At 40.3% G+C, this 576,716-nt stretch overlaps 2 protein-coding genes across 2 annotated transcripts; one reads left to right on the top strand and one right to left on the bottom strand.

Moving 5' to 3' along the window:
- Positions 1-24,640: 24,640 nt before the first annotated feature.
- On the bottom strand, positions 24,641-351,287 carry PPM1H (protein phosphatase, Mg2+/Mn2+ dependent 1H). The gene is given in 13 exon segments (XM_043966035.1): positions 24,641-29,751; positions 47,223-47,374; positions 76,775-76,882; positions 83,641-83,704; positions 109,450-109,568; positions 126,757-126,841; positions 183,525-183,637; positions 198,997-199,341; positions 235,454-235,622; positions 349,937-350,294; positions 350,297-350,452; positions 350,455-350,581; positions 350,584-351,287. Coding segments are annotated over 13 exon segments (2,091 nt in total). The 5' UTR covers positions 350,731-351,287; the 3' UTR covers positions 24,641-29,603.
- Positions 211,133-213,009, top strand: LOC122728015 (actin, cytoplasmic 1-like). Its single transcript, XM_043966036.1, has one exon. It carries the CDS (start codon positions 211,227-211,229, stop codon positions 212,352-212,354), a length of 1,128 nt encoding a protein of 375 aa, XP_043821971.1. The 5' UTR covers positions 211,133-211,226; the 3' UTR covers positions 212,355-213,009.
- Positions 351,288-576,716: the final 225,429 nt, after the last annotated feature.

The raw sequence follows: 576,716 nt of genomic DNA on the forward strand, positions 1-576,716 counted from the left end.
TATTCTCTATATTACCCTGCTGCCTAATAGTAAGTATGTCCTACGCAGGAGGGACAGCTAGGTGGTGCAGTGGATAGAATACTGGCCCTAAAGTTGGAAGGATCTGAGTTCAAATCCAACCTCAGATACCGACTAGCCATGTGACCCTGGGTGAGTCACTTCACTTCACTGCTGCCTATTTCCCCATCTGTAAAATGGGGGTAATAATAATACCTTCCTCCCTGGGTTGTTGCAAGGATTGAATGAGGTAATATTTGTTTTAAAAAAAGTACTTAACACAGTTCTTGGCACAAATGTTAACCATTTATTATTATGCAAGGGAACTCATTGGTTTTGCCAATGCTCATGCTTTGGGGCATTTCCTCAACCTTAGAATTCATCTTCTCCCTACAGGCTGCTTCTTGGAGCTTAGAGTCTGATGTCTGATAGATGATCGGGAAAGATGCTAATTAAGGTTGGTCGGTTGAATGGGATCCTTTTACATCACCAGAATTGCCTTTACAAGGCAGGATTTAGCAGGTCTGCAAAAAACTGCTTCTCCTGAGACTTTGTAATAAAGGGTACCAGGTATGTCAGAAAGAGATTTACCTTTTAGCATGATCTAATCTAACAATATGAGAGGCAGCATTTGGTGGTGAGAGAACCAGCCTTGAAGCCAGGAGGAAGTGGGTTTACTTAATTGCTTAGTGCTCCAGGAAACTTTCTAGGACTAATTTGTAGAGAAGGTGCTACCTGCTTTGAGTTTCCTTCTTTGGGAGTGCCCTAGACTAATAAAATCACAGGTCCAGCCCCTACTCTTACCCCTGGTCTATTCTTAGGATATGAACTACAGTTGGCTCAAGGATCTGGGATACTGTAACTGCTCCCTTTTCAAAGAGACCCAAACCCATGGTCTAGACTAGATTTCAATCCTGGGGGAGCCTGGTCTCTAATGAGAAGGCCTTTTCTCACATTCTTCAGCTCTTGTGACTGAAACTTAAGTGACCTGGGATGATTTAGTTAAAGTTTACTTTTTTTTTTTTTTGGCTCATGTTGTGTCTTCCCAAAGAGGGGGCATAGAAAGGCACTCAATGTACAATATAAATCAGGGATGGGGGCAGTATTTTTCTCCTACACATAAAAGAAATGCAAAAAGACATAAAAGGACAAAATGACAAGACAAACAAACAATAACATAATTATCGTTAAAACCTGCCAGGAGGTTGAGTTATAAACATTGGAGCATGTTTGTGAGGCTGTTGAATAAGCATTTGCATTTCACCTCAGCTCTGCACTGTCCCAAAAGTTCCCAGTCCCTGTCTTCTGCTGATCCAGCTCAGGAATTTGCTCCATCCTTCTGCTGGGGGTAATTTTCTTGGATAAATTTCCCTTACTGCTTGTCAGCTCAATCTAAAGGACCCTAGACCTTTCCAAATCAAAAGGTCTCGTTAAGCCCAGATATACCTATTTTGAGAATGATGCTCAGTTACCTTTTCAGGAAAGGAAACAGAGAACAGAAAAGGCAGCCCACTTGATTGAATTTCCCTGTTCAAACTCCTGTGTAGGAATGGTTGGTTTCCTTCCCCCCTCCCAAATTAAAAATTTTATTTTTTCCAATTACATGTCAAAACAATTTTTAACATTTTTTTAAATTGAGTTCCAAATTCTCTCCCTCCTTCCTCTCTCCCCTCATTGAGAAGGTAGGCAATTTGATATAAATTATACATATGCAGTCATGCAAAACATATTTCCATATTAGTCATATTGTGAAAGAAAACACAAAAACACATGCAAAAAATAAAGTAAAAAAAAAATGCTTTGATTAGCATTCAGACTCCATCAGTTCTTTCTCTAGAAGTGGATAGCATTTCTCACCATAAGTCCTTTAGAATGGTCTTAGATCTTTGTATGCTGAGAATAGCTGTCATTTACAGTTGATCATTGTACAAAATTGCTGTTACTATGTACAATGCTCTCCTGAGTCTGCTCACTTCACTTTGCATCAGTTCATTTGAGTCTTTCAAGTTTTTTTGAAAGCATTTTGCTCATCATTTCTTATGGCATAATAGAATTCTATCACAACCATATACCATTACTCGTTTAGCCATTCCCCAATTGATGGGCATCCCCTTAATTTCCAATTCTTTGCCACCACAAAAAGCTGCTATAAATATTTTTTGTACACTTAGGTCCTTTTCCATTTTTTCTTAATCTCTTTGGAATACAGACCTAGTAATGGCCTTGCTGGATCAAAGGGTACGCATAGTTTTATAGCCCTTTTGAGCATAGTTCCAAATTATTATCCAAAATGGTTGGATCAGTTCACAACTCTTCTACCAGTGCATTAGTTTCCCAGTTTTCCCCACATCCCCACCAACATTTGTCATTTTCCTTTTCCATTATTAGCCAATCTGATAGATGTGAGGTTGTTTTAGTTTGCACTTCTCCAATTCATAGTGATTTATAGCCTTTTTCATATGACTATAGATAATTTGATTTTCTTCATTTGACAACTGCTTGTTCATATCCTTTGACTATTTATCAATTGGGGAATGACTCTTATTCTTATAAATTTGACTGAGTTCTCTATATATTTGAGAAATGAGGCCTTTATCCGAGAAACTTGCTGTAAAGTTTCTTGTCAGTTATCTGCTTTCCTTTTAATCTTGGCTACATTGGTTTTGTTTGTGCAATAACTATTAAAATTAATGTAACCAAAAGTATCCATTTTGCATCCCATAATGCTTCTTATTTCTTGTTTGGTCATAAGTTCTTCCCTTTTCCATAGATCTGACAGGTAAACTATACTGTGCTCCCCTAATTTGCTTATGGAATCACCCTTTATATATAAATCACGTGTCCATTTTGATCTTATCTTGGTATATGGTGTGAAATGTTGATCTATACCTAGTTTCTTACAAAATACTTTTTAGTTTTCCCAGCATTTTTTGTCAAATAATTTCAAATTTTGTCCCAGGTTGGTTGCCTTTGGAAAGGAGTGGAAAAAAGAATATTGCCCACCTCCCCATTCCTCTCATGGAAAGTTCGGTGAAAAGGGGAACTTGTTTGCCTAGAGTCAAAGGAAGTGAGTACCAGGGGTGGAGCCACTCCCTTTTGAAGGGTCTATTGAGCCATTGGCTCTGCCTGCTCCGTGGCCAACGAGATGCTTCATCATCTTAGAGGGAAAAGAATGCTAAGTCATAGGGAGGCAACAGGAAGCCAGGGAGATCTTGGAACCAGCGCACATGAACAGGGTCTGGAAATACAGCTTTACATATACCCAGTCCAAGGGCTCGTTATACTTATATTCAGGTCAGTGCTCAAGAATGCAGCATCAGTTTTAAGAGTGCTTCCAGCTCAAGTGGAATTTGGATGCAATTTTGGTCAGTTCTTCCAGATCCGGAAGAGCTCTCTTCCTTCAATTATTAACTGCCCTGTCCAGAGAGTTAAAGGTTCTTTTTGCCAATGACCCCTCAGTAAATTCAGATTCTACGGTATACAAGCAAGTAGAACAATAATACTCTATCACCCCATCTCCCAGCTCCATGACTTTACATTCTCCATCTCCAAGTTCCTGTGCCCAAAATAAAGCCTCGTTAACTCCACCTCAGTTTCCTTCTTTTAAAATGCAGCTTACACCCCATTTTCTAGATGTAGACTTTCTTGATTGCCTGCCAGCTGCTAGTTCCCTCCCTCCCATAGGACCTTGTATGTAACTACATTATGCATGTATATATTTATTAACTTTATATTTATGTTGTATATATTCCGATATGTACTTGTTTTCCCCATTAGAATATATGTTCCTATAGAATAGTCACTGTTTCATTCTTTGTACTTATATCCCCAGGACCAGGGACAGCTAGGTGGCACAATGGATAAAGCACTGGCCCTGGATTCAGGAGAACCTGAGTTCAAATCCTACCTTAGACACTTGACACGTACTAGCTGTGTGACCCTGGGCAAGTCACTTAACCCTCATTGCCCCACAAAAAAACCAAACAAACCAAAAAAAAAAAAAACCCAACAAAAAACATATCCCCAGGACCTAACACAATACCAGGTACAAAGGAGCCTGTAATTAATACTTGTTAATTGATTGATAGTTGATGGTTCATTGTTTATACTTTTGGATAGTTGATGGCTGATTGATAATTGATCAATAAAGCTAATGTCCACAGTGAGGGGTAGTGGCTAAACAGTTAGACTTGTGAGAATCCCCAACCTGGACCTTATTGGCCATGGGATCACGAGCCAGGCAGTCTCTTAACATCTAAGACCCTCAGTTTCTTCACTTGTAAAATGGGAATAATTAATGCTGGCAATACCTAGTTTATAGGGTTAGGAGGGTGATCTTTGCCAACCTTAAAACACTTTGTAAATGTGAGATATTATTATTTCAGTTGATTGCTCAGTGTCACCTTGTAAAAAGGCTACTTCCTCTAGCTAAGGGAATGCTAGAAACAAATTTCTAGTTAAGTAAGACTGAATAAGAGAATTTTGCTAGAAACCTGAATTAAGTCTTATGGAAATTAGTGTGGGTGGGTTGGCAGACTACATTTCTGGAGTCTTTTGGAAGACTGGGAAAGAAAACTGGGAAGTGAGGTAGGAACTTCCCAGCCAAATAACTGGAAAAAAGTTAAATGCCATACAAATGAAGCCAAGGTGCTGGTAGGGTTGCTGCTCTGATACAGCTAGGTTGCCCAGGGGCTAGAGGAAGATATGAGTTCAAATTCTGTTACGGACACTACTAGCAGGGTGACCCTGGACAAGTCATTTAAACTCTATCTGCCTCAGTTTACCTAGCTGTAAAATGAAGAGAACAGTAACACTTCTATCACAAGGTAGTTGTGAGGAATAAATGAGGTGTATGTGTGTGATACACACACACACACACACACACACACATATATATATATATATATGTAGCTTTACAAACCTCAAAGCCTTTATTATGCACAAGCCAGTTATGATCTCAGGTTGCAATTCATATTGAGTATGAAAAAAAAAAAAGAGGTTCTTGGCAAAATTCTTACTTGTAAATAACAGTTCTGACCAAATGGGGACATTATTTTCCCATGGCAATCTACAGGCCATGTCAGGTCATGAGTGGCAGTGGTCCCCAACTCTCCTCCTACCACACCGGTTTCCATGATATTGATTCCTGCTAGACAACCAGTTCCCTCTTACACCATTGGAAGATCTCTCTAAGCATTTTCTTAGCTTCCACCTAGCAAGACACCTTCTCCCCCTTCACCTCACTCAGCCCTCATTCAATCATTCCACTGGTTTCCTGTTGTCTCCAGGATCAAACAGGACAATAGCCAAATACCCCCAAAGCCTGGCCCCTTCCTACTTTTCTAAGGTGTGTCCTTGCACCCTCCATTCCTCATACTCTGTGATTCAGTGACACCAGCCTCTTTGCTGTTCCTCACCCAGGCCACTCCATCTCCTCAATTCTAATGTTGTCACTGGTTGTCTCCTACACCCGGAACTCCTCCTCCTCATCTCCATCTCCTGGCTCCTCTGGCTTCCTTCAGGTCCCAGCTAGAACCCCACTTTCTACAAGAAACTTTTCCCAAACCCCTTGCATCTGGGAGGATTAGGAAGGCTTTTTTATATAAAGAGTTGTCAGGGTTGAGCCATGAATGAATAGCAAAATTTCAATGAGCAGAGACCAGGCAGGATTGTGTTATGGGCATGGGGCACTGAACAGCAGGGCAAGGAGGCAGAACACAATATCTTGAGTTCAGGGAGAACCTAGAATGTATGAAAGGGAGTGACATGGTCGGTCGGGGGCAGAGCCAAGATGGCAGAGGAAAGACATTAAACACACAGAGCTCCTGACACAATTACCTCCAAAACAGCAATAAAACAAGCCCTGGAGCAGCAAAATCCACAAAAAGACGCTGAGATTATTTTCCAGATTAAAAGGGGCCATAGAGGGCTGTGAACAGAATCCAACCCCTCCTCCCCCATCATGCCAACATAGACCCCAAACACGTTGCACAAGGGGAATTTATCCCCAGCCTCCAAATCAGCTGGAGTACCAGTGTCTTCTGGAACTAAGCTTACCATCAGCTGAACGGCTGGCCCAGGGGGTGGAAAACACAGGGGTATCTGCGGGACCTGAGGAGGAGTTTGGATATCCCTCCCCAGCAGGGAACCAGGAAGAAATCTTGAGCAGCGGGAGGCTCGTCAAAGCTAAGAACCACCACAGCACTCTGCTGGCTGGTTAACTAGCAAGTTGGCTTGAGGTTACCTTTGGACCAGAGAACAGGCCAGGTGAGAGAAAAAAACCTGCCCTCCCTCAAACCGAAAAACCTGGGACCCTCTAAAGCTTGACACAGTGTAGCTTGCAAGTAGGGCCCCGCTGTAACAGGGAGCTAAAAGTCAAGTATAAAATTGCAAGATGAGCAAGCAAAGAAAGTTGCGAACTATTGAAAGTTTCTTTAGTGACAAGGAAGATCAAGGTGCACCCTCAGAAGAGGATAGCAACCTCAGGGCCCCTACACCCAAAGCTTCCAAGAAAAATATGAATTGGTCTCATGCCATGGAAGTGCTCAAAAGGGACTTCGAAGAGAAAGTAGGAGACATAGAAGGAAGATTTAGAGAGGTAGAGGATGGAATGGAAAGAGAAATGAGAACAATGAAGGAGAGCTATGAGAAAAAAGTCAACAGCTTGAAAAGTCAAATGGAAAAGGAGATAAAAAAGCTGTCTGATGAAAATTATTGCCTAAGAACTAGGATTGAAGAAATGGAAGCTAGTGACTTTATGAGACACCAGGACACAGTAAAGCAAATCCAAATGAATAAAAAAATAGAGGGCAATATGAAATATCTCCTTGGAAAAACAACTGACCTAGAAAATAGATACAGGAGAGATAATTTGAAAATCATTGAACTACCTGAAAACCATGACCAAAATAAGAGTTTAGACAGCATCTTCCAAGAGATTGTCAGGGAAAATTGCCCTGATATTCCAGAAGCAGAAGGCAAAATAGAAATTGAAAGAATCCACCAATCACCTCCTGAAACAGATCCCAAAAGGAAAACCTCCAGGAATATTATAGCCAAATTCCAGAGCTCCCAGGTCAAGGAGAAAATTTTGCAAGCAGCTAGAAAAAAGGAATTCAAATACTGTGGAGCTCCAATAAGGCTAAAACAAGATCTAGCAGCATCTACATTAAAGGACCTGAGGGCATGGAATATGATATTCCAGAGGGCAAAGGAACTTGGACTACAGCCAATAATCACATACCCAGCAAAATTTGTATAATCTCTCAGAGGAAAAAATGGGACTCCAATGAAAAAGAGGACTTTCAGGCATTTGTGATGAAAAGACCTGAACTGAATAGAAAATTTGACTTTCAAATACAAGACCCTGGAGAAGCATAAAAAAGTAAACAGGAAAAAGACTTCATGAGGGATATTAAAAGATCGAACTGTTTACGTTCCTACATGGGAAGATAATACTTCAAACTCATAAGAACTTTCTCAGTAAGGAATTCACAGAAGACACAGGTCTGAACTGAATATGAGGGGATGATATCTCTAAAGCATTTATCTTTTGTTCTTTATGGGGCAAACAGGGTGGGGTGTCTTATGTCTGGGGCCGGATTTGGGCCTGGGGCCTCCTGGATCCAGGGCTAGTGCTTTGTCCACTGTGCCACCTAACTAACCCATGATGGCATCTTTAAAATAGGGTTGAGGGATAGGAGGAATAGACTGGGGGAGGGGGAAGAGGAGAGATGGCCTGGGGAGAGGTAGTCCACATGAAGGAAACAAGAAAAAAGCTTATGAAGGGGAGGGGAAGAGGGGGAAGGAGTGGGAGAGTGAGTGAACCTTAATATCATCAGAATTGGCCCAAAGAGGGAATAACATACATACTCAAGTGGGTATAGTAATATATTTTTGCCCTGAGGGAAAGTGGGAGGGGAGGGAGATGGCAGGGGGAGAAGAGGGAAAGGAGGGAAGGGCAGATTATGGAAGAGAGCAGTAAAAAGCAAAACACTTTTGAGGAAGGTGAAGATGTTCTGCATAATTGCACAAGTATGACATATTGAATTGCTTGATTTCATAGGGAGGGTTGAGGAGAGAGGGAGTGTAACAATTGGAATGACGCCACCTGCTGGAGACTTACTGTAGAAGAGTTCCACCCATGAAGCGAAGGTCTTTGAGGGCAAGACCAGGAGTCTTTTCTTTGGCGTCAGGAAGTGACACGGGCTAGTGGGAGGAGGAAGGAAGAGACTGGCGCTCAGTCTTGCTCGCTCTTTCCTGGGGACTCTGGTGGAGAGGGGAGCTAGAAATGCGCTCTCCCTTTAATAGATAGGAATCTAGGCCTTTCTTCTCTTTTTATCAAATTCTTATTCTCCTTAATAAATGCCTAAAAGTCTAACTCTTGCTAAAGCTTATAATTTATTGGCGACCACTCACTAGATATTTTAGACAGTTTAGCTAGAATTTTAGCCCTTAACAGGAGGAAGAAAAATTTAGAACACAGAATTATCTCAAAGACCACAATCTCATCAGAATGGGCTCAAGGAGGGAATAACATTCATACCCAATTGGGAAGAGTAATCTATTTAACCCTACAGAGGTATATAAAAATTTGGCCCTCACAAAAGTAGGAGGGGAAGAGGATAAGGAGGGAAGGGTGGAAAAAAGGGAGTGAAGAGAAGGGAAGGCGACAGTCAGAGGTAAAACACTTTTGAGGAGGAATAGGGTAAAAGGAGATAGAAAATAGAGTAAATATCATGGGAAGGGAATAGGATGGAGGGAATTAGTTGTATTGATTGATTATAAAAGCAAAATGTATGGTACCTACTTTTCTGGGCTATTATGAAGAAATTTCTTTGTCAAGTTTAAGGTACTATATACAGGTTATGGTGAACAGGATACTAATCAGAAAAACCTGGAAATACCTACATGAACTGAAGCAGAGCGAAATGTACTGTATACAAAATAACAGCAATAGTGGGGATGATCTGCTGGGAAGTATGTCATTATTTTCAGCAAGGCAATGATCCAATATAACCCTGAAGGACTTATGAAAATTGCAACCCATCTACAGAGAAAGAACTGATGGTATCTGAAAACAGATGGAAACACATTAAAATTTTTTTCTTTGACAATTCCTTAATCTGAAGTTTTGTTTTTTAAACTGTTTTCTCTCACAACCTATCTAATGTGGGGATATTTTCCATGACTACTCATGTATAACTTATTTTGAATTGCTTGAGTTCTTGTGGGTGGGGAGTGGGAAGGGAGGGAGGAACAGAAGTTGAAACACAAAGTTTTAAAAAATTGATGTCAAAATTTGTTTTTACATATATTTTGGAAAACAATAAAAGGAAAATGATGGAAAAAAAGAAAGGGAGTGACATGGAACAAGGCTAGAAAGGTGCAAAGTCTTTGCTTTGTATACAGTAAGCACTTCATAAATGTTTGTTGAATTGAACTGAGAGCTGGTTTGGATCTAGATGGTGGAATGCCTTAAATGCTTGGCTAAGGAGTTTGTATTTTATCCTACAGGCAATTGGGAACCATGGAAAGTTCTGAGTCAAGAAGTGACATACCCAGACTTGTACATCAGGAAGCTTATTTTGACAGCTGAGTGAAGGATGATTTGGAGAGGGGAGATATGGGAGGCAGGGAGGACAATCACAATACTCCAGATGAAAGAGGATAAAGGAGTCAACTAAGATGCTTGTTGTGTGAGTGAAGAGGAAGGGACCTTGTGAGAGAAAGTGTAGATGTAGAATCAAAAGGATGTCAAATGATTAGATATGGGTGAGTGGGTCAGGAGGAGGGAGGGCCCAAAGATAACTCCAGGGTTTTAAGTGTACGTAACAGGGAAAATATTACCAACAGAAATCAGGAAATTAAGTGTCCACAATAAGTTCAGTTTTGGACAGGTTGAGTTTGAGGTACTAAGAGGAAAACTCAGGAGATGTCCAGCAGGCAGTTGGAGACACTCAGGGAATAGATTTTGGGGGGGAAAAGTCTGCATTGACATGATAATTGAATACAAAGGAATGCAAAAAGTCAGTGAGAGAAAGTATAGAAAACAAACAGCCCAAAGAAGCAAAGAGAATCAAAAGATCATAATTCTAGAGCTGGAAGGGCCCTTATGGGCTGTCTAACCCCTTCATTTTATAGCTTTAGAACTGAAGTCAAGAGAACTGCCCAAGGTCGCAAAGTCAGTAAGTTCAAAGAGGGGAATTTGAACTCAGGTCCCGACGCCCAATCCAGCTCACTCTCCACCATCCTATGTTTTGGTGTTGGAAGTGAGTGTGCTCAACAGCGGCATGTGTGAAATGAGGACTGGGAAAAAGATTGTGGATTTGGCAATTATGAGGTCACTGGTGCCAGGATGGGAATCTGTTTTGCTCAACTGTGTTTGTTATTATGGTTCGCTTTTTTCTTTTAGTGGGAGGAGAGAAAAAAAATGTTTGATAAGCAGAGTACGGTGATGAAACCATTTGAAATTAGGGGTGAGGGAACAAGGGGCTGGGCAGGACAGGAAGGCAGGGCAAAGACCAGCGGCAGAAGAGAGCCTTCCATATGGAGACAGTTCACCGGCTTGGCCTTAGCTTCCTGGCTACCCGTCTAACCCTGGTCAGGACCATTTCTGAGCATTACTTGGCCTGGAGATTTGCTGGCAGTGGTAATTGGAAACACCTGGTTTGGCTGTGCAGTTAGATGTGGGGGTAGGAGCAGACACAGTTCTTTGCCAGAGGCATTTGCCCGACACCCACATGTTGCCTTACAATAGTAATAATAAAAAAAATTAACCCTCTTTCTTAGACTTGCTGGTGCTGGGGGTGGATGGCAGCTATCCCCAGGGACGAAAATGCGTGTGCAATTTCATCTTGTCTCAGGTCCCCCAGATAGGGGGCCTGGGCTTTTGTTGTCCTATGGGTGATGATTTTGAGTTTGGTGACGCCTGTGAGGTTTGCGGAAGGTATCTAAAAAGGAGTATTGCAATGTGTACACAGGGTCTTTTTTTCCCTTGTGAAATAGGAATGGCCTATTGAAACATACAAACAACACTTTAGCTACAAGATCTTCGTACTGGTACTCTTCTGGTACTCTTCTGGCCCAAACACAGGTTTTGAGGTACACACACACACACACACACACACACACACACACACACACACGGTTATTGCTTTGATCAGAGTTCCTAAAGGGTTTTTTTGGGGGGGTTGTTTTTTAAGTTCATTCCCTTTACAATGTTGCTGTTATGGGGGCAGCTAGGTGGCACAGTGGATAAAGGGCTGCCCCTGGATTCAGGAGGACCTGAGTTCAAATCCAGCCTCAGATACTTGACACTTACTAGCTGTGTGACCCTGGGCAAGTCACTTAACCCTCACTGCCCCACAAAAAACAAAAGCAAAAACAAACACCCCCCGATGTTGCTGTTACTGTACACATTGTTCTCCTGGTTCTGGCTCATTTCACTTTGCATCAGTTTATATGAGCCTTTTCAGGTTCTCCTGAAACCATCCCCTTCACCATTTCTTAGAATACAATATTCCATTACATTCATATGCCATGATTTTGTTCAGTCATCCCCCAATTGATGGGTAAACAGAGGTTAAGTGACTTGCTCAGGGTTACACAGCTAGTATGCATCTGAGGTTGGATTTGAACTCAGGTGTTCCTGACTCCATGCCTAGAGCTTGCTCTATCTACTCTGCCTCTAACAGTACAAACAAATTAAATTGTGAAAGACAGCGAAGTGTAGGTGATATGTCTCAGGAACAGAGGATAGAGCAAAGTTCTACCTGGGGTGGCTCATGAAGGGAGCCCTGTGATTTTGCCTAGGGTGAAGGAGGTTTTGGTCTTCTGACAATACTCTGCCCTGGTCTGACCACATCTTGAGTATTCTGGTCACTTATCAGGGTAAGATATGTGTCCATGTGGGTCGCCTAAAAGTATAGATGTGGCTTGTGGATGGCAAGGGCAGCTATGATCTGAGGTCCTGTTAGCTTCTGCAGAGAGGAGGAGAGCTTGCTTATAGCACCAGCAGACTCACTCTAGCTTTGGAAGGACATATTGGGCTAGAATTTTCTCTATCTGCCTCCCCCAAATATCTCTGGTCTAGTGCTTAGAAGTTTAGAGGTTGATAAGGAAAGCTGTTTTTCTGGTTGTTCTCATGGGGTAGGGCTGCCCTTAACTCACACTTACCACCAAAAGCTGGCTACAAAACAGAACATCACAAATAGTGAATGGCAAGCAAAGTCAAATCTGAGCAAAACCGCAAATGGAAATTGGAATTCTACAGACTAGAAAATCCACAAAATTACACGAGAGAGAATGAGCAATTTAGCTGGGAATGAGGTAACATCTCAGGTCAAACCAAGAGAGATGGCTCAATCTTACCCATCAAATTCTCTTCTAGGATTCTCTGGTGCAAATGAGATACATGATAAGGAGCCAGCTTCCCCTTCAAGTCTTTCTTCACATGCCTCTTCCAAGGAGGCTCTAGAACCCTATACCTTAGTCTCAAGAAGTCTTGAAGCAACTTAGTAAGTCCCACAGAGCCGGTAAATAGCACCATGCTCAGTCATCTTTCCAGCAATTGGGAGTCAAATCTCCTTCCTTGAATAGAGCCATGCTTGATGGGAACCTGGTCACATCAACAATATAATTTTAGGAAGGCCATTGACAAACACTCATGTCCAGAGAAGAGTTTTCTAGGGACTCTTTGGAAGAGACATGTGGCAAGAGGACAAGAAACCATGCCAAATGAGGATGGTACAGGGGATGCAGAGCCAGCATGGGAACTGTCTTCAAGACTTTGAAGGGCTCTCTTTAGACGTGCTATTTAGCCTCAGTGCGTAGATACTGGACCAATGGGTAGAAGTCACATAGAGGCAGATTTCAATTCAGTAAGAAAGGTCTTTTTTCTAAGAATGAGAGCTGTCTGGAAGTATACAGCACTCATTCAGGAGAAGGAAGGAAGGAAAGAAAGAAGGAAGGAAAAAAGGAAAGGAAAGAAGAAAACAAATATTTATTGTGTTGTCTAAAAAAATTTAATGTGTAGTTGCCTTGAATTAGAAGTGTAAAGAATTGTTATTTGAGGTTTTTGTGCCTCCGTGCACACTCACCTGGGGTGCCACAAACTGCATGGTGCTCTACCCGCTGGTTGTAGCTGTTGCCATGGCACTGGTACCTCATGTCATCACCACTCGATGACGCCTACATGGGCCTGGCAAAATTATAATGATTGGAAGCCTAGTGAGGGCAGTCATGTGACTGTCAGAGCGGCCAGACAATTGGTTAGCGGCTGTGTGGGATTTCTGGGAATGGGGAGAAGTCGACATTCTAGCTGGAAGGCAACAGGAGCTCTGCTGTGTATTCTCAGCTGATTCCTGGGCAGTGGTATTTTTCAGGTTGTATAATTTCCCTTTCCCCATTTTATTTCCTTTCCCTTGATCCTACTGATCCTATTTGTGTGTGTGTGTTTTTAAAGTTCATTCTTGTTAAAATAAATCCTGTTCTGTTTTGAGGGAAGCTGCCGATTTCCTTCCTTGCCCCAGCATTGCAGTGAGCCGCTTAGCTAACACTCCCCAATTAAAACGTGGTCCCCACAGAAGCTTCAGCACTAGTCTTTGGGCATTAAGCATTTATTAAAGCATACTAGGTATCAGTAAAAAGGAAAACACATAGAGTTCAGAAAGTTAAGAAAAGACCTATCTAGCCTAGAGTTCCAACCTGGTCTGGTTCTTCCTCAAGTCCTCCACCATGAGCCTGCTTCAACCACAACCTGCCCCTGCATAATGAGTGTGGAAGCTTTTTATAGGTCTGGAGCAGAGGCGGTCCTTACACACTGCTTCAAGCTGATTGGTTGGCGTCATCCAAATCCATTGGTTCACTGGGCTTGAAGGTGGTCTCCAGTTGAGTTCAAAGTCCTTAGCTTCTGAGAATAATACCTTCTTAAGGGTTAGCCAGGTGTGATTACAATCTAGTTAACCCGAAGTAGGCTAATCAGCAGTCAATCACTCTCACTTAATTCAATCAGTTTAGATTAATTTCCAGGTGGGCCTTTGATTATCTGCTAAATCCCATTATTTTATCACAGTATTACCAAAATGTCACAAAAAATTGAATTACCTGCCAATCAGCACAGATTGGTAACAACTCGAATCTGTAGTCCTAGTTGTCAAGCACATGAAGAAATTAGGTGGCTTTACTGTGGTCTCCAAGCTAGTCTTTTATTAGAAGCCAGGCTCTGGCAAGTGTGCAATGACAGACTTAAAGCAAGCTGCAACATTGTTTTGAGTAAGATAACTATTATAGTGTTGTGGGAGGTTGATAGTTAAAACATCAAGATAAAAAATAACAATAATCATAACAGCAACTGGCATTTAAATAGCTCTTTAAGGTTTACAAAGTGCTTTTTGACAAATATTATCCCATTTGAGCATCACAAAACCTTGGAAGGAGCTATCCCCAATTTTATAGATGAAGAAACTGAGGCAGAGAGAAATAAGTGACTTTTCATATAATTAGTAAATGTTTGGGGTTAGATTTGAACACAGATCTACCTTCCAGACTACAGGTACGGTGGTCTATCCAGCATATCACCTAGCTGCAGTTTGCAGGTCTACTGAGTAGGTTTTTTAATATTTCACCTCAGCTCTGCATTGTTCAAATAAATTTTCTCTAGGTCCCTGTTTTCTAGTAGGCTTGGCCTCTCTGGTGCATAAATTGCCATTCTCTATCAGTCAGTTCTGCCAAGGAAATAAATATCCAAATTTCTTGAACTCACAAGTTGCATGCACTGAACATACCCATTTTAGGATTACTGTTCAGTCACCCATACTCAGCAAATAAAGAAAACTTAGGCTCACCTAAATGCACACATGTGGTTTAGCTGTTATATGTGCTCACAGACATAGTTTTTGCCACAGGAATGGGGAACAACATAAATCCCATCCCTACCCTTCCAGGGAGAGGCTCAAAGCTTCCTCATGCATAGAAGATGGGAAGACATGAGTGGCAAGGGGCAAAAACTCTCCCTATGGAAGATCCTTTGAGTCAGCAAATGTTCCCATTCAGTGGTCAGTAAGGATATTATTGTTCTGTTGTTCTGAAGTGCCCAAATCCTTTAACACTGAGATGTTTGGGGGGCAGCTAGGTGGCGCAGTGGATAAAACACAGGCCCTGGATTCAGGAGTACCTAAGTTCAAATCTGACCTCAGACACTTACTAGCTGTGTGACCCTGGGCAAGTCACTTAACCCCCACTGCCCCCCTACAAAGGTTTCCATCAACACTGAGATGTTTGCCCAGAAGTGGCCAGGGTACAGGTCCAGCATTCCATGAGATGCAATCTGATTGAGTCTCTACTTCATATGATATTCTGTATTACAGAATTTTGACTATATGCTACTAAACTATGTTTGATTTTCTTAAAAAGCATGCATTTTACACTAGGAAGTCAACCCGTGTTAATACTTTCTTTTTTTTTTTCTTTTTGCAGGGCAATAGGGGTTAAGTGACTTGCTCAGGGTCACACAGCCACTAAGTGTCAAGTGTCTGAGGCCAGATTTGAACTCAGGTCTTCCTGAATCCAGGGCCAGTGCTTTATCCACTGCGCCACCTAGCTGCCCTAGGGGGCAGCTTTCATACTTTCATGTAGAAACAACTATAAGCAGGGATGACAACATCATCACCACCCCCATCACAGTCATCATCGTTAGCACTTTAAGATTTGCAAAGTCTTTATATGACATCGAATTTTATCCTCACAGCAACTCTGGTGGGGAGTAGGTGCTATTGTTATCAGCACCCCATTTTACAGGTGGGGAAACTGAGGCTTAGATAAGTTAAGTGACTTGCTTAGGGTCAGATAGTCATTAAGTGTTTGAGGCAGGGTTCCAACCATCTTCCTGACTCCACTGCTCCACCTAAAGGTCTTGTGAATAAAGAAGAGACACTTCAACGACCTTTAATTCCATACATCCTTTAATATCTCAGCTGGGTAGCCAACTTTTTGGTCAATGAGCCTTTCTGAAATTATCTAGGTCGGTTCCCAGTCAACAGGCACAGCACATTGTGAGATTGTATATGCGAATCCTTCAGAGTTTGGCAGCATTTACAAGAGCACGGACTAAATTTCTCTTGGAGCAAAAGCCTGTCAGAACCCAAGATCACCTTGATCAGATGAGGCAATGGAAAAGGATGTTAGTCAAGACAAGAGGGTAATCTATATTGTCGTGGATTTGAGAGTCAGACTCCCTACATTCGAATCTCAGCTCTTCTATTTACTGGAAAGTCACTGGCCAACTCTCTGGACAGAAATTTCTTCATCAATAAAATGAATGGCCTGTACTGGATGTCCTCTGAGGTGCCTTCCAACTTGCCATCTATCACTGTATGAATTAGTTATAATATATGTGTAATTAATATCACCTGAGGTTGCTAATCTTTGAAAAATGTGAGATGGCTAAATTTACCGCTAGTCCTATTATATACTAGGAATGTTTGCCAGATGTCCCCTGCCTTAGTTTTATAGCCTCTAGGGGATGGAAAAACCTATTACCAGCAATGATGGCAAGAATTAAAGTTACCTAGATCCGCAGTCCTCTTGCTTTTTCTTCACTGTGTAAACTCACCATGAAAATGATTTCTACTCTAAAGTCAACATGGGGTAGCAGAAAGGCCCTGGTCAAATGCAATGTTCCTTGTGTCAAAGTTAAAGGACACGTTTGTCCTTTCTGTTAACAATCAATAAACTGTTTTTTTGGGAAAAATGAAGTCTCTATGGGGAAATTATTTGACTATTTTTTAGGAAGCATCTGTTGTATTGAAATAAAATTTATTAGCTAAAAAATAGTGACATATGTAGAGGTGAGGAGGAGAATAAACTGTGATTTGCAATTGGGGAAATGGGACAAAGGTCATCTATCTTTTCAGTCACCTCTAACCAGTCCAGCACTTGTGATTTGGATAAAAGAGGTATGTGAGGGTGAGAGACAGAGAGACAGACAGATAAGCAGACAGACAGAAAGAGACAGAGAGATTTAATGTAGCTTCCTTCTGACCAGTTTCACTTCAATACTTTTCTTTTGGAGGAAATAGAGCTTTGAGAAGACTTCTCCCAGTCAGGGGGTATGTTAGTCAACATGCATTCATTAAGCGCCTGCTACATACGGGACACTGTACTAAGTACTAGGAATACAAAGAAAGGCAAAAGACAATCCCTGCTCCCAAGGAATTCACAGTTTAATTGAGGGGGGGCAGAGGGATAACATGAATACAGCTGTATAAATAGGGTAATTTGGAGAAAGTTAAGAGAGGGAATGCATTAGCTTTAAGGGGGCATCTTTTGAAAAGGCTTCTTGTAGAAGGTGAGGTTTTAGTTATGACTTGAAGGAAGCTAGAGGAAACTGAGGCAAACAGGTACGTGTTGACCAGGGTCCCACAGCTAGTTTATGAGGCTAGATTTGAACTCTGTTCTTCCTGATCCCAAGTCCAGCACTTTATCCAACCTAGGTAGAGATGAAGGAGAGAGAATTCCACGTATGTTGGACAGCCAGTAAAAATGCATGGACTTTTTCATGCGCAATCATCTTTTTTTAAATTATACTATGTTATGGAAATGCTTGTTTTATTCCATAAATTTAAAAAAGAGAACGATTTTTAAAATGCATGGACTTGGGAGATGGAGTGACTTGGTTCGGGAACATGAGGGAGGCCAGTGCCACTGGATCACAGAAGAGGTGGGAGTAAGGTGTAAGAAGACTGTACAAGTAGGAGGAGGTCCAGATTATAAAGGATTTGAATGCCAGAGGCTTTTACATTGGATGCTGGAGATGGCCAGGAGCCATTGGAGTTGGAGTAGTGGGGTGTGTGTGTATGTGTGACATGGTGAGACTTGTTCTTTAGGAAGATTAATTTGACAGCTGAATGGAAAGTGGACCAGAATGGGGAGAGATTTGAGACAGGGAGATCAACTAGCATGCTACATCTATAGTCCAGTTATGAGATGATGAAGACCTACAAAGGGTAGTGGCAGTGTCAGAGGAGAGAAGAGGGTGTGTGCAAGAGAGATTATGAAGGAAAAGGAAAAAATGACAGGATTCAATAAGAGATTGGACATGGAGGGTGAGAGAGAATGAAGTGTTATTAATGACACCCAGGGTGCAAGCCTGTGGGATAATGATCACCTTGACAACGACAGTGGAGTTTGAAAGAAAAGGAATTTTGGGGGGAAATAAGGCATTCAGTTTTGTACATGTCGAGTTTAAGATGTCAATGGAGAGGGGCAGCTAGGTGGCACAGTGGATAGAGCACTGGCCCTGGAGTCAGAAGGACCCAAGTTCAAATATGGCCTCAGACACTTAGCTTACTAGCTGTGTGACCCTGGGCAAGTCACTTAACCCTAACTGCCCTCACCAAAAAAAGAAAAAAAAAAGAAATCAAAAAGATGTCAATGGAGGGGGCAGCTAGGTGATGCAGCGGATAGAGCACTGGCCCTGGATTCAGGAGTACCTGAGTTCATATCCAGCCTCAGACACTTGACACTTACTAGCTGTGTGACCTTGGGCAAGTCACTTAACCCTCATTGCCCAACCTTCCCCCCCCAAAAAAAAGATGTCAATGGAGACATCCAATGGGCAGTTAGGAATGTAAGTCCATGAGTTAGGAGAGTGGTTGCAGCTAGATAAACAGATCTGAGAATCACCAGCGCAGACAGGACCAGAATGGTCCATGGGAGCAGATGAGATCACCAAGTGAAATAGTATATATTGTATGCCAATGTATTTTATTTTATGCATTTAAAATCATGATTCTGATCCACAGGCCAAATCAGACCCCCAAAGGGTTCTATGACACCCAAAAGGTTAAGAATACTTATGTGGAGGTAGCTAGGTAGCACAGTGGATAGAACACTGGCCCTGGAGTCAGGAGGACCTGAGTTTAAATCTAGCCTCAGACACCAACTAGATGTGTGACCCTGGGCAAGTCACTTAACCCCGATTGCCTCAAAAAGCCCAAAAACCAATGAAACAAAAAAACCCTGACCTAGAACGTCCTGACAAGCAGTCATCCAGCCTGACAATGTCTAGTATTTGTGAACATGTTACTTTCTAAGATAGTCCTACTACCTTTTGAGATAGCTCTCCTTGTTACGGCATTGAACCAAAATCTTATCTACCTCGTTCTTCCTCTAGCGCCAAATAAGTTTCTCTCTTCTTCCATGTAACAACCTTTCAAATGGCTGAAGATGACAGCCTCCAACTCATGTGCCTCCCTTTATAAGCTAATTTCCTCAATCAATCTGGATATGGTATGGATTGGAATCCCTTTGTCATCCTGTTCACTTTCCTTTGTGCCCACTTCTTCCTGAAACACTGGGCCCAGAATTAGATGCCATACTCTACATGTGATCTGATTGGCACAGAGTGGACTGGGACTACGAACTCCCTTATTCTATGAATGGTTGAATCCATCGCGGAAAGAGCAATGGATTTGGGAGTCAGGGGCCAAGTGGGTTCAAATACCACTTCTGACACTTATTAATGATGTCATATATGGACAAATTACTTCGACTTTGTAAGCTTCAGTCTCTTCATCTGTAGAATCCTACTTCAAGGATTATGAGAATCAAACGGGATAAGGTATCTAACTACATGTACTTTAAATGTCATTATTGGTGTGTGTGTGTGTGTGTGTGTGTGTGTGTGTGTGTGTGGCTGCATAACACTGTTGATTTGTTTGCAGTTCTATAAATCCTTGAGCCCTTTTTCACATAATAGCTAACATTTACATAGCACTTACTATGTGTCACAAACTGTGCTAAATACTTTATATTTAATTATCTCATTTCGATTCGACCTGGGAGGTAGGTTATCCTCATTTAACAGATGAGGAAACTGAGGCATATAGAGGTTAAGTGACTTGGCTAGAGTCACACAGGTAGTATCTGAGGTTGGATTGGAACTCAGGTGTCACTGACTCCACATCTATGTACCATTGCCTCAGTGAACTGATTCTAGACATGCCTTAACAATCCTGCATTTGGGGGGCAGCTAGGTGGCGCAGTGGATAAAGCACTGGCCCTGGATTCAGGAGTACCTGAGTTCAAATCCGGCCTCAGACACTTGACACTTACTAGCTGTGTGACCCTGGGCAAATCACTTAACCCCCATTGCCTCTCAAAAAAAAAAAAAAAAAAGAACCTATGATTTGGGCAGCTAGATGGCACAGTAGATAAAGCACCGGCCCTGGATTCAGGAGTACCTGAGTTCAAATCCGGCCCTAGACACTTACCACTTGCTAGCTGTGTGACCCTGGGCAAGTCACTTAACCCCAATTGCCTCACAAAAAACAAAAAACAAACAAAAAAACCCAATCCTGCATTTGTTCATTCAGTACAATTTTCCCCGCTGTATTTCATCTTTCAGTTGTCTAATCCAACAAGTATATATTAAGGCATAGACTGTGCAAGGCATTGGGAAAGAACTTGATTAAGTACCTACTAGGTGCTAAATGCTTTATGAGTACCTCATTTGAGCCTCACAATAGGTGGGCACTATTATCCCTAATTTACAGAATGAGGAAACTGAGGCAGGTAGTGTTTAAATGACTTGCCCAGGATCCCACAGCTATTAAGTGCCTGAGGCTGGATTTGAATTCAGGTCTTCTTGACTTCAGGCCCACTGTTCTATCCATTACACCATTTGGCCGCCTCTAATCTCTGGCAGATACAAAGAAAAAGTCCCTGCTCTTGTGAAACTTTTGTTCTTTTCAGATTAAACCTATCATGCCAGTCTCTGGAGATTTCTTTCAGATCCTGATTCTCTCATTTTAGAACATCTATGTTTAAGTCTTGGCTCCAATACTTATACTTCTGAATTTAAGTCATTTAACCTCTCCTCCTCAGTTTAATATAAAATGGACTACTTGTGCAATATGTGGGTGTCACTTTTACCTTTATAAGCTTCATTTTCCTCATCTACAAAATGGGATACTTATCTTACCTCAAGAATTATGAGAATCAAATGGGATGAAATATCTACATGAACTTTAAATGTTATTATTAGCTGGGTGGGGGGAAGGCTGCTGCCCACTGCTGACTAAGTCAACCTTATACTTCTATGTGGTCACAATAACCTCATGGGATCATTGAGAAGAAGAGTATTTTGTGAATGTTAAATGCAAGTTACAAATGAGTGACACAGTGGATTTGTAAAAATCAGATTTAGAAGGGGAAATGTGGCCCAGTGGGATATTACAAAGCCCTAGAACCAAATCGAGGCTTTCCTGATCAACAGCTGGCACAAAGCGACTTAGTTTGGGGTTTTTTGCAGCCATTCTGTAGGCTCCCTCCCTCTGAGGGAGCCCCTACTGATCCCTGAGAAGGCAACATTCACAGGTATAACATATCCACTTTGGGACAAGCCCAAGACTCACACTGAATGCCTCCAAGCCAAGCCCGCCCTTCCCCATCCATCCTTAAGCCTCACTGGAAGGAGGAGGCCTGAGCGGAACAGCTTAGCTGATGGAAGGCACAGCCTGAGCTGACAGCAGTGAGATGTATTGAGTGAGCAGCAGGGTTTTTTTTTTCCCCCTCTAGGATTCTAATTACGGAAAAGCAATTAAAAAAAGGCAGACTAATTGCTAGGATACCTAATTCACTCTTTGGGCTGTCATTTAGTTAATGGAAAAGACCGAGATGGCAATAACTACGAAGTGTTGGTAAGCATGAATTTTTAAAAGATGGGAGGAGAGGATGTCACAACCAACACATGGACGCCACATGTCTGGTATGGCCTAGACAATGGCATGACGCTCCCAACCTGGGTCCCCTACTATGTCATGACCCTTTTGCATCATTGGACTGAAAGGATTCCCAGCCCTCAGTGTTAACATTTGTTAACTAGAATTGGGTTGATGGGTTTATTTGGTTTACAACACATTTCCAGTGCCCCCAGGCTCTTACCACCTCTGCAATCAAATGTCCCAGGGGTCAAAACAAGGGGATAGTAAGTACATTGGTTCACAGGGTCATGGCCAGAAGGCCAGCTGCTCCAAACCCTTCATTCTGCAGGTAAGGAAATAGGGACCCAGAAAAGTCCACTCTCAAGTTTTAACCCGAGTTCCTTCGTTTTCATTGTCCAGAGAAGCAGTGTCTCACAGAGGAATCCGAGGGTGGTGCTTGTGTGTTGATATGTGTTCTCCCAGAATCATCTGAGAAGTGCTATTAGGACAGCCAGGTTGGTGCAGTGGCTAAGAATGCTGGGCCTGAAGTCTGGAGTTCAAATTTGGCCTCAGATACTTACTAGCATGTGCCAGTAGGTAAGTCACTTAGCCTTGTTTGCCTCAACTACCTCATCTACAAAATTATCTGGAAAAGGAAATGATGAACCACTCCAGTATCTAAGAAAACCCCATACAGGGTTTGAGAAGAGTCGGACATGATTGAAAATGCCTGAATGACAACAATTAAGGGAAAAAACGATGGCTGACATCTTATATGTTTAACACTATAAAACATTTCATAGTTTACAAATGGAAGGGACTAAAGTCTCAACTAAAGAGTTTATTTGAGCCAACTCTTTTTTTTTTTTTTTTACAGATAAGGTACCTGAGACCAAAGAGGTTGAGGTCATGCCTAGTCCTTTGCGAATGTTAACTTGTTTGATCATAAAAATACTGATTTATGTACATAAATAATAGGTTGCTCTCACTTCCACTTTATGGCCTCGAGATTAAGCTGACTTGCCCAAGTTCACCTAATTAATTATGCCAGAGAAGGATCTGAAACTAAATCTCTTTGGCTTCAAGTCTGGTAGTTTATCCACCAAGAAGTATGGCTTCTCTGTATGGATGATAATCCCTGCTGAAAACAGAAATTACAGCACAATGGAAAGAGCACTTGGTAAAGATACTGGAGTGGTTGACTATTTCCTTCTCTAGCTCAGTTTACTGATGAGGAGACTGAGGCAAACAGTTAAATGACTTGCCCAGGGTCACACAGTTAGTAAATACCTGAGGCTGGATTTGAACTCAGGTTCTCTGCACTACAGGTCTGTCGCTCTAGCCACTGCCCACTTTTACCCCCTTATTTTAGAGCGTAGGAAACTGAGGCCCAGATAATTGATTTTCCCAAGATCCCATAGCTAGGATTTGAACCCAAGTTTTCTGACTTCAAATCCATAGCCTTTTCCATTATACACCATACTCTCTATCCCCTCTTCTGAATGAGCTCCATTAACCTACATTTCTCTATCTTATGTAACGATTGGAATGACGCCACCTGCTGGAGACTTACTGTAGAAGAGTTCCGCCCATGAAGCGAAGGGTTTTGAGGGCAAGACCAGGAGTCTTTTCTTTGGCATCAGGAAGTGACGTTGGCTAGTGGGAGGAGGAAGGAAGAGACTGGCGCTCGGTCTCAGGCTTTTTTTCCTTTGGACTCTGGTGGAGAGCGGAGCTAAAAATGTGCTCTCCCTTTAATAGATAGGAATCTAGGCCTTTTTCTCTCTCTTTACCAAATTCTTATTCTCCTTAATAAATGCTTAAAAGTCTAACTCTTGCTAAAGCTTATAATTTATTGGCGACCATTCATTAGATATTTTAGACAGTTTAGCTAGAATTTTAGCCCTTAACACTTAGTTGCTATAGTCTACAGAAAAATTTCTAATTACTTCACAGGTACACTTTCCCCAAATAATTTTTCCTCCAACTACAAATTTTTAATGATTTTATCCAACCATGTAACTTAACTTTGCAAGACCAATAACACCTTTGTCACCAGAACACTCAAAGGGTTAGACATTTTTTTTTGGAAGGGGAAACAAAGCTGTTTGATTACTATATAAAAACCTGCAAACCTGTTTTCTCCAAGGATTATTTCCTTTCCTTCCCTCTTCCCTGCCTGTCCCACCCCCATCCCTTTTTGGGTAGCAATTTTAGGTTGCTCTGTAATCTCCTTCCACCCTTGCTTTTCCTAAGTAAATGCTCAAATAAAGATTCAGCATTTTTCTTGGCAATCCTTGTGAACCCAGTCTTCCAGACTATTCATCAAATTGTTAGTATTTTCCCAATTCTCTTAGCTTCCTAGAGCCAAATGGAGTAGTTTTCCATGAAGAGTCTTATTTCAGATCAAAGGTGTTTCCCCCATATCCTCCCCAACCTGGTAACAGTGTCTTCCTTCGACTCCCGTCAGGGAATCACAAACCCACTCAAATCTTGGCTCTTTTCTGTTCTATCATCAGTAAGAATGGGCAGCTCACTCCCTCTCTTACCTGAGATTACCTTACCTCTTAGCCAGGGATGTTCATCTGGGCATTATTCTGGTTGGTCTCCATAGCTGGATTCTAGGTGTATATTTTTAAAGGTACCGGCATCTCCGGGCGCTTATGTTATTTCTGTAAAGGCTTAGAATACTCGTTTCATTTTCCCTTGAGGGAGTGTTCAGATATGTGCTACTTCTTGGCATGGATAACTTCTCCAGTTGGGTGATCATAAATTGGTGATCACAGGCTATAGAATTGCAAAGGGCCTCAATGACCACCTAGCCAGCTCTTACCCCCTCATTTTAGAGACCAGGAAAACCCGGCCCAGTGAGGCGATTTGCACAAGGTCCTACTGCGAGCAGGACAGTCAGAGACGGAAAAAAAAAAAAAAACCAGCCTTGATGAAGGTGTCCTATGTACATATATATAATCTTTTTATTTTAAAATGTCAACGAGCATATACATTTCTCCTTAGCTTCTCCCTCGAGACATTGCACTTAAGTTTTCAGAACACATACAATAAATCCTTTGTACTAAAACAGTTTTTGTTTGGGTTGGGGGGTGCCTTACAAAAGTCAACACAGTCGAAAAAAGCAGAAATGTGTATTGTTCTGAAATCCATTTCCTGACAGATTTTCCACCCTCTTCGTTACAGAAGGGTCCTTATGGGAAAAAAAAAAAAAAAAAGCAAATGATCACACAGTCTTGAAAGTGTGGTTTCTGTTATAGGTCTGCCTTAACAACCAGCAGGAACAAAGAAAATGGAAGTGAAACAAGAGTAGGAAAGAGTAACCCTCAAAAAATCCCTAAGAAATAGAAACAACAACAACCACAACAACAGCAACAACAACCAAAAAAATCCCCCAACAGACATCAACAAACATAATGGACTCATGGAAGGATTAAAAGGATTGGAGGCCTCGTGGGCTCCTCCCTCCTCCAAGTATATCGTAGGTAGAAATTGGCAGCACACATACAGTCTCGTTTGGTCACTGTCTATGTGGTAGCTACACAAACACATCTTCATCTAAGACAAAGGGAAAAAAAAGTAAAGCTATTTACACAAGAGTACATGGTGGGGTGAGACGGTCAAGCCCGTTCAAGTTGGCATTCCAATCTGGACTGAGCCTTCATTTTGGTTCGGCTGCCTACACCGTGTGGTCCTCAGATATCTCACTGCTTTATCCATGTGCCACATCACCAGCCCGGCTCGGCCAAGACCTGCTCTGATTCCAAGACGTCAGGGAAGGCCAGGGGGAGCCGTTTGGCTTCGCACACCCTCTGGTCTTTGGTACTTGGAGTTTTCCAGTGTAGAACTCTGTCCAGTGGCCGGAGGCCTTTTCTATTTTTAAAAAGCTTGTAGAGGGGTGAGCCTGACATCTCTTTGTTTGTGAAAACCCTGCTGTTTTCTCTCTCTCTCTCTCTCTCTCTCCCTGACTGTCCTATGAGGGGCTGCTTATTAAAAAAAAAAAAAATCCCATTAAGGCTTTATTATTCACTGGGGGAAAGAGTGTAGAGCTGCTTGGGCCCTTGAAGGGAAGGCTATATACCTGGTCATATAAAATCTCCTCTCCCTGATTAATAAATAATAGCCTGACTTCATGAAGGGGGGAGGTTGGGGCACAGACCTGAGTGAAACTGAGAGAAATTGGAATAGCAGATTATCTTCTCAGAGGGTCCCAGGATTGGAAGCCATCCCTCTCCACCACCGCGGCTAAAGCTCTGCCCGAGATGAAGGGTGGCACAGAAGCAAAGGGACTGTTAAAACTTCTCCCCTGCCCCATCCGCCCCTCCCCCCCAGTATGCTGGGGACCAGAGCAGAACTTAGTGGAGAAAGCTTTGAGCCCACTTCCCTATTATCAAGAAGGCAGCTCTGAGGCCAACCACAGCTGGGTACCCACCTTCCCCCCTCCCAGGCCCAGTTCCACGTACTCCTTCCTCCTTTGTCACTCATGAGCCTTTGGTTAGGATTCACCCCGGCCGCGATCAGGGGACAAAGCCAGGCTGATCTAATATCCCAGGGCCAAGGGTGCTGGAAGGGGTTTGTGTGGGGAATGGTTCAGTCTAGAGCCTGAATCAGGATGGAAGTCTGGGTTTGTTAGCAGTTTTCCCTTCCTTTAATGAAAACAGTGTTGACAAAATCGAGGGCTTGTAGGGGTTGGAGAAGCCCAGCTGGGAAATGGAAAGAGCCATCTTAATAAGATAAGTGGGTAACTTGGGCGGGAGGGTGGTGGTGGAAGGGATTCACTTAAAAAACAACAACAACACAAAAATACCACAAGACAAAAAACACTCCAATACCCAGGATAACTAGAATAACATAACTGGGAAATGAAAAGCAAGACTTCCTTTGGGACAGCTACAAGTAGATTTGGCTCTAAGTCAGATACACTAGACTTGGTGGCATAGAAATAAATAGAATTTGGAGCGCATCGCCTTTTGGGCTTACTGGGAAGTCCTCTGACAGCCAACACATTATCTAGGCGGGGTCACTGCCCAAGGATGAAGGGTTCTGTTCCCTCCCATCTGGTGAGAAAGGCAAATATGCAGCGGGCTCAATTCACAAGCGATCTTGATGTGGGGCTCTAGCAAGTCATTTTTTAGTGAGGCAACTGGGGTTAAGTGACTTGCCCAGGGTCACACAGCTAGTAAGTGTTAAGTGTCTGAGGCCACATTTGAACTCAGGCACTCCTGAATCCAGGGCTGGTGCTCTATCTACTGCACCACCTAGCTGCCCCTAGGAAATCATTTTTGTCACTTCTGATTTATTCCCCCTTCACAGCACCAGGACCCGGCATTGAAGGCCTTTTCTCCTTCCTCCATGCAGCAGCCCTGCTTTTCAGATCTGAAGATGCCACATTAGGGACAGAGTTGGGCTTGTGCTGTTTGAGAAATAAATCTCTTCACTCAATGGGACTTGTTTTCCCTATGGCTTGTGAGTGGGATTTCTGGATGCTGTCCTGAAATGACAACTGGTGGAGTTCTCCAAGGGTGGGGCTTCAGGGCTAGCCAACGTGGCTGTCCAGGGGAGAGACAGTCTGAGGCCTAGTAGCCATGCTACGAGCCAGGCTGCTACTGCTGCTTCTCAGCTTGGAACAGGTGGCAAACTGGGGGCTAAGTCAAGAAGTCTGGCTGCCATTACATAGTAGGACCGAAGACACCCACAACAGAGGAAGGCATGGGCCCCCAAGGGGAAAAGGAGAACAAAGGGCATGTGCAAGAGTGTGCCTGCCTGCCTGGGTGCCTGTATATTGGTAGAGGGGGTTAGGGGACAAGCTACTTAGCATCACAGAGCCTGAGGCCTGCTTCCATGAGAAAAAGGTCCAAGGCCCCAACAGACAGTCCTCTGCGACACCATTCGTCCTGTTTGTATGTGCCTGAAAGGGAGGAGGCCAAGGTGTCTTTGGCTCCCCTCACTCAGGCCATATCTGCATTTCCTTGTCTGTGGCATCACACGCAGTCAACACGGGAACCACAGAAGTGCCACGTCCGCCTCCAGCCACTGAGCTCCGCAGCGTAGCATCAGACACAAGGGTGGATTTGATCAGCAGAGGAAGGAAGTGGGAGGGGGCCTACCTCGTGTGGGCAGACCTAGATGGACAAAGTGTTACAGAGGATCCTTGCAGCCAGTGGTTGGGGGTAAATACCTGGTGAGCTCCTTAGTACTGAACCGCTGCTTGGCGAGTGACTAGTCTACATATCATGGAATAATTCCCGAGTAGGAAGGCTCTAAGCCAATCCTAAGAAAATCTTAATGCCTCCAGGAACGCCAAAGACGTGGCAGCCCCGTGGAAATGCCAGCCCTCTTCTCCTCTGGGGAAGGAATTCAAATATGTGTGAAACGTGGAACTGGCTAGCTGGCATTTTTTAGAATCACACCGACTGCCTTCTTCTCTTTCACTGGCCTACAGAAATGGTTTTCATTATGGAAAGTGGTTAGCTTGGTGAAGACACCCCAAGTATCCAAGGTTCGTGGAGGAGACGTAGCTGGTGGACCCCACTCCCTGCCTCATCCCAGGTCCCACAAAGCAAAGCACTGTCATTTCTGCACAGTAATCAGAAAGAATATTTACTTCATTTTGAATCCCATCCCCCTTAAAAAAAAAAAGTTGGCAGGGTTGGATTAGGGTTACAGAAGTGGGGCGCTTTGGCGTATGAGCAAGAACTGTGAAATCATATCTCAAGACGAGAGATGGCTGGGAGGAAGGGTGAAGCAGTCGGGGCTCTAGGGGTGTAAGAGAGACCAGATTGGAAATGCTAATGGATACCAAGGGGAGTCAGAGATGGTTGCCTCCTGGTCACTGTCCAGGTATCCTGGTTTGCTTTTAGGTATGGAGTAGAGAAGGGACATGACACCTTGGATACTGTAGTACTCCTCAAAGGAGGTACAGCTAAAAGGCCGATGCAAGAAACTCCCCAGACACTCGGGTCTCCTAAACACTGCTTCAAATAGGTCTCCATATACACAGTGATCCTTTAAACAGGATGGGTGATAGGAGGAGAGAGGGAGGCAGCCATTCAGTGAATGGAAATCCCCACTCCCAGAGAGACACTTTGGGCCCCCAACAGGAAAGACCAATGAGGGGACCAGAAAGGTCCGAGGGACTATACAGGTTTGGGTGAAAACAAATCAATCTGGAAAGAGAACGCACCCCAGGAGGACGCTCACTGTTATACAACAACAGCGTTCTGTCATCCAGGGCCCTGTCCCACAGGGCTGTTGTGGGTGAGAAGCTGAAGGGACTGCCCTGGGCCCCAGCCCCACTCTGTGGACCAGGAAGATGGGAATTTAAGGAATGCAAAAAAAATAAACCACCTCCTCCCCACCCCCTTCGAATATCATACCCATAAAAAACCCCCCACCCAAGTCTTCTAAGCTTTCCCTGTAACAAGCACCAGGCTGACTGGAGGAAGGACGACTTGGGCTGTCCAATCCAGCATTCACTCTCAGTGATTTTCCAGTGTGCATCTTCCTCAGTTCTCAGGGAAGCTTGCTGGCAACACCTCTTAGCGGGGTTATCCCTGAATTGGCTTTCTCCAACTACTCTGGAACAAAAGAAATACTCCTGTGGCCCCAAATGGGTAGGCCTCAACTCAGGTGATCTAGAAAAGGAAGCGAGAGGAACCCGGCGCAGGGGAGAAGTCTTTGCATTTCCGCTCCTGCCGTGTGCCAAGGGATACCTGAAGCACTGGGAGGCAGAGGCACTTGTAGAGCCCCGCCTGGGGGAACAGCAGACTCCTCACCCACGGGGCATGGACTGGACTGGAGGACACCCCTCGGTACTGGCATCTGCATTTCCCTTCCTCCCAGAGACACCGCCTCTCTTCCAACAACCCTCCCAGTCCCCTGGGCCGCTCCGGAGGCTCATGACAGTCTGTTCCCGTGTATTAAAGGAATGACATAAACAGAGATGTCGTCTCCGGAGCCCAGCCGGTCGTTGGATATGCGCCAGCCTCTGTCCTTCAGCACGCCACGAGCTCGCATGACCAGGTCTTGAGCTGCCAGTGTATACCTGGGCAGGGGGAAGTAGGGACAACAGTCAGTCAATAGGCAGTTGTGAAGCAATGACTCTATGCCGGGCCTGGGGGGGGGGGGGAAGTAGGGACAACAGTCAGTCAATAGGCAGTTGTGAAGCAATGACTCTATGCTGGGCCTCCGGCTGAGCCAGGAAGATGGGAGTACAAAGAAAGGCAAAAAGATAGCAGCCCCCCCACCCCCCACCTTAAGGGAGCTCACATTCTCAAGAGGGAAACAGCGTCCAAAAAATTGTACATACAAGATAAACAGAGCATCAGGGGAAGGCAGGAGACTGACAACTGCCAGGACTTGGGGATCAAAAGGGGCGGGGCCAGGAAAGACAGCTGTCCAGTTGTACGAATACCATCAGGACCTCGGAAATTCTGGGTAATCTGCAGCCTTGAGACAGGTCCCAATCCACACTTATCGCCCCTCCCCCGCACTTGTACTCTTACGGGGGTCTTGCTTATAAAGTCACTCCATTCCCACATACTTGAATTCCCATGGAAACCAAACAAGGAAATACAAGGCTGAGGTACAGGAGGAGATCTGTTAGGCCTTGTGCCTGATTGGTTTGAGGCGGGACAATTTCTTTTCTGGGTTCAGGCCCATGGGCCGGTGCTTAGTTTCATGGCTCAATGAATACATCTGCTATTAGTTAGCCTTTCAACAATGACAACTGTCTTGGCATACCCTTAGATACAGGGGGCTTTAACCTCTTTTTGTATCATAGTTGCCCCTGTCAGTCTCGTGAAGCCGACGGCCCCCTCCTCAGAATGTCTTTAAATGTATCAGAGAAAATACACAGACTTAGAAAGGAAAACCAATCACATTGAAATCTAGTCATAAAAATATTTTTAACAGCCAAGTTCATGGACCTGAGGGTTAAGAACTGCTTCCTTAGTAATGAGTGGCAGAGTGGGGTAACTAAGCAGAATCCTTGTAATTGAGAATGTTCAGAATTCACCACCAACTGTGACCTTCTCTTTGGGGATGGCTAGATCTAATATTCCTTGAGGAGACTCAATCTTAAATGAGCAGAAGCTGAAGAAAAGGGCTCCAATTCTTTTATTCCCTCATGCCTTCCCCAGAGGAGGAAAAGAAACAATTAAAAAAAAATTCATAGACTATAATGATGAAACAAACAACCCAAACTAAATGATCTGATAAGCTTTGAAACAGGTTTAAAAACCACTTAATGTAATTAGTTTATAAAAATTTACTCAGGAATCATTTTGATCATTTACAGTTGTGCCTCCCCTCCCCCATTCAAATACACACGGGTGTCACTGACTGTTGGGGTTTGCCTGGGCCGTACAAGGCTCTAAATTTAGCAGTGATATTGCTTATCTCCTCTCGTAGAACTTTTTTTTTTTTTAAGTTAAAACCTGGCCTGACTGTGCTAAAAATAAGTACAAAATTTAAAAGCATAGTAATACCATCTAATACCTATCTGGGACATTTTTGTTAATTTACAATAACTATGCTGTAAAAACAACTTTGGGGCAGCTAGGTGGCGCAGTGGATAGAGCACCGGCCCTGGAGTCAGGAGGACCTGAGTTCAAATCTGACCTCAGACACTTAATATTTACTAGCTGTGTGACCTTGGGCAAGTCACTTAACCCCAATTGCCTCACTAAAAAAAAACCAAAAACCAAAACCCAACAACAACAACAAAAAACAACTTTGGATGCCTTTGAGGACTCCAATCAACACAATGACAAATTCCAAAATATGTTCTATGTCTATTGTCACGAGGGATGAGGGACTCAGGATACAGAATGAGCCACTTTTTTTTGTTTGGATATAGTTAATGTGGGAATTTGTTCTGCTCAACTATGCAGAATTACTGACATGCACATCAGGCACTGAGGTGGTACAATGGATAGTTCACTGAGCCTGGAGTCAGGAAGACCTGAGTTCAAATGCAGCCTCTGGGAGCAAAGTCAGTTGACCTGTTTGTCTTGGTTTCCTCAATTTAAAAATGGGGATAATATTAGCAGCCACCTGTTAGGTGTTAGGGTTTCCAGTGTGCATCCCTAACCCTGTTAGGGTTTCTGTGAAATAAATCAAATGAAATAACATCTCTAAAAAGCTTAGTGTAGTGCTTGGCAAATAGTAAGTGCTATATAAATGCTATTTATTTATTTATTATTATTACATTTGTTATAAAAGGTTTTCTTTTTTTATTCATTGGTGGGGCACAGGGAGTTGGGAAGGAGAGAAAATGGATGTTTGTGATTGAAAAAAGATAAAATTTAATTTGACATTAAGAAAGATATTTACATTTTAAAAAATCAATTTCAAACTTCTTTCCTGAATGGTTAGACCAATTTACAGCTCTAGCAACAGTATATTAGCTTTAACCAATGTAACGATTGGAATGACGCCACCTGCTGGAGAGCTACTGTAGGAAAGCTCCACCATGAGGAGAAGGCGTCTGAGGGCAAGCCATGTGGTCAAGGTCCTTGGCATCAGGAAGTGACGTTTGCTCATGGGTACTGTCTATCAAAGCTACCAGCCAATCAACTTGAGGAGCCTCCCATTTCTGGGAGGAGGACATGAAATAGGAAGCAGATGCTGGGAGAGGGCTTTTTTCTCTTTTGGTTCCTGACCTCGCCATGGCAGGTTGGATGATGGGGTCTCTTAGAAATAGTTAGATTTTTACCTTTCTCTCTGATCCTAATGCTCTTTAATAAATACTTAAACACTTAAATACTCTTGGCTAAAGCTTATAATTTATATATAATTATAATTTATTGGCAACCACTCATTAGATTTTAGATAGTATGGCTAGAATTTTAGCCCCTTACACCAAAAAGGAAATTATTGGATGTTGGAGGGAATGTGGGAAAACTGGGATGCTAATCCACTGTTGGTGAAGTTGTGAAAAGATCCAACCATCCTGGAGAGCAATTTGGAACTATGCCCAAAGGGCTATAGAACTGTGCATACCCTTTGATCCAGCAATACCACTGCTAGGTTTATATCCTAAAGACATCCCCAAAAAGAGAAAAAGACCTATTTGGACAAAAATATTTATAGCAGCTCTTTTTGTGGTGGCTAAGAACTGGAAATCAAAGGATCCCCATCAATTGGGGAATGGGTAAACAAGCTGTGGTATATGATGGTGATGGGATATTATTGTGCTATAAGAAATGACAAGCAGCATGACTTCAGAAAGGCCTAGAAAGACATGTATGAACTGATGCATAGTGAAGAGAGCAGAACCAAGCAAACATTGTACACAGAGACAGCAATATTGTTTGATGAATTGTGAATGACTTAACTATTCTCAGCAATACAATGATCCAAGACAACCCCAAAGGACTAATGATGAAACATACTCTCTTTCTCCAAAGAAAGAACTGATATTGATCAAACATAGACTGAAGCATGCTATTTTTCACTTTCTTTCATTTTTTTTCTTTTATTCAAGTTTTCTTATACAAAATTACTAATATGGTAATGTTTTATATAATTGCACATGTATAACCCATATCTGATTGCTTACTGCTTCAGGGAGGGGGGAGGGGAGGGAGGGAAGGAGAGAGAAAATTTGGAACTCAAAACTATAAATAAAAATGTTTATTATTTTTTTTTGTTTTGTTTTTTTGCAGGCAATGGGGGTTAAGTGACTTGCCCAGGGTCACACAGCTAGTAAGTGTCAAGTGTCTGAGGCCGGATTTGAACTCAGGTACTCCTGAATCCAGGGCCGGTGCTTTAACCACTGTGCCATCTAGCTGCCCCCAAAATGTTTATTATTTTAAAAAAACAGTATATTAGTTCAACTGCCTTTCTTAAAAGACTCTGACACCTGATTATTTTCATATGTTAATTTGCTGTGAAACTTTAGAATTGTCTTGATTTGTATTTTTTTTTATAGTGACTTGAAATAATCTTTCATATCATTGTTAATAGCTGGTGCTTCTTTTGAGAACTGTTTGTTTATACCTTTGACCACGGATCCATTGGTGTATGGTAACTGGTCTTACATATTGTTTTAATTCCCTATAACTCTTAGATATTCTTCAGACTCTTATCAAAGCTATCTCTGCACCTTCTACTAACTAATTTTAGATTGGCCCTCTGGGGCCAAGCAGAACTATTGTAACTTCTTTCCAGATATTTAAAGGCACTTCTTCCTGCCCCACACCTTTTGTCTCTTCTCCAAGCTAAACATCTCTTGTTTTTTTAATTACTCTTCATATGGTCTAATCTCAAGGTCTGTCCTCTGGGTCTGTGATATCCAGCCCTGAGAACTTCAGTAAATACTGTACCTAGAACTGAAGACTGTCTGAAAATCCTATAAGCAAATAAATAAATAAAAAATGAAAAATAAATAAATCCTATTAAGCATACCAAGTCTCTGATAAAAATGTTAAAAAACACAAGGTAAAGGACAGATTGGGCAGCTTGGTGGTGCCATAGCACCCAGAGCATGGGGCCTGGAACCAGGAACTCCTCTTCCTGAGTTCAAATCCAGCCTCAGATACTTACTAGTTGTGTGACCCTAGGCAAGTCACTTCACTCTGTGAGCTGGAGAAGGAAATGGCAAACCACTCTAGTATCTATGCCAAGAAAAACCCAGATGGGGTCATGGAGAGTCAGTCAAACTGGAGTGAATAACAAGGACAACCTCAAGATTGGCATGATCATCACCACCATGACCACCACCAGTGGGTGGTCTCCCTGGACCACCCACCAGAGACCGCCTTGTAAGAGGACATGGAAGTACTCATGACTACTCTTTGGATGTGGACATTCAACCAATGAAGAATCCGACTAACTTCAGTTGTCAGGCACACATCTTTCTTGTTTACGAGAAGAGCACATCCATTAAACGCTTTCCTATAATTGAGGTCAACTATATGTAAAGCATTTCCCAGATTTACTATCCAAAGAGTGAATGAGGGTAGGTTGGCACGACTTGTTATTGACAAGAACATGGGGGCTTTCATTACACATTCCTTTTCGCTATTTGTTTAAATTATCCTTGGATCCCAGAACTGGTTTTCAAGAACATTTTTCTGTTTTTCAATATAATTGGTTTCCTTCATAATCCTATGTATTTTGTTTTATGCCTTTTAAAACATTATTCTGAGTAGGGGGTCTATAGGCTTCACCAGACCCCTGATTAATAAGTACGTTCTAGAATTTTGCCGGGATTTGAAGTTAAGCTCATTGGCTTATACTTTTCCAACCCCATTAATTCCCCTTTTCGGTAAAATAGTTTTCTGTGACAAATGCTTAACAATGGACCCAAAGCATTTTGTTTAAAAAACAAAAACAAAAACAAACATTCTTGCCTCTTTGATAAGAGGCAAATGTTTTCCAAATCATTTAAATGCTACCCTATATCCATGTAGGGCAATGGTGTGGGGTTAGAGTGGGAGGCATCTCCTATTGAGAGGATGCTAGTGAAACTCGAAGGGAAAAAGTATAATGCCTCTTTTCCTGACACCCTGGAGGCTACACTACAGTTATCTCACAGTTGTCACTACAGTGTCTCTGGTCACACCGCCTCCACTGAAGATACTTGGTAGGATACAGCTCACGGGATGTTCCTGTGTTTTGTGGGGTCCATCTTCCTCATCCTACTTTGCAGGGGACTATGTTGAATACTGAGGTCTGTAGGGATGTTCTCTTCTCTCCACTACCATCATCCTTTGCTGCTCATTAACATAATGGCTAAAGTTTAGTTGCCCACAGTGAGTGTTGATGTTCAAGGGTGCTCTCAATTATACTGGAATTTGACTCAATTTTGACAAGCATTTATTACATACCTACTTATGTGCAAGACATTGTGCTAGGCGCACACACACACACACACACACACACACACACACGTAACCCAAAGACAGTTCCTGCCCACAAAGAGCTTATATTCTACTGTATGTTTCTGTATACAAACACTATGGATGCTGAAAACTAAGAAAAATCGAGCGCTGAATGTGGTGGTGGTGGTGGTGGTGGTGGAGTTCTGACTTTTTATACTTTAGTCATCTCCTTTTTACCCCGAACATCCATAGATTGAGAAGTTCTCCTTCTAATCTCAGAGCTATTACATGGAACTTTATGAATTACAAATGGATCAATAAAGGAGGCACTGAAAGTGCTTAAAATTGAATAGATTACTACTTCACCAGAACAAGAATTCTCTCTCTCTCTCTTTTTTTTTTTTTAACAAGGCCTACCTTAATGGATAAGAAGGAAACAGACAAATATTTCTAGAAGTTATAAAACAAAAGTTTTTTACTTGGAGGGCCGAGATCTAGAAAAAATCCCAACTCTACCCAATATACACCTTATCCAGACGGAAAGTCTGTTATGGGTTTTTTTTTGGGGGGGAGGGGAATCAAATAATAAAATATGGCCACACCCACAAAAAAGTAAGGCAGCAAGAGAAATCAGATCAAGAAAAGGAATGGGAAAACAATTCAGTCATCTCCTAGGAGAGGAGGATAGGCTCAGCTGCTGAGTCTGGCACCGAAGGCACTCGATGGGGGTGGTAGAAGGGGGCAGTGGTTTCTGGAAGTTGTAGATGAATAGCAGTTGTGGGTCCATTATTGACCGAGTTTATTCACTAATGCGGCGGATTTCAGATGCAGCTGTCAGGACAGCATCAGAGAACTGCTGAAGTAGTCGTAAAGCATCTAGTTTCTCCTAATGAGGAGTCTGACCGGAATGCAACTTTTGTATTTTGAGAACATTCTTCTTCCCCGGCTGAAGCTTTCAATATTGATCAGCAAAGCACTGCAGAAAGGAATAGCTGCTGAGGCGGGAATGGGCTTGGTGGAAAGCCTGCTCTGGGGGTGGGGGTGGGGGGACTAAGAGAGGTCACAGAGGAGGATAAAGGGAAAACAGTAAAGGAAGCCAGATGTATGACTGTGAGTCAGGTTAAGGAGCCATGATAGTGAGACTGGCTGATGGGGAAAGCTGTAGCACCTCTTCTCACCAGCCCATCCCCCCCCAAATTGGGGAAGGTGGAGAATTGGCCAGGGAATCCTTCTAAAGGGACAAGAAACAGTCCTTTTCCCCAGACTTACGGATAAAGTCAGTTACTACTAGTGTAGATGGGCTATTTCCCACTGTAAATACCAAGTGGTCTAGACAAGCATTTATCAAGCATTTCTACTGGGCCTGGCACTGGGCTAAGTGGCAGGGCTATGCTTACAAAGAATGAGATGATCCCAACTCACGGGGCAGAAGGCTCTGGACTTGGGGTTCAGGTCAAATCCTGCCTCATTTACCAGTTGAGTGGCCCTGGGCAGGTCACTTAACCATTCTCAGCCTTAGTTTCTTTATCTGTAAAAAGGGGATAATGATAATGTCTATTTCACAGTAGTGCTATGAGAATCAAATGAATAATGTATGTAAAGTACTCTGAAACCCTAAAAGTGCTATACAGAGATTAGCTCAAGGTTTGTGAATTTAACAGAATAATATTATGTTGTAAGAAATGAAAAAATGGAATGGTTTTTAGAAAAACCTGGGAAGACTTGTATGAACTGATGCAGTGAAGTGAGCAAAGCCAGGAAAACAATTTATCCTATAATAACAGCATGGTAAAAACAAACACATTTGAAAGATTTAAAATCTATTCAATGACCAAGCATTAATTCTGGAGAACTTCATGTTACCCACCTTCTTACGGAGAGGAACTGGAGTAAATATGCAGAATGAAATGTACATTTTTTGAATATGGCCAACCTAGGAACTTGTTTTGATGCTGCATATTTGTTATAAGGGTTTTGTTTTTCTTTTCTTTTTTAGGCAGGGAGAGAAGAGTATAAGGGCAGAGAACATAAATGCTTGCTAAAAAAAAATGTTAACTCTACTACTACTACTACTACTACTACTACTACTACTACTACTACTACTACTTCTTCTTCTACTTCTTTGATGACAACTACTACCACTGCTTCTACTACTATTACTACTAGTACACATGATTCTCAAATGAAAGTTAACTTCAGCTTTAGGGCACATTCCCATCTCATATAAACTGCATTGGGTTCAGTTGCTCAGGTGGATATAGATTTCAGGTTACCCTTTGGAGAGCACAGATTAGGCTTTTTCAAGAGATAGGATGAGGAGCAGGAAGCAGAGAATGAATGGGTCAAATCCATTCACATATAAAAGACTGAATACCCCTTGGGAATATAGTTGGAGGGGTGCAGAAGGATTTTTTTTTTTTTGGTGAGGCAATTGGGGTTAAGTGACTTGCCTAGGGTCACACAGCTAGTAATTGTTAAGTGTCCGAGGCCAGATTTGAACTCAGGTCCTCCTGAATCCAGGGCTGGTGCTCTATCCACTGCACCACCTAGCTGCCCCTGCAGAAGGATTTAAAAATTTTTTACAAATAAGCCTTTTGGGTTTCAAATGGCAGGGAGGGAATCTCCTTTTAGATTCTGAAAGGATATGGGGTGATTCCAAGGAGTGGTCCTGCTGGAGCTGAGTGCTTGCCCTGTGTGCGTATCAAAACCCATTTTTACAGATGTGCTGGAAACTGGGCGATGCCTTCTTCAGGGAGTTGCCCCATGAAGCAGCAGCTTCTCCCTGTAGCATTTCATACCCTAGCCCAAGAAATGGCTGTCCCTGGCCAGCATACAGATTGTCCTCAGCTCATGGGTTGTAGGGTTTGTATTTTTTTGTAAGGAGGGGGGGAGGAAGGGGGAGGGGTCCCATTAGATTTCTGGTTAGTCTTATAGTTTTCTGAGATGATATTTGGGTTAGTCTGATATTTCCCAAAGCATTATTTCAGTATGAGAAAGTCAAACAGGATGTTAGAAGGCTTTTTTCCCCCTTTTTCAAGGGGGAGAGGAAGTAGGAGGGAGAGAAAAATAAGTGCTTGTTAACTGAAAAAAAAAATTAATTAAGAAAGTCAAGTAAGCTATTCTCCTAATAGGTTTCTGTCATCCCAGCCCTGCCCAAGCCCTTCAAAATGGTTTATTGTTCTGGCAAAATAGCAGCCCCGCTGCTACCCTGTCCACTTAAATATCCTGAGGAAAGAGGGGGATGTTCACTGCTAAAAGGAGGTCCCACCTTAGGTCTCCCATGTCCAATCAGCTGATGCTAAGCTACTTGAAAGAAACAAGTCAATCTGCCTCCTATCTATTCATCAAACACGAGATCCAACACTAATGAGTTTGTTCTAAAACTTGTAATAGCCAGCAAGAAAAACACAAATAAACCCTTCTTTTGCTTTTAGAGCTCAGTCTCTGGAAAACCATATGGCCCTGCCAGTAAACAGTTCAGCCCAAGGGCTTAATAAAAGGAGATTTCATTTCCTTCGCCAAAATAAATGGAATGCTACAGAGAGTTTGAAAGCCAAGATTTAATGATAATACCCACTACCTGGCATGGGAGGTGTTTTCATTGTCAAATCTATACTAATTGAGTCCTTCCTCAGCAAGGTGCATGACTGCTTGTGTTCTGGGGGCTTGGATGGGAAGAAAGAGGTGGTACAAAACTAAGCCTCCAGGATGCTATTTTAGCTCTGACCTTCCAGGTATGGGACCTACAATGTAGCAGAGCTCAAAGGGGCAATGCCTATTCTATCCCAGCAGCCCTTGCAGTGCCAAGGGGACCCAAGCATCCTGGGACTTAAGGTAAGGGTATTTCTGATGACAGTGGATTAAGGAGGAAAGTGTGTGTGTGTGTGTGTGTGTGTGTGTGTGTGTGTGTGCGTGTGTACACACACACTGGGAGGAAGATTTGTACATAGAATTTACATTTGTACTAATCTATTCCTAATTATTTTTTGGCCAGGTTCAACACTAGCCCTTCCTTCTTTTACTATCACATAGGCATACATCTCTTTATCTTTAGGAACTGGACCCTTCCAAGTGAAGGGTTAACAGCCAGTACCAAATCGCATTTTTCACCCCGCCCCCATCCTTACTGCCAACGTGCCCTAAACTCCCTCTGGGGAAGCTTCCAATCCCACAGCATCTTTAGGCCCTGAAGACCCGGGCATGAATCATGTAGGAGCCCCAGGAGCTCTGCCCCCGCCCAATCCCTCACAACATTTTGTAGATGAGCTGCTCCTTTTATGATGCCCCCAAGGATATAAGGAGCTGGGCTCTGCCAGCCAAGTGAATTCCACTTTAGGGCTAACTCTAGAAAAGAAGGGGGAAAAAGCCTGGCCAGGCAGCCCACTGAGAGCCCGCCTTTACTGCTCACGAGGCCACCTTCTGATTTTCACTGAGGTGGTTCCAAAAAGCAGTGGGACTATTAAGATAGACTCGAGCTGGGAAGCTCATATCACATTTCCGCCTGAGAGGGCACTATGAAGGTCAAAATGTTACAAATGCATCTTTATGCTAATAATTCCTGCACCTGACAATCCACCTTGGTTAGGGGAGATGCTACTTTGCATTCCCTGTTGGTAAGAATGTCATCTAAAGAAAACAATGCTTGTAATTTGCTCTCCAACCTTTGTTATCATTCCTCACCCCCCTCCATCACCCCAGCTGTCATTGTACTTGATGGTGGGCTACCCTATTTCTACGAGGGAAAAACTGGGGTGCAACTGGTAGAAGGGATGCGGGGAGAGAGGTGAAAGGGAAGGGACGGAAAGAAAGAGGAGGGAGGGAGAGACAGAGAAGGGAAAGAAAGAGAGGGGAGAGAAGGGAGAGGCAAGGAGTGGAAGAGAAGGGAAAGAGAAGGGGGAAAGAGAAAGAAAGGAAAGAAAGATGGGCTGGGAGAAAGAAGGGAAGTGTCATGGGGCGCAGAGCACCCCAGAATTTCTCTGGGGCACACCGAGGAATCTTCTCCTTGAGAAACTAAACCAGAGGACAGATAACGCCTAGAGGAACCAAATCGGACTGAGCTAGCTTGGGATTCCTACCCTTCATTCTGGTCTCCCTTACCCTGGGGAGATAAGTTTGAGTGTGGTTGCGGCCTTTATGTCCTGAAGAGGGATCCGTAGCCACCCCTCACCCAATTCCTCTAGTCACTACTAGTGGGGGATGGTCCTCCACTCCTCACCCAATTCCCCAAGCTACCACCAGTGGGGGATGGTCCACCTTCATTAAAGGAACTTTCCACAGGCAGATGGTCCACCCCCATCAGGCCTCTATAAAAGTACCTTCCAGTCTCCTGTTCGAGGAGATTTGGTACCTCTGAGCCATGTGCTTTGTGCCAAATCTCCCCATGAAAAGTCTAAGGATTTCTTTCATGGTTTCCCTCCCCCCACCCTTCCCTTCCCTTGCTCCTAAATAAACTATCACCTTGTTCTAACTAAGTTTTGTGTGCAAGAGGGTGTAATTCTTTAAAGAGGAATTCCTAAGAACCCCAACCCCAACCCATACCCCATTTCCCCCATATCAGAAGAAAGAAAGACAAGGGAGGGATTGAAAGGGGGGGAGAGAGAGAGAGAGAGGGAGAGAGAGAGGGAGAGAGAGAGAGAGAGAGAGAGAGAGAGAGAGAGAGAGAGAGAGAGAGAGAGAGAGAGAGAGAGAGAGAGAGAGAAAACTAATTAAATCATTAAAAGCAAAAAGATTCTGATTCTTTCCCCCACAGTATGCCAGTTCTCGTGAGACTCTGGCCCTCTCCTGTTAAGGGAAGGCTTTGGGAAGCCCTGGGCAGCCCTTTGGCCTCTTGAGTGTCCACAGGAATTTTTAGCACCTCCCCAAAGAGGCCTCAGAAGCAAGCCCATTGTTCTCTGCTGCACTGGGGGCTGATGAAGGGTCGTTTGAGTCCCTGGAATGGCTAACCAATAGAAAGAAAAGCAGCCTGGAAAAGCATGATGGGGGTGGTGGGGGAGGGGGGGAGGAGAAGCTACTCTCATTACCAATGGAAACCTAAAGTGTGTCTTTCCTTAGCAGGACACAGGGCTGGTCTTGGTTGCTCTCACATTTTGTTCTGCAAGCCTGGATTGAGAGGCACAGTAAGAAAATAATGGTTCAGGCCTCCCCTGCTTTCCAAGTCATTCATTCATCGTGGCAGCTTCACAAAGGTCATTGTAAGAGACAAACAGGCAAAAGCCCATCGAAGGTGGCTGTCGCTGGGTTCTCTCCAGGAACAATGGTTTTCCCAATAGAAGGACACTGGGGCATTTAGGGTAGGCAGCCTGGGGTCATTTTTAATACCCATCCTTCAGAAATGTCTGTACAGGCACACCTCATACATGACACCTATAAAATGTGTGCATAGATGGAAGTGTGTATTAGATATGCTTATAATTTTATATAAATTCAGCTGTTAAGTGTTTCAAATGAATGAATGAATGGATGGATCTACAGGGCAGAGATTCCACATGCATTAAGCAAAATATCCGGATGCAGGCCCTCTGACTCTGGAAAGCTAAGTTCAAATCCCAGCCCTGGCACTTTCTTGCATATTTGGGCCGGCTCCCCAGGCCTCAGTTTCCTCCTCTGTAAATTTACTAGGTTAATGAACATTATCCCATAAATGCTATAAACACCAAAGTCTTCTGGTTTTTTTATGAGTACGTGATGGAGAAATCCTTGCAATTATCACGCCAAGGAGGAAGAACTGGTGGAGAAGAGGGAACGGGGGCTCAGGAAGGTTATGACCTGTCTTCAGAGCCATAATGAACGGGAGCCAGGGTCATGCTACAGGATATTCATTCCCCCCCCCCCCCAGCAACAACCATTTTGGAGTTCCCCCTTCCCTTCAACTCCCAGAGAGAGAGTTGTTCTGTCCTTTGGCACCTTTTTCCTCCCTGACTCCTCCTACTCAACTGGTTTGGGTTTTTTTTTTTTTTTGTCCAGGTGAAAATATTCCTAGTTTGGTTCTGTTTGTCTAAGATCTCAAAGTCAAACCCAAGCCTGCTTTTCAGTCTTAAGTTCCATCCCTTCTTTGATTTGTCCTCATGAAAAAATTTCTTACTTTTTCTCCTCTTCCACCTCTTCTTTTTACTCTTGTGGTAGCAGGGAAGCTGCTTTCAAGGACAGATTGGTTCAGCCCACCAAGAATCAGGGCCTCACAGACCCAAGAGATACCTTACTGCCATATGAGTCATCATACCACTCTGACCATGGAGATGAGAATCTATATGAACCAGTGCTATATCCTCATTGAGCATCCTTTCCATGTTATTGTTTTTTTTTAAAGATAATATAGTTTTATTTATTTTGTTATATATTTCTAGTGTTAACTACATTTCTTTTTTTTTTTTTGTGGGGCAGTGGGGGTTAAGTGACTTGCCCAGGGTCACACAGCTACTAAGTGTCAAGTGTCTGAGGCCGGATTTGAACTCAGGTACTCCTGACTCCAGGGCCGGTGCTCTATCCACTGCGCCACCTAGCCGCTCCCTACATTTCTTTTTAAGTGTTGGGATGGTCTAGCTGTGTCTTACTGCAATCCAATCCTGATCCTGAATTGAGTCTGGCTCCTTCATCCTCCTCATCCATCCATCCTTCTCTCTGGCTTTAGTCCCCCTTTTCATCTAAAACACAGACCTCAAGTCTTCGTTCATTTTTTTTAACCTGTCCTACTTATACACCTCCCTCTGTGGGCCTAGGCGTCCTCAACCCAATCTCTGTGCCTTTCTTTATGACAGCAGTCCCATCCACAGCCTAAGGAGATCCCCCCAATAACCACTTCACCCCCAGTGAAACACCCACAGGGGCTCCTGAGGCTGGCGGAGGCTTTTACTAGCTGATTGGTTGCTATGGAGAAGAGCGCTGATGAATAAGGGCAAGGTACACAGCCAAACTGCCAACAGAGATTACTCGTAAAAGAGGGCTGGTGTCATTTAGCTCTCATAATTCTCAGTTTCTTGGCTCTGACCTTTTGCATTCATAAATGCAGAAAGACTGCAGCTGATGAACTCATCTCAACAAGAGAATAGTGGCAACATAGTTAACAGGCGGAAAAATATTCAACAGGCAACAAGATCCATGTGCAAATGAAAGAATTTTGGACAAGGAAGAACCGTGAGGTCACACTGTCCACCCCACTGACTTCAAGCAAACAGCAACTGCTGGAAGATGGCGGTCCACCATCCCGTTTCCCACCCACACCCTCTTTGTGTAATAATAACATCTAACGTTTATATCGCACCTATTATGTTCCAGGCACTGTGCTAAGTATTTTACAATTATTATCTCATTTGGTCCTCATAACAACCCAGCTAGGGGAAGGTGCTATGATTAATTCTATTTTACAACTGAGGAAACCGAGGCAGAGAGCAGTTAAGTAAGTCTTGCACAGGGCCACACAGCTACTGTCATGTCTTCCTGACTCCCGGCCCAGTGGGTCTATCCACTTCACCAACCAGCTGCCCCTGCTTTCTGCTGCAGACTTAATGATCAACAAAAACAATCCAAATCCAGAATAATGGGTAAAATCTTAAAGAAAACTCTTAGTATTTGACAAGAGAGAATTGATAAACTAGTTGATAACAAAACAAGCAAAGACTTTTATTTTATATCTTCTTCCAGCTCCAATGGAAGGACTGCTACCTCTGGCTGTGTCTCACCCCCTTTTTAATGTGGAAGTATGTATCACTAAGGCTTCGGTTATGCTATTAAAAGAGTGTGTGTGAGTGTGTGTGTGAAGAATTAATGCTGTAATTGTGTTTTTGGTCTGCTAACTTCTGCTGACTGCCTAGAATCAGGGATCGTGTTTTGTGCCCGCAAAGAGATAAGAGGCCTTGAATAGAGGGAACGTCCCTTTGTTAACCAAAGGAAGTGTCCCTTAGTTTATCATGAACGAGAGTGAGAGAGGTTACCCTTTGACACTGAACCTGATGATGGAAAGAAGGGATGTCTTATTTTTAAGAAAGATTTTTTTTTTCTTCAAGGATGCACCTCTGATATTTATATTACTATTGCTCTTTTTGGTCAATCAGAAAATGTCTTCACCTTCCTGTGCGATTACTGAATTTTATCCTTTGCTTCATGATGATGATAAACATTTAAGTTGGAAGCTACTTGGGCAAAGAGGGAATTCTGATGAGCAGAATGAACCCTGCCAGTCTCTGAACCTAGCTCCCAGAGGAAATGCTAGTGCATTAATAAACTGTCCTTGGTAGTCTCTGGCTAACATGCAGTAGAGAGAGTTTTTCTTCCACAGAATACGAGTTGCAGTCCACGTGTACGGATCTCTGTTCAATGCTTTGTTTAGGTCTTTCATGTTTCCTTAAATGCTTCACCCTTATAATTTTGCATGGGACAATAATATTCTGTTACATTAATATACCATGCCTTTTGGGGGCATTTTCCACTTTTGGGACATGTTAGTTCATCGGAACATAGGTTCAGAGCTGGAAGGTCTCAGAGTTCCCTGACTCCAACCTTCTTATTTTACAGATGAGGAAACTGAGGCACAGAGAGGTTAAGTGACTTGCCTAGGGTTACACAGTTTTCTGAGGCAGGATTTGAATTTAGGTTTTCCTGACTTCAAGCCTAGTACTTTTGCTACTATAGAGAGAACAGAGAGGAGTATTTTTGTACAAATGGGCTATTTTTCCTTTTTTTAAAATTAAGTCTTAGTGATGAAATCACCAGATCAGAATTAATGCTCAGTTTTGGCAACCTGCCATACTGTTCCTCAAAAGGTGTGTACCAGTCTACACCCCCATCAACAATGCAGAGACAACCTTTTCCTCCATGACCTGACCAACATTAGGCTTTATACGTTGTTTTTATAAAAGTTTTGCTGATGACTTTTGTCTTTATCAATGATCACCTTCCCCCTTTCCCTTATAAACCTCCCCTGTAACAAAGAAAAATGATTAAAGCAAAGATGTCTACTATGGGGACCTTGTCCATCACTGTATGGGGGGGTAGGGAGTTGATAAAGGAACCCTCGGACTTATTAAGTTTCTTCTGCTCACCTGATAAAATTTTAAAATGTAAGTGGTAGGTAATGTGTTTTTAGCTCTTAAAGAAAGGGCAAAGATGTGTTTACACTTCCCTATTCCTTTAGTGAATTCAGGAGGGGGGGGCGGTCTTTAACCTTTTTTATGTCATAGATTTCTTATTGGCACTCTGATGAAGTCTATTCTCCTTCTTGGAATAATGTTTGCAAACACTCTCTAAGGAATCAATTGAGACAGCAAGCTCTGAGGAACACTTCAGACAGAGTCCCACAAAGTAGGGGAGGGCATTTCTTTCTCTTCCTCTTCCCCTCATGGTAACATCTGGTGGAGAGAAGTCCAGGGAATTGGCCAAGACGAACTCTAGGAGATGAGATAGAGTTAGCTCTGGCAGGAGAAACTTGAAAATGAGAAGAAGGTACGGGGAGGTCAGCTGAGTTACCTGTTCAGCAGAAATATGTGCTCAGAAGAGAGCAGTACAAGTCTACCATTGTACTGGGACCTTCACAGCACTGAAGGCCGGGATTTGCATTGGACACATGTGTTCCCTAAATGTGTGCTCCTCCACTAGTCTGCTAGACTAGGGCTCTAGGGGCTCTGTGTATTTGGAGGAAAATGAGCCCTAGATGTAGGGAAGAAATGTTTTGTTATTTTTCAACCTATGGCATTTTAGCAAATACCTTTTGCTTTGAGCTAACTCTGTCAACTAGCTTACTACTGAAAGTGAAACCATCTGAGAGGGCTTTTGAGCTTTTAGAAGGGCAGATCCACAGAATGTCTTGAATCTGGAATAGCTGCCCAATCAGGCACCCAAACCTGTAAATTCAAGTTGGGATATAGCTAGAGGGGATACCACATATATAATATTCTGATTACTTTCTCTGCCATGAGGAAGGAGGTATGTTTCATTTACCTCTTCTCTGGGACCTCCACTGGTTTTTCTATTACTCAAAGTTCAAGTCCTTTTTGTAATTTTTACAGTGCTTTTTTAAAAGGTTCCAAAGAAATATCACCAGGCTGGGTTAAGGCTAACATAGGGGCAGTACAAGCTATCACTACTGATAAAGCAAAAGGATGAGCTATTACTGCTCTGACTGGTGGGCAATGAGAACACAAAAACTCTCCCAGAATAAAAGATGCCCTGATAGACCCAAAAAGGTATAAATACTTTACTTAAAGATCTTTGGTTTATCTTAATACACATTCTCAGTTGCTTGAGGAATGGCCCCGACGAGATATCTCCTTCCTGAGTTATGATGTTTAACCATCCATGTCAGGCTTTATTACTTCAATATTTCAAGGATCTGAGATGTGGTTGGAGAGGGTGCTCCTACCATTAATGCTTATAACAACCCCCTCAGCACTTTAAAAGACTGTCTTGCTAAGGTTATGTGGCTGAAGAAGAAATCATTTACCTGGTGGCCAGCCCTCTGGTAATAAACCTCTTTATACATAGTTAAGCTGGTCTTCAGATGACAAGCTCACAGTCTATATAATTGGACCCATAACTATAGCTTTTCTTGCAATGCCAGGATGTTCTGGAGCAAACAGGAGTGTCTAATGCCCAAGAGGCTATTTTAATTTAAAAAAAACCAAACATAACTTTGAAGAGCTACACTCAAGGGCCACCAGATGACCAGCCCTAAAAGCCATCAAGTAAAAACACCAACCTGTGGGGGTCATCAGGATCACAGTTAGGAAGAAATTGTGTGATTGCTTCGGCCACTTCTTCATTCACCAGAACATCCCAGAGTCCGTCAGTGGCCAGAATCAGTACATCATCTGCCCCGTGCTCATACTGTGTGAGGTCATAGACTTTCACCTGTAATCATAAGCAGAGACAGGATTATGATGATGGACAGGGCAGGAATCCTTTCACCTAGAATCCACTGTCTTGCCACCTCTGAAGTCCCATCTGTTTATACAGTTTTGCTCTCCCAAAGACTTGCTCTTTACACTCACACCCTCTCCTGCTCAGCAGAAAAGCTTTAGGAGACTACTGGATTACGTGAAAACTTTAGGGGGCTAAAACTGTGCAAATAAATCTGTGCAAATGATTTAATCCAGTGTACTGTGCCCAACATTTGCTTTCATTTTACTTTTCACCAGGATGGAAATGAGGGTGTGTGCTTGATAAATATTACTTGACACTCAACTCAAAGGGATCTGTGATCTCCTCACTTCCTTCAGATCACAACCCATCCAAGCCCGCCCTTCTCCGGCAACTCTTGCAACCCATTATTGGTGAACAAAGAAAGCAATTTTACAAGGTGATGCCTGAGACTTTACAAGGAAAATGATGCATGGTGCCAAATTTAAGGAGTTCTTTCAAAAAGCCTGAAGCAAAGCGTTGGACACACAGAGTGTGTGTGTGTGTGTGTTCAATAGTGTTGTGAAAACAAATTTGTGACCTTGACATAACTGATGCCATTTTGTACTAGGCCACCATTTTGAAATGAAATATTTTGGCTTTTTTTCATAATTTGTTTTTCAATATGAAGATAAGCATCTGTGCAGTAGAGGTTGATAATATATGTGTGCTCATTAACAACTGGCAAACATAGGGGAACCCCAGATAGGATAGACCACCAATGGGAAAATTTGGTAAATAATTTTAGTTTATAGAATTCCTTTCTATCATCAGATATCAATCAAATTAACCAGTAAATAAATTAGGTTACTGGTCACCAACCAGAACTTGGGAGTAACTAGCTGACAACCATAGCCAGAAGTATAAGAATCCTACCAGAGGCCTTCAGCCTGACCTTGGATTGAGATCAAGGCTAGCTCCTTGCATTCCCTACATTTAAGACTCAAACATTCTCCATGCTGGCTTGAGGGCAGTGCTCATTAGCTGCCTGAGATTTGCTGACTTGTCAAGCAACCCCCTTGAAGGGAGACACATGGCCTGTGCCTGGGATGAAAGGGAGTTTGCCATTAAGTACCAAGATGAGACACATGCACTGGGAAGCCCGAGGAAATCAGGTTTGTGGCTTGATCCTGGTGAGATTAATGACTGTTATTGTCCAATGGAGATAATATAAACTGTTTGCATGTATTTGATTAATAAAGCTTGCTAGCATTGAGAAGCATAAATCTAATTTTCTACTGCACTAGTTAGCATAAGTAATGGTAAATCGATTTTGTGTATGCATCTTGTACAAGTAAGTACATCACTCCAACAAACATTTATTCAGTGCTTACTATTTGTAGTGTGCTAGGAGCCTGGGGCACATAGATTAAAAACAAAATAAAACTTGGCAAAGGTCTGTTTATTCAAGGAGCTTACCCTGTGCTGGAGATGAGGAAGGGCAAGGTTAACCAGGATATTTACTTACTCAGGACCCCTCTTCTGCAATCATACCAGATAAAATTTCAGAGGGTAGTGTAAGTGAATGGCTACAGGCAAATACTGACAGTGACAATATATTGTACTACCACAAGCAAGTTGCTAGACCTCCCTGGGCCTCAGTTTCTTCATCTAGAAAAATGAGGCTAATAATAGCTGCATGATCTACCCTACTAGGTTCTTTGTGAATTGCAAAGAGATGAGACATACAAAGCACTTGGCAAACGTTGATGGGCACACTCATACATTTTTGGTAGAGCTGTGAACTGGTCCAACCATTCTGGAAAGCAATTTAGAATGATCTGAACAAAGTGACTAAAATGTTTAATGCTTAGATCCAGAGATGACAATGCTAGGTAGGTCTATACCCTAAGGATATGGATATGGATATGGATATGGATATGGATATGGATATATATACATACACACACACGCACACGCACACACACACACACACACACACACACACACACACACACACACACACACACACACACCCCTGGTATATACCAAAATATTCACTTTATGGAGAAGCAAAGAATTGGAAACAAAGTAGATGCTAAACATACTGGGGTATATGAATTCAATGGACTGTTACTTTGCTCTAAGAAACGACTATGGAAAAAAGCATGGATGATGTATGTAAAGCAAAGTAAGCGAAGCCCAGAAAAGGACATACATAAGGACTAAAACAATGTAAATGGAAAGAACAATAAAAGAAAACAGATAGAATTCTGTGAAATTATGACCAAGCTTCAGTCCAAAGAAGGAACACAAGAAGACCATCATCCTATCTTGTCCACTGCCCCTCATCCCCCACTCCCCACGCCTCTGCCTCTGCTAAGCTGAGGGCCTGTGCATGTTTTTTTTTTTTTTTTTTGTTTGTTTTTAGTGAGGCAATTGGGGTTAAGTGACTTGCCCAGGGTCACACAGCTAGTAAGTGTTAAGCGTCTGAAGTCAGATTTGAACTCAGGTCCTCCTGACTCCAGGGCCGGTGCTCTATCCACTGCGCCACCTAGCTGCCCCGGGCCTGTGCATATGGAACGCTGCTCAGCATCCAAACTTTTTTGGTGTGTTGGTTGGATTTGCTGAACTGTTTTATTTTGGAAAAAATGATCTGTCATTTTAATACTTTGGCATAAGGGATGGCTCTGGGTACAGAGGAAGGGATACGGCAGAAAATGTCGGTGATGTAAAAACAAAAGTTATTTACAAATTTTTATTTAAAAAAAGTCCCCTCTACATTCCAGCCCATTGTGGCCTCATTACTGGAGAGAAAAGCATTACTTACAAATGGCTCAAGAAAAATCCTTAAGGAAAGATCCTACCTAGTTGCTTTTAAATTTTTTATTTTTAAATAGATACTCGAGAGCAAGACTGCGGTGAAAACGTAAAGGTTTAACTCTGGACATCCAGTTGTGTCTTATGAACAAAAGTACTGACCTAGGGAAAGAGAGAATCGGATTCCTCCAACCTGGCTTTGCTTCTGACCTTCCAGACTTTGCCACTATGCCTCACCTCCCCTCTCACCCTGTATCCCCTCAGCACTTGAAGGTACCACACCCTGAAACATTCTTCCATGAAGCAGGCTCCCATTTCCCACAGATTGGTGTGTTCCTTGAGCTGCCCTCCCCCTCCTCCTTTTGTGTATTCCCTTCCCCCGTTAGCATGTAACGTCCTTGAAGGCAGGGACTGTCTTTTTCCCTTATTTGTATTCCCCCACTCTTAGCACGGTGCCTGACCATGGTAAGTGCTTCATTTGTTGCCGGGCAATCATCACTTATTAGGTGTCTGTCCAGGCACTGGGATTCAACCAATCCACAAGAAGTGATTAAGTATTTACTGGGTGCCAGGCTTAGCACAGAAGGCACAGGTATAAGACCAAAATGGCCACTGTCCTCGATGAGCTTATAATCAAAGGAGGAGGGGGGAAGATCGGGAAAAGGGGACCCTTTGTACACAGATAATTAAATACAAAATATATAGTGAATAAAAGGTTATTCCTGGCATGCGATGAGCAGTAACAAGAAGGTGAAGGGAAGCAGAGTTAAGGAAAGGCCTCGTGTAGGAAGCCATAACTGGAAATAAAGTCACAGTCCTTACATTTACAAAAATGCATCCTTTATTCTCCCAGAAAGACTTCTCATTTCTACTCTACATGAGAAGAAAGCAGGTACCCCCCCTTCTTTTTTCTCCCTGGGGCAATGAGGGTTAAGTGACTTGCCCAGGGTCACACAGTTGGTAAATGTCAAGTGTCTGAGGTCAGACTTGAACTCAGGTCCTCCTGAATCCAGGGTTGGTGCTTTATCCACTGTGCCACCTATCCGCCCCCTTCTGTCTGGCTCTTAAAGGGCTCTGAAGGCTGCATGTTGAAGTTGTTGCTAGACCTTCGTTCTCCAAGAGGACCAATGACTTGCAAGTGAACTGGATTTAAATGAGGCAGAGCTGTGCAGAGTCATCAGCCTCACTCTCTCCTCCAGAGTCATTGGAGGCCAGTGGCAAGACATAGGTCAGGATGACTGGAGGTGGCCCAGCCCATGTTGAAGTATAGAAAGAATTAAGGTTCTAAGCTAAAGTCATTGGGAACTTAATGCCGGCTACTCAGTTCAGTATGTTACAGAGTAGGGATTCTTCACGGGAAAGACTGTCCTACATGGCCACTGAATTATCTTCTGACTGGGATTCTGTGATTCTGATATCTGTACAACTGATCCATCACCTAGAGAAGAGCAGCAACAGCATCAGCCAAATATCACAACCCTATTTTGTGAAGGCAAGTGCTTGGTGGTGCAAGCACAGCTATTACCGAATTCATGAACTTTCTCCAACAAACACTGTTTGCTTCCTATGACTGCATACCAACAGGAAGTTTCTTTGATGCTCTGAGCATGGTGGGATGGAAAACTTAATTGTTAAATAAGGTCTCTGATCTACAAGGGGTTGAAGTAGCCAATAACAGTGTTACAGTTCAACAAGGAGAGCCCCTCCCACACCTCCCAATCTCCATCTGGGTTACTAAGAGCACCTGAATTTAACATTATCAAAGCACCCCAGTAACAGGAGGCCAGAGTTTCATTCCAAGCTGTCTTTGGAGAGAAGAAATGTGAAGTCCTGAGCTGCCATTGGCTGCCTAAGCCTGGCCACTAATAAAACCGAGGTCTGGTTACTAACGAAATAGCAGGAGCCTGCATTCTTGGGCTCTGAAGAAGACCACTTCTCAGGCTAAGTCTTTTGACGAATTAAATCCTTTCCCTAATTGCATTGTCCTTTTTACCATGTGGGTCCTTATCAGACTGCCCCTTCATTGACAAAGAGTGGAAGGTGTTCTCTCTCTCTCTCTCTCTCTCTCTCTCTCTCTCTCTCTCTCTCTCTCTCCAATCCTCCAAGTAATTTATATGTAAATAATAAAAAGCTGGTCCCAACCCTATTCCCCTAGGCACGTCCCAATTAACCTCCTTTTAGCTTTTTACGGTTACCCTTTGTTTCCTATCCTTTAGCCAATTTCCAGAGGACTTTGCCAACTTTCCCTTAATTCCACAGCTTGCTCTTACACATTACCTATGAAGCAGAATATTTTTGTCCAGAAAACAGACTATTCTCTAAGACAGCCCTCTGCACCTCATCTTTCTCTTTCATTTTATTTTTCAATTAATAAGCATTTATTTTTTTCTCCCTCCCATCCCACTTCCTCATCAATTTAAGAGAATTAAAGAAAAAACAAAACCTTTGTAACAAATATGTAGTCAACTCTCTCTCAGATGAGCAAAGAATTTTGGGAGTGGCAGCATCTCCCTAGGCTACCTGTCTCACTTCCAACCCACCCCCACTAACTGCCAACTACTCACAGTATAAGTGCACCTAGCTGAAGCAGCAAGGACACTTGAGATAGGAGGCAGCATGTGACAGGCAAGCTAAACCACTATCACTACCACTCCTCCAACCCTGAAGGAGACAACCCAGGACCTTGAACCTCAGAGCCTTAGAATTAACAATACTCATAGCTGTTGTCCTGGGAAGTAATCTCCATTGAGATACAGCCTGGCAAATGTTCCTACAGGTGTTACTGGGGCAAAAGAACACTGGTCCTGGAGTCAGGAAGCCCTGAGTTCGAGTCCTACCTCAAATACTTATTAGCTGTGTGACCCTGGGCAAGTCACTTAACCTCTCTTAGCCTTAGTTTCTTCATCCATAAAGTGAGGAGGAGGAAGAGGAAGAGGAAGAGGAGGAGGAGGAGGATGAGGATAAAGGGTTGTCATGAATATCAAATGATATTTGTAAAACACTCTGCATATCTTTAAGTGCTACATAATCTTTTTAAAAAACTTTGCAACTTGCAGCCTTGGAGGGGCTACCTAGAGAACTGAGCATTAGGTGCTTACTCAGGGCCAGGCATTGTGCTAAATGCTGGGGAGGCAAAGAATGGTAAAAAAAACAGTCCTTGCCCTCTGGAAGCGTACAATTCTTTTTTTTTTAAACTATGTCAGAAATGGAAATTTTATTAATGCTGTAGAGTTGGCTTCATCAGGGGGAGACCATCCACAAAAAACTGTATACATAGGATACACACAGAGAGACACACAGGGTGTAAATGAAAGGTAATCTCTGAAGGAGGGCACCAGCAGCGGAGGAACCAGGAAGGGTCTCCTACAGAAGGTAGGGTTTGAGCTAAGTCTTGATGGAGACCAGGGAAACCAGCAGGCAGAATCGAGGAGGGTAATGAACAATTAGTGTGTGTCAGAAGTGGGATATGAACCAGGGTCTTCCTCCACTCACCATGCTGCCTATTTATTATCTTAGCAAAATAAAAGTCAGAATCACTCCTTTTCTTTGCATGTCTCAGACAGAGCCGCTCAAGAGCAGCAGAAAGAAAGATACAGGTAAGAAGGTGCAAATAATTTGCCGCTGAATAAGCCCATGTGATACTGGCTGGTCTTCTTAGCTTTCACCTGGTTAAGTAGATTTCCTGATACAAGCCTCTGCATACTCTGCACTTGGGGATGTGAAAAGCATTTACCCAACAGCTTCGGGCTGCTAGTTCAGCATTCCTCCCATCTATGCTCATCTGTTACTTAGGATATTTCAGTCATATGTTAAAGTCCTCTTCCAGCTGACATCTGCATCTTGATGGTAACTTTTAAGGACAAGCCATCAATTTTCCCATTTGCTCCATTTCTGACGCTTCTCTGAGAGGCCCTCACTGCGGCTGCCCATTCCTAAGCTCTTCACTCACTCCACCAACGCTCCTAACTGCACTTACTATTTATTAAAACGAGACTCCCTTAATTCAGGGCCACTCCGCTTTATGACTCTGGTCTCAGATACGCCGAAGTAGGACAGGAATGAGTGGAAAGGGTCTACCCTTTAGCCCTGTTTTTCCTCTTCCTGCAGCCCCAGCTGTCTAGTGGACATTTCTCACTGGATACTCCACAGGTGTCTCAAATGTTACATATGCCAAGGAGAACTCATTCTTTCTCCCCCTCCAAATCCACACCCATTCTGAATGTCCTTGATTCTGGGGAGGGGTACCAGCATCCTTCCACTTGTTTTTTTTGGTGAGGCAACTGGGGTTAAGTGACTTGCCCAGGGTCACACAGCTAGTAAGTGTCAAGTGTCTGAGGCAGGATTTGAACTCAGGTCCTCCTGACTCCAGGGCCCGTGCTCTATCCACTGCACCACCTAGCTGCCCCTATCCTTCCACTGGTAAGGAGCAGAAGTCACTCCATTACTCCTAGGGAGAAGTCAACTGAGTCAATTCATCACCCCGAATACAGTAATTAATAGAGCATTCTAAGCCCTGTTATGTCTTGGGTGGGAACAACTCAGAGGCATAAAACCAGTAACCCAGGGCCCACTTTATAGTTCTTCCATACAACAGAAGGCGATTTTGGAACCCCATACTTTGTGTATCTGGCTACTTAGAGGACAGTTCTAACCAGGCCCTGAAGGGAAAAGGCCGGGGAGGGAAGGGAATAGACAGACACAGGAACTCTATGACTAGAACTACAAAACAATATTTAGGGCAGCTAAGTGGTTCAGTGGATGGAGTGCCAGGTCTAGAGTCAGGAAGACTCATCTTCCTGAGTTCAAATCTGGCCTCAGATATTTACTAAATGATCTGGAAAAGAAATGGCAAACCACTCGAGTATCTTTGCCAAGAAAACTCCAAATGGGGTCACAAAAAGTCAGACATGACTGAAAAATAACTGAACTACAACCACTAAATAATATTTGCAGAAATAAAGGCCAACCTAAATAAATTCAGAGATGAACTGCTTATAGTTGAACCCTACTAATACAATAAAAAAGAAAAAAACTAAGGAAAAATTAAGTAACCTACTATGTGCCAGGCTATTTACTTTACAAATGTTACCTTATTTAATTCTCATAAAAACCCTGAGAGGCAGGTACTATTATTATCTTCATTTGAGGAAACTGAGGCAAATAGCAGTTAAGTGACTTGGCCAGGGTTACAAAGACAGTAAGTGTCAGAGGCTGGATTTGAACTCAGGTCTTCCTGATTTCAGGCCTAGTACTCAGATTAAGAAATCACAATTCAACAAAAACTACTGGGATAACTGGAAAGAAGTAAGGCAGAAATCACATTTAGATGAATATCTCACACCACACTCCACAATAAGCTACAGATGGATACATGACCTACATATAAAATGTCATATTTAAATAAGAGTGAGGAAGGAGATGCTTTTCCCAGCTGGGGATGGAGGAGCAGTTCTTGACCAAACAAGGAATAGAATCACAAAAGATAAATTGGACAATCTTGATTGCATAGAATTGAAAAAATAAAACACAATCCATGCAGTTAAAATTGGGAAGGGAAAAAGTTAATTGGAGGGGGAATATCTTTGCAGAGGGTCAGAAGACTAGAGGCCAGGTCTCCCCAGCTCTGTGGCATATTGAGAGACATCTCCATTTCAAATGTTCATACGGAGTCTCTGTGCCTGACCTGTGGTAGAGCCTTCTGAGCTCTTATTGGTCCAATCAACCAGATACACAGTACCTTGACATCAACACGGTGATGTCATTTTGGTCCTCTTTGAGAATGAAGGACACCAACCAACCAACCAGATCCCTAATGCCACGGTGGAATATTATGACTCCATAAAAAATGAAGAATGAGACTGATCCAAAGAAACACGAGAAGATTTGTACAAAAGGACCAAGAGTGACACGAACAGAGCTTGGGCAACCATTTGTATGAGGCCAACAAGGATGTAAAAGACCTCAGCTCTGAAGGACCTCAGAACTTGGGTGAAAGCACTGAACAATATTCAGTCAGCCAAGAGGCATTAATTAAGTCCTTACTATGTTCTAGGCACTGTGCTCAAGAACTAGGGATGTAAAGAAAAGCTAAAATATGGTCTTTGCCTGAAAATGGCTCACATTATAATGGGGGGAGATAGCAGATGAACAACTAGGCATATGTAAGATACTTGCAGTGTAAATGGAAGGGAATATATAAAAAAAAGGCACTAGCAACGAAGGGGGCAGCTAGGGGGCCGGGGATGAATTGGGAAAGGACTCTTATAAAAGCTGGAATTTGAGCTGAGTCTTGAAGGAAGTCAAGAGGTGGAGGTGGAGAGGGAGACAGTTCCAGGCTTGGGAACAGCTGGAGAAAATGCTTTGCAGCTGGGAGATGGGGTGTCACGTGCAAGGAACAGAGGGGAGGTCAGCATCTCTGGATCATGAGGTATGTAGAGGGGGAATGAACTATAATCAGGCTGGAAAAGGTGGGAAGGGGCCAGATTATGAAGGAAGGGCTTTTGGAAGCCAAATGGAATATTTCTATTGGATTCTGGAGGTAATTGGCAGCCAGTGGGGTTTGCTGTGTGTAGTGTACTGGTGCAGGGGTGAAGATCCCTCTAGCAGCTGAGATCCACAATGCTTCCTCAGACAGTCAAACCACTTGATCTGTTTTGCTGGACTATGTGTATGCAATGGGGTCCTGCTGCCAGCTGCCTATTTCCCTGCACTGCCCACAGCAGTTCTTGCCTCTCTTTCCTGGATGGGAAAGAAATAGGTCAATTTTGGTTGATTAGTACCTTTTATATGCACATCCAGGGGTTAGCCTGATCCAAAGGCCCCTCTTTGCCGCACAGGAAATAGTCACAGAATAAAGTTGACATAGGGGAACGCATCAGGCAAAGCACACCATCATGGATGCTAATAAAAACTGGGCTCTCATTGGAGAGTCTCTGTTACACATTGTTAAACGGAAAGGCTTCTATTCTGGGACTGTGTGCCTCCCTACCTTGCCTGGGCTGGAAGTACATTAGTCACTTGTGGCCCCAATTCAGATGCTGATCAGCACGTGGCCTTTGACCTACTTCATTTCAACCTGGGCCAATCTGCCTCTCCTTAAGTAGTCTGGTGGTTCTCTCTCACCCGGGGATTTACCATATAGCCCTAATGGAACTCAGAACTCTCTAACACAAGAGATCCATTGGCCTGAGCATCCTGGACAATAGGAACCACAGGCATCAATCTTGCGCTGTATGTAACAGTTCACCTTTTTCAATACAATCTTCTTCATTCTCTGTACATCTAAGTGTTTGAGTATGCTGACTACTTAGTTCACTCTACAAAAGCAAATTTTAAATTAAAAAAAAAAGAATGAATGATCGTTGTTAAAACTAATAAGGGGACTGCTTAATGAGTTGCTAACCCCAGTTAATTGCTCTCTTCAAGTTGTAGGAGGCAGCACTAGCTGGAAAATTAACTGCCTTTATTTTATATAATAGCCCAGGGCTCAACCTAGCGGCAGCACCCTGAAGAAATGTGCCTGTGCTACTTCTGAACTTGTCCCTCCCCAATTTTAGCTACAAGATTTTGTTTAAAAAAATTATATGTATGTATATGTGTGTGTATGTGTATGTGTATATGGAAAGAAACTCTCTAAAGTTTTTGGTGATGTCATTCTGCAAAACTGGAATAAAATGGCCAATATTTCAGCAGCATCCCAAACTCCTCTAAAAGTCCAAGTACATGCAATGTCTTAGGTAAGGACCTGGAAATATGCCTGTGTGTGTGTGCACAGACGTCAATGGGATCTTAAGTCCACGTCCTGCACGTAGGCTGGAGACACTGTGACTGCCGTTCTTCCTTCACTCCTACTTCTACCTCTGGCTGTCAGAATGAATGACTGAGAAAAAAAAAAAACAAAAACCAAAAACAAAACCCCGCAGCACAGCCCAACATAGCACAGTGTCTCTGGACCTTTTCATCCTGGCAAGCTCTTGGATCTCAAGAGCACGGATACTGCACGTAGTGAACTTTGGAACAGAAGACACCACCCCTTTCTGTTGTACCGGCAAGGTGAACTCTGGCTGCTCACACACCTGTGGGCTGTTCAGTCTGGATCTGTTCAATAGCGTCTGACACATCCCTTAACTGGGGCTCATGGGCTGAGCCCAGGTGATCCCTCACTCGGCCCTTGTTCATCCCCAAACAGACCATTCCATTAGGATGAGAGCAGAATGGTAAAGGGTGGCTGTGCAGGGGAACACAATCATGAGGCCTCTGGTTGAAATAAACAGCCCGTCTGTGTTGGGAGGTTGTTTGCTTCCTTCTTCTTCTTCTTTCGCCAAGGTTAAGAAATGCTAAATGTCTGATTGGGAGCAGTTGTAAACATCTAAGCAACGATTACTCTTTCTCATCCTAGAGAAAGTTTGAGCCTCCGACCTCAGAAACGTTCAACACACGCACAGACATTGGCTCCATTCACACAACTGTTACCTTTGTGAGTTGCTAAAGCCAGTTCTTTATTAAAAGCAGTGTGAAATTTTTCCAGATGATACAGATGATGGCTTACTTGGAGAATCAACTAAAAATCTAACTGAAACAACTAGTTAATGTAGATAAAGTCGCAGGATGTAAAATAAATGCACACAAGTCATCTGCACTTCTGTAAAGTACAAAATCAAGCAGGAAGATATTTCATTCAAAATAACTACAGAAAATATAAGATACTTGAGTATTTATCTGTCAAGACACATATAGGAACCATATGAATACAATGACAAAACACCTTTTTTTACATGAAGACAGATTGGAAACATAATTGGAGAAACATTAATGGCTCATGGGTAGGATGAGTCAATATAATAAAAATGACAATACAAGCTTAATTACTTGACTTAGCTAGTAACATATCAGACTACCACAAGATTACTTTACAGAGCCAGAAAAAATAACAACATTCTGGAGGAACAAGAGGCTAAGAATTTCAAGGGAAACAATGAAAAAAAAAACATGGGAAGAAAGTGGGGCTAGCAGTACCAGATCTCAAACTATACTACAAAGGAGTAATTATTAAAACAACTTGGTATTGTTTTGTTTTTTTTTTTTGCAGGGCAATGGGGGTTAAGTGACTTGCCCAGGGTTACACAGCTAGTACGTGTCAAGTGTCTGAGGCTGCATTTGAACTCAGGAACTCCTGAATCCAGGGCCGGTGTTTTATCCACTGCACCACCTAGCCGCCCCCCTTGGTATTGGTTTTTAAAAAAAAGAAGGGTTAATCAGTGGAACAGATTAGATACACAATATATAGAAGTAAAGAGCACAGTAGACTAGTGTTTGAGAACCCAATGATCCCAGCTATTGGAGCAAAGGCCTCATTATTCAACAAACACTATCAGGAAAAGTGAAAATCAGTCTGGCAAAAACTAGCTATAGACCAACATCTCATAATTTTATACTAAAATAAGCTCCAAATTGTCACATGACCTCATCAACAAATTAAAAGAGCGAGGAAGAAATTACCTATCATATATTCAGATGGAAAAGAATTAACTAGCAAACAACTGATAGGATAACAGAAAATTAATTGGACGATTTTAATTCCACAAAATTAAAAAGTTTTTGCACAAACAAAACCAAGGCAGCTAAAACTAGAAGAGGAGAAGGTAAATGGGAAATCATCTTTGCACCATGCTTTTCTGATAAAGCTCTCACTAAGAAGATATGCAGGGAATGGAGTCAAATTTCTAAGAATAAGAGGGTAATCCTCAATTGTTAAGTGGTCAAAGCAGTTATTCAGAGGAAGAAATCCAAGCTATCAATAGCAATGTGAAAAAATATTCTACATTACTAATAATTAGAGAAATGCAAATTAAAGCAACTCAGACTGACAAAGCTGACAAGCAATCTGGAACTCTGTTTCTAAAGCTATTAAACTGTATACAATACCACACAGGTCTATTCCCCAAAGAGATCAGAGAAAGAAGAAAAGGACTCAGATGTAAGGCAGTTGGATAGTGTAGTAGATAGAGTGCTAAGCCTGGCATCTGGAAGACCTGAGTTTAAACATTTACTAGCCGTGTGACCTTGGGTAAGTCACTTAACCCTGTCTGCCTCAATTTCTTCATGTGAAAAATGGGTTGGAGAAGGAAACAACAGACCACTCCAGTATCTTTGCAAAGAAAACCCCCAAAGGGGTCACAAAGAGTCAAAACAACTGAAAACGACTAAACGATAACAATGTACAAAAATATTTATATTAGTTGTTTTTGTAGTAGTTAAGAATTGGAAACTGCTCATCAATTGAGGAATGGCTAAACAAGTTATGGTGTATGAATGTAATATAAGAAATGATGAAGAGAAGGGCAGCTAGGTGGCACAGTGGACAAAGCACTGGCCCTGCAGTCAGGAGGACCTGAATTCAAATCCGGCCTCAGATAATTGACACTGACTAGCTGTGTGACCCTGGGTAAGTCACTTAACCCCAATTGCCTTACGCGCTCGCGCGCGCACACACACACACACACACACACACACACACACACACACACACACACACACACCCAAACCTGGGAAGACTTGTATGAATTGATGTAAAGGGAAGTGAGCAGAACCAAGAGAACCATTATTTACCCATGTATATATCACTTGTATAGGGTCTGACAGACAGTAGCAGCTTAATATATACTTGTTGACTTGGTACTGTCCTCAGTCAGTGTCTTTACCACCACACTCCAAGATAATGAAAACAGTCTCTTGGTTGGTGCCCTCAGCAGCTCCTCACCACAATCCAAGCCAAACACTTTCGAGAAATTAGTCATTTTATAAAATACTACTAATATCTTGGAATAATCTATGTGACTCTCTATTACCTACTATATAAAGGCCAAACTTGGTATTCTAAGTCCTCTGGATAAGCTGGTCTTACCCCATTGGGTCAGCCTTTATTTCCTGTTCATCTCTAGCAAACAACTTCCACTTCCATCAAAAAGGTCTGCTTTCGGGGGCAGCTAGGTGGCGCAGTAGATAAAGCACTGGCCCTGGATTCAGGAGGACCTGAGTTCAAATGTGACCTCAGACACTTAACACTTACTAGCTGTGTGATCCTGGGCAAGTCACTTAACCCCCGTTACCCAGGGGGGAAAAAAAAAAAGGTCTGCTTCCCATCTCTTTAATTCACAATCACCCTTCTTTCTTATGTTGTCTCCCTTGCCAGAAATTTCCTTTTCCCTCTGTGTACCTAAAGCCTACTCATGCTTCCCCAAGTAAATTGAGGTCACCCTGACCTCTTTCCTCTGAACTCCCATTGCCCACGGGACTGTGGTTTTACCAATGATTTTCTAATTGTTCTATGATCCTGACTCTAGCTCCTTGAAGGCAAGGGCCACGAGCCATATGATTTTTGTATTCTCCAGGCATACAGTAGGCAATAAGTACTTGCTGACAATGTAATAGTGGAAAGGCTAGAAGATTTTTTGGTCGTTGACAAAGTACAGCAAAGTACCTGCCTTTCTTCAAAGAGAACCAAGCAGGTAACATTAGACAGGGGGTGGGGATGAAAATGATGTGTTAAGATGCAGTTCCAACATAAAATCTCACAGCTGCAATGGATCTTTGAGGTTATCTAGACCAAAGAATTTTTGCTTATGGTAAATCCCTGATAAGGGGTTACCGGGTTTATGGAATCCCAAGTATTTAAAACATTTTAATGGAAGATGATGGTGGTATCTCAAGGCAAGAAAGTGATTGTCTTATGATGTTGAAACGTGTCATTATGTGTAAACGAATATCTATTGCTGTTACCACAAGAAATGACAAATACAAAGAATTTGACAAGCTTGGGAAAACTTGTATGGACAGGCAGAAGGGAGAACCATTTACACAACAAACACAACAATGGGTTCAAATTCCACTCAGACATGTACATGTGTCCCATGGAAAGCTACTGTAACTTCTCTGGGACTCAGAGCAGGGGGGTTGAAACAAAAACTATTTTAGACAACAATTATAGACCTGAATAGAAAGAACTGAGGGTGAACTGATATGGGATGGGGGTAGAGGGAGGCTGTTAGGAAAAAAACCGCAATCCTTAGGGCAGAGACCGAAAATACTGGCTGAGCTGGTGAGGGAGGTATAGTTTCAATAAGAAGTCAAAACAGGTGGAACTGGACCCATGGAAGAGAAGACCTTTCCCCCAAAACCAGAAAGGGAATGCAGGTGGGGAAATCTCATGTCTCTACCCAGAGAGCTGGGAAATAAGGGTAGACTAGTATTTAGAAGTATAATCCCCAAATCCAAGAATTTTCAGAGGTTTTTTTTTTTTTTTTTTGGGTGAGATAGACCACCGGCACTGGATTCAGGAGGACCTGAGTTCAAATCCGGCCTCAGACACGTGACACTTACTGGCTGTGTGACCCTGGGCAAGTCACTTAATCCTCATTGCCTCACCAAAACCCAAACCAAAACCAACAAAAAAACTAAACAAAAGGAAGGAATGCCCTAGAGTTCTATCTTCAGTCTTGGACTCTGTAAAAACACTGCCACCTTGGTATCTCACCAACAGGGTGGGCCAAAAGTTATGAAGGGGTCTGATGCTTTACTAACTTTTTCATGATGAATTTTTCTTTATTGTTTGCCATTTATGAGATTTGAATTTTCACATGTAATGCAAATTAATTTCCTATATATACTGTATAAGATGCAATGGTATTGCAAATTAAAAACAAAAAATAAAGGAGTTATTAAATATTCATGACTTTTGGCCCACCCTGTATTTTCTCAGTAAACTCCTATCCTCCCCATTAGCCCTATCTGTGGCCCCCTTATTTTGTCCAGCTTCTTGGTCTAAAACCTTAGTGTTACCCTTGACACACTGATCTTTTGTCCTCCATGTCCATCTTTCTCACAGGGGTGGTGTGATGTAGTGGTGAAAGAGCTGGACTTGGGATTCAGAAGACCCGTGTTCCAATCTTTCCTCTGACACATAATGGATGTACAAAGGGCAAGCCAATTAACTTTTCACAGCCACAGGCAAAACGAAGAGACTAGAAATTGCTGAGTAGTTGCCAAATGGCGATGATAAAGAAAGTTTCCTACACCTTTAGACCAACAATATCCTCCACTTCCATTCCCATCTTCCTTAGTTCCCACTTAAACTCCCTAAACATAGGCCTGGACTCTTAAAGGAACTTCCCAACAACTACTTATACCTCCATTTTCTAGTAACATTGTTCATCCTACAAACAATTCTCTGTGCAGTTGACAGACTATTTTCTTGTTGTTATGTTACCAAACCCTTTGTTAGATAATCGTGAGGGGGTTCGATATTGCTTGGGAAAAGGTCAGACTTTTGTCTGACCTTCAAGCTCCCCATAATCTGGTGTCATCCTAACTTCCAGGTCTATTCCTTGCCAAAGCTCTGTCTGTTGCTGTTTTTCTTTGTCCTGCATTCTCAAAGAGGACCATGACATCAGGGGGATGTCATGACTTGCACTGAATTGGATTTAAGGGAGGAAGGGCTATGCAAGGTCACCAACCTCGCTCTCTCCTCCAGAGCCATCTGGGTCCAGTGGCAAGATATAGATCAGGACTAGTGGAGATGGCCCCTGATGTTTAAAGGCAATTGGGATTAAGTGATTTGCCCAGGGTCACACAGCTAGTAAGTGTCTGAGATGAAATTTGAACTCAGGTCCTCTCGACTCCAGGGCCATTGTTCTATCCACTGCAGTGCCACCTAGCTGCCCCCAAAGCTCTTTCTATCCTCTTGGAGAAGATGAGATGGCCAGGAAGGCAGATGCTTTAAATAACAAAGGGGGGCAAGGGAAGGATTAAGTCAGAGAAAGGGGATCCCCAGACCCACAATTTGGAATTTAGGAAGTACTGAGTCATCCAGTTAGGTTGGAGCAATCTGCCTGAAGAGGAGTAATGTGAAATATCTGGAAAGGGCTTTAAATATCAAGTGGAGGACTGTGAATTACATCCTGGAGGACAAAGGGAGCTATTCTATTCTCTTGAGCAGGGGAAGTAATATGATGGGCCTTATGCTATATTATTGTTTCCTATGTCTAAAAGGACCTCCTCCTCCATAACATTCCCCCGACACATCACTTGCTAACTTCACGAGACTCTTTAAAACTCAGTTGAAGGGGGCAGCTAGATGACGCAGTGGTAAAGCACTGGCCCTGGATTCAGGAGTGCCTGAGTTCAAATGTGGCCTCAAACACTTGACACTTACTAGCTGTGTGACCCTGGGCAAGTCACTTAACCCTCATTGCCCTGAAAAACAAAAACAAAAACAAAACACTCAGCTGAAATTCTGTAGGTTAGTTAAGTGTGGAATCAAGAAGACCCGAGTTCAAATTTGGCCTCAGTCACTTATTAGCTGTGTGACCATGAGTAAGTTTCTTCTGTTTGCCTCAGTTTCCTCACCTATTAAACAGGGATAATAATAGCACCTACTTCCCAGGGCTGTTTTGAGGATCAACTTGAATAATCTGTAAAGCACTGAGCACACTTCTTGGCACAGGGCCAGTGCTATCTAAATGTTTCGATGATGATGGTGACGATGACCTGTCCTCTCCTGCATGTCAAATAGCATTTGGTTCCCCTTTAATTTGAATATATTGGATCTCCCCTGTCCCCATAAGGACTGTAAAATTCATGTTAAGGCATGGACCTTGCGTTATCTAAGCTTTGTATCTTTTTCAGTACCAAAGAACAAGAACTCAGGAGAGTGAGGCTGAGGACTTGCCTTAGCTCTGACTCACTGAAATCTAATTTGTGCCGAAGTCAAGACATCGCTCGTGATGTCATGAGTCCCTTTCGAGAACCAAGGATGAACAGCAGCATACAGGAGGTGCCAAATAAGTAACTTCTGAATCAAAACCTGTGCCAAGTTAACACAGTTTCAAACTCCAAATCATGTCCTACAGGGGTTAGGTTTCAGAATATGCCTGAATCACTCACAAGCTAGACTCTGATAAAGAGAAGACAATATTGTTAAAGAAAATGGGATTAGGAAAAAGTCTCATCCCAGGGACTCTGGCCTTTTTTTCTGAATTTCAAAAGTTCTAAATTTAATGAACACTAAAATAAAAAAGAATATTTTCACAGGTAAACTAGAAGAGAAAAACATAAGGTGTGAAACAATTATGCACAGATTATCTAAGGAAAAAAGTAATAAATTCAACATGTTACTTTCAAAGCAATCCTGTTTGTGTTTCCTTCACCTTTCTACATATGATAATGGAAAACATAATCCTTGTAACAAATAAGTAGGTGGCTTGGTGAACAGAGTGCTGGGCCTGGAGTCAGGAAGACATCTGCCCCAAATTCAAATCTGATCCCAGACACCAACTGTGTGACCTGGGCAAGTCACTTAACCCTGTTTGCCTCCTGGAGAAGGAAATGGCAAACCACTCCAGTATCTTTGCCAAGAAAACCTCAAATGGGACCATGAGGAGTCAGACATGACTGAAAACGACTCAACAACAACAAATAAGCAGAGTCAAGGAAAACGAATCCACACATCTAGCATGTCCAAAAGGGTGGTCCATAATCCTCTTTAGTTCTCCGGAGTCATTATCGGTCATTGCATTGATCAGATTTCCTGTTTTTGAAAGATGTTTTCTTTTATAATGTCATTGTTACAGTACAAATTGTTCTCCTGTTTCTGCTCACTTCACTTTGTATCAGATCACACAAGTTGAGACACTGTCTTTTGAGAGAAATGTCTCCCTCCCCCCGGCCCACTTCCCCACAAAACAGAAAGGAGAGACTGCTTTAAGCTAGACAGGGATGAAAAAGGGACAGAATGTTTCAGAATGTTTGCTACAATTCTTCCAGCAAACTAAAGAGACTAAGGCACTGCTGGATGCCTCTGAAGGAATTTCAAAACGAGTCAGGAAACCATGGCCTCAGAACTTTGTGGGTTGTACAGGGATAGACAAATCTGGCTGTACTTGGGGGTTGGCAAACGAGCTCTTTTTCCAGCGTTTCGTGTTCAGTGAAACCGAAAATGTGTTTGGCCAGAAACCTCTTTCTAATTCTTAAAACCCTCCGCATTTTTTTTTAAAAGGTAAATCTGATCCATATGCTTTTGGTTCATTTACTTTTAACTCATCAAAATGAATTAAGAGCTATGATGATGAATGGGAACAGCTCTGATTTTCCAAGAAGATTGTTTGAGCCTTTTTTCTTAGAACCCAGGCACATTTTTCCCCCAGCCGTTCAGACGACCCTGACTGTGCTGCATTTAAAACTTAAAATTCAAATGTGCAATAAAGATCTAGGCTTGGCAAAGGGAAGACAGCATGGTGGGGAGAATATTTCCAGGAAATGGGAGAAAAGAGCAAGTTAGAAAAGTCATGAGGGAGAGTGAAGGGACAGCTAATTTTCATTACGGCTTTTTAGAAGAATAAAATTGGAACTCTGAGATTCATGGGTGACAGAATCCAGCTCAGGGTGGGCCCTAACAGAATATTCTTGGTGAACTTTATGTTGCCATTATCCAGGGAAATGTGGCCTTTCCTTGGTACTCACCATTTCTACCTCCATCGCCAACACACACACAAACACAGACACACACATCGTGAACTTATGAAATAGTGTTGAGAACACTAGGATTCTGCTACTTAATAGTGGTGGAGCCAAAGACAAGTCACAAACTCTCTGGGTCTCAGTTTTCCCATTTCTAAAATTAAAGGCGTTGGACTTGATAATCTCTGTGGTCCCTTCTAGCTCTCAACCTAAGGTCTTTTTTTGGTGAGGCAATTGGGGTTAAGTGACTTGCCCAGGGTCACAGAGCTAGTAAGTGTCAAGTTTCTGAGATCGGATTTGAACTCAAGTCCTCCTGACTCCAGGGCCAGTGCTCTATCCTCTGCCCCATCTAGCTGCCCCCTAAGCTCGTCTTAATGAAAAGGAATGAGGAATTCTTGAGCATCTAGCTCTTTACAATTGCAGGTAATCTCTGAATGCAAACTACACATGGGGCAATTTACTCTTATACTGTCTCTTGTTATTCAATTCAACTTGGCAGTTTCCAACATAGATCAGGTTTCTGTAATCCTTTCCTTCGCTGATTTCCTTGCTCGCCCTTATTTCTTCCCCTTCTTCCTCCTTTGTTCAAAGCTGGGGCCTAGATTCCTGATTGCTGCAGAGGGTTAATTAACCCTTCTCCTCAGCAGTCTCTTTAATCACGTGCCCGTGTTTCTGTAGTCACTGAGCCTCATCTCTCTTCTAAAAACACTCTTATTTTCTTCTGATTCCATGGTTTTTCCAAGATCTCTTCAGTTTCTTTATAACATGACACACGCCCTTGGCTATTCATACCCGGTGAGGTGGTCTGGACCTTCTAACTTCCCATTTCTCATTCCCCTTCCTTATTCCCCCCACCATATGGAGTCATCTTTCAAGACCCATTTTGATTACTGTTTTCATAGAAGCATTAACATCTAAAATAGAATTGCTCTGGCCTAGGTCACACATGATTTTGAGGGAAGATTTTTTTTTTTGAGGGGGCATACTTTGAAAAGTAAATCACTGAATTTCTCATGAACCCACCCTAGGTATCTCCGTGAATATATTATATTGTCACAGTAAAATGTAAAGTCCTTGAGATCAGGAAGCGTCTCACTTTTGTTTTCATCTCCCTAAATAAAAGGTGCTAAATAAACCTTTTTTTTTTGACCGATGAGGACACATTCCATCTCCCATTGCTGGGCCTCTACACAGGCCCTCCCCTATGCCTGGAATGCTGTCTCCTCCTCTATGATGGGCTTTTCTGGGCTCACCAGCTGCTAGTGCTTCCCCTTAAAGAGGCAAAATCGATACTGCTCCTATTAGCTACCAGCCTAATGGACCAAGTAGATACCAATCCTGTAGAAGTATTCTCCAAGAAATTGGCTTGACCTGTAAAGGAAATATACTGGAAAAAAAATGTTCATCTTTCTCTAGTAGATCCCGGCAAATCCATCCAAGGAAGAATCCTAGAGAATCTCTCTGGGGGATTCCTGGAAATGAGGAGGGGATCCAAATATAACCTGGATAATGTCCCTGCATTGAAAACTCTCCCCATGGTTACTCCCCTGAGGTTAGGCCCCTAGAGGGTGGCTGCTAACTTGGATTTTAGGGTACTGTTTTCCTCACTACTGTAGATCACAGCAATGTGACCCCCTCCCCACTGTGGCTTCCATTAACAGTCAGCCAGAAGACACCATTAACTCTCAGCAAAGGATTTGCTAAAAATGGCAAACTAAAAACTGTAACTACAAAGCAATTTTCTCTTAATCAACCAAAGAGCGTTTATTAGGCACCTACTATATACACCAAGCATTGCACTAAGTGCTGGGGATACAAGGAATGACAAGACAGTTCCTGCCTTCAAGGAGCTCACAATCTAATGTGAAATCCTAAAGTGGAAAACACTCTCCCAGAAATACATAGTGGCCATGAGAAGAGTGGGCACAAACTTACAAGGGTAGTGGGCTACGCACAGGGAGAACAAATGTGGTGGCCAAGGCTACCTACCCATTGCTGTGGTACTGTAGGGAAGGGAAGGGAATGTATATTTATTAAATGCCTACTATGTGCCAGGCACTGTGCTAAGCACTTGACAGGTATATCTCATTTGATCCTTACAACCCTGTAAGGCAGATGATTCATTATGATTCCCATTTTACAGTTGAGGAAAGTAAAGCAGAGAGAGAGAGAGAGAAATTAAGTGATTTGCCCAGGATCATGGAACTAGTATTTTGAAGCTGGATTTGAACTCAGGTCTTCCTGATTCCCAAACTAGCATTCTGCCCAGTGTGTCACCATGGTGCTTTCTCTCTCTGGGATATCCTTTCTAAAGCTCCTTCGTTGCCAAGGTTATCCCTATCTAAGCCAGTTTACTTCTCAGCTGCCAAAGGCACTACCTCTCAAAGAGGCTTCCATTTATTTATTTATATTTAATATTTTAAAAACATTTTTACTTCATTAAATATTTCCCAATTACATGTAAAATTTTTAACATTCATTAAAAAAATTGAGTTCATAATTCCCTTCCTCTCTCTTGCCTCTGCCCCCCCCCTTTGAAAAGGTAAGCAATATATCAATTTTACATGTGAAATCACGTAAAACATTTCTATGCTAGCTGTGTTGAAGCTGCTTTCAGCCTCAAATTGCCTCTGTTTATTCACACATCTGTCTGCAGTACATGTCTCTGCTCCCTTGACTGAACCTCAAACTCCCCTGAACTGACTCTCCAGCTGTTGGATGAGTTGTCTCCTTTTGGGCAAATGGTTCAGCTGCTTGAGGCTATGGATGAAGGGTGGGGAGAAGAGAGGAAGAGCTGGGGTCTCTCCAGACCTCAGGCTCCTGTCTCCACTGACTCCGACTCCTAGTTGTCGCCAGAGCTTCATTATTTAAGGTTCCTGGGGGCTTGGTCGATTTTTCAGCACTGCCAATCTCGATTTTTCCCTTTTGACTCAATCAGAGAGAGGTGTCTATACTTTGTAAAGGGGTAACCTCACCTCCCACATCCACACGCCTTGAATACATCAACTGAGCTGTTGGGGAAGGGAGATCAAATTCCCTCCTCCTCTCGCTGATAAGTGTCCATGTTTTCCTATCGTTTCCCAAAACAAAAGAAGTTCTTTGAGAGAAGGAACTCTTCCATTTTTGTCTTGTATCATCTGTGCCTAGGACAGTGCTTGATATATATATATATATATATATATACACACACACACACACACATACACACACGCACATACATGGGTGCATGTATATATGTGCACACGTCTACACACATTGCATTCATGTATGTATGTGTATGTATGTATGCACCTCTCTCTTTATATATATATACATATATATCCATATCTATATCTCCATCCCTTTTTTTGATTGGTTGGAAACAGCATCTGTAATAGAACTGGCATATCTAATGGGAATAAATGACATCTCAATTCCTTTCATGAGAGGAAATAAAATCATAAGGAACAATTGTGACCTCAAGTTCTCAAGCGTTAAGGGCCCTATGATTTATTCCCTTGCTCCGCCTGCAGAGGGTGACGGGATTAAGCGCCATAGTAACTCATGGGTCTGGATGTCACTTCTTTGGCTCCGCCACCTAAATAGTCAAAGTGTCTTTCGTTAGCAAGTGTGCAAAGTGCTGAAACATGCTGGGCCTTTGGGAGAGTTTCCAAATTACTCGAATGAACAGTGACTATTTTCCCTAAGGTAGTTCAGGTTTGGATTACTTGGTGATTACAGGCAAACCGCATGCCTTGGGCAGCTAAGTCTTCTCTACATACACAGGTTCTCTTCAGTAGCAATTTCCATCCATGTAACTATGGGGATGACACAGCCATAGGGAAGTTCAAGTGCTTTAGGCCATTTTCGATGCAAACCATCTCTTGGCAATGGATAGATTTGCCTAGGATGGCCTCGGAGAAATGGGGGTCTTTTCCTATCGTTGGGGATACCCAACTAACTTGTAGCCTTTCCTCTAGACTCTTTGCCAATCTACCTTTCACCTTTGCTACCAGATTATTATTATTTTTTTAATGTTTATTACTTTATTTTTGTTTTGGATTTTTTTTTTTTGGTGAGGCAGTTGGGGTTAAGTGACTTGCCCAGGGTCACACAGCTAGTAAGTGTTAAGTGTCTGAGGCTGGATTTGAACTCAGGTCCTCCTGACTCCAGGGCCAGTGCTCTATCCACTGCGCCACCTAGCTGCCCCCAGATTATCTTTATGTGTGGATTATATCATGTCTCGCCTTTGCTCAAAACCCAAAGTTTAAATTCCTTAGCTTGACATGCAAAAAACATCTGCTATCAGACACTTCCAGTATTCTCCGACACTGTTATCTTTCCTCAAAATGGAATCATTACCTTACTTTATCAGTCCCTTGGTGCAGCCAGATGGCACAGTGGATAGAGCACTGGGCTTGGAGTCAGGAAGACCTGAATTCGAATATGGCCTCAGATACTCACTAGCTATGTGACCCTGAGCAAGTCATTAACCTCTGTTTGCCTTAATTCACCGAAGAAGGAAATGGCAAATCAGTATCCTTGCCAAGAAAATTCCATGGACAGTATGACCCATGGGGTCATTATGTGTCAGACATGATTGAACGACTCAACAACAATACAATAACCAGCCCATGCCTTTGTTCACTCCATTTACTATGATTTGAATGCCCATTCTTTTAAAATACTACTGGCTGTCATTTTGAGCTGAGCTCAAATGTCACCTCCTCTAAGAAGCGGGCCTTCATCCTTTAGCAATGACCTTTTCCAACTTACAGGCCACGTGACCAAATAGATGGACGACTAGACATTTTCTTCTGACCTCTGAAACCTGTGCAACAGGTAAAACCATCACAGCCATCTCCACAGGCTAAGACAGTGAGAACCCTAAGGAAATTAACAACTGGATGAATGAACTCGCATCAGAGAAGGCTAATCCCTAATTGGGGAGGACACACTCACTCGGTGTCCCCTCCTTCTCTGGCCTCCCACAATCTGTCAGGGTGGCAAAACTGGACCCTGTGCTCGGAGAGCCCTTCCCACCTTGTGAGGAGGACATGGGGGCACAGGAAAGGGAAGCCTGCCCTGACTGAGCCAGCAGCACCTGGGTCAGAGAACGAAGGAAGAAAGGAAACGGGCAGGGGCCTGAGGTGGGGGCCGAAGGACAGAGCTGCGCCCTGTTGCTTGTCTTCACAGAATAGTGGGGGTGAGGGCAGGGCCAAGACACTATGCTGGCAGACACCACACAGCAGTACCAAGAGAACTGATGAGTGGATCTCAGGGCACAGGGAGGAGAGGTGGGGGGAGACTTAAAATTGCTGAAGATCTCAGGAGGAAGAAAACTCAGTCAAAAACCTTGGGGGGGAAGGGAGATGGAGGGAGGGGGGGGAGAGAGAGAGAGAATGAGAATATGAATGAATTTCCCCCCTTTTTTTTTTAATAGTGAGGCAGTTGGGGTTAAGTGACTTGCCCAGGGTCACACAGCTAGTAAGTGTTAAGTGTCTGAGGCTGGATTTGAACTCAGGTCCTCCTGACTCCAGGGCTGGTGCTCTATCCACGGCGCTACCTAGCTGCCCCATGAATGAATTTCTAACGGGAGATGAGGACCTGACTTTCACCCCCAGACCTTACTATACACACTTTGTGCCTCTTTTACTGATCTATCATATATTAGCCTGCATTAGAATTGTCTCTTTGTGTCCTATCTCCCTCTCTGAGCTCCGTGAAGGTAAGGTTTGGATGTTTCTTCAATCTTTGCATCTACCCCAGTGCCTAGCACTGTGTTCTGTGCACAGTTTTATTTTGCTTGGGGGATTATCTAGACATGTGATTGGATGAGTATGGGGAGCTTCTTGTGGTGGAAATTTCCATCACTAAAACAACTTGTCAACTTGCCAGTAACTCAGAGGTTAAATAACTCACCCATGGTCACACAGCTAATATACGTACAAGGTATGACTTGGACCCAGGTCTTTTTGACTGCTATCCCACTGTTCTCTCAAAGTGGGTGACATGGGTCTCGGGTGCAGGTGTGTGACTAACAGATCAGAAGGTGGGAAGATGGATCGTATCTCACTTTCCCTGGGATACAGACAAGCCCTTCATTGATTAGCACAGCCCCATCAGACCCTACAGTAACTCTTGCCCAACACTGCTCCATTCTGCCCTAAGCATCCGCACTGAAGTAGTTATAACTACCACTAAGCTACCACTACCAGCAGCAGCAGCATTTATATAGGGTCTACTGTGTTCTAGGTACAGTGCTAAGTGCTTTACAGAAATCATCTCATTTAATCCTCACAGCAACCCTGAGGGGTGGGTGCTATTATTATGTCCATTTACAGATAAGGAAACTGAGGCAAGTAGAGATTACATGACTTTCCCAAGTTCCATAGCTAGTGAGTATTTGAGGCTGAATTTGAATTCAAGCTCAGTACTCTGTCTGTACTATCTAACAATGGCCTAGCCATGGGGAAACCTTTCACATTCTTGGGCTACCTGAACTTCGTCTCCTGTCACCTCAAGGTTGCAGCCAGTGTATCTCTTGGCTGTCAGGGAAAGCCTTATGTAACACCCTCCTTTTGTTTTTGGTGGGAAAGACAAGCATGAATGGCCTTTTCATCTTTGCTGCCTGTCTCATTATCCTTTCCTCCACACAAACTTTTCTTTCTTTGGTTTCTGAGGTCATCCCCATCCTTCTAGCAGCCCAGGTTCACAGACGTTGCTGTCACCCCCAACTCCACACACTCACTCACCCTCACACACCTGGTCCGTTGCCAAGCCCACTTATTTTTACCCGTACAGCATCTCTCCCACCTATCCCTTTTTTGTACCCCAGCTCTTGCATACAAGTCCTCATCCTCCTCTCAACTAGAGTATTGCTCCAATAGCCTTCTTTTTTTTTTTTTTTTTTTGGGTGAGGCAATTGGGGTTAAGTGACTTGTCCAGGGTCACACAGCTAGTAAGTGCAAAGTGTCTGAGGCCGGATTTGAACTCAGGTACTCCTGAATCCAGGGCTGGTGCTCTATCCACTGTGCCATCTAGCTGCCCCTCCAACAGCCTTCTAATTGGCCTCCCCTGCCTGAATCCTGCTCCTTCCACCCAGCTGCCAAAGTGATTCATCCTGAAGCCCAGGTCTGATTCTGTCAACCCCTGCTCCTCCCATAGGCCTTCTTGCTCAGTCACTCCATTCCACTTCTTACCTGGCTGTTTTCCATGCTGGAATGTTCTCCAACCCACATCACTTCTGCCTCTTAAACTCCCTTGTTTTCTCCTTCACAACTCAGCTCAAAGTCTTCCATGATCTCCCTAGCTCTTAATGACCTTCCTCCCAGATTAACTCATATTTATTTATTTTATCTGTTCTGTATATACTTATGAGAAGAGATATACAGTACATTTGCAGAATAGAGCCAAGGCCTTTTAGAATAAAATTTGGAGAAAATGATATTTTACCATGGGAAGAAGGAAATAATCATTTATTAAACACCTACTATATGCTAGGCACTGTACTAAACACTTTACAAATATCTCATTTAATCTGCAAAATAACCCTGAGGTAATATACCCATTTTTTCTTTTTTTGCGGGGCAATGAGGGTTAAGGGACTTGCCCAGGGTCACACAGCTAGTAAGTGTCAAGTGTCTGAGGCTGGATTTGAACTCTGGTCCTCCTGAATCCAAGGCCTGTGCTTTTTCCAATGTGCCACCTAGCTGCCCCGGTATTATACCAATTTTTGAAGAAACTGAGGCTAGAAGGATGGGGATGACCTCAGGTGACTTGTCCAGGGTCACACAGCTAACAAGTGTCCAAGTCCAGATTTGAACTCCTGAACATCCTGACTCTAGTTCTAGCACTCCATCCATTGTACTGTCTCAGCTAGGAGTACGACTGCAGAGTCTTTATCTGAAAAGAGCTACTAAAACAAACAAAAGACCTGCAAAAACCATTAGCCTCAAAAGATTACCAAGACAACATTCTACCCACACAGAATCACTCCTTAACTCCCAGCAAAGACCTTAAGAAAAAGATGGGGAATTTAAAGATATACATTTTTCTTTTAAAAAAGGAATACTTTCCAAATTTGCTGACACTTTCTGTGAATCATATGCTACCTAGCAGATATTTAAGAAAAGATAAATATAAGAAAATATAAAGAAAAGAAAAGATAAGATAAAAATAAGAAGAAAAAAGATAATATGCTTAATTTGTCCCTTAATTTAGGGAGTTGGAAATGCGAGGGATAGAGCACTGAGCCTGGAGTAAGAAAACCTGAGTTGAAATGTGATTTCAGAAACTTAACTAGCTATGTGACCCTTAACCTTTGCCTGCTTCAGTTTCCTCAACAGGGATCATAATAATGCCCAGGGTGGCTGTGAGGATCAAATGAGATAATATTTGTAAAAAGCACTTAGCACAGTGTCTGGAAGACAGCAGACACTGCACAAAAGCTTATTCTCTCCCTTCCTTCAAAGTAAGGGTGACATGTCTTACAATTTTTTATTGATACTTCTTGTTTTCCTATTGACTTTCTCCCCCCCAACATATTTTCCTGCCTGCTCCTTCCCAGAGAGCTAGCCCTAGTAACAAAGAATAAAAAGAAAGAAGAAAAAAGTTTAGCAGAATTAATCAAAATTTACTGATCAAATCTGAAAGGATATTGAGTGTTCCAGCTCATTGATCATCCCCATCTACCTCTGTGGAGATGGGGAGGAGACCCATCTTCAATAGCATCTACTATTTCCATTTTTTTTTTTTGTTTCCACTGACATTGTTGTAGACAGTCATTGTGTATATTGTTTCCGTGGTTCTGCTTACTTCACTTTGCATCAGTTTATGTGTCTTCCCTCGAATTCCATTAGCTTCACCTTCATTGTTTTTTATGGTACAGTAATTACATTCATGCACCACAATTTGTTTAGACACTCACTCCCTAATTACTGGGGGTTAATTTTGCATCTAGCTTTTTGCTACCAAGAAAAGTGTTGCTATAGATATTTTGATATATATTGGGGCCTCTTGGACCTCCGTGGGGTCCATGACAGACAGTGGGATCTCTAGACTGAAGGATATGGAGATTTCAGTCACTATCTTAGCAGATTTGCAATTCCTCCTCCTCCCCCACCCCTACCTCTCCACACAACAGTTGGATCAATCCACAGTTCCACCAACAGGGTATCAGTGTGTCTTCCTTTCCAGAATGCCTCAGACATTGATTATTCCCATCTTTTCCAATTAACTGGGCATGAAGCGAAACCTCATAGTTGTTTAGATGTGCATTTCTCATTATCTTAGGATCTGGAGTAATCATTTATATACCACTTTACAATTTATCTCCTGCAAACTCTTCACATACTTAGATCACCTCTCCCCTGGGGAATGACTTTTGGTGTAACATCTCTGCATTAATTCCCTCTATTTCTAGGAAGATGGGAATTTTCTAGCTGAATTTCAACAAAAACCTTTGCATAATTGGTGGATAGGATTGAAAGATGAATACCGAAAGTAAGGAAGAACAGCTCATGATAGACTTTTTCAAACTGGACAAATCTTTGTTATGTATCTTTTCCAGCTCTGCTAGTCATTAAAACCAACTACTGAAGCAGACTCGATGTGTATACAATTTATAAGGACATATATAAATATATGTCCACACATAAATCTACTGGGGGGACTTCAGACTTTTTGGCTGGGGGGTATGTGATGAAAGGGTCCATTGCTCTATCCCACTAGGTTCTTCTGGCTCTCACTTTGCACAGGGCAGGAGCTTGATGAATGTCTATTGAAATGGGCAAATTCTTGTTGCCTGTCCTTCATTCTCAAAGAGGACCATGACATTGGGAGGTGATGTCATGACTTGCAATGAAATGGATTTAAGGGAAGGAGGGCTATGCAAGGTCACCAGCCTTACTCTCTCCTCCAGGGCCATCTGGGTCCAGTGGCAAGAGATACATCAGGACGACTGGGGATGGCCCAGTAATAGAAGAAATGAGGAATGTGCACCTTTTTTTTTTTTTTACTGGACATCTAGTTGAATTTTTCTTTTTAAAGACGCACCCACAAGCACACAGGGAACCCTTCCTCCCCCAAGTCCTCTTGTACCTCAGGAGCTGAAGACAGGAACGGTTTGATGTAGATGTTGGAGTCATGCACCTTCAGGTCATGGTCTCCAAGTCCTCTGGTTACACCAATAGTTGCCATCACCCGTGCCTAGGAAGTGGAGAAGCACAGGTTATCCAGAGCACTCAGACACAGACAACCCTTCCTCTTAGCCTCCCCCAAAGAAAACCAAAACTAAAACCCCCAACTCCAATCACATCTATAATAGAGCTGCTAAGAGCAGAAACTGAATTGTTCCACTTCTTCCTGTCAATCTTTCCACCTCCTTTGCTATCGACCATAACCTTGCACCTTTTTTTTCCCTCTGCTATTTTCAGATGTTCATCTTTTGATTCCTCATCTCTGTGGCTGCTATTTACCCATTTTGCCCAAGGTCCTAATTCTCACATCAACAACTGCTGCTGCAATAGACCTCCTCCCACCGCGACCCCCACCCCCACTCCCATCTTCTCTCAGCTATCCGAAGACTCAGAAAAACAGCACTTGCTATCAGAGACATTGGCAGGGTCAAACAATTTAGCAGCATAAATACAAAGGATTTAATCAATGGAAATGACATTAAATAAGATGCATTGCCACTGGCATTGCTACACCTTCCTAAGGACCAGGGGTCTCTCCATTTGAGTTGTGGCTGAAACCTTCTATATGTGTGGTCTCACTCATGAGGATGGGAACAACTAGAGAGCAGGGACAGTCACTGTTTTTCTGTTTGTATTGCAAGTGCTTAGCATAGTGTTTTGCATAAAGTAAACACTTTTATCCATCCATCCATCCATGCCTTCCCACCAAAGAATTGTGAATTATGGGAGCTACACCCAGGTTGGTACAATTAGGTGGCACTTAAGTAGAAAGAATACCATGCCTGGAGTCAGGAAAGACCCGAGTTCAAATCCAGCCTTAGACACTTACTAGCTCTGTGACCCTGGGCAAGTGACTGAATCTCCTTTGCCTCAGTTTTCTCATCTGTAAAAAGAGCCAGAGAAGGAAATGGCAAACCACTCCAGTCTCTACCAAGAGAACCTAAAGAGTTGGACATGACTGAAACCCAGATTTTGGAGCAAGGAATGTCTAGGCTACAATAAAAGTGAGTTTTAGGTATTTTTCAAAAATTGTGCTAGGAGGTAATTGTGCCAGGAGGCAAACTGTGAAGGCCCGATCATACATAGGGAGGGAGGTTGGGCTAAATGATTTCTAAGGCTTCCTCTGACATTCTATGACTCTTGGTGTTAAGCTCTTTGGCTGAAGAAGTTCTGAATCCAAAGAAATCTATGTTGTGTCTGCTTACTAGTTAGTGAATAAGTCCAACAAATTGTACAAGATCCGACATAAACAATTTCCTAAAAATAAAATAAAAAATACACAATAATTGCCTTTGCATGAATCTTCTGAAAAGTAAGAGGGGGCAAAGAGAGAAGGGAGAAGGGAGGAATGAAAACCTGGTAGATTATCCAAGGAAGATTTAAGATTACCTAACTTCAATATTTTTAAGACTTAAAATTTTTGCATTCAAATCAGAAAACCCAACCATGGGGTGCAGACTGTTGGGATCACAACAAACAGAGCAATAGTTGCAAAATGAGAACCTGGCATCTTTGGTGTGATCCTAGAGCTATGTCTTACTGAGCTTGCTGGGATGGATGTCAATAATGACTATGTTTGTTTACTACGATGCATTTGATGATACAGTGCTAAAAATTACTAAGGCCTGGATTCAACAAAATGCTCAGGGAATGAATATAGTCTTTTGAATTTTCTGGTTAAGTGAGGAAACATTTTATTTCAACTTTTGTTGTTGGAAATTTTGCCAAAATGTCAAAATAACCACTTTATTGCCTCAGTGAGGAGAGTAAATCAAAGCATATTTGAGCCTCTGCTGACAGAGAAGCTTATGTTTCTTTTAAAAAATATTTTTTTATGAACTTAATAAACAAACAAGAACATTCCCAAATACAAAGAAAAGAAAAAGAAGACCTTCTATGAAACTGAAAATCCTTACTATGTATATCTTTAAAGAACTGAAAAGCAGAATCATGTATAGAATAATTGTACACACACACACATACATATATTTGTGTCTGATGGCAGCCATCTCTAGGCCAGGGGGTGGGGGAAGGGAAGAAAAAAAAAGAGAAATTTACATGATAATTTTGTTGTCTATTTGAAAGGAATAACAAGTTGTGCATAGCTGATTTGCAGTTTCATGTACTTTCATCTTTTTTACTATCCTATGTTATGAAAATGCTTCTTTGATTCCATAACTAAAAAAAAAAGTATATATGGAATTTAACATGATAGAATGAATACTACCATGCTTGACTGTGTTCTCAATTCTGCATCTTATTACTACTATCTCCCAAACTTGGCTCTAATCTCCTTTCCCCCCCAAAAGCCTTCCTTTTAAATAAATTAACCATAATCAAAGCAAACTGTTCCACACACTGGCTGTCTTACAAAATTATTTTCTTCCACAATTTCACACTCATTATATAGAAATTCTTCTCCTGGCTTTGGTCACTTCACTATATGTAGGGGCTTATACAAGTCTTCTCAGTTTTCTCTGAATCCATTCTTTTGTCCTTTTTACCCCCCACTCTCCCTCTTTGTCTTTACAAAGGAGGTAAAAGAAGGAAAAGGAAGGAATGAGATCTATACTAAGAATCTACAATAGAAGGAGTGAATTACTCTTACTCCTCTTAAAAGCCACTTTTTTTTTCCTCCAGTTTTTTTTTTTTCCTGGTAGGGCAATGGGGGTTAAGTGATTTGCCCAGGGTCACACTGCTAGTAAGTGTCAAGTGTCTGAGGTCAGATTTGAACTCAGGTCCTCCTGAATCCAGGGCTGGTGCTTTATCCACTGTGCCATCTAGCTGCCCCCTAAAAGCCACTTTTGATTCACCTCTGATTTGTTCAGTCATTTTTTTGTTTTGATTTATTCATCCATCCATCCATCCATCCATCCATCCATCCATCCATCCATCCATCCATCCATCCACCCACCCACCCACCCACCCACCCACCCATCCATCCATCCATCCATCCATCCATCCATCCATCCATCCATCCATCCATCCATCCATCCATCCATCCATCCATCCATCCATCCATCCATCCACTGGTTGTATGCAACTCTTTGTAACCCCATTTGGAGTTGTTTGTCATTTCCTTCTCCAGCTCATCTTTATAGATGAGGAAACTGAGGCAAATAGGGTTAAGTGACAGGTTAACACAGTCGGAAGTCAAATTTGAACTCAGGAACTTCCCAACTCCAACTCTGGCACTCTATCCACAGTGCCACCTAACTGCTCAATCCACCTCCAAAGCTGGCTCATTTTGCAGATGACTCCCTCCTAGACTCTGCCCTCCTTCTTAAACTTCCCTCTTCCCATTTCCATGTTGTGTGGAGTATTTAGACATCAAACTCTTATGTATACAACCTTCTCTTCTAATTGGACAAGAGTAACTTTCATGAGATGTCCAGTGCCTCTCATATTTTCCTCCATGTTTTTAATACTCCTCTCATGCATCCCAATTATGGGAAATAGCTACTCTCCCTTCTTCCTCATTTCTTCTCTTATGCATTCCTCTCTTCCTCCATTTCCTTTTGTCTTTTAAAAACAACAAAAAAGAACAAAATCACAGCCAGTCCTTGGGTTTTTATGTTACTTATGCTATTGTTTTCAAGGATCACAGAACTATTTTCCTTTAAAAAAAAAAAAAAAGAGTTTTGGTATCCCGAGATTTCTCTCCTTTATAGCAGCTGCAGCATATAGCCTTATGTAATCTGTACTGCTGCTCCTGAGTATTTGAACTCTCTCCCTCTGGATGTTTGCAGTATTTTTTTTTAACCTGGAAGCTTTGCAAATTGGTTATGACATCTCTGGGTATTTTCAACATGGGGTTTCTCAGAGGAGGTCTCCTGAGGATTTGTTCTATTCTCATTTTGCCCTCTGATCCTATTAGACCCAACAGGCAGGGGCAGCTAGGTGGCATAGTGGATAGAGCACCGGCCCTGGAGTCAGGAGAACCTGAGTTCAAATCTGGCCTCAGACACTTAACACTTACTAGCTGTGTGACCCTGGGCAAGTCACTTAACCCCAATTGCTTCACTTAAAAAAAAAAAAAAAAGCAAAGCAGACCCAACAGGCAGTTTCCTTTTGTGATTTCTTTCTTTCTTTCTTTCTTTTTTTGGCATGGCAACGAGGGTTAAGTGACTTGCCCAGGGTCACACAGCTAGTAAGTGTTAAGTGTCTGAGGCCGGATCTGAACTCAGGTTCTCCTGACTCCAGGGCCAGTGCTCTATCCACTGCGCCACCTAGCTGCCCCAAGGATCTCTTACTTTGATTATTTTAGCTACTCTTAAAGTACCTGTGGGTCAGCCATTCTTTTCTCTGAGGTTCTATCTGTACTTGTTTTGTGTGACTTTCTTCTTCCACGTTTGTCTCTTTGGTGTCTCTTAACCCATAGTATTTCTTGATGGTAGCTGTTGTTTTCTTCTATTTGCTCATTTCTCACACCTCAGTTTCTAAGTTGGGACTCTGGCTTGGGGTCAGGCTCTTTTCTCTCCTATACCCTTGGATGGGGTGGGTAGTCCTTGTTTGGTCTTGTCTCCTCTGTAGCCTGGACACTGCTGCTGTGGTCATAGCTGCCCTCCTCTCCCGGTGGCCCAATGGGGGTGACCCTCCTGCCCCCTTCTCTTTGCACAGTCCCCAGTCAGGAGATGGTTGCATTCCCTGCTGTGGTCCTGACAGAATTCCAGATGAATGCTGGAGACTGTGCACGTTCCCTTTTTTGACACAGCTGTCTGGTCACTGAACTAGACTTATTTCCAGGCATGTGGTGCCTGGCTCTGGGCTTCTATGCTGCTCCCATGACCTACAGGGGCTGACACATTGTCTCCGGCTGCTGCTCTCACAGGCCAGGCTGACCCACCACTGTCCAAAGGGCTCAGTTACTGCTTTCCCCTCTCAGAGTGTCCCTAGGCTTCAACATCTGAACCAGAGCTTGCTCTGGCTTTTGTCTACCCAGTTGCAACCCCTTAACTAAGTGCCTACCCACCTCTGGCCATCTTCTTGTGCTATTCTGGACTGGATGAAAGAACTCACTGCTGTTTCTCTTTGGTCTCTCTGATCAACGATGCTTTTGTTGCCCTTTGGGAGACAGCTGGTGGAGCAGTGGGTAGACAACTGGGCATGGAGTCAAGAAGTCCTAAGCTCCAATCTAGCCTCAGACATTTATTATCTGTATCACGCTGGGCAAGGCACCTAGCCTCTGCCTCAGTTTCCTCGTCTGTAAAATGAGGAAAATAGCACCTACCTTATGGAATGATTGGGAGGATCAAATGGGATAATCTTTAAAAGAAAAGCACTCAGGGGCGGCTAGGTGGCGCAGTGGATAAAGCACTGGCCCTGGATTCAGGAGTGCCTGAGTTCAAATCCGGCCTCAGACACTTGACACTTACTAGCTGTGTGACCCTGGGCAAGTCACTTAACCCCCATTGCCCAGCAAAAAAAAAGAAAAAAAGAAAAGCACTCGTGGTAGGCACTATATAAATGCCTATTTCCTTTCCCCCCTTCCCTGGAATGTATGTGGGACAGCAGGGTTCCTCTACGATCATTCCCATCACCATCGTAACCCGGAGTGTCTGGAGACAGAATCTGAACCCCAGTAACACCTGCATGATCAGATTAACCTGTCACCTGCTGTCCTGGAGCACATACACCTTGGCTGGGGGTGAAGGCCTGTACTCATTTACGGTCGTGCTCAGTTACAGAATACTACAGCTATAACAGGGGTGGGAGAATGGGGGCTAAATGTATTTTAACCTAAGACAACATTCTGTACATTCTTAGCAACAAAACCAAACCCACGTTTCCCCCTGTGATTCACTGCTTTCTTTTCAAAGCTAAGTGCTTAAAAATATAATTCTGCCTGGATGTGAGCTCTCAGCGCAGGTGACACTCCACTCCCCTCTTCCCTTGAGCTGCTAGCTAGTGTCCGCTCCCATCTTGAATAGGCTTCCTATTTAATTATTTGGGGGAAGTGTTGCATCCCTCCAGTAGAAAGCAGGCTCTCAAATGCCTGGGATGCTTCATTTTTGTCTCTGTCTCTCCAGTGCCTGCCCCTGAGCTTAGAACGTAATAGATAGATACAGAATCAATATCTGCTGAAATGGTGTGAATTAATTGAAGCTCTGCTTTCTGCAGTCATTTCCCATCTCTTCTGGCTTCATCCAACCTCTCACATAAACCACTAAACACACTGGTGCCTGCTAGGAGGATGCTGAGGCGATGGTGAGATGGCGGGTTTCTCACTGAAGCGTGAACTCAGATCTCCCCCCTTTCACTCCAGGATTTCAACCTCCAATCCTTTGTTTGCAGACCATTTTAAGATGCAGAGCCTGAGCAGGGGTCAATACCGGTCGGTGCACTAGGTCCTCCCCCACTTAACTGCCTCAGGAGGCCCCAGGCTTTACTAACAGAGGCTTTCATGTCTGCCTGCACATCAGCAGTAATTAATTTAAGTTAATCTGGTTGTGGCTTAATTACAGCAAAGTCTCAGATTTCGTTCTGTGTGCTGGTTATATGTAGAAAACAACAACAAAAAAACCTAGCTCAACAGTGACAAAATTTGTCATAAAACTGATTTTCGACCCGCTGTCCTTTCCACCCATTGCCAAACCATATCTCAATAGAGGAGGCTGATTTATGGCTGATATGCTATTCTTTCAAGCTGTCAAAATGATCAAACAGAGACATACTGAGTGGAAAACATAGGACTGCCAAGGGCTAAACAGAACGCTGCAGAGCACAAAGTTCTTTATCCTTTCAATTCAGGGAAAACGCAGTTCCTACCTTTTTGCCTTCTCCATATATAAGGGGAAACTTCAGGTCCTCATCCTCGATGGTTTTGTATGCCCTGTGGGGGGATAAACAACATTAAAAAAAAAAGAGGTTTGCACTCAATTAGTGACCTACTGCCCTGACACAGGTGGCTAGGTACTCAATTCTCCTCGATGCCATCCTTTTACCACATGGCCAATCTCCTTGGCTATATGGAATTATTTTATCCACAGATTTGTCCTGGTGTGTTTAAAAAGAAAAGCAAAGAAATGGACAAGCTAGAAAATGCCAAGTATTTAAGCTGTTTCACTGAAGAAAATAATCGGCTCCATCGCGATTAGCCAGAGGTTTCTGCCCAGAGTGTTAGGCGGTTCAGTAAAATAAAATTACAAAAACCAAAGATTGGGTGCCTGCTATTAATCTAAGACCGTAAGAGAGTGCATAGGTGGATGGGGTGTGAAACGGTTCCAATTTCCAGTCCAGGGGCTGTTTACACAAAAGTCAGCTTCCCCGAAGGTGGTTTGAGAATGGATATTTAGAGCATATCTGACCTTGAGCATGATGGAATGGAAGAGAAGAGTATTTATTAAGTGTTTACTATGTTCCAAGGATTGTGCTAAGTGCTGAGGATGGAAACAAAGGAAATTGACAGGCTATGCTCTCAAAGTGCTCATGCTCTGATTCGGGGAGACAACACGCATAGGAGGGCTCAGCAGCAGCACAGAAGGAAGGGCCCCAGGATCTGGAGGGCATGAAAGCAATAGGAAGGCAGAGAGAAGGCCCAGTGATTCACTCCTCTTACTGGAAGGACTGAAGCTGGTGTAAAGTGGTGTAATGGACAATATTCCTGAGGACTGGAATGACTTGGGGTTCTTATTGTTTATAATAGGGGAAGTAAACAGGGTGGATGGAATGCCACTATCCTGCCAGGAGGGGCTTTCCAGGGCCTGATAGGAACTGTATCATGGAGGCTACAGTGGTAGAGATAAAGGGCTCTCCAGAGTCTCTTCCCAGTGGGCACTCACTGGGATCTGGGCAGCTAATGGGAGCGGGGAATGAAGTGGGTCCCTGGTGGGCTCTGGCTTGGCTGTGTGGTAAAAATTATTGGAATCTAGCTGACTCATTTGGGAGGGGCCACACCTGGCCCACCCTGAAGTTAGGTATGCTACTGAGGTCAGAAGGAGAACTCTCCATAGGCAGTTTTTGAAGGACCTCACCTTTTAGGGGAGGGAGATTGAACACTAGTTGAGGGGAGGCAGTGGTTGCTTCGACAATGCTCACACTCCCGCTACCGCTCCCGCTCCCACCCCCCCCCCCCTCCTTGGTTTCCTGGTGATGGGAGAAAGCTAGCCGACTTTCCAAGTGTTGTGAGTGAACACAAAAAAACCCAGCATTCCTTTGAATTAGCTTAATTGGAAACGATCTGGGGATTGTATAGACTTAGGAGGATTTATCTGTATTTCTTTTTCCCTATTTCCTTATCTTTGATTTTTTATTGATTTCACCTTTGTTGTTTAATTAATTCCCAAGTAACAAAAGCTGATCCTTTTGTGGAACCGAAGCTGTAAGGCTCCTTTCTTATTGGCCTGGGAGAAATATCTAAAAGGGCAGTTTGGAGGGGAGAGAACTTTGAACCTGGAGGTCCCTCATTATTTCCAGGACCCCAATATTTTGGAGAGTCATCCAATTAATGCTCCATATATTAAATTTTGGCCCCTACAGCTGAGATATTCAAGGTTTGAATAATTTTTTTTGGCTTGCAATAATTCCAAAAGATATTGGACAGAAAGAGAAGCCAGTTTATACTTCAATGGCAACAGGGTTTCACTGGAAGGAATGTTGGACCTGGACTCACCAGTGCCAGTTCTGCCACTGGTGACCTTGGGAAAGCTACCTCTCTCTCTCTCTCTCTCAACCTCAGTACTCATCTGGGACTCAAAGCTAATGAGAAAATTACTGCTTGCATGCTCCATCTCATAGGGTTGCTGTGAGGATGAAGGGAGAAAATGTATATAAAATACTCTGCAAATGGAAAAGTATTATATTCACATGAGTTGTCATCATCATTCCCAGATGGTCAGATGCCACCTTCTCCACATCTGAGGCAAGGAAACAAAGAAAACCATTCTTTGCAATCTTGCTAGCCAGGAAGTAAGAAATACAAGTAGTTTTAAAGGTGTTTAGAGAGTGACCTGGAACTTAGAAATGCATGAAAAGACAATGCTCCCAGTTTAGGAAGGATTGTCTAGTGGACAACTGGAGTAAAAGTCAAGAGAAGAGAGTTCTGCTGGTTTTCAAACAGTAAATGAGCTTCTTGGTCAAAGTATTTCTTTCTATGAAATGGGGATATCACTGCTTCAGAATGATGCTGTGGAAAAAAACAAAACAAAACAAAAACAAGGGCAGCTAGGTGGCAGAGCACTGGCCCTGGAGTCAGGAGTACCTGAGTTCAAATCCGGCCTCAGACACTTAACACTTACTAGCTGTGTGACCCTGGGCAAGTCACTTAACCCCAAATGCCTCACTAAAAAAACAAAAAACAAAAACAAACAAAAAACCCCCAAAACCCAGAATGATGCTGTGAAAGCTAGTTAAGTAACAGGTCAAGTTCATAAGCTAGCCTCTTGGTCTAACACATGTGAAAGCGGTCTACCTAGTGTTTAAGTTGGGAAATCTACACATCAAAATTGGGAGACTCCTTTTCTTGATAGGAGCACTTAGCTAAGATGTGCCTTTGGGAACTCCATCAAGGAGTATAATGGCATTCCAAGAGTCCCACGAATCAAAATGGGAAAAGCTTTTATTTCTGTTCCCATTGTTAGCCAAACTCTGAACTCCTCAACTCTGCACTCTGGCTTATGTTCTCATCGCTTAAATGAAGATTTTCTCTACAAAGTTACCAAGGACTTCTTAATTGTCACATCTGATAGTCTTTCTCCCACTTTTTTCCCAGTCCTCCTCATCCTTCTTAAACTATCTGTTGCACTTGATGCTGTTGACTCCCTTATCTTGGCTTTTTCGATACTACTCTCTCCTAGTTCTCTTCCTGTCTGTTTAACTGCTCATCTGTTTCCTTTGCTGGTTCATAAACCAGGTCACTTCCCTTAAGTGTGGGTGTTTGTTAAGGTTCTAATCTAGGCCCTTTAATCTCTCTAAATACTTGTTCACTTCCATGGGTTTAATGATCATTTCTATGTTGACAACTCCCCGATCTATATATCCAGCCCTAGTCACTCTCCCGAGCATCAGTCCTGCATTACCAGTTATGCACTGGATATTTCAAACTGGATATCCTAGAAACATCTCAAAGTCACTACGTCTAAAATAGAATTTATTATCTTTCCTCCAAAACCCACCACTTTTGACCTTCCCTATTTGTGTCAAAGACACCATTATTCTTCCAGTCACTCAGGTTTGTAACCTTGGCTAAAGACCACAGATGTGCCTCAAGGCCCCAGGAATAGCTACAGTCCCAAGGCCACTGGCTCTGTTTCAAGTTCTTCCCTCTCCCTTGCCCTCCTCCCACACCTCCTGTTGCTCACCATTTGTGGATATAGGTCGGCCATACTTGTCACCACCAATACCAATCATGAATAACTGCCAACAATATGTAGGCAAACTACCTTAGCTCAAGCAGCAATGTGTCCTAGGAAGGACACACAAGGAGACATGTAGCAGGTGAGTCAAACCCCTGCCACTAAAACTTGGCCAACACCTTTCCTCAGACTTCAGTGTCCTATGCCCAAGAACCCCAGCAGTACCCAAACCACCCAGGCCATTTGCCCTGATTCTTACTTAGTCCCTACTGCCCCTGGTTATGGTTTTGTAGCCCATGACTCCTTATTGACTAAAGCTACTGAAGACCCAGAAATTGAAAGTTCTCACCACCAAAGTCTTTGGCACTGTCAAATGACAACTTCAGAAACTGATAAGGTTTTATCAATGGAAAATACCCTAAAGAAGATACACTATTAAGTAATTCCGCATCAGAAAAAATATAGCTTTATCAATTAAAATGATATTCAAGAAGAGGTATTGCCATCTTTCTTGTCACTGCATCCTGTGAACCACTGGACCTTTCTGTCGGATTTGCGGTCGAGTCCTCCTGTAGAGTATGGATTGTCTCCCCCACTAGAATATAAGCTCCTTGGGCACAGGAATTCTCTCACTTTTCTGTAGTCCCATGGTAAGCATTTAATAAATTCTTATTCATTCATGCTCAAAAGTAAAGTCACATTGGCTCCCTTTGAGACTGGACAATATAAAGGTCATAAAGGGCGAGTGAGTTTACTGGTCCATCAGAGGATTATTTGATCTTTCATCTGGAAGATATATTTGAGGCCATCTAGTTCAACACCTTCACCTAGCACCTAGCACACAGTAAGCACGTAGTGATGCTTGTTGACCAATTCTCTCTGATGGGTTGTCATCCAGGCTCTGCACCATTAGTAGCTGGGGACACACCCCCAACAATGGAACAGATAACATTTTTAGCCAGTTTTAGCTGCCCCCCCATTAAGCTTTCATAAACTGCAGGATCCCCACCATCACGGGGCCCCTCCTGTGAGGGTGGATGTGGTTCTAGGCAATGTACACAGTACTCCCTATGTGTTCTGAACCTGAGACTACAATAGGGACTGCTATTGCCCATCTTCCCCCAAGTTTGTATGGTACACATCTACTGATACACTGCTTAAAATATTTCAGTATCTCATTGCTCTAGGTGACAACCTCCAATGATTCAGGTCACAATCTACTTATGATCTAGTTCATGGTCTCCATGAGTTATTGTAGACAAAAACCCCAAACCATCAGCTGGCAGCAAAGTTTTGAGGATGAGCCTCTGCCCTGAACTTAGCTTGGCAGCCCTCATATGGCAGATGTGATATGTAATTGGGCCTATATTCAAAAACTTTCTAGCCTGATAGACCCATCCATCCATCCATGTGTATATGTATTTTTGTGTGTGTATATACACACACACATGTATATATCATACTCAGCTAGCATAACCTTAGAAAATGATTTCCCTAAATATCCCATTTTGGGCAGAAATTGGAGAAAAAATTTCCCACCAAAAAAGAGCTGCTACAAACAATTTTGTACACATGGAATCTTTTCCTCTTTCTTTGATCTCTTTGGGTTGGAGGCCTAGCCACTCTCAGAATGGAGACCTGGTCCTAGGGTTTATTTATTTATTCAAATTGTTATTAAATTTATGAGAGGCCAGATAGTATAGTGGTTAGAGACCCAAATTTGGGGCCAGGAAGATGAGAGTGTAAGTCTAGTCATAGAAGCACACTGCAAATTCCTTAACACCTCAAATCACTTAACAACTCTGAGTTGTAGAGAGGGTGCTGACCAGCATTAGAAAAGGGTGGTTTCACAATATGGGAGTTCCCCATACTAATGAAATCACAAGTCTAATTCCTGTCCTCTTTCTCTATTTCAGTGCAACCAACTAACACTGTCTAGTGATGATTTAAAGTTAATTAATTTCAATGCATTTTCTAACCATTTTTCAGTCATTTCCCAAGTCCTCATTAGGATTCTTTTACTCATTTATTTTATTTTATTTTTTAAGACAATTGGGGTTAAGTGACTTGCCCAGGGTCACACAGCTAGTAAGTGTTAAGTGTCTGAGGCTGGATTTGAACTCAGGTCCTCCTGACTCCAGGGCCGGTGCTCTATCCACTGCTCCACCTAGCTGCCCCTACTCATTTATTTTAATTCTCTTTTCCTCTCATGTGGCCCTAGTTACTGTGGTGTCTTTAACCCTCTGGTTCTGCTTTTTCCTCTTTGCATTATTTCACTAATTTCTTTCCATGTTTCCGTGTATTCCTTTTTTCTTGCTTATCTAATGGCATTATAGTATCCCATTAATGGATTTAGATTAACATGCCATCATTTATTTAACCATCTCCCTTTTGTTGGGCAGTTAGGTTGTTTCTGGTATTTCTGTGATCGCATATTATGCCGCTATAAAAGTCTTTGAACAGATGGCTCTCTTTATTTTTATTTTATTTTTTTATAATACTTTCAGGGCTTCCTGGATTCCTTAAATGAATGTGCAGGGTATACAATTGGTACTAGTCAAATCATTCAACTAATTTATTCAACCTTCAACCCTGTGTAGGACACACGCACACAACACTCTCCCCATGCTCTCTGCCCCACCAATTTAGCCCCTGTCCTTAAGGAACTGACCACTTGCTTAGGGAGACAGAATATAAACTTGGGCAATGGCTAAATAACAATAAATATGAGCCTGTTGGTTTGCATACCTAACTCAGTGATTTATCGATATGAATTCAGAGAAGGGAGACCACAATTATGGGCTGGGGTGGCCAATTAAGTCTTCCAGGAATACATGAAGCCTTGGCTGGGTCTTAAAGGGTTGGGATGATTTATTTCGGTAGATGGATCAGTTGGCAGCCCAGGTGAGGGGAACGTCACGAGCACTGTTACTGAAGAAGGAATGAGCCTGGCCCATTCTGGAACAGGAGAAGACCAGCTACACTGGAGCAGAACAACTTGGAATAGTGGAAGGAACATGAAATAGTCAGAAGAACTGGGTTCAATGCCCAGTTTGGCCAAACACTAGTTATTGTGATTTGGGGCAAGTTACTTCAAATAGTCTATGCAGTGAGTTGAAAACTAAATCTGGAGTCAGAAAAAGACAAGTTCAAATGTGGTCCTGGGATCTTATTAGCTGTGCGACCCTGGGCGAGTCATTTAATCTGTCTGCCTCAGTTTCCCCATCTGTTGTAATGATTGGAATGACGCCACCTGCTGGAGACTTACTGTAGCAAAGCTCCGCCATGAAGAGAAGGCCTTTGAGGGCAAGCCATGTGGTCAAGGTCCTTAGCGTCAGGAAGTGATGTTTGCTCGTGGGTACTGTCTATCAAGGCTACCAGCCAATCAACTTGAGGAGCCTCCCATTTCTGGGAGGGGGACACGAAGGAGGAAGCAGACGCTGGCAGAGGGGTTCTGTCTCTTTTTTTGGTTCCTGACCTCGTCATGGTGGGTTGGATGATAGGGTCTCTTAGAAATAGTTAGATTTGTACTTTTCTCTCTGATCCTAATGCTCTCTAATAAATACTTAAACACTTAAATACTCTTGCTAAAACTTATAATTTATTGGCGACCACTCAGATTTTAGATAGTATAGCTAGAATTTTAGCCCTTACATTGTAAAACTGGGATAATAACAGGATCTACTGCGCAGGGTTGTTTTAAGGATCAGATGAGATATTTGTCGAGTACTTCACAAACCTTAATTTGCTAGCTATATTATTATTACTTAGGCATCATGTATAATGAGGCTTAACTAGATGATGTCTAAGACTCTGACTAACTCAAGTAGCAAACAGCTCTGAAAAGCTGTGTTCTGAGCTGGGGAGTAGTGGGAAGTGAGGTTACATAAGCAGGCTGAGGAGGTCAGGGTGATGGAGATCCTGAAAAGTTAGGCAGAGGAATTCGGACTTAATATGGTAGGCAATAGAGAATGACTACCAGTTCAATGATTGGAAAATGCTTTGAGCTCCGCAGAGACAGGCCTTGGGTAGTTTTAATAGCCCTGAAAATTTCATGAAAACTGCTCTCTGAATAAACTCCTAACCCAGGTGAAGTAAATTAAGTCTCACAGGACAGCAGAACTTCTAGACCACTAATGCAATGTTACTCTATTTTGAAAAATGGGAATTTATACGGCAAGCTCACAAGTAGGAACAAGCCAATTACCAACATCAAATATTACACCTCAGCCTCTATTACCTTTTCAAGTAGGATGTTTAAAAAAAAGACTTTGGGAAAGAATAGCTCCTTTTACTTTGCCATTATCTTTTTTTTTCTCCTTTAAAAATAAGCCATACGGCCATCACCCATCTTAGTGAATCAGTATTCAGGATGGGACAAGTGTGAACGAGTGGGAGAAAGTCCAATACATTTGCTCCCAGAGACTTCTTGGGCTGGTGTCACCCAGGCAACATCATTTCTTATGAGTTCTCATATCCCAAGGCTCCCTTTTTTGTAGTTATTTTTTTCTTTTTAAATCTCATAAAATTTTAGACAGATGGCTTGGTCACTGAATGAGAGTAAGGAAAACCAATGGATGGTCTCTGTGCTCAGTTCTATGTACACATTGCTGAAGACCATGGGGAAGATGCCCAAGAATGTGGGGTGGTGTCCCTGCTGTGAATTTAGGGGGAGACACAGATGAGAGCTGCCCAGGATAGGCAGTCATGAATGGATTAAGACCTGTTGGGTCAAAGAGAATACCCCCATTGATGAGACCATAGGTCAACCAGAGTATAAATAAACCAAGGCATGGCTTTGTGCTCTGAGATCAATGCTGTTTAAACCATAAAACATTCAGTGGTTAATACTAGCATCTTGAGAGAAGTCTGGACAAACATCTTAGTGCATAAAGGTCTGTTGAATCGGTTTCTTGATGGCTTCTGGCCTTACTGATGTGCCTTTTGGGTTATCTACGGACCCAGAAATGTCTATGTTTGTGGTATTGTGACCCTTCCGACTTACTGGATTGCTGTGGCTATCACTGGACCCATGTCCATAAGAAGAGAACGAGAGCTGCCTCTAGACATGCCAAGCGCTGGCTAAGTAAGCCTCCTTTTAACTGCTGAATGATCTGCAAGTATCTCATTTTGTTCTGATATTGAACCCGGACAGGAGCCAGGCCTGAGTCAGGTCAGACACAGCCAATGTATTTGTTTCTCTTTCTTAACTGCATTTCTTTCTTTTATAAGGAGCTTCCACGCTTAGAACCCTTCAAATATTTGAAAAAAGGAATCCAAGTCCTCATTAAGCCTGCTCTCCTGAGGCACTGCTCACACCATGTGATTTAGAGCCTCCTCATCCTCCTGGTCACCCTCTTCTGGATACTGTCAGTGGCAGACGTCCATCAGGACATAACTTGTTCCTTTAGCCTTTCATCTTTACCCAAATGTTTTCTGTGGTACTAACAGCACGGCTGCTAAAATAACTAATCCACTCACAAGCAGCATCAAGATAAACACACTATCCAGATTAAGGAAGGTAGCCCTCCCCAGAACTTTGCACTGGTCAGAACCCATCTGGAGTGCTACATACAGTGATGAGTCCTACATTTTTTTTTTAGTGAGGCAATTGGGGTTAAGTGACTTGCCCAGGGTCACACAGCTAGTAAGTGTTAAGTGTCTGAGGCCGGATTTGAACTCAGGTACTCCTGACTCCAGGGCTGGTGCTCTATCCACTGCACCACCTAGCTGCTCCTATGAGTCCTACATTGTAGAAGGGCCACATAAAGAAAGTGATTAGGGAAGGGAATGGGAATTGTATAAAAAAGGGTCAAAAGAACCGGGGATGCTTGGATGGCAAGAGAGAGAGAGAAAGAGAGAGAGAGAGAGAGAGAGAGAGTGTGTGTGTGTGTGTGTGTGTGTGTGTGTGTGTGTGTTTGAGTGTGAGATGAGTACCATCTTCAAAGTGGTTTAAGGTAAAGGACATTCATTTAGCAATCAAGGACCTAAATTTGAACCCCCAGTTCAGCTACTTACTATCTGTGTGACCTTAAACAAAGAAAAGCATTTAACCTCTCTAAACCCTATACCCTATGGAAGAAGCAGGGCCAGGGAGCAGATGTTATAGGAAAAGAGATTTTTAGCTCAATCTAAGAAAAAATCTCCAATCTGGGAATATGGAATGAGTCGTCCCATGAGGTTATGAGTTCCCTGTCACAGGGAGTGTTCAAACAGAGACTAGATCACCAGTTGGGGAGGGTGTTATAAGCTGGAGGCCAGCATGGCAGAGTACAAAAAGTACATTAGGCTTGGCAACCAGAGATTGGTATTTGAATCCTTGTTCGTAGGTCATCAGTATGATGAGGGGTAAGTCACAACCTTCCAAAGCCTCTTCTATAATTACATTTCCGCTATGCTATCTCAAGGGGATATTGCGAGAAAGATCTGATATCAGCCTTAAAGTGCATCTTTCCTATCCATCCCCTTCTTGACATTTACAGTGCCACAACTCTAGTTCAATCCTTTATCACCTTATCTGGATCAACTTATATATCTTTCAACATCAGAAAAGTAAAAAAGAGTTTGGCCTCCCCAGAGCCAAAGGGTGGATGAACCTATAACTTGCACCCAGCTGGGTCAAAAGCAGACACACCCATAGCTCTCAAACATTAAGCAGGTGTTTTAGGTTCTTGGAATAATTAATTTTAAATTTTTTTCCAGGTCAATGAGGGTTAAGTGACTTGCCCAGGGCCATACAGCTAGTAAGTGTCAAGTGTCTGAGACCGGATTTGAACTCAGGTCCTCCTGAATCCAGGGCTGGTGCTTTATCCATTGCGCCATCCAGCTGCCCCCCAGAATAATTAATTTTTTAAAACTATTCTTTTCAATGAGCAAAAATCCATTTTCTCTCCTGCCTACTTTCTTTTCTTCTCCTTCCCCCCTCCCCCACTGAAAAAATAAAAACAAACCCCAAATCCTTGTGATAAATATGCATAGTTGAACAAAACAAATTCCCTCATTGGCCACATCATATATATATATATGTATATATATATTATATATTATATATATGTAATTATGCACACCTTTTTGTCAGGTTAGGATGCTTTATGGTGGGTTCTCTGGAAGCATGGCTGGTCATTGTGTTGGTTAGAGTTCTTATATCTTTCAAGCTGTTTGTCTTTACTATGTTTTTATAATATAAATTGTCTCTTGGTTCCTCTAATTATTATTTTTTTTTTGCATCAGGGAATGTAAGACTTTTCATCCCTTTTTAGCGTTTCTCACGGTTAAGTAGCATTCCATTCCATCCACACACCAAAATGGGTTTTTGCCATCCCCTTGGCATGACTAAGAGTAATCTACTGATTGAATTCAAGGTTTCCTACTACCACCTTCCAGGGAGAGGGTGAATGGAGGATCAGTAAAACATCGCTTCTCCCCCTTTCTACTCTGGCAAACTGCACGAGTCCAGAAGACTCAGATTCAGACTATAAACAGGCAGCTAAGTAAAGGTAAGACCACTGCTGTGCACTGGACTGTCTTAAAACTTGTCAAGAGTGCTCAGTTCAAAGGACTACTGTTTTACCCCTTTAAGACAACACAAGCAGACTGTGTATCTCGTTCCGCCTAGTCTGATTTAATTAGAAGGAAGAACAAGTGCTCACATTCATATGGTATTTTAAAGTTTTTATAAAGTACTTTCCTCACTAAAACCTGTAAGGGAAGTGGGACCATTGTTTTCAGTGAATAAAGGAGCTGGAATTGCAAGCCAGGTCTCTTGGATCCAAAGCCAACAAACCTTGCTGCTTCTTTAAATTTCTGTTTTAAAGGGGTTCTCATTTCCTAATTTTCAAAGATTCCTGCATAAAGGATCCTAAAAAAGTGTTCAAAATCTCCTTTGGGTTAAATCTCAATACTCTGTAATAATGGGTAGCCTGGATGCTGAATCATGAGTATGAACCTGGACCAAGTTTAAAGCAGACAGGAGGGTAAAGAGGAAATTAACTCACTTATAAACCAACTCCAGCCCCCAAAGGTTGAAAGGTACACAGCCCGTGGCTGTTCTGAGCAAGATACTTTAAGTATTGGGGTCATTAGCATACTTTATCATTCTCATTTTGGGGACAACGCACAACACCAGTGCAATACACCTTTGGTCTCCAATTCATCCTGTGTGTGTAAGCTTCTGTCACGAACATACCTGACTGCCATTTAAATTTGTTCTCTTTGCAGAGACTCATTAATGTGATTATAGGTTAGTTAACAAAAGGGCAAAGGGCTGCCTGATATAACTTGGAGGACTCTGAATGGCTTGGGGGTGGGGTAGAGCACAAGCTTGAGATCTCTGGTAAGTACATTTACATCAGGCTTTAACAGTGGATAGAATGCCAGGCCTGGAGTCAGGTAGACTCATCTTCCTGAGTTCAGATCTGGCATCAGACACTAGCTGGGTGACCCTGGGCAAGTCACTTAAGTCTGTTTGCCTCAGTTTCTTCATCTGTAAAATGAGCTGGAGAAGGAAATGGCAAACCACTCCAGTATCTTTGCCAAGAAAACCCCAAATGGGGTCACAAAGTGTGACTGAAATGACTCAACCAGCACCATGCTTGAGGATGACTTGTCCTGAATCTGTAATAGGAGCTATCTAGAGGGATTCTTCTATACTTAAGTAGCCACATACAAATGAAATACTCATGAACACAGTTAAGGAAATAAACTGAACTTTGAAATGCCACAATGTACCTTTAAAATGGGGGGGGCAAACTGGTAAAATCTCTAAATATAAAAACAAACAACTAAATTTCTGAATAACAATGAAGAAAAAAATATTATCAATTTTGAAGGAATTCATAAAGCTTTGGAAATTATTCCAATATTCCATTATCTGCTCCATGCACATTAGCACTTAGAGGACTCACATGTTATGATCAATACCATTTAAACTCCCCTGGTGGATACAAACCTGAGGTCCTCCATCTATGGGAAGCCTAATGGTGAAAAGTGTTTTATGTTCTTGAGTGATTTCCCTTCTTGGGGGTGGGAGATAGGTGGAATGTGAGTTACAACGACAATGTATCTTTTTAAAGGCCAAGTCACCATGTATAAATTGGGAGGCCTACCCCAACCCAAAAAGTCCTGCATCCTCAGCACACAGAAATGGAGAGTTGAAGACAAGGGAGGACAAAGAGGGATCTCTGGGCGCACTATCAAGCTAACTGCCTTCCGCAGCCAGTGCAGGGGTATCTGAATAGGCTCAGGGATCTGCTAGGTGTTTGTTTGCTGTATACAACAGTTGGGGCACTGCAGGATATCTAGGTGGAAGATGTGATCGGGTCACTGGTAGCTGAGAGGTGACATAGTTGTTACCAATTTTCAACTAAAAGACAAGCAAAGATATCTGAAGCTTCTGTGTCTACTTGGCTTTGCATGAATGAAGGAGTGGTCATTTGCTTGCTGCTCCAGGCCTCATGACAGTCTGGCTCCCACCTATATCCTTCCTATTTCTTTCCTTCTTTCCTTTCTTTCTATCTATCAGAATCTATTCCAGCCTACAGAAAATTCAGACAACACAGAAAGAACCCTTGGTCACTAATAAACAATTCATAAGATTCTCCTTTATCTCTCATGAATTCCATCTTCCATCAGGTATTAACGTCTTCCAGAATCATACCACCTTATGCTCTAGATTTCCCTCAGAATTGACTTGTCTTTAAAGCTGCTGGGGAGTCAACTGCTCAATGTTCTCCTGAGTCCTTTTTTCAGGCCATGGATCCATACGGGCATCCTAACGTATGGTACTACTTTGTTTGGACTCTCCCTGAAAGGGAGAGAGAGGCAACCTCCTTGACATTCCAGGGAGTCCCTGGAATTTACATCAAATACCCTTAGAGGAATCTTGCTTTGTAGTCCAACCCTGAAGGCAGGGACCCCACTCCTCTGGAAGGAAAATGAAACTGAAGATGCTAGAGTCAATTTTTTCCCCCTATTGGACTCACATTGTCTGAAAAAGTCACAGTAATAGTAGAGGTCAAAGTCTGGATCCTTGCTTCCAGGTTGTGCTTGGCCAACCCTACAGGAGTTCAGGAGTCACACCCACAATCTCTTCTTCTCAAGAGGCTAAAACTGACCCAGAGAATCCTTTTTATTTTTCTCTCCACAACTGTACCATTTGGACCAGATGATTCCTTTCTACATAGCTACCACTTGGTTAAGAGGACACATCACTGCCTCTCTCCACAGCTGGGGACAATAACTCTCCTAACTGGCCTAGCCACATGGATAAAAAAGTATTTCTCCTTAGCCTATCATGTGCACATGGGAGAAATTACTGGCACTTTTCTCTAAACTCCTCCTCCATCCTAGTTCCACTTTTCTGTTATAATATCGCTAGGGGGGAAAAGGGAAAAGAGGTAAAAATGTATTGGCTCCTTTGTTCAGGCCAGCACAGTTCTCCAGCAACAATGAATGGCAAGCAATCATCATGGGTTCAGCACTGGATATCGAGAATTAAATAGATGATGTCCCTTTACTGCCATGACTCCTGAAAGGATGAATTCTATGAAGTGGTACCAATGGGCATGGCCACTCCTAACACAGCAGGTTGCTCACTAGAGTGCTACAAAAAAACCCACTTCTCTGCAATCTCATCATGGTGATCAGGGAACTATCTTCAGAATGAATCTTTTGTTTTTGTTCTCTGGCCTTTCCTAAAGATGTCTCAAAATTCAGCATCTACAAGAGAACTTACTATCTTTCCCCTTAAACCCACACTCATTCTGTCTGATCAGCCACAGTTGGACACCTCATACCTTGACTCTAACACAGCAATGCCACTTTGGTCCTCTCTGAGAACAAAGGACAACCACCAACCAACCAATGCCAACACCCCTCCTCTAGGTTCTGAAATTAGGAGTCACCCGGTGACTCTCCCATTGTAGCTAATCAGTCCCCAAGTCCTGTCAATTCTACCTTCAACAACACCGATCATGCCACCGCCTTTTCTCCACTCATGACAGTCACTCTCCCTCAGGCTCTTTTCTGTGAATTATTACAACAGCCTCATTTGGGGTCCCTGCATTCAGACTCTACACACTTAGTGAAGATAGATTCCTAGGGGACATCTCTGACCGCTCAATCCCCCGATCAGGAAGCTTACATGGCAATTCTTTATTGCTGCAAGGATGGAATATAAACTCTTGTGCTTGGCGATGAAAGACCTCCACAATATGGCTCGAACCCACATTTCCACTGCTCCCCCTCATGAACTAGGTCCCAGCTAAACTGTCCTTATCCCCCATAGGTAACATTCTGCCTCTTGCCTCTTTGTCTTGTCCCGGGATGCTCTTCCTTCTCATCTCTCATCCCCTTCCTACAAGAGGCATTTCCTGATTTCCCCACTTGTAACCCCCTTCCCCAGTGACTTCTCTTATATCTTGGATTCACTTATCTGTGGCCATTTTTGTCCTGTTCTCCCTGCCCCCAAGGGCTCTTTTGTTGCTTTTTTGTCTTTGAAGCTGCAGGGCTTATATAGCAAATGCTTAATAAATGTTTGCTGAATGGAAACACTCTGAAATAGCCCGTTCCCACCCTGCTCTCTACTCTAATGAGCTAAACTTGATGTGCTTTTACACAGCACATAAAAAGTCATGTACCATACTTTTCAGCTATAAAACGAACAAGACAGACTTAGCTGCAATGTGAAGTCTGCTATTTCAATCACTCGGACTGCCACTGGATACACAGAACAACCCTCACCTTGACATCTCAAGCTCAGATGGAGGGCTGTCAGCCATTTAGTCAGTATGGTTTGCGATGCAGAGGTCATTTATCTCTAGGAAAACAACACCGGCCTGGCTCTAAGTGTTGGGGGCATGGCCTTCAAAGAGGACAGACATTAGGACTTTTTCAGGCAGTCAGTCAGTGATATTTATTAAGCTTGTACTTGGTGCCAAGTCCTGTGCTAAGCTTTCTTATGATTAGTCTGGCCCAGCTCACCCTATCACAATTGTATTCCCATAGGTCACTGCAGAAGGGCAGAGATGTATGCTTTCGTCAACAGGACGATGGTTTGGGTTTTTTCCTAACCAGAACTGTGGGGGTAAGGAGGGAAGAGGGAGGAGGAAAAGAGAGGAGGGGAGAGGAAGGGAGAAATGGACAAGGAGGGGAAAGAAACAGGAAGAGGAAAGGGGGGAGTGGGAGGAGGGGGAAGTGGAGAGGGAAGGAAGAGGATGAGGAAGAAAAGGAGGGAGGAGGAAGGAGAAGTAGAGAGAAGGAGGAGAGGTAGGATAAAGAAGGAGGAAAAAGCAGGAGGAGGATGGGGAGAAGGATGTAGAAGAGGGGGAAGGAGGATAGATGAGGGAGAGAGAGAGAAGAGGAAGAAAAAGGAGAAGGGAGGAGGAAGAGTAGGACGGGAGGAAGAGAAGGGGGAGGGGGAAGAAGAGGAGAAGGAGGGAGGAGGGAAAAAGGAAGGAGAAATTTAAGCTCCTTCACACTAGGTGGCTGTTCTGTTACTTAGCAGTTTAACTAGAACTCAAAAGCTGACCTGGAGAGGCCAGGGCTCTATCCATTAGGTTACCCAGCACCAGGCCTCTTGGTATTTTATTTTCCTTTGACTGGATCCTAATGGGATCTGAACTTAGCTGTCTGGGGGGAATACAGAGACCAACCTAGTCCCGAGACCACTGAGCCAGGACAATGAGGCCAACAATGAAGAGGGCTGAGGACTTATCCCTTGATGATTTTTCTGATGTTTTTCCTCTGATCTTATCACAGCAAAAGCAAAGGATGGCTATGAGATCAAATGCTAACCTCCACAAAAATCACCTCCAGCGTCCCATTAAAGATGCTTCCAGGTCCAACAGAGAGGTTCTGTGCTCAGTCCTGTAGACAAGCTCACAAAACCTCAGCTAGACCCAGAGCTGACCTTTCACTGACTTGTCTGAGGGCTGGGGCCGCATGGCTGGCTGGCAGAGAGCTTTCTCGTGAAAGGTACTGAGAGAGGTACTGCAAAGGGCTGGGTGATCTAGGGTCTCCCCTGGGTCACTGCCTTTGATCTGGGAGAATCAAGCCCATCCTTCCAAACTGAGTGAAAAGAGAGGGGGCCGGCAGGGAAAAGGAAGCCACAAAACCTCCCCCTCGACGGGCGGTGGCGCTAAATTAAAACAACATTAGAACTCCCTGGCAATAATGGCCAAAAGATACCGGAGAGGAAGTGGGTGGTTACTCTCTGTCTAAGGATTCCTTTTGAAAAATGATTAGGTAACTATCCATCTTTGAAAGCCGAGGCCCAGGCCGACACAGAAGCAGGAGACTCTGTAATTCCTTGTCAGGATGGGAGCTCCCTGAGGGGGGGGGGCTGCTTTTGCCATCTTTTGTATCCACAGTTTCTGGCACATACCAACTGCTTAATAAATGCTTTATATTAGTAAGTACTTCCCAGAGTCCTAGGAAGCCTTTTTTTTCTCATCCCTCTGCAATGCTAGAGTCCTCCATTCCAATTACCATGTGTTTAGTTGCTCTGTTTTTACTTGTATTTGTTCAACACACACACACACAGACACACACACAGACACACACACACACACACACACACACACACACACACACACGCGCGCGCTGTTTCCTTCATTTGAATGCAAGGGTCCTTGTGAGAAGGAACATTTCAGTCTTTGTACTTATATCCCTGGCACACACAGCAGGTGCTTCATAAAATGCTTGCTCCATCTTTAGGGAAGGACCAGAGTCTTTAGGAAGGGTTCAGCACTAAATTATCTACCACAACATGAAGTTGTCCACTTGATTCTTCTGCCTTATTGAGTCACTTTCTCATACCCACAGGGTCTCTCTCTGCTGGCTATGAGGAAGAATTACAGGTTATTGGGTAGGAGTTCTATATTCAGCACCCCAAGATTCCAAAGACATTTCTCCCTTTTCCCAAAAGAACACCAGCACCAGGGAGGGGGACATGGGGGCAAGTTGATATTTTCCTTTAGTATCTTGACACACCTCCATCAGAATCCCCTTCGACTGTTTAAGGGCGCACAGGAAATATGAACAATGGGCCCACCTTTACTTGGTGCTCCCTAGCATAGGGGGCCCGTGGCTCTGGTCTGTAACTTTTTTTTTTTTTTTTGGTGCAGGGCAATGAGGGTTAAGTGACTTGCCCAGGATCACACAGCTAGTAAGTGTCAAGTGTCTGAGGCTGGATTTGAACTCAGGTCCTCCTGAATCCAGGGCCAGTGCTTTATCCACTGCGCCATCTAGATGCCCCTGGTCTGTAACTTTTAAACCCTCTGGTGACTGCTGGCCTATGAGAGGCTTCACTTTTAGCGCTCACCTTCAACGTGTCATTAAAGTTGGAGCGGGGGAGGGGAAAGGATGCACCCCAGCATCACTTTTCTTCTTCTCTTCCCTCCTCTCTGGTTTGACAATGACCATCTGTTTGGGCTTCCTACCCACCTGCAAAGACCCCAGCTTTTGCTGTCGCCCCTGCGCTAGGGAGGGGAGCGGGGAAGCAGAGTGGGAGGTGAGTCATTCATCACTGTCAGGTGATGTGCTGCACACAGCAGGTCAGTCCCCCCTCTCCCACTGTTTCTGCAACCAGAGCCAGGGTTCCTGAAAACTTGCAGACTGTGCGTGTCGCCAGCAGTCATTCATCATCACTAGTGCCGGCAGGCTCAGTGGAAAAAAGTCCCATCCCTGTAGGAATCGGAGCCACCCACACTTCCATTCTGCCCTTCCACTGGGGTTTTACAAATGGTAGACTCTTCCTCCCCATAGGCCCACATCCCTCCCCTCCCCTATCTCCATTCCCACTCTTGCCCCTTCCTTCCCAACCTATGTGTTAGCAGCTCTTGATTAGTCCCCACTGGCTCAAATGACAACCTAGCTCCTTTTCTCTAGGAAGGCTCAATGCTGCCAAGTTTGACCATAATCATTAAATTATGAAAATGGAAGTCACCGGTAGGAAATGAATACCAGACCTGACTGGGGGAAAGGCCGCTTTCTTGTGAAGTAATTATGAAATTAAAATCTGATCTCTCCCTGGTGATTTTACAAAGTATGTGGCTGAAATCTAAGGCACAACAATATCATCAGGATTTTGAATGAAAACAGGACAGAGGAGTCACTCATTCCAGGACCTAAGGTGTTAAGTGAATTTTGGGGGGTCAAGGAGGGTGGCATGTTGGAGTAGAAATTATCCAAGTTCGGGTTAGAGACATAAGGAATTACAAAAAATATTTACAGCAGCTCTTTTGGTAGGCACAAAGAACTAAGGGGCTATCCATTCATCGATAGAGAACGGTTAAACAAAATGTAACACACGGATGTGATGAGATACCGTTATGCTATAAGAAACAATAGACTCAATGGAACACTACTCTGGTTTAAGAAATCAAGAAAGGGACAGTTTCAGAGAAATCTGGAAAAGTCTCATATGAACTGATGCAAAGTAAAGTGAGCAGAACCAGGGAAACAATTTATATGATAACAACATTTTTTAAAAACAAGACAATTTTGAAAGATTTAAAATTCTGGTTAATGCAGTGTTTAACCTTGATTCCAGAGGACAGACAAGGTAGAATGCTATACACCTTCCGAAAGAGAAGAGACATGGACTATATATATCGAATGATACGTGCATTATTGGATGTGGACAATGTAGAAATTTGTTTTGATGGACTATGCATGTTTATTAAAAGGATATTTGTTTTTTCAAGTGGGGAAGAAGTGGCAAGGAAAGGAGAAATGCTTATGAAGAGAAAAACTTTAATTTAAAAAATTTCGTTCAAGTAATTTAAAAAAATTTTTTTAAATGATATAGAGAAGAAGGAAAAAAGGAACAGGACTGCAGGTTTTTAAAATCACTCTTTGAAACTCAGGAGTCCAGCTGTTAGGAAATTCAGGGCTTTTCTGAATACAACTTAATTAGGCCCATAGGCATGGCCAACAGATAAATTCAGGCCTAAAAGAGGGATACTGTCCCTTTAAAACCTGCCTTGGGATCAGTGGAAAAGCTAATGAGGAGTGTCAGTTGGGCCTGTTTTATTAGGTGGCTCTCTGGAGGATAAAGCCTGAGGTTTCTGTAACAGGGCTTCTGTGCTTGATTCAATAAATCAATTTATATTAAATGCGGGTGCAGCGCTGGTGCCTGCTTATTAAAGCATCCTCAATCTGCTTATCCACTCCCCTGTCAGGCAGCTTGGCCAAGGCTGTCCAAAGGACACGGAGAAGAGCAAGAAGGAAGCAGGGAGCAGTCACGTCCGAGAGCCGAAGCCTGTGTCCACTTTGGCCTCTCGGGCAGTGAGGGTACCGCTACCCTTGTTTGGGGGTCAATCGTTCTGGGACCCCCTGGGTAAATGGTCATGGGGGAGAGGCCCAAAGGTCGTCCAAAACAAAATGGGAGGGGTTGAGAGGGAAGCTGTCTTTTAATCAGATACCCAGAGGCTGGAAGACCATCTCCTCTCCCCAACTCCCCCCCCCCAACCCAGCCCATTAGGAAGCAAAAGACAGAGAGACAAGGACAAGACTGCCAAACAGGCTGGCACCGGTCCAGGTGGCAGCGGGGAGAGAGGAGGCGGGGAGGGAAGCCATTTGACATACAAAATGGCTTAGTGCTCACCCCCAGGAGGCCATTCTCTCTGCTTTCCAATCAGTGACCCCCAGGGACGTGGCTCCCCCACATAAAGTGGCCGAGGCTCCAGAAGGTCTGAAGGGAACAAACAGCCGCTCTCTATCCTTGTTGGGGATGCACAAGGGGGCATGGGAGGGATGTGATGGACCCGGGGCTCCCTATCTCGGAGTCACTGAAGAAAAAACAATCATGAAACAATTAAAAAACAACAACCCTTGGCTGCTGAGGATATTTCTAGTATTTCTAGGTTTCTAGTAGCTCCTAGATTTGCAAACTCCTTCCCCCCCCCCCCCACGGTTATTTCATTCTCTAGAAGGATGGGAAAGGGGTTATTTGACATTACTGGACCTAGAGAATGGTGAAATGAAAAATGATGTCATTGAGTTTCCCGGCAAAAATTCCATAAATTCCATAGCCCAGGCACATGCGGAAGAGAGAAAGAGAAGAAAGGAGAAAAGAGAGGGGAGGAGAGAAAAGATGGAATTCAGAGAACAGAAAGGATCCTAAGAGACAGAAGCTGGAGCCACCATCTCTTGTAGCTGCCTCATTTTACTGATGAAAAACCCCCAAAACTCGAGGACCAGATAAGTGAAGTGATTTACCCTGTGTCACAGAACTGAGCCAGGGGCAGCTGTGGAAACACAGGAAGGCAGATTCAGAGGAGGAAGGGGCTTCAGAGATCAAGTACCCCTAGAGAGAGGAAGGAACTTGCTGTTGGCAGAGCTGCATTCACAATCACCCTAAAACTCAAATGGAGGGAAGTGCTGACTTCCAAGGCAAGGCACCTATTCTTCAGAGGCTGTGGCTCTAACTGGGACCTCTTTCAATTCACCAGGCTGCTTTTCAACGCCCCGTGGCATAGCTTTCCTAAGAGAATCCTCAGAAATGGCAGAGAGAGACTGGCTCAGAGTCCCCTACCACCCATTTCACAAACGGAACTACCTAGATTCTCGATGGCATCATCTGTATGATTAGCATTTCCTTCCCTCTGTGAGGCTTCTACCCAGCCAGCCCCCTCAGCCCTGCAACAACTGCTTCCCTCCTGGCACAGATGCCCTTCTTAGCCCCTCCTAGATTGGCTCAGAAAGCAGCATGTGGCTGGAGTGAGGAGAACATGCCCCTTCCATGGCAAAGATGAGCCACCCACCAGCAGCCACAGGCTTCAGGACCTTGTGCCACAGAGCCAGCTGTGGGAAACAGCTCTTTCAAATCAGCAGCCCCGGCCTCCTGCTGGCCAACTGCAGCCGGAGACAGCTCTGGGGCTGGGGCTGTGGGAGACAGAGTTTCTATAAACACAATGCCAGCTACGGCATGGATCCTGCGATGGCAGCTCTGCCCACATGCGGGAAAGAGGGAAGGAGGTTGGGTTTGGCACAGTGGCATAGATGACATCAGGTAGAGAAGAGTGGGTGCTGAATCCATGGGGAGAGTACAGAAAGGAGGGGGGAATCTCACAGTAATTATAGGTCAAACTTGGACTAGTGAAGCTGGGTCACAGCAGTTGTCCTAATGGGACAAGGAAGGGCGGTGAGTGGGTGGGTCCTTGGCCCAGATGCTGCCAGGGTAGGCTTTTGAGGTTAAACCACAGTGGAAACTTCATTTGAAGTGGGGGGAGGGGAAGGAAGTCAGGGAAGAGACCAATTTCATTCTGTGGGTCCCCTAGACAATAACCTGTTGTAAGCTATACAAGCTGGGCAGGCCAATCTACTCCCGAGTTTCTAGGAAAGCAAGAGAAAGGATCCCCGCCCCACCACCCCTCCTGAAAAGCCACATAATCATAGTTGGTTGTGTGGCAAGGCTAAGGCCCCCAATTCTCTCCCACGCTCTCCCTTTCCAGTGCCACATACTAGAGAAAGCTGACCTAATACTGTAGCTAATTAGAAGCACTACATTTTTCTAGGTATATTTAGAGTTGATACTTGTGAAACCCATCGGAGGATGCCAATATTAGGAAAAATTGCTACTAAAAAATTCTTTCTGGTAAATGTCATCTCTCTCTCTCTTCTCTGCCCCCCACCACAGCCACCTTACTGGTGTGTGGAGGCCCTGTTTTCTGGGGACCGGGGTCTACAGGAAGGCTGCTCTGCCCAGTTTTGCTTGAGGACCCAGAATCTTAAGGTCTACCACTGCCCAAATCCACTGGACCAACACTGCTAAAATCTGGAGACATGCTGAGAAGACTGTGTACATGTGGGTGTATTTGCTTCCCTCACAATAAACAGTAAGATATGTGTAGGTCAATGAAGAGAAGAAACAAGAATGTAGAGATCTCATCCTTTGTACCTTCCACACCCAAGTGGTGGTCTTCTCTCACCTTCCCAGCCTTTATCAACAGGTCATGCTAGCATCATCTCTTACTCATGTCTCTCCTTTATTCCTCAGGCTAGTTGTTCTGGTTTCCTTCCTGTCTTTTTAAAATCTGTGCTAGCCCCTTGAGCCAAGCTCTTCATTACTCCCTATTTACATAGGAGATGTAACTTCCCAGCAGATGTCCTCACTCCTGACTTTCTCATTCCTAGCCCCTCTTACAAACTGCTGGCAGACCAGTGTAGGTTAAACCCTTCCTCTTGTTCAATAATTCCCCACTGCTTTCTTGCTGCCCACAACCCCAACATAATCTGGCTTGAACTTCAAGGCGTTCCGGTGGAGGGCCCTATCCAAACCTTTCCAACTGTATTTCCTACCCATTCCTTGGCATGAATTCTGAAGAAAAAAAAATTCTCTTTACTGAGAACCTCCTTATTGAGCAAGAAGAATCACTGACTCAGTGGATCTTTAAAAAGGAATGATCCACCCCTGATTTCTCTCCTCTTTCCATCTGTATTACATCATGACTATTCAAGCCTTTCCCTGGAGGGATCGAGGGATGGGGCTTTGCCCTTGCCCACCCCTAACCACATGTGCTCCTGTGGTATTGTGTCAAGACTGACCTTGGATGGACCTTGGGCTCCTCACTGCTGATTCTGTTTTATTGGTTTTTTTTGGTCTGAACTTAGATGACTGAGCAATGATATTGAGATAGGCTGAATGTTGGTGCTGACTTGTGAGTTTCAGAGGTCCAGAGATCCCAAGGCCTTGGGCAGTGTGGGAGGTGCCTTTGCTACATTCAATACAACAGTCCTTGGAAAAGATGACTAAGGATAAGAGAATGAGCCCAAGCCTTGGCCCCACTTGGCAGGACATGGACTTTGAAGGAGATTGAGCAAAACAGAGGTGAAATATAACAAATGTGCATTCAATAGTCTTGCAAATTGCCTCATGTTTCAGTCTCAACCTCCTGGGAGAATAAAACAATAGCTAAAAGTTATTTAGTGATAGTAGCATACTACTAGTTACTAATTATAATAGTAGTTATAAATCATATATCCTGTTTTAAGTCTCTGTCAATGTGTACTTGTGAGAGTCTTTTAGGTTTAGTAATTTTTTTTTTTTAATCTGGAAGAAATAGCTGCCCCGTATCTGATCTAGAGTCTTCTGAGTAACTTTCTACTCCCTGCTTTGGGATAGATCTAGACACAAGCCAAAACCTAAACTTTAAGTAATCTTTCTTGGAGCTCCAGGGTGGGGGTGGCAAAGAGCTAAAGAATACAAGAAAAGGAACACAACTGCTTCTGTCTACCCAGGACTGAATGAGGTCTGAAGTAGAAAAGATGTGATGGTGGTAGTCATATGGCAGGATGATCTGGGTATCTGGCTGGTGAAGCAGCATGGTCTGGTGTCTAGGGCCAGGCAGTAGATATGAGTACTGATTGTAAATAGTGACTCTGAGATAGTTTACATTTGCTTGGTTACTAATTAATATGTAGTGGGGCAGGTAGGTGGCACAGTGGATAGAGCACCGGGCCTGGAGTCAGGAAGACCTAAGTTCAAATCCGGCCTCAGACACTTACTAGCTGTGTGACCTTGGGCAAGTCATTTAACACTGTTTATCTCAGTTTCCTCATCTGCAAAATAAGCTGGAGAAGAAATGGCAACTACTCCGGTATCAATGCCAAGAAAACTCAAATGGGGTCATGAAGAGTTGGACATGACTGAAAATGACTGAACCATAACAGGCCCTAAGGCAGTACCTCCAAAGATGAGTGGATTAATTCCCTTAGAGACATGGGCATAGACTGTGAAGGTCCAGGCCTAGGTGGAGGGTACTGGGCTGGGTGGGGAGAAAAGGCAGCAGTGACAGGCAGATGATAGGATGGCCTCGGTGAACATCTGACCGGTCAGACGGGATGCAAAGGAGAAGTAAGGTCTGGGGTCTAGGGAGTGCGTAACCTTTACTATAGGTGTTCCCTACACAGGTGTAACTCATTACCAATGTACTCTACCTTTGGACCATGCACTTTTCCCACAGAAGTATCTGTGGGAGAATATGCCCCAGATTGCTAATAGGGAATATCTTAGACAGCTACTTTTTTTTCCCCCTTTTTCCTTTTTTTGGTGAGGCAATTGGGGTTAAGTGACTTGCCCAGGGTCACACAGCTAGTAAGTGTTAAATGTCTGAGGCCACATTTGAACTCAGGTCTTCCTGACTCCAGGGTTGGTGCTCTATCCACTGCACCACCTAGCTGCCCCTCTTATGGCTACTTTTATGACAGGTTGGTGGTGCAGTGGATAGGGTACCAAGTCTGGATTCAGGAAGACTTGAATTCAAATCCAACCTCAGATACTTAACAGCTGCATGACCCTGGATAAGGCATTTCACCTCTGTCTGCCTCAATTTCCTCATCTGCAAAATGGGAATAATAATAATAATAGCACCTACCATGCAGGGTTGTTGTGAAGATCAAATGAAATACTTGTAGCGGGGCAGCTAGGTGGCGCAGTGGATAGAGCACTGGCCCTGGATTCAGGAGGACCTGAGTTCAAATCTGACCTCAGACACTTACTAGCTATGTGACCCTGGGCAAGTCACTTAACCCTCATTGCCTCAGAAAAAAAGAAAAGAAAAAAAAAAAAAGAAATACTGTAGCACAGTGCCTGGCACAAAGTAAGTTCTATGTAAATGTTAGTTATTAGCATTATTATCTTAGCACATATTTGCTTTGAGCTAATTGTGTTAAGGCCTGACTGCTAATGAAACACACAGCATCAGAGACTCTTGATCACATGAGTTTTTGTGGGTTTTTTTTTTAGAAGCATCCACTTGCAGGGTGGGAGCAGCTACCCACCCTTCTGGGGATACAAACTGTTTATAAGAGTAAGTGCAAATTGGATTTGGTCTTTTTGTTTTGTTTTTTTTTGGGTAGGGCAATGAAGGTTAAGTGACTTGCCCAGGGTCACACAGCTAATGAGTGTCAAGTGTCTGAGGCTGGATTTGAACTCAGGTCTTCCTGAATCCAGGGCCAGTGCTTTATCCACTGTGCCACCTAGTTGCCCCCAGTAAGTACAAATTAGGAGAAGCACTGCCCATAGGGGGTGCTAAGAATGACAACCCCCAAATCCAACAAGATGCTTCCCGTTCAAAATGCTTTCTCCGTGAGGCTTAGGCAGCAGGCGTCAAACCCCGAAATGGGGGCAATGGAGACAACAGCACCCACGGCCCTTCAATCCTGGTACCTCAGAGGTGGCAAAAGAGGGTCTCTTCTTCCTAGCCCAACTTGCTGCATTGATGGATTTTTAAAATACGAGGATGCTTCTTTTACTCACACCAAGGAGGAGACATGTTCTTACCAGCCTGTCATATTGAAGTCTCTGTAGAGCATCTTCTTTCCAAGTTCTTTTCTTTGTACTCTCCTTGGAAACTCCAAATGTGTGAACTCGTTTCCCAGCAAGTGAGGCTGCATGAAAGCCTAATAGAGGGAAAGAGAAAAGGAGAAGAAAAAAAACCCCTTACATTTAGGGCACGAAACAACAGCCCCTGAATGTTTTTACAAATCCAGGCAGATGCTTAAAGAAACAACAACAAACTCAATGCTTTTTTTCCCCTCAAGAAAATAAAAAGGTTTTTAGAACCTGAATGCTCTTAGAAAAGTTTTCTGTGAAATCATAAATTTAATACAATTTAAGAAAAGGCAATTGAACTTTTCAATGAGTGCTAAAGAAGACAAGAACACATTTGTTTTAGCAGGGCCTGGAGATGGATGTTCCAAAGAACTCCGCAGTCCCAGTGGCTATTCTTATTTTGATGTTTAAAAGAAAAGCTTCTTTTTAAAAAATTTAATCCATTTTTTCCAATGAACAAAAATTTATTTTCTCTCCCTCCCATCCCACTATCCATTGGGGGAGAAAAGAAAACTAAAACCCCCATTAAAACAAATACATATATTCAAGCAAAACAAACTCCCACATTGTCTGTGTCTTATTGCTTAGTTATTTCCTTTTTAAAAATTTAATCCAATTTTTTTCAATTAACAAAAAATTTATTTTCTCTCCTTTCCATCCCACCATCCATTAGGGGGAAAAAAAGAAAACCAAAACTCTCATTATAACAAATATGCATATTCAAGCAAAACAGATTCCCACATTGGCCATGTTTTATTGCTTAAATATTTTCTTTCTAAAAATTTAATCAGATTTTTTTTCAATTAGCAAAAGTTTATTTTCTCTCCCTTCCATCCCTCCATCCATTGGAGGGAAAAAAGAAAATCAAAACCCTCGTTATAAAAAATATGCATATTCAAGCAAAACAAGCTCCCACACTGGCCATATCTTATTGCTTAGATATTTCCTTTTTAAAAATTTAATCCGATTTTTTTCAATTAACAAAGATTTGTTTTTTCTTCCTCCCGTCCTCCCTCCATCCAGTGGGGGAAGGGGAAGAAAACCAAAACTCTCATCGTAAGAATTATGCACAGTCGAGCCAAACGAATTCCCACATTGTCCATATGCAAAAGTGGACACCTCATTGTGCAGTCTGAGTCCATCAGCTCTTGGTCAGGAAGTGGTCAGGAAGCTTCACTGTCTGTCTTCCACGCTCAGTTGTTTGCTTATCTCTAAAATAAGGGACTGGAAAACCTCAAGTCTCTTCCACCTGTCAATCTATAAAATCTGAGGCAGTTTCCAGCCTCTGCTTGGCACATCACTGAGCTGCGAGATACTCACATTTGGGGTGTAAACCTTGACCCTCATATAAGAATCTCCTTCTCCTCATCCTCCAAAAAAAAAAAAAAAGATGCAGGAAAGGCAACCCTGACCTTTTTCTCCTTGGCTTTGTGGGCTCTGGGCAAGCTGTCTACACAGAATTAACACCACCTCTTACCATGTGTCTGCATATTTATTACCCAATAAATACAATGGCCTAGTGATGCAGGCTGGGGCTGGAGACACCAGGCAGAAACTTTCTATTGGAGCTTCTCCATCCTGCTCAGCGGTAATTTGATCATGGAAGTGCAGGGCCATACTGAAGCAGATGGTCTCTTCCTCCCCCCACCAAATCTCTGTTCACACTACAAAGTCTTGAACAAACAGCCACTTAGGGAATTGCTTTGAGACAAACAGACTCATTGTCACATTCAAAATCCATTGCGGTGAAATGCTTCTGCCTTGGCTTTTGCACCCCAGAGGCCTTATACCCCATGAATACCTGCATCTTTGCCCCCCCTTCAGATGTAAGCGGCTAATGCTTACTAATTGGCCGGGTGGAGTTTATTTGGGGTTTTTCTGCTACTGCTTCACGAGGGTCTTGAGAGGAGCCAAAAGATGAATGTCCTAGAATGGGGATGACGTCTTTAACTGAGTGGAAAATGAGCACCTTCAAACAAGGCAGATTTCTGAGTGACCTCCACAGGGTCTATGATGTACATAGGAGTCATTAGCTTGGAAGCCATTACCCATCACTGGTGTGTTGTGAGTCAGCTGTGGCAAGGTAAGGAGGTAGGCTGGTTACATACTCCTGAGTCTGGAGGGGGGCCAGGTATCCTGGGGTGTGAGCTTGAGAAAGGTGACACTGTCCTTTACATTGGCAGCAGCCTCAAGAGTCATTTCTCATCTGGCAGTGATTTCATGATCTTCTTGGATTAGGGCTCTTGATGCTATGGTGAAGTTGATTAAGGCTTGGAGCCAATGCCCATGATCAATAGCCTAATTTTGGGGCTTAAAAGACATGAGTTCCCAATGAATTAAAAAATGGGTTGTCTCCCAGGGATATTTACAATCTTTGGATCCTAATGTTTTTGGAGATGCTGATGGGAGAAGATATCATCCTGGGGAAGTTCCAGATTGAACCTAAAGCCAAGGGTTAGGGGCAGCTAGGTGGCACAGTGGATAGAGCACTGGCCCTACAGTTAGGAGGATCTGAGTTCAAATTGCACCTCAGACACTTACTAGCTGTGTGACCCTGGGCAAGTCGCTTAACCCCAATTGCCTTAAACATCTGGGGCCATCTCCAGTCTTCCTATCTTGCCACTGGACCCACATAGCTCTAGAGGAGAGAGTGAGGTTGGTGACCTTGCATAGCCCTCTCTCCCTTAAATCCAATTCAGTGCAAATCATGACATCACCCCGAAGTCACAGTCCCCTTCCAGAAGGAAGGACAAGCAAGAGCAAACAGCCAAGTCACGGGTCTGATGAAGAGGAGTCTAGAAATGAAATGAGTCAATCAACAAACACTGATTAAGCCTAGGAAATGTGCTAATAATCCCTGGGGATGCAGAGAAAGGTAAAAGACAGTCCTTGTCCTTAAGGAGTTCATAGTCTAATGGGGGAAATCATATGAAAACAACTACGTGCAAGATAGAAACAAGATAAATTGCAGATAATCAACAGAGGGAAGACACTTTGTTAAGTTCTTTTCCAGTTGCGTCTGACTCTTCATGACCTCATCTGGAGTTTTCTTGGCAGAGATAATGGAGTGTTTTGCCATTTCTTTTCTCCAGCTCATTTTACAGATGAGGAAACTGAGGCAAACAGGGTTAAATGATTTGCCCAGGGTCACCCAGCTAGTAAGTGTCAAAGGCCAGATTTGAACTGAGGAAGAGGAGTCTTTCTGACTCCAGGTCTGGTACTCTATCCACTAAGCAAAGGCTACTTGTAAAAGATGAGATATCAGCTAGATTTCAAAGGAAGCCATGGAAGTCAGGAAACAGATAAGATAGGAGAGGATCTCTGGAATCTGAAACAGTCGGTAAAACTGCTTGGAATCTGGAGGTGTGCAAGGGACAGCAAGGACGCCAGCATCCCCACATGGGGACAGTCAAACAATTTGTATTCAGCTACTCCTAAACACTGATTCATTTGTCATTCAACAAGCCATCTATTAAGTGCTTTCTATGCTCAAGGAATCATACTAGAACATGGGTGAAGATGCAAAGGTAATTAAAAAAATCTTCCCCTTCTTACATAGCTTATAATGTAATAACAGGCCAATATTTCAACGGATCAGTGATCTCACTGAGGCAGGTTCTCTCTTCAATGATGTAGACTGCAACTCATCCATGACTCTCCGTCCTGTCCACTTGACTTTTTTTTTTTTTAAGTGAGGCAATTGGGGTTAAGTGACTTGCCCAGGGTCACACAGCTAGTAAGTGTTAAGTGTCTGAGGCTGAATTTGAACTCAGGTCCTCCTGACTCCAGGGCCGGTGCTCTATCCACTGCGCCACCTAGCTGCCCCTCCACTTGACTCTTGTATAGTCCTTCCATAAATCTCCCACAGAGTATCCATTCAACCTCCTAGGGTTCTTCCTCACGTTCTCTGGATAATTGCATGGATCCCAGTGGAGAATATTGCTGGTCAATCAGTTATTCCATTCTCTAATTATGTGGTGGGTCCATCTTTTCCTTCTGATTCGGCATTTCTCTCATAATGTTCCTGACGTTTCATACAATTCCTCACTTATAATGTGTTAGAGCCTGCTCGAGCCCATTGTATGCTCTTTCATTGGCCTCTGGGTGACAGAGGATCACAAATCTACAAGCATTAGATTCTAGAAACCAACAATCAGTTGCTGTATTATAAAGTTCCATCGTCTTTGTAGAATTGAAGCTTATGGGATAGCAAGTTTCTGAAATTTGATGCTTGTAAATATCTGATAAGACCTGTTTTTTTGTTTTTGTTTTTGTGTGTGTGAGGCAATTGGAGTTAAGTGACTTGCCCAGGGTCACACAGCTAGTAAGTGTTAAGTGTCTGAGGCCGGATTTGAACTCAGGTCCTCCTGACTCCAGGGCCGGTGCTCTATCCACTGTGCCACCTAGCTGCCCCACTTCTATACTTCTTAAGAGACTATCTGGCAACGCCACAGAAAATGCTGCGTCCTATGACAGAGCAAAATAGGTTGAAGTCTACAACCTTGGGAGAGCTATCACTCCACTTTAGCTCAGGAAGCTTACGAGGGATAAGCTATAATATAGTCCACATTCTTCCAAACTGTTTAGTTTGCTTAAAAATAGCTCAATTCTCACTCGAGAGAATTTTCTGTCATGATGGCAGCCTCATTGCCTCTTATTGTTCCAACTAAAGCTTTCAGAATAGGCTCAAGCCCCAGAAAAGGGTTCAAATAGGACTGGGTTTTGCTTCCAATGTGGCTTCCCCCGCAGGTAGAGTGGGCATCACAAGGACAACGGATTCTTGGAAGGTGTCCAGAGGCTTCTTCGGGTGGGTCCTTTCCTAGCATTCAGGTGTTGCTAGGGCTTCACCAGTTATCCCTTGCCTAAAGCAGAATTCTAATCAGTACATTGCAAGAAAGAGCCCATTTGGTGATTTTCTTCTTCTTCTTCTCTATTCCCTGCTAGCAAGAAAGTGATTGAATGATGCCTCTAAGATCTAGGTAATTTTGGAGGCATATTCTACAGCAGTACTGCAGACCTGGGGAGTTTCTATTTGTCATGTCCCACTATCCATATGAAAACATGAAATGGCTCCCAGAGGGGGTATATGTAAACTCCCCTAGGCATATTTAATGCTTAACACAGGCATAAGAGAAGTCTGGACAACGAAAGAACAAATAGTCTTCTATAGAAGGAGCCAAGTAGTAAAACTTCATTTAGTATCTAATGTTTTGTCTTTTATGATTGTTGTTACTATTAAATAACAACAACGACTATTTCTGGTTAAGATGTCAACAGGGAAGCTTGTAGAGGGAACCAGCTCTCCCGCATATACTCTAACAAATACATCTAAAAGGGCGAAAGAAAAATGATCAAAACCACCAAACAGAAACAGCAGTAGCTTCTCCATCCAGAGTGGGACTGCATAAGAAGACAGCCACAAGCACTGGAGAGACTACTCAAAGAAGGATTTAGATGGGGGAGGAGGAAGCCAGCATGAGCTCTGGGAATTAAGGGCAGAAGCCAGAGGCATCTCAGCCTGGCTTATCAAAGCAGCAGAGTGGGATGGAGTCACAGTACCAAACAATTAATGAGTTCACAGAGCGATAGAAAGAGAAAAGACCAGTTCAACAACTGGGTACATATTCAGGGCGACTAGGGCTTGAGACAAACATGACCTTCGACATCTTACTGGGGTCTCTTCGTGTTCATAACAGGGAACGGAGACAATTCCCTGTTGGGGATTGTTCGAGGGAAAAGAGGCAGTGATGGGAAGAGGTCAATACTTGTCCTGGGCTGACAGAAGAGGCAGAAGCCAGGGATTGTGTCAAAGGGTACTGGCCACTGCATCCAGAAATATACAAGGAGTGACACAAAAATCTAAATGACAGAAGGTACAGGATCTGCCTAGCCCATCCCAGAAGAAGACAGAACCTGACCCTGGTACAAGGCACCAATTCAGAAACCACTGCTGTAGACAATGAGCAAACAGAAGAAATCACCAAATACAAAAAGGGGAATACTGTGGGTTAAGAGAGGCCTTAAAGGTTAATCCAAAAGAGGAGAATAAACCTACAAGTTTAAGTAGAACCTTGGATAAAAGAATGGGTTGACCACAAGGACTCCAAGAGTGGCTGGAAGAACTAAAACAACAAAACACCACCACCACCACCAACAATTCAAATTAGTACTCTGGAAGAAAAAAATGGAAGAATAAATAGCTTAGGACAGAAGGTAGAAAATCTCACTCAAACAAGAGCTCTCCCTGAAAAACATAATGAAGCAATTAAAAAAAAAAATCAATGACCCCAAGTGAAAACCAGCTATGGTAGAATAAAATCAAAGGGCTAAAGGGAGAAAAAGGGGAAAAAATGTGATGTATCTAATATCAAAAGGAAAACAGGTTGAGAAGAGATGATTTCAGGTTCTCTGAAAATCATGTCCAAACAAAAATCCTGGATACCTATTTTTCATTCAATGGGCTACTTTTCACTATCACAGACAGCTAGTTTGTAGAGTAGGCAACAAACACACACACACACACACACACACACAGGTGATAAGAGGATAACAAGTGTTGGACAAATCTGTTAACTGTTCTGTGCCTCAGTTTCCCTCATCTGTAAAATAAGAGGATTAGACTAGATGATTTCTAAGATTCTTTCCAGCTCAAAGTCATAGAATCTAATAATAATAGCAAGAGAACCAAGAAAAAACAAAATAGGAAAAAATTTGAGAAGGGGCATGCTGCTTTTGTTACTACTTTGTTAAAGTTAATATATATTAAAATAATGAAAGTTTATGGGTTTTGCTATTATGTGATTAAATACTTATGTTTATTAGTGGTTAAATTTATACTAATAAAGAAAATGGGAAAATTTTCCATTAACTAATAGGCTTCCTTTTGTCAGATGGTAAGAACTACATAGTCTGATATATTTCCCTTTTTCATCTTCTGCTTGATAACTGAGAGCTAAATTCATAATTCAAGCCCAGTAACGACTTAATCTCAGGTGCCTAGCGACATCTACATTTCTGATCTTTTTTAATATTTGTTTTGGTTGGTATAAATTTTTATTGATTGATTTTATAAGGTATCTCAAATTATTTTTGGAAATAGGGGAGATATAGATCATAAATACCCTACAGAACTCAATAAACAAAATATAAATATTTTAAAGTAGTTGGGAGTTTCCACAATAGAGCACACTGAAAAGATTCTAAAAACGGAATTAAGCGTTTATTATTAGTTGCCACTAACACTGTGCTATCGTTGTTGTTTGCCCTTCATTCTCGAAGAGGACCACAACATCAGGGTGATGTCAGGACTTGTAGTAAACTGGATTTAAGTGAGGGAGGGCTGTGTGAGGTCACCAGCCTCACTCTCTTCTTCAGACCTATCTGGGTCCAGTTGCAAGATATACATCAGGACAACTGGAGATGTCCCCAGATGTTTAATTGGGGTTGGGGACAGCTAGATGGCGCAGTGGTTAAAACGCTGGCCCTGGATTCAGGAGTACCTGAGTTCAAATCCGGCCTCAGACACTTAGCACTTACTAGCTGTGTGACCCTGGGCAAGTCACTTAACCCCCATTGTCCCGCCCCCCCCAAAAGACAATGGGGGTTAAGTGACTTGCCCAGGGTCACACAGCTAGTAAGTGTCTAAGTGCACAGAGGTACCGAATATATAAAATAAGAATAAAAAAAGAGATAAAGGGTAATTGTGAAAGGGAAGGCACTAGCAGCTGGGGGTAAGAAGTATGGAAGTACACCACCTCCTCTTCCCCTCCTCTCAAGATCTTTAGGATTGATATTAGATAACATTTTACTTTAAAATCCCTCTTGTTAACCATTGGTTCTGAAACAACTGCTTTTCTCCCTTACCAAAGGCTTAACCACTTTCTTTGGGGAAAATGGGGAACTCTGTTTTCCCTAAATACGGAATAAAGATGACCAGACACAAAGGTTTGGGTTTGCTTTGGCCACATAATGGTAAGACAGGACTCATGGAAAAGGCTCTGATCTTGGCCAAGGCTGAAGGCAAAAGGATAAGGGGATGGCAGAGCATGAAATGGAGAGACAGGGTCACACAAGCAAGGACCATGAGCTCAAACAAACTTCAGGGGATGGAAAAAGATAGAAGGGCCTGGTGCGCTATGATGGGGACATGAAAAGTTGGACACAACTGAACAATCCCCACAAAGGTGAGAGGTCCTTGACTGACACACTTCATGTAGAAGGAAGAAGTCTGATTCCTATAATTAATGGAATTGCCTCTTGAGTTCTCCTTTAATCAGATAGAAAGAAAAAACCCCTTAGAATATGGATTATTTTTTTTTTCAGGGTAATGAGGGTTAAGTGACTTGCCCAGGGTCACATGGCTAGTAAATGTCAAGTGTCTGAGGCCGAATTTGAACTCAGGTCCCCCTGAATCCAGGGCCTGTGCTTTATCCACTGCACCACCTAGCTGCCCCCTAGAATATAGATTCTTGTTATTTCTTTTTTTTTTTTTTTTGGTGAGGCAATTGGGGTTGAGTGACTTGCCTAGGATCACACAGCTAGTAAGTGTTAAGTGTCTGAGGCCAGATCCGAACTCAGGTCCTCCTGACTCCAGGCCCCTAGAATATAGATTCTTAAAACTAGGGTCTCTGGATAGATTTCAGAAGGTCCCCACACTGAGATGGGGAAAAATGATCTTTATTTTCACTAACATCTGAGATTTAACATTCTGTCTTTGATTATTAATGAGGCAACAAACTATAGTACCATTAGCAGTACCTGTGACCCGTCATCAATAGAAATCAGATATTTTTGGGCAGCTAGGTGGCACAGTGGATAGAGCACCGGCCCTGGAGTCAGGAGTACCTGAGTTCAAATCCAGCCTCAGACACTTAACACTTACTAGCTGTGTGACCCTGGGCAAGTCACTTAACCGCAACTGCCTCACCAAAAAAAAAAAAAAAAAAGAAATCAGATATTTTCAAATCACATTTTTGTTGTTGCTATTATTTCAAGAGATATCTTGAAATCTAGTTTGGGTTCAGCAAGACTTCAAAATTACCATGATGACTGTTTTCTTATCTATAGATTGTATTTCACTGTGATTAGTTTCCCTTATAATTTTATGTACATATTTAATTTTATGCATTTAAAAACATTATTCTGAAGAGGGATCAATAGGCTTTGCCAGTGACTCCCAGAAGGGGTCCACAACACAAAAAGGGTTAAGAAGCCCTCCTGCCTGACAGGGAATCTTTGAAGGACTGACTAGTTTTAGGAAAATGACTCTCTAGGATATGCTGAACTTTTTAGTTATGATTATGCCAAGGCTGTTAGCTAAACTGAACTTTTGTTCAGTCTTGATTGTGGAATGTTGTTTATTTTATTTCGGTTTTTGTTTTTGTTTTTTATGGGGCAATGAGGGCCAAGTGACTTGCCCAGGGTCACACAGCTAGTAAGTGTCAAATGTCTGAGGCCAGATTTGAACTTAGGTCCTCCTGAATCCAGGCCTGCTGCTTTATCCACTGTGCCACCTAGCTGCCCCGAATGTTGTCTATTGTTGGAAAATACTATAAGAAGTAATTTCAAAATGTCTTAGAGTTTTCTACCAAGTTTTGGACCTTTCTCTAAGGAGAATATGCCTAGAAACCTTCATCTAAATGAATAAAACTGCTTCTGGAAGGCCTGTGTCTAAAACAGGGAGTAGAACATTTTCTTTCAGATAGGAAAGGCCTTGTTGGGCTATGCCCTGAAAGAACCCAAGGGTTCTGAGAGACTGAAGTGAAAAGAGAAACTTTCTCGTGTTTCAAATCCATCCCCTCAGATGGGTATTTAACAAAATGAATGTTTCCACCAGTCTTTTAACCAGGGACTTCAAAAATAAATTAGGTAGCAGACATTGAGGTCCCCATCCTGTATGATCTCTTATGAAAAGAAGGATCCATCATATTAAGACCGGGGAGGGATTAGAAAGTTTTTAGTTCAAGACGATTCCCTAACATAGAAAGTCTAAGGTCACAAATGAAATATAACCAGTAATTCTGGCAATACGACCAGTGGACTAATAATGTCTGGATGAGGTTGCTCCCTGAGAGCATATAAGACCATATCTTAAAAAAAAATTCTCATATTTCTGCCTTTAAGAAAAATGAAAGGAGAAATGTAAAAGTGAGGAAGTCTAAGATGCAGCATGGACAGGAGTTTTCTATTATGGAATCACTCCCAAGCCATTCTAACTTGCATCTAAAAACTGTAGGATTTCAAGCACACACTCTTAGGAACTTTCTGAATTTCTGCCTGTCACAGTCTAGGTCAACATGGGAATTTACACATCATTAAAAAAAAATAAAAGAACCACGTGGAACCTGGGATAAGGATAGCTATGACAACAATGGCCAGAGCTGTCAATTGTGCTGGCATTTCTATATTCCAACACCTCTTGCTTTCTTCTGTTAAATTGGAGAAAGAACATGTGTTCACAAAGGTAATAAGAAACACCTGTCTTCATGTCCATATTTTCCCCCTCCATACATATGCACATCCTCAATTTTGTATTTCGTGTATGAAAAGTGAAAATAGAAAACTCTGTGTCAAGTCACACAACTATTCCCTACCACAGAAATGGCAGAAAAGAAGTCAGACTATCAGAGGAGGGACAGATCAAAACAAGGACTGCCCCAGGGAAAGGGGGATCTTCTCAAAAATTCCTCAATTCCCTTTTTATTACCTACTCAGAGAAATAGGACTCGTGGTAGATATGAAAACTGTATCTGTTGGTTGTTTTTTCTGCCATTGCCTTTTTAAAAAATTTGAATATTTTTAGACTTATACCATTTTATGGAAGGGAAGAAAAGGGGGAAAAGAGAGATTGCGGTGGGGGACACAAAAAGCAGAGTCTAATCTTCCATCACACTGTGAACTGCTCTTTTAAGAGCAAAGAGAAGATAAAGCTCTGTCATCACGCCTCCTGATTGAAGCCAGCCTCACTCAGTTTCACAACTATCTCTCAAGGTTAAGTGGAACGTAGGAAGGAGGCCCGGTCATCTCACTACTACACTGCAGCTTTAAAGCAGGGTTCGGCTTAAGGGATACGCTCTTCCTAAGTCACTACTGAGCACAGAGAATCCCAGAGAGCTAAGAGGCTGCTCGCAGGAAGCCCTTTCTGAGACCTGGTACTGGGGAAAGCAGAAAGACAACAAAGTTGGTTTTTTTACAGAGACAGAATCTAAAATTGTAGTTCTAAGGACACTGCAAGAAATCACTTCAGATGACATTACACTTATGTGTATTAAATGTGCATGTGAAACCAACTTTCATCTGTTCTGTACTCTAGTCTTGATGAAAAACAGCTGCAGGCTTGGATGACTGCTGGGGTAGAAGCACTCTCTGCAGCTTGATGGTACTGGCACATCTTAATGTCATCAAATCAGAGTTTATAAATATGTCTCAACGCAACAGACAAAAGCCATTATTACTCTCCCACCTCAGAGCTATCCAAGCGCCCCAGACTAGGGATCGGGTCCCAGCTGTCACCCTGAAGCAGAGATGGGTGAGGTTTCAGTCATGTACTTCAATAAGGACGCTAAACACTACAATATCCAACGGGGGTGAGCCCAGGATAAGTGAAGGCTGTGGGCCAGGACCACTTATTTCCCCAGAGTTGTTTCTTGCCTCTGCAAAGCCCTGGTTCTGTGAAAAGGAAAAAAAAAAAAAATCTCCTTTGGTCTAACTTGGTGGGTGCCCTCAAAATATGTTGCTAATTGATCAGGGTGGAAAGAAGAGAAATAATAGGCATTCTTTCCTCCCTTCTCTTTTCTTTCCTTTCTTTTCTTTCTCTTTCTTTCTTTCCTTCCCCTCTCTCTCCCCTTCCTCTGTTCCTCCCTCCCTCCCTCCCTTCCACCAGGTATGGTAGCACACACTTATAATACCAGCTATTAGAGACCAGACAATCTCCTGAGCTGAAGAGTTCTGAGCAACCATGGGCTAAGCTGGGTGACAGCCCTAAATTTGGCATCTATATGGTGAGCTCCAGGTAGGAAGGGGAAATGAAGGAGAGAGGTACCAGGTTGCCTAAGGAGTAGCAAACCAGACCATAATGGAAATGGAGAAGGTCAAAACACCCACTAAGTAATTGGATTGGTTGGGCCCCTTTATTCAAGCCTGGGTGATATGGAAAGACCCAGTCTTTAAAAAAAGAGGTGGGGGGAGGAAGAAGGAAAGATTTAAAAAAAAAAAAAAGAAAGGGGGCAGCTAGGTGGCGCAGTGGATAGAGCACCAGCCCCGGAGTCAGGAGGACCTGAGTTCAAATCCAGCCTCAGACACTTAACACTTACTAGCTGTGTGACCCTGGGCAAGTCACTTAACCCCAATTGCCTCACTAAAAAAAAAGACAGAAACCCAAAAGAAAGTGATCTGCCAAGGTATGACAATGGAAGGCTCCATGAGTACACACACCACATTCACCAAGAAGTCATAATCTATAGTCTTCCTGAAAATCAGCTAATGTTAGACTTCCACACAGTTCTTTGTGTGTGTGTGTGGGGGGGGGCAATTGGGGTTAAGTGACTTGCCCAGGGTCACACAGCTAGTAAGTGGTTAAGTGTCTGAGGTTGGATTTGAACTCAGGTCCTCCTGAATCCAGGGCTGGTGTTATATCCGTTGCACCACCTAGCTGCCCCTCCACACAGTTCTTTTTTTTTTTTTTAATTTTTTTTTTTTTAGTGAGGCAATTGGGGTTAAGTGATTTGCCCAGGGTCACACAGCTAGTAAGTGGTTAAGTGTCTGAGGTTGGATTTGAACTCAGGTCCTTCTGACTCCAGGGCCAGTGCTCTATCCACTGCGCCACCTAGCTGCCCCCTCCACACAGTTCTAAAGGGAAGATCCAAGGAGGTCAGGAAACAAGTTACCTTATCATATCAAATAGTTTGGAAAAAAATCCGGATTTTGCATGTCAAGAACAACCATCACTGACACTTCAAACTATTCAGTTGCTTACTGTGTGCCAAGCCACTTTATCTCTGTAAAGCCTTGGTTTCTTCATTTATTTCACTGAATCTATGCTATGTGATATAATATCATTCATATTTTATAGAGCCTATAAAATGTTGAGGTTGGATCCAATGGCCTCTAATGGGACTCTTCTTGCTCTAAATCCTTATGTTTCATATGCAGATTCTCTGAATCCTAAATTCCATTCATTATACTTTTGCCAAAATCACTAATAATTTATCCAGAGTAAGCAGTCCTTGAACTTCTGGCAGTTCCCAGTAAAGGACATTAAAAAAAAAAGTTATGCCCGGGTATTTTGAAATCTTAATGCTATTTCCGTCGTGTCATAACAATAAAATGTGATCTAACTAGGGAATAAATGTTTGACTTTTTAGTGGCATTTTAGTCAGGTCAGTGGAGTCAAATAGGAAATTACAAATCACAGAGTATACATTTGTTTAATGTTGCTCTAGCAGCTACCCAAATGACCTAACACAGTCACTCAATCATTTGTTCATTCATTCACTGCATGCATACCCTGCACAGTGAAGACAGAATTAGGCTTGTCAAACTTAGAGTATACAAGTGGAATACAGTAATATATCTATGGTCCATACCATGATACATGACTGGGTGGACAATCAACAGTTGTTCTATTGTTAGATCTGTCAGATGTACATGTTTAGGTGTGCGATGTTTACGAACATGAAGTTGTGGCCAACATTATTACTTCATGAAGAAAGGGAAATAAGACTCAAAGGGGTTAAGTGAATTATCTGGAGTCTTATAGCCAGTTGGTGGTTGAGCTAGAAAAGAATCCCAGAAGATTCATAAAAACTGAGGCAGAAGGAAGTGAGCAGAATTAGGAGAACAGGAAATCCAATGATTATAAAAGGAAACAACACCAAAAGGTAGCCATTTTCTGATGAACTGTGATGACCAATCTCAGTCTTAAACTGATGCTGAAACATTCCTTTTCTCCTCTCAGTAGAGAGGTGGGGGGCTACAGACACAGACTGGGGTATACACTAACAGATAAAGTCATTAAAGGGGGTGGTTTTGTTTAAATGACTTTCTTCATTAGAAAGGAGGGTTCAATGTAGTTAAAGTTAAAGAGGTAAATGACTAACTTAAAAAATTTTATTATTTCCAATGGAAAAAAAAATTATTTTCTCTCCTACCCTCCATTAGGAAAAAAAAGGAAAATGAAACCCTTGTAACAAACACATAGAGTTAAGCAAAACAAATTCCTGCATTGACTGTGTCCAAACAATTTATGTATTATTGTGTGCCCTGAGTCCATTCTGGTGCGTACCATGCCATGTTTCATCACAGGGCCTCTGGTTCACGGATGGTCACTGTACTGATTGGAATTCTTAAGTCTTTACAAGTTGTCTGTCTTCATAATGTCGCCCCATCCTATAAGCTGTTTTTCTGGTTTGCAGCCATAACATTTTATAAAACAAAATAAAAACACAAAGAACCTAGACCCAAATTCCTTCTCTCTCTCATTGTTCTTGATTCTTTTAAAGTTTCTTCTTTGCTATGAACCTGTTAACATTCCCAACTGCCTTACTTTCTTGGCAAAGATTTAAGTGTAAGAGGAAAGGACTTCTGTAACATAAAGGCCCTAGTTGGACTTGACAATTTCAAGGCACAGCCTCTTAACAAATGACCAATCTCTGTTGGAACAAAAAAAGCGGAAAACCAGGATGTTTATGCATTCCATTTCTAACTGGACCAACTTACTGGACCAACTGCTCAGAGAAGAATGACATGGGGATTTCTGAACTACATGCAAAGTGCTCTAACCACAGAGGAATTCAGATTATGCCAAGTGCTTATAGTGCTACAGATACGGTTTCTAAGCTGATTATATATGTGTGCATACATACATATGTATGTTTATATGTATACATGTGAACACACACATAGGTATACATACATATGCTAAGTTGTGTGCTCCTGGGGGCAGCTAGGTGTCTCAGTGCATAAAGCACTGGGCCTGGAGTAAGGAAGACCTGGGTTCAAATCTGGCCTCAGACACTTAGTAGAGGTGTAACCCTGGGCAAGTCACTTAACCTCTGTTTGCCTTAATCCACTGGATAAGGACATGGTAAACCACTCCAGTATCTTTGCTAAGAAAACGTCATGGACAAGCAGGTATACAGGGTCACAAAGAATCATACATGACTGAACAACAACAACAACAACATATATCACCCAAAGTCAAAATACAAAGAAACAATAATAATAATGACAACTAGGATTGATATAGTGCCTTTTATAAAGTGCTTTACAAATATTATCTCATTTGATCCTCACAACAACCCTGGGTGTTAGGAGCCGTGATCATCCCCATTTTACTGATGAGCAGAGGCAGAGGTTAAGTGACATGACCAAGATCACACTGCTAATCAATGTCTGAGTCCATATTTGAATTCAGGGCTTCTCAACTCCAGAGTGTACCGTTCTATGCACTGTGGCGCCACCTAGCTGTAAAGATAGAAAATGATTCTATAACCTGAGAACTGCTACTCAGAGTAGCATTCCTTCAAAGGAACCAAACTGCCTCCCCACCCCCCCCCAAAGGAAACCTTTGTCCTGGGAGTTTGGGGGCAGTAAGGAGCCTCTTAGGAAAGTCAAATCTGAGGACAGAATAGAAAAGCTCTGAAAAATCTAATATCCCTTACACTGCAAACTCCTCTCTCCATCCCCACCCCCCCAAAGAAAGGTTCAAGGGCCAATTAGGTAATCCCTAAGAGACGTTTCAAAAGACAAACAGTTCTCTGTTCCTCCATCCCATGCTCCCCCCAATATATGTGTAAAAGGGGTAGATGAAGAAAGAGTGCGTGTCTCACATTAATGAAAGGTGAGCTTGGAGTCAGGGTGAGGAAATTTATAGTATTTATGAGAGGGTAGAAATCTTTTCTTCTCTAGTATTACTGAAAGTTCCAAGGCTTTTGTTCAGGTAAGAGAGAGTGGTGGGCCAACCTCCCCCCTTATTTTTGGGGGGTGGGGCAATGGGGGTTAAATGACTTGCCCAGGGTCACACAGCTAGTAAGTGTCAAGTGTCTGAGACTGGATTTGAACTCAGGTACTCCTGAATCCAGGGCTGGTATTTTATCCACTACACACCACCTAGCTGCCCCCCCTCCCACTTATAACATACTGGTCACAGATATGAGAAAATCCCATTTCCCATAATAAGTCATCAATACCATGGAGGTGTAAACCATTCCAAGGCTCAAAACAATTTGCAATTTTTAAAGAAAAGAGTCGCTCATGTGTCCATACCCTCAGACCAAACTAAATTTGTAAGAATCCCAGGCATGAAAGTGGGCATGTGCTATAAAGAGGTTAATGGGGGAAAGGTCCCACACAAGCCATGATATTCAGAGCATCAACCTTTGCGGCAGCAAAGCACTAGAACTAAAATTGGTGTCCTTTGAATGGCTACACAAACTGTGGTATGTGAATGCAATGCGATGTTATTGAGGTATACTGAAAAAAACCGAAAATGAGGAATTCAGAAAAACATGGTAAGACCTGAATCAAGTTGTATCAGAACAAAGGAAGCAGGACCAAGGGAACCAGAAGCCTGTAAATAAAAACAACGCCAACAGGCAGCTGAAATCAAATTCACTTGTGCTGCTCAAATTTAGTTCTGGAAGACAGAGGATAAAACACAAATTTGTCCTTGTGACAGAGGTGGGGGATTACAGCTACAGAACGTTGCATGCACTAGGAGATGTGGTGGCTTTTGTTGGGTCCATTCGGTTGAACTGTTTTCCTTTGTTACTAGGGAGGGTTCAATGTGGAGTATATCAGGAAATGACAGATGTAACCTCCCCTTCCCCCCTGAACACCAATTTTTTTTTAATATTAAAAAAAAAGATAAAACACCAATAACCATGGAGGTGGACTAGGTCACATTATTTTATGCAATACCAAAAAGCTTTCTCCGGGCAGAAAGTGCAAGAGAAAGCATTAACACCATAAAACATCTGCAGGTTCGGGGCTCCTGGCTCCATATTGACACTACATCGTATTCCCTTGCCACAGGGGAGGACACGTGGAGCTTCTGACCACTCTGCTCTTGTACCCAATCAAGTTTTTTTTTTTTTTTTTAAGTGAGGCAATTGGGGTTAAGTGACTTGCCCAGGGTCACACAGCTAGTAAGTATTAAGTGTCTGAGGCCGGATTTGAACTCAAGTACTCCTGACTCCAGGGCCGGTGCTCTATCCACTGCGCCACCTAGCTGCCCCCCCAATCAAGTTTTACTCTTACCAGGTATTGGAGCCGCTGGCGTTCTGTCTCTGGTGTGAATTCTGAAGACATGGGGATGATTTCTCCATTCCTCACAATGATGGCTCTGAAATGGTAAGAGCACATCATTAGCTTCCAATCTGGGCAAAAAAAAACCCCAAAACAAAAATACAACAAAACTTGTCCTGTTATGACACACAGCTTGTCTCAGACCAAAGATTAAGTGAATTAAAAAAAACAACACACAGACAATAACCGCCCCATAAAACCCATGAGTCAGTGAATCAGAACCCCCCCCCCCTCCCAAATCAGGATTATTTTCCTCACAGCATAGCAAAAAAGTTTTGCACCCAGTTCACCCTTACAGCTCACAAAACTCGGATACCCAAATGAGACGAGCTCTTTTTGACTCAAGGACTTGAAGAAAACTCATTGCCCCAAACCCAAATGTCCATAGGAGATTCTGTAGGACTGACTTGTCTAACAACCCCCCATATCCAGTCTCCCCCCATGTTGCAAACTCCCATGGAGGTTGCAATGGCTCAGAGTGAGTGTAAATAGCCATTGTTTCCATTCTGGCCAGAAACTCCGAGCCTCTTCCCTTCCCACGGATTCTTTGATGAAAACAAACTAGGCCACCTTTTGCCTCAATTCTTACTAGCCTTTAATTACCGAAAGGGTGTTGCCTCAGACAAACTGAGACCCGGGAAAGACCTTTGGTTAAAAAGGTCAAGATCTCCCATTGCATCTGGGACCATGGTGGGTCATCCTGACCCATGTCTTGCCACTGGACTCCAATGATGGAAGAGAGAGTGAGGCTGATGACATTGCATAGCCCTGCCTCACTTAAATCCAATTCACTCGCAAGTCAAGACATCATCCTCCTGATGTCACTGGCCCACTTTGAGAAAGAGGGACAAACAACAATCTAGGGCCAATAACCGTCCTTCACCTGAAGCTGAAGGGTGGTACCCTTCTCAAAGCACAGGGAAATGATGCCTTGATGAATCCCAGTCTCCATAAACCTAGTCAGTTCTTTCTTTCTTTATTTTTAAAAATTATTTTATTTTAGTTCTTTATTAAAAGGGATGAGGATGAAGGGGCAGCTAGGTGGTGCAGTGGATAAAGCACCAGCCCTGGATTCAGGAGGACCTGAGTTCAAATCCAACCTCAGACGCTTGACACTTACTAGCTGTGTGACCCTGGGCAAGTCACTTAACCCTCATTGCCCTGAAAAAAAAAAGGAAAAAAAAAAGGGATGAAACTTAAAGATCTCTTCAAAATAGACCTCAAAGACCACACCAGCTGAAACGGACGTGGCCAGAAGCAATCACCCTTTCCCCCAACTCACTCCGCTGGCAGTACCTGGTTTTCTTCTGAAATTATTTTCCATTTTCGCCGACTATATCTCATACGTAATTTTCCTGTAAATTGCCAAACCCCTGAACAGCAACAACAGCCTGTATCTACAATGTCACTCCTCTCCCACCCTATCAACCCCAGGCCCCTTTTGCTGTTGCCACAATAGTCACTGTGGGGCAGGAAAAACCAGGAGTTTTTAGAGAATCTGTTAAGAGACAGAAAAGGGTATGACAGATAGAAATAACCCCAGAGAGTGGACCCCGTATATTGGCATCGCTGCCCAAACAGATCTCCCCCCAACTGCCTAAATCCTCTTCAGTTCACTTGGTAAGGCTGCCTGAAATTCTACCAATTAGAGCTTCATTTGGGCTAATCAGGATCCTCTTTTAAAAATGCAAATGGCTCTGGGAGGACTGGGGTCTGTCAGTCCTTCATATTACTGTGAAAGGGTAAATTAGTTTAATCAGATTGCTTTCTTCCTAACACCTACCTAAGCCAGCTGCTTGTTAAGAAGAATTTTTTTGCTGGGGGAAGTGGGGGGGGGGTGAAAAGAAGGAAGGCAGAGAATTCTGGAACGTGGAGCCTTTCTGCACAAGCACAGAGGGAGTAGGCCAAGGGGTGATGGAGGTGGGGTGGGGCCCAAGTGTCTCATGGGAGTGTGGGGATATGGGCTTCAGTGCATCTGATAGGACTAAGGGCTAATATGTCAAGCTATAAATTCTATCCAGGTACTAGGTAAAGGAACCTTTCCTTCTTTTTTCTCATGCCTGGAACTAGAACTCGGCCACTCTCCACTAAACCCTCTCTCTCACTCACTGTGTCACCAAAGAGGTGACTCTGATACATTGTGAGCTCTGCTGCATCTTAGCAAAGTTGGGAAGGCTTCAATTGGCCTTGGGACCAAAATGTCTTTCTGTTGTCTGAGGACCAATCTGACTGAGTCCAGGGAGGTTCGTCATTAAGGTGGCCATGAAGTGATGAATTTTTCAACCTTGGCAACCTTCAAAGATCAGCCTCTGGAGGTGGGGGAAGTGTTTACAGTCTGCAGCAGTGAAAGGAGTACCTCCACTAATTAAATCACATACAGGTTCCTAGTTCAGCTAATATCAGGAGTCAAACAGGTGGAACCTTGGGAGGAGAGTACTCACCAATGAGAAACCATCAGCTCTACAAGACACAGTTTCAGATCCTGGGATAGATTTAAGAGAAATAGCATTGTTCTCATTTCCCCCCCTAGACCTGTGATCTCCTTCATAGGGAACAATGCCCTCTTTCTCAAATGCAGATCTGCCACTAATCTATAACTTATAATAGTAATTCTATGATATATGAGATAGCATGTAGGCCAGGTCAAAACAAAAGATACCAATAACATTGTTATTTTTACATCACCTTTGTGATGTCATTGGTCCTCTGAGAATGAAGGACTAACAACATTATTATGATGATGACGTCACCATTGTGACATCACTGGTCTTCTTTGAGAATGAAGGATGAACATTATTATTTTTTAAGTGTTGCATAGTGCACTAAGTTATATGACTTATCTGCCCAGTAAATGCCCACACAGCCAGTATATGTTAGAGGAGAGACTTGAATCCAGGTCTTTCTGATTCTGAGCCTCTGTCTACCCATTAGATCAAGCTGCCTTCCCATTCTATAGACAAGGGAAATGGAACTCAAGGAGATCAAGGGGCTTATACCAAACTATCTACTGAATAAGAGGAAGTCTTCCCAAGTGCAGTGCTCTATGGGATATGACAAACCGCCTAGCACTGGTTAAACAATAAATAACAATGAATGGAGACATGTAGATGGGAAGTGTGTATGTAGGATGAGTAAAAATAGAAGGGGTTAGTGAAGGAGGAATTCAGAAGGAACTGGGCACTACTAGAGAGCCGTGACTCAGAGAACCAGGCAGTATGGTGGGAAAGAATGGGGCCAGGTCCTCAGGGCCTGATTTCCAGTGCTGGGGTAGAAGAGGTATCATGATTCTCCTTTTTATTTTATTTATTTAATTTTATTTTTGTGTGGGGCAATGAGGGTTAAGTGACTTGCCCAGGGTCACACAGCTAGTGTCAAGTGTCTGAGGCCGCATTTGAACTCAGGTCCTCCTGAATCTAGGGCCGGTGTTTTATCCACTGCGCCATCTAGCTGCCCCTCTCTTTTTTATTTTTGCACAGCAAATAGCCAGATGAGGCAGATTAGGTTGAGAAAACCACTTGCATCAGGTCTTTTTGCCACCCTGATTCCCTTCCTAGTATTTTCCCCACTATACTAGTATGAGAGAAAGTGGCAGAAAAGTCAGAATTCTTCAGAATGCCTCCTGGAATATAATAGCCAAGCATCACTTCTGTTTAAATCAGGAGTCTGCTCATTCATTTTTCCAAACTGTGGGATAGATGCTCCCATACTCCAGAATATTGGAGGAAGAAGAGTACACAGCAACGGGTAAAAATAACAGATATTTTCAAGTACAACTGCCGCACAAACATAGTTTTTTTTTTTAAAGGAAACTTCAAATTAAAGTCAATAAAAAGTGAACCTAAACCCACAAATTCACTCCAACTGGCAGGGCTAAGGTTAAAGGCCGTAGAAGGGGAGCATGTTCTTACTGGGGGGTGGGCAGTGGGCCTCTATATAGGGAACACGTTGCTGAATCTTTTCTCTCTTTCTGCACCCTGGGTAGTATTGCATCATAGGATTCCACACGTGTCTTCTTTTGTTTTTGGCAGAGGTCCCAGACACAGGGAAATGGGCTATAATCCTCAGGACTTGAAGCTTTGGTGTATTCGAATGCTCCCACCCTACAGTAGAGCTGATGCCCATGTTAGATACAGGCCTGGAGAAATCATCCCCTCTCACCATGGTGTTAGCCTCATCTTGAACAGCCCTCAGACCTCTTAGTCCTCAGTCAGTACAGGAGTTTCTTGGGCAAAGGAGACACATGGAAATAGGAGATGGCCGTCTATCTTTCCCACCTCCCAACTCCAGGTCGCTATCTGCCAGTACTGTGTTTTACCTTTGTCTTTGGGGTTTTTTTTTTGTTTGTTTGTTTTTTGTTTTTTTAGTGAGGCAATTGGGGTTAAGTGACTTGCCCAGGGTCACACAGCTAGTAAGTGTCAAGTGTCTGAGGCCGCATTTGAACTCAGGTCCTCCTGACTCCAGGGCCGGTGCTCTATCCACTGCACCACCTAGCCGCCCCTTACCTTTGTCTTTGAAAGGCAGTGTGGTTCAAATCCTGGCTTGGCCAATTACTTATTACATGAGTTATGACCATGGGCATCTCACTTAATCTCTCCCAGCCCTATTTCTCCTCAACTTCAAAAATGTTGGGCTAGATCTGCGGTGTCAAACTGAAATAGAAATGGGTCCCTACAGGGCTCATACTGACTTAAAAAACCTCAAATAAATATTATCTTTTTTTTTTTTTAAAGAACAACCTGTATTTGTACTACATTTGAATTTATTTTGTTAAACATTTCCCAATTACGTTTTAATCTGGTTTAGGCAGCACTCCCAGGAGTTTTGCTGCTCCCATGTGGTCTGCAAGTTTGACATCTCCAGGCTAAATGACCTCTTCCAGAGGTCTGCTGGAGCCAGCTCCAACCAGCTCTCAAGGCAGATTGCTATATTTTCAGTGTGAACCTTTACACATCAGAAATGGGCAAGTGCTACAAATCAAGGTTTGATGTATAGTTCTGTTGACTGCCTAAATTTAAGAAAGTGATGGGAAAAAAATGTTAATCTATTTTATAAATTAAAATGAAAAGTGTGTGAGCATACACCTCTCTCTCCTACCCTCCCCAGCCCACTGTTAAGAGTTAACCCAATTAACTGCTTTTTCTATGGCAGTGAAAGCATCACAGTGACAGTTTATATTATTTTGTGTTATTTTTATTTGTATGTTTAAGGTCTTTGTATTATAAAAATATAAAAAAACCTTAATTGTATTTAAGTAAAATACAAACCCAACATTACTTATATAGGCTGTTTTATGAAAAATGTGAGAGTTTGACATATTTCTTGCAAATTTTGTTAAGTTGTATATATTTTTTTGGCATAAAAAGGGATGGCTGGGTGGGCTGTGATGCTAGCTAAAGTTTGGAAGCAATTATGCTAATTGCATATCAAAGGCCTCTGGGCAATCTGGGCGGATATATCTTGGCAGATAATTTTGAAAATGTTTAAGATTCACTATTGTTGCTCTAACTCACTACTGATTAGAGAAATGCAAATTAAAACAACTCTGAGGTACCAACTGACACCTATCAGATTGGCTAATATGACAAAAAAGGAAAATAACATGTTGGAGAAGCTGTGGAAAAATTGGAACACTAATGCATTGCTGGTGGAGCTGTGAAGTGATCCAACCATTCTGGAGAACAATTTGGAACTATGCCCAAAAGGCTATGTTATGGGACTGTTCATACCCTTTGACCCAGTAGTACCACTGCTAGGTCTGTATCCCAAAGAGACCATAGAAAAGGGAAAAGGACCCACATATACAAAAATATTTATAGCAGCTCTCTTTGTGGTGGCAAAGAATCAGAAATTGAGGGAATGTCCATCAATAGGGGAATGGCTAAACAAATTGTGGTACATGAATGTAATGGAATACTACTGTGCTGTAAGAAACAATGAGCAGGAGGAGTTCAGAAAAACCTGGAAGGATTTATATGAACTGATGCTGACTGAGAGGAGCAGAACCAGGAGAACGTTGTATACTGTAACAGCAACATTGTGTGATGAACAATGGGGATAGACTTGGCTCTTCTCAGCAGTGCAACGATCCAAAACAGTTTCAAAGAACTCATGATAGAAAATATTCTCAACATCCAGAAAAAAGAACTGTGAATTGTGAATGCAGATTGAATCATACTGTTTCTACTTTTGGACTGGATTTTTTTGTTTGAGGTTTTTCCTTTGTGCTCTGATTGTTCTTTCACAAGATGACTAATGTAGAAATATGTTTGATATGACTGTACATATACAACCTGTATCAGACTACTTTCTGTCTTGGGAAGGAAGAAGGGAAGGGGGAGGGGAGAAAAGAAAAATTTGGAACTAAAAATCCAGTGTAAACAAATGTTGAAAACTATCCTTATATGTAATATGTAACTGGAAAATAATAAAATTAAATTAGAAAAGCAAAAAAAAAAAAAGATTCACTATTGTCTCCCACTACAGAAAGGTTTCCCTTGGAATTCCCTGGGCCTAGTGAATCTAAGCATTCAACACTGTAGTTAAACTACAGCAAAGGACACAAAGTAAAATGGTCATTGTTTCAGTAGGGCATGTGCCTGTAGACTGAAGAGACCCTAGTCTCTATGTTGGGGATTCTTCCAGAACCAAGTAAAGATTCTTAGCAGCTAGCAAGAGACACAGAAAATTAGGGATCTCAGTTTCAGGAGGAAGAAAGGGTGAGAGGGTTGTTCCAGAGACCTGTAAAAAATGTACACTTTACTGTTTCTCCCAGAACCAAGCTATAGAATGCAAGATTCAATATTTTCCTTCATCAAAATGTAGTTTAAAAGATAAGAAAGGGGTAGTAGCTAGGTGGCACAGTGGATAAAGCACCGGCCCTGGATTCAGGAGTACCTGAGTTCGAATCTGGCCTCAGACACTTGACACTTACTAGCTGTGTGACCCTGGGCAAGTCACTTAACCCTCACTGCCCCCCCCCCTCCCCTCCCAAAAAACTCCAAAAAGGATAAGAAAAAGCAACTGTTTTGGAACTGATTCTGACCAGGATGGAAGAACTGGAGGTGAAAATAAAATGATGGTAACCTTGGGAAGATATGACACCATCTTGGAGCCTATGACAGAGAAGGAGAATATTAGGCATAGTTTGATGTATATCCTAGAATTTAGGTTAAAATGCTATAGTCTAGCTTTCTATATAAAGGGATGTTATCTCAAGAGAGCTGTTAGGTGGCACAGTGGATAGAGTGTAGAACCAGCAAGGCTCATCTTTCTGAGTTCAAATCTGGCCTCAGACACTTACTGTGTGATCCTGGGCAAGTCACTTAATTTAGTTTGCCTCAGTTTCCTCACTTGTAAAATGAGTTGGAAAAGGAAATGTCAAACCACTCCAGTGTCTTTGCCAAGAAAACTCCAAATGGGATCACAGAGAGTTGGACATGACTGAAAAACAGATATTCTTAAAAATGAAACTGATGATATGTGAACAAATTCTCCAAAAAGAAATGTTTTGTCTTCCTATATTCTGAGATGAATAAGGGTCTAGACACCAAGTTTATTTCTATGGGCAGTCCTAGATGGAGTCTAGTATTGCTCACTGGGTTACTTTGGTTTAAGGGAAGATTAAGCTCTGAAGAAGGAAGAGGGTGGGTGTGAATTAGTCATGGCACTTTCCAACATCAACCTAACACTAAAAGCAGGGAAGAGCATAAGACTTTATATAGTGCTTTTATATAGTACCACATACTGTGCTAAGTGCTTCACAAATATTATCTCAATTTATCCTCAAAAGAACTGTGTAGGTTGTTTTTTTTTTTTAGTGAGGCAATTGGGGTTAAGTGACTTGCCCAGGGTCACACAGCTAGTAAGTGTTAAGTGTCTGAGGTCGGATTTGAACTCAGGTACTCCTGAATTCAGGGCCAGTGCTCTATCCACTGTGCCACCTAGCTGCCCTGTGTAGGTTGTTTTGAGGTAGGTGCTGTCATTATCCCCATTTTATAGTTGAAGAAACAGCCAAACAGAGATCATATGACTTGCCCTGGGTCACACAGCTAGTAAGTTTCTGAGGCTGCATTTGAACTCAGGTCTTCCTGACTCCAGGTCCAGTGCTCTATCCACTGTGCCACTAGTTGCCTCCCGAATAAATACACAGCCATTACCAAAGAAGGATAAGGACAAGAAGATACAAGTATATGGATGTAGTGGGGTATGGAGATCTATCTGCTACAGCAGAACTATGATGAAGTCACAGAGACTGTTAATATACAGTATATTATATCTATGCCTTTTGGCTCAATATAATAATATTTGTAGTTTGTAGAAACAGTTATGAGGTACTGTGGCATTGTAATGGTTAGAATGAATGAAAAGCATCGAGCCGGGGATGGTAACACCGATAAGGGAGAGGTGGCTGGGCAGGATGTTGTGAGCTAGGAATTCACAGAGAGGGTAAATGCAGTCATGGGGTAATAGTCTGAGATGCCGTTAACAAGAAGGGTAGATTATTGATTCGATCACTATTCTCAGACAAAGAAGCAGAAAGTGGGGACGGGACACAATATACTGGGGCTGGTGATACAGGGTAGGATTTAAGGTAGCCAGATATGGTAACATTTCCCCAAGAAGGGGAGCATGGCCCCAGGGCAGAACTGGAGGACCATGTCAGAGGTGGTTGGATCTGGGGACCATCTTGGTTTGTGATGTAGGATGGTAAGGTCTGAGGCCAACTAGATGTGGAAAATTCTTACCCATTAGGAGATCAGTTGTACAGCAAAAGCTAGAGGACCAGACTGATGGATTATGAGCTAGTATGGATAATAACTTCAATATCTTCATTTTTCTTTCTTTCTTTTTTTTTTCCCCCAGTGAGGCAATTTGGGGTTAAGTGACTTGCCCAGGGTCACACAGCTAGTAAGTGTTAAGTGTCTGAGGCTGGATTTGAACTCAGGTACTCCTGACTCCAGAGCCGGTGCTCTATCCACTGTACCACCTAGCTGCCCCAATATCTTCATTTTTAATACATTCATGTACTACTTTCCTAGCTATGATCTCATGAAGTTAGCTCTGAAATCTGGAGTGATGTGGTTTATCTTGGATAGTCAATGCAAATGGACTGGGATTGAACAGGAAGAAATGGCTAGATAGCATTTTCAGCCATCTCAGCCTTTTCCCTAACACAAAACCCCATCTTTTCATCACCGTCCTGGTGATGTTTTAGGAATACATATCACAGAATGCTATGAATGCTAAAGACTCCACATTTCTGGTACTCAAAGGGCACAGGAAAGATGCATGGTAGATGTAAACAAGCTACATACAGCACTTTGCCAATGAGTATTTGCAAGCAAATAGTCAAAGACATCAAGGACAGAAATCACCTGAAAAGCAGGTGACCTGGGTACGTAGTAGTGACATGACAGATGGATGGTCTATTGTACTGGTAGCCAAAGCAATGGATATAGAGGAAAACTTCTACAGGAGATCCACGGGAGGGCATGGATAAGAATTGCCCAGGCCAACAAAGCAGGGAATGGATTGCAATAGCTCTTGATGAGGGGAGTACAGACATGAAAGAGATCATGTATCTACTGAACTACTCTGCATAAATCACAAACATTATAAATAAACCATTTCTAGGTGGGTAGAGGGGTGTGGAAAGGAAAAATGAATGCCTGATAACTGAAAAATAATAAAATAAAATTTAAAAATTCAAAAAAATCATCAACAAATTACAGGTGTTCACTAGAGAAAATAAGGACGAATCTTTATGGCACTTGGAGGACCACACAGCAGCCTCCTTATGAGCTAATGGTGCTGCATCAGATTTCTGTTATTTCAAAATGTTTCTAAATGGGGGCAGCTAGGTGGCGCAGTGGATAAAGCACTAGCCCTGGATTCAGGAGCACCTGAGTTCAAATCTGGCCTCAGACACTTGACACTTACTAGCTGTGTGACCCTGGGCAAGTCACTTAACCCTCATTGCCCCACACTCCTCCCCCCAAACCCTACCAAGCAGGAGAAGGAAATGGCAAACCACACCAGTATCTTTTCCAAGAAAACCCCAAATGCGATCACAACTGAACAACAACAACAATTCTATTTCAAGGACATGAATTTAATTTCAGGAATGTCAAAACTTAAGTGTCATTTCACTTATCCATTTATTCAAAAAACACTTACTGAGCACTGTGTGCAAGGTTCTTCCATACAAAGGTCTGGGAGGGATATAAAAATTCCTAAGGCAGGGTTCCCCTTAAGGAGCTCATAGAGATAAAATAAAGTAGAGAAGATAAAATACATATGCAGAATTAGAGCCTATGGCAGTAGGTGAGAGATAAGCTGAAATTTTATAGGAAAATGGAATTTGAATAGTTTTAGATTCAACAGATACATAATGGAAAAGTGTCATAGGATCACTGACAGAAAGTTGGAACCCAAAGGACTGACAGGAGGAAGATATTTAGTCAGACCAAAAATACATATTATGAATGTAGCTAAAATTAGAGGAGCAACAGGTAAGTGGGGAAGATTCTTTGTGGCAAGTCTTTCTGATAAAGGTCTCATTTCAGTCAGTGAGTCAGTCAATAAACCCTCACTGGCACATAAAGCACCTAACACTAGGCGCCAGGTATTGTGCTAAGTACAAAGAAAGGAATGGATTCTAATTTATAAGAACAAGGGCTATTCCCTAACTGGTAAACAATCCAAAGATAGGCACAAAGGTACCTTCTAATGTGATGATCCTTTCAGTCTAATGAATATAGCAAACAATAGCTAATATTTATAAAGCACTGTACTATGCACTTTAAAAATCTTATCTCATTTTATCCTCACAACCATCCTGGGAGGTAGGTGCTATTATTGTCCCGTTTTACAGATAAGGAAACGGGGGCAAACAGATTATGTGACTTGTCTAGGGTTACAAAGCTAGTAACTATCTGATACCACATTTGAACTCAGGGTCTTCCTAATTCCAGTTTGGGTGTTTTAAATACACTGTACCACCTAGCTGCCATCAAAGTCATGTATTTAGTTCAAAGGAGGGATCGCTAATTTCTATCAGGTTGTTGCTATTTGATTGTTTCAGTAGTGCCCGACTCCTCATGACCTAATTTGAGGTGTTCTTGGCAGAGATAGTGGAATGGTTTGCCATTTCCTTCTCCAGCTCATTTGACAGATGAGGAAACTGAGGCAAACAGGGTCAAGTGACTTACCCAGGAGGTACCCAGCTAGTAAGTGTCTGAGGCTGAATTTGAACCCAGGAAGACATCTTCCAACTTCAGGCCCATCACCCTACTCAATGTGGCCACCTAGCCACCCTATCAGGTACCTCAACGTCAATACTGATTTCTCAAAGGAAGGTAGGCCAATGCTAAAAGGCACTTAATTTGTTTTCCTAGAGAAGCCATGTTTTCTCAAGGACAAGGACAGGAGGAGAAGCAGAGCAGTTTACTCTATACTGAACTCTGACTCATCCCTGATCACCACTTGGCAATGTTTTAAAGAGATCCCGAACCTTTCTAAACCAGGGGAAAGTTTTTGATCAGGCATATGGGAACTTTTAAAAAAACTTGATAACAATATTTTATTGTTATTGGTTTCCTCTGCATTCCCATGTATTTTATTTTGTTTTTTAAAAACATTATTATTATAACAAGGAGGACCATCTATAGGTTTCACTCTACTGCTCAGCACAGTGGCCAAGTAGATACTTAATAAATGTTAGATGACCAAAGAGATTCATGATACAAAATCCCTGATTTAAGTCTGGTAACTCCATCCCTGAGTCCTAATTCCCCGAGTTCAATTCAATGGCTAGATGTTCCGGGCAGAAATCGTCTAACTTTGTCTCAGAAAGAAAGGACACTAGAAAGCTACCGACACTGTTGAACAAACATTTTGGAGCTCGGGGGTTGCAAAGAAGCAACAAAACAAAACAAAACCAAAACTCTCCAAAAAATGAAAAGAAAAAAACCTCACAACAATTGCTCATTTTTCTCAAAAGAAAAGGCAAGAAACGGTTTTGACCCAGCGATGCTTATGCATGGCTTAAAAGGAGGCCATTAGGAAATCAGCCGAGGTCTCTACTATCTCCCCACACTAAGGAAGGGGGGGCAGAGATTTGGAGTGTGGGCACTAATTGGGTGACTGAATCAATTATCAGACTGTCCTTTCACAGGTTAGAACTCATTAACCTTAACATTAAGGTAACCAAGTTTATAGCAGTGCAAGGCTACCCACCAGGCAGGGCATTCTAACAGCTTAATATACCCATCTCCCAGGGGAGTGAGGAACTCTGACTTTGATGCCGGTGTTTCATTCTGCCCCTTAGGCATTGCCATTAAGCATTCATGTATGATTTGTGCAGTGGCACTAGGGAAATTTTCAACATGTTAAGTCAGTGACACTGAGAAAAAATGTCTGCTTCTCTTCCCATTGCCTTTGGGGCTTGGCCTACCCCCTCCTATGTGACTGTCTCCATGTAGGAGACAGCTGAGAACTAGGGAATATGAATGCGGTGGTGGGGGGTGGGGGGTGGCTTCCCCTTAACCCTCACAAAGAGCAAAGGGGTGTTTTGGAGAGGGGAGGCCAGGGAAGTTAAATCTAGATAACATGGACTTGTTCCATGGAAAAGAAGAAAAAAAACAAACTACAAAAAAGGTCATGTCTATTAGAATGGACCAGTTCCCTTTCTGCCCAACTGGAGAAGGTTCCACATCCTGGATTGGTGAGTCCTGCTACTTTATAAGGGGCCCCAGACACGCCTGCTCCCCCTCACTTCAACTGCCTCTACAGACTGAGCTACTCCCTCTCAAGGGCAACCTTGCCTCCCCTAGATATCCCTTCCCCTCTCCTTTTCAGCTTCCTTAATGTTTGGGCCTTCTCTATTAGAACATATGCTTGGAGGCAGCTAGGTGGCGCAGTGGATAAAGCACCAGCCCTGGATTCAGGAGGACCTGAGTTCAAATCCAGCCTTAGACACTTGACACTTACTAGCTGTGTGACCCTGGCAAGTCACTTAACCCTCATTTTCCAAAAGAAAGGAAGGAAGGAAGGAAGGAAGGAAGGAAAAAAAAGGAAGGAAGAGAGAGAAAGAAAGAGAGAAAGAAAATATGTTTCTTGAAAGTCTTGTTTTCTGAGTTTTATAGCCCCTGCGCCTAGTACTTAAATGCTTCCTTAATCTATCTAAACCACAGAAACTGTGGGAAGGAAGCCATGCATTGAGGGGTGTTGCAGTTGACAGATTCCAGCAATGAATCAGATCATATAGTCAACAAGCTTTTATTAAATACCTACTATGTGCCAGTCCGTAGGGATACAAAGTCAAAACTGAAACCATTCCTACCCCCAGGGAGGTTACATTCTATTGAGAGAGAAAACACACCTACATATTAACACATAAAATGAAATAAATATAAGGTAATATTGGGGGGGGGGGCCGAGAGGCATTAGCAGCTACTGGGGTGTAGCAAAGGCCTCACACAGGTAGGATTCAGTAGCTCCAGTACTGATTCTGATTAAGTACAACTATGGGGTAGAGTTTGGTAGACTCCAAGGTACATCACTTGCTCCCCTAAAACAACTACGGGTGACTTCTGCATTAACAGAATGAAGACCGATGTGAAACACTAATGATTCGTGCCGAGAGCAGAAGATGGTGCTTTTGCTCAAGTAACTCTTGTGGATGACAAGATAGGGTTGCAAAGGAAGCTTCACAGTCAGACAAACGGAGCAGATTTAAAACGTGGAAAATTTAGGAGGGACAAGAGACTAGGATCAGGCAGGGAAGAAAATGGAGAAAAACCCGGGCCTGCTCAACCTCTGCAAGCCCTCCACACGCTGATTCAAGCTGGGTCCAAGGTTTGGCCTAAACACCCACCCACCCACCCACATATACCCACCCCCCACATACCCCCTTCTTTGCAAACATTAAACACACCCACACACCCACCCACCCACACCCTTCCCACATACCCCCTTCTTTGCAGACATTAAACACACACACACACACACACACACACACACACACACACACACACACACACACACACACACACACACACACCCCTTCTTGTTTGGACGAATTGCCCGCATCCACCCACACCAACATACCCTCTTCTCTTTGCAGACATTAAACACACACACACACACACACACACACCCCTTCTTTGTAGACATTTTACTAATATATTTTATGGAAACAAACTATGTTACAACTATAATTTACAAGCATACAACTTTTAACAAAAATATCCCAGACTTGGAGCCTCGACTGCGTCTGAGAAAGGCAATGGAAACAATCAGCAGGGGCCCCAGACTGGCCTATCTGGTCTTTGTCACATACGCAGAACTTGGCTCATGCCTGAACCTCGACCCACCCTTGCTCCTTCTCTTAAATCTCAAGAGATTTAGTCATTTTTGGAGAGTCAGAAAGCCAGCCTCCATCTCACAGCTCACACTTATGTAGTCCTTTTGGACTAAAAATATAATCTCCTATGTTAGGAAGCCAAAAAATCCAAAAAAGCATGAGGAGATAACTTGGAATACTTTCCCCATGTATTTGCATACATTTTCACCTGTACATGTGGAGCAGCAGGGCACAGTAAAGAGTTGGGCTTGTGTCTGGCCTCTGACATATACTGGCTGGGCGAATGACTTGACTTCTCAGTGCCCTGGACAACTCTGTAAGACTATAGATGTACAACAATTGCTGGCATGCATTGGCACAGCAGAGCTTCTTCACAGTGAATTCTTTCTATGAATAATCTGCAGATGTTTTTGAGAGTGCCCCCCATAAGTAAAAGAAAAATTTTGAGCATGTACCCCCATATGCATTTATAAATTACATCTATGTATGTGCTTCTATGTTTAGTTTATTTTGATAGCTGTCAGAACTATAAAGATAATCTTCCCAAACTACCTGCCTTTTAAAAGGATTTTCCCCAACAGCACCTGCACAGCTGCTGCAGGTGCCCAGGCTGTGGTTGTTTAAACCACCCTGAGGGTCTAACACCTGGCAAAGAAGGAGGGAGGTCAGGAGCTTGCACAAGAGTGGGGGGAAGATGGAGTTGGGGGATAATGAAGTAAAGGGAAGGACAGGGATTTGTTTGACACCAGTTCTGTAATGGGTGATTTAGGCATCCTCACAGATTATGCCACAGCCCTTTGTGGGTGTGTGGCCCTTAACAAAATCACAGGTTTGGTCCAAAATGTCACCCTCAAATACTACATATATAGGTAAGTATAATTCACTTTATAAACTGACATTAAAGGGATCTTTTTCAGTCCCCATATTATAGGATAGGCATTTTATCCAAAAAACAAACGAGACGGGGGTTCTTGGGATGCTAGCTAATTAGCAAAGAAAATGTTTTGTACAATGACTGGTAGACTAGTCTGAAACTCCACAGCAGTAATTCTCAAACTTTTTGGTCTCAGGACCAACTATTTTACACTCCTAAAATTTACCAAGGACCTCAAAAAGCTTTAGTTTATAAGGGTTACCTATTTAATGATATTTACTGTATTAGATGCTAAAATGGGTACATTTAAAATAGTTATTAATTCATTAAAGTAATAATAAACCCATGATGTTAACAGAAATTAATATTTTAAAACAAACATGTTAATTTTAAGTTCTGAGTTCCAAATTCTATCACTCCCCCTAACCCACCCCTCCTTGAGGCAGCAAGCAATCAGATACATAAATTAACATTTTTAATTTTTAAAAAATCACTGTATTTTCCAAAACAAAACCAAAAAAATGAGTGATGAGAGTAGCATTGTTTTACATATTTCTGCACATGTCTTGAATGTCTGGCTTAACTTAAGATAGCTGCATTTTCATATTTGCTTCTGAAGGCAATCTGTTGTGATGTTGTTTTGACCGAAGCATATGAAGAAAATCCAGCCTCATAAAGATATGTTGTTGAAAAGGAAAGAGTATTTAAATGGGAAAATGTCATTTTAATATTACGGACCTTGATGACCCCCTCAAAAGAGACATCCCCCCACCACCGTCTGCAGACCATACTTTGAGAATCACTGTGCAATCTTAATCTCTGTTCGCCTGTTTCCTCATGTATAAAATAGGAATGATAATCATAACACCCACCTCCTAGAGTTGTTATGAAGATAAAACAGGATAAAATTTGTAAAGTACTTTGTAAATCTTAAAGCACTATGCAAAATACATTAGTAACATATAATTCCATCACATAATAAAATTGTATATTATATATCATAGTTAACATTTGTTATTATTATCTGAGAGCTTTAAAGCACATGATAGGACTTTTCTGAGGAATATGAGAGCACAAATTTACAGGAGGGATAAAATTTGGAACTCAAATTTACAGTGAGAAACTGAGACATGGAAAAGAGTTTGCTGAAGGTCAAGTCAACAGCATTTATTAAACATTTATTATATGCCAGGTATTATGGTAAGTGTTGAGAATAAAAATATAAGCGGGGCGGGGGGGGGTGCAGCTAGGTGGTACAGTGGATAAAGCACTGGCTCTGGATTCAGGAGGACCTGAGTTCAAATCCAGCCTTAGACCCTTGACACTTACTAGCTGTGTGACCCTGGGCAAGTCACTTAACCCTCATTGCCCCGCAAAAACCCCCAAAACAAACCACAACAAAAATACAAGCAGGGAAAAAAAACAGGCCTTCCCTCAAGGAGCTTACATACTACTTGTGTATGACAACACAAAAAAGAGGGCAGCTAGGTGGTGCAGTAGCAAGGAAGGAGTGCTGGACCTGGAGTTGGGAAGTCTCATCTTCCTGAACTTAAATCCAGCCTCAGACACTTACTAGCTGTGTGATCCTGGGTAGGTCACTTGACCCTGTTTGCTTCAGTTTCCTCATCTGTAAAATGAGGAAATGAAGTATCTCCAGTATCTCTGCCAAGAAAACCCCAAATAGGGTCACAGAGTCAAACTTGACTGAAAAACAACTGAACGGCAACTAAAAAAACACATAAAAGGAAGCTGAAAATGGGGTGGGATGGGGGAGAGAGAAGAGAGATGCTCTGACGCAGAGACACAGTAGAGCAAGTCCTGTGGATGATCAAGAGTGCAGCCTGGAGAGGAATGAAGATGTGGTTAGCCTGGGCGAGGTCTTTAAAAGGGAGAGTCTGGGAGGAACCAGCCAATCACAGAGTGGCCATGGGACCCGAGGGTACTTCCAAGAGGAAGGGAGTGAGCTTCCAGGGTGATGAAGTGAGTATGGCATGGCATAAAAAAGCCCTGTGGGAAGTCAGGGCAGCAGCCTGGAGGCTAAACATGAGAGAAACAGACCCAGTTTCCTTATTTAGAGATTGACAGGAAAGGGGTGAATCTACATACTCAATTCACAATTGCTTCTTCTACTAAAAATGACCTTGAAATTGGGAAGGCGTGAGGGCCAAAATTTGATATACTGAGTGTTATTTGGGTGACTCACTTTAATATTGGGGTCCTGGAAATATGAGGGACCTTTTAGGTTCTCCCTTAGCTCTGAACTGCCCTTTTTAGATATTTCTCCCAGGCCAATAAGAAAGGAGCCTCTAAGCTTTAGTTCACAAAAGGATCAGATTTTATTACTTGGGAATTAATCAAACAACCAAGGTGAAACTAATAAAAAATCAAAGATAAGGAAATAGGAAAATAGAAATACAGATAAATATTCTTAACTCTAAGCTTAACCTATTCACTGCCCAGACCGTTCCCAACTAAGCTAGTTCAAAGGAGTTTAGGGTTTTCTGTAATTAGCTCACCAAACCTGAAAGTCTACAGTTGCTCGTGCTGCCAGAACAGCCAACACACCATCACAAGGGGAGTCACCACACAGAGAGTAAACACACCACCAGAGCAAGTGCCAAGAAGGAAAGGATTGAGATCCAAAAGACGCCTAGCATTCCGGAAGCAGCCTGCCTCCCTTCAGGGAGCGTTCAATCTCCCCTCCCCCAAAAGGGGAGGTCCTTCAAAAGCTGCCTATGCAGAGTCCTCCTTCTGACCTCAGTAGCATATGTAACCTCGGGGCGGGCCAGGTGTAGCCCCTCCCAAATGATTCAGCTAAAACTGCTATATTAATCTTTACCACAAATAATTTTTACCACAAAGGATAGACCAAAAATGACCAATAGAGAATGGAAGCCCAAGGTTAAGTCAAGAGATGGGGCAGTCATCTGGGGAAAAAAGACTTGTTTTCTTAGGCCTATTCTTTCTTGTGACAGACTGTCTACTTCAGACACACAAGGCTCTCTTCTTCCTGCTATCTTCCCTCTTCTCAGATTTACAAGGGAGTCATCCTGCTAGAAATCTCCATCTCCCATGTCACCATGCTGACTGGCACTAACCTGCCTTTGACACCAGAAGTATAGAAGCCATCAAATGTGCCTAAGCATGAACTTCTCCCATAAAATACCCAGTGGTTTTCAGCATCCAAGGGCTGCCTTGATTCTTGGGGTAATGAAGGAAAGAGTGGTAAGAATTTGGTATAATCAGTTGGGGAACGGCTAAACAAGTTGTAGTATATGATGGTGATGGGATAATATTGTGTTATAAGAAATGACAAGCAGGATGACTTCAGAAAGGCCTGGAAAGACTTGTATGAAATGATATATAGTGAAGTGACCAGAACAAGGAGAACATTGTGCACAGAGACAGCAATATTATTTGATGAAGAACTGTGAAAGACTTAACTATTTTCAACAATACAACGACCCAAGACAACCCCAAAGGACTACTGATGAAACATACTATCCACCTCCAAAGAAAGAACTGATATTGATGACTGAATAATAGACTGAAGTGTGCTATTTTTCACTTTCTTTCATGTTTTCCTTTTATTCAAGTTTTCTCATACAAAATGACTAATATGGTAATGTTTTACATAATTGTACATTTATAACCTATAATTGATTGCTTGCTGCTTCAGGGAGAGAATGGGGAGGGAAGGAGGGATAAAATTTGGAAATCAAAACTATAAATAAAAATGTTTATTATTTTAAAAAAATTTTTAAATGAATTTGGTATTACAATGTTCCAAGTCCTGGGGAGAGCCTGTTGTGGGATCCTCATGGACATACGCCCACTTGCTCCAGCCAGCAATGTTCTCTGTGGATTCTGGGCCTATCCTTGTTCAGACTGTAACTGTGATCAGTTGCTGGTTGCACACCTGGCCTACTTTCCTAGTGTCCTGGAAGGTCCTCATTAATGACTAGCCTTTCCTTGTGAGTTAAAAGGTCCCAATAAAAGCCTTCTTGGTCTAAGTGTTGCTAGTTTCATTCTTCTTCAGGCTACTCAAAAGACTTTGTAAGACTGGCAGATATCTCTGAAAAATACAGATGGTTGACTAGGTGCATATGACAGGGGACAGGAAAGTGTGGCCCCAATTGTGAAAACGGGAAAGAAGTTACTATCAGAGCTGATGCGGATCTTAGATCACAGGACTGCAGATTTAACAGCTAGACAACACCCTCAAGTCATCCAGTCCACCTAGAGATGAGGCATCAGCAAAGTCTGGGCTTCTTAAACTTTTTGTGTGGCATGGGCATCTTTGGCAGTCTAGTGAGGTCCACAGACCCTTTCTCAGACTGCTTTACAATATATAAATGAAGGACATAGACCTATGAAGGAAACAAGGGTTACTGAAAATAAAAGATGCAACTGTCCTTCCCTATCTGATTTTAAGGACCCCAAATTAAGACACCCTGATCTAAGTAATGAGATTTTTTTTAAAGGATCAAAAGATTGAACAGTCACTTGGATTAGGTAAGAACTAAACCAGTGTTTTGTCAATGGCACTATGAGTATCTCCAAATTGTTTGTTGGTTTGTTTTTTTAAATGAACCTTATGTTTGTCAACAGTAATTAAAAATATTAATTTTTAGAGGTATTACTACAAGAACTACTAGTTTTGTTTAAACTGAAAGGCTCTGCCACTGTGGAGAAGACTGAGAACCACTGAACTAGATGAGTTGAACAAGTTAACACCTATAAAGGAACAAAAATGTTGGTTTCACTGCTAGGAAAAGTAAAAGGGTCACAAGATTCTGCCTACTCTCTGCCATGTCAGAGAGAGAAAGATGACTTTTCATTTCCTTTCCTTTTTTGGGGGGGGGGGGCAACATGGATTAAGTGACTTGCCCAGGGTCACACACTAATAGATGTCTGAGGCTGGATATGAACTCAGGTTCTCCTGACTCCAGGGTGGTGCTCTAACCACTGCACCACCTAATTGCCTTTGATGTCTTTTCAAAGAAGGAAGAAATGAAAAAGAAAAAAAACCATCCAGAGGTATAAGTATAAACCTGCTTTAAAGGAGGAAGATAGAATAGGATGAGCAGAGAAAAGAAGGATCACTGAAAGACTATCTTATATTATGGATTTAAGGCCTTTTCCATTAATGGTGTAACTGGACCCTCTGAGGAGACAGCAGCTTTCCATTCTCAAGGAATGAAGATTCACAGATGCCACCAACAATGGGAATTATTGGGCACAGGAAGAAGACACAAATTATGTAGGTTGCTGGGAGTGGTAACCTGAATGAGATGTAAGCCATCTGCCCAGAAAACGACAGGAAGACTTCGACAACTGTCAAACCTGATTCTCAACACCCATTCATGGTTTTAGGAGGAGGGGAAGAACATCTAATGCTAATGTCAGGAGGAACCTATGCGTTGCATTGCAAAGTCATAGGCTGTTGTTCCTTATTGAAATCCAACTTCCAATTCACTTCTTCCCTTTTTCTTCTCTCTATCCTTTTTTCATTGATAATGAGACCTCAGAAATTCCCTATTCAAGTCTTGCCTCTTCTCTCTACTACTGCTTTCTGGCCACATTAGCCAGCTGTGTGACCTTGGGCAGGCAAGCCAGTCCTTATATGTATAATAAGGAACTTTGGAGGACATGTTCCCTGACACCTTCTAGTTATAAAATGAAATAATTCCAAATGGTGAAATTCTGTGAAAATTATTGTCAAATAACAAATAAATGAATAAATAATTTTTAAATTATGAAAACTCTTAAGCAATGTGAAAATATGAGACCAAATAATAGACCCACTACTATTTGCTCTTCACTTCCCAGGAGATAATGAAGAGTTTGGATTCTGATAGATAGAAACTAACTAGAGAAACTCACCTATGGGGAAGTCACGCTCAGAACTTAAATCATAAAGGACAAGGAACACATCCAGAGCTGAGCCCCAGATGGTTATCACCAATCTGTGCAAAATGCAGCGCTGCAAACAAAAGGCATCTGTGACATTGTTAAAAGAGTATTCACAGGATGCCCCAATTCCATTACATACTTTTGCTGCTGAAAGCGATTCTAAACGCAACATTAAACCGCACATTCCAAGAATGGAGGAGAAAATCTTATAAAAAGTGACAAAAAGAAACCATTCAGAAAACCCTTTTTGACAGTGTCTATCAATCCTGGGCTTTGGGGAGGCTGTATCTGTTTTCTCAAGAAACGGTGAACTTTGTGAATTCATACAGAGGAGGCAGAATTCACTGGTTCTTCCTAAGGAGGTATGGAAATATGACAAGGGGGAAAAGAAAAAGATCAGACGGACAGAACGAGGCAGGGTTTGCCTCTATTCATAGGGAAGGCAAGCTAGATTCTAATTAGGGGGTGTCAAAGTTAGATGGGGAGGGAGGTATATCTTATAGCAGGCTGGAATTGATATAGGTGCGTGAATGTTCACTTTACTTCCAAAATGGATCCTCAAGGAAGAATGTTATGAAAAATGCAGCTGAAACGCTGATTTCTCCAAGTTCTGGAGAGACACATCACAGAAAACAGCCAGGAAAACGTACAGATGCTTCAGCTGATGGAGGGGGGAAAAGTGACCATTCAAAATACCTTGCTGTGTTCTTTTGCTTTTCTTATGACCAACCCCATCTGCATTAATGCAACACAGAATAATTTCTCAATGTCATAATTCAGCCCCTGTTGATGAATATCTTGCTGCAGCAGCAACATTCATACAACCTAAGCACCGGTACTAGATTTTCCAGATTAAATAAACCCTGATGAGCCTTAAAATACTCTTAGTGCCCATTCTTTCTAAAAGCCACACAGTTGCATTTGTAAAATAAAGACTGGAATTAAAATAAAGTTTCCATGGAAGTAACCTGACAAAATCAAAAGAACCTTGAATTCTGGAAAATGCCACCTAGCTCTATTTCTCCCCATCTCCTAGCTTTCCATACATCTGAGATCCTTCAGTCCTTCAAGGTAATTTCATGGTGTGAGTATTCCTTCCACAGATGCAGATCTTAGCCCCTCCACACATTTTCCTAGAAAGTCTCTTACACATTTCCTGAAGATATAAACAATTTCGAGAGATTTTGAATTCTGCTCTTGGTGCCTCATAAAGGTAATCAACCTGGTGATAAGACTGTTCATATCTAGCTGGGCTCCTCCCTCAAACACGTGACAAAGTGGTCTGCCACTAGCCTGGCACATCATGGCTTGAACTCCAACTGCCTTTGGGAATCAAGGGTGCCTTCTATGCTACAATATGGTATCAGAGGGGGACTCAACACTTCTTTCTTTCTTTTTTTTTTTTTTTTGGTGAGGCAATTGGGATTAAGTGACTTGCCCAGGGTCACACAGCTAGTAAGTGTCAAGTGTCTGAGGCCGGATTTGAACTCAGGTCCTCCTGAATCCAGGGCCAGTGCTCTATCCACTGTGCCACCTAGCTGCTCCTCTATATTTTTATATCTCTAAGTTGTGTGGTAAGAATTTGCTTATATATATATATATATATATATATATATATATATATATATAAAAGGGTAGTTTTCTTTTTGCATTGTGTTGTGTGGGTGTGTGGTCTTTTCAAATAAAATGCAATTAATTTTTGCAAAAACTCACAGTACCTGGTTCTGGAGTTTGCACCTCAAATTTAATGATTGTATATTAACCCTAGAAAAACAAGACCTGCAGTGGGGTAGTGGCTAAAAAAAACAGCCACGGAGCCAAGGAGTGTTGGATTTAAATCCCATTTCTAATACTGTGTGTGATCATGGGCAAATCACTTAATCTCTTAGCACAATGGGCAACTCTTTAAGGCAAAGGTCCACCAACTTGTTTTTAAAGTATTTTAAAACAACTGGTTTCCTCTGTAATCTATATATTTTATTTTACGCATTTAAAAACGTTAGTCTTAGAAGGGATTCATGTTGTTGTTTGTCCTTTGTTTTCAGAAGGCCGATGACATCACGGTGCGGTGTTTTGACTCACACATGAAGTGAATTTAAGAGTTGTGCAGAGTTGTGCGAGGTTGTCAGCCTCACTGTCTCTTCTAGAGACATCAAAGTCCAGTGGCAAGACAAAAGTCAAGATAATTGGCTATGGCCTGGAATGCAGCGGATGACCTTGGTGTCTTTGATGTCAGATCAAACCCTAAGCACTGAACAGTCCCTGCGTCAGCCGCCTTCAAGGCTGTTGGGAACAAATTATTCTCATCTGTCCACCCTGCCTGGGGAAGCCTTCATATGTTTGGGGTAGATAGTCCCTTAACTCACTGATAGGGTTGAAGCCTGTCAATTATCCTTAACCTGCTTTAGCTCTTCTGCCAAGATGGTTTGTGGGGGTGTGACCAGTGAGCATGCTACAGCTTCTTGGAGCCACAGGTGAGAGTTAAGTGACAAGTGAACACCAAAGGTGGGTGGGCAGCCCTGAAAAGGGCTCAGCAAGCCCTCACACCAGAGGTGTTGGTCCTGCCTGAACACCCCATACAGCCCAAGGAAGTCCACAGGTTTTGCCAGACAGCCAAAGGTTCCAGGACACAAAATAATGGCTCTCAGACTGTCCACGGCAGACAAAGTGCTGACCTGCTCACCTGGGATCAGTGAAAGCACCGGACATGCATAACAAACAAAGCTCTGGGGAAAGTGGGCAGTCTCACTGACTGGGGTAGCAGGGAAAGAGAGGTTTGGTCTGTCTTCTTTACTCCTTATCTATCCTGCCCTCAAGTGAGGTAGGGAAGTACAGCACAGAGAAAGAAAGAAAGGGAAGAAAGGGGAATAATGCAAAGAAGCAGAAGTAGTAGTTGAGAGGGAAGAGGATGTACTGGGATTGACCACCTTGCTGAAGCAAAAGTTCTTGGGTGATGTTTGGCTTCAGTTCAGTCTTTTTTCAGTTGTGTCTGGCTCTTCATGACCTTATTTTGGGTTTTTCTTGGCAAAGACACTGGAGTGATTTGTCATTTCTTTCTCCAGCTCATTTTAGAGATGAGGACACCAAGGCAAATTGGGTCAAGTAACTTGACTGGTGTCACAGAGTTAGTAAGTGTCTGATGTCAGATTTGAAGTCAGTAACAGGAGTATTCCTTATACCAGACTTTGTCACCCTATCCACTGTGCTATTTAGCCACCCCAATTTTTGGTAAGTAAAGATCACTTGGAAAGTGTGCTTTTAAGAAAAACAAACAAACAAAAAATGTTGGGACAGCTAGGTGATACAGTGGATAGAGCATGGGCTCAGGAGGACCCGAGTCCAAATCTGGCCTCAGAAACTTACTGGCTGTCTAACCCTGGGCAAGTCACTTAACCTCAATTACCTTCACATACCCTCTGCCCCCAACACACACACACACATACACACACAATCAGTTAAGATAAAAAATGGCCATACCACATGAACATAATGGAATATTATACCATAAAAATGCTGATTATGGGGAATTCAGATGAGCATCACAGGAAGACCTGTATGAATGGATGCAGGGTGAAGTAAGCAGAACTGGGAGAATAATATACATAGTAACTAAAATAACAAATGAAAATACTGAAAGGCAGCTTAACTCAGATTAATTGCAATGATCAATCTTGGCTCTAAGGGGAAGATGATGAAACACAATGTCTTCTGAAAGAGGAAAAGGGAAGGATGGAGAAAGAGAGGGAAGGAAGGAAAAGAGAGAATATGTGCAGTGGGGAGGTAGAGGTGGGTTTGGGGAAGTTATGGGAAAAAATGCTGCATGTGTTTTGTCAGAAACAGCTATGGAATTGGTTGATTTTGTTTATTTTTCTACATTATAAGAGAAGGTACGATACGGTGACAATATATTGGGAAATGACCAAAAAAGGCGGTGCAAGGTTAAAAAAATGCAGGAGAATCCTTGCACAATTTACTTCATATATAATCCTGTCCCATTCAGGACAGATGACAAGTTAATGTCCTCACGTATGCTGAAATCACTGCAATGGAGTTCAGTGTGACAGACCTCTTATGGAGACCAAAAACATCATCTGGTTTCCATGGGAATAATTTTTGGGAGCTACAAAGTCTTTGAAGGGCATCTCTATTTTTACTCTAAGGTATAATGGCCTCGGAGTTCACACCTACCTTGAAAATGGAGAGGCAAGCACGGACTTTCCATCTGTCCTCACTACAAGAAGAGGGTGTGTGTGTGTGTGTGTGTGTGTGTGTGTGTTGGGAAAGCAAAGGGGGAATCTCTGTATTTATGCTTCTTGCATAAGGTTATACGTAGTTTTAACTTTTTTATATCTCTGTTAAGGAATCATGATACAGAAGTGTTAGAAAATGCAGAAAAGTATTTCCACATCCTCCATCTACTAGTTATAATATACTTTTATTTAAAAAAATTTTTTTTTTTTTGGTGAGGCAACTGGGGTTAAGTGACTTGCCCAGGATCATACAGCTAATAAGTGTCAAGTGTCTGAGGCTGGATTTGAACTCAGGTCCTCCTGAATCCAGAGCCAGTGCTTTATTCTCTTACCACCTCTTCTTAATCACTGGTAAATGGGAGCTATCTCTGAAGGATGGCACCAATAAATAATGGTCAACAGTAATGTTAGTAACTTCTTAGTTCCCATTTACCCCTTGTATATCTTGTATGGATATTGTTGTTTACATGTTGTCTCTCCCATTAGATTGTGAGCTTCTTGAAGGTGGGGTCTACCTTTTTGCCTTTCTTTGTCAGATCAGGACTTAGCATAGTTACTGGCAATAGAGAGTGTAATAAACACACAAATTAATAAATACTTGTTGACTCCCCACCAATCCCCCTTTGCCCATGGATGGATAGGGTCAAAGAATTTATCACCTGATGTCTGGTCAATAGTTCACTGTATGCTATAAGAGAGGGAAGAGAGATTCTATATCCTATTCTGGCTACCCATTTTCATGTCCCATAACAGAATAACCTGATGGTCAAGTTATTCTTCCTTATTAGCATACGCTATTGAATTATAATGTCTGGTGGTACTTAAGCTGGTCCCTGGCAAGCAGACACAGTCGGCAGAGGTAGTCATGTCTGGAGCCCTTCCACAATGGTAGAACCTGTCTGAGCTCACATTCTGCTGACATTTTGGGAAAGATTTTGTGTAGGGTCACAGCACTAATGAAGAACTGGTGTAAAAGATTATTAAAGAAATGTATGGTTAGCTAGGTGGTGGTGGGGGATGGAATGCTGGTCTTAGAACTGGGAAGATCCGAGTTCAAATCCAGCCTCGGACACTTCCTAACTGTATAACCCTGGATAAGTCACTTAACCTCTTTGACTCAATTTCCTCAACTATAAAATGGTAATAATAATCGCCCCTACTTCCCAGGGTTTTTTGAGGATCAAATGAACATAAGTAAAGTGCCAAGTTTAAAGCACTAAGTGCTAGCTATTATTACTATTATTATCGTTAGGAAAGGAGGTGAGCTGTTCATGGAGTGAGAATAAAGGATAACAGATGGATAGCCCATGTACCTCCACTGGTATCCACAGAAGAGGGAAGGTCTGGCTTACCCTCCCCACTGTCCAGCCCTACACAGGGAAGACACAAGGAGTCTACTGGGATCAAGAGGCATAGTTAGGTTAAGCTGACAGTACTCTTCAAGGAATACTGGCATTGTACTGTTATACCACAATGACAAAGAAGTATTTACTAAAATCAATTCATAAGCACTGATTATGCATCTACTGTGTGCTAGGCACTGTGCTAAGTGCAGGGCACATACATACAAAAAATGATGGAATTGCTACTCTAAAATCATATACTCCCATGAGGCAAGGCCTGATACTTTTCACCTTTTTTTTTTTAAATATAAAATGAGGCAGGCAGGTGATGTAGTGGTCAGAGTGTTGGATGAGGAGTTGGAAAGATCCAAGTTCAAATCCTTTCTCAGTCACTTCTTAGCTATGTGACCCTGGGCAAATCACTTGAACTCTCTTTTTCTTCACTAGTAAAATGGGGATAATAATTGTGCTTCATAGGGGTCCTGGGAGGCTCAGTGCTTTGCAAACCTTAAAAGCACTGTATATGTGGTAGTTATGAATAGGAACGTCTGAACCGAATCAAATTAAAATGAAATATCTACTTTAAAAAATTGTGTGCAGCACTCGTCAACACAATGGTCATTCTCTCACCCACCAATCGGTCCACGTTATATTTAAAACTTTAATCTTGGTAGAAGAATGAATTAATTAGGAAAGTGGAGAGGGGAGGGCAGGAACCAGCTGGCAGCAGACTTGATTTCTCCTCATCTCTGGGACAGAACGGTGATGGTTTTCTGGGCTCTTCAGAATGATCTCGAAGGCTCACAAGGGTATGACTATATTATAACATGGTCTAGTAATGAATGTCTCGAATAAAGAATCGTTATAATTCAATAGCAGAAAGTAATAAGGAAGAATATCTTAACCATCAGGTTATTCTGTTATGGAACATGAAAATGGGTTCCCAGGATAGGATATAGAGTTTCTCTTCCATCTCTTACAGCATAAAATGGATTAGTTTCTCATAGATTTATACATTTAATCACTTACCTGCCTGAAAATGGTCATGGGGATTGTGAAGGAGTTTAACCAGATGTTTTCCAGTGTGAATGAAGGGTACTCATCATTTACCAAGCCCAGGATCCATCTAGAATCTACCCTGCCCTCCAGAGTTGTTTTTTTTATGTGCTTGACTGAATATGTCCTTCCTTAAAAAAGAAAATTCCCAGATGTATGGAAAGACAATGATGCAGAGAACACAGGGGGCCTTGAAGTCAAGAAGATCCACAAACTCTGCTTCTGACACTCATTAGCTTCAGGACCATGGGGGAAAAACCCACAAAAAAACCTTAACCTCTCAAGTTCCCATAAACAACCTTCCAAGATCATAAGTGAGAGAAAACTGTCAATCTGCATGGGAGGAAGGAGCTTCCACATTGGGGATTCTGCTCCACCAAGGAACTCATAGGTCTTGATACAAGCCAAAACCCAAACCCAAACTGTATTTATACAGGTGAATTTCACAGTCTGTGGAATGGAATGGATCCTAGTCAATGGCAGGGTAGGGTGGAGCAAAATGTCTTCTTCGGTCTAAGGCAGATTGGGAAAAAATGCAGTTCTACCCAAAATATACAGGGTGGGTCAAAGTCATGATATTTTAATAACTTTTTGAAAATTATTTTTTATTTTTCACCATTTATGAGATTTTTTCACATGTAAATTCATTTCCTATATATACTGTATATGATGCTATGGTATTGCAATTAAAAACAAAAAATGAAGGAGTTATTGAATATTGAAATCCTTTGTGACTTTTGGCCCACCCTGTAGAAATTGAAAAGTGAAAAAAAAATCCTATATTCATTTTCTTTTGTGTGTGTGTGTGTGTGTGTGTGTGTGGGGGGGGGGGGGCAATTGAGGTTAAGGGATTTGCCCAGGGTCACACAGCTAGTAAGTGTCAAGAGTCTGAGGCTGAATTTGAACTCAGGTCCTCCTGACTACAGGCCCAGTATTCTATCCACTGTGCCACCTAGCTGCCCCCTGTATTCATTTTCAAAGAGGCAAAGATGATGCAAACTACACTTCTCAGCCCATTTCCATTTTAGCTCCTCTCTCAGGGGATAATTAGAAATAAGAGTTGCCAAATAGAGAAAGATGAAATAATAATAGCAATAAGAGGGGCTGGCATTTATTCAACAATTACAGTTTGTATGAGACTTCCTGTAAAGTAAGAGGCTCATTTGATCTTCAAGATGGCCTGGTAGGGTTGGGAATTTGAGGATAAACATTGGTTCCTGTTTGTTCTGTTTAGATGTAGACCAATGATTTTACTTTACCCAGGGTCACACACTAACTCTAAGTGTGAAGGGGAATTTGAATTCATGCCTGGCACCGAGAATGAATCATTATTAGTATGTGTGTGGGTGGGGTGGGAACAAAAGTCACCATAACTCAAATATATTCATTCTCTCATGAACTATTTATGAAATTAGTTGCCACCTCAAACAACCTTCCTCATTTAACTTTAGTCAGTATCCTGATGGTCAGTTTCTCCCAGATTATTGGTAGGTGCTTCAAAAGAGAACATTTGAATATCAAAGGATAAAGAGAGGCCCTTAGGAAAACAGATGAAGTCCTTGAATATTTTTTGCAGCAATGACCCTTTTTGTGATGGTGCTTGAAAGCAAATGTCAAACGTAAGGGGGAGTCTCAGAGACGAGATATCATACAATTTTGTCAGAAAAAGGAACGCCAAAAAAAATCAACATGATTCATTCTTCTTTCATTTTAAGAATTAGAATAGAGCTGCAAATTATGATATATACTTTCTTAAATATAAAATAAAATCAACTTATTTTTATAATTATAAGTATTATTTTTCAAGATAAGGTTCCAATCAATTCTCCTTCCCCAACCCCCAACTATTTATTACAAAATGTTGTTCTCCATTTTAAGTGGATTACTTTTGAGTCAGGGGATTCTTAACTGGAGTCTGTGAACTTAAAAGAAATTTTTCTTGATGACTGCATTTCAATCAATTGGTTGGTTTTCTTTATAATCCCACGTATTTTATTTTATGCGTTTAAAAATATGATTCTGAGAGGGAATCTACCGGCTTTACCAGACACACAAACCAGTTAAGAACCCACACCTTAAGTGTCCTTTCCCCCTTCATACCAATTATCCTCAGCGAATCACAACCTTCTATATCAGAGGCAGCATAATATAGTAGAACGAGAATTAGATTTGGAATCATAAGATCTGGGTTTGAATATATGATGTGGCATTTTAATACCTGTGTAACTTTAGACAAGTCATTTAAATCTTGCTAGGTGTCAGTTTGCTCATCTGTAAGAAGAGGATGCTGAAGTACATACATGACCTCTGAATTCCCTTCCAGCTCTAAATATACAATGTAAAGAGATATATAAGATCTACCCAGAGGGTGCACACAGCTCATGTTTTATGCAAACCCTCTAATGACATGATAATTATCATCCCTGTTTTACAAGTAGACTGATAGGTTCAGAAAAGTTAAACGAATTGCCTGAGATCACCTGGCTCAAGGCAGAGCCCATTTGCCCATTTGGTAAGCTATAACATGATAGAACTGTCCATTTTAGATTATGTGCATGTGTGTGTGTGTATACACATATATAGGTATACATATGTGTGTGTATATGTGTATGTGTGTGTATATACACACACACACACACACACACATAAAATGACATTAAAAGACAGAAATTGGTACAGAATGATTAATAAGCTCCAAGGGAACACAGAGATCATATAATTCAATCCCACCATTTTACAGATTTGGGAACTCAGTCCTAGGACAATAACGTGCCTTGCCAAAGTTCATACAATTCATGGCAAAACTGGAAATAGAAATCAGACCTCTGGATCCTCCATTTAGCTGTGAGACAGTACTATGTAATGGAAAGAACACTGGACTATGCAAGAGTCAGGACACCTGGGTGTTTAACACTAAGAACAACTAACATTTATAGTGCTTGCTGTGTGCCCAGCTCTCTGCTAAGTACTTTATAACTATTGTTCCATTTGAGGTTCTAGAAAAGAGACAACCTTGGGAAGTAGATGCTATTATTATCCCTAATTTAAAGATGAGGAAACTGAGGCAAACAGGGGTTAAGTGATCTGCCCAGTTTGACTGATTAAGTCCCGACTTTTCTGGGCTTCGGTTTCCTGAGAATAAAACGGTTGGTGGTATTACAGGATCTCTCAAATATCTATTCCAGATCTAAACACTCCTACTCAATATGCTCTACCCACGTGATACTGCCTCTTGCTTATGTTAGGATTTAACTATCAAAGAGAGGTGATGCAGCATAGTGGAGAGAGAGCTGACGTTGAGGTCAAAGAAGACCTGGGTTTTAAGTCCCATCTCTGGTACTTACTACCTAATTAAACAGCTGTGGGATAATGGACAAGTCGCAAACAACATAAGATCTCACAACACACTCCCTGGTGCTCACAAGACAATATGCTAGAACTACTAGGTTGCAGAAGCTTCTGTTTATACAAGTTTATACAAGGAAGAGTTGATTTCTCTAGATGGATGAAAACACGGGTTCAGACAAAACAACAAACTTCCCCAACAAGCAATTCTCATTGTTGCTCTTCTTTTAATGGATGTGTAATTTATTAGCGGGGCTGACACAGAAACAGAGAAACATTCAAACGAGAGACAGAGAAGACTACAATGAGGCTCCCAGTTAAAGTTATCTCTTTCTTCTCTGCTCAGAGTGTCTGATGGTGTATTCTGATGAAAGTTACTGAGACTGACTGAGGGTGGAAGATTTTCCCATCATGGTGATCTGAAAAAACAGGATGGACAAAGGGACATATTTCTCTCAGTAACTACCACAGTTGGTTTGAACTGATCAGTTTCAGCCTATTCCTGGCATGCACCAAGATTCTTCTCTCTTATTGTCTTTTTATGCACCTTAATACACCCAAGACATCAAGAAAGTCTTTGCATAGTTAGGGGCACACAATTTCTCTTCTCTCCTCTCTTTTTTTTCCCTCTCCTTTCCTCTGTCTCTCTTTTTTCTCTTCTCTTCTCTCCCTGCCTCGCTTCCTTCTCTTCTATTTTTCTCTCTCTCTTCCTTTCTTTCTCTGTCACTCTCCTCTCCCAATAAGATTAGGTTCCCCTACCTCCACCCCCGCCAGACACGGGAATCTTTTTTTTTTTTTCAATTTCACTTTGAAAAATATTCTATGGGCACCATTCTGTGTCAGGGTCTGAGAAGATGACTCTTCTCTCTCATTTGTAAAATCCAATAACCCTAAAAATGTCAAGCTCTGTTGAATTACCCTCCTGACAATTACCAGGGACAAAAATAATGAAATGAGAACAAACGGGAGTGACCCAGAAGAAAACGGAGAGTGAACACCCAGCGAGATCACTTAATCTGAATCCAATATGTTGAGTTACTGTCTGGGGACAAAAAAATCCCTTGGCTTATGTCCTACATTGGCATGAGAGAGAAACGTGCACTGGGTATATCTAGGCAAGTCAAGAGCATAGCTGGGAAACTGAGCTTGAACAAAATCCACAACCCGATTGTTTTTTTAAACTTTACATAAGAAGACACGTCACAAAAGAACACTACCCTGTACTTGCATAGGGCCTGGCCTCCAAGGGCACCAAGCTAGTTCCGAATGTATAATCGTATGCAAGTAACTAAAACAAACCCTTGGTGATCTTTGAGAGGAATGGGAATGCCAGGGATTCTGCAGGGATTATTGATTGAGTCTCAAGTTTCAAAGCCTGGCTTAATATGGACAGCGTGGAAAACTTTCCCATATTTATTCTTCCCTTTCTTCCTTTCATCTCTGCTTCTACCTTCATCTACACTGCCTCAGAGACCCTTAAGAAGCCACACGAGATATAGAGAGACTCTTGGAGGACATCTGAAAACACCCCATGATGTCATCATTGCAGAGAGCTTATAAAGAGGTAGCTTGTGAGGGCAGCTAGGTGGCACAGTGGAAAGAGCACAGGCCCTGGAGTCAGGAGGACCCGAGTTCAAATCCAGCCTCAGATGGTTAACACTCACTAGCTGTGTGACCCTGGGTAAGTCATTTAACCCCAATTGCCTCATCCAAAAAAAAAAAAAAAAGGTAGCTTGTTAATTGGTTGGATCGTTCTGGCAAAACTATTTGGAACTATGGGAGAAAATTAACCAAACTGTTCAAACCTTTGGATTGAGTGAATGAAAAAAAAGCATTTTAAAGATGCTTACTACCTGCAAAGCATTGTGTTATGCTCTAGAGATATAGACCCTGCATTCACAGAGCTCACACTCTAATGGGGAAGACACACAAATGTAAGGTTTCAGCTACAAGTCAGAGAGAAAGGTTCTATGATCCTTAAGGTAGACAGGCAAAACAGATGGCAATGCCACAATCCCAATACTGAGATGACCAGTAATCCCAGTAATCACTACTGGACATTTACTCCCAAAGAAGTCAAACACAAAGGGAAAGGTCCCAAGGATAGCAAACATTTATAGCAGTATTTCTGGAGGTAACAAGAAACTGGTTACCCCCATTCATTAGGGAATGGCTATATAAACTGTGGTAAATGATCATAATGGGATATTGATTTAAAAATGCCAAATATGGGGGCAGCTAGGTGGAACAGTAGATAAAGCATTAGCCCTGGATTCAAGAGGGCCTGAGTTCAAATTTGGACTCAGACCCTTGACACTTACTAGCTATGTGACCCTGGGCAAGTCACTTAACCCTCATTGCCCCCCCCCCAAGATAAATATGAAGAATTCAGAAAAATCTGAGCTTTGTATGAACTGATGCAGAGTAAAGTTAAGAAGAATGAATAGAACTATATATATTACCATCAAAATGATGTAAAAGGGGGCAGCTAGGTGGTACAACAGATAAAGCACCAGCCCTGGATCAAGGAGGACCTGAGTTCAAATCTGGCCTCAGACACTTGACACTTACCAGGTGTGTGACCCTGGGCAAATCACTTAACCCTCATTGCTCTGCAAAAAAAAAAGACATAAAAGAAGACAGACACTGTAAGAGATGAACAAGCTAGGGGTTGCAGAGGAGGCAGCTCAGTGGATAGAGGGCTGGGCCTGGAGTCAGAAAGACCCGAGTTCAAATGCAGCCTCAGATATTTCCTAGCTGTGAGACCTTGGGCAAGCCACTTAACCTTTGTTTGTCCCTGGAGAAGGAAATGGCAAACCACTTCAGTATCTTTGCCAAGAAAACCTCAAGGACAGTATGATCTACAAAGGTCATGGAGTCAGACATTACTGAAACAATTGAAGAAGGGGGTGTAGACTTGTAAGATGAGTTAAAATCCTGTCTTAGTCACTATTTAACTATTTTGATGAAAACAGCTGCCATTTCTATGGTGTTTTAAAGGTTGCAAAGTATCGTATGTATATGTATATGTATGTCTGTGTATATACATGCATATATACATGTAGACATGTAGTCTTACTTGATCCTCACAACAGCCCTGGCAGGTAGATGCTATTATCATCCCCATTTTTTCAGTTGAGGAAACTGAGGCTGAGTGATTTGTCCAGGGTCTCAAAGGTAGTAAGTGTTTGAGGTAGGATTTGAACTTAAGTCTTCCTACTCTACTTTTACCCACTGTACCACCTGACTAAAACACACACACACACACACACACACACACACACACACACACACACGCACGTGTATTTGTGCAAACATATACAAGCATACGCACAGATATATATCACTATTTGACCCTTCTTCAATTGTTTCAAATCTGGCCTGACATTAGCTGTGTGACCCTGGGCAAGTCACTGCTTGCCTCAGTTTCCTTACTTGCAAAGTGAGATGGAGAAGGAAATGGCAAACCACTCCATTATCTATATAAATATACTTAATACAGACACAAAAATATATGTACACATGTATGTGTGAGTATATATGTACATATATGTTAATGACTACACACTATCAAACACCTCATTCCACAATCAAAAAAGTATTCACCCAAAAGAACAAGTTTCTTTGCGGGGAGGGGAAACAACCAAATGCTAAAAAGAAACGAGCTAGAGATATATTTTTAAGCTCAACTGTGATTTCTTTTAGGACTCTGGGATACAGCTCATTGTACACCCATGCAAACCCACCCACACATATTATATAGCTAACCCATGTTAGAAAAACCTATTAGTGAAATTTCTCTCTTTTCCAAGCTCCACTGGACACTTTCAGCTTGGGTAAGCCTAATGGTTTTTGTTCAAATGCTGGTTTAACCAGAAGAATGCTTGCTGGTAATTTCATAATACAGTAATTAAAGCCTTCGTGTAATATAATTATATGCCGACCACAGAAGGGACAGCTGCTGCACAGTAGTCTGCTGCCAAACTCCGCAAGGCGTAATGCTGTCAAAACCGAGTCTCTCTTACAATGAGATCCTGAACGATTCGCAGGGCCAAGTATGACTGAGCGAGCATTATCAGAAGGCCTAGGTCACACACTCATTGTTAGGTCACCATCTTTGTGGCTATAGGATCCTGCAATCTAGCAAATGTATTTGACTAATGCAGGGTTCAGTCCATTAGCAAAAGTGAGACTAACTCAGAGCCCTTGTAGGGATTATCAAGTCTACTGTAGAAAGAGCAGTGGTAGCCTATTAACACAAGAAGGTCTGTGGCTGCCATTATGAAAATTTACTTGGTTTATTTTGTAGAGGGAGTCTGATGTTGCCCAACCCAATCCAATGAGCATTTATTAAGCACTTACCAAATGTCAGACACTGTGCTGTTATCATCGGAGATATAAGGAGAAAATTTTAAATGTGTTTTTCCATGTCACTTATGTAAGAAAAACTCATCAAGGGAGTAAAAGTATGGATTAGTCTGGTTGTTCAGTCTTTCAGTCATGTCCAACTCTTCATGACCATACTTGGGGTTTTCTTGGCAAAAATAATGGAGTGGTTTGCCATTTCCTTCTCCATCTCACTTTGCAGGTAAGGAAACTGAGGCAAACAGTGACTTTCCCAGGGTCACACAGCTAATGTCTGAGGCCAGATTTGAACTCACAAAGATGAATCTTCCTTACTCTAGCTGCCTGGATTACTGTGGGTCTGTCCAGAATAACAAAGAAAAATAAGTAGCTTACTTATTAGCTATAGGATCTTAGGTAAATCTCCTAACCTCAGTTTCCTCATCTGTAAAATGTAAGTACCATTTAGCCCTTTCTACTTAATGTGGTTCTTTTAAATCAAAAGAGAGAATGTACAAGAAATTCTGTAAATAACTCAAAGGTGGAATTATTACCACCAGAAAAAGCTTTGCACTAGAGAATGATGATATTGGATTTTTACACATAGAACTCTTTCTTTGCTTCTAAGCTGCTGGAAGATATTGGGCATGCCACTTCAATGCTATACTTCAGTTTTTAGATAAAGACACCATTGCTTGCCCCCTTCTGACATTAAAGGATTATTTATAAGACATAGGATATACCTGGAAACGTTTTGGCTTTGGTCCTTTGGGTGTCTGTGTGGTACTTTGATATTTACTTGCTTAAAACAGTATTGAAACAAAGATTTGGGGTATAAAGTGGTATTTTACACGATTCAAGCTATGGAGTCAGTTAATTCAAGTCAAAGCAAGCTGAAGTCGCAATCTTGTGGGGCTGCTGGCTATAACTCCTTAAAATGCTGCCCCCAATTATGAGCAGGAAACTCAGGCACACGTTAAGAATATGGCTCACAGGAAGAAAAAAATCTGGGCAGGGATTAGAGGTAGAATGGGGAACACGAATGTAACCGAGAAAGGAATCAGTGGGAACATTAATTATAGTGAAACTATATTCGGCAGGCTGGTTAAATTAAGGCCACTTGCTATAGCAATAGAGTGAAGACTTCCTAAATTCAAGAAATTTCAAAATGAAGAGACTCGATCAGTTTCAATCTTTTCATCTGGCAGCAAATGCCTCTCCAAATGAGTGATTAAGCAGCAATCCTGGGTACCTACCAGGAAGGAGAAAAGAAAACCCACGCACAAGAATTATGCGTCCAAAGTAGATTCATTAAAGGATATCCTGTGCAACTGGCTATGGGCCTCCAGAGCTGTGTTTGGATTAGGACAATGGAATGGTGGAGACTGGAGCAGTGGAGAAGTTCCAAAAATTGCTTTCCACCTTTCCTTTTCTGTTTAGGAAACAGAAGGAAAAAAAAGTCACATCTTTGATATGTATTAAGTAGTTCCTGGGGGATGGGGAAGGAAGTTCCCAAGATGGTTATTGGTGAGAAACAAGGTATATCTCCCCTCTGTTTCCAGATCTGTGGTTTGGGATCTTTGAGCACAATAACTGGTTGAAGGGGATGAGTGTATGAGACTAGAAGCGTTCTTGGTTAGCTAACAAGGGGGATGGATGTGGAAGGTGTTATCTATGATGCCAGTAGCCACTTTATCATTGGACAAAGAGTAAGACACCTTAAAGTTGAAAGCTAAACACAAGAGACAATTAATACTTACGGGAAACATGCCAATTACCTGGCACGTTCCAGGAAAATTACCTTGAGTTATGTTCTTGGGGAAATTTATTTTGTTTTGGGGACCCTACCTGAGATTAGAAAGCCTTAGGCCCTCAGGATCTCTTCTGTGTGGGAGGTGCTGGTGCCCCCCCCCCTCCCCCGCTTCAGCTGAGCCAAAAAACCCCATGGGCTGTAGCAGACGCCAGGTCAGACAGCTGGGGGGAAAAAGCCCCCAGTTCCCTCCGACCTGAGCGGAGCTATCCAAAAGATCCCAGATAGCCTGTGCTGAGGCACGTGAGGCTAGAGCGCCTCCCGCCCCACCCCCCCAGCCACAGCCCTGGCTGGCGGACGCACTTGGTCTGTGGGGGCACAGGAAGCCCCGAGATTTGAGTGGAGAAAAGAAAAGGTATATATAGACCTGGGGGTTAGATTAGGGGGTGGCTGATGAGATTAGAGAAGTTTGGACTAGAGGAGGCAGAGAAGAGGTCAAGTGGCGGCTGACGAGATTAGAAAGGTTGGAGCATGGCAGACTAGAGATGGGGCTACAAGGACGCAGGAGAAGATGAGAAGGACTAGGAGCAGAGAAAAGACAGGCTGAAGGGCAGACTGACAGAGCAGACAGATAGAAGGTCGGTGAGAGAGAAACACAGGGGTTCAGTGGTGGCAGTAAGGAGAGGAAAGTTAGAAGCAGGGGGATTTATAAAGTGAAAGGGTACAGGCAGAGTTAGTGAAAGTAGCTGAGCAAGTGAAAATACCCTGAGATGAGAGGTGGCTAAGGCCCTTATTGTATTAAAAAAGTTTGAAGTGCAGCAGTGGAAAGAGACACACCGCAATGCAGTCAGGTTGTACATTTTATTTCCCTGTATTCCTAATTTTAAATAGTATCTCATAAATAAACTCTGCTTTGATTATTTAGTTAAGAGGCTTCTTAATATTTTGCTTATCAATTTGGGAGTGGAGCAGTGTGGTGGAACTTTATAAACGGCCCACATTAAATTAACAGCAGTCAGATAGCCAGCCAGTCAAAAGTCCCCAGATTAGTCCTCCACTCAGAAAGATCAGTCCACCAGTCAGCTTTAGCCCCCAAATTAGTCTAGTCATTTAAAAATATTCTTTCATTCTTAAGGGAAGAATCTAAGGCCTCATGGAGGTGATGATGAATTTTAAAATCTATTTTATATGAAAAAAAAGAAAGAGGGAAGGGAAGAGAAGGGAAGGAAGAAAACTTGACTTCTCTGCAGAGTCTGAGAGAGCCTCAGGATTTTCATTAAGTTTAGATGAAGGAAAACACCGAATTTTAAAGGTGGCTGAGCAGTTAGCACACAATGTATGGTACGTGTGGCCTCATAACCAGCATGGCAGACTTTCTAGAGGCTCAAGCTTACAATGTCCTGCACAGGGAGAGGGTTGCTTGAGCAGCCCTGACCACAATAAAGGACATTACCCACGTGAGGATGTGAGTGTATCACACATTAACTCCTGGCAGCCCCACTCAGACCTGGCTCTAGTGTTTGTATTTCAAAGACTCTAAGTTTGGATCTTTTCTTCAGTGATGTTTGAAAGTCTTCTGTCTATTAAACATCCATTCTTCACTTCTTACCTCTTATAAAATGATACAGTTTTATAGGATAAGTTGTCCTTGGCTGTAAATATTTATGTTTTGCCTTTGGAACACCACATATCCTTCATAGTAGTTGTGGCCAACACATATGTGATCCTTACTATGGTTCCTTATAATCTGAACTCTTTACTTTTGAATATTTGCAGTATTTTTAATATGCTCTGGACTCTGGGTTTTAGCCATGTCATTCCTAGGTGTTTTCAGTTTAGGGTTTCTTTCAGAAGGTTGATCAGGGGATTCTTTTGATTTTCACTTTGCACTTCTGATTCAATCCTATCTGGGCAGTTTTCTAAAAATATAATTTTGGGAATATGTTATTCAGGTTTTTTGTTTGGCTATGGTGTTTAAAGTACCCAGTAGTTCTTAAATTATCTTTCCTGACCTGTTTCCTCAGGTTAGTTCTTAATAGTAGGTACTTTTCATTTTCTTCTATTTTTTTAACCTTTTGACTTTGTCCTAATATTTCTCGGTAAGTCACTGAATCATTGAGCTCTGACTGCTCCACTCTGTTTCTTAGTTGTTGTGGAGTTCTCTCTTCTTCTAGCTGTAACTCTTGGGCATCTCTTAGCCCATGATAATTCTTCCTTGTGTTTCAACATTTTCTTCCGTTTACTTTTATTTCCCTAACATCAGTCCTTTGCGTTAGGCCCATGTTTGGTCCTGCCTGTTCCTTTTATAGTCCACATACAACTGACTGCCATTCTGGTACTAGGCCCCACATTCTGCCTCAATCCCCAGTTTCCATCTTAGGCTTCTGGTGGTCCACTGCTGCTAACTGCTCTTGGCCTGTTTTTATCTCCTCTTTGCACAATCTCCAATCAGGAGTTGGTTCCATCTCCCTGCTGTAGCCCTGATGGGCTACAGTTGGATGTTACAGATCATACTAGCTCTGTCCCCAGGTAGTGAGTTGGCTCTGTTTCCTGCTGTGGCTCCAAGTGTACATGGTTGGACCCTGTCTCCCTGCTTAGTGAACTATGGGGGTTAATTCCATTCCGTGCTTCTGTTCTGACAGGCCAGGACAACAGTCTGGTCACAGACTCTGATTACCACACCAAGTGCTGGCTTCCCTAGCATGACCCCTTCTCCAAGGTTTCACTGGTTTTTTGATCACTTTGTGTGAAATTGTAGTTGGAATTCAAAGGAAGCCAGAAAAGGCAACAGGCAGAGATGAAGAGGGAGGGGATTCCAGGTATGGGGGACAGTCAGAGAGAATGCCCAGATCTAAGAGATGCAGTGTCTTGTTCATAGAGGCCAGTATCACTAGAATGAAGAGTATATGTTAGGGAGTAAGGTATAGGAATCCAGGAAAGCTAAAGGGGGAGGGGTCTAGGTCTTTGAATGCCAAACGGAGCATTTTGTGTTTGCTCCTGGTGGGAATAGGGAGCCACTGGAATTTCCTGAGTAGGAAGATGACATGGTCAGACTTGAGCTTTAGGAAGACCACTTTAGTGGCTGAAAGGCAGATGGCTGGGAGGTGGGAGAAATTCGAAGCAGGCAGACCCACTCCTGGGCTACCTCAATAATCTATGGTGACCGGGGTCTGTCTAGACTAGACCAATTGAAGTATCAGAGGAAAGAAGGGGGTGTATTGGAGAGATGTCACAAAGGTGAAATCAGCAGGCCTTGGCAACAGCTTGGATGTAGGGGATGAGAGATGGTGAGGAACCCCAGGCGACTCCTGGGTTGTGAGCCTGAAGGATGAGAGGATGGTGCCCTCTATGGTAAGAGGTGGGGGAGAGTTTAGGGGGGGAAATGATGAGTTCAGTTCTTGATGTGTTGAGTTTAAAATGTCTACTGGATGTCCAGTTTAAGATGCCTGAAAGGCAGCTGGAGATTGGAGAGAGGGGGTCAGCAGAGAGGTTAGGGCTGGATAGGCAGATATGAGAATTGTCAGCATAGAGACAGTAATTAAATCCATGGGAGTTGATGAGATTGCCAAGTGAAGTAGGGAAGGACAATCCAATTATGCCAGCCTGTCCAAATCTCTGTTGTAGGTCATTCAGTACCAGACCTGAAGGTCAGGTACTGGGCTACTTTCCCTTTGATGAGTTCGGCACCTGGTTCACCAGCTTCCTCTCAACCTCTAACCCTACTCTAATCCTCACTGATTTAATATTCACCTCAATGACCCAACATGGCAGTAGTGTGCAGGATAAAATGGATGATAAGAGACACGGGATGCAGAGCAGCTACTTGGAAGCTTTTCTAACAGTCCAGGTGATGATTGGGATGTAGCAATAGGAACACAAAGGAAGAAATGGACGGGAGAGACTTAGCAATCTGCCATATTTCTGGGGTGTGAACCACCCTCAATTTGACAGGTCTATCATACCTACTACTATGAAACTGAAGCCAGTCTTGCCCAGGCTAATCAAAGACCAAGTGTGTAGTGCTAATGAGGACAACTAATGAGGTTCAATTCCCACCTGGGCCAATTAGGTCCAGAGAACCACAAACGTACCACTTAATCCAAACTGTCACCTAGTCATCACATACTGGTAGTGTGGGTAGTTGAATGCAAGCCATAGCCACTCCCATATCATGGTTCATGTCCATGTAAACATTCAACAAAAGTTAAATTCTACTAGAGTGGTTGCCCTTGTAACCTATCTCTGTAGAACAAAATGAATCATCAAGTTCTAAAGCCATGCTTCAGGATTATTCAAAATAACTACTTTCCATACAACAAAATAACTGAGACAATTCCTTGAAATTCCTCATAATATCTGTGTGAGTTATGTAGTACGTCATCAACGTTGTTATTATTATGTCTATCCAGGCAAACAAATTGAACCTGTTTTAGCATTTTTTACCCGGATTCCAAACAGAAGCTATTTTAAATTCTGGCAATAATCAGAGCCAAGTCTATTTGGGTGTAGGGATGTAGTGCTTGGCATTTTTACTTCTTTTATCAACAAAATCCATTGCTGTATTTCATACAGAGCTATGAAGATGATAACTATGATATCCTGGGGTCCAGACTGAACAATATCCAAAGCTGACAACACAAATAAATTGAGGAGGATTAAGAGACAGCTAAGTGATGCAGTGAATAGAGTGCTGGCCTGGAGTCAGGAAGACTCATCTTTCTGAGTTCAAATCCAGACTCAGACATTTACTAGCTATGTGATCCTGGATCCTGGGCAAGTCACTTAACTTGTTTGCCTCAATTTATTCATCTGTAAAAAGAGCTGGAGAAGGAAATGGCTAACCATGGAGAGTCGGGCATCACTGAAAAAATCACTGAACAACAACAAAGGTGGCACAGTGGGTAGAAAGCTGGACTTGGAGCCAGAAAGACCTAAATTCTAATCCTGCCAAATCAGACTCTTAAAAGCAGCATATATTTGACCTTTAACCTCTCTCAGCCTCAGTTGCCTCTCTTAAGGGGCTCCATAATCACTTAAAGCTCTAAATCCATGATCCTCTGATCCCATGGAATAAATTTATGCATCACTGAGTCTTAGTCTTAGTGTTACAAAGGATTTCATTGGTCAAATTCCTACTTGAAAAATGAATTTTCTCTATAGCATCATCAACCTGTAATCAAATATTCTCTGCTTCAAGCACCTCTAGTGATGGGGAACTCGGTAGCTCCCCACCTACTTTACTTTAGGATGGCCCTATTAAGAAATTTTTCTATGGAATGAACATAAATCATCTCTATAACTTGCATACACTGCTTCTAGCTCTGCCCTTTGGGGCCAATAACAAGAAATCTAATCTGTTGTTTACTTGTCAACCCTATGAATATTTAAAGACATCTATCATACAGATAGCTCCCCACTTCCCTAAGTCTTCTCTTTGCCAGGCTTCCTAGTTCTGACAACCAATCCTCACAACTATCCTGCTACTATCTTGCTCATTTTCCTATGCATGTGCTCCAACCGGCTTGTTAACACTTTTCCTAAAAGATAATTCCCCCCCATTGGAACCAACACCCTGGATAAGATGAGACCAGGGGCACAGGACTATAATCCTTCCTGCTACAGATATGATGCATCCTAATGTTAGACTGTCTATTTCAGCTGCCATATCACCCCCCTGTCACAGCATGAGGGAAGGAGTAGTGGACTTCAAGAAAAGAGGACATGGTTTCAAATCCTGCCTTTGCGATCTACTTGCTGTGTGAGGATGGGCAAATTGTTTAACCTCTCTGAGCCAGTTTACCTGTCTTTAAAAAATGGGAAGGATACCTACAGAGTGTTGTTAATGAATCTCAAAGCAAAGTGTTTTTCATAATAAGGGCCAAATAAAAGCAAGTTATGATTATTAGAACATATCTGCATGGGCTTAGACCTGGGAATTCACTGGTGAAGAGAATTCCTGGTACTCCCTCCACTGACATAGATCATCAACTTGACTATGGCATGGAGAATTATCTTCAACTCAGAGGTCAACTGATTTTCTCATGGTCACGCAATCTAAAATATTTATGAGGTAGGATTTGAACTCACAGCTTCCTGACTTCCAGTGCTCTACTGTGGCAACATCTCTACTTCTCTTCAAAAAACTGTCAGTAAGGCTCTATCATTGCTAGTGATAGATCTATGATATTTATGTTAGTTTGAGGTGTTTAGTTGATGATAGTTCTACCTCTTTGAAACTGATGCCACCAGCAGTAATACCAGGGTCATCTTTCTTTTTCATAAACTTCAGTTTTCAAAATGTTTTCATATACACTTCATTTGATGCTCACATCTCTACCTTCTGTAAGAAGTCTTTCCAGTCCCCTGAGCAATCCCCCTCCTTTTTCTTGGGGGTGGGGTGAGGTAATTGGGGTAAAGTGACCCACCCAGGGTCACGCAGCTAGTAAGTGTTTAAGTGTCCGAGGCCAGACCTAAACTCAGGTCCTCCTGACTCCAGGGCCGGTGCTCTATCCACTTAGCCACCCAGCTGCCCCCATTCTCCTCTTCTTAATTTCAGGGCCTTCCCTCTGAGATTATCTCCATACGCCAACCAACATACCTTGTTTATACACATTTGTTTGCATGGTGCCTTCCCCCCGCCATTAGAATGTAAGCTCCTTGAGGACAAGGGCTGTTTTGGCCTTTATTTGTATCCTCATTACATAGGTACTTAATAAATGCTTGCTGACTTGCCAACCCTGGAAAGTTGATTGGGCAGATATTACAAATTCCATTTGAGAGATGAGGAAAATAACACTTAAAGAGTTAAAATGACTCGGCTATGACCAATGATGGGCCGAGCCAAGCCTAGAATCCAGATCTTCAGAGTATACTAGATGAGAAAGGAATGCAGGCCTAAGCAAGAAAGGGTCTTTAGTTTTCAGACTATAAATATGACCCACATATTTGAATTTCAACAGCATGGACAGCACTGATGGCTTATTTTGGTTGTGAGCTACTTATCTAATATCTATTTTCTTCATTAGTATCAAGTGGGTATGGTATTTCCTGAAGAGCATTCTCAAAATAAAGATTCAGGTGTATTGCTGATATGCCCTATACCTTATTATTCTAATTGTGCATATCAGTGATGAAAATAGGGTCACAATATTGCTGTTGTCCTTAATTATTAACTGTCTTGGCCAATCTAGGGTGCACTTGATTAAAAAAAATCTTCTACAACTCATGGTGACAATAAAAATTAAAACAGCAGAGGAGAGAATTTTTTAAAAAAGAAATTCTGACATTAAACTTATCACTTCATCACCATCAAAAAGGAGAAAAATGACAGACTAAAAATAAACCACTCACAAGCCTAGAAATGAAATATCCTTCTGGCTAATTAAACAAGATGGGCAGCTAGGTGGCGCAGAGGATAGAGAGCTGGGAGTCAGGAAGGCTCCTCTTCCTGAATTCAAATCTGACTTCAGACACTTAATAGCTGCGTGACCCTGGGCAAGTTACTTAACCCTGCTTGCCTTAGTTACCAAGATGTAAAATGAGCTGGAGAAGGAAATGACAAACCACTCTGATATCTATGCCAAGAAAAACTCTGATGGGATCACAAAATGCTGGACACAACTGAAAAATGACGGGGAAAAAAATTAACCAGTATACATTTGCTATCTTCTATATGCTAGCCATATGAATTTTTTTTATTCAAGTCTTAAAAGGTACATGACTTCTGTAGTACTATTTAACTCCCTTTTTTTTTTCTCACTGTATATATTTGCTCTTCTTCATATGGGAACCAGGAGCTATATTTTGAAATGCATTTTTCAAATAGTGATAATGGGCTGGTATTGGTCCAGCAACTCTTCTTCCCTTCCTGGAATCATAGCAACTGAATTAATTATAGGATAGCTAGAATTTATGTAGCACTTGGAGATTTGAAAAGCTTTGCTTTTCAATGATCTCACTGGATCCCCACAATATCCCTGGGAGGGAGGTGCTACCACGATGCCCATTCTATGGACGAGATTACCGAGGCTGGTAGAAGTTAAATGATTTGCCCAGAGTCATACAGCTATTAAGTTTCTGAGGCTGGATTTGAACTCATGTCTTCCTGACTCCAGGCCCAGTGATCTATCTACTGCAACACCTATCTTCCTATGAATAGGATGAATAATCTCTCATCAGAGCCTGATGGAAGAGACAATAAGTACACATGTAAATAAATTTGGAATAAAAATAAAGAGATAAATACAATGTTATAAGATAGTCTGAGCAGGGGGCCATGAGAGAGGACCTAGGAATACCTTCCCATAGAAGCTGGTGCTTGAGCTAAGGATTCAACGCAGATATCTTCTATGAGGGTAAATCTGTTTATATGAGGTGTATATTAAAGCTAATATTTTTCTCAGATTTTAGAGATGCATATGTCAGAGTTGACTAAATTCAGAAAGACACTTTGCTACTTAAGGTATAATTTCCTAAGATGAATTTCCATTAAAGTTTTCTTAAAAATATATTTATGTTACATGGAGAGTTAGATTAATTTCTTTTTCTTTTTTTCTTTCTTTCTTTCTTTCTTTTTTTTAAGTGAGGCAATTGGGGTTAAGTGACTTGCCCAGGGTCACACAGCTAGTAAGTGTTAAGTGTCCAAGGCTGGATTTAAACTCAGGTACTCCTGATTCCAGAGCTGGTGCTCTACCCACTGCGCCACCTAGCTGCCCCTAGATTAATTTCTGAAACATATAGAAGTTAAACTTTCTCCCCACCAATATTGTAGTTGGTTTTTTCCCCTCTACATTGGGAAATGGACTGGAGCTTTATACTGAATTCATAAGACATTAAGCACATGACAAAAGCATTTGTTTTTCATGTTGAAAAAGCCAATCTAATTCTTGCCTTTTGTTAAGTTTCATTCCAGATTTAGAATTCTAGGGTCACTTGGGACCTAAGTCATTATCCAAAGTACTTAATGCAGAGAATTGTTACTCTTTCTTCGTTTTCAAAAAGGACCAGTGACATCGAAGGGTCAATTGGGTTTAAGTGAGGCAGAGCTGTGCAAAGTCCTCAAGCCTCATTCTCTCTTCCTGAGTCATCCAAGTTCAGTGGCAGGACAAAAGTCAAGATGACTGGCAATGACCTAGGATACAGTGGATGACCCCTGACCAAGTTCTAAGTGCTCCATAGCACCTGCTTTAGGGGCCTTCATGGCCTTTGGAACAAATTATTCTCATCTGCCCATTCTACCGGGGATAATCTTCACATGCTTGGGGCGAACATTCCTTTCAGTTACCCTCAAACTAGTTTAGCCTGTCTGCCGAGATGCTCTGTCAGGGTTTGACCACTAAGCATGCTTCAGCTTCTTGGAGCCACAGGAGAGAGCTAGACACCAAAGGTGGATGCGCAGCCCTGAAAAGGCCCTTAATATAAGAGGTGCTAGACCTCTCTCAACAACCCATACAGCCAGTGCAGAGAATTAAGAATGAAGAGAGGGCATCTAGGTGGCGCAGAAGATAAAGCACCGGCCCTGGATTCAGGAGGACCTGAGTTCAAATCCAGCCTCAGACACTTGACACTTACTAGCTGTGTGACCTTGGGCAAGTCACTTAACCCTCATTGCCCAGCAAAAAACAAAACAAAACACCAAAAAACAAAAAACAAAAAAAACAAAACCAAGAGAGGGACTCTATAAGGCTGAAGTTAAGGAATGAATACATTCCAGGCAGGAGTCCTCTCTCTTCCTTGATATTTCTCTTGCCTACAATATAACTTTAAAAATCCACAAAACTCACTTTTGTCATCTTTAGCATTCAATACAAGCAATAAGTTTGTCTGGCTCTTTAGCCTGCCTGACATTCGTCTTCTTTTTTTTTTAATTAAAAAAAAATTTTTTTTGGTGACATTTTTTTTGCTTGACATTCTTCTTACAAGATTATGCCAAGCTTTTGTGGTCATGAAATTATAACCTCTTGCTTCTATCTTTTCTACTTGCCTTTAAAAAATCTGATGTGGCCAATGAGTTCCCTATAAAGCTGTATCAGTTGCAAGCCCCTCCCCTGCCTTTACTTCCAAATTAAGAGCATTTAGGTTTGTATGATCAGGATATTGTTCTCACCTCTCTTGGGCTGATTTCCCTGATAGAATCTTGAGCTGTAGGATCCTACCCATTCTTTCTCTAAATCTTTTGAAATCTGTTCTCCCAAGACCTTGAAATCTAAGCTGATCTACTGACTCAAGCTCTCCTCCTCCTCATTTATTCTTAAGATGTTACAGTAATTACTTCTTCCCCAAATTTCTCTAATTTCTACTAAAAAGTGAAGCATTGGATAGAGCACTGAAACTGGAATCAGGAAGAATGAGTTCAAACTGGGCTTCAGTTGCTGGGCAAGACAATCTCTACCAGTTTCTTCATCTGTGAAATGGGGATAAGAACAACTGTATCTCACAATAATAATTGTGAGATAATAATTTTTTTTTGTGGGGCAATGGGGGTTAAGTGACTTGCCCAGGGTCACACAGCTAGTAAGTGTCAAGTGTCTGAGGCTGGATTTTAAACTCAGGTACTCCTGAATCCAGGGCCAGCGCTTTAACCACTGCGCCATCTAGCTGCCCCCTGAGATATTTGTAAAAGCCTTTACAAAACCTTAATGTACTGTATAAATGCTAGCAATTGTTGTTGTTATTGCCACTTGAATAACAAATTCTTTTTGGTTAGAAAGTGGTCCGGAATAGCAGTTCCCTTCATAGCTTAGATTTGCACATAGTAGGTGTTTAATAAATGCTTACAGGGATGAATCTTTTTTTGTTGTTGATAAAAGATTAAATTACTTATTACTTAAAAGTATGCATTTGTGAGTTGAGGAAATACATGATTACAAAATGCTACTATGAATTCAGTGATATTTTAATTCAATTTTTATTTTATTAATTATAACAGCATCTTTTTTTTTTAACCTGGCCTGTAATTTCATTAGTACGTGGAAACTCCCTGTGTGCAAACTCCTTTTATCAAAGCAGATTGGCACACCTACTCTACAATGCGTGATCTTTTTTTTGGGGGGGTGGCAGGGCAATAAGGGTTAAGTGACTTGCCCAGAGTCACACAGCGAGTGTCGTGTCTGAGGCTAGATTTGAACGCAGGTCCTCCTGAATCTAGGGCCGGTGCTTTATCCACTGTGTCACCTAGCTGCTCCTTAATGCACAGTCTTAAGAGAGTTACCTGGGGATGTTTTTGTAGCTGTTGTTCAGTTTCCAAATCGTTGTGACCCCATTTGGGGTTTTCTAGGCAAAGATACTGGAGTGGTTTGCCATTCCCTTTTCTAGCTCATTTTACAGATGAAGAAACTGAGGTAAACAAGGTGAAATGATCTGTCCAGGGTCACTCAGCTTGTAAGTATCTCAGGCTGAATTTGAACTCAGGTTTTCCTGACTTCAGGCTTGGATCCCTATCCACTGCGCTGTCTAGCTACTCCTTACCTGGGGGCACTGAACATGGGCTCACCCCAGGTTAAACAGACAATATGTGTCTGAGGGAGGATTTGAACTGAGGTTTTCCTGATTCTAGGCTGGCTCTCTTATCTACTCCAACATGTTGATTCTAACTATGGGATGTGTGAGACACTGTGGAGTATGCAGACATATTTGCCTATTTATTATACTGAGTCATGCTACATGTTAGATTGGTGCTAAATAAAGATCAAAATGATTTCTGGTACGCATATGGATTTGAAGACCCCCTGTAAGAACAGCTTCATGGCCCAAAAGATGTGAGCCAATGACATAGGTTTGGGCCAGGTGCTATCTTAAAGCATATTATTATTCCCTTTCAATTTAATCAAGCACAAGTCTCACCCCTTTTAGGAAGAACTTTTTAAAGAGCTAGATTAGAATCAAAGAACACTAGAAAAATCCTTTAGCTATTATATTCTCACCTATTTGGCATTTACATCCTTCCATCCATCACCAGATAGCCACAGATGACATTTGTTATGATGTTACTGTCCCCACCTTCTCATGGACTTGGTTTGTCTTGCCACCTCACATTATACCAATTTCCTACTTTGTTGGGATCAAGAACTATGTCTTTGTCCCTCCCACACTATCTCTGTTGTACATCATACACCACTTAGTAGACATTCAAAAAATATGTGGGGGCAGCTAGGTGGCGTGGTGGATAGAGCACCGGCCCTGAATTCAGGAGTACCTGAGTTCAAATCCAGCCTCAGACACTTACTAGCTGTGTGACCCTGGGCAAGTCACTTAACCCCAATTGCCCCGCAAAAAAAAAAAAAAAAGTGCTAAGAGCACCTACCTACCTCCCCTATGAGCCACTGGAGATGGGTAAAAAGTATGGGATCCAAAATATAAAGAAAAGGGATGGGGAGAAGACACACACAGAGAAAAGAGTTTGGAGCCCCAAGCTTTTTAGAATGGTATTTTATTTCAGCCCCCTCCCTATTCCACAATTTATATCCATCTCACAAAGAGAGTGTGTGTTAACCTTAAATTTAATTTGGTCAGTGAAAGCACATCAAGCATTTTGAACTCAGAGGAAGGCCACTGTCAAATTATAAGATCATTGGAAAGGTTGGTCTTTTCCTGCTGGGTCATTCGGTGAAGGGTTTGATAGATGAACAATTTCCTATAAGCTAACAGTCTCTGGAAGATCTAACATTAGGAGATTGTACAGGGAAATCCAAAATCCATCACAAACAATTTCTTGGGTTGGAAATTTTTTTTACAGAATGCCTCAGTTTTTTACTGGGTCAGAAAATGGAAATATCCTCAAAGAGGTATAATTCATCCTTGATTTTGAGTTAAAGGAAAGCAATAAATCAATCTGAGCGTTTATCAAGTGCTTACTATATGCCAGGCACTGTGATAAATGCTGGATGAGCACACACACAGCGGAAACAGCTTCTGAACTCAAGGAGGTCATATTCTATTGTAGGAACTATAGAATGTATACTCTAACAGGGGAGGAAGATATCTATACATCTGTCTTTCTACCTATCTACAATGTGCATACAATACAGATATAAGGTAACCTTAAAGGAGAAGACACCAGCATCTGGGGAATAGATCAGGAAGGGGTAGGAGTGGTTAGGGGGGGAAAGACTAGGAGAGGCCTCCTATATATAAAGTGGTATTTGAACAGTTTCGCTGGAATCCAAGGATTCTTAGAGGTGAAAGTGAGGAGGGAGGGCATCTCAAGCCCAGGAGACAGCCAATGCAAAGGCCCAGAGATGGACTATCTTGGGTGTGGAAGAACAAAAAAGCCAGTAAGGTCGAACTAGAGAGTGAATGAAAGGGATGAAGGAAGAGCTATTTGAATTGGGCCTTATTTACCCTGAGTATTGTTTCCAATCAATGTTATCTTCCTTCACTACTGTCAATGTGTTTATTGTTCTTTTGAATCTACTTTCTTTGAATTGCTTTCCTTCCATGTTTATTTGCATTCTCCTGTTTTATGCATAAGATCTCAGCAGGCAGATAGGAGGGAAGGAATTCCAGGCTATGGGACAGATAGCCAGGTGCCATGCCAAAATGATCCCCCCCCTCTCTTTTGAGGATAACACCATTATATTACTATTATTGCCTCTCTCCCTGGGGATCAATACTCTCTTCTTTTTCTATTATCTGAGAAGACCTCCAAGTGCTAGGAATTTGTGTTTAGATTAGTGACAGGGAAGAGGGAGTAAAAGTAGGTGGAAAGGCCACTAGGGGAGGGCAAGGGATCAATAACACACTCACTGATATGGAGAAAGAAAATCACAAGAGTTGGGTTGGATACAAAGACTAAAGAAAAAGAGAGGAATTCTCCTGTTTTAGAGTTTGAGAATCTGGCCTTTAGAAGCCCCACCCCCCCATTCTAAAGAAAGCAGATTTCCTGAGCAATATGCCTCTTGGAGAAAGTTGAAGATTGCCTGTGAGGCCTATGCATCTCAAGACAGAGGGGTGCAAGAGATTAAACCTTACCACCCACCTATCCCCTCACCATTGTTGCAATGAGTTATTCAGTCATTGCAGGCAAGATGGAAGTCCCAACCATGGGGGTCACTAAGAGTCTGGGAGAGACTGGATGGATCACACAAGACAGCAAGAAAGTCACTGGACTTTTGCCCTATTGGCAACCCCAAATTCCGTTTCTCCCAAGAGGGCTTGCTCGGAGTAATTTCTACATTCTTTCTATCTGTTTATGGGCCCTTGTCAGTCCTTTGTATCTTTATAGTTTTTGGTAGAGTAAAGTAAAGATGGTACTGCACCAAATTTTTCTGAAAAAAATTAAACAAATTAAAAGTGATGTCATCCAGAACACAGAAATTATCCTGCCACTCCTAAAGTACTAGAGATGTTACCTACATGTTATTTTCCTCCTACTGCTTGCTTTTTTTTTTTTTTACTCCTGACTCCTTAGGAACCCTCTAGCATGGGGGTTCATAATCTTTTTTTGTGTCTTCTGGCAATCTGAGGAAGCCTATGGACCCATTCTCAAAATAATATTTCTAAATGCATAAAATAAAATACATAGCATTACAAAATTCCAGTTAATTACCACATATATCGAAATAGTTATGGAAACAACAACATCGAAGAGGTCTCCACCCCAGGTTAAGAACTCTTGTTCTAGAGGGTGGTTAAGATAAACTAGTCTAGAGATTAAGAAGGGACTGGTTATGTTTTAAGCCGTTAATGGCAAGGCTGGGTTTTTCCTGCTGGGTCACTGTGGAAGGTCTGATAGTTGGACAATTTCTTGTAAGTGAAGAGACAGTCTCTGGAAGGTCCAAAATTAGGAAACTGTCTTTAAATGGCTGGTTTAGTCAGTTAAACAAGGTGCCAAGTTTAGAGGCTAGAATGCCACATGGGACAGTGGGCTTAGTCAGTCATGTGCCATTCTGCCCCTGGCCCCTCCATAAGAATCTTATAAATACCTGTCATTGACTGCAAGGAGGACCGGAGTAGCAATAAAAGATCAGTACACATCCATTCCACTCCTGGAGAAAACCTCCAAAGTATTCAACTTTACAGCAATAGGTCAGTGGTTTGACAATGTAACAAATCATATAAGAAAAAAAAAAAAGGGTACCTGCCCACCAACAGCTTACAATCTAAGCACATGTGATTGGAGTAATCATACTGACTCCAAGTCTACAATAACAACTTCTCTGATTTGGTAAAACTGCCAACATGTAACACAGAGCAGCTAGTTATCTGGCAACAGAGAAGGACAAATGGTACATTAATTTAATTAGGGCTCTGTTCACACATCTACTGCCAACTCAAATCATTTGTTTGAATTAAACTCTTGCCTTCATTAGTGCCTGTCAGTAAGTGATAATGTGTATGAATGTCTATAAGTAAGATTAAATCAGTGCACTTACCTTTCCTGGGTATTTTTGTATTCCAACACCTCTAATTTCAGCAAAAGTTCTTCCAACTTTAAGCCATCAACTGCCATTAACAACAGAGTTAATAGCTAAGTTAATTGCATTTTCCTTGGGATCCAAGCATAGATGATATGCCTAGACGATGGCTCTGGCTGCTTTTTAATCTGACCCAAAACCACAAAGAACTTGTACCTGAGCTCGTGAACATTTAAGAAAATTCTTCATATTTCCTGGATGAGCCCACCTCCCCCAGGACCTAGAGAAACACTATGATCTGAGGTTCGAGTTTTGACAATAATATCGATAGTGATTCTAATCTATACGTGCGTGGCACTAGGCATTGTTGCATTTGGGATTTTAACCAAAAGGTAAACTGAGGCAGATCTCCAAGCAATGTGCATGCTACCTGTCAATAAATGGGTCAATAAGAGCTTGGCTCCATGAATGTCAAAGATGCTGAGCAATGGGACAGTTCCTCTTTTGTAGGTTTTGGGCAGTGCAGAACAAAGAACAGCAGGGCAGATGACAGAGCTGGGATACAGGGAACAAAAGGTAATAGGGACTAGCAATGAACTCCCTGTGCCCCTCTCCCACCCAGACTAAGAAGTGCTCATTGTCTAAATCTAGGTGCAACACAGCAGCCCAGACTTCTGGATAGCAAACCAGAAATCCTTGTTGGAGTAGAGACATCAGTACTAAACTCCCCTTCTGTCCACACACATTCAGTTCAATTCCTTTATCAGGAGAGCTGGATTTTTAAACTTAACCCATTACAGGTCAGCTGAACTATGAACTATGTTCAGAGACAAAGAACCATGACTTAAGCAGTTACAGGGCAAAATTAATTATTTATAAGTAGAATAAGAAAATAATACAGGATCAATCTTAATCTCAGAATCCCCGCCCCAAAATCATAAATGGACTAAGAGTAGCCCTCAACAGGTATGGTGGTGAATGAACGAATGAGTAAATGAATTTATTTATTTATTATTATGTACCAAGGATTGGGCTAAGCACAGGTAAGTTAAGTCTCTATTGATAAGAAGGTGAGAAGTATAGAAAGTGTACACTCATGCAATGTATGAAGAATGATATCAACTTGGGAGGCTCAAGGTGGAATCCCACTAATGACCCTTACTAGTTGTATGATCATAGGTGAATCACTTAAATCTGTTTGAGCTGTGGTTCCCTCATTAGCAAAATAGGGAAAAATCCTACCTACCTTACAGGATCCTTGTCTGACAACAAAATAAGGATGAATTTAAATTCTAAATCAGGGTTCTTACCCTTTTCGTATGTTATAGACTCCTTGGGCAGTCTGCTAAAGCCAGACTGGGTCTTTTCTCAGTTTAATGATTTTAAATACATAAAATATATGAGATTACAAAGGAAATAAATTATACTGAAATGCCATAACGGAAATATTTTTACATGATACGTCACATAGCCAGTATGTGGTCAGAGGCAGAATTTGAACCTGGTTCTTACTGGCTCTGAGGCCAAGCTCACCATCTGTGCTGCTTCTCACTAACTATATATGGATTAAGTGGCGCCCATCACATGAGAAACAGCTGAACAAACTGTGTTATATGAATGCAGTGGAATAGTATGCAGCAGGAAATGTTGGATTCAGAGAAACCCTGGAAGACTTAAATGAACTGATACAGAATGAAAAGAACAGAATCAGAAGAACAATTTATACAACAGCAACATTTTAAAGAAAGACAATTTTGAAAGACTTATGAACATCAATCAGTGCAATAACCAAGCGCTATACCAGAGAAGCAATGATGAAACAAGCTACTCAACTTCCAACAGCATAGTAAACGAGACATACATTTTCCAACATACCCAATATGAGGATTCATTTTGCTTGATTATGCATATTTGTTATAAGGGTTTTATTTTTCTTTCTTTATTTTTTAAGGGAAAGACATAGGAGAGAAGGCTAGTGGGTCATAAGAAGGAAGGAAGGAGGGAGGGGAAAGGAAGAAAAAGAAAGAATGGGAGAGAGGAAGGAAGGAAGAGTACTTGAAACATTTTTTAAAATGCATAGAATAGGGACAGCTAGGTGGCGAGTTGATAGAATACTGGCCCTGGATTCAGGAGGACCTGAATTCAAATCCAGCCTAACACTTACTAGCTGTGTGACCCTGGGCAAGTCACTTAAGCCCAATTGCCTCACCAAAAAAAAAGATGCATAGAATAAAATAAAATCCCAGAAAGAAACACAAACATGATAGCATTGACTATTATATAAATTGCATGCTTAAAAGAAAATGCAAGTAGGATGTAATGAAGAATAAAGTTTTCAGGACCAAGCCTACCAACATAGGGTATGGCAGCAGCAGAAACAATGCCAGGTAGATAGGGACTTAAGGGATGCAGCACCCAAATAAACCTGGTAATGTGAAAATGAAGAATACGACCAACTAATCACTTCCAAGAAAATCCACAATGTCAAAAAGCCTCACCAAACTTAATAGCCCCTGATCATAAGGATGTACCTGTCACCAACAAAAGTTTGGAATTATATTTCATTCATTTATTTATTTATTTTAGTGAGGCAATTGGGGTGAAGTGACTTGCCCAGGGTCACACAGCTAGTAAGTGTTAAGTGTCTGAGGCCGGATTTGAACTCAGGTCCTCCTGACTCCAGGGCCGGTGCTCTATCCACTGCGCCACCTAGCTGCCCCAAGGAATTATATTTTATATGTTTATGAAAGAGGCTCGTGAACATATAATACATTTTAGAAGAATGTAAATCCAAAGTGGCTAAAATGAACAAGTTTCATCACTTAAAGCGGGAAGCATTATTCACCTATAAAATTCACATGTCACACAGAATGCCCATTTCCTTGTGACACTTAAAGGGAAGAAACAGAGAAAATGAGCATTTATTAAGTGTCTGTCATGGGATAGGCCCTGGGCTGAGTGCTTTACAAATATTTCATTTAATAAATGAAGTTTTACTCTCATTTGTGTTCCAAGATCTGTTTGCTTTGTAGAATACATGATTCACACTCTCCAAAGGGTTTTGTAAGTAATAATAATAGTTAATAATTGCTAATATTTCTATAGTGATAATTACATGACAGACACCATGCTAGGCACTTTATAATTGTTATCTCATTTGATCCTCACAATAACCCTGGGAGGTAGGTACTATTATTATCCTAACTTTACAGATGAGAGAAAGCAACCAGGGGTTAAGTGACTTGCCCAGGGTCAAACAGCTAAAGCCAGATTCATTCATTCATTCATTCATTTTTTTTTTTTGTGAGAAAGCCAGATTTAAACACAGATCTTCCTGACTCTAGCCAGGCCCTGAGCTCTAGCCCCTGTACAACCCAGCTGCCCCAGCAGCAGAGTATGGGGTGAGAAAAACTAGGCAGGGACATAGAAGGAAAAGTGGGGGGGATGGTCTGGGGAGCTCAAGGATATGGTCTTTTGTCCTCAATAAGGACAGCAAGATTTCCCCACATAAAGCATCGAAGAAATCATCTAGAGAAGCTTCTGCTGTGACCAATAGTCCGGCACATGTGAAGATTGTTGTTTTAGTCATATCTCAGGTATAACTTAAAATGAGAGTGTGGATGAGAGGAAAAGCCGTCTGCAGAGCTTGTGCTAATCAATCAACAATCAATAAGCATTTAATCAACACCTTTTATGGCCCTGGGGATGCATAAACATGGAAAAGTCCCTGCCCTCACGGAGCTTCCGTCCTAGCATCAGAAGAGAGAACACGTGTGTGTGTATGAACACACACACAAGTATATGAAGAACCAGAATAAAATCAACATAATCAATTAATATTTAGTAAGTCCCTACTATGTGCCAGCCCTGTGCTAAGTGCTAGGGATACAAAGAAAGGCAAAAAGATAACCTCTGCCCTTGAGGGGATTTATCCATAGGTTGATAGACCCAGAAGAGACCTTAAGGGTCATTTAATCCAATATCCTCATTTTAGAGAAAAAAAATGACTAGGCAGTGAGGGTTTTAAAAAGTGATTTTTAAAGTTATCATTACGGGTATGAATTAAATTAAAACTATGAATAGTTACTAGGATTAGGTAAGAACGAAACTGACAACAGGCTTACCTGCTATCACCAGCATTGGCCACATACAGCTTTCCCAACAGGCAGACAACGACAAGGGCTGTGCAGCCTCCAGATATATTATACGTACTCCTCTCTCGTTCTATCTGCAGGTCCTGAAAAAGAAAAGCATCATGTTAGTTCATCCTGTCGAATCGCTCCACTAGCCAAGACACACCATCACTGTTCTGGGATCTCCTTGTATTTAGCTCATATGTGAGTTCACTGAATGTCTTTAAAAAATTATACTAAACCTGACTAATAATAATAATAATAATCTCTAATATTCATAGAGTGGTGTACAGGTTGCAAAGTTTAACAATGAGGGACATCACAATATGTGAAGAAAAGAACAAGAGTGTTGTCTATCTGAATGCCTTTCAAAGAAATAAAAGAAAACTCTTTTTTAGTGCTGTTCTAACAAAAAAAGGAATGTTAAGTGTAAGGGTCCCAGGTGAGAGATAAGAAAATTTACCTTCAGCCAGTAAGTAGAGAAATAGGGATTATTAAAGGTAACAACAACAACTATAATTAAAATGTATAGAGAGCTTTGAGGCATTCAAAGCACTTTACAAATATCTTATTTGATCCTCACAACAACTCTGGGAAGTAGATGCTATTATTAGCCCCATTTTACAGAGGGGGAAACTGAGGCAGGCAGAGTTAGTTAAGTGACTTGGCCAGGATCACAAGCTATTAAGCATCTGAGTCCTATTTGAATTCAGGTCTTCCAGACACCAGGCCCAGGCTGCTATCTCAGGCACCCCCCGCCCCATTTTATCATCTGTATTAGGCAGTAATAGAACTCCCCCCCCCCAGTTGTTAGGGGTATCAAATAAGATGATAATCATATAGCAGTTAGCACAGTGCTTGGCACAAAGTGAGTGCTTATATAAAGGTTAGTTATTATCATGGTTACAAAATGTTGTATATGTTCTTAGGCACAGTCACTGAGTTATTACTTAGTTTTGCTTAACTTTATTTTTTACAAACAAGGACTTATGTTTACACGGGAATGGGAGGGTCATATCTAGAAATGAGTGTGATGTCAAAAATGTGATAGATAAAACTAATCTGGAAAAAAAAATGTTACATTTGCTTACGCTTTACATGGTTGTGGCACAAAGCTGGGAAACCTAAATCAAATGACAAAGTGGAAGACAAAGGAAAGAAGGGGGAAAAGTATGGATGCACACAACTAGAAGGGAATGGGCCAACAGTAATGGGCCTGTGGTTCATCACCAACAGGTCAGTCATTCTAAGGGCTAGACAATCTCTTGAATTGATGTATTACTTGTTTTTCTCCCACTACTGCCAAAGCAAATGGTGAGAAAGTGACAAATCCCCAGGAGAAATCACAACTGAATTCAATATTATCTCTATTTTTTTTTATTTAAAAAAAATTTTTTTAGTGAGGCAATTGGGGATAAGTGACTTGCCCAAGGTCACACAGCTAGTAAGTGTCGAGTGTCTGAGGCCGGATTTGAACTCAGGTACTCCTGATTCCAGGGCCGGTGCTCTATCCACTGCGCCACCTAGCTGCCCCAATATTATCTCTATTAATGAAAGGAGGTGAGTTCTATTGATAATTTACCACCAGAAACTTCATCATCAAAGGCAGAGATAAAAGGAGAGGGTTATATTCCATGATGCTACATAATAAAGGAAGGGTTTGGGAAAATACAGCAACAGCAAAAATTTCACTGAGAATTACCTAAAATACCAAACTCAGGATACAAGGTGTCCCCAAAGTCTCATGGCAGTGTTAAGCATTAATAGCGAAATAGCTTAAAGAGATTTAATAGCTTAAAACTGTATTAAGTCTTTTGGGACACTCAATATGATTTGGGAAGAGAGAGACAGGACTCATAATAGGAGGTCAAAGGGGAGACAGGAGAGAGGAAGGAGGTGTGTGTGTGTGTGTGTGGGGGGGGGGAGATAGCAATCTCTGACTCAGCTCCTCTAAACAGACTATAAAGATGCAGGTTCTACCACTCTTAGCACCTAGGACTAAATCTCCTGCCCATTGACTGGATTTCTCCGAGGAACTAGGGGCCATAGTTAGGGGAAGACGTTATGGTTCATTACTTTTTTTTTTTTTTGGCGGGACAATGAGCGTTAAGTGACTTGCCCAGAGTCACACAGCTAGTCTCAAGTGTCTGAGGCCAAATTTGAATTCAGGTCCTCCTGTATCCAGGGCCGGTGCTTTATCCACTGAGCCACCTAGCTGCCCCCTGGTTCATTGCTTCAGGTAGGAACAAATCACAATCTCCCTGAGCTTGTTTCCTCAACTGTAAAATAGGATATTAATAGTACCTACCTCACAGGGATATAGTGAGGGTCAAACGAGATAATCTATGCAAAGCATCACAATCTCTGAAAAATCAAAACCACAAGTGACCCAAAGGCCATTGGGAAGATACCTAAGGGGTGTAAGCAGGATGCTGACTATTATTACCTTTGGAAGGATTACCCACTTCAACAAGGTCCACAGAGGTTGGCTGACCTGACCCGCCCGAAGTCACGCAGCTATTTCATAGGCCTGGCCAGGACTCTTGGACCAGTAACCTCCCATTATACAAGGCTGCCCAGCTACAGGAATACGAGAAGTACTTGACATAGAGGGAGGAGAATGGGAAAGGAGAAGGGGAGGGAAAGGGAAGCTACAGCACAAAGAAAGAGGATGGGGACAAGGCAAACCACCATTTCCCAAGGGTCATTCCAGTTTATCTTCCGCTGGATGCGGGAGGGGCTTAAAGCTGGTGTAGGTCATTTCTGTCAAGCAACTACAAACCAGGAAACTCAGCTTCATAGGATTAAGTGAAAGCAAGGAAAGTAATGGATGACACAGCATTTATTAAGTGCTTACTATATAAACAGAAAAGCCAGATACAAAGAGGGATATAATAGAATATAGATATAAGAAAAGACAGAAGAAACAATACTGGGTTCTACTAAAACTAGCCATTAAGAATTTAGATTATTTGGGACGGCTAGGTGGTGCAGTGGATAAAGCACGGGCCCTGGATTCAGGAGTACCTAAGTTCAAATCCGGTCTCAGACACTTAACACTTACTAGCTGTGTGACCCTGGGCAAGTCACTTAACCTTCATTGCCCCATTCCCTCCCCCCCCCCCCCATTGAAGAATTTAGATTATTCACAACCTATATGATGGGTCCTTGTAAAATAAGGAGCTTGAACTAGGTGATGTAATTGTAGGTGACTGAAGGAAACTTTGTATAAACTTGGAAACGCTATGCAAACATTATCTATACAACTTAACAAATGGTCTATAACATACCACCTTCTTCTAACATGTTATTATTTTAAAACAAAATAATGAAAACATGCAAAATATTGCCTCAGGGGAGTTTCTTTCACAAGAGATTAATCGATACATTGGGGACAGCTAGGTGGTGCAGTAAATAGAATACTGGCCCTGGAGTCAGGAGTAACTGAGTTCAAATCTCACCTCAGACACTTACTAGCTATGTGACCCTGGGCATGTCACTTAACCCCAACTGCCTTAAACATCTGGGGCCATCTTCAGTCATCCTGATCTATATCTTGTCACTGGACCCAGATGGCTCTGGATGAGAGAGTGAGGCTGTTGACCTTGCACAGAAATTCAGTGTAAGTCATGACATCACTCCAAAGTCATGGTCATTTTCAAGAAGGAAGGATAAACAACAATCAATATATCACTTTACTGAAATGACCCAATTCAAAGTCAAAACCATACCACTTGAAATAAGTGTATTTCATTAAAATAGTATATAAATTTCACAAATAGTACCTATGGTAACTATTAGTAAATGTAATCTTGCTTTATAATAACTGATATTGGCTGAGGTATAGACCCTCTCTTTTCACCAATAGGATCAATATTTATTAAATACTTAAAAGCATGAATGAATGATAGCATTCATTAGATGTTTTGAATACTCATGCCTTTGCATACAATTTGAGGATTTGAATCCGAATGCAGAGAGTTTAAGAAACAATATTCTCTGCCTCCCCCCCTCTTTCCCCCAAACTTCCCCACCCCCTCCAAACCCACAAGGTCAATTACAAAGCATTGCCTTCCATTAAAAAACCCAAATCTCTCTGGAAACCTTCCAGACAATCGAATGTAGACTTTATGGCAAGGAGGTCTTATTCACCTATGTATAACAAAAATTCTTGGTCATATTATTATTCAGTCGTTTTAGAAATCTAGTCACAATGCTCAACTCTACAACCTCCAGATTTAACTGGGGAATAGCAGTTCTCACTTTTAATTGGTTGGAAATTTACCATTTATTAGCTTTGTCAGTTGACAATGTGCTGTTATGTATGGGGTAGGATAGAAAGTCCTCAAAAAACTTTTCCTTATCCCTTCGTCCTTTGTTTTTAGGACACCCGGTTTTTGCAATGGCTTTTCAGAAATACCAACTTCACATGATAACTGGCACTTTTCTGTATTTTTGTTCAAATAACTTTTCTAATGTGTACCTGCACTCATTACTGCCACCCTTATACACACACACACACACACACACACACACACACACACACACACACACACACTCCACACACATTTTAATTGCAAATAAGCTCCTAGAGATTATATTGAGTAGGCACTGAAGGATATTTATTTTTACAAGCTGTATCCCACACCAGCCTCCCTTAAGGGAGAAGAGGAACCGGATAAAGGACTTACTGACATTAACATATACTGTTCCACAGAATCTAAAATTGGACCCAAGCAGAGTATATTCTAAAAATAATTACTTTTCTTTTGGCCTATTCTCTCTAAAAGTCAAAACAGCACATTTGTTTTCTCCTTACTTCCCACTCTTTAAATACATTTTGGATTGTTATATTCTTAAAGGGCCGCAAGTGTCCTCAAAAAGTCAATGGGCTATTCCTCTTTAGTACAACACAAATTATCGAATTAACATATATTTGGAGATCAGTTGTAAATTTCCCAAGTGAGACATATCCTTTTTTAAGCCAATCACTATGCTAAAGGCTATTGCCCTAATTAAAAAATAGCAACAAAAAATGCTGGACTCCAGGTTAAGAATCCCTGCCCTGAATGTACCCTCCCAATTAGAAGGTGGAGTGATTAAGTAATTTAGGGTCAAGCCTCCTTCTTTAGCTAGAAAGACAAGTCAATCATGTCTAAATTTGGGCTTACACTCCTTATAGAAAAAAAAAATCACATAATGGGGAAACCTTCATGGCTTTGAGCCATCACCCCAAACATAATTATTGAATATTTATGCCAACAAGATAAAAACTTATACATCACCCCATTTATTATCAGGAACAAAAGTTTAATCGAGCCTCAGTTAATGAAAATGACTGATTTCAGCTAGTCACCAGGGAAAAAAGGAAGACCTTTTAAAGTAACTTTTCCCACATGGTCAAAAGGGAGTCTTCCTGCTCAAATATTATGCTTCATCTGAGTTTATCCACACATCAATGAATAGAGGCAATTTACTATGTCCTAAGTGATTCATTTTCCCCTTTTTTTCTTAGGAGGAGGGGAGAAGAGCTGTGTGTGTGTGTGTGTATGTGTGTGTGTGTGTGTGTGTTGGGGAAAGGAGAGAGATTCGAAATAAATATACTGAACCAAAAAAAAAAAATTCTGCCTGTGACAGATATAATTTAGTTTGAAATTCCCAGAGATAATATAATCTTAAGGCCATCCTTTGTGTCTTAATAATTTCAGGTCATAAGAAGAAGCAATTTTGGACAAGAGCTAGGGTAAGAACCATTATCCCATAGCTCCAATTGGACCGAGGTGGGTTTAAGGACAAGGTGGTTTGCATCGCTAACAGTGTCTGTCACGAATAATAAGATTCTGCGCAGTTCCAAAGCAGAGGGTCCAATCCCATTTGTTCCAGGAGTAAATTTATCTGCAGGATAAATGGAAAAGCAGAATGGAAAACAGTCAGCATTGCCCAATGAGGCCATCAGCTGGCCAACAGCTGAATGACACTCATGTTTTCGTATCAGAGTCAGTGACTTCCCTAGCTAGAGTATGAAAAATCTGCTTTCAAGAATTAAAAGCTTTATGTTCTCCATCACAGCCAAATACTCCAATCCTTTGTGTAAAAAGAAAGAGTAATTATAAAATAACGATTATTGATTAGCTTTGCATTCATCCTCCTATCATTTAACAATGCCTATTCAAGAAAGACACCTCCCCTTAATGACCTGATGTTTTACAATCTGGACATGAAAAATAATGGAGAAACAAATGGCTCTGATGTGCTTAAGGTTTAAAATATTATCTAAGAACTGATTCTCCTTTTTACTCTCAACCTACCTCCTATACATTTTAGGTTCAATTTTATGATTTTTTTTTTGTTTGTTTATGTCAAGGATTCTGGCTTGAAGAAGACAAACACAAACAGTGTTATTCTGTGGATGAAGCCAGGAAAAACTAGGTGACAAACGAAAAGACCAATCTTAACTCTGACAGCCTGGTGTTATCCTAATAAAAAGCAAAGCAAAGCAAAGGAATTTGCTTATTACTCAAGGTCCTGTACAATCTGCTTTCATCCCACATTGAGGAGTTAAGTAAAAAGGGATGGGGGGTGGCAAGAGTACTGGGGAAAAGGATCGAGGAAAGGTTTTCCTATTCCCACAAGTTTGACCCAATCCTCTATTATTCTCACTGGAGGGGAGGGGAGCACAGCAGAACTGTTATTTCACTTCCTAGGTGAACAGGTCAACAACGCTTCCAAAACTTGCACTCAGAAACGAAATGACTTGCTGAAAGCAATATACCTAGGACATAACCTTTGAACCTAGTTCTTCCTAGCTCCAGGCTGGCCCTCCATCCATCATTATACCAGGAATTCTTACCTTGAGATCTATGAACTTGCCTTTTATTTTTAAATACACATAGATTTGAATATCTGTGGTATTTCAATGTAATTAATTTCCTTTGTAATCCTATGTGTTTTATGCATTTAAAAACATTAATATGAGGAGTCCATAGGCTCCATCAGATTGCCAAGGAGGATTGTGACATCAAAAGGTTAAGGGTTTTTTACATTATTTCATGCTTGGGTGGTGGTGTTTTTTTAACCCTCTATCTAATTGACTTCACATTCAATATCACACATAATGACTTCTAATACTACTGGGGTCTGAGATTTCACTGATGCTGGTACTTTGTCAACTACAGAAAACAGATTTTTTAAACTTCATTGACCCAGGAGATGGTTTTCATCCGTCACCATAGCTGAAAAACGTCATCACGTGGTTGCCAACCTTCCACTGATAAGCATTTCCTAGTTTGGCTAGACTGGTCCTGACACAAGTTAAGTAACTAAGGCCAATTTTTACTTGAAGCCTTTCTACTAAATAGACGGGGCCTACCCAGAGCAGGTGCTGCTTCCATAGCCTATAAGAACCTAAAGTCATATCATGACAAAGAACTGAAACAGGACCTTAGTAGAGATGACACACCATTACTCCAATATCTAGGATTTCATTGATGTAGATATTCTTCTTTCAATGGTGTAGGTTGCAACCCATTTATCCCCTTCTCATCCTGTGCACACAGCCTTCCGTAAATCTGCCACAGAGAGATGCCCAAAGTAGTGGGCTCTTTCTGGCTCGGTCTCATCTTTCCAGTGTTCTTAACATCAATCCCCTGGTCTGCTTGCTGTTCCACACACACACTTCCTAGGCCTTTACAGTGGCTATCTCTATGCCTGAAATGGATTCCTTCCTCGCCTCTGCCTATCAGAATCCTGAGTTCCCTTTAAGACTTGGGTTAAATGCTGGCTATTACATGTAGCACGTATTGATCCAACCAGCACTCCTCCCCAAACTACCTAGCATTCATTTAAAAATATATATTAAAATATAATTATATAGCTTCAAATCACCCCATTCTCCCATTAGAATGTAAGCTTTTTGGGGGCAAGGGCTCTTTTCAATTTTGTCTTTCTATCACTGGTGCTTAGCATAGTCCTGTTACGTAGTAAATGCTTCATAAATAAATGCCTGTTGATTGAATATTCATTGGGAGCCAGTGTGTCTATACATTTGTTATGTATCACTGATCTCTCCACTATGGTATTCTGGTAGGTTTTTACCAAGGTTGAAAAGCTTCAAGTATCAGTACACAGACACTTCCTGTTCTTTTAGGTGAAAATATAATCTCCTCTATTTAGCTTAAAACACTAACCAACTTAACTTTCTGGCCCAAACTTACCATTCTATATTGATTCTCTCTCTCTCTTGCTCTCTCCCTCCCTCTCTCTCCCCCATCCTCTGTCATATATATATATATATATATATATATATATATATATATATATATATATATATATATATATATAATGTATGTATATTTCTTTATTTTTTCTCCTTTCTATATTTCTCTTTATTTTTTCTAGATATCTATGGGGCAGCTAGATAACACAGTGGATGGAGTATCAGGCCTGGAGTCAGGGAGACTCATCTTCCTGAATTCAAATCCAGCCTCAGACACTTTTACTAGCCCTGTGACCATAGACAAGTCTCTTAACCCTGTTTGCCTCAGGTTTCTCATCTGTAAAACGAGCTGGAAAAGGAAATGGCATACCATGCCAAAATCTTTGCCATGAAAACCCTAAATAGGGTCACAAAGAGCTGGCTAAGAGTGAAACGACTCAATAGTAACAAAATATTTCTATCACTGGAAATTATTCTGAATGATTGAATTATTCTGCATATACTTATGTATCTATGCATTAACTTTCTATATGCTATGTGCATTTTTAGATGTATTATTTGTCTTCCCTGTTGGAATGTAAGTTCATTGCAAGGAGGGACTATTTCATGCTTTATACTTGAATCCTAAAGCCTAGCAGTGTCTGGCACATAAATAAAAATAGTAAAATGGCCATGGGGGGTTTTGTAAGCAGAGCAAAGAACAGGAATGGAAGCTGGTCCGCTCGTTTACTAGCTTGTCAAACTATATTCAAGAGTTTGCCAAGTGGAATATTTCCTCAGGCAAGTGCCAGGCTCCAGAAGATTCTCTTTCTGAGAGGCACTTTCTGTTGAGCCTGATAATTTTGGTCCAGAGATCAGAAGGACCCAGCATTCCAGACGGAAACTCCAGGAACAGAATTTCATTTTTCATGCCTGCCGCTGGGAGGGTGGGTTAGTTAGCCCTGTTTGTTAGGAAGGAGGGTCTAGAATTCCATTCTCAAACTAGTGATATGGTAAAAACAAAAAACAAAACCCAACAACCCTCCCATGAAGTCTGCCTCTGGGACTTAGCGGGAATGGTACATTATCTTCCAGGTAAAATAAACCCGTGACAATTGGTCAAAATGCATTTAGCTCACACATAAGCTTTCATCTCTCATCATTTCTTTTTCTCCTTCCTTGAATGCTGGGCTATTTTTTCCGGAGGTGGGGGCCAGCAGCCAAAATACTCTGCATGCCACAGACAGATTATATAACCTAAAATACTATTTTCAGCAACTCTCTCTCTCTTGACTCAATCTACAATGTCACCCCTGTGTCTTTTTTATTTCCTGTTTAAACACTACTGTCGAGTACTGAAGGCTCTCCAGAACTGGTACTCTCTAGAATGACTCCCCAATACCAACTATCTGCTTCTTCAGCTCTGTATCTTCATAGTTCTTCATATAAGCCATGGTCATTCTCAATCAACAAAGTCTTACTGAGTAGGTCCTGGGGACTGCCCCCTGACCATCTCCCTTTCTCTCTGCCCATTTGAATCCTTTCTCACCTTCAAGGACAGGTTTGAATCCTGCCTCAGATATGAATCCTTTAACTATTCCAGTCCACGTTATCTATTGATTAAAGTTGGGCATTTAATAAGCAGTAATACATGCAAGATACTAAAGATAAGATACAAAGAAAAAAATAGAGAAAACCCCAAATCCAAACAACTAAAAAAAAAAATTCCTGTTTTTAAGTCAATAAACATTTATTAAGTGCCTATTATATGCCAAACACCGTGATAGAGCTCACTTTCTACATGTTTTCTAATTCTATTTCATCCCTCAAAGTGTGAGGAGCAGGACTGACCACAAAATAGAGGCAGTCAATAAATGCCAGTTGAGTTTTTTTTGCTTCCTCGCTAGAACATGAATTTCAGGAAACCAGCTAGTGATTCAAACACTATTGAATGACTATAAATAAAGACAAAAGTCCCCCATCAATCCTTTCCCCCTGGTTTTCATGAAAACATGAGTTTAATGGCCGAGTTATTCCTTAGGCCCAGACTCTAAAAGTAAGTTCTGCTTTTAAGCTAAGTCATATATATATATATATATATATATATATATATATATATATTTGGGAGAGGGAAATAAGAAAAGAGGTCAGCCTGCAAAGGGGATAAAAAAAACTGAGGAATGAGACTTGTAAAATCATGCAGCAGGAAGGAGGACCATGAGGTCTAAAGTCAGGTGGGCAGAGCATCAAAGAAGGTAGAGGTGGGACCTGTCCCCAAATCGGGATGTTTAGTTGATTTTTAAATTAATTTATTTATTTTTATTAAATTTTTTTATGGGCAATAAGGGTTAAGTGACTTGCCCAGGGTCACACAGCTAGTAAGTGTCTGAGGCCAAATTTGAACTCAGGTCCTCCTGAATCCAAGGCCGGTGCTTTATCCACTGCGCCACCTAGCTGCCCTCTGTTTAGATGATTTTAATACTGGGTTCTCTTACTGTAATAAAATTAGAATATGTCATACTGGATGCAGGTCAAAAAGAAGGTTCATTTCTGGGGGTTGGGGTGTGGGGGGGTGGATCCAGAGATAGGAAGCTAGACCTGGGAAAGCTACCATGAGGTAAAATATGAGAGGGGTCAAAAAATTCCAGACCTCCCTTTCTAAGAAGGAAGCAGGCAGAGGGGAGTCCTTGAGGATAGATTAAAAAGAGCTGATGAGCTTTATGTTGGGCAATTATAAAAACTGAAAGTGTGCTTGCAACAAGGCAATCAGTCTAATGAAAGGCAGACTAGTGAACATAGGAGCCAGCCTCGGAGACAGGCAGACCTGGTTCCAAGCCCCATCTCTGACATGTACTATCTATGTGACCACGAGCAAGGGACTTAACCTCTCCCTGCTCCTGGGCAACTCTCTGTGACTATAAATGACAGATGAGTCGGCTGATTAGTGACTTGTAGGCCAGGAAACGCCTTATACTAATGCAATCACAGATTTGATTCTCCTTCTAACCAAACTGTCACTCACACACACACACACACACACACACACACACACACGCACAAAGCATATATGTCTATATATTAATATATATGTGTGTGTATATAGCATATATCTATATACTAGCATATTACTATTTTATCTATATTGTAGATAGTATATATTATGTGCATGTGTATATATATATATATAGTGCTATACTCTCTAAATGCATTGTGTGTGTGTGTGTGTGTGTATACACACACAAACACATATATACACATTGAGGGAAAGGAATTTGGTTGGAGTGGAAATTGAAACTGACTGGAATATAAAGGCAACTCTGCTTAGAAACTCATCGCAAGTCTTACATGTCTCTAAATACACCATCTCTGCCTATCTACATATATGTAGATTTTATAACAATCTCAGCCTCAAGGCTAGAAGGTCTCATATGTCACTTCTGTGTCTAAGTTCTACTTTCTAAATTTTATTCTAGATTCTGTAGAATGTAGGCAAAGCAAGAGGCACGTCTATGTGAGAACACATACGTGCATACATGTGTACGCAGGTATACCATGCACGTATGAGCACATGCATTTACATACTGTAAGTGTCTGCGTATATCCTGCCTTGCCTAGAAAACTATAAAACATAGAGTAAAATTTAGAAAGTACACCTTAGGTGGTACTGAGGTGATATGAGACCCTCCTAATCTTGGTGCTTATGGCATGGGGAGGGGTCGAAGAACAAGGGAGAAATGGAGAAAGAGAGAAAGGGAGGGAGGAGAAACAGAAGGGGACGGGGGAGGGAGAGAGGGAGGGAGAGAGAAGAGAGGGAGAGGAAGGAAGAGGAGAAAAAGAAAAGAGAAGGAGAAGAAAAGAGAAAGAGAAGAAAAGGAGGAGGAGAAGAAAAGGAGGAGAAGAAAAGGAAAAGAAAAGGAGGAGAAGAAAAGGAAGAGAAGAAAAGGAGGAGGAAGAGGAGAGAAAATGGTTTAAGAGGGAGAAAGGAAGAGAGGAGGAAAGATATCATTAGTTATTATATTTAAATAATAAGCAGGGGTGGGGAGGAATAAGGACCTAGCACTCTGGTATTTGCAGTGTAAGATGCATCACCTAAGGATTCTACTTCCTTCTGCAATCCCTATCTTCATGGCTGGCACCAGGGGAGACCAGAGAGTAGGAGAGACTAGCCAGAGGAAATGAGGAACGATCATCAGAGTTTGGCAGGGGTGCAGCGAGCTACAATTCTTAATCATGATTATTAGAAGAGGGAAAAGGACCTTTATGAGAGGGGAAATGACCCAAGACTATCAAAGTAACTAAATCAGCCATTTCTTTTTTTTTTTCCCACCTTCTTTTTTTTTTTTTTTTTAAAGTCCTGGCCTTTAAACCATGAACTCAAAAACGGAAGTGGCTGATTAAAAATCGAGAAACAATATGAAAGGGGCCTGACAGCCTTCTTCCGAGTGTTCTCCCAAATGATTCTTCCGGCTAATTTCCTGTAGTTTGTCCATATGCAGCAGCGGCTGAAGGGAGCCCAGAGCCAGAAGCCAGCTTTGGAGATTTGACTCGATATAACATTGGCCTCTAGTGGGTAAAACTGAGAAGACAGCAACTTCACACAAAACAACAAGCTCCTGGTACTGTCAATTATGCCCAGAACTTCAGACCTTAAAATGTCTGTTTTCCACTCCTACCACTTAGAAACTAAGATTTTTTTCTCATCAGGGAAAGCGCTTGTTTTGGTTAGGTATTAATCTAAAAATTGGTTTCTTTAAAATGTTTATAATTGAAATTAAGGACAAAGAGAAAAGCATTTCTGTGGTCATTTTTGGATAGTTGGGTATTACAGTAAGCTTGGACTGATAGAGGTGGCTCTTATGAATGTTTGGACCATATACACCAACTTCCCTTTTCTCTTACCCCATACATCCCAACCAGTTGTTAAATCTTGACAGTTTATCCCACAACAGTCACCGCCGACCCTTTCTTTTGTTTTTATTTTTTTTATTTAAAAACTTATTTATTTATTTTTGCGGGGGCAAATGAGGGTTAAGTGACTTGCCCAGGGTCACACAGCTACTAAGTGTCATGTGTCTGAGGCCAGATTTGAACTCAGGTCCTCCTGAATCCAGGGCCGGTGCCCTATCTACTGCATCACCTAGCTGCTCCCTGACCCTTTCTTTTGACTCACAGGGATCACCACTATCCTAGTTCAAGCCCTCATCACTTCACAGAGAGGTGGAACAGTGGATAGAGCGCTGGAGTCAGGAAGAACTGAATTTAAATTCAGCCTCAAACATTCACTGTGTGACCTGAAGCAATTCCCTTAATTTCTCATGGCCTCAGTATCTTCATCTGTAAAATGGGAGAAATAACAGTACCTACCTGCCAGGGTCAATGAGATAACAGTGCCTGACACATCCTAAGGACGTAATAAATGCTTATTTACATATGTTTTATGTGACTGTCCATAATAACCTATTTAAAATTCCTACCTTTTAGGCAAGAAAATGTGAGGGTTTTTTTTTTTTTAGGGAGAGAATGTGGAGCTCAATTTTTTTTTTTTTTTTACAAATGAAAGTTAAAAATTGTCTTTACATGTAATTGGAAAAAATGAAATACTATTTTAAAAAATGCTTCCTCTTCAATGGCCTCCTAAAGGTTTCCTGTCTCCAACCCATTTTCCACATAGGTGCCGAAGTGATATTCCTACAAACCCCATCCAGCATCAAATATAATCTCCTCTATCTGACATTTAAAGCCCTTCACAACCTGATTTCAATCTATCTTTCTGGCGTTACTATACATCACTCTGTCACTCACACATTCTATGATCTAGTCAAGTTAGACAAAGAGGCCAAAGTGAATCTTCCAGATTTACATTCTCACTGGCTTCTCCTACTGAATAAACAAGAGATGATGATGGTGTGTGTGTGTCTGTGTGTGACAAAATAAATACAAATCAGTCCCAGCAAAACTAACTTGTATTTATTTTGCAACACCTATATACACACAAACACACATATGTGTACACACACACACACACACACAGAGGTATGTGTGCACGTGTACTGATGCCTGAAGTTAAATATTTTCCTGCCATAACCCAGAAGCTGGATTGTGCTGGAAATATTAGGGAACAGCTAGGTGGCACAATGGCTAGACCACTGAGTCTGGAATCAGAAAGACTCATCTTTCTGAGTTCAAATCTGGCTTCAGACACTAACTGTGTAACCCTGGGCAAGTCACTTTACCCTCTTTGCCTCAGTTTTCTCATTTACAAGTTGAACTGGAAAAGGAAAAGGAAAACCACTCCATTATCTCTACCACAGAAACCCCAAATGGGGTCATGAAGAGTCGGACACAACTGAAAAATTATTAAACAACAACAAAAATTCTGAAAAGCCAACGAGTAATTCATTAAAAGCGTCCCTGCTAAGGATGTACAAGGCTACTCTTGCTTTGTCCACAGTAGTCACTGCTTCTCAGTGTCTAGTTTTTACTGAAAACATCAAGCCACTCTTGCTTATTAAATCTTTTGCAACATTCTTAACTACCCCTTACATCTCTAGGTAGGTTATCACTTGGTAGGAAGAGTGTCTGTAATTAGAATACAGGTTGCAAACTCTATCTGGAAGTAGAGTGGTTTCCCAGATAAGCCACATTCACATTTGAAAGTGTGAAGAAGCCTGCCTTCCAAAATAAAACAGGAATCATTCTTGGCTAGCAGCACCTAAGTTGTCCTCCTTTGGCAACAATAACTAAGAACAGACGTTTTTCTGCAGGATCTGGAACTGCCCGACTTAGGATGTAGGGTTGTGCTCACGTGAGCTTCACGGAAAAGTGAACTAAAGTTTTGAACATACTGCTAAATGCTTCGAGCTCTCCCCCAACACCAGGGAATTCACACACATTAGTTTATTCCAGGCATGGGAACCGTTTTGGCCTGTTAGGAATTTTACCAGTTGGTGTGAATGCGAGCATGCCAAAGAGGAAGGTATTGAATACACCAACTCCTCTGCTTACTGTGCTGGGTATTGCCCTCACCACCTTAATCTCTCATGGTTAGTTTATTGCTTGGTTGGTTTTTGCCAATAGCGTCAACAAACCTCTGTTGACATCCAGAAGGCCAGAAGCTACACTTTGCTCTTTAGTTCCCTTGGAAATGGAAAAGCACACCCGATAAGAGACAACCCTGAATGAATGTACAGATTGAGGAAGCATTCTGTGAAGGCAGGGGGTGGGCCCGGGTGGCTTCTGGGCCCATGGTCCACAGCAAATTACACCTACCATTTCCTTGAATGCGCTTTCAATGGCTCCAATGACAAGGCACTCGTGGGGAATCTTTTTCTCGGTAAAGAAACGTGTGGGTGGGGTGCTCGGGGAGCCCGGGGCCCCCACTCCTCCTCGAAGGGAGGCAGCCCTCGTCAGAGTCCGGCTGTTGGCTGGGTTGTTCTCAGGCTCCTCCCCAAGGCAAGTCGGGGGGAGGACCGCAGAGTTCTTCAGGATCTCTATGATGTCCTGTAGCTGTTCCACGATGTGATGCTGTAACAACCGGGATGCCACAACAGCTGCCCCAGATCCGGCGTGCCCGTCAAAGAGGGACCAGTAGTGGAAGGAAATGCCGTCCGTGTCCTGCTTGGACAAAAACAAGAACAAGACAAAGGGATATGAGAGATCTGGGCATGATGCTCAAGGGGAAGCCAGGATGAAGGGAGGAGTGGGAGATTAATGGTGGGTCACAACTGAACAGACAGTGAGCTGTCCACCATCACTAGGGCTCACTTCTGCTACTCCCAGCCAAGGGAGGACCACAGGGCGTCGCCTCTTCCACCTCTAACCTCGGCACTGCAGCCCAGGAGAGGCAGAGTCTTACACCGGGTCTGGATTCAAAGGAGCGCAGACCAAAGTCTGGATGAGAGAAGGGTAAAATCTTTAGTGCAGCCCATTGGCACAGCTACATGTGTTTCTCTGGCTTCTTTCTGTAGCACGTGAGTGGGACAGGATAAAACTGGGGCTGGGATTTGGCAAGGAGTGAACGGCCACAGGACATGGAAATATCTCATTTGATGCTCATGAAAACCCTGAGGGTCAGGTGCTATTTCGATCTCCATTTTAAACTTGAGGAAATTGAGGCAGACAGCGGTTAAGTAGACTTGCCCAGCATCACACAACTATTTAGTTTCAGAGGCAGAATTTGAATTCAGGTCTGCCTGATCCCAGGCCCAGTGCTCTATCCATTGAGCCACCTAGCTGGACTAAGTAAACCAGTGGTATCAAACTCAAATACAAACGGATCCCTGGGCTGCATGCTGACTTGGAAAACCAGAAGTTGACATTATCCATGTTGTACTGCATTTTCATTTATTTCATTAAACATTTCCCAATTACATTTTCATCTTGGTATTTGTGCAGACTGGTAGGCCACTGAGTTTGGCACATCTGGATTAGAAAATAGAGTCCAGATTGAGATAAAACCTTATGAGATCACAAATTTAAAACTGGAAGGACCTCAGAGACCATCTATTCCAGGGGTTTTTAATTGTGGGCTCTGTGAATGTGGTGGTTTAAAAAGAATTCTGATATCTATATTTCAACACAATTAATTTCCTTTGTAATCCTATGGATTTTATCTTATACATTTAGAAACATTTCCCCGACCCAGGGCAATGAGGGTTAAGTGACTTGCCTAGGGTCACACAGCTTGTAAGTGTCAAGCGTCCAAGGATGGATTTGAACTCAGGTCCTCCTGAATCCAGGGCCAGTGCTTTATCCACTGCACCACCTAGCTGCCCCCATTTAGAAACATTTTGAAATAAATTTCATAGACTTCAAGCAAATTGCCAAAGGGATCCATGATGCCCCTCCAAAAAAGTTTAAGCACCTCTTTTCTCATTAAACCCCTTCATTTTCCAAAAAGCTGAGAAAAATAAAGGGCAGAGGCAGTAAATTATTTCTCTCCATAAGTTCCAGAGCTGAGATTCAAACCCACATCCTTTGTCTACAAATCAATTGTTCTTCCTAGTATACAAGACTGTCTACAAATCCTTACTTCAGGTCAGCTCTGCTTCTCCATCAAGCCAGAGTAACTCGGGTTCCTATTCTTGGAGAAAAGTGTCCTTTGTGACCGGTCCCCCCTCCTCCCCACGAGATTTAAAATTCCTTAAGGTTAGGGATCATTTTTCTTTTTTGTATTTGTCTTCTCAGAAGTGCCTGGCACAGGGCACATATCTAATAAATGTTTAATGACTAGCTGGTTTTCTCTGTATAATGCCTGACAGAAATATCACAGGCTAATCAGTCTACATTGCCTGATGTCCCAAATTTCTGGAATGCTTTCCCTACTAAACTCCAACCCTGGGTCCTAGCCCAAGCCATGTTCTGATTTAACTCCAATCTTCCCTAGTTCCTCTTTCCCATCTTCAATAGTCTCGTTTCTCTTATCTGTTTGCTGGTAATTCTTGACCTCAAAGCTGGCAAAAGTCTTATTTATATTACTGTTCTGATTCCTCTAAGTCAATTTCTGTCCTGATACAATAGGAGCATTTCTAAAACATACATGTGTATTATAATAGGTAAGATAACCGAAGGGGGAAACGTCAACCTCAACAATGAAGGCGATTCATTACCATTTTGGGGACAGGGTTCCTTCTACTCGGCTCTAAGCAGAAGCAGTCGGATGAGGGAGAGAAGGTTTGTGTGTTCTGTTCAGTTCACCATCAGAACCACTGATGAACTATAAACAATACTGTAGGGGGCAGCTAGGTGGCGCAGTGGATAAAGCACCAGCCCTGGATTCAGGAGTACATGAGTTCAAATCTGGCCTCAGACACTCGACACTTACTAGTTGTGTGACCCTGGGCAAGTCACTTAACCCCCAATGCCCCACAAAAAAACCAAAAAAACAATACTGTACGCTTGCTAATTCATGTGAAGTCGTGGGGATGATCCCTTCTGTCCAGCCAGAATTTAGATGCCTGGACCTATGAAGGCTTTAGCTCATAGTGGACATAAGCTATCTTTTCCTTAATCCCCAAATTTCTACTCTCTCAGGAAATCTCAGGCTCTGAGTCTATTTGAACCATCCAGTTGTTATGACAAGAAGCAGATGCAAGAAATAGTTAACATACAAAATATAAGGTAATATATGATAAAATGCTAAAATGAGTGGTAATAAGAACGAATTTTCTGACACATTGTCATCGTATATTTTGTCATTGCTCAGCCATGAACAGCTGATGCTTTGTGACCCCATTTGCGGTTTTCTTGGTAAAGATACTGGAGTGGTTTGCCGTTTCCTTCTAGAGCTCATTTTATAGATGAGGAAACTGAGGCAAACAATAAATGTTTCTTGATTGATTTCCTACTTCTGTGTGTTAACACAATATTTTCAGACATTTTTCAGTCATGTCTGACTCTTCGTGACCTCAATTGGGGTTTTCTTGGCAAAGATATATGAGTGGTTTGCCGTTTCCTTCTCCAGCTCACTTTACAGATGAGGAGATTGAGGCAAAGATGGTTAAGTGATTTGCTCAGGCTTGAGGCCAGATTTGAACTCAGGTCTTCCTGACTCCAGACAGGGCACTCTATCTACTGTGTATGTGTGAGAGAGAGCGTGTGTGTATGTGTGTTCCTCATTCTTTGTGTGTTATGGACCCCTTTGAGAGTCTGGTGAAAACCTCTGGACTCATTCTTGTAATCTTAAATGTGTAAGATAAAATAAACAGGATTACAAAGGAAACTATATTTTGAAATAAGTTATCAAAATATTAAGAAAACAAGTTCACAGATCTCAGATTAAGAACTCCTGACCTATATGGTGGCATGGGGTACAGTGGCATGGTAAAAGAAAGGGATAATAACCTATTTAGGAAAGGTTCATTTTTATTTCTCATTGGCTTCTCAGATCTCGTTTTGTGACAAAGTCCTATTCTTTTCTTCTTCCATAGTTTTTTTAGTAGAGTGAAAAGAAGTGTAGAACTGGGGGTCAGAGAACTTGAGATAAAAGCCACCTCTGTCACTTATTGCCTATTTAACCTGGGGCAAGATACAACACTCCTAGGCCTCAGTTTCCTCTTCTGTAAAAAATGAGAGAATTGGATGAAATGAATTTTAACTAACCTTACAGTTCTAAATTTATAACCCCATATACATTTCTATGGCACTTGAAGGTTTGCAAATAATACCCTCAAAACTAATCCATGGGGCATTTAGTTTAGGTGTTATTATTCTTATTTTTATAGATGATGAAACAGATGTTTAACTGAATTACTTGTCTGATGTCATATAGCAAGTAGCTGTCTGAGCCTAGATTTGAACTCAGGTTTTGTGGCTCCATGTGTAATTCTTCCACCAATATGCCACAATGCCTGCATAGTCCAAGTGATAAGTAGTATAGGGCTTTACAGGAAGGAATAGTCACATGGGCTAGACTATTCAGAGAAGTTCTCATGAAGAAGACTGGACCTGAACTAGGCCTTGAAGGATGGTCAGAAATTGGGCAGACACATAAAGGGAGGTAAGGTGGCATTTGATGAGATGGAGAACTCATTCCTCCATCATATCCAGTGGCATCTGGTACACAATGGAATGGTGAAGCTATCTGGGAAATGATGGCAAGAAAGACTAGAGGATGAGCAAGGTAGGGGTGCAGGAAGAAACCTGGGGGATGGGAAGAGAAGGAGATGAACTAATTAGTTTCAGCACAGACAGAGACAATAAAAGAAAGGGGTGATGATTCTTCTTTTTGAAGCTGAACTTGACTTTATAGTGACATACCTCTGCTAATTCTCACTACTAAAGAAAGGTGAAGACAACAGCTTCTGGTTAGTACTTATAATCCATGAGTAAATAGAAGACAATTTAGTGTCTATTCTGTTTACACTGAAACCCCCAAATAGCTATACAGGACTTCATATGAAAACCACCCATATATTTTCTCCCCCTAGATGCAAAAGAAGCCCCTTTAATGGAAGCTGTTATTGGGGGACATGAAAGCATATGTCAGGGCAGGGAATCTATGCTGCAAAAGATGGAAATCCATGTAATAAGGAACTGTGATGTGATGGGATTTCATTATCTGGGGAGAGAAGGTTACTAAACTCAGGATCCTGTGGGGGTAGCTAGGTGGCGCAGTAGATAAAGCACCGGCCCTGGAGTCAGGAGTACCCGAGTTCAAATCTGGCCTCAGACACTTAACACTTACTAGCTGTGTGACCCTGGGCAAGTCACTTAACCCCAATTGCCTCACTAAAAAAAAAATAATAATAAAATTAAAAAAAATAAAAAAATAAAAACAACTGGGCTGTCCTGGTTAGTAAACCAAGCATTCCCCCTTTTTTTTCCTTTCTTTTTTTTTGTGTGTGAGGCAATTAGGGTTAAGTGACTTGCCCAGGGTCACACAGCTAGTCAAACATTCCCTTTTAAAAATAAAACATTTTGGAGATACTGAAAGAAGTCAGGTTGATAAACAGTAATAGCTATGTTACTGACCCCTTTGTCAGTCTGGAGAAGTCTATGAAGTCCTTTTTGGAATGATGATTTTTAAAAACACAAAATAAAATGCAAAGGATTATGGAAACCACTTAAATTAAGTATGTTTCTTTTCCAATCCAAGTTCATGACCCCCAGACTAACAACTCCTGAGCTAAATAAATTTTGAAGAGGTCAAACAAAAATCTAACAGAGAAGTTATGGGGAAAAATGAAAACCCAGAGATGCTGGACCTGTACTCCTGATATCCAGTGGTTTGGGGCTGATCATTTCCCTTTTTTCCTTGGCATTTGTTGTTGTTGTTTGTCTTTCATTCTTAAAGAGGACCATAACAGATGTCATGACTTGCAATGAATTGGATTTAAGTGAGGGCAGGCTGGGCAAAGTCACCAGACCCATTTTCTCCTCAGGAGCCATTTGGGTCCAGTGGTAAGATAGACACCAGGATGACTGGAGTTGGCCCCAGATGTTTAAGGCAATTGGGATTAAGTGACTTGCCCAGGGTCACCCAGAGCCATTAAGTGTCTGAAGTGAGATTTGAACTCAGGTCCTCCCAACTTCAGGGCCAGTGCTCTATCCACTGTGCCACCAGCTGTCCCTCCTTGGCATCTACACAGCCTCTACTCTGGATCACCTTCTATATTAAACGCTGGGGCCAAAAAAGACAAAAATCAGAAACCTCTATGCCATCATAGAGCTTATATTCTCTTGGGGAAGACATGTACTCATGTAAATGCATAAAAATGATTATATACAAAATATATACAAGATAATCACGAAGGGGTGGCACTAAAAACTGATTAGTAGCATCCTGAGAGTACCCTAAATTCTGTTCTTAAGGTACTCAGTCAGATTTGTAAAAATATTTCTTAGCGACTGCTCCAGTAGGTGTTAGGGACATTTAGACCAAAGTGAAACAGCTCTTGCCCTGGGGTTGTCTTCAGATTATAAAATATATACAATGATAAATACAAAATCACTTGCGGGGGATGGGGAGTGCCTAACAAATGAGAGAAATCAGGAAGGGCCTTCTTGCGGAAGGTGGTAAGCAATCAATACTGAAAGGGAGCTTGAAATTCCAATGTAACCCAATTCAACAAACACTTATTAAACATCCTATGTTCAAGGTGCTATTCCAGGAGATGGGATCACAGGAAAAAATACAATTGTCCTACTTAACCTGATTCATGGGAGAAGCTGTTCAACTCAGTAGGAAAAATTAACCAAAATATCAATTAAAAAATGTCAGTCCCAGTGAGGTTTCCCAATTACATTTAGTTTGTTTTGATGGAAGGGGCAAGGTTATAGAATCTAAAATTAAGGATTCAGAGCTGGCGTGATCCCAAAGAATTTGAATATGTCTTGATGTATATGATGCACAGGTTGGGTTTTTTTTCCTTCTAGTTACCAAAGCAGACTGATCTGTGGAACTATTTAAAGAGATGACACCTTTCATAGTTTCAGGGAGGGAGAAACAACATTTAAAGCACAGCTTCTATGTGTCCGATTTCTCTCTCTTTCCCTCTCTCAAACAACAGCAGCAGCTAGACAAAGAAACATGTGCTTTTTTGGTGCTGACACCAAGTGGGAATATGCATTTGATCACTCATCTCCCATTGGGTAGAACCCAGAAAAACTTTCACTTTGCTCAAACTGTGAAACCTAGCAGAGGGGGAAGGGGATTCACAGATGATCATCACTGCCCAAATGTGACTTTCCCTTAGAAAGATGAGTGAGTCACCTCCCAGCTCCAACTGGTTCTGATCATATGTCAGTCTCTCTCCTGAGAAGAAATAAAGAATGTTGTATACACTGAAGAAAAGTATATATTCCAACTGGGACCTCAGACAGCTCCAAGCTACTGTTGGGAAGCTTAATGGATTTCATGGCAGATTCGTACATGGATTGTTTTTTGGTTTTGGGGGGGGGCGGGGCTATGGAGGTTAAGTGACTTACCCAGGGTCACATAGCTAATAAGTGTCAAGTGTCTGAGGCCAGATTTGAATTCATGTCATCCCGAATCCAGGGCCGGTGCTTTATCGACTGTGCCACCTAGCTGCCCCCATAAATTATTTTTAAGGGGCCTCACTTTAAATTCTAAATTAGTTTTTGAGTTGTGTTTTGTTTTATTTAGAATTTTTATTTTCCCAAATTACAAGTAAAAACAAATTTTGACATGAATTTTTAAAAAACTGTGTTCCAAATTCTCTTCCTCCCTCCCTCCTCACTCCCCGCCCCCAAGAACTCAAGCAATTCAATATAAGTTATACATGAGTAGTCATGCAAAACATTTCCACATTAGCCAGGTTGTGGAAGAAAACAGACAAAAACAAAACTTCAGATAAAGGAACTAACAAAGAAATTATGCTTCAATCTGTATTGATACCATCAGTTCTTTCTCTGTAGATGGACTGCATTTTTCATAAGTCCTTCAGAGTTGTCTTGGATAAAGTCCTTCAAAGCAGTTCATACTGCTGTTATTTTGTATACGGTACATTTCACTTTGTATCAGCTCATGTAGGTCTTTCCAGGTTTTTCTGATAGTGTCCTATTCATTTTTTTTTTAGTTTTGTTTTTTTAAGTTACTGTAATGAAAAAGGATATCTGACAAATCTTTATAGATCAGTTAGTGAAAACTAGATCTTTTAATACTCAGCTATCTAAACACTGTGTACATTTGGAACATCAGTTGGAAAAGTTCTCATCAGTGCTTTTGGGTAAGAGAATATGAGAGATGTTAGGGACTTTAAAGATCACCTCATTTTATAGGTAAGAAAGCTGTGGTTCAGAAAGGTAAAGGATTTTTTTCTGGGGTAAGTTGGTTACCCAGACTTCAAGTCCTTTGGTGAGGGGAGTCTGACACTCTTTCTGCTGTACTAGACCCTAGAGGTGGCAAGTCCTAGAAACATGCTGTGAGAATGAGGTCATGCTAATTCTCCCGTTCCCTTTCCATTCCAGCTCAGGGAAAGAGGAATTGCACTGTGACAGTAATTCACAGCTCTGTGTGCCCAGATGTGCAAGTGAAGGATGATACAAACAGCACTTTGCTTCTGGGACTGTGACAAACCAATATGATATGCCAAGAATGTATCACTTAAAAGTTCTACTGATGCCTTGTGGGGTTGGTGTTTTTAAACACAGTTGTTTTCTAATATATACCACCATTGGGGGCAGCTAGGTGGATAAAGCAGTAGCCTTGGATTCAGAAGGACCCGAGTTCAAATCTGGCCTCAGACACTTGACACTTACTAGCTGTGTGACCCTGGGCAAGTCACTTAACCCTCATTGCCTGGTCAAAAAAAAAAAACCCAAAACCAAAGAATCTAATATATACCACCATGATCTGGCCCCCAAACCTCTCTTGCACTTTGCAATAAACAAAACAAAACAAAACAAGCCTAATTAATGGAGCAAGACCACATTCGGTGTTCATAGTGCCCCAACCTCTCCTCTGCAAGGAAGGACAAGGGTTTCATTATTAGCACCGATTATCCAGCCCTGAGACTGGTTATCATGTTGGCTCCAAATCTGACTGCCTTTCTCTGTCATGTTCATTTCATTACTGCAGTCATTATGTAAAACTGTCCTCCTGGTTCTCCTTATTTGACTCTGAATCAGTTCATACAATTCTTCCCTGTCTTCCTGAGCATCTATTACTGGTAAACAAGGCTCTATGGTGCCTTTCTTGTTCTGTTACCAACTACTAAGGAGTGCTGAGAAATAGGCAAAATGGCTATGCTGTGTTATAAAAGTTTAACTCTACTTTGGGGATCTATAAAACACTTTGGACATAATCTACCCCTTGGTATTATAGAAAGAAAATTGGATTTAGAAGTTAGGCATAGTATAGTAGAAAGATAACTTGATTCAGAGTCAAGAAAGACTTGGGCTCAAATCCCAGCTTGGACACCACCTTTAACCCCCCAAGCCTCAGTTTCTTCATCTGTAAAATAGTGATAACACCACCTGTAATAGCTCTCTCATGGGGTGTTTGTGAGGATTAAATATGATAAGATTTGTAGCGCGCTTTGCTAAACTTAAAGGTTATTATAAAGGTCAGCTATCAGTATAACCGGGGAAAAAAAGCCATGTGCTTTGTTCAAGAAGCCCTTTTCTTCTTGTTTAGAGGAGCTTTTAGGAAAGTACTAAAAATAAGTATTCTGAAGCCGGCACCACATAAATGTGAATCGTAAGTGTTGCTACCCAAAGCAAAGGCCACGAGAAATCACAAGGTGAGAGGAAGATAATTAAAGCTGAGTACAGCAAGAAGTCAACATGAGTGAGAGGAAAGAAAACCTCTGACGGACAACTGTCTTCTGCACATTTGCCTAACAAAGAGTGATCCAATGAGCCAAGGGAATGGGATGGGTGCCCATCATTATTCAATAATTATCACCTTCTGGTTGGTGCAGTGTATAGAGTGCTGGACTTGGTATCAGAAAGATCTCCCTCCCACAGACACTTAAGTGTATCTGAGGCCCTTGGACTCAGTTTTCTCCTTTGTAAAATGGGGATAATAATACCTGAGATAATATATGTAAAGCAAGAAGGAACACACACTATCACCAGTTCTGGGCTTCTAGGGCCGAGATTAATTATTATGTTCAAATGGAATTTGGATGCCTTTTTTTGTTTTTTTGTTTTTACATATAAGGTATTTTATTTTTTCCGTTACATGTAAAGATAGTTCTCAACTTTTGTTTATACAAGCTTTACAATTTCAGATTTTTCTCCCTCCCTCCCCTCCCTCCCCCCTCCCCTAGACAGCAGGTAATCTGATATAGGTTATATCTATATATCATATCCATATTCATATAGATAGATAGATAGATATATACACTGGATGCCTTTTTTGTGATATAAATTTACATTCTGCAGTCCTTAGTTCTCTGCAAACCTTAAAAGGCTGTATAAATGATATATTTAATACTATTAATACATCATTATTATTATTTAGACTTGAGTGGGCTGAAAATTGCCTTCAGGGAATTGCAAAGTTCCTTTAACCAGTGATGTCAAACTCAAATAGAAATGGAGGCCACTAAACCATATAAGAATCCCTGCTATTGGCTTAGAATACTACATACTAACATTATTTATGTTCCACTGTATTTTTACTTCATTAAAATATTTCCAAATGACATTTAAAAAAATTTTTTGTGGGGCAATGAGGGTTAGGTGACTTGCCCATGGTCACACAGCTAGTAAGTTGTCAAGTGTCTGAGGCTAGATTTGAACTCAGGTACTTGTGAATCCAAGGCCAGTGCTTTATCCACTGCACCTCTTAGCTGCACCCCCCCCCAATAACATTTTAATCATGTTTGACATCTCTGCCTTTAATGATCCCCAATTTTTCCTTTTACGTATGGCTGAGAGTCATCTAACACAAGACAATCTCCAAAGAACTGAAAAATGAGTATCAACCAAAGGACAATATGGAGAAGCCCACAGCGGGCATGCGAGCCTTGCTATGATACATCCAAAAACAGCATTAAAGAAAATGAAGGGCTGGTCATTTGGAAAGCCCAAGGGGTAACCAATGGAAAGTCTACATGCTGTACTGGCATTTGCAACATCAAGAAAAAGTGAGGAAGGACCTTGTGTGTTAGGTAGACACAAACATGGGTTGGCATGGGAGAGCTGCCATTGCACTGTTGACGGGATCAAAGATTTGGAGCTGAAAGGGACATCAGAGATAATCTGGTCCAACCCTCTTTTTATACATGAGGAAACCGAGGCACAGATGACATGGGAGGCTGAGTCAAGATTTGAAGGAAGGTCCTATGGGTCCCCCTTGAACCATGCCAAATCACATGGTAATTTGAATACTAGAGTATATTTTTCTCTTCTTTCACTAGTGAAGTTACTGGTTTTAGTAGCACAGGACACCCCTGGACATGGGAAGCAGAGGAAGTATAACAGGAAGACTCCAAATAGCAGCTAAGAGACAAAACAAACATTAATAATACCTGAGCCTATGTACATTTGCTCTGATGAACTGTATGGTCTCATGACTGGTTTGAATCCAAAACAATACAATGGTTCATAACTTAGGTATTTTTTTAATCCATAAAGAGGGTAACAAGCTCCCTCCTCCCGGTGTGTTGAGCTGTTTGAAGCCTCACAGCCTCTTCCAAAGCCGCAGGACCTCATCTTCCTTCCTCATAGTCCAGTGCTGCCCATCTCAGTGCCCTGCTGAGACAGACAATCTGCCTTTTCTTTGTCCTTTGAACCAGCTGGCATTGGGGCCAGCGCACTTTGCTGTGCAAAGGGTGGCAGGGGGAGCCTGAAAGCTCAGCTGGGAGCTGTGATCTCCATCTGCTTAATTTAAGCATGACTATAAAGGGAAAGCAGAGCTTCAGATCTAGGTCACCAGGGCCACCCTCTATCTTTTCCTACCCAAACCCTTGAGCAGGGGTTTGCAACCTGGGGTCTAAAGAAAAATAGATATAGATACAGATGTGTGTGTATACATACACATACATACATAGCTACATAAATACATACATACCTATGTAACAATATAATGGGCTTTCTTTATAGCCCTATGAATTTTATTTCATACATTTAAAAACATGATTCTAAGAAGGAGCATCACCACCACACTGCCAAAGAGGTCCATAATACAAAAAAAGGTCCTTTCCAGCATTATCAACCTCAATTAGACCCAGTAGAATCATTGGTTTGATATTTTCTCTGAAGGAAATACCCTGAATTAAGACCAAACGAAGTGAAGCTTCTTTGATTTTGGGGGGGGGGCGGGGCAATGGGGGTTAAGTGACTTGCTCAGGGTCACACAGCTAGTAAGTGTTAGGTGTCTGAGGCCAGATTTGAACTCAGGTACTCCTGATTCCAGGGTCGGTGCTCTATCCACTGCGCCACCTAGCTGTCCCTGCTTCTTTGATTTTTAAGAACACAAGGAGTTGGTGAGCTCTTCCACCCGGCGTGCACTTGCCTCCCCCCTGCCTCCAGGTGCGGCACCACCTTCTTTCTCTTAAGGGTTTAAACTTGCCACTTCAAAGTTTGCCATGGATGATGATATTGCTGCTCTCATTGGTGACAATGGCTCTGGAATGTGCAAAGCTGGCTTTGCAGGAGACGATGCCCCTCGGGCTGTCTTCCCATCCATTGTTGGGCGCCCCAGACATCAGGGTGTGATGGTGGGTATGGGCCAGAAAGACAGCTACGTGGGGGATGAGGCCCAGAGCAAGAGAGGTATTCTGACCCTGAAGTACCCCATCGAACATGGTATCGTCACCAACTGGGATGACATGGAGAAGATCTGGCATCATACTTTCTACAATGAGCTCCGTGTGGCCCCTGAAGAGCACCCTGTGCTGCTCACGGAAGCCCCCCTGAACCCCAAAGCCAACAGAGAAAAGATGACTCAGATTATGTTTGAGACCTTCAACACCCCAGCCATGTACATTGCCATCCAGGCTGTGCTGTCCCTGTATGCCTCTGGTCATACCACTGGTATTGTGATGGACTCCGGTGATGGTGTGACCCACACTGTGCCCATCTATGAAGGTTATGCCCTTCCCCATGCCATCCTCCGTCTGGATCTGGCTGGCCGTGATCTGACGGACTACCTCATGAAGATCCTGACCGAGAGAGGGTACAGTTTCACTACCACAGCTGAGAGGGAAATCGTGCGTGACATCAAGGAGAAGCTGTGCTACGTCGCCCTAGACTTTGAGCAGGAGATGGCCACTGCTGCTTCTAGCTCTTCTCTGGAAAAGAGCTATGAGCTCCCTGATGGTCAGGTTATCACAATTGGCAATGAGAGGTTCCGATGCCCAGAAGCTCTCTTCCAACCATCTTTCTTAGGTATGGAATCCTGTGGAATCCACGAAACTACCTTCAACTCAATCATGAAGTGTGATGTTGACATCCGTAAGGATCTCTATGCCAATACTGTATTGTCTGGTGGTACCACCATGTACCCAGGCATTGCTGACAGGATGCAGAAGGAAATTACAGCCCTAGCCCCCAGCACAATGAAAATCAAGATCATTGCCCCACCTGAGCGCAAATACTCTGTCTGGATTGGAGGCTCCATCCTGGCGTCTCTTTCCACCTTCCAGCAGATGTGGATCAGCAAGCAGGAGTATGATGAATCTGGGCCCTCCATTGTCCACCGCAAATGCTTCTAAATGGACTGTTTGTGTTTTGTTTTTTTGGTTTTTTTTGTCAAAGGGTGTGACATGTTAATTGCCCGGGAAAAAAAAGAGATGAGATTGGCATGGCTTTATTTGTTTTTATTTTTTATTTTTTTTGGCGCTTGACTCAGGATTTAAAAACTGGAACGGTGAAGGTGATGAGCAGGTGATGATGTTGGAGGCAAACATCCCCAAAGTTCTACAGTGCATCTTCAGGACTCTGATTGTACATTGTTGTTTTTTTTTTTTAATAGTCATTCCAAATAATTATTACATGTTAGTGAGTTACTTGCCTCTATGAAGGCTGTCCTGCTCAAATTAGAGCAAAGGAGCTACTTAAAAATCCAGAGGGGGAGGGGGGGAGGTACACAGTACTGCTTTATGTGTAAATTATGTAATCCTTTAAAAAAAAAACCAAAAACAACTTTTTGTATCTTCCGCCTTAATACTTGTTCCTTTTTTTTTGTCAGCCATAATGAGTGGCCCCCTAAATTCCCTCCCTGCCCCCAACATAGATGTGAATGAAGACTTCAGTCTCCCCGCAAGTTTTGAGATTGGTGCCAGTACTTGGGGGGAGGGGAGGAGAGCTTTACCTGTACACTGACTTAAGACCAGTTCAAATAAAAGTGCACACGTTAAAGAAAAAAAAGAACACAAGGAGTTTCATAAACAGTTCTGTAATAGAAAGTTACTATAGCGAAGTCTTCCCAAAGCTTAGGGGTCACTGAATGTATTTAGATTTCAGTTAGCCAAAACTGCTTCCCTTATAAAGTATCATAGAGTAAATTTCCTTTTCTACTTCTCTTCAACCGTAAAGGTTGAGGCAGACATCCAAGTTGGCTAGAGCTAAGAACAGCAAATTTAAAACCTGGAAGATCTGAAATCTCTAACTATAAGGTCATGTGCTTCTAGTGTACTAAATTTCCAATGAGTTTCAAAATGGACATTAATATACTTCCATTTTGTTGAGATTTCAAGTCGATCAAACTGAGAAATCCTTTAGAAGGACCCAACAGATGGAATTTCCCAAAATCAATTACATAATTTTGGATGGTGTAGGATTTGGAACAAGGGAGAAGGTTGATCACTTGTGTTACATAAGGATTCACTTTGGGGTTCTTTTATTTTATTTATTTATTTATATTTAATTTTAATTTTTTTTTATTCATTCATTCATTCATTCATTCATTCATTCAGTGGGGCAATGAGGGCTAAGTGACTTGCCCAAGGTCACACAGCTAGTAAGTGTCAAGTGTCTGAAGTCGGATTTGAACTCAGGTCCTCCTGAATCCAGGGCCGGTGCTTTATCCACTGCGCCACCTAGCTGCCCCTCTATTGGGTTTTAAATAGGATTCCCTGGTACATTTAATTTGGCATGGTATAATAATGAGTCTTATACACAATTTACAAAAATACACTTACAAGCAACTTTCAGGAGCATATCTATAATCAAGGATGATGAATTAAATCTTTATAACAGAAAAGATAAATCTAAAAGTTCAGTTTGTCCCTTCAGAATATCCTTGGAGGGTATCCAAATGTGCCTCGGTCCACTTTTACCCAGAAATTTCAGCAGCTGTTTGTTACAACAACAAGAGGCACATGATGCTTTTTTTCCATACTCTCTCTTAGGGTTCAATATAACACTAGAACTGAAATCACAAGATCACAAATTTAGAGAGCTCATTTGGAGGTCTCATTTAGTACGATTCCCAGATCAGAGTCCCACAGAGGTCAAGTGATCTGTCCAAGGTCATACTAGTTGCAAGTTTGAAAGGAGGGATTTAATTCCAAGTCTACTGATATTAAATCCAATGCTTTTCGTATTACATCATATGGCCTCGCTAAGGGAAAAGCCTCAACTCATTTAGGAATTAAAAAAAAATGCAAATCCTTTTAATGTAGCTGCCTTGACCAACTCTTCCCCACCTCCCAAAGTTACTTACAAGCTAGTTCTTCTTTCACATGTTGGATTTTTCCAAGACATCTTTAAAATAAATGGAAAAGTTCTTGTAGTTATAATGGTTTTTGTCCTTGCTTAGTAAGACAAATGCATGACACTGCCCCTAAGATTTAGGTACCTGCTTCCACTTTAACCTCAGCATTTGGAGCATGTTATAGAAAAAAAAAATGATATAATCAAGGTAAAGCACAAAGAATGTCAATTTAGAGAATCAAAATTTGAGGGGAAATCTCACTTTGGAACAATTTGGTAAATAATATCTTAAAACCAAGATGTAGTATAATCTGTAACAGAAAAGGACAGAGATCTTTCCAGTAAGTTTTTTTTTTTTTTTTAGGGCAATGAAGGTTAAGTGACTTGCCCAGGGTTACACAGCTAGTAAGTGTTAAGTATCTGAGGCCAGATTTGAACTGAGGTACTCCTGAATCCAGGGCCGGTGCTTTATCCACTACGCCACCTAGCTGCCCCTAAATAAAATCATAAACAAATTAGAGGGACAAGGAAGGAGATTTTTTCTAACAATGGATAGGGGAAGAGTTATTGACAAATAAGGGACAGAGAGAAAGAAAATGGACAACTTTGATTACATATAATTAAAAATCTTACACACAAACAAAATCAATGCAGCTAAAATGAAAAGAGAAACAGTTATAGCAGGGGAGAAGCTGGGGGAAGGGGTGACTTTGTATCAAGTTTCTCTGAAAAAGGTCTGATATCCAAGAAATCTGAGAAACTGGATCAAATATATAAGAAAAGGAGCCACTCCCCCAACAGATAGTTGGTCAAAAGCTATGGATAGGTTTTTGTTTTTGTGGGGCAATGAGGGTTAAATGACTTATCCAGGGTCACACAGCTAGTAAATGTCAAGTGTCAGGCCTCCTGAATCCAGGGCTGGTGCTTTATCCACTGTGCCACCTAGCTGCCCCTAATAGTTCTTAAAAGAAAAGCAAGCTGGGCAGTGGATAAAGCACCGGCCCTGGAGTCAGGAGGACCTGAGTTCAAATCTAGCCTCAGACACTTGATACTTACTAGCTGTGTGACCCTGGGCAAGTCACTTAACCCTCATTGCCCACCCCCCCATATATATCTATATCTATATAAAGAAAAGCAAGCTAATAATAATCCTATGAAAATGTTCCAAATCACTAAAAGACAAAAAAATATAAAAACAACTTTGAGGTTCTATCTCATATATATCAAATGGGTGAAAATGACAATTGTTGGAGGAACTATGAGAAAACAGACATACTAACATACTCCTAATGAGCTTGTGAATTCTTCCAGATATTTTGGAAAGTAATTTGGAGCTATATTTCAAAAGTCACTAAATCGTATAGACTCTTTGATCCAGAAGTACATGTATATACCCCAAAGATATCAAAGACCATGGGGAAAGTCCAATATATATAAAAATACTCATAGCATTACTTTTTGTTGTAGCAAAGAAATAAAAACATCTGTGCCCATCAATTTGGGAACACGAACAAATTATGGTACATTAATGTAATGGAATATTATTGCACTGTAAGCAATGAGGAAAAAGGGACAGATTTGGAAAAACCTGGGAAGATTTATATGAACTGAGAGAATCACTTGTACAGAACTTGGACGACAATTTCTAAATAACAACAATATGTAAAGAAAAACAATTTTGAAAGGCTTAATATTCTGGTCAATGAAATCATCAACCTTGACTTCAGAATACTGATAAGGCATGCTTCCTATCCCATAATAAAAAGGTAATAATATATAGGAGCAGAATAAGATATATATTGTTTTTGACATTGCCAATTCGTGGTTTTGTTTTCCTTTGGTATAATAACATGTTAAAAGGAGGGGCAGCTAGGTGGCGCAGTAGATAGAGCACTGGCCCTGGAGTCAGGAGGACCTGAGTTCAAATCCGGCCTCAGACACTTAACACTTACTAGCTGTGTGACCCTGGGCAAGTCACTTAACCCCAATTGCCTCACTAAAAAAAAAACCCAACAAAACCCAAAACAGAAAAACATGTTAAAAGGAAGATTTGGGGGGATGGTTAGGAGGGATTATGGGGGAAAGGGGAGTGAGTTAAAATGGTGCCTAAAAAAAGGAAGAAAGAAAAGAGGGCAAATGAACCATTTAAAGAAAAGGTGAAGAGAATAGGAGGTTCAGAGGGCCACAAAGACAAGCAAGACAGTTTTGAAATCAATCTGCTAAACTGAGTACACATTTAGAAACAACAGCAAAGTGTAGATAAGAAGTTCACAGTCCCATACACAATTCATTATTCTGGTTTTTAACAAATGGAAATGTTCATGTTTGTTGGCGTTTATGAAAGACAGATTAACAAAAAAAAAGTTTTTTAGAGACAGCGTGAAAAATAGTCTGAGCCTGACAGAATATGCAGTGTTCCACATCCACAGTTCCCCACTTCTACAAAGGTGGGAGGGGGGAGGTGCATTTTCTCTTCTCTTCTTTAGGGGCAAGGGTTTTTCAATATGGTCTACATACTCTTCAGTCCCTAAAAGGTGATTGAAAAACAAAGTATGATTGCTATAAAACAGGTTTTATATATATGATATAATCAATGAAAAACCCAGTGAGACATCGATCTGTATTCAGATATCATCAGTTCTCTCTGTGTAGATGGATTGCATTTTTCATAAGACCTTCAGAGTTGTCTTGGATCATTGCATGGCTGAAAATAACCAAGTCATTCACAGCAGATCATCTAATAATATTGCTGTTATTTTGTATACAGTACATTTCACTTTGCAAGACCTTCAGAGTTGTCTTGGATCATTGCATGGCTGAAAATAACCAAGTCATTCACAGCAGATCATCTAATAATATTGCTGTTATTTTGTATACAGTACATTTCACTTTGCAAGACCTTCAGAGTTGTCTTGGATCATTGCATGGCTGAAAATAACCAAGTCATTCACAGCAGATCATCTAATAATACTGCTGATATTTTGTATACAGTACATTTCACTTTGCAAGACCTTCAGAGTTGTCTTGGATCATTGCATTGCTGAAAATAACCAAGTCATTCACAGCAGATCATCTAATAATACTGCTGTTATTTTGTATACAGTACATTTCACTTTGCATCAACTCACGCTGGTCCTTCCAGGTCTTTCTTATAGCATTCGAGATTTCGAAAGTATAACCTTAGCTCTTCCTTGCAAAGCCTAAGAGAAATACTGAGTCACAGGACCATAGGGTTAGAGCTAGAAAGGAAATAGCCATCCTGCTCTTCCAATAGATACTGTGGACATTTGTGCCTCTTCTGAAGGGACATGCATCTACTATCTAATGGTTAATAGGAAGTACATCAGTCGGGGCTCATGAGCCATGACACTAGGAATGCTATATGGCAATCACTCTCTAACCACCATCCCCATGGTCGCAGGATCATACCCCAGATTTATAGCTTGAAGAAACTTCAGGAATCAACTTGTCTAAGCATCTTTTGTAGATTAGAAAAGGGGTCCGTGCGGAAATGATGTGACTTGCTCAAGGTCACACAGAGAGTTAGTATCAGTGACAGGGATATGAACTCAGGTCCTCATACTGCATAGTCAGCACTATTTTTCTTGTACTAAACTGACAAACCACAGAACAGTAAACATGGAGGCCCAAGAAATCCCCAACTCAAATTCTAAAGGGATACAATGTCCTCTCTTTCTTTCTGAAGTCCACATAAAGCTGCCCACCAGGCATGATTTTTCTACTGGGATGGGCAGGTGGCTCAGCTGAGCCCCCAGGGTCTACTCATCCCTGTAGCTTCATTCTTTTTTTTGCAGGGCAATGGGGGTTAAGTGACTTGCCCAGGGTCACACAGCTAGTAAGTGTCAAGTGTCTGAGGCCAGATTTGAACTCAAGTACTACCGAATCCAGGGCTGGTGCTTTATCCACTGCGCCACCTAGCCCCCTGCAGCTTCATTCTTGATGGCCACAGCTAGACCACTCAAGTCCATCACCACCTCTCTATTCTAAGGCATAGGGTGCCATATCTATGCTTTCTCTCTGAAGTGACCACTTGTCTGTATCTGTGTCAGTCTGCAATGGTTGTCACTGTTCTCTCAACTATGTCTCCAACTCTCTCAAACTGACAAGCTCTCAAACTGCTAGATGAGGTGTCTTCCTACTGGGCAAGCAAGGTATTGTCAATACTGGGGGAAAAGGTGAAGAGAGTACCCTCCCTCACCATACTTCAGGCTCCTGGTTTGAAACTCCCAGTAGAACCAACAACTTGGCTTTTTTTAATGGTCCTCAAAGGTATGGCCCATTTTCTGCTCAGCTAATCGTGTTGCCCCTTATGACTCAATTAGAGAAGTGTTCATACCTCCTTAGTGCTCACATAAGACTTTCTTAGAACACTAAAAAAATCCTTATCATCTGTGAGTTTATTTTGAATACATCAACTGATTTGGAGATGGATGAAGAATCATATACCCTCTCCCTTATACTTGGTAATATACTTTAACCTCTTTACACCCACCATGTATTTCTTCTAGTTAAATTTCTATACAAGAAAACCCAAGAGTATGAAGTCCTATTGATTGTTAGCCAATAGAGCTGGCCCATCAGGACATATATCTGAGAACAGAAGTCTTAACCCTTTTTGTCATGAATGCCTTTCAGTTTGATAAAACCTATAGACCTTTTCTTGGAATAATGTTTTAAAATGCGCACATGCGCACGTGAGCACGCGCGCGCGCACACACACACACACACACACACAATTACATGGGATTAGAAAGGAAACCAATTATAATGAAAGTTATCAAAATATCTTTAAAAATCCTCAGAGCTCAGGTGAATAATTTCTGTCTTAGACACTAAAAGATGGTTATTGAATTTGAGCACCAAGGACTGAAGGAGAAATTGAGTGGTCTTAGATCACATTTGGGAATTACACAAAGCTTTTAATTATCCCAAGTTTCTTTTTTGACATAAAAACATCTTTTTCTCAAGAATCTTCTGGGTAATTTTCCAAAACCAAGGTGCCATATGACTGTAGATCCTAGAATGTCAGTTTCACATTCTGTAAACAGCTGTATAAATGCTAACTATTCCTCCTATTCAAAGACCCTGGTAGTCAAACCAACACCATATGAACACAACAGATTATAAACTCATTTCTTAATGTTAAATTTTTATCCCAAGTTTCAGGCATCAGGCAAGCTCCCCTGGAGTTAACAACTCATTATTTTCATTTTTCATATTCCTATTAGGGGCCTCTTTCTAAAGCAATTCTCAACAAGGTCTATGGACAAGGAACATGAGGCACAGGCAAAACATTCCAAGACACTTGCAGTCAGGAGATCCAAAGAGAATAATTAATATTTGAAATCCTTCCACAATGCCCTCCCCCAAGGGTGGAGGAGGACTGCAGTATTTACACAACAGTCCAATTCCTTAGTTTGCTGAGCTGGCAGGATGCTGGGTAGAAAGGAGAAAAGATTTCTCTGGCTCAGTGCTTTCCAAACCCATGCTACCAATAGCCTAATTTGAGAGTTTGAAAAATAGGGTGCTGGATTTTTTGTTTGTTTATTTAAAGTGAAAACTTTCTCTAGTTTTTGCAACATATACTTTTGGAGAAGTATTAAATCTTCTGCAGCCAATTCTTACTTGCATCCAACCTGATTCTTTTTAAGCTTGGATCGGTTTATCTTAGATACGCCCCCCCACCACAACCACGTCCATTCAAATCTGCAGATATAACTAGGAGATAGGAAAGACATTAAAAGGAAATGATTAAGAATCAAATGGATGAATTTAATCCAACTGGATCCTAGGAATGAATAAAAGAAGGGTGTCATAAAACATACTTTTTTCCATTCAATTCTTTTTTTCCTAGATTAATTGAATTTTCATATCATAACTACCAATAATGAGAAGTAGAGCAAATAATTTCCAAAAGGTTCTATCTCTTTTTCTGCCTGGGTTCTTCCTAGATAAACAAGTACAGGGTGAAAATAAGGCAGAGACATTTCTGTCACATTGCTACTTCTCTTTCTCATTCCTTTCCAGACTTTCTCTATCATGCCCCAGAAACCTCTTTGCCATGGAAACGTACTTTACCTCTGGACTTGGCTGCTACTTCCCAGAATCTCCATTTTAAGGAAGAGGCCCAGGCCAACCAAGGCTTCATTCCTCAGCAGACTGTAATCCAGACAAAGGGCACTTTCATCTTTCCTTCCTGATTGCTGCTGTGGTTTTTTTTTTTTTTTTGGTAAGGCAATTGGGGTTAAGTGACTTGCCTAGGGTCACACAGCTAGTAAGTGTTAAATGTGTGATGCTGGATTTGAACTCAGGTCCTCCTGACTCCAGGGCCAGTGCTCTATCCACTGCACCACCTAGCTGCCCCCCCAATTCCCTTTTAAGAGTAGTGCTCTCCCATTAGAATGTAAGCCCTTTGCTATTGTGAAGAAAATTCTTTGTCAGGTATAAGGTTATAAATGTTATCTATTACTGTTGTTGCAATAATCAACCTCATGGGTTTATTGTAAGGAAATCTCTCTTTAAAGTACTATATAAATGTAGTTTACTATTTAAAAAGAAAAAGATGAATAGGACACTATCAGAAAAACCTGGAAAGACCTCTATGAGCTGATACGAAGTGAACTGTACTGTATATAAAATAACAGCAACATGATCTGCTGTGAAGGACTTGGTTATTTTCAGCAATGCAATGATCCAAGACAACTCTGAAGGACTTATGAAAAATGCAGTCCATCTACAGAGAAAGAACTGATGGTATCTGAATATAGATTAAGCATAATTTATTTGTTAGTTCCTTTATCTGAAGTTTTGTTTTTGTCTGTTTTCCTTCACAACCTGGCTAATGTGGAAATGTTTTGCATGGCTACTCAAGTATAACTTATATTGAATTGCTTGAGTTCTTGCAGGGGCGGAAGAAGAGAATTTGAAACACAAAGTTTTAAAAAAAATTGATGTCAAAAATTTGTTTTTACATGTAATTTGGGAAAATAAAAATTCTAAATAAAACCAACATAAAAAAGGAAAAGACTGTAAGCTCTTTGAGGGAAGGGACTGACTTTCTGTTTTGTACTTGTATATCCAGCCCTTATTAGCACAGTGCCTGGAACCTAGTAAATAATAAATGATTTTGACTTGATTCAGTGACTATTCCACAGTCCTGCAGGGTTACCATGATGGAGAGTATCTTAGTCATGAAACTTTAGTTCTATTTTATTTTTAAAATTTTACTTAAGAAATTTTATTGATGTTTTGTTTTTTATTACCTTGATTTCACTGTGCTTCCCCTTCCTCCAATAGCAATGACTTATAATAAAGTTTGTTTGGTGTTTTTTAATTGAGAAAGCGTAGGAAAACCCAGCAAAACCAATCAACTCTGAGGAAAAAAAAACTGAATAAGCCACACAACCCCCATGAACATCTCCACCCCGACCCCACATACAAAAACCTTTGCAAAAGGGGGAGGGGGGTGTCTAGTAATTTAGTTGAGTACACAGGTATATGAGGTCAGAGTCAATATTTCTGTCACAGATTCTGCTCAGAGGGTAGCAGCATTTGTTTGGGTCAGAAGCAGAGGGTTCTTTGGCTGACCTCAACCATGAACTTGGACTTTGTCATTTCCTATTGTAAAAAGTGACCCTTCTAAAAATCACTAGCAACTCTTTTGAGTTCCCTGGAATTTATATAAGTTAATACAATTAAAAGAAGGCATTCCTTTCCTGCCTCAAAAAGTCCATGAAGTGGAACAGAAAATGTATTTGTATTGTATGCTCTTTCTCAAACGTATTTAATAGTAAACTTCAAAGATATTATTGACAGAAAGGGGGTAGAGTCTTACTGGTGGAGCATGCGGTTAAAAGCATTACTGTTCGGTGCATAGCTAGTGAATGGCCTCATAGGTCAGACTAGAGTCTGGATTATAGAACCTGGGCTAGAAAAGGGGGTAGCCAAAGTGTTCCCCAAACAAGCTTCCTTTGCTAATTGGATTGCTGTAGTGCTACTGTTTTTCTTTTTCTTTTTTTCTTTTTTAAAACAAAGTAGAGAGAAACAAAGGTATAATATGCAAACATTGAAGCAAGGCCAGTTAAGGGTGGAAAACAGCTTTGAAATAGTTTCAAATATTTATGCCCCTCCCCCATTTCCTCCAACTTCCCCTTCCCCCACCCCACTCCCATTTGATCCTTGCTGACTTCAATTCCCATAGTGCTTCTCAAGTCTCCACTGAGAAAGATAATCAGCTTTTGTGTCCCCTGCTGATGAACTTGGCCAGGATGCTGACACAGCCATCTCCTGTTATTGTAATTAGATACTGAACTAACAGATTTTTTTTCAGGCCCCAAATACTTTGATGTGTTTAGACTAAGCTAAACGACAGAAGGATGATCCTAAGGAAATAGACTTGGAATGTATTTATACACAACTCTAGTCATAACCACCACCCAAGGCACTCCCCCCAACCCCCATCTACTTTTCTAAAGTCAAGGAGCTTAAGAACAAAAACCAGTTAACAACCTATAGATTCTGGATATAATGGTTTTAGCCTGAGACAAGATACCTGTCCAAATACAAAACAGAAAATGTTTTTCTAATGTCCTTGCTTCAGATAAAAATAATGCTCCAGTTTTAAATTTTCTTCCTTCCTTATGTTATAATTGGTTCATGACCCTACCTTCTTTTATCACCTTTCTAGAGTTTTTGTATAAAGGGACATTTTAGCAACCAAAAGTTAAAACAGACCCTGGAAAATCTTGAACATTATCCTGAGCAACCAATCGGTGAGCATATCGAGGTCTATCTCTTCCTGATTCCATGGATGTGTTTGTGAATTCATGAGAGGAGGCCTGTGTGACTTTGTGTTGTAGACCTAGGTGATTCGAGATGGCGAAACAAGTCCATTATTGGCCACTGGGCAAAACCAGTTTTCTGTCAGAACAGTCTTGAATGGGGTAGGGGGAAGCTCTGCTTGGGGCTGCCTCTTTTGTTTGTTCTTTCTTGGTCTTCTGTGACCCAGTATCTATCCCAAAATGGACAAGGCTTGGACAAGCCCTTGTGAGTTCAAAAGGATCTTCAGTCTTACAATTTATTTTGGTTCCAGGTGATTAGAGGCAAGAGAAGATGGGGGGGGGGGAGCGGGGCACAGACCAGGAGTATTTTGTCAGAAGACAGAGACAGGATCCATCTACATAGAAAGAACTGATGGTATCTGAAAACAGATTGAAGCATAATTTTTTTTTGGGATAGTTCCTTAATCTGAAGTTTTATTTTTGTCTGTTTTTTCTCATAACCTGGCTAACGTGGAGATGTTTTCCATTACTACTTATGTATAACTTATACTGAATTGCTTGAGTTCTTGGGGGTGGGAGGTGGGAAGGGAGGGAGGAAGAGAAGTTGGAACACAAAGTTTTAAAAAATTGATGTCAAAATTTGTTTTTACTTGTAATTTGGAAAATAAAATTCTAAACAAACAAACAAACAAAAAAAAAGACAGAGACAGGAAGTTTATTGAACAGTGCAGCACCAAGGTGAACTGTAAAAGTGCCTATTGAGCAATTCTGAAAACCGTTGATATTATGATAAGGCTTAAGTTACTGAATCCTGTTTTAAGTTTTTCTGTCAATGCAGGCTGTGGGTCTTGCATGTCATTTAGCATTCTATTTCTGTGTGGGAAATAAATGCCTGTCCCATACATACCATACATCAAGTACCTTTCTATTTCCCCTTTTTCAGGAGACCCCAGATATGAGCCAAAACCTAAGCTATGTATAATTTTCACTCAGGTGGAGGGTTTTTTTAAAAAAAATGACTCAAAGGATATAAAAAAGACATCTAACCCACAAAATTGAACATAATCCAGACTGTGTACATGAGTTGAGAGTAGAGGAGCCCCTTCATGGGAAATGGTCCCAGCAACCTGGGACCCGCAATGGTTGTTAATGTTAGATGAGCAATGACCCAAGAACCTTTCAAAAACATGAAGACAGAAGCAGAATCAGAGAATGTTCAGAGATTTAGCCTGACCTCTTCATTTTATTCTGGCAAGTCCAAGAAACCAAGTGACTTGTCCAACTTTACACCCCCAAATAGTGGCAGGGCTGAGAACAGAAATAGGTGGTTTAAACCCCAGGGGTAGGGCTTTTTCTCCTAAACTATACAGCCTCCAGTATAAAATTGTGATTAGTTACCTTACTAGCCTCTGGTATAGTAACCATGGTTAATTCTTCCCAAGGCCTACATCTGTCACCTAATCAACTATCCAGGGAATAGTAAGTTATTTGTAGATAACAACAGACTCTTTAGCCTCAAGACATTTATTGAAAGGCATTCCAATGATCTTCACAAAGACAATACTTTTAAAACTCCTTCTTTCTTCACTCAACAACTATTCTCCACTTCTTCCAAATTATTAAAGACACAAAAGGGGGGCAGCTAGGGGGCGCAGTGGATAGAGCACCGGCCCTGGAGTCAGGAGGACCTGAATTCAAATCCAGCCTCAGACACTTAACACTTACTAGCTGTGTGACCCTGGGCAAGTCACTTAACCCCAATTGCCTCACCAAAAACAAAAACAAACAAACAAAAGACACAAAAGCATGAAATGGCTTGCCCACAGTGTACAGTAAATCCTAGTGCTAAAATACCTACCTCACCCATGAGATTATAATTGATCTCCCATACTGTTAAATCAGACTGGCCACAAGGGCCCTATATGACATGAGAAAAATATATCTGCCTCTCCACGCCACTTACTTTATCCTATCTCTGATATGTGGTCCTAATATTTAATGTCCATTGCATTAATGATCTCATAAAGTAGTTCTCTCCCTATCTGGAGGAGAGAACTGTTACCCCAATTGTATACACACACTCCCTTCACAGGGAACTTAATTAAAACACACACACAGAAACAATGCAGCTTCAAGAGTTTTCCCATAAAGGAACCATTTGCTTTTATGTTTTTTGAGAATGAAAAGGAAATGTGGAAATTTTATACATATATATATATATATATTTTTAAATCATAGAAGAAATTTTATTGTAGCAAAGAAATGGAAATGAATTCATCAGCTGGGGAATGTCTGAACAGATTATAGTATATGAACGTAAAGGGATACTTCTTATACCTTAAGAACTGGCAAGAGGAACATTTTCAGAGAGAAACTAGGGGAGACTAATCTGAACTGATGCAAAGTGAAGTAAGCAGAACCAGGGGAACAAACTGTACAATAACTACAATAAATTTAAGGAAAATAGATTTTAAAGACTTAGGAACTCTGATCAATGCAATGGCCACCTATTCAGAAAATAGATGGAAGGTATAGATTGAGACACAAATTTTCCAACACTCTGGATTTGTTTTGACTGCTTTTTTTATTACAAGGGAGAGTTTCAGGGTTTTGTCTATTTGGGGGAGGGTGGAGTGGAAGAGAACTGGGAAATAGCGATAGCAATGCCAAGAAAAGAGCTTGTCAATGAATCATTTTTAAAATGTACAGGAAAAAATGGAGGGAGGTTCAGAGGCAAACACAAACAAATAGTACAGAATTTTGGAACCAATGTGATGAATTAATTATATACTTAAAAAAAGATTTAAAGTTTCACATATAATTCTATTTTTCAGTTATTTGTGCATGAAAATGTTCATGCTTGCTCTTGTTCAAATCGACAAAAAAATAATGTAATAAAAATATTTGGAGAAAATGTTTCAAAATTCTTTTAGGGGGGCAGCTAGGTGGCACAGTGAATAAAGCACTGGCCCTGGATTCAGGAGGACCCGAGTTCAAATCCAGCCTCAGACATTTGACACCTACTAGCTGTGTGACCCTGGGCAAGTCACTTAATCTAATCCCCTATTGCCCCACTCCCCTCCCAAGAAATATTTTTTGAAGTCTTAAACTCTCTGATGTTTATTTCAAACTGTTTTTTTTTTTTATTCCTGAAAATTTCTCACCTGTGAGTAATAAATAGGCTCAAAGCTAAACCAAGTAGAGGAACTAACACTTTGTTGTTGTTTAGTCATTTCAGTCATGTCTGACTCTTCGTGACCATATTTGGGGCTTTCCTGGCAGAGATACTAGAGTAGTTTGCCATTTCCTTTTCCAGCTCATTTTACAGATGAGGAAAATAAGGAAAACAGGGTGAAGTGACTTGCCCAGGGTCACACAGTTAGTAAGCATCTGAGGCCAGATTTGAACTCCAGGAAGATTGGTCTTCCTGACTCTAGGCCCAGCATTTAATCCACTGTACTGCCTTGCTGCCCCAGACTAACACTACTAGATTTATTGAGATACCCCAAGTAGAGCCAAGAGCACCAGAACATACTACCTATTAAGGCATAAGAATCTCATTCATTTCCTGGGGTTTTAAGTCTGTATTAACAAAATGAGTTATACTTTCCTGACGATTTAGCAATTTTCACCCCAGGCCTTGGTTTCCTTTTGTCTTTCCAGCTTTTACTGATTAGTACAGTGGCATAAAAAATGGTAGACAGGCAACCATGGCCTATGGGTAGAAAGTCAAAAGGGGGAGTTCATATCCTTCCTCTAAAATATATTAGCCATGTAACCATGGAAAAGGTCACGTGTCTTCCCTAGTGCCCTATGCGGTTTTTTAAGATGATCCACTATAAGGGACCTGCATTGGTGAGGAGGGTCTTCACACTTTAAGATGCTTGTATCGATGAAATCACATATCTGGACTAATGAATAGGAGAATCCCTTTGATCTGGAAACACCATCTGATTGGTTATATTTTTATCATTGAGAGTTCCATTGTTATCAGCCATTTTCATCATTCAGCGGTGAGTCAGGGTGATTTCTTTGCACATTGCTATGCTGGCATTTCCAAGAGGCCTGACACACTATTTCCCATCCTAATTCCCTTTTTAATTAGGACTAGGATGGATAGCAGAGGGAGTTTGTTAACTTGGATACAAAAAAGAAAATCACTTTTTAAAAAATTCAATATCATTAGTTATTCTATTTTATGCATGAGAAGGGGTCTACAAACATCACCAGAAACTGCCGGAGGGGTCCATGACACCAAAAAAAAGGGCAAAGAACCCCTATAGATTCTCCAAGTTCTGTTTCAACCATTCTTCCCCCCCCCTCCCCGAAAAGTATGTTCCAGATATCAAGAAAATTCTTGCTCTCACAGTGTGATAAAGTAGAAAGAAAACTGGTTTTAGAGTCCGGGGACCTAGGTTAGAATCCTTTTCTGCTATTTAATGACCATAATGTAAGAATCTATTTTGTCTGACTGGCTGCTGTCTATTAAGCACACTGCCCTTCTTTCCTCAATGAGTTCCGTCCTCTCCTCCCTAACTCCTGCCTTGTACCACTCTCATTGACTTACTATCCCACTTGTGACAGTGTTTTATCCCCCAAACCTTTTTTTTCCCTGGGTTATTGGGGTTAAGTGACTTGCCCAGGGTCACACAGCTAGTAAGTGTTAAGTGTCTGAAGCCAGATTTGAACTCAGGTCCTCCTGAATCCAGGGCCAGTGCTCTATTCACTGTGCCACCGAGCTGCCCCCCACCCCCAGACCGTTTTATCCCTCCTGAAATTTCCCATGGTTTCCCTGCCCCATCCTTAAAAAGTTGATTCATATTTCTCTGAAAAAAAAAATGAGGCTATTTGCTGAGAACTTCCTCTTATCTCCTCCTCCTCATCCTCTTCCATCACCCAGATTCCTTCTGCCACTACACCCACCTTTCACTCCTATCTCACATGAAGCAGTAGCCCTGGTGCTCAAAGCAGACCTCCCCACATTCCTAAGTGATCGATCCCATTCCATTCAAGCTTTTCCCCCAGATTGCCTCCCCACACTCTTCCTCTCTCATTTATCTTCAATATCTCCCCAAACACCCCCACCTCTCCCCCACCCTCAAAGAATCTAGCTTCATCGTTATTTTGGCATCTTTGGTACAAGGCACACTCCTGGAACGTGGGAACAAGTTAGTCAGGTCACCTTTAGAGACAGTGTCCAGTGACTTCTATCCACCAACCACTTCCATCTTTACCTTCTCCAAAACCCTTGGTTTTTCTGACTGGCATGATGGGGTGACATGACATGGAATGGTGGCACTAGAGAAGCGTAGTTTAAACACACAAACTCTAACACACAAGCAAGCCATAATGTTTTCTACTAGAGGAAGTGGGGGGGAAACCACCCCAAGCTAGAACTCTAAGAGGAACTTAAACCAGTGGTAGGGAGAGAGGGTTAAGGAGAAAGGGACAGAGATATCATCATTAATTGGGAATGGCCCAAAGGGGGAGACTTTCCTTGTAGAAATTACCAGGAAGAGTTCAGCTTTTCAATTTTATGTCCTACTAGAAAAGAACAATTCTATTCAGCCAACTATTTCATTTGTTTCCCAAAGCTACTCTGTTAAGGAAGTAGAACAGATATCATCTCAATTCAATAAAAGAGAAAACACAAAATTTATGGGGCATTAGTCACACAAGTTAGCACCAGACTAGGGCTAATTAATCACCTAACAGTAGCAATGGCAAGAACCCAGAGAGTCTGTCTAATCCAGGGATTCATAAACTAGGGACTGTGAAGTTGGTTTCTTTGGGGTTTTTTTGGTGAGGCAATTGGGGTTAAGTGAAGTTGGTTTTTTAAAAATATTTTGATAACCCTATTTAAGAAAAAAACACATCATTGTTTTTCTTTATATTTCTATTTCATTTTATGCATTTAAAAACATTATCCAAGAAGGGGCCCATAATCTTCATCAGATCAATTACTGAGAACTCCTGATCGAACCCAACCCCCTAATTTTATAAAGGAGGAAGCTGACCGTGAGAAGAATGTGATCTTCCTAAGATCACACACACACTAAGGTTCTGGCTTGGAGCCCAAATATCCTGACTTTCACACTGGGCCTTTTCTCACTACTCCGGTCGGCCTCCTACAAACTCTAAGCCAGTCTGGAGGAAGCTGTTCAGTGAAACAATGGCCAAGCCCAGTTTAATATTTACTCTCATTTTATAGATACCTACAAAACTTTACCACTCTCCTGCAAAAGGACACACAAGCATCATGTCCAAAGGATGGACGGATGGATGAGTAGTTAAAAAAGAAAAAAAAAGTCTAATTCTGGTATTACTCAATCAAAAAATGAATCACTAGTTCCAGGTTGAACAACTATTTCTAAGGTAACTGATCTTTCCAAATCCTGAAACAGAATTTTAGATTAAGGAAAAAATAAACAAACAAAAAAGATGCCAACCATCCCCTCCATCATGAAAATCCACAATTAAAGAGAACCTCTTCGCACAATATTATTGAGAACAGACTGCCCTGGAAAGGAAGAGTGTTCCATGAAGCACCTTCTCCCATCACCAATATCCATGGTCTACTGCTAGGAGACTGAGTCTATGCTAGTGGCCAGAAGAGACACAGCCTAGTACAGTGAATGGGCTAGCCTTGGAATGAGAAGACCTGGGTTTCAAGGGCTGCCTCAGTGGTTTTAAGTTGTCATTTAACTCTCAATGTCTCAGTGCTACAAGCTTTGGAGCGATTGCTGATGGGTAGAGGGGATTTTGTGTCTGGAAGTTCTATACACTCATATGAAATCTCAGACCACACCCCTCAAATAAAGGAAAAAAACACAACCACAACCAAATGATCATAACCTCAATAGGAAGGAAGTTGAGCTCATCATTCCATGTCACTTTTCTAAGTGTTTCTTCAGCAATTCTAGAAGACTCTTCCCTTTCACATAACAAATTAGAGAATCTGAGAATAATAGGGGTGAAAGGAACCTCACTTCAACAGTCATCTGGTCCAGCCCTAGGAAGAACAACTTTTCTTTTCTTTTCTTTCTTTCTTTTTTTTTTGGTGAGGCAATTGGGGTTAAGTGACTTGCCCAGGGTCACACAGCTAGTAAGTGTTAAGTGTCTGAGGCCGGATTTGAACTCAGGTCCTCCTGAATCCAGGGCTGGTGCTCTATCCACTGCGCCACCTAGCTGCCCCTAGGAACAACTTTTCCATTGTGAAGTTAGCCTATAATGTGATTTCAGCTAGAAGTTGATGAAATCAAAGATGTCATTTTTCCCTATGTATTTTTTTTAATCTTCCTCTAAACTTTCAGCTTTTCTGACTGGCATGATGGGGTGACATGATACGGGATGGTCCCACTGTGCCAATTCAAGGACTTCCTGAAATCTGTCCATGGATGCCAGGTTAAGACCCCTGTTATATAGTATGACTGCATGGGATGCACCAACAAGCTTCAGGCCAACCGAAAAACAGATTAACATAGGATAGTGAGAAGCTTGAAACTTGGCAACTGAATTAAGAAGAACAAGGAAGCCAAGGGGGTAAAACCAGCAATTGTATGCCAAGAGTAAACAGCCAAGAGCTAACAGGTGGCAGACACATAGTTTCAGTTGACTCCTTCCCATGGGTTGATATCCCAGGACACGGGGCTCATTTTCTATTCACCTCAACAAACACTAGCGATGAGACTTTTCAACAGGCATCTGAGTTCCTAACAATTGGTATTTCTACTGCATCTCCACATTTATTTCTGTTTGGGGTCCAGCTTAAGTCCATAGCTCAATCAATCAATCAATCAAATACATATTAAGCACCTACTAAAGATGCCAAATGATGTTCCTGGTGCTGGAACAAAAACAAGGACCCTGTCCTCAAAGATCTTATATTCTATCTATTTGTAGAAACAACATGTATACACATAAAGAGTTATATGCACTAAGTAATTGGGCGGAGGAAGGGGTCAGCGGCTAGGGGTGTCAGGGAAGGCCTCGTCTAAGAGGTGGCATTTGAGCTGAGCTCTAAAGAAGGATTCAGGTCTGGAGAAAAAGACTATTGTAATGATTGGAATGATGCCACCTGCTGGAGACTTACTGTAGCAAAGCTCTGCCATGAGGAGAAGGCCTCTGAGAGCAAGACATCCAGCTCTTATGGGTCAGGAAGTGAAGTTTGCTTGTGGGAGGAAGAGGGGGCGAGGTGAGCACTCTGGCTCTTTTTCCTCGGAACTAGGGTGGAAAAGGGAGCTAGAAATGTGCTCTCCTTTTAATAAATAGATGAATCTAGGCCTTTCTCTCTCTCTTTACCAAATTCTTATTCTCCTTAATAAATGCTTAAAAGTCTAACTCTTGCTAAAGCTTATAATTTATTGGCGACCACTCATTGGATATTTTAGACAGACTAGCTAGAATTTTAGCCCCTTATACTATAAAAGGCACAGATAGGAGATGAAATACCACGTGTGAGATACAGCAAGGCTAAATTGTAGAATATCTGAGAGCAACATGTATGTAATAAATCAAAATGCGGGGAGGTGGAAATCAGGGTGTAAAGGCTTCACATACCAAACAGAGTCAAGCCACAGTCTTGACTGACCACAAAGATTTCCTGAGGCACCAACTCTCCTTCTTAGAAATAGTCTTGCCTTTAGCCCTAGGGCCTTGGCCTTGTCCTTGTCCTCTCCCTCCCCCTCCCTCTCCAGCACGCACACACATTCATTATCTGCACTTAAGTTTTTCTTGATATCTTCTGCATCTTACATCATCATAGCTATCCCAAGTATCCTTTCCTCTTTTCCTCCCAGAGAGCAGATAATAAAAATTTTACAAAGGGGAAAAAAAAAGTCAGCACGATACATCAATATATTGATAAAAGTCCCAAAATATACACAATGTAGACCCTAGGTGGGTTGGGGGTGCCCTCGCATATCTCTTCAATTCCTGTTTGATCTATATAATTCTGTTACATTTACTTTTGTGTTTTTTTTTTGGTATGTTATTGTTCTTTTCATTGACATTGTTGTAGTTGCTTTACATATTAGGTTTTTTTTGGTTCTGTTTCCTTTATTCTGTATCAGTTCACATAGCTCTTTCCATGCTTCTCAATGTTTATCACCCAATAATTTCTTGCAGCAGATAATTAGTCCATTATATTAATGTGCTGTGATTTGCTTAGCTATTTGACAAACACCTACTTTGTTTCCAATTTTTCGCTACCACAAAAAGTGCTACTATAAATATTTTGGTGTATGTTGGGGAATTTTTATTAATAGCTTCTTTGGTGTATAAGCCCAAGGTATAATTGAGTCTCAGTTATCAAGGGCATAGACACCTCAGTCAATTTAAAAAAATAATTCCAAATTGGTTTCCAAAATATTATACCATCTCACAGCTCCACCAACAATGTATTAATGTCTACTCTTCTATGACCCTTCCAACATTGACTATTGCCATTTTTTGTCATTTTCCCCAATTTTATCAGTATTGCCAAGGGATCAGATAAAACCTCCAAGTTGTTTTGCTTTATATTTCTCTTGTTATTAGTCATTTGGAACATTCTTTTGTATGGTTGTGAATACTTTGCAATTCTTTTGAGAACTGCTTGAGAGTGTTCATATCCTTTGATCACTTATCTTTTGTGGAATGAGTATTAAACATATATTCATTAATTGTTCATGCATCTTATACACTAAACTCTTATTGGAGGGATTTGAAACAGATTTTTCTCCATTCAACCCTTTCCCTTCTAATTGTAAGTGCATTAATTTTGTCTGTGCAAAAGCTTTCCAATTTCAACGAATCAGATTATCTATTTCATCTTTTGTAATTGCCTCTATCTCTAATTTATCTCCTATCCATTGCTGTGATAGGGATATGGTCTGTTTCTCTTCTAATTATTTAACAGCATAATCTTTACTATTAAGGACACATAACCCCCTAAGAATGTATTGTAGAATATGGGGAAAGGTGTTGGTGCCTAATTTCTGGCAGAGACTACTTTTCGGTTTCTCTGGCATTTTTTATCAAATAAAGATTTTTTTCCCCAATAATTTATATTTTCTGTTTTATGAAACACTGGGTCATTGAGTTAAATTATTTCTGAATCTAGCCTAGTCTGTTCCGTCGACCTATCTTTTAACCAATACCAGATGACTGAAGAATGCTGCTTTATAATATAGTCTCTATTTTTCATCATTTTCTTTGATATTTTAGATCTCTTTTTTTTTTCAAATGAATTTTGCTATTATTTTATCAAGTTTTATGAAGTATCCTTTTTGGTAATTTGATCTGTATAGTATTAAAAGTGTAAATTAGTTTTGGTAGTATTATACTTTGTATTATATTGGCACAGTCTAGCCACAAGCATTGAATATTCTACCGACTATTTACGTTGTTCTTTATTTCCTTAAGGAGCCCTTTGTAATGGAATCTATACAAGTCTTTTAGGTGCTTTGGTAGGTTGATCCCCAGATGTTTCACGTGTTTTGTAATTTTTCTGGAATGAGATTTTCCTTTCTATTATTGCTTCTTGTGTTTTGTTCATTATAATACAGGAAAAAAACTGATTTTTGAAGATTTCTTTTTGTAGCCTGCAACTTTGCTAAAGCTATTGTCTCAATTAATATCTTGGCTAAATTCCCAGGATTTCCCATCCATCCTATTATTCACAAATAGGGGCAGTTTATCTCCTCTTTATCTAACTTCATACCTTTCATTTCTTGCTCTTGTCTTATTGTTGTTGCTAGCATTTCCAGAACTATATCAAATAACAGTAAGGAGAAGTGGACATTCTTGCTTCATTCCCGGAATGAATTTTTTACTTGCTGGAAAAGGTTCTATTGTATCTGCATTACATAGGATGCTCACTTTGGGTTTTAGATCAGTGCTTTATATGATATTTTAAAAGGTCTCTCTGTGCCTATGCTTTGTAGTGTTTTTAGCATAAAAAAGAATGTTACATTTTGTTAATGCCCTTTTCTGCATCTACTGAGATGATTATGTGGTTTGGGATGTTTGGGGTTTTTTTGTTTTGTTTTTTTTAGTGAGGCAACTGGGGTTAAGTGACTTGCCCAGGGTCACACAGCTAGTAAGTGTTAAGTGTCTGAGGCCAGATTTGCACTCAGGTCCTCCTGACTCCAGGGCCAGTGCTCTATCCACTGCGCCACCTAGCTGCCCCCAATGTTTGGTCTTTTAAGTATAATTAAGTATGTTGACTGATTTTCCTAATGTTGAACCATCCTAGCATCCCTGGTATAAACCCCACTTGGTCATAATGAATGATTTGTTGGATTATTTACTGCTTTCTAATACTGACCATTCTTAGACTGAAGGACACTGCATAACCTTGGCTTTCCCTGCTCTTAAACCTTCCTGGCCCCTCTGAGTTAGAAATCAGTCATACTCTGTCCTGGATCACCTGCCTGACTTCTTCCTCTCTCAGTGTCCTTCTATTCTAGTACTGAATTATAGCAACCACTCCCTCTTTTTTCATTTTACTCTTGTCAACACATACTCCATCCAGGCCATAAGACTGAACTTTCTGGGGGTTATTTTCAAAGGAAAGAATACTTACAAAAATAAGAACAGTCCAGAGAATCCTGATCAGGAATACAGATTCTTTTATGTAATATATAAAGGGGGATCAAAACTAATTCTACCCAAATCCAATGAGATGATTTGCAAGCTTCCTCTGTCTGCCAGACCTTAAAGAGATTTGCAAAAATGTGTAAAACAATGTTATTCTTCTATTTCTTTTGTTTGGGAAAATATAATTATCCTTCATAAAATCTGTTTGTTAACATATAATAGTTTTATGATTATTATTTTAAATGAATAAATATTTTAAAAATTCATCAGTTTTCATTTCTAGTATACTAAATGCTGATAGGTATAATCCATAAACAAATGCTCTTTGGGGTTCTCAATAATTTTTTTAGCACAATCTTTTTTTTTTTTTTTTTTTTAGTGAGGCAATTGGAGTTAAGTGACTTGCCCAGGGTCACACAGCTAGTAAGTGTTAAGTGTCTGAGGCCGGATTTGAACTCAGGTCCTCCTGACTCCAGGGCCGGTGCTCTATTCACTGCGCCACCTAGCTGCCCCCTCAATAATTTTTAAGAATTAAAAAAGTCCTGAAATGAAAGGTTTAATACCCCTGTTCCAAGTCATTTCAGCATATTCCACCTACATTCTCATCCCTGTACCCCATACGCCTTATATGCCCAATTTGGCCCTTGCATCTTAAATCCTTCAGGAAAAAGCTAAGCTAATTTCTCAGAGTCCATTCAGTTCCGGCACTGTGCTAAATGTTGGGGCAAAGAGCATCTGTCTTACACGAATACCACAGTTAAAAGGGATTTTCTTACAGAGTTCTCCTTTAGTTGCAGCCCTTCCCCGTTAGGAAGAGAGGACCTTCGCTTTGCAGAGGCGTTTCTGTTTGGAGTTGAGGAAATGACTCCCGGTTTCTTCTTCACAGACAGCACCTCGCAACTGGCCTGATCTTCGTTGTGTGTGCTCTTGCCTGCATTGATCACTCTGGGGAAAAAAAAGGAAGAAAAGCCAGCTGCACAAATGGTTTTACTAGGAGTTCACAGCCCCCTCCAAACCAAGTGCTCCGTGTGACTCCATCTGCCCTGTTAAAGTAATGGAGTTCTGTGGTCACTCAGGGGTCTGACTTGATTGACTTAGCAGACACGCTTTCTGCCCAAAAGGGGGGGAAAAGCACGGACACACCCCTCCTCCTGCAGGGTATTTGTATACGCCGGAGTAAGAAAACCTCAGGGCTTTCCTAAGGCATCGTACACATCAGGAGCTTGACACAACCGACACCTGCTAAAGGTGATACTAGAAATACCTAAGAGACAGGGTCAACAGCCCCAATTCGTTCTAATCAAACTGAGACAGACAGACATTCTTTTTTTTTTTTTTAAAGTGAGGCAATTGGGGTTAAGTGACTTGCCCAGGGTCACACAACTAGTAAGTGTTAAGTGTCTGAAGCCGGATTTGAACTCAGGTACTCCTGACTCCAGGGCCGGTGCTCTATCCACTCTGCCACCTAGCTGCCCCAACAATCATTCTTTTAAGGTTAACTTGGTACCTGAAATTTTTTTCCCCAATTCCTTGAAGATGGATAGATTGGCTCAGGGAATTCTCTTTGTCCGGTTTCTCCAAGTGATTAAAGATGAGACCGCCATTAATTCTACCTCCTACACTACAAATCTATAAAATACAGCCTACTCTAAGACCCAGGGGAACACACAACCATATGTTATCACTGATATACTGTGCGTCACACGCGAGATGAAGCAGAATTGGCATTTACTCTTTCCAAAGCACTTTGAGACAACACTCCACTCGTTCACCATCATCTGGGGCAATGCTTTACACTTTGTCATGAGCCATTCTGTAGGGAACTCAGGCGTGCCCTTATAGAAATAAGTCGTCCAAATACTTCAGTGGGGTTCAGCCTGGCAACTCATCACAAAAAGGATTCCTCATCCTTCAACTCTCTTATTCAAGAATCAGCTCGGACTTAGATAATAAAGTGACACCAACAGTGAGCCCTTGCCTCAACAGGAATGGGTATAGGGATAAATACAGGGTTTATGCAAGGACAGAAAAAGATTTTGTGGGATTTGGGGGGGGGTGCATTTAAACAGGAAGAATCAGTAGCAAACCAATGTAAAGGTCCATGTCTAATACACAGTATGTAATGTATAATATCTCCTAACAGTTTGTGTGAAATAATGACTATTCTTCAACGTATTAATTCATGTCAAAAGCTGGTTGTTATCCTTCACACTCCAAGAAAACAAAATAACACCACCATGTTGGGGTCAAGGTACAGTGTGTCCAACTTCGAAACCTATAACCCATCTATCTTCACTGTAATAATAAACATAGCCCTCTCAAATAGGAAGTCATATTCAGAGACAGCATGGTTAGGTGGGAAGCCAGAAGTTTCTTGCTAACATAAACATGCTAATTAGGGTTTGAAAAATTATGTTACACTGGGCAAGACCAAGCATGTATTGAAAGGCCTGGCCTAACTGGCAAAGTTTCTAATGTTATTCTTGGAGAAAACATGGGCAGATGTGGGATGATAAATAGTCTAATCAGATAGATTTTGATCTGTATAAACAGCAGGATCAAAAGAGTCTTCACTAATGGTGCTAATAAATGAGGAAGTCTGGTCTGTAGTGGAGGGCCCAAAGGCGCTGAAGCCCACTGGTCCTAGGCGATTTAAAACATTTTATCAATCACTTGGATAAAGACATAGATGGCATGTTCATCAAAGTGGCTGATGATACAAAACTGCGAATGTTTGCTAACCCACTGGGTGACAAAGCACAAAAAGGTACTTACAAATCAGAACAATAGGCTGAACTGAATAAGGGAAAATATAATAAGGATAAATATAAAATCTTACATTCAGGTTAAAAACCACAACTTTACAAGTATACAGTTCACCTGAAGAAGATATGTATGTTTTCATAGAGTACAAGATAGATAGATAGATATGAATAAATAGTGTAAGCAACACAGGGGTTGCAGTGGATAGAGTCAAGAAGACCTGAGTTAAAATCTGGCCTAAAACACTTACTAGCTATGTGACCCTGGGCAAGTCACTTAACCTCTGCTTGTCTCAGTTTCCTCATCCCTAAAAAGGGGATGATAATAGTCCCATCTCATAGGATTGTTGTCAGAGTCAAATGAGAGAACATACGTACTTTGCAAATTTTAAAGGAGACATAAATGTGCTAGCTAATATTAGTGTAATATGGTGAATAAAACTTGGGTTGCATTAAAAGAAGCAAAGGATCCAGTAATGGGGAAGTAGCCATCCTGCCTAACCTGCCCTTGTCAGATCTCATCTGGAATATTTTGTTCTGGAAGCTCATGAAACCACATTGTGTGATGCTGATCAAATATCTTACACCATATACCATAATAAGCTCCAATTATGGCAACCATATGTCACCATAATAAGAAGTCATATCTTAAGTAAACATGAGGAGAAAGAAAGGTAAAATCTTTCACTAGTATGGGAGAAGAGTTCTTGATCAAACAGAGGATAAACATAAAAACATAAAATGGACAATTTTACCCATTATAGCAAACTGAAAAGATTTTGCATGAACAAAATTAACATTAACATAGAATTAGAAAGAAAACAGTTACCAGGGAAACAATCTTAGCAACAAATTTCTCTGATAAAGGTCTGATATCCAGGATATACAGAGAATTGATACAAATACTTAAGGACAGGAACTATTTAAAAGTATAAAAGGTTATGAATAGTTAAAAAAAAAGACATGGAAGCTATCACACTATATTAAAAATGTTCCAATTCACTTATAATAACAAGAGAAATGCAAATTGAAAGGACAGGCAAAGAGGAAGTTCCGGAGGGATTGTGGGAGGAAAGGGCACTAATTCACAGCTGGTGGAGCAGTGAATTGGTCCAATCATTCTGATAAACAATTTTAAATTATACCCCAAAGTCACTAAATTATTCACACCCTTTGACTCAGCTATGATACCATTACTAGGCATATACTACAAAGAGATGAAGGGTGCAAAGGAACAAAAATACTTACAGCAGACCATTTTTTTTTTTTGGTACCAGAGATTTGTAAACAAAGTAGGTGGGGCAGCTAGTTGGCACAGTGGATAGAGCACCGGCCCTGGATTCAGGAGTACCTGAGTTCAAATCCAGACTCAGACACTTAACACTTACTAGCTGTATGACCCTGGGCAAGTCACTTAACCCCAACTGCCTCACTAAAAAAACAAAAAACAAAATAAAACAAAAAAAAACAAAGTAGGTGCTGCCCCTTTACTGGGAAATGGCTGAACGAACCATGGTACACGAATGTAATATAGTGTTATATTAAAAGAGATGGCAAGAGCAGCTAGGTGGCACAGTGGATAGAGCACTGGCCCTGGATTCAGGAGTACCTGAGTTCAAATCCAGCCTCAGACACTTGACACTTACTAGCTGTGTGACCCTGGGGAAGTCACTTAATCTCAATTGCCGAAAGAAAGAAAGGAAAGAAAGGACAGAAAGGAAAGAAAGGAAGGAAGGAAGGAAAAGAAAAAAGAGAGAGAGAGAGAGAGATGGTAAAAGGCAAGGTTTCTGGGAAACTTGGCAAGGTTTGTATGAAGTCATATAGAGGAAAGTAAGCAAAATTAAAACAATCTATATACTGTCAACAATAGTAGAAAGGAAAGCAACTCTGAAAGACTTAAGAACCCTGATCAATGCAGTGACCAATTTTGATTTAAGATTGATGATAAAAAGCATGCTTCTTGGTAGAGAAGTGATACAGAATAAAACATGCATTTTCACACACAGTCAGTGTGTTGAAATATTTTGTACTTAGTATTACACTTATTTGCTGAGAGAGCTTTTATTTGTTTCAAAGTGGGAGGAATTGTACAGAGGGGAGTTGGGTTGTGATAGTAATAAAAGAAAAGGAGAAAAAGGTCAACGAAACCTTTTAAAAAAATCCACATAAGAGAGAAAAAAATAAGTTAATAAAGAGTCAGTTATATAGGACAATTTTGTTACTAATTTAAATTTGATTTTACTTAAAATTTAATACAATTAAATTGATATCTACTTTTTATAGCCATTCAGTTTCATATACAATCTTTTTCTGTTCTAATGTTGAACATTATATTGACTAAGTTACCCATTGTTGCCAGCCCTGCATCGATATGTTAGGGGATGCTCTGGTGGGGAAGGAAACATTAAGTCTGTAGCTTTTTGTATCACCTACTCTGTCATGTGTCTCTACCTGCAAACTGTCACATTCTTGCTGCCTTGGGGAGGAACTGAGATGCAAGGGTTCAACCTCTTCTGATGAGGTGAACCTATCTGAACTGGCAAAGTTACCTATAAAATCTGTCCCCACACCTTGTAGCCAATGCTGATCTTTAGTGATCAGCCCATCACTGTGTTGCTACCTCAAAATACTTACAAGACAATTCTTTTAATTCTTTGTCCTGAGTTTTGCCTTGTTAATCAGAGTGAAAACCTAAATGAAGAATTTTCCTTTCAACACTGAGATATTGAAATATTTGCTCATGCTTGCTGTTATTTATCAAATTTTAAAAAATTTTAAAGAATTCTCAAAAGACCCACGTTGGTAAGTTCAGAGGAGGGCAACCAGAGTTCCTGCCATAATGTGAATCAGAAGAAAAAAACTAGGAATAAAAAAATATATAAAAATAAAATAAAATTTAAAAAACTAGGAATATACAGAGTGCAGAAGGGAAGAAATGGGGTGCAGGGAAGGAATTAAAACAGAAGCCATTTAGGAGTTCAAATAGGTTTTTGCTTGGTCTAAGACAGTTGCTGTTGTTGTTTGTCCTTCATTCTTGAAGATGCCCTTGACATCAGAGTGATGTCATGACTTGCACTGAATTAGATTTAAGTGAGAGGGGGCTCTGCAAGGCCACCAACCTCAATCTCTCTTCCAGAGCCATCTGGGTCCAGTGGCAAGATATACATCAGGACGACTGGAGATGGTCCTGCATGTTTAAGGCAATTGGGATTAAGTGACTTGCCCAGGGTCACACAGCTATTAAGTGGCTGTAGTGAGATCTGAACTCAGGTCCTCGGAATTCCAGGGCTAGTGCTCTATTCACTATGCTGCCTAGCTTCCCCAGTCTAAGACAGAATTTGGAACAATGAGAGACCTGCAAAGACAGCCTTAGACTTGATGTAATGAAAACTTTTTTAATACTTAGAACCACTCCAAAGTAGAATGTGCTGCCTCAGGAGGTAGTGGCTTTCCCTCCCCCAAGCTTCTGAAGAAAAGGCTCAATGACCACTGGTCAGGTAGGTTGTTAAGAAGATTCCAGTTCAGGTACAGACTGTAGTAGATGACTACTGGTAGGTACCTTCCAACTATAATCCTAGCATCTCCTGTTTCCCACTTGCCCCACGAACTCAACAATTCCTCCACTGGACTGGAATCCAGGATACCTGGAAAACCTAGGGTACACCATGAACGAGCTGCAAGACCCTGGGTAAGTCACAGCCTCTCTGGGCTTTGGTGTGCTCATCTATGAAATGAACTCTCTTCTAGCTCTTCTGCCTAGAAAGTCCCACAATTTCAAGTCAATCAATAAACATTTATTAAGCACCTACTATGTGGCAGGCACTGAGGATACAAAAAGAGGCAAAAGACAGCCCCTGCCCTCAAGGAGCTTACAATCTAACAGTTCTTTAAAAGCATGCTCACCAGCTGGAGAGTGGCTAAAATTAGCTGTGATAAACATAATGATAATACCGTACTCTCAAATGATAAATATGAAGATTTTGGAGAAACATGATAGGAAGCATGAACTGATTCAGAGGGAAATTATTAGAACCAGGATAATAATTTGGACGACAACGGAAATAGAAGGAATGAAAACCCCACCAAACCAAACCCTGTTGTAATTACCATAACAAAATTTGGCCCTGAAGAGAAGAGAATCAATCAACGAGCATTTATCAAGTTTTCTGAATGCTGGTGCCACAGAGACACAATTAATGTAGCTGCTGATCTCCATGAACTCACGTTTGATTGGGGAAACAACATTTTAACATATAAAGAGATTTTTAAAAAATCCAACAATAAAGGAAATACAAGGTCATTTTAGGTAAATTTAATATATCTAGGACAATCAGGAAGGGCCTAGTATAGGAAGTGGTACTTTCACAGAGGTTTGAAAAAAGCTAGAGTCTGTGAGGCAGAGATGAAGAAAGAGGGCGTGAAGTTTAAAATCTAACTGTGATGTCTAAAAATCTAATGTGTGTTTGCCTTAAATTAGAAGTGTATAGCACCAGTACTTGGGCATTAAGTATTTATTAAAGTATATTAGGGGTTAGTAAAGAGAAGACGTGAAGTTCAGAAGGAAAGAGCCTACCTAGCTCCCTGTACCTGCTGCTCCTACGGGGATCTCCAACCAAAAAGAAGGATCCCGCATTCTCTTTCTCGAGGGGAAGCTCCCTGTGGAGCCCAAGCGGGTGCTCCAATCTAATTGGCTGATAGCATTGATTGACATGACTTACAGGTGGTTCCATGAATAGATGTAACTTCTGGATGCTAGTCACATGCTTTCTTCTCAGAGTGGAGCTGCCCTGTTCTCACAATGTCTTTCTCAGCAGGTGGGTGGCACTCCGATTCTCACACTGAAGCAAAGGCCAATAGATTCAGTGGACAGAGTGCTAGGCCTGGAGTCAGGAAGATCCGAGTTCAAATAAAGCGGAGATAATCTAGAACATACCTCCCAGGGTGGTTGTAATGGGATATTTGTAAAGCATTTAGCAAAGTGTCTGGCACATAGTAGGTACTTAATAAATGCCTGTTTCCATCCTTCCTCCTCCTTTGCTTCTTTCCTTCCTCGTCCTTCCTTCTTTTCTCCCTTCCTTCTGTTGACATGAGCTCTGTCATGAACGTACTAACCAATTCAATATGCTCGAGTTTCTGTTTTACCTTTTCATAGGGGAACCAGATGATGAAGTAGCACAACTAGTCAATCAGGAAGATTTCTGAAGCCCAGGGCTGTTTGACACACCAGTAATCCTTTGCAAGTAAACATTAGTTGAACTAGGAGATGCCTGAAACTACTGAAACGGGTCTTGACCAGCTCAGAGGGATCAGCAAACATCTTGGTTTATGACTTATCTAAAATGAGGCAAACAACCTGCTTTCTGATTTGTTGTGTTTGCAAATGTCTTCTCCCTGGAGCCTCACTTCTCTGACTTCCCAATCTATTGTGTTTCTCCCTTAAACCCCTTTTTAGCCATGAATACCTCAAATAGTCATAAATACCCCACATACGCATAAATAGCTCACCCCTTTCCCACTCTTCTTTCAGCAACTGAGAACTTTGTCTCAACTGCTCCAGCCTGCAAGCTTCTTTTCAGGCAATAAGTGCTGTTATAATCTTTGTAAACAGTAATCAGACTCTGGCTCATTCCAGGTCCCTCTTTTGTACCTGGGGTTTCTTCTGTTTCAGCACACAGGGGTTTTCAATCACTTCTTCCTTTCCGTCCTTCACCCCTTCTTTCCTTTCCTTTCTCCCTCTTCCCTCTACTTCCTTTCTTTTTTCCTTTTGGGGGGGGGGCAATGAGGGTTAAGTGACTTGCCTAGGGTCACACAGCTAGTGTCAAGTGTCTGAGGCTGGATTTGAACTCAGGTCCTCCTGAATCCAGGGCCAGTGCACCACCTAGCTGCCCCCCTCTACTTTCTTCCTTCCTTTATCCCTCTTTTCCTTCCTTCCTTTGTACCTACATTCCTTCCTTCCTTCCTCCCCCTTTTCCTCCTTTCCTCTTTTCCTTCCTTCCTGCCAGGCATAGGCCACAGCCTGTGGGAAAGCATGAAGATGGGAGGTGAGACATCCTGCTAGCAAGGAAAAGTATGATGGGACTGTACTGCAGAAGCACTTGGAGCAGAGACAAAAGCTGGGGCTGTTTGCTTAGGAGAACAGAGCACTCCACCTGTTTGTTCAGACATCTGAGAAGGGGTCTTTGGATGGTATGGACCGACACTGATGTTGTTCAGGAAAAGGACAGTGAAGACTGAATTTTCCTCCCCCTTCCCCATTCCTTCTGTCAGCAAGCATTTCCCACACAAATTCTCTATTTCTTTAATCTGTTTATAATTCCTGACTGTGTTTCCTATAAAATTATGACCAGTTGTAAGTTCTGTGATTCATGACTGTTGCTGTGAACTTAGGGACTTCAGTGGAAGAAGCCAGGGAATAGCTTAGAATACAAACAGCTAAGCAAGGCTGGGACCTTAGCGTAAACTTTAAAATACCATTTTTCCACATGAAATAAAACCTCAGCTTGGAAATGTATTTTTATACCAAGCAGCTGATAAATAATATGAAGTAACGTTCTGAACTGCTCACATTCTGAGCAGTTACATGGCAGGTGAACAGGTATTACCTTGTTTCATTTCAAGAAACATTTACTCAGTACTTACCTATGTGCAAGGGATGTGCTAGGTGCTAAGACTACCAAGATGAAATAAAAGTCCCCCTTGCCCAGGGGGGGAAAAGGCACTTTCTTTCCCTTCTTTGAATACTATGTGTGTGAAACATTGCATATACAGTACAGTCAGTTGAAGTGCTGGTTAATTATGCTGAATTCTTTCATCCCTCCCCCATCTTCCTTTTTCTTTGTTCTTTGTTCTTAAGGCCAGCTCACTGAATATGGAAAAGGTGTGGGACACATTTAGAAATTAAATAAAAATGAATTAAACACAAAAGATAGCAGACAGCTAAGTGGCTCAGTGCTGGAGTTAGGAAGACCCAAGTTCAAATCCAGACTTAGACATTTACAAGTCATGTGACACTAGGCAAGTCACTTAACCTCTGTCTGCCTCAGGTTCCTCAACTGTAAAGTGGGGTTAATGGTATTGAAAGGAAAATTCTTCATTTGGGCTTCCACCCAGATTAACAAGGCAAAACTCAAGACAAAGCACATTAAAAGGATTTTATTTTAAGTACCTCAAAGTAGCAACACACTGACAAGCTGATCACTGAAGAGCAGCATTCCTTCAAGGTAAGGAGAGCTTTTATAGGTAACTTTAAAACAATTCAGATAGGTCCACTTCAGCAGACAAGGCTGGGCCCTTGCATCTCAGTTCTTCCCCAAGGTAATAGGTAATACCAAAGCTTTAGACTTGGTGTCTCCTTCCCCACCAGAGCCTTCCCCCCCACTGGTTGATAAGCAGGGCTGGGGACAATGGGTAACTGAGTCAACATAACTTTCAACAATTACACCTCCTTCCCAGGGTTGGAAAAGCTCAAACTAGATGATATTTGTAAAATGCTTAGCACAGTGCACATAAGCACTCAATGAATGCTTATTCCCTACCCTCCTTGCCCAATAAAATTAAATTTCAAGGGAGAGAACAGAAGCTCTTGCATTTAAATTCTTACGCTTCTTTTTTCTTATTTTTGTGTATAACATTATATGTATACTCATACATACATACATATATAATTATTATTATTAATTCTAATCTGAATACAGGGTTAAGTCATCACCAACCAAAAAGAGTAGTATAATCCTGTGCTACCAGCTGTCTCAATAGTCTCTGACAGCCAGGGGCTGGTACTATAAAAAAGGTTGTGTATATCCAACTGAAAGAGACCAAACAGACCAGGGAATCTCAGATTGTATGATGCATTATAGAATCCTCTCAGAGATGACAAGGCAAGGCTCTTCTCATTTCAATCAGGGAGCAATGGCCAGCTTTTTTCCTACCAAAAGAGCTCAGAGTAACAACTGAAAAAGTGATGCCTAGGAGAAATGACTTCCAGAGCAACGGGTTTTAAATGAATTGATTTTTTCCGGGGAAGGGAAGGAGCAAAGATCAGTTTCTCTCCATCAAGGAGCACAAGACCTTGGTCCATAATAAGTACTTAATAAAGATTTGTTGAACTGAATTGAATTACAGGCCACCCAGTCTTCCTCTCTCATTGTATAGGGAAGAAAATGGCAGAAAGAAGTTACAAGATCACACAGTCAGTAAATGGCAGAGCTAGGGATGATTTTCCTTCCTCCTCAAAGAGGAGGAGAGATCTGTTGGCTGTGATATAGGTGGGGAGGCTAGTAACTGAAAACCTGTATTGCTGCCTGATACACCTTATTCCCACCAACACAAGCCGAAAGATCCAGCAAGAAGCATACCTTGATGACTTTCCCAACTTCTTAGTTCTTTTTCCTCCCCCCAATTACTTCCTACTTACATTGCTAAGTCCTAAGAATATGAACTCTCCCAGGGCAGAAAATAGCATTTCTCTTTGTATTCCCAGACCCTTTTGGGGAGGTTGGGGGTGGGGGCATAACTGTGATTTCACTGATATGCCAAATGCCCTTCACCAGTTAAAAATTTTGTCATGTACTGAGTTGAAGGAGTGGGGGAAGAGGACCACTTAGAGGTTAAGTTCTTTGCTATTAGGTTTCAGGGATGGGGCTTGTATACAGGATTTCTTGATTCTACCCCTGCCCGTTCTCTAACTTCTAAGCTACCTTGAATTTCATGTACCTTGCAGAGAGTAGATACTTAAAAAAATGTGTTGGTCTGTATGACCTCTATCTGATTGCTTACCATCTCGGAGAAGGGCAGGAGAGGGAGAGAAACAGGGAGAGGATTTGGAATTCAAAACTTAAAAAAAAAATTTTTTTTAATTGTTTTAACATGTAATTGGTGAAAAAAATTATATATACACATATGTATAAAGAAATGTATATTTGGGGGTAGCTAGGTGGTACAGTGGATAGAGCACTGGCCCTGGAGTCAGGAGGACCTGAGTTCAAATTCGACCTCAGACACTTAACACTTACTAGCTGTGTGACCCTGGGCAAGTCACTTAACCCCAATTGCCCCCCCCCACAAAGTAATGTATATTTGGCTAAAACAAATTAGTCTAATTGGTCTTTTAACTTCAACCTCGAGCAAAATATCTAATCTTTTTCATCTGTACAGCTCAAATAGGAGAGGAAACCCCCTCCCCCCCCCAAAATTCCTCTAAATGTGATTTGTTTACTTTTCCCAAACAGTATTCCTTATATTATTTTCAGCAAAAAAGGAAAATTTTTTACTTGGCTCAACGTAAGTGAAGCAAACCCCTTAGACATCCTATCTCTAGAGCAATAGGGCACCATGGTGTGAGAAGATTCAACAGCTCATTTACCTCCAATCACATTTTTTATACAACTTTCTGTAGCATATGGTATGGTTCTTTAGTTAACATCTGGACCCCTACTCCCACCTGCCGTTTACAAGGATTCCTTATGCTTCCACATCAATTACTGTTAGTACCACTGTGGGATAGATGAATAAGCAGGAGACTCCAAGCCAAGAATTTCAAACTCAACAGTAGCTGGAGCATCCACATTTCCAATAAAATTAAAAAACAAAAACAACCTACGTGTTAGTGGCTTCCAGGTATTACATTTTTCAGTTCACTGAAAAACATTAAGAACATTTAGTTTAAAATTAAACTGAAGAAGTACATGCTCGCTGATAGAGGAATGGCTAAACAAACTGCAGTACATAAATGTCACAGAATTTTACAGCGAACATGATGAATACAGAGAAGCATAAACTGATTTACATGAACCGATGCAAAGCAAGGCAGAGTCAGGAAACCAACATAAACAATGACTACAACAACATCAAATGTTGCAAAACTAAAAAGAATAAGCTTAGTCCCAAGGGAAATATAAGAATATAGTTCCAAGACTCCTACGTTGATGCCTTTGAAGACAAAGTGGGCACACACAGTTGTGGAACACCGAATATCGGCTTTTTTAATGTACTCACTGATTATCCTGAATTTTTTTCCTTTTCCAATTAAAAAAACATCAATCTTTTGTTATAAAGCATGGGCTTTTTTCTGAAAAGAGGAGAGACAAAGAGGGAGAGGGACCAGGATTTCCTCCTACTCCTTCTGATACATAGGTTAGGCTAGTTTACAAAACTGTCCTCAGGACTTGATTGGCCCAGGGGTCCAAAGACCTCCTTTGACACGGACTCCAGATGACTTCTGGTTATAATGTAGGTACACCTAGGTCACCTCAGGGAATAAAAGTCCTATTCACAAGGAGTTGGGGTCCTCCACACTTGGCAGACATCCCAACAGGCCCTGCTGGCTAAACTAATTTCCATAAGGAAATAGGAGAACTAGTTTAACCCAGTTGAGTGAGGTATCCTAATTGAGTATATTTTGTATGTTAGAGCTACCTCCTTTTGTTAACTGTTGAACGACCTACAAGTGTTTCTTTGCAACCCTGAATTATTCAATCTTTAAATCGCATATAAAAAATTCAATAAAAATTTAAAATAATATAAAGGGAAAAATTCAATTTCAAGAACTAATTTCATTTACCTGTATAAAGAATCTGTCATGGCAAGAATGAAGACAAATCTATCTACAGAAATTCTAACACTGCAAATCAGGAAAGCCTAGATTCTGGTCTTTGTATTCTAAGTTAAGTAGCTATGTGACTCTGGATAAGTCACGACCTTAATTTCATCATCTATAAAATGAGTAGATTGGCCTAAATGACCTCTCTCTAAGGTCAATTCCAGCTCTTACATTCTTGGATTCTATGATTCTGAATAATCAGTGAGTATCTATTATATGCAAAGAACCAAGTAGAGGTGAAGGGAAACTGGAAAGGAATAAACCATTTATATCTATTATGTGCCAGGCACATTATCTCAAGGACTCTGAATGGTGGATGCTGTTATTATCCTCATTTGTTTGTCATGAGACAAACAGAGGTTAGGCGACTTGCCCAGGGTCACACAGCTAGTACTGAGTCTGCATTTGAACTCAGTTCTTCATGACTCCAGGCCCAGTGCTCTATCCACTGTGTCACCTAGGTGCCTCCAATGAGCTTCAGCATAAAAGCACAGTTGCTATTTTCAAGAACTAATAATTTAGTTAAGGATTCAAGACAAACAACAGTGACTAAGTGTCAAGTGAGTGGGAAGATAGTAAATGTTATAGAGGTTAGTGAAATATGACAAACTGGCCAGGTAAGAGTCTTTAGAAATTCTACTTCACTCTATGTAATAGTAACATACTATGATCATAACAAGTTCATATTTGTCATGGAAAAGCTTTTTGCCTGTAGGGACAGATAGCTGAAGAATATGCTGTTTTACTAGTTTAGGAGATTAACAGAACAAAGAGTTGGTGGGGATTTCAGAGGTTATCTAGTTCAATCTGTAACTGGATAAGAATCCCCCACCCCATACCATTCCCTACTTAAATAGCTCCAGTGGTAAGAAAACACAAGATATAATATAGTATAGCAGCATTCCAGTATTTACATTCTAAATGGGGAGAGGCAAGTTGCATATCTAAGAAATATATAGAAAATATACAAAATGAAGACACTGGTCATTTTGAGATGCAGGGCACTACAAGTTGAGGAGAAAAAGAAAAAGCTTTATATAGAAGATACAAAAACTCAGTTGAGTTTGAAAATCAATGAGTCCAAGAAGTACAAGGGAAGAGGAAGAAGAATATCCTAGGCATGAGGGAGCAGCCAACGCAAACACGTGGAGAAAGATACACAAGGGTTTTGTTTTTTATATAACAAGCATCAGTTATGGTTATTAAACACTGTCTCCCTAGATGTCCTGATCTTGTGAGATCTTTTTCTGATGTAGATTTGGTCATCCAACATTCTGGTTATCCTGGCCAATTTAATTTCATTTACAAATGTGGCAAGCATGCCATCTATTGATCTAAGTCACTGATAAAACAGTTGAAGAGTAAGTACAAGGCAAGAGACAGATCCCTGGGGTACTTCAGGAAGACTTTCTGCGAGTCTGACATTGATCCATCTGATTAATTATTGCTCCTTGTGTCTGATCACTCAACACCTAACCATACTATCATCCAGTTAATATTCTGACATACTGTCTACGAGAACCATATGAGAATTTCTGCCAGATGCTTTGATAAAATCTATGCCTATGGTTTTCTCCTAATATACTAGTCTCATAACCTTGTCAAAGAAGGACATATTTTGTTGTTCAGTTGCGTCTGACTCTTGGTGATCCCGTGTATTCTGTCTATGGGGTTTTCTTGGCGAAGATAATGGAGTGGTTTGCCATTTCCTTCTTCAGTGGATTAAGACAAACAGAGATTAAGTGACTTGCCCAGTTAAGTGTCTGGGGTTGGATTGGAACTGAGACCTTCCTTACTCCATCTTGGCACTCCATCCACTGAGCCACCTAACTGGTTCAAGTCATGCTGGCTTCTAATGCTTCTCTGACACATTCTAGATTTATTCCAGAAGACGAAGACCTAAAGTTTAAAGAATCCATCTTTTGAAAATTAAGACTATATTGGCCCCATTCCTATTCCCATGGTTTTTCAAAGATCATTAGTGACGGTGAAGCAATCCTATTTACCAATTCTTGCAGTATTTTGGTTCACCCAGATCAATTCAACCAGGTACTCTTACAGTCCATTCATTTGGATGTTAATTCTCTTAACTTTTGCTATCCTATCCTTCCCACTATGGAGATCTTGGTCTATAAGATAGAAGCATAAAATTTGAGAAGTTTGGATCTTCTCTTTTATGTATAAGAGTATGTCCCCAACCACAACTCCAATTAATATAACAAGGTATTTGTTCTTCGCTCTGATACTTTTATCAGGTGAGTACACCTCCTATACTGTTACAGAATCAAAGTGTGAAATATGTGTGAATGATTCCTAGACACTTTTATTGAATCAAAGGCATAAACCAGGTTCAAACAATAATGTACTTCATCAAGCTGAAAAAGAGTTAAGTACTTTGAGCACATAAATTAGATGATGAAATACATCGGTACTAGTAGAAAGAATCAGATATACCTCTGATCCCCATGTAAAACAGAGGAGATTCCAACACAGGCATTCTAGCAACTGCTTCCAAAGGGTTTTGAAAATACAGAACGATTGTACCTGTAAAAGGAGGCAGTAGGTCTCCTAACCCCAGGCCTGGTGCTCTTATCTACTATACCACCTAGATGCCCCCTATAAATGTTAACTATTATTAGTAGTATTACCTTCCATTAACTAGGTAATTGGAGAATCAGTTCTGTACTGGGTAAGAAATAATGTGGTTGATCAGTGGAAAAAATTAGGTACATAACACACAGAAGCAAACAAGCAGAGTAACTTAGTGTTTGAAAACCCAAAGGTCCCAGGTTTGGGGGTAAGTTCACACTATTCAACAAAAACTGTTGGGTAAACTAGAAAGTAGTTGGGCTGAAACTAGGTATACACCAACACCTCACACCATATGCTGAAATACAGCCAAAATGTGTATATGATTTAGATATAAAGGGTAAGACGATAAACACATTAGTAGTGTGAGGAGGAAATTATCTGTTAGATTTATGGATAAGAGAAAGGTTCATGACAAAACAAAACTGCTACAGTTAAAAGGAGAAGAAAAAACTAAGGAAAAATATTTGTAGCAAGTTTTATTTCTAAGATATATTTGTAATATTATTTATGATTAATATATTTTATTATCCATAGCATACATTATAAACATTGTATGCATATATTAATATAATTAATAATTATACATATTTTTACATAATATATACTCCTATAATTCACATACATACATATAAACACCAATAAAGGTAAAACTGAGTCAAATTAACAAGAAAAAAAGCCATTGCCCAAATAATAAATGGTGAAAGGATAAAGATAGGCAGTTTTCAGAGGAAGAAATATAAGCCGTTAATAGCCATGAGAAAATGCTCTAAACTACTAATAAGTAGAGAAATGTAAATTAAAAACAACTCTGAGGTACCACCTTACACCCATTTGATTGGCTAAGATTACAAGAAAGGAATATGACCAAGGTTAGAGGGGCTGTGGGAAAACTGGTATACTAATGAATTTTTGGTGATACTGTAGAAGGAATTCTGTGGTTTTTTGTTGTTTTTTCTCTATCCACTGTGCCACGTAGCTGTCCCCCATGGAAGGAATTCTGGAAAGAAATTTAGAATTATGCCCCAAAAGCTATTAAACCATGCATACCTTTTGACCTAGCAATACCACTGCTAGATCTATACCCCAAAGAGATCAAAGGAAAAAAAGAAGTAACCAAATGTGCAAAAATATTTATAGCAGTGCTTTTGAAATTGGAGGGATGTCCATCAATTGGGGTATGGTTGAACCAGTTACACTATACTACTCTGATTGATATAAGAAATGAAGTAGGAATTTCAGAAAACTCTGGGAAAGACTTGTATATAAAGTGATGCGGAGTGAAGTAAGCAGAACCAGGAGAACAATTTGTATAATAACAGCATGTGGTAAAGATAATTAACTTTGAAAAGAATTAAAGGTAGCTAGGTGGCACCATATATTGAACACTGAGCCTAAAGTCATTAAGACCTCAGTTCAAATCTGGCCTCAGACACTTAGGAGCTGTGTGACCCTGGGCAAGTCACTTAATTTCTGCCTCAGTCTCCTCAACTGTAAAATGGATATAATAGTGCCTGCCTTGTAGGGTTGTTGTAAGGACATAATACTTGTAAAGTGCTTAGCATAGTGCCTAGAATATAGTAGACCCTTCTCCTATTTAGTAACTCTGATGGACACAATGACCAAAAGCATTTCCAAAGGACTCATGATACAATAGCCTCTTATCCTCCAAATAGAGAGGAGGGATATACTCAAGACTGCAAACTGAAACATACAGTCTCATCCTTCAAAGGGGTAACATTCCTAGGAAACAGTATGAAAGTAAAAAATGGGAATGTTGATACACTGTACCTATGGAAAATAGGAGAGATTCTCACAAGCCCCCAAAACTGTAATCTTTCACTAGAGATTGCTGAAAGTACTATTTCTCACCCAGCTTCGTCCATTACTCTCTAGACTGATTTTCTGTCAGGCTGCCCAGGAGGATGGATACCTTCCCTTCACCCTTTCCCAGCTCCCCTTTATGTAGTTTTCTCTTTGCTACTATTTGTATTTCCAGCACTTCACACTGTGTCTGACACAAAGTGCTTAATAAACACCTTTTCCAAGCTACAGAATCCTATGATCCCAGTACTGATTACAACGTTATTGTGGTATGATTTGTAAAGGTTGTGTTTAGGATTTTTGCCTTTTAAATTTTATTTATAATTTCTCTGCATCCTAATCTACTTTTATAAAAGTTCTATGTGATAATAAGATATATTTATATAAAGTTCTTGTTCAGAGGAGCCCTCATGGGCTTGCACTTTGTTTTGGAGCATAATTGAAAGAGAAAACTTGAATTTTAAAGGCAAAAAATGAAAATATGCAAGGAACGCTCAAAGAGCTCTTTGATAAACAAAGGCAGGATGAACATAATCATTGAAGCGCCTAGTAGGATACCAGCCACAAAATTACATGGGTGCCAACATCACAGTGAAAACGAAGTTACTAATACAATCATGCAAATGCTTTAAGTCTCTAAAGTTAAACACAAAGGTGGAAGATTGACTGTATTTTCTTCTTTTTCTATTTTGGGGACATGGCTGTGAGCATTTGTTTGCATGACTACACATATTGGTAATGGGTTTTGGTTTTTTTGCCTTCAGAATGGATGGGGAGTGGGAAGGGTAAAGGAGAGAATTCAGAATTGAAAATAAAATTGAAATTAAAAACAAACAAACGTTATTCTGAAAAGGGCCAAAAAAGCTTCAAAGGGCCAAAGGGGTCTGTTAATGTTAAAAACCACTGATGTATTTAAATGACTAGGAAATCAGTCTTCTGATGAAATCTCTCTGAAAAGGGTCTGATAGACAAGAAAAATAGAGAATCAATATAAATCCGTGGGACATCCTGAGTCAGGAAAACTGCAGTTAAAATCCAGACTCAAACACTTACACAGTGTCAAATATTAAAATATAGCTTTTGTATCTGCCTGCCTCCTACAAACAGATCAGAGAAATAATGTTTAATCTCTCCTACAAATTAATAAACAGATCAGAGAAATTACAACATCTTATATCTCCTACAATGAACCAGATCAGAGAACATGATATATCTGCCTGTCTCAGAGATCAGAAAAATAATATTTAATTTCTCCTACAAATCAGAGACGGACAGAAAAACATACCTGTCCTCCTACGAAAACAGAAACAGAAAAAATGTAAATATCAATTTAATATTTTATTGTCCCTCCTAAGAGAGGAGCTCAGGGTGATGTGGAATGGAATTTGGGGTCAAAGTGATTGTGAGCCATCCCAAAAGAATTACAAGACTCAGTGACTCAGTTTCCCAAGTTTTATCGCAATACTGTGAGTGACCACAGGGAGAGAACCAGAGTAGTAGAAAGGTATCTCTCAAATAAGGAAAAAGACAGTTATATTTCTAGCATAGATAAATTGATCATCAGTCTCATTATAATAATCTCCACCTTTGGGAGGTACAGGGAAGTGCTTACCCTAATTTGGAGTTCCTGAGGTCCTAAACGAACCCCCAAGGCGGGTACCTTTTTCCATGGAGGTGTGTTTTGGGGGTTTACATGTCATAAGGTGAATCTGGTGACAAATTTGGCCTTTTCTGCACATGTCTCTTTTTGATTCCCATGCTTGGTTTCAAAACATCTTCATTTATCATTTATTCTTAGTTTGAGTTTCTACAGCTTGTCAATTTTTTCATTGTTATATGACCTGCCCATTTATGTTCCCATTATGGGTACTGATTTATGTGGGTAAGAAAACTTAGCATCCTGACTTGTAAGTTATCCATTAACTGGGGTCTGAATCCCTTTTAAGGCTCATGCTTGGGTCTCAGGTTTTTGTTAACCCCTTTTTGCCTCCTACTTCAAGAGGACTCCCCATTTCTGAGGGTCCACTAATTACAGGGCATTGTCAATTTCAATAGTACCATACAGAAATCAACCCAGAAGCAAAAAGTAGTTCAACAATTTCAGTTATAACAAGTATGGAGAAAATACAGAGACATCATGATAAGACTACAGGATTCCAAAAAAGGGTTTGGCAAGGATGGGGATGCCCAGATGTTACCATAAGATAGGGACTTACTATCCTGAGGGAAAAGAAGTCACTAGGCAGGGTTTTTATCTGCTAGCTATCTGGGTTCAGCCTGGAGTTCAGTTGAAGGACATTTTTCTCCTATTACTTCTATTAATCCAGGGTTTCATAAAACTCCTTTTGGATAATAAAGTACCTCCATCAAATCCAGGTACCTATATATTCATATTAACAACAGTGACCCTGGGCAAGTCATTTAACCTTTGTCAGCTTCAGTTTTCTTATCTGCAAAATGAGGACAATAGCACCTACCTCCCACAGTGGCTGTGAGGCTCAAATGCAGTAATATTTATAAAGTGCTTTGCAAACCTTAAGGCATTACATGTTAGCTTTATAATAGGGATAATCCCATTGTTATAATAATTACAACAATATTGTGCAAGAATAATTTTATTATCATTATTACACAATGATTATAAAAATATTATATAAATATAATGATTTTATTATTATATAATTATAGTTTATTTTTATGAAGCTAATATTTATTAAAATTCTCACCAAGCTCAGTTCCAGAGAATGGCTGAAAAAAAATGTACTCTCCCTCCCTTCACTGTAGAGGTGGGGGGACTGGCTAGGGTTTGGAATGCTACATGTACTGTCAGATGCAGGTTGGTTTTGTTGAACCTGTTTTTAATTTCTTTCTTAATGTCTATTAGAAAGAAAAGCTCACTGAGTATAGGAGGTGGGAAGAACTATAATTTTGGGAATGAATATGATATAAAAACCAAAGAAAGGCAATAATCTGATAAGTACCTTTCCACTGGCATTTAAATGGGGAGGTGGGTCAAGGGTTTAGGTCATTTACCTTCAACAAGGAAACGAATGGACAAGGTCTACCTCTACCAAGTAAAGAATCAGGAAGTGACTTAGCTCCCCCAAATGAGGTAGCCAAGTTAAATCTGCTATGTAAAATGAACACAAAAACAAATTGTTTGGGTTTTTTTCCCCCTGCGGGTGCTTTTTCCTCTTCAGATTTCATGCTCAAATATTTCAAGGAGTGGGTTTGTAGGCAGATTTTGTGATCACAGAATCCCAGGGCTGGAAGGAACCTCAGAGGTCATTTTAAGGCCATCCAATCATACCTGAAGAAGAATTCCCTCTACAAAACACCTGATGAATGGGATTTTGCTTAAAGACCCCCAATGAAAGGGAACCCCTCCATCCAGTGGTTGTCTGTTCCACTTCAAGAGAGCTCTAATTGTTAGGAAGCTTTTCTTTCCACCAACCATAAAATTGCCCTTTACAAGTTCCATCCCTGGCCTGCTCTTGGTTCCGTCCTCTGGGGCTAAGCAGAATGATGACAGAAATTTTCAACATGGGGCCATGCAACTGAGTGACAGCTTGGTTTGGTGGACATAGAGATATTCTCAGAAGTCGGAAAGAGTTGGGTTCAATTTCTGCTCTAACACATACTGGCTGCATGATCTAATTAAGTCACTTATACCTCCCGGTATCCTAGCTAACTTTTGAAGGATAGAAGGTTCAGAATAGTTGCCCATCTGTATTGACAGAAGGAGTTTCCTCACCGGGAGTTCCTTACACCAACGAAGTCACAGGCTTCATGGGGGGTTGGGGAGTGAGAGGAATAGGGGAAGGAGAAAAGAAGTGGGGGGAAAATAAATGCTTGCCTGGTCTTAAAAGCCCTTCTCAACCTGGTTCCAGTATACCTTTACATGTGTATTTTTGGGGGGATCCCCAAAGTCTTGGTGCAGTTTTAAACTTTTTATTCCCTTTCTATTACTGCCCTACTCTCTCTCTCTCTCTCTCTCTCTCTCTCTCTCTCAATCCAGCCAAACTGGATTTCTTGCTATCCTTGGAATACAATAATAGAAACTTCTTGAGGGCAGGGAGTCTCAGTTCTGTCTTTGTATTCCTGGCCCCTAGAAGGCACAGCAGCAGGCACCTCATTGATGCATGCAGACTGGCTGACAAAGGCATGAGAAACATCTGTTCAAATATACTTAGCCTTTACTAAGCGCTCTATTATCAACTAAATGTAATTGGCATAAATAAATTTGGGAAACCCTCCTCTCCCTGTTCAGGTCATGAAATCCTCTGCTAAGGATATATCCTTTATCTACTCCCCCCATAAACCACCGGGGCTTCAGCTGAAAGGTTCAGCTGGTAATTATAGTTATTAAATTACCGAGGCTGTCTTTCTTCCTTTTACATTCATTGTGAACCATAATTGAAATGGCCTTGAACTGGGACAACTCTGCTGATGAAAAGAAAGCAGCTTTCCAACTGTCCTTCATTCTCTGTGTCAGACACAGAGATGCTTTTAAAGGCACAGACCCTTCCTTTCCTGGACACAAAGGTCTCTGGAACAAAGGATTATCAGTTGGTCAGTTTCCAAAAGGTTTCAGTGTAAATAGTCACCGACTCTGTGGCAGGTGCTTTCTAGAAGTCTGCATCCTCTTGGTAAAACAAACAAAAAACCACCACCACCAACAAAAAAAAACCCCAAACCCAATATTGTTACCTGGGGACCATATACAACTATAGGGGAAAACACAGAAAAATCTCACAGAATTGATCATCTTATGGAATGTGAATGTTTCTGGCTGGACTGGGCCTAGAGTTAGGAAATGTGAGTTCACATTTTATCCCAAACACTTACTAGTTAATAATGTGACTTAATCGCTGCCTGCCTCAGTCTCCTCATCTGTAAAATGGGGATAATAATAGCACCTCACAACAAGCTCCCAGGGGTGTTGTGAGGAACAAATGGGATCATTGCAAAGCACTCATCATAGTGCCCAGCACACAGTAAAAGCTATATAAGTGTTAGTTACTGTTGTCGTTGCTGTGAATTGGAAAGGGACACACCAATAGCAGGGATATTTTAAGCTAAAAAACCCACGAGAAATTCTTTAATCCAGTGGTTCTTTTTTGTTTGTTTTTCTTTTGTTTATTGTTGTTGTTTTGGTTTTTTTTGCAGGGCAATGAGGGTTAAGTGACTTGCCCAGGGTCACACAGCTAGTAAGTGTTAAGTGTCTGAGGCCGCATTTGAACTCAGGTCCTCCTGAATCCAGGGCCGGTGCTCTATTCACTGAGCCACCTAGCTGCCCCTATAATGATTTTTTTTTTAAAGTTCATAAACCCCAATTGACCATCCCTGATCAAACCCTTCATTTCGCAGATGAGGAAAATGAAGCCCTGAAGGGCTAATAGCTCTTGAGATTTGAACCCAAATATTCTAAATTAAAATTTAATGGTCTTTTCACTGCATCCTGCACTACTTATCCTAGGTTCCAAAGTGCACACACATCTTGCTTCTGCAAAACCAGACAGTTGGATAATATGGAAGTGAAGGTGGGTCTGGGAGTGAATTCTCACTGATATTTTGGAGAAATCTCAAAAAAAAACAGAACAACAGGGTGAACCCTTGGCAAATCATAATGCAAATTAATCTTATCTCTTCCTTAACAGCAATCCAATCCCCCACTTAGGGGCAGGGCAGCTAGATGATGCAGTGGATAGAGTGCTGGGCCTAGAGTCAGGAAGATTCATCTTCCTGATTTCAAATCCAGCCTCGGACACTGGTCAAGTCAATTAACCCCGTTTGCCTCAGTTCCTCATCTGTAAAATGAACTGGAGAAGGAAATGGAAGACTTCAATATCTCTGCCAAGAAAACCCCAAACATGTCACAAGTCAGAAACAACTGAAATGACTTAACAACAAAATCCCCTCCTTCCAGCATCTTCATATGGCCACTTGGCTAATCAGTCTTCCACTTTATTGTTCCTCCCTGGAGTTTTTTCTTCATCTTTTATGCTGCTCCCCCACTTCACCCCCTAATACCTGCCACAGCATAACCCTTCTCTTATAGGTGGTAGGATCTATTATAGAATCACAGAATGGTAGAGCTGGAAAGAACCTTCAAGTTTACTTGGTACGAACCCCTCAATTTACAGGTGAGGGAAGAAACTGACACCCTGAAGTTATATCATGTGGGCACATAGCTAGTTAAGAGAGAAGGATTTGAATCCAGGTCTTTTGACTCAAATGCAGCACTCCACCCCACAGCAAAACACCGCTAGTGATTTTAATGATTTTTTTTTTTTTACATTCACATAGACTTTTATAGGTAAAAGCGCTTCATGCCTACTTCACAGGGTTATTTTTGGTTATCCACTTTTTACAGATGGTGAAACTGGTTCAGAGAGATCAGATGATTTGCCCAGAGTCAAATGCTAAGTCAGTGGCAGAACAGAAAGTAGGTTTCCTGAGAATGTGGCAGATCACTCCTCCTCTCTTAGGGGAAAGGGGACCACTTGGGATGCTAATTTCTCCTAAAGAGCTGGGGAAACAGATGGTACTTGGTTGAGCCAGGAAAACTCATGGGATATCTCAGCTCTCCAATGGAGATGAGAGTTTAGGATCCCTCAGATAGGAAATAGGAACTTGGTAGGAAGAAGCTTTGGAAACAGGAAGAGAACACAGCCTAGTTTTGATATTGCTAACAAATTCCAGCAGATCACAACAATGGTCTGCCAAAAGGCCACTGAGAGATGGCTCCCAGAGGGTCACTAGGCTCAGATTCTACTTTAAAAGAGAGCACAGGAAGGGGGGGGGCGGGAAGCTAGGTGGCACAGTGGATAAAGCACCAGCCCTGGATTCAAGAGGACCCAAGTTCAAATTCAGCCTCAGACACTTAATGCTTACTATCTGTGTGACCCTGGGCAAGTCACTTAACCCCAACTGCCTCACCAAAAACAAACCAACCCCCCCCCAAAAAAAGAGAGCACAGGGGTTATTGCAAAGGGGTGTGTGTACCAGCATCATTAAAGACCATAAGCAAATCAGATTCGATAAGGAAGCTGCTTCTTCCCCTCAGAAGAGGGGTAGGGAATATGGATTGTTGTAGGCTGACTTTGCTTAAATATTTTTATCTGTCATGAGGATGGATATGATTGGGGGGGGAGGTGAAAAGGGGAAGTAGGAGTTAGTTAAGAGGAAATTATTACATTGTAAAAAAACAACAACAAAAAAAGGTCAAATAACTTGAACCTATAAGAACAGCAGCATAAGGCTTGTGAAAAATGCTGACAGGAGCAGACAGCTCTTTTAGAGGCATGTTCTCAAGCATTCCTAATGTCTCCTTTCTCCTCAGCGCCAGCCCTTTATCACCAACTACCTATTGGACGTTGCCAACTGGATCACCTGCTAGCATCTGAAACGCAACACGTCCAAGATAGATGTCTTTCTCCACTCCTAAACCCACCATCTTTCTGATTTTCCATTTTCTGTCAAGAGCGCAACCACAGGCCCAAGTCACTGCAACCCCAGAATTACCCCCTGACTTGCCCTGCCTTTCTGCTCTCTGTCCCCATCAGATAGATTGCCAGATCTTTTTAAGTCGACAACATTACTTCCCTTTCTCTCCACTAACACAGCTTCTGCCCTAGCCAGGCTCTTACTTATCACCTCCTAACTGGACTACTGCAACTGCCTTCTAACCATGAGACTGTAAGCTCCTTGAGAGCAGGAACTGTCCTGTGTCTCTTTTTGTGTCCCCAGCACTTAGCACAGTGCCTGGCATATAGTAAACACTTAGTAAATGTTTATTGATTGAGGAGGTCAGCTTGCCTTAAAAGCCTCCCTCTTCTCCACTTCGTTTTTGATACAGATTTAAGGTGATATTCTTTTTTTTTTTTTTTTTGGGTGAAGCAATTGGGGTTAAATGACTTGCCCAGGGTCACACAGCTTAGTAAGTGTTAAGTGTCTGAGGCCAGATTTGAACTCAGGTACTCCTGAATTCAGGGCTGGTGCTCTATCCACTGTGCCATCTAGCTGCCCCTAAGGTGATATTCTTAAAATATTGGCCTGACTGGGCCACTCCTCTATTCAACAAGCTCTAGTGGCTCTCTTTAGGACAGAGATTCTAAAGCTTTTTGGGGTGTCATGGACCCTTCGGGTACTCTCAGAGGTGAAGCCTTCTCAGAATTTTTTTTTGGGGGGTGGGGCAATGAGGGTTAAGTGACTTGTCCAGGGTCACACAGCTAGTAAATGTCAAGTGTTTGAGGCCACATTTGAACTCAGGTACTCCTGAATCCAGGGCCAGTGCTTTATCTACTGCACCACCTAGCTGCCCCTTCTTAGAATATTTTGTAGGAGGCCAGGTAGCTGAACTTGGAGTTGGAAGACCTGAGTGCCAAGTCAGCTGCAGCCACTTAAATGACTGTGTAACACTGGGGAGGTCATATAACCTTTCAGCCTCATCTGTAAAACAAGGACAATAAGAAAACCAGCAGCTAGGTAGCTCAGTGGATAGAGTCAGGAGTCAGGAAGACCAGAGATCAAATCAGCCTCAGACACTTACTAGCTGTGTGACCCTGGGGAAGCCATTTAACCCTGTTTGCCTCAGTTATCTCATCTGTAAAATGAGCTAGTGAAGGAAATAGCACCCCCCCCAGTAACTTTACCAAGAAAATTCCCAAAGGGGTCACAAAGTGCACAGTTGAAAACAAGTGAACAACAACAACAAAAAGAGAACCTACCTCTTACAGTTGGGAAGATCAAATGTACTTAGGTATTTAAAGCACTTGGCAAAAGAAAAAAAAAGTTCCATCCAAAGGTTAGCTGCTTTTTAATTATATTTTCAAACCATAATATTCTTTTTATTCATTCCTGAACCTTGCTTCCAGCTGAATCCAGGATTCACATTATGGGATAAATATTGCTTGGTTTCACAGCAGAGCAAAGGGCAAAGAGTACATTTGGATTGGTGTAAAGAAGGAAATCCCAAAAGATAAGTATGTTGTTGATATAGTGATCTGCCCACCCCCAGCCAAAACCCCCACCACCCCCAACAACAAAAACCCCCACTAAACTTAATGTTGTAAGGGCCTAAAAGTCTAGCTGTGATGTCTAAAATCTAATGAATGGTCACCTTAAATTAGAAAACATATAGCACCAATCTTTGGGCATTAAGTATTTATTAAAATATATTAGAGGTTAGTAAAGAGAAACAGGTGGATAAAGTATCCCTATTCTGCCTGTCCTTGTTGCCTCTGCTGCCAAGTCACCGTCCAGACCTGAGAAGACCTCGCTCCCCTTCAGCTTCTCCCAGAAGCCTCCTGTGAAACAGGAAACAGGGCTGTCTATACACACAGCTCCAAGCTAACTTGCTGGTAACACTAATTGAGAGGACCCATGGGCAGCAGTCATCATTTCCTGACGCTCATCTGACCTTTGAAACCCCAGAAAGGTCACTTCCAGACACCAAAGTCACATGGTTTCTCTTCAGGCCAGAGCTCACAATGTCCCTCCCAGCAGGTGGTGTCATTCCAATTCTCACAGTCCCCCCCCCCTTGCTTCATGCAAAGAAACATGGTTTCCTCACATGAAGTAATAATGTTACAGATGCCTATGGCTAACAAAATAAAAGGAATGAAAAGAGAGAAAAAGAAATTGAGCAATGCAATACAAGGGAGCAATATTTTATATAAAGGTATATCAGGTGAAGTTAAATATTACTTGTATTACAGGGTTTCATATATAATTGATAAAGATACATCAAAATGCTTTAGGAAAATGGATCATTTATGAAAGAGAACTTCCAGCAGTGAATGGGGATAATTCTGTTACTGAGCCTAACTTCTTTTTTTGTTGTGGTTTTTTGGTTTGGCAGTTGGGGTTAAGTGACTTGCCCAGGGTCACACAGCTAGTAAGTGTGTAAAGTGTCTGAGGCCAGATTTGAACTCAGGTCCTCCTGAATCCAGGGCCGGTGCTCTATCCACTGTGCCACCTAGCTGCCCCTTGAGCCTAACTTCTAATGGCCCTTGACCAAGTTTTACTGACCACCCACATACCTAGGGACTCAAAAGGACTCAACTTCATCCTGGGCTCCCTCTGGCTAAAGAGGGACTGGTGGAGAAGTTAGCTCTAGAGTCAAGGCTTGTCCCTTTGCTAATCTGCCTTTCTCAGAGATGTTGTGGCGGATTCATGGCCTCTAGATTACTTGCAATGTCCCCTTCAGCTAAAGCCCGAGGTTAATGCTATGATTCAGTGATTCACAGAAGGCACTTAAGAATGGATTTAAATTACAAGGAATTGTGACTTCATTGATCATGTAAGTGTTTACTTAGCACGTGGTAGATATTGTATCAAAGCTAGTCCCCTTCCCTTTCTCATTCCTGTGAGAAAGCTCCTATCAATGCAGAACCACCGCTATGCAACCTGGATCTTAGAGAATTATCTAGAGCACTGAACTGCCCAGGGTCACATAGGCAGCACCAGTTAAGAGCTTGAACCTAGGTCTTCCCGGATCTAGGGTCAGCTCTATTCACTTTGACACTGCATCTCTGATTGAAATAATAATAATAACGTACACAAATAAAGGACTCAGAATAACAGAAAAGAATGTTTCTGTTTCTCTACAAAAGGAAGGGCAGAATCCTGTCCTGGAAAAGGGGGTGACAGTCCAACTCGACCTAATCAGGGCTGAAGGGAGGGTCAGGCATAGGAAGGAGTTTACGATTCTTTTTTGTTTTGTTTTTTTGACATTAACTTCATAACAAATACGTTGCTGTTCACTTGTTTTTCAGTCCTGATTCTCTGTGACCCTATTTTGGGGTGTTCTTGGCAAAGATACTAGAAGGGTTTGCCATTTCCTTCTCCAGCTCATTTTACAAATGAGACAAACAGGGTTAAGTGACTTGCCCTGGGCCACACAATTGTGTGTGAGTGAGGCCAGATTTGAACTCAAGATAAGTCTTCCTGGTTCCCAGCCCAGTGCTCTCTCCATCTGACTGCCCATCATAATAAATATGCCCAATAGCTTAGGTATTTTTAATCAATGACCCTGGGTGGGAGAGTTCATTTACACAGATTCAAAACATCAGCCTTAGAAAGAAAGCATTGTCATTTCCCTCCAGAGAAGTTTTCGAGGAGAAATGCTCACAACCCCAGAGCTACTTCCTTTGCAAAGGAAAACCATGACTAGATATACAATTCGTTCTGCAGAGGCCTCTTAAGAGGAACAAACTGAACAACTTAATCTCTACCATACAGAATGGGTCATTTCCCCTATTCTCCTTCCCCAACTCCCCGCCCGCCCATCCCATACCAATTAAATCATCATGGATACAGAAACATACAAAACGTCAAAGGAACCCCAAGCTTCCGATGGCTCCCACCACAGCAATATTAACCATTTTCCTCTAAGTACCGAGGATTTAGAAATGAACTTTTCAACCCTGATGAAAATAAAAATCAGAAAGCCCCATGGGCTATTCCCTTTTCAATTATTCTCCCCACTCAGCCCGAGACCATTAATATGAATGTTCAGCTTCCTTATTTGAATAAGGAAGTCTGCCAGTTTTGAACAGAATGCCTGCTGTCAAAAAGGAGGGGGTGGGGCAGCTTAACTGGAGAGCCAGGTAAAAAACCAAACGAAACAAAACAACAAGATAAATGGTTTCTGCAAGAAGAAAACCCCTGAGAAGCTTTGAAGCCCAATACAACTTATTTTAACTTCAGCTGAAACTTAGGCCATTTCCCTGGGCTGTGGACTTTAATAGCCAAAAAAAAAAAAATTTTTTTCCCCTCTGGGTGAGGCTGAAATGGAAGCAGGTTTCTAATGCTAAGTCACCCTTTCTTTCCATCCTCATTCACCATACCTCAAAGTCAATTTGAAATGTAAATATTTTTCCTAATTAAGTAATGTATGACTAATAAAATAAGAATTGATATTGAAAGAATAGGGGGTTGAGGGACCATGTACATTGACAGAAGGGAATTAGCCAGCAGGTAAGTCTGTTTTTTTTTTCTTTTCTTTTTTTTGGTGAGGCAATTGGGGTTAAGTGACTTACCCAGGGTCACACAGCTAGTAAGTGTCAAGTGTCTGAGGCCAGATTTGAACTCAGGTCCTCCTGAATCCAGGGCTGGTGCTCTATACACTGCACCACCTAGCTGCCCCGGGTAAGTCTGTTTTTGAAGACAAGAATTTCCCTAGGAAGGGGGAGCATAGGCCAATGGAGCAAGCAATTAGTAAGAGCCAAGCACTATGTTAGGTGCCTATCTTCAAAGAGCATTCCATTATTAGGAGAGAAAACATAAAAGGGAAGAGGAGGATTTCCTTGGTTTTCTGGCTTCCTTTTCCCATTAGGAGTAGGCTTCTACCAAAACAGTTGATTTTTTATAAGAATTACCAAAATCCTCTTCTGGGTACCCTGATTTGAAGTTTTAATTAGGGGTTTTTAACCTAGACTCGGTAAACTTGCTTTTAAATAGTTTGACATGACTACACCTGTATAACCTATGTCAAATTGCTTACCTTTTCAATGAGGGGGAGAAGGGAGAGGGAGGGAGAGAATTTGGAACTCAAAATTTGAAAAAAAAAAGAATGTTAAAATGGTTTTACACGTAATTAGAGGAAAAATAAAATATTAAATTAAAAAATAAAATATTTTGACAACTTTTTTTTTAGCATTTAATTAAATTTTACTTTTTTTCAATGAGCCAAAATCCACCTTTTCTCTCTCCCAAAGCCCTCAAGTTAAAAAGAAAAACAAAGCCTCTGTAAAAGTCAATAAGCAGGGGGCAGCTAAGTGGCACAGTGGATAAAGCACTGGCCCTGGATTCAGGAGCACCTGAGTTCAAATCCAGCCTCAGACACTTGACACTTACTAGCTGTATGACCCTGGGCAAGTCACTTAACCCTCACTGCCCCACCAAAAAAAACCCCAAAAAACCAGGCACTGTGCTAAAAGATGGGGATTAAAAAAAAGAGGCAAAAGACAGTACCTTCCCTCAAGGAGCTTATAATCTAACGCAGATGACTATATGCAAACAAATAAGTATGAACAAAGTACGCAGCAGATAAACAGGAAACGATAAAAGGAAGGCACTAGAATTAAGAAGGGTTAGGGTTAGGGTTAGGGTTGAAGGTAGGATTTTAGTCATTTCTCCTACTCACAAACTAATCAGAGCTTTATCACCTATCAGATCCAGACTCATTCTTGGGAGTGAACAGCATCCACCCTAGAATTCTGAACTCCAGGGTGAGAAGCAAGGAAACATTAACTAAAGAGTGTGTAATTCACAATAAGAATATTAGACTCGAGAGATCTTCAGTCAGACCTACTGTGACATGTGCCTCTTACTTCAAGTGTCTCTACCAAATGTGTGTCCATCTCTATGTCATTAATTTACTATTTTATTCCATTTGCCATAATCAGTGGCAATAAAAGCATCTTAAAACTGTTAAAACCTTGTTAATTAAAAAAAAGTTCAGTTCAAAACTTGTGTGCTTTGGAAAGATCTCCCCAGAAAATAAGGATTTTTTTCCACATGCAGCAATAAAGGGAGTTGTACCTCAAAGATGATCATCATAATCTCATGTAATGAAGGAAACTCGGTAAACATTTGCAAATCTGCCATTTAATTAGCCCACAGAATAAAGGATCATTACTAAATGTTAATTGACTCCCCTTTCCCCCTAAGATCTGCAACGCGGTCCTACTGGAAAGCTTTAGAGAGCAATTTAGTCCATCTGGGGCAACTAAGAGGTCAGGGAGGCAGGCCTTCGACACCCTTGTGGTTCTGACTTGCCAGGCCAGTCAATGATTCCAGGCTGCATCCCCCTTTCTATGTAATAAGATACTGTTTAATCAAAAATCTGTTGGGGCAGCTAGGTGGCGCAATGGATAAAGCATCGGCCTTGGATTCAGGAGTACCTGAGTTCAAATCCGGCCTCAGACACTTGACACTTACTAGCTGTGTGACCCTGGGCAAGTCACTTAACCCCCATTGCCCTGCCAAAAAAAAAAAAATCTGTTGAACTGGATTGGGGAATTTTTTAAAGAAAGGAGGGGTCGTGTAGACAGGACACAGACCTACCCATTAGGAAGACTGCTGTCTTGGCAGCCTCAGATAGGCTGGATTGGTGAGTGCAGTGACTAGAGACAGGGAAACCGGATAGGAGGTTATTACAACAGGCTGAGTGAAGTGATAAGGGCTTCAACGGGAATCTTGGCAGTGTCAGTGGATACGTCAAGAAGGGAAAAATCAATAGGACTTGGCCACCCCCCCCCACCAGATATTGTCAACAGGCAAAAAGGCAAGTTCAGGGGACCCCTTGACATTCCTTAACAATATGTCCTGGGGAAAGGTCAGAGATGAACCAAAGGGAACTCTGATGCTTGTTAACCTTAAATATAGTGTTATTAACATGATTCAGAAATCTGGGAGGAGGAAAGTTTTCAGGGAAAGAAAATGAGTACATTTGGGGACATGTTGACAGTCATAATACTAAGGTAGGACAACCCGAGACGTGTCCCAGGGCTCCATCATCTGAGGCACACACTTATCCTCCCTCCTGAGGTCTCTGACTACTTGTCTCTGCATCTCAACCTCTGCCAGTCTCCCATCGGGTGGCAATCACTGAGAGTCCTACCTTCCTCCTAAAGCCTATTCTCAATGACCCACCATTTCTCTGTCATCTTCCCCTTCTCTCCCCGTGCCACCTCGTGAAGATTAAAGGTTCAGGGGTTATCAAATGTGCTGTGGGCAATGGAATCAGATCTTTCTGTGAGGAAGCTAGGTGGTGCAATGGATAGAGAACTGCTCCCAGTCAGGAAGACTTGAGTTCAAATCTAGATTCTGACAATTATTAGCTGTGTGACCTCGGGCAAACCACTTAACCTCTGCTTGCCTCAGTTTCTTCAAATGTCGAATGTTGAGTTTAAGGTGCCAGTTAGACTCAAGGCTGACAGCTGAAAATGCAGGACTGTGGGGCAAATGGGGTCAAGGTCGTCATGTTTTAGGACAGAGCAGACCTTTTTATGGGTAGAAGGGAAAAAATCAACAAAGTAAAGTACTTGAAGAGAGGGAAATGGATCCAATTCTTTCCAAATCCCATGTTCCTATCAAAGGGTACCAAGGACCGCACCCTTCCAAATTCCTGGCTTAGCAGCCCCTGGGCCACCCTTGCCTTTTCATTCTTCCTCACCTTGATCTCCAACCAGTTGCCAAACGTGACTGTTTCTATCTCTACAATGTCTCCGGCATCCATCCCCTTCTTTCTACTCACACAGTCATTACTCTCACCTAGATTATTTCACCAGCCTCCTAAATGGTCTTCTCACTCCAAGTCTCTCCAATGGCCAATGCATCCACCGTGTAGCTTCCAAAGTCAGTTACTTGAAGAGGGCAGGTTAGACTATGGTATCCTATCAAATTCCAGTGGCTCCCTGTTACCTGTAGGATCAAATCTAAGCCCTCATCTGGTATTTAAAAGCCTTCACCACCAGGCCACCACCTACCTTTCCAGCCCTTTTACACATAACTCTCCCCTCTCTGCCCTCCACAGTCTGGCCAAACTGGTCTTCTGGTTGTTTTTCACATACAGTATGCCCCTGTCCCCTGTCCCCCAGACCACACTTCTTCCTCACCTCTGCCTCAGGTTCCCAAGTTTACCTCAAGACTCAGTTCAGTACATGAAACCTTTCCTTACCCTCTCAGCTGCTAGTGCCTACCCTTCCCCCTTATAAAAATGGCCTAGAATTTATTTTGCATGTAGATCTGTCTAACCCTGACTCTCACCACCCCCTAAAATATCCTTCATTTTTGTTCTTAATTCCATGCTCTTCTCCCCTGTTCCTCATCTCAGGCCACTCAGACGCTGTCGGCCACAATATCCACCTTAAGTTGGACGATCCATAAACATCTTAAAATTCAACATGTCCAAAAATGAACTCGCTATCTTCCCCCGGAACCCTTCCCTCTTCTTAACTTCCCAATTATTGTTGAGAGTAGCACCATCCTCCCAGTCTGACAACCTTAGGAGTCATCCTCAGCTCTTCAATCCCTTCTCACCTCCCATATCCAATCAGTTACCTGCCATTTCTACCTTAGCAACATCCCTCACGTATGCCCCCTTCTCTCTCCTCTGATTCTGCCACCACCTTGGTACAAGCTCTTAATATCTCATGCCTGGAATATTGTAGGCTGGTCTCCCTGACTCAAGCTTCTCCCACTTCAGTTCATCCTCCTTTCAAACTGATCTTCCTAAACCAAAGGTGTGACCATACCACCCTTTCCTATTCATCTAACTCCAGGGGCTCCCTTTCACCTCCAGGGTCCAATCTAAAATCCTCTGGCTTTTCATGCCCTTCATAACCTGGTCCCTGCCTACCTCACCAGTCTTCTTACAGCTTTTGGGGGGTGGGGTGGGGCAATGAGGGTTAAGTGACTTGCCCAGGGTCACACAGCTAGTAAGTGTCAAGTGTCTGAGGCTAGATTTGAACTCAGGTCCTCCTGAATCCAGGGCCAGTGCTTTATCCACTGCGCCACCTAGCTGCCTCTCATTCTTCTTACATCTTTCTTCTGCCTCCAAGTACTCAGTGATCCACACAGTCTCTGCTATTCCTCCTTGTCCCTGTCTCAGAATTTATGCTGGCTATCCCTCACATCTGCAAATTCTCCCTCCTCATCTCTGTCTCCTGGATCCTCTGGTTTCCTTCAGGTTTCAGCTAAAGCCTCACCTGTTGCCAGAAACCTTTCTGAAGTTCTCCTTAATCTCAATGCCTTTCCTCTGAGACCATCTCCAATTTATCCTGGATCCATCTTGTTTGTACATAATTGTTTGCAGGTCATCTCCCCCTTTACTTTTCTTGTTTAAAAACAGAAAGATGGTGGGGCACAGGTTCCACTGGAGGTTATGTGAGAGTGACTAAAATATCAGGAGATTTATTTCTAGATTTCCCTAAGCTTCAGTTTCCTCCTATTACAATGAGAGGAATTCTATCTCTAAGCACCAAACTTCTGGGGTCATTATGAGGCTCAGATGAATAAGAGGCAGGGGGTCAAAGGGGGAAAAGGTTGTGTTTGGAGACAGAACCTAGGTTCAAATCCTGATTCTTTCACTTAATACCTGGATGAATTGAGGCAAGTCACTTAAATTTCTCGGCCTCAGTTTCCTTATCTGTAAAAAGAGGGGTTTGGATGTGTTGGGACCTAAATCTACAGTCTTATGATCCTAATGTATCTGAAAGCACTACAGACATACACACATGTACATATACATATACATATATGTGTACATATGTTTCGTTCATACAGATACTCAGTGGAAGAATCAGGATTTGAACTGGGGTCTGTCTCTAAATACAACATTTCCCCACTTGGACCCCCTGCCTCAGTTATTCATTAGAGCTTCATAACAATCCCATAAGGTTGGTCCTTAGAGACAGAATTGCGCTCATTTTAAACAGAAGGAAACTGAAGTTTAAAGAAATTTAAAAATAAATCTTTTCTCGATATATAGACAAAAACATGTATATACAATACACACATACAGAGGTAAATACATGCATAGAAGACTTGTACATGTGTAAATATATGACACCACATGAGTATGTAAATATGTCACTGTGTAAGATGCAGAAATGCATGTATCTGTAAACACGAGGTACACATGCACACACATTAAACACATACACCTATAACTACAAACATGTGTGCAAATGTGTCTCTTATATGTGTAATATAATAATACATGTACACGTCTATGTATCTTGTATGTGTGTAACTGTTATCATCCTGACAACTCTTCGTGGGAAAATTTTTCAGAATTCCAATCCAGAGTGCCAGGAACACATACTTTCCCTTCTACCCATTTCTGACTCCAGGCCTGCTACCAGGCATTCTCCACCTTTCCCCCTTCTCATGGCATGGAGAATTGAGGATGACCCAATACCCCAAAGCCTTTGCCCTTGCAGCAGGGGACAAGGAATCCCGTGGGTTGAGTGTGTACAGAAAAAGGGGTAAAGGGAACTCTAGTCAGAAGCAAACAGATCTAGATTTCAACCATGACTCTAATGTGCTGATTAGGGAGCCAGCAAATGAAAACGTTAAATTGCCTGGCAGGGAAGGAAAGGAGCAATTAACAAAAATGTCAGTGGATGACATCATTAAAGGTGAGTTTTAAAGTGCAGGAAGGACTAGATCAAGGAACAAATGGCTAAATATCATTATAATGCCTAACTCTGGGTTGAATCTGGTTTGTATTTTTAAACCAAAGGACAAAGCCAGGGAAAGAAGAGAAATATGCCCTGAAAATATATCCCCTCCTTTCCTAGTCCAGTAGCCTCAAGGATCTGGTCTGGAGGTGACATTGCTAGAAAGAAATGACTGCTATATGGCTCTTGGCAGGGATTCTAAGAGTTATAACTGGGTATTGAGTGAGGCTTTAAACAAGTAACTGATGATTTCACATTTAACCAGCTCTAAACTGGCATGCTTTGTTTAAGTTTCAAATAGGTCTATAGCATCTCTCAAAATCTTCATTACTTATTAACTGTATTTGTCGAGGTATACATGGGTTCATTTCTGGCACACTTTTTAAGGGGAAGGAGAGAAGAAGGAGGTAGAGGGAAAAAAGGTTGCACTATGCCCTTCTCCTTCTAGGGTGCTTTCCAAAAGCACAGTCACCTCTGAAATAAATAAATATCCGTATTCCATGGAAACAAGGTCTGTGTGAGGCTGAAATAAGCCCTTCTTCCTTCAGGCAAAGATACACAGATAAGTAGGTGGCCCGTGCCAAACACAGGGTGGTCAATTTACTCTTCATTTACCATATCAGCATTTAGAAATAGGAAACTCCCAAGATGAGAGTCCATGTTACAAGAGACCTTGGGCATCCCCTGCCTGAGTCCTGCAAGAAAACTTTTTTTTTAACCATTCTTTCTGTGCCAAAAATTGATCATTTTTTCCTACCCTTCTGACTATCCTGGGGCAACTGGTATTATTCTCTACATAGCAGAAATTAAGGCTTCTCAATTTGTGCTAATGTGACTTTTAGGCAGGACTAAGTAAATGAAAACCCACAAACCCATTGGATCCAACGCTGGTTTTCTCTAGCTTCCTGGTTGCTTACTAACAGCTGATTAAGTGTAACCCTGGAAAACTAAACAGTAAGAGCTTAGAGTCTCCTCAACTCACAATCAATCAGCAAACATGGATTAAGTGCCTTTCTTCTGCAAGGCACTTTGCTTGGTGCTCTAGATACAAATACAAAGCATGGACAAGACTTGGCAACTGATTGAGCAACGAGGTGGTAGGTGAGGGAAAGGAGTGAAGAATGAAGGATGACAGATTTTGGAAAGATGGTGCCCTTGACTGAATCAGGAAAAGGAGAATGATGAGTCAGTCCCATTCTTCAGGAATTGTGCGATCTAATGGGAAGGACGGAAGGACGGAAGGACGGAAGGACGGAAGGACGGAAGGACGGAAGGACGGAAGGACGGAAGGACGGAAGGACGGAAGGACTTATTAAGCACTAATGTCAGACACTACTGAAAGTACTTTAAAATATCACATCTGATCCTAACGGTCACCCTGGAAGGTAGGTGCTATTTTGACACCCATTTTACTGTTGAGGAAACTGGGGCAGCAGAGGTTAAGTGACTTGCCCTGGGTCACACAGCTAGGAAGTGTCTGATGCTAGATTTGAACTCAGGTCTTCCTGACTCCAACTGCAGCTCTCTCTCCTTGGCACCACCTAAGCTACCTCTTCTCAAAGGGCCAGTGTGGCTAGATCCTAGAGTGTAGAAAGGGGTGTAATATGTACAATAAAGCTGGAAATCCAGGTTGGGACTAGGTTGTAAAGTTTAGTTTTGAAACCTAAACAAGCATTTATATTTTATCTTAGAGAAAATAGGGACACCACTGGGATTTACTGAGGATGTAAGTGACATGGTCAGACCTATAACTTTGGTTACATCAATATGGAGGACACTGGATTAGGAAGAGACTTGAGATAAGTAAGCAGACCAATTAGAAAGCTCTTGCAATAATCCAGGTAAGAATGATAAGGTCCAGAATTAAGATAGTATGGCTGTGTGAGTCAAGATAAGGGAACAGATTGAGAGACACTAAGAAAGTACCAACACAAGATCTGGCAAATAACTAGAAATACGTGAGGTGAAAGAGAATCAGGAGTTGAGGATAACACTAAGGCCACAAACCTGGGAGACTAGAAAAATGGTGGTTATTTCCCCACTTACTGGCAAGCGTAACCACTAACAAATTATCTAATTTCTCTAAGCCTCAGTGTTTTGGTCTGCAAAATGGACATAATGATCCTGCAACACTTAAGAGATTATAAGACTCAATTGAGATAGTAACATAACTATATAATTAAGCTGACTTTTTTTTTTTGCAGACTGGGTTTTAAAAAAAATACTTGTTGATGGTGACTTATTAAAAAAACCTTTAAAAGAGAAAACAAAATTTAACTTTTGAAAGGAATTGGGCAACTCATTGATTGAGTCATACAATGGAGCTATTTAGAAATAAAAAGGCAATTTCTCACAATCCATAACACAACTAAAGGTTGTTGCCAGCTCAAGGCCGGCCTACTCAAATTGTGAATGTTTTAAAAACAAGCTGCCCTGTGTTCCAGTCAGTCAATAGGAAAAAAAAAACCCACACAGCACAACGTACAAGAAATGCAAGATCTGAAAACAAGTATCTTGGCTAGACTAGGCTACTTTTCTCTTCAGGAAAACATCACCATATGGGATATATATTCCATCTGAGATGCATTGAAACTTATGAATTTCATGTACAAAAACAAACCTCGTTATTTGCAACATGGAAATTAAAGAATTCAAGCTAATTTGCCTCTACTCCACAAGCCCACCATTCTAATTTTCTAATTCTGTCAAGGGCACCACCATCTTTCCAAAATCTCAGCTGTCCTCCACTCTTGATTTCTCTCTCACCCATCTCCATGGCCAATCAGATGCCAAGTCTCACCCAGCCTACATTGACAACACTCACATCTGTCCCTTTATCTCCACTCATACACAGCTACCACTTTAGTGCACACCCATATCATTGGTTTCCTTCCTCCAGGGTCTCCCTTCTCCAATCCATCTTTTACATAGTTTTAAAAGTACTATTTTAGGGGCAGCTAGGTGGCACAGTGGATAGAGCACCGGCCCTGGAGTCAGGAGTACCTGAGTTCAAATCTGGCCTCAGACACTTAACACTTACTAGCTGTGTGACCTTGGGCAAGTCATTTAACCCCAATTGCCTCACTTAAAAAAAAAAGAAAAAGAAAAAAAAAAAAAAGAAGGTGGGGAGTCAACCATCTTCTTCCAAGGCAATTCCATTCCACTTTGAAAGAACACTAATTAGTAGCAAGTTTTTCCTATCATAAAACCTAAATTTGCTCCCTCTGAAACATGTATTCGTTGACTTTGGTGCCATCTTCTAAGGCCAAACACAATAAATATTGGAGAGAGAGCTACCATGTTCCTCCCCAGCCCAAGTCTTCTCCTTTCTAGGCTAAACTCACTTCCCACAACCATTCATCTGACATGGTCTCAAAGTCCTTGGCCATCCCGAATGTCCTCCTTTGGATATTATCCAGCTTATCAATATTCTTATTAAACAGTGGAGCCCAGGACCGGTTACTGTTACAGGGCAGAGTATAGAGGGCCTCTCATCTTGTTCCTGAAAAGTCATCTGAACTAGGTCTAGAAAGTTACTAAACTATGACCACCCTTTGACTCAGTGATACCATGACTAGGCCTATAGGCTAAAAAGAGCAAAGAAAGAAGAAAATGGCTCATACTTTGATGACAGTTTTTTTGTGTGTGTGGTGGAAATGAAGGGAGTGTATCGGTTGGGGAATGACTGGATAAGTAATGATATATAAATGGGGTGGAATGCTACTGTGCCATAAGCAATGCTGAAAAGGACGATTCCTAAGAAACCTAAGAAGCTTTGCAGGAAATGAGGCCACGAAGAGAAGAGAACAAGGAGAATGACTTTGCAACAGTCTTGAAAGCTCTGATCAATGAGGGTTGGAGGTGGGGGATGAAGGGTAGGTAGGAGAGAAGAATTGAATTTGTTTGAAAAGCTGTTTATATAAAGAAAATTTTAAAAAAAGGTTGGGGGAGGCAAGTATAGGTCTTTATTCCACTCCACCAAGATGACACAGAACCATTAGTGACTATTCAAAACTAGCCATTCGGCCAGTTCTGAATTATCAAACTGTGTTCCTGTCTAGTCTGCCTCTTTCCATATTTTCAGTTACAATAGTTTGAAATACTTTTGTCATGTGCTTTGCTATGATGCAGATAAACTATTTACCAGGCTAATAACCCTCTCAGAGAAGCAAACAGTCTGGCATAACCTGTTCTCAAGGAAGCCATGCTAGTAGCTCTTAGTAATCACTGCCATCTATTTCAGGAGTTCACTATATATCTTTCTGATAATTTGATTCTAAAATTTTCTTAGGAATCTAAGACAAGCTCACTTGTCTCATACAACTGTATGAGGGCAGAGACTGCTTTGTTTTATGCCTCAGACACGGTAGGCACTTTTCATACTCATCAATGTACTTCCTTTGTTTCCTTGTCGAAGTGAGAGATGATGGTGGTAGAATGCTGTCTGTACTGTACAGCACAGTGGCTTTGCTGACTCACTGTTTGCCTGCTTGTCTTTGATATAAGGAAAGGTTCATTGAATGGGAGGGAGACATTAAAATTGGGCTGATACAACAATGAAAGGCATCTGGTCAACCCATTCACTGGAAAGTCAGGGCTTAGACTAGCAATACATTGCTATCTACCCTCCCTCTCTTTTTTTTTTTTTTTGTTTTTTTTTTTATTTGTTTTTTATTTGTCTTTTTTGGTGAGGCAATGGGGGTTGACTTGCCCAGGGTCACACAGCTAGTAAGTCTCAAGGGTCTGAGGCCAGATTTGAACTCAGGTCCTTCTGAATCCAGGGCCGGTGCTCTTCCACTGCGCCACCTAGCTGCCCCCTACCCTCCTTCTCTTTACCTAGAACAAGACCCCTGGAGACTATACCCTCCCAGTCTGCTGGGACATCAGGAGTTATTCTATTCAGGGTTAGAATTCTACCTGGAGTCTGAGCTATCTTGATTCATCAATGGGGTGAATAAAGACCATGCTTTGCATCCCACTCTGCCATCTCATCTGTTCTTTCACTGCATTCCTTCCTTCCTTCCTTCTTCCCTTCCTTCTTCCTCCCTTTCTTTCACTGATGAATTCATTCAAACTTTAAATTTAAAAAAAAACAACCTAACTGAATTTCAAATAAGTCCAACAGAGAACTTTCACTAGACCATAGATTTAGTACTGCTGGAAGACACCTCAAAAGGGGCCCCAAAAGACCTAATCCTCATCTTACAGATGACCAAATCAAGGGCCAGAAAGGTTGAGTGTCTTGCCTGAGGTTAACAAAGACAGCCTGGATTCAAACTGTGGTAAAAAATTATGAAAGTTTTTTAACACTCGGTTAGGATAACTGAAAGACGCCAGTTTTTTTTAAGGACCACCCTTTCGGGGAGGAGACCAACGGCATGAGCTACGCACGCCAGTTCACCTGCTTTGCACGTCAGACTGCCTGCAAGCACTCCACTTCCGGGGTGTGAGCTTAAAAGGCAAGGAGAGAACGGAAGTGGAGTTTTTTTTCCTGCTCTGCTGGTCTCCTGACTGCACTGCACAGGCTGGATGCCGATGAGAGTTCGAGTGGGCCCGGCTTGCAGTTAGCAGCAGCACACGCTTGACACGGTGTCTCTCTCTCTCTCTCTCTCTCTCTCTCTCTCTCTCTCTCTCTCTCTCTCTCTCTCTCTCTCCAAAGGTGGCCTTCGGTTTTTTCGTGAGTTTTATACAAAATATAGACTAAGCTTAGACTTAAGACGATTTGTATTGTGTTTCTACTTTCCTATCCTTCTAATCAACATCACCTTGTGACTACCATACAATAAAAGCTCTAACTAGAAAACCAGAAGCTTCTTCCATTTACTAGTCTGGGAGATAAATTAAGGGAAAGGTTAAAGAGGGGAGATTTATGATCTAATATCCAATTTTAAATCTCACAAAACCTAGGTCCAATGACTACAGATCCAGCAACACTTTACTGTGACCTTTCTCATCATCAAATTCCTGTATTGAATCCACAAAGGATGCTCGATGCTGTAAAATGATATTTCACCAACAACTACAGTAAGGGAAGTGAAATGATAATAGGAAGATAAAGTATGAGAAAATCTGGGGTTCTTAAGGTTTTGTGTGTCAAGAAACGTCTTTGGCAGGCTGGTGAAACTGATGGATTGCCTCCTTAAAAATTTATTTAAGGGGGCAGCTAAGTGGTGCAGTGAATAAAGCACCAGCCCTGGATTCAGGAGGACCTGAGTTCAAATGTGATCTCAGACACCTGACACTAGCTGTGTGACCTTGGGGAAGTCACTTAACCCACACTGCCTCGCCATAGATAGATAAAATAAAAATTTATTTAAATTCATAAAATAGCTAGGACTATAAAAGAAACCAATTATGGGGGCAGCTAGGTGGCGCAGTGGGGCCCTGGAGTCAGGAGTACCTGGGTTCAAATCCGGCCTCAGACACTTAACACTTACTAGCTGTGTGACCCTGGGCAAGTCACTTAACCCCAATTGCCTCACTAAAAAAAAAAAAAAGAAACCAATTATGCTGAAATATAGTTATCTGTGTCTGTCTATCTATATTTTTTAAAGAGGTCATAGACCCTAGGCTAAAAACTCCTATGGTAAATAAAATAACACAACAGGAAAGACTCTAGAGTCAACCTGATACTGAGTTGTGTCCACTAATGAGGATAGAACTGCAACATTATCCTATCGCAAAAATCTGCTCCACTTAGCAGGTTAAGATAAGAAAACTTGTACTTCTATTGTTCACATGAACCTCTTTGTTCTTCCTTGCTCTGATGACCCTTAAACACAAGTATGTCTTCCCTGCACGTTTCTCAAAACCTTAATTTATTAGGTTACATTCCTAACCCTAAAAGAAAACTTGACATGTCATTTGAGCTCGCTGTCTCAAAGGGCAAGGGCTCAAGATGGGGGAATAAAGATAATAACAGAGAAGCTATTCTGAGCTTAAAAAAATTTTTTTTTGAGAACCTAACTACATTTTGTATAATGCAAAGATATTCCACAGATGGACATTCACATTTCTCTTCCACTCTAGGTTATTTCTAGAGAAAGGGTCATAGCCAACAGGGATGAATGTTTTCTTTTACTATGATCTTTCCTTCTCCTGACACCTAGTAAATATCATGAGATTTATTGGTCCAGGTAGAATAATCACAAGATACTTAAAATTTTCTCTTTATATAATTTCAAATTCTTCACATTGACATTTAAGCTCATCTCACTGGGTTATGATAGATCCTGTTAACTTCCCCCTTAGTTGAAAAGGGCCCAGGGGGCGGCTAGGTGGCGCAGTGGATAAAGCACCGGCCCTGGATTCAGGAGTACCCGAGTTCAAATCCGACCTCAGACACTTGACACTTACTAGCTGTGTGACCCTGGGCAAGTCACTTAACCCCCATTGCCCCGCCAAAAAAAAAAAAAAAGAAAGAAAGAAAAGGGCCCACAGGTACAAAAATATTTCTAACAGCCTTCTTTGTGGTGGCAAAGAATTGGAAATTGAGGGGATGCCCATCAATTGGGGAATGGTTGAACAAGTTATGGCATATGAATGTAAAGGAATACCATTGTGCTATAAAAAATGATGAGCAAACAGATTTCAGAAAAATCTGGAAAAACTTAAGTGGACTGATGCTGAGTAAAGTGAGAACATTGTACACAGTAACAGGAACATTGTGTGATGATTATCTGTAATAGACTTAGCTCTTCTCAGCAATGCAACAATCTAAGACAATTAATTCCAAAGGACTCATGATGGAGAATACTCTCCACATCTAGAAAAAAGAACTGTGGACTCTGAATGCAGATTGAACCATACTGCTTTTACTTTTTGTTTTGTTTTTTTTTCCTTTTTTGAAGTTTCCCCGTTTTGTTCCGATTCTTCTTTCACAATATGACTAATGGGAAAATATGTTTAATGTTATTGTCCATATATAACCTATATCAGATTGCTTTCTGTCTTGGGGAAGGGGGAAGGGAGGGAGAAAAATTTGGAACTCAAAATCTTAAAAAAATGAATGCTGAAAACTACATGTAACTGGAAAAAAATGCTATTAAGATTGAAAAAAATTACCTCTTAGTTGTCTCTGCTCTGGAATGAACAATTTTGGTTTTATTCATCTTTCATCACAGATTTTTCATCTTAGATTTTTCTTGTAATAGCTCATCCCTGAATCTTTTTTCCCCCATTTTTTGTTTCAGGCCAATTAGGGTTAATTGACTTGCCCAGGGTCACACAGCTAGTAAGTGTCAAGTGTCTGAGTCCGCATTTGAACTCAGGTCCTCCTGAATCTTATAAAATAAAGATTTCCATATCCATTTTTGTTGTCAAGTCTCAAATAGGCCATTTTCCTCACTATTTTATTCTACTGACAACTCACAATATTTTTCAAAACAGAACAGGAAAAATAATCTAATTATACAACAAATTTATATATTTTTTCTCTCCCAAAGTTTTCCTTTAGATCTAGTCCTCCCAGATTCACAACCTATAGGATATCTGTCTCTTTCCCTGAATGCAGAGAATAATAACCAAATGTACAGAAATAATTGCTTGCTTTCAGTAAGTCTTTAATGATCTCTCAGATGGATCAGCTTCCTATCTACTCTCCAGTTGGAATCACTTTCCATCCCCTGTTCCCATCCTGCCCTCGGGCTACTTGCCCAGCTTAGACATAGGCTCACCTGATGTGACTCTTCCACAGTTAGTTCTATCTGTAGTAGTACCTCTCTTCCTTTAAAGGTGAACTCTGATGCGACCCCCTTCCAAGCAAGTCTTCCTGCCTGGCCAGCTGGCCCCACAGGAGAAAACTAAATAGAAGCCTATTAAAACACTTAAAAAAAATAACACTTTGTTTTTTTCCTTTACAGCCCTTTCTAGACTCTCCCGAAAAGCCCCTGAAAAAGGTGGGTGATAGGACAAAAAAAACACTTTTATTAGGTTACTGGATTAAGGGTGACACCAAACCTTTTAACAAAGAACTGCTACAGTCTGGTTCATATTCTTACCTTTCCCACTACCCCCACCCTTCTCCGCTGAGAAATGGATGGATAGGAAGACGTCTCTTTGTTTAACTCCAGGAATTAAAAGGAATCATCCAGAAGAAAATGAGATGGAGACTTGGTTAACTCAATAATTCTGAAATGTTAACACAAACTGTATTCTAACATATCTTCTCTCCATTCCCGATCCTTACAAATACTACCCAAAATTGGCCTGGAGCAAAAAGTCATTTTTGAGGGAGAGAACTGGGATATCTTTCCTTCCAAATAAGAAATGACCTGGATATAGATTAATGATAAAATAGTTTCTGGCAAATCTGAAGCAAAAAATCAGAGTATAGGATTAGTATTAATGTTTTCCTTTGATATCTGTATCGCCTTCTTCCTGTTTCCTATGATAACACCTTACCTAGCTCGCCTCTGCTCCTATCAATCTCTATGCTATGTTTACTTGTATAAATATTTCCCCTTCTTCTGCATTATAAGTTCACTAAGTATAGGAGATAAACAATTATTTTTTTTTGGTGAGGCAATTGGGGTTAAGTGACTTGCCCAGGGTCACACAGCTAGTTAAGTGTTAAGTGTCTGAGGCGGGATCTGAACCCAGGTACTCCTGAATCCAGGTCCGGTGCTTCATCCACTGCTCCATCCAGCTGCCCCGATAAATCAGTTTTTAAATCTCTTATCCCCACTGCATAGCACAGTATCTTGGCACACAGTAGGTATTTAATAATTATTTGTTGAGTTGAAACGAATACATTGTGAAATATCTGCCAAGTATTTTTGTTTGCAAGTGAACTTGCCTTGCAGTTTTAAATATGAAGAAACATCTGACACATGTTAAAAAAGAAAAGGAGGTAAACAGGGTTTTTAAAATGTAGAACTGCAATATGGTTATCAGGAAAGTAGTGGAATTTTATAGAATATGTAATTAACTAGACCTGAAGGGCATCTGTGATAGTATTTTTATAACTCATCCAATTAAAATAAATTTTCTAGAGAGGCATCCAGGATGTTTTAATATTAACAGCCTGAGGTTTTAACTATCAGGAATAACACCTGAATAAAAAAAATAAAATCCAAGTTCAATGCAATCTATGGAACTAATTATAAAAAATAAGCCTGAGACAAAACTATGCAAACCCAGATAGATGCAAATGCTTCATATGTCCCATTTCCTCTTGGTTTCCTGGATAACTTATCTAAATACTGACATACATTTAATTGGATTCTATCTTAGAACCTCAAAGTCAAACTAATTGTTGTTCATTCTTCGTTCTTGAAGATGACCAATGAATGACATCAGGAGGGTGATACCTCGACTTGCAAGTGAATTGGATTTAAGTGAGGCAGAACTTCGCAAAGTCATCAACCCTACTCTCTCCTCCAGAGTCATCAGAGTCCAGTGGTAAGACATAGGTCAGGATGATGGATGATGGCCCCAGATGCAGTAGGAGATCTTGGCCTTTTTAATCTAAGGTCTTTCCCAGGTCTCATCATCTAATTCAACAACCTAGTAAGACAATATCAAGCATGAAGAGATAAAAGTAGGGAGGGGGTAGAGAGAAGCTACTGAAAAGTAATCCAAGAGACAGCAAAGCATAGTGGATAGAGAAGTACCCTTGGAGTAAGAAGCATCAAGTGAGGGCCTACCTTTGAAAAATACTGACTGTGTGACCAATACATCACTTAACGTTGCAGTGCCCCAGGAAGTTTCCTAAGACTCTAACCAATCTCCCTTGGTGGCAAGGGTTTAACCTGGTATTCCCTCTAGTGAAAAAAGCACAAACCAGGATTTTTTTAAAAAAAGGAAAAATCAGAGGGGAAAATACACCTAAAACAGATTTGTGGGAAGATCAGGAAGGGAAATGAGAGTGTTCTTCCAAAAGAGACCCTAACATTTAACTATCAGTTTTCAAGGACCCTAACATTTAACTATCAGCTCTCAAGGACCCTGAAGACAATATGGGTTTAGGAGTTGATAGGTATGTGCTGGTATAAGCAGAGGAATATCTGGGGGTGGGTGAGTGGGTGGGGGTGGAGAGTAGTTCTTAATCTGGGGTTTGTAAACTTTAAAAAACATATATTCTGATAAATGTATTTCAATACAATTGGTCTTATTTGCCATCCTATGTAATTTATTTTTATTTCATTTTAGACAGCTAGGTGGCACACAGTGCTGGACCTGGAGTCAAGAAGACCCGAGTTCAAATCCAATTTCATACACTCACTAGCTAAACAACCCTGGACAAGGCATTTAAAATGTTAGTAACAGCAGGGTTGTTGTAAGGATAAAATGAAATATCTGAGGGCAGCTAGGTGGCGCAGTAGATAGAGCACCAGCCCTGGATTTAGGAGGACCCGAGTTCAAATCCGACCTCAGAGACTTGATACTTACACTAGCTGTGTGACCCTGGGCAAGTCACTTAACCCTCACTGAACCCCCCCCCCCAAATTTTTTTAAATTACATTTTTTTTCTTTAATTAATAATTGTTCAAGCAAACTTTCCCCTCCTACCTACCCTTCATTTCCCACCCTGGAAAAACAAACCAACCTTTGTAACAAATATGCATAGTGGAGCAAAACAAACCACCACATTGGCCCTGTACAAAAGTTTGTCTTTTTATACATATTGGGTTCATCCCCTCTGTCAGGAGGTGGGTAACAGTTTTCATTTTTGGCCTTCTTGAATTGCGTTGGTCATTTCACTGGTCACAACTCTTTCATCTTTCAAAGCCTTTGCAAGGTCATGGTTATTGTCTAGATCCTGGTTTTCTTCAATCTGCATCGTTCAAGCAAGTCTTCCTAAAACATGGCTGGTCATTTCATTGATCAGAGCTCTTACATCTTACAAAGCTGTTGCAAGGTCATTGTTATTGTGGAAAAAGTTCTCCCTGTTTTTCTTTGCTTCAGTCTGCATCATTTCATTCATTTCATGCAAATCTTCTCAGGTTTTTGGGGAACCATCCTTTTCAACATTTCTTGTGGCACAGTAGGATTCCACCACATTTATACACCATTACTTTTTTTTTTTTAGTGAGGCAATTGGGGTTAAATGACTTGCCCAGGGTCACACAGCTAGTAAGTGTTAAGTGTCTGAGGCCGGATTTGAACTCAGGTACTCCTGACTCCAGGGCCGGTGCTCTATCCACTGCGCCCCCTAGCTGCCCCTACCATTACTTTTTCAGTCATTCCCCAACTAATGGACATTCCTACATTCCATTTCTTTGCCACACCACCACCAAAAAAAAAAAAAAAAAGATACTGGAGTGGCTGGCCATTTCCTTCTCCAGCTCATTTTACACATGAGGAAACTGAGGCAAGTGGGATTAATCGACTTGCCCTGGGTCATGCAGCTAGGAAAATGTCAGAGGCCAGATCTGAACTTAGGAAGGTGAGTCTTCCTGACTGTATTCTATTCACTAGGCCACCCTTAGAGAGTAATGGGAAAGAGCTAATCCATATGAGGATCTGAACTGCTAACAGCAGTCTTATTAGCTTATTATCATCTGTTCTAGGGGCTGGATTATTCCACTGCTCACAGATAAACCTGATAATTTCACCTAACTTTATTCATTCTACAACCTTCTGTCAACTGAATCTGTAATATTCACAATAAAAAAGTCTGCTTCCTAAAAAAAAACACTACTCATTATTACAGTATACATATCTCCTTCCCTAAAGCAATAATAAGTAAGTTAGTCATTTCAATTAGTGTTTGTGGCAAGACTAACTCTTCCCAAGCTGCAGGCCCTTTCTAATTATATCTATTTAAATGGGGGGGGGTGACTATATCTCCCCCACCTCCCCCAGCAAGGAAAGATGCAAATTAGTGTTAGTGGAAAAGCAGGTTAAGGGCTTAAAAGAACTGCAAAATAACAAGTAAGCATTATGACATGCAGAACTAAAAGACATATTCATCGTTTTCTGTACTTTCTGTCATACCAAACCACAAGGCTTTCATAATGGAACTGCTCACTTGGCACTCAGGCAGTAATCCCCCCCACTGCCACCCCCTCTGTTTGGACAAAAGCCTTGGTTTGGTTATTAATAGATTTGTAGAGAAAGATGATGCAAAACCAGTTTAAAAACACGTTTTTCTTCCCTTCATCCAATTCTTCTTGGTATAGGAAACAGCAAGCTAGCTTCCATGTAATTCTCTGCCTCAAAATGATGCACTAAAAGATTTCAGTTATGTTATTCTTTTCAGGGAAGCAATTTTAAATCAATGGCTCTCTTTTTAACAAAGATATAAATGGTGACAATGCATTACAGGTGGGCCATGTGGATTCTCTTATCTGGAAAGATTATTTTGTTTAAGGCATCAGTGGGGCAGATCTTGAAGGTATAAATGAAGGAAGAAGCTTTGTTCAGACGTCAATCTAGTTTCTCTTCATACACTCATGAACATTGATCTTGGAAATAACAAGGCAAAGACGTCTTGATGAAAAAGTTAAAAAAACAAAACAAAACCATAAAACTTGGTATCACCCTCCCAATGCAGGCAGGGCACAATTTAAAAATCAGTCTCAGTCTCAGTGACTTCTTGGACAAACTTCTCGTTTGGCCTCTTGCTCTAATAGATAAATCAAGGCTTGTTGGAATTTCTGTTTTCAAAGTGAAGCTGACATTTGATCACATTCTCCCCTTGGATACTCTCTAGGTTTTCATGACACTGGTTTTCTGCTGGTTCTCCTTATCTGAGACATCTCAGTCTCCTTCGCTAGTTTATGTGACATTCCCGTTAACTGTGGGTATACCCCCCCAAATTATTTGTTTATTCATTCACTTATTTTTGCCTCTAAACTATATCACTTGCTGATCTCACGACTCCCCAGGGGCTCAATGATCATCTCTATGTCCAACCCTAGTTTCTTTCCTGGGCTGAGGGTGCTGTTGTTCAGTCTTTTTTTCAGCTGTGACCCCATCTGGGGTTTTCTTGGCAAAGATACTGGAGTGGTTTGCCCAGGGTCACACAGCTAGTAAGTGTCTGTGTTCAGCTTTGAACTCATGGCTGGCACTCTACCCACTGTACCACCTAAATGTCCACTGTAGACTAGGCTACAGTACCCCATCACCAACTATCACTTGGACATCACTAACTGAATGTCCCATAGGCATCTCAAATTCAACATTTCCAAAACAGAACTCAATATCTTTTCCCCAAAGACATCTCCTTTCCCAAACTTCTCTATTATTATCAAAACAACCACCAACCTCCCAGGCTCACAACTTCTGTGTTGTACACAAATCCTTACTCTGACTCACCCTGCAGATGCCTTCAGTTGCCAAATCTTATCATGTCTGCCTTCACAATATCTATTTATTTATGTCTCCTCCTTTCCACTCACATTGCCACAAGCCTAGTTCAAGTCCTCATCACCTCTCCTCAGAATTATTACAATAGCCTACTAAACTGGTCTCTCTCCCAGTTTTCTAAAGCATTTCTCTGACCTTGTCATGTAAAACCACCCCACCACCCCAAGAAGCTCCAGGGGCGTCCCCCCATCACCTCCACAATCAAACAGAAAATACTTTGTTTGGCATTTAAAGTTCTTTATAACCCTGTTTTCTCCCTTCAGGTGTCTTCTTACACCCTGCTTAAAATCTTCCATACATTGGAGCCACTTTCAGTTCTGTGCCTCATTGGCTATCATTCAATGCTCAGCCCCCTCACCACTCCCTCTGGATACATTCAAAAGTCAGCTCAAGTACCACATTCTGTGAGGAGGCTACTTCCAGTAATACCAGCTGCTTGTGCCTTCCCCTCCCATATTGCCTATATCTTACATGTACCCAGTTATTTCCAGGTTCTATCCCCCACTAGAATATATACTTTTTGAAGGCAGGGGTTGTTTTTGCCTCCTTGTATCCCTAACATTCAGCACAGTGCCCAGCACACAGTAACTGATTAACTGTTGGGTGGCTGGATGACACCAACTTGCATTTTAAACACTGTCTTAATGGGCAGCACTGACCACATTCTGGAGGGAAGTTAATTGTCTCCGAAGACAAGAGAAAAAAGCACATCCACATCTGTAACTAGTAATCTAACCTCTGAATTACAGTGCTTCTGCATCACTTGGCCAAGTAATGGCCTAATTTCTTTTCCAAATCCATGCCCCTCATCTTATGTAAGAAGTACAAATAGACAACTTCAACACTTTGCGTTCAAAAATTAATCTGGGAAGCAGAGCACCTGCAAAGAAATAAAGTCATCACCTGATGCCAGGCTTGGCGTGGTGCCCTTCCAGTCCCAGAGTACAATACAGAGCCCACAGAAACCATCTGGTGCAATCCTCTCTTGCACTATTACCATAGGGGCCGTGTGGTTAGAATTTCTTAAAGTAGATTCTCTTTCACTTCTTGAAAGCCCCGTTTGAAATGAAATTCAGAAGTCAGCAATCCAGAGCCAAAAAGGAACAAAAAACTGTTCCAGGATCCCAGATCTCCTACTTAGATTGAAGGAGAGAATAAAGAGCATAGGACCAACACTTTGAAGCTTTGAAAGCCAAAGTTTGACAAGCAAGTACTCATTGCAAAACCTAACCATGGCTAAAACAGGAACACGGGTCTATTTCACTTTGATTGGACATACAGAGTCAGCTCTCCTCAGCAGTGCTTCTCCAAATGATCCACTTAGAATGAAACAGAAGAGAGAGAACCTTAGTTGCCAGTCTCCAAAATAGAATCCATTAATGAAATTATTAGGTAATTTCATTATCTATATCTAGGGCAGGGGCATAAGGCTTGGTGCTACATTATCTTGGCCGGTAAAATGACATTCCATCAGCTCTATGTGGCCCCACATGTATCTGTTGGCCACTCTTTAAAAGATTCTGAGGGGAAGGGGAAGAGAAAGAATCCTGAAACTATGATTTCATTATGGAGGGAACCCCAGGCACAACAGGCTGTTCCCTATGAACTGAGTCTACAACTTAAAGAATGGTACCCAGGACCTTGAGAAAAGCTGCATTGACTTGCCCATGGACGCAGGCAAACCTGGAACCCAGGTCATTAATCTATTAGGTTATGGTGCCTCTTAAAAGATGCCATGATGTTGTATAATTGACATGCTAACTACCATCTTCTACAAATTCACACATTCATTCTTCATTTTGTAATGGACCAGCCAATGAGAGCCCAGTTCTTAGCCCAGTGTATTGGCTCAATGGGATCTCAGAGTAGATGTTTGTTTGATAAGCCTGCTTTCAAGTATGCATGATGGAAGATCTTGATCTTCCCTTCAGAGTAAGTGCAGGTAAGAAACTTTTGAATGGCTCCTGAGTCAGAACCAAGTATACAGACAAAGAGGACTAATGGGACAAATTGAACTCTCTCTCTTTGGCTGCACTAAAGTGAGGAAAAACAAAATGCTCAAAGCCTCCTGGTAGGGAGAGAGGCCTTAGAAAGACAGAGGAGGTGGGCTTGTCAGGAAAGGCAGCATTTGTATCTGTAAGCCAGAAGGGCTATGAAAGGAAAGGTATCAAAAGTCATGTTAAGCTATAGATGGGCCTGCTCAAGTCATCTGAGGGTTGGGGAGGGGGTGGCTGGGACCACAGCACAAAGTACCACACCTGAAAGTGAGCCTGGTGATATAAACAAACAGAAGGAAACACCAAACACAATGAAGTAAATACTATGGGTTAAGAGAAGCCCAAGAATAAAAGAGTAACTCCACCACAAGTACCCAAAGAAATGGCTTGGTTCCAAGGACTCCAAGAGCAAGTGGAAGAAATGAAGTGAGAGATTTAAAAAAATGAAATTATAAGTGAAATTCGAGTTCTGGAAGAAAAAAAGGAGAATAAATAACTTAGAACAAAAGATGGAAAATATTACACAAGTAGTTGGATCCCTGCAAAAACAGTGAAGCTAAGTCACTCCAACAGACAAAAAATATGAAAATAAAGTCAAAGGCTAGAAAAAATAGAAGAAAATGTAAGCAATATATTATCCAAAGCAACTGGAAAATAGTTCAAGGAGAAATAATTTAAGAATCATCAGGCTCCCTAAAAACCATGACCAATCTAAACACCATATTTCAAGAAATCATAAAACTGCCTCGATCTACTGAAATCAGAATCAAAGTGAACATAGACTATACCAATCACCTCTTGAAAGTTCTCGAGAGGATTCCAATTCATAGATAAAAGAACATCCCCTTCTCTGTGATGGCACTGAGGGTTTATTTGCTGATTATACCTTCCCCTTTTCCCCATGGGTTATTTACTGTTTATGAACCGGTGTAAAAATGTGTGAGAACAAAATCAGGTGAACTCACATGTGTATGATGAGTGTCCTACAAAGGCTGGCTTCTTAGACAAAAGACTTTAGTCAAGAAATCACTGAAAATTCTGCATCCTTTGATGGTTTGTACTAATTTGCTTCATTGTCTAATCTTGTATTAACAGCAGCTCAGCATTAAACCATTTCTGGCATTGATGGCTGAATGAGTTTAGTCAATATTTTTATGGAGAGATGCTTAAAGTATTGGGTCATAAGATAATCACTATTCTTCACAATAGAAGCATATACTTAAGTTGGATTCTGCGTTTGCTAATAAATTCCTTGCTGTAGACACTCATTTTCTTTACCTCATATGGGTTCAATTATTTCTATGTGGATGACTCACAAATCTATAATTTCCCTCTTGAACTGTGGTCTCTTAATACCAACTCCCTGCTGTTCTTCTCCACCTGAATGCCCTGGAATCAGCAGGTCCAAAAACTGAACTCATTATCTTTCCCTTCAAAACTCCTCCCTCCTCCAAATCTCTCCCTTTCTGTTGATGGTCAACACTAGCCTTCTAGTCACCAAGGTTCTTGACCTTAGGATCATTCTCAATCCTTCCCCTTCCCTCAGCTGCCACCGTCATCAAGTCTTGTCCATTCTCCCTTCCCAGCTCTCACACATGTTCCCCTCTCTCCACTCTCACAGTTTCATCCTCCTACCTTAATGCAACAGCCTCTAATTGGCACCCCCCTCTCCTCTCTCCAGTCTATCCTTTGCTCAGGTGCTAACTGTGATTTTTCCTAAATTATAGGCCCGACTATAACACTCCTCCTCAATAATCTAAAAGTGGTCTTTACTGAGTCAAGGATTGAAACACAAACTCTTCTCGTGAGAATTTAAAGCCCTTTGCAAGCAGCCCATAACTTCCCAGGCTTCATTCAAAGTGTCCTTGCCATTCTTCACAAGACAGTCCATCTCCTTTATCTCTATGGAGTGCACTCCTTCCTCATGTCCTCCTCCATAGGGCTCTTCCTGATCCCCACACCCCAGGGGCTCCCCACACCTCTTTGTATTTGCTTTGTACATATTTTGTACCTGCTTGGATTACATATGTAGAATGTAATTTCCTTGGAGTCAGGGACCGTTTCTTTTTCATCTTTGTGTCTCCAGTGCCTAGCACAGATCCTGACACGTGGTAGGTCTTCAATAAGTGCCTGCTGATTGATTGAGCTTTCCTCTTTGCCATGAGTTCTTACCAAAATTGCATTTATTCTTGAAAAACAACTATAACAACTATGGCTTCACTAGGATGAAATTGATCTCAATAGACAAAGGGAGAGTTTTATGCTGCTTTCCCTATTTCTGTAGCTTTTCAAAATCTAAACACAGATTAAAAGGCAGATTTATAGAAAATTGTTTCCCTAATCCTTTAATACCCATCAGCAATGAGGATATGAACATTCTACCCTACTTAAAAAGAATAAAAGAAAAAAATCTATTGGGGGAAGGGGAAAGGGCAGGGAAATGTAAAAAGAATCCTTGGGCGAGGAACTACAATTATTCTCTCGGCTACTGTAACATTCCATATTTAATAAAGATTTACTAAGAGCTTACTGTGTTAATAGGCTCTACCTTCAAAAAGCTTATGCTCTATGGAGAAGGAAAGCAATATCCACATTGATAATTAAAAACAAAATATAATATAAATGTAATAAATGTAAAACTTTTTACTTGAGCTGAGCTTTGAAGGAAGTAAGGGACTCTCTGAGATAAAGGTGAGGGGAAAGTGCATGCCAGGAATGGGGGGATAGCCTATGCAAAAGCTAGGACTGACATATATGGAACAGCACATAGAGATAGGCAGTCAGATCTATATCTATGTAGATGTGTCTATAGACAGAAAGATAGATGAATGGATATATCTATATAGAGAGAAACAGAGACAGAGAACCTCTTTTTTTATTGGCAAAAAAACTGGGAACCAAGGGGGTACACCCCTTAACTGGGGAATAGCTGAGGAATTTCAAAAAGATTAAATCCTGAGACTAACAAGAGGTGTCACCGTCTCCCACTCCTGCAAATCAGAATCTCTAAGGCCAGTAATAACTTGATTTGAATCAAGTTGTTGAATTCTCTGTGTTTGGTTATTTTTCAATCTTGTTCAACTCTACATGACCCTGTTTGGGGTTTTTCTTAGCAAAGATAGTAGAGTGTTTTGCTATTTCCTTCTCCATATCATTTTACAGATGAGGAAACTGAGGCAAACTGGGTTAAGTGACTTGTTTAGGGTCACACAAAGTATCTGAGACCAGATTAGAACTCAGGAAGATGAGTCTTCCTGACTCCAGGCCCAACATTCTATCCAACTGGATTTCTTCTCTGCCACCAAAAATCATACTCCAATCTTAACTCCCTTGCTGGTGCAAGGTCTCCTACCAAGCAGCACTCTGGAGGGAGAAGAAGAAAGAGAAATCTCCCTGTTCCCTCTTTCCCCCTTCTTCTTGGTACAGGGGCAAGACAACAAAGATTTCCCTCTTAAGAGCTCAGTTCTTTTTATTCTCCACATTACAAGTGTTCACATTCCACAAGGTTCTCATCTCTCTACTGAGTCCAAGAGATGACAAGCTAGCTTTTCAACACTAACAGGGATTCTGGCAATCTTCAGCCAGACAACAGGTAAGCTGTCTTTCAGTTTCTTTACAAAAAATATCTTTATCCTTCATAAACAAGAAGGGGGCCAGGAGAACCATAGGCAGCCGAATAGGGCAAACGGAATGAGGATGGAGAAAATACCATCAGGTCTGGCAATAAGATATCATTAGCTACTTTGGAGAGAAAAGTAAAGTTTCAGTTGCATGAAGTTGGAAGAAAGATTGAAAAAAGTTGAGAAGTGAAGGCAACTAGCATAGGCTGCATTTCTTAGATGTTTGGTTAAGGAAGGGAAGAGAGGTATAAGATAGTTAAGGTCCAGTGAAAGTTTTTTTGTTTTTATTTTTAAAGGATGGGGAATGGGCAGGGAAAAAAGAAGCCAGGAAGTTGCCTGAGCTCTTCACAGTTTCCCTTGGAAACAACATTAAATCAAGCCTCTAAACAGATTCTAGAGCCACAGAACCTACAAAAAATGGAGTTAAACAATCTTCCAGCTTAAGATAACTTAGAAGGACTTCAGGAAAGGTCTGTCTCACTTGGGCAAAAGGGGAGTGCAGTACAGATGGTGTCTGGGCAAGCCAGCAGGAGGCTCTTAGCCAGGACACAGATCAGTAGCTGAGACCCCTTGGTCCTGGCTCATCAGGCTGGTAGCACAGCAGGCCAGCTGTAAGGCCTCCAGCCCCAACACAAAAGGAAAACTGCCAGGTGGGGTATTCTCTAAACAACAGGCATGACTAGGCCTGTTGACTAGGCTCAGCACACTGAGCAAGGCAAACCCATGAGGCCTTGGAGCAGAAAGCCAGTAATCAGGCCCCTGGCCCCTTTGGACAGTGCCCCTTGTGTCTCAAGAGCAGAGCTCAACTTTAAAAGTCATGAAATAGGCTAAAATATGAGTAAGAAACAGAAAAGAAACCTCACCATAGACATCTACCATGGCAACAAAGAAGACCAAAACACACAAACTCAGAAGAGGAAAACGCTGTCAAAATGCCTACATGTAAATCCTCAAAGAAGATAAATTGGTCTCAAAACTAAAAGCCTTCTTGGAAGAGCTCAAAAAGGAATTTAAAAATCAAATAAGAGGTAGAAAAAATTGGAAAAAGAAATGAGAGTTATAGAAGAGAAAGTCAATAGCTTGGAAAAAGAAGGACAAAAATTATAAGATGGGGAAGTCTAGGGCATGTTTGAAGGTAGGAGGGAAGAAACTTGAAGGTGAGGAGATACTGAAAACTGGAGGGGGGAGGTGAGGAAATAACAGTGGGGTTATATGCTAAACAACAGCAGAGGGGAAGGGATGGGATTGACCTTGACTAGAAAAGCCACCTTATTATCATCATCGAAGTCTGGGGAAAATGAAGGAGTGGAGGATGCCAAGTGATATGAAGAGAAGGGGGAAAATGAGGACCTCACAGAGAACTGTCTCAATTTTCTCAGTAAAATAAGAGCCAAGGTCCATAGCTAAGAGAGTTGGGGGAAGGGGAGGTGCGGAAGGCTTTGGGAGAGAAGAGAAGGCTTCGAATAGCTTCTGAAGAAAATGAGATAATGAATCCACTTGGGAGACATAAAAGGAGGGCTTTGTTGAAATGGGGGTTCAGGTGAAGTTGAATAGCGTAAACTCATGGTGTACGGAGTCAGCACGGTTGTGTGACTTCCTCCAGCTCATTTCAGCAACACTTAAGAAGGAGCAGAGGAGGCAAATACAGTAAAATGCTACAGTAAGGTACCAATTTGCCTTTTATTGCTTAATTTTATTCTCCTATTATAGTCCATTTTAAATCCTTTGCCAACAGCTGAACAGTTGAAATGAATGAGGATTCTCTCTTCTTTCAGTGCAGAAATATGCTTTGCAACCTTAAAAACGACTCAAGGCTTTCAACCGCCTGACTTTTCCTCTTAGACTATACAACAACTCATGCATGTCCATCAAAATCTACTTATTTAATGACTACTATGTGTCGGGCACTGTGCCCTTGGTGCTAAAGACATCAATACAACGAATAAAATAATCCCTACTCAAAAAAACCATACAGTTGAATGGAGAGGTATCATACTTTTTTAAAGTGCCTACATTATGAGCCAAGCACTGTGTTCAGGACTAGGGAACACAAAGGGGGGTGTAAAATGAAATGGAATGAAAAACTGATCGAGAAATGGGGCAAAGCCATTAAGAGTACAGAACAGGGCAGCTAGGTGGCGCAGTGGATAAAGCACTGGCCTTGGATTCAGGATTCAGGAGAACCTGAGTTCAAATCCAGCCTCAGACACTTGACACTTACTAGCTGTGTGACCCTGGGCAAGTCACTTAAACCTCACTGCCCTGCAGAAATTAAAAACAAAAAACAAAACAAAACAAAAAAAAAGAGTACAGAACAATGCAAGTTTAGCAGTTGTGATGGAAGGAGACCTCTGTCAGCTCCCTTGGGGAACTGATTGATACTCCTAGTCCCTTGTTAAGGGTCTGCTATATTTTTGCTGCTGTTGTCATTCAGTCATTTCAGTTGCGTCTGACTCTTTGTGACCCCATTTGGGATTTTCTCGGCAAAGATACTGGAGTGGTTTGTCTTTTCCTTCTCTAGCTCATTTTACAGATGGAGAAAGTGAGGCAAACAGTAATAAACACTTCTTGATTGATTTCCTCTTTCAGACTATTTGCTCTAACCCCTTGCCAGTAAATCTTAAATTTGCCAAAGCCAACCTGGAAATGGAGAGAAGGGAGCTTAGAGCAAAGAGCCTCAGCTGGTCCTGAGCTAAGAGTGAGAAGCCCAGGCAATGGACAGCATGAACTCCAGACAGAAATGCTCCCTACATATCTACAGGGCCCACCGTTCAATATAGATAAGACTATTCTGTCAAAGCCGCCATGGAATTATTCACTTTGACTGCGGCACTTGGGTTGATCAAGCCCAACAGAAAAGATGCCTACTTGAAATGCATTTTCTCTTCTCCAACACCTCTGAAAAGAACCCGAGTTTGAAAAAGCCTGATTGCTTATTTCAGAGCTCTCTCAAAGCTTTTAAGAAGGCAATCTGAAGACTCACAGCAGAAAATTATAAGCTGCCAATAATAGAATACCTCCAGCATCAGACTTAAGCTGACAGCCTTTTCACACCAGGGTGTCAGGAGGATTGTTTGGGGAGGGCAGAAAACAGTCCTGAGGTCAGAGGACATTTCTGTCATTGTGGAAGGATTTTGTTTGTTTGTTTGTTTGTTTTTTGGTTTTTTTGAGGGGCAGTTGGGGTTAAGTGACTTGCCCAGGGTCACACAGCTAGTAAGTGTTAAGTGTCTGAGGCCTATTTTGAACTCAGGTCCTCCTGACTCCAGGGCCGGTGCTCTATCCACTGCGCCATCTAGCTGCCCCTGGGAAAGGATTCTGAAGAGTCCTTTTCCTCCCTGCCAAGTAAGCAACATAAAATAAGATGCTATATCTTGACATAAGCATGGCCTATGGATGAGATTTAAACTCTCCAAAATATTGTTCAAAGCCCTTTGTTACCCACCCTTCCCATTTATCCTGTCTCCTGCTAATCCCAAAACAGATTGGAAAGGCCAATACTGGGGTGGGGGGTGGGGGGGAAATCAATTGAATCCAGCCAAGGTTCACTCAAAAGCCATTAGAGATTAACTTTATTTCCTATTTGTATACAACTGCTATTCAGATAGAAGGGCAGCTAGGTGGTACACTGGATAAAGTGTCAGGCCTGGAGTCAAAAGGACCCGAGTTCAAATTTGGCCTCAGACTCTTTTACTAGCTGTGTGATCCTGGGCAAGTCACTTAACCCTGTTTGTCTCAGTTTCCTTATCTGTAAACCACTCCAGTATCTTTATGGAGAAAACCCCAAATGAAGTCACAGAGAGTCAGACGCAACTGAAACAACTGAACAATATCCTGACAGATCAGAACAATGAATGGAAAGAACACTGGCCTTCAAATCAAAAAAGCCTGGCTTTGAATTCTAGCTCTGCCGCTTTTATTGTCTAACCTTGGGCCACTTGCTTGACTTTTCTGATCCTCAAGTTTCCTCATCCAAAAAATGGGGTGGCCATCTACCCAACAAGGCCTGTTAGAATGCTGGATTGACAAAAAATACGTAAAGTGTTCTGTAAAATTTAACAAGCAATAAAAAAAAAATGCAAGCCATGTAATATGATGGAGTTAGACATGGCCAAGTCTGTGTGGTAAATGCTGTCATGTTAGGTAAGTTCATAGCTCACTGAAGACATGGGCTGGTGTTTGAATCATGAATCCATGTTAGCAAGGGTGGGAGGAGCTCTGTAGTGGCAAGTATAAGTCTCTTTCCTTGGTCCAAAGTTTCCTGAATGGGCGCAAAGATAGTATGCTTATAATGTTTTCGGATGAAACAAAGCTAAGAAGGGTAGTTCATATTTTGAATGACAAAATAAAGATCCAAAGAGAGCTCAAACAATGAGCCAAATTCAATAGAGAGTCCTTAGGTTAAAAAAAAAATTAGCTTTATCACAAGCATGAGAAAGACAAAACAGAGAGAGCAGATCATGTGCTTAAAGGAGGGCTCTCATTGCCGGAAGGCTCAATATGAACCTTCAGTGAAATTTCACAAATATTTATGGAACACTTTTTTTGCATGCTGGGCACCATAAAATGCTTGCCTAAAGAGCTAATGCAATCTTTTACAACAGGAACAGCGATTGTTTCTGGAACAAGAGGGGTAATAGTCTGATTTAACTGCACTTTTTTTTTGGGGGGGGGGCAATGGGGGTTAAGTGACTTGCTCAGGGTCACACAGCTAGGAAGTGTCAAGTGTCTGCGGCCAGATTTGAACTCAGGTACTCCTGACTCCAGGGTCGGTGCTCTATCCACTGTGCCACCTAGCTGCCCCTTAACTGCACTTTTTAGGAAACATCTAGAGAGTTCTGTTTAGTTCTGGGTAACACACTAAAAAGAAATAGGGCCACGAAGAGATTATGTCATAGGAAGAAGGAAGAAATGGGGGAGGTTTATTCCACAGAAGAAAAGACATGGATAAGAGATGATAGCTGGAGTTAGCTGGAGGCACATTTCAGCCTAATATAACAACTTAGAATTTAGTGGTTATGAGAAGTTCAGAGCTAGAAAGAACCTTAGATAACCTGTAGCTTATTATTCTCCTTTTAAAGATGAGGATGCTAATACTTAGAGAAGCCAACGGAATTCCATATGGGAATCCCTAGGGTAACAAAGCAGAATCAGAATTAGAATTCAGGCCTTCTGACCCTTGTCCAGTGTTTTTTTCTGTTACACAACATACAGCCTCAATTAGAGCTGTCCAAAGACAAATAAATGGTTTGTTAACTGAGGTAGTGAGCTCTCTGTCACTAGAAGAAGCCAGACGATCACCTCTTAAGATCCATTAGACTCTGGATACCCACTTGTATGTTGTCTGGGCTGATCTTGTTAATTCAAGGTTTCATACGACTATTACAAATCCAGATGGTTTATACAGTCATTAAACCATCTCATTTATATCTAGATTATTAAATTTTGCGGGGCAGCTAGGTGGTGCAGTGGATAGAGCACCGTCTCTGGATTCAGGAGGAACCTAGTTCAAATCAGGCCTCAGACACTTAACAATTACTAGCTGTGTGACCCTGGGCAAGTCACTTAACCCCAATTGCCTCACCAAAAAAAAAAAAATTGCATAACAGTAATAATAACAATAATGATAACAACAACAATAAGTTGTGATTAAAAAAAAAGATCCATTAAACTGTAAACACCTAGAGAAGAGGGACTCTTTTGCCTTTGCCTGGTACACAGTAGGTGCTTAATAAATGTTTACTGACTGACTGATAGCAAAGTTCTAGAGTAGGTGTTAACTTTCTCTGTCACAGGTTTCTTCTGATACTCTGGTAAAGCCTATGGACCCCTTCTTAGAATCATGTTTATAAATGCATAAACACTGGGAATTACAAAAGAAATCAATTATATTGAAATGCAGCCTATCGTTCATCCATCCATCTATCTATCTATCCACCCATCTATCATCTATCCATCTTTGAAGTTTATTACTCTTACTCTAGAGGGAATTCCTGCCTGGACTAATAAATAAGTTTATACTAGATGTTACTCCATGAGGAGAAGAACTCAGTGTCTTCAACATGGCTCCTTACCCCATGAATTGTGAAGTACTTTAATTAATGAAGGCTTTGCCTCTTCAATATCCAGCCTGGGGGGCAGCTAGGTGGCGCAGTGGATAAAGCACCGGCCCTGGATTCAGGAGTACCCGAGTTCAAATCTGGCCTCAGACACGTAACACTTACTAGCTGTGTGACCCTGGGCAAGTCACTTAACCCCAATTGCCTTACCAAAAAAACCAAAAAACCAAAAAACAAAAAAATATCCAGCCTGGACAAAACATTTCATTTTTAATCTATCTAGTCTGCTTTAATCTTATGCATGGCAGAGAGGAAAGCAGGCTAGATTTGTAAGAAGAGGATCTGGTTTAAATTCCAACTTTGCCGTTTACCTGCTTGCATGATTTCATCAAATGACTATGCCTCTCTGGGCCTCAGTTTCTCCACTAACAAAATGGCTCTAAGGCCCCCTCCAGACTCTAAATCTTTGATTCTAAGACTCAGGCTTAAAAGAATTTGCTATATATTTCAAATAAAAATTTGTTGTTGCTGTTATCAGTCATTTCAGTTGTGATCAACTTTGTGACCCTATCTGGGGCTTTTTCTTGGCATTGAGACTGGAGTGGTTCACCATTTCCTTCTCCAGCTCATTTTACAAATGAGGAAACTGAGGCAAACAGGGTCAAGTGACTTGCCCAGGGTCACCCAGATAGTAAATTGTCTGGGGCCAGAATTGAACTCAGGAACATGAGTCTTCTTCACTCCTGTCCCAGTGCTCTATGCATTGCATCACCTAGCTACCTTCCCATGAAAATGGTGACACTTGGAAAAAAAAAAAAAAGAATAATTATGTCAACACCAGGTACCAGTTGCACGGTTTCCTTTATGAGAGAGTGACCATAGGAAATCGGTCTGGCACAGTGGAAGACTTAGAATCAGGTAGGTTCTAGGTTCAAGCCTGACATTTACAGGCTACATGACGCTTAGCAAATCAGCCTCTCTGTGCCATGGTCTTTCCATCTGTAAAATGAGAGTGAGTAATGCCTGCAGTGTCTACTTCACAGAGCTGTTGCAAGGACTGAATGAAATTAACACATGCAAAGCAGCACTCAGATGTGAAAGCCTTGCAAAGATGTCCCATTACTGAAACATGACTGACAGGGACCCACACTTCCCCAGGCAAATGAGGCGGCAACTAGTGTTTCAGTAGGGCCTTGGGACTACTGGAGGAAGCCAGGTCCTTCAGACTTCCCCTACCTAGCAAGCTGGGCAGACTTAGATGAGCCTGGGAAAGTCTAGAACTGGTCTGGAGAGGAAGTAGTTAAAATAAATACAACAAGGATAACAGCAGGGCCAAGGTGTGGCAGGTCAGCCCTAGGGCAGCTCTGGCAATCAGGACTAAGGCTAGAGGCTGGCAGCAGCCTGCCTGAGTCTTTCATTTTATGACCATGTTTACTGGGAAGTGGCCAATCCCTAGGGAAAAAAAATATGAGGAATTGCAGGAGGCTCTCTCCCCCCACCTCCACATGCCTGTCTGTTAGCCGGCATCCATCCGAATGGATTCACGACTTGTTTCCTTTCTTGTGTTCTAAACTGTTCCTTTATACTGACTTTGCTATTCCTCCACATAAAGTTATGCTTGACCAAGAAGTGTTTATTTCCTGCATGTACTTTGGTCACATCCAGAGACTGCAAACAGGGAAGTCCTTGGCTATTTGACTTTGCAGAATTTCATTGGCTAGGAAATTAGTTGCCTTTCCAGGTTTGCGGGTAGGTGCTACTTGGACATATGATGAGCTGTTATTTTATTAATAAATATGTAAACTTCCCATGGGGAAAACTTTAAACTAAACTGAAGATCCCTCTTTTGAATCGAGAATAATGACGATTTTAAAAAAATCTTCGACCCAATTGTAGAAAGCGGAGGGGGAGGGGAAGAGAGAATAGCATGGACGCCTTTGTTCTAAGAATAGGGTAGACAGAAAATATGCTTACTGGAAAAGTCCCATCTCTAAGATAACCTGTGGGTTTAACCAGGTGAGGTCTGGGAAGCTAGGACTTCACCTACTCCCAGAAAGGAGGAGCAAGGGACAAATGGAAAGTACCCAGAAAACAATCCAACCTCATCCACCACAGTAATACCTGGAAGTCACCCATCATCATCATTATCAATTCTCATAATGACCCCATATACCCCAAACCAAAGTCTGGAGCAAGATAATTTATTGGAAAAGAGGGGAGAATTCATTTGGATTCTTAAATTAGGAAGAGCATTCCACCCATGCCAGCTGTGTATATAAACATTCCAATAGCTTCCGAGAAGAGAAACTTAGGACTCAGAATCAATATCAAAGTGAGTTACTTGGGCTGAAGACTTGTAGAACTGACTTTACTTTGGAGTTTCTGCCTGACACAAGAAGTTCCTATTCGGGAAATGCTGCAGGGAATAAAACAAAAAAACCTTGGAGCTTATTTTCTTTCCTTCAACAGGGAAGGGCTGGGTGACTTACTTTTGTTTTTAAATTATTAAGGACAAGATTTGGGAATTTGTTTTGTTTGACTATACACGTTTGTTTAAAAGGGGATGGTTATTTTCTTTCCCAATGGGGTAGGTGGAAGAGAAAATAGGCTTTTAAGTGAAAAAAAATTAATTTTTAAAAAGAAAAGAAAAATTTATTAAGCCCACAGATGTACCACCTACAGCTTCTTTCTTTTTTGGAGATTTGTTAATCTGAAAAATCTGTTCATTTAACTACCTGCAGAGACTATAAACAGTCTACTTCAAAGGTTGTCTGGCTTGGAAAATAAGAGATTGCTCACATATTCTAGAGCTAATTCATCAGTTGGGCAACTAGTGGATAGAGTATCAGGCCTGGAGTCAGGAAACTCATCTTCCTGAGTTCAAGTCCAGCCTCAGACACTTACTAGCTGTGGGACCCCTGGACAAGTCACTTGACTGTTTGCCTCAGTTTCCTCATCTGTAAGATGATCTAGAGAAGGAAATGACAAACCATTCCAGTATCTTTGCCAAGAAAACCCCAAAAGGGGTCACAAAGAGTCAGATGTGTCTAAAATGACTGAACAAAAACAAATCCATCAGTAAACTGAATTCTCCCTAGATAAAATCCAAATTCTCCCTCTGTTGTATTTGATTCTTGCTCTTAAAATGATTCTTAAGTGCAGGCTTTGACCCTGGTGCTTTTGGAGTGCATAAACTCCTCTGACTTTTAAAGCCCTCTACAATCTGGCCCCAATCCACCCTTTCTTGTTATTTATTACTCCCTTTCCTGGACTCTTCAGTCCAGCCAGACTGGCCCTCCATTTCTCACATCCATGTCCTTGCACTGACTGTGTCCCCAATGCCTGGAACACATTCCATCCTCATAAATTCACTGCCATGCCTTTCTATCTGCCCTGTGGCTGAATCTTCTCTTCTGTGTCGTCTCTCCTAACTAGAATGGGACCTTCTAAAAAGCAGAGGCTTGCTTGCTTTTTCTACTGCATCATCAATGTGTAGCAGAGTTCTTTGTGCCTATCAAGTACCTAATAAATGTTCTTCTGTACTATCCCACTCAGCAGACTGGGAACAAATGTAAAGAGTTGATTTCTGGTTCAGGGGTATGATTTCATTAATGTAAGAAACACCTGGTGAAGGAACTTTCACGACCAATGAAGACAAGCAACTCAGTTTCAGAGGGCTGCTAATGACTGGCAAATTAAGTGACTTATCCTTGGTCACACAGCTGTCATATATCAGAGGCAGAAATAGAATCCAGGTCTTCCAGACTGCAAGACTGGACCTCTATCCATTCTGCTGTTCTTTCTCTTTATATCACAACAAATTCACTCCAAAGAAAAGAACACTCCAAACTTACAGAGTCTGGGTGTCCTGCAAAGCCACCGTCTTATGTCATCTGGATAAGTAAGCCACCATCTTGTGTAGGTACTCCACGCAAATTCAGCAACTCGCTCATAGGATTATTATTATTGTTGTTGTTGTTAATAACATTAACAATGATGATGGTGAGCTACCCTGTGGGATGCTGAGCATCCTTCTCCTCACTCAGTTTTCAACAAAAGCCCAGATGATGGTCATAAAAGGATTTCTGTTCCAGGTAGAAAGTTGTACAGGATAATCTCCATGGTTACCAGCAATGCAAGGTTCCCCCAGTCATTTATTCTCCAAGACGACAGGATTATAGATTTAAATCCAGAAGAACCCTCACCCCTCAAGTCCAACTGGGCTCATTTTACATACAACATACTAGGTTTTTTCTTTTCTTTTCTTTTCTTTTTTTTTGCGCAGGGCAATGAGCATTAAGTGACTTGCCCAGGGTCACACAGCTAGTAAGTGTCAAGGGTCTGAGGCCGAATATGAACTCAGGTCCTTCTGAATCTAGGGCCGATGCTTTATCCACTGCACCACCTAGCTGTCCCTACTGTTTCTTAAGAGACAACACCTTATCATGCCTTCTGTGACATGTCAAAAGCTCAAGATTACTGCTATACTCTTCACCAAGACGAAATAAAAGAACTGATCTACCATGAAGTTTGCCTTGTATGTGATAGGCTCTCAACAGGTATTTGTTGAATACATTCTTCTACAGGCTAGATTTGGAATTTCAGACATAGGATGAGGAGGTATGGATAGGTTGTGGCTGAATTATCCAAAGAAGTGCCCACAGATGAGATTTCAAATCTCCATCAGAGGTGTGCGAAGTTCTCTTCCAGAACTCTCAGTTTTAACTTACCTCATATGTTCACCATCTTTTTGGTTCCTACCAGATCAAAATACTTTAGCAGTGGACAGAACATATAATTGGAAGGGAAAGCTCACAGAGGCTTCGAGCCAAGCTGTGACTATTCTATACCTCCCCTATGAAGTGGAAATGTCAGAAGCAATAAGATACAAAGGACTCCCCACCCTCATGCCAAATTATGTAACTTTTCTACACAAATTAATCCAACCTTGTTAGAAGTTTAAATTTATCAACTGTGAAACTGGAACTCAATTATTCTGGGTCATACAATAAAAAAAAAAAAAAGAGTAGTGAAACCTGGAATTTACCCATCAGCGACTATCTCATAGACCTCATCCTAGTTATCTGTCCCAAAAGAAGTCCATGATGTCAACTTCCCCTCAGCCGTGCCCAGAAGCTGCAAGCTCACGTTGGGCCCCAGCATTAACAGTCAATTAAGCCATACATTAAACTGGTGTCTTTCTAAATACAGGTCTTCATCCACCTTCACAAACATGTTACTGCCTGATTTGCTGCTGTGAAATATAACATCCTGACCCAAGAAGATAAAACCCAAGGTCTCCTGGTGCTCAATGATTAAAAATAGCTTATGTTCCATCTGAAAAAAAAAAAAAAAGAACCCAACCACCACAACCTACTTTCAGCTATAACCTTTGCCAAATCCTGTAAAAATCCTGGCATCATCTTCTCCCGTGGACTTAACATGCTGCACGGACAGCCTGTTATTATGGGTTGTTCTCAAATCTATTGTTATCTACAGATGCACTGTGCCCATTTGCAGGGATTTCTGGTTTCTGAACACCGATGATCAGATACTCATCACCAAAGATCATTCCTCCAGGAGGATCACTTTGTAAGCGGAAATCCAGGTGGCCAGGCCATTTCATATTTGATATTCTGTCTCCTAGTCAGGAAGACCTGGGTTCAAGACCTTCCTCTGACATACTTTCTGACCCTGGAGATTCACAACCTCTCAGTCTCTCTATTAATTCTCTAAGACCATACATTACTGAGGAGATAGAGGGAAGAAAAGTATATATTCCTAGTATTCCCCATGCACATGAAATCATAGGTTAGGACCAACCCCCCCCCCCCACCAAAAAACCCAATACCCAAATGGGGCTCAATGTTATATTTTTCTTGATTTTTTTTTTGTTTTTATATCCCAGTGGTTTCTGCTACCTCTACCCTGTCCCTACATCACCCTACTTCCAATCAAGCCATTATTTGTAACCAAGAAAAATTTTTAAAGTTGTCCTAAATCACTCAGCTACTCCACAGTCAAAGTGCCATAATGGTAAATATGGGGAAGGTCACCTTACCTAAGTTGAAATAACAGACCAAACCAAGCAAGCTCTATTTTAAGGAAAGGAAGAGAATAAGCATTTATCAGGTGCTAATAACTCATTACTATTTATTAATAGAATTACTAAGTAAAACAATAACTTAATATTTATTAAGGGTTACTAATACATTTATTAACATCTCAGGCACTGTGTGAAGTTCTTTACAAATATCTCATCTGATACAACAATCATACGAGGTAGGTTCTAACTTATCACATTTCTCATTTCCAGTGTCACTTAGGAATGAATTGAATAATTTGGACAGAAAATTGTTGTGTTGCCTATCACCAGTTCAATTTATTATTGTTCGGTCTGTATTCTTGAAACAAAACAGTAGCTAACATTTTCAAATGGTCCCATATTGTCTCTAATTCTTATGCTGGTGACAGAACCATTAGATAAAGTTCAGTAAAAACTACAGGCCAATTAGATTCTTCCTTTCACTAGCCAAAAAAAAAAAAAAAACAAACAAAAATGAAAACCCCAAAACCAAAACCCCCCAAACCCCCACCTAATTGGCTGAAAACTTTCTCTCAAATAGCAGGAAACAATAAAAACAAAATTTTCATTTGTTTTTGAGTAACAATTTCTACATGATATCCAGGAACCACTCATCGCAGTTGGAGCCAAATTATACCTTCTACAGGTAAACTACTAGATAATCATTTCTGTTGTTCAGAATAAACCATACTCAGGCATAAGGTTCTGAATTAAAGAAATATCCAACTATGTTTAACATACTATAGTTGTCAATACATTGAATTAGTGCTTAGCACAGAGCCAGGCACAGAGTAGTCACTTAATAAATGTTTACTGATTGACTAACTGAATTCCAGAAGTGAGAAGCTAAATTTCTAACATTCTTCTTGTTTATAGAGGTGGAGGGAGAAAAAGGATAAACCCAATGAATCAAGGATGTCTCCATCATACATCACCAATTAGGGTATCCATTGGATAGATGAACTCTTCTCTTACAATGGAATGTTGGGGGTGGGCAGCCAGGTGTCGCAGTGGATAAAATACTGGCCCTGGATTCAGAAGGACCTGGGTTCAAATCCAGTGTCAGACACTTCACACTTACTAGCTGTGTGACCCTGGGCAAGTCACTTAACCCTCATTACCCCACAAAAAAAATTAAAATGGAACACTACACTGAGAGAGAGTCAATGCCAACAGTCATAAACACCTTAGTGCAAATTAATCCTATCCAGATAAAGCAGGGCAAGTGCTCTGACTTCTTTAATTGGGTGACTGGTACATAAATTGTTGCCACCTCTAATAGGGAGACAGTGGAATTTATGAGTAAAAGGTGACATCATCACACCTACTGCACTTTAGGACAATCACTTTGGCAGCTGACTAGAGGATGGATTGGAGTGGACTGTGGCCAATCAGAAGGCTATTTCAATAGTCCGGGCATGAGGTAAAGGTCTGCACCAAGGTGGGCAACTCTTACCTTCCAACTACCCTATATCTTGCATGTATACAATTGAATCTTGTATGTATACAATACACATATTTTGTACTTATACAATTTTTTTTGCATATTGTCTCTCTTCCATTAGAATGTGAGCTCCCTAAGTAATGGACCACTTTTTTTTTTAAGTTTTTTTTTTTATATAAAAAGTGCTTGGTAGATAGTAACACTTAATAAATGCTAATTAAATGTCAATTTAAAACACACACACAGACACACACACACAGACAGACACACACACACAGACAGACACACACACACAGAGACAGACACACACACACACAGACAGACACACAGACAGACACAGACACACACACACAGACACAGACACACACACACAGACACAGACACACACACACAGACACAGACACAGACACACACACACAGACACAGACACAGACACACAGACAGACACACAGACAGACAGACACACAGACAGACAGACACACAGACAGACAGACACACAGACACACAGACAGACAGACACACAGACACACAGACACACAGACACACAGACACACAGACACACAGACAGACAGACACACAGACAGACAGACACACAGACAGACAGACACACAGACAGACACAGACACACAGAGACACACAGAGACACACACACAGAGACACACAGAGACACACAGAGACACACAGAGACACACACAGACACACAGAGACACACAGAGACACACAGAGACACACAGAGACACACAGAGACACACAGAGACACACAGAGACACACAGAGACACACAGAGACACACAGAGACACACAGAGACACACAGAGACACACAGAGACACACAGAGACACACAGAGACACACGACTCTTAAAGCACTATATAGCTCTCTTATTGACTTTTTTACAATCTAGCCAGTTCTGCTAGGCTCCAGTCTCCTAAGCAGCAGGGATCAGGATCTTGTCTTATTCAATGTTCCTGTAACCTTCATAAACAATAGTTGTTGAACCAGATAATCTGCTTTCTATCCTCTTACCATCTAGTTGGCATTAGTACAGTGGAAAGAGGGATTCTGATTGAAGGTCGGAAAGAAGAACAAAAGTTAATTTTGTAGCAAGGAGAATTTCCCAGGGAGCAAGCTAGAGCAGGACAACATAGCTGCTCTGAACACAAAAGCAAACATTAAGGGGTCACTACTGAGGATAACCCCTTGCAAAGCACCGAGGGGCACCAGGAAGGGAAATTCGGGAGGACCCATCATTGATGGAGACACCAAAAATGGGATGTGGTAGAGAGTATCACGTTTGCCTCTGGCACACAAATCAAAGGCAAGTGAAAGTGGCCAAGATGTTAAAGAAGACTACACATTTCATTCATTAAGCAGAGTTTTCTTTGGTTCCTAAAACATCAGTATTCTAGCATTTACATTAGCAGTTGTTTCGCTGGTTAATACTTTGAAAAAGATAAAAGTACTTACATGAAAATATGTTTTGCATGACTGCACATGTATTATGTACATGTATTATTTGACATGTACTATGTCAAATTGCTTACCTTCTCAATGAGGGGAGGAAGAGGAGGAGAAGGGAGGGAATTTGCAACTCAAAATTTGAAAAAAGAATGGTACAATTTTTTTTTAAATGTAATTGGGGGAAAAATAAAATATTAAATTTAGGGCTTGAAAGATTGGGTGAATGAATAAAAGTACTAACCCTTATAAAAGGAGTGTATACAGGTAGCTAGACCAGATGCAATCTGAGAGAATCCCCTCTGTAAATAAAGGCAGGCGGGCCATTTAACTAGGAATCTGGCAATCTAACAGACATACTTCTGATGCCCATACTATCCTTAGAAAGTGAATTTAGCAACGAAGTTGGCTGCTCCCCCACCAGATTTTGTGCAAATTCTGTTCTTTCTATAGAAGGTAGTTGGTTCATTTTTTAAAGTTATTCTTGATATATTGTTTTTATATTACTCATTTCCCAATATATCCTTCTCCCCTCCCTTTACCATTGAAAGGGAGAATAAAATAAGAAAAAGGAAAAAAAAGTGGTTCAGCAAAACCAACCAACACATCAGCAGTTGGTTCATTTTCATTAGCTAAGAGATAATAGATAGATAAGAGACCCACAATGGTATAGGAGTGAGACTACTCAGCTGGGAATCAGGGGTGTTGGGATCCTGCCTTGGTTTTCTTTCTGTCACCAGGCAAGCTGACCCTGTATTACTTGCCTGATGATGTTCAAGTTACAGTATCTCAGAACCTCAGTTTCCTTCTCTGTAAAAAACGAGGGATTGTACTTTACCTACTTCACAGGGTTGTTTTAAGAATAAAAGTGCTTTGTAAACTATATCTACTTGTCAGTATAATAGTGATGACGGAAAGGAGACTAAATCCTGTTTAATTTAAAGAGAGAACACTCAATCCTGAAGGTGCCTTACTTATTTGATTGGGTTTTTTTTGTTTTGTTTTTTTGTGGGGCAATGAGGGTTAAGTGACTTGCCCAGGGTCACACAGCTAGTAAGTGTCAAGTGTCTGAGGCACTTATTTGAATCAAATTGTTTTTTGAACAGTACGATTGTGACATTGTCCTGCTGGATTCCTCCTTGGGGGAGGCCAGGTTCTATGGAATAAAAAGACTCAATCTTGGGGCAGCTAGATGGCGCAGTGGATAAGCACCGGCCCTGGATTCAGGAGTACCAGAGTTCAAATCCGGCCTCAGACACTTACTAGCTGTGTGACCCTGGGCAAGTCACTTAACCCCAATTGCCTCACCAAAAAATAAAAAAATAAAAATAAAAAGACTCAATCTTTTCTGTGCCCATCACAAGGATAAAATTGATGGGGAGGGAAAAGTGGATTCTGGTCTAGGCCTAACTCAGGATTGAAATGGAATGAGATGCATACAGTCCATCTAATATTTGATAATAGGAGACTTGGCAATAGCACGGAAAGAATATTCAGCAAGAATACAGCATCAGTTCAGTGCAGCACAGCTCCCTTGTATCCCTTTCTGCTGCAGGGCCATTCCCCTTCAGAATTGTACATTAAGCCTGAGGAACCCCTAACTCACTGTCTGGCAGGCTCCTGTACTAGGGAGACCAGGAGGTGATGTAACTAGTTGGAGCCTTGGTCTTTTAGACCAATTATATGTCAAGGATGGTTTCATTACCTTTTAAGGAAAAACAAAACAAAACAAAACAGCCTACCCTACCTACGTGGCAGTGCCTTTTGTAAGATGCCCCTTTTGTGGCTCTGGCTACAGGGGGCTTTTTGTTCAAGATAAAAAGAAGTTACAGTTGTGTATGTTTAACGGCAATGTTTATTCTAAATATCTGTTATCAGGGACAAGACACAGCAGGTGCCAAGTGAGTCAAACCACAATCACCATCAACACTACCTCGACCAAAATTTCTCCTCAGACCCTATTGGACACAGCCCAGAACCCAGGACCTAAGAACCTTGAGAATCACAATATTCCCCCAGGTCATCAGACCTGCTTCCAGCCCAGCCTCCAAAATCAACACTGAAGAGAAAGATCATTATGAAGAGACCTACCTTCTTCATAATAACCAGCATTGACACCACACCTACTATGTGTCAGGCACTGCGCAAAGTGCTTTACAAGTGTCACAGCTCCGATGTAGGTGCTATTATTGTCTCCATTTTACAGATAAGGAGACTGAGTCGAGCTGAGGTTAAGTAACTTGTCCAAAACTCCACAGCTAGTCTGAGAACACTTTTAACTCGGGTCTTCCTGCCTCCAGGCCCAGCCTTTTACGGACTAGGTCACCTAGCTGCCTCGATCATCACCACCACTGACAAAAGAGCTCTGGGGGTGTGGGAGCCCCTCCCAAACGGCCTGTCCAGCTTGCAGTTCAACCCCCACATCCATTATATCCCTGGAGGCAGCTCCCGTGGACAACAGGCCAACCAAACGCCACTTCACAGGATGAGAAACCCCAGATTAGCTCCCAGGAGAATATAGGAATAGTTATTCTACTGACGCTGCTTAAGTTTTTCTGACAATGTGAACTTGTGAGTCTTTTGTGTTTAACATTTATTTGGTGTGTGAAGGAAATAGACACCCCATGTCTGATTTACTCTACACTAAACATCTTTCTACTCCATTTTGAGGGGAAACCCTAGGCAGGAGACAAACCTAAGTGTTCAGACATTTTCTCTGGGGCTCCAGGGTGACACCATAAAGAGCAAGACACCGCGCACACACACATCCCATCCCCTGGCCCCCACCTCTTTGGCAGTCAGATTTTGAACCCGGACTGTGTGTATGGATGGATCTAGTGCTCAGAAGTGCCAATGCCCGTTCCCCCCAGGACCAACAAAGGTCCTTACAATTAAACAAGTAGCAGTGGAAGAAACTGATGCTTGGAAAAATAAGGTAAAATAAAATAACAATTTTGGGAAGGGAGAAGTGGGAGAAGTTTGAATAGCATAGGTGTCTTCAAATAGCTGAAAATGCATGTTGGGAAGGATGGTTTTGATGAATGGGGGGGGGGGGAAAGAGTTCTAAGGAAGTAGATTTCAGGCTCATATGTGGGAGACATTTCTACTGATTACAGCCACCAACAGAAAAGACTAAAGAAAAGTAGTGAGCTTCCCACCACTGGAAGGATCCAAGCAGAGGCTGGGTAAGCAGGGATCGCAGTATCAAAAAAGGTCATTTAACGTAATATTCATTATATACTTGAGGAAACTGGCCCAAACAATAGGCAGTGATTTGCCCACAATCACAAAGGCAGAGCCAAAATCAAAACTCAATGCCTCCAGAACCAAAAGACTCTTTCCATAGCATAAGGCTTCTTAAGGTATAAAAATTCCTGCATGGAATAGCAGAATAGTCCACTGAATGGAGGGCTGGAGGGTAGAGCTCTAAACTCCTCCCAAAGCCTTCCTTTATAGGAATCTCTAAACTTTCAGAACTTTCCTACCAGCAACTCTGCTTGGTTTGGACTCCATCGAATGTCATTTCCTAGTCAGGGGCTCCTCCTAGCTCCACCATTCCCCTTTACAGCTTTCTTTTTTGTGCGTGGTCTTCCTTCCCCATTAGATTGTAAACCCCTTGAGGACAGAGGCTATGTATTTTTCTTATTTGTATTCCCAGGGCTTGGCATGAAGCTAGGCACAAGGTAGGCATTTAATGTTGACTGAAGTGAATTGAACTGAAAGTAGGAGAATGGGTTAAATGATTTTTAAGGACCCTTATAAGCCCAACTTAACTAACAATCTCTAAGATTCTCTGATAAAAAAACTTTTTTGAATAAAAGTATTTTATTATTTTCCAGTTACACGTAGAGATAGTTTTCAACATTTGTTTATATAAGATTTCCAATTTCAAAATTTTCTTTCTCCTTCCCTCCCCTCTCTCCCCTCCTCCCCTAGACAGCAGGTAATCTGATTATAATATATATATATATAAAACATCAAACATATTTCTGCAAAAACATCAAACATATTTCTGCATTAGTCATGTTGTAAGAGAAGAATCAGAGCAAAAAAGAAAAACAACAGCACCAAAAACAAAAGAAATAGTATGGTTCAATCAGCATCCATACTCCATAGTTTGTTTGGTTTTTTTTTTGGATTTGGAGATCGCCTTCCATCATGAGTCCCCTGGAACTCTCCTGTACCACTGCATTAGTGAGAAGAATCTAGTCCATCACAGTTGATCAACACACAATGTTGATGATACTGTGTACAATGTTCTGGTTCTGCTCTGATAATAAATTAAAAAGAGCTTAAGGGTTCCTGGTTTTTTTTTCTCTTACACAATGACTTTCTTTTAAAATTTTTATTTATTAATTTTTACCATTATTTTCTTTTTAAATTTTGAGTTCCAATTCTCTCCTCCCTTCCCATGCTTCCCCCACCCACTGAGAGGGCAAGTAATATGATATCAATTATATGTGTTACACAGTGACTTTCAACATTCTGTTCTAAGCTGGGCAGCCTGGGTCATGGACTCTGTGTACAGCACCTTCTCACCCTGTGGTATCAGAAAACCTGAAAATCACTATTGTCCTACAGGAAAAGATGTTATAAAAATAATGGAATTTAAATTCTTATAAGTATCTGATTTGGTCATTTGTAAGATAGGAACTGCTGCTTATTCATCTTTCAAAATAAAAAAAAAACACTAAGATTTCTACCTCAAGTTTGGTGAGAAATGAGGGGGAACAGCCCTTCCAGACCCCAGAATAACTTATAAAATTTTGGTAGCCAGCAAAGATATTTTGTATTGGTTTTAAAAAAAAGTGAATCTATGGAACAGATCAGACAAGGAAAAAGTAGAAATAAACTCAATAATCCAAGGTTTAATGAACCCCAAAATATAAATTATCTATATAATAAGTCTCTACTTGTGCAGAACTGCTGAGAAAACCAGAAACAATCTGGCAAAATTAGGGTGAAAATATCATCTTATACCATCTATTACAATAGACTGACAATGGATATGTCACCTGAGTATCAAAAAAATTAAATGAAAACCAGATCATAGAACTTTCACATCTATAATTTGGGGCAAATTCTCAACTGAAATAAAGGAGATTACAAAAGATTAAACAGATTATTTCAATTTCAGTAAGCTGGAAAATGTATTCAGGAACCAAGTAAGACAACTTCAGTTGCTGTTCAGTTGTGTCCAACTCTTCATGACCCGATCTGGTGTTTTCTTGGCAAAGATAGTGAAGCGGTTTGCCATTTCCTTCTCCACCTCATTTTACTGATGAGGAAACTGAGGTGAATGGGGTTAAGTGAAATCCCCAGGGTCATACACAAACATAGGTATTAAGTGTCTGAGACCAGATTTGAATTCAAGGAGATGTCTTCCTGACTCCAGGCCTAGCGCTCTGAGTGAAATGACTGGGAAAAATCCTTTGTAGCAAATATCTTTGAGAACTCCAAGATTTATAGGCAAGAGAAATATGACAAAAAAACATTTCCCAATGGTTTAAAAAAAACAACAAAACCTGTTCTCAAAAGAACTGCAAACTATTAATGACCAGATGAAAGATGCTCCAAATTATTAATAAGAGAAATACTAATCAAATCAACTTGGTTGTTTTCCCTTATACCTAGCAAACTGGCAAAGATGACAAAAGTCAACGTTGAAGAATCTGTGGTAAGACCAATACATTAACGGGTCGATAATGGAGCTGTGACAATTCTGTAATTTGGAATTAAAAGAAAACCAAAAGTAAACTAAGATATCCACATGTTCTGACCTAGAGAATCTACTGTCAGACATATGTCCCACAGAGAACAGTAACAACAACAAAAAGGTCCCACATACACCCAAAGCATTTGCAACATCATTTCTTGTGATAGCAATGATCTGGCAACAGAGAACTCCTAATGAAGTTGCTTTCTGCAATTGCCTAAAACACTGGACCCCCAGAGTAGAAACCAAGAATGACTATGAGAAAGCTACAGAGCTTCCTAGAAATCATATTCAGAATTGAAATGTCTTATAGCACTGTTAAACCTCAGCTAGCTTGCTCCAATTTATTTTACTAGAAGAATAATTTGTAGAAGAATCTCAATGACTAGAAGAATCAGTTTCCAACCAGCAGAGTGTAAAGAAACAGGATACATATGTAAAACAAAATTACAGTGATTTCTCGCTAGGGAATTCCCACATATGTTGTATGATGAATACAGAGAAGAATGGAAAGATTTATATGAACTGATACAAAGTGAAGTAAGCAGAACCAGGAAAATAATGTACATAAAACCACAACAATATAAATAGCTACAGTAATGATAATAATTAAGACAACAATGATTAACAATAATCATTAAAAATAATTACAATGTAATATTACAGCATTATAAGGAACAAACTTTGCCTCAAGAAGAGATACAGAAACTTCTTTATGCTATCTTGATAATGTCTTCAAATTCAAACAAGTAATCATTGCATCTATCTACAGAGCTTCATATATAGTATTTAAAAAAAATTTTGGCCACCAGGCTCTCTAAGTAAGGGACAAACCAGGCTGGCTGGAAAAAGAGGTCAATGTTTGCAGACTAACAAGAATTGAAATTGAGTCCATCATTGACTACAGTGTTTCCAGCATGGATGATATAGGGAAATGTAGTCTTTAAAAAAAAAAAAATCAGTGGGAGAAACTGGGAGAAGGGACATGATACTTGTCTTCAATATTTGAAGAGCTGTCATGTGCAAGAGGTATTTATTACACTTGTCCTGCTTGTAACCAAAAGGCAGAAACTTGCCGAGACCTAGATTTACATTCAGTCTGAAGTAGTTAGAATGGTCCAAAAATGGGAAGGGTTGCTTTAAGAAGTAGCGAGTTCCCCACCTCTAGAGGTCTTCAAGTGGGGTTGGATGACCACTTGACAGTGATTGTTGTAGACAGAATTCCTGTTCTGTGTACATCACTACAATAACTCCTGAAGCCTTTCCAACTCTGAGGCTGTTTGAAATGTTCTATTTACAAAAACTGTTCCTTCTACCTTAAGATATACATGAACTGGCACATCTTTATTTTAAACTCTATTGAAAATACTTTTACTATACACATTTTTTAACATGGCCAATGAGGGCATTTGCTTTGTTTGATTGTATTTATCAAAAAGGCTTTTGGCTTTTAAATTTTTTGTTTTGGGGGCGAGGCGGGAAGAGGAGTAGGAAGAGAAAAATGCTTAACTGAAAAAATTACTTTAAAAACATACATACACAACAAATTAACGTTGTGCAGAGGTGCCAGATTGTCTAGACCTCTGCACTAAATAGAAACAAAAATGGAACCCCAATATTCTTTGGAATTCATGAGCTATATATTATTAACAGCCCCAGAAATCCAGGTATAATAAGACAGAAAGCTGATTTAAATTTAAATTATCTGCTTCACTGAGGGAGCTTTAGAATCAATGAGATCACGGATCCATTTGAGAATTAGCAATACATTTTAGGAGCTTGGTAATGGGAGTTTCATCAGAAAAATTACTATAGGAGTCAAATTTAATAGGTCAGTTCAGATATGAACAAGTGAGAGAAGTGGAGAAGTGGATGAAATGATCCCAACCAGCATCATCATTATGTTTCAATGGGTAAGGAATATAGTCTTTTAATATAATATATTGCAATATATAATAATATAATGTTAATATATTATAATATAATTTAATAAAAGATTGGTGATTTTTGTCAGTGTCCCAATGAGAAAACTACTTCTATCAAGGAAGATCAGTACTTACCTGCAATTTAGTGTCTTATCTGAGAGGTTCAGTGGCTCACCCCATGGTCAAACCGACAGGATGTTTCCAAGGTGGGATTTGAACACCCGGGTCTTCTTGACTTGGAGGTTGGCCCCCTACCCACTATGCCATGCTACCCCTCTGTTCCATATGATTCTATCTTTTCTTTTTTTTTTTCTTTTTTTTTTTTCCTTTTTTTTGCGGGGCAATGGGGGTTAAGTGACTTGCCCGGGGTAGTAAGTGTCAAGTGTCTGAGGCCGGATTTGAACTCAGGTATTCCTGAATCCAGGGCCGGTGCTTTATCCACTGCGCCACCTAGCCGCCCCCCAATTCTTTTTTTTTTTTTTGGTAAGGCAATCGGGGTTAAGTGACTTACCCAGGGTCACACAGCTAGTGTTAAGTGTCTGAGGCTGGATTTGAACTCAGGTACTCCTGAATCCAGGGCCAGTGCTTTTATCCACTGCGCCACCTAGCTGCCCCCTATCTTTTCTTATTTATGGGATGTTATGGAAACAAAAAAAGCTTTCAAGGTTAATTACAGGGATCATTATAAACTTCACAAATCGAAATGATGTCTGTTTTTATTTTCCTCTTCAAAATGAAGCATCTGCTACCTCAAGGAATATTCTCTAAATCAATTAAGCTCAAAACCAAAAAGGTCTTCCACCATAGCCATTTCACAATTAATATTTCTAGACAATTAAGAATGTTCCCTGTGGATTCCAAGTTTATTAAAACATGTGGTGAGAGTGAGGAAAAGGGTGAAGAAGAAGGTGGGCTACCCAAGAGACCAAGAGGAAGCGTGGTGGGGCAGACAGACCTAGACTGGATTCCCTGCCTACTAACACATCCTGGGTGTGTTACCACTGGGTCAGCCACTTCAATTATGACTAGGAGCTTAACCAGAGGAGATTCTACACCCAACACAGTGATGCAATCATAGGTCCAAACACCCAACAAGCAGAAAAATACACAGATCACAACACTTAAGAAGAATCAACACTAAGCATCTCTGGGTTCTCTCACAAAGTTAAATTAGATGAAAAGTAATAAGCAGCTTGTAAACAACTCTGAGTGGTTTGGGGAGAACTGTGAATATATAAAAACATCAATTTATAACCTACCTCTTAAAGCTGTCCCTCTCCCTCCATAGGTGTTGCTAAGAGACTGTCTCAAGGCTCAAGGAGAAAGATGGATTAGACAAAAATGCAAAGAGGCTTCCAAAAAGCAGCCAGTTCGAGGTAAGACAGAATTTAGTGATGAAGAGATCGCATTTTTCTGAACAACTTCTTGAAAATGTATCTGAGTAGTAGAATGATTCATGCTTCTAAAATTTACCACTTCTCCAGGTACATGGCAATCTGTTTTGTGAAACAAACAGAGTGGAAACTTGGGATGTTGCTATAGCTTCTAAAAGTCAGACTAGAAATAAGTATTTTTAGAGCCAATCTCAAAAATCATTTGTATTCAGTGATTCAAAAGAGCAATAAAGTTGTTTGGAGAAATTTTCAAAGCATGGAGGATACCTGTGAGTACCAAAGAATATATTGATTTAATTTGGAGGGTTTTATGGAGTTCTTCCTGGAACCTCAGCTTCTCAAACCAGTGTTGGTACATAAACTGCATTTTTTTTTCAGGATGATCTTTTTGAAAATATGTATAAGCTTTCAAGTATGAGGCACTCCACACTGCCAATCAATCAACTGTCGAATCTAGTCATCTACCTCCACAACATCTGTTGTTCTGGTGCCCTGCTCTCCACTCACACAGCCATCATCCCAGCCTAGGCCCTCCTCACTTGTACACAGCATCTCCTTTCCCTCGCCCCAGCCTATACCAGCCCATACTGCCTCACCCTTAGTCTCTCAGAATCTTTCACATCCTTCAAGAGTCAGCCCAAGCACTGATTTCTACAGGAAGCTTGGCCTGATTCTCTCAGCTTATAGGATGCCCCCACCCCCAAATCTTCCCTTTATTTTGCACATATATGTGAAAGTTTCAGACTTAAGGGAATCATTTTGCACCCTGTACAGTGGGAGGTCAGCCTGCATATGCTCATGCTCATTTGTCTGAAGTACCTGTGCATATATGAAAAGGCACAAAGGAGGCTGAAGAATCGTCAAGATGATGAACCTGGTCGCAGGGTACAAAGCACCTCTGGTGTCTCTTCTCTCCCCATTCATTTGCATGGACCCACAGGAGGCATCTTGAGAGTTAATTAACGAAACAAACACTGGGGTTACCAGACATATGCCCTTTGCCTGGTCTGGGCCTAGATTTGGTCTGGATGATCACCCCAAGTTAAGGTGAGGTCTCATACAACAGCCTGCAAAGATTTAGTGACAGGAAAAGTTAAGCCTCAAAGGCTTTATCATACCCTAGGCACAGTGCCTTGTCACACACAATGTTTATTGACTGACTGATTAATGACTTGTGCTCTCCCACCTCCAGCCAGGATAAAAACCCCGGGAGGTCCCAAAGGATCAGAAGTGAAAGTTTCTGTCAGTCTTAGGGAAAGTTTTCTTATTTTTCCTCAAAGAGCCCACCAGTTGCCCAGCTGAGGACAGCAGCTGAGCCTGGAGATAAAGGGTAAGAAGTCTCAGGGAAGCAGGAGAGCAGAATCACTTGCAAAGGCGGCCTCCAAAGTGTGGGGCCAGAACTCTGAAAGTGAGAAACCCCCTATCTTCTTTCTGACTTTTTTTTTCTTTGCCGGGCTATGGGGGTTAAGTGACTTGCCCAGGGTCACACAGCTAGTAAGTGTCAAGTGTCTGAGGCCGGATTTGAACTCAGGTCCTCCTGAATCCAGGGCTGGTGCTTTATCTACTGCTCTACCTAGCTGCCCCTCTTTCTTTTAACCCTGGGTCCCAAAACTCAGCTAACCTTTCTTTGTTTTAAATATTCACTGTCTTCATGAAAGTGTTAACCATAGGCATTTACTAATGTATCAGTACTTGAAGGGAATGTTGTTGCTAGGGGGAGGCAACTAAGGTGGGGGTGTCCCTGAAAAGGCAGATTTTAACTCTGAGGTGTTTTGCCAAAGCACTTTCTCCTGGGGGCTTGGAGCTTAATAACAACAACAAAAAGATACAGACTAACAGGTCTGGAGTCAGGAAGACACTGGTACAAATCCACCCTCAGAGATTTGGTAGCTGTGTGACCACAGGGAAGTCACTTGTCTGCCTCAGTTTCCTCAGCCATAAAATGAGAATAATAGCACCTACTTCCCCCCTCTCCCCCATCCTTATTGTGAGGATCAAATGAGATAATATTTGTTTAATAAATGGCTTATTTCCTTCCCTCCTTTCATTACAACTTCCCAGAGCAAAAGGCCTATATTGGAAAATCCATTCAGGTAAAGAATGTGGGCTGTGGGAAAGCAAGGGTGGTTGAAGTGCTCACCACATCACCCCAATAGTGCTGCACCTATTTAAATGTCTTAAGTCATCTCCTCCATTGAGGACTGAGGTTTGCACCGTGAGCAGAAGAAATCCATCTTTCCAGTTTTGAGCTTCACAAATCCCAGGCCTGCCACTTGAAAAGAGATATAAGCCAGGGCAGCTAGGTGGTGCAGTGGATAGAGCACCGGCCCTGGATTCAGGAGTACCAGAGTTCAAATCCAGCCTCAGACACTTAACACTTACCAGCTGTGTGCCCCTGGGCAAGTCACTTAACCCCAATTGCCTCACTAAAAATTAAAAAAAAATTAAAAAAAAAAAAAGAGATATAAGCCAAACTTGAAAACATCCAGAAGAGGGAGGATCAAGGCAACAAATGGGGCTTAATCCTATAACAGACCAGGATCTTTGGAAGAAAATGAGGATCATAAAAACACAGGTTCCTTGCAGCTCTAAATCAGTTGTCCCTCCTGACTAGAGCTCTCCCTCACCTCCTGGCCTCCTTCAAATTCTAACTAAAAATCCCAGCCTGTTCAAGAAGCCTTTCCTAATCCCCCTTGATGTTAGGGCCTTCTCTTGCTGGATTATCTCCAATTTATTCCAACCCAGCACTGAGCCAGTCAGTTAGCCTCCTCCAGGCTCCCCCGGCAACTCTCTAAGACTAGGAGTTTGATCAGTAGCTCAAAGGCAGCTCAATATTTGTGAAAGGAAATTCTACACCCAATACTGAGGAAATCCACATTGAACCCTCCTTAGTTTCAAAGAAAATCATTTAAGCAAAAACATTCAACATGGATGAGCATCTATAGCATATCTTGTCCTAATGGTTCCCCATCTTCCTTCTGCGAGGAGGTATGTATTATTATTTCTGAGATCTTCACTGGTTTTTCTTTTCTTTTTTACTATGAATTCAACAAGAACATTTCAGCATACAAAGAACACAAAGAATTACTGTACATGAAGCTGTGAACTTGTTTTGTTGTACATCCTTCACTTTCCAGATGGGGAAACTTACCATCCCAAGATCACACAAGTAGCAAGTGGAAGAAAGAGAACATGACCCCCACATCCTCTGACTACAAGTGCAGCCCCGCCCCATTCCACTGCATCATCTATGACTTGAACGAGGAGAATGTTGTAGATGGAGTTTAACTGGATTTTAGCAGAGCATGTGAAAAAGTCTCTTGCATTTAAGGGAAGAGAACTGATTTTTCACTAAGAATTTTTGTACTTTTGTCCAAAAATAGCAAAAGAGTAAACAGTTATCTCTTCCACAGTTTGACTTTCCCCATCCTGGTTTCTATATATTGAGGGTTGGCATAAGAATCCAAATTTGAATTTGGGAGGAGTCTTGCAGAAGCCACAGACAACACAAAAAATGTTTAGAAACTCAGAAATGCATTAAAAAGTATGTGTATACATATATTTACACACACATGGTATTGTATAACATCAACATATTTATTTTTAATAGCATAATAATTCAGACTTCTTCTCTGGTAAGAAGGGAGGGTCAAAAAATTTTACACAGATTTTCCAGACTGCAGGGGCTAGAGCCTCTAACCCCCTCACTACCCTACCGATCGCACAGCATTTCAAGACTTCTTGCAAGTCTGTATATGAATGACAGATGGTTTTTCTTACCAAGCTGAGCTCCCTCCGTCTTTGAATTAAGATGGCACACTGATTATTGATGCTATATTATAAGTATGAAGATAGGGTTCTAAGTATGTAAACAGTGCCTTTGGTGATAAAGATTTATTTTCTCCATGGAGTGACACTGCCCACTGCCACAATTCTGTTTCTGGTGGGCATCAGCCAAATTTCCAATAGCTACTCATTCAGAACCCCTAAAGGGCTGAGTTTATATTGATAAGAAATTAATAAGAAACATCAACCACAGGCTTCAAACAGTTGACAGATTCCCTTCTAAATTACTTGAATCAAAGGGAAATGACAGTGAAAGTCATTAACAGATTAATTCCAAAGCATAAAATTAGATCACTTTGAAGGCATTTTCCTTGACAATATTGCCAGGGGTACACATTATAAATATCTTCACAAAACCTACTACTAAAAAGTGAAATCACTTGTCTGTAAATGCATTCAATATTACCATCACCAAAGGGGATCAAATGATTATGGATAGCATTTTCCAAATAACAGGAACCCAAGATAAAAAGATCTATGAGAAGATGAGTAAACCCTTACAGGAGACATCCAGCTAAAGAGTTTTATTAGGCTCTGGAGGGGTGGACTGAGAATCCCAAAAGGTAGGGATCTCTATTTTGAGGAAAGCAATTAAGCTACCCCACCTATGGTCATACTGCATATCCCAAGATGAGAAAAAGGTTTTGTATATGCCAAAATACTCATGGCAGCACCTATTTTGTGGTATCCGAAAAAATTAGAAACATACTAAGTCCCCATGATTGAAAGAATGGTCAAACAAACCATGGTATATGCACATAATGGATTATTATTGTGCCATAAAGAAAAACAACTACGAGAAACTTAGAGAATCATAGGGAGATGAATTAACTGTTGCAGAATGAATAAGCAGAACCAGGAGAATAGTACATACAATTCCTATAACATAAATGAAAACAACACTATTTTAAAAGCAGCCAAATCCAAAATAATTGCAATGACCCATCTTAGAGGACCTAGAAAACAGACAATAAGTAGCGTGGAAAAGGGCTGGCTCAGGAGTCAGAGAGCCTGGGGTGAAATCTCACTTTGGATGTCACCATGTGTGTGACCTTGGGCAAGTAACTCACCTTCCCTGGGCCTCAATTTCCTTATGTGTAAAATGAGGGGGTTAGGCTAGGTGACCTCTGAGGTCTCTTCCAAGTCTGTATTTATGATCCTTAACACATTTCCTGTTTCTTTTCTGGGTAGGCAGGGTGGGATGGGACATTACACGTGTGGTCATTTTGTTGGTCCACTTCCTGCCAATTTTATAATCTTCCACATAGATCCTCTTCTCTCCTCTAACACTTCCCCCAGCCTGATATGGGCTCTCATCCCCTCACGCCAGACTACTGCAATAACAGCTTCTTGGTTGGTCTCCTTGCCTCCAGTCTCTTTCCACTTCAGTCCATTCTCCACTCAAGTGTCAACTTGATCTTCCAAATCACACCCCACTTCTCACCCCACTAACTCAATAAACTCCAGTGGCTCTCTATCACCTCCAGAATCAAATACAGAAAACTCTGGTGTTCAAAGCTCTTCATAAATCCAAAGGATGCCCATCCATTGGAGAATGGCTAAACAAGCTGTGGTATATGATGGTGACAGAATATTATTGTGCTATAAGAAATGACGAGCAGGATGATTCCAGAAAGGCCCGAGAAGACTTGTATGAACTGATGTATAGTGAAGCAAGCAGAACCAAGAGAACATTGTGCACCGGAGACAGCAATATTGTTTGATGAAGAACTGTGAAAGACTTAACTATTCTCAACAATACAATGATTCGGGGAGGGAGAAAAATTTGAAACTAGAAATCTTATAAAAACTAATGTTGAGGGGCAGCTAGGTGGCACAGTGGATAAAGCACTGGCCTGGGATTCAGGAAGACCTGAGTTCAAATTCGGACTCAGACACTTGACACTTACTAGCTGTGTGACCCCGGGCAAGTTACTTAATCCCAATTGCCTCACCAAAAAAAAAAAACCACACCAAACCACCCCCCCCCAAAAAAAACCCAACAACAACAACAACAACCCCCCACTAATGTTAAAAACTATCTCTACATATAACTGGAAAATAATAAAATACTTTTATAAACAAAAAACCCCAAAACAATACAATGACTCAAGACAATCACAAAGGACTATAGATGAAACATACTATCTACCTCCAAAGAAAGAACCGATATTGATGGAACATAGACTGGAGCATACTATTTTTCACTTTTTCATTTGTTCTTTTATTCAAGTTTTCTTATACAAAATTACTAATATGGTAACGTTGTACATAATCATACACGTATAACCCATATCTGATTGCTTACTGCCTCAGGGAGGGCAAAGGGGGGAAGGGAAGGAGGGATAAAAATTAGAACCCAAAACCATAAAATAAAAACGTTTATTACTTTAAAGAGAAAAAAAAAGAAAGGTCTTCATAATCCAGCCCCCTCCAGCCTTCCCAGGGTTCTTCTACCTTATTCTCTCCATGTACTCCAAGACCCAGTAACATGGGTCTCTTTACTGATCCTCAAACAACTCCTGGCATTTTCACTGCATGTCCCCTCCACCTGGAACTCTCTCCCTCATCATGGACAAATCCCGTCTTCCTTCAAGTTCTAGCTAAAACCCCACCCGCAACAAGAAGTCCTTCCCAATCCCCCTTAAAGCTAGGGACTTTTCTGTTGATTAGTTCCGATGTAATCCTGCACTGATCTTCTTTGTACACGGTTGTTGTCATGTTGTCTCCCCCCCTTACACTGTGAACTCCTGAGAGGAAGGACTGCCTTCTGTCTTTCTCTATCCCCAGGGCTCAGTACAATTCCTGGCATACAGGAGACACTTAATAAATGCTTGATCACTGCCAAAGGAGTGTAGAATGAAGGGTAAGCAATATATTAGGAATTAAATGGTATTTTAAAAGGCTCCAATGAAACTACTAAAAATAAAATAATTTCAAAGGATCACTTAAATGTCCACCTAAAGAAACTGTTAGGGTGTTCTCTCCCCTACTGATAGAATATTGAAATTTTCAAAACAAAACTCCATGTCCCCAGTCCCTACCTAGCCAAGGAGACTTGGTCAAAACCACCACCACCAGCACCACCACCTCACCTGGTCAATACAAAGACTGTGAGCAAAACAAACCAAAAAAAAGCAGGCCAGTAAAAGTTGCCTTTCCTGTATAGAGAGATGAGGGCAGGGACATATTTGTATTTGTTTTCACGAATTCCAGTTCAATGCCCTGACCTTTGGAGTCATTTAATAAATATCTGTTGAATTGGGAGGTGACCAGCCCTAATCATTTTAAAGGTGCTGCCATTTTGTATATTGGTAACAAACACTCAAAGTATTAACAAGTTACAAAATGTACTCTGTTCCATTCTTCCACCAAGCTGTGAGAAAGAAAAAATCACACTGGCCCAATTCTGGCTAACGGGAGCTTCAATTGCTGTTTTAGGGGTACTCATGAGAGCAATCTTTTGGGGGAACTTTGGGTAAAGAAACTATTCATTAAGCTGTGCCCATATCAGAAAGCAGCTCTAAGGTCCACCAGAAACCCACAGCTAAATGATAATTCTATCTAACAGCTTTATAACCAACCAGTCATCCTTTGTAACAGCTACATATAACAAGTACTTCTGTGATACTAACAGGTGTGTTTTTTCCTAAGGAGACCCCCAATCATTGGATGATCAAAATTAGAAGATCCCTTAAATGCTTTAGGAAGCAAAGGGCAGAAATACTAGAGAGTTATGGGACAAAACAGATGATGGAAGTGTACAGTATGTGATACTTGCAAATAAAAAAGGATGTCACAAAGCTATATATTAGATTATTGGCATGACAGAGACACTAACAGCATAATACTATACTGAAAGGCTTCAAGATTTCCATCCTTACTCCAATCTCAATTTTCAGTTATTTTCTGATGCCTATGAAAGGTTCTTGAAAATCACATTTTAGTAATTTTAGAAAGAAACAGTTGGAACTAGAGTAACTTGGTAGTAAAGGGCAAGATGAAGCTTTGCTGAAACCCAAAAAGAGGGATCATTTTGCCTAATGAAAGGGAGGGAAATAAAAGCAAGGGAAATACAGGGACTAACTTTGTCTAGGACTAGGTACAACACATGATGAACATCCAATAAACTGGAATTTAACAAAGCAGAATCAGATCAGAGACCTTTCTTCAGATCATAACCCAAACTGATTAAATAGCTTTGGAATAAGGTCAGTTCTTTATGTTCCCGGAGGTAAATGGATGTTGGGTTAAAAGCACTCGGGGATATAAGTGCAGTATGAGGAAATCACAGGATCCCATTGAGTATGCTAATTTAAATTATGCCATGAAAGCTAAGTAATTTGCAAGACCTGGCAAATCCATTTAATGGACAAGTAGTCTACTAAATAACTTTTCTCTGCATTTTACCTTACTGCAAAGAACAATCTGTTTTCTACTCTTGAACCCCAAAGTAGAGAACCCTTGCCTATGGGAGTCAGCAATTTTATAACTAGTGATTCTGGTGCCCTGGGCAAGAAAACACAAAAGATGCTCACAAATTAACTCTTTAGGACAAATTCAATCAAAGATCTGGCAAAGAAGACCCTGGGAGACAAAGATTAGGGTCGGGAGAGAGAGTTCCCCAGGATGTCCTGAGGTCCCAAAGAGGCTACTAATGGGGAAGGGAACAGGCAAAAATCAGGTGTGGTAGGAGGGCAAAGGAAAGAGGGATCTATATTTTCAGGACTTTTAGTACTATGCAGCTACATTATGAGTAAACAAGGTTAGTAAGCTAGGTTAAGAAAGTAAACACCATTTATGAAAGTTATACAATTTCATTTCAAAAATTATTAAAAATGTTCTGTTAATTCATTATTTGAGTCAAGAGACCAGCTCTCAACTTATGGAACCTGGACTCTTAAGGGTCACAGAATTACTGCAAGGCTTCCACAAATTCATAAATATTTGAGCATACTTTAAAAAATTTTAATTTGATATTTTATTTTCCCCAATTACACATAAAAACAAATTTTAAAATTAATTTCTTAAAATTTTGAGTTGCAAATTCTCTTCTCCCCTACTGCCTCATTGAGAAGGCAAGCAATTTGACGTAAACCATATTTCCACATTAGTCATACTGTGAAAGAAAACAAAAAACCAAAAAAATTTAGATCATAAAATTTTTAAATTTAAATAATAATTTTTCAAAAAAAGAAAATGTCAAAGCACCATTTACACATAAGTCATGATTATTATTAGGTACCAGTGTGGTTGGTATAGTGAAAAATAGTTCTGGAGAATTAGAAGATGATGTCTTTTCCCAAAATCAATTCAACTCACTGTCAAAAATAAAAACTAAAAGAGAAAAAAATTAAGTATGCTTTTATCTACATTGACTATCAGTTTTTTCTCAGGAGTTGCATTAGCATTTTTCCTTGTAAGTCCTTAGGAACTGTCTTGGATTGCTGCATTGCTGAGAATAGCTAAGTCATTTGCAGCTAATCATCTTACAATGTTGCTATTACTGTGTACACTATTCTCCTGGTTCTGCTCACTTCACTTTGCATCAGTTCATGTAAGTCTTTCCAGGTTTTCTGAGAGCATCCAACTGTACTTTCTAAAGAGACTAACTTAATATTTCATAAGCTCACAGGGAGTAGGGAGCATTTCATTCTTGGTTCCTATATCCCCAGCATCTATCAAAATACCTGACACATAGTAGGTACTTAACAAATACTTATTGAATGACGTATAACTATTTTTCCAATTATGAAGATGCTACAAATTATTTACAAATGGAAAGGATTTTGTAAATAACATTTCCTCCTGTCTTCCAAGTTCTCAACACATAAAGCTTTGCAACACAGACTACACTCTTCTCAAAAGAGTATTAGTAAAGGTTAATCCTTTTAGATTAAACTGGAATATGTGTGCAAAGCAATCATTTCTCCATTAGTAAAAACCAAATCAATTTCTTGTTAAAAGATGAAGTATTTAAGAAATATGGCATATATGCCGGCTGCTAAGTTTTAAAAGCAAATAAACCTATGTATTAGCAAATACTGCTTAAGCATCTCTGTTCAGAATCTTATAAAGTAATCATTTAAGCCCATTTCTACTACATACAGATCTTCCCACAGATATATATATATCTCCATCCCCAGTATTTACCACAGTGTCTGACACATAGTCAGTTCTCTGGACACTGATTTTAAATTGATAAATCATTCAAGAATTCTTAAGGGAAATATATAGTGGCGATATTGGGGAAGAGGATGTTAGCTTTAGTTAGCTGGGGTATGTGGAGCCAGAGAGATGAATTTATACTCTGTATACACTACAGAAATAATCTGACTCAAAAAGGGATCCAGAGGTTGTCCCGACAGGCTCTGAGAAGGAAACGATTCTTACAAAGTTGAGGTCCCTAGCAACATAGGCCAACAAAAGTGAATCCTTATAGTGTTGTAAGGACTGGAATGAGGCCACCTGCTGGAGACTTACTGTAGGAAAGCTCCACCATGAGGAGAAGGCCTCTGAGGGCAAGGCCATGCAGCTTTTCTTTGGTGTCAGGAAGTGACATTTGTTTGTGGGAGGAAGAGGGGGTGAGGCTGGCTCTCCTGCTCTCTTTTCTCAGGACTCGGGTGGAGAAGGGAGCTAGAAATGTGCTCTCCCTTTAATAGATAGATGAATCTAGGCCTCTTTTCACCAATTCTTATTCTCCTTAATAAATGCTTAAAAGTCTAACTCTTGCTAAAGCTTATAATTTATTGGCGACCACTCAGATATTTTAGACTAACTAGCTAGAATTTTAGCCCCTTACAATGTTCAATAAATATGTAGTATGAGTGAAAAATTTATTAGCTGCATAAGCTAACATTTAGAACTTCTCAAAACTGGCTTGCATAAGCTGGTATTTTTTTTAAATCAAAACATTTAAAATTTATAGCTGCAAGATTTAATTTTAGGAGCCTATTTTAAATTAACCATATATGGGAAATAGCTGAACAAACTGTAAGGATTATCATGTTGTCAGTAATGACAACTGTAACAAATTCAGAGAAACATGGTAGGACTTGTATCAACTGATGTAGAAAGAAGTAAACATCATCATTATCATTTCTTGTTATGACTTGCTTTTAGCTTCTGGCCTCCTGTGGAAGTTTCTGTCTCTGATGACACCGTGCCAGGCCTCAAGACCATCACCAGGACCATGGAGAACTCTTGGCTCTAATTGTTGGCTAGTTCCACAAGCTGTCACAATTTTTTATCTTCTACTAATCCATCATCTCCTAGTATCTCCAAGTATTCTATTAAGAGCTTTGGCAAATAAAGATTGTTTACTGCTCTAATGAAACTTCAAAATTAATCTTAAAAAATTAAAATAGACTGCTTGAAAATATATAGTGTTTTGGAGGAGAGTTGAGAGAAGGAGATAGGACTAGAACTATGGTTTTATTGGTATAGAAAATTCTTAGCAAAGAATTCTTCCTTCTACCAATGCAGGTCAGCATTTGCTCTTTTTTTTTTTTTTTTTTTGCGGGTCGAGATGGGTTGAGTGACTTGCCCAGGGTCATACAGCTAGTGTCAAGTGTCTGAGGCCGGATTTAAACTCAGGTCCTCCTGAATCCAGGGCCAGTGCTCTATCCCCTCTTTAACTTAAAGTCAGAGAATAGTCTGGAACACTGAGAGGTAATTTATCCAGGGCGTCAGATACAGGACTTGAACCCAGGTCTCCCTTTCTCCAAGGCCAGATTCTCCATCCATGATACTACACAGTTCATACCTTAGAAAAGTTCAGTTAATAGATACATGTTAAAGTTCTAACAACAAAAAAATGCTTTTTGCAGAAAATATTAACACAAAGTTTTTCTAACTAGTGATTTATCCATGTTATATGGATCAAATTCATCTTGGTCCAAAGAAGAATGTTCCAATGTTGGTGGACAACAAGGAAGAGACAGTACAGATCTAAGAATTATGTACTAGATGAGACAATCAATCTTATAAATGAGGAAGGAGATATTAGAAGCTCACTACGGAAGCATGCTTTATAGGCAGAGCCACAAATACCCAACTAAGCTACTTACCAGTTATAGCCTTCAGGTTATACTTGAGGCCCTGTAAATACCCTCAAAAAGCTAAAAATAATTATGCTATAATAAAGTAACTCCTCTAAGGTCAGATGCTTTTGACCTTTTTCTGTCACTGACCCCTCCGGCAGTCAGACTGGTGAAACCTTTGTACCCCCTTCTCAGAATCACATTTTTAAATGCATAAAAACAAAATATGGAGGATTACAAAAGAAACTGGTTACACTGAAATACAGTTATCAAAATATATTTGTGGATCCCAGGTTAAGAACCCCAGCTATAGGTCTTAGTCCCCTAATATCTTAAATATCTCACTATAGGTATTCAGTTCAAGAAATTCAATCAACATTTATTAAACAGTATATGATTAATAAGCCACTCTCAATGGAAGAGTAATATGAGATAAACCAAGAAAGATGGGTAACAACAGATTGTGCAAAGCCAAAAATTTCAGTTTGATGATGCTACCATCTAACCCTGGGGTAACAATCAGCCTTGAAGATTTTGAAGAACAAAGATGGGGTGGAAAGCAGGGTCAGATCTGTTTTCTACTTTAAGAAAACCCAATCTTATAAATATCCAATACGTCAACACAATAAAGGCCTTTCTCCTTACATCAGAGAGGCTGAAGACAGGACCCTGTCTGCCAGCTATTTTTATCCCCACAACACAAGCACTGTATAAGTACAAAGTATTGATTAAAATGACATCAAGGGCACAAATTGCTCCCTATATCAAATTTCTCAGCAAAACCAAAGAAGCCACTGGCTCAGCACCAGATGGGCAGAACAGCTGTCAAGAGGTTAAGATAAAACTGCCCCCACCCAATTATGAATTGACGGTAACAATATGAATTTCAAATTAAGGTCTAGAGTCCTTTTACTTTGGAATTCTTCAATCCAATATCACTGTTTTTGAATATCTCGTTGTTTCCTTTCCTCTCCCCTTCCAATCTATCCTGCCCTATCCAAAGAACTGCACTGCTGTTGATTAGTCATTTTTCAGTCACATCTGATTCTTCCTCACCCAGTATGGGCTTTTCTTGGGAAAGATACTGGAGTAGTTTGTCATTTCTTTCTCTAGCTCATTTAAGAGATTTGGAAACTGAGGCACAAACAGGATAAAGTAACTTGCTCAGGGTCACACAGCTAGTAAGGTTCTGAGGCCAGAGAGTCGCATACCCAAAAGTAAACACTCACCCTATAAGATATCCTATATGGAAGAAAAAAAAAGTTCTAATTTATTAGAATCATCTGAAACTTTGCTTCATTTATTTTTTTTTAAATTGCAGAAATATGGGGGCAGCTAGGTGGTACAGTGGATAAAGCACCGGCCTTGGATTCAGGAGTACCCGGGTTCAAATCCAGCCTCAGACACTTGACACTTACTAGCTGTGTGACCCTGGGCAGGTCACTTAACCCCCATTGCCCCGCAAAAAAACCCAAACCAAACCAAAGCAAACAAACAAAAAAACCCTAAATTGCAGAAATACACATTTGTAGATAAATACCTGAAATCATCACTTTGTTGAGCAGAATTTTATTTATTTATTTTTTTGGCTGGGCAATGAGGGTTAAGTGACTTGCCCAGGGTCACACAGCTAGTAAGTGTCAAGGGTCTGAGGCCGGATTTGAACTCAGGTACTCCTGACTCCAGGGCTAGTGCCTTATCCACTGCGCTACCTAGCTGCCCCCTGTCGAGCAGAATATTAACAAGTAGCATGGTGCCCGAGATAGCCAATGATCATCAAAGATTAGACTATCAAAGATGAGTTAGCACTAACTTTCCTTTATTCTGACATATGGGATTCTCAACAACCACATATATATATATGTGTTTCTCTTCAAACTCATTAGCATCTACTGTTTTTCCACGTTGTTCCAAGATGGAGATCATCCACCATGCAAAAGGCTCATCTCATACTGCAATTATACAGTAATTGATTTACCATGCTAGTTTCAATTCTGGAAGCAATTTTTTTTTAAATGAAAATGAGGAGGATCACTATGTCCCGGTTGTTTTTGAAAGGGTACATAACCATCCAGGAACATTCTTCAGGGAGAGGAGTTTTTATTTGTAAACCAAATAATTCAAATGAAGGCAAAGAAGTTTGTTACATGCAAACGTACCTGGCCATTTTGTGAAAATGGGTGCCCTCTTGGGCTCAGATTTAGGAGGGTTCACTCACAACTACTCAATATCAGCAAGTCTATTTTAGCCAGCTACCATGGACAAGACACAGTGCTATTTCATACCAAAACAGAGAAAAGGTGAAAACACATGAAAATAGGAGCTCACATTCCAAAGGGGGACACCTCGTCTATATAAACAGATCTATAAAAGATGTAAACAAAGGGGATTATAGGTTCACATATTTAGTGCTGGAAGAGACCTTACTTAAGAGGTCATCTATTCCAACCAACTCCCTCTCATTTTGCAGATAAGGAAATTGAGGCCCAAAGAGGTTCAATGAACTCTCTAGAATAGGAAAGTAATGGGCAGGATCTGAACCCAGACCCTCTGACTCAAATCTACTGATCTGTTCCACTGGCCCTTGCTGTCTCTCACATTTAGAAGGGAAGGCACAGTACTGGCCAAGTAAATCCTCTTGTGGACAACCTTGAACAAAACCAGAAATTCTAAGACAAGTGAGGAGGAAGAGCCTTCCAGGTATGAGGCAAAGAGACTGGGGATGGATTCTCCTGTTTGAGGAACAGTAAGTAAGCCAATATGGCCAAATGTGTACAGGAAAGTAATACAGAATACGTAAAATAAATAGGCAGGGTCCATGTCTGTGAAGTGTTAAAATGCCAAGTAGAAGGAGTTTATCCCTGAAATTGAATGGGGATGGAGGGAGCACACTGCTGCAAGCACAGGAGAGGAAAATGACAAGTTACTTTAGTATAGTCTCCTGTACACAGGATGTGCTTAATAAATGCTTATTGACTTGACTTTGACAGCTGTGTAGAGGACCGATTGGAGTGTTGAGAGACTTCAGGCATGAAGCCCAATTAGGAGGCTACTGCAAGAGTCCGGGGCAAGAGAGCCTGGTAGCTATGTGAATGAACAGAAGGGAGACAGACTATCCAAAAGATATAAGAAATGACAAGATTTGGAAAATGACTGGATAGTCATAAGAATATAAGCTCCTTTGAAGGCAGGGACTGATTTTTGCCTTTCCAAAGACACTTTGTGTTTGCCTTATTAACTATATGGAGTAAAGGTTAAGTCAAGGGATGACATCAAGGTGGCAAACCCAGGCACCTGAAAGGATGGTGATGCCCTTGATAACAATCAGGAAGTTCAGAAAGGGGGAGGGTGAATTTGGGTAGGAGAGGGACGGCTTCTGTTCTGCACATACTGACTAGCCTTTGGAACATCCAGTTTAAAACATCCAAAAGATATGGGAGGGGGCGGCTAGGTGGCACAGTGGATAAAGCACTGGCCCTGGATTCAGGAGTACCCGAGTTCAAATCCGGCCTAGGACACTTGAAACTTACTAGCTGTGTGACTCTGGGCAAGTCACTTAACCCCCATTGCCCTGCATAAAAAAAAAAAAAAGATACAGGACCCATTAGTTTGTGAGCTCCTTCAGAACAAGGTCTGCTATTGCCTTTAAAAAAAAATTCTCCAGTGCTTAGCACAGTGCCTGGGACATAGTAGGTGATTAATAAATGTCTACGGATGGACTAGATATAGAAACCCAGGAATCATCTGCATAGAGAGGGGTCAAGTACCATGTGGGAAAGTGGGTGAATTCCCCTTCCCATGAGCTTCATACACACAGCAGAAAGCTTAATGAATAACTTTAAAGCTCAGTATTAGAGAAGTTATAAGAACACAAAGGTCCGCGATCATATAACTGATGTAAATAGTTACAGGAACTTTTACTCAACTTAGTTCCCTGCCTCCTCCCCTACACACATTATTTGGGGGGGGGGGGAAGGGGGAGGCAATTGGAGTTAAGTGACTTGTCCAGAGTCACACAGCTAGTAAGTGTTAAGTGTGAGGCCAGATTTGAACTCAGGTCCTCCTGACTCCAGGGCTGGTGCTCTATCCACTGCACCACCTAGCTGCCCCACACTTTTTAATGCCATTTCATGATTCAAATCACAGAATGTTAGAATTCATCTAGTTCAGATCCTTTTGTTTTATTTATTTTTTAAAGTTTTATCAATAGCTCTTTTATTTTTTTAAACAAGGCAAATCCATATAGGGGAAGAGGGAATATCAGTACAGTGCTGCACATAGTAGGTGCTTAATAAATGCTTGCTGACATGACCCTGTGATTTTATTAGCATAGGAAAGTCCAGAAGGAGAAAGCCCTTTCTATCAATGAAGCTGTCAAGCCACCTTCTCTGCTGCTCAAGAGTTTGCCAGACCACCAAAAAAGAAGTCAAGTTCCTTGCCCAAGGTCACACAGCCAACACACAATGCCTTTCTTTTTTTTTTTTCTTTTCTTTTCTTTTTTTGGTTTTTGCTGGGCAATGGGGGTTAAATGACTTGCCCAGGGTCACACAGCTAGTAAGTGTCAAGTGCCTGAGGCCGGATTTGAACTCAGGTCCTCCTGAATCCAGGGCCGGTGCTTTATCCACTGTGCCACCTAGCTGCCCCTTTTTTATTTATTTATTTATTTATTTATTTATTTGGACACAATGCCTTTCTAATATAAGTTTTACATAAAACAAATTTCCTATGGTTCATTTGTTTTTTTAAATTAAAGCATCTCCCTAAAATTACTCAAAATGCAACAACTTCAAACTAATGTAGCTAAGCTTCTTCCCCCTCCCCATACTTTACCACATGCTAGAAAAGTGAAAACATTACATTTCAGCTTATCTTTCCCTCAGATAGATTATACATCTCTATTTGCAGTACGTCCAGAATCCTGGCTAATACTTTTGTTATCCCAGCTTCCTACTGAAGGGACAACAGCCTTCTAAAACCATTTTTTAATGTTCTTAATCGACAGTCAGGAAATCCTGGAAGTCTTTAGGAGATAAGATATTACCCAAGGTCACAATGTCCTTTGCAAATAATGTTCTCAGCATGGGTGTAATTAAACCACTGCTGTGAGGAATCTCCTTTAACTTTAAAATCTTCAGTGGTTTTCACTGAAGTAAAAGACCCATCAGGCTTGGAACTAAATAAGTAAAGGAAAGCCGAGTTGCACATTCTAATCAAAGAATATTATTTATATATGTATATATACATATTACTTGTATATGTATATATACATTATTTATGTGTATATATACACATATCATATATGTTTATGTATATATAAATGCATAGGTATATATGTATGTTTATATCTGTATATGCATACACATATATGTATACATGTGTGTATATTTATATGCACATATGTCTATACACACACACTGAAGACCCCAAAGCAGACTGACAACTTTGGGTAATAGAGAACTGAAACCTTATGATTTCGGCAAGGCCAAGAGGTATAGAATGGGGATAGAAGGTAAGAGACAAATCACACGGTGTCCAAATATGAAAACTCCAGGTGTGAACTGCTCAGAGCAGTCCACTGGGAAAACCATCCCCCTTGTTCATTCAGGACATCCCATTGATCCAGCCCGAGAACTCAGTCTTTTCAGCCGACAGATCACAAGGCTGACATACCATTTGTGGGCCTGCCCCCTTCCTAAACTTGTGTATCTGATTAATACAGGAACTTTTGATTTACCCCAATTATACTACCTCTTATATCATCACTTATATTACCTCCTCCCACATGTTACATAGCCCAAGTCACCTAGTCCTTGTAGGAGCCCAGGCAATCACCTACCTCTGTTGTGCTCAACACAGCTGGGTAAGCCAGGACGGCAAAGGTCATCTAATCTTGCCCTTTGTCAATCAACCAGTCTAGATTTCTAGCCTCTCTTTTCAAACCACCTTAGCCACAAGTACTTTCTTAAAGTTCTTCTATATCTAAGCTATAACAACTGGTTGTAATTCAATAGCTCATTTCCTTTATTTCCTAAAAAAACCCTTCAAATTATAGTTCTTACTCTTATTAAGAGTTTTTTCCTCTTATCCTTTTATGATTCATCCATGTTCATTAAGCCACAAAAATGTGTTGACTATTGGGCATTTATTTCCTTCCCTTTGTTCTTGCAGATGTGTGTTCTAAACATAACCTCTGTTGCTTTTTATTTTAAAGCCTGAAGCATATATCCAACACTACAGCAGTCTGATTAAATATAGAAAGCCAATTATCTATACCATATGTCTTTAATCAATTTCCATATCAATGAAGATATTTTCTTCACTCTCTTTTATAATATGGGGAGACACTATGCTGGAAGAAATGCCATTTCTCTTTATAATTTAATTATCTGTTTGTAATGTCCCTTTAGGAAACTGAAATCATAAGTTATTTTGTCCTTCCCAACTTAGCAAAAAATTGCTTTCTGCTGTTCTCACATACCCCTGAGGTAATAAGGCAACCCAGCCAAGAGGGTTCCATTAGGCCTGCTATCTTTATGGGTATCAGTGATACATGCCCCACTCTAGAGTAATGAGCTATAGTTATGCAAAGAACTTGATCATTTAAATATATTGGTATGTCCCTATGAATGTATGTACATACTAGATATATGTAAATATCTAAACAAAATATATCATAAAAAATATATGCCACAAATAGCATATATCAAAAATAACAAAAATTTAATGGGCCTAATTTATCTCCACAATCAATCTGGGGGCAATTTCTAGGATAATGGATATGATATAAAAAAGTTATTTACACAGTGCCTCTGTGCTTAGTCAAAAGGCACTTTTCCATACTTCTGGACATAAAATTGTATTAGATTATAAGCATTTTGAAGACAATAGTAATAGCTCACAATTAAACAATATGTTCAAATTTGCAAAGCAAAGCATTTTTCTTATCTCATTTTTACATCAATTCAGGGAGATGAGGCCTGGTCACGTACTCCTTGAAGCTTGGTGGATATTCAGTTTCATGTGCAGTCCTCCTTTTCCATTTTAATTTTTTTTTAAATAAGGAAATGGTCCTGTTTGTTCATAATAACAAAAAGAAAAAAGGAAATAGTTTTTTTTTTTAAATAAAGGAAAAGACAGCTCAGAGGTGAGGGATTGACTGGCCTGAGGTCCCAAATTGTAAGAAGGGGTACTGAACCCAGAAGAGGATTATTATATGATTTAGAGTTAGAACACCCCCTAAGAAGCCATCCAGTCCAATGTCATTTTATAGATCAGGAAATTAAGTAACAGGGAGGTTAGGAAACTCACAAAAATAGTAACAGGTCTGAGATTTGAACCCAGTGCAGGGACTCCAAGATTCAATGCTCTTTCCACTGTTATCATGCTGTGTGTCCTTTGAATAAAATGTTCCCCAGTGCCTCATACACTGTTTTCCACTCCCTGGTACTAAAAACATTTTGCCAAACAATTCAAGTCTTTTAAAAGTCTTGGGTTAAAGTGTCATCAATTTATATTGGATCTTGCCTGCCTGCTTTCTTGATTACCTTTTTTTTTTTTTAAGTGAGGCAATTGGGGTTAAGTGACTTGCCCAGGGTCACACAGCTAGTAAGTGTTAAGTGTCTGAGGCCAGATTTGAACTCAGGTACTCCTGACTCCAGGGCCGGTGCTCTATCCACTGCGCCACCTAGCTGCCCCAATTACCTTTAAAAAAAAAATCAACTCAATTTCTGATCATATGGAGATAGAGGCTGGGCTGCTAATATGTGAAGACAGGAAAAAAATAACCTAAATGTACCTGAAAACACTATTTTAAAGCATTCTGTAGGAGACTTTTAATATAACTGATATGGATTCATTAAAGTGAAATGAGGGAAACCTGGGTGTGAGGGAACCAAGAAGTAACTCCGCCAGCACCACCTCAAACATTACAAACAAAAGGCCCCAAATACTGAAAAGTCAGTCAATTGACTCGAAGTGGGGAAGTGCAAGAAACTAGCACAGGGTAATTCTTGCAGAAAAGATCACTGAAAACTATATCAGTAGTATGAGTTTCAACCCCCTCTCCGACCCTACCCTGCAATTCATTCATTCTCTCTCTCTCTCTCTCACTCACACACACACACACACACACACACACACACACACACACACACACACACACACACACACACACCCCATATATACACCTCCATACTTGATAGGGGCAGGCAGGGAATTTTGATGTGAATCCCCTGATGTCCTGGGGGAGTCCCCTCCCCTAAAAGTAGCCCCATGCTCCCTAGACCAAATTGAACCCCCAGCACAAAAGCAAAGAAAGGGATGCTGAATAGCAGAGTTGAAGCATCATCATAAAGAATAACTGGGTAGGGGGCGGCTAGGTGGCACAGTGGATAAAGCGCCGGCCCTGGATTCAGGAGTACCTGAGTTCAAATCCGGCCTCAGACACTTGACACTTACTAGCTGTGTGACCCTGGGCAAGTCACTTAACCCCCATTGCCTCACTAAAAAAAACACAAAAAAACACCTGGGGGGGGGGCAGCTAGGTGGCACAGTGGATAGAGCACTGGCCCTGGATTCAGGAGGACCCGAGTTCAAATCCAACCTCAGACACTTGACACTTACTAGCTGTTATGATCCTGGGCAAGTCGCTTAACCCCAATTGCCGAGAGAGAGAGAGAGAGAGAGAGAGAGAGAGAGAGAGAGAGAGAGAGAGAGAGAGAGAGAGAGAGAGAGAGAGAATAACTGAGGGAAATGGGACCCTGAAGAGCAGCACCGATTAATTACAAGGCTTGGGGCCAAGGGAAGAATTGAGAGTTAAGAAACCTAAGCAAAGAAGCAATATTCTCGAGGAGCCTCTGAGATACCCTTAGGAGCAGAGTTTGGAGTCCAGCCTAAGGAAAAAGTCAATTTCACAATGGCAAATAGAATCTAGGAGAGTAGGAGATCCAAAGTCTCTTTCTCGCCCCTTAACATTATTCCTGCATTAGTGTCCCAAATGGTCATCCTCATATCTCGGAAACAACATACCCTGTCCAGCCTTGGCAATCTGAGAAAACAGAGAACAGATGGAAAGTGCAAGGACAGGAGCTCAGCAGTACAAAAAGACTGGCAGGATGAAGCAGGGCTTCAGCAAGAACATCATACAAAAAAAAATTAACAGTGACGAAGTGGGGAGAAATGAGGAAAAATTCAAAGGAAAAAAAAAAAAGGAGTCTTGGAACTATGCCCAAAGAGCTATGGGACTGTGCATACCCTCTGACTCAGTAATACCACTACTAGGTCTATATCCCAAAGAGGTCATAGAAAAGGGAAAAAGACTCATATGTAAGAAAATATTTCTGGCAGCTCTCTTAGTGTGGTGGCAAAGAATTGGAAATCAAGGGAATGCCCATCAACAGGGGGAATGGCTAAATAAGTTGTGGTATATGAATGTAATGCAATACTATTGTGTTGTAAGAAATGAGGAGCAAGCAGATTTCAGAAAAACCTGGAAAGATTTAAGTGGACTGATGCTGAGTGAAGTGAGCAGAACCAGGAGAACACTGTACACAGTAATAGAAACACTGTGTGATGATCAGCTGTAATAGACTTGACTCTTCTCAGCAATACAATGATCCAAGACAATTCCAAAGGACTCATGATGGAAAATGCTCTCCTCATCCAGAAAAAAAGAACCGTGGATTCTGAATGCAGATTGAACCATACCGTTTCTACTTTTTTTGAGGTTTTCTCCTTTTGTTCTGATTCTTCTTTCACAACATGACTAATGTGGAAATATGTTTAATGGGATTGTACATATATAACCTGTGAGGAAAACGACTCCTGCTCAATAACTCTCTGGAACTTAGCAGTGGTGATGTGTCAAATGCTCATTTATTGTCATTCTCACAAGAATGGACAACCCACTGTGCAGCTGGTGGGTACAAAAAATGGGGGCTCGCAGGCCCCGTTTTAAACCCTAGTCCTTAATGTGAATGGACCCTCCCCTTTTTCATCACTGGTCCAATTACTCAAGGGTTACAATCTACTTGCAAAAACTAGCTAACCAGAACACATGTTCCTAATCCTAATTTCCATAATTATTCTTCTGGTTCTTAGCCACTGGGGGAGGTGACACAGGGGCATTTCTTCAATCTTCCCGTATATGGACACAGCCCAGGAGAGGACGTAATTGAGACCAGCTCAGGGCTCCTTTTGACTATTATATTCTTATTGAGAGGAGACCATTCCCCATTTCCTCACCTAACCTAGATCAGATTTCTTTCTGTGTTGGGGAGGCAGGAAGGAAGGAAGGGAGGGAGGGAGGGAGAAAAATTTGGAACTCAAAATCTTATAAAAACAAACGTTGAAAACTATCCTTAACTAGAAAAAATAATATTAAGATTGAAAAAAAAGAAAAAGAAAAAAAAGAGTCATCTAAGTTCAGAGTCCATGAGCCATTTTTAAAAAATATTTTGATAATTTCAATAGCATTTTAAAACATTCCAAAAATACATCAATAGGTTTCACTGGGCAACCAAAGGGGTCCATGACACACAAAAAGTTTAAAACCCAAGACCTAATTGGATCTTTCAACAAAGGAAACACGGACAAAACATTCTGACAAAGATATAGAAAAAAAAATTCTACAAGCCTCAAGAATCTCCAGAAGTTAGAATGATCAAATGATTAGGTGAAATATTAGAGAAATTAAGACAGAGATTAGAAATCTTAAGGAAGAAACCAGAAAAATCTAGTCAGAGACCACAAAATTTAGAACAAAAGACAGAAACAGTCGAGTCTCTGAAAAAGAGAACATCAGGGTTGGAATGCTAAAATTTAAAGAGCAGAAGGAAAAATAATGAACAAAAATTTTTAAGAAGACTGGAGGGGGATGGCTAGGTGGCACAGTGGATAGAGCACTGGCCCTGGAGTCAGGAGGACCTGAGTTCAAATCTGACCGCAGACACTTGACACTTAGCTGTGTCACCTTGGCCAAGTCACTTAACCCCAATTGCCTCACCAAAAACAAAACAAAACAAAGACTGGAGGAACACTGATAGCTCTACAAAACAATGTTGAATTTGAAGATAGGATATGAGAAGATAACCCAGGATAGGTCTTCTAGAAAAACATCAGAAGAAGAAAAAGTAAATGCCATTCTTCAATAATTCTATTGAAAATTTAGAAATATTATAAGAAGATTGGAAAGCGACGTAGACTTGATGTAGTACAAAGAGTGCTGGGTTTGGAGTCAACTATCCAGGTTTGAGACCTGTTCATGAAAGGACTAATAGCTACCAGTAGTACTCCCTGACAAGATGCAGTCTCCTCCTTCTGTCCCATGAAGGGAATTAGATTTCCCTTGAAGGACACAAAGCTGCCCAAGAGTAGGTCTCCTAGGGATTCAAGTCTTACAGAATAAGGGGGTAGGGGCTTAATAAAAATCTGAGTTTCCTTCCATTTCTAAAAATCTCTGATCCTATGATGTCTAGATCGCAAGAATCCAGAGAACAGCAGCAGAAAGAAATTCAATGTTTAAGTCACAAAGAAACACCTTAATTACATTTCAAAACAACAACAAAGAAAAAAAGGTTATAGTCAGCAAGGGGTGGGACAGTGGGGGCTTTCTCCTTGCTTAGAAGTAATCAAAGGAGGGGCAGCTAGATGGCGCAGTGGTTAAAGCACCAGCCCTGGATTCAGGAGGACCCGAGTTCAAATCCAGCCTCAGACACTTGACACTTACTAGCTGTATGACCCTGGGCAAGTCACATAAACCCCCATTGCCTGCCCCCCCCAAAAAAAAGATTGTCAAGAAGTCATCAAAGGAGGAAAAAGAGAATGTAACTATTTCAAAGAACAGTAAGTTGGTTGGCACCCCCAAATTATATATCTTACAAGAATTAACCTAAGCATCAAAGACGATATAGCTCCACATCAGTCAGCAAACTTCTGTCGATGTTGGGGATCCAAATACAAGCAAAAAGAAAGTTCCTGAAGGGAAAAGAACAGAAAAGGAAGCTGAAAAGTGAGGGTGGTCAGAGGAAGATTAGGATCACAGCTTGGTGCAAACTGAAGACAATGCTGTCAGAGAGGTTCTGGGAGGAGCCATTAGTCTGAAGGAGTAGAGGGAAGGGCTACATGTATTTCTTTTTTGTTTTTTGTGGGGCAATGGGGGTTAAGTGACTTGCCCAGGGTCACACAGCTAGTAAGTGTCAAGTGTCTGAGGCCGGATTTGAACTCAGGTACTCCTGAATCCAGGGCCGGTTCTTATCCACTGCGCCACCTAGCTGCCCCCTACGTGTATTTCTGAAATGTGAATCCCAGGACTGAGATGTTCTTCCAGGATAAGGTAGCACCTGGGACATGATCCAGATTGCAGTCTGCTGCGAAATGAAGAGAGGGCTGTCCTGTCTCCTTAAAACAGAGGTTCTGGGAAGAGTACATTCAGTAAAAGGAAGAATTTAAATAATTTTCTCAAAAGAGCCTGGAGTTAAAACTGGGTATTCAATGTGGAAACTGACCAAAGAATAGAAAGTTAAGTACTTCCAGAAAATAAAGCCCCTTCCCAGTTATTATCTGATACATTTCTAAAAATGCCAGCAAAGGCTAAGAGAAAGTAAAGCCAAAAGTAGATAAAACCATTCTTATTTGCTGATAACATGATTGTTTAGTTATAAAATACTAGGGAATTCACGAAGAAACTAAGACAATGGCTTCAGCAAAGTTGCTGAAATACAAAATAAACCCACAAAATCCAATAGCATTTTTCTACAATAACAAAATCCAAGAAGCAATACTGGAAAGGGAAATCTCATTCTAAAATAACTATAATATGCATAAAATATATGGAGGTCAATCTAACAAAACATCTATTGAGATAATCATGTGGTTCTGGAGATTTTTTATTTTTAATACGATTTCTCATACATCGATTGTGGAACTGCTCAGTATGAATAATGAATCCCTTAAAGTGGTCCCATGTATTTGAACTTGTACTATTCGTTACAATGATGTAAAATATGGAAATCTGTTCCAGTCCAATGGAAATATGCAATATGAATTCAAATAATGCAATCCCTTAAAAAGAATTCATTATTCCATCATTCATACAAACAGACCTATCTGTATTCCTACTGAATTTCCTATCTCTTGCCTATCATTCCAGACTACGCACATCCTTTTTAAAAGCCAGATGCTTACAATATAATACGTGAATTCTTCCTCTTCTCAATTTCAGGTCCCCTGCTAATTTTTTAGGTATGCTGTCTAACATTTCATGAACAACAATCATAAAAATTATAAGAGAATAGAGGTAAGCACACACAAAAAAGGCAAGTATCTTAAAATTCAAAATGAAAAGGACAGGAATAGGAAATGGATGTGTGATTTCACTGGTGCTAGTTCCCCTCATATAGGGAAACTCCTTACCCTCATAAACCGAGTGTCCTCCTCTCCCTGTTGATTATTTCCTAATTATCCTATATATAACTTTTTTGTAAATGGTTGTTTACATGTTGTCTCCTTCATCAGACTGAAAGCTCCTTGACATTGGGGACTGTTTTTTGCCTTTGTGACCCCAGTGTTGAGCCCACTACCTGGTATATAGCGGGCACTTGATAAATGCTTATTAACTGAATACCAGTGAAGGGTCAGCCACCTTTTCTGCCTCTCAAGAAACTTATAGAGTTGCCCTAGAGCACTGAGAGATGAAATGATTTGCTCAAGGAGGCAGGATTCAAACTCAGCTCTCTATCTACTATACCATGTTGTTGTTCAGTCCTTTCAGTTGTGTCCAACTCTTTGTGACCCTATTTGGGGTTTTCTTGGCAGAGATCCTGGAATGGTTTGCCATTTACTTCTCCAGCTCATTTTACAAATAAAAAAACTGAGGCAAAGAGGGTTAAGTGACTTGCCCAGGGTCACCCAGCTAGTAAGTGTCTGAGACCACATTTGAATTCAGAAGGATGAGTCTTCCTGACTTCATGCACGGCACTCTTTATTTGCTGCACCACCTAGCTGCCCCTTTACTATGCCACACTGCCTCTCCTATCTAGTATATATCTATGTTCTTTCATTTTTCTGTGAAAAACTCGGGTGGAACAGTATTAACAAAGAAAGCTAATGAACATAAATTACAGAAGAACAGAATCAGCCAAACCAAAAAGCCAAAAATAGCAACCACAAATTCATATTATTGCGTGCTCACTTCATAACAATCTTATGACGTATAAGAATGCAAGGACCAAGGCAATCAATTTTACCCTCATAGGGTCACACAGATTTAGGGCTAGAAGGAGTCTCATAGAGGTTTTAGTTCAACCTCAACATATTGTAAGCAAGGAAATTGAGAATCTAAGAGGTTGATGTACCTAAGTTTACAAAGGTAGTAAACAGGCATGTTAAGATTTGAACTCAGGATCTCTAACACCAAATCCAGTCATTTTTTCCCCACTGTATCATGGCCTTTTACGGTGGCCGATATCTGCACCTTCCGTTAGCCACTTCATCAATATGCATTTATTATGCACATCAAAGAGAAACGTCCTACATTGGCATTTTTTGTGCTTTGCAGAATCCAGCCAAAAAGGTGTTTTAAGTTTACCCTTTAACCAGAATTAGTATCACATTATACTATCATACCAAATGTAATTATATAGTTCTTTCAATTCTACCTTTAGTCTTAAAATAAAAATACTTCTCGGGAATGAATTCACCTGACTCACTACATGTTAAATAGCAAGTTAAATTTTAAATTCTTGTTGATATAAATAACTCCCTCCCACTTACTATGAAGCACCATAAAAAAAAGGAGCATCTATTATTTCTACTTACTTTAGTTGGGGCTTATAGGAAACACAGTTATGTGAAAGCTAAGTTAGGCAAATTCTATCAACTGAGTTAGCCTTTTCAGGCTCACAGTGTACCATGAATGAGATTCCAGAAAGAAACCTTGGATGGGCACCCACAGTACAAACCTGGGCTTCTCACAGAAGTAGTTCACTTCCAAATCTGAAAATAACATGAAAAAATTGTGCCTTCCACTGAAATTAACATGAAAAAATATGCCTTCCCTGTTAATTACTTCCTATTTATCCTGCACCTAAATTCCTTTGTATATGTTTGTTCACATTGGTAGAAGCTATCGGAGTTTACTCTCCAGAACCCAGCATCGATCTTAACACCATGATGAAGCAATGAGGACAGCTTTAGGCAAAATTTCAAACTTCATTCTGATCAATAAATCAATTGGTCAAATTGTAACCAGAATGATATAAAGATAATGGAAGCTCTCAGGTCAACAAGGAATTGGGTGGAGACTCCTTCCCAGAGAGACAAGGTGCTCATTCTCGGTAGCAAGTCTTAGGGGCCTATGGTCAAAGTTTTGCAAACTCAGCTCTCCTACTGCCCTCCCTACTTATTGGCACTCCACACTCAATATTGCCCTTTGCAGCCTCATAAAAGGGTCATGAGTTTTCTGTCACTTGAAATTTTCAAAGGCTGGATGACCATCAGGGACACTATAAATGATATTCACAAGTATGGAGTATGAGTTTGAAGTAGGCCAAGCATTCTCAAAGGTTTTGTTGTTGTTGTTTTTAGCACAAAAACAGCATTCCTCACCATGAGGAATTGTGACATGTTGAACATAAGCTGGTAAAACTATGGGAGAAACAAACACACAGTTTCCTTTCAATCAAAGTAGCTGTTTTTGTGGATTATTTTGTGAGTTTAAGATGTGTGTAAGATAGATTGAGGTTAGCTACATGTCTAATAGGCAAGTTTAATTTATTATGTGAATACTGTACTTATGATAGTCATAATATTTTGTAAATAAAATTTACATTAAATAAAATTAAATATAATTTCTATCTGCAATAGCATAACACACAGAGGGACATTCCTTGAAGACCACTAGACCTCCCAAAGGTCTCTTCATATCTGAAGTTATATCATACAAGTCTGGATCGACTAATTATTATTTTAACACTGAAAATTTCAGCAATAGTTGGATACAAAGTAAAAACAGATTTGGCTCTAAAATGACTGAACTTTCAGAAAGACCTTTTAGGTCTGGTGGAAGGCAAACAGCTAATTAAATACAGAAGTTTAGACTTCCTTTATGATTCTCTAAGTAAAAATAATTCACGTGTTACATGATCTCCTTTCCTTACATTCATGAAGGTTTTGACAAAGCTCAGTTGTGTATGTTTAAAAAAACATTTAAGTGATCTTGTGTAACGGTGGGATTGTTAAAGCAAATTAAAATAAGGTGCACTTTAAATAACATTTAACCTCACAGCTATGCAAAGATCTAAAGGGAAGATCTCATTAAGACTTATGGGGGGAGGGGGGCGGCTAGGTGGCACAGTGGATAAGCACAGGCCCTGGATTCAGGAGTACCTGAGTTCAAATCCAGCCTCAGACACTTGACACTTACTAGCTGTGTGACCCTGGGCAAGTCACTTAACCCCCATTGCCCTGTAAAAAAAAAAAAAAAAGACTTAGGAGGGGGGAGGGGCAGCTAGGTAGTGCAGTGGATAAGAGCACCAGCCCTGGAGTCAGGAGTACCTGAGTTCAAATCCTGCCTCAGACACTTAACTTACTAGCTGTGTGACCCTGGGCAAGTCACTTAACCTCAATTGCCTCACTTAAAAAAAAAAAGACTTATGGGGGCAGGGGGGCAGCTAGGTGACAAAGTGGATAATGCACAGGCCCTGGATTCAGGAGGACCCAAGTTCAAATCCAGCCTTGAACTCTTGACACTTGCTAGCTATGTGACCCTGGGCAAATCACTTAACCCTCATTGCCCACCCCTCCAAAAGACTGGAAAAGTGGGTAGGGACAAGGTTATAAAGAGCTTTAAAAGTCAAATAGGGTAAAAAAAAAAAAGACTTATGAAGGCCTCAACCTCTTAAAATTACTCAAATTTGAGGATGAATACTAGTAATGTCAAAAGTTAAAATGGTTATCCCATCAATTCTTAGCTTATTTATTGCTGATAACCTATGTTATCTAGGAAGACAACAGATAACCTGGAGATGCAATTTGAAGAAAAATAATTTTAGCAAATAGATGACTCAACATGTCATGAAGAAATCATTGATAGACCAAAGGGAAAGTCTGCTTGGCTTTGGAGTCCAGAGTACCTCGGTTCAAATCCTGATTCTACCATTACTACCTGTGACACTTGGCATATCAGTTGACCTCCCGAGGCCTCAGCCTTCTCTTCCATAAAATGAGAGGATTCGAATCTATGGTCTTTGAGGGCCCTTCTACCTCTCTATGATACTTTGAGTTCTGAATCTATAATACAATTATCAAATGATAATAGAAATAGGAAGGTATAATGCAAACCTTGGGGGCAGCCCTCTGTCCTACATGCCAAAGTGCAAAGTCTAGAGCCTACATTAACTTTATAGGGGGCCCCCTAAGGTGAATTTCACCTCAGTGAGGCAGGTAGTTGTTTACACAGTACCTCCCGACAAGACAAGAAGCTCTTGCTTTTTGTGCATCCAAGTTATCTAGTGTAGCTTAATAATCAAGCCAAAAGATCACCAAGACCCTGGTCTCATCCTCTTTGACTTAAGATCTTTTTTCTAGTCAATCAAGTATTTCTTAAACTTAGAAATTCTGATCAATGCAATGACTAACTATGATTCTGGGGGACCAATGATGAAAGCATGATACACCCCCTGACATCAAGGTGATGGACCCAAAATACAGAATGAGATACATATATTTTTGTTTCCTTTTTGGTGGGGAAATGGGGGTTAAGTGACTTGCCCAAGGTCACACAGCTAGTAAGTGTCAAGTGTCTGATGGCAAATTTGAACTCGGGTCCTCCTGACTCCAGGGCCAGGGCTTTATCTACTGTGCCACCTAGCTGCCCCAGATACATATATTTTTGGATATGACCAAAGGAAGGTTTTGCCTGAGTGCATATTTGTTTACAAGAGTTTTGTTTTTCTTTTTTTTTCCCCAATGGTGAGTAGGTAGTAGGGAGAGAAAAAAAATTTTTGTTAATTGAAAACAACAGAATTTAATTTTTTTCAAAATCAATACCAAAAAAGGCAAAACAAGTATTTTTAAATGCCTACTATGTGCCAGACACTGATAGGTGATAGAAAGAGAGTCCCTTCCCTTGAGAAGCTTACATTTTCTGAAGGAAAAAAATTATGCACATAAAGAAAGACAAGTGGAGTTGCTGGTGTCTGTCTGAATTCAGCATCTGATTTGTGATCCTTAGTTCTCCTTAATGCATGCATCTGAGTAAGCAGCAATGACTAAGAGGCAATCTGACGCAATGTCACCACTTTAAAGAATAAACCTATCATCTGATGCTTCTATTTTCACCGAGTTATTCTTCCAGCCAAGTAGCAAGTACAGAACTTTATGCAGGATAAGCTGGGGACCCTATGTATCCAGCTGATAAAAGGGAAAAAAAATAACTTTAAAGGCAGACTTCCAGGACAGATCTGGCTTCAGAAAGGCAAAAGTATAAGGAAGACAGGACATGTTCATTTTTTTTTAAAGTTAAGAAATAGCATTTATAGCCTTGCATTTATGTTATTAAAATTATAGAATTCTTTTAAAGTATCCAGATCTAAAAATAATAATAAAATAAATACATAAAAATTTAAAAGATATCTAGATCTAACCTTATGTGCACTAAGAAATAGCAAACATATTCAAGTCATCAAAAAGATGAGAAAAAAACTGAAAGATCAATTCTGCTGATTTATACAGCTGCAGGATAAACATCTATCCATCAGTGATAATCGTTACTTAGCTGTATCATTGCCTTCATCCCAGCGGATGAAAGACAAGGGTACAAAGGGTACAAAAGGTACAAGGGTACAAAAAAAGAGGGGTTAATAATAGGGACAGGAAGAATGTCTAGAGGCATGAAGCATCAATAACTCAACCCACACTAGATGGATAGGACAGGTAGCCATTTCCTGTGCTGTTCAGTGATGGGTTCAGTTCCAAGGCCATCCTGCCCTACTGTACTTAATTCTAGGGTAAGAAAGGGAGAAATAATAATAAAAATCAGACCGCTTTGTGCTAAATACTTTACAAATATTAACTCATTTTATCCTCAAAATGACACCAGCGGTAGGTGCTATTACTATGCTTATTTTACCGATGAGGAATTTGAGTCAGATGTGACTTGCCCAGGGTCACACACACCCAGTAAATGTCTGTGGCCAAAGTTGAATTCAGGTCTTGCTGACTGCAGGCCCAGCACTAACCACTGTGTCATCTACAAATAAGGAAGATATTATTTAGGAAGATAACTTGGAGGAAAAGCAGCTCTGTTCCAACCAAACTTTAGTTTTGCACCTGTTCCTCAATCTGAAGAGGAATGCCAGTCATTTCCATCATGCAGTGGGAAGTATGGCAGAAATTCCCAAGTTGAATCTTCAAAAAGTAGCTTTATTTTTTTTCTTTTTTTAGTTTTTGGGGCAGGGCAATGAGGGTTAAGTGACTTGCCCAGGGTCACACAGCTAGTTAGTGTCAAGTGTCTGAGGCTAGATTTGAACTCAGGTCCTCCTGAATCCAAGGCTACTGCTCTTTCCACTGTGCCACGTAGCTGCCCAAGCTTTATTTTTATTCTGAAGCCACAGCTGAGTAGGTCACGTGCTGTACCTTGAGTCAGGAAGACCAGAGTTCAAATCTGTCTTCAGACACTAGCAGTGTGACCCTGGGCAAGTCATTTTACCCTCTTTGCCTCAGTTTCCTCATCTGTAAAAATGAATTGGAGGGAAAAAATGGCAAACCACTCCAGTATCTTTGCCAAGAAAACCTCAAATGGGGTTATGAAGAGCTGGGCATGACTAAAACAAATGAACAACCACTTCCTATCTCCAGGTCCAGCCTCCTATCCATTACACCACTTCCACCTAACTGCTTCTAAATAAAAATTTAAAGCCTGCAGTAATGTGAAAGATCACCAAGAATGTCATGATCCTCTTCTGAGAGGAAGAGGGCTAAGTGAAAGGTCTGAGGAAAAAAGCAAAGGTTTGAAATGGCAGATATGAAGAACGCAATAGAACCAATTTGGGGAGGCAAAAAGCACTGTGTCCTGCAAGGAAGGCCTGGTTGAGATTAAAGATTATAAATGTGAAGGAGACTCACAGTCATAATTCTGTGACTTTTTCCATCACAGATTGTCGGTGTGATTCAGGGTTGGGGTTTGGCAAAGCATGAGAAGTGATCAATCTAGCAGCCAAAAAACAAACATTTATTAAATACCTACTATGTGCCAGGTACTGTGCTAGACCCTAAGAAAACAGAGGAGAGCCCCGAGTTAGTGAAAGACTAGAGGTCATAGTGAGGATGAAAAAGATGAATTTAGGAAGAAGGAGGTACAGAGGGAAACAGAAGGATAGGAGATTAATTGAATAAAGGAATTTCAGAGTTATTGATCAAGAAAGTAGATCACCTGTGGGCAATGGAAAGATGAAAAAGCATTAAGGACTAAGTCATGGGAGTTAAGGTAACTGATGAACTGGAAACCTGAATGTTTGAAGAGACATCATCACCTATACTGAAGTCGGCTCCTATGGAGCCAGGATTGGGGTAGTCAAGAACACTGTAAACAAGAGACTGAACTCCTTGAGGAGAAGGGAGAATGACCTAAAGATTAAGAGATGACAGTAAAAGGGACAGTCCTATATTCAGAACAATAGAGGGCTTGAGGTAAAGACGAGTCCTGTTTTGGATGTATTGACTTTGAGGTCCAATAGGCAGTTGGTGACTCAGAACCATCACAAAGAAAGAACTCTAGAGATAGATGGAGACAGATGGATAGACAGATAGATGGAAAAAACAGATTAATAGATACAGATAGGTGGATAGACAGAGATAGGTAGATAGGACAGATCTTTGATCTTTGAAAGATCTGTATAAAATGATGATCAAACCCATGGGAACTGATGAGATCACTGAGGTGTGGGGGAGGGATATAGAGAAAAAAAGAGAATGGGACACAGATGAGGAGAACCAAGATATTAGGGTCATGAAAACCCAGAGATAAAACATAACCCAAGAGGAAAGGAAGGTAGTCAATAATGACAAATGCTCCCCAAAAGTCAAGAAGGATGAAGGCTGAGGAAAAAAATTGCTGGATCGCTACTAACCTTGAAGAGAGCAGTTTCAGTTGACTTATGAGGTCAGATTGCTAAGGGCTGAAAAGTGAGAGAAAGACAAATAGAAGCAAAATAAATGTACTTTTTATAAAGAATTTGGCTATAAAGGAGAGAAGAGAGTTTTTGGCTGTCTGCTTTAGGAGGGCAGCTTAAAGGGATGGTAGCATTAAGTAAAGGTTTCTTTCACTTCTCAAGGTCTCAAAACTTAGGGGTATCTAAAAAGATAAATAATAGCAGTAACTAGCATTTGTACAGCCATTATTGCAACCAAGTCACATGACAACCCTGTATATAGTTATGCCCATTTTAGAGATGAACAAATTAAGACTCAAAAAGACTATGTGACTTGTCACACTGCTAACAAATGTCAGTCTGGATTCAAATGCAGGTCTTCTTGACTGCAAGACAAGCACTCTAGCTAGCAGGTTTTTTAATTGCTCTGAAATAAAATAATTCGAGTATTTTTTTTAATCTTATTCTCTCATTACCTGCTTTTATAAATGCTTTTCTCCACCTAGCAATTAGCTTTTGCTTCTTTTTATTACTAGTCATAATCCAAACTAATAATACTGACACCTTAAGGCTTTAAAAATAATTTCCTTAACACAGCCCTGAGGTAAGTAAGTTTCTCATTTTACAGATAAGCAGAGTGAAGAGACTTGTGATCTAGGTAACAGGTTCTATAGCGTTAGAATAGAGATTCAAACCCAACTGTTTAAAGAGCCCGTTTCCAACACTTTCCTCCTATAACCATCACCTGTGCCCACCCCCACCCCCCATTTTCTACCTTGGCTTTTCTCTCTTTCAAAAATCCAAGAAATTAAGTCTGTCTTCAGGTGGCAGGGATCATTTACTAACAACTTTTAAAAAGAGATGATTTATTATCAGGGTGGATGAAGAACCGTATTAATAAAGGTAAAGAGAGGGCATTGATCTATCTCTGTGGTTGGCCTTGATGAAGGATGACAGGATTGGAGTTTAAAGGAGGAAGGGACCAATATAATCATTGCTTAGCTTAAGGGGGACCCATCATCCCCCTCCACTTCCAGCGCCATTCATCCTTACTTATGGGAGGTGTGTGTAGGGGGGGCGGGGGGAGAGTGTTCAAGGCAGCCTCCAGAAAAGTCACCTGGCACAGGCATCCCAAGAGCCGATTGGTTCTTCCAAGACCCAATCAGGGTATATGCCCAGCCAAGCATCTGTGTCAGAGGGATATGGGTTAAGGGTTAGGGGCCCTGGGGAAAGCTGGTGCGGGTGGCCTGCTAAGGCGGGAGGCCCAGGAGCCAATTAAGTCACCAGCAGGACAAGTTCTAGGTACCGCCCTCTGGCACCCGCACTTGGCGTTGACGACCCCTGAACTCCGGCCTCTTTCATTCCACCTTCCAAATCTCCCAGCTCCAAGAGTGCAGGGGACCAGGTGAACGACATATAACGTAGGGCCGGCATCCCGAGAGTCAAAATTAATAAACTCAATGGAGGACCACCAGTGGGAGGAAAAAGTGAAAATATTATCTATCTCCATCGCTAGCTCCCTCCCTCCCTCCTTAATCCTCTTCGTGAAACCCAAACCCCATCCTTTAGTCCTGAGAAAGCAATACACCCCCTCCCCTCAGCTCTCAACGGCTTGGCATTTAAAAAAATGGAATAGACAAAGTGCTAGGATTATCTACTTGAAATTAACTTCTCCCTCTGCCCAGGAGAGGCCTGGAAAGTGGTCCTGACATCTATTTGCCAACCGCCTCGGGGAGAAAGTACAGCAACTCTCCCAGCTCGAAGGTCCGAAACCTTCTTCCCTTACACACACGCCCCGACCGACACCCGCAGGCTCCCACCTCCGAGGCGAGGATACCCGCAGCAGCCCAAGACCGAGGCAAGGGACTGGAGCAGCGCATAATCCACCGCCTCCACCTACCCCCTTCCCTCGTTGGTAACTTCAACAGCTGTGCTCCCCGCTTTAGGTCCTAAAAGGCAACCCCCCCCCATCCCACACCCCTCAATGCCCTTCCAGCCCCGATCCTTCCTCCAGGTCCAGCTGTTGCCTCCCACCTCATCTCCAGGGATGGAGACGCAGCGTCCTTGGAGCTAAGGGATGAGGGGGACGGGGGAGGGGAAGGGGGGAAATGCCCAGCTTGAGCCGGGAGGCCCGGGGGATGGATGGCAGCCCCGGGGACAGTGTGGGAGGCGGGGAAGGAAGGGGTACTTGGGGGGAGGGTTAAAAGGGGGAGCAAGTGATGCACCTCCCCGGCGCGGCGCTTGCACTCACTCTGCGTAGCCCGTGGTCCAGGGCAGCCGCTTGGTCTCCTTGAGGATGAGGATGGGGCGGGCGATGTGGTCAGCGCTGCACTCGACCTCGTCCTGAGACAGCCCCAGGAACTCTGGCCGCCCGTAGGGGAAGCGCAAGGGCAGGTCGGAGCCGGCCCCGCCGCCGCCGCCGGCGCAGCCTCCGCCGTGCTCCAAGCCCGAGCCACCAGCCATGATGCCGCCCATGAAATTGGCCACCGCAGATTTCACGCGAGTGAGCATGTTACTGCTCCCGCGGCCGGCTGCGGGGAGAGCAGCAGCAGCAGGAGCAGCGGCAGCAGCAGCAGCAGGAGGAGGAGCAGGAGGAGGCGGGGGAGGGGGGGGCTAGGAGCATGCAGCCTGGGGACGGCGGCGACGACTGCGCCGAGGCAGGAGGAGGAGGAGGAGGAGGAGGAGGAGGAGGGAGGGAAGCCGGGGAGCCGCCGAGCTGGGGACTGCAAGCACAGGCTCGGGGCTATTTGTTGCTCTGGAAGCAGAAGGAGGGGACGAGCCGGGCCCCAACCTTAGGCTCCCGGGGCCAGCGTAGCCACCACCGCCGCCGCCACCTCCTGGTCCACTTCCGCAATGGAGCTACATGGAGCGAGGCTGGGAACCGGCCGGAGCGGGGGGTGGGGAGGGGGGCCGGAGCGGTGGCGGCAGGTTCTCTTTCCCCCCGCCCCCTTCTCTCCCTTCCTCAGTGCGCGGAACTAAACCCACAGGCTGAGCCGAAGGAGCTCCTGCTGCTCGAGCTCCGGCTCCCGCCGCCTTCCGAGTCATGTGATGATCAGGCTGGAAGGGCTTGGGCAGCCGCTGGGGTGCTTGCACAAGCCCGTTCCCTAGCGAGGGGAGTCTGAGCTTGACACCTAGGTCCGTGACCCCGTGCCCGTGCCCTCCCCCGCTCTCCTCGCCCCGACCACAGGTGTGGGAAGCAGCGCCCACGGGCCAGCCGCAGGTGGATGGAGCCAGTTAGGAAATCCCACCAAGCCGCGGGGAGTGGAGGCGAGAGAACTTCAGGTGTACCGGGGGAGAAGAAAGCACGGGTGGGAAGGCTATTCCCCAACGCCTGCCAAAGTCAGCGGTGGAATGCGTGGAGGGGAGGCTTTGCAATGAGGAAATGCCCTGGGAATTCTCAGATGCTTAAAAAAAACAACAACTAGTTACACAATAACCACTGAAAATTTCCTCCCAGGCCACCCTAGAATTAGAATGCCCTTCTCCGTTGCCACCACATTCATCGGATCTGTCTCCCCAAAGGGAAACCGTGTTTTAAACTGCCAGTTCTGACCGGGAAGAGAAAAAGGCCCATGGAAATTAAAAACCAAAACAAAACAAAAAACCCAGTGCAGTTTCTTCACGTGATCCTTAGCTGTTTAGTAGAGTAATGCTGCACTTTTTCTTCTAAAACCTCAAATCGATATAGAAAGCGCTTTTATATTGTGGGCATATTTCATATTGAGACATTCCACGGCGTCTGTCTTAATTGCACTGTTCTTAATCAAATCAAAAGACAATTCACACACGAGAGCTGACAAATTTAAAAAGGGGTATACTAATATCAATAAAATTTCCAAGTAAAATGATAGAATACTTGTATACTTTCCCCTGCAATTTAACAAGTATTTAAGTGTGTCATTTTAGATACTACGCATAAAAACCCCTGAACAAAAACTACCTGCCTCCAATAGCTTACGTTTTTTCTCTTTAAAAAAAAATCTGAACTTAAAAACCAAAAAAGTGAGTGTTTCCATATACAGAGTAGAACAGAAAAAAGATTAGACGTGAAGTTGCAAGTTAGTTTTACTTAAATTTATTTATCTTTTTAAGTCTAACAGTCAACATGTTTTTAAAGGTATTCTGTTTTTCTGTTTCCCACTGATCCAGGACCCTTCTTTTTTTCTTAGATTTCTTTTTTCCCACCATTTTCTATACCTTACATAATTTCTTTGTATTTTAAAAGAAATAACAGTTTGTTTCCACACAAACAAAAAGTGCATTTGGTTATGTTTTAAAGTTTATAAAGTTATGTCTAAAAAAATATGAGAAGTAAATGGAAGTAGGGTTCAATCTCTGCATAGTTTGGCATGGGTAAATAGAACAGGATTTTATTCTGTATAGTTTCCTATCAGTTTACAAGCTTACCTTCCCCATGTTTTGTGTTTTAGTTGTGCCCCACTCTTCCAAGCTATGGTGGACCACAGCACACCAATACTGTCCATTAGAGTATTCTTTGTTTTTATTTTATTTAATTTATTTATTTTGGCTGGGCAATGAGGGTTAAGTGACTTGCCCAGGGTCACATAGCTAGTAAGTGTCAAAGTGTCTGAGGCCGGATTTGAACTCAGATCCTCCTGAATCCAGGGCTGGTGCTCTACCCACTGTGGCACCTAGCTGCCCCTAAATTTTTATTTTATTTTATTTTATTTTTTTGGTGAGGCAATTGGGATTAAATGACTTGTCCAGGGTTACACAGCTAGTAAGTGTCAAGTGTCTGAGACTGGATTTGGACTCAGGTCCTCTTGAATCTAGGACAGGAGCTCCATCCTTACACCACCTAGCTGTCCCTATTGGAGTATACTTGGCAAAGATTCTGGAGTGGTTTGATATTTCCTTCTCCAGTGGATTAAGGCAAACAAAGGTTAAGTTACTTGCCCAGGATCACATAGCAAGTAAGTGTCTGAGGCTGAATTTGAACTCAGGTCTTACTGAGTAAAGGCCCAGTGTTCTATCTTCTTATATCATTTAATCTACCAGGGCAATGTATTATCTGTGCAATTTTTGCATTGTAATGCTAATAGGCTATCTTTAATTCAAAAGGCGTGTGCCCCCAATTCTTTTAAATTAATAATAACAGCTAACACTTACATGGGGTAGGTAGGTAGAACAAACAGTCCTTAGAGTGCCAAGCCTAGAGTCAGGAAGACTTAGTGAGTTCAAATACAGCCTCAGAAACTTACTAGCTGTGTGAATGAGAGAAATTATTATAAAGTAACCAAATATTGGGGAGATCCTGGATTTTTCCGCTGCCTCATTTGGAGATTATGTCAAAGTTTAGTTCTCTAAAGGCAAAGGCAGATGATTCGATGAAATCTTGGAACTGTTATCCCACCCAACTAGAGAACTTTAGAAATAATTTAATCTACAGTGAATTCCAGCCAGTTCTGAGCAGAGATGCACACCCTCTTTTGTCTAGATTGCCCTAGGCAGGGGTAGTCTGAATAAGAAATAAGTCTTTTAGAGCAAAGTTTCTTAAACTGTGGGTCACAACTCCATGTGAGGTCATGTAACTGAATGTGGGGGTCAAGAAAAGTTTGGCAACAGTAAAAGGTTATGTATACCTATTTTATATATAGATATGCAGGGTCACTTAATTTTTCTCTCTCTTTCTCTTTTTTTTTGTGAGACAATGAGGGTTAAGTGACTTGCCCAGGGTCACACAGCTAATAAGTGTCAAGTATTCGAGGTCATATTTGAACTCAGGTCTTCCTGAATCCAGGGCCAGTATTTTATCCACTTCAACACCTAGCTGCCCACACTTAATTTCTCAAGCGTTAGTAAAGGGGGTCATGAGTGGAAGAAGTTTAAGAAGCCAAGACTGAGTGATCAGAGTCAGGTGCTGAGACCCTTATTAGAATAAGCCCACCTGTCATTATAATATTCATTCTCTCATTACTTGTTAACCAGAGTTGATTACCACCCTCAGGAACACCCAATCTTCCAAGGGCTTATAAATATTGAGTGGATTCATAAGGGTCTTTGGCATTCAAGAGTGCCACTGACCTCTGTTATTAATTATTGCTAGCATGATTAATAAAATGATCGGTTACCCAGAAACTACATCTCTCAAACTTTTATACACATGACCCTGGGCAATTCACTTAACCCTGTTTGCCTCAGTTTTTTCATCTGTAAAACAAGCTGAAGAAGGAAATGGCAAAGCAGTCCAGTACCTTTGCCAAGAAACCCCAAATAAGGTCATGAAAAATCAGACAGAATTCAACAATAATTATATGTGACAGGCACTGTGCTAATTGTTTTCCAATTATTTTATTTTACAAATGAGGAACCTAAGGAAAACAGGCTTGCCCAGGGTCACACAGTAGATATCTGAGTGTAGACTTGAACTCAGGTCTGGTTTACTCTAAGCCAAGAACTGGATCCTCTGAGCTGCATTTTGGGGTAGGGGATGAAGAAGGGACCACACTGAAGGGATAAAGAGGAATTGGAAATTAAAATAGAGTCCCTCCTATTTCTTCGTTTCAGCTCTTACTGTTTCTCTCCTGGTTTTTATTCTTCAGTTTTCCATTGACCCTTTTCACTGAAGTCATGAGTACAAATGGATGTTCGTTCTGCAATACCACATGCAAAGTTATTATATTGAAAAGATTAGATTCAGCAAAATGTCCACCCTTGACCTAATCACTGAGCTCAGCCTGAATTATGGTTCACAAAGCACAGTAAATGTGATGGTTGGGTCCTTTTTAAAAATCTAAATGTTTCCACTTCATGGTCCCTTGCATGCAGTAGGCCTTTAGCAAAATGTTTGCTGAACTTGAATGTTAAAAATTGGCTAACTGCTTTTAAATTGGGAATCCAAGTAAATCATCTTTTCCTAAATGCTTTTTTTGTTCAACTGTAAATACTTCTAGAATGAGAAACTCACTTGTTAATACCAAGCAATTTCTCTAATACTTCAAATAACTACAGAATGTGAAATGATTCAAAAACCAGGGATTTAGAGCTAGAAAAGACCCAATGGGTCAACTAATTCATCCATTAATTTTACAGATGAGCAAACTGGAGCCAAGAAAGGTGAAATGACTTGCGGGGGGTCACACAGGTAAGTGAGAGAGTCAAGATTCAAACCCAGGTCATTTAACTCCTTTAATATGTTAGAGGGGGGCAGCTAGGTGGTGCAATGTACGATAGAGCACCGGCCCTAGATTCAGGAGGACCTGAGTTCAGATCCAGCCTCAGACAGACACTGTGACACCAGCTAAGTGACCTTGGGCAAGTCACTTAGCCCCAATTGCCTCACAAAAACCCCACAAAAAACCCCCAAAAACCATTAGAACAAGGGGGCAACTAGGTGGTGCAGTGGATAAAGCACCAGCCCTAGATTCAGGAGGACCTGAATTCAAATCTGACCTCAGACACTTGACACCTACTAGCTGTGTGACCCTGGGCAAGTCACTTAACCCTCGTTGCCCTGCAAAAATACTACTATTACTAGTACTACTAATAATACATTAGAATCCTACTGTCTACAGTATTATGGAAACACCCTATAAGCAAACTCCTTTGATAATAAATTCTTCTTGGTTCCCTTGTTACCTAATTCCCCTTGGAAAAGCTTCCCTGTGCTTTGCACAGAATAGTAGACATCTAATAAATGCTTGCGCTTATTAAGAGTCTCCTATTATGTCTGGCACTGACATAGATGTTGAATAAAAAAATGAAACATTTCCTATTCTCAAAGAACTTATATTTTATTGGAATAAACAACATATACACATATAAATATATTTTAAAAAAATAAATATGATACAATTTGGAGGAGGAAGGTACTAGCAGCTAGCATCGGGAAAGACCTCTCTTAGGAAGGAGTTGGAGTTGGAGCTGAGTTTTGAAGGGGATTACCAGTTCTAAGAGGAGGTGAGGAAGAGGGAATACATTCCAGGCATGCAGAGACAGTGCCTACCAAGGCACAGAGATGGGATAGATTGTAATAGAAATATTTGTTGTTGTTCAATGATATCCCCTTCTTTGTGACCCCATTTGCGGTTTTCTTAGCAAAGCTACGGGGGTGGTTTGTCATTTCTTTCTCCAGTTCATTTTACAGATAAGGAAACTGAAGCAAACAGGGTTAAGTGACTTGTCCAGGGTCACATGGCTAGTTAAGTGTCTCAGGTCAGTTTTTTTTTTTTTTTTTTGCGGGGCAATGGGGGTTAAGTGACTTGCCCAGGGTCACACAGCTAGTAAGTGTCAAGTGTCTGAGGCCAGATTTGAACTCAGGTACTCCTGAATCCAGGGCCGGTGCTTTATCCACTGCGCCACCTAGCCGCCCCCTCAGGTCAGATTTAAACTCAGAAAGATGAATCTTCCAGACTCCAGGCCACCAAACCACCCCAATAGAAATATAAAATTTTAATATTTTAAGTTAAATATTTAATTTAAATATTTGATTTATATTAAATATTTTGAGTCCAATACAAAGTGAACTTAAAATATTTAACATGCAGAGATTCAGTAACATTAAACCCAGTGGTTAAAATATTACTCTGTGAGTTACTATTGAAAACATCAATCTGATCCTTAATAAAAAGATGATGTACCATAAAAAGGAACTTATAATATCTTTAGGTTATATAGCTCACTGACCCTGAAAGCATGGAATATATGACTGATTTTTATTTTTGTGTACATTTTTGCCCTGGTATTTGAATTTCACTGGTGAATCTACCTACTATCCATATAACCGGCTATTTGAGATTTTGCTAACAGGAATTCCTCCACAAGATTTTGCACCAAAAAACAAACAAAAAGCACCACTGTCTCTAAAGACAAATGACCTGGGTTCAAATTCTGGCTTCCCATTTTCCTAATATTTATGTGCCTTTGGATAAGTTATTTCAGTCCCTGGGCCTCATTTATAAAAATGAAGAGTTTGGACTACATTATCTCTAAAGATCTTTCCAGTACAGAAACCCACCCTTAAAAAAAACAAAAAAACAACAACCCTGTGCTTCTCTTGGAATGAGTCAGCAAGTGTTTTAAAGTGCCTACTATGTGCCAGGCATCATGCAGTTAGAAACTGCTAAAGGTGAAGAAATGCTGAGCATCCAAAAATCCTGGTTACCAAGGACTCTTTGCCAGCAAGATTGCCAAGTGCCAGCGGCTCATAAATGTCAATGCACTGAGATGCCACATTCGAATTAGTGATTCCTCAAATCCTTATGGCTTAGTCACCACCAACACAGTGCAGTTCTGCAAGGCAGAGGCAGAAGTCAACAATTTCCTTTTATTTGCTCTAGTCCTGTCCATCATTTCCTCCTACAATATGAGCTTATCGAAAACAGCCGTGCATACATTAGGGAGAGAGTTCCTTTATTTAGATACTATAGAGTCACTCATTGCTAATGGAAACACAACCGCTCGGGGGACTTGCAGCTGCTTGGTGTCATCAATATGTCTATTTTTAGGAAAGGAAGTGATGGGTAATTTCTCTAGCTAAAACAACAGGGAGAATTTAACTTGAGAGGATTCAATAGCCAATTGAAAATTTGGCCAGGAGTCAAAGAGTGAATAATTCTCCTCACCCTCTACTCCCACCTACCCAGGTGGGTTTCTATAGGCAGCTAGTTAGTGCAGTGCCACACATGGAGTCAGGAAGACCTGAGCTCAGTCAGGATTTGTTGACTAGCTATGTGACTGGGCAATTCACTTAATAGCTGTCTGCCTCAGTTTCCTCATCTGTAAAATGGAAATAATAACAGCACCTACTTCCCAGGTTTCTTGTGAGTTTCACTTTGGGAGATAATATTTGTAAATTGCTTAGCACAATGAGTGGGTCACAAGAGGCCAAGGTGTGGTTTTTGACCTTCATTCAGTTGACAGCACCTTTCAAAGCATGGTACTTCTTACCAATGGGTGTGGGCAAAGATCCACTTTAAGAAATAAAAATATCTACTTCTTGAATAACTCAAACCACCTGCTCCCTTTCCCAGATTTCCTTCAAATTTTCACTGATGTGTTATTTCACTAAGCCTGAAGATCACACCTTTAGAGCTAACAGGAATCTCTAAGTTCACCTTAATTTTATTGATAAGGAAAATGATACCAGCGTGGCTAAGTGATTTGTCAAAGGTCACAAAAGTAAAAAAGTAGCAGAGTGAGAATTGGAACTTAAATCCCCTACAAGTCTAGCACTCTCACTCACTATGTCCATTCTGAGAAAATCAAAGACCAGTTACTTTCTATGATAACTCCCCCCCTAAAAAAACACACACAGACCCAGTATTTAAGCTTATGTAATTCTGTATTTGAGACTAACCTCATAGATACCATTCATAAGATAAAAACATTGTAATTAGAATAGTCAACATATTGGAAATGTTCAACTTCTATTTCAAGAGTAAAAGTATGAGGAAAAGAACCTATTTGTACAAAAATATTTATAGCAGCTCTTTTTGTGGTAGCTAAGAATTGGAAATTGAAAGGATGCCCATCAATTGGGAAATGGCTGAACAAGTTATGGCATATGATTGTGATGGAATATTGTTGTGCTATAAAAATGATGATCAGGATGGTTTCAGAAAAACCTGGGAAGACTTACGTGATGCAAATTAAAGTGAGCAGAACCAGGAGAACATTATACACAGTAACAGCAATATTGTAAGGATGATGAACTGTGAAAGTTTTAGTTGTTTTGATCAAGACCGTGATCTAAGACAATTCCAAAGGACCCATGATAAAAAATACTATCCCTCAGACACTTGGCACTTACTAGCTGTGTGACCTGGGCAAGTAACTTAACCCTAATTGCCCTGCAAAAAAAAAAAAAGAAAGAAAGAAAGAAAAAGAAAAATTCTATCCCCCTCCAGAGAACTGATGAACTCAAATGAAGTTTGAAGCATACTTTTTCTACTTTCTTTATTTTTCTTATCTGTTTTCTTTTGTAAGATGACTAACATAGAAATATGTTTTACATGACTCCACATATATAATCAATATTGCATTGCTTGTCTTCTCAAGGGGCTAGCAGGTTGGGAGGGGGAGAATTTGGAACTCAACATTTTCCAAAAGATTGTTTAAAAAAGTTTTACATGTAATTAAGAAATATTTAATGAACTAAGTAAAAAAAAATATTAAAAAGTAACAGGATCAACTCAGTATTTGACAAAAACTGCTGGGAAAACTGGAAGATAGTATGGCAGAAATTAGGCATAGACCAACATCTTACACCTTATACTAAAAATAAGGTCAAAATGGATACACGATTTAGACATAAGAGGTGATACCATAGGTAAATTAGGAGAGAAAGGAATAGTCTACCTATCAGATCTTTGGAAAGGAAAACAGTTTTTGACCAAACAAGAGATAGAGTATATTATAAAATGCAAAATGAATGATTTTGATTACATTAAATTAAAAAATTTCTGTACAAACAGAAGCAATGCATCCAAAATTAGAAGGGAGGCAGACAAGACAAACCCAGGAACTCTATGAACACAACTACCAAACACTCTTCACACAAATCAAATCAGATCTAAATAATTGGAAAGATATCAATTGCTCATGGATAGGCAGAGCTAATATAGTAAAAATGACAATACTGCCTAAATTAATTTACTTATTCAATACCATACCAATCAGACTACCTAAAAATTATTTTATAGAGCTAGAAAGAATAATAACAAAATTCATCTGGAAAAACAAAAAATCAAGAATATCCAGGGAAATAATGAAAAAAAATTCACAGGAAGGTGGGTTAGCGGTACCAAACCTGGAGCTTTACTATAAAGCGGCAGTCATCAAAACTATCTGGTACTGGCTAAAAAATAGAGTGGTAGATCAATGGAATAGGCTAGGCTCAGGAAATGCAGTAGTAAATGACACTAGTAATGTAGTGTTTGATAAACCCAAAGACTCCAGCTTCTGGGATAGGAACTCAGTATTTGACAAAAACTGCTGGGAAAACTGGAAGATAGTATGGCAGAAATTAGGCATAGACCAACATCTTACACCTTATACTAAAATAAGGTCAAAATGGATACATGATTTAGACATAAGAGGTGATACCATGGGTAAATTAGGAGAGAAAGGAATAGTGTACCTATCAGATCTTTGGAAAGGAGAACAGTTTTTGACCAAACAAGAGATAGAGTATATTATAAAATGCAAAATGGATGATTTTGATTATATTAAATTTTAAAAATTTCTGTACAAACAGAAGCAATGCATCCAAAATTAGAAGGGAGGCAGAAAGCTGGGAAACAATTTTTGAGGCCAGTGCTTCTGATAAAGGCCTCATCTCTAAAATATATAGGGAATTAAATCAAATTTATAAGAATCCAAGTCATTCCCCAATTGAGAAATGGTCAAAGGATATGAACAGGCAGTTTTCTGATGAAGAAACCAAAGCTATCTATTCCCATATGAAAAAATGCTCTAAATCTCTAATGATTAGAGAGATGCAAATTAAAACAACTCTGAGGTACCACCTGACACCTATCAGATTGGCTAAAATGACAAAAAAAGAAGATAATAAATGTTGGAGAGGCTGTGGGAAAATTGGAACACTAATGCATTGTTGGTGGAGCTGTGAGCTGATCCAACCATTCTGGAGAGCAATTTGGAATTATGCCTAAAGGGCGATAAAGCTGTGCATACCCTTTGACCCAGCAATCCCACTTTTAGGTCTTTTGCCCAAAGAAATCATGGAAGGGGGAAAGGGACCCACATGTACAAAAATATTTATAGCTGCTCTTTACGTGGTAGCAAGGAATTGCAAGTTGAGGGGGTGCCCATCAATTGGGGAATGGCTGGACAAGTTGTGGTATATGAATACAATGGAATACTACTGTGCTGTAAGAAATGATGAGCAGGAAGAGTTCAGAGAAACCTGGAGGGTCTTACGTGAGCTGATGATGAGTGAGATGAGCAGAACCAGAACATTGTACATAGTATCATCAACATTGAGTGTTGACCTACTGTGATGGACTATATTCTTCTCACCAATGCAATGGTACAGAAGAGTTCCAGGGAACTCATGATAGAAGAGGATCTCCAAATCCAAGAAAAAAAAAAGAAAGAAAGAACTGTGGAGTATAGATGCTGATTGAACCATATTATTTCTTTTGTTTTGGGTGCTGTTTTTTTTTTTTTCTATTTTGAGGTTTTGCATCACTGCTCTGATTCTTTCTCTTGTAACAGGATTAATGCAGAAATAGGATTAATGTTATTATGTGTATATATATATATGTGTGTGTGTATATCTATATCTATATCTATATCTATGTGTATATGTATAGAGATATATAGATATAACCTATATCAGATTACCTGCTGTCTAGGGGAGGGGGGAGGAAGGGGAGGGAGGGAGAAAAATCTGAAATTGTAAAGCATGTATAAACAAAAGTTGAGAACTATCTTTACATGTAACGGAAAAAATAAAATACCTCATACATTAAAAAAAAAAAAAAGAAGGGAGGCAGAAAGCTGGGAAACAATTTTTGAGGCCAGTACTTCTGATAAAGGCCTCATCTCTAAAATATATAGGGAACTAAATCAAATTTATAAGAATCCAAGTCATTCCCCAATTGAGAAATGGTCAAAGGATATGAACAGGCAGTTTTCTGATGAAGAAACCAAAGCTATCTATTCCCATATGAAAAAATGCTCTAAATCTCTAATGATTAGAGAGATGCAAATTAAAACAACTCTGAGGTACCACCTGACACCTATCAGATTGGCTAAAATGACAAAAAAAAGAAGATAATAAATGTTGGAGAAGCTGTGGGAAAATTGGAACACTAATTCATTGTTGGTGGAGCTGTGAACTGATCCAACCATTCTGGAGAGCAATTTGGAATTATGCCTAAAGGGCGATAAAGCTGTGCATACCCTTTGACCCAGCACTACCACTTTTAGGTCTTTTTCCCAAAGAGATCATGGAAAGGGGAAAGGGACCCACATGTACAAAAATATTTATAGCTGCTCTTTACGTGGTAGCAAGGCATTGCAAGTTGAGGGGGTGCCCATCAATTGGGGAATGGCTGGACAAGTTGTGGTATATGAATACAATGGAATACTATTGTGCTGTAAGAAATGATGAGCAGGAGGAGTTCAGAGAAACCTGGAGGGTCTTGCGTGAGCTGATGATGAGTGAGATGAGCAGAACCAGAAGAACATTGTATATAGTATCATCAACATTGAGTGTTGACCTACTGTGATGGACTATATTCTTCTCACCAATGCAATGGTACAGAAGAGTTCCAGGGAACTCATGGTAGAAGAGGATCTCCAAATCCAAGAAAAAAAAAAAAAAGAACTGTGGAGTATAGATGCTGATTGAACCATACTATTTCTTTTGTTTTGGGTGCTGTTTTTTTTTTTTTCTATTTTGAGGTTTTGCATTACTGCCCTGATTTTTTCTCTTATAACAGGATTAATGCAGAAATAGGATTAATGTTATAATGGATATATATATATATGTGTGTGTATAGATATATATATATGTATATGTATATAGATATATAGATATAACCTATATCAGATTACCTGCTGTCTAGGGGAGGGGGGAGGGAGGGGAGGGAGGGAGAAAAATATGAAATTGTAAAGCTTGTATAAACAAAAGTTGAGAACTATCTTTACATGTAACAGAAAAAATAAAATACCTTATATGTAAAAAAAAAAAAAGTAACAAGATCAAACCCAGGTCAGCCACTCCCTATCTGAATGACCTCAGATGAGTCTCTTAATCTTCCAGAGCCACAATTAATAAAATCAATCAATAAACATTTTTTAAATGCCTACTGTGTGCTAGGTACTATGCTAAGCTCTGGGGATGCATCATCATCATGTTTGTCCTTTGTTCTCAAAGAGGACCATGACATTGGGGTGATGTTATGACTTGTAGTAAATTATATTTGAGGGAGGACTGTTCAAAATCACTAGCGTCACTCTCCCCTCCAGAGCCATCTGGGTCCAGTGGCAAGATATACATCATGACTACTGGAGATGGCCCCCTATGTTTAAGGCAATTGAGGTTAAGTAACTTGCCCAGGTCACACAGCTAGTAAGTGTCTGAGGTCTGATTTGAACTCAGGCCCTCCTAACTTTGGGACCAGTGCTCTATCCACTGAGCTACCTACCTGCCTCTCTAGGGATGCAAAAAAAAGGCAAAAGATAGTCCATGTCTTCAAGTAGCTTACAGTGTAATGAGGGAGAGGATGTGCAAACATATCTACAGAACAAACTTTATACAGGATTAATAGGAAATAATTTATAGAGGCACTAGAATTAAGAGGAATTGGGAAAGGCTACCTGTAGAAGGTGAGATTTCAGTTGAGACCTAAAGAAAGCCAGGGCGGGGTCAGTAGTTGAAGCCAAGGAAGAAGAATGTTTCAGGCATGAGGGATAGCCAGAGAAAATGCCCAGAGCCAAGAGATGGAGTGTTGTTGGGTTTTTTTTGTTTGTTTGTTTGTTTGTTTTTTCCGTGGGACAGGAGACCAGTGTTATTGGATGGAAGAAAATGGGGATAAGGTATAAGAAGACCAGAAAGGTTGCCTTGAATGCCAAAGAGAGCATTCTGTATTTTATCCAGGAGGCTGTAGGAAGTCACAGTAGTGTATTGAATAGTTCGTGTTCAGACTGTGACTTTAGAAATGACATATTTAGACCTGTACATTTTTACTTTCCCCATCGTGGTTTCGATATATCACAAGTCAGCATAAGAAATTAAATGGGAATTTTGAGGGAGTTTTGTGGAAGCCACGGATGACACATCAAAGCCAGCAGACCAAATATTTAACCCAAATTTTAGAATAAGGTACTGTAAATAACCCTTAAAAGAAAATCAGAAAAAAATAAACATAAAAAACCTCAAAAACAAACAAACAAACAGAAAATTAGACTTCTGTGGTACAAAGGGAGGATCAAAAAATTTAATGCCAGGCAGCTAGGTGGCGCAGTGGATAAAGTACTGGCCCTGAATTCAGGAGGACCTGAGTTCAAATCCAGCCTCAGACACTTGATACCTACTAGCTGTGTGACACTAAGCAAGTCATTTAACCCTCATTGCCCTGCCAAAAAAAAATATATATATATATATAATAATAAATTTAAATGTAATGCCAAATTTCCATATCATAGGGGCTTACTGTCCCTCCTTCCCCCACCAATGTGGAAGGGATAACTATAGTGGCTGAATGGAAGATGGATTGGAGCGAAGAGAATCTTGAAGCTGGTGGACTCAGCAGCAGGATATTGCGATAGTCCAGGCATGGGTGATGAGGGCCTGCACTAAAATGTAAATTGCTAGACAGGATGAGCTCAAAGTCCCCTTCCAGCTTTAAGTCTTATATGATTCCATAAATAGTCCATGTAATCTCAGAAGTTTAAGTAATAAATATGCCCACTAGAAGCCAGTGATTGAGGGTAAGAGCACCTTCCTTCTAAGTGACTGAACCTTTGGCCTTTCTTTATATCCCCAATACTTAGAACAGGGCCAGGCACATAGTAAGCACTTAATAAATACTTGTTGACCAACTGACACTCCAAAGATGGGATATCCTAAAGGAGTCCCATCCTTTATTTTCTCCTTAGCTGCCATCAGTTAGTCTTGGAACTAAAGAACCTTGCCTGGTCCTCCATATTCACTGGACGCACTTAGGGTGTCAGCAAATCCACCTTTGTCTTACTTCATCCAAGACAATACTGTTTCAAAACTTCTACTAAGGAATTAGATAAAATAAAACAAAATAAAGTGTTAAAAAACACACACACAAAACACCAAAACTTCTTTGTTCATAAAGAAATAGAAATGTTTTTTAGTTTAACCATAGACTCTGTCAAACAAACTAGGTCAAATGTTTCCTCTGTGATATATAAAAAGTTCAAGAAACATAGTTTCTGGGTAATTATTCATTTTATTAATAATGGTAGCATATTATTAATAAAAGGAGGGCAGTGACACTCTCAAGTACCAAAGCCCAATCATGAAACCCACTCAAAGCTTATATACCCTTGGAAGAGTGGATGTTCCTGAGAGTAGCAATCCACTCTGATTGGTTAACAAATAAAGAAAGAATGAATATTATAATAAGAGGTGGACCTATTCTAATGAGTGGCTGGGGCAGGGAAACGTGACTTTGATCATGTCATTTATTTCCAAATCACTCCTAGTCTTGGGCAATTTAGTCAAAGAATTCATCCCCACCAGAACCTCAGTAGAACACAATGGGCAGGAATTCACCTGGATGAGATGGTTCAGATGAGACAAATTTTTGGTAGAATTCAGTAATGTCCTTCAAAGGCTGGGCTGCAACAGGTAAAAAACCTGGACCTTCCCCATAATTGGTTATTAATAATCATTTATCTCACCTCCATGGTCCATTTCCCTGATCTATCCTTCTATCCTTAAACAGATAGGAAAGGGATAGAAAACACCTTTTTGCCTGGTAAAGTGAATAATGAGAGACACTTGGTAGTCTCTCTAAGAATCCTCCTATTCTCAGCTGATAGGGAAGTCCACAGCAAGCCTCCTCCACCTAAATGGGGTAGTAATGGATCATTTTTTCCAAAACAAATGCTTTTACTTCTGTGAAGGAGTGTATTTGCATATTAATCTTTAGCCCAGTCTTGCATAGTCTTACAGGCTCCTGGTAGGATATAGGGCTATGCACTCAGAGAAAAGAAAGAAACTAGAGAAAGCATGTTTTCTCACACCAAGTTATATAATATTAGTCCATTACAAATGTATCATATATAGGTGTAGAGAAACTGGTTTCTGATTATCAATAACTCCACCACAAGCCCCCAGTCCAGGACCTATCATCAAAGAAAACAAGAGGCTTCCCCCTCTATTTTATTTAATTATTAAAGTTCCAACACTACCATTTTTTCTCTTGGAATGTACAGTAGTTCATTTGTGGATTAACTTGGATTTTGTGGGCTAGCCTGGGAATCAAATATGATGTTGAAAATTAAATTTAAAAAACATTTATTTGGACCAGCTAGGTGGTGCAGTGGAGAAAGTACTGGCCTTGCATTCAGGAGGACCTGAACTCAAATCTGACCTCAGACACTTGACACACACTAGCTGCATGACCCTGGGCAAGTCACTTAACCCTCATTGCCCTGCAAAAACAAACAAACAAACAAGCACCTTTATTAAACACTTATTAATGCACTAACTTCTTTACAAATATCATCTCTTTTTATTCTTATGACAAACCCTGGGAGATAACTATTATTATTATCACCTGCAAAGGGCTATTATTATCCCCATTTTATAGACAAGGAAACTAAGGTAAACAGGGGTTAAGATAAATTGCTCAGAGCCTCATAGCTAGTAAGTATCTCAGCACTCTATCCACTGAGTCAAAAACATGTTCTAAAATACCAACAATTGATTTTTAAAAATCAGCCTACTTGAATAGCCTGGTTGAAAGTTGGGAACTACTGGTATCTTTTTAGAACTTAAGCAGATTTTCTAAAGTCTGTCCAGTCCAAAAAAAAAAAAATCGCCCAATTTTATAATCTATTAGAATATTACTAACCTAGTTTCAAGTATCATTTCTATTTTCCAGAGCAATTTATTCCCTTTTATCAAGCCATTTTACAGTGTCTACAGGCCTACCAATGGTTCTATTTTCCCCCAAACCATCATGGTCAGTGTGTATATATATATATATATACATATATATACATACATATATATATATACATATATATACATACATATATAAATATATATATATATATATATATATATATATATATATATATATATATATATATTTTTTTTTTAGGGAGGCAATTGGGGTTAAGTGACTTGCCCAGGGTCACACAGCTAGTAAGTGTTAAATGTCTGAGGCCGGATTTGAACTCAGGTACTCCTGACTCCAAGGCCGGTGCTCTATCCACTGCGCCACTTAGCTGCCCCATGGTCAGTGTATATTAGCCAAGGGAAATGGTTGGTAGAGCAGAGATTGCTCTAAAAACCAGAGGATGTGGTTCTACTGTGCCATACACCATAGCTGAAATAAGCCTAGCAAGCTGTTCAGCTAACAATTATTCCCTGCATAATTGTTGTTAATTTTCTTGGAAAGATAAGTCTTCTACCCCAGTAGATATGTTAGCTAACAAGAATGTGTTGGAATGTAGAATTGTTTGATCTGTATTCCTTGTTATTGGGTATGTTATTAGCCAAACTAGGCAAAATTAAGATGATTTTGAAGCTCAAAATAAAATTGTAATGATCATCCTTCCAAGGCTAAAGTGGAATAGACAATCATAGCAATATGTTATCTAAATCAGACAAGAACAAGTTGTGAAGGAGTAGAGCCAAGATGACAGAGTAAAGGTAGAGACTGATCTTAGCTCTTCCACATTCCCCTCCAAACAACTTTAAAATAATGCCTCAAAATGAATTCTGAAGTGGCAGAACCAGCAAAAGGATGGGGCTAAACAGTTTTCCAGCTCAAGACAACTTAGAAGGTTGGCAGAAAATGCCTATCTCACTGGGGCAAGAGTGGAGTGCAGCCCAGTGTGGACCACACTCTGGCAAGCCTAAGGGGTGACTGCATGGGCAGCAGAAGTGTACAGAGCTCTCAACTCTCAGCTGGTCAGAAGGACATTACAGGGGACCCTTTGTGGCACTGGTTGCAGGACTTTGTTTGCATTGTCCATACTTGGTTCCAAGTTACAGTCCCAGGACTAGGAGGAACACTAGCACACATTGCTTGCCTTCTCAATGACAGGGGAGGGAAGGAAAAGAGGGAGAAAATTTGGAACTCAAACTTTTAAAAAAATGAATGTTAATGATACAACCATTCTGGAGAGCAATTTGGAACTATGCCCAAAGGGCTATAAAGCTGTGCATACCCTCTGACCCATCAATACCACTATTGGGTCTTTTTCCCAAAGAGATCATAAAAAAGGGAAAAGGACCCACATGGAAAAAAATATTTATAGCTGTTCTTCTTGTGGTGGCAAGGAATTGGAAATTGAGGGGATATCTATCAATTGGGGAATAGCTGAACAAGTTGTGGTATATGAATGTAATGGAATACTATTGTGCTGTAAAAAACAATGAGCAGGCAGATTTCAGAGAAACCTGGAAGGACTCACATTAATTGATGCTGAGTAAGATGAGCAGAACCAGGAGAACATTGTACACAGTATCAGCAACATTGTGTGTTGATCAACTCGATCAACTGATCAACTTGACTCTTCTCAGCAATGGTCCAAGATAGTTCCAAAGGACTCATGATGAAAAATGCTCTCCAAATCCAGAAAAACAAAAACAAAAACAAAATTGTGCAATCCAGATGCAGATTGAACCATACTATTTCAATTTTTTTTTTCTTTTTTGAGGTTTGTCCTTTTTGCTCTGATTCTTCTTTCAGAGCACGACTAATGCAGAAATATGTTTAATGTGAGTGTACATATATAACCTATATCAGAATCCTTGCTGTCTTGGGGAGAGGGGAGGGAGGGGAGGAAGGGAGAAAAATTTGAAACTGGAAACCTTAGGAAAACAAATGTTGAAAACTATCTCTACATGTAACTAGAAAATAATAAGGGGCAGCTAGGTGGTGCAGTGGATAGAGCACTGGCCCTGGATTCAGGAGGACCTGAGTTCAAATCTAGCCTCAGACACTTAATACTTACTAGCTGTGTGACCCTAGGCAAGTCACTTAACCCCCATTGCCTCGCAATAAATAAATAAATAAATAAATAAAATACTTTCATAAAAAAAAGTTTTAAAAATGAATGTTAAAAATTTTTACATGTAATTGGAAAAATATATATATTTTTAAAAGGAGCAAGTTGCATCCCCCCACCCTGAATCTGCTTTATTAATCTAATTTAACATTTAACCATCCTCCCCGCCAAACCAATATCCTTCTATATTTCTTAGATTGAAATTTGTTTGCTGTTTTCTTTTGTAGAGGGAAGGGGTTGTTGTCTGAAATAATTGGGTAATTGTCTCAATTTTCTTTTAATTGATTTGGATGTAAATTGCTGGCCTGTGTGAGACTTGTGTTATATACTTAAGGGACAGCTGAATGTGGGAGTAGAGGAAGTATGTCAGACATGAAAATAAGCACTGGTCCACATGCCCAGAAGGAATAAAGACAAGTCAAGTGAAAATCAGAGACTAAATCTTATCGTAAATATAATTTGTTTTTCCTTTCTTTTTTGTTCTCTTTATGATTCTCATGGGAGCCTATTAATGCAGAACTCTGTATATATTAATTCAGGCTAATGCTTATTTTCTTTTAGAATATAGATGTTGGATATTTATCATTTCAGAGTATCATACATTCAGACAAGATCTTGATGATAAAGCAGTAGAAACATAGCCAGTTTAAGGTTCAACCCTCACATGTAGCCCACAAAGTCTGGTCACTCCATCTCTCTCTGTTATTGGCTTATTATTTTATTTAACTTTTCATCTCAGGTTTTAAGGCAATCAGGGATATGTTTGAATATTCCTCAGCAATTACTAAAATTGTAACATCTTGCTAATCAATTAACTCTGAATCTCCTGACCCAGTTAATTTTTGTTAATGTTTTAATTAACCTAGAAAAAAATTTTTTTCTTAAATGGGTTGATGACTTAATACAAGGATTTCTTTTTTTTTTTTTAGTGAGGCAATTGGGGTTAAGTGACTTGCCCAGGGTCACACAGCTAGTAAGTGTTAAGTGTCTGAGGCCGGATTTGAACTCAGGTACTCCTGAATCCAGGGCGGGTGCTTCATCCACTGCGCCACCTAGCTGCCCAATACAAGGATTTCTAATAAACTCTGTGTCTTGTCTTTTAACTTTATGAGATACTACGTCTAAGGTTTTAAGCAGGAAATGTATTATTTTGGTTTTATCCCTCCCACTTGTCTGAGCATGGGTTCTTCTCTGTCCTAGCCATAGTTATTGAGTTTAATTTTCACAGTGTCTCTTTCAGAAGCTTTCTCTGCTGACTGGGAAGCCAGCTGGGCTTTAAGATTCTTGGGCTCTCTCCAAAAGAGAATACCCCAAAGGTATCTTTTATTTATCTCAAGTTTATTTGTCTTAAGGTAATTTGTTCTTAGTCTTTATCTTGATTTCTTGTAGATGTGTGCCTTTGCTCTACCTCATTTTCCAACTTCTTTTTCAAGTGAGATCCGGCAAATTCTTGTTTGTCTATGGAGTCTCTTTTTACCTTCCTTTTCAAATGTCTCTGATCATCTATGAACACCAAAGCTATTTCAGCAAAACTGTCATCTTGCTTCAGCTCTTGATTACAAATTTGGGTGCCATAACATCATTTCTCTTTTGATACTGGTTCTTTGGCCAACTTCCTCCAGGCCAACAGATAATTCTCTTCTCTAGCGTACTTGGTATATTTATGGCTACTACTCTTGTCCAGTTCCTGACATAATTACTTAAAGGGAAAAGTCCTTCCTGGACTGGTCAGTTTCTGAACTGATAAAGCAAAGACATAGAATTTCTATTTGAGATTAGTCCAAAGGCTTCAGACTAAGAACATTTTAAAATTCTACCTTAATATTTCTAAAAAAATTTAAAATTCATAAGATTTTTGTAATAAAATCACTTTGCAAATCTTAAAGCTACATATAAGCATGAGCTATGGAAAGAGACCACACTTTCCCAAGCCTAATAATTGTATATGTGTTTGTACATACAAGTATACCTGGAGAGTTAAACAGATAGGGCTTAGGTAGAGTTGCTTTGTCTGCCTCTGACCAACCATGGGTACTAGCTCAGTACTTGGGCACTATAGAGATGATGAAGCCATCCCCATGTTGGTTACTGATCAGAAAGAGCCAATGACTCAGTGGACCCTCAAAAAGGGAGTGACAGGGCAGCTATAGGTGGCACAGTGGATAGAGCACCGGCCCTGGAGTCAGGAGTACCTGAGTTCAAATCCGGCCTCAGACACTTAACACTTACTAGCTGTGTGACCCTGGGCAAGTCACTTAACCCTAATTGCCTCACTTAAAAAAAAAAAGGGAGTGACAGCCCCTGACTTTCTCTTCCTTTCACTCTCCAAGGTCAAATATCACATAACTTTGGGAATTACTATGGGTAGTAGAAGGGCAGCCTGCCCTTTTATTGACCCTGGCCACCATGTTGCTATGAGCATGCGACCTAGAGCACATTCCCTACCTGAACTTGGATCTCTGAGCCCTAGCTTCATGTTGTTTTGCGTTTCTTTCCTGAGTGAAGGCAACTGAACAGCACTTAATACAGTGCCTGGCATATAATAAGCGCTCAATAAATGTATATTGACTGAGTTCCTAGTATTAATCTTGAGATGGATGTATCCCAGTGATGAGGTGACTTTGTGAATTCAAGAGTTTCACATGCCTTAGGTCCATTGGTTGGAGCTGAGAGAGTTTCTGTATTGGAAGAGATGAGCACTCACAAAGGGAGGTTGATCTGTGGCCTGGCTGGCCAGGAAATATGGGTTCTGAGGGTACAGCATAGAGCTGAAGTGAAATGTAACTGTACCTATTGGCAGTTCCACAAATCGCTCTATATTCTGATGAGGTTTAAGTCTCAGCTTCTCAGTAGATGATGATAGTAGCTAGAAGTTATTGAATTTTGTTTTAAGTCATTCTGTCAATGTGTGCTTGTGAGTGTTTTGTGTTTAGCATTTCTTTTGCGTATAGGAAATAAAAACTGGTCTCACATCTGATTTGTATTCTCATTGAGGATCTTTCTACTTTTTCCTTTGGGGAGACCCTAGACATAAGCCAAACCTAAGCCTCTGACAATTTTTCCTAAAGGCAGTGAGTTGGGGGAGTGGGGAAGAGGCAGGGATCAAATGAACCAAAGAATTTGAGGAGAGACCCACCCCTCTTAGTTGAGTTCAAGGTCCTTCCTGCTGGACTGAACCCAGTATGGACTGCATGCATTCAGTGAGAGGGTGCCCTTAGTAGCAAAGAATAAGGTACAGCAACTAGTCCCTTGGATCTAGTAATATTCATCACTGTAAGATAAATATATATTCTTTTTTTTAAGCAACAAACATTTATTTTATTTTTTCCAGTTATATGTAAAGGTAGTTTTCAACATTCATTTTCATAAGATTTAGAGTTACAAATTTTTCTCCCTCCCTCCCTTTCCTCCCCCCTCCACAAGATCACAACCAGGTTATATATGTACAATCCACAAGTGTTCCTTTTATCAGTTCTTTTTATGGGGGTGCATAGTAGCTTCCTCATTAGTTCCTTTGGATTGTCTTGGATCATTGCATTGCTGAGAGTAGTTAAAGTCATTCACAAATGCTTATTGAACAATACTGCTGTCTCTATGCACAATGTCCTCTCAGCTCTGCTCACTTCACTATACATCGATGTTCATTAGTCTTTCCAGGTTTTTCTGGGATCATCCTGTTTGTCATTTCCTGTAGCACAAGACCATTCCACTACAATCATATAGCACAGCTTTTTCCATCATTCCTCAATTGATGGACATTCCCTTGATTCTCAATTCTTAGCCTCCACCAAGAGTTGCTATAAATATTTTTTGTACAATTTTCCCCCTTTTCTCTTTTTCATGATTACTATTGTTTTTTTTTTAAATAAGTTTTTATTGAGATTTTGTTTTTCACATCACTATTTTTTTTTTTTTTTTGCCGGGCAATGGGGGTTAAGTGACTTGCCCAGGGTCACACAGCTAGTAAGTGTCAAGTGTCTGAGGCCGGATTTGAACTCAGGTACTCCTGAATCCAGGGCCGGTGCTTTATCCACTGCGCCACCTAGCCGCCCCCCATGATTACTATTGTTAACAGTTTCCCTTCCATCCTATTCCCTTCCCCATGATATTTATTCTTTTTTTTTTTTTAGTGAGGCAATTGGGTTAAGTGACTTGCCCAGGGTCACACAGCTAGTAAGTGTTTAGTGTCTGAGGCCAAATTTGAACTCAGGTACTCCTGACTCCAGGGCGGGTGCTTCATCCACTGTGTCACCTAGCTGCCCCCTATGATATTAATTCTATTATCCATCTTCTTTCATCCCATCACTCTTCAAAAGGCATTTGCTTCTGTCTGTCCCGCCCCCCCCCACTCTGCCCTTCCTTCTTTTGCCCCTCTTTATCCCCTTCCCCTCCTATTTTCCTGCAGGGTTAGAGAGATTACTCCACCCAATTGAGTGTGTACATAATTCCCTCCTTGAGCCAATTCTAATGAGATTGAGGTCTTTGTACCAATTTTGATGAGTGTTAGGCTCCTTTACTGCCCAGATTAAATAGAATACTCCACCCAGTTGGGTGTGTCTGTTAGTCCCTCCTTGAGGCAGCTCTGATGAGTTTAAGGTCTTTGAGCCTTTTCTGATGAGTATAAAATTCATTTACTGCCCTGCTCCTCTCCCATCTCTCCCCCCACTCCATAAGCCTTTTCCTGTTTCTTTCATGTAGGATTTCACCTCTGCCCTTCCCTCTCCCCCAGTGCATTCCCTTTACCCCTCAATTTTTTTGGGGGGTGAGGCAATTGAGGTTAAGTGACTTGCCCAGGATCATACAGCTAGTAAGTGTTAAGTGTCTGAGGCCAGATTTGAACTCAGGTCCTCCTGACTCCAGGGCCAGTGCTCCATCCACTGTACCACCTAGCTGCCCCCTTCATCCCTCAATTTAACTCTAGAGATGTCATCACCTAGCTAGGTGACATAGTGGGCAAAGCATCACCCCTGGACCCAGGGGGATCCCAGCCAAAACCCAGCCTCAGACACAAGACGGTCACCCACTGTATGACCCTCAGGTATGTCCCCCAGCTCCAATTTTTTATGGTTCTCTAGGGTCTTGTATTTGAAAGTCAAATTTGCCATTCAGTTCAGGTCTTTTCATCACAAATGTCTGAAAGTCTTCTTTTTCATTAAAGTCCCATTTTTTCCACTGAAAGATTATGATGAGTTTTGCTGGGTAGGTGATTCTTGGTTGTAATCCCATTTCCTTTGCCCTCTAGAATATCATATTCCATGCCCTCCGGTCCTTTAATGTAGAAGCTGCTAGATCTTGTGCTATCCTGACTGGGGCTTCACAGTACTTGAATTCTTTCTTTTTGGCAGCTTGCAATATTTTCTCCTTGACCTGAGAGCTCTGGAATTTGGCTGTAATATTCCTAGGAGTATTCCTTTTGGAATCTCTTTCTGGAGGTGATCGATGGATTCTTTCAATGTCTATTTTAGCTTCTTCTTCTAGAATTTCAGGGCAATTTTCCCTGAGAATATCTTGGAAGATGATGTCTAAGCTCTTTCCTTGATCATGGTTTTCAGGTAGACCAATAATTTCCAAATTATCTCTCCTGGCCCCATTTTTCAGGTCAGCAGTTTTTCCCAAAATATATTTCATATTGCCCTCTATTTTTTTTTTATTCATTTGGGTTTGCTTTATTGTGTCTTGGTTTCTCATAAAGTCACTGGCTTTCATTTGTTCAATCCTAATTCTTAGGCAATTGTTTTCATCAGAGAGCTTTTGTACCTCCTTTTCCATTTGGCCAATTTGACTTTTCAAGCTATTGACTTTTTTCTCATGTCTTTCCCGCATCACCCTCATTTCTCTTTCCATTTTTTCCTCTACCTCTCTAACTTTATCTTCAAAGACCTTTTTGAGCACCTCTATGGCCTGAGACCAATTCATATTTTTCTTGGAAGCTTTAGATATAGGGGCCCTGATGTTGACATCTTCCTCTGAGGGTGCCCCTCAGTTTTCCTTGTTACTGAAGAAACTTGCTATGGTCCTCACCTTTCTCTGTCTGCTCATCTTGCCTTTCTTTTGTTTTTTGTTTTTTTTTTTAGTGAGGCAATTGGGGTTAAGTGACTTGCCCAGAGTCACACAGCTAGTAAGTGTTATGTGTCTGAGGCCACATTTGAACTCAGGTCCTCCTGAATCCAAGGCCGGTGCTCTATCCACTGTGCCACCTAGCTGCCCCATTGCCTTTCTTTTACTTGACTTTTAGCTCCTTAAAGTGGGGCACTGTTTCCAGGCTGCAGTATCCCAAGCTTAAGAAGTCCCAGGTGGTATGATTTAAGGAGGATCAGGTTCTTCACTAGCCTGACCTGTTTCCTGGTCCATAGATGACCCCAGACCAACTTGCTAGTCAACCAGCTTTGTGTGTTGTGGTTGTCAGCTCTGATGAGCCTGTGCCCCTCCCCCACCTTGGCCACTACTACTTGAGCCTACCTCCTGGTTCTCAGCAGGGTTGTAAAATCCAAATTCTGCCTTAGCACCAGCATAGACCCCTGTAGTCTCCCCCCTGCCCAGCGCTCAGCCCACTCACCAGACTGTGAGCTTAGTTTCAGATGACACTGGTGCTTCAGCTGATTCAGAGGCTCTGGGGGTCTGCTTCTCTTGTGAGGCCTTCCTGGGACTAGATCTGTGTCAGGGTGACTGTGGGGTTGGGCTCGACTCCTCTATCAGCACAGCAGCTCCCTCCTTCTGACCTTCCAAGCCATTCTTGGTTAGAAGATGATTTCAGCACATTCTTCTGTGAGTTTTGCTCAGTATATATTCTTTATATCAATGAGAGTAGTGCCTCCAACAACATAGGGTGCTGGAAACCCTTGACCCTAAACACATGATGGTTTCATAAGCTGACAATTGTCTATGCTAGCATTGGCAAACTATGCCCCGTGGGCTAGATCTGGACAGCTGCCTGTTTTGTACATCCCACGAGCTAGACATTTTTTTAACATTTTAAAAGAAAGTTTTTAGTTCAATGGCCATTAAAAAATAGGTGGCAGCCCAGATTTGGCCATAGTTTGCTGACCCCTAGTTGACCCCAGTATACCCACAAGAGCCTTGATCTATAAGGCATGTTTTCCCTTATGTTAAAATATTATCATAGGAGAATATCACATTCAATGGGCTTTGTTGCAACAAAGGTGTCAGAATTAAATGTGGTGGAAATTTGCATATATTTGCAACACCTACTTTCTATGCTTTTCAGCAGAACTAAATTTATGGAGAAATTGAGCTCCTGATTTATTTCAGAACATTTTGTATTTGAAATCAAACAATACATTTTGAAAAACATCACCATTTTGAAGCAGTCCTATAGATGGGAGAAGGTGAGGGTGGAGGAGTCCCCCAGAACATGCTATGCTTCTGAGGAGGCCAGCATGTGAGGAGAGGGCAAATCAGGGGCTCATTCTAATCTGCCATCTGGCACCTTCCTATTTTAGTTAATTATTTTTGCTAAGAATAACAGGTGCTAAGCTCTTCTATGCTACTGAAGAGCTGCAAGTGCTGTCATCGTCCTCTAAAAATGGGGCCCTGGGACAAAGCTCTGCTCTCCCTGCCCTAGTTAGAGTTCTGGAAATCCATTTAAAATATACTAAGTGAATTTAGACTAGAATAATTATTGATAATGAAAGGGGGTTTTTGATGCTTTAATATGCTATAAAAAGAGATTGTAAAATTGTTACTTTTGAAGATCCTTAAAAAAGAGGACATGGGACTGAAATAAATATAAATGACATAATTCTGGGGAGCAAGTGATATGTCAGACATATAAATATAAACATGGTTATTTAAATAATTTTAATATAGTTTAAAATCTCCAAGTTATTTTTACATGCCATCCTACTTATAAATGATAAAAAGCCCTATATAAATGAGAGATTTTGTTATTATCATTACTTAATAGAGAGTTCAAGTGCTACATTAGTGCCAATAAGAATTTTTAATGTAATTTTTGTTTTTTGTTATTCTGTACTTGATGAACACAAATAAACATGAGTGTTTCTAAATACAAAGATAATTAAAGAAAGAGGATTGTATATCAGTCCTTCAATTAATGAACATTTAAGTATCTGCCATGTGCCAGATCTGTCCTAAAGTTTAGGTATGCAAAAAGAGACAAAAGACTGTTCCTATTCTCAAGGAGCTTATAATCTAATCTATTATGAATCACTATTTCTGGCTCTGCTCACTTGACTCTGCATTAGTTCATATAAATCTTCCCAGACCTCTTTTAATCCATCCCTTTCAATTGTGTCTCCTATAGCAATGGTGTAAAATTCAAATAGAATGGGATCCACTAACCCATGCATAAAGATATCTGTGAACCATATATTGATTATAAAATTACATATTAATATTATTTATATTTTGTAATTTGTTTTGTTAAATATTTTCCAATTATATTTTAATCTGGTTCTGACCACAGTGGGAGTATTGTGCTCCACCTAGGACCCATGGGCCACGTGTTTGACACTTCTGTCTTATAGCACAATAATATTCCATTTTTTTCCATAACATAATTTGTTTAATCATTCCCCAGTTATAGGGCATCCTTTAGTTTTTAGTTCTTTGCTACAACAAAAAATGCTACTGTAAATGTTTTTGTATATATATGGTCCTTTGCCTCCTTTCTGATCCCCTTGGGGTGTGGTCTTGGATTGTTAAAAGATCAAGAAGAAATCCTTCAATGCTTGGAGTAGATTGCTAATGGACAGAAAGACATGGGTGAAAAATGGACAGTATGAGGAAGTATCAATAGGTTTCCATATAGACTATTGGAGGGGTTACCCACATTAATGAAATAATGAATCTATATAAGTATTAAAGTATCATTACTCAAATGTAAGTAATATTTTATTAGTCTCTGAGTGCTAATAATATATTAAATCATAATGCCTACCTATATTTCAATATCCAATAGCAGCTAGATAGCACATTGAATAAAGTGATCAGGAAGATATGAATTAAAATCTAACCTCTGACACTTAATAGCTGTGTGACCCTGGTCAAGTCACTTAACCACTGCCTCAGTTTCCTCATCTGTAAAATGGACATAATAGCATCTACTTCTCAGAGTTGTTGTAAGGATCAAATGAGATAACAATTGTAAAGTGTCACTGAGCCAAGTGTTGATTGAGAGATTGAGTGATTTTTAAGGAAAATGATTCTTCAAGATTAGGTGACTATTGTTTTAGATTGATTGAGCAAAATGTTAATTTTATAGCTTAACCTGAGTTATGTAACTATGTTTTATCATCCTGTGAAGAGAGCCATTCATTCATTCTTTAACCTTTATCTATTATCAAATAAGATAACATTTGTAAAGCTCTTAATATAGTATGTAACGATTGGAATAACGCCACCTGCTGGATACTTACTGTAGAGGAGTTCTGCCCATGAAGGGAAGGTCTTTGAGGGCAAGACCAGGAGTCAGGAAGTGACGCGGGCTAGTGGGAGGAGGAAGGAAGAGACTGGCGCTCAGTCTCTCTTTCCTCTGGACTCTGGCGGAGAAGGGAGCTAGAAATGCGCTCTCCCTTTAATAGATAGGAATCTAGGCCTTTCTCTCTCTCTTTATCAAATTCTTATTCTCCTTAATAAATGCTTAAAAGTCTAACTCTTGCTAAAGCTTATAATTTATTGGCGACCACTCATTAGATATTTTAGATTCCTGAGTCTTTATGGGCCTCATCCCCTAATGAGGTGGGGCTCCTTAAGTCTGCCATGCCTGTTACCTTTAAAGTTAAGGGGGGGCCACCCCCCTCCATTCCACAGTATCCATTGTCTAGGGAAGCAATAGAAGGGATCACCCCTATAATTGAGGCTTTGAAAAGCCAGGGTATTATTATTCCATGTCATCACTCTCCATGCAATACTCCCATTTTGCCAGTTAAAAAACCCAAGCCTGGGCCAGATGGTAAACCTGTTTATCGCTTTGTGCAAGATCTTAGAGTGATTAATAATTATGTTATTCCTAGACATTCTATAGTCGCAAATCCGGCTATGATAATTTCCTCAATTCCCTATGAATCTACATGTTTCACAGTGGTAGACCTTTGCTCTGCCTTTTTCTCCATACCAGTACATGAGGACTTCCAATATTTATTTGCTTTTACCTGGAAAAATAGACAATGGACCTTTTAAACTCCCTAATTATCCTATTTTTGATTTTAGTCTGTTTAACCAGACAAATGGGAGATAAGATCATGTTAATGCTTTGTTTTTGTGGATTTTCTATTTTTCTTTTTATTTTTGTTAAAAGAGCCAGCAACTTACTCACACAAGGAAATATCTCTCCCTCTCCCAACCATGCTTTTTCAGAGAAACCTGTAGAGATTCCCGCAGCTTTTCCCAGTTCTAACACTAATTGTTGCTCTAATTTTGCATGCCTGGAGGCAATGACCCACCCTCTAGAAGCTTTTAATCCCCTAGCACCTGGAGGCAAAGTGGGGGAAGAGGAATCCAGGCCTGAGTTCAAAATCAAGTCTGATTCAAATTGCTCTGGTCCCTCCCCTCCTCTCCAGACCCCACCCTCTACTCCTCCCATGGCCAAGCCCATTGCTTCCCCTGCCTGGGAAGTCCAGAGAACTGATGCGCATGCTCAACTTTCTCTAACTACATTTGCAGCTTCAGGCTCAGCCCTTCCCCAGCCTGGCTGTGCTTCTGAGACAACTTTAGAAAACCCTTTAAATTCCAGATATGCTCGATTTGTTCATAATTTTGCTGACCTGCTTTTGTCTTTAATTAGTAATCTTATAAAGCATTTGTATGGTGAAAAGCCCGACAGACAATATAGAGGGGTTAAAGAAGAAAAACTTAAGCTGAATAAGAATGACAATCATCACCATAGTTCAAGACTCCGCTTCTTTTGCCATGGAAGGGTACATATTTTACAGAAATGTAGAAGTAAGCAGCAAGGTATTGATATGAGTATTGGGGATTTTAGATATCGGAATCAAAAGTGTTCTGAATTCACTCAGAGTATTAGTATCAGTTCAGAGGTTACATAGGATTTCTATGCTATTATATATACATTTTGAAATTAATGGTATGGGTTTATTTTCATAGAGATTTTCATGCTTTTGAGATTGTGTCTTATACCTAGTTTCTAAAACAAGGAGAATATTTGTAAAAGCTTTTTATAGTCATGTGATCAAGTTTATATTTTATAATACTTTTATTGATATTAAGTTCATATTCATTTAGATTTCCTTAGTTTGAATTTCACTGTCTTTTATTGTTCCATTTGTATTTTCTTCTATTCATTTGTCTATCTAATTTTGAAACATGGCAAGATGGTTTTGATTTTATTATACAATGTTAATTCTAGGAGTATTGTGCTCCCATATTCCGAGTTGTTTGTTTTTGTTATTTTTTCTCAACTGATTATTTGATCAAACTCTTTAAAGCATTTCCCTGGCAAATTGGTTGCCATGACAAGTGTAAATTGATTCTAGAAGTATTATTTTTGATAAGCATATTCCAAAAAAAAAAAAAAAAAGAGGGGAACATTTGTAAAAGTTTTCTTTGGGATTGTGTTGTGCTTTAACTTGTATTTAAATATGTTCAGATTTTTCAAAAAGTAATTGTATTCTAAGTTTAAAAAAAAGGGGTATTATTTGAAATTGTTGCATAATTATATATTGTGTTCTGAGTCAAGATGTATTCACATTTTTTGCAATCATTTATTATCCTCAATTTTTAAATCCATATGAGACTTGGATTATGGGAACTTATCATTTAAGATATTAATTGCCTTTATTCTGAGTTATCAGATGCCAGTTGGCCAAGATGCCATCCAATCACAAGAGGAATACATGCAAGAGCAGACACTGAACTGTCACATGAGGGGAGAGACATGCATGAAGTCAAGGTATGGCCAAGGGAACGGCTTTTGACAAATGTTGAGGTTGGATTCTCTTGGTTTAATATTTTATTTTATTTTTCCCCACAATATTGTACAGATGGCTGGAAGTATTGATCCCACCCATCTCACTTCTACACCTGGCTTCTATGCTCCCTCCTATATGCCTGATGCCATGGACCATCTCAATCCCATGCATCTGATTAAGTCTGACTCAGTTTCCTCCAATATGTTCGGTGGCATGGACATATATTCCATCCACCTATTTTAAGCCTGGCATACTGCATGGGCAGTACATATTGCTCAAGTGTGGGAATGCTCATATCCCATCATTTCTCTGTTCTTTTATGGTAACCCCCATAATTATCTCAGGTGTCATGATAAATACAGTGTTGAATTTGGCCTTGACACCTGTTACCAATTATATTAGATTTTCTAATTTCTCATAATGGCATGAGGATAATTAGGCAGATGATGCAAAAAGTGATGAAACAGATACAAATTATTTTTAATAATTAATATTGCAGCAATTGTCTTCTCAATTACCCTCCATAAGGGGGGGACTATAGTAATATTATAATTTTAAAGAATGTTTCAATTTTTGTTTTATTATATGTTTCATGTGTAACAACTAAGATTCTGAATTCCCTTAGACATGTTTTTGAGAACTTTCATTGTTTGATTTGATTATTGACAAAGCTATTTTAAAGTTGTGTTAAGCTCAATTTTGTAGGAATTTTCCTGGCTGATTACCAGCATCCACACATCAACCCCTGAAAAGACTTCCATTCCACGACTACACCTAGAGGACATCTGAGAAAAGACTTTCAGAGACTTTAAATGAACAGTTTTGATTTGTTGTTTTTGTTGTTTTTTTCTCTTTCTGTTATAATATACACCATCTGTAACATGTATTCTCTGCAGAGGCCCTCCCTTTGCAAGACTAATGTCAAAGCGTCGGTTCATGAGGACAAAAAAAAAATCGCCCCTCTGGACAAAACTTTCCTCTCTTCCTTTTCTATATTGTTGTTCACATATTAGTTAGCAATAGTTATTGTATTCTTTTTACTGTTCCGTCAAGGAAACATTTTGTTTCTTGAGGAACAACAGGGGGGACTGTAACGATTGGAATAACGCCACCTGCTGGATACTTACTGTAGAGGAGTTCTGCCCATGAAGGGAAGGTCTTTGAGGGCAAGACCAGGAGTCAGGAAGTGACGCGGGCTAGTGGGAGGAGGAAGGAAGAGACTGGCGCTCAGTCTCTCTTTCCTCTGGACTCTGGCGGAGAAGGGAGCTAGAAATGCGCTCTCCCTTTAATAGATAGGAATCTAGGCCTTTCTCTCTCTCTTTATCAAATTCTTATTCTCCTTAATAAATGCTTAAAAGTCTAACTCTTGCTAAAGCTTATAATTTATTGGCGACCACTCATTAGATATTTTAGACAGTTTAGCTAGAATTTTAGCCCTTAACAAGTATTTGACACACATTATATAAATGCTTATTCTCTTCCCCTTCTTCTCACCCTCCCCCCCTCAACCTCCCATCCAAACCATTTCTGGTTTAGTGAGAGAGACGTCCAAAATGGCGATTTTCCAAAACCCTACAACATGTCTCAGCCCCAAGACAATTTTATGTAACATATGAATCTTGAAAAAGAAAAACATAATATGTAAAAAAGACACTTTTGATTAATATTCCAGAATAATCAAGCAAGTAAGTCCCCATCCCATTTATTTCTGGATCACTCCCCTCAAGGAATCAACAAAACTTCTTCCAGAGATCAATGTTAAGAATCTCTTCTAAATAATAGAAGAAAGCTTTTCCCTCAGAGTGGAACAGATGGTATTTCTCCTGGGTGAATCTTAAGCTTTAGGGTATAAAGATCTTTATTCAAACTTAAGTTTCCATTCTTAAGTTTGTGCTTAACTTAGAAAAGGAAGAAAAAAAGGAGGAATCTGAATGGGAAAGAGACTGAAGTAAAAAAAAAATGGAGTCCCTCAGAAAGGGGAGTTTTGGCATGTTTCTGTACCACTTCAATCCACTGAGAAGGGGATGCTAACACATTAGTTCCAGTTGTAGTCTACAAAATCAAGTAATTGTCTTCAGAGGCAGGTGGCAGTTCAGAACTGGAATTGAGGTGGATCCAGGCCACAGGAACATCAGCAGATCTCTAAGTTGTGATCTCTAAAAGAAGTCTGAAAGGAATCAGAGGAAGGATGAATAATTTCTGTACAACCATCATGAGATTTTTTGTTCAGGTTTCTTCCCCAGCTAGAACCCTGGGAAGTATAATAATAACAATAGCTTAAATGTATATGATGTTTTGAGGTTTGCAAAGTTCTTTCACTGTATTATTTCATTTGATCCTCATAACAACCCTATTAGGTAGGTGCCTGTATATGTGGAATGTACTCCATTTATGTATAGGGACAGAAAATCACCCTACTATTTGATTTGGTGGGTGGGTGGGGGGGTTTTGTTAAATAACTTTGCTTTGGATTGCTAGCTTTTGCATGACCTGGAAGTAGAGAATATTGTATTGGTGGGGGCTCAAACCATAATTTGGATAGTAGATTACACAAACCCAGCAATACTGAACCTGGAAAAGGTAGTAAGAGGCTCCAAATCCAGAATTCTTAAGATGTTTCAGGCGTGCAGTATTATGAAGATAATAACCATAACAATAACTTTAGGAATAATAATCAAGGCAAGTAAATTAATATTTCTAAAATGTACCAGTTCTTATTAATAATACTTATGAGAAAATACAAAGAACTCATAAATATTATTGAGACACTGGTGGATTTTGAAGCAATCCTTTTATCTTTCATTTGAAGATATGCTTATTTCAATTATTATAGTTAGTCCTGTGTTCATGCTTCCCTTTTTAAAAAATCCTTTCAAGATTCTCAAAACCCTGATGTTGATCTCTTCTCTGAAGATCATTGCTCTCAATTTTTGTTGAGAACCATTTTTAATCTTTGGTCCACAGAATAATAATTTCATTTCTCAAATTTCTGTTCTAATAATTGGACATATTTTAAATATTATTTATATGTGAATATTTATACAAATATGTACATGAATACACACACTTATATATATATATATATATATATTGTGTGTGTGTGTGTTCTTTATCCCCTTTTCCTGAAGCATATCTGTCCCTTCGGGTTTTTTCCTACCTTCTAGTTTTTTGTCACACAAGTTTCTGACAATCCTCTTTGTAATGGTGTTTTTCTTTGGAAAGAAATATTTGTTGATTTTGCTTTTGTTGTTTTTAAAATTGGCTTTTGTTTGGAGGTCAGTGAGAAAGAGACTTACATTCTTCTAAGGTTTTAATGCTAGGGATGGCAAATAATAGTAGGAAGTAGTTCATTATATTCTATAAAAGACATTGTTATGATAACCTAGGCAATCTGTAGGAAACCCCTGATGTATGGATTAGGTTTGTTTGTTTGTTTGTTTTTAATAAAATAACACATTTCTGGCCTTGCCATGACATTTATTTTATTGCTGCCTGAAAAGGGACATATTTAACCAAGAGAGACGATCTTTTAGGAGGTTCTATCATAAACAACTGTTCATCGTAAACAACTTTGAATCAGAAAACACACATTTTTTTTTACAAAATGGTAGAATGTTCTGTAGAAGAATCATATGTATTTTCTATGAGCAGAGAGGGAGTAGGAAATGAGAACAAAACCTGATTCTGATTAGTATTATGTTTCAGTATATTTTGCTATCTGGGAATACAGGAAAATAGTGTAGTTTGCTTTGTTATTGTTTTATTCAATTCTTTGTGTACAACAAAGTCAAACAAAAGCACATTTCAGGTTTCAGGCAGCAATGCCCATAGGTAAAAAAAAGAAATTAAAAAAAAGACCAAAAACCACAAACCAAAGTAATGTTACAATCAGCCAGGCAATATGCCCATTAAAAAAAAAACAAACCCAACGCAACAAATAGCTCCCTTTGTTACCCTATTGAACAGTTCCATAATCAAGAGTATAGACAGAAAAATAAACAAAATCCTCAGCTTTACCCAAAAGAAAGCCACTGGTAGACAAAATTCTTCTGTATTGGTAGGGACCAATATATAAGATACAGAAATGCCAATCAACTTTGTTATGATAACAATAATAAAGATAAGTTTGGATAATAATGAATGATAATGAGAGCTAGTATTTACATTAACACCTTACAGTTTGCAAATTGCTTTATATAATGAATTTCAATTGATCCTCAAAACAACCCTTTGAGGTAGGTGCTATTATTGGCCTCATTTTACATCTGAGGAAACTGATGCTGAGAGAGGTTAAATGACTTGTCCAACACCACTCAGCTATTAACTATCTGAGGGCAGAATTCCAGCTCAAGTCTTCCTGACACCAAGACCCATGCTATGGTACCTAGATAAATAGGTAAACATTTGGAGATGCAATCTATGGCCAGTCACACCTCCTTAAAACATTGATGATCTGTTATTGATGATATTATTGAGAGAAATACTTTTGAGGGAAACTTCTGAATCATTCCATTTCATTTCCTACCAACTATACTTCTTGGGTTGGACTCTACCATCATCATCCTCAGGTCCCCCACCCCACCACCCCCTACTGCTGCCAAAAGAAAGAAGAAACTCATCATTATAGAGACTGTATCAGCTTTGGTACTCATATCTCCTCAGTACCTTCATTTGTCTGTGCCTCTCTAATTGAAGGGCTGAGGGGTGGAGCAAAAGAATTCTCACAAAGCCCCCACTAAAAATGGACTCAGAAACCTAGCCTACTCTTCATTTAGCACCAGCTGCACCATGATCATGCTTCCTGCATCCCCCCCCCACCCTTTAGCATCCTTTTTGTGTTTCTTCTCTCATTAGATTGTAAGCTCCTTGAGGGCAGGAACTGTCTTTTTCTACAGTGCCTGGCACATAGTAGGTGCCTTATATGGTGTTGTATTGTATTACAGGCAATTACTTCCTTTCATGATTTCCCTTTGGCTACCAAATTAAGCCCCAAATCTCTAAGACATCATTCACAGTCCTCTATGATATGACTATACTATCCTTTTAATTCCCCATGGTGTCCAACTAAAGTGTATTACTCACTGCTCTTCAAAAATGACCCATCCTTTTCTGTCTTCTTGCTTGTTTGGATGTATGTCTACTTGTACATCTCAATAATATGAGATAATTTCCCCTTTCCCTTTAATTTCTTTTCTTAAGATCATTATGATATAGTAGAATGACTTCTAGGTTTGTCTAATTGGATCCCCTCAATGATCCCTGATGATGATAAGTTTCAGATTGGGCTTATGTATATCATCTCTCTATATTTGAATGGAAGCAGTTTATCCTTGTTAAGTCTTTTATCCTTGTCTATTCATGTTTACCTTTTTATGCTTTTCTTCACTCCTGTGAAGAAGAAATGTTGAACTTTAAAGTTTCTATGCACTTCTGGTTTTTTCATCAGAAATACTTGGAAGTGCACTATTTCATTAAAGATCCATTACCCCTGCCCCTTATTATTATACTCAGTTTTTCGGGTAAGTTATTCTTGGCTGTGAGTCCATATCTTTTGCCTTCTGGAATATTGTATTCTGACTTCTCCCCTCCTTTACAGTGGTGACTGCTAAGTCACATGTGATTCTGACTGTGGTTCATTGCTTTTTGAATTGTTTCTTTCTGACTGCTTGCAGTACTTTTTTTTTTTTTTTTGACCTAGAAACCCTGAAATTTGGTTAAGATGTCCCTGAGAATTTTCATTTTGGCATTTCAGGAGGTAATGGGCAGATTCTTTCTATTTCCACTTTGTCCTAAAATTCTAAGAAATCTAGGCAGTTTTCTTTTAAATTTCTCAAAATGTGATGTCTAGGCTCTTTTTTGGGGTCATGGTATTCAAAGAATCCAATGATTCTCCTCAATATTTTTTCCCCCAGACCAGTCATTTCTGCTATAAGATATCTTTAATTTTCTTCTACTTTTTCAGTGTTTTGACTTGTTTTCATATTTCTTGATGCCTCATGGAGTCATAGGTTTCTTTTTTATCTCATTCTAATTTTCAGGAAGTTTGTTGCTTGGGCAAGGATTTGTGCCTCATGTTCCAAGCTGTTAATTCCCCTTCTAATTCTTTCTTCCATAGTTTTCATTTCTTTTCTGTTTTTTCTCTCCTCAAGTGTTCTCATTTCATTGATAAAAACATCTTGAGGGGCAGCTAGGTGGCACAGTGGATAAAGCACCAGCCCTGGATTCAGGAGAACCTAAATTCAAATCTGACCTCAGACATTTTTCACTTACTGGCTGTGTGACCCTGGGCAAGTCACTTAACCCTCATTGCCCTGCAAAAACAAACAAACAAAAAATCATCTTATTTGTAACTCTTTTAAAAACGTTTCCTTCATTTCTTCCCAGAATTATAGTTTAAATCCCTTCCCCCTCCCTCCAAGGCTGTGTTTTTCTCTTTTGCTTGCAGATGTTTTGGAATCATTCTCTTCTAAGTCTGTGTCTTGAGCTTCTCTGCCACTACATTTCTTTATTCTCTTTGTTTGTTTGCTCACTATTCCAGCCTACTTTCTGACCTCAGACTTGGTGTAAGAGCCTGGCTCTGCCACACTTCTGGAAGAAAGGTATGGGCTAGTCCTGTTACTACTTTCTTGGGATTCTGAGTTCTGTGTTTAGGATCTCAGGGACAGGCTGAGTACCTGCAAGCTTTCATTGTTCCCAAAGTAGTCTGATCCAGGGCAGAATGTGATTGCTTTGGCCCCCAGTCTGAGCTTTGCAAGTTCCTGACCTGGGTTTTAGTCTGAGTAAGAGCAGATTGCTAATAGAACTATCACCAGCCAGCTGGAAACTGTTGGCTCAGAGCAGCAGCACTGTAAGCTCCCCTTCTGCCTGGGATTCCTGCTCTGGTTATTATTCCTCTGTAAGCCAGGCTAGATGCTGGAAATGAGACCCTGTTCTGCTCCTGGCACTTGAGCCACACTGCTGCTATTGCTGGCTTCTGAACTTCCTCATTTCTCAGTATATCACCCTGGGCCTCCTCCCTGGGGATGTCACCCCCGTGTGCAGGTCCCCTTCTCGGTCCACCCTGGATCTGTGACCTAGAACTTGGTAGTAGGCTACAAAACTTGCAGTTCACACCTGCACTTGCCTGTGTCCTGGTATATGTCTGGTGGTGCCTTATAAGGGTCTGGGATCTCCTCTTGCCCTGGCACATAGCTCCTCCCTGACACTAGAGTACTCTATGCACAGCATGCTCTTGGCCTGATCTCATCCTGAGTGCCAGCAGACCTCACTGTCTGTCTCCCTGTGCTAAGCAGGGATAGAAGAATGACTCACTATGACTTTTTCTGTATTTTCCCTCCAGGATTTAGTTTAGGACATTTTGTACAGGAGTGGAGGGCAGCTCACCATACTATTTCCTTCCTCTCTACCATCTTGGCTAGCCCTCATCTAGCAAACTTCTAAGATTTTGAGTTTTAGAGAAGATATTGATCTTCATGGGTAGATGGAATTTCTTTCCCTGGAAATTACCTATAACAATGAATCATGGGTCTAGTCCTCCCTCCCTCTCTCTTCTTTTTATCTCCCCCCCTCTCCCTGCTTGTCCCTCCTTCTCTTTCTCTCCCCCCTTCTTGCCCCTCTCCCTTCCTCTCTCTTCCTCTCTGTCTCTGTCTCTCTGTCTGTCTCTCTCTCTCTCTCTTTCTCTCTCTCTCACACACACACACACACACAGACACACAGCATTCACTCTATTATATCTTATGTCATGCTCTTTTCCTTGCCACAGCTACTCCCTTGACTTCAGTTTCCTGTAGTAGCAGGGCTTTGCATTAGTGAATGAATGAAATAGGAAGTAGTTCTAGGAAGCGAATTCACTGAGTCCAGTGGGTTATTAGGCTCACAGTAAGAGAGGGATGGGACAGCTAGGTGGTGCAGTGGATAGAGGACTGGCCCTGAAGTCAGGAGGACCTGAGTTCAAATTTCACCTCAGACACTCACTAGCTGTATGACCCTGGGCAAGTCATTTAACCCCAATTGCCTTAAACATCTGGGGCCATCTCCAGTCATCCCGATATATATCTTGCCAGTGGACCCAGATGGCTCTAGAGGAGAAAGTGAGGTTGATGATCTTGCACAGCCCTCCCTCACTTAAATCCAATTCAGTGCAAGTCATGACATCATCCTGATGTCATGGTCCTCTTTGGGAATGAAGGACGAACAACAACAACAAGGGAGGGATGTCAAAGTAGCACAGTTCTTTGCTGGGACTGGCTTTTGGATCCATCTAGCCTGTTCCTCAAACACCTTCCACAAGAAGGGGAATAAACATTTATCTAATGCCTACTAAGTGCCAGGAACTATGCTAAGCACTTTTTACAAAGATATTATTTCTCTTGATCCTCATAACAACCCTTTGAGGTAAGTAGGTGCTATTATTTTCCCCATTTTACAGTTAAGAAAACCGAGGCATGGGGCAGCTAGGTGGCACAGTGAATAGAGCAACAGCCCTGGATTCAGGAGTACCTGAGTTCAAATCCGGCCTCAGACACTTAACACTTACTAGCTGTGTGACCCTGGGCAAGCCACTTAACCCCAATTGCCTCACTAAAAAAAAAAAAAAAAAGAAAACCGAGGCAAAGAGAGTTTGTGACTTGCCCAGAGTCACATAGCTTTTAAGGGTCTGAGACTGGATTTGAATTGAGGTATTCCTGACTTCAGGTTCAGGCCTCACTGTGCTGTCTCTAAGCAATAAGTCAGAAAAGGTCTAAGGTACTTGCTTTGACTGTCCCTGAGATCCTAAACACAACACTCAAAATCCCAAGAAAGTAGTAACAGGACCAGCCCATACCTTCCCTCTGGAAGTGTGGCAGAGTCAGGCTCTAACACTGTCTGAGGTCAGAAAGTAGGCTGGAATAATGAGCATTGACCAGGCAACCAAGCCCAAGCACATCACGGGCCAGGGGAAGCTTCTGTCTTCTAATGTGTCTATGTACTTAGATTCTGAAAACATCACCTTGGGCACGCGTCCTGGCTCCAGGGTATTTAAGAACATTTTTGCTTATTCATCTAAAGAGGAGTCCTACAAATGTAACTTGAATTTCATATGAGAATTGTATTTTTCTCATTCCTTTGCATATTCGTGAAGGGGAAGAGGCCCACAGAAGGAAGCAAGCTCAAACCGGACATTTCTTAGAGCGCCTGTGTTTTGACTATGCTTGGTAGATAGTTTGTCATGCATTGCCCGTTGCTTTTATAGCTTATATACTAACAAGAAGGTGCTACATATCTCATTCTCTAGGAATGAAATCACAGACCTGGAGGGGAAAAAAGAAGAATATTGACATACTCATTGGTATCTCCTGTAGAGGATGTGATCCTTCAGGGCAGAAACTGTTTGCTTTTGTCTTTGTATTCCCAGCTTTAGAACAGTTCCTGGCGCGTAGTAATTGCTTAATCAATGCTTGTCCACCTGTTGATTGATTAGCTACTGGTTCATGGTCATTAACACCTCAGTGAGGATGAATGATTAAGACACAGTGGTTACAGATGAATTGACTGACTCTGTCATGGAATGAAGCTCCATTCCCCATCCTGTATTTCATCTGTAAAAGGGATCTTCACTGTGCATTGGTCCCCTTTTAAAGAGAGATTTTTGAGAGCTGAATTGCAGCCTACAAAACCAAGATCAAATCTGGATTTGGGTGTGTGAGTGGGGCAGGGAAGGGCTGTGCAACTGAACAATTTCTCTCTCCCCCGCCTGCCCCCCCTGCCCATGCACATCTCCAGGAGAAGCAATAATGGCATAATCTCCAGAGAGCAGACGTGGAGAGGTAGCTGGAGAGGCACATGCTTTCAACCACGTGGCCTTAAGAAAAGGGAAGTACATTGCGAAATAGCCCAAGTACCAGGACCTCCACTTTCTTCAAGAGTTCTGAGAGTTCACTTCACTCTTCTGGATAAGGGAGGGGAAATTTTTCTGGACAGGGTCAATTTCCTCTAGAGTTCAGTGACCTAGCCTTCTAGAGAGAAGAAAGGGAGTTCCTGGTAAGCACCAGACCCTTGGAGAGAAGAGGCTCACTTATGTGACCTTGGAGCTAGAGGAGCAATGAGGGACTGAGTCACAATATGGAGGAGTCAAAATTTGGCCTTTGTCCTCTACTACTATTTTGCTGGTCTGTTAGGAAAGGGGGTGTTGCTTCTATCATAACCACAGATGTTTTTCTCCCTATCTTTGAGGGAGTCCAAGTCCTTAGGGTACTACCATCAGTCTGGTGTATTATATGGGTCTCTGTGATTCAACAGAATGTTTTAGGATGTTGCCTCTTAAGCAACCCAAAGTATTGTCCTTTCTAAGGGCAATCCAAACCATAATGGTGAAATGAGTCTGGAAGATTGTATAGGTTTCTGAAGGGGCAGTTAGGTGGTACAGTGGATAGATCACTGACCCTGCATTCAAATTTGACTTCAAATATTTATTAGCTGTATGACTCTGGGCAAGAGTATATATATATATACACGTGTGTGTGTGTGTGTGTACACATGTATGTATATATGTATACATATACATACACACATGCACAATACACATATGCATACATATACATGCATACACACACATATCTCACCACTGGACCCAGATGGCTCTGGAGGAGAGAGTGAGGTTGGTGACTTTGCACAGTCCTCCCTCACTTAAATCCAGTTCAGTGCAAGTCATGACATCACCTCAATGTCACGGTCCCCTTTGAGAAAGAAGGACAAACAACAACAATAGGTTTCTGAGGCAAGGTGAGGCTCACTGGAAAGCAATGAGAATTGTTCCACTTAATGGATTACAGTGAATCCTTTTTTTTTTTCTGATTTTGTCTATAAAGTAAATATGTATTGTTTACTCCTTAATATGCATTGTTACCTCCAATGTTACATGGGAACTGGCAACCCTTTGCCCAAATCTGTGGAGATCTGGACATGAACTATATTCTGTAGTTTTTGGAGGAAACTCTGGGAGAGGTCAATGTGAGCCAGGGAGGAAATTTTTTTTGAGCAACCTCCAAGAACGAATTGGGCTCATGTAAGTCTAGAATTTAAGACTTCATTGACACCAGTCCAAATGGTGATGAGCCTGTATGGCAAACAGGCAGTCAGTTACTGGTACTTTACCCAATGCCTTTCCAACCTGGTGGAATCTTCCAGAATTTGTGCTCTACTGGCATGGATCTCAAGAACCCAGGATTACCTCCAAACCATAATGACACTTTAAATGATCTTGACAGAATAATATATTTCTCCCCCACCCCCATGCTAAGTCATATGAGAATAGTTTCACATATTATTCATATATTCATATTTGTTATAACAACACAAAAGGAGAAGGAGCTGTGGAAAAGGTTTAGTATATAAGACAGCTATTTCATTAGGCTGTAATAAAGTCATAAAGTAATTTAGAACACAAATAATTGATTCCAAATGGCCAATGCAAATATATAATTCCATAAAATCCTAATTCTATGCATAAGTAACAGGGATTTGGTGCATGCCTAGGTCACCTAAGGTGGAAACACCAACACGGTGATGCAAGGGACAGCAACGTACTTCTGGGAGACAGGTTAGACTTTTGACTTTGACCTACCACATAATTAGAAGCAACATCTTTCCACTGGCTTTGTTGCTTCTTGCATCTTTAAAATAACCTGTCTGGACAGAGTTTCTTGCTAGCTGGCATCCAGACCCCCCCAAAAAAAAACCCCAAACAGAGGTAAAGGACTGGTTTACTCATAGCAAATGACACCATGAAGTAAGGGTGACAGGAAAAGCAGAGGTATGTTAGTAAGTATTTAACAACCAGCTACATATATATATGTATAATTGAAGGCACAACACACTTTAAGGTTTATTTTACTTCTATTTTCTTTATCACTTTCTTAAGTCTAGCCTATCAACAAAACAATAATTCACACTCTCATTTTTAACATTTGTTGACTTCCAAAGTATAAATGCTCACCATGAAGATTTAACAATTGGCTTTCAGCAGTTCATCCAAGATATTCCAACATATCCCTGATAGAGTAACTTGATATTACCTATATAAGTACTACTTATATTTTCTGCACAAACTTCAAACGTGGAAAAGTTTTCTCAATACCACAAGTCTCTTCATCTTTTAGATGATTTAAGATCTGTCTGTTAGAATCTGAAGTTATTTGCAAGTAAGTAGGAAAATACAGAATTGAAATCAGAATCACAATTAAAGAGGACCTAGTCATTCCCATGGTGGTGCTGAGAGGTTAAACTGGCAGAGAAGCAATATCTTTGAGGAGATATGGGAAACAAGGCCAGGGTTTTGAGGGAAATAGAGTGGAGTGAGTTTGCAGATTTCCTGCTCATGCATGGGTGCAGTCCAGTACACAAAGAACAAGCCATCTATCAGAACTTGGTATGCAACTTGACATTAAAAATGTGATGAATGGGGAGCAGCTAGGTGGCACAGTGGATAAGTGTTCAGTAATTTTCCAATCGTCCAACTCTTCATGACCCCATTTGGGATTTTCTTGGGAGAGATACTGGAGTGGTTTGCTATTTTCTCCTCATTTTGCAGATGAGGAAACTGAGGCAAACTGGGTTAAGTGACTTGTCCAGGGTCACACAGCTAGTAAGTGTCTGAGGCTAGATTTGAACTCAAGAAGATGTCTTACTTTCTTCAGGCCCAGAACTCTATCCACTGTGTCATCTAGCTGGTAGGGATAGGGATAGGGTTAGAGATAGGAAAAAAACCTGTGGGTTCATTGGTATAGGGAATTCTTGAAAGAGGAAATTACTTCTACTCATGCAGGTCATTATCTTCTCTACAACGAAGGGTCCTAGAGAGTTGCCTAAGATATTGAGTGGTCAAGTTGCCTATGGTCACACAGCCTGTATACAGCAGAGGTGATACCTGAAAGTAAGCCTTCCAGGCTCTGAAATTCACTACACCATTCTAACCACTATACCTATTATCAATAATACTTTGTTCTACAACTAATAGTATTGTTGTAACACAATCTAACCACTACACTTAGTATCAATAATAATCTGTTCTAGTACTAATAGTATTGTTGTAATACCATCCAACCACTATACCTAATATCCATGATAAAATGTTCTAGTACCAATAGTATTGTTGTAACACCATCCAATCACTATTTATACTATTAATTCTAGGGGAACAAGCATTCTTATTTCTGGATTAAAAACAACTACCTTATAAGCAGACTTAGAATTCGACACATTCACAAATTTGTAGCTGCCTTTCATGAAAAAAAGAAATAATTGTATCTGTATTGGCACATATACAATCCCAACTGGAATCATGAGTAGGTACACAATGATTTAGGCTATAAATCATGTAAATTAACTAGTAAAAGAGAGAACTCTATATAATTTTCCTTTTATATAAGAGATTAGGTTTGTGTCAAAGCAGTTGTTTTCACCACTAGAATAATGCTTTCTACTGAGAAACTGCAGGGTGGTTGTCAACCAGGAATCTCTCTTATGGAGGCAACCTAGGAGGTGAAATCCAAGGATGAAAGACATTAAGGAGAAACTGAGGCAATCATTTCTATTTATAACAAGAGATATAGAACAGGGTAGAGTAGAAACTATGTTGAATCCTTGTGGAGATTTAACCATTGGAGAAATAAAGTGCATCATGTAAAGAAAATCAAGGTTAAAGGTGTTCAACTTACTCTTGGGGATTGTTGTTGGTTCAGTCCAGTGGAGGGGGAAGGGAATATGTATAATTCATTTTATTGTAGATTATAACATTAAAATTTTTTAACAACAACAACACACACACAACTATTATCATATACATAGCAGAACACAAAAAGAGTATTGTATATGAAATTGTGAATCTCCATTTCACACTTCTTTTTAAAGGTACATAATAAACTCTACGTATTACTTTCAAAACTGTCCTGCTTGTCTGGGCTTCCTTGTGAATTTCCTTCTGTTCTCTATCTAATTTTTTTTCAATGATTTTTCTTTTTGATTTAGTACTAACTCTTCTCTCCCCTCATATCTTTGTAAAGAATTGTTATTTGAGGTTTTTATGACCCCATCTTTTGGCTAGAATTTTTAAAAAAACCTTGGCGCGCACTGACCTCTGGGGCTCCACGAACAGCACGGTGCTCCACCCACTGGTTGTAGCCATCACCATGGCGCTGGCACCTCACATCATCACCACTCTCAGATGCCTACCTGGGCCTGGCAAAATTATAATGATTGGAAGCCTAGTGAGGGCAGTCATGTGACTGTCAGAGCGGCTAGCCAATTGGCTGGGGGCTGTGTGTGTGGTCAGTCTGGGGTCTGCTGGGAAGAAGGGAGGAGGTTGACCATTCTAGTTTGAAGTTGGAAGGCGACAGGACTCTGCTGTGTGTTCTCAGCTGATTCCTGGGCGGTGGTATTATTCAGGTTGTATAATTTCCCTTTTCCCCATTTTATTTCTTTTCCCTTGATCCTACTGATCCTGTTTGTGTTTTTTTTTTAAGTTCGCTCTTGTTAAATAAATCCTGCTCTGTTTTGAGGGAGGCTGCCGGTCTCCTTCCTAGCCCCAATATTGTGGCGTGCCGCTTAGCTAACACTCCCCAATTAAAAATTGGTCCTCACATCTTCCAATTTAAAAAAAAATGGAGGGAAAGAAAAAACCAACCTTTTAACAAAAAAAGTATATTCAAGCAAAATGAATTCATAAAAAAGACTATTAAAAATGTACATCCCTTTCTTTCTTTTTTGCAGGGCAATGAGGGTTAAGTGACTTGCCTAGGGTCACACAGCTAGTAAGTGTTAAGTGTCTGAGGCTGGATTTGAACTCAGGTCCTCCTGAATCCAGGGCCAGTGCTTTATCCACTGTACCATCTAGCTGTTCCCCCTTGTTTCTCTTTGTTGATTATTTTACCCATTTAATATCTAAACCATAAAACCATTTAGAGTGATACTATGTGAGATATTGGTCTATCTCTAGTTTCTGCAGGACTGTTTTTCAGCTTTCCCAGCAGCTTTTGTCACATGGGGTGTTCTTACCCTAATAGCTGGATCTTTGGGTTTATGGAATACTAGGAGACTGTTCTCATTTGCTTTTGTGTATTGTGTCCTTAATCCATTCCATTGATCAGCCTCACTCTTTCTTAACCTGTGCCAAATTGCTTTGATAATTACTGTTTTGTAGTACAATTTGATGTTTGATACTAGTAGACTCCCTTACTTCTCACTTCTTTTCATTAATTCCCTTGATATTCTTTATGATACAAATAGCCAACTTTTTATATCTCCTACTGTGTGCCAGGCATTATTTTCATTTTATCCTCAAAACAATCCTTTGGGGTAAGCATTATGATTATTCCCATCTTACAGATGAAGAAACTAAAGCAAAATTGGTTCCCAGAATCATGAAATTAATGTGTCTGAGGCTAGATTTGGACACAAGTCTTCTTGACTCGAGGCCCGGAGCTCTATCTACTTTGCCACCTAGCTACTCCTATTCTTGTCTTTCTTGATCTTACCCCATATCCTTGACTTTTTGTATCTCCTGATGAATTTTGTTAATATTTTTCTAGCCCTATAAAGTAATCTTTTGATGGTTTGCTTGATATGGCACTGAATCAGTAGATTAATTTAGATAATGTTCTTTTTATTTTATTAGCTCAGCCTACCCATGAGCAATTAATATTTCTTAAATTATTTAGATCTGTCTTTATTTGTATACAGGATGTTTTGTAGTTGTGTTCGTGTATTCCTGTGTATGTTTTGGCAGATAGACTCCATGTATTTTATGCTTTCTGTGGTTCTTTTCTTTTTCTTTCTTTCTTTCTTTCTTTCTTTCTTTCTTTCTTTCTTTCTTTCTTTCTTTCTTTCTTTCTTTCTTTCTTTCTTTCTTTCTCTCTCTCTCTCTCTCTCTCTCTCTCTCTCTTTCTTTCTGCAGGGCAGTGAGAGTTAAGTGACTTGCCCAGGGTCACACAGCTAGTAAGTGTGAAGTGTCTGAGGCTGGATTTGAACTCAGGTTCTCCTGAATCCAGGGCCAGTGCTTTATCCACTGTACCACCTTGCTGCCCCACATCTGTGGTTATTTTATATGGTATTTCTCTTTCTATCTCTTTTCTGTTAATATATGTGTAACATAATGGAGCTTTTTACAAAGGGGGATATTTACATCAAAGGGTAATTAACAATATACAAACACACTTATCCCCAAATGTAAGAAGCATAATCCCTCTCCCTTCTGTACCACTTCAATCTTTGAGGAGAGGAAGGGGATTAGGTTCATAGTTTAGCTTGGTTCCCTTAGGTCACAGTCCCAGATCCAAGTTTAATCCCTACCTGTGGCTCAAATTGCAGGTACCCTGGCTTCTCTGGGCTTCATGCTGAGATGCCTAGTTTTCCACCAACCAACCTGCAATACTGGCTCCATGTCTCAAACTCCTGGAGGGCACCTGAAACTGAGGGCAATCAACACAGAGCATTGTGGACCGGAGCTCTGCAATGCTTAGAATAACTGATAAGGGGCAGCTAGGTGGTGAAGTGGTTAGAGCACTGGCCCTGAAGTTGGGAGGGTCTGAGTTAAAATCTAACCTCAGGGGCAGCTAGATGGTGCAGTGTATAAAGTACAGGCCCTGAATTCAGGAGGACCTGAGTTCAAATCCAGCCTCAGACACTTGACACTTACTAGCTGTGTGACCCTGGGCAAGTCACTTAACTCTCATTGCCCTACAAAAACAAAACAAAACAAAACAAAACACCAACAAACAAATCTAACATCAGACTAACTGTGGGACCCTGGGCAAGTCACTTATGCTCAATTGCCTTAAACATCCGGGGTCATCACCAATTGTCCTGAGATATCTATCTCTTGCTACTGGACCCAGATAGCTCTGAAGGAGAAAATGAGGTTGGTAACCTTGCATAGCCCTCCTTCACTTAAATCCATTTTATTGCAAATCATGACATCTGTCACGATTATCTTTAAGAACAAAAGACAAACAACAACTAAGTGATTAAATATGCTAGAGTTTCTTTTTTCCATAGGAAATGGAATTCCAATGGAATAGTACAACAATCAGCCAATCAGGAGGTCTTCTGATGCTTAGGAATGCTCAACATACCAGTGACCCTTTGCAAAGTAAACTTTAGCTGAACTCAGAGATGCCTACAAACCAGTCTTGACCAACTCAGAGAGAAAAGCAAAATCTTGCTTTCTGACTTATCTAAAGAACAGCAATCCTCCTGGTTTCTAATTTATTACTTTTACAGATATCTTGTCCCTAGACCCCCAATTCCTGCCTGACTTCCTAACTTACTGTGTTTCTCCTTTAATCCTGACAGCCATAACTACCTGAAAAGGTCCTAAATCTCTCTGTCTCTCTCTCTCTCCATATATATATACACACACACACATACATACACACACACATATATACATCCATACATATACACACACATATATACATACATACATATATATACACACACATACATACATATATACATACATACATTTCATCCTTTCCCACTCCCTTCTGAGCAGATGAGAACATTGTCTCACTGCTCCAGCTTGCAAACTTCTTCTCCTCAGACAATAAATGCAGTTGTAATCTTTGTAAACTGTGGCTGGACTCTGGTTCATTCCAGGTACCCCTTATAGACCTGGGGTTTCTCCCATTTTATCAGTTCCAAGGGGTTTTTATTTTAACAGCAGAAACAAATATCCCAAGGCCCACTTTTTTGTGGGTGTAGAGAGGGGGCAGTAAAAGTAGTTTGGTAAAAACAAACAAACAAACAAAAAAACCTCTGGTTCAGTTGATGGCATCCACACCTGGTTGAGTATAACAGGGAGGGACAAAGCCTAAGCTAAGCAAAGATGGCAGAAGGAGAGCAACCAGTTCATCTCACCAGTTTTAAAGATTCAGTAGTCAATCAAAGGAGAAAAAAGCCAGGACTAGGGAGATATTGTTCTTTGGCAGTTGTCGGGTTCAATATTATTGGGAGGAGGAGACTGAGAATGGATGAGTGGGGGCAGCTAGGTGGCGCAGTGGATAGAGCACCTGCCCTGGAGTCAGGAGGACCTGAGTTCAAATCTGGCCTCATATACTTAACACTTACTAGCTATGTGACCCTGGGCAAGTCACTTAACCCCAATTGCCTCACCAAAAAAAAAATGGCTGAGTGATTAAACCAGGAGGCAGAACCAAGATGGTGGAGGAAAGGCTATGACTCTCCCATGCTCCTGACAAATCATAGCAAACACCAGCAAGAGATGGTATGTCCAATGGGTTGGGCAAAAGGCAATCACTGATGTGAGTCTGTGTGTGAATCTGAAGCCTCTGGAAGCCTAGGGAAGAGGCAGGAAGAGGTGTCTCATGACATAGAGAGCTCAAGTCTTTCTGGCTCCAAGTTAATCCATCATGCCACAAATCCTGATCAGACTGTCCTATTCCCTGCCCCATTCCCATTCCCCTCATTTCCTACTCTTCCAAATTCTCCATTTGATTATTAGATTCAAGATTAAGTGCCAGAGAAGGTGACCTCTTGGACCATATACAAAGATTTACTTTAGCATGATGATAAAAATTGGTCCCAATATCCTGAGCATATGAAATGAGGCAGAAGATTTAAAGAATAAGGAATTTAGCAAGCTCTACCATTCTCTAGTTTTCCCATTCTGGTTTGTTTTTCAAATGAAATTTTATTTTTATTTTTCAATGAGTGAGCATTTATTTTTTCTCCCTCCCACCTCACCCCGATCGTGTTTGGTTTTCATTCATATTTCTGTTTGCTCTGTACCCTCCTCATATTTCTGACAGGCAGGTGTCTGCTGTTTAAGTAGGGAAAATAATAAAATTCGGCAAACATTTATTAAGTACTGATTACATGCAGAACACTGAACCTGACTTTGGAAGTTATTATTAACATTTTTTTAAATGGTGAAATTGAGCCTAAAGGAGAGTTAGGTGATTTACCCAATGTCACATAGCCAGGAAAAGGGACTTAAAACCAAGATCCAAGTGCTCTTTCCATGATACTACCTTGGATCTTTGGGGGGGGGGAGGGGGGAAGGATAGGGGTTAAGTGAGTTGCCCAGGGTCACACAGCTAGTAAGTGTCAAGTGTCTGAGCTTGGATTTGAACTCAGGTACTCCTGAATCCAGGGCTGGTGCTTTATAGACTGGTCCACCTAGCTGCCCCCTTGTTTAGCAATCTTTAACAGTGATTATTGGAGTACCTCTCTCTCTAACCAGGTGGTTTCACACTTGAATGGAAATACATCATACTGTTTCTTCCCAGAAGCCCGTGTGCAGGCTTTCCTGGTAGGTAGTTGGATTTATAATGCCAGGTGTCTAGATGAAAGATAATTCAGGAGAACAAAGTAGCTAAGGTATACCTATGAAAAAATCTTCCCAGATGATGGCTCCCTCCACTCCCCAACATCTCTTTGCTTAGAATTAAGTAGTGTTTTGAGGCAACAATCTGTGCATTATCCAGATAATTTTAAGTTGAGCCTTCAATTTTCATTTAATTCTGAGAGTGAAGATCTGGCCAAGAAGTTACTTGTACTTGGCAGTACAGATTTTATCCTGATGTGAATATGAATTTTGAATTAGAGCCAGATAACCTTTGGGGAAGATTGGCTTACAACTTTAGCTGATAACTGTGTTAATGTACTAAGAACTTGGTTGTACCAGCCTGGACTCTTGCCATCTTTAGTATAAGGATATAGGAAGCAGTGCTCACAAGCACTGTTGTCTAATCTGTTGTTGTTCTTTTTTTTAATGTTCATAGTCTTCTTTCTTCCTCAATTAATATAATCACAAAAAGCCTAGACCCTAGCTCAATTCAATCAGTTCATCAATCAATGGTGCAAACTAGTTTTGGACAAATCCTTCATTTGAAAGGAATGCTATGCTTTGATAATTGGATAAAGACAGAAAAAAACAACAGAAAACATCTTGTGATTAGCTTAAAGACTCAAACATACCTTAGGACACAAATCTAAAGTAGTAAGAAGTCAGAATTGGAAATTCTAGCAGCTGGCCAATCATCTGAGTTCAGGAGATACAACAGAACCAACCTAAGGTCCCATCAAAACCCAGAGGCAGTAGTAGTGGCCTAGCCATGGGAAAAGTAGTGGTTGCTGTAAACCATGGTGTATGAATGAAATCAATTAAACTTACATATGCTAATTAGGGATCATGGAACACTAGCAAGACTTACACTCATCAATGGATGCAATTGAATGTTATTGACTACTCAACAATAGAAGTCAACACCCCTTGGAATAAACCATCAATTTTATTCCTAGATGTCTAGATAAGAGTGCCTTATAAGACTTTCTTTCTGCCCAATGTGTATTTCCCTCCAAGGTAGAATTCTGGCAAGTCTGTAAATCAACATTGCCTTTTAGTGAAATCAGAATGCTTGAATTTCTAAGTATGCGAGACCAGGAGTCTTGCTTCCAGGAGCAGGCTGGTGGTGGAGAATTCTGATGGGTTTTTATGGTTCTGGCTAAGGGCAAAAATTACATCTAAGTTCTGATTGGTGATTGGTTGTCTAAGCCTGTTGTTCATCCTTCATTCTCAAAGAGGACCACTGATACCTGAAGGGTGATGTCTTGACTTGCAAGTGAATTGGTTCTAAGTGAGGCAGGGCTGTGCAAAGTCATCAGCCTCACTCTCTCCTCTGGGGTCATCAGAGTCCAGTGGCAAGATGTAAATCAAGACAATTGTCAATGGCCCCTTGCCTAAGCTTATGATGAAAGATAATGATCAATCCAAGCTTTAGTTTCCTAATGTAATTAGTGAATATTTGTCAATTGTTTACAATAGAGGTGTCAAATTCCACCAGGGCACAAAACTCCCAAATGAGGCCTGAACCGCATTAAAATGTAATTTGGAAATGTTTAAGAAATAAAAATAGAATTCAACATAGATATTATTAATCTGTGGTTTTCTAAATCAATATACAGTCTACAATGATCTTTTTCTATTTGAGTTTGACACCACTAGTTTATAAGATTTGGGGAACACAGGTACTAGTAGTTGTTTACCAAATATGGGGGACATATGCACATCATCACCAAACCATATCCCTCAATGCTTACCTTATTACAGAGGAATAACAACCACTCAGACACAAAATAGAGTTGTTTATTCTAAATTAACATACTTATTTTCACTAAAGACAATAACAGAGAACCCTCCTACAGACAGATATGGAAAAACAATCACCTGAGGGAGGACAACAGCTTCAAAGCATGAGACCACTCATGGCATGGAGAAATGCTGGCTATGAATTCTAGAAAGTCACTGCAGAGCCCAGCAGAAAGCTACAGCTAATGGGAGCTCTGTAAAGATTCTATCAGGGGGCAGCTAGGTGGCACAGTGGATAAAGCACCAGCCCTGGATTCAGGAGGACCTGAGTTCAAATCCGGCCTCAGACACTTAACACTTACTAGCTTTGTGACCCTGGGCAAGTCACTTAACCCCAATTGCCTCGCTTAAAAAAAAAAAAAAAGAAAATACAAAAAAAATTCTATCAAAGGAGAAATGGACTCCTAGTGACCAGGACTTACAAGGTACCTCTTTGGCCACATGTGTACTACATACATGGGCTTTGGCCAATATTGTACTTCATATAAGTCTACTCTCTCCTGAGACCTTGTCTGCTTATAGGGAAGAGGACTCTTCTGGTTTGGGGGATTGCTTTTTGTAACAATCGTACTTTTGCTATACCCTCCTAGTGAGTATCCTAACAACGAATTAAGTGCTGCTAAAATTCAATGGGAAGCACATTGATCACATAGGACATAAAGATGCTTAATCTTAATCCCAAGAGGGATTTGTGATTGGCAATAGAAAAATCCATCCCCTGCTAGCAGCAAGTACTCTCTGGGACCTGGTGAATGGTAGTAGGAGAGAGAATGCTAGAAGGGGTATTAACATTTTTTATTTTTCTTAACACATTAGAAATGTTTTATTGATGTTTTTGTTTTTATATCCCAGATCTTTAGTGATATATATATATATATATATATATATATATATATATAGAGAGAGAGAGAGAGAGAGAGAGAGAGAGAGAGAGAGAGAGAGAGATATGTATATATATTATATATATATAGGTGTTTGTGTGTGTGTGTGTGTATATATATATACCTCTTCCTCAGATGAACTCTCCCTTTGTAACAATGCAAAATCAACCAACACTGTGATTTTGTAGGCAACATTCTATACCTTTAATCCCCACCTCTCTGGAAAGGAGGGCAGTGCTTCCTCATGTCTTCACAAGTAATTCTTGTAATACTATCTATGCCAAGAAGCTGAAACTCTACAAATGATTTGTATTTAAAACTTAACTATCACTAAAGAAAAATATCCAAGCATAAGGGAAATAGAATCATGAATACAGCTTTTATCATTAAAAATAAATTTATATTTATATCTTTTGTTTTTTACATCTACACTTTCCAGTGTGTCCTATCTAGAAAGTAATCCTTTATAATAAAGAAGAAAAATAATGCAGGAAAAACTGACATATTGAAAAAAGCTTAATAATATATGCAGAATTCCACATCCATAGTCCTCCATGTTTGCAAAGAAACAAAGGAAGTTTTCTCTTTATATCTCTTCTTTTTAGCCAAGTTTGGATGTTATAATTTGTTTTTGTTTGTTTGTTTGTTTTTGTTTTTGTGGAGCAATGGGGGTTGAGTGACTTACCCAGGGTCACATAGCTAGTACGTATCTGAGGCTAGATTTGAACTCAGGTCCTCCTGAATCCAGGGCTGGTGCTTTATCCACTGGGCATTACAATTTGACATTGAATCATTAACAACTGATCACTGCATCCAACCAGTTCTGAATCTGTCTGATTATATTCTTGCTTATTCCATATCATTCCATCTTCTCCATAAGAAGAACTGGCTCTTATGGAATTATTAATTCCCTTTTGGATGTTCACTGATCATCTCTTTAATGAGATTCTATTTTAGAATTTCTCCAGAAATCTAAGTCAAACTTACTAGCCTATAGTATGCAGCTTCTACTCTTCTCTCTCTCCCCACCTTTTTAAAAAATCAGGACATTTGCTCTTCTCCAGTCTTATGTTAACATGTCTACTTCCTGTGATATTTTGACTATCACTGACAGCTGCTCAGCGATCATATCTGCCAGTTCTTTTATTTTTACTACTACTATTACTGCTGCTGCTGCTGCTATTACTATACTTTGTAGCACTTTAAAGTTTGGAAAGTACTATATATAAGTTATCTCACTGGATTCTTACAACAACCCTGTGAGGTGGATGCTATTAATATCCTCATTTAACAGATGAGGAAACTGAGGCCAAGAGAGATTAAATGACTTACCCAGGATCACACAGCTAGTGTGACAGCTAAAAAGGTTCAGAGAGAGTTTCTGCGTAATTTAATTGTTTCATTAATTAGGCCAGCATGTTATTTATAAAAGGATGGTCATTTGACCATCTCTCTCTCTCTTAGACCAAAGATAATCATGGTGGCAGGCTCACAGTTTATAAGCCTTTTTTTTTTTTTTTTGGTGAGACAATTGGGGTTAAGTGACTTGCCCAGGGTCACACAGCCATTAAGTGTTAACTGTCTGAGGCCAGATTTGAACTCAGGTCCTCCTGTATCCAGGGCCGGTGCTCTATCCACTGCGCCACCTAGCTGCTCCTTGGGAAACCTATTCAAAGAAGTTCTGCCCCACCCGAGTCTTAGCAGAACACAATAGCCCTACCAGGGTGAGGTTTTAATCCAATCTCATTATGAGTAATGTCCTTCAAGCAACTGAACTTTTAAATAGGACTTTAGGGGGGGAAAAGGGGGTTGGGGGAGACTCTGTATATCCCCAAATCATTGGTTATAAATAATAATTTTTCTTACTAGTAAGTGTCTGAGATTGGATTTGAATTTAGGTCTTCCTGACCTTGTCCAGCACTTTTACCCAGCATCACCTAGCTGCTTCACATAGAAGGTACTATCTGGGCCAGGTTATTTGAATTCTTTGAGGGAAGGTATTCTTTTTATTCTTCCTTTAATTATATTGAAAATCCCTGTTAGTCATTTGCATATCATCTTTAGCAAAAAAGGTCATTCTCCTTCCTTGACAGAGAAAACAGAAGCCAAATGGAAATGAACAGCTCTGCTTTGTCTCTGTAATTAGTTTATGATTACCCCATTCAGCCTAAGCAAGAGTCCCTTTATTTCTTTGATTCTTTTTTTTCTCCCACTATAGCTTCAAACAAAACAAAAAGTTGACCCTTTCTGTTGTCCTTAGCTTCTCCTTTGGCCTCAGCTCCTTCACATCTTAGGATGCTTTTACCCAGACCTGACTCTTCCTCCAGCTGCTGAGTGTTTCTTTCTAAAATCTCAGTTAATTAATTCTTTGTGTCACACCTCTCTTCAGGTAAATTCCATTTTCCTTTTATTAGAATTGTTTAGTTCAACAACTAACTCTAACTTTAATTTTGACCAGACTGCTGTCTAATTTCCTGGTATTTCTTGTCTAATTGACTGTTATTTCTTAGGTAATTTATGTTTTAGGGTTTATTGAATTTCAGTTATTGATTTGAGGTTATTGATTTGAGTTATTTCTGATTCTCCCTTGCTTATTCCCTTCCATTGATCTGCTTTTATATTTTTAAAAGTCACTACTAAATAGTTAAAATCATCACTGCTTAACAGTGAGATGTTTAAAATCTAAATGTGTGGTCGCCTTAAATTAGAAGCTTTAGCACCAGTCTTTGGGCATTAAGCACTTATTAAAGCATACTAGGTATTAGAAAAAAAAAACCAAACACGTGGAGTTAAGAAAAAGGCCTATCTAGCCTAGAGTTCCAGCCTGGTCTGGTTCTTCCTCAAGTCCTCTGCCAGGAGGCTGCTTCAATCATGAACTCCTCTCAAACTGAGTGTGGAAGCTTTTTATAGGTCTGGAGCAGAGGCGGTCCTTACACACTGCTTCAAGCTGATTGGTAGGCATCATCCAAATCCATTGGTTCACTGGATTTGAAGGTGGTCTTGAGTTGAGTTCAAAGTCCTTAGCTTAAGGGCTGGCCAGGTGTGGTTACAATCTAATCAACTTGAAGTAGGCTAACCAGAAAAGTCAATCTCTCTCAATTCAATCAGTTTAGATTAATCTTCAGGTGGACCTTTGAGTATCAGCCAAATTCCATTATTTTATCACATTAATATCGTTTGATGTCTGGAAGTACTACTCCCCCTTCATTCCTGCCTATTTTCATAATTTCTTTGTCTTTTCTTCTCCAAATGAATTTCATTATTATTTTGTCTAGCTCAGTAAAACATCCCTTTAGTAGCTGGGTTGGTATAGTACTAAATATGTAAGTTAATTTTTATAATTAACAAATACATTTTAATTAAGGTCATTTTTAGCATATTTGTAAAGCCTTATCATTTAATAGAAATGAAGCAAATAAGTTGACAGAAAACAAATGTATTTTGGGGGCATCTTTTCAATTCTTTCTTAGGTTCTGCTACCTTTGGCTTTGTTTTATTTCTTTTTTGTTTGTTTGTTTGTTTTTGTGGGGCAATGGGGGTTAAGTGACTTGCCCAGGGTCACACAGCTAGTAAGTGTCAAGTGTCTGAGGCCAGATTTGAACTCAGGTACTCCTGAATCCAGGGCTGGTGCTTTATCCACTGAGCCACCTAGCCGCCCCCTTATTTCTTTACTCATAGTTATAGTTAATGTGTATACACTTCTGATTACATTGATCTTGCCTTGCATTCCTTAATGCAGACTTTTCAGAATTCCTTTGTTTTCATATTTCAAATGAGATTCTTTTACTAAAATGGAGTTTTAATAAAGTTAGTCAATAGAATTAATGGAGGCCACTTTGTTATGGACTTTGACCATGTGTTTATATTAGAAAACTATAATTAAAATAACTTTGGTCTGGGGAAGGAATTCTTTTTATTTATCTATACCTGGAAATGAAATAAGTCTAGTGAATACAAATCTAGAGAATAACTTAAAATAACAGTGATATTGTGAAGAAAAATAACTTTGAAAGACTTATGATCTTTGGTCAATGCAATGACCAACCATGATTCTGCAGAACTTGTGACTGTAGGAGGCGACCTACCTCCTTAGTTTTGTTTGACTGGGTGTACAGGTGGTGAAGTGCCTGGAGTCAGGAAAACCTGAGTTCAAATCTGGCCTTAGACATTTAGTAGCTATGTAACCCTGGGTAAGTCACTTAACCCTATTTGCCTCAGTTTCTTCATTTGCAAAATGAGATGGAGAAGGAAATGGCAAGCCACTCCAGTATCTTTGCCAAGAAAACCCCAAATGGGGTCATAATGAGTGAGAAACAAATGAACAACAACAACAACATATGGGTATGTTAAGATGAGGACCAGTCAAACAGGATGATGGCACACAGCCATTTATAAGAACAAGATGACCTTGTACTCAGGTTTATAATGCTGGGAATTTCACACAGTAACAATGGGTGCCTATCAAAGATTCTCATTCAAACAGCTAGCTTTTTTTTTTAGACTCCATTTTATTCATTTATTTATTGTAATAACCAACTTTAATCATGTTTTAAGAGAACTATGGAGGAACCATGTAGAGAGGGACCAATGAAAAACAAAAAATGATGAAAGTTTTGAGATACTGGATGAAAGGCTGAAAGAATTGAAGTTTATTGTGTTAATCCAAAAGAAAATGAGTAGGGTGACTTAATTCACTGTATTAAAGGATAGTGTAGAAGGAGGACATAGATCAAATTCCTCTGTCACTGCAGAGGGCAGAACTAGTAGACATGTAGAATAATTAACCTGATCTGCTGGTCCTTTCCCTTCTCTGTAACCCAAGGAGTTAAACCTACTTAATCCCCATTTGTAGGTTTACCCTTCCTTACTTCCTGACACTTCTCGATTCTGGGCGGGTAGTTACGAGGAGTCTGTTGGTCAATACTATAGTTCATCCTACTCTAATCTTACTATTGACAGTTACTAAGCATGTGGGTTCCTTCCACTCCTTTATTCTCTTGTCACCTAATCAATAAGAGGGAAAGGGAACAAACATTCATTGGGTGCCTACTATGTGTTAGGCACTATGCTAAATGTTTTACAGATATTATCTCATTTGATCCTCACAAAAATTTCGGGAGGTAGGTGCTATTATTATCCTCATTTTACATTTGAGGAAACTGAGGCAAGCAGTAGTTAAGTGACTTGCCCAGGGGTGCATAATTGATAAGTGGCCAAGGCTGGATTTGAAAACAGGTCTTCCTGACTCTAGGTCCAGAGCTCTATCAGTTATACCACCTAACTGGCTGGCTGTCCCCTCAGTGGTTGGGTTTCCTGACATAGAACTGCATTCTCCTCATAGTTGGGTCACTTGCAGCTGATGCTGGATTTTGTTATCTGCTTTCCCCTTACCTAGACAATTCTGAATCTTTCCTTTAGTCTAGACCTTGGTCAATAGCACTTATGTCCCACTTGACTTTTTGTCTATAGATTAATTTTCTAACTAGGTAACTCATAAACCCCCTTCCCATCCAGATCTAACTGACCTTTGGCCTTTGTCCAACCGTGAGACTTTGTGTAGACTTTTGGTCCTCCTTTTGTTGTTGTTGTGTTGAGTTGTTTCAGTTGTGTCTGACTCTTCGTGATCCCATTTGGAGTTTTCTTAGCAAAGATGTTGGAATGCTTTGCCATTTCCTTCTCTAGCTCATTTTACAGATGAGGAGGGGCAGCTAGGTGGCACTGGCCCTGAAGTTGGGAGGATCTGAGTTCAAATCTCACCTCAGACACTTACTGGCTGGGTGACCCTGGGCAAGTCACTTAACCCCAATTATTTTAAACATCCAGGACAATCTCCAGTTGTTCTAAGATATTATTGTATTAATCCAAAAGAAAATGAGTAGGGTGACTTAATTCACTGTATTAAAGGATAGTGTATAAAGAGTAGTTTACAGGCCTAGAGAATCAGCCTGTTCAAACACAGATGGCTCTGGAGAAGAGACTGAGGTTGGTGGCCTTGCACAGTCCTCACTGTAAGTCATGACATGACCTCCTGATGTCATGGTCCTCTTCAAGAACAAAGGGCAAACAACAACAACAACAGATGAGGAACTGGAGCAGATAGAGTTAAGTGACTTGTCCAGAGTCACACAGCTATGAAGTGTCTGAGGCTGGAATTGAATTCATGAAGATGAGACTTACTGATTCCAAGCTCTGTGTTCTATCCATTGTGCTGCTTTTCCTAATCTGGCCTTGTACCATTGCTGTCCAAACCTAAGTTAGAACCATTAAGGGGGCAGTTAGGTGGTACAGTGGATAGAGCACCGGCCCTGGATTCAGGAGTACCTGAGTTCAAATCCGGCCTCAGACACTTAACACTTACTAGCTGTGTGACCCTGGGCAAGTCACTTAACCCCAATTGCCTCACTAAAAAAAAATAAAATAAAAACAAAAATAGAACCATTAAACAACAACAATAATGAGAGCTAACATTTATATAGCTCTCAAGATTTGTATCATGTATCATTTAGCAAGTAATCTTCCCAAATACCCGGTGAGGCACAAATTACTGTTATTCCCATTTAGATGGGGAAAGGAAGGTTGCAAAGGCTGGCATAGCTTTTGAGAATGTTTGGGGTGAAAAAACCAAAAGAAAACAACTATTAGTTAGAGAATGTTTGGGGTGGGATTCAGACCCAGGTCTTCCTGACTCCAGTTTTAGTTCTCTATCCATTAGGCCCAGTTACTTTTTTTCTTTTCTTTTTTTTTTGGTGCGGGGCAATGAAGGTTAAGTGACTTGCCCAGGGTCACACAGCTAGTAAGTGTCAAGTGTCTGAGGCCAGATTTGAACTCAGGTCCTCCTGAATCCACTGTGCCACCTAGCTGCCCCCAGTTGCTTTTTTTTTTTTGGTGAGGCAATTGGGGTTGAGTGACTTGCCCAGGGTCACACAGCTAGTAAGTGTCAAGTGTCTGGATTTGAACTCAGGTCCTCCTGAATCCAGGGCTGGTGCTCTATCCATGGAGCCATCTAGCTGCCCCAGGCCCAGTTGCTTTTGATATAGTCATTCATGGTTGGTGAAGTGAGGTCATTTAATCTAATCTCCCAGCAAATTCAGGAATTCCCCTCTATGACATTTCTGACAGGTCATCTTCTGGATCTGTGTTTGAACAGGCTGATTCTCTAAGCCTGTAGACTACTCATCTACTTGATTTCTCCCCACTTCCCTTTGGGCAGGTCTCTATTATAAAGTAAAGGGAGATATAAACAAAGGAAATTAAAATGGATTGATTCTTCTTCTGATTAAAAGGTTCAATGGGGAGGAGATTGAAGTAGCTGTCTTAAGTTAGGTTTTGGTAGTAACTGCGGTTTTCAATGAATCATTCTGTTTTGTTCTTCCATTTAGTAATTGTGATGGATTTTTTTTCCCCTTTTTCAAAAAATTATGGCTATATTTTGTTTTGACACAACAGACATTCGCCAAGAGAGATTAAACAATACCTCTTCTTCCTTATCAAGTTCATTCCCTGAATTAACAGAATGAGTTAATGAATGAAAACAATTTATTATAATTTTACCCTGCACAAAAAACCTGTTGTGCTGAGAATACAAATTTGTAAGTGGAAACACTTCCCACTCTCAGGGAGCTCACATTCTAATAGGGAGAGCATGAAATATAGGAAATTTTGGTTACAAGTCAAATGGAAAGTCCTTTGGCCCTGCAACTGCACCAGCAAAGCAGTTGCTAAAACATTTTAAACATCATTTCTGAGATTGAACTTTTTGACAGAGCCAAGGACACTGATGGTAAGAACTTTCATTTCTGGGTCTTCAGTGGCTATGGCTACCCACAACGGGAGGGCTGTAGCAACTGCAGAGGTCGTTGCTAAATCACATCACGGTGAGGGTTATTTCCCTGTACTATGGCTTCAGGAATGAAGCCAGAAGCAGGGATGGGCATGTGTGAGAAGCACTTCTGTTCCAGGAATCTAGGGATTATTTGCCCATTAGTGGAAATTGGTCTGAAGTTGATGTTGGGGGTGGCAGGGATAGAAGACCCCTTTTCTACAAAGGCCTTTGATGATGTCTCTAAGGGCCAGGCTGGAAGTATGGTCAGTGTTCTGAAGGGTACTGTTATTCCTAAGGCTCTTAGGTTCAGGGTTCTGGGCTTTCTCCACTAGGATCTGAGGGGAGGGACTGGTCAAGACGGTTTGATCTGCTTGCCACTTACCATCTCTTGTCTTGCCCTCAGGATGGATTATAATGGAACTGTTCTTCTTGGAGGTCTTTTCATTATAATCACATTTACATTTTTTCAATAATTCAATGCTTCAGTGACCTGTGATTTCAGCAGTACAGGTCACAACTCCTCCATGAAGGACTTCAAAAGATGTCTCGACCAAAACATTGCTCTATAACTGCCCTGGGAATGATGATCTCCCATTGGCTGGCTCCCAGATGACAGATGTATGTAAAAATGCCCCATACTCAAAATCTTGGTGGTAGAAGAAATGATTATTTGTAAACTGTTATGGGGAAAATGGATGGGGGTTTGAGGTAAGGGTTCTTAGGAATTCCTTTTTAAAGAATTACATCCTCTTGCATACAAATCCAATTAGAATAAAATAATAGTTTATTTAGGTGCTAGGGAAAGGAAACCAAGAGAGAAGTCTTTGGACTTCTTCTCATGGGGAGAAGGCATGGCACAGAAGTGTGGCTCTCTGAGATAAGTATCTCCTAGAATAGGAAACAGGCAAATCCTTTTATAGAGGATAGAAGGTGGTCAGTGGGTGTGATCATCTGACTGTGAAAAGTTCCCTTATTGGGGGAGGACCATCCCCCACTGGTTGTGGCTGGGGGAAGTTGGGTGAGGGGCAGCTCTGAATCTCTCAAGCCATCTCTGTCCTCCCCATACCACAAAGGAAGCAGCCACACTTAATCTTATCTCCCCGAGGGGTGGGGGTGACTAGAATGAAGGGTGGTGGTCCTGGGGCTAACTCAGTCCTGATCCAGTCCCACTTATCTCTTTAGCTGTGTCTGTCCTTTGGTTTAGTTTCTCAAGGAGAAGGTTCCTTGATTTCCCCCAGAAAACTTCTGAGGTATCCGAGGTCCAAAACATAACCAATATCTTGAGGAGATTCAGAACTTCCTCTGTTTTCTACTAATGCTTGAGTTAGCCTTTACCTTCCCTACTGATGAAATTTGGAAACTATTGCACCAAACCACACCCAGGTGGAAGCTATTTTGCTCCTATCAGCTTGGGTGGGGTCTACATTTTTTCTTAGAGGTGTCTTTGACCAAAGTCATGCATCTCAAGACCTCATTTTAATATAACCCACTTCTAATCAAGTCAACCAATTAGATTTGATTGTTATTTGATGAACCACCCACTGTTTGGAAAGGCATGTAAGCTGTGAGTCCACTGCTATTTTAGTCTTTGGTCTGAGAGAGATGGCTAATGGCCATCCTTTTATTAATAACTTGCTGCCCTTATTAATAAAAATGATTAAATTACCCATAAGCCATGACTCTCATAATTTTTAATTGTCACAGTGGGAAACAACAAAACTTATACTTTATTGCACAGGCCCATGAAAACCCATGGTTACCTCCATACCATAATGAAGCAACAACATAGGACTTGAGTGGAAGTAACATTTAGTATTGAAATTTTTTAAGTGGAGTTTGAGATTTTGCCTCCAGAAACCCTTGTCTGTGTCATTTAATAAAATGCCCTTTCCCTGTATCTATCTGTATAATATATCTATTTGCATATCCCTTCATTACCACAAATTCAATATACCTAAAACCTAACTCTTCATCTTTTCCGTCACATCAGTTCCATCTGTGTTGTCTCCATTTTTGCCAGTGGCGGCATGTGAGAGAAAATCAATCCTCTTCTCAATAATTCTCAGGAACTCAGCAGTGATGTGACAAAGGCTCTTTATTTCCTTCTTGTGAGAAGGAGGCACCCTAGTGTGCAGCTAGTAGGTGAAAAGAAAGGGGGCTTGCAGGCCCTGTTTTATACCCTAGTCCCTAACACGAATGGACCCTCCCCTTTTTTATCATTGGTCCGATTACTCAAGGGTTACAAGCTACGTGCAAAAACTAGCTAATTGGAACGCAGTATTCCCATCCCTCTTCCTTGTATGGATATAACTCAAAAGTGGACCTTATTGAGACCAGGGCTCCTTCAACCATGTGATTTTGTTAGCCTGAGTGGGGAGGAGGGGATCTGAGACCTTTGTCCTACAAACAGGTCAGGAGGAGTATGATTGACTGTTATATCCACATTGAGAGGAGACAACTACCCATTTTCTCACACACCATCTTTTTCTTTCCCTCCCTGGTATAAAACCTTGGAGTCAACCTTTAGTCCCCCTCTCTATCTAGTCCCTCAAGTACACCAGTTCTGCTACACTATTTGTTTTGAAAGCCTGAATTTGTTCTAACAAAATTGATACATTAGGGAACAATTTGAGCATAATTTTGTCTACAAAAGCAAAACATTATATTTAAAGCTAAATTTTTGTCTAAACAGCTAAAAGAAAAAAAGAAAACTGCACCACTTTACAATCACCCATAAGCTGCAACCCTCCTGAGACCGATTTCTACAAGCAAACTTCAGATCTTTGTTGAGGTAAAATGCCATCTGTATTGTATACCTTCTGATGAAGTAGGAATTATGTGCAGAGGAATGCTGATCTGTAGCCAGGCATTCTATCCCTCATCCTGAAATACCCAAACAACTTCCCCTTTCTACCTTCTACCATATCCAGGGCCTGTAACCTTTGACTTTGTCAGCCCAGATCACGTAGGAACTGGGAGCACAGGCTGAGCAGCAGCAGCCTGAGGCCTTGGATTCTACTTTTTATTATAGTATTTATGGATTTCTTTTTTTTTTTTTTTAGTGAGGCAATTGGGGTCAAGTGACTTGCCCAGGGTCACACAGCTAGCAATTGTTAAGCATCTGAGGCCGGATTTGAACCCAGGTACTCCTGACTCCAGGGCCGGTGCTCTATCCACTGTGCCACCTAGCTGCCCCTATTTATGGATTTCTTAACCATTAACATGTATAAAATTGTGCTAACATTTTTATTAGGTTCCTATATATTTTTTATGCATCACTGATGAAGTTTTTAAGTGTTATGTCCCTAGCCCCATTTTCCTCATAAACCCTGTAGTTTTTATTGCATTATTTTGCATAGCCAATAATTTTTAGGAAAGCATGTCATTATAGCAGAACTGACTGTATTTTTTTCAATCTTAATAGTATTTTATTTTTTCCAGTTACATGTAAAGATAGTTTTCAACACTTGTTTTTATAACATTTTGAGTTCCAACTTTTTCTCCCTTCTTCCCTTTCCTTCTGCTCCCCAAGACAAAAAGCAATCTGATATAGGTTATATAAGTACAATCACATTAAACATATTTATGCATTAGTCATGTTGTGAAAGAAGAATGAAAACAAAGGAAAAAAACTTCAAAAAAGAAAAAAAAGTAGAAGTAGTATGATCACTCTGCACTCATATTCTGATGTAGGAGGCAAAAAAGGGGTTAACAGAAAAACTCAAGACCCAAGCTCTAATTCAGATATAAGCTCTAAAAGGGACTCAGACCCCAGTTAATGGATAACTTACAAGTCAGGATGCTAGGTTCTTGTACCTACAGTAATCAGTATGCATAATAGGAACATAAAAGGGGCAGGTCATATAACAATGAGACAGACACAAGACAGGGTATAGAAATTCTTTTAAAAAATATTTTTATTTAAAAAATTTTTTAAATTTAAAAATTACTTTTTTGTGGGGCAATGAGGGTTAAGTGACTTGCCCCGGGTCACACAGCTAATAAGTGTTAAGTGTCTGAGGCTGGATTTGAACTCAGGTCCTCCTGAATCCAGGGCTGGTGCTTCATCCACTGTGCCACCTAGCTGTCCCAAGACAGGGTATAGAAATTCTAATGAAAAATGAAGATATTTTGAAACTAAGTATGGGAACCAGAAAGAGACATGTGCAGAAGAAGCCAAATTTGTCCCCAGATTCACCTTATGATGTGTAAACCCCCAAAACACACCTATTCGAGAGATATCTTTCCACTATTCTGATTCTCTCCCTGTGGTCACCCACAGTATTGCAATAAAACTCAGGAAACTGAGTCACTGAGTCTTGTAATTCTTTTGGGACGACTCATGGTCAATTTGACCCCTAATTCCAGCTCACATCAATTCCACAGTTCTTTTTTCTGGATGTGGAGAGCATTTTCCATCCTGAGTCCCTTGGAAATGTCTTGGATCATTGTTTTGCTGAGAAGAGCTAAGTCTATCACAGCTGATCATGGCACAATGTTGCTGTTACTCTGTACAATGTCCTCCAGGTTCTGCTCACTTCACTCAGCATCAGTCTACTTAAGTCTTTCCAGGTTTTTCTGAAATCTGCCTGCTCATCATTTCTTATAGCACAATAGTATTCCATCACATTCATATGCCACAACTTACTTAGCCATTCTCCAATTGATGGGTATCCCCTCAATTTCTAATTCTTTGCCACCACAAAGAGAGCTGCTATAAATATTTTTGTACATGTGGGTCCTTTTCCCTTGTTTATGATCTCTTTGGGGTACAGACCTAAGTAGTGGTATTACTGGGTCAAAGGGCAAGCACAGTCCCACAGCCCTTTGGGCATAGCAGAACTGACTGGATTATAGATTTTCCCTTTATAATGGTGCTTACATCTGTCCTGTCCTTTCCATTCCCACTGCTGCCATCTTTCTCTGGTCAGGATCCATTTTGCTGTTAGATACCTTTGTCTGCATCCTAACCAGAATTCATTCTGAATAGTGGTATGATCTTGCACAGCTGAAACATACACAGACTGCATAAACCAAAGTCAAAGTTAATTAGGTAGGGCTCAGGGAAAGATAGAATTAAGTTAGTGATGTCCTTTTACCATTCGGGATTGTATTGTTAATGTCATTGTCAAGCTTGACATGTAATTCAGTAATTTGTCTATCATTGATCCTCTCTTAATGCTGGCTTTTTTCAACTGCTTCCTTTCCTGTCTCTCAGTGGTCCTGAATTCCAGTCAAATTAATTATTGATACTTCCTCTTCATCTGGAGCATTGCTATTTGGCAAACCTTTTATTCATTTCTTGTTGATTCTCGAATGCACTGAGATGTTATTCTAAACTCTTAACCCTTAGAGTCCCCACTCTAATTGCCTCCCTACTCTCAAAGTCTTCTGTTTTACCAAGAAGATTTCATCTTATGGTGGGGTGGGGTGGGTGATGTATTACCTATCTTATTTAACTTATCTAGGGAGCCTGTTATAGTGTGGAGAGATTACTGGCTTTGAAGGTCAAGGAGAGCTGGGTTCAAATCTTACTTAATATACTTAATAGCTGTGTGACCCTGAGCAAATCAGTTGACCTTTCTGAGTTTCTATTCCCTCATATATATATATATATATATATATGGTTTTTTAAAGTGAGGCAATTGGGGTTAAGTGACTTGCCCAGGGTCACACAGCTAGTAAATGTTAAGTGTCTGAGGCCAGATTTGAACTCAGGTCCTCCTGACTCCAGGGCCAGTGCTCCATCCACTGCGCCACCTAGCTGCCCCTATTCCCTCATTTTTAAAATGAGGGGATGTGGACTCAGTGTCTCTAAAATCTCTTTCAGCTCTAAATCTACAACCCAATGATTATTACATGACAGGAAGCAAGGAATTATTATGGAAGAGAATGCTGATTTAGGGGATTTGGCTTTAGAGGACATGGTTTGAATGCTGCCTTTGTCACTTTCAAAGAGGAGGCTAAATTAGATGACCTCAAAGATCCTTTTTGTTTCTAAGCCAAGTTGCAGTCTTGGAGGAAGAAGACAAAGCCATCTGTCCAAAGCCTCCAGGCTCCCTAATTCTCTGCCTCTGGTTTCATTTCTTTCATACATCTTCCACGACTTTGACCACTTTTCTCTCCAGCCTCTTCATTTTTTTCTCCCTTTCTCCTGGTTCCCTCTTCCAAGTCTTCAAATAATTGCATGCAAATCATCCTTATCTTTGGAAATTCTTTGTTCTTTACTCCATTGTTCCCTCCAGCTCTTATCTTTTCCTGCCAAATTATTCTAACTTTTTCACTGACAAATATCTTTAATAAGTTTGATGCCTACATTTTTATGGTCTATCAAGCAAGCACAACATTTTACCAAGCACTTACTATGGGCCAAGCATTGTGCTAGTTACAGAGGATACAAAGACAAGAACAAAACAGCCCCTGTCCTCAAGCAGGTTATAGTCTCTTAGAAGAGACAACATAGCACAGTGGATAAAGCACCGGCTCTGGATTAAGGAGGACCTGAGTTCAAATTTGTCCTCAGACACTTGACACTGTTGAGGGCGCAGAGCGCCCCAGAAGTTCTCTGGGGCACATCAAGGAATCTTCTCCTTGAGAAACTAAGCCAGAGGACAGATAAGCCTAGAGAGATAAGCGCAACCAGTTTGGACTGAGCTAGCTTTGGGACCTCCACTCTTCATTCTGATCTCCCTTACCCCTGGGTAGATAACTTTGGGTGTGGCTGTGGCCTTTGTATCCTGAAGAGAGAGATGGCTTGAGAGATCAGTAGCCACCCCTCATCCAATTCCTCTAGCCACCACCAGTGGGGGATGGTCCTCCCTCACTAAAGGAACTTTCCACAGTCAAATGGTCACCCCCTCCCCCCATCAGTCCTCTATAAAAGTACCTGCCAGTCTTCTGCTCAAGGAGATTGGTACCTTAGAGCCACGTGCTTTGTGCCTTTCTCCCAAGAGAAGTCCAAGGATTTCTCTTGGTTTCCCTTCCCTTCCCTTCCCCCTAAATAAACTACCATCTTATTCTAACTGCTTTTGTGTGCAAGTGGGTGTAATTCTTTAAAGAGGAATTCCTAAGACCCCCTACCCCTAATCCAAACCCCGCATCCCATTTCCCCCCATAACAACACTTACTAGCAAGTCACTTAACCCAATTGCCTAACAAAAAAGAAGAAGAAGAAGAAGAAGAAGAAGAAGAAGAAGAAGAGACAACATGTACACATATAAGTATATACAAAATCAATGCTATACTTATTAGTTGTGTGACCCTGGGCAGGTACCTTAACCCTGTTTGCCTCAGTTTTCTCACTATAAATGAGCCAGAGGGGCAGCTAGGTGGCACAGTGGATAGAGCACCAGCCCTGGATTCAGGAGGACCTGAGTTCAAATCTGGCCTCAGACACTTAACTCTTACTAGCTGTGTGACCCTGGGCAAGTCACTTAACCCCAATCGCCTCACCAAAAAACCAAAAAAACAAAACAAAACAAAACAAAAATGAGCCAGAGAAAGAAATGGCAAACCACTCCACAATCTTTGCCAAGAAAACTCCACAAAGAGTTGGACACAACTGAGAATAACTGAACAGTATCTAAGAAAGCCTCATGCAGAAGGTGATGCTTAAGTAGAATTTTGAAAGAAAACTAGAAATCCTGGGACAGCTAGGTGGTGCAGTGGATAAAGCAACCGATCTTGGACCTGAGCTCAAATATGGCCTCAGACGCTTGACACTTACTAGCTGTGTGACCCTGGGCAAGTCACTTAACCCTCATTGCCTCACCAGAAAGAAAGGAAGGAAGGAAGGAAGGAAGGAAGGAAGGAAGGAAGAAAGAAAGAAAGAAAGAAAGAAAGAAAGAAAGAAAGAAAGAAAGAAAGAAAGAAAGAAAGAAAGAAAGAAAGAAAGAAAGAAAGAAAGAAAGAAGGAAAGAAAGAAAGAAAGAAAGAAAGAAAGAAAGAAAGAAAGAAAGAAAGAAAGAAAGAAAGAGGGAAAGAAAGAAAGAAAGAAAGAAAGGAAAGAAAGAAAGAAAGAAAGAGGGAAAGAAAGAAAGAAAGAAAGAAAGAAAGAAAGAAAGAAAGAAAGAAAGAAAGAAAGAAACTAGAGATCCTAAGAGGTGAAAATGTGCATGTGTGTGTGTGTGGTGGGAAGTGGGGAATGATTATAAGCATGGAGAACAGCTTCTCCAAAGGCTTTGAGATGGAAGATGGAATGTTGTGTTTGAGGAACAGCAAGAGTCAAGTTTGAGTGCATTATAAAATGTAGAAAGGAAAGATTGTGAAGGCCCTTAAATGACCAAAAGAGGATTTGATCTGAAAGGTAATAGGGAGCTGCTGGAATTTATTGGGTAGAGGAGTGAGATGGTCAGACCTATGCTTTAAGAGAATTGTTTGGCAGCTATGTGTAGAGGGGAGCAACTTGATATTGGGAGACCAACTAGGGGGCCATTAAACAGTCTAGGCAAGAGATAGTAAGGGCCTCAATGAGGGTGGTAGCCACATGAGTGGAGAGGAGGAAATGAATATAACAAATGTTGTGGAGGGAGAATCAATAAATCTTATACTATCCCACTCAACTCACTGCAGCCCGGATTTCTTCCCCATCATTTAACTTACTCACCACAGTCTTGAAGGTCAACCCTATTAGTCTCTAAATCATCCAATAAACATTTGTTGAGCATCTTTAGTGTGCATGACACTATGCCGGAGGCATGAAGCACAAAAAGATGAAGAAGGGCGACACAGTTCTCAAGGAGTACAACTAAGGTTGTTCAATCATTTTTCACTCTCTGACACCATTTGAGGTTTTCTTGGCAGATACTGGAGTAGTTTGCCATTTCCTTCTCATTTTATAGATGAGCAAACTGGGTTAAGTTAATTGGCCAGGGTCACACAGCAAGTATGTATCTGAGGCTGGATATGAACTCAGGAAGATGAATATTCCTGATTTTAGGCCCGGCCCTCAGTCCACCATGCCACCTAGACAGATCATTATGCTGCAAAGCAGAAATGGTGACAATCCGATTGAGTCAAACAAGACTTTCTTAAGTGTTGATTATTTACCAGGCTTTGGGGATACAAAGACAAAAAGGAAAATGGTTCTTGACCTCAAGGAGATTACATTCTATAGTGGAGGTGGGATGGGGGAGGGACATAATCTAAATAGATAATTTGAGCAAAAAATATGTTACTGACATGTGTCATAAAAGATGTCCAGGGGCAGTTAGGTGGTACAGGGGATAAAGCACCAGCCCTGGATTCAGGAGGACCTGAGTTCAAATCCGGCCTCAGACACTTACTAGCTGTGTGACCCCGGGCAAGTCACTTAACCCTCATTGCCCAACCAAAAAAAAAAAAAAGAAAGAAAGAAAAGGGGGTATATGTGAAGGGGCAGGGTGGTTCAGCAAAGGAAGGATGAAAGCAAGCATCCTTCATCAGATTAGGTGGATCAAATACTTTGGGGAGAGGGAAAGGGGTGTCAGTTTAAAAGATATCCAGACAAAATGCTACAAATTCAAAGGAGGGAGAAATTATTTCTGTTGGCACAGGATCAGGAAAAGCTGCAAGGGAAAGATAACAACACTTAAGCTTGGCTTTGAAGAAGAGAGTAAGATTTCAGTAGGCATGAATAAGGGTGAAAGGCATTAAACGTGCAAGGAATAGTGTGATCAAGGGCAGGGAGTCAGGAAATCGTGGGAGGAATATGGAGAACAGTGAATTGTTCACTTTGGCTAATGACTGGTGTTATGGGAATGCAGTGGGACCCCAAGAAACCTGAAGATCCCAACCTCCCAAGGAATCCTTGAGCATTCCCAGGGGAGGGGCAGCTCTGCCTTCCACCTCAGGAATGGGTGTTACTGAGCACAATGCCGGTACACTGATATGCAAGATATGGATGGGTGCTGCATGTCTTCCTGATGCCCCATTATTCCCCAACCCCCTCCCTGTTACACTTCCCTGCCAGTTCTCTTTAATGCCCTTCCCTTCCTTTTGTCTGGTAACAATACAAAAGACCAGTCTTTTCTTACTCCAGCAGGACGGTCACCAAGGTGATCTGTTCCCGGCCATATTTCTCCCTCCTAATAAATCTCTTTTTATTTTACAAGATTCGTGATGAGCCTCCAATTCTTTGGGTGAGTTAGCCCCCTGATCCAGGTCACAAGTCTCTCCCAAAACAACTTGGATATATTATAGTAATCAAAATAATCGCTAACATTTATATAGCACTCACTATGTGCCAGGCACTGTGAGAAACACGTTAGCATTGTTATCTCATTTGATCCTCACAACTATCCTGGGAGGTATGTGGTGGTATTATTATCACCCCCATTTTACAGATGAAGAAACTGAGGCAAACAGGTTAAATTACTTGCCCAAGGTCACACAGCTAGTGAGTATCTGTGGGTGGATTTGAACCTAGGTCTTCCTGACTCTAGATCCAGCACTCTATCCACTCTACCACCTAGCCTTAAACACAGGTCTGACCATGACATTCCCCTATTCAATAAACCCCCGCCACTACCTCTTATTGTCTCTAGGATCAAATGCAAACTCCTCTGTTTAGCTTCTAAAGCTCTGATTAACCTGGTGCCCACTGATCTTTTGCAGACTTATTGTACTCTGTTCCGCCTCCACCCCCTTCCCCTGCAATCCAATTATATCAGCTTCTTCTCTTTACTGACATTTGACATTCCATCTCCATATCTTTGTGTGTGATGTCCCTCAAGCCTGCCATGACCTCCCTCCAGACCTCTGCCTTATAGACTCCCTTTCTTCTTTCAAGACCAGGTTCAAGGATGACCCTCTACAAAGAGCCTTTGCTAATCCCCTTAACTGCTTAACTGCTGATGCCCTCTCTCACACACCACCTTGCTTTTTTTTTGTATTTATTATTTGCATATAATATAAAGTAGGGCCCCTTAGGCAGTTGGATGTTGGACATCACATCCCTCTGGTAACTCTTGCGTTGGCACTGGTGCCAAACTGTATTGGCTCTGCCTCTCCTTTGGATCCACCAATGTCATGAAGAGGAAAACCTACTGCATGGGCAACAGCTTGTTTTCCAATTGATCCGCCCAGGCCAGCGCCCTGGAGAAGACACTCCAGCTACTCCTCATGGGGTAGATACAACATGGGATGCAGCAGTTACCGGTTATAAGTCACTCAGGAGCTGCGGCTCCCGTATCAGACTGCACAGCCACACTGTGGCCTGTGGCTCTTCAAGACACTGATCCATGGTCGTCCACGACTGATGGAGGCCTACACAGGGCCCCTTTAAATAAAAAATTATTTCCACTGATAAAGGAAGTAAGATATTGCATCTTTCATATGTAACAGTTTGGGTGCCTGATGACAGTAGGTAAAGAACTTTGGCTTAACATAAACTATTAAAAATTTGTGTAAATAAACTTAATTTTTGTTATGGAGGAAACTGATGGGGGTTTGGGGTAGGGGTTCTTAAAAATTCCTCTTTAAAGAATTATACCCTCTTGCACACAAATCCAATTAGAATAAAATAATAGTTTATTTAGGCACTAGGGAAAGGAAACCAAGAGAGAAATCCTTGGACTTGTTCTCATGGGGAGAAGGCACAGCACAGAGGTGTGTCTCTCTGAGATACCTTTCTCCTCGAGCAGGAGACAGGCAGATACTTAAAAAAAAATTTTTTTTTAAATTTTTTAGGCAATTGGGATTAAGTGACTTGCCTAGGATCATACAGCTAGTAAGTGTTAAGTGTCTGAGGCCAAATTTGAACTCAGGTCCTCCTGAATCCAGGGCTGTTGCTCTATCCACTTTGCTACCTAGCTGCTCCCAGGCAGATACTTTTATAGAGGACTGTTGAATATTGTAATGATTGGAATGATGCCATCTACTGGAGACTTGCTGTGGGAAAGCTACACCATGAGGAAAATGCCTCAGAGACATTGTGGCTCTTCCTTGGCGTCAGGAAATGACGTTTGCTCATGGGTGCTGTCTATCAAGGCTACCAGCTAATCAACTTGAGGAGCCTCCTATTTTCTGGGAGGAGACAGGAAGGAGGAGAGGGAGCCTGTGCGGAGAGCTTTGGGGGCTTTTTGGGTTCCTGACTGGATGGTGGTGGCGGCAGAGGACTTCACAGGAAATTTGAGGAAAGATAGGAATGCCAGGCTATTGGAATTCTGTTCTCAATCTTTTTCTTTCTATTTTCCAATAAACCCTTAAAAACCTAAACTCGTTTTATCAGTGATTTTAGTCAGTTTCCCCCCAAACTGGGGGAACAGATTAGAATCCACATTTAGAATCTTAAATTACACAATATTAAAATATAGTTTTTGTATGTGCCTGTCTCCTACAAACAGATCAGAGAAATAATGTCTAATCTCTCCTACAAAATGAGTAAACAGATCAGAAAAATTATAATATCTTATAATATCTCCTACTAACCAGATCAGAGAACATGATATCCATACCTGTCCTCCTACGAAACAGATCAGAGACAACAGAAAAAACATAATATCAATTTAATATTTTGTCCCAAGAAGAAATATATAACACATGATAATGTGGAGTCTCCCTTCCTAAGAAGAGAGCTCAGGGACTGCCCATTTCTGAGGTTATATATGGTTTTAGTCCACTGATTACAAGGTGTTGTCAGTTTCAATAGTATGATACAGAAATCAACCCAGAAGCAAAAAGCAGTTTAACAATTTCAGTTATAATAGGTATGGAGAAAATACAGAAGCATCGTGATAAGATTACAGGATTCCAAAAAAGGGTTTGGCAAGGATGAGGATGCCCAGATGTTACCATAAGATAAGGATTTACTATCCTGAGGGAAAAGAAGTCATTAGGGAGGGTCTTTTATCTGCTAGCTATCTGGGTTCAGTTTGGAGTTCAGTTGAAGGACATTTTACTCCTATTCATGCTATTAATCCAGGGTTTCATAAAAAATACTTTTGGATAATAAGGTACCTCCATCAAATCCAGGTGATCCATATTCATATTAACAGAACTGATAGTGGTCCCATGAGGTGATCATCTTACTGTGGAAAGTTCCCTTATTGGGGGAGAACCATCCTCCACTGGTGGTGGTTGGAAGAAGTTGGGTGAGGGGTGGCTCTGGATCTCTCAAGCTGTCTCTCACCCCTCATCCCATAAAGGCAGCAGCCACACCTAATCTTATCTCCCCAAGGGGTGGTGGTGGTCCTGGAGCTAACTCAGTCCAGATCTGGTGACCCTTATCTTTTTAGGTATATATGTCCTTTGGTTTAGTTTCTCAAGGAGAAGGTTCTTTGATTTACCCCAGAAAACTTCTGAGGCACCCAGGGGTGCATAACAATTTTCAAATAGACAACATTTTGGTTGAAAATGTGTAGAAAATGAATTGGGACATAAATATAAAGGCTTAAATCACTTTTTGTTTTTTTGGTGAGGCAGTTGGGGTTAAGTGACTTGCCCAGGGTCACACAGCTAGTAAGTGTCAAGTGTCTGAGGCAGGATTTGAGCTCAGGTCCTCCTGAATCCAGGGCCGATGCTCTATCCACTGAGCCGCCTAGCTGCCCCTTAAATCACTTTTTAAAGGATCTAGCATGGTGCTCCTTTTATATGTGAATAGTGCCATGGTTTAAAGGGGCAGAGGAAGAAGATTTATTTATTAAAATTTATAAAATATGAATAGTTTTCAGAGACACAGATTGTTAGAACAGACTTCTTTACAGTTTTTGAAATGACTGGAACTGCAGGGCATTGTGGTCCGTCAGCTCATTGCCATATGACTGTTTTAAGGTTTAAGATGTTACAAGTCACCAAAAAAAAAAAATCAGGTATTTATATGATTGGAGACTAAGGGATGCTTAAACGCAGACTATTGATTTCATAAGGAAGATTTATGAGTTTTTATCTCATAAGTGAAAATAAGTCATTGAGTACCAGCAGGCTCTGATTTAATCCACTGAAAGTAGCAAGTGATGATTGAAGAATCTGGCAAGTGAAGATTGAAGACACAGGAAACAGCTGAGTGTTCAAAGCCACAGCAATGGGCTGAAACAAGGCTCTGTCTAGAGACAAAAGCTTCAGCAATGGGTTTAGTATCTGCTACATTGCCCTCGATTGTCATCTAGAGTTTGAGAAAAGTCATCTCTCAGAAGTGCATATGACTCTCTGTTGTCACCTATGATTTGAGAAAGAAAAGCAGAAGGGAAAGACAAGATTTGTATTGGCTTTGCTGAGAGTTCTCTTTGCTACAAAATGACTGATCCATGCAATATCCCAGTGAGTGTAAACCTGTCTGGCCTTGCATCCTCTGCCCAGAGAATAAACCTGAGTTGCTTTTCTGTCAGCTCTGTTTGCTACAAATGATTGGATCGTGCAGTAAAGCTGGTGAATGGATAGCTTCTTGCCTTGTCTACATTGCCCAAAAAGAGCCCCCTTGAAGAACTTTTAGATCTCTGGTTGAAATTAAGCTACTAGTTAAATTAAGAGCATAAGACTATCTCAGAGCCCTCTGAAAGACAATTGTAAATTGGAAGAACTTGAAAATGCTTTGTTGGTTTGCCAATAGAAGAGAAGAGGATTTGCCTAGCTGGAGAGCTGATAAAGACCTGATGGGGAGCACTTAGCAAGGAGGTAAAGTGTAGCTATTCCTGAAAAGATCAATGACATTAAGTTTTATAGTCCAGTGTTCTGAGTTACCCTGAACACATGAGGTTTCCAAACTCATTTGATTCTGTGCCAAGGGTCTGCTTACTCTCCCTCATGGATCCTGAGTGCATTGGTAGATAAGGGTGGTTGAGGCTTACCTGTAAATCATGACGTGTTTATTATTCCTGAATTTACTTAAATGTGTGCCTGTATTAGCAGCTAGGTGGCGCAGTGGATAGAGCACTGGCCCTGAAATTGGGAAATCTCACCTCAGATACTTACCAGCTGTGTGACCCTGGGTAAGTCACTTAACCCTAATTGCCTTAAACATTGGGGTCCTCTCCAGTTATCCTGATTTATATCTTGCCACTGGACCCAGATGGTTCTTGATGAGAGAATGAGGTTGGTGACTTTAAAAGGCCTTCCCTTGGGGCAGCTACGTGGCTCAGTGGATAAAGCACTGCCCCTGGATTCAGGAGTACCTGAGTTCAAATCTGGCCTCAGACACTTGACTTGTACTAGCTGTGTGACCCTGGGCAAGTCACGTAACCCCCATTGTCTGCCAAAAAAAAGGCCCTCCCTCACTTAAATCCAATTCGCTGCAAGTCATGACATCACTCCAATGTCATGGTCCTCTCCAAGATCAAAGGACAATGACATGCCTATATTATTATTATCATTAGTAGTAGCATTAGTATCTTTTTTCCCTTTTTTTCCAAGTAAATTATTATGTTTAAGATCTAAATGTGTCAGCATTGTGAGTGGTTGGTTTTGTATAAATGGAAATATATAGGTGGGGTATTCCCTCCAAACTATGTTTACCTCAATTACCTTGTGGGAGTTTAAGTGTAGCTGTATTCCTTGGATAAGAACCTCCTGAAAAGAGGTCTGAATTAGGGAGATCACAGTGGGAATGGGCACAGCTAGGAGGTATAGTGGATTGAGTGCTGGGCCTGGAGGCAGGAAGACCTGATTTCAAATCCAGCCTCAGACACTTGCTAGGTATGTGACTCTGGGCAAGTCACTTAACCCTTTTTACCTCAGTTTCCTCATCTGTAAAATGAGCTGGAGAAGGAAATGGCAAATCACTCCAGCATCTTTGCCAAGAAAGCCCCAAATGGGGTCACAAAGAGTCAAACATAACTGAAACGACTGAACAACAACTAGAATAGAAAATATTGGACAGGCAGAAGCAATATTTTGGAAGTAGAATAGATAATGGAGCCAAATCATTAGCTTTGTGAAGGTGAATATGCTACAGCATATTACCAGTGAAGAACTGTCAATCAATCAACAAAGATGTATTAAGCATTTCATATATTACAGGTGTACAAGGTTCTACAAAGAAAACCTAAAACACAATCCCTACTTTCAGAGAGTTCATATTCTAATGGGAAAGACAAGATGTAAATAATGATATAGTTAACATATATAGACAGTGTAAATGGGAGGGTAATCTCAGAGAAAGAGTACTAGCAGTGGGAAGACCTGGGCAAGGCCTATTGTAGAACATGAAACATGGAACCAGAACTGAGTCTTGAAAAAAATCTGGGAATCCAGGAGAAAGAGGGAGAACATTTCAGGTATGGGAGATAGCCCACACAAAAGCATTAGAGTTGGAAATGAACTATACTGTCCAAAGACTAGCAAGTAGGTCAGTGTAGATAGTTGTAGAGTATGTGGAGGAGAGAAAAGAATGTCATTGTTTAGTTGTTTTTCAATCTTTTCCAACTCTTCATAATAAGAAGGATATATATATATATATATATATATATATATATATGTATATACACACACACATATATATTCATCCATTCATTTATTCATTTATTTATTTGTTTGTTTGTTTACTTATTTACTTATTTCATGTTTGTGCTGCCTGTACCCTAAGATGAGCTAAAGGGCTAAAAAAAATTTAAGTTGATTTGACAAATAGTAAGTCAGTCAGAGCAGAGGAGAAGAGTGAAAAGAAGAAGGAAAATAGGAAGTGGGGGAAATCAGGGATGACAACCCTTGAGAACTAGTAGTGTAAAAGGAATTTTCCCAAGAATTAGGTCAGCTTCCACAAATCAGCCTCTAGGGAAATTTTCAGGTCACACCGAAAATATCTAAGTCTACTGGAATTTTAGATAAAGGCCAATAAAGCTTCTGGCAATTTAATTCCTTTTATTTGCTAACCCACACATCAATATTTCTTTAATAGATTTTGTTTGGAAGTAAACTAAAATTCTTTGAAGGTGAGAAGGGTTATATAAATGCTAAATAGTAAGTTTAGAAGATTTTCTTGTATTTCATGCATGCATTTATGCAGTTTTGTGGTTGAAGTAGTGTCTAGTTTTCTTACAGACAATATTTCCCTTTAACTACCAATTCCACTTGAAATGTGCCGAAGTGGAGGGAAGGCTATTCTTGGAATCAGAAAGACATGAGTTCAAATTCTGTCTCTGACACATGCAAATTGTATGACTGTGGGCATTTCACTTAATCTCTCAGTGCCCCAGGTAGGCCTCTAGGAATGTTACAGGTTTATACACAAACATGTACACTCTGAAAAAAGAGATTACTCTTCCAAGTTCTCATTTTAGAGATGTAGTATATGTAAACACACACACACACACACACACACACACACACACACACAGAAAGACAACATTAAGTGTAACAAAACTTCTTAAACTGTGGATCACCATGGGGGATTGCCTGAGTGTGGGGGTCACAAAAAATTTGGTAAAAGTAAAAGATTATATATGCCTATTTATATACCTATATACCTGGGGTATATAAAAATTTCTTGGGTGAAAAGGGGTCAGAAGTGGAAAAAGTTTAAGAAGCCCTGAACTATAACCCACATTCAGATTTTATATAAGCCCCCAGGGGTTTATATGAATCTGCATTAGTTTGGTTTAGGCAATAGCTTTGAACTAAGAATTATAAATGATGGCTTACGTTTATATAGTACTCTAAGGTTTAGAAAGAACTAACTTTATAGACATTATCTCCTTTGGTCCTCTTCTCAACCCTCTCAGGAGGGTTCTATTATTCTCATTTTACAGATAAGCAAACTTCCTTTTAAAATTATTAATTTATTTTTACAAGCATCCTTCCTGCTGCCCTTTCCTCCATTTGAGCAACAACAACAACAACAACAAAAGAAAGGAAGGAAGGAAGGAAGGAAGGAAGGAAGGAAGGAAGAGAGAAAGAAAGAAAGGGAAAAAAGAAAAAGAAAACCCTCATAATAAATATGTATGGTTTGGCAAAACCAATTCCTCCATTGGCCACAGCCAAAAGTATGTCTTATTCTGAATTTTAAGTATATCACCTCATTGTCAGGAGATGTCTGATGTGTTTCCAGATGAGGAAATGTCTGGGCTAACACAGCAGCTTTTTTGTAGGTGTTTAAAATGTTTGCTCAATTGAATTTAAGTATCAAATAAGAAGATGATAGGAAAACAAACCACAGATGCTACGTATATTTGTAAGAATGTGTACTCCACATTTTTGGGGAAAACGTTTCATAGCTTTTATTTCAGTGTGCCAATGTAGCAAATGCCTTTTTTAAGAGCTAATCTTGGGGCAACTAGGTGGTACAGTGGATAAAGCACTGGCCCTGGATTCAAGAGGACCTGAGTTCAAATCCAGCCTCAGACACTTGACATTTAACTAGCTGTGTGACCCTGGGCAAGTCACTTTTTGCCCCCCCCCCCCCCACAAAAAAAGCTAATCTTGTCTAGTGGCTTATTGTTCATGATAATCATTATGGTGGGAATCCAGAAGCTTTGACTATAGAAGGCTAGACTTATATAGGCACACCCTTGAACCTAAGATAAGAACTGTCCTTGGAGATCCACAGTCAGTATGTCCAAATTAAGGGAGTACTTCAGAAGGGTTGCTACATTGTGGGGGCTTTGTCTAGGATAAATATGAATGCCTTATGTATTTCTAGGGACCTCCTGCAGAGCTCCTCTACCTAGGAATCTCCTTTGTTGGATACCCTGTTTAGCGATCTACTAGAAAAATAATCTGTTCCTTCTTTTTCTTTTCTTTTTTTTTTAAAGTGTAATTGGGCAGTTTTCTGGCATATTTCCTTTAGAAATTAGACCAGTTTCTTGATATTATTTTTATTTGGTTGAATATTATAATAATATATGTACATGGAGTGTGCATCCTGAAAATACGGGTGCTTAATAATTCACCCAAAGCACAGTATGAGGACTTGTCCGTGTTCCTTTATTTTTTTTTTTTAAATTTCAAGCCAACCTGGATGACATGCTATTATGACATGAATCCAGAAATCTGATCTAAGATTCTTCTTTTTTTTTTTTTAGTGAGGCAATTGGGGTTAAGTGACTTGCCCAGGGTCACACAGCTAGTAAGTGTTAAGTATCTGAGGCCGGATTTGAACTCAGGTACTCCTGACTCCAGGGCCGGTGCTCTATCCACTGCGCCATCTAGCTGCCCCCTGATCTAAGATTCTTATGGACCATTGCCTGGTGGCTTAGAACCCCAATCGCCCCCAAGTACTTAATCTATTTTTAGGGACTCCCTGGCTCTGGAGCAATTTTCTTCTTATTAAGCTTGCTTGTCCTAGCCACGGCATCTCTCTGGAAGATGCTATGGTCCATTGGAGAAATGCTTGGTGCCCTTTGTACTGTAGGATATTTTCCTGTTGGATTGCCCATGTTCCTTGTGCATTGCCAAAATTCCTAGAGACATTCCAGGTGGCCTATGTATTGTACAGACCCACAGGAATTTTCCCCCATGATAGTTTGATTTCTTGCCTGAAGGTAAGAGAGTGACTTTCAGTCAAACTCAGGTCCTCAAACATTTCCCACATAAACCTGAGTTCACTCTCCCACAAATATACTTTATATCCATGGGGAGAGTGGGTTTAAACTTAAGTAGTTACAACAGTAGTTAAGTATGCATGTAGGGAGCATGTGGAAATCCTCTTAATAGAGTTCTTGGGTGTTTACCCTTGGGGGCAGCCTGTACGGAGTTCTTAGTTACCTCCCTTTGGGTACAGCATGTCTGCTGGGCAGGTTGCTCAGCTGAATTACTAGAGTCTGTTTCTCTCCACAGCTTGACTTGGTTGCCAGGGCCAGGTCTCTATTAAGTCCCTAGCTGGCTTTATTCTCTTCTTTCAGGGATTCTGTTCCTTAAAGGTACTTCTTCCCTGGAGTAACTGCCTTTCTGTATAAAAATCTGGCTCTCAATTGTACTTCCAATTCTTAAATTGATGAACTCTTGAATGGTTAAAATGGGATGTCTCCCTCAGAGCAAGTTGATGCTAGATACCCTGGATGATTGGGGGTGGGAGGAAGAATATACCTTATTTCCCTACTGTTAGTGTCATCTCCACAGAACATTCTTGACATTCCATTCCCTCAGACTCTCTCCAGGCCTTTGCTGTTTAAAGCCCTGCAAAAGTATGACCGTTTTTTTGCTCATCTGATAAAGTTGGTCACTTGAATTTCTTCAGAGAAAGAGTGAACCTTTTCATAAAGATTACTGGATGTGACCAAAACTTTACAGTTAGTTTAATTCCTTGTTCCTATATTAGATCAACTGTGATTAAAATTTATCATATTCTTTTTCATTTAAACAAAGATTTTTCTCTTAAAGATTTTATATAGATAAGAAAGCAGGCATAGGAGTTGGTGGCTGCTGATGTTCTGATTTTTAAAAAAATGACATGTTAAGGTTCTTTTCATTCTTTTGAAATTTTCCCATCTTTGGGCTATCTTGAAAATTGATATCCGAATAGCTTTAAAATCAAGTAACCTCTAACATGGATTTCTTTTATCCATATTTATTCCAGTTCAACTACTCCTCTTCTCTACTTAGCTTATTGAATGCTATTTCTACTTTGTCCTGAAACAGATGTGATGCCTGTTGAATTGAATTAGAGTCTAAACATGGTGTTTAAAAGCAATGTTGTTCATGAGAAAGAGTGGCAGATCTGTTCCACTTTATATCTATTTGCTGCCCTTCTTCCAGGTTTGGATGCAAAGTAAACAGTTTAATTCAATAAACATTTGCAGAATCACTGAATTCATGAATTGTAAGACATCTCAGAAGCTAAATCTATTATGAAAGGGAATTCTACTATAGCATACCTAGCACATGGCTGTCCAGCCTCTGCTTGAAGACTTCTGAGGAGAGGGAACCCACTGTTTCTCTTAGGAATTCTGTTAATGGACAGTTTAATTGTGAGGAACTTTTATCTTGACATCAAGCCTAGATTGTTCTCTTTGCCATGTGAGAACCAGGGTGCCACCCCCTGCTGAAAAAGACATTGTGAGAACCAGGACGCCACCCCCTGATGAGAAGCATGTGACTAGCTTCCGGGAAGTTGCCTCTATTCATAGAACTGCCTGTAAGTCATGTCAATCAATGCTACCAGCCAATTAGCTTGGAGCTGTGTGTGGGGACCGCCCCTCTGCTGGTCCTGCAGGAAGCTTTCACTTGAACAAACTGTCTCTTTGGTTCAGAAAGGAGCTCATAGTGGCAGAAGAAGGAGGAAGGTAGCCAGGTTTCCTAACTTTAGGAAATTCACTCTCTTGGATAACTAGGTGAAGGCGGTTTTCTCTCTCTCTCTCTTTGCTAACCCCTAATATACTTTAATAAATGCTTAAAAGCCTAAACTGTTGCTGAATTTATAAGTAAACCTTAGCTAATTCTTAGCAGGTAAGGACACACACATTAGATTTGTAACATCACAGCCACTTCTACTCACTGCTCCTAATTCCTCTCTGGGGCCAAATATAATACTTAATTCCCACTCCATATGACAACCCTTCAGATCTTAAATTTAGCTATCATATCCCCCCCTGAGTGTTCTTTTCTTTGGTCTAGTTCTTTCTGCTGAGCTTCCTATGTCATGAACTCAAGTCCCTTTACCATCTTGGACACTCTCCACCTTATCAATGTCCATAAAATAATGGTGCAAGAACTGAACACAGTATGACAGATGAGATCTGAAAGGGGCTGTGTACAATGGAATTATCATTTCCCTGTTCCTGAAAGCCATACACCAGTTAATACAGCCCATGATCACATTACATTTTTGGTTGCTACATCACACTGATGACTTATATTGAGCTTGCAGGCTACCATCCATCCTTCTATCTTCTTTCTCTCTCTCACACACCCACACTTCATCCTTTTCAGAACAACTGCTATTTAGCCATGCCTCTCCAGTTTATATTTGTGAAGTTGACTTTTTTTTTGGTATCCAAGTTCAAGATTGACATTTATTCCTTTTGAACTTCATCTTCTTAGATTAAGCCCAATGCTCTAGCCTATCAAGATCCTTTTGAATCTTAATTTAGTCATCCGGTATGTCAACCCTTCCTCCTACCTTTTTGTCACATAGAAAATGTGGTGAGTATACCATCTATGCCTTTATCTTTATTAATGAAAATAAAAGGCAACACAGGGCCACAGGGGATACCTGGGGTTCCCCACTGGAGTCCCCTTGCCACATTGACACTGAACCATTAACACAGATTCATGGGGTACCCTGGTGGAATCCTCCTGTCACTGAAACATTAGTAACTATTTTTTTTTAATATGGCTGTCCAGCCAATTCTGAATCTAATTGTAATATTTCAGAATTTATATCTTTCCATATTCCATGAATATTATGAGATATTTTAACAAACATTTTTCTAAGATATAAGTAAAATATATCCACAGCAGTTCCCTTATCTAGTAGTTTAATAAAGGAAATGAGGTTAATCTGGCATGAATTGTTCTAGATGAAGTCATCTGGTCCATTAGAATCAACACTTTCCTTCTAGATATTTCCAATCCTATATTTATTTATCCTTTCTAGAATTTTCACAGGGATTGAAATCAAGCTTACAGGCCCATATCATGCCCCTCTATTTTCTTCCCTTTTTCTTCCCCTTTTCTTTTTTTCTTTTTTGGGGGTTGGTTTTGTTTGTTTGTTTGGGGTTTTTTTGTGGGGCAGTGGGGGTTAAGTGACTTGCCCAGGGTCACACAGCTAATAAGTGTCAAGTATCTGAGGCAGGATTTGAACTCAGGTCCTCCTGAATCCAGAACCGGTGCTTTATCCACTGCACCACCTAGCTGCCCCGCCTTTTTGTTTTTTTAAAAAAAGAAATCGGGATATTTGCCTTTCTCCAATCTTGTGGTACCTTTCCCATTTTTCATGCTGTTTCAAATATCATGGACAGTTGCTTAACACTCATGTCTGCCAACTTTCCTGGTCCCTGAGGATAGAGTCAATCTGGGTTAGGTGACTTGAATTCAAGATTCAAATCACCTTACTTGTCTTGAGTATTAACCTTCATCTGTCATTTTTGTTCTACTATTTTCTGCATTAAGGTCATCATCCTTACAAACAAAGGAGAAATAAAATACAAATTTATTTAGACCTTACTGTGTTCAAAACCTTTGAGCTAGGTTCTGGAGGATGGTATAAGAGGTATATGATACAATACCAATCACCCCAGACAAGAGATGGAATGCCCAATTAGGGGAATGGCTAGCTATCCATTCTGAATGAAATGTAGAATTCATGAGGGTCAGTAATGTGCAATAAAGGTGAAAAGTAAGATTGGAGCCAGGTTCTTAAATGCCAGGGTGAGGACTATGTACTTTATCCTAGAAACCAAAGAAAGTTACTAAAGGCTTTTGATTAAGGGGATGGATGTCATGGTATTTATCCCAAGCTATGAATGCTCTTTGGATGATTTAACTTATTTTGGTCTCTTATACCATCCTTCCTCAACTCCACAATCTTATATCTTATTTAGCAATTAAAAAAAATAAGTTTTTATTGATATCTTCTGTTTCTTATGTCACCATAGTTATCCCAAGCATCACTTTTCCTTTCCCTCCCAGAGGGCCATCCCATATCCCATAATATCCTTTAGAGAGGAAGAAAAATTCAACACGATTGATCAATATATTGAAAAAGTCCAAACGTCTGTGCAATGTATAACACCTGTGAACCTCCCACCTCCATGAAGGAACAGGTTAGGGGGTGGATGTCCCCTCCTAGCTTTTCAGTTAAATCTTGCTTGATATTTATAATTTTGTTTCATTTACTTTTGATTTTTTTTTTTTTGCATGTGGTTCCTTCCAGTTACATTGTTGTTGTTACTGTGTGCATTTTTTTCTTGGCTCTTCTTACTTCAGTCTGTATCAGTTCATATAGACCTTTACATATATCTTTCTCTTTCTTCTGTATTCTTCATGGAATAAAAGCTTCAGAGTATGCATTCTAGGCTTTCCCCTCTAAGCATTTTTTGCCACTGTTTTTTTTTTTTTTAAACTTTCTTTTGGATTCTGAGTGTCTTAGACCATAGAGATAGCTGAAATCGCTTTATTTTTGACATAGGATTTCTGTTTTGGAGACATTTAAGAGCTTTGGGGGATTAGAGGAAATGTCTAGTCCTCCATCTTGTTGCTCAGGTCCTTAGTAATGTTTTGCTAATGAGCTTATATGTAGCCTTTGGCTGTCACGTCTCAATTTAGCTAGGAGGCCAAGAATTTGATGGCTGAGACCCATCACAATTATTAGCAAAACAAATCAAAGTTTGTGCTCCCCCACTTTTGACTCTGGCACAAAATCACATAGAAATGATAGCACCCTGTGGAGGTCCAACTTCCTTCTGACATAAATATTCAGTAGTATAGCCTCTTATGAAAACCAGCTAAATGAAATAATTCAGACCAAGTTTGTAAGCAGTCATCACCAACACAAGGCCAAAATATATGCTGGGAATCATCCTCCTCCATTTTGGGGGGAACATTCAAATCTGATAGAACAATTTCCATGAAACAACATTCAATTCAATTCAGCAATGCTGTATTACATTTAATGTACTGTGCTAAGGTGCTAGGAATACAAAGACAGAGAAAAAAAAGGAACTGATAGATCTTCTAAGGAGCTCACATTCTCCTGGAAGGATACAACTTGTACACATATAAGGAAACACAAAGCATTTATAGAGTTAGTATAAGTATTATCAGGAGGGTTGGGGCACTGACAACTTGGGGCGGAGAGGTATGAAATTAGTAAAGGCATTTTGGAGGAGATGGCACTTGGCTTGCATTGAAGGCAGATAGGGATAACAAGACTCCTTAATTACCTTCTTGTTAGCAATGTTCTTATCTTTAGACAGGCAAATGTTGTTGCTCATCAGAAAGATCAGAATTAAAAATCTGACAGTGGAAGATATCACAATTCAGTGGGAGAAGGACCAATTTGGAAGTTAGAATACTTAATATTCAAGTTCCAACATTTACTAAGTGTGTGATTTTGGGTCAGTCATTAAGTCTATCTATCTATAAGATAGGGTTAGTACCATCTCTAATATATGTGGGGCTAAAAAATAAATAATAGACAGAGAAATATTTTTCCTTCAACTCCACTCAAAGTGCTTGGTATGAGACTAGTTTTTTGGCTCCATTCTGTAATCAGCAACATAAACATTACAACTATTTCTACACAACACAAATATTTTTTTTGGGGGGGGGTAAAATGAGATGCATGAATGGAAAGAAAATAATTTGGGTCCAGAGGAATTATTTTTTGGGGGGGGGTTCTCAATTACTAGATATACCACATCATTGGTCATATGAACTGGGACACTGCCAGCAGCTTGAATGTTCTTACAGATGATTTGATTCTACCAAATTAACCTTTCAGAATGCATTTCCAGAATCTGACTCAAGATAAGATGCTTATATTAGGGGACAGAGAGAAGCTACGGGTTATGAAAAATCATGAAGAAAGGTATTTATGAACTTCTGGAGTTATGGTGTTGTATGAAAAAGCAAGAAACAGCATTGTTGCTCTTAACTGGGTATTTTACAGGAAGATTATTATAAGCCCCTTTGAAGGAATTCTGTCTCTCTTCTGCCCATCTGAGTATACTTTGGTGCTCAGGGAATAATAAATACAATGATATTAATAGATTTTCAAGAGTCACAAATCCTGCAGAGCTATCCAGAATTATGGATGACAAGGGGAGGTTGAGCCCTTGAAACCTTTTAAGAGATGCCCTCTGCAAGCTAAGCATGGAGTGAAGAGGTTGTGGGGAGAAGGGGATTTTCTCTTCAACTGAATTGGACCATAATAGACTTGCACTTGCCTAGAAGTCTTTTCATGTATCCAAATCCTACACATCCTTCAAAGTCAGATCAGATTTAACTTTAAATACTCCATAAAGCATTCAATCTTCATTTATTCCCCTCTTTTCTGAACTTTAACCGCATAGCTAATTCTAAATCACCTCATATTGCTTGCTTTTATTTTATGCATTGCAGCACCTGGGGATACTTGAAGAGTGTGATCCCTGGCAAATAGTTACTCTAGATTCCAGGTTCAAGAGCCCCTACTGGTGTGTTTACATTTAACAGTCAGTCAGTGGATGTAGTTAGTTCAAAGCAAGGGCTTTTAATGAAATAGCCTGATAAGAAAAGTATTCAAGAAAGCATTTGCCCCCAAAATCTGGGGTACGTTCTCATGTTGGTGATTATTTATTGTTGTTTATCCTTCATTCTTTTTCTTTTTTTTGGGTAGGGCAACGAGGGTTAAGTGACTTGCCCAGGATCACACAGCTAGTGTCAAGTGTCTGAGGTCGGATTTGAACTCAGGTCCTCCTGAATTCAGGGCCAGTGCTTTAGCCACTGCACTGCCAAACTGCCCCTGGGGTGCATTCTCCAGCAGATACATAGTATCAGTGGAAAGAACAGACAAACACAAGAATAACAGAGAGAGGCACACATGTAGGAAACATAGGCATGGCCAGGGCACATGTATGAAGGGGCTTTATGCCCTTGAACCAGTCTTCCAATGATGTTCTGTTCCCACACCCTGTGTTTCCACTGCCATATACTACTCTGAAGAAAGAAAATAAAAATTTATTAAGTTTTTTTTAAAAATTGTTATTTGTTTACGTTTTAAAAAATTATTTTTATTGAGTGTTTATGTGCCAGATACTCTGCTAATCACTTTACAACTATTATCTCATTTAATTCTCACAACAACCCTGCGAGGTAGGTTTTGTTATTATCCCCAATTTACAGGTGAGGAGACTAAGGCAGACAGAAATTAAATGACTTTTCCAGGGTCACACAATTATTAAATGCCTAAGATCATATTTGGGCAGCTACATGGTTCAGTGGAAAGAGCACTGGCCCAGAATTCAGGAGCACCTGAGTTCAAATCTCAGTTCAGACACTGACTAGCTGTGTGACCTGGGGCAAGTCACTTAACCCCAATTGCCTTAAATATCCAGGGCCATATCCAGTTGTCCTGATATATATCTTGCCACTAGACCTTGATGTCTCTGGAGGTGAGAGTGAGGTTGGTGACTTTGCACAGTCCTCCCTCACTTAAATCCAACTCTGCAAGTCATGACATCACCCTGATGTCACGGTCCTCTTCTAGAACAAGGACAAACAACAAAGTCATATTTGAACTGAAGTCTTGCTGATTCCAGGCCCAATTCGTTATCCACTGTGCCACCTAGCTGCTGGGTATATAGTATCTGCAGGACACAGATGGGGTATAGTTTCCACTGCTTCCAGCTTTCCGACCAGCTGAAATCCTTGACTTTTGGCTCAAATAAACCTTTAACTCTTTCTGCCTCTTCCAGAAAAGGAAGAAAACTTTTGCCCCAGGAGACCTAGTAAACCACCTCCTCTTTCCAGTTCCCTTAGTCATAGCTTCTGAGGCCTCCCACCTCTCCCCAAGATGATTCCCATCCCTAAACATTCAAATTCTTTAGAACAAAGGACAAAGTTCTTTTTCTCAGGTTGAAAATTCCCTGAGGCTTAATCTTTTCTTTGTTCTCTTCTTATAGCAGAGCTTGGACTCTCTAGTCAGTCTTCACCCTAGTTTATGATGAATATTCCAAATACTTCTCCCATTTTTTATTTCTGAAAGCTAGACTACAAGCCAGATAATGATTTTTTGGGGCAGCTAGGTGGTATAGTAGATAGAGTACCAGGCTTGGAGTCAGGCAAATTTATCTTCCTGAGTTCAAGTATGGCCTCAGACACTTATTAGCTGTGTCACCCTGGAGAAGACACTTCACCTCGTTTCCCTCAGTTTCCTCATCTGTCAAATGAGCTGGAGAAGGAAATGGCAAACCACTACAGTATCTTTGCCCAGAAAACACCAAATGAGGTCAAGAAAAGTTGAACATTGACATGGGGCTTAGGAGGGCCAGATAACAGGACAGACATATGGAGAAATCAAGGGACTATTAAAGTTTAGCTTGGCCAACTAGATATCAGGATGGACACATAAAAAAGGGAGATAAAATTCTATAGCAGGAAAGTCAATTAGGCATGGCTACTACTGACTGGAGCCAGGAGACCGAGATAACTTATTATGGGGGAAATATAGTGGGGGTTTGGGGTAGGGGTTCTTAAAAATTCCTCTTTAAAGAATTACACCCGGGGCAGCTAGGTGGCAAAGTGGATTGAGCATCAGCCCTGGAGTCAGGAGTACCTGAGTTCAAATCCAGCCTCAGACACTTAACACTTACTAGCTGTGTGACCCTGGGCAAGTCACTTAACCCCAATTGCCTCACTAAAAAAAAAAAAAAAAGAATTACACCCTCTTGCACACAAATCCAATTAGAATAAAATAATAGTTTATTTAGGTGCTAGGGAAAGGAAACCAAGAGAGAAGTCCTTGGACTTCTTCTCAAGGGGAGAGGCGTGGAGATACCTATTTCCTCAAGCAGGAGACAGGCAAATACTTTTATAGAGGATGAATGGTGGTCTGGTGGGGTGATCATCTGACTGTGGAAAGTTCCCTTATTGGGGGAGGACCATCCCCCACTGGTGGTGGGTGGGGAAAGTTGGGTGAGAGGCAACTCCGATCTCTCAAGCCACCTCTGTCCCTCTGATGCCACAAAGGCAGCAGCCACATCTAATCTCATCTCCCTGAGGGGTGAGAGACTGGAATGAAGAGTCCTGGAGCTAACTTAGTCCTTACTGGGTGCCGCTTATCTCCTTAGGTGTGTCTGTCTTTTGGTTTAGTTTCTCAAGAAGTTTCCTTGATTTCCCCCAGAAAACTTCTGAGGTCCCCAGGACCCATAACATAACTCTAGAGGTCAGGACCATCATTCCTAAAACATAATTCCTCTGACTCTCAGGAATGACAAGCATCCAAGTTTTCCCCACCTCACCCCCAAAAGGAACTTCCCACTTTCACGTGGACACCCCATCTATCCCCCATAAAAGCTTTTGCTTTCCTTCTGTTGGGGAGAAAGATGTTTCTAAGCCATCTCCTCCCTGGGGTGAAGTCCCTGATCACTTTCTCTAGCACCAAATAAAAGACCATTTTAATCCTAATTGGACTGTGCAAGAGTGTAATTCTTTCCAGAGGAATACCAAAGGACCCCCACCATTTCCTTTGTGACAGCATGACTGAACAACAACAAATGATTATTTGTCTAATTACTACCAAATTGCTTTGGGGTTCTCTAGGTTTTTTTCCCCTTTTCTTAAATAAATGTCTTGTTTTTTGTTTTGTTTTTCTTTTTACTTTTTTACTCTACAACAAACATTTATTTTATTTTTTCCAGTTACATGTAAAGGTAGTTTTCAACATTCATTTTCATAAGATTTAGAGTTTCAAATTTTTCTCCCTCCCTTCCTTTCCTCCCCCCTCCAGAAGACAGCAACCAATCTGATATATATCTATATATCTATATATCTAATCCACAAGTGCTCTTTTTAAAAATTCTGTGTTCAATCACTATCAATTCTTTGGGAGTGGATAGCATGCTTCATCATTAGTCCCTTGGGATTGTCTTAGATCATTGCATTGCTGACAGTAGTCAAGTCATTCACAATTGCTCATAGCAATACTGCTGTCACTGTGCACAGTGTCCTCCCAGTTCTGCTCACTTCACTACATATCAGTTCATGAGTCTCTCCAGGTTTCTCTGAAATCATCCTGCCTGTCACTTCTCACAGCACAATAATACTCCATTACAATCACATACCTCAGCTTCTTTAGTCATTCCCCAATTTGTTTTGTTTTTATTCTTTTTTTTGTTTGTTTGTTTTGTTTTTTTTAAATAAATGAATGGACAGAGAGAGAATGCCAAGTCCATGGGTCAAGGGCATTGATTCTCCTATTTATTTAGTCATATTCCTGACTCCTTCAAATGCAGATGCAGTCCATTGAACCTTGAATCAGCTTTGCCCTATGATTTTACTGATGTTACCCAAGTCATACAGGCCTCAGGGAAAAACCACACTGTATCTCTTCTTTCCCCAACCTCCTCTTCCTCCTGAAAATAGTTTTGGGCCGACTTGAAGGGGAGGGGAGATGGCATTCATTCATTTATTCAACACATATTTATTAAACATCTGCTGTGTTTAGAGCACTATGCTAGGAGCTGGAGGAGATGCAAAATTGATATGACATGTCCTTTCTATGCAGGAGATAATATATAAATGAACATTATAATATATAATACAATAAGTACATCAGAAAGTTGTGAAACAAAATGATATGCAAGATCAGATAAAAGGAGAAGGTAGTGGTGTTGGTGGTAGTTGGGTTAGGGTGGGTTAGGGAAGATGGGCTTTAGGGGGTGGTATTTGAGGTGGGGACAAGAGGAGGAGTTTTGCCTTGGGGCTGCTGGGGTTATGGCATGATTATATACATAAATAGCCTTAGGTTTTATGGCCTGGCTATCTGACTCTGGCAGACTCTTCTTTTCCCACTTTCTCTTCTTTCCTTCCTGAGTCATTACTCCATAGGGGTAGCTAGGTGGCTCAGTGGATAGAGCATTGGCCTTGAAGTTGGGAGCACCTGAGTTCAAATCTCTCTTTAGACACTAGCTGTGTGTCCCTGGGTAAGTCATTCAACCCCAATTGCCTTAAATATCCAGAGCCATCTCCAGTCGTCTTGATGAATATCTTTTCTTTTTTTTTTTTTCTCAGGGCAATGAGGGTTAAGTGACTTGCCCAGGGTCACACAGCTAGTGTCAAGTGTCTGAGGCCGGATTTGAACTCAGGTCCTCCTGAATCCAGGGCTGGTGCTTTATCCACTGCGCCACCTAGCTTCCCCGCTGATGAATATCTTGCCACTGGATCCAGATGTCTCTGGAAGAGAGAGTGAAGTTGGTGACTGCACACCCCTCCCTCACTTAAAACCAGTTTACTGCATCATGACATCAGGATGATGGTTCTCTTTGAGAACTAAGGATAAACAAATTACTCCATACCACCAGCATTAAGTCCCCCAAAGAGTGAGATCAGGGTGATGACCCTGTGATAGGGTCTTGTGGACGCTACTATTCACTTCTCTGCTTTTCCCTAAATTCCTTGAGGAAAAAAGATCATGCCCTGCTTACACTGCTACTGTTCTGAGCACAATTCAAGTGCTAAGCAATTAATAAACAACGATATTTAATTTCTAAAAGTCCCCAATACATTTAAGCACGAGGGGGTGAGTGTCAGAAAGCCATAAGCTAGTACTGGGCCCAGTGCATTTTTTTCTCTGAATGATTCTCACTTTACATTTCTCCCTCATGTTACATGTTTGCTAGAGTAGATTGGGAAAAACAAGAGGGAGGAATGGAGACAATTAGAAGAAAGAGAATTTATAAATAACTTAGGAACTGGCTTCTTTCTCCCTCATTTAGTTTCTTCCCTTCTGCTCTTCATCTTATTTTTTCCTCCTTTCCCTTCTGAGAGAGGAATTATAGTCTCCTGGTTATCATCAATAGCAGAGACAATCAAGCTGCCTTTAAAAACAAAAAAACAAAAAAAACAACAACTATTGATTCTGGATGATTCAGTTCTTCCTTTCCCTTAAACCTGATCAAGGATATATGCAGGTCAAAGTGGTACATTTTAGGATTTTATTAATTTCTACAAAACAAGGAACCCAGTGCCTCATATTTATCCTACCAGAAGAGTTTAAACAAAAATAAGATGTGACTTATTCTTGGTTTCTTCTATTAGAAAAGACAGTGATCTCCCATGGCTTGCTTGATTGTTTTTTTTTGCACTGTTAATGTGATGGCTAAAATAGAAGGGATAGGTGTCAGTGGATAGTGCACTGGGCTTGGAACCATTTTGAACACTCATCTTCCTGAGTTTAAATCTGGCCTCAGCCACTTACCAGCTGTGTGACCCTGGGCAAGTCACCTAACCCTGTCTGTGTCAGTTTCCTCATCTGTAAAATGAGCTGGAGAAGGAAATGGCAAAGTGCTCCAGTATCTCTGTCAAGAAAACCCCAAATGCAGAGTTGGACAAGACTGAAAAATGATACATCACAAAGTAGAAGGGGGGAAGGGATCCAACTCCCACAAACAGGAAAGACTAATTAGCATTATTCATCAATTAAGATGTTATTTGTAGTTCTATAGTGAAAGACTTGTTCACTTGTCACTTGGTAGATATACACCTGCTTTGAGCAGCCTGAATTTGAATTTCACATATGCTTGGGAGGCTCAAATTCCCTTACCTTTTATCCATAGGAACTCATTTGTATGAGAAAGATAGGAAGATTAAATCAGACTAAGAACTGGAGTTGAGAAGGTTCTTAGTGGTTGAATTTTCTAATTGAACTCCCTTATCCTTTTTGGTTTTTAACCACTGACAACTCAGTTACATTGGGATGCATCTTATTAGCTATGGGCATTTGTTTCTCTAGTGTCTTTCCTGCCAGGCCCAGTATGAGCTGATTTAAAGACAAAGCACCATTTTGTTGGATGATCATCTTTGGAGAGGAGATTATTGCATAAGAAATTTCACATTTTCATCTTCGATTCAGTTGAAAGCAATTCAAATTCAGCAAACATTTCTTCAATACATATTATGTACTTAGATCTCATCAAGCTTTTAAAATTTTTGCTTTTCTCTTTACTGATTTTTTCTGCTTCTTAGTCCCCCTTTTCCTTTTCTTTCTTTTTCTTCCTTCCTTCCTTTCTTTCTTTCTTTGCGACCTCCTCCGCCTTTTTCTATAGGTATTTACAAACACCTTCTAAACCTCCATTGCCTTTGTAAGGTACATTTTTCTCTTTGGCTATTGAGTATTTGCTGAAAGTGGTTTCTAAGCTCTTTGGGTCTCTTTATCATGGCAATTGTTTTACATTGGTCAAGTTTCTGTAGGAGTTTGTTAAAACTGTTGATCTGTTCCTCAATCCATTTTCCCTTTTTTGGAATGGTCTGTTTTAAATGGGCCAAGTTAGAGGGTTTGTTTTTGTTTATGTTTTTGTTTTTTGGTGAGGCAATTGGGGTTAAGTGACTTGCCCAGGATCACACAGCTAGTGTCAAGGGTCTGAGGCCGAATTTGAACTCAGGTCCTCCTGAATCCAGGGCTGGTGCTCTATCCACTGTGCCACCTAGCTGCCCCTGCTTTTTTTTTTTTTTAACTTCAGAAGAAGCATATTAGATTCTGTTTCAGCTTTTTATTTGAACTTTGCATGTGTTTTTCTGCTTCAAGTGTGCTTCTTGTGAACATTGTATTATTAGATTCTGGTTTCTAATCCATTCTCCTATATGCTTCTGTTTTATGGGTAAGCTCATCCTACTCATATTCACAGTTATGATTAGTGTTTAAAGCTTGAGATATTGTGTTATACCTATCAGATTGGCTAAAATAATTGACAGGAAAAGTGATAAATGTTGGAGGGGATGTGGAAAAATTGGGACACTAATTCGCTGTTGATGGAACCGTGGACTGATCTAACCATTTTGGAGAGCAATCTGGAATTATACCCAAAGAGTTATTAAGCTAACTATACCCTTTGACCCAAAAATACCACTACTAGGTCTGTTTCCTAAGATCCTTAGGGAAAAAAGAAAAGAACCTGTATTATTTTTTATGCTTACTTTTATTTATTTAGAATTTTCCCTGTTACATATAAAAAACAAATTTTTTCACCTTGATTTTTTTAAAACTCTGAGTTCCAAATTCCTTCCTCCCTCCCTCCCTGCCTCACCCTAAGAAATCAAGCAATTCAATATAAGTTATACATGTACAGTCATGCAAAACATCTCCACATTAGTCAGGTTGTGAAAAAAAAACAGACAAAATAACTTTAGAAAGAGGAACTAACAAAAAAAAAATACACTTTAGTCTGTATTCAGATACCATCAGTTCTTCCTCTGTTGATGGTTTGCATTTTTCATACGTCCTTCTGATACCATCCTGTTTATCATTTCTTTCACAGTTACTATTGCTAACTGTATTACCCTCCATCCTATTCTCTCCCCTTGATATTTACTCTATTTTCTATCATCTTTCACCCTATCCCTCCTCAGAAGTGTTTTGCTGTTTACTGCCCCCTCCTCCAATCTGAACTCCCCTCCTTTACCTCTCCCCCCTTATCCCCTTCCCCTCCCACTTTCCCGCAGGGCAAGATATATTACTATACCCATTTGAGTTTGTATGTTATTCCTTCTTTGAGCCAATTCTGATGAGAGTAAGGCTCACTTTCTCCCCCGCTTCTTCCCCATCATCCCCTCCACTCCATAAGCTTTTTCTTGTTTCTTTTATGTGAGCTAGAACCTGTATGTTCTAAAATATTTATAGCAGTTCTCTTTGTGATGGCAAAGAACTAGAAATTGTGGGAATGCCTGTCAACTGGGGACTGGCTGAACAAGTTGGGGCATATGATTGTGATGGAATACTATTGTGCTATAAGAAATGATGAACTTGATGATCTTAGAAAAACATGGATAGATTTGCATGAAATAATGAAGAGTGAACTGAGCAGAATCAAGGAAACATGAAGTAACAACAATATTTTTTTAAGAATTTTGAATGACTAAGTCATTTTGACTATTATAAATATCCAAATTAATTATAAAGGACATATGAAAGAAGACACTATCTGCTTCCAGAGAAAGAACTAATAAATAAAAGTATGTATAGAATGATTTTACACACACACACACACACACACACACACACACACACATATATACATGTACATACACACATATATATACATGTACATACACACATATATATACACATATACATGCACATACACATACATATAATGGCAGCCATCCCTATGGCAGGGGAAAAGGGAATAAAAAAGAAAAAAAAGAGAAAAAAAGAAAGTTACATGATAACTTTATTAAATATTTAAAAGGAATAGCAAGTTGTACACAATAGATTTGCAGTTTCATGTACAATTATTGTTTTTTCTATTCTACTATATAATGGAAATGCTTGTTTTATTTTCCAAGTTCAGAATAAAATAAACATTTTTTTAAAAAAGAAATTTTTGTCCCAAATTAGCCCAATTTTTCTCTTGTCTGAGAGTATGACTCTAATATTCCACATAAATCAATAGTAGGGGAATGAACTAATCTTCTTATCGAGCAGAGACTTAATTGTTTTTGTCTATGCACGCATGCATGCATATGTGTATGTATCCCTGTATGCATTCAATGGTTACTTTGATGGATTCATGATTCTCATTCATGTCTTTCATTACTACTGGACTTTATTATCAAAATGTCTTATATGAATTGTCTTTGAAACATACTAAGTAGATTTTGTAGTAAAGCTTTTTGTTGTTAGTAAAATTCCTTTAATTTGATAGGGTCAACTTCAGTTCAATTAAATTGAACAAGCATTTATTTTAATTTTTTTCTCTGAATAGAATTTTATTTTCTAAAATATGTGTAAAAAACAAATTTTGACATCAATTTTTCAAAACTTTGTGTTCCAACTTCTCTTCCTCCCTCCCTTCCCACCCCCCATCCATAAGAACTCAAGCAATTCAAAATAAGTTATACATGAGTAGTCATGGAAAACATTCCCACATTAGCTAGGTTTGGGAGAAAACAGTCAAAAAACAAAATTTCAGATTAAGGAATTGTCAAAAGCAAAAAAAAAAATTGAAAAATTTGTTTCCATCTGTTTTCAGATACTATCAGTTCTTTCTCTGTAGATGGATTGCAATTTTCATTAGTCCTTCAGGATTATATTGGATCACTGCCTTGCTGAAAATAACCACATGCTTCCCAGGAGATCATCTTACACTATTGCTGTTATTTTGTATACAGTACCTTTCACTCTGCTTCAGTTCATGTAGGTCTTTCTGGGTTTTTCTGATAGTATCCTGTTCATCATAACCTGTATATAGTACCTTAAACTTGACAAAGAATTTTCTTCATATTAGCCCAACAAAGTAGCTACCATATGTTTTGCCATTATAATCAATCGTCATAACTATTTCCCTCCGTCCTATTCCCTTCCAATGATATTTACTCTATTTTCTATCTTCTTTTAACCTATTCCTCCTCAAAAGTGTTTTACTTCTGACTGTCCCCTCACCTACTCTGCTCAACAAGCATTTATTAAGCATCTCCTATGTGTGAAGAATTGCACTGGGTAGGCACTGGAAAAAAATAAAAACCAACTCCGCTCTTAAGGAACTAGGTAGGATTTTGCAGTTTGTACCCAGGTAAATATAAAGGTGGTTATCTGAGGAAGGGAAGAACATTTACAACCTTGAGGAAATCAGAGATTGCTTTCATGCAGGAGGTGGTCATTAAAGAAACATCAGAATTCTGAGGAGTTGGAGATGAAAAATCACAACATTTAAACCATGGGGTTAGAAAAAGGAAATAGAAGATCAAGGGTTCCACACATGGAAGTAGGGGTTTGTTCTGTTGATGGCCATGGGAAGATCATTACTGTGAACTGTCCTGTGAGTGGATGACTCCAAGATTTCCCATCACCCCATGTAAGGTTTATCTTTTCCTATTTTTCTTTCATCTGAACTCAAGAGATTATAAATAATGGCTTATGTTTTTACCCATGCTCTTATTTATGGATAGATTGCATTAGTTGAGAATAAGTTTATGGTACATCTCTTTTGGTTATGGGAAATCTAAATAGGATTGGCGTCTCCTCTTCCTCTCTTATATACTTGAGCTTTTAGTCAAATAACGTCTTATATCTCTTTTAAGGGATCAGCAAAAAGGGGAAAATGACCATTGTTGGCTGGGTTAAAGAGGACTTGCATAAAAAATTTGTTGTCAGAGCAGTGGATTGATCTAATGATTCTGGAAAGTAATTTGGAACTATACCCCCCAAATTCACTAAACTGTGCATACCCTTTGACCTCATGATATGATTAATAGGCACATACCCCACTGAAATCAAAGGCAGAGGAAAAGGACCAATGTGTACAAAAAATATTTATAGCAGTACTTTTTGTTTTTGCAAAGAACTAAAAACAGTTTGTACTCACCAATTGGGAAGTGGCTGAATAAATTATGGTATATGAATGTAATGCAATATTTCTGTGCCTAAAAAATGATAAAGGAGATGAATTGAGAAACCTGGAAGTAATTGTGTTTACTGATGGAGAGTGAAGTGAATAAGTAAGACAATTTATGAAATGACTACATTATAAAAATAAACAACTTTGATAGACTTAAGAACTTTGATCAATTAAATCACCAATCATGACTCTGCATGTTTCCCACCTCTTGGCAGAAATGAACTAGAGGTAAAAAATGAAATGTGTTTTCAGACCGTGTCAATGTGGAGATTTATATTGCTTATTTGTTATAATGAAGTGATTTCATTTGTGTGTGTGTGGTTTTTTTGGGGGGGGGGGAGTTAAGGAGGGAGGAGTGGATGGAAGTTGTAATAATGACACCAAAATATGAAGAAAAGAAAGAAGCAATAATGAAATATTGAAAAGTATACAAATTCCCCAACTGATAAATGTTCAAAGGATATGAACAGCAATTTTCAAAGAAATAAAAGCTATCTATAGTCATATAAAAATGTTCTAAACCACTATTGTTCAGAGAAATGCAAATTAAAACAACTCTGAGGTACCACCTCACACCTATTGTAATGGCTAGTATTACAAAAAAGGAAAATATTGGATGTTGGCAGGGATATGGGAAAACTGGGACACTAATCCACTGTTGGTGGAGTTGTGAACTGATCCAACTATTCTGAAGAACAATTTGGAACTATGCCCAAATGGCTATAAAACTGTGCATACCCTTTGATCCAGCAATACTACTGCTAGTTTTATATCCTAAAGACATCCAAAAAAGGGGGAAAGGACCTATTTTTACAAAAATATTTATAGCAGCTCTTTTTGTAGTGGCTAAGAATTGGAAAGCAAAGGGATGCCCATTAATTGGAGAATGGCTAAACAAGCTGTGGTATATGATAATAATGGAATATTATTGTGCTATAAGTAATGACAAGCAAGATGATTTCAGAAAAACCTGGAAAAACTTACATGAATTGATGTATAATGAAGTGAACAGAACCAGAAGAACACCATATACAGTAGCAGCAATATTGTTTGATGAAGAACTGTGAATGACTTAACCATTCTCAGCAATACAATGGTTTGAGGCAATCCCAAAGGACTATTGATGAAGCATACTATCTACCTCCAGAGAAAGAACTGATATCGACTGAATATAGATTGAAGCATGCTATTTTGTACTTTCTTTCATTTAAAAAATTTGAGTCTTATATAAAATGACTAATATGGAAATGGAGGAAGGAGGGAAGGGAGGAAGGGAGAGATAGAATTTGGAACTCAAAACTTTAAATAAAGTTATTTAAATTAAAAAGTATACAGAATTGACCAGGAGAAATTTAGAAGGAGACACAGGCAAGCAGGGTAGTATTGAGACTATGGTTAAATTAATTAAAAAAAGAAACTGTATGTAATAGAGATTATTTTTCTGATATTCCTTGCATAAATAGAAGTGTCTTGCTATGGACATGCCTACGTTACCTAACATGGAAGCACCCTGCATCCCTTGTTTTTCTATAACATATGGTCTCCTTTGATTGGTTGTATAGTTATAACAGGCTGTGTCTTTAAAACTGGTCCAGACTGACTGAGTGCAGATTGAAGCATATTATTTTCACTTTTCTTGTTGTTGGATTTTTTTTGTTTGTTTCTTCTTTCTTGTGGTCTTTTCCTTTTGTTCTGATTCTTCTCTTACAACATGACTAATGTGGAAATTTGTTTAACATAATGGGAATGTATAACTTCTATCTGCTTGCTGGCTTTGGGAGTGGGGAGGGAAAGGATAGAGGGAGAAAACTTGGAAACTCAAAATCTTGCAAAAAATACTATTAAAATGCTAAAAAAAAAACCTGGTCCAGACTGAGATATTCCCTCTTTTACTGTTTCTCTCTTCTCTGTTGTATCCAGAAAATGAAGATCATAGTTCAACCACACTATGGGAGCCATGAACTAAACTGGGAGGGAGTGATGCCTTCTTCCTCTCTCTTATTTTACCCAGGCTCCAAGAAATGGACATGGGAAAGTATTTGCTTCTATTCTGTTTTATTTGTCCTTTTCAGTTTTAGGTCCCAATGGTGCCCACTGGAGCCTCAGGCTCAAGTCCCCAGTACCTTGGCTTCTTAGAGCTTCCCTGCTGGGTTGGCCGGCTACTACATCCTGCCTGCAATACTGGCTTCAAGGTTGCCATGGTTCAAGTTTCTGATGGACTCAGCTGGAACCTAAAACTGAGGACAGATGACATAGAACAGAAGCAAATATCCCTTCGGCCCATTTTTTGGAGCTAGGGGAAAAGAGATGAGGGAAGAGTATCACTCCATCACTTCTGATTCAGTTCATGGCACCTGAACTGTAGGTAAACTGTAATCTTTACCTGGTGGATAGAGCAGGAAAGAGTGAGCCAGAAAGAGAGGAAGACTGTCTCATCCTGGCCTCTTTTAAGGATATCCTTTTCTGGTCACTCAACTAGTCAAAGAAGGGTACAGCCACTTGTTAAGGCTAAAATTCTAGCTAAACTGTCTAAAATATCTAATGAGTGGTCGCCAATAAATTATAAGCTTTAGCAAGAGTTAGACTTTTAAGCATTTATTAAGGAGAATAAGAATTTGGTAAAGAGAGAGAGAAAGGCCTAGATTCCTATCTATTAAAGGGAGAGCACATTTCTAGCTCCCTTCTCCACCAGAGTCCAGAAGAAAAAGCGTGAGACCGAGTGCCCGTCTCTTCCTTCCTCCTCCCACTAGTCCGCGTCACTTCCTGAAGCCTGGTCTTGCCCTCAAAGACCTTTGCTTCATGGGCAGAACTCTTCTACAGTAAGTATCCAGCAGGTGGCGTCATTCCAATCGTTACAGTCCCCCCTGTTGTTCCTCAAGAAACAAAATGTTTCCTTGACGGAACAGTAAAAACAATATAATAACTATTGCTAACTAATAATATGTGAACAACAATATAGAAAAGGAAGAGAGGAAAGTTTTGTCCAGAGGGGTGATTTTTTTTTTTTTTGTCCTCATGAACCGATGCTTTGACATTGGTCTTGCAAAGGGAGGGCCTCTGCAGAGAATACATGTTACAGATGGTGTATATTATAACAGAAAGAGAAAAAAAAACAACAAAAACAAATCAAAACTGTTCATTTAAAGTCTCTGAAAGTCTTTTCTCAGATGTCCTCTAGGTGTAGTCGTGGAATGGAAGTCTTTTCAGGGGTTGAGGTATGGATGCTGGTAATCAGCCAGGAAATTTCCTACAAAATTGAGCTTAACACAACTTTAAAATAGCTTTGTCAATAATAAAATCAAACAATGAAAGTTCTCAAAAACATGTCTAAGGGAATTCAGAATCTTAGTTGTTACACATGAAACATATAATAAAACAAAAATTGAACCATTCTTTAAAATTATAATATTACTATAGTCCCCCCTTATGGAGGGTAATTGAGAAGACAATTGCTGCGATATTAATTATTAAAAATAATTTTTTATCTTTGTTTCATCACTTTTTGCATCATCTGCCTAATTATCCTCATGCCATTATGAGAAATTAAAAAATCTAATATAATTGGTAACAGGTGTCAAGGCCAAATTCAACACTGTATTTATCATGACACCTGAGATAATTATGGGGGTTACCATAAAAGAACAGAGAAATGATGGGATATGAGCATTCCCACACTTGAGCAATATGTACTGCCCATACAGTATGCCAGGCTTAAAATAGGTGGATGGAATATATGTCCATGCCACCGAACATATTGGAAGAAACTGAGTCAGACTTAATCAGATGCATGGGATTGAGATGTCCATGGCATCAGGCATATAGGAGGGAGCATAGAAGCCAGGTGTAGAAGTGAGATGGGTGGGATGAATACTTCCAGCCATCTGTACAATATTGTGGGGGAAAAAGAGAATAAAATATTAAACCAAGAGAATCCAACCTCAACATTTGTCAAAAGCCGTTCCCTCGGCCATACCTTGACTTCATGCATGTCTCCCCTCATGTGACAGTTCAGTGTCTGCTCTTGCATGTATTCCTCTTGTGATTGGATGGCATCTTGGCCAACTGGCATCTGATAACTCAGAATAAAGGCAATTAATGTCTTAAATGATAAGTTCCCATAATCCAAGTCTCATATGGATTTAAAATTGAGGATAATAAATGATTGCAAAAAATGTGAATACATCTTGACTCAAAATATAATATATAATTATGCAATAATTTCAAATAATACCCTTTTTTTTACTTAGTATACAATTACTTTTGTGAAAAATCAGAACATACTTAAATACAAGTTAAAGCACAACACAATCTCAAAGACAACTTTTACAAATGTTCCCCTCTTTTTTTTTTTTTGAATATGCTTATCAAAAATAATACTTCTAGAATCAATTTACACTTGCCATGGCAAACAATTTGCTAGGGAAATGCTTTAAAGAGTTTGATCAAATAATCAGTTGAGAAAAAATAACAAAAACAAACAACTCAGAATATGGGAGCACAATACTCCTAGAATTAACATTGTATTATGAAATCAAAACCATCTTGCAATGTTTCAAAATTAGAGATGAATAAATAGAAAAAAATACACATGGAACAATAAAAGACAATGAAATTCAAACTAAGGAAATCTAAATGAGCATGAACTTAATATTAACGAGTATTACAAAATATAAACTTGATCGCATGACTATAAAAAGTTTTTACAAATATTCTCCTTGTTTTAAAAACTAAATATAAAACACAATCTCAAAAGCATGAAAATCTCTATGAAAATAAACCCATACCATTAATTTCAAAATGTATATGTGATAGCATAGAAATCCTATGTAACCTCTGAACTGATAGTATTACTACTCTGAGTAAATTCAGAACACTTTTGATTCCGATATCTAAAATCCCCAACACTCATATCAATACCTTGCTGCTTACTTCTACATTTCTCTAATATATATACCCTTCCATGGCAAAAGAAGCAGAGTCTTGAACTATGTTGATGGTTGTCATTCTTATTCAGCTTAAGTTTTTCTTCTTTAACCCCTCTATATTGTCTGTCAGTCTTTTCACCATACAAATGCTTTATAAGATTACTAATTAAAGACAAAAGCAGGTTAGCAAAATTATGAACAAAACAGGCATATGTGGAATTTAAAGGGTTTTCTAAAGTTGTCTCAGAAGCACAGCCAGGCTGGGGAAGGGCTGAGCCTGAAACTGCAAATGCAGGTAGAAAAAGTTGCGCATGAGCATTAGATCTCTGGACTTCCCAGGCAGGGGAAGCAATGGGCTTGGCCATGGGAGGAGTAGAGGGTGGGGTCTGGAGAGGAGGGGAGGGACCAGCGCAATTTGAATCCGACTTGATTTTGAACTCAGGCCTGGATTCCTCTTCCCCCACTTTGCCTCCAGGTGCTAGGGGATTAAAAGCTTCTAGAGGGTGGGTCATTGCCTCCAGGCATGCAAAATTAGAGCAACAATTAGTGTTGGAACTGGGAAAAGCAGCAGGAATCTCTTCAGGTTTCTCTGAAAAAGCATGGTTGGGAGAGGGAGAGATATTTCCTCCTGTGAGTAAGTTACTGGCTCTTTTAACAAAAATAAAAAGAAAAATAGAAAATCCACAAAAACAAAGCATTAACATGATCTTATCTCCCATTTGTCTGGTTAAACAGACTAAAATCAAAAATAGGGTAATTAGGGAGTTTAAAAGGTCCATTCGAAAAAATTTAAAGGGAAAACACAGCCAGTACACCAGTACTTAGCAGTTAAAGGGAGAGGGAGGGGAAATTTCTTACCCAACCAGAAGATCAGAAGAAGACTGAAGGTTAGCTTTCCTCTTCGTGGTCAGCCATCTGTTAAGGGTTAAAATTCTAGCCAAACTGTCTAAAATATCTAATGAGTGGTCGCCAATAAATTATAAGCTTTAGCAAGAGTTAGACTTTTAAGCATTTATTAAGGAGAATAAGAATTTGGTAAAGAGAGAGAGAAAGGCCTAGATTCCTATCTATTAAAGGGAGAGCACATTTCTAGCTCCCTTCTCCACCAGAGTCCAGAAGAAAAAGCGTGAGACCGAGCGCCCGTCTCTTCCTTCCTCCTCCCACTAGTCCGCGTCACTTCCTGAAGCCTGGTCTTGCCCTCAAAGACCTTTGCTTCATGGGCAGAACTCTTCTACAGTAAGTATCCAGCAGGTGGCGTCATTCCAATCGTTACACACTCATGTGGTAGGAAACACAGGATGAGGGGCACCTCCACATTAGGTGGTCTGAGCATGTACAGGGCAAGCCCCTTGCCTAAGAAAATATGTTTGTTGATGTTTTTCAAGTTAATAGTAATAAAAAATAAAGGATTAGCATCTCTTCCCAAATTTCTGTGCATCTCTGCATTGGTCACACAAGCTTGGAGGTAGGAAACGTCCAGATTTTGTATTTATCAGGCACATTGACATACATAAGCATGCAGAGGGATTTAATTAAACACTAGATGCATTGGGCTTAGCAGCCAGGAGGGACAGACTTCTGCGTCTTCCCTTCCTAATTAGGAAGAAAGGTGGGATTAATAGTGATTATTCTACAGATTATCTGGGAATTAAGGGAGAGGGGAAGTGGAATAATGCCCAGATCACTAAAATGGTTGGTGAGAAGCATAATATCTTGACATCCCTAGTTGTTTTTTTTTAAATAAAAAAAATATCCTCCATAATTCAACCCCCACTCATATGCCAATCAGTCCTATTCACCTCTGTCCATCCCATCAGTCCCTGTTGATCACTGTACTGCAACAACAGCCCATATGATACCTGGGGAATGGAGCATAATCCCATGGCTTCTCTAACATCCTAACCTGTCTTATCACTTCCATGTAATTCTCAGAATGAAATCTCTTTTGACTTCTTCCAACACATCTCAACAGCAAGTTGAAAAATATCACCAAACCAATGAATTCTGGGATAGAGCCTGTTGAACCCTTTCCATAGTCTGATATCCCTAATGGGAACACTCAGTGCTTAGGACTCAGTAGATAAAGGGTTACATTAGAATGTGAATGAAACAAAATTCTAAGTTTAGATAATTTCCTTTCTCCTAACCCCAAGAATTTCATTTAACATATGTCTTGGTGGTTTATAAACATATAGTGGCATTAATACTGCATCTATGGAAAAACATTTTGACTAGGGCAAGGGAAATCTTGGGTGAATTCTTAAAAACAAACCAGTTGAATCCATTTTTATAGGCACTCAGATTACTTCTGTGCTTATTTTGAAAAGTTGTCTTAAAATAATATTTGATTGTTCTTTTATTTCCACATCAAAATGATAGTCCATGAGACAATGCTGGAATATCATACTTTCTAATTCTAAAATAAGCACCATTCACAATGACTCCATTTGCTGGCTTGTCATTGCAGAGTCCTCATGTTGACAGGCCAACAAAAATTGTCAGGTTAAGTAGTGAGATTGTATTTTTTTTCCATTTGTCTACAATGACAGACTTCAAGGACATAAATGAAAATGGTGAAAATTGCTTAAAAAAATGCAACAAGGAAAATCATTTTAAAAAGGCAATTACCAAGAGGAGATGTAACACCCAAAGGGCAGAGATTTTTTTTAATGATGTAGATACTGGGTGGAAAAGGACCATTCAAACTAGAATATCAGAGGGGTTTTTTGTGTAATATGTCAACTAATTAAGTTTTCAAGAAAATTAACATTAGATTAATTGAAATACCTTTGGCTTTTATTGTCATTGCTACCACTCTTGTCCAAGCTTTTATCACTTCCCACTTATACTATGGAAATATTTAACTGGTCACCATGCCTCCAGCATTTCCTTTCATGCATCCAACCTACATGCTAGTGACAGATTAATTTTCCTAACATGCTGTTTTCATCATGTCACTTCCCTGATCAAAATGTTTCAAAGGATGGCTCCTCATTGACAAGAGAGTAAAATCCTGTCATTCAGGGGCCTTCACTATGTGTCTCCAATCTGTCTTGCAGTGCATTTATTGATTATTACCAATTATTACTATTACTAATTATTATCAATTATTGATTATTGGATCTGACTGGATCTCTCAGTGCTTTCCCACAAATATCTTTCATTGCAGTTATACTTGCTTATTCACTTGCCCCTCAATCTTTCTTACACATTCCCACAACTGTGCCTTTACCTAAGCTGTTCATCCTACTTGTGATGCTTTCCTCATGATTATCTGAATTTCTGAATGGTCTCCATGATTCAAGGTCTCAAGTCTATCTCTCATGAAGCTTTACCTGACCCTGGATCTCTCCCGACTTTGAACTCCTAAGTTACTCGTGGTGTTAAAATTGTATCTTGTTCTGGTCCCTCTGACCCCAATTCTCTACTTTTTAGTGAGAATAGTAAGTTTAGAAATAGCCAGTAGAGGGGGCAGCTAGGTGGCGCAGTGGATAAAGCACTGGCCCTGGATTCAGGGGTACCTGAGTTCAAATCCGGCCTCAGACACTTGACTAGCTGTGTGACCCTGGGGAAGTCACTTAACCCCCATAGCCCCACAAAAAAGAAAGAAAGAAAGAAATAGCCAGTATAGAGTAACAATCACAGGAAGATTGCAAAGGGGAACCTAGAAGTCACTTACAGATTATCCCATAGATCAAAGGAGTGTAATGGTTACTTGCAAACTCCAACATAGATGAACTAAAAACCACATCTTGAGACTGTGTGCTAAATCAGGGGAAGCCAGTTAGACCCTGATGTCAGGACCTTTGGGTCGGGCCAACTGCTATGGTCAAGAGGACTCAGATAAGCTTCAGACATCTGCAGTAAGATCAGCAGAACACCAGGTATTGCTGATGATTTTGAGGATGTTGATCTGTTCATGAATTAATCTCTAAGGTGGCCCAGATAAGAATAGTCTGTCCCCCACCAAAACCCTATAAAAATGAGACTCCAACTCTAACATATGGTTATTTGAATTACTCTCTGGGACCTTCCCCTTCCTATTCTCATCCCCATTCTACCTGTCTTACTCTACCACCTCATCCCTGTTCACATGTTGTCTGACTTTTTGCTACACCTTTCTTGCTTTGTGCCATTTGCTCTTGTATCCTCTGTGCCTTGTTAAAATGTGACTGCAGCATTACTTTCCACTGTCATCTTGGGGATGCCCTTTGAAACAGTCTCTTAATTGGTCTCCCTTGCTTCAAGTCTCTGACCATTCTAGTTCATCTTACAGACCATTGCCATAGTAGTTTTCCTAAATGCGTATTCAACCTTGTGAATTCCCCTCTCAATCTACTCCAATGACTTCCTCTTCCCTTTAGCATAAACCATTAAATTCTCTATTAAAAGTCCTACTGAACCTTACCTTTAAGGCTTTCCAGATGCATTAAACATTGTTCCCCTTCTACCATCTACAATCCAACCAAACTGGCTTTCTCTCCTCCAGCATGCCTTGGTGACTTTTGGTTCACCTTGTATGTCTACATATCTTCCTTGTCTCCCAGATTTGATTTTGTGAGGCTCCAGGTTTCATGAGATGAGGATTCAAGATGTTACCATGTTGTTGTGCCTGGTCAAAAGGAGTCAAGCATCCCTCTGGCTCCATCCTCATATAATTCATCTAATCCATGACTCATAGGATCATAATGTGGAGTTAGAAGGACCCTCAGAGGCCATTTATTCCATCCTTTCATTTATAGAAGAGCTCTAAGAAGTTTCAGCAACTTAATCCTTCTCATTCTTGGCTCCTCACTCTCTCGCCCCACATGTCCAATCAGTTGCCAAATCTTGCCATGTCTAGCGGCTTACAGCATCCCTCTGTCCCTTTAGGATACTATTCAAGCACCTTTTTTCTATGTGAAGTCTATCTTGATCTCTCTACCTGCTGGTGTACTATGTCCAAAACAACCTTATATTTAACTATCTTTATTCATTCATGTTGCATTTATCACATATATGTTTATCTGTGTACTTGTCTTCCCTGGTAAAAGGTTGGCACATTGAAAATAAGGATTGTTTCATTCTTTGTATTGATAATTGCTAGTATTTAGCCTAATGCCTAGCACACAGTAGGTCCTATGGAGTGCTCAACTCCTGCAAGCTTCACTCAGACCAGATTCCCTTTGGGTACTACTGTTTTCCTTTCACCCATTCTGTTTGCTTTGGTCCATAGGCTCCATCCTTCTGGTTCTTGTCTTGAATTGTATCTGATTGTATTCTGGTTGTCTTTATATTCAGATCCCTGGCTTTTTCATCTCCTAACTTCTCAAACAGATGCAGACTTTCTCCTTCTGGTCTAGCCTTGTCCAACCATTAGCACTACTTTAAACAATGCTTTCTATCACTGTTCTTCCCATAGAGTCCACTATAACATAGACAGCTAGGTGGTTCACTGGTTATAGCACTGGACTTGGAGTTAAGAAGACCTGAGTTCAAATCTAGCCTCATTTATTAGCTATCTGACCCTGGGAGAGTCACTTAAGTGCTGTTTGCCTCAGTTTCCCAAGTGAGATAATAATTGTAAAGAGCTTCACATAATGCCTGTTGCACTTAATATATATTAAGTGCTATATAAATGTTATTATTATACCTACTAGCTATCTGTGTGAGAAGTCACTTGACCTCTTTCAGTCTCAGTTTACTCATCTGTAAAATGAAGATAATAGCACCTCACAAGCTTGTGAGGATCAAACAAGGTTTTACACACGCACACACACACACATATCTATCTATCTATATCTATCTATCTATCTATCTATCTATCTATCTATCTATCTATCTATCTATCTATCTATCTATCTATCTATGTAGTACTTTGCAGACCTTAATGCAATATATGGATGCTAGTCATCATTATTGTGATTATTATTATTTTATTTTATTTTATGATACACTGAAGTCCCATTAGACCTGTCACTCCCAATGGGGTGACTCATATTATAAATTCCTTGTGGGTTGAAACCATGCCTATACATACTTTTTTATATGCTTTGTGTCATTTAGCATACTTTCTTGCTTAATAAATATTTTCTGAATGATTTATTATTCATTGAAACAAGGAGAAAGGTAGCATAGGTAATTCAAACAACTAAATAATTTTAAAAAGTTGATCTCAGGCATTGGCTTTATCCTCTTGTATTTACTAGCTAGTTGTATGACCTTGGACTAATCATTTAAGATCTTTATGTTTTAGTTTACTAATCTACAAAATATAAAATTGGAGTAGATGATATATTAGATCCCTTTTACCTTAAAAATTCTATGATCTAAAATATCAACTTTAAAATCAAATTATTAATTAGGGTAGGACTGACAGGATTGCCTAGAATTCCATCACCTTTTATTTTTATGATTTTTCCATAATATATTTTTTTAGGGCAATGAGGGTTAAGTGACTTGCTCAGGATCACCCAGCTAGTAAGTGTCAACTGTCTGAGGCCAGATTTGAACTCAGGTCCCCCTGAATCCAGGCCTGATGCTTTATCCACTGCACCACCTAGCTGTCCCCTCCATAATCATTTATAGAAATGAGCAATGAATTGGTCAAAAACCTAGAGGGAGGAAATAGAAAAGGGGAATGGAGGATGAGAATAATAAAGAAGAGTAGGAGATAAAAGAAGAGGAAGAAGAGGAGTAGAAAAGGAAAAAGACAGGGAATGACATTTCTAGAATAATTGGCAGTGGATTGTATAAACAAGAGAGGAAGGTCAACAAGGCAAAGAAATATTTAGGATCAAATGGGTGAAAGAATGAGAAGGTTTAGGACTTTGTGAGATATAGATGCGTCCTTTTTTTTTTTAAAGCAGGAAGTAATGTTAGAGTTCTTTTCCTTACGAGTCTGTGGGAATTCTGTCTTTGTACTTTGTTCTTTATTGATGTCTCATGAAGATATTCATTTTCACTTCACCAATTCTAATTTTTAAGGAGTTATTTTCTTCAAAGAGGACCTCTTCTGTCCCTCTTTTACCATTTGGTCAATTCTGGTTTTTAACATATTATTTTTGTCAGTATTTCATTGTGTGTGTGTCTGTGTGTGTGTGCTACTTTTACCAAGCTGTTATTTCTCTTTTTATAATTTTCTTGCATAGCTCTCATTTTACCCCCATTTTCCCTCTACCACTCTTATCTGATATATATGCACATATGTATGTATTGCATGTGAGTATGCATGTATGTATCTGTATACACATACAAATAGATAGCTTTCTTTAGCTCTTTTAGGAATTCTACTTGAACTTATATCCACTCTGCATTTTTCTTTGAGTCTTTGCTTGTAGATGTTTTCAAGTCATTGTTTTCTTCTACCTCTTGCAATTGATTTTTAAAATCCTTTTTGAGCTCTTCCAGGAAGGCTTTTTGTTCTTGTGACCAATTCACCTTCCCTTGTGAGGCTTCAGATGTAGCCAATTTGAGGCTATTGTCCTCATCTGAGTTTGTGTTGGCTTCTTCCCTATTGATACAGAAGCTCTCAATGGAGAGGGCTCTTTTTTGCTTCTTACTCATTATTGCAGCCTATTTATTTATTCTTTAAGTTGAGGTCTGCTCTGGGGGCACCAGGGTCCCTGTTTTGGGCTTCTTGTGCCGGTGTATAGGTGCTGTGTGACCGGGCTTTTACTCTGAGGCCTTTATGGTGTGTGGAGATCCCCCGCCCTGCACTTCCTGTCTGATTGTGCTCGGCCAGCCAGGCGCCAGACCCCGGCGTCTGATCCCGCCGTTCGTGGCCCTCTCGGCCGGTGCAGGTAGGTTTTTCCACTGTCCTTCTTGGCCACCAGATTTTTGAACCAGGTTCCGGGAGCCTCAGTTGTTCGGCTGTGGCCCGCAGCTCCTGCTGACTTGCCCCGACCCCCTCGGCGCTGGGTTGCTGCCCTGCGCTGGGCCTCCCTTTTGCCCGAGTCAGACCGACCTTTTCCTGAAGTCTTCTAAATTATCTCTGGTTGGAGGACTGTGTCTCTCTGTCTCTTTGCAGGTTCTGTAGTTTCAGAATCCGTCCAGAGGCTTGATTTAATGTTCGTTTTGAGGGAACAGAAGGAGAGCTCAGGCAGCTTGCTGCTTCCTCTCCGCCATCTTGGCTCCGCCCCCTCAAGTCATTGTTTTCTTCTGGGTTTGTGCTTTTAGCTTCCCTGCCATTAAAGTGTCCTTTTATAGTTAGGTTCTTCTTTGTTTTTATTTGCTCATTTTTCCAGCTTATTTTTTGGTTTTGGACTTCATGTTAGATTTGGGGTCTGCTCACCTCTCTGGGGGCTGACTGGCCTAAATGTCAGTCTTTTATATCTTATGCTGCTTTCAGAGAAAGGTCTAGGGGCCTGTAAATTTTCAATGCTAACAAAATGTTATTATCTGAGGAAAAGGTCTGGGTACTACCCTCCTGTCCTGTGCTTAAATCCTTACCCAGATAGGGCTCCTGCTCCCTTGTGACTGCAACCATTTCACTCCATCTTGGAACTGTAACCTGGAACTGGGTAATGGGTGATAGAGCTGCCAAATGGCAACTGACAGTGTGCCTAGTACTTGCACGGGGGTTGCCTAGAGTCCCTCTTTTAAAAAAATTTTAATGCAATTTTAAATTTATGGAATAAAACAAGCATTTCCAAAACATAATGCAATACAAAAGATGATTACACATGAAACTGTAAATCTACTATGCACAATTGTTATTCCATTCTATTTTAATGGAATAACAATTGTGCATAGTAGATTTAGTTTCATGTAATACAGCAAAATTATCATGTAAATTTCTTTTCTTTTTCCCCCGCTTTACCACCCCAAGGTGCTAGGAGCTCCCAGTGCCACCACCACCAACTCTGTTGCTGGGGCTGCTAAGGACCACAGCTAGTCCTGCTTCTGCTGCCTCATGCTCCCAATCAGCCTCCACTTGTATCTGAAGACTTTTCTTTCTGTCTTCCTAAGCTGTCCCAAGCTATAAAGATGATTAACTGTGACTTTTTTTTGTTTGTTTGTGGTGCAATGAGGGTTAAGTGACTTGCCCAGGCTGACTGTGACTTTCTGTTGGCTTTTCCACTCAGAATTCAGTTAGACATATATTTTTTTTAAAAGTTGTTGTAGAAGGGTCTGTTGAGAAAGCTTAGCAAGAATTCTGGTGTCCTTGGCTTTGTCTCCTGTCATAATTTGTTCTTTGTGTTTGGTTCCTGAAATTGTAAAATGGAAAAGTAGCCACATTGTGGAATGGTATTTTCCTAGCTGAGCTCTTAGAATCTCCTCAGATGTCTCTATTAAGCCTGCCACATGGTATATCTCTTATAAGCCTGGGGTTTGAATAGACCATGAGATGATTAATTGTGACCACAATTACATATAATTAAACACTCTAGTTTTAAAAGCTCATTTTTAATAGTACCATAAATGTCATCTAAATACCAATACCCCATATGTGCCCTAAAGCCTTAGTCTTTTTGATGAGCATTAGCCACTCCAGGATTTTACAGCATTAATAGCCTTCATATAGGTCTTCTCTTACATAAGAAGATAGCTCCCTTTAATATATTGTGTTCATTCTCTGTCATCTTTGTTTTAAAGTTTAGTGACTGCATGTCCCCAAACTAGAATGTATAGTCAATTCAAGCTAGAACCCTTTTTCATTTCATAATATTGCTAATAGTTCTATAAGGTTCAAAAAATGATGGTTTGACTATCAACCTGCCAGTTTGAAGAGAAATAGCTCCATGTCGTCCTTGATAATTAACTTGCGTTCAACTCCTTCAATAAAACCGTATTACTACATATTAATTAGTAATCAGTTCTGTACTGTTTTAGGAAGGGTCTTAGAATAATGGACTCAGAGATGGAAGAGAGCTCAGGCAGTCACCTAATTCTACTTATACCTAGAGTATGAATCTCTTTATATAGTCTTAAGCATTGTAGGCATCTAAAAGTTTAAGTGTAATTGAATGAATACTGCACTTGCTATCTGTTGAATTACTTACAATCAGGATCATTATAATTTTTAAGCACCTTTACATTTCTTACAAATTGTTTACCCACAGACTTTGAACTTTCCACTTGTGGGAGAGTTTGTATATGTGTACATAAATGTATTTGTATCATCCTTTAGTCATTTTCAATTTCAATTCTTTCCATCAATTCAGGAATAACTAAATAAATTACGATATATATATGTAATATACCATTACCGTGCCATAAAAATAATGAATATGAGAAATTCAGAGTAGCATAACAAAATATATATGAAGTGAGGCAGAGTGAAATAAAGAGAACCAAGAAGACAATATAGCATAGATGTTGATCCAAGTTTTCTTTTTCTTTTTTGAGGATTTTAAATATAATTACTTTGAACTTGTCAAATGAGAACAGATGAATATTTTCATATGCAAAGAACAGAATAGGATTGTATATGAAATCACAAAATTCCATCAGCTTATTTTTTGAAATGTAGATAATAAACTAAATATGATAATTCCAAAGCTATCCTAATTGAGCTCCTTTCTGAACTTGCTAATGTTCTTTTTTGTATATTTTAAAAATACTTTGGGGGCAGCTAGGTGGTGCAGCGGATAAAGCACCAGCCCTGGATTGAGGAAGACTTGAGTTCAAATCCAGTCTCAGACACTTCACACTTACTAGCTGTGTGACCCTGAGCAAGTCACTTAACCCTCATTGCCCTGCCCCCCCAAATATATATATATATATATATATATATATATAATAAACAAACGCAAAGTTTCTTTGCTTTGGGCAATAGTGTATACAAAAGAGACAGACAAATAAAGATGAAGGGGAGGGAATAGGATATAGCTGCCCCAAACAAAAACTAAATAAGGAATTGAGTACTATACAAATATAATTAGTTGGGACTTGATATAACAGGTCAAGAAGAGTGCCATCTGAATTTTCAGGGAGGGCAACAACTTCAGTGACTTATGTCAGCTTTTGTGAATGACTGATATTTATAAAAAGCTTTTATTAGTCTGAAACGCACTTTCCAAGGAGCACTTCAGAAGCCACTTGAGAAAATTATACTATTGAGAAGTTATAATTGTTATGCGACTAGATCAAAATGACAGGAAGAGAAGAATGGCCGTTAATTACTTGAGCCGCTCAGTGACATTACCAAGATTTTTGTATCCTCTTCTTTTGTCCTTGATTAGTCAGCTAGCCAGTTATGACACATTATTATTGCCATCAACTTTCCATTATCTGAGAGCTAATTATCTAGTTTGTGGATTATTCATGTCTCTTTGGTTCTCAAAAAAAAAAAAATCTTCCTCTTCCCTTTTGTCTATAGACTTGTTAAGCAATTTCCTGAGGGATGGGAAGTAAAAAGAAAAAGAAGGTGAGGCTCAAAATCTGGCATTTTGCTGTTAATTAGCAACACTAATAAATATTAGGTAAAAACTAATGACGGTTGAAGTTTTAGAATTATGTCTGTGACAGATTACACAAATGAACCAGGCCTAGAAATGAATTCGAAGATAACCTTTAAGAAATTGTCCAGAGGTTTTAATGACCCCAAGCTTCTCCCTCAAACAAAGACCTATATTTTGAATACCCATATTTTTCGGAGCCACGGAATACCACATTTTCTTAGCAAGCAGAGTTAAGGATTCGCCAAAGGACAATGGAGAAGTCATGACAGAAGTGAATAGGTTATAAAATAGAACAACTGAGGAGTCATGCAAGAGAAGTGGCATAAAGAATGTCATAAATGAATGTCATAAGAATAGCAGAAAGAACATCACCAGAGATTCCATCCATGGTGTTTCAAGCTTATCCTTCTGCCACTGGTTCTCCTCAAGTTCCACTTTCATCCTTGTTCCTATATGTACAATTAGGAAGGGATATATATATACACACACACACACACACACACACACACACACACATATATACATGTATATGTATATATGTGTATGTATATATATATATGTATGTATATATATATATATATATATATATATATATATATATATTTTGGCAGGGCAATGGGGGGTAAGTGACTTGCCCAGGGTCACACAGCTAGTAAGTGTCAAGTGTCTGAGGCCAGATTTGAACTCAGGTCCTCCTGAATCCAGGGCCGGTGCTTTATCCACTTTATCCACAGGGCCTGTGCCACCTAGCTGCCCCAGGAAGGGATCTCTTAATGACCCACTGTTGTTGCTGTCAGTTTTTAACTCTAGAGGCAGTTTTCTCTTTCTCTTTTTTTTCCTGGCATAATTAATATCAGTTCTTGATGCTGAGTGAGATGAGCAGAACCAGAAAAACATTGTACACAGTATCAACAGCATTGTGTGTTGATCCACTGTGATAGACTTGACCCTTCTCAGAAATATAGTGGTCCAAGATAGTTCCAAAGGACTCATGATGGAAAATGCTCTCCAAATCCAGAAAAAAGAACTATGGAATCTAGATGCAGATTGAACCATACTATTTCTATTTTTTTTGTTGTTGTTTTTGTTTTTTGAGTTTTTTCCTTTTTGCTCTGATTCTTCTTTTACAGCATGACTAATGCAGAAATATGTTTAATGTGATTGTACATATATAACCTATATCAGCTTGCTGGCTGTCTTGGGGAAGGGGGGAGGGAGGGACAAAAAGTTGAAACTAGAAATTTTATAAAAACAAATGTTGAAACCTATTTCTACATGTAACTGGAAAATAATAAAAATACTTTTATGAAAAAAAATAATATCAGTTCTTCTCCTGGTTCTGTTCCTGACTTTTGCATGTCAATACTGTGCTTCAGCAGGGCTCATCCTAGAACTTCTCAGTCTTAGCCCTCCTCTCCCTAGAACCTCTAGCTATCCCTGTCACCCTCTTAGCCTAGAAACATCTCCCTGCCAGGTCATTGGTTGCCTCTATTTTGTAGAGGGGCCCAGAGCTGTTCTCCTTCATTGCCTTCTCATTCTCTTCCTTATTTCTGGACTTTAAAACCAGGCTTCAGTTGCTGTATCATTCTAGAACGTTTTTCAGGACCCAAGGCCTCTATAACCTGAAAATCCAACCATTCCTGTGACTTTATAACCATGGGAAATCCCCCAGCTTGTCTGGTCCCCTTCTCCTATAGGTGAGCTTCTGCTGGGGCCGACATTTTGTGCAGGGGCCCAACCTGGTCATTCTTCATCTCGCACTTTGCCATGCTTCTAACTTTTGAGACTTTAAAACCATGGTCCCAAGGGGCAGCTAGGTGGCGCAGTGGATAGAGCACCGGCCCTGGAGTCAGGAGTACCTGAGTTCAAATCCGGCCTCAGACACTTAACACTTACTAGCTGTGTGACCCTGGGCAAGTCACTTAACCCCAATTGCCTCACTAAAAAAACAAAAAAAAAAACAAAAAAAACCCCCCAAAAACCCCATGGTCCCAGGGCAGCTAGATGGCACAGTAGATAAAGCACCACTCCTGGATTCAGGAGGACCTGAGTTCAAATCCAGCCTCAGACATATGACACTTACTAGGTGTGTGACCCTGGTCAAGTCACTTAACCCTCTTTGCCCTGCCAAAAAACCAAACAAAATATGCTCCATAATCTGGAATGTAGCCCAAAGAGCTATAGAACTGTGCATACCCTTTGATCCAACAATACCCCTGCTAGGTTTATATACCAAAGACATCCCCCAAAAGAGAAAAAAGACCTACTTATACAAAAATATTTCTAGCAGCTCTTTTTGTGGTGGCTAAGAATTGGAAATCAAAAGAATGCCCATCACTTGGGGAATGGCTGAACAAACTGTGGTATATGACGGTGGCAGACTATTATTGTGCTATGAGAAATGACAAGCAGGATGATTTCAGAAAGGCCTGGAAAGACATGTATGAAATGATGTATAGTGAAGTGAGCAGAACGAGGAGAACATTGTGCACAGAGACAGCAGTATCGTTTGATGTAGAATTGTGAATGATAACAAATCTCAGCAATACAATAATCCATGAAAAATCTCAAAGGACTAATGATGAAGCATACTATCCACCTCCAAAGAAAGAATTGATATTGATTCAACTTATTGAAACATGCTATTTTTCACTTTCTTTCATTTTTTTCTTTTCTTCAAGTTTTCTTATACAAAATTATTAATATGGTAATGCTTTACATAATTGCACATGTATAACCTATATCTAATTGCTTACCACCTAAGGGAGGGGAAAGAGGAGGGAGGGAAGGAAGGATAGAATTTGGAACTTAAAACTTTAAATAAAAATGTTTATTATTGAAAAGAAAAAGAATCATAGAAATTTTGTGACAACTGTCAACTCTAAAAATACCAAAGCGTGCACACAGGTTATTATAGCCACAGTTAACTCTGAAAAATAAAATAAAATAAAATCAGAGATTAAAAAAAAGCATGTTCCAATTTTGGGTACCTTAATTTCAACTCCCTTACATCTTTTAAGCTCCCCCCACCTCCTTTTCCCCTTTCTAGCATGTAAGTAACTTGAGGGCTAAAGACTATTTTTGCTTGAATTTGCATCCCCAGTGCTTAGCACAGCATCTGGTAAAGTAAGTGCTTAATAAATGCTTGTTTATTTGTTTGTTAATTTATTCACTCATATAGTAATTTATCTATTCATCAATTTCACTCATTTATTCACTTTAATTCTCTCTTCCTCCCTCCCTCTCTCCTTCCTTCCTCCTTCCTTCCTGCCTTCCTTTCTTCTTCCTCTTTCTTCTTTCCTTCCTTCCTTCACCTCCCTCCCTCCTCTTCCTTTGTTTCTTCCCTCCCTCTCTCCTTCCCTCACTCTTCCTTGCTTTTTTCCTTCCTTCCATCCTTTTTTACCTTCCTTCCTTCCCCTTTCTCATATTTCTGTAATCTAAGATATTTACAAAGCAAATAATTTGCTTGTCTCTTTTTTAAAGGAATGCTCTGATTTCCTCTATTTTATGAAACATCTATTTTTTTCATTGATGATTGGTCACAGATATCTAGGATATATCAACTTGGGATATGTTTGGAGCTCTTGTTCTTCAGAAAAATTTATTCTATTCCTTTCTTCAGTTTCTGGTAGGTACAGAATACTTTTGTATTATTTGAATTTCTTTTCATTTATATTTGAAGGTCTTTGTCCTGCACACTTCTAGAATTTGTTTTTGTCATTGGAGTAGTCAAATTTAACCACTTTGTGTCTTGGAGTGCACAACAGAAGGTTTATTTTTCTTCTAGAGATGATCTGTGGATTCTTCTAAATTGGCACTCTGTTTTCTTTGTTCATAAGTTCTTGACATTTTTTCTTGTATTATTTTCTGCATTGTGGTGTTCAGGTTTTTTGATCTGCCATATACTTATGAGGGGCTTATAATCTATAAGCCTATACATCCTATCTATACACATAGATACATCCTGTCTTTAAAAGAAATATGTTCTGCTTGTATAGAGATCATATTTTCTTTTAATGTTAGTGCCTTTTGAGTCTATTCTTCCAGACTGACCTTCACTTCTGTGTATATTTGTGTCTTAATCAGGTTTTCTGTCTTCTGTTTCTTTGGTGAGACCTCCCACTGTGGATTCAGGTTTTTCTATTCTACCAATTATTTCTACTGTGCAGGCCATAGAGTCCACTTTCATAGTTATTATTTCTCTTTTAAACCATTCAGAAACACTCTTCTGTGTTTCCATGCTCTCTTGGGAATCTATACACTTCTCCAACTCATCAGGTTTTGATCCATTTGCCTTTGTCTTGAAGTATTTATTCAGAGATATTTGATTTCATTTACATGCCCTGGAGGCCATATTCCCTTTTGCTATTAATATCACCCCTGTTGGTTTATCTTCCTGTTTTCAAGTCATTAAACTGAGTTTTTTCCTCTTGATATTTGGGTTATTTTTAGTCTTTTTCCTCTTTATATTCCCCTATAATTTATTTTTTGATTTTTCCCCCTTTGGTGGCAATTTCCCAAGGGCTGGACCTCAAAACTGCCTTAGCCTCATCCATGTCATGGAATTCACTTTTTTTGGGGGGGGGTGAGGCAATTGGGGTTAAGTGACTTGCCCAGGGTCACACAGATAGTCAGTGTTAAGTGTCAGGTCCTCCTGAACCCAGGGCTGGTACTCTATCCACTGCACCACCTAGCTGCCCCTATGGAATCTACTTTTTACTGGCCTCAGTTGATACATCAAGTGATTTCTGGTGGGACAGAACTGGTCTCAGGTAGATAGATGACAGTCCCTTTCTCTTCAGTTTGTTGCAATGACACCTTCACCCTGCTTCCCTGCCCCAGTTTCCTCTGTTCCTTAGTTGTCTGGCTGAGAACTGGTACAATTCCATACTCAGAATTAGTTTCTACCAGAGAGAGAATGAGTTTTTGCTTTTCTGTACCTCTGCCCCCTCATGGGTAGCAAGGGAATTGTTGAGTGAATCCCAGAACATTAACTTGTGGCTTCTGGTGTACAGCCTTGCCAGGGTGTGGAATCTGGTGAGGAAGGGGTTTCTAGGTGAGTCATTAGGAATTACGTATTTGCCATCTCTGCTGTTAATTCATTAGGCTGGTCCCTTGTTGGAGTTCTTGGTGTCTTAGCCTTTGGAGACAGCTACAATTAATTTATCTCTGGCATATAATTCTTTTTTTGGAGAGGTTTGAGAGGTCATGATGATTGGATAAAACATCTAGTTCTCCATCTTGTTAGTCACATGATCCAGAAGACTTGAAATAATACTTTAAAATAATATTTGCTTATATATTAATACTGCCATGTTTCCTAGCAACACATCTGCATGCCTTTGGGAATTCACTTAAGTAGCCATTTTGTATTTAGGCTGATAGTATTTATACCTGAAAGTAAGTTTAGAGGTCACTTTCTCTAACCCATCCATTTTACCATTGAGGAAACTAAGGCTACTCAGAGGGCTGAATGTCCGAGGTAACAGAGTTGGGATTGAAACTTCTTTTATTCCAGCCCCCATTTTCTTTCCTTTATACTCAGCTGTGTCCCATGAGAATGAATGAAAGCTGTGTCTAATCATCAGGTATTGTTGATTCAATAAACATTTCTGTCTTTTCCTCCCATTCTCTGAAGGAGATTTTAATGAATTGTTTTAATTTGCCTTTGCTGGGATGGGCTTTGAGCAACCTTCCTCCTTCTTGGAATTAGCAGCTGTTTTTTTCCCCCCATCACCAACTCATGAGAGAAAAGATCATCCCCTTTGCTAGACTATCATCCTGCCTTATCCCTCTAACTGTGGGTGTCTCCTAAGACTATATTATTGGGGTTCCCTCCTCCCCTACCTCCCTCTCTCTCCTCTGGTCTCTTTCTCTACTCCTTTCTCCTCCTCTCCCTTCCCCTCCCATCTCTCCTTCAGCGTCATCTGGGTCCAGTGGCAAGATAGAGACCAGGATGATAGGAGATTGCCTCAGATGCCTTCGGAGACCTTGGTCTTTTTAACCTAACATTTTCCCCAGGTCTCAGTTTGTCTGAGGCAACACCCATTCAGTGATAAAAGCTAGGTAAGAAAGGAGGCAAAAAAAATGGACTTTTTTACCTACTTAAAAAAAAAAGTGGGGCAGCTAGGTGGCGCAGTAGATAAAGCACAGGCCCTGGATTCAGGAGGACCTGAGTTCAAATCCGGCCTCAGACACTTGACACGTACTGGCTGTGTGACCCTGGGCAAGTCACTTAACCCCCCCCCCCAATAGCCCTGCAAAAAAAAAAATTAAAACAACAAAAAAAGTATCTGAAGTCAATTGTGTTGAATAAATGTTTTCAAATGTGAACTCAGGCCTTCCTTACTCTAGGCCCAGTTCTTTATCCATTGTTGAATATATATATAGTACACCCACTAATGCTAAGAATTACATGAACAGATCAAAGTGAAGTAAGCAGATCAGGAAAACAATATAATAATAATAGCCAGCATTTATATAAGTGCTGTACTAAACACTTTCTCAAGGTTATCTTATTTGAGCCTTACAACAACCTGGGAGGTAGGTGCTGTTATTAACTCCATTTTACAGTTAAGGAAACTGAGGCAAATCCAGGTTAACTGACTTGCCCAAGGTCATAAAACTAGTAAGTGTCTGAGGTGGACTTTGAACTCCAGTCTTTCTGACTCCAGGCCCAGTAACCTGTCCCCTGCATCACTTAGCTGCTAATCACATTATTACCATAATGTAAATTCATGATTTCAAACCTGGCCTTTTAGCTGTATGACCATGGGCAAGCCATTTAACACTATTTGCCCCAGTTTCCTCACTTGTAAAATGAGCTGGAGAAGGAAGGAGAAAACCACCCCAGTATCTTTGTCAAGAAAACTCCAGATGGGATCATGGAGAGATACAACTGAAAGAAGAAGAACAGCTACAACAACACGACAACAGGAAAGAACAGTAACAAAAATAAAAACTGAATACTATGAAATGGCCATACTAGGTCCCCAAGAAGAGATAGGAGATGTATTTCCCTTTCTTCTTTCAAAGAGTGGGGAAAATGTAGGAATCGGTTGACATTGTGGTCAGGTACAAGGAACTGTTTTTTCCCCTCTTTTTTATTCTTTATGAATTTATGGCTTTGGCACGAGGGAAGAAGGATATATTAGGAAATACAGATAATGTAAAAAATGATAGTAATTAAATTTTTAAAAAAAAATTGCAAGGAATTTTGGGGCTGAACTCTAATTTTTGCTATCTGATCTTAACCCAGTTGGATTACAGTCAACTTTATATGGCAATTTAGAGTTAGATCACCGCATGCTATATTAAAAAAATATGCCCCAGAACTGGAGAAGTCGCAGATTTATACCCCAGAGAGATCATACAGCAAGGCTCTTATTTCCACAATAACAAACTCTGATGCCACAATACAGGATTATGCCTTCAAGGTGTGGATCAAACACACTAGGAATAGATGATCCATAAATAAACAACGGTCTTATTTGTGCTCAACTCATATTAAAACCATCTGTCATAAGAGCAAAAGCAAACAAATAATAAAAGTAAAAAATAGAAGTCAGTCCAAATGGATTCTACCCTTCCCCCCCACCCAACCTAGTCTGGAATAACACAGGCATATTATTTAACATGTGGGAAATCAGACCTTTCAAACCAATTTGACAAACATTTATTTAGTACCCTCTATATTCAAGGCTAAGTGTGCATGGCATATAAAGACAAAGACAAAAATAAATAACTTTCTGCCTTCTACAAGCATTCTATGTTTTGAATAAATTAAATGAATGAAAAGGCATTTATTAAGTTCTCATTTTGTGTTGAGTATTATGATAAGCATATAAACAGATATAAACAGAAAAGCAAGATAGACTATGCTCTCAAAGAGCCCACACTTGAATTGTGGGGAGGGAAAAAGCATTCACTAAGTGCTTATTATGTGATAGGTGCTGTTCTGAATGCTTTACAAATATTATATCAACTGATTCTCACAACAACCCTGGAAGGTAGGTGCTATTATTATCACCATTTAACATTTGTAATCAGCACATAAAATACTGGAACACACGCAAAAACCCCTCAACAAATGCCTATTTTTTTTGGTTGTTCAGCCTGTTCTGACACATCACGACACCATGCTCTTCAACAAGCTTAGTGGTGAGTTAAGTGTATAAGGACCTCTTCCCCACTCTAAGGTACCTCCTAAATGTTATCACTACCAGTTAACCCACCAAATTGCATCCCATTATTCATCATCTCTATGGTTGCTTCATCAGCAATACTTTAATCTGGGAAAATAAAAGAAGAAGAATTTCTTTTTCAGACAATGAAATAGCAAACAAAGAAGATAATGTCATATTGCATGATCCATAGTCTGTCTTGAGTGAAAAGAAGATACAGGGAAGAAAATCTTTTATTTCCCTTGGCATTTCTATATTGGTACTTTCTTTTTTACTATAATTAGTTTTTGAAATTGTCGACATATGATTTTATAGGATTGTAGATTTAGAACCAGAAGAAATGTTAGAGATCAACCATTTCCAATTCCTTATTTTACAGATAAGGATATAGAGGCTTAAGAAGGTTAAAGGATTGTCCATGGTCCCACAATTAATGTGAAAATGAAATTTGAACTCAAGTCCTCCTGAATTTTAGTTCAGCATGCTATCTACTTCCCCATGCTGCTAATCTAATCCCCCCTCTTTTTTAAAAAAAATTTTGAACCTTTAGAATCATTGAATCTCAGAGCTGGAAGAGAACTCAGAGGCCATCTATTCCAACCCATATCTGGACAGAAATCACCTCTACAACATACTTGACAAATCAATAAGCATTTATTAGGCTCTTATGTTCCAGACACTGGGCTTTTCATCTTTTAGATTGAGCTTCACCTCTGTGTATAGTTGCATCCCAACCAGTTTTTCTCTTTTGTTTCTTTGGTGAGACTTGCCATAGTGGATTCAGGTTTTTTTGGTTTGGTTTGGTTTGGTTTGGTTTTTGATTCTGCCAACTATTTCTGCTGTGCAGGTCATAGATTCTGCCTGGACGACAAGCTCAAGTTTGCTCCCTCATATTCTTTTATTTCTAAAGGCCTTGATGTACTGCTAAATATAATCACATTCTTCCTGTCGCAGATCTGCATCAGACTGAGTGCTCTGGAGATGGTATATCTCCTCCTTGAAGAGTCTTTGATGTCAGGAGAACAAATAAGTTCAAAGCCAATAACTCATTCAATCGCTGCATCAATAGGGGTCTTCTGAAGCAAAATGACAATTTCTCTGTTGCTGTTATGCATATGAAATGCACACCTAAACTGATGAAGGCATCAACATGGAAAAGTCTATGACAAAGTCATATATCCCGATGTGTGCAGATGTTTATTCTCAGAAGAGTTCATTGAGATGAATCTGAGGCTATAAATGTCAGTCTACTTAACATTTTAATTGTTTTCAATTTTCCTTGTTCAACTGGTAAAGATAGAGATAATGATCAAAAGAGTTTAAAAGGAACTATCATTTTGTCAGTCTGATTTCAGCCATGGTCTCCGGTTGCCTTCTAAGGACATTCCCACCCAAGCCCCTCCTCAATTCAAATCTGCAAAAACTGCCATGCCTGCTTCCTATCATGTCTCTCACTCTTCTCAGAATCACCAATTTCCCCAGTCATTATCTGTATTTTTAGCACTGATTATTCAACAAGAGTTAGTGACCAGGAACATAAGGGAGAATAGAGGGAGAATAGATAATTCAGTCACAAGGGAGAAAGCACAAGGGTGAAGGGTTACAATTCATTGGCTGATGCCTGGTACTTCTGATTGAAGGAGCAGAAAATTATCCTTTTGTTTAGAATATTTTTCTCTCCAATAAAGAAGGGAGAGATAGATCTCAAGTTGCTGCTCATTTTGAGGGCTAGCATCTTGAAGGGGCAGATAGGTGATCCAATGATTTCCTAAACTGGAGTTAGGAAAATCTGAGTTCAAATCTGGCCCCGGACACTTCCCTTCCCGGATGCTTCTTTTGCATCCCTTTATAGATAGGTCTTCCCTTATTTCCTTGTGTGATGAACTTTATTGTTTTGCCAGTTCATTGTATATTTATTGTGTGAAAAATTATTGCACAATTTTCCATTCTATTACTATACCATAATTTGTTTAGCCAGTCTTTTTTTGTTGGACATGCAGGTTATTTCCTTTTCCCTTTTGTTGTTGTTATTACTATTATAAATGGCACAATTAGTTCAAAGCAAAGGAGGCATTTAATGAAATAAGATAACAGAAAATTTGCAATAGGACATTACCACTGGTGGGGATAAACCTAGATACAAATACACACACCTTTATAGAGGAAAATGAGCCCAGAGAGAGATGACAATAAAGGGCACGTATGTAGAGAAATATGGCTAGGGCACACATGTAGATGGACAATTCATACCTTTTCTAGCACCAGTACTTTACTGGTTCCTCCTGGTCTCAAGAGAATAAGAATTTAGTCTTTGCTGGTCCCTGTTGGTCTCATGGTGACTACTGGGCATAAAGTCACAAATTAGTGTTGATTTTGTAGCTTCTAGATGAGTAGTTTCTCTTTGGCATTATCTCCTTCTGACAGTTCTGGACTCATCTCTCAGGAACACTAAAACCATCTTTGGCCAGCCTATCTATGTATGTCTCATGGGACTTCAGCCAAAAAGTCAGTGGGGACTGGGGAAGCTAGGAAACCCTGCACAGAGGTGGTAGATCCACAGGTGTACCTGGAATCAAGTATAATAATAGTAATGCATGGTCTTGATTGGTAGATCTCCTAGTCACATGATGTGGCAAGATGGCAGACTAGACATTTCCTCTGATTCCCATTACTTTTTTATTTTTGCGGGGCAATGGGGGTTAAGTGACTTGCCCAGGGTCACACAGCCAGTAAGTATCAAGTGTCTGAGGCCAGATTTGAACTCAGGAACTCCTAAATCCAGGGCCGGTGCTTTATCTACTGTGCCACCTAGCCGCCCCCTGATTCCCATTACTTTTCAAACTTCTCCAAAATAGAAATTATATACCAAAGATAAAACAACTTAAGCTGTCTCCATTGTCTGGGACACCTAGAATCCTCCCCCCCCCAAGATATCCTCCCCCACAAAAACCCCCTCAAATCTTAGACACTAGTTTTAAGCTCCCTCAGCACCCATCTTCCTCCTCCTATACTCCTCCCACACTATACTGTTAGGTGGCACTTGCAGATCCAAGGACCCAACACAGGCTTACATCAAAACCTGTTACTATATTCTAGCTCTCCTAGCCCTCACCTTTTTCCAGGGCCATAAAGACTCTGGCTTCAGGCTCAGGCCTTGACAGCCAGTTTGGCCAAAGCCCATGAGAAGCCTGCTGGTGGCAGCAACCCAGAAATGCTAGTGCTGCAAAGTTCTGGACTGTTAGTGCCAGGGAAAATAGGGCCTAAAATTGTCAGTGTTGGGCCAAAGAATTGAGGAACAGAGAGAATGGGATAGGTCACTGGGATAGGACACTGTATGTGGGGGCAGCTAGGTTGTATAGTAGATAGAGTGCCAGACCTGAATTTAGGAAGACTCATCTCTTTAAGTTCAAATCTGGCCTCAGACACTTACTAGCTGTGTCACCCTGATAAAGTTACTTAACTATGTGACTCAGTTCCTCATCTGTAAAATGAGCTAAAGAAGAAAATGGCAAACCACTCCAGTATCTTTACCACGAAAACCCCAAATAGGATCACAGAGAGTTAAACATGACTGAAACAACTCAACAACAGCAAACAATAGTGTGGGGGCAGGACCACAGAGCACTCCACCAAGTCTGACGGAGAGAGCATAGCATCTAGATGGGGCCAATTCTGACTACCCAAAAGTAACTTGGGGCAGCAATGTAGGATGGTGAGCTGTGAATTATCCAGTGTGGGAGGAGACGGAGAAGCATCGAGATTTAGCCCCCAATGAAGTCACAATCAGTGTTGGGGGGAAGGGAGAGTCAGAAGTGAATGATAAAGGAAATAAAAAGTACCAAAGATTTTAGCAAGAAGAAAACTCAGAGACCTTGAGCATAAATAGTTAAGTCAACAGGGAAAACAGTTATAATAGAGAGAGGGGGCAGCTAGGTGGCACAGTGGATAAAGCACCGGCCCTGGATTCAGGAGTACCTGAGTTCAAATCCGGCCTCAGACACTTACTAGCTGTGTGACCCTGGGCAAGTCACTTAACCCCTATTGCCCTGCAAAAATTAAAAAAAAAATAATAGAGAGAAATATGGCCTCTAGATCTAATAAATGGGTTTAGGCACCTATGAATAAATGCTGCAAAATAAAGGAAAACAATCCAATACTTAATGAGACAGAAGACCCTTGAAATTTGAAGAGAACATGGAACCACAACACACTTTTTTTTTTTTTAGTGAGGCAATGGGGGTTAAATGACTTGCCCAGGGTCACACAGCTAGTAAGTGTCAAGTGTCTGAGACCGGATTTGAACTCAGGTTCTCCTGACTCCAGGGCCAGTACTCTATCCACTGTGCCATCTAGCTGCCCCCCCCACAACACACTATTTCTAAGTGGTTTAAAAAAGAAATGAAAATTATGAGGGTAGAATGTATGTCTTGCACAGCAAAAATAATGAACAGAATAGAAAAACTTGAATTGCAACGGCAAACCTCACCAAAGAAACAAAAAAGAGAATAGTAGATTGAGAATGCAAATATACACAAGAAGAAGAGAAACCCAAAACAATGACATTAAAAGAAAATGTGCTCACTATGCTAGCAAAACATATTGAACTCAAAGATGGAATGCACAGAGACAACATAAGGATCATAGGTCTTCTAGAAGAACACAATAGGATTTTAAAAAGCCATATCAACATAGTGAAGGAAATATATAGGACAATTGGCCAGAACTTTTCAATGTAAAAAAGGGAATTCTAATTAAAAGAATTCATAGATAACCTCCAGAAAACAAAACAAACAAACAGAAATCTAAACTTACAAACTCCAAGACACATATAGCTTAAATTTAATATTTTAACTTAAAAATAACAAGCAAACCTTCAGGAGAAAGTCCTTCAAAAACAAAGGAAAGAACATTTAAATAATACAAACTATTCCACACCCACTAGAAAATGGAGGAAGGAATAGAATAATGTGTTCTGAAGAGCTATGGACCTTAGGACACAACCCAAGGTGACCTATCCTGTAAATCTGGTTTAACCATACAAGACAAAAAAAATGTATGTTGAATGATAAAGAATTTGAAATATTTTTTGAGAGAAAACCAAGATTGGAGAGATTTTCTTCTCAAAGACCCCAAACACAAAAATGTAGAAGGAGACAATAAATGCAGTGGGCAAAGACAGTAACAGCAACAGAATGACAAGAGAAAGACCACCTAGGACTTCTTTTTAAATGTACACAAGTTGACAGGAGTGAAGGCAGAAATCTGGTAGAGGTAATAGTGAAGAGGTAGACAGGGGGTATTATGGATAGAACCTGGCAACACCTTGCCTACAGGCGAATGCTTCTTTTGTAGGACTACATTACAACATGGGAAGGTATATAAAGTGGGGGATAGAGAGGACTGAGTGATGAGTAATGTGCTGGGGTCAAATCAGGGGCTAACAATGAAGGGGAAGGTGACCTCTGTGATTTCAGATAGAGAGGAGCCTATAGGGAAATGGTTGAGGAGGAGGGGGAAAAGATCTTTTTCAGTCTTTTAATTTTGAATCTTTTCAATTTGGTGCTTGAAAAATCTACTTGTTCTCAGAGGGAGAGAAAGCTGGAACCCCTGGGGGCAATGGGTACTTGAAGGTGTGGGAGAGTATGGACTCATGGAGGAACTTTCCATGCATATGTAGAAAAAAAGGTCAACAAGAGAGGGTATAGATCAGCGGTGGGCTGTATAATCAGGGACATTGTGGGGGAGGGGGTCCTACCATGGGACAGTAGCCTAACACCTGCAATAATTGGCACTTTTCTGGAAATGAAGTATGTGGAAAAGAGAACCCATGAGTCTTAGAAAGGATATCTTGGAAACCTTAATAACATGAAGAATACAGAGAAAAGAGAGTGACTGAATAATTATAGGAATCATGAATCAGGGGATGAATGTCTAGAGTAAACAGAAAGAGAAGATCCCAAATGAAGAGAGTAAGAGAAATCCACACACCAAAAGGAAATTTAAAAACTAAGAAATAAAACTAGCTGAAGGAAAAAAAGTAGAAGGGGAAATATCAAATAAGACGAGATTAGGGGCAAGGGGAGGAGAGCCAGTGGGAACAAGAACACCATAAAAAATTAAAATAAAGGAAATGGGGGGCACCTAGGTGGCGCAGTGCATCAGCCCTGGATTCAGGAGGACCTGAGTTCAAATTTGGCCTCAGACACTTGACACTTACTAGCTGTGTGACCCTGGGCAAGTCACTTAACCCTCATTGCCCTGACCCCCTCCCCCAAAAAAAGTAAATGAAAGAATATAATACTGTATTTACAATAGAAGAGGGAACTTGAAACTTAAAAGCTTCTGGATAGACAACATTAATGAATCTAGGTTAAGAAAGAATGTAGTAAAATGGGCGAAAATATCCATTATCAAATTTCTCTTATAAAGGCTCAAGATCTAAGATATATAAACTAATAGCCATCTTCCAATAGATAAATGGTCAATGGATATAAACAAACAGTTCTAAAGGAAAAGAACTGCAAAGTATTCACAACCATGTGAAAAAAATGCTCCAAATCACTAACAATAAGAGAAATGCAAATCAAAACATCACACTAAAAATTGGCAAAAATGACAAGAAATGCTAACAGTTAATGTTGGAAAGATTGTGGAAGGATAAGCACAACAATACACTGTCAGTGAAGCTCTGAAATGCCAAAACCATTTTGGAAAGCAATTTGAACTTATGCAAGTAAAGTAACTAAAAGGTCTGCACCCTTTGAACAAAAGACTCTGTTACTGAGCTTATATCCCAAGGAAGCCATTGATAAGAAAAAAGTCCTTATATACTGCAAAATATTTATAGCAGCACTTTTGTGATAGATAAAGATTGGAAGCAAAGTGGATTTCCAGTTGGGGAATTGCTAAACAAATTGTGGAACAGGAATTAAATGTAATATTACTGAACTATAAGAAAAGATGTATGATGAATACAGAATTCTATATGATGAATAGAGAAAAGCATGGAAAATCTATATGAACTGATGGTGAGTGAAGTAAGCAGAGCACAGAAAACAAAACACAGAGTAACTTTGTTGTTGTTCAGTTATATTCAACTCTTTGTGACCCCATGGACCATAGCATGCCAATACTGTCCATGGGATTTTCTCAGCAAAGACACTAGAGTGGTTTGCCATTTCTTTCTCCAATGGATCAAGGCAAACAAAAATTAAGTGACTTGCCCAGGGTCAAACAGCTAGTAAGTGTCTGAGGCCAGATTTAAACTCAGATCTTCCTGATTCCAGAGCCAGTGCTCTATCACCTAGCTGCCTCACTAAGACAATGGCAAATGGAAAGAATGACACACCAAAAACTTAAAAGTAAATGTAATAAAATTATAAAGGTCAAATGGGACTTGAATGAAGATATGAGAAGATACCCCCAACTTACCCCTTTGTGGAGATGGAAGACCACAGGCATTATATATTGTTTATGATTTTGGACTCTTTCAACGTACCAATAATTTGTATTGACTCTTCCCCTCCTCCTCTTTTTCCTCTCCAAAAATAATATCTATCATAGGAGATAGCTCTCTGGGAGGGAGAAGGGGAAGAATACATGGGATACTATGGTGATTTAAGAAACATAAAACATCAATAAAAACTTAATAAAATAATGAATGTCTTTTTTATGATACTTTAAAGTTTACAAATTTTATATACAATATCTTGAATGTCACAACATCCCTATGAAGTATAGGACATGATTTTCCCTGTTTTGCCGATAAAGAAACTGATGCTAGAAAGATTCAATGAGCTGTCCATGGTCACATAGCTAGTAAGTTTCAGATGTAGAATTTAAAGCCAAATATTACTGACTGTAGTTCCAACAGTCCATCTACTCTATCACATTGCCTCAGATAGTATAAAACTGAGATTGGAGGAGAAGTGAATGGAGAAGGTAGGAGGGCATTATAAGTGGCAGGAAGAGCCTGAACAAAGGTAGAGAGGTAGGCATGAGCATTGGGTGAGAGTGAGACAGTAAGACAATAAGTGAGACAGCAGTATGTTTGACAGATTACAGAGGAAAGGGAGAAGTTAGAAGGCGTGAAGTGATGAAAGCCTTGACTTCAGATGTGAGAAGGTAATGGAGAAGGGGCAAATGGAAACATATCCAAAATAATTTTCACACACATACAGATACTTTTTGATATCTTTTTCTTTACAAAAGGACCCTGGAATCCAAATTTTAGAGAATGTTGGCAGCACTTAGATTCCTTCAATAACACAGAAAAGACTGAGCTCAGCACCTAGGTAGCAAGAGTAATTAGTCTGTAAATGTATACAACATTTTGTCCTAATAGTCCCTCACTTCTCTGCCTTGAGGAAGGAGGTATGTTTTGTTATTTCTTCTCCAGAACTGTCACTGATTTTTCCATGATTCAGAGTTCAATTTCCTCTGGTGAGCTTTTCATGTACATGTCTATATCTATTTATATGCTTCTAGATACAGATATGGATAGCATTGCTATCTTTTGTTTTCAAGGAAGACCAATGACATGATGGTGCCATGACTTGCAGGAGAATTGGATTGAAGTGAGGCAAAATTGTGCAAAGTTGTCAGCCTCACTCTCTCTTCCTGAGTCATTGAAGTCCAGAGGCAAGACAAAAGTCAGGACAACTGACAATGGCCAAGGATGCAGTGGATGACCTTAGCCCCTTCAATGTCTGAGCAAACTCTAAGTGCCCCAGAGCACCTACTTCAGCCGCCTTTCTGGCCATTGGGATGAATTGTTCTCATCCACCCATTCAAATGGGGGAAGTCTTCACATGCTTGGGGTTGACATCTTCCTAACCCACTTGTATTTGAGGCCTGTTGATTTCCCTCAACCTGGCTTAGCCTGCTTGCCAAGATGATTTTGCCAGGGTATGACTGCTGCTCATGCTACAGCTTCTTGAGCCACAGATGAAAGTTGAGTGGCAGGTGGACTTGAAATGTGGGGGAACAGCCCTGAAAAGAGTTTGGCAAGCCCTCACACCAGAGATGCTAGTCCTCCCTGAATACTGTAACGATTGGAATGACGCCACCTGCTGGATACTTACTGTAGAAGAGTTCTGCCCATGAAGGGAAGGTCTTTGAGGGCAAGACCAGGAGTCAGGAAGTGACGCGGGCTAGTGGGAGGAGGAAGGAAGAGACTGGCGCTCAGTCTCGGGCTCTTGGCTTTGGACTCTGGTGGAGAGCGGAGCTAGAAATGTGCTCTCCCTTTAATAGATAGGAATCTAGGCCTTTCTCTCTCTCTTTACCAAATTCTTCTTTTCCTTAATAAATGCTTAAAAGTCTAACTCTTGCTAAAGCTTATAATTTATTGGCGACCACTCATTAGATATTTTAGACAGACTAGCTAGAATTTTAGCCCTTAACAGATGGCTGACCACGAAGAGGAAAGCTAACCCTCAGTCTTCTTCTGATCTTCTGGTTGGGTAAGAAATTTCCCCTCCCTCTCCCTTTAACTGCTAAGTACTGGTGTACTGGCTGTGTTTTCCTTTGAATTTTTTCGAATGGACCTTTTAAACTCCCTAATTATCCTATTTTTGATTTTGGTCTGTTTAACCAGACAAATGGGAGATAAGATCATGTTAATGCTTTGTTTTTGTGGATTTTCTATTTTTCTTTTTATTTTTGTTAAAAGAGCCAGCAACTTACTCACACAAGGAAATATCTCTCCCTCTCCCAACCATGCTTTTTCAGAGAAACCTGAAGAGATTCCTGCAGCTTTTCCCAGTTCTAACACTAATTGTTGCTTTAATTTTGCATGCCTGGAGGCAATGACCCACCCTCTAGAAGCTTTTAATCCCCTAGCACCTGGAGGCAAGGTGGGGGAAGAGGAATCCAGGCCTGAGTTCAAAATCAAGTGTGATTCAAATTGTGCTGGTCCCTCCCCTCCTCTCCAGACCCCACCCTCTACTCCTCCTATGGCCAAGCCCATAGCTTCCCCTGCCTGGGAAGTCCAGAGATCTGATGCGCATGCTCAACTTTTTCTACCTGCATTTGCAGCTTTAGGCTCAGCCCTTCCCCAGCCTGGCTGTGCTTCTGAGACAACCTTAGAAAACCCTTTAAATTCCAGATATGCTCGATTTGTTCATAATTTTGCTAACCTGCTTTTGTCTTTAATTAGTAATCTTATAAAGCATTTGTATGGTGGAAAGACTGACAGACAATATAGAGGGGTTAAAGAAGAAAAACTTAAGCTGAATAAGAATGACAATCAACATAGTTCAAGACTCTGCCTCTTTTGCCATGGAAGGGTATATATTTTACAGAAATGTAGAAGTAAGCAGCAAGGTATTGATATGAGTATTGGGGATTTTAGATATCGGAATCAAAGGTGTTCTGAATTCACTCAGAGTATTAATATCAGTTCAGAGGTTACATAGGATTTCTATGCTATTACATATACATTTTGAAATTAATGGTATGGGTTTATTTTCATAGAGATTTTCATGCTTTTGAGATTGTGTTTTATATTTAGTTTTTAAAACAAGGAGAATATTTGTAAAAGCTTTTTATAGTCATGTGATCAAGTTTATATTTTATAATACTCTTATTAATATTAAGTTCACATTCATTTAGACTTCCTTAGTTTGAATTTCATTGTCTTTTATTGTTCCATGTGTATTTTCTTCTATTCATTTGTCTATCTAATTTTGAAACATTGCAAGATGGTTTTGATTTTATTATACAATGTTAATTCTAGGAGTATTGTGCTCCCATATTCTGAGTTGTTTGTTTTTGTTATTTTTTCTCAACTGATTATTTGATCAAACTCTTTAAAGCATTTCCGTGGCAAATTGGTTGCCATGGCAAGTGTAAATTGATTCTAGAAGTATTATTTTTGATAAGCATATTCCCCCCCCCAAAAAAAAAAGAGGGGAACATTTGTAAAAGTTTTCTATTTTCAAAAAAAAAGTTCTTTGAGATTCTGTTGTGCTTTAACTTGTATTTAAGTATGTTCTGATTTTTCACAAAAGTAATTGTATACTAAGTAAAAAAAAGGGTATTATTTGAAATTGTTGCATAATTATATATTATATTTTGAGTCAAGATGTATTCACATTTTTTGCAATCATTTATTATCCTCAATTTTAAATCCATATGAGACTTGGATTATGGGAACTTATCATTTAAGACATTAATTGCCTTTATTCTGAGTTATCAGATGCCAGTTGGCCAAGATGCCATCCAATCACAAGAGGAATACATGCAAGAGCAGACACTGAACTGTCACATGAGGGGAGACATGCATGAAGTCAAGGTATGGCCGAGGGAACGGCTTTTGACAAATGTTGAGGTTGGATTCTCTTGGTTTAATATTTTATTCTCTTTTTCCCCACAATATTGTACAGATGGCTGGAAGTATTCATCCCACCCATCTCACTTCTACACCTGGCTTCTATGCTCCCTCCTATATGCCTGATGCCATGGACCATCTCAATCCCATGCATCTGATTAAGTCTGACTCAGTTTCTTCCAATATGTTTGGTGGCATGGACATATATTCCATCCACCTATTTTAAGCCTGGCATACTGTATGGGCAGTACATATTGCTCAAGTGTGGGAATGCTCATATCCCATCATTTCTCTGTTCTTTTATGGTAACCCCCATAATTATCTCAGGTGTCATGATAAATAACAGTGTTGAATTTGGCCTTGACACCTGTTACCAATTATATTAGATTTTCTAATTTCTCATAATGGCATGAGGATAATTAGGCAGATGATGCAAAAAGTGATGAAACAAAGATAAAAATTATTTTTAAAAATTAATATCGCAGCAATTGTCTTCTCAAATACCCTCCATAAGCGGGGGACTATAGTAATATTATAATTTTAAAGAATGGTTCAATTTTTGTTTTATTATATGTTTCATGTGTAACAACTAAGATTCTGAATTCCCTTAGACATGTTTTTGAGAACTTTCATTGTTTGATTTGATTATTGACAAAGCTATTTTAAAGTTGTGTTAAGCTCAATTTTGTAGGAAATTTCCTGGCTGATTACCAGTATCCACACATCAACCCCTGAAAAGACTTCCATTCCACGACTACACCTAGAGGACATCTGAGAAAAGACTTTCAGAGACTTTAAATGAACAGTTTTGATTTGTTTTTGTTGGTTTTTTTTTCTCTTTCTGTTATAATATACACCATCTGTAACATGTATTCTCTGCAGAGGCCCTCCCTTTGCAAGACTAATGTCAAAGCGTCGGTTCATGAGGACAAAAAATCGCCCCTCTGGACAAAACTTTCCTCTCTTCCTTTTCTATATTGTTGTTCACATATTATTAGTTAGCAATAGTTATTATATTGTTTTTACTGTTCCGTCAAGGAAACATTTTGTTTCTTGAGGAACAACAGGGGGGACTGTAACGATTGGAATGACGCCACCTGCTGGATACTTACTGTAGAAGAGTTCTGCCCATGAAGGGAAGGTCTTTGAGGGCAAGACCAGGAGTCAGGAAGTGACGCGGGCTAGTGGGAGGAGGAAGGAAGAGACTGGCGCTCAGTCTCGGGCTCTTGGCTTTGGACTCTGGTGGAGAGCGGAGCTAGAAATGTGCTCTCCCTTTAATAGATAGGAATCTAGGCCTTTCTCTCTCTCTTTACCAAATTCTTCTTTTCCTTAATAAATGCTTAAAAGTCTAACTCTTGCTAAAGCTTATAATTTATTGGCGACCACTCATTAGATATTTTAGACAGACTAGCTAGAATTTTAGCCCTTAACAATACGCTATACCATACGTGTGTGTATGTGTGTATGTATATGATGTATATATTATACATATGGATATGTATTTATGTGTACATGTATATATTGTGTATACGTATATTTATATATACATGCATATCTATCTATCCATAAATATCTATGGATACTTAACGACTATATATGTACTTGTATATATTATTTACTTGATTCTGCTTATTTAATTTTGTTTCTACAAATCTTCCCATATTTCTTTGAATTCATCATATTTATACCTTATTGCACAATAAAATCCCATTAAATTTATATGCTATAGTTGTTTTTTGGCAGTCCTTCACCAATTAATGGGCACTCTGTAGTTTTACTACCACAAAGAATGTTATTATGAATATTTTTGGTATATAATGGACTTTTGTTTCTGTCTTCCTTGGGGTATATACCCAGTTGTGGGGTTGCTAAGTCAAATGACAGAAAAAAATTCATCACTTTTCTTGCACAATTCCAAACTGGGATCTAGAAAGTTTGGATCACTTCACAGCTCTGCCAACAGTAAGTACATTGGTGTGCCTGTCTTCCCGCAACTCCTTCAGCACTCACTGTTCCTAACTTTTTTATTTCTGCTAATTTGCATGAAATAAGGTGGTGTCAATTTTAGTTTGTATTTTCTATGAAATATTTTAGGTATTGGACACATGCAGTGGGTGAAGATGAAATGACTGAGGAAACAAAGTTTGGAGATTCTGATCATATAGATTTATGAAGCAATGCTTGGCAAATTGCCCAAAAAACTGGGACCAGACCACCTCAGCTTAGACCTGAACCCTAAATATAGGAGTAGGGAGACTTTTATACATTAAAAAACAATGAATCAAATAAAGCCAATTAATTTAAAGAAAACTATTATATTAGGCAATCTGATTTCTAAATGGATAAAAGATTAAGGACTTTCCAAGTTGGGAGGGGGAGAATGAACAGGTGCAATTCCCTCAATTCAGAAAAGGTGTCCCACCCCTCCCAAGTTTCTGTAAATGGAAACAGTAACTGACTGATCATTATGGGGCCAGTTTTCAGATACGAAATATGTGTTTCTTGAGCTAACTGTGAGAAAACTCCTTGCATCAATATTTGAATCTGATTGGGTTTCTGGTCAACATAACCCAGATATTTAGTTAAGGGTCTCTAAGCAACAGAGAGAGGTGGTCCAGCTTCTCAGCCACACAGGGCTAAGTTAAAATAATTATAGGCCCTCCCCAATTCCCTCAATTGAATAAAGTTTTCTCACAGGACAGAAATTGGACAAGACCTATAATTGAATAGAAAGGGAACTCAGCTAGCTCCAGAATTGAGTCACAAGATAGAATCAGCGAGCTTCATTCAATTCTCACAATTAACCACTTGCTCTCCTGATTCCCTTAATTTCTTCATATAAGACAATGAAGTTTGGTCCTCATCTGGACTTGTACTAAAGCTGGAGAATGTTCTCTTATCTTTTGAATAAACCTTTATTGATTTGATTGCATTTATTTGTATAATTTCCTAACTTTTTTTTTAATGGGGCAATGGGGGTTAAGTGACTTGCCCAGGGTCACACAGCTGGTAAGTGTCAAGTGTCTGAGGCCGGATTTGAACTCAGGTCCTCCTGAATCCAGGGCCGGCACTTTATCCACTGGGCCACCTAGCTTCCCCCAATTTCCTAACTTTTTAAAGCGTTTGGAAATGTCACAGTGCAGAGATTGTGGCTTTCTTCATTTGACTCATATACTCAATGCACTGTACCCATTATACCCACTAGGTAGGTGGTGACTAGTATCCTGGAACTAATTATGACCAATAAGGGACAAATGTTTGTGAGTCAGAAACAAAAGCAACCTTAGGAGATAGTGAGCAGTTCATGTTATCATATATATGATGACCTAGGATGGGAATACTGGGCATAGCCACAAATGTATATTTTTAGACTTTAGGAAAGAAGATTTAAAAAATTATTTGAGAGAAGATAACTTTGATTCCATGACCTAAGTAAGGGAAGATTTCTAAGGGGGGTTAGGAAGCTTATAGAAATGAAATTCTGACAATAGTGAATAAACCTATAGATAATGAAAGAAAAGAGGGATGTGAAGATAGAAAGGGGTGCTTTTAGTCTGGTATAACCTGGTTGTTGTTTCTGGGGTTTTTTGTTGCTGTTATTTAGGGGGGGGTGGGGCAATGAGGGTTAAGTGACTTGTCCAGGGTCACACAGCTAGTAAGTGTCAAGTGTCTGAGGCCAGATTTGAACTCGGGTACTCCTGACTCCAGGGCTGGTGCTTTAACCACTGCTCCACCTAGCTGCCCCCAGTTGCTGTTACTTTTACTTTTATTAATACTTTTTCTTTTGACAGAGCACAGACTTCCAATAAACCTGCTAAATAATATTCCCTCCAAAACATTTAAATAAAACCAGTAAATGGGATGATTGCAGTAGAAAATTTCTCATTTTCAACTTTCTTAGTTTATCAGTTGTTAACAACAGAAAGGAATAAAGTATTCTTTTTTCCCCTTTGAATTAACATGATATGTAGTATCCACATTGTCCATTGTATTTCTGTCTTGTTTTGTTCCTCTTTCATATTGACTTTGTTCATTTTGTTGAGTCATTGTTTATATTTGTGGGTGGGCTGATAAATGTTTAACAACCCACTCACTAAAAATTAAATGTATTTAAGATAGATTTTTCAGTTCAATCTGCATTATTAACATTTTCCATCACTTTCTTAAGTCTAGACAATCAATAACACAATAAGTCAAGCCTTAATTTATAATATTTGATGATTTCTAAGGTATAAATGCTCACACTAAAAATTTACCAATCATTTTTTGAAACCTGGTTTGAGCTGGCTCCAGCATATCCTGGTGTATGTTATTCTTTTCATTTTGCTTTTTTCACTCCATATCAGTTCATACATCTTATGTTTCTCTAAATTTTTCATATCTATCATTTCTTAGAATAATAATAGTAATAATAATAATAATAATAATTCATCCAATAACAATTCATTCCATATACCAGTTTTTCAGCCATTTCCTAGTCATTGGGTACATACTTTGTTTCCACCTTTTTTTTACCGCAAATAATGCTATTATGAACATTTTTATACAAATGGATCTTTTTTATGTAACAAATATGCTTTACTCTATCCCAGAGCCAGGTTAGATACATATTCCCTCTATGTTGTAAGGTATCCTGAGGGATTGGGGTATCTTTCTTTTCTAGATTGACACTGACTTGGTCCCTACTGTTTGGGTTCCTCCCATTGTTAGGGGACCAATGAACTGGTTAAGTGGAATTGGTGTCCCAGTTCCATATAACTAGTTAACAATGGTTAGCTTTGCGGGCGGAGCCAAGATGGCAGAGAGGAAGCAGCAAACTGCCTGAGCTCTCCTTCTGTTCCCTCAAAACGAACATTAAATCAAGCCTCTGGATGGATTCTGAAACTACAGAACCTGCAAAGGGACAGAGAGACACAGTCCTCCAACCAGAAGACTTCAGGAAAAGGTCGGTCTGACTCGGGCAAAAGGGAGGCCCAGCGCAGGGCAGCAACCCAGTGCCGAGGGGGTCAGGGCAAGTCAGCAGGAGCTGCGGGCCACAGCCGAACAACTGAGGCCCCTGGAACCTGGTTCAAAAATCTGGTGGCCAAGAAGTCCAGTGGAAAAACCTACCTGCACTGGCCGGGAGGGTGACGAACGGGTCAGGTGGGAATGGACGCCAGGAGCGGGCGCCTGGCTGGCCTAGCGCACCCAGACAGGAAGTGCAGGGTGGGGGATCTCCACACACCATAAAGGCCTCAGAGTAAAAAGCCGGTCACACAGCACCTATACCCCTGCACAAGAAGCCCAAAACAGGGACTCTGGTGCCCCTAGAGCGGACCTCAACTTAAAAAATAAATAAATAAGCTGCAATAATGAGTAAGAAGCAAAAAAGAGCCCTCTCCATTGAGAGCTTCTGTATCAATAGGGAAGAAGCCAATGCAAATTCAGATGAGGACAATACCCTCAAATTGCCTACATGTGAAGCCTCATGAGGGAAGGTGAATTGGTCTCAGGAACAAAAAGCCTTCCTGGAGGAGCTCAAAAAGGATTTTAAAAATCAATTGAGAGAGGTAGAAGAAAAAATGGGGAGAGAAATGAAAGCAAAACAAGAAAATTATGAAAAAAGAATCAGCAGCTTGGAAAAGGAAGCACAAAGATCGACTGGCCAAATGGAAAAAAAAGTGCATAATTTCACTGAAGAAAACAATGCCTTAAAAAATTCAGTTGGCCAAATGGAAAAAAAAGGTGCATAATCTCATTGAAGAAAACAGTGCCTTAAAAAATTCACTTGGCCAAATGGAAAAAAAGGTGCATAATCTTACTGAAGAAAACAATGCTTTAAAAATTAAAATTGGACAGTTGGAAGATAAGGAATCCATGAGACACCAGGAATCAGTCAAGCAAAATCAAAAGAATGAAAAAATAGAAGAAAATGTGAAATACCTCATTGGAAAGACAACTGATCTGGAAAACAGATCCAGGAGAGACAATTTGAGAATCATTGGACTGCCTGAAAGCCATGACCAGAAACAGAATCTAGACACCATATTCCAGGAAATTATTAAGGAGAACTGCCCTGATATCATAGAATCAGAGGATAAAATCATCATTCAAAGAATCCACCGATCACCTCCTGAAAGAGACCCCAAAAGGAAAACTCCAAGGAATATTGTAGCCAAATTCCAGAATTATCAGGTGAAGGAGAAAATACTCCAAGCAGCCAGAAAGAAGCAATTTAAATATCATGGAGCCACAGTCAGGATTGCTCAGGACCTGGCAGCTTCAACATTAAAGGACCACAAGGCTTGGAATATGATATTCCAGAAGGCAAAGGAGCTTGGATTGCAGCCAAGAATCTATTACCCAGCAAAAATGTGCATTTTCTTTCAGGGGAAAAGATGGACATTTAATGACATTGGGAACTTTCAATCTTACCTGGTGAAAAGACCAGAACTGAATAGAAAATTTGATCTCAACATACAAGACTCAAGAGAAGTTTAAAAAGGTAAACAGAGGGGGAGAAAAAAAAAAGGTTACCCTATTAGGTTAAACTGTTTATATCCCTACATGGGAAGATAATACTCATAACTCTTAAGAATTGTAAATGTATTTGGGCAGAGAGAAGGACTTTACACAGAGGGTATAAATATAAAGTGTCTTTGATGTGATGATACAAAAAAAAATTTTAAGGGGTTAAAAAGGGAGTCTATGGGGAGGAGAGGAAAGGGGAGGTGGAAGGGGATGAATTATATCATATGAAGAGGTGAAAAAAAAACCTATTACAATAGAGGGAAAGAAAGGAGGGGTGAACATTATTTCAACCCTATTCTCATTAGATTTGATTCAAAGAGGGAATAACATATACGTTCATTGGGATAAAGAAACTTAACTCACTCTTTAGGGAATCAAAAGGGGAATGGAAAGGGGGGGACTGATAGAAGGGAGGACAAAAGCAAGGGAGAAAAGGGTAAAGAAAAGAGGGGGTGATAAAAAGAGAGGGCAGATTGGGGGAGGCAGGGGTAAGAAGCAAAACATCGATGAGGAGGAATAGGGTGAAAGAAGGGGGGGAAATACAAAGGGGGTAAACAGAATGGAGGGGAATAGACAGTCAGTAATAATAACTGTGAATGTGAATGGGATGAACTCTGCTATAAAACGGAAGTGAATTGCAGAGTGGATTAAAAACCGGAATCCTACAATATGCTGTTTACAAGAAACACATTTGAAGCAGAAAGATACACACAGAGTAAAGGTAAAAGGCTGGAGTAGAATATATTATGCTTCAGCTAAAGTAAAAAAAGCAGGGGTAGCAATCCTTATCTCAGACAAAGTGCAGGCAAAAATAGATCTCATTAAAAGAGATAAGGAAGGAAATTACATCTTGCTTAAAGGTACTATAGATAATGAAGGAATATCAATATTGAATATGTATGCGCCAAGTGTTATAGCATCCAAGTTCTTAAAGGAGAAGTTAAATGAGTTACAAGAGGAATTAGACAGTAATACTATACTAGTGGGGGATCTGAATCTCCCCCTCTCAGAATTAGATAAATCTAGCCAAAAAATAAATAAGAAAGAAGTGAAAGAGGTGAATAGATTACTAGAAAAGTTAGACATGATAGATGTCTGGAGAAAATTGAATGGGGATATAAAGGAATATACCTTTTTCTCAGCAGTACATGGCACATTTTCAAAAATTGACCATGTATTAGGGCACAAAAACATCATAGTTAAATGTAGAAAGGCAGAAATAGTAAATGCATCCTTCTCAGATCATGATGCAATAAAAATTACATGTAAGAAAGAGCCAGGGAAAAGTAGAATGAAAATCAATTGGAAACTAAATAATTTCATTCTAAAGAATGAATGGGCCAAACAAGAAATCATAGAAACAATCAATAACTGTATCCAAGAAAATGACCATAATGAGACAACATACCAAAATCTATGGGATGCAGCCAAAGCAGTACTTAGGGGAAAATTTATAGCTCTAAATGCTTACATGAATAAAAAAGAGAAAGAGGAGATTAATGAATTGGGCATACAACTTAAAAAGCTAGAAAAAGAACAAATTAGAAATCCCCAATTAGATACTAAACTAGAGATCCTGAAAATTAAAGGAGAAATTAATAAGATTGAAAGCAAAAAAACTATAGAATTAATCAATAAAACTAAGAGCTGGTTTTATGAAAAAACCAATAAAATAGATAAAATATTGGTTAATTTGATTAAAAAAAAAGAAAGAAGAAAACCAAATTACCAGTATCAAAAACGAAAAAGGGGATGTTACCACCAATGAAGTGGAAATTAAATCAATAATTAGGAATTATTTTGCCCAACTGTATGCCAATAAATCTGACCATCTAAATGAAATGGATGAATATTTACAAAAATACAAACTGCCCAGATTAACAGAAGAGGAAATAAAATCCTTAAATAAACCCATGTTAGAAAAAGAAATTGAACAAGCCATTAATGAACTCCCTAAGAAAAAATTCCCAGGGCCAGATGGATTTACGGGTGAATTTTACCAAACATTTAAAGAACAATTAATTCCAATATTATACAAATTATTTGGAAAAATAGGTGAAGAAGGAGTTCTACCAAATTCATTTTATGACACAAATATGGTGGTGATACCAAAACCAGGCAAAGCAAAAACAGAGAAAGAAAATTATAGACCAATTTACCTAATGAATATTGATGCTAAAATCTTAAATAAGATATTAGCAAGGAGATTACAGCAAGTGATCACCAGGATAATACACTATGACCAGGTGGGATTTATACCAGGAATGCAGGGCTGGTTCAACATTAGGAAAACTATTAACATAATTAACCACATCAATAAGAAAACCAACCAAAATCATATGATTATCTCAATAGATGCAGAGAAAGCTTTTGACAAAATACAACACCCATTCCTAATAAAAACACTGGAGAGTTTAGGAATAGGGGCAGCTTTCCTTAAAATAATAAACAGTATCTACCTAAAGCCATCAGCAAGTATTATATGCAATGGAGATAAATTAGAGGCCTTCCCAACAAGATCAGGGGTGAAACAGGGATGTCCATTATCACCCCTATTATTTAATATTGTACTAGAAATGTTAGCTTTAGCAATCAGAGAAGAGAAAGGAATTAAAGGAATTAGAATAGGCAAGGAGGAAACAAAACTATCACTCTTTGCAGATGATATGATGGTATACTTAAAGAATCCTAGAGAATCAACTCAAAAATTACTTGAAACAATTAACAACTTTAGCAAAGTAGCAGGATATAAAATAAATCCACATAAATCATCAGCATTTCTATACATGACCAACAAAGTCCAGCAGCAAGAGATAGAAAGAGAAATTCCATTTAAAGTAACAGTAGATAATATAAAATACTTGGGAGTCTACTTGCCAAGACAAACCCAGGAACTCTATGAACACAACTACCAAACACTCTTCACACAAATCAAATCAGATCTAAATAATTGGAAAGATATCAATTGCTCATGGATAGGCAGAGCTAATATAGTAAAAATGACAATACTGCCTAAATTAATTTACTTATTCAGTGCCATACCAATCAGACTACCTAAAAATTATTTTATAGAGCTAGAAAGAATAATAACAAAATTCATCTGGAAAAACAAAAAATCAAGAATATCCAGGGAAATAATGAAAAAAAATTCACAGGAAGGTGGGTTAGCGGTACCAAACCTGGAGCTCTACTATAAAGTGGCAGTCATCAAAACTATCTGGTACTGGCTAAAAAATAGAGTGGTAGATCAATGGAATAGGCCAGGCTCAGGAAATGCAGTAGTAAATGACACTAGTAATGTAGTGTTTGGTAAACCCAAAGACTCCAGCTTCTGGGATAGGAACTCAGTATTTGACAAAAACTGCTGGGAAAACTGGAAGATAGTATGGCAGAAATTAGGCATAGACCAACATCTTACACCTTATACTAAAATAAGGTCAAAATGGATACACGATTTAGACATAAAAGGTGATACCATAGGTAAATTAGGAGAGAAAGGAATAACCTACCTATCAGATCTTTGGAAAGGAAAACAGTTTTTGACCAAACAAGAGATAGAGTATATTATAAAATGCAAAGTGGATGATTTTGATTACATTAAATTAAAAAATTTTTGTACAAACAGAAGCAATGAATCCAAAATTAGAAGGGAGGGACAGCTAGGTGGCACAGTGGATAGAGCACCGGCCCTGGAGTCAGGAGTACCTGAGTCCAAATCCGGCTTCAGACACTTAACACTTACTAGTTGTGTGACCGTGGGCAAGTCACTTAACCCCAATTGCCTCACTTAAAAAAAAAAAATTAGAAGGGAGGCAGAAAGCTGGGAAACAATTTTTGAGACCAGTGCTTCTGATAAAGGCCTCATCTCTAAAATATATAGGGAACTAAATCAAATTTATAAGAACCCAAGTCATTCCCCAATTGAGAAATGGTCAAAGGATATGAACAGGCAGTTTTCTGATGAAGAAACCAAAGCTATCTATTCCCATATGAAAAAATGCTCTAAATCTCTAATGATTAGAGAGATGCAAATTAAAACAACTCTGAGGTACCACCTGACACCTATCAGATTGGCTAAAATGACAAAAAAGGAAAATAATAAATGTTGGAGAAGCTGTGGGAAAATTGGAACACTAATCCATTGTTGGTGGAGCTGTGAACTGATCCAACCATTCTGGAGAGCAATTTGGAATTATGCCCAAAGGGCGATAAAGCTGTGCATACCCTTTGACCCAGCACTACCACTTTTAGGTCTTTTTCCCAAAGAGATCATGGAAAGGGGAAAGGGACCCACATGTACAAAAATATTTATAGCTGCTCTTTACGTGGTAGCAAGGCATTGCAAGTTGAGGGGGTGCCCATCAATTGGGGAATGGCTGGACAAGTTGTGGTATATGAATACAATGGAATACTATTGTGCTATAAGAAATGATGAGCAGGAAGAGTTCAGACAAACCTGGAGGGTCTTGCGTGGGCTGATGATGAGTGAGATGAGCAGAACTAGAAGAACATTGTGCACAGTAACATCAACATTGAGTGTTGATCTACTGTGATGGACTATATTCTTCTCACCAATGCAATGGCACAGAAGAGTTCCAGGGAACTCGTGATGGAAGAGGATCTCCAAATCCAGGAAAAAAAAAAAAGAGCTGCGGAGTATAGATGCTAAATGAACCATACTATTTCTTTTGTTTTTGATGCTGTTGTTTTTTTTCTATTTTGAGGTTTTCCATCATTGCTCTGATTTTTTTTCTTTTATAACATGACTAATGCAGAAATAGGATTAATGTTATTATGTGAGTATATATATATATATGTGAGTATATATCCCTAGCCCCATCAAGTTCATGTCCAAAGTCAACAATACTGCTAAATTAACTCCTTTTGCTATAGTGGGGTCCTGAAGTCACTAACAAATGTTCTTCCTTGCTTTTTGGGACCTCATTGCTACAATAAACCTGGCCTAGATCCCAACTCTCAGATTCCTTGTTCTCCTCACCATTTGGAACTCCCAAGGTCAGAGACTCCACTCCCTTTACATAGAATGCAAAAAATAAAAGCCAACGACCAATAGGAGAAAAAAGGCCCTTACAGCATGGTCTTGCACCAGACATTATGAAAATAAGAGTCACCAAACTCCCCCAGATAAGAATAGGGCAAAGAGGCAGTCAAAATGAAAGCAGGTCTTTTTGAAGACACTGACAGTTTTGGCTACACAGTCAATTGAAAAATGCTCCTCTTCAAGTACATAGCTAGCCAGTTGGAACCAGTTACAGAATGTCAACATATGCTCTGCAGTCTCTTCAAGATACTTGCCTCACATGCTATCATGATTCCAGAAGTGATTCCCTAGCCTCCTTCATGTGGTTGTTGTTGTTGCTGTTTAGTTGTTTCAGTTGTGTCTGACTCTTAGTGACACCATTTTTGGGGATTTCTTGGCAAAAGATCCTGGAGTGGTTTGCCATTTCCTTCTCTAGCTCATTTTACAGATGAGGAAACTGAGGCAAACAGGATTAAGTGACTTGCCAAGGGTCACATAGCTCCTAAGTGTCTGAGGTTGAATTTGAACTTGGGTCTTCCTGACTCCAGGCCCAGTGCTCTCTATCATGCAGCACCTAGCTTCCCATTATCTGAGCAAGCTGATAGGATTTTAGCATGTACCTGACAACCATTACAATTAAATGAAGTTTTATTGATGTTTTTAGGGTTTTTTGTTTTGCTTTGTGTTTTTGTTTTTTTGCAGGGCAACGGGGGTTAAGTGACTTGCCCAGGGTCACACAGCCAGTAAATGTCAAGTGTCTGAGGCCAGATTTGAACTCAGGTCTTCCTGAATCCAGAGCTGGTGCTTTATCCACTGCGCCACCTAGCTGCCCCGATGCTTTTAGTTTTTATTTCAGTTATTTCAGATGAACTCGACCTCAAATGACTCCAGTGAATATTCCCTTATTAAACACCTGATTTGTTAAGCATAGCCAACTATCCGAAAGTGTGGTACTCTTTGGCAACCAATGGGTCTTTCCTCATCATCAATAGCCTATTTGGAGCATAATCCTGGGAATCTCTGGGTCAAAGGGATTAAAAAATTTAGAGACTTTTCTTTTATAATTTGAAATTATTTTCCAGAAGGGTTGAACTAACGATGTAATCTATTTTGTATTATTGTTTCTTCCTTTTCTAGATGTTCACTATCCCCTTAATAGTACATTAATGATGGCAGAGAATTTGATAGGAATTTAAATCAAACCTACCAACCTATGGTTTGCAGACCTTTCCTCTGCTCCCCTCCTCTCCCCTCAAAACCAGAATGATATTGCCTTTTTCCACTCCTTTGGCTCATTTCCCATTTTTCATGACCTTGGTAGATAGATGGGGTAGTGGATAGTATGCCAGGTCTGGAGTCAGGAAGACTCAACGTCCTGAGTTCAACTAGCCTCAGACACTTATTAGCTGTGTGACCTTGGGCAACTCATTTAACTCTGTCTGCCTCCCCTCCCCACCCCCTCTGGTTTTCTCAACTGTACAAAGAGCTGGAGAAGGAAATGACAAACCACTCCAGTATCTTTGCCAAGAAAACCTCGAATGGGGTCAAGACAAACCAGACATGAGTGAAAACCAAGCAAACAAATGACTAAACAGCAACAAAAAGAGACACAGCAACCTTTCAGGTCTTTCTGTAATTGGGGCCTAGTCACTTAAACCCATCAAAAGCAGCTTATTCATGCAGTTTACTTATGATTTTCTTTCTTATCTTGGGTTTTGACTCACAAGTAAACATTTTTTTACTGTGCCCTTTTCAGTCCAATGAACATTCTTCTTGGCAGAGAAAACAAATGAAAAATAAGAGTTGAGTAGTTTTACTTTTTCCTCCCTTTGGTTAATAATTATTGGCCTATTCACATCCATTTATTTTTGTTATATCCCCCTCTGGTAAGTTCATCAAGGGCAAAGATTGTTTTTCATTTTTGTTTCTGCATGTTTAGTACCTAGCATAGTACCTTACACATAGTAATAATGTCTTAATAAATTAATAATAAAAATCCTTAATGTCTGTTGATTTAAAACTGGATTGCTCTTTCCCCAATATTGCTTTAAAAAGACCTCCTTTTTTGTTATCATTATTAGTCCTTGTTGGTCTAAGTTTTTTCAAAAAAACCACTCCTGACCCCTTTCTTATAGAACCATGCCATGGATTTGTATTCACATAGTGTTACCTGCCCTTACTTTGATCTTTGGAAAGTTCTTTTAAAAAATCTAAATTAGTCAATCAGTACAACCACATCTATCTCCTTAAACATCTCTACCTTTTCCACAGTGACTAGGATAAGGGAGATAATAGTTCTTTATGCAGAATTCATCTAGAATGAAGCAGTCTAGATAGATTTATCTCTAGCATGACATTTTTTAAAGTAATAAACATTTTTAATTATAGTTTTAAGTTCCAATTTTTATCCCTCCTTCCCCCTCCCCTTACCCCTCCCTGAGGTGGTAAGCAATCAGATATAGGTTATACATGTAAAACATAACCATATTAGTCATTTTAAAAATTTCTTTTTTTTGAGGGGCAATGAGGGTTAAGTGGCTTGCCCAGGGTCACACAGCTAGTAAGTGTCAAGGGTCTTAAGTCAGATTTGAACTCAGGTCCTCCTGAATCCAGAGCCAGTGCTTTATCCACTGTGCCACCTAGCTGCCCCCCATATTAGTCATTTTGTACATGAAAACTTGAATAAAAGAAAAAAATGAAAGAATTAAAAATAGCATGCTTCAGTCTGTGTTTGATCAATATCAGTTATTTCTTTGGAGGTGGATAGTATGTTTTATCATTAGTTCTTTGGGATTGTCTTGAATCATTTTATTGTTGAGAATAAGTCATTCTTCTTCATCAAACAATATTGCTGTCTCTGTGCACAGCATTGTCTTGGTTCTGCTCACTTCACTATACATCAGTTCATACAAGTCTTTCCAGGCCTTTCTGAAATTATCCTGCTTGTCATTTCTTATAGCACAATAATATCCTATCGCCATCATCTACCACAGCTTGTTTTGCCATTCCCCAACTGATAGGCATTCCTTTGATTTCCAATTCTTAGCTGCCACAAAAAGAGCTGCTAGAGATATTTTTGTACAAATAGGTCTTTTTATCTTTTTGGAGATGTCTTTGGGATATAAACTTAGCAGTGGTATTGCTGGATCAAAGGGTACTGACATGACATTTTAAGAGAAAAATCGACAAAGCTGAAATGTGTTGAGAGGTCTCTCAAAGTCATGCCATAGAAGGAATGATTGGAATGGGGGAAAATGTGGACTTGAAGGAAAAAGACAGTGACAACATGGCTTCTGACTTTAAATATCTGAAAGACTGTTGTTTTGAAGATGGAGAAGACATTCTTTGTGGCTCCTCTGTATCTATGTTGCAGACAGAAAGGGAGGCAGTTTTGGATTCAGCATTAGGAAGGAAATATAAACCACGACAACTACTGAGAGAGGAAGGGGAGGTAGTGTGTTCATTGTCACAGCAAGGTTGGGTGACTCCACATCAGGGTTGTAAATGAAGATGATTCATGAACTGAGTTGGGGCTCATTCAACTCTGAGTTTCTTTATTTATGATAGGGCCTTTGTTTTTGTCATTGGATTTGTACTGAAATTTTGCATGTGGACTGCAATGTGTATGACTTTATGGTGGCACCAATTTAAATGGAGCTGACTTTGTCAATGTTATGCAGATTTTCAGAACCTAGACTCGCATGCAAGCAAACTATTAAGAGCTCAACTTTTATTTCCAGGTCAAGCATCAAAATGATGACTCGATGAGTTGGATCCAAAATGTAGCCAAAGAGATCCCCTGACTAGTCCTGTATCTCATGGTAAATATTTCTTCTATGGACCAGGTTTGGCCATTAGCATACTGGTATTCTGAGAAGCCCAAGAGAGCTCAATATAACAACCTGAAATTTTATCCTTTGTCACATCAGAGTTGTGGTAAATTTACTGTTTCCATAGTATTAGTTTCCTTGGGAATAACTCCCTAAATGGGGAGGAGAATGAGAAGACCAAAGTCATAAAGTACATTTATATCATTTCAATGTAAGTGGCCAGAATCTAATTGCCCTCTATGCCCAAGGAGTGTCCCTCTTGCATAATGATTCTTGTTGTTAATGCACCTTAAGGAATGAAGAAACCAGAGTAGTTATCATCATCCTTATGTTTACCAACATGATAAGAATCATTTAATATTACCCTCAGACAGATGGGGATGCACTTTATGAGGGAGACACGTACACCAAGGGCTCATTTGAAGGATGGCAATTACCTGAAGTAAATGATTTTTTTCTTTCAAGGTTTGAGAAGGGGAACCAAGAATCCTACAACTTGATATGTAGGCAAGAAACAACGTGGAAGGATTTATAATATTAGTCATAGTATTTTTATTTATGCAGCACTTGTCAGCTCGGTGATATCAAGCATTTTAGAAACATTATTTCATCAGTCTTTATAACAGAGAGAGAGCTGAGCCATTTGCCTGTAGCTTAGGAGTAAGTCATTGGCAGGGATAGTGATAATAAAGGGAATAGCTTTCTTTTGAGTAACAAAGTCCTTTTATATACATTATCTCCTTTGATCTTGACAATAACCCTGGGTGGTAGGTAGTGCAGATCTTGTTATCCTTATTGTAGGATGTCTCAGAGAAGTTTATTAGCTTGCCTCTGGTCCCAAAGTTATTAAGTGGCAGTCTTCTGACTTAGAGTTCGATATTCTTTCCACTCTACCACGATAGACATGAAACCAAGCTATTAATACAGTGGAAGGAACAGTGAATTTGAAGTCAGAGGACATAAATTCAAGTCCCTCTATGGACACTTACTACCTCTTTGACCTTGAATAATTAATTTAACCTTTCTCTGCCCAAGTTGCCTCAACTATAAAATTGGAAGGTGGGAGGATGCAGTATACCAAAGGTCCACTAAGGTTCCTTCTCACTTTTTATCTGTAATCTTATGTCCCAAAGGTAATAATAGCATTCACCTTTTCTCTTTGGTCTTTTTTTTTTTTTTGTGGGGCAATAGGGGTTAAGTGACTTGCCCAGGGTCACACAGCTAGTAAGTGTCAAGTGTCTGAGGCTGGATTTGAACTCAGGTACTCCTGAATCCAGGGCCGGTGCTTAATCCACTGCGACACCTAGCCGCCCCGGTAATGTATATTTCAAAGAAACTTGGGCCACAAATTCCTAATGAATCTCTAATGAGTCCTAGTCATTCTATCATCACTGTCACATTACCTCACTGTATAATCCAGTTACACTGGCCTACTTGCGGTACCCTGAATATAACAGCATTTCCCACCTCTGCATCTTTGCACTGGTGGTATGCTGTCTCCCATATCAACAGTACTCTGTTCCCTAACCACTACTTTTTAGGTTACCAGGCTTCCTCCAAAACTGAGGTCAAAGCCTACCCTCTCCAAGAGGCCTTGCCTACCCTCTTATCCTCCACCACCTGCTGTTGATGGCATTTCTTTTCGATTGTTGTTGTTTGGCATTTCAGCCCAACTCTCAGTGACCTCATTTGGGGCTTTCTTAGCAAATATACTGGAGAGGTTTGCCATTTCCTTCTCCAACTCATTTTACAGATAAAGAAACTGAGGTAAACAGGGTGAATTGAAGTGACTTGCCCAGGGTGACACAGCTAGTAAATATCTGAGGTCAGATTTGAACTCAGGTCCTCCTGCCTCCAGGTGTTCTCTATTCTCCGTGCCGCCTCGCTGCTCCCTTCTTTTAAATCACATTCAATCTATATCTTGTGTGTTCCTAGATATTTGTAGGTTCTCTGCCTCATTAGAATGTGAACTCCTTGAGGGTAGGAACAATGTTTGTTTCTTTTCCTTTCTTTGTATCCCCAGGGCTTAGCACAATGCCCAGCCCAAAATAAATCCTTATTAACCTAATAATTTCACTGCACTCAGGTACCCTGCACAAACAGAGAGGTGGGAACCTCAGAGCTGATGGTCTTTTTTGTCAGTCCTCTCCTCAGAGTTTTTTGACTCAAGCACTGGAAAATGCCTTGCTGTGTGGTTCTTAGTCTCCTGTTTGTTCCTTCCTGGTTCCTCAGGAGCTATTTAATGAGCTTCCCCTCACCCCCTTTATTAAAAAAATAAAACTCATCCTAATGTACTGTTCTATGCCTGCTTTTTTTAAGGGTAATTTATTAAATGAGGGTGAATACTGGAACACACCAGTACAGTGTGTTCCAGTGAGCTTCTAGTAATCAGATAATCACTTTCTTGGCATGTTTCAGCTTCCACAAAGGTATGCTAATTAAGAGGATTCGGCTAAATTGGCTTTGAGTCTCTCATGAGACCCTTTATTTGGCTACTCACTCTATTAATGAAGTAAATCTTCATATATAAAATCATTTTAAAAGTGGTTTGATAAACATCCCCCAACCACATTTTGTGTGGTATAGACAAATAGATGGATAAAGCGGCATTTATGAATTGCTTAGTATGTACCAGGCATGCAAATAAAAGGAAGTGAGACACTTCCAGCCTTCACACAATTTAAATTCTAATGGAGGAAGAGCAGATATGAAAGAGAGCTGGAAAGCTGATTTGTCAGTATGACTGGAGAAGCTTCGTGAATTACTGGAACCAAGCCAAATCAGGACAAAATTGACTCCTCAAAACTTTGGAACACAGCTTGTCAGGGCTCTAACCATCTGTGAGAGAGAAAGAGACCCTTTCAACTCTTCAGGATATCTGAGAACTCCTCTGGAGAGATTTAATAGACCTGGCCCAGTGGGTCAGTAGATATATTAGCCAGACAACAATTCTTAATCACTTTTGTCTAACCCTTTCCATTTTATTGGCTTGGTTTTCATAATAATTTGTGTCTGTGGCAGAACAATAACAACAATGACAACAAAAATTATTAAGATTTTTAGATGCTTTATGATTTATAGACATGATGAAGTATGCCCTCACCACATGACAGAGAGGTGATGGATTAATGAGTGGCACTAATTTGAGACATGTACTTTTTGGACATGGCCAATATGGGAATTTTTTTTCTTGATTATACATTTTTGTTGCAGGGTTGTTGTTGTTTTAATTTAATGACAGAGGAGGTGGGAGAGAGAAAAAAATAAATTTTTGTTCATTGAAAAAATTTAAATTAAAATGATTTCTAAAGTGCTTTTTTTCCCCCCACAATAACTTTGTGAATCAAACCACCTTATTATCTCACTTGATCTTTATAACAACCCTAGGATATAGGTAATATTATTATCCTCAATTTACAGTTGAGGAAACTGAGACAAACAGAGAAAAAGTGACTTGACCATGATAAAAGTATCTGAGGCCAGATTTGAAATCAGGTCTTCCTGACTCTAGATCTGGCCATCTGTCTACTACATCAACTAGCTGCCTATTATTCTAGTAGGGGAAAAAACCTGTATTAGGCTAATTAGGAGAATAGGGATGCTAGAACTCTTCTGTGATTATGGGATAAATATAATTGAACTGATCAGAGGAAGAAGATTTGATTACTAATCATAAGCTGATGTAAGGTTGTTTGTAGAGAGCATTTAGGGCTAGAAACAAGAAAAATAAGATAGATGAAAGCACAGATTTCAGAACTGTGTTAAAGAAAGATTATAATACTATACATTCTTATTGCTGCTGAGAAGAATAAGATCAGCTGAGCAGAGAAACATCTTGGGAGCAGAGAATCAAAGAATCCACCAAATGAATTGACTGTTTTTACTGAGATGTTATGCCTTGTAAGGGCTTGCTTAGTCAAGTACAGTATAGCTGTGGAAACATCTGTTCAACACAAAAGCTATGTTTATTAAAGAACTTCTTTGCATAGTTGTTGGGACAGAAAGAGGACACTGAAGCTTAGTGTTCCAGAGTTGTGTTGTGGGTTTTCCTGGCTCACAACAGATTGCCAAGTGTGTCCTGGGAGAGAGTGACCTCAAGTTTAGGAGAGTTGGAATAACACCCCCTGCTGGGAGGAACATTTTGTGAGCTCTGGCCTGAGGAAATAGTCATGTGGCTTTAGTGTCCAGAAGCTGACCGGCTGGGTCCAGGAACTTGTCTCTGTAGAGCTGCCTGTTAGACTTGTCAATCAGAGCTACCAGCCAATTAGCTTGGAAGTGTGTGTGTGTGTGTGTGTGTGTGTGTGTGTGTGTGTGTGTGTGTGTACGGCCCTATTTCCTGTTTCACAGGAGGCTTCTGGGAGGAGGAAGGGGCGAGTGAGCACTTTTTTGCTCAGGACCTCAGTTTTGAGTGGAGCTGAGATGCTGGCTCCCTGAGATAGATAGCTGAAGGAATCTTGGCCTCTTTCTCTCTCCTCACCAAATTCTTATGCTCCTTAATAAATACTTAAAAGTCTAAACTCTTGCTAAAGCTTATAATTTATGGAGACCACTCAATAGATTTTTAGACAGTTTAGCTAGAATTTTTGCCCCATACAGATAGCAACTTTACAAGTTATATGTGAATTGTGATGCATTTATTATTCTTGCATTTTCTTTAAAATGTTAATATGTTTTACATGTGCATATATGTTTTATATGCTTTATATATGTATATGTACATATACATACACACATCTCTCTCTCTCTTTTTCTTTTCTTTTTTTTTTGGTGAGGCAATTGGGGTTAAGTGACTTGCCCAGGGTCACACAGCTAGTAAGTGTCAAGTGTCTGAGGCCAGATTTGAACTCAGGTCCTCCTGACTCCAGGGCTGGTGCTTTATCCACTGTGCCACCTAGTTGCCCCCAGTAAATGGCTATTTTAGAGCTATATGTGTCCTCATTTTGAATCACTGGTTTTATATAAATGGGAGCGCCTTGGTGGGGACTTAGTAACTGAAGTGCTGCCTCAGTTGAGTATATTGTCCCATAGAGTTATCCCTTAGAGTTTGAGTATAACCATTCACGGAATATGGACCCACCAGTGTGAGGGCAGGTCAGAGTGTGCAAGCTAACCCAGAGAATTAATAGATACCCATATTTCCTATGTGAGAGTGGGTCAGTAAAAATATGAAGCTATTTCATTAAAATAACTTTATCCTTTGACCTTGAGTCCTCAGGCAGAAATCTTACTCTGACATTTATAGCACTTGGAAATTTCTCTCCCCTCAGGACTTAGGTCATTCCCAATACCTCTATCTCTTCTACCGTTGCTATATTCAAGCAAATAGTACATATAATTTAATAGTGGGGTTGATCAAGAGCCTTAACATGTTGCTGTCTTAAGATATCTTAAAATGCATATGGATAAATGCCTCTCAATCCTGGAGGAAACTATCAGGTTCAATAGGAATCCACTTGACCTCTTTGAAGGAGAAGGAAGATGACTTAAGAGGTCTGATGAGAGGAAAAGATTTGGAAAATTAGGAGAGTGTTGTAGAGAGTCAATCAGAGAAGGAAAAAAAATATTTCCATGAAGCACTGAGGGCTCAGTTGAAACTAGATACCATAAATTTGTAATGGAACCAATTGGTAGAGTTAGAAGAATTTTTCCAGAAACAGTACATTAATATAAATAGAAAAAATAGGTGGAATTTGGCAAGGTCATAGGAAAAGGGGCAAAGAATTCAAGGGCAGCAGATAGTTTGTGACTGAACTGGTCAAGACAAGAAAAGTAAAGATGTGAGACCAAAGCAAAGGTAATAGATTGGAAGAAGAGGGAGCTGTATAGGCCTGGAGCTCACAGCCCAGATGCTAAGAGCATGTAGTAGTTCTGCTGTGCCTACATGGGCTACTTGCTTCTGCCGATCTAAAGGTAGGAGGGGTGACCTTGAGAGTCAAGATCAGCACCTTCTGCCAATGAAAGATGGCAACTCCTTGCAACTTTCTTAAATCATTGTCTCACTGGGACTTGGCCAATGGCTAAGAACCCATAGTTTGTCTTTAAACTACTTTCCTAGCTTTTATTTTATGCCCCTCCCTTTTATGTGCTATGTATAACTGCCAGATTAGTCGACTAGTTCACTGGCATGCCTGGCTTACATGCCCTCTTCAATTCTATTGATAACCTATACCAGAGGTATCAAACATGTGGCCCATAGGCAGCAGATCTAGATTAAAATATAATTGGGGGGGGCGGCTAGGTGGCACAGTGGATAAAGCACTGGCCCTGGATTCAGGAGTACCTGAGTTCAAATCCGGCCTCAGACACTTGACACTTACTAGCTGTGTGACCCTGGGCAAGTCACTTAACCCCCATTGCCCTGCCAAAAAAAAAAAAGAAAAAAATATATAATTGGGAAATATTTAACAAAATAAAAAATATAACAAAATGTAGACATTTAAAAAATGACAATATGCAGACCACAAGGATGCTTGTGTACGGATTAGGGGTCCTGTTTCTATTGGAGTTTGATTCTACTAACATATGTGAACTACTTCTTGATTATCCCAGCTGAAAATTATTGCCTCCTCTTCACATTTTTGTAGGGTAATTTGTCTGGATTTCTCCTTTACCTATTACATTCTGCCTTAAATCATATTTATTTGTATCATTATTCTTATTAGAATCTAAGTACCTTTAGGGTAGGGGTTTGACTTACACATAGTAGGTACTTGATGAATGTTTATTTTATGTTTTTTTGAATTAGTCCATTTGGATTAGATCAACATAAGTTTTGTAGATCAATGAACATTTTTTGCACTCTAATGCTATTTGAGAATGAATGACAAAGGTGTTAGAAAGTTTTTGTAGGCACTAATTAGAAGACACAGCTAGGAAGATGGATATTAATATAAATGGGAGCCATGGTGAGTAAATTATCATAAAAATAGTTCCTTTTCTCTTCAATTAAAATAACTGAATAACTGCAACTTCTATTGCTAACCTAACATTTTGCCTGCAGCATGACTCTGAAACATTGACATCTGAACAAGATAACTTGATCTCATGCCCAGCATAATTTTCACGTATTCAAATCTTAAAAAAAAAACCCTGGGATGTCATTTTGTCTCTTTTTCCTTTTAAAAAGAGACAATTCCCTCATTTATGGTGGGAATTCAAGGGTACATTTCAAATGTTCTGAAGTTATGGAGTGACCTCTCACCTTTCCTTTTACCTTTGTGGGAATTTATTTTGATTTGGGTACCCTGCCTTTGGGCTGAGATTAAAAAGCCTTAGGCCCTCAGGGTTTTTTTCTGTGTAAGAGGGGCTGGTGCCCCTCCCCCTCCACTTCAGCTGAGCCAAAAAGCCCTGTGGGCTTTATGGGATGCCAGGTCAGACGGCTGGGGGAAAAAGCCCCAGCTCCCTATGCCCTGAGGGGAGCTGCCCCGGAGTTACCAGGCTTGTCCTGCCAGGCCCTAGTGTAGCCCGAGCGGAGGTCCCAGGCATGCAGCAGGGGGCACAGGCCTCTTGAGCCCCCCTGGCCGCAGCCCAAGTGCGGTCGGCAGATTAACTTGGTGTGTGGGGGGGCTCAGGGAGCCTGAGGTTTGAGGGGAGAGAAAGAAGATATATATTGGGGGGCAGTCAGCAAAGGGAGGTTGGAGAAAGGGCTTTCCAGTTAGAAGGTAGAAAGATGCTGTGAGGACGCCAGAAGACTAAGAGAATGCAAGGAGGTCAGTGAGAGAAGGCTAGAGAGCTGAGAGGTCAGTGAGAAAGGGACACTAGAGATGCTGAGGGGGGCGGACTGATGTAGCAAATAGAGAAAATGCAGGGGGGTCAAAAAAGTGAAGGGGGCTTGGAGTTAGAAAAAAGGAACTGAGCAGTGAAAGCCAACCAGGGGAGCTGAAGTGAAGGAGGTTGGAGAAAACTAGAGGCTAAAGGTCTAAGCAGCATACCCTCAGGCAAGAAGCTGACCAGCCCTTATTATATTAAAAGCAAACAGGTTGTATAATTTGCATTTCTTTACCCTTATCTTTTACATTGATTTTTATAAATAAACTCTGCTTTGATTATTTAATTAAGAGGAGTGGGTGTGGAGAAATTTTTTAAAGGCCCTAACAGATTGGCTTAGGAAATTAATAGCAGTCAGATAGCCAGTCAGCCAGTCAAAAGTCCCTAGATTAGTCCTCCAGTTAGATTAGGACTAAGTTAGCTAGTCAGTTAAAATAATTTTTACATATGAATGGCAACCCAGATGGGACTTATGACCCAATTAGAATTTTTCTAAAGTTATGATTTTTCATATAGATATAATTCTTCATATAAGTACAGTTATATAATTTTTTAGATTAGTTATGGTTAATAATTTTTTTTTTTACACCTTGCAATGTCTAATCCTGATCTTTGTTTCCATCATGACCTTCAGTCTGGCAATCCCTCAGTTTTTTCCCAGGCTATGACCCCCACACCAAGTTCATTCTCTTCTCTTACCTGTTTTGATTTCTTGGAGAACCAGTTCAATGTTCCTTTATCCTATCTCCAATCTTGCCTTGCCAAGCCTCAGCATTCCCACCATCTGCTGCCTTCATTTTTACAAATATGCTACTGAATGAAGCTGGAGAAAACCACAAAACTCTTCTGACTGAGTCCACTACAGATTTATGTTACATAACCTCAACTGAGCTCTCAATGCCATTAGGAAATCCTTTTACACCTCCCTAATGAACGCACTATTGCACTCAGAGCAGTTCCTCCAAACCTTTTCTTCCATCCTTGAATCTCCCATGACTTTTATTCCCCTCCCTGTTTCAGCTAAGAGCCTCATTTCATATTTGACTGGAAAAATTGTGACCAAAATTTGCTGAGAGCTCCTCTTCTACCCTTCTCCTCATCTCTCATTATTCAGATGCCTTCTGCCGCTATCTCCTTTTTCACCCTTCTTAAATAATGAGACATCAAACCCCTTTACCTGCACAGACAATTCTGTCTCCTACAACAGATCACCTCTGCAATCATCCTAAATTCTATCACTTATCCTTAATCTCTTTATGTCTACTGGTTGCTTTTCAATCATCTACAAACATGCCCATGTCTCCTCCATCCTAAATAAAAATGACTAAGGAGCCATAGATGTTATTCCACCAATGGTCAACTCTGAAAATGCCAAAGATCTCCTAAAGGTTATACAGCAACTATTAACTCTGAAAAATAAAATAAAATAAAATGAAAGGACTAACTGCTTATAAGAAAAAAGCATTCTTAATACCATTGTAGGGGGGTCTAGGAGGAAACCCAAAGCATCAAGGCTAAGCCTTGATCCATATAGTTGTGGCTAGACAAAGAGCCAGGCAGTGAGTTGTAGCCATAGCCATAAGGAAGTAATGACAACAATGAGACAAATTTACTTAGTGACAAAGGGTCTATTCACAGCAGGGCTTGATGACCAGAAAGTGGTTCCTGCAGGTGCTTGTCCAAGCTCAGAGACCATCTGGGACTGGTTTGAGTCAATTCTGTGACTTAGCTGCAGCAGAGTTCATCCAGAGGGGAAGCACAAAGAATTGTTGTTATGTTAGGTTCTGGAAAATGGGTTTTCTCCTAATAGTAAAAAGAAAGGAATGAAAAGAGAGGGGTGGTCTTGGCATGGGGATCTTGACATTACCTTGCTATTATCCCTTATCTCTCTTCCTTTTGGGGGCTAAACTTCCTTTATTTATTTATTTGCTTGTTTTATTTATTCTTTTCATTTATTTGTTCATTTATTTATCTACCTATTTATTTATTCATCTGTTCATTCATTCATTCATTCCTTTATTCTTTCATTTCTTTATTTATTTGTTTCTTTTTTTGGGGGGGGCTAAACTTCTTAAGAAGGCCCTATACAGGAGATGTTTCCTCTTCCTTTCTTCTCATTCTTTTCATTATCCAAAGTCTGGGTTCCAACCTCATCATTCAACTTAATATTCTCTTCAGTGTTACTAACAATCTTTTCATTGCCAGATCCAGTGGATTTTTCTTAGTCTTCAACCTTGATGACTTTTCTATAGGCTTTGACTGTTGATTACCTTCTTTTCAAAACTCTCCAGGTCTTCATGACACTCCTCTCTCATGATTGTCTTCTTACCCATCTGACTTGTCCTTCTTATGGTCTTTTGCTGGATCTTCATCCAAGTCATGTCTGCTAACCATGGGTGTCCCACAGGGTTCTTCTTGTGTCTTTTCCCCTTTTCCCTTTATACTATTTCATTTAGTGATCTCATCAGCTACCATGGATACTATTTCATTTAGTGATCTCATCAGTTACCATGGATTCAATGATTATCTCTATGCTGATGATTTTCAAATCCACTTATCCAGTCTTAACCTCTCTGCTGACCTCCATTCTCACATCTCAGACTGTCCAATGGGACATCTCAAACAAGATGTTTCATAGACATCTCAAACTTAACATGTCTAAAATGGATCTTACCCCTCAAACCCTCTTCCCTTTCAAACTTCTTTATTACTGTTGAGAGCAACACCATATTCCCAGTCCCCCAGGCTCACAACCTACTTAACTTTCATCCCCATATCCAATTTGTTGCCAAGTCCTTTTTTTTTTTTTAACTTTCATAGCATCTCTTGCCTATGCCCCTTTCTCTCCTTTGATATTGCCCCTATGCCAGTACAAGCTTTCATCACCTTACCCCTAGAACATTGCAATAGCCTGCTGGCAGATCTGTCTGCCTCAAGTCTCTCTCCACTCCAGACCATTCTCTATTCTACTGTTAAAGTGTTTTCCCTAACGCATAGGTGTGACCATGTCATCCTCCCCTTCTCAATAAAGTCCATTGGCTGTCTATCACCTCCAGGGTCATGTATTAAATCATCTGTTTGGTGTTCAAATTTCTTTATAATTCCCTGCCCTGCCCTTCACCTTTCAGTCTCCATACACCTTTCACCAACTCTTCCTCCTCCCACCCTCTTCTCTTCAATCCATTGATACTAGTCTTCCTTCTTCTTTTTTTTTTTTAGGGGCAATGAGAGTTAAGTGACTTGCCCAGGGTCATGCAGCTAGTAAATGTCAAGTGTCTGAGGCTGAATTTGAACTCAGGTCCTCCTGAATCCAAGGCTGGTACTTTATCCACTGTGCCACCTAGCTGCCCCTCCCTTCCTTTTTTTTTTTTTTAACAAAGACACTCCATCTCCAAATTCTGGGCATTTTCATTGGTTATCCCCCCATACTTGGAATTGTCTACTTATCTCCGCCTACTGGCCTCCTTGGCTTCATTCAAATACTAGCTGAAGTTCCTCCTAAAGGAACCCTTTCCTGACCTGAATTAATTCTAGTGCTTTCCTTATGTTGATTATTTCAAATTTATCTTACCTATAGCTTGTTTGTACATAATTGTTCCCTCCCTCTCACTGAGCTTCTTCAGAATAGGGATTAACTTTTGCCTTTCTTTGTAAAAAATGTGCTTAGCACATTTTCTGACATATTGGGGGACTCAGTAAATGTTTCTTGACTGACATTGGAGAAGATTAATATCAACACTTCTAAACAGAAACGATGATCTCTGGTGCTAGAATATTTGGGACGAAGGTGGAAATGTTGATGGAGTGAGTGAAAAGAGAACAGGGGACTTAAAAATGAGACAATTAAGATAAATATGATTAGAAATTAAACCAGAAGTGATATTCTCACCACTGCCTTCCCCAAATCAGGTATTCATTCTGTTTGTTTGTTTTTTCAGGATTTTCAATATATCTCTGACTTAAATATGTTTAGAAATCCACTTACAAATGACACTGAAAACAACTAAAGTGATTCTCAATGCACTTTTGTAGTATATCAACTGTATTAAAAATGGAGAAATCATACAGAATGAAACATTTCAGGGTTTTTTTTTTTTTCCCTTTCAACAAATCATCTAATCATCATTGACAAATATTCTGACCTGGTTAGACCACCTATGGAGTGTTGTACTTAGTTCTGGGTGCCATATTTTTCAGAAGGACATTGATAAACTACAGTATTTCTGAGAAGAGTGATCCCTATGAAATAATTAAAAACTTTTTCATATGAGCAGAGCTTCAAGTAGCAATGTTTACTTCTGGAGTAAATGGCTGAGAGCTGAAAGAAGGAGGGTGTGGCACCGAGGAGAAGAAATAAATTTAAAACAATAAAAATAACATCTAGCATTTATATAGGGCTTTCAAATTTTCAAAGCACTTTATAAATATGATCTTATTTTATCTTTACAACAACCCCAGGAGGTGGGCGATATTCTTATTCCCGTTTTACAGATAAAAAAATTGAGGTAGACAGGGATTAAATGTTTTGTCTTGGGTCACACAGCTAGTAAGTGTCTGAGGCTGGATTTGGACTCACGTCTTCCTGACTCCAGGTCCAGAGATTTATTCACTGTACCACCTAGCTGCCTCTAGCAACTTCTGAATTTTCTTACTTGGAGTAACGAATGTCTGGTTCACCTGTCCTAGTCACAACTCCTCATATAAGGAAGTAGTGTGGTACAAAGGAAAAAACATGGACACTCAGCACAAGATAAAGGAGCTTCCCAGGTGATGAAGAATTAGATGAAGAGGGCCTACCAGTCCACTAGCTTATAACTTTTATGTGCCTGTGAAGCAGATGTGTGTATGGCAAATTGTTTCTATGAACTTAATCTAGCTCAATCCTCCATCTTCCTCTAGTTATTGGACTTTATCTACTGAAAACTTGGATCTTGCCTTTCGCTAACCCCTATTCCGATCATATTGAGATTGTGTGGTTTTGACATTGCTTCTTTCTCTGACACTTAATTGTGTTGTTGGACTTTTCCAGATTACCTGGTTCACCTGACACAGGTATGTGCTAGAATTCCACTGTTATTATTCCTCTCCTGAGGTATAACTATTGTGTTATAAGAAATGATGAGTAGGATGAGTTCAGTAAAACATAGAAAGACTTACATGGACTGATGCTGAGTGAAGTGAGCAGAACCAGGAGAACATTGTACATGGTAACAGCAACATTGTGTTATGATCAACTATGACTTAGCTCTTCTCATCAATACAATGATCAAAGACAATTCCAAAAGACTTATGATGGAAAATGCTATCAACCTTCAGAGAAAGAACTGATGGAGTTGGAGTGAAGATTACAGCATACTATTTTTTACCTTATTTTTCATGTTTCTTTTGTCTGTTTTCTTTCATAGCATGGCTAATATGGAAATATATTTTGCATGACTACACATATAAAACCTATATCAAAGTACTTGCCATCTCAAAGAGGGGAGAGAGTAGAGAGAGAGAGAATTTGTTACTCAAAATATTAAAAAACAAATGTTAAAATTGTTTTTATAGGTAATTAGAAAAAATAAAATAATAAAAAATTAAAATGCTAGTTGTAACTCTGAACCTATTTCTCTAGTCCAAGAAAAGAGTCTTTAGTGTTTGTTTTTGTTTTTTTTGCAGGGCAATGAGGGTTAAGTGACTTGCCCAAGGTCACACAGCTAGTAAGTGTCAAGTGTCTGAGGCCGGGTTTGAACTCAAGTACTCCTGAATCCAGGGCCGGTGCTTTATCCACCGTGCCACCTAGCTGCCCCCGTCTTTAGTGTTAACTACCAACTGCTTAAGGCCATGTGTTATCTTGGGCTATTTGGATTCCAGAGTAAGAATGCTACTGCCTCTTCTTATATTAGAGTCAGAAGAGGAACCTGGAATAACTTTCTCTGGTGGGTCTGGAAAACTGCTGCCCTCACTATTCCTTTTGTTGGGTAACTTGAGCATGAAGCTATGCTTACAAATTTTAACATTGGTAATTGAATAAATTTCTGATTCTACTGTATTAGGGTTACAAGAATTGGAAGAGTGCTTGAACTCTTTGGTAAATGTGGTCCTGGATTGAGGCAGAGTCTATATGGTTCAGAACACCTCCTGAAGGTTGAGCTGCCATACAGAGGTTACCTGGATGGCTGAAACTCATTCACAACTGTTTGCTTCATCCAGTTTTTCATGGAATTCTTAGATTTATTCTGTATTAGGGTCCCTATTGCCCCTTGGTCTGTTTGTAAATCATTTGTGTTTTGTGTTGTGGTCCTTGCATTTGTAACTCTGGTTCCTAGATCTCCCTCAATTCATAAAACCCCCGTGGACCCCTACTTTGCCCCCACTCAGCAGGAAGTAGGTATAGAAATGATGGTCATCCTTTTTCCCAGGGTATATGAAAAGGAGAGAATGATGTAGGAGGTGAAAAAAGGGTTAACAGAGAAACCTAAGACCCAAGCTCTAATTCAGATATGAACTCTAAAAGGGATTCAGACCCCAGTTAATGGATAACTTACAAATCATGATGCTAAGTCCTCTTACCCACAGTAATCAGTACCCATAACAGGGACATAAAGGGGCAAGTTATATAACAATGATAAAATTGACAGGCTATAGAGATTCAGACTAGAAATAAATGAAAAATGAAGATGTTTTGAAACTAGCCATGGGAACCAGAAAGAGACATGTGCAGAAAAGGCCAAATTTGTCCCCAGATTCACCTTATGACATGTAAACCCCAACAACACACCTCCACTGAAAAAGGTGCCTGCCTGGGGGGGTTGGCTTAGGACCCCAGGAACTCCAAATTAGGACAGGCCCTCCCTCATGCCTCTTTCCCTATTTGAGAGATACCTTTCCACTATTCTGGTTCTCTCCCTGTGGTCACTCACAGTATTACAATAAAACTTGGGAAACTGAGTCACTGAGTCTTGTAATTCTTTTGGGATGACTCACTATCAATTTGACCCTAATTCCATCCCACATCACTCCCAGCTATGTTCCATAAAGGACTCAGACCCTGTCTTCAGTCCTTGAATGAGACAGCATACTTTGTTTTTTTGTTATTTTTTTGGCTGGGCAATGAGGGTTAAGTGACTTGCCCAAGGTCTCACAGCTAGTAAGTGTCAAGTGTCCGAGATGGGATTTGAACTCAGGTCCTTCTGAATCCAGGGCTGACGCTTTAACCACTGTACCACCTAGCTGCTCCCTGGGCATACTTTAGTTTCTTAGCTTATGGTGTTTGGCCAACCCTTCCTAAGCCAATGGGTCTAATCATAGCCCGGAACTGGGCTATATAAAATTACTGACTGAACAAAAAAAGTACCTGAATGCCACAATTATTCAATACTATAGTTAATGATATTATTCAACACAATGCACCACTTACATGAACCCCTAATACAAAATCCAAAGTTTAAAAGCAGATCCATGAAAGGGTTATTATTTTACCTTAAATACTTTTTTACATTTCATGAAGCAAAGTGCAAAAAAGCATTTGCTTTGGGGTTGAAGGTCCATGGTTCAATTCCTATTTCCATTACTAACCACCTGTATAATTTTGGGTAAACCACCACATCCTTGGGCTTTAGTTTTCTCATCTGTAAAATGAGAGTGTTGAACTGCACCAAAACTAAGGGCCTTTCTAGATCTAAAGCTTTAGTATTATGAATTCATTTAAATAGCGAGGTGGGTTTTTTTGTTTGTTTGTTTGTTTTGCTTTTTTTTTTTTGTACTAGACCTTTGATTTTATTAGTTTAGGGATTGCCTGGTACAAAAGTGCCTTGGCCTATACAGATCAGCAATGATTCTGCCACTTACTAGAATTAGAGAGCTGCCTAGGGCATGAAGGTGCTAAAGGACTTAAATGCTTAGGCTCACCCAGTTAGTGTTATCAGAGGCCAGCCTTGTCACCAGGTTTTCCTGACTGTGAGACCAGCTCTATATCTACCAAGCCCTATTTCCTCTTTTGCCTTCATTTCCTTACATTTAAAATATGAGGCTTATAAAAGTTTTATTTCCATGAAAGGAAGGACTTATTGACTAAGAAAAAATACAATTAGCTATACAGCATCCTTCCTAATAAGTAGAAAGTAAGAATATTTGTATCAAAGGAAACTCTAATTGAAAACTTTACCTTTAGTTCCAGTCGGCTGCCTAGCAAACTGCTGACATAGGTCACAAGGGAAGAGTCGGGGGAGATTACATCAATGCCAACCCGTGGAAAAATGATGCAAAGCATGTACCATCTTTGTATATATGCAAAGACATAGAATCTGAAGCAGAGACAGGGCATCACCCTTCGACATTGAAGCAGATGACAAGCATCATTCCACCTGAATATTTGCTAGAGTCTCATTGATCACATTTTGTCATTTATCTGGGCTCATTTCATTTCCACAATTTTGAAAGTCAATCATTTTGATTTATTTTCAGTATAAGCAGCTAGAATGACTCCCTAGATAATAAGAGGGGAGAAATCCCTGTAATCCTAAATGTCCTTTGTAGAAAAAATACTTCATTATAGACATACAAAGCATTAGATTTGGTGAAGGCTATGCCTCTTTCAAATGCTACGAAGAAGTGTTTAGTCCTTAATAAAACTAGAGACTGGATTCAGTTGGAGATCAGGAGAGGGAGAAGGCATTTGGGTGGTAACTTGCGGGTAGAGGTCAAGAGCATATTTTCACATTATTTTCGTTAGCTTAATTTTCCTACCTATTGTTTCTCCACTTTATTTTGTATTGTAATCAGTTAACCTTAATGATTAATTAAAACAAAACAAAACACCACTTCCAATTTTGGAATCAGAAAAATTATTTTCTTTTTTTTTGTTTTTTTCTTCTTTTTCTCTTCTTCTAATTTTAATTTATGGAACAAAACAATTATTTCCATAACATAGTACAATAAGAAAGATGATTTTACATGAAACTGCAAATCTACTATCCGCAACTTGTTATTCCTTTCAAATGTACAACAAAATAATCATGTGAAATTTGTTTTTCTTTTTATTTCTTCCCTCCCCCCACCCCACCCCTTGCTCCAGAGATGGCTACCATCAGACACAAATAGATGTGTGTGTATACATGTATACATATATACATACATATATGCATATATAGATATTCTTATGAGTCTGAATTTTTTTCTTTTTTCTTTTACTTCCCACACTTAGAACAGATAGTCGACCAATTTATCTGGTTTTTATGAGCTCATATAAGCCACCTGAGTAAGTTCTGTTAAAGGTCATTATACAGGGGGCAGCTAGGTGGTGCAGTGGATAAAGCACTGGCCCTGGATTCAGGAGTACCTGAGTTCAAATCCAGCCTCAGATACTTGACACTTGCTAGCTGTGTGACCCTGGGCAAATCACTTAATCCCCATATCCCCATTAAAAAAAAAAGATCATTATACAAATTTGGCCTCAGATACTTGACATTTATTAGCTATGTGACCCTGGGTAAGTCATTTAATCCAGATTGCCTTCACTCCCCCTCTTCCCTGAAAAAAAGAAAAAGAAAAGATCATTATAGTCATTTTTATTTTGTGGTGGATTTTTGGTTGACACTGTAGCAAGAATTTGGGGCTATATTCATGTTAAGCTTTTTAAAAGATTACCCAAAGGGTCCCATCCCACTCAAGGGAGAATATCAATGAGTATAGCAAAGGGAATGCTTGGATTTAAGCAAGTGACTGAGGAAAATGTGAGAAAAGAGAGGTAGGAAATGGTATTGTGCTAGGCACTTCCTTCTTTTCTCTCTGCAAGACCTGGATCATGTCAGCCTGCCAGGCACTTTTGGGTTGGTGACTCAAATTAAATTGAGTGCACCAGAAACATTCTGAGACCAGAGAAATGGAGAGAACTGTGGAGAAGCAAGACCAATGCTGGACCTAGTCTGCCTACAAATCCTATACAAAATGCTCTTGGATAGAAAACTTAGTGTTTCCAGTTTATGAATAATTGAAAGAGAATGGATATTGACCTACTGCAGGGACTTTGCTGTGAGAGGCAAAACCAAAACCAAATAAAACCAAAAACCAAAACCTTAGACAAATATTCTTCCTAGTTCCCAAGACAGATTCTGGAGGAACTAATCTTTGGAAGTTTGAGACCAGCTTGCTGTGGGGGGTGGTGGGGGATTGATGATAGATCTGAGGAGTATCCAGTGGTCCGGTTGAATTGGTGCTAACTTCCTCTGAACTGTTTCCAATATTTTGATTAAAGTTTTATACAATATGTTTCATAAGTGACAGCAAAAACATGAAAGAGCAATGGAGAAGGGTAGGCATTTTCCTAGTAGGATACAGACAATGAGTGATGAGCAGACTGGATAATCCACCCTAAACCTTAGAACAAAGTTGTAGTGGACCTCAGTCAGGTGCTGCTGTTACCTCCACTAAGACCTGATTGCTATAGATACCTCTAGAATGAGTAAATAGTCTTAGGATGGGAGAAAGAAAACAAAGCCAAATTGAGGGCGGGGAAAAGTCCAGAAAAACAAGGTTGTAAAATAGAGAGGGGGTAAAGAATCAGAAAAACAAGTGTATAGAGGAGGAGAGAGACAAAGCCTTAAGTCATATAGACCCTTATCTAGTCAATCTGTTGAACAAAGAGCAACCCAGAATCCAGCATTTGGGGACAAAAGCAATGCTGGGCAAGATGAGTCACTCACTGCTCTTCTGAGTTGGTAAAATGTTCCCTACTGAGTACTGTAATCAGAGAAGCCTGGATCCAGGAGACAGAGAGGCGTAGGGAGTCTGCTGATGACAACAACAATGATTAGGTCCAATTTTGCATCACATATCCTTGTCTTGTGTTACACAACTGCATCCTTTTAAACTAAATAAACCTTTGTACATCCTTTGCTGGTGTGTGTCAGTTGTTATTGTTCTTGTTGTTGCTGCTTGTCTTTCATTCTCAAAGAGGACCGTGACATTGAGGTGATGTCATGGCTTGCACTGAATTGGATTTAAGTAGGGGAAGGTTATGCAAGGTCACCAACCTCACTCTCTCCTCCAGAGCCATCTGGGTCCAGTGGCAAGAAATATATCAGGATGACTGGAGATGGCCCCAGATGTTTGAGGCAATTGGGGTTAAATGACTTGCCCAGGGTCACACAGTAGTAAGTGTCTGAAGTGAGATTTGAACTCAGGTTCTCTTGACTCTAGAGCCAGCCCTCTATCCACTGTACCACCTAACTGCCCCAATACCATTCTGATATCCAGTTTTAGGATGATTGCTAGAATTTAGGATATGGTTGTTAGAATCTGGGACATCACCACCAAAGGGATAGAGACAGGGAAGGAGAAGCTAGTTCTTGGAGAGCTTATGCCCTTGAGTATCTTTTAATATTAGGTGACTCAGTTCTTTGAGTCCTGTCCGACTCTTTGTGACCCCAATTGGAGTTTTCTTGGCAAAGATATTGGAGTAGTTTGCCATTTTGTTTTCCAGCTCATTTTTGCAGATAAAGAAACTGAGGTAAATATAGTTAAGTGACTTGCCCAGGGTCACATAGCTAGTATGTTTCTGAGGCCAGATTTGAACTCACAAAGATGAGTCTTCTTGATTCTAAGCCCAGCGTTCTATCCACTGCACCACCTAGCTACCCTACTTGACACTCCACTTGATTGGTAGGGTGAGCACTTGACTCATAGCAGATACCTTGAGCCTTACTACTGAAGAGAAAAATGTATCAGTCATTGTGTTTCTCTATGTCCCAAATGAAACAACAAGAAGCATTTTGAAAAACCTTTATTATATGGATGATGTAGTGTTTGAGTGTGACAATTGGAGTGATGCCACCTGCTGGAGAGTTTCTGTAGGAAAACTCTGCCCTGAGGAGAAGGCATCTGAGGGCAAGCCATGTGGCTTGGGAGGTCAATTCCTTGGTGTCAGGAAGTGATGTTTGCTCATGGGTACTGTCAATCAAAGCTACCAGCCAATTAGCTTGGAGGGGTGTGTGTGTTTGTGTGTGTGTGTGTGTATGTGTGTGTGTATGGGATGTTTCTGGTTTTCACAGGAGGCTTGTGGGACAAAGAAGAGGCCAGGCGTGAGCTCTCTCTCTCTCTCTCTCTCTTTTTCACCAGGACCTCATGGGGAGTGGAGCAAATATGATGGCTCCCTGAGATAGATACATGAAGTCATCTAGGCCTCTTTCTCTCTCCTCACCAAATTCTTATGCTCCCTAATAAATGCTTAAAAGTCTAAACTCTTGCTAAAGTTTTTAATTTATTGACGACGACTCATTAGATTTTTTTAGACAGACTAGCTAGAATTTTAGCCACATTACAGATAGCAACTTTACATGGATCTGGTCCAAGAAACAAAGGTCATATTGAGACTATACAATGAAGGGAAAAAGGAAATTCTATTGTGAGCTACAGGAAAGACAAGTTATTAACCATTCTCTTATCCACACTCATGACTGAACACATATAAACCACAAAATTGGAGTTTGGGTCAATTCTGGGCTTGTGTTTGTCTTTTTAAGGTCCTAAACTGGAAGATTTCTCCTCAGTTTCCTCAATTGTAAAACAAAGGAGTTGTTCTCTTCTAGGTCTTTGAATTCATGATTCTTTAAAATTTTTCTCAGTTCAGGTTTTATGGTCATTAGTGCTGTGGAGGGATTGGCTTGAGAGAATTATATTTTCTTTTGTCTCTCTTTGAAGAGTATGCGAGTAGATTTTATCTGGTGGCCATCAAATGGTGATTCAGGCATTTTCTAATTCTGTGAAATGTGTATGCACATATATTTTATCCTGAGGAAATCTTTCTTGTTTCCCCTTGAAAGAAAGGTCTCCATTTGTGGCATTATTTTCAAGGGTCACTTCAGACCAAACTGCTTTGGGTAAAATTCCTTTTTTAGTTAGTCTTTCCATTTGTTTGTCCAAGAGATTGTGTTCCCAGCTTTAGGGCTGACTTTGAAAATAAAGCTAATCCGCATAATTGAAAATAGTTAATTTGTTCAAGTCAGCTAAATCTAATATTGTTGGTTTCTGTGTTCTTGAGACAAGGGCAGAGGAAAGAAAATGATAGCTTGTTTTACATTAGTGACTTTCCAAGAGGTAGGTGCTTATATCAATCAACTTTATAATCTTCTTAAAAATTATATTCACACTTTTTGTTTTTTTTTTCTGGACAAATACAACTCTTGATTCTGACATTGAATGCTTATCTCCTTGTACCAAAGATAAGCAATTAAGCAAGACTAACTGGTAAAGTGATTTGTGTGAAAATATATGTAGCATTCACACCTGAGGCCCCTCTCCTTTCTTCAGAGGGGTGGAAAGGCACTTCATTATCTCTTCTCTGGGACTGATTGGCCTTTAACAATCAATCAGAGCCAATTAATTGACTCTTTTAGTTTTGTTTTTAATTTTCATTGTTCCAGTCATTGTGAATATTGCTCTTCCAGTTCTTAGGGTTGAGAACTCATCCCTTCCTATCTAGATCTTGATATCTTCTGAGGAGATTACACTTTAATTCCTTGTTTTAAAAGCACCCATTAGATTTCCACTGATAATATAAGTCCCTTGAGATATTGACCTCAGTACATCATTAGAAAAGGCCAATTTTTGTTCAGAAAGACATATATGCTTTTCTAATGAGTCACAAAACATAAGTGTAGCAGGTGAGGGAGAGGTAGTTTTTGAAGGTTTGATAGTTTAGAAGGGAAGGGTACTCCCTCCCATTCCTCTAGCTCTCATTCTTAGATTGTGGGCATCATCTTCTTGCCCAGGATTCCCCCTTATCCTTTCGTCAGGTGTGACACATGCTCTAGTTGTCACTCTCAACTCCATTGGGAAGGGAACAATAGAAAAAGCAGCACGATCCAATATCCCAGTCCTCACCAGAAAATCAGCTGTTAATTTCAAGCTTATATTTCCTTTAGTTTAGGGAAAAATAAAGGACTAGATTCATCTGTTATCACCTCACTTTGGGGAGTTTGTAAAACATAATAATCAATAAGATTCTCTCTCAGGAGTCATCAGTTATGATAGCATCTTAACAATCTAAATAGAGAGTCTGTTCTCTGTCCCATTTTACTTGCATCTAGACATCTTATTGTCATTGTCCCTGCAATTTTGCAACTCCCTAGCCACAAATAATAAATCACACATATCAGAAGCATTGAAGATCCATCACATTTTATCTAAACAGACTTCACGCTAATTAAACAGGAATTATAAATGTAACTTTGTTTTTTTAAAAAATCACCTTTATGTATTTTTCTTTTAGTGTGAAAGGCATGGATGGATTTTATTTATCACTCTATATCTACAATCTAATCTGAGATGAAATATAAGCAATGAATTAAAAGGTCTATTCTGCTCCCATGTCATATAATTTTCCATTGTGAATATTGTGGCAAGGCTAATGAAAAACTCTAAACCATCACCTTTGCTAGTTTACCACAGAGCAGGTATCATACAATTTTTTTTGCTTTTAAAATGTCAACACATTTAAAGTTTCTCCTACAAAGTATAGGGAAGGTATCAGAGGATGGGTAATTAGCCTCTCAACCTCTTTAACATGACACTGAAGCCTTTCTCTAACTCTGCCACAACTTTTGGGAGAAGAGAGTGCAGCATATGAGATGGTGTTCTAACACAGGATTCCTGGGAATAAGACCCCATTCAAACTGGATGCCCTCTCTCCTTTCCCCCCACCTCATGGTATCGAATCCCATGTCATAGCAGGTCACATTATAGGGAGGGTATACTGTAAAACTTAGCTCGCCCAAATTTCCATACCTGATTTTTAACTGTGCTACTCTTTGATTCATCATGTACTCTTTATTTGGACAAAAAGAAGTAAAATGAGAAGAGGGTTTGTTGTTATTCACACACTGAGATACTGACCTCTTACTGTCAGGTGAATCAGCTTTTTTTTTTTTTTAATTTATGGAAAACATGAACCATGATAGCATAGGAAGAAAGTACAATCAAATACATGCATACTATTGTCCACTCAGCTGTTAAATGAGAAATGGGAACCAAAAGTCATCGAAATGTTTTTTCAGGGGCAGCTAGGTGGCACAGTGGATAAAGCACTGGCCCTGGATTCAGGAGGACCTGAGTTCAAATCTGGCCTCAGACACTTGACACTTACTAGCTGTGTGACCCTGGGCAAGTCACTTAACCCTCATTGCCCTGGGAAAAAAAAGAAATGATTTTTTAAATGTTTCCCAAATATATGTTAAATTTTTAGCAATCATTTTTCAAATTTTGAGCTCCAAATTCTCTACCAACTCCCTTGCCCCTCCCTCTTCCTCGAGATGACAATTTGATTTTGATTATGCATGTGGGGTCATGCAAAACATAATAAATGTAACTTTGAAGGATAATGATAAACTTCAAAGTGTGAACTCATTCCCTCTGGCCGAAAGAGAAGAGGGAAGGAGACAAGTGTCATCATAGACCTTCTCAGAAGATTCAAGCAGTCACACTTTCTTGCATCTCAGTCAGCAAGATTTAGGTGTGTTTATTGTGATAGCAGTAGTAGCCACTGGAGTAGTAAATGACACTTTCCCATCTCTTCCACTCCTTACAGACCAAAAGCAAAGAATTGAATGCTCATCTGAAGGTGGGTTAGCATATAGGAACTTTGTCTAATTTTCCATGCCTGTGTTTATGTTCTCTCTTGCAAAAGTCTCTCTTTCAGGGTGAGGGGAAAATGAGACACCGTCTCTTTAAGGAACAAAGTCCAAGAATGTGCTGGTTAAATGTCTAACAACTGGCTCTAAAAAAAAGAGTACAGGCAACACATGGTTAAATTGAATCTGCATTATTACTGGTTTCCTCCTTTTTTTCTTTTTTTTTAGTGAGGCAATTGGGGTTAAGTGACTTGCCCAAGGTCACACAGCTAGTAAGTGTTAAGTGTCTGAGGCTGCATTTGAACTCAGGTACTCCTGACTCCAGGGCCAGTGCTCTATCCACTGCGCCATCTAGCTGCCCCATCTCCATCACTTTTTCAAGGCTGGAAAATTAATAAGACAGTAACTCAAGCCCTGATCTGCAGCATTTGCAGGTTTAGGAGGTATTAATGTTTGCCCTGAAAGTTTAATAATTGACTCTTGCAAGCCAGTTTGAACTGGGTCTAGCCCACCCCTGACAGCAAGTTAAAGAATTCTATTCCAACCAGCAGTGCCTCATTTCCCAGTGTGCATTCGTGTGCATTTCTCCTTGTCAGAGAGAGGTATCAAGGGTTATATTCCTCCCTGTCAGTTAGGAATTCTGCTGTCTTTTGCAAAACTAACTGTGGTATGCTTAGCATCAGGAATTATACATCAAGGCATTAAAATACACATCAAGACTTAACAGAAAAGGACCATGAACCCAGTGTCTCAGGCAATCATCACAAATGCCATTCAAAGCAAACATGAAATAGACCTGTAAGAGCATCACCTGACAGGCTATGGCAGTCACTTTGGGTCTAAATGACACACAGGACATGTCACATGCATCTGTCACAGCTGTACATGCATATTTATGGAACATAAGCAAATAGACATAACAGCAAAGTAAAGCAATAATCACACCAGCAGGAATACAAAATGACAAAATATGTTGAAACAGCAACATATGTGCAATTAAGCAAAAAGCCAAACCACGCATAGTTAAGGAGTAAATGTAATTACAATACATGCATGATACAAACCTGAAGTAAATAAGTATGAGCAAGAAACTTTAAAAAGCATATTTAAACATGAAGTAATTAACATGTATAATGGACGTGTGCAAGGCACAAACATTGGCATCATTGTTTGGCTCCATGGGAAGCCATTTTTCTTGGGATATTGTAAGTTAGTCTGGTCACCAGTAGACTAGGCCTAGCTCTCCCATGTCTAGTTTTACCTTTCTGCCTCTACACCTGGATTATATTATAGTATGGACTGATCATAAATTCTCATCAGAACTATAGCTCAGCAATACAGAACCTGAAATGGGCCCAGGCTGGCTAACAGCTTTGCTATGCTCTGTAGTATGTGCTTATATAATCTGTAAGTACCCTAGGAGTCTCCACAGCTGAACAACTAGGCAGAAAATATATTGCCTCTGGGTTCAGTTATTTTTATTGGTTATTGGTTTATGGTACCCAGTATTATCTTTACCTGAAATATCTGTTTCTGAGATGTTGTCATTGTCAAATGGTTCTTATGTGACTGACAGTGGTCCCATTTGCTCTGGGTACTTTGAATCAAGTGTTTATCAGTATATCTGTTCATTGGGAATCCAACCAACTTATCTATAGGTGACATGTAGTTGTGGTAATTGTAAGTTGTAGTAATTATCTTTGAAGGGCCCTTGTCAATCTTAGGGGTTATTTTATAAATAGGCAAGTTGTCCTGTCTCTCTGGAACTAAGAATGAAATAGATTTCCACTGATTACCAATGTATGTATCCCCATGAATACCCCAATTTCTGAGCAAAACTATTTTCTTGCTGAAGGTCTTGATAATGAACTCCGGTATTTTAGAGTTTGTTTCTTTTTTTCTTCTTCTTTTTTTGCGGGGCAATGAGGGTTAAGCGACTTGCCCAGGGTCACACAGCTAGTAAGTGTCAAGTGTCTGAGGTAGGATTTGAACTCAGGTCCTCCTGAATCCAGGGCTGGTGTTTTATCCACTGCGCCACCTAGCTTCCCTCCTAGAGTTTGTTTCTGTCAGCATCACTCTGGGCTGAAGTTGTAGCTAGGTATACTGGTTGTGAGTGTCTCCAGATTTTCCATCTGTACAGACTCCCAAACGGAAGTCAACAGGCAAGCATGGCTTACCCTCAAACATCAGCAGGTAGAGTGTCAGGTTGATTGTATCATCCCTGGGGCAGATGTACACACATTACCAGGAAAGTCACATATTGTGATCCCCTTGATGGTGGTAAGGTATAGTTCTTGATTTTTTCATGCTTCCCCAGCTAGCATTTCCTTGAGTTCCATGCTTCCAAAGTGTTTGCCTTGGTTTGAATGGATCCTAGCAGTAAATTCATATACTGAGAAATATCTCTTCAGCAATACTTGAAGCTTTCTCAGGGAGTTAGGATGAAATAATTTGAAATAATTATGAATTATGAAATTATGAAATAATTTGCCTATTAATAAATATATGGTTTATGTTTTACTCTCTTCCTCTAGAGATAGGAAAGTCAATGTGGACAAGTCTCAAACAATTGTACTAGTGCTTATATCCTCCAAGAATGTGGCCTTTAAATACAATGAGCACAAGTCTCACACTTAATATCATTTGTAACCATATGAAGCCAGTAAAATTCATTTCTCACTAGTTATAGGTCCTCCCTTGATCCACATCCCAAAGTCATTATTGAGAGCTTTCAGGGCTTTATAGTGACACGATCTGGGTTGCACTAGCTGGTTCCTGGTTCCATGTGTGTGATGAGTGATGGTCCATTCCAGTACTCTATTGCAAGGTTTAACTTCTGCCATTGTCTATATGCCTTCAAGGGTCTGGCACTTGGATGTTTTCATGTCATTTCTTTGCTTCTTGGCTTATGCCAATTGTTTCAGGGCTTCATCAGGCATCAGATCTTGCCATTAGTTATCAAAATACAACCGAGGCAAAGAAATCTGATTCCATGAAGCATCCTGGCATGATGTCCATTGGCAGTCCTAAACCCTCAGCTATAATTCCATTTAAAAAAAATTTGCAGAAAAAAGAAAAATTTTTGCAGGGCAATGAGGGTTAAGTCACACAGCTAGTAAGTGTCAAGTGTCTGAGGCCGGACTTGAACTCAGGTCCTCCTGAATCCAGGGCCAGTGCTTTATCCACTGTGCCACCTAGCTGCCCCTATACTTCCATTTTTAGAAAAAAAATTAAAATACTGAACTTAATCAACAACAAATAAAGCAAGCAATCTCATATACACTATAGAAGAAAAGGAAGGAATTATTTGTAAAGACCACAAATCTCTATTACATAGAGGTTGCTTTTATTTTTAAACATATGATAAATTCAATGTGCAACTTAGAAAGCTGTCCTGCCTGTATGCAATTCTTTCTGGCCTTCCTTCTGTTCTCTTTTCATTTGGGAGGAGAGAGACAAATCTTGTTTCTAGTCTCTCTCTTCCCTCTCCCTTATTTGAAGCAAAAAACCCCGCTTATAATAAATATATGTATATACAAATATATGTATACATATACATATTTTTTGATTGAATACACAAATATACCTGCAATAAACGTATACAAGTATCAACGTATGCATGTGTGTGTTCAAACAAAACCAATTCCTATACTGTCCATGTTAAAAAAAAATCCATCTTATTTTGCATTTTGAGTCCATCACTTCTCTGTAAGGAAATGGGTAGCACACTTCATTATCACTACTCTGTGATTATAATCGGTCATTACAATGGTCAGAGTTCTTAAGTCTTTCAAGTTGTTCCCCTTTACACTGTTGTTTTATAAAGAACTTGTTCTCCTGATTCTACTCACTTTATTCTGAATCAGTTAGTGTAAGTCTTCTCGGGTTTCCCTGAAATCACCCCTTTCATGATGAATTAGGGAGCAACATTCCACTACATTGATAAACCATCATTTATTTGGCTGTTCCCCCAGTTGATGCCATTTGCTTGAAATCCAGTTCCGTGAGTGCATATAGCTTTTACTTTTTTAGGTATCAGTATAAAGTAGCCCTTGTTTTCTTTTTAACCTGATAAAACTCTTTATTGGAATAAGAAATAAACAGAAATTAGAGAAGTTGTACCGATTAGAGAAGGGAACAGACATTTATTAAGTGCCTACTATGTGCCAGACTTTGTGCTAAGCACTTTACAAATATTATCTCCTTTGTTCCTTACAACAACCCTGTGTGGTGGTAGGCACCACATTTTACACATTGTCCACATTTTACTGTTGAGGGGAACTGAAGTACTAAAAGGACAAGGTAAGGATCTGAAGGTGGATTTTAACTCAGGTCTATTCTGATTCCAGCCTAATATTCTATCCACTGCACCATCTAAGCATTCAGTTTAACTGAGATTTATTTATCATAACCCAGAGCTGTCACACCTGCTAAAATGAGTCAGAACAGTACATTTAAAGCCCTTCATAGCCCCCTCCTACTTATCGAGTCTTCTTCCACCTTATTCTATGACGTGTACTCTCTGAGACCAGTAACACTGGTCTTGTTGTTGTTCCCTGAACAAGACACTTCCTCTCTTGGCTATGCATATTCTCTTTGGATGTCCCCATGCCTGGAAACATCTTTCTTTTCCTGTTCAACTACTGACCTTCCTGGCTTCCTTCAAGTCCCAATTAAAATTCCACTTTCTGCAGGAAGTCTTTCCAAACCCTTCTCATTTCTAATGCCTCCCCTCTGTTAATTATCTCTTGTTTATCCTATGTATAGCTCACTCTGTATATATTTGTTTACATGTTGTCTCCTGTGAAAGGGTAATGGATTTTGGGGCGCCCAGATTGGGGTTGATTGGATTGACTTTGCTGATTAAAGTTGACTTGATTGAAACCACACCTCCCTGAGAGCCTGGCCCTCAGGGGGTGTGTTCTCTGAACTCTGACCTCAGCACATTCTGCTCATGGACCACCCTCAAGTCCAGTAAACCAATAGACTTGAATGATGCTAGCCAATTAGCTTTGAGCAGTGTGGAAGGACTAATTACCTTTCCTCCTACCCAGAGGAAACTTCCACTCTTAGTTTGGCTCTCGGATACACTCATGGAGGAAGACTTGGAGGGAGAAGCAGGGCAGGCTGAGTTTTAGGCTAGATAGGCCTTTTCTTAACTTTCTGAGCCAAGTGTTCTCTCTTTATTAATATTTGGTATGCTTTAATAAATGCTTAATGCCCAAAAGTGGTGCTAAAGTTTCTAAGTAATAAGCAACAAATATGTTAGAAACCCCAGCTAATTTTCCCTAAACTTGGGATGGAAATAAGGTGACCACATATAATTTTAAACACCACACTCCCCCATTCAATCATAAGCTATTTGAGAGCAGGGTCTTTTTGACTCTTTAATAAATGTTTCTGACTCGCTTAAGAAATGTTTGTCGATTTAGAACATACTACAAGGAAAAGCAATGATGGGGGAAATGAATCCAATGTCTTAGAAATAGTACTGATAAAGGAGATGCAGTCCCAGTGTTACCTATCATTCTTCTGGAATTTCTGTTCTGTGAATTCAGCCAAACAGATTGAATAAGTAGTTTATTTGTCCCTTGAGTTAGATTATATTCTTTGTTTTAGTCAGGGTTTATGGGAACCAGGAACATAGCCTCAGGAAGTTCACTTCAGGAGAAGTAAAAATAATTACTTGACATGGTAACAGAAAAACTGGGCCTTCCATTACTCTTTATCAACTGAAATTGGAAGATAGATTTTTGGGTTTTGTGCTCAAATGAAATCTGGCAAAGCAGGTTTATTTTAAGAAGGTAGACAGGTCATGCATGGGCTATTCTTTATACTAAAGAGAATTCTTCATGTGGAGCTAAAAGGGCTCCCTCAGGATGCCTTACTTACAAAGCAAGCAGTGTGCCTCAAGCATGTCTATATAAAGAGCATAGAAGATGGAATTCAATAGATGTTTTCCTTCTTTGGAACAAATAAATTAATAGCATTTCCAGTAGCCAATAAAATTTGAGATGGGCCCTGCATTCCTTAAAGCAAAAATAATTTTGGAGGATGTTCTGCACCTGAAATCTTTCTGTGTCATTGGTCTATCTAATGCATAATAGGGGGAGCACCCAGAGTAAAAGCAGCTGCAGCCCTGTGTAAAACTGGTTTTGACTCTTGATGAAGTTAGGACATTTGTAGACTCTAACCTCAGAACTACTGGGATATAGACCATGATTTGGGGTTGTTTCCATTTTGTGCTAGTAACATTTAAGTAGCTCCATCAAAGTCCTACTGTGGTGCCTTGTTTTGTTTTTGTTTTTGTTTTTGTTTTTGTTTTTGTTTTTGTTTTTGTTTTGTTTTTTTGTCTGCTTGTTTTGTTTTTTTGTGGGGCAATGAGGGTTAAGTGACTTGCCCAGGGACACAAAGCTAGTAAGTGTCAAGTGTCTGAGGCCAGATAGGTCCCCCTGAAATCAGGGCTGGTGATTTATCCACTGTGCCACCTAGCTGTCCCCTGGTGCCTTGTTTTGATAGAGTTGACCCCAGTATTCATTAAGAATAGGATAGTGAAACAAATATTCTGGCCAGATCTACCAAGATGGAAGAGTTTTGAGTGCAATACCAGCAACAGGCAGTTTCTACAGAGGTAAGTACACAGAGGCTCAGAGCAGAAAATCATTCCATAGGTGATAAATGTCTCAACCATGGTGTCTCATGAAACAGTTAAGAATACAGAATTGCCCTAGGTTCCCTGTTTCTTCTTACTGGTTTCATAGTGAGAGCAGTAGAAGAAGAAGAGGAATGGGGTGCTAAGCAATGTTGTTTTTGGACCATTCACAGACATTAACTGAATCCTATTTTTAAATGTGAAGTCTTTGTCCTATAATAAAGTGCCAATAAACTATTATGGGAGAATCTTAGCTATGTGAACATTGGCGCTCTCATTGCAAACGAAACCAGAAGACAAAAAGAAGTCATATATAAATGGAAGAATGCTTGACTGTTTCTCCTTAGAGAAAAAAACATGGGGGTTGACAGTTGGTTTCAACATGAGGCCCCAAATTAATAAGAAACATCATAACCATGGGACACTTAGTCATCTTCAAAGCTTTTGTAGTGTTTGTGTTGACTGTGTAAGAGGCAAGCTCATTGATAAATAATAAAATAATATAAAACCCCCAAACCCCCTAAGATTTCCATGAGGCTCAGTTCTAAAGCACCTGATTGAAGTTCTTAAGATTTCCATTTTCCAAGAGACTTGTGTGCCTTGTCACATGGTGATTATATCATGGAGGGCATTGGTGGAAGAAGAAAGATGCTGCCGGGGCCTTAAAGAAAGTGTTGAGTAATCATGGAAACTAGGTCACACAGCTAGTTAAGTGTCTGAGGCTAAGTTTGAAATCATGAATTTACATTATGGTAATAATGTAGGTAGCAGTTAAGTGGACATGTTACTGGGCCTGGTGTCAGGAAGACCTGAGTTCAAATCCCACCTCAGACATTTACTAGCTGTGTGACCTTGGGCAAGTCATTTAACCTCTCTTTGGCTCTATTTGGGCATAATAATGGCACCTACGTCCCAGGGTTGTTGCAAGGCTCAAATGAAATAACCTTGAGAAAGTGTTTAGGACAGTTCTTGTTACATATTGGGCACTTATATAAATGCTGACTATTATTGTTATGTTGTTTTCCTGATCTGCTTACTTGACTTTGATCTGTTCATATAATTCTTACCATCAGTGATTGTATTGAACAGATATTTCCACTGCTAAGTTGAATCGATCAGCACCATGCTTGACCACCCAAGCCCTCAAAAGACATATTGTTTTGGTTAAAATATCCAATTCTCTTGATGAATTCTCTGATTCTCTTCTCCCAAGATGATCCTCAGATCAGCTGAACTTACTTTCAGCAGCAAGGAATAGTAGAAAGAGAGAGTATTGCGATCTCTAAAAGGAAATGATTCAGAAATCTGTCCTTTTACTCTCATCTTTCTGGTGTCAGGTTCTTGGTCCTTTCTGCAAACAACCCCACTATAATTGATGATTTATAACCAGATGCTCATTTTCTTTTCTGATCAGATAAATTATATTTGCTCCATAATCATAGAACAGTTCTGAGATGCACATTTCTCCCACTATTAGCCTAAAAGTCATCCCGTGCTTCAATTATTCACATTCAAATCACTAAAATATACTTTGTTCTCCATTTGTTCTAGTATAGAGTAGCTCATCCCATTCAAGCAGCCCAGCATCTAAGGACCACAATGGATAGAGTACTGGGCCTAGAGTAAGGAAGACCTGAGTTCACTTTTGAAAACATTTATTCAACACAGCTACTATTTTTTTTTTTTTTAGTGAGGCAATTGGGGTTAAGTGACTTGCCCAGGGTCACACAGCTAGTAAGTGTTAAGTGTCTGAGGCCAGATTTGAACTCAGGTACTCCTGACTCCAGGGCCAGTGCTCTATCCACTGCGCCACCTAGCTGCCCCTCAACACAGCTACTATTGACTTCAGATGCTTTTTTTTTTTTTTAAGTAGGGAAAGGAGTTCATTTTTTGCCTCATTTCTTACCTAGTCTTAATCACTGAATGGGTATTGCCCCAGACAAACTGAGACTGGGAAAGCTCTTAGCTTAAAAAGACCAAGGTTGGGGGCAGCTAGGTGGTGCAGTGAATAGAGCACTGGCCCTGGAGTCAGGAGTACCTGAGTTCAAATCCAGCCTCAGACACTTAACACTTACTAGCTGTGTGACCCTGGGCAAGTCACTTAACCCCAATTGCCTCACTTAAAAAAAAAAAAAGACCAAGGTCTCCCAAGGCATCTGGGGGCAATCTCCTGTCATCCTGGTCTCTATTTTGTCACTAGACTCAGATGACTCTGAAGGAGACAGTGAGGCTGGTGACTTTGTACAGCCCTGCTTCCCTGAAATCCAACTCAATTGCAAGTCAAGACATCACCTTCCTAATGTCATAGGTCCTCTTTTGGAATAAAGGACAAACAATGAATGAATGAATGAAAGAATGAATGAACCAATGAAGCAGATAAGCACAGCACACCCATAAGAATAGAGACCCAGCAGGTAGGTAGCAATTTTGAACCACAGCTGCAAGGCTAACTTTCTTTCCACATTGGAACATGAATCTTGGGAGAGATTATTTCCCAATTACTCAACGGAAAAGGGAAACAATTTTAATTATTCTGAAATATGTATGAGATTACATCCCAGTTATTTTACTATTCATTTTGCCCTCAATGAAATAATTTAAGATACTAAATTTGTTGTGTTTTGGTCTGGTTAGCATGGTGGACAACTGAATATCTAAATAAGAGAATTTCAACTTCTTTGGAAAATAAACAAGATGATATAAATTATCATCTCAAATTCCCCCCACATGAAATTCTCATTCATGTGAAGTTACAAATGAGCAATGGTACATGAGGTTAAAAGTGTAAGCAAAAATTTAAAAAAACAGAATAATGAGGATTTGAGCTTATCTGCCAAAATTTGTTGCTGAAGATATAAAATTAGAGTAATTCTCTTAATAACCTGTCAACACAGTAAAAACCTTGATAGTGACTGACATGAAGGCAGGCACAGGGGAGGGTGTTGAAGCATACATGGAAAATATGGTTCAGAACTAAGAAATAAAAGAGGTCCATGGGCAGCCAGGGGGCACAGTGGATAGAGTGTCGGGCCTGGAGTCAGGAAGACTCATCTTCCCAAATCCAAAGTTACTGGCTTTGTGACCCTGGGCATGATACTTAGACTTGTTTGCTTCAGTTTCCCCATCTGTAAAATGAGCTGGAGAAGAAAATGGCAAACCACTCTTGTATCTTTGCCAAGAAAACCCCCCAATGGGGTCGCAAAGGGTCAGGCACAATTGAAATGACTGAACAAAAGAGGCCTAAATTTTGTAATTTATTCAGATGCCCTAACTCTGCATATCATGGTGCTTATTAAAATCATAGTTAATAAGGAAACTTAAAATTAAAAAATAAGTACATGAAAAGGTTGGTCGATATTCTCCATACCCCAATATTTGGTCTTCACCTTTAAAATTTAGAAACTCGATGCTATAAGTTCACTCAAGAACTCAAGAAGGCTAAGACTTTAGTGAATTGATTCACACTAACCAAATGTACAAGAAGCTGATTTATAAACCATTATATATTCAGAAATATAACTACCATTTAGCCACGTGTTGGCAAGAGACTTTCACTGCATTTCTTTCTCTGCATGAAAATTACTTAAGGAAATAAAATTAAGATGAGAAGAGTTCTGAGTATCTATACGTAGTGGGCATAGCCAAGGAGAAATGCACTGAGGATTTTATTTCAATGTATGGTAGGAGTTTGGTGAATTATCCTTCTCAAAGAAGATAAGTAAGCATATGAATTAGAGATGCAAATGGGTTATTAGTCTTCTTCACTACTTATCAGTGAATACTCTCTAAATGAATGTATTTTGTGGTGAGTCAGCACCCACAACAGAAAATGAAAGACAATGCTCCTGCCCACCCCAGACACACACACACACACACACACACACACACACACACACACACACAGAAACCTTACATATATAATGTTTATAAGAATAAACTTTTGGGATATAGTTAGCTGGTCCTTGGTCTCAAATGGCCAGGAATATGGTTGTTGAGGGCCCCTAAAGCACTTCCAGTTTGGGACATTTTTTCTACAAGCCTAAAGGCAATCTGGTCTTGGGCATTACTGGCATAAGTGTTATACACTGAGATACAGATCCTCAAAGTTTGCTGCTGACCAAAGTCAATCAGTCAGTCAATAAACACTTATTAATTGCCTACTATGTGTCAGGTGCGGTACTAAGCTCTGGGGAGATAAAGAAAGGCAAAAGACAGTGTCTACTTTAAGCTTTTGTGTTCCCTCACATACAGAAAGGGGCCAAGCTTTGTCGCATGGTTTATGAAATTTCTACCAGTTTTCTCTGCTTACAAGATCCATATCATATAGAGTTCATGTGCTTAGAGGTTAAAAAAAATTTAACTTTATAGCAGTTCTTGGGCCTTGATCTTTGAAAAGATAGCTCTAGGGGCAGCTGGGTGGCGCAGTGGATAGAGCACCGGCCCTGGATTCAGGAGGACCTGAGTTCAAAATCCGGCCTCAGACACTTAACACTTACTAGCTGTGTGACCCTGGGCAAGTCACTTAACCCCAGTTGCCTCACTTAAAAAAAAAAAAGATAGCTCTATCTGCCTGCCGATTGGTGATGTCTTTTAGATGGTTATCTTATCTCCAGTCTCAAAATTTTTATCAAAGAGGGAGCATAGACATAGACTGAGCCAGTCTTATAAAGTGTAATCAATAATGATTAAGGAGCCACTGAGGCATTTTTAACTGCCATTACCACTGCTACTACCACCACTGCAACAACTATAGTATAAAGAAATTCACCCATCAATGCAAAAAAGAACAAGTGGGTGAAAAATGTCTATAGCCCAGATGATAACAATGCAGTTAGATGGAAACCTTGAGTTGTTGTCTAGCACTATGGCTAGCTGGAAGAGTGAGCATAATGGGCAATGAATTGAATCCAAAATTAAACAGGAGGAAAAGAATGGGTTGGACTGCCTTCAGAAAATTTCAAAGCTCTTTTAATGATTCCAAGACTTTCTAGAAATACCTCTTAAAACAATATTCCACTGAAGTTGTCTGATTGAAGAACTGGAAATTAATTCCATGCTCATAAAGGCTAATGGAGAAGTACACTCTGGGTATGAGAAGGCTACAACAGATAAGAAATGAAGAACTCTGAAGAAGAACAGGAGTAAAAGATGTCATCAGGGAAACATATGAGAGATAGCTGTCATGTGGCTAGTTCAACTTTTGCTCTGGGATCCTCTCAACCCAGGCCCTGAAGCTAATAGGAAAGCCTCAGGTTTTCTGATGCTAAGACCATGATTAGATAACTAGTAAAGGCTGGAGATGAGATTTGAACTTAGGTCTGATTCCAAAACTCTAGGGGCAGCTAGGTGGTGCAGTGGATAGAGCACCGGCCCTGGAGTTAGGAGGATTTGAGTTCAAATCTGGCCTCAGACACTTAACACTTACTAGCTGTGTGACCCTGGGCAAGTCACTTAACCCCAATTGCCTCACCAAAAAACCAAAACAAAACAAACTAGTACTCTATTCTCTCTTATTATTGATAATAGAGTTCTTTCTTGCAGAAAATATAACTCTAGCAATGAAGTTTTAAACCAAAGATTTTTTTTCCCCTTATTGAAGCTTAAGCTTTGTCCATGACTCAATGGTCTCTGTACTGATGTCACTCATGTGAAACAATAATAACCTCTGTCCTTTGTATGTGGTTGTATGGAGGCCTAGCAGCACTTGATTCTGTTTTATTACTGTTATTATTTATTACCTCATCTCAATTGTTATCATTTTCAAGTCTACTTCTCCTGCCCTAACCTCTTCGTTGACCTCTAGCTCTACAGTCCAATTGTCTATTAGATGTTTCTAACTGGATGTCCTATAGATGTCCTAAACCCCACATGTCCAACATTGAACTTACCTTTTCCCTCTAAATCCTCCCCTCTTCCAAACACTGTTATTACTATCAAGAACATCACCATCCAGGGGCAGCTAGGTGGCTCAATGGATAAAGCACTGGTCCTGGATTCAGGAGGACCTGAGTTCAAATCCAGCCTCAGTCCCTTGACACTTACTAGCTGTGTGACCCTGGACAAGTCACTTAACCCCCATTGCCTCACACACACAAAAAAAGATTATTTTTAAAAAAAAGTGTCTGAGACCAGATTTGAACTCAAGTCCTTCTGAATCCAGGACCAGTGCTCTATCCACTGCGCCACCTAGCTGCCCCATTATGATATATTCTTGACATCAACTTTTTGGGGGGGAGCGGGGCAACAGGGGTTAAGTGACTTGCCCAGGGTCACACAGCTAGTAAGTGTCAAGTGTCTGAGGCCCGATTTGAATTCAGGTACTCCTGAATCCAGGGCTGGTGCTTTATCCACTGCACCACCTAGCTGCCCCTATGATATATTCTTTATGGCAAGTGAATAGAGTACACCCTTGTGGCCACACTTTCCTCCCTGCCCCCTTTCCCATCTCTCCTAAGTTCCCCCAGGACATATTCTACAGTGTCTCAGCCCTGGCAGGAAAGATCCTCTCTTATTAGGGGTTTTCATGAATTATACTGCTGGTCTTTGTTGTTCTCAGCTGGTGATTCCATTGGTTTTTGTTTTTTTTTTTCCCCATTTCAGCTCATAACTTTTTTTTTTTTGGCCACTAGTTTTTCCAGTGACCTTAGTTGTGACTTTATGTTGTCCCCTGCTAGGGTGGTTTTCTCTAGGACACCAGGGTACCTGTTGTGCTAAGCAAGATGACTCATAGACTACGAGTAGTTTGAAAGCTCATTAATTAGGTTTATTTACGAATATCCAAAATACCCAGATGAAAGCATTTCTCAATTCATCTTTCCGTCTTCTCTGGAAATTACTTCTATAGTCTACGATTTAGTCAAAATGCCCTTCTCTTTGTTTCTTATGAACAACACTCCATCTCCCTCCTCCAAGTGTTTGCACTGACCATCAAACATATCTGGGGCACAGTTTCTACTTCCTGCTGCTTCAGAGTCCTTCTTTTCCTTTAAAATGAAGCTCAAGAACCATCTTTTACCTGAAACCTTTTGCAACATCCCTAATCACTAGTGCCTTCCCTCCCAAAACCTTGTACTGAATTACTTTGCATTTATTTCTATTTAATAAGTATGTGTTGTATTTACTTAATAGTTTCTTACTATCTCTCATTAGAATATAAGTCCCTTGTGAATAGATTATTATTATTATTAGTTTTGTATTTGTATTTTCAACTTGTAGCGCAGTGCTTAGTTAGCTAGGTGGTACAATGAATAGAGCACTGGGCTTAGAATCATCTTCCTGAGTTCAAATCTGGCTCACACTTGCTAGTTGTGTGACCCTGGGCAAGTCACTTAATCCTGCTTGCCTCAGTTTCCTCATCTGTAAAATGAGCTGGAAAAGGAAATGACATCTTTGCCAAGAAAACCTCAAATGGGGTCATGAAGAGTTGGACATGACTGAAATGACTTAACAACAACAAAGAACATATAATAGGTGATTGTCAAATATTTGGGGCTTTTGGTGATTTAGTACTGGATCAACCTCCCTCTCCCCATTACTTATTGGCTTATGATCTAGAATTAGAAGGAACCTCAAAAGTCATTTAGTCGGGGCAGCTAGGTGGCACAGTGGATAGAGCACCGGCCCTGGAGTCAGGAGGACCAGAGTTCAAATCCGGCCTCAGACACTTAACACTAGCTGTGTGACCGTGGGCAAGTCACTTAATCCCAATTGCCGCACCAAAAAAAAAATCATTTAGTCTAAGCCCTTTCTTTTACAGATGAGAAAACTGAGACCCGGAGAAGTTAAAATTACTTTTCCAAGATCACACAGGTAGTTAGAATCAGAAATGAGATTTGAACTCAGGTCCCCTGATTCCTGAGTCAAAAATCTTTCCACTATGTCATGCTGTCTTCCACAATGAATGTGATAATTTATTGAATAAATGAGTGAATACAGAGAAATAATTTAAATTCATCTTTTACTTTTCATCTTCCAAAATTAAAATAACAAGATTGGTTCAATCATTCATTTTGTTAGGAAGACTTACAAAGACATACTTCAATGTCTTTTTAGAAACCTTTGTGTCATTTTGTGTGATCAGCTTCTGTTCTTTTCTGGTTCAGTGTCACATCTCTCTCCATCGTCTATGACAACTCTTGCAATGTCATACGTACTACTACTTTTTTTTTTTTTGGTGGGGCAATGAGGGTTTAAGTAATTTGTCCAGGGTTACACATCTAGTAAGTATCAAGTATCTGAGGCAGGATTTGAACTCAGGTCCTCCTGAATCCAGGGCCAGTGCTTTAGCCGCTGTACCACCTAGCTGCTCCCCCGTACTACTTCTTATTGCTAGAGATTATAACATCTCAATCAAGAGGAGAAGCATATAAATTCAGAAAGACATACCTCATTTGAAAGGAACAGAATATATAAAAGGGTATTAGAGTAGTACAGTACAGTATATTCAGAAGATATACATCTTTGAGAAAATTCAGGAACTGCAAGGCAAGGAGGTAATGGAGAAAATTTAGGAGAAGACCAAGAGAGGGCAAAACAGAAATTATCTTGGTGTGGGAGAATATTACAAGTCAGCTGGACAGGAATGGGAAATAGATGAAGAGTTTAAGAAACAGCTCATAAACCTAGTGCGAAGGCTTGATATAGGAGTGATGAGGACTTTGATCTTGGGAACATTTTCTAGGACTTTTTCTTTCTCCAAAGCAAAGTGATTAATAATTATTAGCTTGTCTTAATGAAAATTCTTCTTTCCCAAGGTCAAAGAATCAACAGTGGGAATGAATATTTTGGACCAGGTTCTGACCAGCAAGGAGGAATTGGTTGGCAAAGTCAAAATGATGGAAGTTTTGGAGAAGATGAGAAAAGCAAGGTGCAGTCTCACATCCAATAACATATAAGTTCCTTTAGGGCAAGGACTGTTTTATATTTGTTGTTGAATCCTCAGTCCCTAGCCTGGCACACAGTGAAGTTCTTAATATGTGTTCATTGAACAAATAAGTGGATTTTGGGCTCCCATATTCCAAAGAGTTCAAGAATAGATATGTAGGATCCTATGGACTAAAATTCAATAGAGGAATGAGTTCTGGAGAGATGAGAAACTCTCAAGAATGAAATTCTAGGGACACAAAGAAAGCTAATTCTGATAAGGAAAAAGGGAGGAGATGTCTAAAGAGACTGATTATGGATGCCCATAGAACTTATTGACTAAGATTTTTTACAAGTCACAGAAGATGAAAAGGACAGATAACAGTGGTTTAATACAAATGCAAGACATGATGCTGTAATAATCGTGTAAAGTGTATTAAGTTTCTGAATGAACCAAAGCTGGCAAGGAATACTAAGGACAAAAACAATGTGGGTTTAAAAAAAATTTGTTTTGTTTTTCTTTTGTTTTGTCTTTAGTTATACTGGGGAAAGCAGGGATAGGGCTACAAATAGGGATAAAGGTATGATGATAATGAATGCTGGAGAGAAGACCAACTTACTCAACACTTTATATTGCTTCTGGTTTTCATACCCAAGCAAAATAACCTCCATACTGGAAAAGACAAACCAAAAATGGCTAGTAGATAATTAAAGACATAGTAAGAGAGAATTGGGGTTAAGTCATCAGGCCATGACTAAGTATATTCTATGGTGCTGAAAGGATTGGCCAATAAGTGATTGAGCCACTGTTAGTGACCTTTGAAAGGGAGAGGCATTGTAGTATTGGAGAAGAGAAAACAGTGTCTTGATTTTCAAAAATAGGGAAGGAAATAGATCTGTAGACTGTGGACCAGTAATCTTGAGTCGTGGTAAAATTTGAGAAGATATTAGTAAGCATTTTGGAGGGAAGTGGTGACTCCTGGTCAAGATGCCTCAGCAGTAAAAAAAAAAAAAAACCTTCACTGACCATGAAATGCCATTTAATCTTCTACACATCCCACAGAGTTAATGAGGTAAGAAGACAGAACGGAAACATATAAAAATAAAATCTAGAAAATGAACTGGAAAGAGTTCAACGTTGTGTGGTCTCTCGGGAACCACATAGTCTAGTTGACTCTGGAGCCTAGGAAATTGAATTGACCTAAACTTGTTCCTCTGCCCCCTTTGGTACCTCCATCCATCCCTACTCCCCATCTCCAAGAGAGTATGCTGTATCCTTTTCCACTCCATTTTTGTTTTTTGTTCAGGACTAACATGAGCTTACCAGGTCTAGAGACAGCCCACCTACGTGGACAAACCTAGCTAAGAGAGTCTGGGGAATCTCTTATATTGACCCCATTTCTGGCCTAAGCTGAACACCAATTCTTCCCTGTCCCCCTACCTCTTAGGGCATTGGAGATCCATCAAGACTCTGTCACTATCTGCTGCTATCACCCAGCATCACTCATCTTGTCAATTAAGTCAGAGGTGCCAGAGACTTGTCTCTCAATTCAATTCAATTTTTTTTCTATGTGTCAAACACTGTGGATACAAATAAGAAAAAGGAAGATAGTCCTTGCCCTCAAGGAGCTTACAATCTAAAGGGGGAAGACACTACATAAAAGAGAACTCAATTCCTTCAACTCCCACCAACTCTCATCCCTGAAAATTAGTCCACAACCAAGGGCTGAAAAACTGCTGGGATTCCTTGCTCTGTTGCTTGCCCTTCCCCTCAGTCAGAACAGATGATAATGGTTCACCCTAGTACATCTTGGCACTTAAGTTGGGTAGGAGGGCTAAAGACTAATGTGGGGCTGAGCCCTGAAGTCCAGAGAGCTGTAGGCTTATAACTGTTATCCCTTTCTTGATGGGAACTTATTCTAGTGTCCACCCCTCTCCAGAAAATTTCCCCATTTTAAAATTTAAATTTAATTATCTGTCTTTTCTTTTTTAATTCTTAGATTTTAAAATCCCCCTTCCCATTTCTTTTTTCTCTCCAAAAGCCAAGAAGATACCTTATCCTAAAAACCAGACCACAAGGAGCAGCAATCCTTTCTTCAACATAGAGCTGTATCAAACCCTCTCTCCCTTTTACACAGTAATCCCAACTCATACCTAAAACACTCTCATTACTCTTATTTTAGGGGGGGAAAGAGTAGTAAATCAGAGAAAACCTGCAACTCAGTAAAGAACTTTTGCAATTTAAATGACATCAGGAATAAAATTCCTCCAGTAGCCCTAGTTGAAACATAGATGGAAGGGATAGAAGCAGTCGAAAATATTGAATTGAATAATAAACACTCTAAAAAAATGCTTTAAGCAGTTTTTCTTTTTTAAAAAGAGAGATGGGGGCGGCTAGGTGGCACAGTGGATAAAGCACCAGCCCTGGAGTCAGGAGTACCTGAGTTCAAATCCGGCCTCAGACACTTAACACTTACTAGCTGTGTGACCTTGGGCAAGTCACTTAACCCCAATTGCCTCACTAAAAAAAAAAAAAGAGAGAGAGAGAGAGAGATGAAGCCACAGCTAGGGAGGCTACAAAACAATATCCATGGTCTAAAAAATCCATGAAAGAATCAATGAAATCAAGAAAATATCAGTAGGTCATAAAAATAAAATTGAGGAACAAATCCAGGGAATAACAATACTAAAAAAAAAAGACATCTATAGGTTATGCTGGGTAAAATATCAGATTTGTAACACAAAGTAAGAATTATGAACATTAGATTAATAGAGATCCCAGAAGATATTTAAATAGAAAAACAGATACAATATTAACAAGGTAAACAAAGGAAATTTCCCATAGTGACCTAGACCAAGAAACACAATGAAAGGATAAAGAAAGAATATAAAGGATACCATCAAATTGAAATCCTATTTGATTCACCAAGATACCTAATTGTAAAACGAGTGTTAAAAAGACAAAGAAAAAAAAATTCTCTGAGAGTTAAGAAAAAAGAAGTCATATTTATAGTAGCAATTAGAGTAATATCAGACTTTCCAAAAGAAAAAAAAAAAGAAAAATGTCAACCATCGTTCAAATATATAAGATCCTTAAAAACTAGATTTGGACCGGAACATTACATACCTACAAATATGATCATTTTATTTTAAAATGCAAGAATTCATTTAAAAAGCCAAATAAAACTTGAAAGAATTTACTCATTAAAAATCCACCATGAAAGAACTTCAAATCATCAGTGGAAGAGGTAATCCACACTCACTGAACAATAAGAGTCTGATAAAAATAATAATATGTCTTAAAACTATTATTAGCCTTAGTTACAATTTGTTATGCATATGCAATCTTTTAAAGATTTAATAGAAACAAATGAACATTTGGGATAAAAATGAGTCACAATTACCAACACAAAAGGTTAAAGAACACTAAAAAATCCACATCTACTATTAAAAAGGCATTGACACAGATGAAAAACAATAATAACAATTTTAAAAAGAAGGATAAAAGGCTAAAACTCCTTTTTTATTTTAAAAGGGGGAATTACACTCTAGGAAACTGTAAGAATAATTAGTTTCTTTAAATTGTTTTATGCATTAGTTTTAGTCATTGAAATACTTTGGATGGACTGCACTCTCATTAAACAACAGCAAAACATTGGGAAGACAATATTGGAGATAAATCCAGGTTTATAAAAATAGATGTGAATGGTCTGAAGAAAAATAGTAGATTGAGAAAAATATTTATAGTGAATGTGTTATAAAAGCATAACATCTACAATATGTAAGGGATTAAAAAAATCATAGCAGTAACTTCTAGTTCTAAATGGGTAAATAATTCAACAGATATAAGCAGGTAATTTTCAAAAGAAGAAACAAATTCTTTTTGAAAAGTTTATCTTTTATTAGTAGTTTAATAATTTTAAAATGTACAGAAAAAAATGGGATTGTACATGAAACTGCAAGAAAATAATTATTAATAATGGATTTCTTGGGGGCACTCAGAGATCTTTTTCAGTCCTTTCTCCTCCCACTCTAGAAAGTCTAGTACTCCTTGATCTGGGACAAACCAAAGGGAACAAAAGAAATGGAGATAGATTCTTTCCTCTAGCTCAGTGAAGGACTGATGGGATTAAAGCACAACCAGATAAGAGACTGCCTTGAGCAACTTCAGTGAGGGTCTTTTACATTCTTTTCCCTCTTGTCATCTCTAGAGTTCATTTTAATGAGGACCACCAATGCCAATGGAATTGAGTGATGTTAGCCAATTAGCTTTGATCAATGTATAATGAACTGCCTCTATCAAGAGGATTAAAAACTCTTGGAAGACTCCATTAGAGTCTTCCTTTTGGGTTTTAGAGGTCTTCTGGGTGCTCACTGGCATGTTGAAGTTCTTGCCCCGCTTTCTCTACCATGCCATCTGAGACCATGAAAAATTAGGGAGACACATGGTCAATCCTTTACTGGTATATAATAATAACACTAATAATTAATAATATATGCACACTGCCAAAACTGATATATACACACATAGACACACATACACATATACATACATATACACACAACACACACACACATATATGTATGTATGTATGTAAACTGTGGACTTCTCTGTAATGGGGGACTGGTTTTTTGAGCATAGGAAATATGCCCTGCCCAGTATTGATCCAAGTAGAGGCTGAGTGAGTCAGCTTCTGGAAGTATGTGATGGAAGGGCAAATCTTTACCTCCTCCCTTCAGAGAAGTGCTGGTTTCCTTCAACTATTTTCCACAGGCTTATTCTGATGTGATAAACAGGCTTTTACTACCTGGCTACTGAGGCAGAACTTAAAATGAATACAAAAATCTCCGATGGCTTAATTTGACCTCTGTATTTGGCTAGAACTTTTCAGAAGACCATACTAAACATTAGATTAATAGAGATCCCAGAAGATATTTGAATAGAAAAAGACACAATATTAACAATGTAAACATAGAAAATTTGACATAGACTACCATTCAATAGTCAATATCTAAGAAAGCAATGCTTGTGGATAAGTTGTCCGCAATCTCTACCATCCCTACTGCCTTTGAAGGGGCAGACAATGCCTAGCTGAGGTAGCAAGGCATTCTGAGGGCAAGACAGGATGCAATGTGCCAAGTAGGTCAAACCTCCTGAACCACTCTTTCTCCTTTGACCCTGGTGGAGACAGCCTAGGACACTGAGCCCAAGAGCCTGGGAATAGCAGTGCTCTGAGACCAAAGACCTTGCTTCCAGCTTGGTTCTTGCAGTCCTCACCAAAGGGAGCAACCCAAGCAAAGAAGGTACCACCAATATCAACTGTTGGCCTATTGCTAATGATAGGTAACTAAGCCCAAGAGTCCTGTGAACAATGGCACTCCCTAGAAAGTTATTCTAGCTTTTCTCCTATGGCCATAGTCTAAGGAAGCAATCCTTGTGGAGAAGTGACCTGATCATTTCATTGCATGTGCACAACTATTCAGGACCCAGAAAAGAAAGCTATTTTTTCCAACCAAAGTCCATGGCAATGTCAAAGGGCTCAATGTCAGATATCTATATGGTTTTGTTATGGAAATTATATTAAAGAAACTGAATTACGATCTACTTTGCTGCTGTACATTGAGGAACGTGTAAACTTTCCATCTGATTTATAACAGAAACTTCCTGTATGTTTTGTCTTCCTTTGTTAGAATGTAAACTTCAGAAGAGACTTGTATTTCTATTTGTTTCCTCAGAACTTTGCACATATTAAGCACTTAATAAATGTTTTTTTCATTCATTCATTCATCCCTGACTGATAGCACACTACTTTTTGGATATAGAATTTTTCTTCTACCATTCCTGGTGCTTACATAGGGAAAATCCTCCACATAAACATAGGTATTCAAAAATTGAGTGGGCTGCCTCATGAAGTTGTGAGGAAGACCTCACTAGACGTTCATAGGCAAAACCAGAATGATATGTGAGGGAATTTGAAGAAGAGTCTTGAAATAAGGGTTGGAGTAAATGCCCTCTGAGCTCTCTTCTGATTGAGATTCTGTAATTTTTAGAAGCTTACTGTTATCTTAAAGAGTAACATAGTATCCGTCCTTAGTATTTCATCTTTAGAGTTCACCTCTCCCCTCATCCAGTCAGAGTCTTTCATAGACTCCTTGTTTAGCATGAATAATAAAAAATCCTGACTTTTTTTTTTCTTTTTTACCTCCAAGTCCCATCTCCAAGGAACCATTGCTTCCTGGTTCACAAACTGATGGGACACTCCATTTGTTCTTCCATTATTTTCCTTGAGTTCCTAAGTAGGATAATTTAAATCATCTAAGCCTATCTGCTTCCTGCACTAGTTACTAGTTACATACAGGTGGGAGACAGGTCTTTCATAGTCTCTAAAGCTGATCTACCCCCGAGTCCTTTATATGATTTAGCCAAGTGGATGGGTAGGGCCAACTATTCAGAACCCTCTATTAGCCTACACAGGATTATATTTAGAGTAAACAGACCTGGAAAGATGAGTTAACTGATTTTTAAATTTCTTAAATTTTTAAATTTCTTAAACTGTTTCTGACATTTGAAGTCATGGGTCACTTGTACCGATCTCAGAGAAGATAATTCTATAACTGAGTGTAGTAATCAATTTATGGTCTAAGAACACTTCTGGTCAGGTTCTTCCTTGGTCCTAAAACTAAATCATTCTGTCTGAAGTCTCAGAATATTTCCACTTTTTTTTTCTTTAGAGGAAATGGAAGACAACTGGTTACTAAATTCTAGACAATATCTTTATCCTTAAAGTAATTCTCCTAATTCCTTTAACCATTCCCATAGCTCTTATTTATAGGCCAAAATGTCCATGATAGTCATTGCTATTAGGTTGGTTCTGTTCTACATTGGACCTGGTCCATTAGGTCATGGTTTATACTGCTAGAACTGACTTGGATGTCAGAAATGGTGGTGACCAGGGACTGTAAGGGAAAATATTTCTCCTGCCTATGAGACTTATCATAGCTTAGGCTAATTTGGAACTGAAGCCATGGGGCCTTGTTAAAACTGGACCAGTTGGGGCAGCTAGGTGGCGCAGAGGATAGAGCACCGGCCCTGAATTCAGGAGGACCTGAGTTCAAATCCGGCCTCAGACATTTAAGACTTACTAGCTGTGTGACCCTGGGCAAGTCACTTAACCCCACTTGCCCCGCAAAAAAAAACCAAAACCAAAACAAACTGGACCAGCTGTAGATCAAATAGAACCAAACAGTTGCTTTCTATACTCTTTCACTTTTTGACTTGTATCTTTATTATAGTGCCAGAGTACATACCCTGAAAATATTGATTGCTAAATAGGGGATTTACTTTTTAGTAGTGAATAATAATGAGTTCTGGCCAGATCATAGTTGATCCTTAGAAACTGGCTGTAGTGCTATAGATCAATAAGCCTGGACTGGTGGTTTGGACAGAGATTTAACTGGAAATTATGTGATCACTGGTTCTGACACTTTGGTGTTCATACTTCAGTTGTGTTAGATGGGGAATGAGGGCAGAGGAACACAGCTGGGTCCATGGAGATGAGCTTGAGCATCTGTTTACACCTGTGTCAGAGAAGTAAAAGGATTTAATTAAGGTTTGTTTCACAGTCAAATCAACTCTGATGTATGTGTCAAGGTTGTCATGCTAGGCTCATGGCATAATGTTTGGGAGAGCATGGGAGGGAGTATCCAGGTAGGACTTCTAGAATTTGTACTGGTATTTCTTTCCATCTCTCTGTGCTTCCCTCCCCTCCCCTCCCCTCCCTTCCCCTTCCCTTCCCTTCCTTTCATGAGCTCAAATTAGCCCTCAGATGATTCCTAGCTGTTCGACCTTGAACAAGTCACTTAACCCTATTTGTCTCAGTTTCCTCATCTATAAGGTGAGCTGGAAAAGGAAATGACAAACCACTCTAGTACTTTTGCCAAGAGGACCCCAAATGGAGTCACAAAGAGTTGGACACAACTGAAATAACTTTTGTTGTTTGTCCTTTGTTTTCCAAGAATCCTAGGCCTAGGTTCAGGAAGATTTGAGTTTGAATCTCATCTCAGATACTTACTAGCTGTGTGATCTCAGGCAAGTCACTTTTATATGTTGGCCTCAATTTCTTTACTTGTAAAATGAGGGAAAGAATAGCACCTACTTTATAGAATTTTTGAGAGAAATGATTGAGATAGTATTTGTAAAACACTTTGCAAACCTTAAAATGCTGTGCAAATGATAGCTATGGTTATTTTAGTTAAAAGAAGGAGCAGTGATATAATCCAACATTAAGTCTTAACCCAGCTCTACTTCAGGGCAGAGCCAAGATGGCAGAGGAAAGATATTAAACACACAGAGCTCCTGACACAACCCCCAAACAGCAATAAAACAAGCCCTGGAGCAGCAAAATCCACAAAAAAATGCTGAGATTATTTTCCAGATTAAAGGGGGACATACTGGGCTGTGAAAAGAATCCATCCCCCATGATCGTGCCAACACAGACCCCAAATGCACTGTACAAGGGAAATTTATACCCAGCCTCTGAATCAGCTGCAATACCAGCATCTTCTGGAACTAAGTTTACTGTCAGGTGAGAGGGCTGAACAGCTGGCCCCGGGGGTGGAAAACACAGGGGTGTCTTCAGGAGCTGAGGAGGAGTTCTGATATCCTGCCCCAGCAGGGAGCCAGGAACAAATCTTGAGCAGCGGGAGGCCCAGGTGGAGGAGGGACACAGTTTCTTCAAAGCTAAAAACCACCACAGCACTCTACTGGCTGGTTAACTAGCAAGTTGGCTTGAGGTTACCTTTGGACCAGAGAACAGGCCAGGTGAGAGAAAAAAACCTGCCCTCCCTCAAACTGAAATACCTGGGACCCTCTAAAGCTTGACACAGTGTAGTTTGCAAGTAGGGCTGTACTGTAACAGGGAGCTAAATTGCAAGATGAGCAAGCAAAGAAAGTTGAAAACTATTGAAAGTTTGTTTAGTGACAAGGAAGATCAAGGTGCACCCTCAGAAGAGGATAACAACCTCAGAGCCCCTACATCCAAAGCTTCCAAGAAAAATATGAATTGGTCTCATGCCATGGAAGTGCTCAAAAGGGACTTTGAAGAGAAAGTAGGAGAGATAGAAGGAAGATTTAGAGAGGTGGAAGATAGAATGGAAAGAGAAATGAGAGCAATGAAGGAGAGCTATGAGAAAAAGTCAACAGCTTGAAAAGCCAAATGGAGAAGGAGATAAAAAAGCTGTCTGATGAAAATTATTGCCTAAGAACTAGGATTGAAGAAATGGAAGCTAGTGACTTTATGAGAAACCAGGACACAGTAAAGCAAATCCAAATGAATAAAAAAAATAGAGGGCAATATGAAATATCTCCTTGGAAAAACAACTGACCTAGAAAATAGATCCAGGAGAGATAATTTGAAAATCATTGAACTACCTGAAAACCATGACCAAAATAAGAGTTTAGACAGCATCTTCCAAGAGATTGTCAGGGAAAATTGCCCTGATATTTTAGAAGCAGAAGCTAAAATAGAAATTGAAAGAATCCACTGATCACCTCCTGAAAGAGATCCCAAAAGGAAAACCTCCAGGAATATTATAGCCAAATTCCAGAGCTCCCAGGTCAAGGAGAAAATTTTGCAAGCAGCTAGAAAAAAGGAATTCAAATACTGTGGAGCTCTAATAAGGCTAAAACAAGATCTAGCAGCATCTACATTAAAGGACCTGAGGGCATGGAATATGATATTCCAGAGGGCAAAGGAACTGGAACTACAGCCAAGAATCACATACTCAGAAAAACTGATTATAAATCTTTCAGAGGAAAAAATGGGACTTCAATGAAAAAGAGGACTTTCAGGTATTTGTGATGAAAAGACCTGAACTGAATAGAAAATTTGACTTTCAAATACAAGACCATGGAGAAGCATAAAAAAATAAACAGGAAAAAGATGCCATGAGAGATATTAAAAGATCAAACTGTTTACTTTCCTAAATGGGAAGATAATACTTCGAACTCATAAGGACTTTCTCAGAAAGGAATTCATAGAAGACACAGGTCTGAACTGAATAAGAAGGAATGATATCTGTAAAGCATTTATGTTTTGTTCTTTGTTGGGCAAACAGGGTGGGGTGTCATGTCTGGGGCCAGATTTGGGCCTGGGGTCTACTGGGTCCAGGGCTGGTGTTTTGTCCACTATGCCACCTAACTAACCCATAATGACATATTTAAAATAGGGTTGAGGGGTAGGAGGAATAGACTGGGGGAGGGGGAAGAGGAAAGATGATCTGGGGAGAGGTAGTTCACATGAAGGAAACAAGAAAAAAGCTTATGGAGGGGAGGGGAAGAGGGGGAAGGAGTGGGGAAGCAAGTGAACCTTAATATCATCAGAATTATCTAAGAAAGGGAATAACATACTTACTCAAGTGGGCATAGTAATATATTTTTGCCCTGAGGGAAAGTGGGAGGGAAGGGAGATAAGGGGGGGAGGGGGTTGGAGAAGAGGGAAAGGAGGGAAGGGCAGATTGGGGGAGAGAGCAGTAAGAAACAAAACACTTTCGAAGAAGGTGAAGATGTTCTGCATAAATGCACATATTGAATTGCTTGATTTCATAGGGATGGTTGAGGAGGGAGGGAGGATTAGCTCAAAGACCTTAAAAAAAATCTTAACCCAAAGGTGTGGCCTTTGTGTAAGTTTGACCAACAAAACTTTTAGCTGATCAAAATCAGTGACTTTCATTGAAAGAATCTGAGTGGTTGTACACCAATTATACATTCTTTGGATTGCATGTGTTATTAATGGTGGTACTGTTTGTTTTTAAAATAGTAACAAAAATCCCCCAATGTACTCCACTATGTAATGAGCTGAAAATTCCTCATTTATCCTTAGAGGTTTAATTCATGAGGTAATTTCCAAGCAAATAAGTTTCAGAGATTGAGTGAAGTCATAAAAATTTAATAAGCTTGAAGCTCAACAGACACTTTGACTGTGTCTGGAAATTGGATTGACTGAAGAGGTATTACTGAGAAAGCTGTGGAATTTAAAGGTATCTAGGCTCTGCTTAGGGAACAGGCGCAACTAATAATCAAACTGTGTTTAAGCAGCTATGCCCTACAGGATTAAGAGTAAGTCTAGTAGGGGAACACAGGAAGAGGATTAGTTTAGAAGAAACATCTATCTTTTCCATAGTCCTCTTGAAGGTACCCTTTTTTCATTCTTGGCTGAATTGTACAGGGATTGCTGATTCAACCATGACAGGTAATTTCTTTCCTTTTCCTTGCCACTGCTACTTAAACCTTGCAATCACAGTTTGGGATAATGGAATAGAGCCTTGGACTTGGAGGAAGAAAGATCACAGAGGGTGGTGACACAGTGGCACAGTAGACAGAGCACTGGCCCTAGATTCGGGAGGACCCGAGTTCAGATCTGGCCTCAGACACTTGACACTTACTAGCTGTGTGACCCTGGGCAAGTCACTTAACCCTCATTGCCCACCCCTCCCCCCCAAAAAAGACCTCAGCTTGAATCCTGCCTTAGATACTTACTAAGCTTGTGACCCTGGACAACCTCTCCCAGCCTCAGTTTTCTCATCTGTAAAATGGGGATAAAAATGGTACCTACCTTTGTTTGTAGTGAGGATCAAATGGGATAGTACTTGAAGTGCTCTGCAAATCTTAAAATGCTATGTAAATATTAGCTAATATTACTTGTATATTTCCTTTTCCTTTTTCCTCTTTTCTTTCCCTCTTATTGCTCTTCAAGTAATGAACATTGGTTGTTGTTAAAAACACTCAACCTCTTCTTAGAGCTGAGTTCTCTGCTGTGTACTTTTTATTTTATTTTTTCCCCTCCCTCCCCCAAACTTGCCCTAAAGAAGGCTACAGTTAAGTGCATATATATGTGTATATACACATATATACATATACAGATATCTACACACATACACAGATACACTCATACACATATATGTAAGACTGTATCATGCTTATTTCCACTTGTCATCTGTTTCTCTGTAGATGGATAACATCTTCCTTCATAAGTCCAAGTTTTTCCATGTTGTTCTAAATCAAACGGCTTATCATTTCCTATACCACAGCAATATTTCAACCCAATCACATCCTATCTGAGAGGTTGTCTATGAAAATTTTTTGCATTTCTTCTATTCTTGGCTGCATAGGTCTTATTTACACAAAAAATTTAATTTAAAGCAATCAAAACTATTTATTTTACACTTCAACAATACACTCATTTAATAATATAATTTTATGTCTGATACTACTGAATCTGCTTTCTTTACATCTTTTTTCCCTGCTTTCTTTGAACTTCCTGACCTTTTGTTATTCCAGATGAACTTTATTATTATTTTTTTCTAACTTAGTAAGATAATTTTTTAGTAACTTAATTGGGATGGCATTAAATAAATAGATTAATTAGGTAAAATAATCATTTAATTAGGTAAATTCATCATCACTTTACCTACCAATGAACAATAAATATTACTTCAATTATTTAGTAAAACTGAGTTAAAGGTAGATTCTGTCTCTGGTACCAATATAGTGGAAGTTGAATCATAGTTCCAAAGAAGCATAGTAGGCAATCTGCTGAGACCTATCAAAACCAAATTTTTAAATATTTGAAATTGAAAAAAAAATTAAATATAACCTAGGACAGGGGAATTGTGGGAGGATGGTGGAGTAAGGCAGGAAATTTGGCTCTCCCAAATCCTCCACCCTCCAATAATTTAAAATGCCTCAAAGTGAATTGTAGAGCAGCAGACATAATTAAAAGTTGGGTAAAGAAGTCATCCAGGCTTCTTGTTGTTCGTCCTTCATTCTCAAAGAAGAGGACCGTGACATCTGGGTGATGTCATGACTTGCACTGAATTGGATTTGAGTGAGGTGGGCTGTACAAGGTCACCAACCTCACCCTGTCCTCCAGAGTCATCTGGATCCAGTAGCAAGATATACATCTGGACCCCTGGAGATGACCCCAAATGTTTAAGGAAATTGGGGTTAAGTGACTTGCCCAGGGTCACACAACTAGTGTCTGAGGTAAGATTTGAACTCAGTCCTCTCAAATTTAGGACCACCACACCACCTAGCTGCTCCAGTTGTTCAGCCTAAGACAACTTGGGAAGACTTTAGGAAATATCTGACCTCCCAGGGTCAGAGCAAAGGGAAGATGTTGTCAAATTAACAAACAACAGGCCCAGGGGGCTGATCTGCTGGCTGCAGCCTCCCTTCCCTCCACTTATGGTATGGGGCTAGGACAGCAGATTAGGGGAAGACTGGCAATGGAGGCAGGGGCCCAAAGTTTTTGACCATCTGGGCTGTGGCTTCAGGCAAGGAGGCGTGAGCACATGTATGATGGTATGGTGACAGAGGGGTGGGACCCTGATGGTAGTGGTCACTCTCTGCAGAGTGGAGTCCTTGGTTTTGGTTCCAAGGAAGAGGGGTGAACTGATGTTTGTGGTCACCAGAGAGACCACAGGGAACAAAAACATTTTTTGTGGCAGTGGTGCGAGACCCTGGTCAGGCTCAGGGGCAGAGAGAGATCACTCACAGACCAAGGTGTGAGCCAGAGGATCACTAACCACACCTGGACTTGGATAATAAAACATTGGATGATCTGAAAAGTCAAAGACCCCCAGATAAAGCCCAGAAAACAATAGCACAAAAAAAGCCAAAGCCTGAGATATCCCCCATACCCTGGGATCAGAGTTTGACCTTAAGATAAAGTTAATAGCCAAAAAAATGGCTGAAAAAGGAGAAAGAAAATTATAGATCAATTTCACTGTAATGAATATGGATGCAAAAATCAGAAATAAAATACTAGCTGGGAGACTACAACAATGTTTCACAAAAATTATACATTGTGATCAAGTGGGAGTTATACCAGGAATGCAGGGATGGTTTAACGTAAGGAAAACTATTAACATAATTGATTCTATCAATAACAAAAATAACAAAAATCATATGATTGTATCAATAGATGCAGAAAGAGCTTTTGACAAAATATGATCCTCATACACTTGAAAGCACAGGTATAAATGAATTTTTCCTTAAAATAATGAGAATCATCTATTTAAAACCATTAGCAAGCATTATTTATAATGAGGATAAGCTAGAAGCCTTCCCAATAAAATCAGGAGTGAAACAAGGGTGCCCATTATCACTAATATTACTCAATATTGTGCTAGAAATGCTAGTAATAGCAGTAACAGAATAAAAAGAAATTGAAGCAATCAGAATGGGCAATGACATAATAAAACTATCTCTTTTTGCAGACAATATGATGGCATACTCAGTAAATCCTAGAGATTAAACTAAAAAATTAATTGAAATTATTAATAATTTTACCAAAGTAGCAGAATATAAAATAAACCCACATAAATCATCAGTATTTCTATATATCACCAACAAAGCCTTTGCAAGAAGAGATAGTAAAAAATATTTATTTTAAAACCACCATAGACAATAATAAAATACCTGGGAGTATACCTGCCAAGGCAAACCCAGGAACTATTTGAACATAATTACAAAAAACTTTTTATACAAAGTCAGATTTAAATAATTGGAGAAGTATTAACTGTTTATGGGTAGGCTGTGCCTATATGATGAAAATAACAAATCTACCTAAATAGGTACCTAACATACCTTTTCAATGCCATCTTTTGTTTTGGGTTGTTGTTTTTTTTTTTTTTTTAGGCAATGGGGGTTAAGTGACTTGCCCACGGTCACACAGCTAGTAAGTGTCGTGTCTGAGGCCGGATTTGAACTCAGGTACTCCTGAATCCAGGGCCGGTGCTTTAACCACTGCGCCATCTAGCTGCCCCCCCAATGCCATCTTAATCATATTACCAAAAAATTATTTTATTGAGGTAGGAAAAATAAGAATAAAATTCATTTGGAAGATCAAAAGATCAAGAATATAAAAGGGATTAAAAAATGTAAAGGAAGGAGGTATAGCAGCACCAAGTTTAAAACTGTATTATAAGACAATAATTATCAAAACTCTGATACTGGCTAAGAAATAGAAAGGTGGTATCATAAGTAAACTAAAAGAACATGGAACCTATTACCTGTCAGATTTATGTATAGAAGAATTTGTGAATAAATAAGATTTAGAGAGTATTGTAAAATCTAAAATGTTAATTTTGATTACATCAAATTAAAAAGATTTTGTACAAAGAAAACCAGTGTAGCCAAGATCAGAAGGAAAGCAGAAAAGTAGGGAACATCTCAAAGTATAGAAAACGTTGTCAAATTTATAAGAATATAAGTCATTCCCCAATTGATAGTCAAAGGATATGAACAGGTGGTTTTTGGAAGAAAAAATCAAAGCAATCTGTATATAGTCATATTAAAAATGCTCTAAACCATTATTGATTAGAAAAATGCAAATTAAAATCACTTTGAGATACCTATCAGATTGGCTTAAATGATAGAAGAGGGAAATGACAAATGTTCAAGGGGTTGTGGAAAAATTGGGACACTAATACACTGTTGGTGGAACTGTGAACTGATTCAATCATTTTGGAGAGTGAACTAGAATTATATCCATATGTGTGTGTGTGTGTGTGTGTGTGTGTGTGTATACTCTTTAACATGACAATAGCACTATTAAGTCTGTTTCCCAAAGTGGTCAGGGAAAAAGGAGAAGAACCCATATGTTCTAAAATATTTATAGCAGTTCTCTTTGTGCTAGCAAAGAATTGGAAATCAAGAGGATGCCTATCAGTTGAGGAATGGATGAATAAGTTGTGATATATGATTGTGATGGAATACTTTTTTGCTATAAGAAATGACAAGCAGGTTGATTTTCAAAAAACAAAAACCAAAACAGCAACAAACCATGGAAAGACTTGCATGCAGAATGAAATGAGCAGAACCAAGAAACATTTTATACAGTAACAGTAACATTGTTCAATGAGTAACTGTGAATGACTAAGCTATTCTGAGCACGATGAATATTTAAATGAACTACAAAGGACCTATGAAGGAAGATGCTATCTACCTCCAGAGAAAGAACTGGCATATGGAAGTATCTATTTTATGGTTTCACATATATATGAGTGTTAAATGTTGGCCTTTTCTAGGCGGTGGGGGGCGGGGGTTGGGAGGAGGAGAGGGAGCCAGCTTGAAACTTAAAAGACAACAAAAATAAACAAAAATTTAAAAAATATAATAAATTTCTTGTTGTATATATATGCATGTATACACACATATACAATTAAAAGGCAGAGATGATGTGGAAAAGCAGATAAAGAGTTGGTCTTGGAGTCAGAAAGACTCATGTCCTTCCTCTGATCCATACTGGGTATATCACCCTCCATAAGTGATTCAATCTCTCAGTGCTCTGGGCCACTCTCTAAAACCATATAAGTAGCAAAGAATGCCCTAATCTGCATTGGTAGAGGAAGGTCTGCAGTAGGAGCTGCCTAAATCCATTAAATCATAGGTCAAGTCCCTATCCCTATATATGCGCATATGTGTATGTAATATACTAAAATACATGCAGTTGTGCAATAGATTGTTGTATTTATATGTACTGATATATGTGCATTTTGTATTTACATGCAGTTACATAAGTGCACATATGGATACACACATGCAAACATGAATGCATGCACACAGAGAGAGATGCATATAAGCTACTAAGCTTAAAACTGCACTAAGACTTTGGGAAACCAAAATGTGTTTGGTGGAGTGAAAAAGTTAATTGTGAGTGGTAGTCACTTGTGTAGCACTCACCCTTAAAATAATATTTACTTATTTACTTTCAAGTATTTTCTTTTTTTTTTTTTTGCAGGGCAATGAGGGTTGAGTGACTTGCCTAGGGTCACACAGCTAGTAAGCATCAGGTGTCTGAGGCTGAATTTGAACTCAGGTCTTCCTGAATCCAGGGCCTGTGTTTTATCTATTGTACCACCTAGCTGCCCCCTACTTTCAACTATCTTAATGATAAGTCATTCACACTTTCACTTTATAAGTTAAAACTATTGTTTTAACTCAGTGAGGTGGGATATAAATTCAGGTCCTCTTCAAAGTCCACATTTTTTACACTATATCATATGAATGAGAACAAGTCATTGTCTATTTCTTTTTTCTGCTCCTTTATCTCCGGAGTTCAAGAAGTGAGTTCACAGAGCCAACTCTAACAGCAGGAACTAGGGGACCCTACTTCTGATCTCTCCCCTCTTACAAGGGACTCTTCTTGAATGGACCTCTGACTATACTTCCACTAGCCATATAAAGATGTAACAGGTCACTAGATGCAAAGTCCTTGTCTGGATATAAAGTTCCTAACCCTAACCCCTAGGTGAACCTTGGGGAGCCATGGAGACTGTGTTTGGACTTGAAAAGTCCTAGAAAGAGGTCCAGAGGGGAAAGGTAAGAAGTCTTCCTCTTTGTGACAGAGACAGACAGACAGAGACAAGAAAATAACAGAGAAAGAGGGAGGGGAGGAGAGAAGGAGAGAGAGGGGGGAGGAAGAAAAAGGGAGGGAAGGAGGGAGAAAAAGGGAGGAAGGGAGGGAGAGACAGACAGACAGAGACACAGAGAGAGAGAGGGGGGAGAGAGAAGGAGAAACCGAGAGGAGGGAAGAGGGGGAGTAGTAGGTCAGCCTGCTATCTCACAGTGCAGGAGCTAGTGCTGCTAGTAGGGCCAGTCACTGCCATGACTATGAACTTAAAAGAGAGGGTGAATGTCAAAACAGGAGGCTATAGAGTCTAATGTAACTTCTGCCTTTCTTCCTTAAATCACCATACTTCCCCTCTTCCCCCTACCCCCTTACTCTTCTCTACACCCAATTCCTTCTTCATATTGGCTCTCTTACCGAGCCTACTTCCTATTCCCTGTTTTAGGCAGTTTGCTTTCTGTTTTGACTAAGACTTCTAAAAAAGAAGCCTGTTTCTCTAAGATAGCTCTCTCTCTCTCTCTCTCTCTCTCTCTCTCTCTCTCTCTCTCTCTCTCTCTCTCTCTCTCTGTTTGTGTGTATGTGTATGTGCTGGGGGTGGGGTAGGTACATGAGTAGGTTAAAGGAAGCTGGGGAGTAAAGTCACTCAGGAATACAGAGAGGAAAGAAAATTCTCTCCCAAGGTTTCTCTGACAGGGAATTTGACAGGAATCAAACAGATCTTACAGTCAAATAATACAGCGACTTCCCCAGCAAAGGAAAAGGTACATGAATCCAGAAATCCTGGATTTGTCTGGGGGCAGTGATGTTTGAAGAAAAGTCTTGATAAGTATGGAGCAGGAGTTATTTCTTCAGAGACAGTTGTCTTAGGTGTCTCAGATGGCTCTTTGTCCTTCTCTCAAGGTTAAAGTGCCTGGCCAGTCTCTCTACTTCCTTAGGATCAGAGTGGAGAGTGGTGACTAAGGGACAAGCCAAGCCTATGGAAGCCACAGAAAGGAGTTGAGACAGAAGTGCTCTGCCTGTACAAGGTTTGGGGGTGTGTGTAGGAAACCAGAGGGAACTTAAAGTTAATTCTTCTCTTCAGGCACAGGAACTAATAAAAAGAGAAAATAAGAACAATTCTTCGACATAAAAGAAAGCCATGTTCTTCCTGGGGTAGCTGGGTGGTGAAGTGGATAAAGCTCCAAGCTTGATGTAAGGAAGACCAGAGTTCAAATCTAGGCTCCTACAATGAATAATTGTGAAACCCTAACAAGGGACTAAATCTTTCTTTGCCTCAGTTTCCTCTCCTATAAAATGGGAATCATAATTACACCTTCCGGGGGCAGCTAGGGGGCGCAGTGGATAAAGCGCCAGCCCTGGATTCAGGAGGACCTGAGTTCAAATCCAGCCTCAGACACTTGACACTTACTAGCTGTGTGACCCTGGGCAAGTCACTTAACCCTCATTGCCCCACAAACCAACAAAAAGCAACAATTCCCCCCTCCAAACAACAAACAAACAAAAAACCCCCCAAAAAACCTACCTCCCAGAGTTGTGGTGAGGGTCAAATGAGATAATAATTATAAAGTAATTATAAATTTTGAGGATCAGTTGAGATAATTGTAAAGTATTTAACATAATACATAATAGACTTTAAAGAAATGTTAGCTATTATTATTAGCTATTATCTTCTTTGCAGCCGGAAACATCAGCTATACAAGCGCTCTCAACATAATTCCATAGTGACCTTTGAATCTTAATTTTTTTTCAATGGATGTTCCTTTAAAGGAACACATTGTTCCATTTCCTTTTAATTCAAGTGCTTTTCTACACAATGATGCTGGGTCACATTTTTCTTCATTTTCCTTCTAGTAATTGCAGGGCTGTGTTGGGTAAGCCTCATGTCGATGGTACTAATTTTATTTTTCTAGTGGAGAATATCAGTAGGGTCAAAGGCTCAGGTGCTCAGAGACTATATATATCCCTCTTGTAATATGTATCCCTTTATTTAGGAGGTAATATTCCTGAGCTCCTCAAATGAAAGGAGGCTGCATTTTCTACCTTCTTCAACTCTTCTCCAGTTGGGTCACCTGACAGCTATCAAGGCTTAAGTGGTAGCTCTGATGATGGGATTAGGGGATAAGCTCCTCCAAAAGCAGGTTTTATGTGGAACAAGAGGCTCTTACCATTCTAAAATGAGAGGTGCATGTTAATAGGTTGTGATGGGTGAAGGAAAAAATAACTTTGTGACTGAATATCACATTAAAGGAGCAATAAAATGAATCAAGTTTGAAAAATACTCTAAAAAATACAAAAATAGTTTTTGTTCTCCACAGGTTGCCTTGATTTACTTATGATAATTCAGCAATCAATTCAATTCCATTTAATTTATTTTAATTCAATTCAATTCAATTCAATTCATAGTACATCAGAAAGAGCTTTGGCTCTGGATTCAATTCCACTTCTGTCACCTGCTACCAGTGTGACCTTGGGTGAGTCATTTCACTTTCCTCTTGTGTACAAAATGAAGAGGTTGGATGAGATTGTTTTTGAGGTCCCTTCCAGCTCTAGATCTACAGTTCTATCATCAAGAAAATCAACATTTTATAGACTCTACTGTGTCTTAGGCACTAAGTTGTGTGCTGGGATACTAAGATTTAAAAAAAAAAAAGACCCAATATCAGCCCCCAGTGATCTTGATCTACTTAGAGGGCACTGATTTAATAACTCAATAACTCATATTTATAGAGTAAGTTAAGCTTAAGACAGAGTGTCATTGCTCACTGCAGCCCTAGCTAAGTATTATTAGCCCCATTTTTATAGAAAGGGAAAGTGTCTCACAAAGAAGGGATTCTCAGGGTCACACAGCTGCTAAGTGAGGTGTCAGGCAGCAAACACCAAATGGACTATTCCTTGGCCCTTTCTGTAGCAACTGGCTCTATGATAGATGACCATCTTCTAGGTGAAGGATTAACCTATTAAGGAGGATTCTGGCAAGAATTTTACTGGCAATGACTAAGAGAGACATGCCACACCCACCCTGTGATAGTCACAGAACAACCTTTTTCCTTTTTCCTTTATAGAGATGGACAATGGAGGCATTCTTGAACTTCTGAGTGTCACCATAGGAAGTATGTTTCAATTGGTTGATGAAACTTGTTCACTGTCTATGGGTTTTGTAGAAAATAGAAACCACGACTTTTGTTCAAGACCTCCTTACTTTTCACCTGAATATTTGTAATGACCTACCTCTAGAGTCTTCCCACTTTAATCCATCCTGAGAGTTATCTTTCTAAAGCTTAGTTTTTGTTATATTATTCTTCTTGCTCGAAAACAAAACAAAATCCCTAAACAACAAAAAACAAACCCAAACCTTCTCCATTGCCTAGAAATTAAAAAAAAATACTGACATTTAAGGTCATATAACCTAATTTTGAATCCTGAGTTATTACTTACGTGACATTGGGTACTTTACAACCTCTCTGGTGCACAATTTCTACATATGCAAAATGAAAAAGTTGGACCAGATGACCTCTCAGCCCTTTTGAGATCTAGATTTGTCAAAATACTCAGACTGGCTTTCTTTTTTCTTTCTTTTTCTTTTTAAAAAAGTTTTGTTCTATTTTATTTTACTGGGGCAATGAGGGTTAAGTGACTTGCCCAGGGTCACACAGCTAGTAAGTGTCAAGTGTTTGAGGCCAGATTTGAACTCAGGTCCTCTTTCATCCAGGGCTGTTATCCATTGTGCCACCTAGCTGCCCCCAAGACTGGCTTTCAAGGTGTTGTTCAATAGGGCTTCAAACTCCATTTCTAGCTTTTCCCTGTTACATGTATTCTATTGTGACATTTAAAATTGGATATACGAGCATTAAACTCCCCTCCCAGACCACTAAGAAAAAGAAATCTCTGAGCTTTAATCAGTGAGGGATTAGTTTTTATTGTTTGGGAATTAATTAGACAACAAAAGGTGATACCAATTAGGGAAATAGGGAAATAGAAATACAAATGAATAATCTTAGATCTAAGCGTAGTCTATATTCCTTTATAAAACTCACCGAATCTCAAACTGCCCGCCAGGCCGAGAACCAGCACACTTGCGTAGTCATGGCTAAGTTAAAACAAAACAACAGAGAGAGAGCGCGAACTTCTGTTCCACCCTCAGTTTTAAGCTGGTGTCCCGGCAGTTCCTTGCAGTCTCCACCCCAAAAGGGAGGTCCTTCAAAAGAGGCCTCAGTAGCATGCACTCAACTCTCAAATGATTCAGCTAAAACTTCTGTTTTTTTACCACGCTATGTTATAGTAAAGCTAGACTATCAGCTATTACCAGAACACAATTATAGCTTACTCATCTTTGTATTCCCACCAAAAATCCAGTATAGTAAGAATAATAGTCCACATCAATGACACCCTTGTGTCAGAGGTATCTGAAGGGCAAGAGCACACACACTTCAGGGGAGGGGGAGTTCTTACTTTTTTTGTTCATTGCCCTAGTAAGATAGTCTTGGAACTTAAGCATCTGGTGCTCCCTCCCCCTAAACTGTAGCATAGTTCTCCTTAGCTCCATGTACAAACACATAGGCTCATGATCAAGAATGAGTTTGTTTAGAGGTTGAGGGATACAAATAGTCTTACCTCAAAGCCTACAGAAAATGACAATGCACATTAGTGACAACTCTAGGGCAGCTAGGTGGCACAGTAGTTAGAGTGTTGATTCTAGTAGTCAGGAAGACCTGAGTTCAAATCCAGCCTCAGACAATAGCCGTGTTTGCCCTGGGCAAGTCACTTAATTCTGTTTGCCTCAGTTTCCTCATCTGTAAAATGAGCTGGAAAAGGAAATAGCAAACTACTCCAATATCTTTGCCAAGAAAACCCCAAGTTGGGTCATGAAGAGTTGGAAATGATTGAAAAGACACCACCACCACCTCCCTTAGAAGACTGCCATCTCTCATTTCTAGGACTATAAGGCTCTGGAGCTCTATATCCATTGTTGAAAATTAAATATAGTTTTTGTACCTATCCTCCTACAAGATAAACAGAACCAGAATTCACATAGAAAGATTAGAGGCTATTTCTGCCTCTCCTACCAGAGGAAGGTACCTCACAGAAAACCAGATCAGAGAATGGGTAGGAAAACTAAGCACAGATTTATTTTGTCCCAATAACAAGTAAGCATGACATGCGGAGAACTTTACAAAGGAAAGTTCTCAAAGACTTCCATTTTTCTGAGGGTATATAGGGTTGGGGGGTTTTTTTGGTGGGTTTTTTTTTTTTTGGTCCATTGGTTATAGAAGGTTATCAGTTTCAATAGTATGATATAGCAACAAAGGCAGTTTAACAATTTCAGTTATAACAAGTATGGAGGAAGTACTGAAGCATCATGCTAAAGATTACAGGATTCCAAAAAAAGGTTTGGCAAGGATGAGGACACCCAGATATCCCCATAAGATGGGACTTACTATCCTGAGGGAAAAGAAGTCACCAGGTAGGGACTAATCTGCTATCCATCTGGGTTCAGTGTTGGAGCTCAATTGAAGGGCATTTTGTTCCTATTAATCCTATTAATCCAGGGTTTCATAAAACTCCCTTGGATAACAAGGCAGTTCCATCAAATCCAGGTGATTTAAATACTTGCTAACCATCTCGTTTGAATCTAGATGATTAAATTTGGCATAACACCATGGATGTTGCTCCTCCATTTCATCACTGTTTTCCCATCATTCTGGTTTCCTTTGCCACTGTTGCTAGTTCAGTAGTATAGTAGATGGCTCTAGATGTTTTCTTCTGTATGATGTCTTGTGCCATGCCGTACCTTTCTACCTGCCTGTTGTTGACTTTAAGAAGATGGCGCCAAACTAAATTTCCCAGGGGATCAATTCTCTCTTATGTCCATTAAGGGAGAAAAGGATCAATGTCTTGGTAGAGTGGATTTACAGTTTAAAATATCCCTCCAGATCCAGACCAGGATCCCTTTATTTCTTTGATTTTCTCCTGGGCCAAAGTTATCATAGGTTTTCCAAAGGTAATGAGATACCGTCTCTCTTTATATTTTGCAAATTGGCTTTGTGCTCCTAATGCCATATTAGCTTATGGCAGTTTGACATTTTGTGCCTTCCCTCCTTCAGAACTTGTGTCCTTCCTGTGGCTGTAATGGTTTAGGGGATTACTACCTTCTTCTCTCTTTCTCCATTGTTTCTCAGCACAATAGGATTTTCCCTGGGGAAGTTGGGTGTGGTTATTAAAATTTCCCTGGCCTGATTCTGGAAACTTCTGGGGGAAGAGAGAACATGGACTTTTACAGGAATTTCTCCCTTCAGGGGCAGAAAAATATTTTTTTGGTCCCTACAATATTTGTGTAGCATTCAATGTTTTTAAAGTGTTCCTCCCAAAAATTAGGAAGTAGTACAGATATTGTTATCTTCTATTATTTTGGTAAATTCAGTCAGAAGGATAGAAGAAGAAAGGTCTTGAGTTGAATAAGAAGAGATTCTATAATTGATTTCAGTGGGGTTTGGACTTGTAAAAAAGGACAAACACTAAACTGGGCGGGGGGGGGAGAAATTTCAGAGAAAGAGAAAATTTGGAGAAAATCTCTAGGTAAGAGAGGTTGAAAGAGAAGGAGAGGGAAGAGAAATAAAGAGGATTAGGGAGTAGGGATCTGAAGAGAAAGATTCTAGGAGAATAATTTAGGGAGAGAAAAGAAACAAGTAGTTGGAAAGGCAAAGTAAGCAGTAGAACATTAGTAGAACAAATTGGAGGGTAAAGAACGTTGATAGAATGGACAGGTAGGTAGAAAAAAGGTAACAGAGATAGTATTGGGTGAGAGGAATGAGAGATGGGGTGAAGTTTTAGAGGAATTATTGGATTTGGAGGTGACTTATTTGCTGGAATCAAATGGTTCAATGTCATCTTGGCAGATCTCCAGTGGAATGGCCCAGGGAGGTGACTTTAGCCCTGTGCTGTTTGAGATTTTTATCATTGACATAGATAAAGGCTTAGACCTCATGTTCATTTAATATGTCACAAAGATGGGAGAACTTGGTAAAACATTGTATCACAATATCAGGATCCAAAAAGATGTTGATGGGCTAGTGTTATATGGAATCTAATAAGATAAATAAAATCCACCTTCACACAAGTATGGGATGGGAGAGTATGTTTAATTAGCAGTTTGCTTTACAAGATTTAAATGTTTTAGTAAATTCTAGATTTCATGGCAGTCAGAAAAGCTCATGTGATGTCAGCTTATATTAAGAAGGCTGTATTTGCCAGGGGGTAACTAGGTGGTACAGTTGATAGAGCACCAGTTCTGGAGTCAGGAAGATTCATCTTCTTAAGTTCAAATCTGACCTCAGATACTTAATCAATGTGTGACCCTGGGTAAGTCACCCTCTTTGCCTCAGTTTTCTCACCTGTAAAATGAGCTGGAGTAGAAAATGGCAAACTACTTCAGTATCTTTGCCAAGAAAACCCCAAATGATGGAAGGAATGGCTGCAAATAAAAGGTACAGAGTTTATAGGGAAAAAATATTTAGCCTCCTTGATTTCTTGTTCATATATTCCTCTTCCCTTTTTGTCAGAATGTTTATCTTCTAGTTTTGTCTCTTAGGTGTAACCTCCTTCAATTAAGTATTTTGGGTTTTTTAGTAACTAAATGTCAATGGATGAGGCCCCTCATGATATAACGTATAGAATAGACCATGACATAATATACATAATATGATATAACACAATAAATGTAATATAATATATAATGTAATGTAATATTTGCCAACATTAAACATATATATGTTACTTGTTATCATCTCCTCCTCCTTTTTCTTCAGGTTTGCCATATACAGATTGGATTTTGTTTTATTGCAAGTGTAGCCAGGTTTTGGAAGCCAGTTCTCTGTGGGCAGAGAGGAAAGTCTTTAGCATCTGGCTGTATGAGTTTCTGAGAGACATAGTCTCTAGCAGACAGTATTGTTTCCATTCCACCAGAGACACTATCACAAACCTGGACAAGGACAAGAGGGGCACAGTGGAAGATAAAGAATGAGATCTAGATAAAGGAATGGAGACTTATACCTTCTGCCTGAGCAAGTATGTGTAGCTTTGAAATGAGCACCAGTAGGGCAGCATGATCAGTTTTGTTTCTGGTTTTCCATATGGTTGGGGTGCCAGTCAAGAAACTTCAGGAGAGAGAAACAGATGGAAAAAAGTGGGGGTGTCATAGAGGAGGTTAGCAGAGGCAGCCATTTCCATATGTTTGAATCCCAAGGAGGAGTTTGTTAAACAAGACTAAAACTTGCAGAAGTTTGCTCCAGGAGATATGATAAAGGAGGGTGATATACTATGTCTCTCCTTTACCAATCCCTAATGCTCAGTAGGGCAGACATTTACTTCAGAGTATTTCCATGACATGACATGACATGACATGATAGGACATGTTATGATATAACAATGTAATGTAACATAACTTATAACATGACATAATATAATGCAAATAAGTCTAATATAACACAATATGAATATATAATATAAACTATAGTCCTAAAATGTAAGTGGAAGGTTTTTTGTACTTTGTTTGAACTAGTAACATATCCAATTTAGCTAAAGATCTGATTGATCATAACTGTTCTTAAGTGCTTCATTAATTGTGAATAGGAAGCTGCACTGGACTCCGCTAAACTGGAGTTAGAAAGACCTGAGTTCAAATTGGATCTCGGACACTTATAAGTTGTGTGAACCTAGTCAAGATACTTAACCTCTGTTTGCCTCAGTTTCCTCACCTGTAAAATGGGGATAATAATGAAATCCATTTCCCAGGGTTGTTGTGAGGATTAAAGGAGATAATAATTATGAGTACCTGGCACATAAAAAGCACTATATAAATGTTGGCTATTATTACTGTTGTTGTTATTATTCATTATCTTACTGATATGTTCAGATTCAGTCCAACATCCTAGACTGTCAAGATCCTTTACAATCTTTTTTTTTTTTTCAGGGCGATGGGGGTTAAGTGACTTGCCCAGGGTCACACAGCTAGTAAGTGTCAAGTGTCTGAGGCCGGATTTGAACTCAGGTACTCCTGAATCCAGGGCCAGTGCTTTATCCACTGTGCCACCTAGCCGCCCCCGATCCTTTACAATCTTAACTGTCATCTAGTGTATTAACTTTATGCCACCTGCAAATCTGATGAGCCTTTATCCAAATCATTGATTTAAAAAAATATTAAACAACACAGGGATGACCACAGATCCCTGAGATCCCCCACTGGAAACCTGTTACACTGAATCAAGACCAATTATACTTTTTAACTTCTCATCCAACCTCATCAACTTGTTTTGCAACCCTATCAGAAAGGAAATGACGTTATCTTGGCATCAGCCTTTTGATGGAGCTCTGCTGGCTCTTCGTAGTCCTCACTTCCTTTTCTAGATGTTTGGCAGTCATCTCTTAATTTTCTTTTTTTAGAATTTCCCCTCTAGGAATGTCCATCAACTGGGAAATGACTGAACAAGTTGTGGTATATAAATGTAATGGAATATTATCGTACTATAAGAAATGATGAGCAGGATGGTTGCAGAAAAACCTGTAAAGACTTATATGAACTGATACAAAATGAAGTGAGTTGAACCAGGAGAATATTGTACACAGTAAGCAACACTGTTTGATGAAGAACTGTGAATGATATAGCTATTCTCAGCAATACAACAATCCAAGATGTGACATTTAAAAAGTTTGAGAGACAGTTTCTGGGTAATTGATCATTTTATTACTAATGTAGCTTTTTATTAATAAAAGAAGTCAGTGGCACCTCAAATGCCAAAGATCCCCATAGTAGCAGGCTCACAACTTATATACTCTTGGGAAGGTGGGTGTTTCTGAGGGTGACAATCAACTCTGATAGGTTAACAATTAATGAAAGAATGAATATTAAAATGAGAGGTGGGTTATATTCCAAAGAGGGTCTTGAGGTACATGACACTGAGGACCCACATCTTGGTTAAAGAGACTATCAATTTCTATATCACCTGGCTGACAAAAGGGAGAATCCATATTTTCCCAGAACTGTCTGAATAAATACAATGAGCCATTTGCTACCCATTTGCTTAAAAGTTAGAATTTCTTTTACTGTGTTTGAGTAGATCTTAGCTGGATAAGTCTTTGCCCAAAATTTCCCACACTGGTTCATCTCCAAATGAGGAAGTAGAAAAGGTAAAAACCTTGGTCCCAATTCAATAATTAGTTATGTGGTAAAATATGAAAGTTTTTAACAGTCGGTTAGGATAAGTGAAAGACGCCAGTTTTTCAAGGACCACCCTTTTGGGGAGGAGATGAACAGTCTGCCTGCTGCGCATGTCAGACTGCCTGCCAGGTACAGTGCGCCTGCTGCGCATGTCAGACTGCCTGCCGGGTTTTTTTGACTTCCGGGGTGGAGAGAACGGGAGTAGCCTTTTTTGCCGGTTTGGCGGGACTCCGGGCGGCGCGGCACAGACGGTCTGACTCACTCCAAAGGTGGCCTAAATCGGTTTGGTGAGTTTTTTATAAGGAATATAGACAGCCTAGATTTAAGACGATTTGTACTGTATTTCTGTTTTCCTATCCTTCTAATCAACAACACCTTATATACAATAAAGGCTCTATCTAGAAAACCAGAAGCTTCTTCCATTTACTAGTCTGGGAGATGAATTAAGGGAAGGGTTAAGTAGGGGAGATTTATGATCTAATATCCAATTTTAAATCTCACAGTTTGGCGACCCCGAAGGGACCTTAAGGACCCTCCCACCCTCCCTAGTTTGGCCATAAGCCGGCTAATTCGGTGGATTTTCCAAATACCCCCCCCCCCCCCCCCCCCCCCGCGGACTTTCCCTTTGTCTAATCTCCCTTAAAGACTTTAAGCCTCTAAAAGTCTTGCTTTAAACAGAAAAGCCAGCCCAGTTTAAAGGGCAAGATGCTCGAATATTCTACCATCCCTTTGATTTTTCTCATCGGAATGTATTGGGACAGCATAACATCCCGACTTAGAGGAATAGTTTATTCAATGGTCCTTCATAACATTATTGGTTTTTTCCTCATTCAGGCAGCAAAAAGTTTTTTGTATAATAGTATACGTGAGAATCTTTGGGAAAATACGTTTAATATAAGTAGAAATTTTATGCCTGCAATTGAAATACCTTTTAATACCACATCCATAGTTCATACGACTAAGGATTTTATTTTTTTTTGTTGTTTTTTTTTTGTTTTTGTTATTATCATTGTTTTTGTTATTATCATTGTTATGATGTGGGGGAAACTCTCACATATGGAGAGAGACCTCAAAATGGCTGTTTCTACTAGAGATGATCCAAGTTCAGAATCAGATCAGCAGAAACTACTCCCTCTGCAGGAAGCTATAGAACATAGTAAGAAGGGAGTGCCAATTCAAGTCAGAAAATATAGCCCCTTTAGACCAAGTGACTTGAGCGCATGGAAATCAATCATCCCTAGTTTTGAGAAAAATCCAAACACTGTAATTTCACAGTTAAGGACTATATTTAATGCATATCAACCCAGTTGGGCTGATGTTACTTGCCTTTTGGAAACTTTACTGTCCCCAACTGAGATTACAGATATTATCTCAGCAGGAAATGCCCTTGTTGCGAAAGGTAAGGCCGATGTGGAATGGCCTCTAAAGGATCCAGAGTGGAATTATAATGATGATAGGGATTTCCAAAGATTAAAAGATGCTAGAGAAACACTTCTGAAGGGAATGGAATCTTGCTCTAGAAAACCGGAAAACTGGCAGAAATTTTTAAGCCTACCTCAGGAGGCTAATGAAAGACCAAACAGATTTTATGATAGACTTTGTGAGGCCGCTAGACAGTACACCAGATTGGATCCAGTAGATTTAAGAGATTCCTGTATCATTCTCAACACATTTGTTTATAATTCACTGCCAGAAATACGCAGATACTTTCTGAAACAATGTCCAGACTGGAGAAATCTCTCAGTAGATAGAATTAAGGAACTTGCAAATTATGTCTTTGACTCACGTGAGGAAGATCCAGATCACCCTAAACAGAGCATTCTGGCACCAGCGATTCCTAGTCAGCCATGTGGACACCGGAACAAGGACACTAAGGTGTGTTGTTACTGTCGTAAGGAGGGGCATGAATTGAGAGAATGTAGGACTTGGAGAAGAAATTCTAATTCTAATTACAGGCGAAATCAAAATAGAAATAGATCTTTTTGGAGGAATACAGAAAGGCAGTACCAGAATAATGGTAACCAAGACCCCCCTCAGAAGAGGACACAGGAATGATGGTGTCTTGGGGAGGAATGGAACATAGATAATGAAAGCCATATATTCCCAGATCCAGATTTTTTGAATGCACTTGTGCCAGTCCATTCACCTCCCCAGAGTAATGAACCACATGTCACCTTAAAAGTGGGGGAGACTTATTATGATTGTCTGCTAGACACAGGAGCCTCTAAATCAGTATTAGTAAGCAAACCAGATGCTGGGTGTAGACCTGTAGGATTTTTGAATGTAGTGGGAGTCTCAGGAAAGAGCCAGAGAGTGGCAAAATTGAATCCTCGCATGGTATCTATGGGGCCCTTAACAGTGGAACATTCATTTTTACTCATGCCTGATGCCCCTGTAAATTTATTAGGTCGTGATCTCCTTTGCAAGCTTAGAGCAACCATATCTTGTGCTCCAGATGGGGCTGTCTCCTTACAATTGCCAGAGGATACTGTTCATTTATTACCAATTTTACTTACAGAAGCTCAAGGAACAGCAGGGGAGGTATCCAAAATCCCCTCTGACATTCCTGAGTCTTTATGGGCCTCATCCCCTAATGAGGTGGGGCTCCTTAAGTCTGCCATGCCTGTTACCTTTAAAGTTAAGGGGGGACCACCCCCCTCCATTCCACAGTATCCATTGTCTAGGGAAGCAATAGAAGGGATCACCCCTATAATTGAGGCTTTGAAAAGCCAGGGTATTATTATTCCATGTCATCACTCTCCATGCAATACTCCCATTTTGCCAGTTAAAAAACCCAAGCCTGGGCCAGATGGTAAACCTGTTTATCGCTTTGTGCAAGATCTTAGAGCGATTAATAATTATGTTATTCCTAGACATTCTATAGTCGCAAATCCGGCTATGATAATTTCCTCAATTCCCTATGAATCTACATGTTTCACAGTGGTAGACCTTTGCTCTGCCTTTTTCTCCATACCAGTACATGAGGACTTCCAATATTTATTTGCTTTTACCTGGAAAAATAGACAGTGGACCTGGACTAGACTCCCACAGGGATTTGTAGACAGTCCCACATTATTTTCCCAAATTTTACAGCAGGATCTGGCCTCTATTACCTTTAAGGGCTCCACACTAGTACAATATGTAGATGACTTACTTTTGGCCTCTCCTAATGCTGAAATTTGTCAGGAAGATAGCCGTCACTTACTGCTGGAGCTGCACAAGAGAGGACACAAGGTTTCCAAGACAAAGGTACAATGGTGTTTGCCCCAGGTAGAATATTTAGGATTTATTTTGGCTGCTGGAACTCGCTCTGTCTCTTCTAAGAGAGTCCAGGCCATTCAACAACTCTCTGCCCCCACTACTAAGAGGCAGTTGAGAGCCATTCTGGGAGCAGCTGGGTACTGTAGACAATGGATACCCTCTTTTGGTGAAATTACTAAACCCCTCATAGCTCTTACAAAAAGTTCTGTTCCAGACAGTTTACAGTTGGATCCCCAGCATCTCTCAGCCATAAAAGAATTAAAACGGGCCTTGTTATCAGCACCTGCCCTAGGACTGCCAGATTATAGTAAGCCTTTCACTCTCTTTGTGCATGAACAAAGGGGGGTGGCTTCTGGAGTCCTGACTCAGTCACTGGGGCCTAACCAACGTCCTATAGCCTACTATTCAATTCAGCTGGACCCTGTAGCGGCTGGAGCGCCACCTTGCCTTAGAGCAGTGGCGGCCACAGCGCTTTTGGTAGAAAAAGCCTCTGATTTGGTCCTAGGTAACCCTCTAACTGTGCAATGCCCTCACGAAGTGGAGGCTCTCTTACTACGTCACAGGACACAAACCTTTTCAGATCAAAGGCTGGCTAAGTATGAAATAACCCTGTTAGGTAATGAGAATATCACTTTAAAACGCTGCACAGTTCTTAATCCAGCAACACTACTCCCTAACTTACCATTCTCGGGGGAACCGTTGCATGACTGTGCTTCTTTAGTTGATATGGCTGAAAAACCCCGTGATGATCTTTTTGATACACCTTTAGAAAATCCTGATCTTGTCCTCTATACAGATGGTTCCTCATTTATGAGAGAGGGAACCCGTTTTACTGGAGCTGCTGTAGTTTCTGATTATGACACCCTCTGGGCAGCTTCTCTGCCTTCCCATTTTAGTGCACAGGCTGCTGAACTTGTGGCTCTTACACAGGCCTGTAATATAGCTAAAGATAAGAGTGCCACCATTTTTACTGACTCGAAATATGGCTTTGGCATATGCCACTTTATTGGTATGATTTGGCGTCAACGAGGCTTTCTAACATCCTCGGGCAAGGCTATTGCCAATGGGGACCTTATCAAGGACCTCTTAGATGCCCTAAAACTGCCTTCTTCCCTAGCCGTTGTACATTGCCCTGCCCACACAGGGAATAGTGATCCTGTTTCAAAGGGAAATGCACGAGCCGATTCTGCAGCCAAGCTTGCTGCATTAGAAGCTCCTGAACATGTATTTAACCTTTCACCTTCTGAGGATATTCCTTCCAACCTAACCTATGACGATTCTGAAGTAGAAAAGTGGAAAAAGAAATTTAAGGCGAAACAGATCAATGGCATCTGGGTGTCTCCGGAAGGTAAGCCATTTCTTCCCCGGAAATTCTACCACCAGGTATGCCTCTCTGTTCACAGAAAAGGCCATTTTGGTACACAAGGCATTGTAGACTCTATTAAGAGAACCTGGATAGCACCAGGTGTGACTAATACAGCATCTCGAATCTGCTCGGGCTGCTCCACATGTCAGTCTTATAATCAGTATGCTTTTAAGGTCAAAGCTTATGGAGGGCGTCCTCTAGCATATACACCTTTTGAGCACTTACAAATTGATTATATTACTATGCCAAAAGCAGGACATTATAAATTTTGCCTTGTTATAGTTGATCAGCTCACTCGGTGGGTGGAGGCCTTTCCCAGCCCCCGAGCCACAGCTGCCTTTGTTGCCAAAATTCTTCTTAAAGAGATAGTACCTCGTTTTGGCCCACCAGCCCGCATCGATTCTGACAAAGGCACACATTTCACTGATTCGATTTTATCCCAAATCTACTCTTTCTTGGGAGTGACTCCAAAATTCCACACGCCCTACCATCCACAAAGTTCAGGCCAAGTCGAACGTATGAATAAAGAGCTTAAGAGTATGATTGGCAAATTATGTACTGAAACCCATTTGAAATGGCCTGATGTTCTACCATTGGCATTATTCTATCTACGAAGTAGACCAAGAGGAGAACTTCATATATCTCCTTATGAAATGCTTTTTGGTCACCCTCCTATCCAAGCTAAAACTTTTTCCCCAGTTTATACATCACTGGTGGGAGGTGATACTTCTGTTGCTTCCTATATACAGGAATTACAGACCAGGCTACGTGAACTCCATGAGGCAGGAGCTGTGGTCCAGGCAGGACCATTAGACTTTTCATTGCATAACTTCAACCCAGGAGATAAAATATATGTAAAGAATTTTCAGAGAACCAGTGGAACTCAACCTGCCTGGGAAGGACCTTTTCAGGTATTATTGACAACTCCTACCGCCATTAAAATTGGTGAAAAAGACTCATGGATTCATTGCTCTCATATAAAGCCTGCACCATTCATAGGTGAAGAGATTTCAGATAGACCTGAGGTAGACGCTAAAGAGGTAAAAACCCTAACGATAGCAACTGTTAAAGAGCAAAGAAAGTTCAGAGGAAACAGGAAGTTCCCATTTAAGAATCCCACTGATCAGTTAAATGCTTTGGGACTCAGTCTTCGTAAAGTATCAGGAGACGGAAATTGCCTTTTTAGGGCTTTAGCAGACCAGCTAGAAGGTCACTGTAGAAATCATCTCAGACACAGACAAGAAGCTGCTTCTTATATGATTAACCATAGACAAGAGTTTGAGTCTTTTATAGTAAATGACTCCCCTTTTGAAGAATATGTTGATGAATTAAAGAAATTTGGAAAGTGGGGAGGAAATGATACAATTGTAGCATTTGCTAAGCAGCATCAGCTGAATGTTGTGGTTCATCAATTAAATCAGCCTTTATTGAAAATCAGTGGCACAGACAAAACTGATGCTACAGAACTCCACATTTTCTACCATAAAGAACATTATGACAGCATTAGAAAGATCAATGACAATTCAGAAACCCCTGCCACTTTGGCATGCAGAGAATTGGGGAACCAGTTAAAACAATGTGGCATACCCCAAACTCTAGCAGCTTAAATACCTTATAATTTAACAAGCATTTCCTTCTACAGGCAAAAGCACTGAAGTACATGGCCTAGTTTTCTGGCCTACCTCAACTATTTTTTTTTTTTATTAATTTTTGGGTTTTTTTGTTTTTGTTTTGACTTTTGAAAGGCACTGAAAAGACCTGGAATTGACTGCACCTTTAAGTTCTTTAAGAGCACAAAAGGGTGCTTAGCGAATCTTTTGCTTTTTATTTTTTATTTTTGGTTTTGCTTTGGTTTTTTTTTTTTTTTTTACTTTTGTTTCTTTTGCTTTTCTTTAAAACTAAATTTTGTAAACTAAGTGATTATTCAAAGACATTTTAAGTATATGCTGTGGGTGAGGCTATCGGGCCTCAGAAGCTACCAGAATTCTTCTTTTTTTTTATTTACTCTTTCTTTTTGAGAGAACCATGAGTTCTAATGAGTTTTGTTTTATTTATTTATTTTTCTCCTTTCTCTTGTATGTTGTTCTGTTTAACTAAAAAGTACCAGAAATTGCTTGATACCTCACTGAAAACATTGAATATTGAATCTTGCTAATTGAAGTCTTATTTCTTTTTGATGAATTAATCACCACTTTAAGTATCTGCTACTGTTATACCAGAGAATTCATGTATAAGATGATGTGGTCTACTTGCTAAAAGAAGATTATGTAATAATGTCTAAAAGAAGATTATGTAACAATGTCTAATATAATCAGCTATTTACATTCGTTTATTATTTATATGTCATTATACTCTGGGTATGGTTTGGAATTATTGTATATATCACTAATATATTCTCAGTTATGCAGCATAGCACACATTTTTACCATCATATTGTCTTTGGTGAAATTAATGAGATTTCAGAAATATGGAAACTTATCATTTCAGAGACTAACTTGCTGTGAACTCTGACGCAGGCCCTGGAGAGAATATATGTGCAACAAAAGGAGAGACAGGTATACGTAAGTCCATGGTTTGCTTATGATGGTGACTATGTAGAGCACAATTACTAGGCACAGTCCAGTATTCATCCTCTCTCCCTCCTAATTTAACCTAATTTAACTGAACTTATTTATCTTTTTATCTCACTCAGTTGAATTCACCTGTGGCCTAGCACAATCACTGGCTGTCTCAGAACCATGAGATATGGTATGATAACCTTTCCATAACATTTTCAGGTGTCATGAACACATACTAAATTTGGCTTTGATCCAGACACATGGTGGTAAAAAGTGTTACACATTGCATAACTACCTCAACCCTCTATTACAAGTCTAACCATATAAAGGAGGGAATGTAATGGAATTTATTAATTTGATCATTGACAATGCTATGCTAAGGTTTTAAAAATACAGCAATTCAAACAGTTAAAGAAGATAATCCAGCTTTCCAGACCAGAGTCCAGAATCCAGTTTTCCAGACCAGAATCCAGTTTCCTCCTGATGACATCTTACCACTTCAAGAAGACAAGAGAACTCAGAGACTTTATATGAACTGTTTTGCTTTATTAGCTTTTACTATCTCCTTTCTGTTATATACTATCTGTAACATGTACTCTCTGCAGAGGCTCTCCCTTTGCAAGACTAATGTCAAAGCGTCGGTTCATGAGGAAAAAAAAAAATCGCCCCTCTGGACAAAACTTTCCTCTCTTCCTTTTCTGTATTGTTGTTCGCATATTATTAGTCAGCAAAAGTTATTATATTCTTTTTACTGTTCCATCAAGGAAACATTCCGTTTCTTGAGGAAGCAAAGGGGGGAAATGTGGTAAAATATGAAAGTTTTTAACAGTCGGTTAGGATAAGTGAAAGACGCCAGTTTTTCAAGGACCACCCTTTTGGGGAGGAGATGAACAGTCTGCCTGCTGCGCATGTCAGACTGCCTGCCAGGTACAGTGCGCCTGCTGCGCATGTCAGACTGCCTGCCGGGTTTTTTTGACTTCCGGGGTGGAGAGAACGGGAGTAGCCTTTTTTGCCGGTTTGGCGGGACTCCGGGCGGCGCGGCACAGACGGTCTGACTCACTCCAAAGGTGGCCTAAATCGGTTTGGTGAGTTTTTTATAAGGAATATAGACAGCCTAGATTTAAGACGATTTGTACTGTATTTCTGTTTTCCTATCCTTCTAATCAACAACACCTTATATACAATAAAGGCTCTATCTAGAAAACCAGAAGCTTCTTCCATTTACTAGTCTGGGAGATGAATTAAGGGAAGGGTTAAGTAGGGGAGATTTATGATCTAATATCCAATTTTAAATCTCACAGTTACTAAATACCAGAGAGAAATAATTATTTCTCTCAAAGATAATTCTAAAGGACTCATGATAGAAAATTCTCTCCATATCCAAAGAAAGAACTGATAGAATCTGAATGCAGATCGACACATGCCATTTAAACTTTTTTCTTTCTATGGTTTTCTCTTTTGGTTTATTTCTTCTTTCACAACATGACTAATATGGAAATATGTTTTACTTGATTGCACATATATAACCTACATCAAATTGTTTACTATCTTAGGGAGAGAGGAGAAAATTTGGAACTCAAATTTTAAAAAAGTCTTTAAATGTAATTAAAAAAAAACACTATTAGGGAAAAAAAAGACAGTTCTAATCATATCTCTCTCCTTCTTAAAAATCTTTGAAGGTTCCCTATTGTTTTCAGGATAAAATACAAATAACTCAGTCTGCTATTTTTTAATCAAGTTTTTTTTTTCCTCCCTTCCATATCCTCTCAAAGAGAAAGAAATAAAGAGCAAAACAAAAAGAAAGAAGGAGGGAGGGAGGAAGGAAGGAAGGAAGGAAGGAAGGAAGGAAGGAAGGAAGGAAGGAAGGAAGGAAGGAAGGAAGGAAAGAGGGAGGGAGGAGGGAAAGAAGGGATGAAGGGAGGGAGGGAAGAAGAAAGATAAAACCTTGTAAGAAATATGCATTCAAGTTAAATAAATTCCCATATTGTCCATGTCTGAAGAAAAAAAATTCTCTTTCAAAAGGTATGTTTAACCATTTTCTATCACTGGAAAGATGTGGTTTGGCATTGTAGAAATTTATGAATACTTAGGTCTAGAGTAAGATCAAAATAGTAGATAGGGAAGTAATCTTAAATAAAGAAGGGACTTTCCAAGACCTGTCCATTTCAGTTAAGGGAACCAGGGCTGGAGAGGCTACATAGCACACATATCAAGACTCTGGAGTGATTTGTCATTTTTTTCTCTAGCTCATTTTACAGATGAGGGAACTGTGGCCAACAGTAAGTCACAGTAAGTGACTTACTCAGAGTCTTATAGCTAGTTAGTGTCTGAGGCTAGATTTGAACCCAGGAAGATGAATCTTCCTGACTCTAGGGCTAGCATTCTATCCACTGAACCACCTAGGTTCCCCCATACAGAGTAGTACAATGGGATAAATGCTCTATTTGAAGTCAGAGGACTTTGACTCAAAAGTTGTCTCTGCTATTTACTTTACTTGTGACCTTGGGCTATCTTGATATATAAAAAGGCTGATTTAATTGATGAACCACAACATTCAGCTGATGCTGCTTAGCAAATGCTACAATTGTATCATTTCCTCCCCACTTTCCAAATTTCTTTAATTCATCAACATATTCTTCAAAAGGGGAGTCATTTACTATAAAAGACTCAAACTCTTGTCTATGGTTAATCATATAAGAAGCAGCTTCTTGTCTGTGTCTGAGATGATTTCTACAGTGACCTTCTAGCTGGTCTGCTAAAGCCCTAAAAAGGCAATTTCCGTCTCCTGATACTTTACGAAGACTGAGTCCCAAAGCATTTAACTGATCAGTGGGATTCTTAAATGGGAACTTCCTGTTTCCTCTGAACTTTCTTTGCTCTTTAACAGGGAATTCATTTCACATCTGTAGACCTCAGTTTCCTCATCTGGGAAATGAGCATGTTTGACTTGATGATCTTTAAAGCCCCTTCCAGTTTTGAAATTTAGTGATTTTTGGATTTGAATTCTCTTTCCTAGAATTGACCCTAAAAGGAAGGCAGGGAGTTGAATAATTGGGTAAGTGATGTGTCATCCTTTCCTTTTCAATTTATTTTAGTTTGAGGCTTTTCCTGAAGGCTAAAAACTAACCATAAAGAGAGAATGTCTATTTTTGTTTGGAGGATTTCTAAGTGTCTGAGTTCTTTCTGGAATGAATCAGCATTGGGTATAATTACAGAATGGATGGCTCCTTGATGGCAGGTTCCCGCCCCCCTTCTTTATATCCCCCGGACTTATCATAGTGCCTAGCACATAGTAGACTCTTAATAAAAGCTGACTGAAGAGTTGACTGAAGAAAGGATCTTAAATTCATTTATAATAGAGTGTGAACGACTGATTCCAAATGGAAATGGGCTTACTGAATAGAATTTCAAGCATCACCAAGTGGAGAGTAGAGTTTAAACTGCCCCCTTGAATCACAATGAGAGGCAATAGGTAAATTCTTCTGTCTGTAAATCTAAATTTCATCAAGAGAATGTTTGCCTCAGTTTACAAGCATTTATTTTCTCTCCCTCCTGTCTTCCTCCCCACAACTGAAACAACAACAAAAACCTCGTAACAAATATGTATAATTAAGAAAACCCTGCTCTTATATTGTCCAATTGTCTAAAATGTATACCTCTCCCTGCATCATTAATTTATCATTGTCAGGAGGTGGGTAGTGTGCATCTTCACTGATTCTCTTGAAAAGTGGTTGGTCACTGCCTTCACCAGAGTTCTTAAATTTTTCTATTGTATATATTTATGACATAAAAATGTTTATTTCTTGCTTTGTAGCTTTGTGCAACACTGCCCTCTGCAGGACTGTAGTTTGAAGTTTTTTTTTTTTTTTTTTGTAAAGTTCAAACTGTTTGGTATTTAAGGTCTTCCATCTCCAACCTCCCTTCCTCCCTCCCTTCCTACTTCTTTTCCTTCCTTCCTTCCTTCCTTCCTTCTCTCCATTGCTGAGTTTTATTTTTACATTCACAAAGGAATCAATCAACCCTCAGAGTTTCTCCTACCAAACTGTAAGTTTAAAGGGAGGGATTGTATGTTACCCAACACATATTTTCTCAATCACCTAGCTCAGTAGAGATAGGGAAATGGGTGTTTCTAATGCCTGGATGGAAAATAGAGGGAGTTCAAGGTTATTAAAAGGCTGAATCTGGGAGGAAGATATGCTGATAGAATTGCAAGTAAGAGTTCTGAATAATAATAGTGAGCATTTATATAGCTCTTTAAGATTTACAAGTGTTTTACAAATTCCTCATTTTATTCTCACAGCAATACTGGGAGGTAGGTGCAACTATTATCTTTTTTTTTTTTAACAAAAGAGAGAAATTATTATAATCAACTATTGAATTACATCGAATTGAAGGACATTTTTGATGGATGACATTGCCCAAATCCCTGGGGTGCCTGCCTTGCTATCCTGGGTGAGAGACCCTACCCAACTAGAGAACCTCACAAAGAATTTAATATCAGGTGAATTCTGGTCCATTGTGTTCTACTCAGCCAGGTCTGAGTAGATGTAGGTCCTTTGATTAGATTGACAGAGGCTGAAGGTAGTCTGGGAGCCAGAGTGATCAAAGTCAAGACCCTGGTCCCTCATTAGAATAAGCCCACCTCTCATTAGAATATTTATTATTCTCATTAATTGTCAACCAATCAGAATTGATTGCCACCCTGAGGAACACCCTCTTGTCCAAGGGCATATAAGTACTAAGAGGGTTCCATGAGGGGTTTTTGGCATTTCAGAGTG

This window comes from Dromiciops gliroides, chromosome 5 (assembly GCF_019393635.1).
Source record: "Dromiciops gliroides isolate mDroGli1 chromosome 5, mDroGli1.pri, whole genome shotgun sequence".
Lineage (NCBI taxonomy): Eukaryota > Metazoa > Chordata > Mammalia > Microbiotheria > Microbiotheriidae > Dromiciops > Dromiciops gliroides.

What these genes read in the sequence shown, in the direction of transcription:
- LOC122728015 (XM_043966036.1), top strand. Translation starts at nt 211,227, where the DNA reads ATGGATGATGATATTGCTGCTCTCATTGGTGACAATGGCTCTGGAATG.